The sequence below is a fragment of the Meles meles genome, chromosome 10 (assembly GCF_922984935.1).
Source record: "Meles meles chromosome 10, mMelMel3.1 paternal haplotype, whole genome shotgun sequence".
Lineage (NCBI taxonomy): Eukaryota > Metazoa > Chordata > Mammalia > Carnivora > Mustelidae > Meles > Meles meles.
This window is the reverse complement of record NC_060075.1, coordinates 97,177,362-97,754,077: the sequence shown is the minus strand read 5'-3', so window position 1 is coordinate 97,754,077 and position 576,716 is coordinate 97,177,362. Positions and strand designations below refer to the sequence as shown.

General features: G+C 46.6%; 1 protein-coding gene across 1 annotated transcript; it reads right to left on the bottom strand.

Moving 5' to 3' along the window:
- Positions 1-217,995: 217,995 nt before the first annotated feature.
- ABCA13 (ATP binding cassette subfamily A member 13) lies at positions 217,996-540,886 on the bottom strand. Its single transcript, XM_046020270.1, has 63 exons — positions 540,830-540,886; positions 540,541-540,634; positions 536,751-536,874; positions 518,326-518,480; positions 517,149-517,177; positions 515,059-515,222; positions 512,718-512,848; positions 510,954-510,960; positions 508,136-508,262; positions 505,236-505,400; positions 504,092-504,276; positions 500,996-501,123; positions 500,452-500,549; positions 500,029-500,202; positions 498,923-499,128; positions 497,978-498,117; positions 487,389-487,503; positions 479,137-483,909; positions 475,468-477,276; positions 470,994-471,100; positions 465,465-465,583; positions 461,202-461,365; positions 460,397-460,476; positions 459,609-459,730; positions 452,170-452,364; positions 449,486-449,650; positions 448,358-448,535; positions 445,138-445,277; positions 432,715-432,828; positions 429,844-429,934; positions 421,667-421,843; positions 419,826-420,132; positions 403,119-403,233; positions 401,517-401,846; positions 399,433-399,502; positions 398,815-398,946; positions 387,642-387,779; positions 386,513-386,693; positions 383,776-383,994; positions 379,971-380,167; positions 376,570-376,727; positions 375,313-375,543; positions 363,386-363,479; positions 342,914-343,163; positions 336,496-336,591; positions 331,426-331,495; positions 327,892-328,010; positions 325,207-325,294; positions 319,176-319,284; positions 302,551-302,605; positions 300,659-300,836; positions 298,883-298,998; positions 293,781-293,937; positions 289,073-289,326; positions 283,920-284,112; positions 281,526-281,635; positions 257,938-258,088; positions 246,688-246,822; positions 244,568-244,671; positions 236,915-237,007; positions 220,510-220,615; positions 218,944-219,081; positions 217,996-218,091 (listed from the first exon to the last, which is right to left on the bottom strand). Exons 1-63 carry the CDS (start codon positions 540,884-540,886, stop codon positions 217,996-217,998), a joined length of 15,123 nt encoding a protein of 5,040 aa, XP_045876226.1.
- Between the last annotated feature and the right edge of the window lie 35,830 nt (positions 540,887-576,716).

Below are 576,716 nucleotides of genomic sequence, written 5' to 3'. Positions count from 1 at the left end.
TCTTTAGATGCAGGTGCCCAGCACCCAGGTAGACAGCCAAACCCTTCAGGCCGTCGTAGCGGCTGGCGGAGACAAAGCCCACATGAACACATAGGCTGTTCACACGCCGAAGTCACTGGCTCTGGGAGGAAATCTCTATCCAGTGGGTCAGTGCCTACACGGAGCAGTGAACACCACTTGGGAGACCCGAGTGCTGTGTGCTGTGTGCCGTGCAGAACGTGGCAGAGCTTAGCTTCCTGATCTGGTCTCAGACGCTTGCATGGATCTGGATCTCTGCCTGGGCTTGTGTGCTGAGACAGTCTGAATTTTCTGTGAGCTGAGGGAGCATTGCTTATCCCTTGGAGACCGATTTCTGGACGTGCTTTGAAGTTTCCTAGGCCAGGAAGCCCCTCCTCTCCAGACTGGTCTCTGGGCCTGGGAAGCAGCCCCCCCCCCCCCGCCCCGCCCCAGCCTTCCCCAGCCCATCCACCCTCTCCTCCTCTTCCAGGCCCCAATGCCTGGGGGTTTCCCTACTCTGACATCCTCACAGCCCAGTCACCGTAATGAAGGAAGCCTCGAAAGTGCTTTTAGAAGGAGGATAGCATCATAGCGGGCCCCTGGGACTTCTGACTCAGAAGACAGAAGTCCAAATTCAGGGTCCACTCTCCGCCAGCTCCTGGGCCTGGAAAACCTGCCTATGCTCCTGTCACCCTCTCTCTCTCTGTGAGTTGTGTGGCTGGACCGCTACAGGCGTCAAGACCTCTTTTCCTAGAAACGCTTTCCCGAACTCCACTGTTCCCTGCATTTCATCCTGAGGGCATTTTTCCATTCTATTCTACTTTTTGCCCTGGTGTTTAGTGCCCACTTAAGAGTTGGTGACAAGCAAACTGAACGTGAGAGTTAAGCACAGTGTCAGAGAAATGCATAGATAGATATCTGTATCGAACTCTTCTAACTATCTCTCTACCTATGATATTATTTTTTTCCAACAAGAGCACCTGCTGGAAAGGCACACACATGGGGACATTCAGTCTGTCGCTGCCCCTCCCAGGGGCACTTGCACAGATCCAAGCTCCCAGCACTTTCCTGGTCACAGGGGTGAGGAATAGCCAAACTCAAGGACCTTAACTAGGGAGGGAAAAGGTTTTATTATTCCCAGGGAGGAAAGTCTGAATCTTTTCACTCTCCTGTGATGGACATGTGGTGGGGGGCACTTGGCAATCCCCAGTGTGGTTTCTCTGGGGCCAGGCCACGTCCCCCTGCAGACACAGATGCCAGGACATGACTTATGTGATATGTCATCTATTTTCAAATGACACGTCCCTACATCCCTACTTTCCCCCACATCCCTACCTCACTCACTGAGTGGCCTCATCCCTTCAAATGACTCAGGTGAACACGTGAAAGATCCTTCTGGGGAACCTGAGCAGAGATGTGGCCCCCTCCCAAGAGCACACATCTAGGCGTTGGCCACATTGGTATGAAAGCCTCATCTTCCAAGCAGCCTTCCCTCCATGCTCTCCATTATTGTTGTAATGGCTTTAAATGCCTGCATCCTCCTCTAGACAGCCTTGCACCTGCAAGTCTCCAGATACACAGTAATCATGGAGTGCACGTGTCATGGGAAAGGAGGAACATGAAAGGTTTTTAACCACAGGACCAGGTGTTCGAGAGGCCAGCAGAATTACAGCCACTAAATGAGCCCCTGTTCCATCCCACAGGGGTGGAATATCTTCCAAAGGAATGGAAGACAAATGAGAAGTGTTTGCATATGCAACTGGGAGACCCCAAGCCTTGAATGTATTTTATTTAAATCAAACAGTCAGATGAAAAGATCAGTTGTTTCTTTTATGTCTAATCACTCCTGATAGGTCTGCCTCAGCCATCACGGGGGACCCCCAGGTGCAGCCTGGCCATGTTGCTTCTGTTGGTTAAGTTGGCAAGGAAATGCAAGATTTCTTTCTTTCTTTCTTTCTTTTTTTAAAGATTTTATTTATTTATTTGACAGACAGAGATCACAAGTAGGCAGAGAGAGAGAAGGGGGAAGCAGGCTCCCCGCTGAGCAGAGAGCCCAATATGGGACTGGATCCCAGGACCCTGAGATCATGACCTGAGCCGAAGGCAGAGTCTTAACCCACTGAGCCACCCAGGTGCCCCGCAAGATTTATTTCTTAAGAGATGATTTTGTTCAATGGAATACCATGCAATTTGTCAAATACTTTAAATGTCAGCATCAGGGGAACCTGGGTGGCTCAGTCCGTTAAGCATCTGCCTTCAGCTCAGGTCATGATCTTGGGGTCCTGGAATTGAGTCCCAGGTCAGGCTCCTTGCTCAGTAGGGAGTCTGCTCCTCCTTCACCCTCTGCCTGCTGCTCCCCCTATTTGTGCTGTGTCTCTGTCAAATATATAGATAAAACAAAATAAAAATCTAAAAATAAATAAGCAAATGCTGAATAAATAAATAAATGGCAGCATCAGTGAGAAATGTAAAAGATATTGCTATGGTATTTTAATCAATAGTTTCCTTGGAAAATATCAGAATATACACCCAAATATTAAACCAGCCCCTCCCTCTGGGCTTCATTAACATCCCTGCATAATTATACCACCACAGCTCAATGGCTTGAAAAATCAAATGTTCTTGAAACTAAAAAAAAAACAACAACAACAAAAAAACTTAATCCATAATGTTTACTTATAGTGCGTATTTGACACAGTTTTACAAAATTACAAGAGTATTAAGGTATATATTACTTTGAAATTGAATTTCAGATTTTCAATTAGTGGAAAAACACGAAGTCTAAATCCAATTTCTGGGCCAAATAAAGTGATTTATTTCTCAATCAATCATTTTTAATTATTAAAATTTCAGCTTGCATATTTTAAAAATAGTGCCGTTTATTTAAAATTTATCTAGAAATTCTCCAACTATCACATTCTATCTAGAACCACTCTTCTTAAAGATCTAAAGAGTGCTTTTTTCTGCTTTTTGGAGATATTTCTTGTTTTTTATTTTTTTTTTAGTTGTGGAGGCCGAGAAAATTAAGGCCATCCCACCTCAAGTTTAGCTGATATGAGAAACAGAGGCAAAAGAAAATCATCAAAATTCCTTACCTACTGACAAGCCCTTGAAACAGGCAGAGTGGCTCTCCCCTGGGGACTCAACTGCCCTTACCTTGAGGTTTTGCTAAGGACAATCCTAGCCTGACCGACCCCCGCTCCAACAGGTCCAACCAGGATCCTATAAGTCTACTTTAGGAAACTTTATCTCTGAACCTCCAAGATAGTGTTGAGAATCATTCCCAAGTATATGGCCCACTGATATACATCTAAAGGGTCTCAGGAGAAGGTTTTATTACTGGTAATAAATAACCTTGCTCTCAACAATAGCTAGCCCGTCAAGGTCCAGGAAACCTTGCTTCCAAAATTCCTTTGAGAGTTATATCATCCCTAATCCCCTTTGTCCTCACCCACCAAAGAGTCCACCCCTACTTTGCCTCTAAAAACTCTGACTGTAATCTGGTTTGGGGTCCAAGTCCCTACTCCGCTGCGTAGGGTATACTTGGGCCAAGCTTCAGCTTGTCAAATAAACCCTCGTGTGATTGCATCAGTGTTGGCTCCTTGAAGGTCTCTCAGACATGAAAACTCGGGCACAATATCAATTATTTTATACCTTTGTGTGCCATTTCTGTGTGTTTACCTTGAGCTCCTCCTCCTGGTGAGAAGAGGTGCATGGCAGTAGCATTCACTACAGGCAGGAGCCAATAAAGCCACCAATATTCACTTGATTTTGTCATTTCCGGTGTCTCCCCTCCCAGTGTCAAGACTCCTTCACTGCCGCCACTTCCAGCGAACAGATCCCTTCTGCTCACGGAGGCTCATCTGTTTTGACCTCGTTGGAATCAGCCCCCCCCCTTTCATAACTCCCCTATGTGTCCCCAGCTGACCAATCCTGACCCAGAGGTAGGGACATCCCTACACAGGAGGACGTTACAGAAGAAGAAACTTTCCACCTTCAACAACCTTAAAGATTTAAGGGTCAAAATTGTTCAGGGGGTAAATGGTGAGGGAACCTAAGGCAGCTGGAGACAAAGCAGAAGCCAACCCCTTGCAACCTCCCCCACCCCCTACTCCTGGGTGAGGCACACAACTTTCTTCCAGGAATCTCCCAACTAATTTCCTGTTAATGCCTCCCTAGACAGAAAAACAACCTTAACTCAACAATAGCCAGGCCTCCTCTTTAACATATGAAAACCCTTTTGAAACCTCCCTTTTCCCTTTTCCTTATCTCCAACAACCCGGGCTTACTGCCTGCAGGTCCTGTCTCTGAGCTTTAATAAAACCACCATTTTGCACAATAAATAAATAAATTAATTAATTAATAATAAGACGATGAAGAAGAAGAACAAGAAGAAGTAGATAAATAAATAAAGCCACCATGCTGTCATTATAACCGGTGCTAGGGGAGGGATTGTGTGAGAACAGGCTCCCTGCCCACGCCCTCCAATACAGCAGACACCAGTCCTGGGGCTACAGGTCAAGTGGAATGCGGCTGGTGGGATGGCAGGACTGAATGTTTCATTGTATTTTAATTAACTAAAATTTAAATAGTCATCCAGGGTCGGTGCCTGCTACACACGTCCACAGATTTCTAGGGTCTCCACAGCACACAAGTGAAAAGATGTTTCTTTAGTGACAAGAAGGAAGAATGCATCTGGGGTTTGGTCCTCTGGATACTTACTGAATCATCAGCTTCCTTCCGCTGCCCTGCCACCCTGAGACTGGGCTTGGAGGGTCATTGTCCTGTGGGCACCTGTCTCCAGGCTTCAGCCAGAGCCAACTCTTGTGTTTCCCCCACAGCCGAGTCCACCTGTTCTAGAGACTCTAATGATGGAGTGATGGGCCAGCCGACAACTCCCGCCAGCCTTGGGGGACCGGGTGTTTAGAGCTAGATAGGGCCCGGCCTGAGCCTCCTTCGGGTCCACCGCATTGATAGAGGCCTTGAAGTTGGGATTCCTTCCCTAATTCCTTCGTGATAATTCTTCTGCTGAGAATGCATACTACTCAGCTTTCTGATTACCTGCTTTCATCTTAGTGGAACCCAGGCACCAGGTCTGATCCCTGCATTCGGCCAGTGGTCAGCCAATGCCAACAGGGTAGCCAGACTGCCTGTCATACAGAGATTTCTCTGCCCAGAGAACCAATGCTTCTGACCCAAACCTACCACTGTCCCACCCACCCTCCCATCCTGCCCCACAATCAATCAATCCATCGGTGGCCCGGGTCTGTTATGATTGGTTAGTGCCCACATTTTGAATGTCACTCCTCTCTGGCCTCTGTGGCACCTGCCAGGTGACAGTCTGCTGGGAAAACACCCTCTTCCTTCCTGCCCTGGGCTTCTCTCCAATGCCACATTTTAATAGGGTTTGTTTCACATTATGAAAACTCCATTTGTCTAAAGTGCTTTCATTTTCCCCCATTTTTAAAAAGATTTTATTTGTTTATTTGAGAGAGGACAAGCATGAGCAGGGGGAGGGGCGGAGACAGAGGGAGAAGCAGACTTCCCACTAAGCAGGGAGTCCCACAGTGGGCTCTATCCTAGGACCCTGGGATCACGATCTGAGCTTAAATCAAGAGTTGGATGCTTAACCGACTGAGCCACACAGGGGCCCCTTAAAAGATGGCAAATAAATTTTAATAATAATAGTAGTGGTTTGTCATAAGTGATGGGATCGGGCTCAATGTTATTATATCCTAAGCATTTCTATATTTTCCAAATATCATACAATAAACATGCCGCTTTCTAAAATCAGGAATCCAATGTGCAGGTACATAGTGTATGTGTGTGTATACATACAAGGTCAGACGAGCTTGGAAAGGCAGACAAGACTGTATCACTGGATGTGCTCTCAGCTTTACTTAGTGGGAGAATTAAAATAGAGAGAGAGAGAGAAGTAGATTAAGAAGACAGAAAAAGGTGATTGGGATTCTCACTGGATACACCTCTGTCCTCTGGCAGTGTTTTCTGCATTGATTTCAATGAGCACAGGCTTGTTCTAGAATCGGATGGAAAGATCACAAGGCAGGGGACAGCCGTGGCGATGGCTGTGTCCCCACGGATGCTCACATCCTCCCACGCTGGACGAAGGATGGTGTGCACTCGCTGCAGGCTTTACCCACATGCTTGCAAACACGCTTCCCATAGGCCTGCTGACCTGGGTTGGCTCTGGCGTTCTCTGGTTGGTTAGAAAATGAAAGAAAACACTTTAATTGGTCTCTCAAAAAAAACCTGGGTGTTGATGCGGTTTGGGAAATTTACTTCTTGTTCCATTTTGTTTTATTTTACTGCTACTGAAAAGCAAAAAGAACAGAAGCACACTTGGGATAGACCCAGCTCCTGGAAATGATGTGGACCCAGCAAAATCCATTAAATAATACAATATCTTTGCATTACCCTTCCTCTCTCTTTTCCCCAATGACCCTCTTCAGCATTCCACTTTATCAAGCTGAAAGAAGCTTTCACAATCCCGGGTTGGAGGCGCCTGAATGGCAGTCCTGTGACAGCAGTGACAGGAGGGTCCCTCCAATAAAAGGCTATGACCGTCCGCACCTGCAGTGGATTTGGAGAAAGTTGATTTTTTTTCATCCTTGGAGATATTCCAAGCTTGTGTTCAGAAAAAGGCAATCACCCATTTCCCACAATCCTTCATTTCCACGCAGTTGTTGCTAAAAACAACTGAATCCCCACTGAAACAATGCCCCCCATCCCTGCCCCAGAATGAAATTCAGTCACTCCAGAATCATCTTTTACAAATATTTCTGAGACTTGAGCTTTTCTCTGTCCCAGTCGGCTGTGTTAGGAAGCAAGATTTCAAGCGATTGGAGACATGTATATTTATTCCCAAATCTCTAATCGGTTTCTGTCTTCCTGTAAGTCTCTGGGGGGAGAGAGTGTCAGAGGAAAATCAATGTGGACTAAAAGTCAGCACGGGCAGGACTGGGAAGGGAGAAGGCGGTTTCCATTTCAAGTGACACGGCAGAGATAACCGAAGGGAGACAAAGAAACTAAGTGTATTTCACATGTTTGCAGAAGAAGGCTTCTGGATGTTTCCCGAGGTTTATTGATCCCCCCCATCAGTGCACATTTAAGCCCTTTGTGCCGGAGGCTGGTGGTCTGTTACAGAACAGGACAGGAGAGCCAAGGGAAGGTGACTAGCTTTCTCGGGACGGGCCGTGCCAGTGAGTGGCAGGGAGGAGACCAGCCAGTGATGGAGACATCAAATGGACATGATTTTCATATTTGCAAAAATTGGAAGTAGCCCATTTCTTGCAAAACAGAGATTGTAGTATGGACTGCAGGCAGAGATCCTCTGATCATTGGTGACAGTCAGGCAAGTCCAACCTTATGCATTTTAATGAGCCTATTTTCCCCACACAAGCACTTTTTTAAAAGATGGCAACGAGGTTTCTGAAGGAAAAAGAGATTGTTTTCATGGTGACTATATTGCCTGTGAATTATACGATTGTCCCATGTGTCTCTTTTTGACTTCAATCTAATCTGCCCCTGAATATAAAGAGGACACCCTTCTTTATCTTGCTAGAAAAGATTACAGATTTTTGTTGCATCCCTATTCAGGCTGTATTAAAACGAAACACAAAACATGTGGAGAGAAAGCAGAACTTGGGGTAGACTGTCCAGGCTGCCCGAGGACCTCTGCCCTGGGCAGGCCACGGGGCCACAGAGCACCTGCTGGTACCACGTCAGCCATGGAGGAGTCTGTGTGGTGTGCCCTACTCTCAAGATTTACATGGTGACACATCCCCCATTAGCCAACCACGTGCTTCGTCATCCGGTCTTTGTGGCGCTCCCAGTATGCTCTAGGCTTGCCTTAAAGGCACAAAAGGGAAAATCACTACATCCTACTATACGCATGGATTTATTTATGCCTTTTCTATTGATCTGTTTATCTAACTACTGCGATGTAGACAAGCTGATTAATTGAGAGATCTAAGTATGTGTGTGTATAGTGATCTATGTTTTTAGAAAAGATTTCATTTATTTATTTGAGAGCGTGCTTGAGAGAGACCATGAGGAGGGGTAGGGACAGAGGCAGAGGGAGATGCAGGCTTCCCCTGAGTGGGGAGCCCAACGCGGGACTTGATCCCGGGACCCTGGGGTCATGACCTGAGCTGAAGGCAGACACTTAATCACTGAGCCACCCAGGCAGTACCACAGTCACCTATCTCTATACCTACCTATCTCTCGATTTCTCTGTCTTCCACCGCAGAGGAAAAGCCTCCTTTCTGCCTCTCAGGTGCTGTGGCCGGCCTCAGAATTAAGCCAACCTCAGACAGACTCGCAGGAGAAAAGCCTGCACGTTTATTTGCCCCTTTTACACGTACAAGGGAGTCTTCAGAGGGAAAACAGGCTTCCACCTGTTTCTGCATAAAGAACGGTCCACCACGGGGCTGCGACGAGACTCTGGTGGCCCGGCGGTGGGAGAGGCACAGGGGAGCCAGCGCGAGAGCATGCTTATTCCAGCTCCACGTCAGGGTCGGCATCCCGTCTCTGGGAAAAAGAATGTTCTTCTCTTCCTGGTGCAGGGACGGCCTCTCCCTCAGGGGAGATCTCAGGACTCACTTTTAGGTAGGAAAGGGGAGATGAGAAAACCCTTCTTGAACTGTTTCTCCAGTGCCTTCAGTGGAAAGATCAACATGACAAAGTGGCGTACGTAGCAGTGGCATGTTCTCCCTTACGGTCACTTCCTCCCTTACTATCCTCTATCTATCCAACCATCCATCTGTCTATCCACCCATCCACCCAGCCCCCACCTATCCATCCATCCATCCATCCATTCATCTGTCTGTCTGTCCATCTGTCCATCTGTCCATCTGTCTATCCATCCATCTGTCCATCTATCTATCTCTCTATCCATCTATCCATCTTTTATCCACCCACCTTTCCATCTGTTTATCAACCATCCATCCATCCATCTGTCCATCCATGTATTTATCTATCTATCCATCAGTGTGTGTATCTATCTTTCTATCTACCCGTCCATCCAGCTATCCATCTGTATGTCCACCCATCTGACTATCTGTCTGTCCATCTACCCATTTCTCTATCTACTATCTATCTGTCTATGCATCTATCTATTTCACATGTGTGGAAAGCCTCTGTGTGCCAGTACTTGGGCCCTCCCAAGAAAGTTCCTGCCCTCAGGACAGTCAGGGTCCTTTTTGATAACTTCCCTAGGACCTGGGTCCACTCACCCATTGTTTCCCCAACCCCACAGAGCTGGGGTCCTCTGACACTGGGCTAAGGTGTTGTCTTTCCTGGGAACCACATGTACCTCACCTCTCACTCCACAGAATAGTGTTTTTTGCAGATCCGTTGGCAGTTGTCATATTTTATAAAATTTTTGGTTTCCCCATCCATTCCTCACACGTGACCCTCCTAGTGCTTTTTCATCAGTACTCTCCAAGTGCCGGGCACAATGACTCTCAATACATGTGAAATTGTCACCACGGTTTGGGCATTCCTTCAACTGTGCACAGCCCATGGACAGGGCAACTAGTAGTTCGTGTTCAGAAAGCAAAGCGTCCCAAAGGAGGCATCTGGATTCCCCACCATGTAGAACACCAGGGGACACTTATACTCATAGGGATTATGCACATGTTGAGCTTCTTTTGTGTTAATTAATTAGTTAATTAATTGCATAATCCCATTCATGAGGGCTCCACCCTCATGACCTAAATGTCTCCCCAAAATCCCACTTCCTAATACTATTATCTTGGCCGTGAGTTTCCAACGTATGACCAGGCGGGGGCGGGGAGGGCGGACTTAGACAATAACAATCTGGAGACAGAGGATCCCCAGGTGAGGGGCTAACTGATTATGTTGTGATAAAATTGGTCAAAGACGTAATATACGGCCCATTAAAGTGACATTTACCAAGAGGAATGTTTGCTCCGTGGGAAGTGGAAAAGCAAAACACACAACTTAATTAAAGCATCATGGCAACTATGATCTAAAACTGTACTTAGAACCGAGAGAAAATACAATAAAATGCTAACTGATTTTATAGCTAAAAGGGATTTGGGAAACAGTTTCCTTCTCTGATTATATTTTTTAAAATTTCTACAGTTGGCACGTTCACATCTAAACAAACGTAGTTTTACATAAGAGGGACTCATCACGATGCCAAAAGCTTGTCAACGCACTTTTGCCTTGGACACGCTGTTGCTGCGTTGCCGTGGGAGGCCGTGGGAAGGGCGGTCGCCCAGGATGGGTTTGAGCACCAGGAGCACCAGCGGCTGAAACTCGGTAGGCTCCTCCCTGGCGGCGGCTGCAAACACAGGGTGGGCTGACAGGGTCTGCTCCCAGAACCTCCGTGAGAGCGTGGACATCCGGCCCACCATAGACAGAAAAGTCCCATTTATATCTGTTCACAGGAACTCTACAGCTTCTCCCGAGGACCCACGACTGGGAAAAGAGCTCTGGGTTAGAAACCCCATCTAATGCTTCCCTCCATCTTGTGGCTGCAATCCCAAGTCCTCACTGTTCAGGCTGACACAGACCTAAGACCTGATTTGTTGCCACGTGGAGGAGACCCAGATACGCCAAAGATGGTCCCAGTTCATGCAGGACAGAGCAGGCTTCTAGCTGCCAGTGAATATGTGAGACATTCTCAACTGTGGTAGATGTTCTGGCATTTTGAACGAGTCATCCAGACACATGCTCTGGGTCCAGAAACCCAACAGTAAGGAATCTGGGGGGTTATACCCTAAGGCAGCTTCTTGCACCCACCACCCCCTGCCCCAGGGCTCTGGTTAAACAAAGGGTTAAACCCTTCCACTGTTAAAATCTCGAGAGAGCTATTCAGCAGGAGTCGAAGAAGAAATTCTCCCATTCCACGCAGAAGAAAAGCTCTGGCATTAGTGGTTTGGAAGCTGGTGCCCAGCGGACCCAGCAGCTCCAAATAGGGTCTCCGGCCTCACAGGCGTTGGCATGTCAGCTCTTTTTTTTTTTTTTTTTTTTTTTTTTTAAAGATTTTATTTATTTATTTGACGGAGAGAGAGATCACAAGCAGGCAGAGAGGCAGGCAGAGAGAGAGGAGGAAGCAGGCTCCCTGTGGAGCAGAGAGCCTGATGCGGGGCTCGATCCCAGGACCCTGAGATCATGACCTGAGCCGAAGGCAGCGGCTTAATCCACTGAGCCACCCAGGCGCCCCGGCATGTCAGCTCTTAAGAAAGATTGCCGGCAACGCTGTGAATGGGAGGCATGGCTAACAGTTAGAAGCACTGAATGTGAGGACCACCCCGTCTATAAGAAATGTAGACACGTGATTGATTTTACTTCTAATAAAGATGTTTCCAAAACTGCTCAGACCGGCGTTGCATCACAGAATGGAAGGTTTCATTTTGTATTCACTGAGCTTCCCATTCTTTTTCTTTTCCCCTCCGTAATAATGAGGGATTACTATTCTTAGCCTTCCCGCTGTAGTCCTCTGAAAGGCTAGGGACAAAAAGAGAGGAATATCAGTAAGAAGAGTGAAAATGGGCCCATTTCTCTGCAACCAAAGAAAGGCATGCATTCCTTTGCATTGAGAACTGTGCTTGCAAGAGGTTTTGAGCATTTGGGGAGTTTTTGTTTGTTTTTTAGCAAAAGAGTTTAGCAAAAGAGCAAAAAAAGTTTATTGCAATCTCTGCATCACACAGCTGCTAAATTCTGTGAAAGGAAATTCACCTGTAGGAAGTCTGTAATTTTACTGAAGAGTCTGTGGTCTTGGTAGTGTTGGTAATTTTTGATTTCTGCATTCCCAAGGTTAAAAAAAAAAAAGCATCAATTCGGTTTTTGTTATTTTTTTACAACAATCTTCCTCAATCTCCTAAGCTTTGTTAGACTTTTTATGTAAAAAAAAAATAGTTTAGGGGTTTCATGTACTCAATTAAACATTGGCGACTTCCTGTGATAAAGAATGTTCGCAAGAACTTGTTACGGCAGTCATAAACATTATAAACAAAATTGAAAGCAAGCAGCAATTTAGAAGAGAATACGTACAATATATGACAAATGATTACAGTCATTGATTTATGAAGCTATCTTACAGCTCAATAAGAGGAAACGTCTTCTCGGAAGAAATGAGTAGAGATTTGAAAAGACATTAAAAAAAAAAAAAAACCAGAATAGCTAACATGAAACTGTCAGATGACAAAAGTAATCAAAGAAACTCAAAAAGCAATGAGAATACATTTTTAAAAATCGGTCATTTGTAGGGATGCCTGGCTGGCTCAGTCAGTGAAGTGTGTGACTCCTGATCTCAGGGTTGTGAGTTCAAGCCTCACATGGGGTATAGAGATGACTTAAACATAAAATCTTTTTAAAAATCTATCATTTTAGAAAATATTAGATAAAATAAAGCCATATTGGCAAAAAAAAAAAAAAGGAAAGAAATGGAGAATTAGGTATTAATAAAAGAGGCATTGGTGAACAGTTGGATGGAAAACCAAAACCTCAGTTTCTGACAAGGGAACCAAGCTTGGAACTTGTGTTCATTTCTCCCCCTCTGGAATCACAAAGAGAGGACACTCTCTTTACCTTGTTGTGTTTTCCCACTGGACAGCTTCATATGTTGTCATTTGGGGGAAAAGTTTGACTCCCATGGTTTCTATACCTCCTTGCAGAAAAACTCGAGGAAGGAGACTTGAGCCAAGCTCCCCACTCGTTTTCATACAACAGCTTTTTTGAGATAGAACTCATGTGCCAGAAAATTCATGCTTTTAAAGTACGCAACTCAGTGGCTTTGGTACATCCTCGGAGCCATACAGCCAACACCCTGTGCAACCTGAGAGCTTTTAACACCCCAGAAAGAAGCCCTAGATCCTCAGCAGTCATCCCATTACCCAGTAAAGGCTTACACCACAGAAAGGGGAAAACGCAAACCCTCTCTAGAGAAACACTCTCAGTCCATGCCCTTGGGATTCCCAAAGAGAGAGTCAAAAATTAACTCAAAATTAAAAAGTGAGGGACACCTGGATGGCTCAGTTGTTTGGGCATCGGCCTTCAGCTCAGGTCATGATTCCGGGGTCTTGGGATGGAGTCCCATGTCAGGATCCCTACTCAGCGAGGAGCCTGCTTCTCCCTCTCCCTCTGCTCCTCCCTGCTTGTGCTCTCTCTCTCTGACAAGCAAATAAATAAAATCTTTAAAAAATAAATAAAAAGTGAATAAAACAAAGTGCATCAGAAGATAGCCAGCTGTGATGGGAGGGAGTAGAATGAGAGGAGCAGAGAAGACAGTTGTCAAACCCCAAAGATGATTCAGATGACCAGAAACAGAACTGAAAAGGGATATGTCCAAACTGTTCAAACGTAAGTAACTGAGGACTGTAGGGAAGAATGAGAGACTATGATATATAGCATGGCTGTTTAAAAAAGATAACGTTCTAGAAATAGAACCATCAACATTGGAATGAAGCTCTGGGTCGTTAAAAACTAGATGAGGCATAACTGTAGAGATCATTTATAAATTAAAATATAAAATTAGGAGAAATCTACAAAAAAAAAGAAAAGCAAGTTTTAAAAAATATGAGGGAGAAACCAATGTTCAGAGACAACAAATGTTCAGCTCTAAGAAACATCTCCCCAGTTCTGGAGAAATGATTCAAAACAAGGGGACAGATGGGTCTTTCCAGTCTCTGAAATCAAGCAAGATTTGAATCTTGAGATCCAAACATCCAAACATTCTAGACAAGGTACATGGACAATCTTCACCTTGAAATGTCAGGGACCAAGCATTGTAAGTGTGATTCACAAATAAGAAACCCACAGGCAGGGGCATCTGGGGGGCTCAGTTGGTTAAACGTCTGCCTTCAGCTCAGGTCATGATCCCGGAGCCCTAGTATTCCCATTTTTTCCATAAAGATAATGTATCCTGAGTGGCTCAGTCTGTCAAGCATCCAACTCAGCTCAGGTCTTGGTCTCAGGCTCATGAGTTCAAGCCCTGCACTGGGCTCCATACTAGGTGTGGAGCCTACTTTAAAAAAAAAAAAAAAAAAAGACAATGCACACAAATAGGACTTATACACCTCTTTTCAAACAAAGAAAAAGGAGTAGCAAAGACTGGTATAGTGGAAAGGCTTTGAAGTGAGGAAAAAATTAAAAGCTAACAACAATAAAATGTGTGAATCTCTCCTCGCCCGTGGCTGGCTCAGTGACCTGATACGTATTCTTTACCTTGACAGTGAGGCAAGGACTGTGTTGTATTTGCGTCGTGTCCCTGGCCCATAACATACATTCAGGCATACAGGAGGCGGGCAATAAATGTTTGTTGGGTGCATGAATCTCAGATTTTTAATCAATGACAATAGGATATGAAACATGCTTGATACGCAGGAGATACCCCCCAGATGAGATGAATTCAGATGAATTCTCAAGTCTCTATGCAGCTATTTTCTCAATATGACTTCCAAAAGGATTTGTATCCTGAAGGTTTCTACCTAGTTACCTTCCTGGTCTTTGCACTGGGTTGCTGTGCCCTGTCTCAACCCCTAGACCTATAAATGTCAGTATCATCTTGATACCCTCCGTCTCTTCCCCTGACCATCTCTAGTTGGTTGCCCTGCCTTGCAGATTTTGTTTCTGATGTGTTTCTCTAATTCTGTAGAGATGCAGGGAGGTCCCCGCACCATCTCTCGCCGGCTACGTACACTGCTCAGCAAGGGATCTGCTTTAGGAATCCTACAGCAGGCTCAGTATTCCTGCCCTTGGAATGGCCTTGGATCATTTTTGTCAATCACATGACATCATGCACATGTGAAAATGCTTTAGAAATGTACTAGACGGGGTGCCTGGGTGGCTCAGTGGGTTAAAGCCTCTACCTTTGGCCCAGGTCATGATCTCAGAGTCCTGAGATCGAGTCCCGCATCAGGATCTCTTCTCAGCAGGGAGCCTGCTTCCCTTCCTTTCTCTCTGCCTGCCTCTCTGCCTACTTGCGATCTCTGTCAAATAAATAAATAAATAAATCTTAAAAAAGTAAATGCACTAGACATCCTCATGAATGTGCAGATAATATTCTATCATATTGATGCAGCATATTGTCAGTTATTTCTAGTTTTCCATGATTGGAAATTTAGGTCCAGTGAAGAATCTTATGAAGAGTTGATGACAATTCTGTTTTCTTAGTCTTGATATGAGACAGAGTCTTAGCACATCGACATTTTTAAATACCTGGACATTTTTGAGGTTCCCCATGCCAAAGGGCTTCTAGAATGTTCCTACCAACTTATACACCCTCTCACAGTAGGGTTTTAGTAGACCGCTCTTTCCACACCACTGCCGGCACTAAAAAGTATCATAAATATTGTTTTCCTTTGCTTACTCAAAGGCAACATCAAACCAAACAAAACCAAAAAGCCCTTCCTATGCTCATTATTACTTTGAATTTTCTCTTTTGTGGATTGTCTCTGAGTCTTCATTGTCTGTTTTGTTTCTGGACATTGATGTTTGACATACACAAATTCTTTGTATTTTTAGAATAATCCCCAGTGGCATGTATTTACCCTCCTCTATCTATAAATTTTAATTGTTCATTTTTTTAATTTACAATCTTTAAACTATTACTTGTTTGAACCCATCCATACTCTTCCTGAAATATGTTGTCCTATCTTGGGAATCAAATAAGTCTCAGTTTTAGTTTTCTTGACATACATGGTTTTGGGTTTTGTTCTTTAAAATTCTTTTTTCCAGCTTTACTGAGGTACAACACGGTGTGCGATATGATGATCTGATGCATGCATATATATTGGAAATGTTTACCACAGTAAGGTTAGTTAGCTTGCTCTCCATCTCACATAATTACCGTTTTATTGTTGCTATAATGAGAATATGAAATGTCTACTCGCATAGCAACTTTTAAGTACAACAGTCTCATTATCTACCATCATCATGCTCTACTAATCCATCTCATAGCTAACTGTTTATACTCTTTGACCAACATTTTCTCATTTCCATCATGCTCACCCCTGGCAACCACTGTCCTCCTGTGTTTCTATGACTTCAGTGTTTTTAGGTTCCGTGTATAAGTGAACTCAGATGGGATTTGTCCTTCTCTGTCTGACTTAGTTCTTTTAGCGTAATAGCCTAGAGGTCCAACCATGTTGTAGCAAATTGCAGAATATCCTTTTTTAAGGCTAAATAATATCCCTGCATGTGTGTGTGTGTGTGCGCACACACACGTGCGTGGCTGTATACATCACACTTTCTTTATTCATATGTCCATCAGTGGCCACCCAACCTGTTCCCAAGTCCTGGCTATTGTGAATAATGCAAGAAACATGGAAGTACAGACATCTCTTTGAGATAACAATTTCATCTCCTCTGGATGTGTCTCGTAAGGGGAATTGCTGGATCATATCGTAGTTTTATTGTTCATTGTTTGAGTACCCTCCACATTGTTTTTCATAGTGGCTACACCACTCTATGTTTTCATCAGCTGTGCATGAGTGTCCCTTTTCTCCACATCCTCACCAGCATTTGTTATGTCTTATTTATTTAAGATAACCCTTCTAACCGGTATGAGATGTTACTTCATTGTGGTTTTGATTTGCATTCCCATGTTAATTAGTGATGTTGAGCTCTGTTCATGTACTTATAGCCATATGTATCTTGTCTTTTGGAAAGAATATCTATTCAAAGTCTTTACTTTTTTTTTGCTATTAAGATGTATGTGTCCCTTAAATATTTTAGATATTAACCCTTTATCAGATACATGGCTTGAAAATATTTTCTCCCCTTCCATAGATCACCTTTTTATTTAATTGTGCACCTGTTTCTTTTGCTGTGAAAACACTTTCTAATTAGATATAGTCTCACATTGTTTTGGGTTTTGTTACCTTTGTTCCTGTCATCAAATCCCCAAAAATATCATAAGCAAGGAGATGTTTTCTTCTGGAAGTTTTATGGTTTCAGGTGTTAGACTTAAATCCTTAATCAATTTCGAGGTAATTTTTGTGAGTGATGCAAGACAGGGGTCCAAGTTCATCCTTATGCATGTGGATGTCCAGTTCTCCCGGCTTCATATATTGGAAAGGTTGTCCTTTCCCATCAAATATTCTTGGCTCCCTTGTCCAATAGTAGTTAGCCATATACTCATGGGTTTATTTCTCGACCTTCAATTCTGTTCCATTGATATATGCCTCTGTTTTTATATCGGTACTGTACTGCTTTGATTACTAAAGCTTTGTATTTATAGTTTGAAATCAGAAAGTATGATACCTCCAGCTTTGTTTTTCTTTTTCAAGATTGCTTTGGCTCTTTATGGTCTTTACACATTTTAAGACTGATTATCTTTAGAAAATGTCATTGCAATTTTGTTCGGAATTGCACTGAATCTACAGATGCATTTGGGTAAATTACAGATATTTTAACAATATTAGCTTGTCTGTCCATTTACACAGATATATTTCCATTTTTCTTTGTGACTTCCTTAATTTCTCTCATCAATGCCTGGCAGTTTTTAGTGTATAAATCTTTCATATCCTTGCTTAAACTTATTTCTAAGTATCATCGTGTTTCTGATGTTATTGGAAATAGGATTTTCCTTATTTCTTTGTCAGATAATTCAGGGCTAGCGAATAAAAATGCAATTGGTTTTTATATATTGATTGTTACTCCTGAAACTTTAACAAATTCATTACGTTTAACACTTTTTTGATGGATGCTTTAGGATTTTCTGTGTATAAAAGCATGTTATGTGCAAACGGAAACAATGTCACTGCCCTCCTGATTTGGGGGACTTTTGTTTGTCTTTCTTGCCTAAATGCTCTGGCTGGGTAGGACTTCTAGTGCCCTGTTGAATAGGAGTGCTTGAGAGTGGACACTCTTTTTTTTCTCCTGATCTGAGAGGAAAATCTTTAAATTTTAACCATTGAGGATGATGTTAGTGTGGGCTTGTCATATATGGGCTTAATTATGTTGAGGTATGTTCCTTCTATATCCAATTTTTGAGAGATTTTTGTGATGAAGGATGCTGAATTTTGTCAAATGCTTTTTCTACATCTATGGAGATGAATTTTGTTTTCTGTTCTACTAACCTGAGGTATAGATGGTGAACCATCCTTGCATCTCAGGGATACAGAATGCAATCATGATGTATGATACTTCCAGTGTACTACTGAATTCAGTGTCCTAATATTTTGTTGAGAATTTTTACATCTATATTTATCAAGGCTATTGGCCTAATTTTATTTTATTGTGGTACTGATATATCACTTTGGCATCAGAGTAATAGTAGATTTGGAAAATGGGTTTGGAAGGGTCCCCTCCTCATCATTTTTTTGGAAGAATTTGAGAAGAATTAGCTGAATCTTTAAATGTTGTTCAGAATTCACTCATGAGACCGTCTGGTCCTGGGCTTTCCTTTGTTTAGAAGTTTTTGATTACTAAGTCAATATTCTTACTCATCACCAGTCTGTTCAGATTTTCTATTTCTTCATGACTCAGACTTGGTAGACTGTATGTTTCTAGGAATTTATCCATTTCTTCCACATTGTCTTATTTATTGACATATAATTTTTCACAGCAGCTCTTACGAACCTCTGTATTTCTGTGGTTTCTGTTATAATGTCTCCTCCATTTATAATTTCGCTTACTTTTTTCATTTGTCAATTTTACTTATTATTCACAAAAAACCCCACCTGCTAGTTTCGTTGATCTTGTCTATTGCTTTTCTGGTATCTGTCGTATTTATTTCCACTCTGGTCTGTGTCATTTCTTTCTTCCTATTAATTTTTGGTTCGGTTTCCTCTGGTTTTCCAGCTCCTTGGGGTGTTAATGCTAGGTTTGTTTGAGATCTTTATCTTTTTCTTCCTGTAGTAATTTATCACCATAAATTTCCCTCAGTGCTTCTTTGGCAGGACCCTGTAAGTTTGGGCATGTTTTGTCTTCATTTTCATTTGCTTTAAGATATTTTTGAATTAGTTTTTTATTTCACTTCTAACTTAGTGGTCGCTCAAAATTGCGTTGTCTAATCTCCACCTGCTTGTGAATTTTCCAGTTTTCTACATTACTGATTTCTAGTTTCACACCATTGTGTAAAATCATCCTTGTTATGCTTTCAGTCTTTTAAAATTTGCTGAGACTTGTTTTGTGACCTAAAATAGGATCTATCATGGAGAATGTTTCGTGTGCGCTTGAGAAGAAAATGTACTCTGTGGCTGTTGGATGGGATGCCTGTACACTGCTCTGCAGCCCTGCAGAGCTTCCCGCACGTTCGGAGAAGCAGTCATCTTTTCCAGACTGACGTTGGTGAGGGAAGACGTTCACCTGTCAGTGGGGACCTGCTGGAAGATGCCAAAACCCCAGGCCTGCTGGTGCATGGTGTCAAAATGGGGGCAGGTGGTGGCTCCTGGTTCAGAGAAATGTGATCTCTCTTTCAGATCAAGCTGCTGGTGTCCACAGCTTTGACAACTGGTGAGTGCTGGCGGCTCCAAGGAGACTGCAGAAGCTTTCAGGATGCTCAGTGTTATCTCCAGATCCAGCAGCTGGAAACCAGGGCAGTTAGCAGTTGTGCATGGAGTCAACTACACGGGCTAGCTGCAGGTGTACATGTAAGTGGCAGAGGTAGGTTGCAGACGGGTAAATAGTGGTGGAGGCCAGAGCAAGCAGAGAGGGCCTGGCCTGCTACAAGCTCCAGGGGCCCTGTGCATCAGTTGCACCACTCTGGTTCCAAGTCTCAGCACAGGTGTATGTCCATAGAGGCCAGTATTAGAAGTCAAACCTGGGTTGTGCTACAGGGCAGCCCCACAGGGCAGGTTAGTAACAGAAGTCAAGTTTGAAAGTCCCACAAGTATGTTTGCGGGACTTAGTTATTGATGCACATCGATTGTGGCTTTACAATGTTGCCATGGAGACACACACACCAACAGACGCCAGGGATAATGGCTGATGGTGTGTGAGTGTGCTGCTGGAGAGGCTGGCCCTGAGTGCACACAGGGTGGCAGGACCCAGCTGCAGGGGCCTAGGCTGGCTTCTGACATGGGTGCGAAGCTCCGGGGGCCCAAGAGCATAGGGACTAGGGAGGGGCTTGGCTGGTATCAGTGAGAAACTGGAGAAATCTGCAGAAGGTCCAAACAGCTGTGCTGGCCTCTAGGGGTCATTTGCAGAGGTCGCTGGGAACTGCAGCCTCTCCCCATGCCTGGCTTAGGGTGGCGGCCCCTATGTTTCTTCCTTGTTCTTGACCTTCTCTGTGTATCTCAGCCTCACTGGTGTGGGTGGGGTGAAACTAAAGCACGTTCTTCAGGGATGCCTCAGAGCCTGGGGAAGCTGCTGCTCACAGAAAGAGGGGGCCTCTTTCCAACTGGGGTCTTCCCTCTGGCCACTGAGCAATTCTGCTGGGGGATGGGGTGATGCGGGCATGATGAGACCATCATCTTTCTCTTCTTGTGTAGTTCTTCCCTAGTGTTTAACTCCACTGTGCTGCTGACACTTCCTAAGAGAACTCCAGAGCTCTGGTAGAGCTGTTTTTGTTCAGAAATAGCTGTCATCGTTGATCCTTGTGGTGGGTGGAGGCTGGCGTCTTCCATGCTGCCATCTTGGTCATTCACCAGATTCTTGAAATCCATTTGATGATGATTCCAGTAAACATTCACTTTGATGCCAACTAGCCAGACTTCCCTGGTGGACAATTTCCCCAACTAATTTATTATAGTCCACATGTTCATCATTGACTGGAGATTTTCACTGATCAGTTATTGGTTTTTATGCATACGAGGTTTGCTTTCTGGGCTTCACATTCCAAGGTATTGATCTATTTACTTCCTTTTGTGAAACAGTCTCAGTTGTGTGATGACTCTTATGATTTGATTACATTTTATTCTCATGTAAGTCAAGTTCTGTCATCATTTTTTTAGCAGAGATTTCTTAGCTAAATAAAAAGAAATTTCTTAGCGATACATAAAGATGAAAATATGCAAAACAAGAAAAGAAGAGAATTATTGGCAAACAAGACAAGAAATCGTTGGGATATTAAAGAAGATGTGACATTCCAAAGCACACCCTGAACCCCAGCACGCTTTCTGACCTACTTCTTATCACGGCGGAGCCGAGCCGGATCAGTTATAATTCTGAGGCCGTCAAGCGTCACCCTTCTGCTCTGATTTGTAGCTGAAGCTCAAAGCTGTCTTTCATCTCTGCCACCTCGCTCTGTGCATGCGAAAGAGAAGGTTGCTCCAGAGAATCGGCTACTCACCCAAGGGCAAAGAGATGCTTTGTGGAAGTTTCCAGCCCCGTGCAGATCTTGCAATTACAGAGCAAAACTCCACAAAGAAGATGGATTTTTTTCTCCCTCCCTCTAAATCTCACTTAGAGATCTAGGTAAGACTATGCAAATTGCTTAGGATAAAAGGCAACTTGAAAGCCAGAGGATTGGGTAAGGGCATAGCCATCGAGAGGGCTGATATTAGACAGGATGATTGATTAGGGTAAGGTCTCAGAAGTGTTCCAAGGCCGTCAGAATAGCCACCTTCCTTTTTAACGCTTTCAAATATCCAATCCCTGTGAAGCAGCTCTTCAGACACTTTTAAAGCCTATCTGCTGTTGAAAAGGCCGCCGAGAAAAAAATATTTATGTATTTCCACAGCAAATGTTTATAATGTCCATGAGCAAGAATTATAGTTGCTGATGAGAAAACCATGATACAAATGAGAGGTTAAGTCTCGCGACCTGGGATTCAGGGCAGACTCCATGGGGCTTACCCAAGTCAGGTGTGAGCCCATGGCTGTACGGCTGGACTGGGGGAAATGAGACTGCATCCAAGGACAAGCCAAGGTGAGAAGAGACAGTGTGTCAGACAGCTCTGTAGATCGCGGTACGTGAGTAACTGCGAACGAAAGCGGCATCCTTGGAGGACCCAGTCGGGAAGATCTCACTGACGGCTCTGCACCAGTGGCCATGGCAGATGAAAGTGTGCTGAAATCCACAGAAAGAGCCAGCGACTGGCTCTGAGGCTGAGACTCTCAGCTCTCCTAGAACACCAGTTACCCCATCAGGCTGAGAATCGGTGTTTGCCCCTCAGGCTTTTACAAGAAGTGGATGTCTGGGTTTTCCCCTCAGACTTCTAACTCAGAAAGTCAATGATCTGCACTTTGAAGATCAAACTATCCAAATATTTCTGAAGTTCGGCTGCATGGGTTGCACTGGTGTGGACCAATGTATTCGCGGTGCCCACTCTTAGGAAATGACCCACACGGGGCTATGGGATCGATGTCTTTTGATGTGTCATAAGTTGGAACAACAGATTTCAGAAGCGTCTTTAAAATTCTGCCTTTAGAAGCTAACGCATAGTTATCCTTAAATTATTGTATTTCATTAGCTATATGTTTTTTTTTTTTCTTGCTACCGAATAATCCACAGGAGAATCACTAGTCATGTCACCGCAGTTAGAGACTGAAGCGTCCACTGGGTAGGATTCATCAGACTTCAGTAACCGAATGAACCACAAACTTGCTTGGAGTGTCTTTTTTGACTTTTGACGAGTGTCAAAGTCACTGGCTATTTCTACTCTTACAAAACTCTTCCTTCTCTCCTTGGTTATTCTGTGAGCTCTAACGTACAGTGCATCCTCCACGGTACACGTACTTCTCTTGTGGTGCCTCTAGGTGTGTCCATCTGCTTCCCCCTCCCACAGAAGCACACGTTGAATGGTCACCATTAATGGTGACTAATTTTTCTATGACTTTCTAGAGCCAAACCAACTGGCTGACATATGGGAACATTTTAGATGATCAGAATGGCCATGAATGAGAACAATGGCCTGGCACCAGCATGGTTGCAGAAGCCAGCACGAACTCTTGACTTCACCACCTTGGTTTTTGAAAACAGAGCTTTTGGGACATCTGGGTGACTCAGTGAGTTAAGCGTCTGCCTTTGGCTCAAGTCCTGATGCTGGGGTCCTGGGATCAAGTCCCACATCAGGGTCCCTGCTCAGGGAGGAGCGTGTTTGTCCCTCTGCCTGTCGCTCGCCTTGTTTGTGATCTCCCCCTCTCTCTTTCTCTGATAAATAACTAAAATCTTAAAGGAAAAAAAAAACAAAACACAGAGTTGTTGTTCCTTTCGCTCTTAAGAATTAAAATCAGTCCATGTTTTGGTGTTTCAGGTGCTTGAATCAGCCTTTGTTCCCCATCTCTAATCCGCAGACCTCAGGGTTATTCCTACCCATCCCTGAAGACTGTGGACTGATTTCATGCAACACAATGTCCCACAGACCAGCTCTGCGGTCCCAGCCTTCTCTCTCTCTGCCTGCCTGGTCTCTACTCTTTTCCCCAGGAGCCCATTCAAAGGATGATGCTTGGAAAGGACGTCTGCTCTCATGTTTGCCAGTCTTGGAGGTGCACATAGCTCTACAACATACTGATTTAATTTTGAGTAAATGCCCAGGAGATGGAAAGCTGTGTCCCATGGTGTCTTTATGCTTGATTTTCTCTGGGCCGTCCACACTGTTGTGCACAGTGGCTGCACCACAGTGGCTGCGTTCCCACCAACAGCACAGGAAGGTCCCTTTGCTCCACACTGCACTGACATTCCTGCAGTGTCTCCCTTCCTGGCAGGCATCAGACCAGTGGGGTCCTTACAATTTCTGGTCCTTGCCTTCCAGTGCAGACAAATCCTCCAAAATGCACTGGAAGCTTGAGCTTCCTCTTACCCTCTCCAAAGCCATCCTCAGAGTTTCCATCTTGGTCCAATCTTTTTTCTGCTCTCCTGCTTCCCTGTAAGGAGACTGGCCCAGCCTTGCAAAGCATCATTTTTCATCCTCTGAGAACACTGTTGACTTTGCATATCAAAGAATCATTTGATGAAGTACACTATGATTTTATTACTAGAATAGTTTCTGATTGTGTTCTGTCCACACATCATTAGTCCGGGTATTACGACAACTAGAACCATTCATTTTCAAGATGAATGGATGTCCCTACCTGGGGCATTGACAGAGAAAGCATGCATATTCATAAGGAAAACTGCTTTCTCCCAAATACTTAACTGATTTTTGTAATGTTTTTATAAGAAAAAGAACCAGAAGTTCAGGGAATATGTTCAGACCTTGGATCACTGTCATTCCCGGGTATGAAAAACAGATCTTGGGTATCTCTTCAATCTGCAATATCATTGCTTTTATCCGTAAATCCAGGATATGAATATATATGTGTCATTGGAAAGACAAAAGAATATCACCTATGTATAATTATGTCATGCTCATCACTGATTCTGACATATGGTAGGTGCTTAATATACAATTTCCTTCCTCCAAAAGTAGCTCATCTCAATTGGTGCTCGCTTCACAAACTTGGAGAAATGAGTATAAGGCATCTTATTCTTTTCATATATGAAGGATTTAAGCATTATGTTCTCAATAAGTCACGGTTTGAAATATCCTCTGTGTAAGGAGACTTGAAAAGTTCACCGGAGAGGATCTCCTTTTATTTTATTTATTTTTCATAGAGATTTTATTCATTTATTTGAGAGAGAGTGAGCGAGTGAGAGAAAGCCTAAGCAGGGTAAAGGGCAGAGAGAGAAGCAGACTCTCCACTGGGCAGGGAGCCAGACGTGGGGCTCGATCCCAGGACTCTGGATCATGACCTGAGCTGAAGCAAGACGCTTAGCAGACTGAGCCACCAAGGTGCCCTGAGGATATCATGGATATAATTAGCAATACATTGGGATATAATTTAGCAATACATCCTCACAGATCCTCTCATGGATCCTTACAACTGCCCCCATCCCACCTGGTCCGGAGTGTGGATGCTGACAAGCCCACCATCACCCATTTTATTATTTGTCTCACATTCGGACCTCTAAGACCATTCACTTTCTCCTCATTTCAATTAAAATATTATCATACACATGAAGCAGTGTGGTATATCCAATTTCATAATACACCAATATTTTGCAATTATCCGCAACATTTGTGTTTATATTGCATTTGTAAACTTTATGTGCTCTGCTTACAAATTATGAAAGGTGAGCTTGGAAATAGAATGCCAAGTTTTGGTACTGAGTATGTGCAGTTATGTCTCATTTAATTGGTTTTTCTCACAAATAAATTATTTTTAAGCAGAAATCCAGCCAGTCTTTTTTTTTAAGATTTTATGTATTTATTTTTAGGAAAAGAGAGAGAGCACAGCAAGGGGAGAGGTAGAGGGATAGAGGGAGAACCCCAAGTAGACTCCATGCTGAGTGCCAAGCCCAATTTGGGGCTCAATCCCACAGCCCTGATATCATGACCTGAGCTGAAACCCAGACTCAAACACTTAATCAACTAAGAGTTTAGTCAATGTGGGCCTTTCAGAGATGAACATCCAGTCCCTCCCTGTGCCCCCCAAGCTTCGTTCCCCTCCCTGGTAGGGTATGCAGCCATATACCTGTCTCCCCACAAGGACTCAACTGAGCTTCAAACATAAAAGAGATTATAAAAGAGGGTACAGCTAGACATATGTGGTTCCCCAAATCAAAGCTTCAGAAAAGTATTAAACTTGGAGGCACAAGGCCTGGTTTCAACCCTATGCCAAAATGTCCATTCTTAAATGTAGTAGTTAGAATGGGTCAGGTCGCTTCTGGATAAAATTCTCTGTAGACTTTTGCAGCTGTACTTTCTGCAGTTCTAGTTTATTAACACAAACAAAAACCCAGCAGACTACTCTTCATTGCTCCTCAAAACAAGGAGGTGAAGGGAAGAGTTCTTCTGAAGGAACATGCCCCTGGGTCCATCCTGGTCTCACAGTGCACTCTAGGAGCGTCCCTCCCGAAAGCCACAGCTGTCTTCTGTATCCCCAAGAAAGCGGGTGAAGAACAACACACATTGTCATTTACTCACACCACGGAATGTGCAAAGACATGAAAAGAACAGAGCACACCTCAGCATGGATAAATCCCATAAACATTTTGCTGGGTGAAGGAGACCAGACCGTGGTGTATGAGACTTCGCATATGAGCTTCAAGAGCAGCTAAGACACATTCTAACAATAGGGGGCATCTCTGTGGTGAAGATCGACTGGAAAAGAACATGGAAGAACTTCCTGTGGTGGTGGGAGACTCTACATCTTTATCCCGTGGCAGCCACCCAGCTACAACCTCACTGACAGGCACATTAAGATTTTTACATATTATTGCATATAAATTATACCTCAATTCTTTCAACAGAAGGTAGTGACTCAGCAGTGGGATCTCCCAATGGGCTGAACCCTAGAGATTTTCTCAACATTGTGAAAAAAAATACAGTTTTTAATTTAGAAAGCCAAGAAAAGGTAAACAACATCACCAAAATGTTCTTTAAACACATGACAAGTACAAAATATTAGTGATAGTTTTTGTATACACAGGTGCCTCTATCTTTTTTTGTTAATGCTGGAGAGAAGCAACTTTTTTCCCATTTAAAATACTTCCAAAGTACCAACTGTGCCCCCACGATTGAGCGTTGATGTTATAGCAACCTCAAAACACAGACTTTACAATAAGAACCTCATCATCTAGCGTATCTTTTTTTTTTTTAATAGAGTTTCTACACCCAGCGTGAAGCCCAATGTGGGTTTTGAACTCACAACCCTGTGATCAAAACCAGAGCCGAGACCAAGAACCCAGGGCTTCACCAACTGAGCCACCCAGGCTCCTAGGAACCTCATTAAAGGGAGCTGTAATATCTTTTATAATATTAAGTCATATTTACCTAGTGCCATCTACTTACACTATATGCTAAAGGGGTCTGAGTGCTTTATTTATAACTAATTCAACACACTCACAACAGTGGTCAGGTTAAAAGACTTGCCCCAAATCACAGTATGGTGCAAGATGGATTTTGAGAGTTCCCACCTGGCTTGGCCTCCATGGCATCTTATTATTTATATTTTTCATTTTTTTTTTTTTTTACTTTTATTACCCTGCTTTTCTCCCGTCCTTGTTAGCCTCTCCTGCGGGTTCACTTTGACCTGCCCGGCTAGGAAGAGTGTTCCACAGGATTTTTCTCCTTTTTCTTCACACTCTCACTCTTTCCTGAGGACATCACATATTCCCAGGTTCGGCCAGTATGTACTCTGCTTTCTGCTGGACATGTGTGTTCACCTGCATTTTCCAGAGGCACTTCTAACCTCCCTGGTCCATAACTTAATGCAGTAGCTTTGTCCCAAACCTGGCTTGCCCAGTTGTGCAAGCTGGACCTTCTACTCAGTTGTGGTCTGTGGGCACCTGTGACCGCCCCACACCTGCGTCCTCTGCAACTAATGCTCCAGGACATTCTGTGCCTGTGCCCCCCCCCCCCCCTTTGCTCAACCCCACTGATGTCACTCAGTTCTGCTCTCATCATCTTGCACCTGAATTTCCAGAAGAACCTCCAATTTCACCCTCCAAAATCTGCTCTCAGAGCATGGAGCCCACACAGGAGGCTTTCTAAACTTCCAATTCCATGATTTTAATTCTCTGTTTAAACAGCCACACTTGGTGTGGGATGGAGTCTACACAGGTGAGCCGGGCGTGCAAGACTTCCGCCCTCAAGCGCAGACCTCCACCTCTGAGCGTGTCAGCCCTTGGGCTGACCGAGGCTCTCCCAGGTGGGTGGGCGGAGTAGAAAATGGGATTAGGAGCCGCACTGGTGCTGTAGGATCTGTAGGTAGAGGAGGCTGGGAGGTCGTTCTGAAAGTCGATGGGACTAGCACTGATGCTTTTGAAATGTTGGGTCACGTCCTTACTATTCTCAGGAGAGTGGCAAGTTTGCCAACTTGACTTCAGACTCGATTCCCAGCGATCCCTCAGCCCCTCCCCGCTGCCCCAGATGCACCCGCATGCTCTCTTCCTTGAGAGAAGAATGAGAGAAAAGAAAGGTGAGGTTCACAGGTCATTTTCTATGAGCAGGTCTTCTGGGATTTTCTATTTTCCTGCTAATCCTTATTGCACACCCCTCCCTCCCCTCTGCCTCCTTTCCAGACCTAGGATTGGGTCACAGAACACCTTTCTCTTCTCCTGATTCTATGGGAGAGGCAGGAAAGCTACATTCTCCTGTGTCCCAATCTTCCATGCAGCATCTGCTGGTCATGGGCCCCAGATCTGGTCCATACAGCATCAGCAGACCCACGCTGCGGCTGCTGCTTCTCCAAGGCCTTCTTCTGACTCAAAGACAGATGTGATATTGGAGCTGTAGCAGGAGAACTGGCCATGTGTCTGCTCAGGAACACTCCCCCACCCCGTATGGCAGAGTGGGGTGTGGACGTGAAAGGGTCACACTGGCCGGGGACCCACCTACTCGGGGTTTCCCATGATGCAAGGCAATAAAGTCCTATTTGTTTGTGGTGTAGCAAGCTGGGGTCTCCACTCCACACAGCTAATATGGTCTTTCCCATCAACCAGGTCTGAGATGGGCAGGATTATTCTCTACAGACGCCTTGCAGCAAAAACAAGCAATTTGCCTCATCTGGTGTAGCTTGCAGTGAGATCCAAGTGCTTCTGTATGAAACGAAGGAGGCCCTTTTCCGCTGTGGGATCCTGATGTGACATCATGCCTGATGTGACATCCAGCAATTGTTTTGTTCTTTTGGAGAAAGAGGCCAGGCGCACAGAGGCATTGACATTTGCCAGGACCTCCAGCAGGTTCCTTCGATGGTTAGACGCAAAATCACTGCAGCGAGCACAGCCAACCACAGAGAAGTCTCACGCTGTCTGGGAGCAAGGAGCTGTCCTAAACATCGATGAGAAATTTGGCATCACTGAAAATACAGTGCTAACAGTTATAGATTTTCTCTGTCCTCGCAGGTAACTTTGTACATTATTTCTTAAATACAACAGCTTAGCGGGTTGTGCCTCTGAAGATATGCATCTTACCCTAAAAATTCGCTAATGTACACTAAATATATAAGAAAACGTGGCCCTGCTTGACAGGGGCTTTTGAATTATGACCCCAGAATCATTAGCTGTTTTTTCTTCTTTCAATAACCTGTTCCCCAAGCATGCAAAAGTATTTCCATGAAGAAGACAGAAACTGCAGAGCCACCAATACCCATAACCATTGTCAGAGGCTAAAGGGGACCTAGGGCCAAGCTGAGGGGTGAAGGAGAATTCTCTGCCATGTAGTTGGGATGTGGCAACCCCATGCTCCTACATAAGGGAACTCAGTACAGATAAGTCATTAAGAAAGGACCTATCACTTAGGACACCCCCTCACTCCCCCCTTCCCCATCATCACACAGTTATCCTTCTTTTTTTTTTTTTAAAGATTTTATTTATTTGACAGACAGAGATCACAAGTAGACAGAGAGGCAGGTAGAGAGAGGGGAGGAAGCAGGCTCCCCGCTGAGCAGAGAGCCCGATGCGGGGCTCGATCCCAGGACCATGAGACCATGACCTGAGCTGAAGACAGAGGCTTAACCCACTGAGCCACCCAGGCGCCCCCAGTTATCCTTCTTGACTCACAGTCATATCTCTGCATGTTCCTGCTTCAGGCCCACCATGGGCTTGGTCCCGGACTTGAGCTCTCTGCTCTGCTGCTGACCCACTGGGTCCGCCACTGGGGCTTATGCAGAAGCCCTCTCACTTCCTCTCTCAGGATCAGAGGTAACTCTCCATCTCCTGCTGGAGTCGGAGCATGGACGTTCTAGTGTATCCCAAAGAGAAAAACGGGACCGAGTGGAGGTCTTGGCCCTTTGTGGCTGAGAGCACGCGTTCCCCTCTGAGTCCCTGTATCTGTGATTCCATTTGGTCCTTTTCTATCAGGACAGCTCCGAGGATGAGTTCCTTCTGTTACTGTTTGTCCCAGAAAGTCTTCATCTCTTCTTCACATACAGCTCATTGCTGCTGCATAGCTGGCAGATCATTTGTTCATTCGTTTGGTTTTACCTTTCAATATTGAAGATGCCGTGACCCTGTATTCTTGCTCACGTGAGCTCTCATGAGAAGTCTGCCGTCCTTCTTATCCTTGCTCCTCTGTAGCTGATGCCTGTCCTATGTGTCACCAAGATGCTTCTTCGTCCTTGGTTTTCAGGAGCTTGGAAGTTGTGTGTCAGGTGTGTGCGTTCAGATGTCTGTGTGTGTGTGTGTCTGTGTGTGTCCGATATTAATCCCAGCTGGTGTTCTCAGAACTTCTTGAAATCTGTGGTTTGGCTTGGTGGTTTGGGAAGGTTCTCAGACATCATTTCTTCAAAACTTATTTCCTGTCCGTTTCTCTCTTCCCTGCCTTTCTGTATATGATAGACCATTTTTTAAAAGACTTTATTTATTTTAGAGAGAGAGAGAGAGAGAGAGCTGGGGTAGGGCAGAAGGAGAGAGAGCATTCTAAGCAGACTCTCGGCTGAGCATTGAGCCCAACTCAGGGCTCAGTCTCATGACCCTGACATCATGACCTGAGGTGAAACCAAGAGTCAGACAATTAAGAAACTGAGCCACCCAGGCCCCTGTGTTAGACCATTTGATACAGTTCCTGGATGTTCTGTTTGTGTGTGTGTGTGTGTGTGTGTGTGTGTGTGTGTGTGTTTTCCTTCTATTTCTTTTTGTTCCTTTTGGTCTCTGTGTTCCCATTTTGGAAGTTTCCACTGATCTCTATTCAAGTTCACAGATCGTCTCCTCAGCGGTCTTGAGTCTAATGATGAGCCTAGAGCCTATCTAAAAAATGTGTCACTCCTGCGGCCGTGTGTTTATTTCTAGCATTGCCATTTGACTCCTCCTGGTACATTCCTGAAAAAAAAAAAAAAAAAAAACCTTAAAAGGGGAGGGGATCTCTCCTAGGACTCTGACCCTTACCAGATTCCCACCATCAGCTTCTGAGAAAGTCAATAAAATTTCCATTTTAATTTTTTTGCTAGTTTCCATGGTACACATTGGTTCCTACATTAGGTCATCCAATGCTAGGGGTCTTTTCTCCAGATCACAGGATGTCCGTTTTCCTAGAAACCTCAGTTCTCTAATGGGTCCAAGAAGAGTTACTGATTTTCAGTTTGTTTGAATTTTTTGTTGTAAGTGTGGAAATGATGACTTCTGGCTCTTTATATATCTGAGATGAAACTGGAAATCTGTAGGTCTGTCGTAAACACTGAATGCTCCATGTCATTCTACTTTACACCATGATCAAGGAATTATGTCCTTTGTGTAAGGAGTCAGGCGATATTCTAGTTAGAAACGATGCCCTCACCTCCTGTAGCAGGGACTAAATCACATGAAGAGAAGTCAGGGATCCATGCTTCATGAAGAATTAGTAAACGAGCTTTGAGGCAGCTGGATTTACAAGGATTTTCCTTGAAAATTACAGCTTGGATGGTTTTAGGCTGAACAAAGACTAGAACTCCTGTCCTGCCTTTAAGCTGATATATTCTCCCCAAAGCAGTGACTACTTTAAAATAATCATCTCTGAATGACATTCCTCTTATGTAGCATTTCAACATGCTTCATTTGAGCTTAAAATATGAGTTAGTACTGTTTGTAGCTTAGAGCACACTCACTGTTGCAAATGCATGGTAAACACAGAGTTCTGTGCTGTTGGGCATACACTCCACCATCGTGGTGCTTGCCTGTCTTTTGGGGGCAGAAGATGCCAGGAGCAGAAGACAGGAAAGTATCAAGAGAAGTGGTGGACGAGGGAGTGCGAAATCCAGGCCCATCGCAGAACACACCAGTGGAGAGGCCCGATACTGAAATGTTGGAATAATGACAGATGACAATGTCCCATCCAGTTGGGTCATTTGGGAGGGATCACACAAAGGACCCACTCCTGCCTCTAGCCCTGAAGATGGAATTTTTCTGGGGAATTAAAAATAAAAGTAAGCAATCTAGCTATGTGCCATTAACAGGAAACAAATTTGGGTTATTCGAGAAGACCATCATCCAAACTAGAATTCCACATGGGGCCGGTGGTCCAGTTTCTACCCAGTGAGCTGTCCTGCATGCCCCATGGCCTGCTTCCCTTATTTGCAGAATCTGCACAGACCCTCCCTTGTCTGGACCTGTGAGCGCTCCCAGGGGAGGCTGAGTGAGGAATGGTGGCCAACGCCCCATGCAGCAGGAGACTGAGTCTTTCTGCCCCCTGTGCTTCCTTTCCTGTTCTGTGCAGCGTTGAGCGACTGCCGCCCAATGCACGTGTCACACTAGGCAGAGAGCCCTTGGGCTCATCCTGGGTGGGCTTCAGGCAGCTCCCATGGGGCAAAGTGAGAAACTAACTCTTTGACAGTGACGGGGATTTTTGTTAATACTAAATTTTAATACCAACGGATACCACGTCAAACTCCCTCAAGAGCTGGGGCTCTTCAGCAAGCTACAGGGAATCCTACAGCAAAAATACAGTCCAGTTTCAGGGACACATTTATGGCAGTAATGTTCAAATTATAAAATATGATGGGCATCTGAAAGAGAAGATTTCAAGTACATCTGTGTCTGTGTGTGTTTGCTAGGTACTGGTATTAAGAGAGCATCAGAGAATCCCAACAGTAATTAAGCTTCCTAAATTGTTTTCACTGAAAATAGAGAAGTCTTGGTGCAATGAGCTTCAGCAGACCTGCCATTTCTAACCCCTAATCTAAACTGTTAGTCTACTTGGCCTCCCCTTTCGCTGGTGACACCGAAGCAAAGCCCACTGGCGATGTCCTTTCAAAGGAAATACATACTGAGCATACCCATCACCCGTGGCCAAGATATCTGCTATAGGCACATGGCTCCAACATCCTTAATGTGCCCTTGGCCAAGAGAAAGAGAGCAGCATTTGCCGTGTTATAGCACTTAAGAAGGTCCGTTCTCACGCATCTTTCTGCCTCTGAAACCTCTCCTGGCTCCAAATGCATTTGTCATTCTATGAAAATGCACAACATGGGACATTTAACCACTGTCAATAACTTCTTTGTCTTTTCTTTTTTTTAAACATAAATGATAAGTCCACAAATATCAGTTTTCAAGATATCTATTGATCCAGGAGTAAACATCCGAAAGGCCATAGGAGAACCTCGGTACTATAATCTCTGAAGTTTTTAGAAACTTCTGCTTTGCAAGGAATGAAATCTTGGTTTTCCACACTGGGCACCATAACACAACAGCACTGCACGGGGGACCGTGGGCTGAGAAGTTATGTCTGGTGAGCACTAGCTAGTGTCATTTCTGTGTCAAGTAATGCTTGGCTTGTCTCCATCACAGAGGACGCAATTTTTAATTTCAAAAGGAGAAAGAAAGTAATTTCAAGTAGACCTCGGGCGCTGAGGTCCCTTGGGTAAGGCATGGGTTCTGTGTGATTTAAGCCCAGGTCTGCTGGCTGAAGAGCCCAGGCGTGTGAAGTGCATTCTATCCTACTCCAACATTAAAGGGGTTCTTCGTAACAGCCTGGAAAAGTTGGAGGAGGACAAATATTCCTAATGGTTTGTATTTTCATAGGTAAAGCATCTGACTTTCATGCTCGACCTACGCACAATCCTGGGTACTTCGGGAGTGAAGGGAGAAAAGCCAGTGTGGTCTGCACCCCTTCCAGACCCTCCCTTCTGCATCCCCCGGCACCCATCCCAGCAGTCACACAACCACACACTCCATCGCCTGCCAGAGTCATGCCCTTGAAATGCTATTCTTGTCCCCAAATATGTCTTTACCTTCCACCTGGAAAATCCCACTCAAGCCTGATGCCTCGCCAAAGCCTCACCTTTTCCGTGAAGACGGCGAGTCTTCCTTCTGTGTTCTAACTGCCATTTTAAATATCCATTTTATCCACTTGTACCTACTGAATGTCGGGATTATGACTGTCTGTTGTGTATTTCTGCAGCCTGGCACCCAGCTCAGAGCCCAGGACACAAAAAGAGTTTGATAAGGCTCCGGGAGACCCAAACATCAGAGGAAAACCCCCACAGAACTTGACAAGAGCTCCATGTGGGACAACACCCATCCGTCAACAACGCACTCTGCTCTGCTCTTCTTCTCATTCCCCACGTGTTAATGAGAAACACTTCAGTTAAGTGCTTAATAAACAGGCAATTACTAAAAAGGCACTTGAGGTCTGCTTTATTATTGTCTCTAACAACAACAACAAAAAAGATCTAGCAAGAGGTACAAATAAAATCCCTACATTTAAGGATCATGACAGTCCATTCAAGATTATTCTGTGTCATGTGCACTCCCTCCCTGTTCAGCGGGTTGTGCTCTTTGCTAATTGGTTTGGAAGTCGTGCGTGAAAGATCAATACAAAACACCTTTTTCTGAGCGCTCACTGACCCCAGTAAGGAAGCCACACAGCACTGAACTGGCTAATTTTACCAAGTACCTTGTCTTGGTCTGTTTATATGTGGGTTTGCTGATTTGTTCAGACTGACGTCATGGGTAGAAAACAGGAGAACTTCAATGCCAGTGGACCTTGGAGGTCCTCATTGTCTAATATCTTCTTCTCATCGTCTGTTAATCCCAACTGGACCCCCAGCCCTCTGCAGTGAACCCCTGCCTCCCACTCTCAGCAGGGTATCACAGAGATCAGACCTGGAAGTCCCAGGCACGGAAGCAAGTCTGATTCTGTGACTTCCAGCTGACTCAGTTGGTTCAGCTTCCCTGGGCCTCAGTTTCTACTCAGTAGAATTGGAGAAGTAGGACTCCATGATAATCTCAAATGTTCTTTAAAAAGTTTTCATTTATTCTAGCTCCTAGTGATTGCACTTACTTCTCTCTTAACGTTTTGTTTTATCAGAATAAAACAAGTTTGGGTATTAAAATGGAACAAAACCTTCCCAAATTACACCTTTCTCCATTGTTAATTCCCACTGGTAGGGGCAAGGACTTCAAGGTTTAGCCTTTTCTTCTGGTTTTGATGTACATGTAAGTTTCTTTTTTTTTTTAAGATTTTATTTATTTCTTTGAGAGAGAGAGTGTGTGAGCAAGGAGGACAGTGGAGGAGGAAGAAGGAATCTCAAGCAGACTCCACACTGAGCGTGGAGCCCGATGCAGGGCTCGAACTCATGACCCTGGGATCATGACCTGAGCGGAAACCAAGAGTTGGACGCTTGACCGACCTCACCATCCAGGCACCCCTATACCTAAACTTCCAAGTATTGGCATACACCATGAAATCTCATTGCTCAGTTTTGAACATCGCCTACTGAAAATGAGGATTATATTGTTAAATATCACACACAAGCACACACACAGACACACACACACATATACATGTGTGCACACATCCTTCGTGTCCTCCCATCTCCCCAGTAAAGTTTTGTTGTTTTTTTTTTTAAATATTTTATTTATTTATTTGACAGAGATCACAAGTAGGCAGAGAGGCAGGCAGAGATAGGAGGAAGCAGGCTCCCCGCTGAGCAGAGAGCCCAATGCGGGACTCGATCCCAGGATCCTGAGATCATGACCTGAGCCAAAGGCAGAGGCTTAACCTGCTGAACCACCCAGGTGCCCTCCCCAGTAAAGTTTTGATTAGATTCATATCCTATACCATAATTTTATCATGAAACATGTATTATCTGCTTCTGATTAATGGGATATATCGGAGTAAAATTCTACTTCATATGCATTTTTTATCCTTATCACAGCCTCCATTTCAATTTTCTGTACTCTAAACTTCATGAGTCATGGCCTAAGTCCAGCTTCCCCCAAGCTTCACAGAGCTTTTCCATGAGATATCAGTGACCCGGAAAGCCCAGGCTCCCTGCAGTCAGGATCTTGGCTGGGCCACGGCATCGGCAGGGTCCAGAAGTTCCACCGGGTATGCAATAGGGAGGAAGGAACCTCTCCATATTCATAGCTTTGTATCTCACCATGCCCCAGTTTGAGCTCTTGGAAACAAGGGGCCCAGGACCACATTCTGATGGAGAGGGAAGGAGAGTCCACAGCTGATGAATGCAGCTGAGGGGACAGAGAGAGAGGTCATGGTTGGCCAACATAATCCAACTGTGGGTAAAGATGTGGGCATTCAGTTTGGGTGCCTGTTCCTTTATGATGGCAGCAGCAATGTGCCCATTCCTGGGATAACCTGCTTGGACTGGAGCACACCTGCGCCTGGCTTCCCTCATTGCTCTCCCCAAAGTTCTCTCATATCTCCAGTATGTCATCTCCTTCAGCCTGGCTTCAGCATGGGCTTCACCCTCACTTTGTTCCCTCCGTTTGGTAGAGCACACCCTCTTTCAGCTGACTAAGAGACAGTGAAGGGAGATAAAGTGTAGAGACCTTGCATGTAGGGAGGTATTTTTATCGACTCTCATATTGAAGTGACGTGTTAACTAAGTATAGAGCTGTGGATTGGGTATGATTTCCTACAGTGCTATGAAGTCATCGCTCTCAAATATGACATCTGAAATCATTCATATTCTTGACTGTTGTGGTGCATTTGCATTCTCCAAACTTTGGTGCCTTGGAAATTATGTCCACAAACCTTTCATCCTCATCTAACGAGATCATATTCCCCTCCACGTTCTCTGTCTGCTTCAGTCCAAGCTGGTAATTTCTTGAGATACACAGTTGACTCTTGAACAATGCAGGGGTGAGGGGTGCCGACCTCCTGCACAGTCAAAAATCCATGTACAACTTTTGACTCCAAAATTACTATTAACAAAGAGCCCACTCTTGACTGGAAGCCTTACCAATAACACTAACAGTCAGTCAACAAAACCTTAACAAAAAATTTATATGGCAATTTTGGCTTCATCTTTAGACCCCCTTTTCCTGGCTCTATCCAGGAATACAGTTTGAAAGCATTTCTTCATTTGGGCATTATTTCCCAAATGGTTGCTGCCTGTGAGATCACGGGAGAGGAGAGAAAGATGTCATAACTTGAGGGCTTTTAAAATTCTTCACCTTTCCACAGAGAGTGCTAGTCCCCCAAACTTACCTCTTCCCATTTTCCATACATGTTATACATTGGACCTCTTGGATTGGTCTTTTAATTTTGTTGTTCCTTCTTCCTTCCATCTGTTTACTCTTTCAGCAAATTCCTGCATCTGCCCCACTCTTGCCTCTCCCTGACCCTCCATCTTTACTCCTGCTCTTCCATCTTCAACCCCTAACCCTCTGTCTGTTCTTGAAATACAACCTACCCTTTGAGCCAGACTGCAAAACCACGGCCCAGGGGTTGAATCCGGCCCAGGGGTTGAATCCGGCCCACCAACTGATTTGTAAGTAAAATTTTATGGGCACACAGCCCACTCATTCATGCAAACGTTGTCTAGCACCACTCATGCAACAACAGTGAGGGTGGGAGGTGACCCGAGCCCTGACAATGGACTCTGGCTCTTTCCAGGAAAAGTGTGATGGCTTCTCTAAGTATACCCATAATAGGCTACCACCTTCTTCCCTCTGCTTAGTCTCTGTTTTCTCCAGGTTGGTTTTCTTCCCTTTATTTTTGTTTATTTGTTTGTCGAGGTTGCACATAAGAGGGTCCTCTGAGATAACTGCAGATCTCTGTGGGCCACCACTGCCTCTCTGCTCCCACCTGAGAGTGCGGTCACCCACTCTGGGCCAGACCGTCTCCTTCACTGTCCCCTCAGTTCGTCCTGGCACCACCACTGGGATGTCACATCTGCTGAGAAACTCAGATGTTGCTTTCAATAATACAAATGGAAATTAGAGTTACTAAAGTATGAATGTTGTTGACGTCATAAATACGTTTGCAGAAAAGTTAGTGGAGTCTATGGTCATTTGAGGTATCGCATTAATAAAGGAGTATTATTCGTGAATTATACAAAGTTATCACACAAAGATTATTTCTTGTAATAATTAGGGCACATTGTTGTTATTTTTGCGTCACTATTTGCAGGGTCACGGCCCTCTTGGGAACTTTCTGCTGCAATCTGAAATTGGCCACAGTCACAGAGGGTCAGCAGACCACGGCAAAAAAGGCAGGGTCACTCCACGCTGGCAGGTGGCAATTTCAATCACAGCAAAGGGACCTTACATATGAGGCTTACCTTAGGCAGCAGCAAGATGAATTGATTCCCACACACTCCCCCACAAAGAGACCCTAACTCAGCTCTGTCACATGTACCCTGTAGATATTTTCTTTTTTAAAAAAGATTTTATTTATTTATTTAGGAGAGAGAGAGCATGTGAGCAGGGGTAGAGGCTGAGGGAGGGAGAGAATCTCAAGCAGACTCTCTGCTGAGCTCAAAGCCTGACATGGAAATTGACCTCACAACCCCAAATCATGACCTGAGTCGAAATCAAGAGTGGGACGCTCAACAAACCAAGCCACCCAGGTGCCCCCTTTGTAGGTATTTTCAACATTGTGTCACTATCTCAAGGCTGTGTCCTTGGAGAAGCCTCTGGGAGCATGATAGGCAAGTGGCACTCACGTTCCAGGGACAAGGAAGCAGGTGAGGAGCCTCCAAGTGCCCAATGGCCAGTTCATGGGTCCAACCAGTCATGTGCTTTTTATCACGTTGCTCAACCTTCTACCAGCTGACCTGCTCTTACAATCTCACACATCCCCCTCTCCTGCAACATGTCCTGAGCCATCAGCAAGCGGTTCCACCAGCTTGGAGGTGGCTCTTGTGGCTGCTTTCTGGCTATATCGGAGGTAGATGCCATAGCAACAATGCAGACACATGCAAGAGAAAATTCAGACAAAGACAATTTCTAAAATCAGTGACAACTTTTTCCAACAAAGGCCCCAGGATTCAAACTATTAATTTATTAAATTCTTAGGTTGGAGCATTCAGGGCATTGACTTGTGTCCTCATATGATTTAATAACGATGATACATTAACAGACTCATCGGGTATGAACACACAACATTCTCTCTGGGTAATGACAGGTGCCTCCTTGAGAGGCAGTAATAATGTCCAAGGCCATCCTATTTTCAGGACAGCTTTTCCCATTAGAGACGTTTCAGTGTTCAGGAAGGACAAGCTTTGTTGTCTATCATTCAGGGCTTGCTGAGTGAATTTAATGAGGACTTCTATGTGGGCTATAATGTCCTTCAAGGCTATGGAGGGAACAAAGACAGTGGCCAGACGATCAGACCAGTGAAAGACAGCATATACCTGGCCTTGAGAAGAGAGAGGTTGGCAACTTTAGAACCTTGAACTGGTTGTGGACACCATACATGTTGGCCAGGAGAAGCAGCATTATCAGGCATGAGGAGATGGACTGGGGGTGAGCTATGCCAAATCAGGGATCCCCACCTTCTTCCCTGTCTCAAGGTGTTTCATTTCAGGCACAGCACATTTCAACAGGTCTATTTGGTAGCAAGACAGTGGGATCCCAGGGGAGAGCCAGTGGTTCCCTCTCACCCAAGGGTGTGAAGTAACTCTCTGACCATGGCAGGACATCCCATGGCAAATTCCTGTAGGTAAATCCTTTCCCAGGTGTAATGGGGCCTGGTGTGAGTGTAGGGCATTGATCCCTGGTAAAGTCAGAACAATGGCTGTATCCCACAACTTCCACACTGTTTTGGCATTGGATTTCTTGGCAGGGGTCTTTAGTTTGGCATGTGGGGCAACTGGTCTTACTGGTTGATCACCTAAATGCATTAAAGCCTGGAGGGTGCGTGGGTGACTCAGTCAGTTAAGCATTCAACTCTTGATTTCAGCTTAGGTGGTGATCTCAGAGTGGTTAGATAGAGCCCTGCTTCGAGTCATACTGAGGATGGAGTCTGCTTAAGATTCTCTCTCCCTCTCTCTGGGGGGTGCTCAGTCGGTTAAACATCTGTCTTTGGCTCGGGTCCTGATGCTGGGGTCCTGGGATCGAGTCTTTCATTGGGTTCCCTGCTCAGCAGGGAGTCTGCTTCTCCCTCTGCCCTTTCCCCAAATTGTGTGCACATACTCTCTCTCTCAAAAATAAATAAATAAAATCTTTAAAAAAATAAAAAAATATTCTCTCTCTCTCTCTGCCTTTCCCTTGTCCCACTCACACTTGCTCTCTTTCCATCTCTCTCTCTCTCAAATAAATAAATAAATGTATTAAAGCCTGGACAGTACTGTAGTCTATCTGGCCAAGGTGGTTTTACCTGTTAACAATTTAATTTGCTGTTTTAATATCCCTTTCCTTTTTCCCTTATCAGTCCTGTTGCAGGTGGTTTATTGGGGGGAGGCAGATGGAATCTTTATTAATGTCATGGGTTTTTTGGTCCAGTCTTGCATATCATGACCTTTCAGATGGAATCCTCCAATCACTATCTATTTGATGAAGTTATTGATATGGATCGATACATAATCAGTACTTAATTCTTCCAATCCCTGGTTTGCATGCAATGGAGGAAGGCTTCGGTCCAGCCAAGTGTAGGGTCTGCATAAACAAGAGCACATTTAGAACCCTCACTCAGAGGAAGGGAGCCGATATGATCAGCTTGTCACTCCCTTACCATTTGGGATTACTGGTAAGTGGCTCTATATTCTTTTGGCGGTTGCCTTGGGCAATCTTTGGAACACATGGGACAAGCTGTTACTATATTAACCAAGTTACTGTATTCCAAGGGCAATAGGACATCCTTGGCAATGTACCATCCGACTCAGGCATGGTGATGGCCCTTCCTTCCATGCATCCAATCTGTTGTGTCTACTGAGCATCAGCAGGCCCTTCCTTCCATGCTACTGAGCATCAGCAGCTAAAGCCTGTATCCAAGCCTCAGCTTCCTGATTGCCGGGGGCATCAGTGCCCTATGAGCTGGGACATGGAGGGCAGTGAGGACCGCCTTAGCCTCTTGCAGAGGGACCCACATGTCTTTTTACACATTTCAACCCCATATGGGCGTATTTATAATCACCCACTCCTCCACTTTCCATAGTGTTAATCCTCTTAGATAGCCCAGCTGTCAGTGGAAAGGGTTAACAGCCAGGGCTCATGAGTGATCATCAGTCAAACTGCTCTGAGCTCAGCCTACTGGCTGCTGTGTGAGAGATTTTACCGCTGGGAACTGGTGCCATATGAGGGTATGGGGGCTTTCTGCCCCTTCCAGAACTGGGACCAAAATCGAGGGGCATTCTTCCCTTCTGGCATTTCTACCACAGTGCCTACCCACACTTTCTGGAATCACAGACCCATGGAACTCCAGTGGGAAACCTGCTTGGAAGATACAAGCTTTAACCTGCTTTCCTGGTATTTTTGCTTCCTCCAAGACAGTTTTCCTGCTCGGATTCCCAGACCCATATGTGTCCTTTCTTTTCTACCAGGTGACATAAGGACTGGAGGCACTATGCCAGGTAGGGAACAAAAGTCCTCCCAACCTCAAGTCCTTATTGAGGCTTCCATCTCTTTCACAGTCTTCAGGGTGAGATAGGTTTGTATCTGATTAATCACAACTTCTGGGGAAAACATGAGTCTTACCCTGTAGGGTACTGTGCTGTATTGTGGTGTGTTTACCCAAAACCTTGCAACAGTGTGTGGGTCTTGAATTTTCTGTGAATTCATGGCTCATCTTCACTGTGATGGATGCTTCAGCAAACCCTGCAGGGTGTTCCACAGCAAGACAAGCCTTTACATTTTAGCATGATACTGTCAACATAATGGGCTCCTCCCACTCATGTGGGAGAGGAGAACAGAGACACGTGCCCAGTTAGATCCCATGACATAGAGTGAAGTTGTTCGGGTCACCTTGGGGGAGCACTTGGAAGGTGCATCATTGTTGCTCCTATAGGAAAGCAAGTCGATCTTAATTATCAGAAACCTGTGTGGAGACTGAGAAAATTAAGGCCATCCCACCTCAGGTTTAGCATTAGCATAAGTACAGCCATCTTAGCTTCTGCAGCCATTTCAGGCCCCTGTGACTAAGGGCTGAACTTTCCCCTACTTTACTTTAGTTCCAGGGACCCCCACCCTGCTTTAGTTCCAAGAAAGTACCCCACCCTGCAACACCCCGGCAACAGCTAATCAGCTTACTGCAGAAAAGTCTGAAGCTTCTCCTCTCCGCCCCCCCCCCCCCAAGCCTCTTGTAATGATCCATAAAAGCCCCTGCTTTAACTAGCCTCAGGGTCCAAGTCCCTACTCCACTGCATCGGGTATACTTGGGCCCAAGCTTAAGCATGTCACCCTGGGGCCCAAGTCCCTACTCCACTGTGTCAGGTATACTGGGGCCTAAGCTTAACCTTGCAAATAAACCCTCATGTGATTGCATCAGTGTTTGCTCCTTGGTGGTCTCTCGGATGCAAAAACTCGGGCATAACATTTGTACTTGCCATAGACTTTTCCATGACCTCCTGGAGGTTGGAGCACTTTGAAGGAACACATCTTGCCAAAGCATCAGGGTAAAACAGTGACTTTGCAAATAACAAAAAGATTTAAAAATGACCCTATAGCCAAAGACCTAATGAGAGTTTCTTATATGCTTGGTAAAGGCAAAACACAGAAACTTTGTTTTTCTGGGCAGATAGAGAAAAACCTTTGTTCCTCATTTCTTCTCAAGAGCAGACCAACAATCCAAGAAAAATTTGTCTTTCTAGCAGAGAGAGAGAGAAAAAAATTAAACTTTTACCACTGTACTTTCAAAACCACTTATCCCAGTCTTAGTCCTGACCATGCATACAATTCTTTCATCCCCAAAATTCCCCTTTGCAAACCTTCTCAGACTTTCTTTTCTCATTTAGATTTTGTCCTGAATTTTCTCTCTCTAAAAAGCCAGTCTCGTTTTGGGACAAAATGATATTCCTTTCCCCTCGACAACAGTGTATTCTCATTCCTTATGCTTTTCCGACACGGTTCCTATTTTCCCTATAAGAGGGGTTGCATTATTTATCATGTCTGGCAGTCTGTATTTTAAAGAGCTTTCCCTCACGTTTTCTTCCACATTTGAGGGCGATGTTTGGGTTATCATCTGGGCAGTTCACATTTTAAAAACAGGAAAAGATTTACAGCTTCGAGGGAGACAGTTGCAAACTATTCTCCTAGGGGCTTAGGGTTAATTTCTATTTAAAACTTTGCTTCGTATTAAGAGTCAGAAGACTTGGGGTGTATTTTTCCTTATTAATTACTATAATTTAAAAAAATTCATCACTTTTTTAGGGATTACTATAATTTAAAAAAATTCATCACTTTTTTAGGGATTCCACCTCTCAGTTTCCTGAATGGACTTTGTCACAAGTTCTCTGACCTTTCTTCTTCTTCTTCTTTTTTTTCTAATAGCCTCCACACCTAATATGAGGCTTGAACTCACAAACCTGAGACCAAGACCTGAGCTGAGATCAAGAATCAGTTGGATGTTTAACCAACTGAGCCACCCAGGTGCCACAAGTACCCTGACCTTCATCCCTGGTGGTTTGTGCCCTCCTAGCTTTGCAAATGGCATGCAAATTTCTATCACTTACTTCCCTCCTCTCCTACCTTGTCTGCCAGCCCCAAGAGCCAGGAAGCTGGGGAGCACTCTCGTTTGCAAATCCCAGTTTACCTTTTAACATCCAGACATGAGTTTTAGCCTCCAGCTGGGCATCGGTGGCCAGCAGAAGTGCCCACAGTAGAGGCCAACCCACTGCAGCTGCCAGGCGACCACCTGCTTCCCTTCCCTTCCACGGCATGCAATGCCCAAGTCCTCCAGCAAGTGGCATTAGATGGGCTGGCATTTTCCGGGCATCCTTTCACTCATGTGGCTGTCTACAGGTATCTGACCTAAGGGCCACCCCTTCCTGACTGGGAAATTGCTGGCTAACTGGGGATTTCCCCACTGGATGCCTTTTTCCCAAGACCCATTTCTTTGGTCTCTGCCTGACTGTCCAACTGTGAGTTCTCAATTGTTTTCAGAGTTTTCCTGGTATAGTCTGAAACAGACCCCATTCACACAGGGCAGGGAGAGAGCAAAGAATGAGATGGCCACTCCAGGACAGTTGGGTGGTAAATTAATAATTACAAAGGAAACTTATATACAAGGCTGTCTTGGGCAGCAGCAAGATGAATAGATCTTTGCATCTGCCCCCAAATCTTGAAAGCTCAAGAAGAGGTTCTAACTCAGCTCAGTCATGTACAGAATGCAGGTGTTTTCAACATCATGTCACCATTTCAAGGCTGTGTCCTTAGAGCAGCCTCTGGGACCAAGAAAGGCAAGTGGAACCCACTTTCCAAGGTCCGCAGAGCTTGTTAGGAGCCTCCAAGTGTCCAGGTCCAGTCCTCTGCTCCATCAGTGGTTGTACCTTTTTGATCATCTTCCCCAACTCAATTATCCTTATCATGTGTTATAAAAATAAAATATAATTAAGAAAAAAAGATTTCTTTGGGTACCTTTATGTGCAGCTTTTCCCCCTGACTTTTAAAGAAGAGCCCCCTTTTTTATTCTGCATGGAACCCCAAGAACTGTATTGAAAAAGCATTTTGAACAGTATCACTTTCTCGATAAAGGTACAAGGACTTCTGCTTCTCTATTCCTCTCAAGAAACCAGGACAATATATATATATAAACACCCCAAAATGTGATATAATATAATCACTATAATCAATATAAGAAAACACCTCAAAATGTGATAAGGAGAGGCAGATTAGCAAGTGCGCTTGAAACCTGAAAAAAGGCATGGTGATGAGTTCCCAGAGTTTTATTTTTGCCTCATTCATACCAAACACGTTGAGGAAGGAGCTAACCACCCAGAGATGCCAACGAGTGCCGACAAAAGGGCTCCAACAGAAAACAAAAGCTTCTCTCTCTGGGCAAAGGCCCAGGGAGAAGAGTAAACTAGGAGAGCATGACCTTTTATAAAATGACCATTCATCTTTGACCAAACACTTCAGAAGCCGCTGTGGCCCCACCGGGCCTGTGTCAGCCAAGGCTGAGTGAGCAGCTTAGACTTCCGTCTCACCACACTGAAATAGAATCTCCAGCATCCCACCGGATGTGAAGAAGGCTAAATCAGAGGTAGACAATTTCATCACCACTGACCATTCACGAAGCACCCATGCCCCTCGGTATCAGTGGAGAGAGCGTGAGGAGGGGAGACTCCCAGCCCACCCAGTGGTGACAAGAGGTCTCTTGGGTGGACCTGGATTTACAACTCCATTAGAGACATGTCGAAGAAACCAGTTACGTCAGAAAGTTTAAAGAACACTCAGAATTCTCAAAACATAATGTGAAATGTCCAGCTTCCAACCAAAAGTCACTTGTCATCAAGAGAACCTAGATCTCAAACTGAATGAAAAAAAAAAAAAAAGACAATTGATATATGTCAACTCTCAAATGCCAGAGATGTTAAAATTATCTAACAAAAGATTAGAGCAGCCATGGTAAAAGGGTTGAAACAAGCAATTACAGACGTTCTTTGTTTTTTAATTACAGAAAATGTTGACACAAGTTTAAAAAAAAACATAATGTCTCAGCAAAGCAATAAAAGACATAAAGGGTTTGTTTTTTGTTTTTTTGGTTTTTTTTTTTAAGACATAGAGATTTTGAGATAAAAGGGAGAGTTGCTGGGACAACCTTGCTAATGCAGTTAGGAGAGTTTTGAGGTAAGGGGTCTTTGAGAATTTTTACTTTGTGGTCATATTTGTTTGCTGGGGCGGCAGTTGCTCCGTTCCACAATGTGGTACCATATACTTCCAGAGGCTGGAAGTCTGAAAACGAAGTGTGGGCAGGATTGTTTCCTTCTGAGACTGAAGGAGCTTCCCCAGGCCTTCTGCTTCGTGTGTGGACTGCCACCCTACTTCTGTGCCTCCTCACACCCCCTTCCCTCTGTGTGCATCTGTCTCCAAACTTCTTCGTGTAAGGACCTCCCCCATACTGGTTTAGGGGCCCACCTTGCTTCCAGTGTGGCCTTGTTGTGACTAACACAGCTGCAACCACCTTATTTCCCAATAAGGTCATATTCGGAGGTGCTGGAAGTTAGAACTTTCTTGTAGGGATTCTGAGGGGACACAGTTCAGCACAGTGGTATAAATGGACCTCCTCCAACATGATTTTTAGAGCTCCCAGGACAGTCCAGTTGTTTCTCAGCTGAGTGAATGACGTTTTCTCTGAGTGTGGCAAGAGGCATGGGAGGCCACCGGGCTGCTTGACCACAAATGGCGTTTACAGGGATGAGATAGAGTCCTAGGTCTGCCCGTCGTCCTCTCCATTCTCCCCCAGCATGGTACCGGGAGTCAGAAGGGAATGGTAGTTTGTGAAAAAGAGTGAGGAGTATAAGGATGGTCAAACACGTTTATTCTAGATACTGTAGCTCTGTTGAAATCAATCTTCTTTCCTTCACTAGGTGAAATATTTCACTAACAATGAGCCAGATGAAGAAAACAGCCCCGTGCTGAGGATGTACCATTGTGCCCGGCGATTATCCTCCCTCCGTTCCATCACGCTCCTGCTCCTATAAAGAACACAGCCGGTCTGAAGATCGGACGTGCACTGACTATCAGAGCCTACATAATGGATAAACATTCCTGGACGTAGTGGTCACAGGCTCAGCTCTTAGGGAAAAAAAAAAGAAAGAAAAAAATAAAAAGAAAGAAAAAAGAAAGAAAGAAAGAAAAAAAAGAAAGAAAACTAAAATCAAGACATACTTTTATGTGTTATATATATTAACATTGCATTTCTTTAAAGGTACAGCTTTCTAATTAGTTGCAAAATTTCTGACTTTATTAGCAATGCAAATGTTTTCAGAATCCAAGTTACAGTGTTTTTATTATAATTGGATTTCATGAATGCAAACAGAAATGTATTTGGAAGAGGTGTGTATCCCTGCTGACCCTGTTAGCTTATTACATTCTATTAGACCAGAAAATGAACAAGCATTGCAAAACCCAGTGTCAGAGAAAGTGGAATGTTTGCCGAGTGCTGTGACCCCACTCAATTTTCATGGTTTTTCTAGCAGCTTCAATGTCTTAAAAACATTTTTTTTTTCATTTTAATGTTCACCACCAGATCATTTAAATTGGAGCTGGCATTACATTGTCTGTTTCCTCAATGCTTCCTGATAGTTTTGACTCATTACTCATCACTGACATGAAGGGCAAGCGTCACAATGAAGGCATTCAGAAACCTTGAAAATCTCATTTTCCATTATTACATGGAAGGGGGAAAAACACAGTTTTTAAAATTTTGCCTTAATTTAAAGACGTCTAGGATATTATGCATTTTGTGAGTATTTTAAATGGTTCATAAGCTTGAATCTTTCCAACTTTTTGATGCAATAAGGGAAAATAGAAGAACGCATGGATGAAGCCCACACATTAAAAACTTTATTTCATGACAATTATCTTGATTGCATTTATCTATTTTCTCTGTATGATAAATAATCCCTAGCTTAAAAAAGATTAGAAACCAGATAATTTAATGTTATATCATTTTTTACTAAAGTCAATTTCACAATGTCTGTATTTTTCAAAGTCTGTATCCCTTCTTCTTTTATCTGAAGATTATTTATTTATACTCTCTGTCCATACAAAAGGCAGTATGAGATAAGCAGATGAGATAGTAAAATGAATGTATTTCTAGCAATTCTTTTTTTATGCAGAAGTATGTAATGTGAATGCTCAAGCACCATGACAAGAAAAAATAATAAGAGTGAGCTAAAATGCAGGTTCTTAGGAGCCATCAATGTTGGACAAACGTTTGTAAACCAAGGAGGAACATAGGGAGGAGATCTATCTCAGGCAGAGGGAACCGAATGAACACAGGTCTCAAGGAGAGTGCAGTTTTGGAGGCAAGCTTGTGTGGAGCTCAGATGAAAGGGAAGGGAGAAGGGGAAGGACCCCATGCCTGGAGAAGGGACCCCAGAACTGATGCTGTCCCTCTGTCTCACCAGCAGCAGGAACAGGCAGTGGAGTCAGTGGGGGCAGAGGGCAGGGATGATCTCTCCACCATAAAAACACAGGAGAGAGGTGGGACTGGCCATGTATTTAGGGTAGGATTACCAGGAGGGGCAAAGATGAAATCCAGGATTTGGAGTGCAGGGAAGACTCAAAGAACAGAGACCAAGGGAAGAAGGAGAAACGTGAAGGAGCTGACATTGCCAATTGGACCACCTAGACAACATCTGTCTAGAGCATCCGTAAGTATGGCGAGTGAAGATCTCCACTTTTGTAGGATCCAAGCATAGGGAATAGCTTAATTTTCCATGCAGCCTCTACTCTGCAAAGTTCGGATAAACTTGGAGACATTTAATTGATTGTTTTTTAAACCTTCTCCTCATCTGTATATCCTAGCTCCAACAGAAATGGTGGTCAAGATGAGAATTAGCTTGGAATGGGGAATAAAACTTTCTCCACATTCAATACCCTTTCTGAAGATTGCACAGTAAAAGTAGCAGGGCCAAAGGGGATTCAAAGTGGAAAAGAAAGAACCTGTCTGGGAAGAACAGAGCCCGGAATTTTCCTTGGCAGAAAGGTAATCATAGACGCTCTTTGCTCATCCCTTAGTTAGCTGAATAACCATGACCAGGCAAGGATCATTTTTTACAGGCACAGAACTCTCGCAAACTAGCCAAAACAAGAAAAGGGGAGTTGGGGGATGGAGGATACAAGATTATGTCCAGAATTTAAGGATGAGAAGATCTCTCAAGAAGCAGGTGCCAATTACTGGAAGGGGACCTCCTGTCTCCTTGCTATCACTCTGGTGTCACACGGTCACCACTCTTTCTCACTGGATGTCTCCTTCTTTCTTTTTTTCTTCACTGAGCTCCAGGATTTCTCTAGCTGTCTCTGTTCACTTTGCCCCTTTTTCAGAAATGACTTCCCAGATCAAGTTTTAGTGGAACATTCCATGCAGCGGTCCTACAGAGGATAACGTGGGGCGCTGAGACTCACCTCCAATTCACGGGGAGATGGGGTGAGAACCTAGTCAGGCCCCTTGGGCTGGATGCCAAACTATTTCCAACCACTGTGATTAGGATTTTTGTAATCAACAAGGCTGTGAAGGTGTTAAAGTTGTAATGAGACAAGCAACCACCTGCAGCGGGGCCAACTTGCATCTCTTGGCAAGAGGCAAGTATAGAGCAAAGAGCAAATACTCAGTAAAATATTTCTGAATCTGTTGATAAATGATAATGAAATGTAGGGAAAATCACCCTTCCCAGCATGTGCCTCCACAAGCATTGTGCTTCCTCCAGGAAAGGGGTGTTCCAACACGACCAGGGAAAATAAAGTACGTGTACTTGCTGGGGATACTGTTGAAAGGACAGAGGCATTGGGACAGTGCTGGACAAGGTGATGCAAAGTCCCCATTGACTGACATTTTTATGACAGACTAGAAGCTTGACTTCTTCAAGGCCAAACAAGAATCCTTACCTCTATCCTTCCTCTTCTGCCTGGTTTTCCTAATCTCATTCCTGGATCTGAATTTACTTTTCATAGTTTCATGGAGTCTAACTCATCTGGGACATTAGGTGTCCCTCCTGGGAATGCCAGAAAGACACAAATGCTGAGGAGCAATTCCACCAAACATGAGGAGCCAGGAGAAGCTGTGTTCACGCCCGGTGCCCTCAGGAACAACCCACAGCTTTCCTTCACCATCCAGAACTTGAAAGCACAATTCTCTTGGGTCACCCTTGCCCCCCTCTCCCCACGACTTATCCATGTGTGACCATCTTAGGACACATTGTTTGGCTTTTCTAAACCTTTGCTTTGGAAAGTCTACATAAAACAGACAAAAGAAATATCATCTACTTAACCATATAAACGTTTCTAAGCTTAAGGTATTGGGAGAGTTGGTCAAAGAGCAGTATTTCACTGTGGACTCATCCCCCAGCAGAAACGGCTTTCAGTACCAACAAGTGGTGCAGTTTCCACTGCCAAGTACATCGTAAATGGGTGCTTCAGGAAGGCTTCTGGTAACACGGTCACACTCGAAGTAGCACCTGCGGTTCAGCTGAATTTCCAAAGACAGAGGTTTCAGACCCAGGTGACTGCTGTGACAAGAGCACTGAGGTTTACCTATCTCACTCTTTGTGGCTGTCTATGACACAGTTCCTCAGCACCTGGTTTGAAGAAGCGAAGGAAGCTGGAACAAGCCCCCCAAGTACGCTTGTTAACAAAATCACAGTGAAGCTGGAAGGCATATGCGTTCACACTTAGCACTTGTGAAATCCTCGCGGGAGACATCTGCCTCCACTGCCAGGTTCTCTACGACAAGCAATGTCACTCACGAGGCCTCTTGAATTCAGACGGCTGCTTCTGGGACACGGCGAGAGGAACACTGTGTGCATTCAGGGGCATGGATGTGACGGAAGAAGGAAATATTTCAGAAGATTCAAGGGGCGTGTCTAGCACATCCCATCCCTTGGTGAGTAGCACGTGCTTAATAAGCATATGTGAGTGGAAAACAAACACCCAACATGTCTTGTGCTGGCTCTCCTGAAAGATAGTGACCTTAGAATTCACAGCACTTTAGTGAGGTGCTGGGAGAAAGAGGGAACACAGGTTTCTATTTCCCAAGCCCAGATGAAGAGTCAGTGGCATACACGGCACTCGGCATGACTAGGACTGCGTTGGTTATGAGTAACAGAACGCTGGATGAAGATGACCTTATGTTTCCTCCAGGACAGGAAGACTGTGTGTGTGTTGGGGGGGGGTAGCTGTCTGTGCCCTGGGTTGTCATGATTTGGAAGCATTTCCAGTTGACAAATCCTGCAGCAACTTCAGGCTCCACGTCCAGGATCACATTTGAAGTCAGGAGACTAGAAACAGCACATCCTTCCTTGGTTTCCTCTTAGTAAATTGTCTTTGGAAAGATCCCACCAGGAAGAATTCACCCGAAATCATTGTGCTCCGTCTCTCCCACCAATTCTGGAAGGTTGGGGTCTGGCTTTGCAAGTGTCTGTGGGAGAAGGGGGCTGGGAATGCCATGGCCACCACATCTGCCATGGTGTTAACAGCAACGGCAGAGACTTCCATCTCCACTCATATAGAAGTTTCCAGGACTCCCAGGGCACTATGAAACTTCTGGTAAACTCCTCATTGTTATTCACAGACGCTACCTGCTCTTTGGCAGGTACTGAATTATGCACTAAGATTATAAAGTCAAAAGGATCAGAGTGTGCTCCAGAGTAGAGTTTACAATCTAACAAAACCCCAAGTCGCCAATGGTTCTAGGAAAGTGCCAGCTAGGAACTCAAACGGTGCTCTGTCCTCCCCTCCGCCCAACCACACACTCCGTGGAGGACAACTTTCGGAAGTTTTCTTGGTAGGATCCCGTCCTGCACAGGGGCAGCCCTATTCCTCCTCTCACCCAAACCATGTGGAACCAAACACGGTCACTGCCTTAATTCAAATCCCAATCCATCTTCTACATTACCAGTAGCCCCAAATGCCTCTCTGTTGGTTCCTTTTCAATATTCAGTCTCTCCTCCATGCTCAGGCTGACAGGACATTTCTGAAGTGTGGAGATGTTGGCTGCCATCCACCTGATGTATATGAACTTTTCATCCCTGATTTTGCTCCTGCTTTGGATGAAAGCCTGTGGGTATGTCTGGGATGGGCTGATGGTGCATGAAGGGCAGAAAGAGATTTTAAGTGATTTAAGAAGAGATCTGAAAGGGGGAAATAATCACATTCACTCAAGCACATCTGGATTTACTTATTTTTTTAAACAATTGAAATAGTGAGAAAAACAAGAAGAACATAGGTGTCTACAGTAGAGGGAAAATGATTTTATGCAAGTATGCCCATCTATCCTAATATTTTACATCAAAGAGATGAGGTGTCCATACCAGAGACAAGTGTATGTATTTGAAAGTGATTTATCTAAGAACCACGGGAGAAACAGGGTAGGTAAATTACATCTAGACCCTGCAGAAGCCAAAACTCCAAGTGCACAAGGTGTGGGGGGACACACACAATGCCAGCATAGAGGTCTCCAGGCAGGTCTCCCCAGTGGTCTTCCCAACAAGTGTTTTAAAGCACATCACAAGCTCGGGGGGTAGCAGGAGGGTAGAATGCTTTAGCTCATCCATGTGTTATGTGTGGTGTCTCACGGCGTGGCCCTCTTCCGACTGATGACGTTTCTGCTTGAACAGTTTTGTGGTTAAGAGTTCTGGCAGGAATTTAACAGAGGTACCTTATCTACCTCTCAGTTTTCCCAAAAGCTTCTAGAAGAACCTGCCAACAGAGACAAACGGCAATGTAACTCTTTCACCCAAGATATTTGGACCTAAGCACCGCTGAGCAAGGGACAACCCAGCAGAAATCATTTCATCATTTTTTCCAATATCGAAGACATGCCAAAGGGCTTTGTTGACTTTTTCTTAATCTTAAAAATAGTGCCTGATTTTCATAAAATGTTTGGGAACAGAGAATAATATCTAAACAAGAATGTAGCAACCGTCTCTATACTCCAAGCTGTGATAGTACATCCTTGCTTTTTTTTTATTTTATTTTTTAATTTATTTGACAGACAGAGATCACAAGTAGGCAGAGAGGCAGGCAGAGAGAGAGAGGGGGAAGGCAGGCTCCCTGCTGAGCAGAGAGCCCGATGTAGGACTCGATCCCAGGACCCTGAGATCATGACCTGAGCTGAAGGCAGAGGCTTTAACCCACTGAGCCACCCAGGTGCCCCACATCCTTGCTTTTTATCTGACCATAAGACATGAATATTTCTCATGTAATAGTTTAACAGCTGCAAACTTTTCTTTCATATGGATGTGCAATAGTTTAGTTCACCATTCCACAACTTTTGAACACTTGTAAACTTTGTGCTTCCTTTTTTGGGCTCTGTCATTGATTTCCCCATGAGAAATCCCAAGCAGTGAAATTTATGATCAGCAAGTAGAATATTTTTATTTTGCTTAATACATATTAGAATTTATCTCTGCAGAGCGTTTTTGACCACAGTTTTTTTCCAAAACTGGGTATGTTCCTTTTTTTAATACTATAAAGGTACAAATGCATGGTGTTGTTATAATTTCAGTCATTTGAATACTAGTGAGTTTGGATTTCAGTACCTTTATTAATCATTTTTATTCTGTTATCTTATGTCTTGCCATTTGATAGACACGACCTTTCCTGGGTTATATGTTTTCCTTAATGCTATCTATCTTGCTACATTTATTCATCTGATATTTTAGGAAGTTGAAGTGGTAGATAATCAAGGTGGTAGAGGTCTGGCAGTCAGACTACAAACACAGGATGCAGAACTCCTGACATTATTTTGTGTAGTACCTGCAGTGAGTCCCAGCTGGGGGTTTATGTGTCTCATCAAAACCTTGATGAGTCCAGTAGAGGGTCAAGGGCATAGTGAAGCTACAGAAGGACCCCCATGTGTAGGATTGCAGGAAAGGTTTGCAATGGCCCTGGGGGAGCTCCCAGCAGTAGCCGAGGGCACCGGACCATGTCCGTGGCACTATTTTATCAGGATCAGCCATGGTGCTTTGCTTCCCAGAAAGAATTATCTTGTTCAACTAACAAGAATAATATCAACTTGTGAAAATTTCTGTAAGTTCAATAAGATATGAGAAAATCCTTTCAGATACATCTGGTTTTGTCTTTAGATAATGCCAGGGACATGAGAGGTTCTTCCTGCCCTCCCTGAGCATTCAAAGAAGCACACAGGATGGGTCTCCTATCATGTTGAATGCTTAAACTGAGAGCACTCTAGTCGAAGAGTGTAAGATTCACCATCTCTAGCTTCAACTTGGAAAGGCAAGGAAAGCATTTCTTCCCTGCCCCGTTGCCAGGGCCAGCTTGTGTCTGAGGACACAAAGGTTTTCCAGGATGGACTAGACTCTCATGTGAATGCAGTGGGGTCTAAAAGCAGGATGAGTCGTCGCAAAGAAGTCTCCAGATTAGCAACAAATGCTTATGGACTGGTAGGAATCTGGTTTGGATGCCATGGGTTTCCTGATTAGCTATAAATGAGACTGCATTGTTTCTGGTGATGACCTCTAGTGCACATTCATACAGAATTCAGAGGAAGCAGGAAGGGTTTCAGCATCAGGGTGGGCATTCCTTTCCCCGGACCAGCACTCAGTCCCCTCCAAATTCAGCCCACTGGAATGTCCCCATCTGCTTGTTTACTTCCAGTTGAAGTAGAGGTACGACTTGCTTTGGAAACTGTCTTGTTGCGGATCAGATGTAATTGGTTGAAATGAGGTCGCACTGGGGTGACTTGTTACTGCAAGATCACAAGTCTTCCTATTTTATGCAGAGATCATATTGAGTGGGTCAGAATGTAGGTTCTTCACAACGTGTGTTGTGAACCTAGAGACTCCAAAGAGGCTTTGAGTGGTTCTCCATGCCTGATCCAAACCCCCTTGAGGTCTCTGGGGCTACTTTGATCTGTTTATGAAGCGTGCACCCAAGGGAAAATGGGGAGAAGCATGGTGTTCAGAACCCGGGAATAGTCACAGGGTAAGAAGTACTCTTCTTAATGTATCCATGAAAATGTAGGGTTCAAACTTCTAAGGACCAGAGCCCAAATTATGGGGTCATAAGTGGTGGACCTGATATTGAACAAGACTTGAGACCGGTTTGTCAAGATGAAAAAATGTCACGTGGTCTGAATTCTTGTTAGCTGATCACTAGTTTTATTACAGTTAAAAAATATATCCCAAAAATAAAATCTCTTCAAAGGTTGATGTCCCTGTGGTAACCTAAAAATATCTTGAGGAAAGTTAGGTTATCTTTGAACATAATAAAACTTGTCATGTTGCATGTTTCTTGTGAATTCTTAGTATTATCCTCATTAATCTTTTCAGAGTCCTCTTTTGTGAGCAAATGTGGGGCTTTATAGCTGTTTGACCATGCGGCTTCATACCATCTCAGGGCCAGGACTAGACCCTGGATCTCCAAGGTCTTGATCCTGAGTCTCAAAATTTGAAACCCAGTCCAACATTGGGGAGCTCTATGCCTCACACAGGGCACATCTTGCTCAAATGTGGACAAACAGAAAGACATCCTGTTGGTTCCTCAGGACACAGAGTTGGACCCAGAGAAAGGAGGAGTTTGGAGGAAATCTTTCCAGAGTGTTCTCTTCACCAGCCACACAGTGCACCTCTCCAGTTGCTCACCTGCTGCCCGCTTCCATGTGGAGTAAACATGCCCCCTAATTTCAGATACTTTCACCATATATTATAAAGAACAATTCATCTTGGACCTTCTGATTGACATGCCCTTACTTACTATGACACTTAGACATTTTTTTTTTTTTAATCTGCAAATATAGGAGATCACACCACAGAATGACCCAAAAGTCTTAGAAAGCAGGTTATGTGGCTGGAGGAGAATTACGAATCATACCATTTTGTCTTCCCCTTGGATTTAAATCATTTTAATAAAGATGTAACTTACAAATAATGAAGTGCTCCTTAATGTACCCAATGCCCGGTCAGCATTTCTGATTTTATTACTTTTATTCATTTATAGGCATAAGAGTCACTAAAATCAATAGCCTTTTTAATCCCATCTGGACCACAATTTTCAAAAAATTATGCTTTCACAAAACTCTCATTTTCCTTGACCTTCAAGAGGAAACATAGTTCTGGTTTTTCTTACAACTTTTGGCTGCTCTTTCTCAATGTCCTTTTGTAGATTTCTTGTTCTTTTTCTAACTAATATGTGCATATCGGTGTCTCCAGAAACACATTTCTTCTTGCTATATACACCGTCCTTTGTATTTTCATTTACTCCTATGTAATGAATTACTCCCTTTAATGATAATCATTTCTAAATCTTTAGGTCTTGACCAGATCTCTCCTCTGAGCTTCATGGCATCTGCCCAACTTTCTTCAGGGAAAGTCCCCCTGGGTGTTTGGAGGCACCCCAAGCCCTAAAGTGAAACTTACTTTATTTTCTTTAGAAAGATTTCTCCATCACCATTGTGAGATAATAGAGACTAAATAGGTCTCCATCCCCTGTTCCTGACACAGGGCTCCTATAACCCTAGTGATAAGAACACCAGGAACATCTTCTGTTCCCGTGAGGTGATGCTGGGTGGGTGCCTGGTTGAGGGCTGCTCACCAGAAAGACCAAGCCATGATTGGAAGCCTGGGATTTTCAGCTCCATCTCTATCCTCCAGAGAGGGAAGAGGGACTGGACACAGGGCTCAGGGTGGATCATGTCTCACGAGAAAGCCTCCAGTAGGAAGGGGGTCAGAGAGTCTGTAGGTGGTGAACGCATCCATGTGCTGGGAGGGGGGTGCACCTAGCTCTATGCAGACAGACGCTCCTGTGCTCAGGACCCACCCAGACCTACCTTAGCATCTCTTCATCTGTCTGTTCTTCTGTGTCCCTTATGGTGGCCTTTAATAAACAGGCAAATGTGAGGTTTTCCCTAAGTTTATGAGCCACTTGAACAAATTAATCAAAACTGAAGAGGGCACTGTGGTAACCTCCAATTTATATCTAAATCAAGCAGAAGTTGTGGGTGACATGGGGACTGACTATTTACAGCTGGCATCTGAGGTTGCGGGCAGCCTTATGGGACTGAGTACTTAAACTGCAAGGGACCTGACACCATCTCAGGTAGATAGTGTTGAAACTGAGTTAAATTGTGGACACCGAGCTGGTGTCCCAGAGAATTACTTGGTGTGAGGACAAAACAACAACAGCAACAACAAAAAAAACAAAAACAAAAACAAAACAAACAAACAAAAACCAACACCCACACATTTGGTGACAGAAGTGTCAGAGTAAAGTGTCTCACGTGAGGGTAAAGGAGACCACAGGACAGAAACACAGGAGGTGGACCAAACAGGATTTTCCTTCTAAACCACAAACCCAGAATCCTAAGGCAGAAGCTCTGAACCTGTCCTCTTCTTTATTTTTCCCTACTCCTACCTCCAAACTAGTCACCGATGGTTTCCTTTTTACCTTCAAATTTCCCTTGATTCTATTCTCATTACAAAGGTCCATGATATAGAACATCATTCTAGCTATCCTACCATCAAGCTATTAACTTGTCTGCTTGTCTCCATAATGATCCCATTTTCAGAAATTTTACACAGTAAATCCAGATTTCTTTCCGAAAATGAGATCTGAATATGCCATCATCTTGTTTTAAATGCCTTGTTAAATTCCTATTGGAAAACGACCTCCAAAATTTTCACGGTGCCCTGTGAGGAGCTTCACGAGCTAACTCCAGACCAGCTGCCCACCCCTCCTCTCTGCTTCTCTTCATGCCTCAAACTCTCCCAAGTCTGCAGATGCGCTGCTAGCCCCTTCCTCTCTGGGCAGTGGCAGAAGACACTTGGTGTCGTTGTTTGGAAGTTCCAGGTCAATCTTCAGAGAGCAGTTCAAATATCATGTCATCAGGAAGGTCTTTCTTGAGAAAGATAGTAAAAGATAGTAAAAGTTCACTATCAAATAAGTGAACGTCATACATTTTTACAATGACTAATTTAATTGTCTTTCCTTAGAGTGTGATATAAGCTCCCTGAGGGCAGAAATCACTTCTCTTACTTTCATGAAGCAGAAGGTACATACCTAACATTTTTTTTTTTTTGGTGAATCAATAAATGGGGAAATTCCCTAAATCTTTGAATTTATGTGATAAATTTAGTTGTCATGGAGAACAAAGGAAAATTTACCATAGAAATTATCTATTGTGGGGTGCAGTCAGTTAAGTGTCTGCCTTTGGCTCAGCTCATGATCTCAGGGTCCTGGGATGGAGCCCCGCATCAGGCTCTCTGCTCAGTGGGGGATGTGCTTCTCCCTCTCCCTCCACCCCAGCTTTCTCTCTCTCTCTCTCTCTCTCTCTCTCTTTATGTGAGTCAAATAAATAAACAAAATCTTTAAAGAAGATAAACAAAGAAATTATCTACTGCTGTGTATCAATTTACCCCAAGCTTTGCTCCTTCAAGAAAGCATGTATAATCTCTGGGTTTTTGTGGGTCAGGAGCCCAAGAGCAGATTATCTGGGAGGCTCTGACCCAGGGTCACTTACGAGGGTGCAATCAAGGCATTGACGGGGCTGCAGCCTCATCTGAAGGTTCTCATGAGGAAGATCTGCCTCTGAGCTCATACAGCGACGGCCGGCAGGACTCAGCTCTTTGACAGTGTGGGCCGTCAGCTGTTCCAGTTCCTTGCCATCTGGACCTCCCCAGGGCCAAGGCAGCTAGCTTCCATCAATCAAGCATATAACAGAGAGGCCTCCTGAGACAGAAGTCACAGTCTTTTCTGCAACCCAATTGAAAAAGTGACATCTCATCTCTTCTACTGTCTTTTGATTCACTTGAAGTGAGTCACTAAATTCAGCCCAGACTCAAAGGGTGGAATTCCATGAGGCATCAACACCAGAAGGTGGGGATCTTCATAAGCCTATAATCACCATATGTGCTGTGGCATCATGTTGGGTATTTTGTTATCTAGAATTTTCACATATAAATTTCAAGTGTGAATCATCTTTTATTTTTGTACTCTCTTGTCCAGTTTTTGCTGTTATTATAAAATTGGTGAGTTCTCTCTGTCTCCTTCTCTTCCCCTCTCTCCCTGTCTCTCTCTCCCTGTCTCTTTCTCTCTCTCTCATTACTACTTTCTTTTTCAGCTTTCATACTGTTATAATTATAGGAAATAATTGGTCATTTTAAAATGACAGTAAATAATTGTCCTTCTTATTGTTGTACCCCCTTTGACCTTTGTTATATGAAGGTTTCCCAGATTTAGGAAGATTTTAGAGGTGTTGGAGGAGGGTTTCCTGCACAAACTGTCAAAAATTTATTTAATGCTATTACCCTCGTGAGCCTAACTTCAGTCCAATCCAAAGGCATTCTGGGTTTTTAAAATGGCAAAGAAGCAGGAGGAGAATGTCTCAGCCCACATAAGAATCAGAGGGAGGTGATCAGGTCAGCTCAGTCCCCAGGCGGCCCAGGCCAAAGAACTGTGTGACAGGAAAGGGCAGAACAGGTGTCCCATCACCGGGCATCACGGAAATCCCTTCTGTGGTCATATTCCAGTGAGAAATACAACATCTGTCCTATCATCGTACAGACACAGAAAGCTGCACATAAACCTAGAGCACAGACTTATTGTATTAGAAAACATGCAGAGAATTAATATAAATAGCTAGCCCTTTGCAGAGGGCATTCTGCGTGAATAAACACCTCCAGATACGAAATGGTAAAGATAGGAACTGAAATGAACATTGGACAAGTTCCTGGGGTGGGGGGCATACTGGAGTGTGGATTCTAAATAGATACACACCCAGACACACACAGCACCAGACACACATGTACCCACATGAATATATACGTCCCTACACACACCAACGCAGACACATGCACAAAGCCCCAAGCACACACACCAATCCAGAAACACAGACATAGAAACACAAACACAAAGACACACTCACAGAAAGACCCAGACCGAGATACACACACAGATAGTTGACACACAGACGCACACGTGTTGCCAGACCTGAGGACCATGTGGGCCATGGAGATGAGACATGAGAGTGACACACGTTGGCGCAGAGACCCCTGCGGGATGGCCTCCTCTCAGAGCATCCCCCGAGAGACCTCCAGCTCCAAATGAAAAAGCATTGCTTCTGAGAAGTGATGTGACTCCATAGGCTCTGTGGTTGGTGAAAATATTAAACTCCAGGTGAGAGTTCCGGAAAACGAATATCCCTCGCACAGGGTGTGAGCTCACTGTCCCAAGAACCCAGCAGGGAATCTCACCTGTGCTCCAGGGACCCCGGAGGCTTTGTTTCCCACAGACTGGTAAACAAGTGAGCCCCAGCACCATGGTCAGAGCGCTCTGTTCCAACAGGGTCAAATGCAGTAAGCAAGCTTTCCAGAGAAAGCCTTCCCTCCAGTGTACTCTGTGCCCATGCCTGCCACCGGCCACACACACCGACCTCCCACTACCTGCTGATTGAATCTTCAGCATGTCTTAAAATGTAATTTTATGCATATCCCTTAGCTAATATATTACTGTATTGCATTCTGAGAATTAATAAAGTGCCCGAGAAGAACAGTTGCATTTTAAATAAATACTATCAAGGTAACGTGGTTACAGATAATTTCATTTCCAATTGCATCTCTGATATGCAACATGACACAGCAAGACAGAGAAATGAAACAAAATTGCTTAGAAACTAGTGTGGTCTCCTGGTTAGATAAATAAACGGACCACAGTCTGACGGTTTCATTTCAATTCCCCAGTGTAATTTGGATTAAAATACTATGCAATGGAAAAATTTTATTTTCAGGAAAAAGAAAAAAACAGTGCTCTGGAAGTATTTTTGTGGCGACTCTCCTTTTTATTTTGTTAAAGATTTTCACATATTATTCCCCTGCTTTGTTTTCTGGCTTTATTATCCTTCTAAAAGCCATTGGCACAGGTTTAAAACAGAAGAGAGTGGCGTTGTTCTCACTGATCTGTCTGGATTGAAAACATTTTAGAGGTTTTGGTGTATCATCCCTTCATTTCTTCAGCAAGGAGAGGAACCCCACAAGGCAGTGTGCTAGGGTCTTGCTGGCATATGGAGAGAGGCTGGGGACAGTCCCCTCCAGTGTTGATTTATTCTGATAGCCATGCAAGATCCCTCTTCCCCCATGCCCTGTGGTTCCTCTTGTTCCACCTGGCTCTATGCTAAGTCCTCCTGAGAAATGATATGTCCCTTTCACTTGCAAACAGAGCAGTATGGATGACTGGCAATATTGTGCACAGACTGCATCTATCTGGGGGCTCAGTTGGGGCCACACTGTCTGAAGACTTGGGAACAAGCCTGATCTGGGCAATGCTGTGCACCGTGTGAGTCTAACTGGCACAGAGTGAGCAGAACATTCTAGAAGCAAGTCTCGGGCTCCTGGGCTGATGAGTACGTGTCGTTTCTGGAGACTGCCTGAGAAGGAAGAAGGGGGAGGGACGCCGCTCTCCGAGTCTCAGCCCTCATGCCAGCTCTGTCTTCCTTCTTTGCTTTTCTTCCAATCCTCTGCAGGCTTCTCTCCTGTGGGGACGAAACTTCCTCCTTCTTGTTCTGCTCTGCAGACTGTTCAGATTGGCCAGCCACCTCTAGTCCGGTGAAGCCCTAGAGCAGAAACAGCCCTCTCCTGCCTCACAGCATCTCAGGATCGGACGTCCACATCCTGCAGCTGCCCCTTGGGTTCCCGCCCCATCAATTTCCAGCCCAGGAGCCTCAGAGGCTCCATCCATCATTGCACTGTGACCTGAGCCCTGGAGCTTCTCCCTGGCATATGGCAGTGCGCAGGAGAGCACAGTGGAGACACGGGCTCATCACAGAGCAAACTGTCCCCCTCCCCGAGTCTGGTCCCTTTCCAGCTCCAACACTGGGAGTGTTAAGTACTCTCCACTCCCTCCTTTCCTCCGAGGTGCAATTCCATGTGATACCAGCGAGGTGTGCCTTTTTATTTATTTTTAATAGCTTTTCATTTAAAGTCATCCCCACCCCCCACTCACACATTTCAGACCCTCATCTCTCCAGCCTGCCTGTGTACTTGATGTCTCAGAGGCATTACTATGTTTCTCCCCCGCCACCGGGGCCGTATGCATTATTCATCAACAGGCACTTGTTCAACAAGAAAAACATCAGTATGTCTACAGCCTTACATCGAAATCTCTGATGTGTCTTAAGATTGGGACTCATATTCCTGGCTCAGTAATCCCACTTCAAAGAATTTGTCTCGAGTGATCAGTGATGCAACCAAACATGTACATGGCTGTTCAACCCAGACTGAGTAAACCTGGGAGAAATCTGTAACAATTTTAGTGTCCAAAGATAATGTTCAGAATCCTTCTGCCTAATGCAGTCTTTGCATGGTTAACCGTGAAATCTGGGTGTCAATAAGTAGAGTTCTTCGGAAAAGACAATGAAATACAAAGTACAAATTCAGAATCATAAATGTAGAAATGCCATGAATAGGAAAAAAAACCAGTAACTTTGGGGTGGTATTTGTAGTTATACTATTCATTTACGAATTGCGAAAATGCATTCTTTCTTGGGTAATGTGTTCAAGTCAGTGGAACCTCTAGTTGGCAGGTTATGAAGAGATAAGATATACTAGAAAAATAACTGCCCATGGGGCACCTGGGTGGCTCAGTCAGTTAAGCATCTACCTTCAGCTGAGGTCATGATCTTGGGGTCCAGGGATCGAGCCCCGAGTTAAGCCCCCCTGTGGGGCTTCCTGCTCAGCCCCTCCCCCCACTCATGCTTTCTCTCTCTCTCCTTCAAATAAATAAGTAAAATCGTTTTAAAAAAGAAAAATAACTGTCTATTTTTCCTGCAAACCTATGAATATAAGTTAATCAAAAAATCCATCTGTTTGAAGAAAATTCTAGAAAAAAAAAAAAAGATGAGCTCAAAGCTCATGTCTGGAATTATGCTTGTCCAAAGATCAACAGGTAATAGTCACCCAAAACCAGCTTTGCTGAGAAGCAAGAATCGTAGCTCTGCGCAAAGGTGCAGGCTTCCAGGACGTGAGGGTAAGTGAGGAAAGCAAGTGTGTGGAGTGTGACATAATTTGTGCAAACAAGCGAAGTGTATGTTTGTGTATGTTTATATCTATTTTGTCAGATATACATATATATTCAATATTTCTGTATGTTCTATGTATATTCAACAAATGTCTATGTACATCAAAATGGACCTATGGTCAGTGCTTACCTTTGGAGACAAGGCTTATGTGTGGGGTGGGGGCGTGAATTTCACGTACATTGTTTATTTTTCAGTATTCTTGGCATTTTCTCATTTTATTTTATTTTTTAATAAAATTTACTTAATAAAATTAAGTAAATAAAATAAAATATTAAATAAAATTTATTTAATAAAATTTAATAAAATTTACTGATTGATTGATTTACTTGACAGAGAGGGAGCCCAAGCAAGGGGAGCAGCCAGCAGAGGGAGAAGCAGACTCCCCGCTGAGTAGGGAGCCTGACTCAGGGTTTGAGCCCAAGACTCCAAGATCATGAGCTGAGCGGGAGGCAGACACTTAACTGACATAGCCACCCAGGCGCTCCTGAATTTTCTCATTGTAGTCATTCACTTCCTTTATTTTAAATATGTGTGCCATTGAGGGCTATTTGGAAATGAGATTAAGGACCACATTTTGTGTGTCTCTGTGTGCATTTTCCATATCAAAAAGACTGCTTGAATAATATAATTGGATAAATCCTATTCCCCTGTGATTAACTGGAAACTGGCTTGCTTTCGGTGATTTCTCGAGATTACAGTTTAATGGCAGCAGATTAAGGATAAATTATGGAAGGGAGTTTGGACGGCAGTGGCAGGTGCTGGCAGGTCCGTATTTAGCCGCCACGTTTAGGTAGGCAATAGTATTCTTAGCCTTAACTTGATCACATAATTTAGTAGACTCCATAATGCGGTGGGAATCTGGATTTCAGAGTTGAATTGTTCTCTGTGACTCAACTTCTTCATCTGTAGAATGAGGTAATCTCTCTGGTTATTTCCAGTCCCAACGTCCAAAGATTTTGGAAGTACAAGAGCACCATTCATTCATTTTGTCCTTGTCAGGATGTTGTAACAGTTATGCCAATCTCATAAAATGAGTTTGAAAAAACTTAGTTTAGCCTTTGTACTGGATTTTTATTTTTGGTTGACTGGGAGTTTAATCTCTTTAATTAATATGTATAAAAACTTACAGTTTTCCATTTTTCTCTGTCCATTTGGGTAAACTGTGTTTTTCTAGGATTCAGGTCATGCCATCTAAACTTCCAGGTTTGCTCATATAGTTGTGTGTGAAGCCATCCTCTTGTGTTTTGAATGTGATCATATCCTAGTGATGGACTTTTGTCATTCACAGTATTGGCTATATGCTCCCTCCCGTGTGTGCACACTCTGTCTCTTCTCTCTGGTCTAGGGTTCTTTTCTGTGTCATTGTTTCTTTTCTATTCTATTATTGCCTTTTTTTTTTTTTTTTTTTTGCTTTCTTTGTGTTCATTAAGTATTCTTTTTTTTTTTCTTTAGATGGATCTTTGGAAAATAGATCTTTACTCTCTGTCTTTTCTAAGGTACTTGGTTATGACTGTCACGGTCCCTCCCACCATGGCTTAGCTGTATCATACATGTTGAATTTTGAACATTTTTACTGTTACTCAAACATTTCCTAATCACTACTGATTTCTTCTTTGATACATGAGTTATTACAAGTGAATTTCTGAATTTTTTATAATGTGGGAATTGTCCAATATTAATTAACCCAATTTACCTTCTCTCAAATCTATACTCTTGTTTTCTTGCGTATTAACTTTCTTGATTATAACCACATTATAGATTATGTAAATGCATCTTTCGGTTGCCCCTTGAACAACACAGTCTGAACTGGGCAGGTTCATCTATAGGGAGATAATTTTGGATAAATAAAGGACAGGACTGTAAATGTATTTTCTTTTCCTTATGATTTTCTTAATCACATTTTCTCTTCTCTGGCTTATTTAATTGTAAGAATACAAAACATAATAAGTTTAACAAACAAAATATGTGTTAATTGACTATATCATTCGTAAGGCTTCCAGTCAATAGTAGATTATTAGTAGTTAAGTTTTGGGGCAGTAAAAAGCCATAGGTGAATTTATGACTACATGAGGGGATGGCCCCCAAGCCCCAATGTTGCTCAAGGGTCAACTGTATGTAAAAACATATAATATTTATGTCCATGAATGACACAAATAACACATAAATGAACATGAATTTACTCATAGACATAATATGTCATTATTAATGAATGTCTGTTTTAATCTTAGATCATTTCCTCCTGAATGAAAGGTATCTTTAGTTTTCCTAATGAAGATCTATTGGTGACCAATCTTGTTTGTCTGAAATGGATTTATTTCTGGGGTGCATGGGCGGCTCAGTGGGTTAAAGCCTCTGCCTTCAGGTCAGGTCATGATCTCAGGGTCCTGGGATTGAGCCCCGCATCAGGCTCTCTGCTCAGTGGGGAGCCTGCTTCCTCCTCTCTCTCTCTCTCTGCCTGCCTCTCTGCCTACATGTGATCTCTCTCTGTCAAATAAATAAATAAAATCTTTTTTAAAAATAAATAAATAAATAAATAAAATGGATTTATTTCTGGGGTACCTGCTTGACTCAGTGGGTTAAGCATCTGACTCTTGGCTTCAGCTCAGATCATGATCTCAGGGTGGTGAGATCGAGCCTCGCATAGGTCTTCACACTGGGTGTGGAGTCGGCTTCAGATTCCCTCTCTCTCCCTCTGCCCCCCCATTCTTCCCCTCTCTCTCCCTCCCCCACAAAAGAAAAATGTATTTATTCCCATGGTATCATTGATAGATGCATTGTCTTGAAGGCTGATGCTTGTGCGTGATGTTTTCACTCGCTTGCCGAATTTTTCTACCCCTTTGCCTGGCTTTCTGGTTTGCATTGATCCTGTGCAGATTTCCATTTAAGTTCTCACTGAGGCTTTTTGGACATTGACCTTATTTTCTTTCTCTTCCTTAAGGTTGTTCTTTTAGTCTTTACCTTTCGACTTTTAAAAGTCATCTTTCTAGGGGTATCTGGGTGGCTCAGTCAGTTAAGCAACTGCCTTCAGCTCAAGTCATGATCCCAGGGTCTCAGGGGGAGTCTGCTTGTCCCTTAGCCCCCTCCTCCCCTCTTCTGCTCTCTCTCTCCTATAAATAAATAAATCTTTTTAAAAGTCATGTTTCTAGGTGTATTTTTGAGATGCACCCATCCATCTCTTGGTGCCTCTGAAATCTGGGACTTGACAACAGTAAACACTTTTAGAACACTTGCACCATTATCCCTTCCACTGCTACTTCTGTCATTAGTATTCTCCTTCCGGGATCCCAATTATATGTGATCATATTTCCTGCATCTGACATATCTCACGGCTTTTTCTTCTGAGTGTTTCACGCTTTTGTCTCTTGATGCGTTAGTCTGGATATTGTCTTCTAATTCATCCAGGTCACTAACCTATTGGTCAGCTATTCATGATGTGGTCTCATGTACCCATTATCTGGCTCTCCACAGACATGTTTGAGTGTAGTTGCTCTGGTTTTCTGCCACGTAGTCTTGTCTTTTCAAATTTCTGATTGTTTCCACTGTGCGTTCAGTATTGTACGTGAATCCTCCACGGGTGATCTGAGGCTAATACGATGTCACCTTCCTCCAGGACCGCTTGGGGTCCCAGATCACTGTAATCCAGTCAGACGGCAAAATGATTCCCAGCTGAGCTTCAGTCCCTGCGAGGCCTGGTCTATCCTGTGTTCACATTTGCTCTTGGCTTTGTGGAGCCCAACACAGAGCCAGGAATGAAGCAGGGACCCTCTGACTTGTGGTCCCTGAACTCTGGCTTTTGTCAGCTTATTTTTGTGACAGCTGGCTTGCTTCTTGGCACTTCCCCAAACTTACAAAGTCCGCAGAGACCTCTCTGTCAAAAAAGCCCCAGAATGATGTGCTTAACTCTGGGCGTATCTCTTCTCCCAGATTCTGGGTGGCAGGTTCTCAGTTCCTTGAATGTTCTCGAATGCCTTTATGTATTTGTTAGTTTTGAGTTACCTGGCCTGACATTCTGATTTGATCTCCATGTTGGCATTTACCTGAACGTCCTTACCCAAAACGGACATTAGCCCAATTCCCCACAGTTATAGCTTAATCCCTAATTTAGAAACGTGGTATCTGATATTAGCTCTCCTGGAGTACATACAATTCACCTGTGTTAAAGGAACTTGTCATATAATTTTACGTCACTCTTGATTAAATACTCATAGGAGGAACAATTAAGATTGCGTGGAGTTAAATTCTCACTTAAAATTATCTCATGAAGATCAAAATTATATTAAAATTCAGCTGACAAGAAATGAAAAGAGCTCAAGAGGCCAAGAAATCACGATGAATTGCATCTAAATATTTGATCCTTCTTCCCTCCAGGGTAAATTGTGCATCTTTCCATCTCTGGTGGCAAAGATAACAGGGTTAAAGTATGTTTCCATATGCTCTTTCGGAATATCACAGTAGTAATTTTTCTGACAGGAAAAGAACAGAACGTCGTATATCATGTCAACTGGGATGGAATGAAGAATTTATTACATGAGACAATGGAGAAGAAAGCATTATTAATTTTGAACGTCTTGAATTGTTCATGTGTTGTCACGAAGTTTTTTGAACGCAGGTGTAATGCCATGCAAGAGTTTTCGTTCAGCATTTTGGACCAGGAGGATGACAGCTGTAAACTTGACGCAGAGGGAGAGGGATCCTGCCTCTGACCCAGCACGGTTCAGCCCCGATCCTCTCAGTAATCCTCTAAGGAGTGACTCCTCCTGATTATTTTGACATAAGGACCCCAGGGCTCAGAGAGTTTCTGCGAGTTGACAAAGGTACCCCAGTAAGTATAGTAGTATTGGAACTGGCATGTCTACCTCCCTGGGACCTCCCCCAGTCTCTCACGGTTCTAGCTTTTTTTCTAGCTTTTTCCCACTGTGTTCCCCAGGGTGGTGGCGGTCCCTCAGCCCCTGTCCTCCAGTGTCCGGGGCGTGCCTGTCGAATGCCCAGGCAGCCCCCGTCTCCTATGCGGGTTCTGTTGCATGGCTGTGGTCATCTGCAATCCTCGATGATGAAAACTTACCACGAATGATTCCTGCCACTGTACCACAGAGCCTCCTTTTCAAACTCCTGCCTATCGCTCCCAGAATAGAGTCTGATTGCATATGGAAGAATGTTCACCAGCGGGGCAGATCATTCCTCACTCAGAATGGGGATATATTCCCTGAGCATGAAGGACATGCAGTCCTACATGGTTTTCCTACTTCCTTGTGTTTACATTGGGGAACCCCTTTCCTTCTGTCTGCCTACTTTCTCTTACTGAAAAAAGAGGACATTCTTTTCAGCTACAACATGTTTCCATAATTTCAAAAAGGATCATGAATCATTCCTCGTACTGGATCTGGGGTGTTTGTGTTGGACATTCAAAAGCTCTCTAACTTGTTTACTCTTTGGGGACTGTCAATGGGAGAATAATCTAAATCAAGAATGTTTTGCTGAGTCTTTAAGGTCGTGTTAGGTTTATTTTGTTGAGAGAGCTGCAGGTTTCTCTCTGGAGGGGTGGGTATCCTCCGGGGGTCTTGTGATATCATATCGTATGCTAAGACAGTGCTATCCCACCAGTGTTCCAACCCATCCTCTTCTCCCCACAATAAGCCATGCCCTATTAAGGAGTAATATTTATTATTTGATAAATAAGCCTACAGTTGTAACCCCCTCCGGAATCACTCCAACGTGAAACCAGTGTTTGTACCGACACGGGGAAGAGCTCATTCTTCATGAAGCGGAACACGGCTGCAGAATGTATTCAGGAAACCAGTGGAATCACTCAGCGGAGCCTGGGAGAAAAGGTCAAGGTGATAAAATAAATTTGAGGAGAATATGGAAGTACTCATCAAGTCGCACTTGGGATGTCTTGTTGACCTTTATGTGCAAGGCAGCATTGGTTCTCACATTTCAAAACAATGTCATTTTATTTTTTTAAAGATTTTATTTATTTATTTGACAGACAGAGATCACAAGTAGGCAGAGGCAGGCAGAGAGCGAAGCGAGGAAGCAGGTTCCGTGCTGAGCAGAGAGCCTGATGCGGGACTCGATCCCAGGACCCTGAGATCGTGACCTGAGGTGAAGGCAGAGGCTTAACCCACTGAGCTACCCAGGCGCCCCAAGCAATGCCATTTAAAAAAATTACATTTATTTTTAAAAAAGGAGTTAATTTTGTTAACCGTGCCTAGTGTCTGGTGTGAGGTGGAGAAATTTGGAATTTGACCTCACAACTGACAATTCCGGTAGCGTCCTCTGCATTCTTTCATAGTAAAAACAGTTCCTGGGCATGGTGTCAGGTGATGGGTCCCCTCTGTGACCCTTTAAACAGACACACTGTCACCCTTGTACCAGCTCTATCAAGTCAGATTTCTTGTCCACCATTCCTGCTCTATAGACAAGAAAACCCAGGGAAGGAAAGCCAATTAAAGATAAACTTTTGGATCATCAGACATAATTAAATGATCACCAGTTGAATTTTAAAGAGTGTTTTGGGAATTAATAGATCCCAGGGTGCCCAGCTGACTCAATGAGTTAGGCATCTGACTCTTGGTTTTTGTTCAGATCATGATCTCAGGGTCGTGAGATCGACCACCTCGGGCTCTGTGCTCAGCACGGATTCTGCTTGGGATTCTCTCTCCCTCTGCCCCTACCCTCTCTCATTCTCTCTAAAATAAATAAAGTTAAATATAAATATATAAATATATAAAATAAATAAATAAAAATAACAGGTCTTGGATTTCTGTTCCCTTCTCCCCATTCACATGGGCAAAGCAGAGCAATTTCTCAGGTCCCGTGTGCATGTCACTCTGCACTCGACCCCTTTCCCTCAGCCCACTTTGTGAGGTCTGTCCCCATTCTTGCTTCTGGCAGAATCCACTCCACCACAGGGCATTCCATTGACAGAAGATCCCATAGCCATACTGTTGTCCATGTCCTCGTATCTTCAGTTGCCTGCGTTTATTATTATTATTATTATTATTACTACTACTATTTTTTTTAAAGATTTTATTTATTTATTTGACAGAGAGAGATCACAAGTAGGCAGAGAGGCAGGCAGAGAGAGAGGAGGAAGCAGGCTCCCTGTGGAGCAGAGAGCCCGATGCGGGGCTCGATCCCAGGACCCTGAGATCATGACCTGAGCCGAAGGCAGCGGCTTAATCCACTGAGCCACCCAGGCGCCCCATTACTACTACTATTATTTTGCTTTCATAATTGCTGTTGCTATTGTACGTTCATGCAGGGTTGAATACACAAGTGCTATTGGAGGCTGATGCCCAGTGTTGCCTCTTTGGCTATTAAAATGCAACAAAGAAAAAAAAATGCAACAAAGAATCTCAAAAGGACTTCTAAAGTAATTGTAGCAAATTTCTGTCCAATGAGCACTGTTCCTCTTGCTTTACACGTCACCAACATCAAAAGCAATTAATTATAATACATATGTCAACTATACTTAAACAAAAAAGAGGATTTATTTATAATAATTGGGAATAAATGTAAATGGCTAGTTAAAAAAAGTAATTAATTAATCAAAGTATTTTTTATTAATGTCTCCCAGACATGTGTGCACAAGCATGTGTGTGCATATGTGTGCATGCAATACTGTCCCATGATTTGAACCTGTAACCCCAAAGGAATTGTAAATGCAAACTAAATTTGTAATTAAGGGTGAGGAATGTTGTTTCTGAACATTATTTATTGTGGCAGCTTTGACTACAAGCAGTTCTGTGTCCATGCTCCAATGGTTCCCACACAGGGAGAGCCCTGAAAGAAAGCTGGAAGGTGGGAACAGAGTAGCAGGCAGACACAGGCCGTCCAATGCCACTCTTTGTCATCCGTGGTCAGAGGAAGCATGAGATACTGTCAAAAACATCACCCGCTGTAAAAAAACTGAGAGTGAAAAGTGAAACATCATATTTCTCTCCTGGATGAAAACTCTACAGGAACATGAATCTCAGCTGGAGGCTGAACAGGAGAGGCAACAGTATTCACCACAAATAAAAAAAGGGAGCACGATGTGTTTTAGATGTCATTTAGCACCCAGATTGATTATTCTGTAACTCTAGTTGTAACAAATTTCTTAATAACTCCATTGGGGTAGCTGATAAATGTCACAGAGGCAATACACAGAAAGATTGACTGGGGATGAAAATGTTTGCAGTTATTACATGGCAGAAAGTAGATAACAACAGGATGTACCAAATGACCCTGATTTCGTGAAAATATACCTACATGAATGAAAACACATTACAGGACTTCTAGAAGTAAACATCATGACATTTTTGAAAGACAGATGCCATTTCTGAATTGTGGAATTATGTGTGGTTTTTGTTTGTTTATTTATGTTTTCATGTCTTTATGTTTCCCTGGATTGGGCATGCGTACCTCTGTAATAAGAGAAATTGCCTTGAAAAACCATGAATCACTGAGTCTAGCAAAGGGTCCCGCCTGCAACCAAATTCCCTCCCACCCTGGACTGCACTGAGTGTGTCAGGAGAGTTCTAGGGTGGGACAAAATATATGCAGGAATAATGGGAACAAAACAGAGCATTTGTGGTTATGTAGGGCTGAGTGTGTGCATGCACGTGTGTGTGTGTTTGTGTGTGTGTATGTCTGTGTGTGTGTGCATGTTCCAAACTGGTAATGACCATTGAAGGAAGTGAATTTAGGGGTGATAGGTATTTTTCACTATGTTTTTTTCTGTTTCAAGAGTTCCTTTCCACAGATTTGATCATCTGTTAATGTGCACGGGTTAGTATATGTTCTGCTGTTGTTCATATTTACACAATCTTGGAAATTATCTGTGCAGCTTGGTCTTAGGAGCATGTCAAAAACCTTCAATACCAACCATGGCCAATACATCCTTCCTAGGGCAATGTAGGCCAATCATTAAAATCACCAGAACTGGGGCACCTGGGTGGCTCAGTGGGTTAAGCCTCTGCCTTCGGCTCAGGTCATGATCTCAGGGTTCTGGGATTGAGCCCCGCATCGGGCTCTCTGCTCAGCAAGGAGCCTGCTTCCCCCTCTCTCTCTGCCTGCCTCTCTGCCTACTTATGGTCTCTCTCTGTCAAATAAATAAATTCTTTAAAAAAATAAATAAATAAAATCACCAGAATTATTTAATCAGCTATGGGAGAATCTGGTTAGTTTATAGATTAAAAAGGGCAAGGAGCTTTCTGGTATTCAAGAAGGTTAAGTTTCACGATCGAAGCTCATAATAAATTAAAAATGTATTACATGTATGTCAGACAAAAAGACAAAAATACATGATTCTTCACTATTTTTATTTATTTATTTATTTGTTTGACAGATCATGAATATTTTGTTTGTGCCAGACACAATGCCAGACTTGGAAGATACAGTGAAGAACCCAGTAAGCAGAACTTCTTCCTGCCTTCTGAGAATTGCATTTCAGATAGATAGATACAGATAAACAATAAAATAAATAGGTAAATTATACAGTGTAATGGAAGGTGATAAATGCCATGGAGAATTATAAAACCTAGAAAGAGAAACACAAAAGGGACAAAGGGTCGCAATTTTAAGCAGAGTAGTCAGGAAAGACCTTATGGAGAAAGTTGTATTTGAGCAAATACTTGAGGGAAGAAAAGAATGATCCAGACAGATCCTTGGAATAGAGCAGCAAAGGTAGAGGGAAGAGAATGTGCAAAGGCCCTGAGGCAGGAAGGACAAAAGGCCACATAATCAGGGGTGAGAGGAATTAGTAGCAGTAGGCTATGGAGCATTTTCTGTAGGTTCTTATAGACCATTGGTAACACTTTTGAACTTGAATCCTATGAAAAGTCATTTTGCATGGGTTTTCACACTGATGGAAAGAAAAACACAAAATAAACTATACTATCATGAGGTTTGTATTTTCTAAACTTATATACAAATTTGGGGGATTTTTTTTATCTTCTCATTGGGGCATCTGGGGCTTTGAGACTTTGCTTTGGTGTAAATCTAGCATCTTAGTGGCCAGCTTCAGTGTCCACATGACCACTTCAACAAATGTCAGTCTTCGAAGATTCTTGTCATACACAAATGTGTTAACTTTCATCTAGAAATTATTTCAGCATCCCTCTGTTAGGTCACAAAAATTTCTTCTCACACACTACCCTGAACCAACCCAGCTCTAATGATTTAACTCTCATTATGTTAATCATAGGATGCAATGGAGCTCCGACCTGGCATGGTCTCTGAAGAGAGTGAAGATGAGATTGTCTACACAGTGAGTGGAAGTGAGGCAAGCAGACCATGCGTGTCGGTATGCAGGGTAGAGAGATTTGCTGGCACAGAGTGGAAAGGAAGGCAGTGAGCTGGCCTTTGGGGTCGGGAACTCCATCCCCTGTCCTCCAATGGCCAAAGACTGGTGTTGTGGATCCCTGATTTTTAGGAGATTCAGGCTTGTTTTGAAAACAGTCAAGGGAAATCAACGCTGGGAAGTCACTGAAGCACCAGGATGATGTTGGCTTCCCCACAGGTGGAAAAGAGAGAAGGGGAGAAGGACAGAAGCATCCCTTAGGAGGAACCAAAGAACAGTGCTCCAGAGAAAGAAACACAAATGTCAAAGTTTCAGAAGGTTTTTGAGACGATCAGCAACCAGCTTTGATAAAGCCTGCAAAGCCTTTAGCACAGTGCTTGGCTCATTCTTACAGTTAAATCATGTAACTTGGTCTGGTGCTAAGGTCAAGGAGGTTCTAACAGCTCCCCTCCAAAGAGCAAAGACTCCAATTTTGGTTTGGTATCAGCTCCACCACACATGAGGTGATGACCTCTTCAAGACTCTGTCTTCCCATCAGCAAAACTGAGTCATCACTGCATTCACTCTTTGGGAATGAATGAACACACTCAGTGAGGTAATTGCATAGAAAACAATTTTGCAAATCATGACGCATGTCATGAATATTTAATAGTCGTTAGCTATTAGTATTTGTCTAATCAATATCTGCCAGATACAAAAGAAGTCAAATTGCAGACCTCTGTTCCCGATCTTTGGTGATCTGGAACAAACACACGTGCTTTGAAAGGAGTATGGAAGAAAGCAAATGTAGTTCCATCTCAATGGTAATACTGGCTTGAGGAGAGCAGCTTCTTCACAAACTCAGTACCAACACGTTATTTAGTAAGAGTTGTCCCCAGCTTTGAAAACTTCAATGAAAGCATGACCATGTATCGGCAGTGCTGGATTCTTCTCCAAAGTGTACTGGGATGGCTACCACTGAAGAGCTGTTCAGGGCTGAGACACCAATGTCTTATGCATCACTAGAATGATATCAGATATCCAGTTGGATGACCTTCTCCTCTCACCTTGTAACTCTCCTAACAAGAGGAATCAGAGTGTTACTAGCTTTGTAGAGAGGTAAGTGTTGGATGCCTGGGTGACTCAGTCAGTTAAGCATCTGCATTTAGCTCAGGTCATGATCCTGGGGTCTTGGACTTGAGCTCCATGTTCAGCAGGGTGTCAGCTTCTCCCTCTACCCTTCCCTCCTGCTTATGCTTGCTCTCTCTCAAATAAATAAATAAAATCTTTTTTTTTTACTTTTTTTATATATTTATTTTTATTTGTTTATTTACAGCATAACAGTGTTCATTGTTTTGGCATCACACCCAGTGCTCCATGCAGTACGTGCCCTCCCTATTACCCACCACCTGGTTCCTCAACCTCCCACCCCCCCACCCCCCTGCCGCCCCTTCATAACCCTCTGGTTGTTTTTCAGAGTCCATAGTCTCTCATGGTTCATCTCCCCTTCCAGTTTCCCTCAACTCCCTCTCCTCTCCATCTCCCCATGTCCTCCATGTTATTTGTTATGCTCCACAAATAAGTGAGATCTTTTTTAAAAGAAGGGGAGTAAGTGTTGGACAAATGCCATGGGCAAGAGACTTTTCCACTTCACTAGGCCTCATGGCTGAGATCTGCCAGATGTGTGGATCAATACTGCGGCTCACTCTTTCTGCCCCCAGGAGAGGAAGATGTTGTCAATCTATCTCTTAATTTGTTTCTTCAACGTCATTCATTTGTTTGTTTATTCATTCATGCATCCATTCATGCGTTCACGCATCCAACCATCCATCCATCCATCCATCCATCCATCCATCCATCCATTCATGCATTCATCCATCCATGCATCCATCCATCCATCCATTCATGCATCCATTCATGCATTCATCCATCCATGCATCCATCTATCCATCCATTCATGCATCCATTCATGCATCTATCCATCCATCCATCCATCCATCCATCCATCCATCCATGCATCCATTCATGCATCCATCCATACATTCAACCAACCATCAATCCATCCATCCATTCATGCATCCATTCATGCATTCATTCAAGCATCCATCCATTCATCCATTTATTCATTCATTCATCCATGCATTATCCATTCATTCAGCAGGTATATTGAGCAGGCTACCTGGCTATAAAACATGGCTCGACACTTACAGTTTTGCAGCCTTGGTGGGGTGAGAAAAAATATTAAGGTAGAACTAGATGAGGGGAGGCTTTATGGTGGGTGAGGTCTGAATTCAGTGCTGGCAGTGAGATGTCAGCATCAGTGAGTGGAAAGAGGCTTTCAGGCCACAACCCAAAAGCAGAAATGCAGAGGCTTATGAAAAGAATAGTCCGTGGTCCTTCTTGGTTTTGCATCCCAGTGGCAGGGTGGAGGGCATTCGGAGCTAAGGATGTGCATCTCAGCTGGAACAGAACACCCAGGACCAAGAAATCCTAACCAGGAAAAATCCTGGTTTCTAATAATTGGGTGCTATTTTGATGGGATATTTTACAGAGGATATAGAAATGTCTAATTGCTTCTGTATTATACTATTCATTTCTGTGAGTTGCCTCACAGAAAGAACACGTCAAGGGAGCTGACAAGACTATTTATATGAGGGATTCTAAGCCGGAATTGTAATACCAATGCCTATCAAAGTAGGCTGAACAGGGGCGCCTGGGTGGCTCAGTGGGCTAAAGCCTCTGCCTTTCACTCAGGTCATGATCCCAGAGTCCTGGGATCGAGCCCCGCATCGGGCTCTCTGCTTGGCAGGGAGACTGCTTCCTCTTCTCTCTCTCTCTGCCTGCCTCTCTCCCTACTTGTGATCTCTGTCAAATAAATAAATAAAAATTTAAAAAAAAAAGAGTAGGCGGAACAATATTGATTGCTTATTTTTCCTCTCTGCTGGTATTAGCCCTACTTTGCATGGGCATAATCTGCAGGAGTGACGCATTTTATCGTCCACCCTCTTGATACCCACAGCGTTGGGGCAGGGATTCTCAGATGAAACCTTGCATGGGTCCCATAGATGTCTGTTCTCTCTTAGGGAACACAGGGAGTTCCCTCGTCACGGGGAGGTCCCTCATCATGGGGAGTTCCCTCGTCATGGGTCAGGCAAACGTGCAGTGTTTTTTGTAATAGCCAAATGTATTTCTTGCTTTAGAGGGAAATACTTCTCCCACTTCCTGCTAGAAGCCCACATTGGGAAGGAGAGTTGGAGACTGGTCAGTGATGGGGGGAGGGCACACTTAATTTCTCCTGCCTTCCCATTTTGTGCTTCTGTTCCTCTTCCAACAAATGAGCCAACCCTGTTTGCAAACCTCCTGCAAAGTTCTTAGCTTTATGGGTCCTTTCTACTGACTAGACATCAGGGTTCTCTGGACCCAGCAGGTCTTTATACAGGGCTCTCTTTCTCATGAGCACTGAGAATATCTCCCATGTGTCTCCCTTGCCATGGGTGACAGCATATTTGTTTATATGTTATTCCAGTATCATAAATCCACCTCCCTCTTATTTATACAGAGAGCATAGACAATCTTCTCCTTCTTATTATGACCTTGGGGGGAACCTTCAGTCTTTCATTAAGTATCATTCTGGCTAGAGGATTCTCACTGGTGCCCTTTATACTGGAAAACAGGAATCCTCTCTTACTACTGTTTTGCTGAGAATTTTTCAAGAATGGATCCACTACTGGATGTTGGATTTTGCCGCATTTTTTCCACTCCCCTTGAGATGGCTGTACAGCTTTTTTTTTCTTTTTTAAGGTATTTAAATAGTAAATTACAGTAATTGCTTCTTTATTGTGGTTAAATTCATATTATGTGCAATCAGCCATCACTGTGTGCCCGATCTGGTGACCTTTAGGGCGTTGGCCATGTCATAACCCACCACTTCTCTTCACATCCCTGCGAGTCATCCAAATTGGAGCATGGATCAGTGTCTCATTTTTTATGGCTGAATAATATTCTACTGCGTGTATTTACAAAAATGCGTTCCTCCATCTCTCCATTGGCAGACATTGGGCTGTTTCCAACTTTTGGATCTTGGAAAGAATGCTGCAATGAGCATTTGTGTAGGAGTTCCTGTGTGGACATTAAAAGTTGACATGTGATCTTACCTCTTGTGGATACACGCCTAGGAATGGTATTGCTGTGTTGTATGGGAGTTCTATGTTTTAGAGGCACAGCCAGACTCTCTCTTTCCTGCTTCCTGTCACATGCCTACAAGCAATGCATGAAGATTCTCATTTCTCCACATCTTGGCCAACACTTCGTTAATTCCACTTTTTAAAAAAAAATTCTAACCATCCCAATATGTGTCAAGTGACCTCTCTTTGTGATTTCAGTTTGTATTTACTTAATGACCAATGGCGTTGAAATTTCCTTGTGTGCCTGTTGGGTACTTGTATGCCTTGTTTGCGGACAGATCCATTCATCGTCCATTTTTAAGACTGGATTGTGTGTCATTTTGTTGAGCCATGAGAGTTCTTTGTGAATCCTGGGTGCCACACCCTTATCTGATACATGATTTACAAATATTTTCTTCCATGTGGTAGGTTGTCTTTTTACTTTCTTGATAATGTTATTTGGTGCACAGAAGTTTTGAATTTTAACGACGTTTATTCTAAACTATGAAGCTTATCTACTATTTATTTTTCTTTTCTTGCTTGTCTTTTTGGTGTCTAAACCGAGACGCTGTTAATAAATCAAGGTCATAAAGAATGATCCCTATACTTTCCTGTGATAATTTTATAGTTTTATCTTTTATTTGTAGGCCATTTTGAGTTCATTCAGGCTGTTCTGCAGATGAAATGTGGTTCTCACCGTGCCTCACACAGAAAAAGCTTAAAAAGCACTAGGTTTTATGTTATTCTTAGAATGCCGAGGTCCAAATTCATAATCGACCAACTGAGCAAATAAAAGCCCATAAATTTGAATAGATTTCTTCAAGATCACACACACACACACACACACACACACCCTATTTCTACTTTTTGATTCCCACTAGTACAGATGGAAGGTCCTGCCAAGGTACTGCTCTGTGCCCATCCTCAAGGTCAAGTGGCCTCTATTCTAGCAAATATTCCCTCTGCAAGAAAACAAAAGGGCCCCTTAAGACCCTGGTGGTTCTCTGCAGGACATGGTGAATGTTGCTCTGGACATATGGATCCTAAGAGGGAGCCCTGCCACCCAGGGGTCATCAGTGTCCTGGGGTCTGCTCCCCAGTCTTTCAGATGGAGGTTTTCTTTTTTTTTAAGAGACTCTTTTTTTTTTTAATTTTTTTTTTATTTCTTTGACAGAGAGAAATCACAACTAGGCAGAGAGGCAGGCAGAGAGAGAGGAGGAAGCAGGCTCCTTGCCAAGCAGAGAGCCCGATGCGGGGCTCAATCCCAGGACCCTGGGACCATGACCTGAGCCGAAGGCAGAGGCTTTAACCCACTGAGCCACCCAGGCGCCCCCAGATGGAGGTTTTCTGGAGGGTCAAATAGTTGGACATGAGCAGTAGGAAAAGATAGGCCCCAAATGCCACATTATTGGGGAATGTAGGAGAGAGAAAGAATTAAAAATACAACATTGCAAAGTTTACAGAAACACACATGTACACCAACAGAGTGCTGGAGAAGACACCCCAAGTTCTTGGAAGAGATCTGTGCCCTTTTTTTAAAGATTTTTTTTTTTCAAATTTACTTCTCTGAGAAACAGAGAGCACTTATGGACACAAGGGAAGTGGCAGAGGGAGAAGGAAAAGCAGACTCCCCACTGAACAGGCAGCCTGATGGGGGACTCAATCCCAGGACTCTGGGATCATGACCTGAGCTGAAAGCAGATGCTTAAATGACTGAGCCCCCAGGTGCCTAGAGACCTGTGCCGTTGAAGACACCTGCACTGATCCCACCCAGACCTCATCTCCTGGGCTCTTACCCACAGTCAGGGACTGTTCCTTCTCTGGTACATGGCTATCTATATTCACATCTCTCATCCAGCTAGAGGTGCCGACCATCCTTCCCACAATCAATTTAAAACTGTGTCACTGCTCCCAGTTTTAGTGGGTGAGATTCTTAACTCGTGGAATTAAGACACAGAGGGAGCTTAGCGAGGTACTGATTTGCTTTGAAAATATTGAGCAGATCTTAAGGACATTCAACAGTTCCAGATGCCAGACAAACACGGCTATGTAAGAAAACTATGTTTTTTGTCCTTTTCAAATGTAAAGTCCAATCAGCGAGGTGGAAATTAAGTCAGTAACTAACTATACTTATTAATTCATGCTGTCAAATAAAACAAGGCAGGACCTGGTTTTAAAAAGGTGGTCAGAGATAAAGAAGTAATATTTGTGGAATTCCCAGTGAAATTCCCGTGAGTTATGTACATTTACATATCATTCTACTCAAATGTTAGTGACCGCTAGCACTGTTTTATAGGAAGAAACAGGCTGATGTATTTTGCCCCAAGTTAATATGTATATATGTATATATATATTCTACTGAGTGTTAGGACCGCAAAGGGAAAGGACTTAACCCAAATCAGAACTCTGGTTCTTGTTACCTTTTAAAAGTTGGCATCAGATACCAATTCATCAATTCATAGGGTCCCAGCATGTCACTCCAAACCCACATCAAGTCCCACACCCTAGGTCTTAAACACTCAGACTGAGTTCCAACTAACGGGTAGTAAATTCTGAGTCCTAACACAGGTCCAGGATCTGGATGAGGTAATGTAGATCTGAATCATGGGCTCTGGAAGACCCACACTGTTCCAGAAGTGCCCGAACGCAAGGATTTAAAACATCCCCAGCTGTGGTTACAGAGAGAAAGGCAGACCATATCAAAACATTACCTTGTTATTGGCTAAATTTTCTCTCATGGGTTTGCCTTATGAAATGTTCCTTCTGCTTTTTAGATATTAAAATAGAAATTCCTAGCACACCAAAAAAAGCCTATTTCTTTTTAATTGTATGTGTGTAGGAGGAAGAAAAATCTCCCTTCCCCAGCAATGGCTACAACCCAATCCTTGGATCTTGTGAATGGGTCACCATACATGGAAATGAAACTGTGGAGAAATGACCAGAGATGCCTTCTCTCTGGCTTTGGAGATGAGGAAATGGACCAGGAGCCAAAGAACACCAACAGCCTCTAGAAGAGAGAAAATATATGGGATGGGCACCCCCCCCCCCCACCCCGCCAGACTCCAGAACGGAACCCAGCCCTACTCCCACCTTGGCGGTAGCCCCCAGGACTTCTGAACTACAGAACCATTCTATAATATATTTGCATTGGTTAAATCACTACTCAGGGCAGTCATAGGAAATGAACACCATGATAGTGTTTCTCTTTTGTGACTAACTACAATCTCATTTCTCTGTAACTTCCTTATAAGTATAAATGCTGTTTCTTTTTTAAAATTAGTCCATTAATAAAAAAAAAATCAGTTAAAAGCATTTGGTCTAAGTCAGAAGTTCCCATCTCACTGTAACCCGTGGAAGAACGTATCAACTGTAAGCAGAGATGGCGTGAGATAATGAGTTCGCTTGGAAGAGCCAGTGTCCCTGACTGAGGAGCAGGAAGCAAGAGGAGGGACCAGCAGCGAACCTTGGACACGGCAGTGAATTCTGGAAGGGCAGCCACCACGCGGTCTCTTCCAGGTAGATTAGTAGATGAAACTAGGTGAGGAGCACCGACAGAAAGATGCAAAAAACAGCATTAATGCTAAAAAGGATAAATTTATGAATATTGGAGGTTTAGGGGATTGGGCTGGGAAATTAGTATATTCGCACATAAATTTTCAAAGTAAATGTCAAATACTAACATGAAAAGATGTTCAGCCACATTAATAATATTTTAGTGAAATATTTTTATTTGGAAAATTTATGTTTTAAATTAACAAGACCCAGGATTTGCAGTGGTAAGCGAATGGGAGATCTAATATACTCCTGCTGTGTGTTATAAATTAAGAACCTTTCTTTGCAAAGCAATCAAGCCATATTTTAAAACCATCTCCAAACTAATAAGAAACAAATCTTTACACAAAGAAGTATCACTTCCAGTAATGTATCTCAAAGAAATAAAACTCGCAGAGATGTATACATGTAGATGTTCACTATAGTCATTTTTTTTTTTAAAGATTTTATTTATTTATTTGATAGAGAGAGATCACAAGTAGATAGAGAGGCAGGCAGAGAGAGAGAGAGAGAGAGAGAGGGAAGCAGGCTCCCTGCCGAGCAGAGAGCCCGATGCGGGACTCGATCCCAGGACCCTGAGATCATGACCTGAGCCGAAGGCAGCGGCTTAACCCACTGAGCCACTCAGGCGCCCACTATAGTCATTTTTAATAGATTTTATTTTTTTTTTAGATCTGTGTTAGGTTTATATAAAAATTTCAAAAATAGTGCACAATTCCCATGCACCTCACTCTGTTCCTTCCACTGTTCCCATCTTAACTGAGTATTATACATTTTTGCAATTAAAGAAGCTTTCTGCGATTTCTTTTTGCAATTAAGAAAATTGAACTAATGAAAGTCCATAGTTCACTTAGATTTTCTGAGTTTTTACCTGATGCCCAGTTTCTGTTCCAGAACCCCATCTCAGATCCCACACTACATTTGGTGTTCATTGGCTCATGGTTGTGGCATTTTCTCAGACTTTCCTTGTTTTTGTGCTTTTCATTTCTCCTTCTAATGACCATGACCGGTTTTGAGGAATAAAACATGAGGCACCTAGGGGACTCAGTCAGTTAAGCATCTGCCTTCAGATCCTGGGGTCCTGGGATCGAGCCCCACGTCAGGCTCCCTGCTCAGTGGAGAAGCTGCTTCTCCCTTGCCCTCTGCCCTTCTTCCCTGCTTGTGTTCTCTCTCTCTCTCTCTCACTCTCAAATAAATAAAATCCTAAAAAAAATAATTGAGGAGTAAAATATATCTGATCATTTTCTCATAATGAGACCAGGTGGGGGGCTATTGGGAAGAGGACCGCAAAGTGGAGGGTCATTTTCATCATGTCATAACACATACATGGCGTCTCTGTGACTCAAGACTGTTAATTCTGCTCTTGGTCACCTGCCATGTTTTTGGGGGTCAGGTTTCTCCACTGAAAGTTACTTTTTTCCCTATTTTCCGGCTGGCACACTTGGAGGGAAGTCCCTCTGTGCCATCCACGCTCGGGACTAGGTGACTGTGCCCCCCTCCTTGAAGACCCGGTGTCTAGGTGAGCTTTTGGAATTCTTCGGCATGGGAGCATCGCCTATCCTCTCGGGTCATGAATGCTTTTCATTTATTCACATCAGCGTGGACTCAGATATGTTTATTTCAAACTTTGAGTGACAATCCAGAACTATTTTATATGTTTTGTTGCCAAAATGGTTCCAATTTTGGATGTTAACAGCACTATTGGTGAGTTTCTGGACCCATTTGACAGACCCCAACAGTGCGAGTGTGGGCGTATGTGCACACCCATGCATACAGTGTGAGCGTCTGGGTGTGTGTGTGAGGGGGTGTGCATGTAAAGTTGCATGTGAATGTGTGTGTTTGTGTGTGTATCAATGTGTGTGCATGGTGTGAGTGCATGCGTGTGGGTATGGGTGGTCTGTGGGAATGTGTGTGTGTGCGTGTGTGCATTTGCAGGCCCCCTTTCTTTCTAGCACTACAGGATGCTCTGGGTTCATCTTGTCTGTTTCCTTTACAAACCAGTCACTTCCCCAAGGAGCCCTGATTGCTTTTGTTGGCGAGTGATACTTAAAACCAAGATTTGAGTCCGAGGTGTCCTTCTTGTTAGTGGGATGTTTTCCTTTTACACTCCCTCTGGCCAGAGCAAAAAATACACACGTTTATAGGAGCTGTGATATACCACACATCTCTCAGTGTTCATCTACGCAACCATCTGTGCCCATGGGAAGGTATGCACAGGCCCAACAGACGTTCCCTATCCTTAAACCGTGACTGCACAGATCCCTGAAGCTTCCTCCAGTTGCTTCTCTGCCAACGTCTGACTATAGATAAATAGTATTTCTTCATATGGACATCCAGTTGTACCAGCACCATCTGCTGAAAAGTCTGTCTTTTCACTATTGAATTACCTTGTCTCTGTATCAAAGATCAGTTGAAGTATTTGTGTGGGTCTGTTGCCGGGTTCTCTGGATTCGTTGACTTGGGTGTCTTTAGTTTCCCCCAACATTAAACTGTCTTGATTACTGTAGCTTTATACCAACTCTTGTCAGTCCTCTAACTGGGCTCTGGGTCAGTATCACGATGGCTCTTCAAGGCTTTCACCATGGAGACATTAGAATTAATTTGTCAATATCTACATACTGGCTTGCTGAGGTTTTGACTGGGACTGTGTTCAATCTCTAGGTAAAGCTGAAAAAAATTGACGTCCTATCAATATGGGACTTTCCAATCTGCGAACACAGACTCTCTCTCCATTTATCTAGATCTTTGATTTCTTTGCTCAGAGTTTTTTGACTTCCCTTCTATGTCCTGTGCATATTCACCAGAGCTATTTAAATTGTCCATCTGATGATTCCAGATTGTGCATGAGATCTGCATCTAGGGGCTCTCTCTCTTCAGACTGGGTTTTATCCTGTCTTTCAGTACGCCTTGCAACTTTCTGTTGAAGCCCAGATGTGACGTATCAGGAAGTAAGAGGGCAGGTAAACAGATCTGCGTGTGAAGTTTACATTAATCTGGCCATGAGTTGAGCTGTGTTTAACGTTTGCAGAAACTGTAAGTGACAAGAGCCATCAATTTCCTTGAGCATCCTTCTTTCACTCTCCCTGGTATCTCCGGGTTTCCTTAAAAATTCCTTCTGAAATAGGGTCTGTGCCTTGTAGTTCCCTCAGCCCTGACTTCTGTTATTCTCCCGGAACCTCCTGATGAGGTCACGTCTGCTTCCTGGTGATTACAGCTCAGTCTTTAGTGCAGCTGTGTTCTCAGTAGTGATCAGAAATGTTTCTCATTTCTATTGCCCACCTTAGGTGAGACAGGAAAGCGAGCAGGGGTGGGAGTTGGGAAATTTCTCTTCCTCCAAGTTAACAGGAAAACTTCTTCCCCAAGGAGTGTGGTTTTCCTTATGGAGAACATTCTAGAAATATTCAGAAATGTTTATATATCCCCACCCAGGCCCTTTCACTGGAAATAGGAGGGTTTTCCTTGGCTCTTTACTGTAAGAGCTTGTGAGGCTCCCAGAGGTAGAAACAGGGCAAGTGTGGAGCCTCCCAGAGGCCTGTACTCTGCCTCCAGCAAAAGGGTCAGAGGCTAAATTTAAGTTCTCCTGCCAATTCCAGTCTTCGGCACCTTCCTGCAAAGACCATCATAGATATGATTCTCTGCATTCGCCTGACTTTTTGCATTGTGGGATGATGGTTTGCCCTGGCACTTCACTTCTCCAGTAGCCCAAGAAAATCTGACGATTTTATATGTGTTCCCTTTTTTCTCGCTGCAAGAGCAGGGACAATGAAGCTCTTCAGATGTGGGAGCCAAAACTAGAAGTTCCCACAGGCCGATCTTAACAGCAACCATTAGAAAAACAAAACAAAACGAAACTGATGTCCAGAACAGAATTCACTGCAGAGCTGGGGAGTCTCTAAATGACGTGAAACTCCCATGATTGACTTGGTAATATGTCATTCAACTAATATTTACGTGTGGGGAAGGCAGGAATTACCTAATTCCCCAAATCCTCGAATTGTGATTTGATTTCCAGTGGCCCTGCTGTTTTGGAGGCCTGAATATTCGCCTGAAACTCCACAAAATGAATGGTAATAAGGAACACACTTAGCCTGGTGTCTGTAACTCAGTTCAGTGTATGTTATCATTCTGTCTTAAGTTCGGTTCATAAAGAAAGGCAAAAAGATGGGCGCCTGGGTGGCTCAGTCGGTTGAGTGTCCATCCGACTCCTGATTTCTGCTCTGGTCATGATCTCAGGATCTTGGGATTGAGCCCGGTGTGGGGCTCTGCTCTCAGCAGGGAGGCCGCTCTGTACCCCACCGGACCTCCCCTCCAAATCTTTCTCTTTCTAATAAATAAATAAATAAATAAATAAATAAATCCTTTTAAAAAAAAAGAATAGAAAAAATGTTTAAACCCTAAAATATTAAAATGAATTAGCAAAATTCTTAATAATGATAATTGGTGATGGCCTAATGACATATCTTTAAGCACATACCTTGGGTCTGTAAACTGAAATATTTGTCTCAGAAAAGCTGTTTGGCCCAGATTTCAAGAGCCCAAGGAAGCATTCAGAGCCAGGAATGTCACTCCTGGGGATGTATGACAACACTGTTTTAGCAAAAATTTTAAAAAATGAAAAAGACAAAGCAGGGCCAAAAATAAAAAATCTATAAAACTAAAAATAATTCTTTTATTTGGTATTGTGTGTTAATGAAAAATTAGACATCAGGCAAATTTCCAGAACTAGAGTACTATTTAATCATGCAAAGGGAATTGCGGTTTATTGGCCTGATGACAAAGAATGTAGTTATAATGATTTTAAAGACTATGTATTAGTATGAGAAAATAACTCTATTAATATAAAGTACCACAGGAGGGGAACCTGGATGGCTCAGTTAGTTAAGACACCCACTCTTGTACTCTTGGTTTCTGCTCAGGTTGTGATCTCAGGGTCCTGAGTTCAAGCTTCAACCCCCACCTCCCCCACACACCCCCCCACAGGACTCCCTGTTCAGCGGGGACTCTGCTTGCCTTTCTCCCGTTGATCCTCTCCTGTTCTCTCTCTTTCTCTCTGTCTATCTCAAATAAATAAATAAAATCTTTAAGAAAAAATAAAGCAAACAAAGGAGAGGTCAAGATGGGACTTCACTGTGAGTATAAATATGCAGGGGGAAAAAGAGAGAGAAGAAAGTGAAAAAAAAAAAAAACCAACAAAACAAAAACAGAAGGGGATTATGAAATGACTTTTGTCTTAAAACCTGGAATTATGGGGCACCTGGGTCTCTTAGTCGGTGAAGCATCTGCCTTCAGCTCAGGTCATGATCTCAGAGTCCTGTGTTTGAGCCCCACATCAGGATCCCTGCTCAGTGGAGAATCTGCTTCTCCCTCTCCCTTTGTTTATTCCTCTGCTTGTTTCTCTGTCTCTCTCTGTCAAATAAATACCTAAAAATCTTTTTTTAAAAAAAGCTAGAATTATATTGTCTTTAATATTGATGTAATAAACTAATTATGTCAGAACTTCAATACATTTTTAAAGCTGTAGTTTTCTCAAGGGATTTTGCAAGTGGTAATGTTAGTGAGTGTTACATTTTGAATTGGAAAGATTGTGCACAACCTTGACTGTTAGTCTCAATATTGTAGAAACGACTGACCAAAGGGAGGTTTTCTGTTTGTTGGAAAGAGGAGAGGAAATTCTTTGCCAAGAGTCACCGAAATAAATGGTAGCTTTCAGCACGTGTAGTTACTGAGAAATTTATCCCTGACTGTTCATCAAATACATAACATTTTGAAAAGTCCAATGCAGCCCTGAAAATATTAGTTCAGTGTCAGTTTTATATAATCTCTAGTGTATCATTTATTCCAGTGACTAAGATGAACTTAAACACGTTATGTTTGAAAGATTCACTGAAAGAATCAGGTCATCACATCATGGGTGCTGCTCTGTGCTGCTGAGCGGAAAGGCAAGAAGTAAATACTGGAAGGAAATTTGGTGTAACTAAATAAGAAAACCACAGAAATCTGCTTTCTGATTCTGTTTACACCCTGACCCTGCCAGGATGCAGATCTGGATTCACTTCTGTGCCCATTTCCAGCTGTAAAGTGCATAGACCTCAAATACAAATACAGACCTCAAATACAGGGCCTGCAGCAAGGGTAGTTCTTCTGAGTTGTATCCAGTCCTGGAGTAACTCATGTTATTAACAAAGTGGCAACGTCTGGTGCAATTCACCAGGAGCATTGTTATTAAAGATGGAATGATGACATAGTTTATCCGAAGTTAGCAACCAAGGGAGCTGAGACGTGGGGAAGGAGAGAAGACAGAAGGAAAGAAGACAGATTGCAAAAGATTATGTCAAAAAGAAATGTATTTGGACACCTTAACAGGAGAGATGTTGTATCTCAAAGCAGGGGGAAAGCTTAGAGGTTGTGCGGGATCATATAATTGTACTGATGACTTGTTTCTTCCCATGGGAATGGCGTGACTTTGGGAGCTTGGCCATCTGAATCGCTCTGCCCATTGAAATAGTACGGGTAGCTACGTGAGCCACCGGCAGACAGGACCTCTAAGAGACATTGAGTGAGACGGGTCTTTCACTCCATGCTCTATGGGACAATCAGGGTCCTGGATCAGGGCTCCATCATCAGTTAGTCTCCCAGAACAGAAATGCAGAAGGAGAGATGCAGCTGACCTTTCCGTCCCACATAAGAGTGAGAACCAGACACAGTCTTAACACTCCTAGAGTCTTTATGCAAATCAGGGTATGCTGAACCACCAAAATGATTTTAAGGAACACATGAAGATATATATTTATAGAGCATCATGCCACAAAATGAAACATGAAATCAAATCTAAATCTCAAAGCACTGTTATGTGAAGTGATTATTACATTTGAATCCAGTTTGGAAAAGCAACTAAAAATATAGGAACTATGGCATGCTTTACTTTTTTTAATAACTTATTTTTTAGGAGCTCAAGAAAAGGTATCTTATAGATTATAGCAAAAGCAGCCTCAGTTTTCTAGTAATATTTGATTGCAACTATTCACACACACAAAGACACCATATTTACAGAGCTTTGTTTTTCTTCTGCAGATGAGGCTAGTGAAGAATAAATTTCTGGTGTCTTTCCACACTTTCTTGGTTACAAAGGGCACTCGGGCAGACACAGGAGGGAGTCAAATTCATCTAGAATTTGGAGAAGCTGCAGTGAACTACACAGATTACCAGAACTATCAATCAGAGCAACACCCCATCTTTGATTCTTCCCGCCACCCCCAGATGCCTCAGAAGGACATTGGGACAAGAGGAACGGTCATTCTCCCGCTCAGGCTGTGGCCACAGAGAAAACCTGGATGCTATTTGTTCGAAGTCTGTTTGAAACATCTGTTTTTCCACCTCCCCATGCCAGACCCCTCGAATGTTTTCAGAATGTCTCCAGATTTTTGTCTTGGAATCATAACATTTATGTATGTGAAAGAAACTCCATTAGAACCATTTGGACTGAAGCCAGAGTTAATCAAAGAGTCTGTCTAAATGATTTGCATTTCTAAACCACACGCCTGCATTTTAATGCACTTAAATAAGAGAATAATCACCCGGGCTACTTTCTGAGTTTGACATAATACATGGCAAACAGTTACTGCAGTTAGAGGAGCCGGCGATAAACCACACGGTTAAATGACAACATTTTTATGCACTGTGAGATCAATTCACTTGCAAACAGCTTTTTGTTTAATATTTAAAATAACAGAAAGCCAAACATCTTTATATCATAGCCGAGCCCCCACATGAGGCCATGTGGCAGAAATTCCTCCCTGATCCCTTTCAGGAAAGCAGGGATTTCTAGTTTTTCTAGAAAACTAGTCTTTCTAGTTTTCTAGAAACTAGCTAGTTTGCTCACGGAGACACAAGACTCTAGCAACTGTATGTGCCTCTCCCCTCACGCTGGGTGTTAGGGGCTCAGGAACAGATTCCAGTGACTTCTAGAAATGCTCCGTGACTCAAGGCCACATGTTTGGCGTACCACCATGCTCCTGCCCATGGTTTTAGTTGTGATTTGATCTCCATCTGGATTCGTCCTACCTTTGCCTCCATCCCATATTGTCTCTGTATTTCTCTTCACTGCCTCGTGTGGAAGGAAAGGAATGTGGGATACCTGATTTGCTTTCCTTGAAAAAGAAACAGCTTGGACAAGTTTTCTGGACTTGGTGACCCGGCCTATTCTTGGGCAGGAACAGATCCAAGGCTATCCGAGTGTGAGCTCTGGAGAACACGGCCTGCAGAACGTGAGGAGTTGGTTCCTGACCCCTGGGAGGCCACTGGACACTGACTTCCTGGGGGATGGCCTGCCCAGCGTGCCAGAGGCAAAATTCACCTTCCGTGGCCCTGCTCCCAGGCTCCCTGGCTTGGTCCCCTGCGTTTCTTCTCGAGTCTGTGACTATTCTGAGAGCTCCAACCATTAAGCTTTTCCTGTCTTGAAGAAGCAAGCAAAATCTTCTTTCCAGAGAAAGTGGTATGCCGTGCTGGCATCTCACGAGGGCAATTCTCATAATTAAGATTTAATTAGTCAGCCATGTGTTTCCTTAGAACCAGCAAAGTTCAACCTTGGAAATAGGAGTGTACATTTTCTAGCCCCCAGAGCTGCATCCCCTACCCTGCACCCCCAACCCTGTGCTGGCCCCCTGGGCTGGGCTGTGGGCAGCCCACAGGCCTCCTCTTGCCTCCACCAAATCTCTATGCTTGTCTTGGGTCAGGAAGCTTGGCTCTTTACAGTATAAATCCAGGCCTCCGAGGTGCAGATCTAATTGCCTTTAATCATGTCCCTTCAAGAGAGAGCAAAGTTGGAAGGTTCTGCCAAGTTGGCCTGTGGGCAGGACAGGCTTTGCTTTCCTCCCGTTCTTTGCCAAGCTCCAATAAGCCAGCAGGCAATTGTGGACACAGGACGCCTTCCCCTGCCCACCTTCCCCCTCAGGCAAAGGTTTTGATCCCCTCACAGGACAACTGAGACCTGAGTTCTCCAGACCTGAGCCCTGGGCAAAAACAAGGCTCACCTACCACGTCACACCCAATCACAACTCAGAGTCCTAACTCATCAGCACCCGTTCTGTCTGTTCCTGGGCTCTCCACGGTAAATCAGTCTGAGAGTTGCTTTCTGGGGGATGCCACTCCAGATCTCCCAGTGGATGGATTAGTTGTTATGGGTTCATACATACAAAAATGCAAACATGGACACCAAGCACTTGGGAGCTTTTATAGGAATTTCACAGAATGATGTTATGAGCAATGAATAATAAATCATCACAGCTTGCAGTATTTCATTTGCCTTTTAAAAATTGTTTCTACTGTTAAAAAAAAAATAAAAATCGGGGCGCCTGGGTGGATCAGTCAGTTAAGCATCTGACTCACGGCTTAGGTCATGATCTCAAGGTCATGAGATGCAGCCCCACATTGGGCTTCATGCTCAGTGGGGGTCTGCCTGAGATTCTCTCTCCCTCTCCCTCCTGCTCACTCTCTTTCAAGTAAACAAATAAATCTTTTAAAAATTATATATATAATTTATATATATAAAGATAATATATAATATATAAATAGTATATAAAATATATATAATAAACAAAAAATAAAAACAAACATCAAATAATAAAAAATAAGTAACTTCTTTCTAGTGTGTCATCTTCATTCTGTTTTAAACGTGTGGATCCATCATTGGCTGAGGATTAAGAAAAGGGAATGGGGACCATCACCATAGTGGTTGGAGAAGCCCCATGCCGGCTGGCTTGTCTGCAGGTGGTTCTCATCTGCCTGGATTCCACAGGGACAGCAGAAATGGCATGATGCCTGGTGGCCAGGCACCAGCAACTTCCTAGTGGCCCTGTTCTAGTTTAAATTTATAAATGTAAAAACTCCATGTTTAACCTTTAGCATTTAATGAACCAACAACATGGTCCCACGCTGCTCTTACCACCATCAGAACAAACACTCCTCTGCACACATCCCTGGCATTTACATGGCCTTTGTATCTCTTTATGCAAAAATGCACATTTTTGCAGTGTTACCTCAAACATACTCTGCAGCAGAGGTATTACTTTTATCTCAAATGTATAGAAAGGAATCAGGATCCACAGGCCCAAGTCATCTGTTCAGACTGTAGGAATGGCAAACCAAGACCTGAACCCATGAGATTGGATGTAAAATTCTATGTGTGCCCCAAAGCCCCAGGCATACCTCTCCATACAAACATTTGTTGTGCAATATCTCCATTTCAATGGGGAATGATGGGCATTTCAAGTCTACATGTCCAGCACAATTCTGTCCTACCTCCCCTAACCCCAACAACCCCCACAGGACACCCAGCAACTCCCTTCCATCCCTGTCCATCCACGCCCAACCCTGCCAAACCCCACTCACCCTTACCAATGCCCACCCACTCCCACTGATGGCCACCCCATCTGGCCCTTACTCACCTCACCCACCCCAATACCCACCCCACTGCCCCTGTCACAACCATTATCAGGGTAGAGTGTCACTGACTTCTCATCTACTCATGCCCAAATGTGGGAACCGAGGTTGCCTTCAATATCCCAACAACATGTGTGATTCTAATCCTCAAATCTCTTGAATATATCACATTTCCTTGCATAACTGTAACCATGTGTATCAGCCAGGCAAATAGAACCCGTAGTGTGTTGAGGGGGACAGGAGAGAATTGGCTCGTGTCACTGTGGAGGCCAAGCCTGCACGTGTAGGCAGAGTGCCAGGCTGCAGACCTGGGAAGAGCTAATGGTGCAGCCTGAGTCTGGAGGCAGAGTCCCCTCTTGGAAGACCTCCACCTTTCCTCCTAAGTTCTCCACCTGGTTGGATGAGACCCACCCATGTTATGGAGGGTCATGTGCTTTACTCAAAGTCCACTGATGGGCAGGTTAATCTCCTCTGAAAAAGAAAACACCATCCTAGAAGCATCTGGAAAAATGCCTGAGCAAACCCTACGGGCCCTGATCCAGCCCAGCTGACACATGAAATTACCCATCACCCCAGTCAGTGTGGCCCAGACCACCCTGGACACTTGCCCAGGCCGCTGCTGTGACCCCACTTGTATCCTCCTACAAAACATCCTCGCTCCAGAGGGATGTTTTAAAATGCAAGGAGGACCCAGGTTTGAAAGGATCCTCGGCTCCCCATCGTCCTTGGACCCTTTTTTCCCAGGCCTGCCTCAGCTGACACCCGTCCTCATGGCTTCTCGGCCCCCTGGTTTTGATCTGTTCCTCTAGCTGCTGGCCTTGGTGCTGAAACCAGGTTTTGTCTCCGACTCCCCGGTTGTCCCGTGACTGGCCCTAGTTCATCAGTTAGCCTGAGCTCAGATGTCACCTGCTTAGAGAGGGTCCCATCTTTTCCACAGGCAGGGAAGATATATTTTACACACACCTGTTAAACAAATGAGCTATGGCATGTGTTCCCACATTTGTCACCACGTCACCTGGCATGAGTCGGATTCTCAGCAGACGGTGAGACGGTGGTAGGAAACAGTTAAATTCTTCCCTCCTCTGGCCCTAACATTCCGAGGCCATACTTTTTCACTTGCACCTGGCAGAATTATGGCAGGGGAGCCTGATGGCCAGGAGTGAGTTAGGTACCAAATGGGTACTTGAAATGTAGAAACCTATCAGTCAAAGTGTGCTAGAGGCATCTCTTGATTCCAGAAAATGAAAAGTTTATGAGCTTCATGTCTTAGAATCTTTAAAGACCTTAGGGTGTTTTCTGAATTATGGTTTTAAAAGAGCAGAACCATTTTAACTCACTGATTAAGTCAGGGATGTTGCAAATATAACCATGTTACCTGTACCCTCCTTATTGATTAAAACACAAACTCAAACCTTATTTCAGCAACTCAAACTGTAGACTTTTAACTGCTATTGCTTATCGAGTGAGCCTGCCTTTGCCACAGGGTATTGTGAAAACTCCTGAGTCTTGAAGAGGGAATGACACCACAAAATAGAAGAAGTAAATCTAAAAAGACTTATTATGAGAGAAAAGTTTAACACCCGCTAAATGAATAGCAGGAAAATTATGATACTTTAATGGATAAAGGAGTCAGATGCTTTTTCTCTTCACCTAGGAAGTGAGATCTATGAAACGACATCTATTGAATTTTCTCACCCGGACTGTGAAGTGAGACCATTTTCTCAATACATTTGACACACTTCACTCTATTCTTAAAGGCTTGCAAAAATATTATTAACATCTTCCAAGGACCGAATTATGTGCAAATGAAAGGTATTCTCAGGTTGTAGACATTTGTCTTCTTTCTAGGACTAATTATGGATGTGGCCTAAATCTCAAACCTGGGCCCTTCAGCTGATGACGAGTGAGCCGAGAGGATCAGGGAGGTCTCAAAAGATGGACATGCGGAGAGGTGCAGCTCTGTGCTGCCAGGCAAAGAAGAATCTGCCTCTGGGGCAGAGTTCCTCTGGCATTACCCAGGAAAAGGAATTACAAATTCACTTTGAATTATTGTAGGAACAATGTCCTGTGAACCTCCGGGAAAATGTCTGATGACTTTTCTTTCCTTTGTCCTTTGTTTCTTGGCATCGCTTTTTGTAAGCATGTGCAGAATGCCAGCAAAATCCCAGCAAAGGTGCTGGATACCAGAAGTAAATGTGAGTAGGATGTGTTGTCTGCATGACAGACCACAAACTCATTGGGTCGAGTAGATGAGTAAACATGTGATGTAGACTCGCATGGGCCTCAGGCAATGGTAGACCAGGAGTTTTGGATCAGCAGCTCTGATGAGGATTTTCAAAACTACCAGCAAAAACATGTCTCAATGGTTTTACAGAAAGTACTAGAATACTAATTAGTTACTTAAGACTAAGTGCAGGAGAGGGCGTCTGGGTGGCTCAGTGAGTTAAGCCTCTGCTTTCAGCTCACGTCATGATCTCAGGGTCCTGGGATAGAGCCCCACATCGGGCTCTCTGCTCAGCAGAGAGCCTGCTTCTCCCTCCTTCTCTCTGCCTGCCTCTCCACCTACTCGTGATCTCTGTCTGTCAAATAAACAAATAAAATATTTTAAAAAAAAGGGACTATGTGCCAGAGAAGGAGCAGCTCGGTCTCAGTTCCACATTTGGAGTTGGTGGTAGTCCCTGCGCCATCGGGGAGTCTGAGAGGAAAAGAGTCTTACAGTGATTCCACAGCTGTGAATGTCCAGGGAGAAAAGCATGAATGTTTGAGGATACACAGTGAGGTGCCCCTGCAACCATCCTTCTCTGTGAATGGGAACCAGGGGGGGCAGATCCTCCCAGGGTGAGAAACCAGCTTCAAATGATCTCTCTTCCTGCAGTGACACCAGATCACCATTTTTCCAGGTACCTGCTGAAAGCAAAGCAAACTCTTTGAAAAAAAGATAGAGCATCCTCTTGGCTTGAAATCATAGTTTACAAATAATTTTTCAAATGCACAATTTATGGAACACAGTTAAAAATAACCAAAAAGTTCCAATGAGACTCAAAGGAAACAAACTATACAAGGGTACATATAGGAAATCATAAATAAGAGTTATTAGCTAAAGATTTTAAAATAACCATGATTTAGTTTTTAATGAGATCAAAGAATAGATTGAGAATTTTGGCGGGAACTAAAAATGAAATAAAAGCACCAAATAAAACTTATGGAACTAATAAGAAAAAATGACAGATTGAATGAGTTTAACAACAGATAAAATACACACAAAGAGAAAATCAGCAAACTATATCATTGGTCAAAAGAAAATATTCATAATGAAGCTTAGAAAGACAAAAGTTGGGAAAAATACATAAAAGGAAGTAAGAGAGCTACAGAACTCCATGAGCAGAACTAGATAATTAGAGTTTCAGGAGTAGAAGAAAGAATTGGATGAAAGCAACATTTGAAGAGACAAAAACTAGGAACTCTCTAGAACAGATGAATTACATTAAGTCAAAGTCTCAAGAAGGCTTTAGAAAGTATGATAAATGATGTGTGTGGCAGTGGTGGGGGGGTAATCCAGGTTTATCATAAAAACACTGAAAAACAAAGGCAAACATAAATCATAGTAGTCAGAAACAAAAAAGTAAAAATTGGGTGGACGGTAGGTTTTCTACGAAACAATGGAATCCTGAAGGGAAAAAAAAAAAAGGAATGCTATCTTTACGACACTGAAAAAATGTAATTACCTTAGAATTAATTAATTCTAAGGTGGAATTAATTTAATTGCCTTAGAGTTAAAAAAATGTAATTACCTTAGAATTAAGGTAGAACCTTAGAACCTTACTAAGCTTAGAATTCCATGCTTAGTGAAAATTGGTTTTAAAAAGCAAGATGAAGTAAAAATTTTCAGTCACAGAATCAGAGAACTTCTCACTGAATCTACAGGAAAACAATTCACAAAGGGAAGTATATTCTAGATGGAAACTGAAAATGCTGAGTGATACAGTTCAGCTACAGGAGACATGACTGCGGTAAGACAATCCATGTGTGCATTACATAAATGAACACTTCCTTATAAAACAAGGACAATAATTTCTTGCACATTATTATGTAACATTAAATAACATATGATTATATTTAACATTATATAATATGTATGATTAAAATACACCACAAGTAAGGCAGGAACACAATAAACTATTCCAGGAAAGGGACTAAAATGTCAAATAACATAAGTGCTAATGAACAGATAGTATATACTTGATCTCAGAGGAATTATTAAGGAATAATAACAGTGCAGAATAGCCAAACTAATGCAGAAGAAAATAGAAAAATTAAAGGAAGCCGTGTGAAAGAATGTAAGGAAGAAGGGGGCTATAGGGGCGCCTGGGTGGCTCAGTCAGTTAAGCTTCTGCCTTTGGCTCAGGTCCTGATCTCAGGGTCTGGGATCAAGTCCAGAGTCAGGCTCCTTACTCAGCGGGGAAACTGCTTCTGCTCGCCCTCTGCCCCTCCCCATACTTGTGCGTGCTCTCTCTCTCTCTCTCTCTCTCAAATAAATAAATAAAATCTTAAAAAGGGGGGGGGGAGCTAAGAATAGCAGAGACAAGGCAAACAAAAAGGTAAATTATATATTTAAACTCCAAAATATCAATGATTGCAATTAATAAATACACCAAACACTTTAAAGACAATGGTTTTATTTTATTTTATTTTATTTCATTTTTTAAGGCAATGATTTTAGAACTGGACTTTAAAACATCAAGCTACTTGCTGTTTTGAGAGACACTTGTAAAACATTAGCATATGAACAATGCATCACACAAATACCAGCCCCAGGGAGCTGGTACAACCCCAGGATAGAGGAGACTTTAGGATAAACATATAGAGTTAGTCTCATCCCTTCTATCCATGAACACCATGAAGCTATCAGAAACTTAAAATAATGCTAACTACATCTAAAATTAATGATGCGCTATATGTTGGCTAATTGAATTTAAATTTAAAAAAATTAGAAATAAAAATTAAATCATGCTAAATTAAACCAGGCTAAAAATTAACACATAGTCAAAAAATGTATAAGGCAGAAATTGACATAACCAAAACGAGAAATAGGAAAATCCAAAATCACATTGAGGGTATCAAACACCTTCCTCAGTAAGATTTACACACTCAAAAGAAACCCTATAAACAGCATGCTTTATGGTGAAATACTAAATTTCCTTAGATATGGGTAAGGAGAGGGGCTGTTCTACTCAGGGTTTCTGAGAAGCTCTTGGCCAGGGCAGAAGGGCAAGGGAATGAGATGGGATAGAGACTGTACAGAGAGGAACAAAAGTGTGTCATTCATAGGAAATATGGTAGCTTAGGTAAAAGGACTCAAAGGGGGGCACCTGGGTGGCCCAGTTGGTTAAACATCTGCCTCTTGGTTTCATCTCAGGTCATGATCTCAGGGTTCTGAGATTGAGCCCCAGGTCAGGCTCCATGCTCAGCAAGAATCTGTTTGCCCCACTCCCTGCCCATGCCCATGGTCACTCTTTCTTAAAGAAATAAATAAAAATCTTCTTAAAAAACAAGTCAGAAGGGGCACCTGGGTGGCTCAGTAGGTTAAGCCTCTGCCTTCGGCTCGGGTCATGATCTCAGGGTCCTGGGATCGAGCCCTGCATCGGGCTCTATGCTCAGTGGGGAGCCTGTTTCTCCCTCTCTCTCTGCCTGCCTCTCTGCCTACTTGTGACCTCTCTCTCTGTCAAATAAATAAATAAAATATTAAAAAAAAAAAGTCAAAAGGGGCACCTGGGTGGCTCAGTGGGTTAAGCCTCTGCCTTTGGCTCAGGTCATGATCTCAGGGTCCTGGGATGGAGCCCCACATCAGGCTCTCTGCTCCGCAGGGAGCCTGCTCCCCCACCCCTGCCTGCCTCTCTGCCCACTTGTGATCTCTCTCTCTCTGTCAAATAAATAAATAAAATCCTTAAAAAAATTAAAAATAAATAAATAATAAGTGAAAAGAAACTACCAGTAATGAATAGAAATGATCTTTCACCGCAAAGGCACCAACGGCCCTTTTACAATGTATGTTACCAAGAAAGGATTTCCAGTGAATGAGAATGAGTAAAGATACTCATGGAAATCCACAAGGAAAGATGGAAACACAGTGTCAAACCAGATAAGAATCTTGCTCGGAAACTCCCCCACAGGCAAAAGGCAAATCAATACTACACAACATGGGATCTGCTTCTTTACAATGCGATGCATGCAAACTGGAACCACAGGGCCATGAGTGGGGATCACATGCGGCAAAGCCGGTCCGCAGACACTGCTGTCTTGCAGACTTTTTTTTTTTTTTAATTTTATGACTTTTCTGAGATCTTAAATAGAAATTTTATTTTATGTTTTCAGTGTTCCAAGACTTTCAACGGTGTCATCTGAGTGTGACGCAGGTGCACCCCATGATCTCTAAACCCCAGTCTCAGTTTTACACCCAATAGACATGCCTGTGCACTGGGGCCGTGCATGAGAGTGCTCACAGCAGCTTATTCCAACTCCAACAGCCAAGTGCTACAAGCAAGCTAGATGCCCATCAACAACAGAGGGGACAAACTGTGGTTTGTGCAAACAGTGGGAGGTCATACAGCAACGGCACTTAAAGTAGTCCAGCTGGACAACACAGCACAGACAAATCCCAGCACTGAACGTTGGGACAACACCAGGAATGCCCTACAACCCCTGGGCCTGAAACAGCAGGTGGAGAATGTGACATGGTTTCCTGAAGGTGGGGTGGGAGGAGGGGAGCAGCCAGAGTTAGAAACTTCCAGTGGGGTCACGGGGAGTCAGTGCCTCCCCTTGGCCGAGCCAACCAAGGGAGGCAGGTGGAGTTCCCCGATCAGAAAGTGAGATGGGCAAGGGCAGAGAACGGAACTAGGGACAGGACAGGTGCAAAACAGCCTCCACCATCCAGCCCTCAGTCCACTCAGAGTCCATTTGTGCATGCCTCTCACGTGAAGAAACCTTCCTGTCCAACACAGAGTAGACCCCGATGACCACCAGGGGCCATATGCATTTCTTATCATGGGAAAAGAGACTAGAGAACTGTCAGCTGACGGAAGATGTGGCTGCTGCATTCCCTGCAGGAGGACATGGGGCCAGGGATGCTAACAGAGCTTGCTTCCTCCACAGCTTCCCCCCCTTGCTATGCTAGCACAGGGGCGGCCTGTCCACAGAGAGGGCAGCCAACTCTCCCTTCCCGCAGCATCCCAGGCATGAGACGTATTGACTTCATTGCACTGCTGAGTTTCCCATCGATCACAAAGCATGCATGAATCCCCGAGTCCCAGACCCAGTCCTCTCTGGTGACATTTTTCAAGGATGTACTCAATTTCCTCTGGAGATTTGAAATCAATGACCCTAGAATAGGAACCCCTGTCAACTGAGTGGCATGTGAGTCCTCCCCCCAGAAAAGGCCAGGGCACTCTCAGACATCATGCTAATGAAACTGACTATGACACTTGGTGGAGGAATTTTTTTTTTTTTAATGAACCATGACTTCCCAACCCCCCAGGTCAAATGCACAGGAATGGAAGTAAGAACTGAAAAGGTAGCTGTCTCCCTGAGGTTTCCCCACCCTGCCTGCCTTCCATCCTAGCTTACATCATGTTCCATCTCTGGCATGAGGGCCTCACTCAGCAAATGGTGAGTGAGAAAATCCCTTATCGGACTCTGCCTGTCCCTCACTCTCAGAGCAGACTTCCCAGAGTGCCCTCAGTTGGCTCTTCAGTGTTGGTCCCAGCTCAGAGGTGTGAAAAGGAAGAAAACGGAACGAAGGCTGGTTCAATGTCAAACTTCTGAGCAGAAGACACCCGAACCCCTCCCTGTGTCCCATTCTGAAACACAGCTGGAGACATTGCCTTTTGACAATGTCCAGCTACTGACACTATCCTACAAAATACCCTTTACTCAGAGTGAAACACAAGCAATACGTGGCTAACAGGGGGACCTTGTCTTCATCCTGGAGCAGGAAGTGTCGGCTGAACCCCTCTGTCTCTGAAGGAAGCAGATTAAATTCAGCTCCGTTAATCAGAAATGAAATAGCACATAAAGAGGTAAGACATGCAGTGTTTTCTGAGAAGGGCAGAGCTTGTAGCAAGAATTTGGAGCCAGGTTAAAACTCGGTTCCCCTGTTTCTCTGGACTCTCTCTTGTGGCTGGGTCAGCCTCCCATCACCCTGGTCAGCTTCCCTTTGGGGCTGCTCGGTCTGATTCCCGGTCAGCATCGGGCTCAAGTCAACCCTTCAACACTCGAGTATCTAATTGACTTAGTGTTTAAAGTCTTCTGGCATAGAGGTGGAAGGCTGTGTGTGTGCAAACCCATCTCTTGAACTTTCTCAAGATACACACATTCCCTATGAACAGAGCGTGACTGCTTTTTTTAATCTGGCAGATCCAGGTAAAGTGAAATCTAGGTTCTAAACAGACCAGGTCTGTCTGCACTCTTTCTGCCCCACAAACAGCATTGTCCCTTGGGACCATGAGTCTCCAAGAATCAGCCCTATAGGTTCTGCTTCTCTGGAAAACCCTGACTGATGTAGACTTAGATTACTAGATGAATTCTCAGGGACTTGTTAGCTGAGAAATTATATTTTGCTTTGAAGAAAAATGAAAAAAAAAAGTTCTTTGGCATAGTAGAGTATGTTTGCACTTCCCGAAATCAATTTTGAGGAGATGGAACAATTTGCAAGCATGCATTCACTTACAGTGAGAATAAATGAACGTGTTTGACGAGCAGCCCTTGACGTTGGGGAGCTGAGCTGACCCTATCATCCAGTGATTTTCACAGGGGACCTCAGCCTTGGTGTTCTCCTGTCGAGCATAAACAATTTTACGGGACATTAACATCATGGAAGGCCACTCTGAGAAGGTCCTAGAAGAGTGTAAGAACCTGTCACCATCCCCTCACAGATAGACAAAATCACGGACACATTCCAAACCACAAAAATGACCCATCAGCTGCCATCCTGGCTATGATGAGAAAGTGACTGCCACTTCTCTACTTATAGATCATTAATTTCCACTCATTCCTTCTAAGGAATGGGTGAGATGTACTTTGTCTTGAATGCAGGAGCCATTTTCTTTAACCCTATGAAAAATTACCTAACTTGAATAAAAAGTCTATAATTCTTCCTAACATCCTTTTAAGAGGTCCCATTATTCCCCATGGTGGGTGATTTCCCTCCTTGCTACAAGTCATAAACCCAAATTGTTCAACTACGGATATTCCTCGTGCTCTATGGAGAGAGGATATGGACACACAGTAGGTAACCCTATGACTTGCCCAAGACTGGGGCTCCGCTTTCTTCCACGCTCAGTTTAAATATAAAAAGAGAGCAATAGAGAGATAGAGAATATAACAGGGCTTCTCTACCCCAGTTTAGCTTTTACAGTATAAAATATGTGTACAGGATCCTCAAAGTGTGCATTAATTGTCTTTCTTCATGTCCTTAAAGAGAGTCAGAAGACAGAAGACTTGGCCATGTTCTACTGTCATGGCAAAAAAAGATGATTTGGCCTGTTGGAAAGATATTCTTCACTGTCCTTCTGTTCTTGGCCAGACTTTCAGACAGAAATGACATAACGACATGCTGACATGCTAACAGGAGTGAAATGCAGCTATGGGACACCTGTCCCTGCCCAACCTTTGCCCTACTTCTCAGCAAGACGAGTAAGACCTCAGTTTCTAGACCTCAACCCCAGCTAGCAAAAATATAATAATACTACTAATAAAAAGAGTCACAATCCTTTAAATACCCAAAGTACAACATCTCTGAGTCTTACCATGAAGTCTATACTCTGGATCTCTGTCTTATTTATTTTTGAGGTTATTTCTAGGTGATGTAGCTCAAATTATGGTCCAGAGCTCATAGTCTGTGAAGGACTTGCTACGGGTCCATGCCTATAGAAATGCAAAAATTGAGACTGACCCTGCAAAGATTTGTTTCAAAATCAAGCCTACAGTGCTGTCCTGTGTCCTTGGAATGCAAGCCAGATTTTCTCAAAGTCATCTTTAGGAATCGCCCTGCAGTCCAATATAGGAAAGTAGTTCCTTCCTTTCTGTTTCTTACATAGACATTGATAGAAATGTTGCTGATTCAACAGAAATCTCTGGGTTTTATTTATTTATTGAAAATGGGCTACTCAAAGAGGAGCCTGGTTGGCTCAGTCAGTTGAGCATTTGACCCTTGGTTTGGTCATGATCTTGGGGTTGTGGTCATGATCTTGGGGTTGTGGGATCAGCTGCTTGTCGGGCTCTGGATTGGGCATGGAGCCTGCTTAAGATCCTCTCTCTCCCTTTCCCTGTGTCCCTTCCCAAATCTACACTCTCTCTTTCTGTTTCTCTCTCTCTCAAAAATAAACGGGTTACTCATAGACACGTATAAAATGTCAGGTCTAGGTAAGTCATTATTCAGTCCAATGATTACCTTTTATGGGAGAAGGAGATTCCGGCAATGCAGTGACCACCCCGCCCCCCACCCCAAATGAGACAGCATCGTCGTTCTGGGCTCGTTGGCTAAGACCCTGGTTCACAAAGTGTGTTCCCCCGACCAACAGCATCAGGGTCAGCTGGAAACTTGTAGAAATGCAAATTTTTGAGCCTCATCTCAGGTGTACTAAATCAGAACATTTCCTGCACTTATAGAGGGAGAGAAAGAAAGAAGCATGACTGACACACATGACGTTAGTTTCAGGTGTACGGCGTAGTGAGTCAACAACTGGACGGGTTATCCTGTGCTCAGGACCACGTAGTTCCCCTCCACCCCATCCAATGCTCTTACGATGCCATTGACGGTCTTCCCCATGATTTATTCGTTCCATAACTGACGCAGCCAGTTGCCCATGTTGCCCATCTCCCCCCGTCCCCTCGGACATCCGTCAGTTTGTATTGACAGGTCTGATTCTACTTTTATTTGTTCATTTGTTGTTGTTGTTGTTGTTGTTGTTGTTGTTGTTTTAGATTACACATATAGCTGAAATCACATGGCATTTGCCTTTCTCTATCTGATGAATTTCACTCAGCCTAATACCCTCTGGGTCCATCCATGTTGCCGCAAATGGCAAGCACTCATTCTTTCTTGCGGCTGAGTGATGCATATGTAAACCACACCTTCCTTACTCACACCTCACGGACAGTGGAGTGCTTCCATGGCTTGGCTATTGTCAGTGGTGCCGAGATAAACATCAGGGTACATGTATCCCTTTAAATTACTGTTTTTTTGCGTTTGGGGGTAGCTATCCCATAGTACAATTGCTGGGTCATAGGATAGCTCTATTTTTAACTTTCTGAGGACCCTCCACACTGTTTCTCACGGTGGCTGCACAGTTTGCATTCCCACCAACAGTGCATGAGAGTTCTGTGTTCTCCACACCCTCAACACTTGTTACAGAAATGAGTTTTTAACTAGCCCCCTCGGGGCTCCTGAGACACGCCAATACTTGCGAGAAACACTCATCTGAAGATCGGGACACTCTTCAGCACCAGGAGCAAAACCCATTTTTCTTCGAACAGTGAGCACATGTCACATGATCTGTTCTCAATCCTCGTTTATTAAGTAAATGATTGAATTCCACATTCATCACACAAATGTGATGCTTGGCTTTCATTCTCCCTTTTGTGATACATTGGCTTCTGCTTTCTCTCAAGTTGAAAACTCAATCAAATAAGCATCAGCCGAAATCTTAATACATTATGGCATGGCAGCAGGATTGAAGTTTTACAAAAAGGCGGTCTCCAATTTTAAGGAATAAATTCTAAGTCCTGATGTGTGAACACCTGGGATGAAGCCCTTATAACACGGTTGCTTGTGGGCCAGAGAAGGGGATACTCTAGTTCCTTTCCAGACAATTTCTTGGAAGAGCAGACAGCTTGCTTGGGACCTGGAAGATCCCTTAGGTCAGAAGATGGGGCAAGGAAGGAGGGAGGGCCTTTCAGGGAGCAGGACCTGAATCAGGGAAGGTGCATCAGGGAGGAGAGGGGAGGGCGGGGAGCTGCTCCGGGCATGGACAACAGTCCTCATAGTGGAAGTCCAGGCGTGACGTCAGGGAGGACTCTCTGAAATTAAATCTATGACATCATGGGATATCCGAGGCTGGTGAGTCTGTGTGGCCCTGGGGAGGTTTCCACGGTAGTCGCACAGAGGAACAAGGTGACAGAAGCCACGATGTGGAAGATAAGTCAAGGGACTGTGTGGTGGGGAGGCAGAGACTGAAAGCATCGTTCTAGAGATAAGGCAACGCATCCTGTGATAGAAAGCCAGATGGGCGAACAGAAGGAAGGCTATAAACACGATGCTGAAGGAGGTGTTTGGGGGCTGGTTCCATGGGGATGGAGGGCCACGGAACTGGGGTTTTCTGTGTCTAGCGTGCAGATTCTGGGAAGCAGCTGGTGAAGTGAAACTTGCCTGTAGTGAATACGAAGAGCCCTAGAGACCCCAGAAGGAACCCTCACAACAGTGTTTTGAAGGGGGGATTAGTATGATTCCATTGTACAGATCAGGAAAACTGAGGCTCATAGAGACTAACTAACCCATCTGCACTCTCACAGTGAGAAAGCAGGGAAGCCAAAGTGCCAAACCCAGGCTCAAGATGTGATGCTTTAGCCAGGACCTAGGACGTTTCAGAAGCATGTTCTTTTTTGCCCAGTGGCACAGAGGGAGGGAGTGCAGAAGCAGCCCATTCAGTGTGACCGCCACGTGCATGGACCCATGGGCTGGAAGCTGATGGGGATGGAGTCAGGACAGGAAACTGGAGACGCGGGCTGCTCTTTAGGGGATCTGGGGGGGGCAGAGCCTAGGACATCTGGGCTGGAGGAGCTCTGAGTGTTAGTGGCTGAAGGAAGGAACATGTGAAGAAAGGGAATGAGGGACAGAAACCGTGGCACTGCTCATGCCTTAGCGCGGGGACGGGGGGCTCTTTTGCAGGAAGAGAGGCATCTCAAATTCCTGATAGGACGGATGTGATTCTTCTGCCAAGCTCCTTGGTTACAAAAGGGAATCAGCCTTGAGCCACACAGACAGGAATGTCTGAGTGTGGGTGGGCAGTTCCTATCTACTTGCCCACGCAGGGAAGCCTGATGGGCCCCAGGCCATGTCTATGCCACTCCATGGGCAGAGGCCAGGGACAGGCAGCCCTGGCTCTGGGATCCCGTGGGTCCCTTGTGCAGTGGTATCCAGGACGCATGGACCCGTGCTGGGATGAGGTGTCTGGCTGATCTGCCGTGGGTCTGAGATGGCTGTGCCGCTCTGAGCCACAGAGAGTCAAGCTGAGCCTCAGGGTCTGGGCCTTCCTGATGCTGTCACAGGCCCCGGGATCTAAGGACGCGCAGGCCTGAGGCCAGCTCGGGGGCCTCCCCATCTTCAATCCATAACTTGCCGCTGTGCTGGCCAGTCACCAATTTGGGGGAACTTTAGTGAAACTTGACAAGTCCGCCGTGACATTTGCTGAAACTAGCTCGCAGTGATTCTAATATAACCTTTGAGAAAATTCAATCTGATGCCAGAGATTTAAAGGCCCTCATTTTGTCAAATTGTTCAACATTTCTGGAAATTGGGCGGGAGACGGCAAAGGCAAGCGGCCCGGCTGCAGCATCCTTCCAGACAATTCGCTTCTGACCCCTCCCCCAGTTTGTAATCCTCCCTGCTGACATTTCTCTCACTTCTGCCCCCGTGGTTCCAATTTCTTCCTCCCCCCAGGATCTCCACAGCCGAGATGAGAAACACAGTGTGGGCTTCCAGGCCTCAAGTTCCACTTAAAATCTCTCCGTGCTCCCTGGAATATCTCTTCCTCCCTCCAGCATGTCTTACGTCACTTTCTACCTCTGTTTTATCCTTGAAACTACACCGTCTGTACACAGACCTAATGGACTTTTTGCAGAAACTGGAATTTATTTTACCTTATATTCTATCATATATTACATAATATTATATTATTATATGATATGTATTATAGTATTACATTGTTTAATATAGTATATCACATTATATTATATAAAACTATAGTATATATAAAATTTATAGATTTGCCTTTAATAAATGCCAACTTGAACCAGGTACTTAACCTTCCCGAGCCCTGATTATCCCATCAATCCGGTAGTGAGCGAACATCTACCCATCCACCGCACAGATGTTGTGAGAATTATGTGAAAACATTCAAATCCCCATCTGGCTCGCGATGACTGGAGCGCAAACCCTGAGCGTCATCTTCCTCTTCCGTTCACCTGCGTGATCCCAACACAAGAGGAAATAGTTCTCTGCCATCACGTCTAGCACACACCGCCTGCTCCGAAGGGATGGCCGGTCTAGAGGACGAAGAAATGACAAGGAAGGCCGCAGCCAGATCCCAGACACCCGGCACCAGCACACGAGCATCTGTCCGCGTCTCCCGTATTCCGAAGCGCATCTTGGCGTTCCCACCCCAGATGCAGTTTGTAAAGTAGTTGTGCTCATTCAGCACCTATCGGTGAATAAAGGAAGGAAGAAATGGATCAATGAGTGACAGTTAAATAATTTATATGACCTGGGCAGTCACGCGTTTTCCCCAAGAAACTGTAGACCCCACCCCCGCAGCCCCGACTCTGATCCAGAGTGTCTCCCCTCTGCAATTCACGTCTTCGCAGACTGAGATTTGTCACTCACAGCCCTGGCTGGGGCTCTCAGCACATGGCAGCACTCCTAAAATGCCTTGGTCCCTTGTGAGCTGTCCTCTGCTGGAAGACAACACACACCGCAGCATCGGTGCCTCCGTGGACCAAAGACGCACCTGTCAGCGGGAGTGGAAGAGCCGATAGATGACAGTTTGAAGGCCCTTTTCCTGAACTTCAAGGCACTCCTACCTTCACATACAATTGCCTCTTGGATTTCTTCACCAGAATAACAGTGCAGCGTGCTTGAATCTAAACTCATGAACATTTCCTTTACCCAGGATCCCGAACGATGATGGGAAGCTGAACCTGTGGGGCCTTTCTGTGATGCTCCCGGTGATGACAGACTCCTCCCTTGCTCTGGGGTTCTGCGTCAGGCCAGGTGGCATCACCTCGTTGAGCCCCAACGGTGTATCCTTCCTGCCTTTCTTTTCAAAGATCTGTAAATACCCTATGATCTCACTTAGATGTGGAATTTAAGAAACAAAACTGATGAACATGGGAGAAGGGAAGGAAAAATGAAATAAGATGAAATAAATAAATAAATAAATAAAAATAAGATGAAAACATCTTATGGGAGGCAACCATAAGAGACACTGAACTCTAGTAAACAAACTGAGGGCTGCTGGACAGGAGGGTGTGCAGGAGTGGGGCAACTGGGTGAGGGACATTAAGGAGGGCACTGGATGGAATGAGCCCTGGATGTTATATGCAATTGAGGAATCACTAAATTCTACACTTGAAACTAATAATGCACGATGTGTTAACTAAATGAATTTAAATGAAAATTTAAAAAATAAAAAAAAATCTGTACTACCATGCCCAAGCATAGGATTTGCCATAAATGGACTTATTTAATATCTATTTTTTGTCTGTTGGATTATGCCTCCCCTTTATTTTGGGGGAGGGGAATAGGATTCATGACAATTTGCAAACAATAGAATAGAATGAAGAGCTGAGCTCTTGTGTCAAGAGAGGAATATAAAACACAGGTGAGCCTTCATAGACACTGGATGCAAGCGTACCAGAAATCTGTCATTCTCTCCCTTTCATGTACCTCCGCCACCAGTGTATGTTCACAGGAAACAGACTGCCAGCTGTAAAGGATCGACTCTGACAAACCAAGTCCAGCCTTGGTAATCCCCTTTCCTTCCGCTGGCTATTGGGTTAGGAAAGGCACCTGATACAATTTGCCCAGAGACAGGAGGAGAAGTCCGTAGGCGGACTCTTCTTCTTTCCTGAAAAGCGATTACACCTTCATGTGATGGGGACACCCACTAAGGCCATCCCACATGCATGAGCAGAAACCAAGAACAAAAGCCATTATGCAGAGGAGGAAACATGCAGACAGGAAGCAGAAGTCTTACTGAGCTACCGAATTAACCACCGCCAGTCTGCCCTTCTTGTGGGAGGGGACACTTCCCCCTTATTTCTTTAATATCAGGTGAGCAGGACTCTCCCCATACCCATATTCTAAGTGTTACTGAAAGTTCATATGTAAAAGTATGGATGGTACTATGTGGAAAGATTGCTTCCTATGAACTAAAACCTTGGCGAAAGCAAAAATATAAATATAGTTGTTATGTAATGCCCATAATATCAAACCCGGCCGTTGTACAGAAAAAAAAGAGAGAGAGAGAAAGAATCTTCTCATGCAAAATAAAGTGAGACAAACAATCTGAAAGAGAAGTTCCTTCCCTCAGCTGTAACAAAGAGGACAAAAGTTTATATGTTTAAAACCCCAAAGTTTCAGGCAAACCACTTCCCCCAGGGACCAATGTGGTGAGAGGAGGTCCACTTAGCTATCTGGTGATTTCCATTGGCTCCATGAACAATATCCAGACACTCAGATTCCAGCAGATGGGACAGGTTTGTTGTGTATCTCATAGTCCACAAATAAGGCATCTTGTAGACCTGCACTTGGTGACAAACAGATGGTGGCGAGTCTGACCGGACCACTTGCAACGTTCATTTACTCTGTGCTATCCTCAGGGTCTGGCACATGCTCAATATATACGTTGGATTTTTAGGGAAGAGTCCTTAATGTGTCAGGCACTCATTTGAATAATTCTTGGTCATCCTTCAGAGTTCTTCTGCTCAAATGTACATCCTTTGCTTTGATCCCCTGAACGAGTAAGATGGTGGAGACAGACTGACTGAAAAGTCTGAACCCAGAAGGTCCCAATTCTTCAGCTTCCCTGGCTCAGCACATGATGTGGCTCAATGACATACAGAGGATTTAGGTAGTCATCCTGCCTTCTCATAGATTTCCTCTATTTCAGAAAATAGAGAATAAAGTCAACACTCAGGAGATGAGTTGTGTTTCCACTTTGAAGACCTAACTAGAGACAAATGCTCATTCCAAATGAGCTTTTACCGCCATGTTTCCTGCGGTCATCTGTGATTGTGGCAGCAGCCACCACAGTCCACATAAGCGCCTGGCACAAGCAATCCACACTGTACCCGTCCCTCCAGCTACGCTGTGAGGTGGCCAGCATGGCCATCATCTCTCAGGTGACAAACATAGCTCAAGATCCCACCAGTGCCAAAGGGGCACCCAAGATCTCAATCCAAATGGCTCTCACTCCCCAGTGATGGCATTCTGCTCTCCTTGTACTCTTGGGAACATCTTTGGTCCATCTTCATGTGGTTCAAAATGGTTCTCTTTTAAAATAAATAATCCCCATGTTCCTGCTTCTCCTGCTATTTCCTGCCTTAACAATTCTATGACTGTTTTATTAGTAGAATTATTTCAGGTTTTGCCAGAGGTAGCTTCTCTCCAGCATATACCTCTCATGTCCTAGTTGTGTGGTTGATTCCAAGGCTGACATAGCCTCCGAGAAGCTAGCCTGACCGGGGTGTCACTGCATCCCCTCGGACCACACACACATCCAAGCTGTGACAGTTGCTCAAAAAGGAGTCCAAACCACAAAGGGCAGAACATTCAGTTCCTCCCACTGTTTAAAATTGCCAGTGTTTAAAGATGTTAGTCACCAGGTCAAAAAAAAAAAAAAAAATCATGTTGTATTCTTATTTTAAAAAGAAAAGAAAAAACCAGAAGACTCTTCCTGCTGAAATTCAGTCAGTGCCCCCAGCGCTCAGGGTGAATGTGGCCACGTGATGTATTGCAATTGAAAGTCGAGAAAGGCATAATCGCTGTAATTAGGTGAACTCTCTACTACCAATTTTAGCAAAAGCATAGCAGAGAAAGCTATAGATTTACTGTTTAATATATGTAACTATTCCAGTGAAATCACCTATGCTCACTGGGGAAAAATTGGTGCGCAGACAATGCTTGTTAGATGAATTTAACACTCACCTTAATTGGGCAATCCAGTATTTCATTAATTCCAAAGCAGCACTAATTTTTCAATACGGATAATTTGGATACACAAATATTGCCATCTTTATCATTGCTCTGTAACATTCATGAGCCTCCCACCCCTAGAAATCACAGTGCATATAGGAAATTAAAGTGATACTTGTAATTCCTTAAATTATAATAATAATGAGATAAACATGAAAAGTATCTTATAAAATAAAACAGTTCCACCTGCTTTTTCTCACTTAAATGTCACAGCATCCCTGCATGACATTTATAAGGCCATTAGAGTGTCACCACTTTATAACAGAAAAACAGAATTAGAATCTATGCTTTTAAAAAATCAGGTGGATGACTCTAACTTGAATTTTTTTTCTTCACTTGCTAATTTTGTATCACATCGTGGGTTTTTTTCTTAGTGGAGAAATACACACACACACACACACACACACACATATTAATAATGTGACACAATGTTCAAATTCTTTGCAGCAGAGCAATGCACTCTGACCCTCCTGGAATGGGACAAGCAACTCTATAGGATTTTCTTCAATACCTTTTTGCAAACCGTGGTTCAGCACCATGGAGAACACCCAGCAGGGCTGAGGGTCTCCCTGATTGACTTTCTGAAACCTTTCTTCTTATTTACAATTGGGTTGGTTATTCTGACTTCCCTGTTGGTTATTCTGACTTCCGTGTTTGTTGTGAAAAGTAAATGAAATAATGCAATCAAAGTCCCTGGGCCAGAACGGATGCTTGGCAAGCCCCCCCTCCCACCGCCCCCCAGTGACTAAGACAGAATTGCAGCTGCAGGGGAGGGCTCTACCCCAACAAAATCAGATCACGGGGCAGTGAGGCTTTTCTACCAGTAATGTGTTAGTTTCTCATGGTGGCCAAAACACATTTTCACAGAGACAATACAAATGTATTCTCTTACAGTCCCAGAAGTCAGAAAGCAAAATATAGTTCATGGGTGAAAATAAAGATGTCAGCAGGGCTGAGTTGCTTCTGGGAGGTTCCAAGGGAGAATCACTATCCTTGACTTCTCCCACTTCTAGATGCCATAGGTGTTCCTTAGCTCATGGCACTTCCTTGCATCTTCAAAGAAATTAATGCAGCCTCTTCAAATCCCTGTCTCTCTGCCTCTCTCTTTTGCTTGTAAGAAGCTTTGACCAATGCAGATAGTCAAGATGATTTCTCCACTACAAGATTTTTAATCATATTTATAATGTTCTTTTTGCCATATGAGATGCCATGTTCATGGGTTCCAGAGATTGGGATGTGGACACCCTTGGGGTCCACTATTCTTTTGTAGTAATTAAAAACTAGCACTGACTTTACTGGTACAAAGCTATCATTGATCATTAGAAGGAGATATATTGGTAAAGATTGCAAATTGCTTGGATCCAGGTTGCCATATGTGAGATTGTAGTATGAAATAATGACAGTAGTCTCTCAGCTAGGTTGAGGATGGACAGGGCTTAGGACTAAACCATATCTGTGACCTTGTTCAACATTTGCATCATTTTTTGGGGTATAGGGAGAGAAGACCTTCATAGGCTTTTTAGTTATTGTGCAGTTTACAAGGCACATAAAGCCCTGCTCATATGAGGATTTGGGAAGTTCTTCAAAGGCTTAAGTAATAGGATTAACCTAGTGGGATAGAATTCAATATACATTAATGTGAAACCTCATGCTTGGAGCCAAAAGAGACAAAATATCCACAGGGTGAGAGAAATGTGCTTCTGCAGCAGTGGTGGCTAATACGGCTCTCAGACATAACACCTCAGGGCCCTTGCTCTCCCTTTCTCTCTCTCTCTTTCTAACAAGAATTCCTATGCGAGTCAAGATTGGAAACCATTAGCTTTTTAAAAATGGACACACACCTCTCTTAGTTTCTACAAATTAATTTTCCTTAATGCTCACAGAAATTTTGTGTTAAACTCTATTGCCCCTACTTTACAGATGACGAACTTGGGACTCAGAAATGTGGAGAATGTTGACATGTCAGGTACCTATCAATTACTAAACATAACTTGAACTCAGACCTTTCTGACTCCAATGCCCTTGACCTTCCAAATACATGTGCTCTGAATAGTGATTGCTAAAATATCTATGGCAAATTGACAGTACAGAACTGGAAGTACTCAAGTTATAAATAGGAAGGGATTCTGTTACAGGTCAGAAAGCTATCTTTGGGGAATTCAGTAGAAGAGGTTCTAGAGCATAGATATCTGGTAGAATTTTCCATAACGATCTAAATACACTATGTCATTGCTACTCAATACAGCACTCACTTGAAAAGTATCTAGAGTGAGATGTAAAGTCGATTTTGAAGCTCCCATTGATCTCTTCTATGATTTGGTAAGTTCCAGCAGCTGGAAGGTGATGGTTGCCGGCAGAAGTACATGACAAGCCTCCCTTTCACCAAAAGGAAATCCACTACAAATTGGGGGCTGTTGAAGAATGATTATTCTTTTAAATTATGACAGCAGAAAATCTCCTCCAACTCTGAGTAAAAAAAAAAGGAGCATCAGAAAGAGATGGTGGGCCCAGAAACATGTATAAAGTTCATGGGTGACAGAGTTCCTCTTCGTTATTGTTGTTGATGGTGATAGCAGATGGTGGCAGTAGTCGTGGTGGTGATGGTGGTGGTTAATTTCCCACACTTATCATTCAAGTGGAGCAATTCACCTGCAGGTTAACTATTAAAGGAAATTAACTCCAAGCCATGACAAATCCCAGGCAACTGGAACTATCAATGCAATATTTTGGACAGATACAAATTTACTTACCTTTTATCTGATTTTTATTACTGTGATTTAGATTAAAAGCAGAACTCAATGTTCCCAGGTTTGGCCAAGACACAATAAAGACTCTTCACCTTACCTCTCACACTATTATAACTAGGAATCCTGGACAGAACACACAAAGTCTGTCACACATGTCACACACATGATAAGACTATGAAAGATGGAGAAAAGGACACTGAGGGATGTCAGGACTCAAGGAATAGCTGGCAGTGAGTTGCCCTAAGTCCTTTGATCGTGTGTATGTTTCCAATTTGTTTTGTTTGTTTGTTTGTTGCCACACATATGTCCTGGTCTGAGTGCTGCAGCAGTCCACAACGCAAATCTGCCACCAGACAGAGAATAAAAAAGCCATTAAAAAGCCCATTCTTGTCAGAGTATCAGGAAGAGGGCAACCTGCAGGACAGAAGCATTTGGAAGACACCTACCATATTAGAGGAACGACATGGATGAAGAGCTGCCCCCCACCCCACTGACTCAGCAATTAAAGATACATAATTATCCCTGCTCTTAGCAAAGGTAAATGGAGGCAGGCCCCGACTGCTCCCCACCTACACTGGAGCCAGAGACACTGTGGAGTGGAATGTTGTCTGAAATCCCTGCTCTGCATTAAACAAATCCTACGAAGTATCAGTGTCCCATTTGAACCTAAGTGAAGAGTAAGGGATGACAAAAAGGAGAAGTAGCCAGAGAAAGGAACTGCTTAAATTTCTGGATGAAGTCCACCTTGAACACACCAAGTCAACACACTGAAAGCTTAAAGAACTGAACCACAGTGTAGAACAGAGTCCAGATTTCTTCTTTGTCTTTAAAAAGCACAGAAGTGAGCATAACAGAACAAACAATACAGCAGAAAATTAAATTGACATTCAAACGCAGCCTGGGGAAGTGGTCCCAGATGTGTGTGTTAAGCCCACATGGGTGAAGTTCTTGATAAAGAAGAGATTTGAACAGGAGCCAGAGTCTGACAGCTTCATACTCAAAATATCCAGGGAATAATACAAAATTACTTGGTGTATCAGGAATGACTCCAATTTGAAAAACAAATCTGTACGTGCCCACACCAAGATGACACAGAATTGTCTGGCCAGGACTTTACAGTATCTTTCACACATATACTCCAACAAACAATGGTGAACACTCTTGAAACAAATTAATATCTAACAAAGCAATATAAAATAAAACAAGAAGAGCCAGGGAGCTGGTGTGGCTCAGTTGGTTAAGTGTCCAATTCTTGATTTTTGGCTCAGGTCGTGATTTCAGGGTTGTGAGACCCAGCACCACATCAGACTCTGCACTGTGTGGAGTCAGCTTGGGATTCTGTCCCTCTGCCCTTCCCCCCATGCATGCTCTCTCGCCCTTTCTCTAAAACAAAAATAAATAAGTATTTTTTTAAATAAAAAAGGAAATTAAAACAAGAAGAGCCAAACAGAAATGTTAGAAATAGAAAATTGCATGACATAAAGTAAAAATTTCCTGGATTGGCACAATACATAAATGAAGGCGACAGAAGAGACAATGACAATAGGGCAGTAAAAATAACCCAACCTAAATAACAGAGAAATATGTTGGAAAATAGACTGCACATAAGGGCATGTAGGACAATCACACAAATGATCTAGAGACAAGCATGTCACTGGCATCCCATAAGGAGTAAAATGAGGGCAATGCTGAAAAACACATTTACAGATGTAATAGCTAAAAACTTCCCAATTAGGCAAAAGACATAGCAACCTAAAAATTCAAGAAGGTGAGTGAATCTTAAACGGGCTAAACCTAAAGAAATCCATGCTCAGATACACTGTAATCAAATTTCAGAAAATGAAAGATAAACGTCTCAAATCTCAACCTAAACATGATACTTCATGTAAAAATAACAGAATGAATCACAGATCTATGCATAACATGCAAAACTATAAAAATATCAGAAGAGGGGCCCCTGGGTGGCCCACTTGGTTGAGCATCTGACTTGGTTTCAGCTCAGGTCATGATCTCAGGGTCATGAGTTCCAGTCCCATGTCAGGCTCCATGCTTAACACAGAATCTGCTTGAGAGTGTCTCTCCCCCTCTTCTTCTGCGCCTGCCCTGTCACTTGCACACATCCATGTGTGTGCTCTCTCTCTAAAATAAATAAATAAATCTTTAAAAAAATAAAATTAAAATTAAAATCTTGGAAGAAAACAGAGGAAAAAATCTTTATGACTTAAGTTTAGAGAAAGAGTTTTAAAACTTGACACCAAAGCAACATAATAGTAGAAAAGACAAGTGATAAATTAGACTTTATTAAAACTGAAACTGTTCTCTCTATGAAAGACATTGCTAAAAGAATGAAAATAAAGAGGCACAAACTAGAAGAAAATCTTTATAAAACATATCCAAATATGGGTATCTAGAATATATAAATAAATATTTACAGAGAGAGAATGTAAAAAACTCTATGAATGCAACCACAAGAAAATAAATAATCCAGTTAGAAATTGGACAAAGCAAAGAAAGAAAGAAAAGAAGAGGAGAGGAGAGGAGAGGAGAAGAGAGGAGAGGAGAGGAGAGAGGAGCGGAGGGGAGGGAAGGGAGGAAAAGAGGGAGAGACAAAAAAAGAAAGAGAGGGAGAGAGAGAAGAAGGGATAGAGGGAGGAGGGGAAGGTGAGAGGAAATGGATGAAAACCTAGAACAGACATCTCACCAAAAAGGATATATGGATAAGAAAAGAAGAGCCCCATGTACCCCAATGTTCATAGCAGCAATGGCCACAATTGCCAAACTGTGGAAAGAGCCAAGAGGCCCTTCAACAGACGAATGGATAAAAAAAAATATGGTCCATATATACAATGGAATATTACACCTCCATCAGAAAGAATGCATACTCAACTTTTTTTTATCAACATGGGACTGGAGGAGATTGTGCTGAGTGAAAAAAATCAAGCAGAGAGAGTCAATTATATGGTTTCACTTACTTGTGAAGCATAAGGAATAACATGGAGGACATGGGGAGATGGAGAGGAGAAGTGAATGGGGGGAAATTGGAGGAGGAGATGAACCATGAGAGACTGTGGACTCTGAGAAACAAACTGAGGGTTGGGAAGGGAGGGGGGTGGGGGGTTGGGTGAGCCTGGTGGTGGCTATTAAGGAGGGCACGTATTGCATGGAGCACTGGGTGTGGTGCATAAGCAATGAATCTTGGAACACTGAAAAATTAAAAAAGAAATAAAAGAAATAAGCTAAATGAAAGGTCTTCTCACCATCATCAGCTATTAGAGAAATGCAAACTGAAACTACCATGATATACTTCTATAAGAATGGCTAAGATTAAAGCATTCTGATGGTTTCAAGTATCATCAAGGATATGGAGTAACTGCCTCTTTCATAAAATGCAGGTGGAAATGTAAAATTGCACAACTGCCCTGTAGTACACTTTGGCAGTTTCATCAAAGTCAAGCTCACACTTACCATAAAAATCTTGGTCCATAGCCAACTCCAAGGTATTTGCCCTGAAGAACACTTATGTTTACATAAAAACCTGTATGTGAATATTTACTGTAGTTTTACTCCTAATAGCTCAAACTGGAAAAAACCCAAATGTCCTCCAATAGGTGAAGGGTATTTTTCATGCTGAACATCATACAATGGAATAAATTGTGAAATAAAATTCAGCTGAATAAATTTGAAGATCTAATTGGCTTTATCAAGCAATTCACCAATCAGGCAGATTGCCATCTACCAAGCAGAGGGATTCTCCAAGGAGTCACACAAAGTGGAAAGCTTTTACAGAAAAACAAATGGGACTTACTTGTTATTAGCAAAAGAAGAACGGAAGTTCGCTGGAGCCAAGTGAGAGTTGAGGGTCATGACGTGTTCTCATTGGCTGAGCTGCACCATTTCCATGGGCTGGGCTTGTTTTGGGGGCCAGAGGAGAATCTTCCTCCTGCCAGGGTGGGAGAGAAGTGATGCCTCCCTTTTGCAGAAGCAAGGTACCTCTCTTCCTGTTTGGGATACCAAACAGGAGGAGTGGTAGGGTGTGACAGCATCTCCTGCTGGGCTCCTGACCCCAATTTTAGTTGGGGTACCCTTTATCAATGTTCACGTTTCCCCACGTTTTGATCAAGAGCTTTCTCTGAAACATCACGGATCAGGAGTGAGGTTTTCTGAATTCGAGATCCTCTGTCCCTTGGCTCCAGGAAGGACCTTTCCTGGGTGTCATGTCCCATGTCAAAGGGAAAGTGTATGAACCAGAAACCACTGGAGGTCACTGATGAGTAACAAGGAAAGGTAAAAGGCAGGACACTGAAGCATTTTTTACCCAAAGTCAGTACTTTTGTCAAAGTTTTAAGGTGGAGATCATCTCGAAGGGCTGAGTTAGCATCACCTTATGAAGCAGGTCCTCTCTAGGGATGATTGCATTTATCCATTTAAGTCAGGGGACTAGTCAGATTTTTAATGCATGTGAAGAGTCTCCCCTAGCCTGACACAGAGTTACCCTACATGCCTTGCAAAGACAGGTGCTGCAGGAGAATTTCTTAGGGAGCAAGGACAAATCTGATCTAGATAACCATGGGAATGTGGGGGAGAAGAGAGGGCATTGTCCTCCCAAACAAATGTCAAAGTGAAGGGAAGAAAGAAGGGAGGGTCTCACATTCAGCTGAAGTATGAATGCATTAAACAAATCCTGCAAAGTGCAGTGTCCACTAAGATCACAGTGTGAATAATCAAATTCTGGGAAAATCACAGATCACAGGACACTGGGATCTTAGGTGGAAGCAGTTTACCTCCATGTCAGCTACTTCTCTTCCACATCGGTTGGATCTGGAGGTCTCTAAAACCTGCACCAGGCGTCAGGTGGGACCCACTTTACCTGTGCCATGTGCACCCGAGTCTCAACATCTTTCAGTTTTGCAATGAGGTCAGTGTCAGGAGCACTTGGAAGGTCCCTTTCAATGGGGTTCAAAGATTGTCATCCTCTGATGACATTCCCAAGACACCCAGCCACCAGGTTCCAGACTGTAAATAACAGGATCCTTTGAACTGGGATCTGGGGAAGCTTCTTTAACCTGCTGATGACAGGCTTGAGCAAAAGACATTAAGGACTTAAAGTACATGGTTATATCAGCATGACAAAGGATCAGCAGAAGGTTGTATACCAAGAGATATTGGTCTGCTGGTGAATTTCTCCTGTGAAGGGAGCTTGTTTCCCAAAGGGAGTACTGCAAACAGTCAGCAAAACCAAAGGCAATAATTTAAGCCAAGAAAGTCCAGTCACTTTGGCAAGCTTAGAAATCACAAGTTTAAGGATCTCATTAGTTCTCGCGACCTTGCCTGAAGATTGAGGGTGACAGGGACAGGGATAATGCCAGGAAGTTTGAGAAGCTTTCATTAACGCTTGTATGATTGCCCAGTGAACTGGGGCCCCCAAACACAGGAGATTGTGGAGGGTAGTCCCCAAACGGAGAACAAGTTCTATAATGATTTCTTTGCCACCTGGAGGGCATCTGCCTTGTGACAGGAGAAGGCTTCAACTCTTCCAGAAAACACACCTACAATAGTAAGATATTGATAACCTATGATAAATGGCAATTAAAGGGAGCTCATCTACAGGTCCTCAAAGTGTCCAGAAAAAGGAGGTCTGAGGGTTCTGAGGACAAAAACAGTTTTCCCAGAATTATGGATCTGACAAGTCAGACATGGCTAGTAGACTGTTTTTGCAATTTTGTAAAAGCCTCCCCACCAATGCCTATTCATCATTTGGGACATCTTAGTTGCACCATGGTGGGTGAAAGAATGTAAAAAACAAAACGTCGGGTTTGCCAGAGAGCCAAAAAGAACAAAGCAGCCATCGTGGGTTTCCCAGAATTGGATTATTCATTTAATTTACCAGCCATTGCCCCCCCTTAATTACTCTGATTCAGTAGTGGACTATTGCCATATTGCAAGGACATCAGGATGGCAAAAGTTTGGCCTTGAGGGGCCAGAAGTGAATGGACTTCCTCCACAGCTGCCTCAACTTTATAGATTCCCTCACTGCTGCCTTTGCGTGAAGGTCAGCTGGGGTGGTTCCCTGATGCTCAAGTTGTCTTTTTAGTGTGAGCCTCAGTTTTGATGAATGAGACTTCAGAAGGTAAGGGAATAGCAGTAAGAAGATTGTTTACTTTAGTACATTTTTGATTGGGGTCAGAGAGGATGCAAGAAAACCTCTTGTTTCCATAACCCCCAAATCATGGATGATCCCAAAGTCATACTGGCTGTCAGATGAATGTTAATGGTTTGTCCTGATAACTGGCATGTCCTGGAAGGGCCTGAAGCTCCTCTTGTTGAGCTGAGTTAACTTGTGGGACATTTCTCCTCTGAAGTAGTTCATATTGGTTATAATAACAGCATTACCAGCTTGGAAATTTCCCTCTGCATTTTTACAGTATGACCTATTGACAAACAGAATTAGATCCTTATTAGTCAAAGAGGCATCTCCTAAATTGGGACACAGTATCATGAAATGGGACATTATTACCTCACAGTTGTGGGGCTCACCTTCCTAAGGTCGGGGTAGTAATGTAGCAGGATTGAGAACATTGCAACATTTAAGATGCAGATTTGGGGGGACGGGGGAAGCAGAAGGATCTCATAGGAGGCTAGTCTGCTTGCAGAGAAATGTTGAATTGATTCAGAGTTAAGACTTCAGGCAGAGTGTAAAGTTTATGAATAAATATCATTTCCTAGGGTTGAATCTGCTGAGGCTTTTATCAATGCTGCAGCTATGGCCATGGCCTTAAGGTGGTTGGAGTAGATAGGAGCAACAGAGCCAGGCTGTATGCAGCAAGAGGCAATCGGCCAATGTCCACTGCCATGTTCCTGACTGAGTGAGCACTCCTGTTATCTCTTTCATGCACAAACAAGGTGAAAGGTTTTGAATAGTTAGATGGACCTGAAGCAGGTGGCTCTTGTAGCGCTTGTTTTACTCTTGTTTATTCATGTTTGTCTTCCCAAGAAAAGGGCTTGGTAACTGAAATTTCAGTAAGTCCATAGAGGAAAATTAGGAACCCATAGTCTACCATATCCAGCCAGGCCTAGGAATGAGCCTATTGCTTAGCTGTGGGCCCAAGGAATTCTTGGATTAGCCTAATTCTTTTTTAGAGATAGGCCGATTCTTTCAGTGCTTAGACTGTTACTCGGCTACTGAACAATGTCTGGAAATAACTACAATTTTTCCTTCATGTCCTTCTTCAGCAAACTGTTGCAGCAAATAAGCAGAATATTTTATGGATGCCTCTAGGGTAACTGAATAGGGCAAGTGGTCATCTACACACTAGAGAGGGTTGATTTCCCAGGGAAGGTGAGGTGTTTGTTCTTGGTGGAGCACTTGGGAAAAACAAGAAATGAACAATCTGGGATACTGTTTAGTCAAGAAAACAGATATTGGCTGTTGGGGTCCATGGGGATGCTGGAGACAGCTGAACAAAGGTCCCCAACAGTGACTGTGGGAGGAACATGTGACAGAACGGTGTCCGGGTTTGGAACAACGGGAAAACGGGGAACAACTGTCTTGTTAGTGGCTCTCAATCCTGGACAAATCGCCACCCAGACCTGCAAGATGGCCTGTTCCAGGGGCTTTTATGTGCAGTGGTTAGCCCATGGGAGATATAGTCTTCCACTATGGGCACGCATATTTGAAGTGACAACGGGTGACACTTACTTATGTCCACTTGAATTTTTATAGACTTCTCCAAATGTCAGTATTAGAGGTAGCCCACAGATTTTTGGGCACTTTGATGAAATTAGGAGACATTTGTAAAACTTCTTTCTATTCTATGTCTAGAACAAATAATAAAGAACACAAAAGATCAGGTTCAGGAAATTCTATGGTGAGGTCTCCCTTGGAAGAAAACAGATTAACTCTTTCATTTAGAAAGGAGTGCTCTGCCAAACAGATCGACTAGGGCTACATCACACAGCAAAAAGCGATGGTTTTCAGTAAAGAATCCCAGAGTTATTATACTGGTTGAGACAAAAATTATCTGTGGACTTCATCTGATGCACCTAGTTTGGAAACTTTCACTCTGAGGGATGTATTGTTCTATGAAGGTATAGTTCCAAGTAGAAAACGTGGCTCCGAAAATAACTAGCATGTGGCAAGGTTTTCCACCAATATTAATTTTAGTTTCCACTTTGCTGTTTAGGGGAATTATTGGTAATAATTTGGCAGCAAACCCCTTGGAGCCCTTGTCACAGGAGGGACCCAAATGGGGCCTAGGAGGGAGATGCAAGGACACTCAAGAAAAATCCACATAGGACCTTTGAGGGCAACATTTTTCCAGTGTCCCCGTTGAGTAGAGCTGTGACGTTGATCTTTGGACCAGCATTTCTTTGAAGACGGACTCCTCGGGGTGTGCGGTGTGGAAGGCCTGGATGTTATTTTGGTTCTCTGGCCGGGAGCTGTGGGAGCTATAAAGCTATCCGCCCGGCCGACTTGTGTTTGCAGTCCTGCTCCACAATCCTTTCAAAATGCTCAGCTGTGGTCACAGATTCAATCAGGCTGTGGCTTCCCATTCTATTTTCTGCCTTTTGTCCCATCCACTAATCTCAGGAGCTAATCCATTTACAAAGAGGGCAGCTGGAGCAGGCCGGGTGACCTTATTTATTGTGTGGAACCTGAACACTGAAAAGAGAGCTTCCAAATGGGCTCTGAAGTCTGCCACAGGTTCATCTTTCTTTTGTTGGTGTGTTCGAATAGTAGACCAATCAGTATGAGGAAGCCTTGAGGAATGGCTTGTAAAAGGTCAGTTGCATTTATTAAGCCCTTCCAGGTCAAGGATCTTGAGGATTATTTGGGGGTTTTTGCCATTTTGTTTTCTGCACAGGTTTCCCCCATGTTCTACCAACTCATGTCCAAGCTGATAAAGATCTGGCAGCCCAGGGTCAGAGGCCCTGATGACGACCCTGAATTCTTCGAAAACACTTCTAGGGCTCCTTCCTCAGTTTAGGAAATTCTCTATAGCTATTTTTAGACCAAAGGGCAGAGGATACCTGAGGGGCTCTTGTCCCTCCTATTGTCTTTTGTTTTGGGTACATTTTGTGCCCTTAATTTTTCATTAGCTTTTGTAACAAGTCTTTTAATGAAGCTATTTTGGAATCTCAAAGATTTCTGTAAGCTTCTCTATGCCAATTAGAGTAGACATCCTGTTCCATCTGTCCAATTTAGGATCCCTTGCTCTCTAGCATATTTCTTAAGTGAGCCATCTTGTCTAATTGGAATGTTCCCCATAATGGTCATTGCAATTCTGGTTATTTTTAGGAAAATCGTGCCATCTTGTTAAATATTGACAGCTTCAGAGACTAGAGGTGTTAAACGTAAAATAAGCAGGTGTGCTGGGGGGAGGTGCACTTAACTTCCTGGACATAAAGGACCCCATTTCTTCTAGGAGGGCTTTGGGTTTCCTGGAGCCACCCTAATAATCTGGAGGATGGGGGTAAGGACTGAACCCGCAGTGTCCAAGGAATAGAGACTGTGGACAAATTCCAAACACACTGTCAGCTAAACTGCCCCTAAACTGTTAGTAGTTCTGAGGGTAGAGTCTAGGGTCAGAGCTAAGAGTTGGGATTCTGTACCCCAAGAATCATGAGCCAAAAGGTGAGGGGCTCAGCTCCATTGCCTCTGAGCAGAATCCCCCACCAACTCAAGCTGCAGCAACTACTTGGTAAAGGAAAACCAACTAGACCAGGAGTTCACACTCAAAACATAGCAGAGTCCAATCCAGAAGAACTCAGCAGTGGCCCTCAGTAATCGTGAGAGAGTCAGCTCCAAGCCTTGGCAGGAATCAAACTTGCATTTCTCCTCATTCCCACATGCAGGCAGAAATTTTCTTTGATCCCACTACTGCCACCAATCTGTTAAAGGCCAAAATTCAGCTGAAAATTCAAAATTCCAATTTGGATTTAGTTGGATCTAGTTGGCTTTATTAAATGGTTGTTGATTCAGGCAGTATCTCATCCAGCAAGTGTAGATACTTGGAGGAATTACATAAAATAGAAGGTCTTTATATACAGGTGGGTGGGGTGAGGAAGTCATTAGCAAAGGAAACGAGAGATCCTTGGAGGAAAGTTAAGAGTTCAGGAGTCAGGGTCTTCTCCACTGGCTGAGCTGAGGTACTTCCCATTGGCTGGACTTGTGGCCAGGCAACAAGGGGGTCTTCCATCCTCCTGCCCAGGTGGGAGATGCAAGGGGCATCTCTTCCTGTATGGGACGATCCAAAAGGTGAGGCTCTTCCCACAGGCCTTCCTGACTCCAATTTTAGTTGGAGTATCCTTTATAATTTTTACAAAAGAAAACAAGAAAATGATGAACAGTTTATATACATGCAAAACTGGACAGATCTGAAAGACACTGTAGGTATACAATTCTCAAAAGGACAAAATTATAGTCATGACAAACTGGTTAGTGGTCCCCAGGATTGGGAGGTAAGTAGAAGACGGCCGAGCTGTTTTAACACTCCCACTAATATTTATAGTGGGTGATGTAGGGGATTTTTTTAGGGGTGACAGACCTGTTCTGTACCCTGACTGTGTTAGTAGTTAACATATATCAATACACATGGTTAAATTCATAGAACTGTATACCGAATTGGAGGAAAATAGTGGAATTTAAAAGTTGGAGAAATGATCTACAGTTTAGTTAATACTGTTGTAATGTCAAAGTCCTGGCTTTAATTTTTGTACTGTAGTAAAATATTAATATTAGGAGAAGCTGATTTCCCACATGCTGTATTATGTTGGACATGTTTTTTTTTAGTGTAAAAGTAATTCAAAATATAAGGAAAAATTTTTAAATAGCAGTAGCTGTTTGATGTTTAGGAAAAATCTTGATATAACAATTGAAGAAGTGAGAAATGCCTTGTAGCAATAAAAACATTCAAATAAGATTTGGAAAAAAAATATTTCTGTTTAGTTATTATCACCTGGCTTCTATGGAAATAACTGTAATCAAAACAAACCGTCACCTGTGAATTTATCTCTGTGTAACCAGTTCTGGGGTAGCGACAGTATTCAGTGTAAACTGCTTATTTTTTCAAGCATTTTGTAAGGAAAATCTTCGAACATACAAAGAAAACTGAGACAGTCAAACAGTGAACACTCGGACACCCAGGACCTAGATTCTAGAATTAGTAATTGCATGGTTTTCTTTAATATGATAGCTACCACCATTCACCCCCTTATCCAATATTCTAACTCATTTTAAATGCATTTCAGCGTAATTCACTCATTAGTATACTTTGCGCCTAAAATATCCAACATGCATCTCATTAGCTAGACTTCCAATAAAATAAAACTAATGTTTTTTATTAGTTAAGTAATTTCTTTTAGGTAAACTTAGAAACAGTGGCATGCAAAAACTGAAGTATATGATCAGTGAATTTTGACAAAACGTACTTACCATGGAGGTCGTGCCTAGAACAGGGTGAAGACTATCACCCTCTCCCCAGAGAGCTGCTATGAACATTTTGGATAAGTCTGTATGGACAGATGTTTTCATTTCTTTTTTTAAAAAATATTTTATTTATATTTATTTGTCAGAGAGAAAGAGAGAGCACACAAGCAGGGAGGGGGCGGGGAGCAGCAGCAGAGGGTGAAGCACGTTCCTCAGTGAGCAGAGAGCCCAATGCGGGGTTCGATCCCAGGACTCTGGGACCATGACCTGAGCCAAAGGCAGAGGCTTTCACCCACTGAGCCACCCAGGCGCCCCTACTTTTGGATTTTTGATATTAACCCTACTGGCAGGTATGAGATGATACCTCATGGTGGCTTTTGATTTGCACTTCCTTAATGATGAGTGACACTGAACATTTTTTCATACACACATTGGCTGTTGGGTGTTTTCTTTCAGAAGTATCTTTAACATTAGTTGTTCAAGGAGATACATAATGAAATCTTATTGAGTTTAAATTTGTATTTTGCTGATAATTCATAATGGTGGGCACTTTGTATGCTTATTAGTTATTTATACCTCTTACTTTCTGTGTGTCAGTTCAAATACAGTTATTTGCTGCTTTACGATTAAGATTTAGGGCTTTGCATTTTTACATTATATATGCTCAATGGCTATCTCTTCTCTTTTAAACAGAATGAGGTGTTGTTTCTTTGAAACACTGTAAGACTATTGAAAAACTGGACAACCTATCTTGTCAAGACTCTCTAGGAATCAAGCCTTTTGGGGATGTTGACAGTCTTAAAAAATAGATTGTCTGAAATTCATATTTTTTCTTTGCAGAAACTGAGGATAACAAAAACTACAACACACACACACAAACACACACAACAACAAAGATGCAGCTCAGGAAGAAATGAGACAAACACCATGTAGCTTTCTTTTCAAACAAAATGAAAGACAGGAAAACACTTCATATGGTGTAGTGAGGAGGCAGGAATGCCACCTGGAATAAGTATTTCCAGGTTAGCAAACAGGGATGCATTGTTCCATGCTATTCTCTGTGATCACCCCCATTTTCCAAAAGTGCCCATACCACTAACCTTGAGCACATATCCTTGGTATGTGCTCATACCCAATAGGTATTGTCTCTGTTGGCAACAACACTGAGGATTTTCTTTAAAGAATGATCTTTGTCTCTACTTACCAGGAAAGTGTCCTGCTGGGAGCCCAGGGGACTCATGAGCCTGGCTTGACCATGAATACACTTGTCTCCCTGACCACACTGACTTGTTCTGCGATGATTTCATCACACAACTTAGCAAATGTGCCAGTAACACACTCTATGGGTGTTTGTTGTAGTCACTGAAGCAGAAGCTCACACATTCCACTAAGATCGTAGCTATGACAATGCAATCCTAGAGCTTATGGGGCCCCATGGAGGGAAAGCCTGATATTAAAATGAAGCCAGCACAACAGAGAGAAGAAATACACAGTGAACACATTTCTAAGTACCTTGACCCATGTGTGCCTGAAGTCATTACCTGTGGAATTTTCAGTATTGTGAGCCCATAAATTCTGTTTTGTTTAATCTAGTTCGAGTTGGTTTTCTCTCACTTTCTGCCAACGGTACAGCCTATTCCAAACCTGTGACACCAAGACTACTTGTTTTAGTCACAAACTTTGGTGACCTCATTTTTTCTTTTTACAGATAAAGATGTGCCTCTTGGTTTGGTCCATTGGGAGTTTGATCACAGGTAAAGGTTTGCTTGTGTTCATGATAATCTCTTTTTCCATTCATAATTTCATTTAATCTTCTCAACAGCCTTTTGAGTTATATTTGCACGTTGCAAGTGACCTAACTGAAGCTTACATAATTTTCCACTATAGTACAGTTACCAATTCCTCGATTCCAAATTGGCTCTCTTTTACTTTGCTTTATACTTGTCACAGTAAAAACACACACTGGTCATAGCAAAAGCCCACAACACATTCCTCATCCTTGAACTGCCTAATTGATTTGTCTGCCAAGGATGTTCCCCCAGAAGCACATGAAGACACAAGAATGTGTGTGTTAGTAGCCCCAGGAAACAGATATAAAGGAATGGGGACAGGAGGCAATAAAACAAAGGAAGCCCATAACCAGTGCTAGCTTGGGCTATGAGCAGCTAAAGTTCAGTGTTGTGGGGAACTCTGGAAACATTCACTACACAACATTCCTGAGAGTCAATGCAGCCAATGGTGGATATGTTATATCTCAAGTCCAAATTCACTCGATATCCACACTACAACTGTGGGCAGAGTTCTTTGGACAGCACAGACCCACAGTCCTCAACAGAGGACTCATCAGCAGAGAGGATGGGGACTCATCTCCTGTTGCCAGGGTTGCATGGCTGCTCAGCAGTGTGGGTGTGAGGATCCACCAGTGCTCTGCAACATTGTAGCTCCAGTCTAGAAGACAAGTAGTCACCTACCTGTGGTCCAACCACATGGACTCCATACTTCAGACCTCCTGCCTACTAAGGTGTCCCATGACCTCTGCACAGACACTCACCTGCCTGTGCCCCAGGTGTTTCCTGCATTCTCGGTGACTGCAGATCAACTCTGCCCCCAGGAAACCAGTGAAGGCTGCCATCTGGCAGGTGCACCGGTAACTTGTGCAGTGATCTTGGCATCCCAGCTTGAGATGGGGTCTTCTGTGGAGTTTGTCTACTTTGGGTGCTCTCCTTTCACCCTACAGTGAATTCCAACATTTCCTTATATCTTCCAGTTATTTTTTAATAACTAAACATCAACTGTTTGAATCGCAGTGTGCTTTCAGTCTCCTGATTGGACCTGAATTGACATGGGCGGGGGGGTGACAGACAGCTGGCTGAGGGCTGCTCTTGGCTAGTGTGGGGTTCCCAGCCAGCATTCAAAGTGACTATTTAGGCATTTTCCCTCAGGAGTCATTGCATAGGGTGGTGACTGTCATGGGTATTTAGCAGGGACAGTGACAGAGGTCTGCTCAGTCCAGCCCTAAGTCTGGGTTCTCCCCATGAACAAAGGAGGTTTGGGGTGTGGTTGTTTAATGTCAGGGGTTGAGGTTGGGAGGACAAGGAAGGCAAGGCCTCAGGAAAACCCCACTAACAAGTTTATTCATCATTACCTAGCTCTCCTGCCCTTGGGGCCAAATGAGGAGCATGTACACCAGGACAGCATTCCAGAGTGAGGCGATGAAGTGCGTCTTCTAGAACCCAGGGCTTGCAGTTCTTGAGCACCTCTGGGATGGAGTTGAACTGGGGAAAGCAAGCCCAGTGAGGAGGTCTGGGTTTGAACTGTGGCCCCAGCACTTGTGAGCTTTGCATGGTAAACCACCCTTTCCAGACATCCCTGCTTGATAAGACAGAAGTGGGCATCCCAGAGCCATGATTCAGGGCCTATTAAGGGGGGATAAGCAGAGCCCAGAAAAGGGGCCAGACGAGGACAAACCGCTCTCTGCCTCTGCAGTGATCCTAACTCCATAGAAGGGACTGGATGTGCACTGGAGACTTCTTGAGATCACGTACACTTGTCTGGAGCCCAGCCTACGTTCACAGACAGGTCAAGTATACAGAAGGCTATCTGAGGTCTTGACTTCAGTCCCATATGAAACTTTTTTTTTTTTTTGCCCATTTTATAAATATGGACGTTAGCAAACTCCTCCAGTCTGGCCATGTTATTCATAGAGTAGGTTCTGAAGTGGGCAGATTATTCCAGGCACTCAACATCTAGATCTTAATGAGAGAATGGAAAAGCAAAGAAAACAGCCCCCTTTTCCCAAAATGCTCTATCAAAGAGGGCTATTTCTACTCAGAGGCTCCATACACTAATATTAGCATCGTGCACTGTTTCAACGCTGTGTTGGTTTGCATTCAGCAAACACTGATCACACATGTGTTTTGTGCCACACACCATGTGAGGCCCTGGGATGCACAAGGGAATAAGACTCCTCGTCTGCACTGAAAATCATTTCATTTAGCCAAAGAGGTGCACAGCATGTACTGAGATCTTTCCAAATATCTAGAGAGAATGCAGAGTGTATGGGGAAAGCAGACTTGTGAACTCCATTCCTAGAGCAGTATATTGGCAGAAAAAGAAAATTTCAGGTAAGCATTTTAAAAATACAAATTTCTGTGTGAGAACTTTCTAAATTCGAATTCTTATAATTGAACTCCTTTTGCGATCAGAGTTGATCAGACCATTTTGTTTACCATTGACTGAGTAAAGATGTAATTATCAAAAATAAATAGATAAAATTTAAAGAAATTAAAAATACAAATTTCTGCAACTCAACACCAAAACACAAATAACTCAGTTTAAAAAAAAAAAAATTGGCAGAGGGCCTGAAGAGACATTTTTCCAAAAAAGACATACAGATGGCCAACAGATACAGGAAAAGATGCTAAACTTCGCTCCTCATCAGGGACATGCAAATCTAAACCATAGTGAGATACCATCTCATACCTGTCAGAATGGCCAGAATCAAGAAGAAAAGAAACAATGGTGTTTATGAGGATGGGAAGAAAGAAGAGCCTCCTCGTCTGTGGGTAGAAATGTAAACTGGTGCAGCCACTCTGGAAAATAGTATAGAGGTTCCTCAAAAAATTAAAAAAAGAATTACCGTATGATCCAGCAATTCCACGAGTATTTACCCAAAGAAAACAAAAACACTAATTTGAAAAGATATACGCCCCCCCATGTTTATGGCAGCATTACTTACAATAGCCAAGATATAGAAGTAACTCAAGTGCCCATTAATGGATGAATGGATAAAGAAGATGTGGTACACACACACATACACACAGGAATATTACTCAGCCATAAGAAAGAAAACGATCTTACTATTTATGACATTATGGATGGACCTACAGGATAGTATGCTAAATGAAATAAGTCAGATAGACAAAGACAAATACCATGTGATTTCAGCTACATGTGTAATCTAAAAAGCAAACAAATGGACAAACAAATGAGTAGAAACAGACTCATAAGTACAGAGAAGAAACTGGTGGGTGCCAGAGGGAAGGGGATGGAGGAATGAGCAAAATGGATGAAGGGAGTAGTAGATACGGGCTTCCAGTTATGGAATTCATTAGTCAAGGTGATGAAAGGTCCAGCACAGGGAAAGTAGTCAGTGGTGTTGTAAGAGCATTGGTGGTGATGGATGGGAGCTATGATTGTGATGAGAACAGCAAAATTTAGAGTTGTCAAATCCCTGTGTCATACTCCTGAAACTATCAGAATACTGTGCATCAACTCTACCTCAATAAAAAAAAAATACAATATTCCACTACTATACATCATGATGGTTAATTTCATGTGTCAACTTGGAGCCCATGGTTGGATGAGAACAACATTGGAATGGGTAGATTTTGAACAAGCCTATCACCCTGCATCATGTGGGTGGGCCTCACCAATCCGTTGTAAGTCTGGCTTAAACAAAAAGACTGAGCTCTCTTGGGGCACCTGGGTGGCTCAGTGGGTTAAAGCCTCTGCCTTCAGTTCAGGTTATGACCCCAGGGTCCTGGGATTGAGCCCCACATCAGGCTCTCTGCTCAGCAAGGACCTTGCTTCCCATCTCTCTTTACCTGCCTCTCTGCCTACTTGTGATCTCTCTCTCTGTCAAATAAATAAATAAAATCTTAAAAAAAAAAAAAAAGGCAGAGCTCTCTCAAGAAAGAGGGAATTCTGCCCACAGATGGCTCACACACTTTATCTGCACCATCAGCTGTCCTGGCCTTGAGGCTGCTGGCCAAACTTGCTCTTGGACCCACCAGCCTAATCATATCCATAATCACATGAGCCAATTCCTTACAATAGATCTCTTTATGCTACATATGTGTATACACACACTGTCTCTCTCTCTCTCTCTACTAGTTGTGTCTCCAGAGAACCCTAACGTGCAAACATCCATGTGTGTCTAACTGTCATTCACACGGTGGGGACCATCTAGAGTACCTAGAGTACAGACAGGTGATCTGTGACCTCAAGAGTGGAAGCTGATGCACAGAGGCTTTAAACTCACCCAAGCTTCCGGAAATCCAAGTCACTGGTGCCCTCAGCTCTCTGTCAAAGCCTGTTATTCAGCCAGATGTAACGGGAGCTTTTATTGCCTTTGGTCATTTTCCTGGAAATAGGGATTGTCCATTTAGTTGCAAGTGGGCAATTCCACTACTAATCATCTCGTAAATTGTGTGTTTCTGGTACAAATTGGGTGTATGACACATGTGGAAAAGCATCTTCAAAACAAGTTGAGAAAAAAGACCCGTTTTCACAATAATGCACGCAGTATGCTTCCTTTGGACGAAGCCCAAAGCCTGCTCCAACCAAACAATCTATTACTTTGAGATGCATTATGTTGCTGGTGAAAGAAAGAGAACAAAGGAAAGCAGGGGCATAATGAAGATAAGACGTGTGATCGTGACTGTGGTTCTCTCTCCGTGGGGGAGGCGGACTGATGTGAGCAGAGAAAGCAGACAGGAGCTCCAGCAGCACGGTAACCTCCTCTTTGTGTCTGTGGCTCGCTTCAGTACAGTTCCCTGAAATGTGCGTGTGCACATGTGTGTATCTGTGTGTGTACTTGCATGTGTATGCATACACATAATCTCCAGCCAAGTTTTGTGCATGCAAATGAAAAGAAAAATGAATGCGGTCATATTCTTTTACCCGCGGTTCCTCTTTCCATGGTCTTAGTTATCTGTGGTCAGCCACAGTCTGGGAACAGATGGTCCTCCTTCTGACCTACTGTCCAAAGGTGACTAGTAGCCTAACCCTATGGCACATTGCTTCCATCACACACACCCTGCATCACGTGGCCGTATTATCACCAGACGTAATCTCAAGAAGAGTGGGTACAGTACCTTAAGATATATTGAGACAGAGGCTACATTCACATAACCTCTTTACAATCCATTGTTACAATTGTTCTGTTTTATTATTAGTTATTGCTGTCAATCTCTTATTGTGCCTAATTCATAAATTAAGGTTTATCATAGGTATCTACATACAGGAAAAATCATAGTACATACAGGGTTTGGTACCACTTGTGGCTTCAGGCATCCCTGGGGTGTCTCAGCGTATCCCCTGCAGATAAGAGGCGACCGTTGCACAGGATATGTGGTGTACTTAGTGCTTCCTGTTCTAAAACAATTCTGATACAGAACAAGTCTAATGCAGAAATCCAGAAGGAAAAAAAATAACAAATAGGTACTCCTATCTCACAGTGCATCCACACAGTGGCTGCCTGCACGCATTACTGTCATGTTTAATTTGTTAAAGGCCATTTCCAGCCTCCGTATGAAAATATAAATTACCCAAATTTAGTCCTTTGCCAACATATCATGAATAAATGGTGAGCAATGGGTAGAAAGCTGGGGGATAAAAAGGTACATTTTAAAATGCAGTTTATTCTAATGCAATACATCTTTACCAGGATGCTCTTTAATAGGAAATTTCAAATGATTAAATTTGGGATGCTTTTTTATGATCAGAAACATCACAGCGTTTGATAAGGAAAAGATACAGCAGCCTTAGCATTGCTGCCATCCTGCTGGACCATGTTTTTATTGACCATAAATTGTAGGGGATGTGTGCCAAAAAGCCTGGTCTGGGATTGGGGTGCTCAGGTCCTGCCCAGCTACACACTATCTCTGGATCTGGCCTAGGATACTTCCTCCATCTCCTTTACCCATGATTTTCCCTATCAGTATATAAAGGTAATAGCAGATGTTTTATTATAGGAGGTTTTAAAAGTATTAGGTGTGAACATGTTTTTCAAAAATATGATGGACGGGGAGCCTGGGTGGCTCAGTTGGTTGAGTAGCTGCCTTCAGCTCAGGACATGATCTTAAGGTCCTGGGATTGAGGCCCATGTCAGGGTCCCTGCTCAGCAAGGAGCACGCTTCTCCCTTTCCCTCTGCCTAATTGTGCTCTCTCTCTTTCTCAGATAAATAAATAAAACCTTTTTTAAAAATTTTAAAAACAAAAAACATGATGAAAAGAAAAAATCATGCAAATTTTAATCATAATTTAATAATTCATAATAATAATTTATAATTTAATCATAATTTAATAACTTCATCATACTTGTTATGATTGTTATGATTGTTCTAAGGCCCAATAGTTAGTGTTGGGAAGACAGATGAGGGCTGTAGTAGAAAGTACCAGAGTAGATGTACTATTCTGGTTTCTATAGTAAAACAGAATGAATAATTCATTCACATGAGTGAATTACCATGAGGAACTGGATTGGTTCATGGGGTTGCAGAGGCTGAGAAGCCTCATCTCCGCAGTCAGCAAACTAGAGACCCGACAAAGGCAATGGTAGAGTTCCAGTCCAAGTTGGAGGAAAAGGCAAGATACCCCAGATCAAACCTAGTCAGCTAGAGACTCCAACTTTAGTCTAGTCAAGCCCTCAACTGGTTAGATGAGGCCCACCACATTGGAACAGGCATTTGCTTTACTCAGTCTATGGATTTAAATATTAACCTCATGGAGAAACATCCCTATAGATACATCAAGAATCACCCTATGCCCTAGTCAAGTTGACATGTAAAGTTAACCATCACAGTGCGTTAGTGCTCTGTATGCCTCACATACAGACTCACACACATGTCTTGAAGGCAATACATCTACAGAGGCAAGTCTGTCTTTCTTGACCTGTAGTAGATGCCCTATCTGTCCTCCCTTCTCAGCCCTGTCACTCTCTGCTTTTTTGCATATGGATAATGCTCAATCTTTCTAACAACCAAACCCCCAGTTAAGGCTCTGCTATGTGTTGGCCACAGAAACTCATGCAAGGCCCTGAGTCCTATTTCCTCCTGTGAAGGACATGTCTGTGCAGAAAGGTCATTTTGAGAGCCTGCGTGGGTGGGGTTTATAAATAAGAAGTATTTTTAAGACTATAACATAAAGCAAAAGAAATAATAATACATCATACAATAAAAATAACAAATTCTAGCATGTAAAAAACTGAAAGCTCTGATCCTAGTGAAAATCCCAGCAGGTTATTTTATGGATATCAACAAACTGATTCTTTTAAGTTTGTAAGCGGGCAAAAGACCCAGGATGGCCAGCACAGTATTGAATAAGCAAAGCAAAGTGGGAGGACTGACACTGACTTCAAGACTTACTGTAAAGTTACAATAATGAAGACAGCGTGATATTGGGGAAAGAATAGAGAAATAGATCAGTGGCACTGGAGGGACAGCTCAGAAATAGACGACCCCCATCCCAGGGATACAGTTAACTGGTCTTTGCAAAAGAGGCAAAGGCAACACCATGGAGCCAAGATGGTTTCTTCAGCAAATGGTGTAGGAACTACTGGGTGCCCATGTACAAACAGACGAATCTAGACACAGATCTTACAGCCTTCACAAAAAGTACTTCAAAATGGATCATAGACCCACATGTAAAACACAAAACTCAAAAATTCCTGGGAGATAACATCACAGAAATCTGGAGAGCCTTGGGTAGAGCAATAGCTCTTTATCTACAACATCAAAGGTACAATCCACAAAAGAAAGAGTTGATAAGCTGGGCTTTATTAAAATTAAAAAAAAAAATTCTGCTCTGGGAAAGATAATATCAAGAAAATTAGAAGGTAGTCCACAGACTAAGGGAAAATATTTGTGCAATATACAGGTTATAAAGGAATGTTATCCACTATACATGAAGAATTCTTATAACTGAACAACAAGAAAATGAACAGGAGGACTTAAGAAATGGGCAAAAGACCCTTAACAGAAACTTCATGAAAGGAGGTATACAGATGGCAAATACAGAGGTGGAAAGATGTTTGACATCAATTGTCATGAAAAAGATGCAAATTAAAACCACAATGAGATAACACTACACTCCTGCTAGAATGGCTGAAGTCCAGAGCGCTGATGACACCCAGGGCTGGTGAGGACATGGAGTCACCGGAATGCTTACTCATTGCTGGTAGGAATGCAAAATGGCACAGCTGCTTTGGAAGACAGGTTAGTGTTTGCTTACAAAACTGAAAATACTCTTACCACAGTTTCCATTAATCAAACTCCTTGGTATTGGCCCAAAGTGTTGAAAGCTTCTGTACACAAGAATGAACACTTTATGTAAGCTTTAGTCATAATTGCCAAAACTTGGAAATGCTCTTCAGTAGAACTCAGGTGGCTGAGTGAAAAAAAACTGGTGCATCCAAACAGTGGAATGTCATTTAGTGGTAAAAAGAGAGAAAAAATGATCAAGCCATGAAGAGATGTGAAGGAAACTTGAGCACATATTCCTAAGTAAAAGAAGTCAGTTTGAAAATGCTATGTGCTATATGATTTCCACTCTCTGACATTTTGGAAGACAGAAAACTATGGAGACAGTAGAAAGATCATTGGTTGCCAGGGGTAGCGTGGGGAGAAGTAGATAGGCAGAGCGCAGAGGATCTTTAGAGCAGTGAAAGGACTGTGATGTTGCCATGTTGGATACATGTCATTACATATTTGCCCAAACTCATAGAATGTACAGCACAAAGAATAAACTCTAGGACAAACGATGGACTATGGGTGATCATGGTGTATTGGTGTAGGTTCAACAATAGTAACAAATGTACCACTCTCATGAGAGATGTTCATAGGGGAGGCTATGCATGTGTGTGGGCAAGGAGTACATGGGAAATCACTGTACCTTTTCCTCAATTTTGCTGTGACCCTAAAACTCCCCTAACAATAAGTATTAGGATGGCTTAGTTAAGTACCCAACTCCAGACTTCAACTCAGGTCATAATCTCAGGGTTGTGAGATCAAGCCTTGAGTTGGGCTTTGCACTGGGTGTGGAGCCTGCTTAAGGTTCTCTCTCTCCCTCTCCTTCTGCCCCTCCCTCTCTAAAGAGTAAAGTAAAATGTTTTAAAAAACAAAAAGTGTAAAAGTTCCATAAAAATAACATACAAATAAAGCTTAATTCATGTTTGAAACTTTTAAAATTGACTGGCCTCCTCATGATGAGTAATCTTAACAAGTAAACATAATGAGTTTACCACAATGAGCAAAGTATAGCTCATACAACACAACTAACAGATTTGTCATCAAGTCAATCCATCCATTCCGTGGAGTAAATTACCATTTTGCTTCATGTCACTAATTTTCATGTTGTAGTTCATAATTAATCCATAATCCCAAAAATACAGAGAAAACCTGGCCTTAGAATTTCGTTAGACATGGAAGAATGTGTTTCTGCCTCCTAAGGAAAAGTTCTGATCCTGGACAAATTATTTAAACATTTACAATAGGTATGGTGAGGATCACAGTAAATTAGTATGTGCCATGACCACTATGCCACTCCCATGCCCCTCAGTGAGCATACTGAGAATGCTTGAGGATAACCTAGTGACCTAAATTCTCAAACCATTCGCTCTTCTTTCAAATTGGAAGCTTTTCTGAATAAAGATGACCTGTCAGAACTAGTGGTCTCTTCTTTTTTCCTCTGGGCACTTACCCTTCTCAGGGTACCTTAAGGCACCTTGAAGACAACTGTGGCTCCAAAGTCTAAGTGTGAATCCCTTGCTTGAGGCCAGTCAAAGTCCCTGAGGAGACATGGGTAGAAGGATTGAGGAAAGAAAGATGGAGAATAGACTAATAACGGATGAAAAGATGAATGAATGGATGGATAGCAGGATGAGAGGATAGAAGATAGAAGGATAGAGGATGAAGTATGGAATGATGATAAGAAGGATGGATGGATAGCAGGTTAAGGGGATTAAAGGATAGAGATATGGAAAGATGGAGGACAGAAGGACAAAGGATGGAAGGAAGGAAGAATAGAGGGTCAAATAATGAAAAGATGGTTGGAGGGATGAATGGATGGATGGGTGGATGGTTGGATGGATGGATGGATGGATGGATGGATGGATGGGTAGATGGATGGATCTGTGGAGGATATAAGGATGGCTGGAAGATAAAGCTATGGTTCATGAAGCTGTCATTTTGGGGAGTCATGGTAGCTGCCGTAGGCATGGTGTTGACCATTAGTAAGGGCCAAATACATACTAGATAATTGAGCTAAGCACCTTATATTCATTATCTTAAGAAATCTTCATAGGACTCCTACGAAAGAGTTTCAATTATTTTCCCTAAACCTGAAGAAGCATAGCCCTTTGATTATTAAGTAGGGGATCTGGAACTTGTGTCCTTATCTGTCTAGCCACAAAGTCTGTGGTCTTGGTTTCACCCCTGTGCAGCCACACAGGATAGATGGAGCCTTGTTGGCTACAAGGCAGTAATGATTTCTGCCTAAGGGCATATAGCTCGGCTCTCATCTCCGATCAGCCTACTATTACTGCTTCTCAAAGTGAGATTTCGTTTTCTCCCCCTACTTGTGCTGCAAAATCTTTCCTTAAACAATGTTCTCACTTAATCTCTTGCTGAGACTACTTTCCTTGGCTCTGGTTTGTAAGTAGTTCACACTTGTTATGAGCCAGACTCTGAGATTTGCAAGCATTAGACTTACTCCATCCTTAAACCACCCTGATTAGGTTGTTGTGATTACCACCTCCAGTTACTGGGTGAAAAAACTGAGGCTTATATCAGGCTTCTGTCCAAAGTATACGGAACTGGAAAAGGGCATATCCAGGATTTGATCCCAGGTTTTGTCTTTCCCTAGAGCTTATGCCGTTAACCCCCGTGCTTAGAAAGAGAACAAGGCACTAGCCAAGGAGTAAATAAATGACAAAAGAGACCTCCCCACACCCCGCCAAGGACTTTTCCTTTTGTCCCCAGAACTGGCACATGGAGAAAAACCCATCCCATTTCTACTGTATAGCGAAGTGTCAAAATTACTAACACAAGCCATTAGAATCATTCAGTACATTGTCTTTCTCCCCAGACCAGCCTCATGGAACCATCTTTGTTTCTGGTTGGAGAGCCATTTAGATGTTACTACAAGAGAAGAACATGTGGCTGAGAGAGAATAGCACATAAATGTTCAAGAAAGTTCCCAAATTAAAGACTGACATAGAAACACCAGGAGAAGAAAGGGTCAGTTTCCTCCATGGACTCTAATGTTCCAATGGACACTTTCTGGAAAATAGAACCTCAGGACACCTGAGAGGCTCAGTCGGTCAGCTAATTTTGTGAAGACAAACATATGCATGTTCTGTCCATATTCTCTACACAAAGTACATGTTGAATAAAGGTTACCAAAATTTCCAAATCTTACATTTTCTTTTCTTACTCTTCCTGGGGTTTTTCTGTTGGAGAGTTGTAATGACGTTGGATGATAAAGCACCAGAGGTAAAGGATAAAGCAAATAGGCTTTTAATTTGCATTTTTGGAAGATCACGCACAACACACTCAGAGTCTCTGCATCCCAAAGTCATCACTGATGGTCTGAATGTGCCAATAATTTATCACCTGCACGGCTCCACTGCAAAATCTATAAGAGAAATGGAAAATGTATTTTTCTGCTCTAGGAGCAAGAAAATCAATCTGTGGCTGCTTGACAGATTCTGATCTTATGATTTAGGTGTCCTTAATCAGAGAAGTCTCATGAAGGGAGAGCAGAGTGCATTGGAAGAATAAAGAAGAAACCCAGAGACATAGAAAAGTTACTCCTAGCAAAGAACTGCCCGCCATCCTCTCTTGCAGCCGTGGCGAGGAGGAAGAGTAGCTCCTTTATTCCCAGAGAGCCCTGGGGACCAGTCGTCACTCAGGCAGTTAGTGAATGCACTAACCACACAGAGTTTCCATGTCCTTATCTATAAACTCTTGATATTGAACCTGACCTTGTAGGGCTCTCTGGTGATGGCACAAAACCTCATGGATGATTCAGCAGTAGAACTCATGTGCATTTGTGAACATATCACAGCTAGTACACAAGCAACAATAGCTCTTTCCACACATCAGGACTTTTTCAGAAATGATCCCTTCCAAAGCAAACTTTTCTTTGACTTAAGAACTCATTTATGCTAACCTGGAAACACTGGAGTCAGTCACCTGCTTTGGGGATAATTGCTCTATTTGTCCTCTATCCTCCAGCCACGTCTCCCAACTCTCCCTAAGGGGCACAGAGTGCTCAAACCATACATGGAAGGCAGTGGAAAATTTTGTGTCTCTAAGTCCTGTCATGGCCCATGAAAAGTCCTTTACGGTGGGCATAGAAATCCAGTCATGGTGTCATAGGCAAAACCAGGACTCAGCATCAGAAACCCCGGCTACCCCAAACACACACTTCACCCATTCACCCCATTTCTGACCTTGACAGTGTAGTACATAATTCATTGAGTTATTTATAAAATAAGAACAAGATAACACAGTTGAGCATGCTTTCCCAACCGCATGCTGCTTTGTAAATAGTAAGAAATGAACTTTCCGAATCAAAATCAACAGTAAAATCACAAGGCTCATTCTTAAGCAAGGGAGAACAAGGAGGTCTCTCACTACCCTCTCCCCTTACAAAATCTGGGAAAGGTCCTTACTTAAAGAAGGAGCTGGCATAAACTCTCCACGCTGAGGAATGTCCATCCATTTTTGGAACTGCAATATTACTCGGGTCTTTGCCAAGAGGAATGCAAAACAAATGAGCATAGAGAAGTAGTTGTTCTATTTTATAAAAAGAAACCAAGAAATGCAAACCAGGTTCTCTTTGCCTTCAGGAACTGGGCAGAAAGCTGAAATTTATGAAAGAAGAAACTGCATGTTTCAAGGAGTGAATTCTGTGGTAGATGCCAGAGACCCAAGCCCATCCAGTGCTGCCCCTCTTTTAAGATTTTATTTATTTATTTGACAGAAAGAGGGAAAGAGAGAGCATAAGCAGGGGGAGTGGCAGGCAGAGGGAGAAGCAGGCTTCCTGCCAAGTGGGGAGCCTGATGCGGAACTCCATCCCAGGACCGTGAGACCATAACCTAAACTGAAGGCAGATGCTTAACCCACTGAGCCATCCAGGTGCCCCTCACAGGCCCCTTAGGATATGGGTCCTAGGGGGACCAAAGCTGCCTGTCTCTCTGCAAGAAAAGCTAGAAACTTAGATTAATAATATTTCACTGCTGGCTCGAACTTAAACACACAAACAATATGTTAAAATGTCAGTGCAAGCTTTTAAAAAATAAGATACGAGAGCGAAACCAATGCATCTGAGGGCTGTAATGAAGATCGAGCACTCGGGACTCCCGAGCTGGAGCTCCACCATCACATGGACAAGAGGACGGCGATCAGCACAGGGAAGAACGGTCAGCTAATGACACCGCGTCTGTGGGTCTAAATGTATCTACACTGAAGTTAATCACTTGGTTAATAGCTATTTCACGGTGCCATTGGTTCTTTCCAATGGGTCATTTTGTTCCAATTTTTTTAAGTATGAGTCACTCAACTTCCTGAATGTAAGGAGAGGGAGGCTTACCACCATCCTTTGGAATTGAGAATGGGGGTCCCTGTTTGAACAACGAAGGAGGAAGCACAAATTAATGCCTGCATCGTGTGAATCGTCACGTCCCATCCACGGAGTTTAAAGGGCGCACAGTGGCAAGCGTGTCGTTTGCCACCTTCTGACCAGGACTGCCTTCTCCCGCTGCTACAAGGAGCATAGCTGATATTACCACAGATCTTCCCTTTCCCCTCAAAGACGGGCTAGCAGTACTTCTACATTGTGTAGGTATCGTAAATACAATGGTTTAGACTTGTGCTCTCCCACATGGTAAAAACTGGCCACTCCCCTTGTGGTAGATATCTGGTTACTGAGTACTTAACGTACATCCTCCAAATTGAGATGCCCTGTAGTGTGAAAATGGACACTGTATTTCAATGTCTCAGTGTGAAGAAAGTATGTAAATTAGCTTATTAAGACATTTTATATTGATTACATAATAAAATGAAAATATCTTGTGTATGTTGAGTTAAATAAAACATTACAGTTAAATTGACCCATTACTTTTCCCCCTTTTTTAAATTATTATGTTCAATTAGCCAACATACAGCATCTGTTCCTTTTTTTTTTAAACAAGGCTACTAGACAATTTAAGGATGGTGACATGGTCTCCTTACATTTATATTTTTAGGACATTTCTGGTTAGACCAAAGAGGAGAAATGCAAAGAGACTGTGATATTGGCAATTACAGTAGCAAGTCACAATGGTAATTGTTAACTCTCCCTGAAGTTGAGTACCCACTAATGAAACCATCAAAAAGTTTCATTCTCCATTTGGAGAGGCAGGGTCCTGAGCAGGCAGATGAAGATCGATGTTCCACGTGACAATCTACATGGCTGCGTGTACAGCAGGATGTTACAGAACAACCAAGCTCAGTAAAAGTAACACAATCAACCTACCCAATCACATTTTACTGAATTTGTTAGGACACGTTTGACTGTTGTTAACAACGGCAACCACAAATCTTAATTCAATCTGGCTTACGCCATGAGGACATCCATGCTGTCTCTTGCCGTGAGAAGTCTGGAAGGGGTATGTCTGCATCCCAGCGTAGTCCTCAGGGTTCCTTGGCTCTCTGTTGTCCAGGCTGGGTGTTCACTGGCTGCTGCAGCTCAGACAGCCACACCTGACCATGAAAGCTAGCCTCCCGCTCCTACCCCTGGGCCAAGTCTGGTTCCATGCCCATTTGTAAACCACTTGGGCTCCCGATGGAGTTAGCATGATCACACTAGCCGTTTCACACGAAGTGGATTTCAGGGACTCAAACACCATCGTCAGCATCAAGAAACTGAGAAAGTGGACCATGTGGGTGTGGTAAATGATCACTCTTTTCTACCACAACCAGGGAGCACCACGATGAGGAGAGAGGCCAGACAGGCACAAAACACTGACACTGAGGAGGACGGATATCAGGGAAGCTTCCGGGATTTCGTCTGAGACCATGAAACTACAACTTGTGGATGATATGAAATACAGACCTCCTACACAACATCACCCCAGGGCCGCTCACTCTGGGCGGTTACCAAGGAGGTGTGTGTGTGTGTGTGTGTGTGTTCACATAATATGTATGTGTTCACATGTATGTGGTTATGTGCATAACACACATGCTGAACCTGGTGGTTTGTCTTAATCCACTGAGCCACCCAGGCGCCCCATAAAACTGGTGGTTTGTCTTAATCAGCCTTCCCTCAGGGTCCTAGAGTAAAACATACCACTTCCTATATGTGTGTGTGTGTGTGTGTGTGTGTGTGTGTGTGTGTGTGTGTATCTCATATATGTACGAGATTTTATATTTAAAATATATTTGTTTATGTACCTGTGTATGGACCTAATTTTGCCTTTCCTCATTTCTGGTCATTTCTGTTATTTGCATTCTGCTTAACATGCAGCTATGAAGATTTGACATTCAACGCTGACTTTTTATTCTTATGTAGGTGCTGAAGGTATACACTAGGGGTTCTATTTTTTATAACCCACAGTTAATCTTTTGTACCCAGAAATTTCTGAATTTTCAGATTAAAATGTGATAAATAAAAATTTCAACTAGGATTTTTAAATAATGGAGATAAATTTAAAAAACAAAATGTTGTTAAACTTTTTTTTAATGATAATACTTTCTATAACGTCAACTACAAAAACTTTTAGTTCATCAAAGGCCATGCGTAATTAACCTCTATCACCCAGACTGTCAGAAACGGAATCCCATCGTGTCTGTTGAGAGGCCAGAATTAACCAGATGTGCACATTGCTGCCCATCCATGGGTGGGATTCACATCAGTCATCCCCAGAGGGTGTAAGTTCCCGACAGAAACGTCAGAGTTTTCTAATCAGACCTGATCCTGTCTCAATACACACACACGATTTTTTTTAACTGGGATCCAATAAAGCCTCCAATCAGCACTAAATATGATTAGAAAAAGGCCAACAGAATAGCATATAAGTGATAAACATGGAAAATCTGAAACCAGCTTGTTGAATGCAAAATAACCACCTAGATTATCTAAGATCTCATTCATAATAGCAACTCTAACCTAAAGTCCTTCAGAATAAATCTTGAGAAAGGTACATGAACTGCAATAGAACACTATAAAAATTTACAGGGGGACAAAAATGATGGTTCAAATCACTGGAGAGAGAGAGAAAAAAAAAACTTTTCCTGAATGAAGGCAACAAAGCAACATTTCCAAGCCAATTTGTAGATTTTAATGAAATACCAGAAAAAAGAAATCCAAAGGAAAAGCTTAGTGAACTGATTTTAAAATCCACCTGGAAGAGTAAATAATGACATCATCAAAGATGTTCACATGAAGGACACCTGAAGTGGCTAATCCAGCTACATTCTTAGCCACAGGTGCACAGAGCGTAACCCAGATCAGGTCATCGTTAAACTAGTAACGAAATGTCAACTGTTCTGCACATTCATATATTTAGCTGTGAACATGATTAACATGTGCAGCCAAGACATATCAGCAAATGAATCCAGTGGAGAACTTGTGAGAAATCAATAAATGTTAGGCTGAGATTAATTACAGCTCCTGGCTTAGACTCCGAGGGAAGCCGTCTTGCATGGGATCCGATTAGCTTTGACTTCCCGTGGCTCTCCTATAATCAGCTGTAATCATAGTGAAGTCTCAAACAGATTTATTTTAAGTATTTCCATCAAGACAATATTTAGACTATGTAGTCATTGCATGTAACTCCTGTCTCTATTACATGTTGAAACATTGACAACTTTACACCATCTGGGCTGTCTTCCGTGCTTTCCCATGGTGGCAGTTGCTGGGTGAGCCCTCCTTGCACATCTAGTGGGTCCTGCTGAGGATGTGTCCGGGTTACACATTACGTGAACTCTGCACACCCCTCCCTTCCTGTCTCCAGAGCCTCCCTAGCTCATCCGTGACGGACGCCTGCCTTTCCTTCCCAGGGTCACAGCATTTTCATCCCACTCTCGTTGTGACAGTAGTAATTACCAAGTCCATGCCCAAACTCAAAGAATGAAGACTTGTTCATTCTTTAGTCATTTACTAATAGTAATAAAAAAAATAATATAAGGCACAGACAAGTCAGGGCACCTGGGGGGCTCAGTCGTTAAGTATCTGCCTTCAGCTCAGGTCATGATCCCAGGGTCCTGGGATCGAGCCCCACATGGAGCTCCCTGCTCAGCGGGAAGCCTGCTTCTCCCTCCCCCACTCCCCCTGCTTGTGTTCCCTCTCTTGCTGTGTCTCTCTCTGTCAAATAAATAAAATCTTAAAAATAAAAACACAGACAATTCCATTAATACTTCTAGAATCTGCATTGATTTAAAATGCTGAAGACTACGTGTTTTAGATGGTCTAAGTTAATTTAAAATTGGATAAATAATTGCCTAAGAAGACACCCTATAATTAATAACCAAGAGTGTCTTCCTCTGAACAAAACGCATTAATTAACAGGTATGATGCAGCTGTGGTCCTGGGGCGCGAGGTATGTTCACGTGATCACGGATTACATCACTCTCCTGTGTTCTTCACACCTCAGCTGGTCGAAGGGAAATTGTCTCTCAGCCTGTTCAATGGACAGATGGAGAGAAAGAAGGAATAATTCAAAGTCTGCTACTTGCTTAGTATCCAGATTGTCGAACGAAGGAATGGAGTTCAAAAATTGACAATTGAGGGGCGCCTGGGTGGCTCAGTGGGTTAGGCCACTGTCTTCAGCTCAGGTCATGATCTTGGGGTCCTGGGATCGAGTCCCGCATCGGGCTCTCTGCTCAGCAGGAGCCTGCTTCCCTCTCTCTCTCTCTCTGCCTGCCTCTCTGCCTAGTTGTGATTTCTCTCTGTCAAATAAATAAATAAAATCTTTAAAAAAAAATTGACAACTGATTCTTCATACATCAAGTATTAAATATGCTTCAACAGATTCATACAGAAAGTCTGCATGCTGTAAAGTCAACCAAAAAGTTTATGATGCAGATTTCCTAAACATAAAATAAAATGCAAACACAGAACGAAAAAATACTACATCACTTGAATATTAAAGAGTTCTAGTCAATAAAAATCAAACTTCCCTTTTAAAAAAAAAGCTGAAAATATTTAATTAAATGTTACAGTTATTTTCAACTTCCTGTGAAATGATCATAGAAATTCATAAAACATTCCAAAAAGTAAGCAAAATTGATTTAAAAAATTGATTTAAGAAAAATTGATAGAAGGCCAAAGAGTGAGATACAAATAATTCTTATAAATTTTATCTCTTAAGTATCACACGAAAGCCTCTAATCCTCTCCATCTTCATTATTGCTGCTAAATTCCAAGATATTTTCTCTTGTGAGCTCCAGGAAGGCAGGACATCTGTCCATTATAATCACGGCTGTGTCACAGATCTCTAAAAGAATGCTAGGCACATAGCCATTTTTTTGGTCATTATTTGTTGAGTATACAAATGAGTGAACTTTTAAAAATCCTCAGTGTTCTCACTGAATCCAGTTTCTTTCTCACATGACCCATTTTCATGATGTTGACCAAAATATTCCTTTTTAAATTTATTAACGTATAATGTATTATTTGCATCAGGGGTACAGGTCTATGAATCCCCAGGTTTACACAATTCACAGCACTCACTACAGCACATACCCTCCCCAGTGTCCATCACCCATCACCAAATCCATCTCCCCTCTACCCCCCAGCAACTCTCAGTTTCTTTCCTGAGATTAAAAGTCTCTCATAGTTTGTCTCCCTCCAGATTCCATCTTGTTTCATTTTTTCCTTCCCTGTCCCCCATGAACCCCCGGCCCTGCCTCTCAAATTCCTCATGTCAAGGAGATCACCATTGTGATCTTAATTAATCATAATTGTCTTTCTCTGACTGACTTATTTCACTCAGCATAATACCCTCTAGTTCCATCCACGTCATTGCAAATGGCAAGATTTCATTTCTTTGATGGCTGCATAGTATTCCATTGTGTATATATACCACATCTTCTTTATCCATTCATCTGTTGATGGACATCTAGGCTCTTTCCATAGTTTGGCTATTTTGGACATTGCTGCTATAAACATTTGGGTGCACGTGCCCCTTTGGGTCACTACGTTTGTCATTCTTAAAAAGCACCCAGGAGCTTGTTAGAGATGTATCATCAGCAACCCACACTAGACCCATGGTATCAGTTTCTGGTTTCCAAAAGACCCCAAGTGCTCTCCATGCAAGGTAGAGTTTGTGTGCCCTGCTCTGGGTGACCAAGTTGTGGCTCAAGGATTGGATAAATGCATTCTTGCTGAAATAGTGAATAGTGAACTGCAGAGTTAACTTTAAAACTTACATTTAATTTACATGATTGGGAAGGGGAAAGTGGCTATCAGAATATAAAAACTTAATACAGATACAGACTTCCAGTTATAAAACAGCAAGTCACAGAGATGACAAGTACAGCCCAGGGAATATAGTCAGTGATGTAGTAATAATATTTTGTGGTGACAGATGGTGACATGCTACGGTGGTGAGCTTTGAGTAATGTATAGAATTGTCCAATCTCTGTGTTGTACACCTGAAACTAACATAACATTGTATGTCAACTACAGTAAGAAGTGTTTTAAAAAATAGCAGTAACCATCTTATTCAAAAATTGATTAGTAAAGGGGGCACCTGGATGGCTTAGTCAGTTAAGTGTCAGATCCTTGATTTTGCCTCAGGTCATGATCTCAGGGTCATGAGTTCAGGCCCTGTGTTGGACTCAAGAAAGACGAAAGAAAGAAAGAAAGAAAGAAAGAAAGAAAGAAAGAAAGAAAGAAAGAAAGAAAGGAGAAAGGAAGAGAGAGAGAGAGAGAGAAGACTGTAGAAATGTAGTAGTAAAATTTTAACAAAATTAAGCAGTATCTTCAGAGATAAAAAGATAGGAAGAGGAAGAAATGAAATACAATGAAATGTTCGCCTTACTTTGGGAAGTGTTGTGTTACCTGACATATCTTCATTCTCACCACAGTGTAAGATGGGAAGCATCAGGTATGTTGAGAAACCATCAGAGGATGGGTACTGGGATTTTCAAGCCAACGGGGAGAACCGTGAAAACTTGAGCCAGATGGTGTGAAACAGGAAACGCCAACAGCGAGGACTCATACAAGACAAGGTGGGAGAAAACGAGCATCATCCTGCTTTGTACTGTTTATAGGAGACATACCTTATAAAGCAAGTGACGCAAAATGGTTATAAATTAAAAGGTGGTCGAATCCATTAAAGTAAAAAGCAAAACTGAGAACAAGAAAAAGGTCACGATCAGGGAAGAAAAGTATTAACAAAGCAGAACAATACTCTTTGTTGTACAATCCTGCAAGCTGCCTTCTTCATTGTTAAAACTTTTTATTTATTTATTTATTTAAGAGAGAGAGAGAGAGAGAGAGAGAGAGAGAGAGAGAACAAGCAGAGGAGCAGAGAGAGGGGGACAAGCAGTCTCCACGTCGAGCACGGAGCCCGACACGGGGCTCGATCTCATGACCCTGAGATCACAACCTGAGCCAAAACCAAGAGCTGGACACTTAAATGACTGAGCATCCCAGGTGCCCCTTACCTCCTCATTTTTACCATCATGCTCTCCATCCCAGTCATAGCTTGCTGCCTGACTCCCCACCCCTGCACCCCTGCGGCTAACTCTGTTTCCCACCTCCCCTCAGGCTACCTGGTGATCCTACACCATTCCCTGGCCAACCCGCTTTTCCAACCCGTGACTCCCTCTTCAGATCTGCCATACTCACGGACCCCAGGCTCACTCTCTGCTGAAGCCCTGGCTCTTCCTGTCACAGAGGAAACAAGCATCCCGAAGCAAAACCAGCAACCTTCTACTCCCAGCCCCTCCATCTATGCCGTCTTCCTTCTCTCTGTTCAAAGCTAACTGTCCCGATTCCCTCTCAGGCTCAAACATACACATGCTCTCTCCACCTGCCTGTCAAGGGCATCTCCAGAAACTTTCCCCTCTACTTCCAGAATCATCCGTTTTCCAACGCTACTGGATCACTAATGACTTTTACACATTTATCTCCAGCTCGGGGTCCTCTCTGACCTCCAAAACCACATAGCCAATGTCAAAGTCAATGTCCCACATGGGTACGTAACAGGGGCCTCAGACTCCCCAGGCCCGGAATCAAGAACCTCAGCTCAGCTCATGACCACTCCGTCCACCTGGCTGTGCAAGCCAGTACATTGGTTGCCATAATATTCTTCCCTATTTATTTATACCAAAAATATCCAGTATCAACCATATCGTTACTTTTTAGTCCCTCCACTACTAACATCCTGTCCCATGCCAGCACTGCATGTTCCCTGGAATAACACACTTGTCTCGGGCTCATGTCCCTAATGCTTCCCTTGCTCACCTCCTCTGGCCCCAGCCCACATTCTGTCAGGAACATTGCAGCAGAACTCTCATTAAAGGAGATGTTGCGTTTTATTAAAATTTCAGGCAAATTTGCGACGACGTGGATGGAACTAGAGCGTATCATGCTTAGTGAAATAAGTCAATCGGAGAAAGACAACTATCATATGATCTCCCTGATATGAGGACATGGAGAAGCAACATGGGGGGGTAGGGGGATAGGAGAAGAATAAATGAAACAAGATGGGATTGGGAAGGAGACAAACCATAAATGACTCTTAATCTCACAAAACAAACTGGGGGTTCCTGGGGGGAGGTGGGATTGGGAGAGGGGGAGCGGGCTATGGACATTGGGGAGGGGAGGCGAACCATAAGAGACTATGGACTCTGAAAAACAACCTGAGGGTTTTGAAGGGTCAGGGGTGGGAGGTTGGGGCAACCTGAGGGTTTTGAAGGGTCAAGGGTGGGAGGTTGGGGGAACAGGTGGTGGGTAATGGGGAGGGCACGTTTTGCATGGAGCACTGGGTGTTGTGCAAAAAGAATGAATACTGTTACTCTGAAAAAATAAATAAAATGGAAAAAAAAAAACAAAAAAAAAAACAAAAAACAAAACAACAAAAAAAAAATTTCAGGCAAAACTGCCAGCAGCTACCTGTTTCTGCCCAAGCCAGATTATTTGGTTTTATTGAGATGTATTTGACGTATAACCTTATATTGATTTCAGATGCATGACATTCTGAGTTCATATATGTAGATATGGTGAAATGATCACCACACTCAGTCCAGTTACCGGCCATCACCTTGCATAATTTTTGTCTTCTGATGAGAATTTTAAGATCTACTCTCAGCAACTTATTTTTTAAAAGCTGAGTTATTTACCCAATTCTCCCAGGACCTCGGTGACCTCACCTCCCTGCTTCTCCACCTTCTCCTCTGCTCTGGTCCCAATGTTCCAATATGGGATGTGCCAGGCAAGCTCTCAACTCAGGCTCTCACCCAGATCTGCTCATAGCTCGCCCTCTGAATAGATAATAACTTGTATCTCCTCCGTGAGACCATACTGGCCATCTCATTAAATGCTGTGCCCTGCTCCTGGGGGTCTCTGTTCTCTGTCCCTGATTTGGTTGCTCTTTCTTGTTCCATCCTCGGCCTCACCTTCAAATCAGGTATGCTGTTCATTTCTCTACTTATTAGTTACCTTTTCCACCATGTAAGAATGTAAGCCCCATACAGACAGAGACTTTTGTCTTTTTTGCTCGCTTCTGAAGCCCCAGTATTCTCAGACAAAAATAGAGATCTTGCCGCCAGCACACTCCCAAGACAGCACAGTATGTCCAGCCATACCCTGATCCCATGTTCCATTTCCAGGACTCTGGTGGGAAATCCGCACTTTCTGCCTTCCTGGCACATAGTTGGGTCATATCCTTGGGTTCTGGTCCATGAGATGTGGGCCCAAGTGGTGGATATGGCCTCCTGGTCACAGGACCTGACAGATGATAACCCATGTTCTCTTCTGCCCTATGGAGAACAGTGTTCATGTCACATGATGAGGACGGCCAGGGAGCCTAGATCCCTGGGACATAACGCAGGAATGCCAGCCCAGGTGGGCACCATGACTGCATCAGACAGGACACAAGTGACAAAGAAATTCATGATGTGATGCCGCTGATATTTACATGAGACTTACAAAGAAAGCTCCATTTAGTACAGCCTGGTGAGTGCACGTCCTCCGGGTAATCATAATCTAAAGAATATGCGTAGGCAGAAGGAAAGCGATCACAGATGAATTATCTCAAAGGCTAAACTTGATAAGCAGCAAAGAAAGTAATAAATATATGGGAAAATCCAAACGAATATTAAGGTATAAAATAGGGGAAAATAATGCTGGGGAATGATAAATACTTAAACATTCCTAAGACATCATCAAGAGAATAACCTGTAACTGAGGTGCTTTGATTGTCTAGGAAGAGCAGAGAGGTATTATCTCAAGCTATTACTGAGTATGAATATTTAATTTCTAAGGTGACCACCTAAAGAAGAGTGATGAAATGTACTACTTCTGTTTCTAGAGGGGAAGTGAAATGATTAAAAATAATCAATCTGTAAGAAGTCAAAATACAGCTGAAGAAGAGAAAGCAAAAAGATCAATTCACAAGTACAAATCAGTATGTATCAATTATAAATAGTCAAAAGCTAGATCAATAATTTGAATAAAAATAATTAGACTAGAGGCTCCAGTTAAAAGACGAAGACCCTCTAGTCAGACTGGAGTTACAATAAAATACAACAATATATGGTTTTCAAAAGATCTACCTAAAATAAGAGGATATCAGATACAATAAAATGAAACAAAAGAAGTTGAAGATACTTTTAATTATTCATCTTCACTGGTGAAAGAAAGAGATGATTTTTGAAAAGATGATACAGCATCTCTCTCAAGCCAACCCACTTGCTATCAATCTCAACACACCCAAATAAAGGTGAAAATAATGTGAGAGGGGAAAATATGGCAAGCTGCCCAACCATATAAATTTTAATGCCAACAAAGTATGACTAGTATAAAAATGACCACATTCTGCTGGTAACATTCAATTTCCTAGAAAAATATAACGATCGTTTTTAAAACACCCTTTTAAGGATGTGATATGACAAGTGGACAGAAACAGAAGATTTTGAGGATTGGAACAAACTTGACCAAGCATCATTTAAAAAAAAAGATAAATTCAATAATCACAAAATGCACATTTTTTCAAACACACATAAAATACGTGATGTGGACAGAAATTGACACATTTTTCTAGTTAAATTTTACAGAATTACATAGCATGGACTATATCTCCTCACAGTGAAACTGGAAATTCATAAGAGAGAAATAACTTGAAATTCTTATATCTATTTAAAAGATTAAAACCACTCTTCTAGACAGTACATAGTCAAAGAAGATATCATGATGGAAACTGTAAATTGTTGTGAATTAAAAAGTCACGAAAATAATACATTTCAAGACTCAGTTTATACCTAAAACTCCAATTAGAAGGCAATTAATGGTTATATGTGACTTTATTGGAAAAAAAATTAAAGGGAAAACGGAAAAAAATCTATGAATCTTTGAGATAAGCATCCCTCATGAGAATGTAGGAAAACAAACACATTTAAAAAACAACAAACCACAGCTAAATAAGCAAGGAAGTTATGATTATAGATAAGAGTAGACATTAAGGAACTAGAAAACAAGCATAAAAAGATGATAAATAAAGCCAAAATCTGGTTCTTTGGAGAGAATATTAACACGCTTTTAGCAGGTTGAACAGGAAAATGAAACAGAAAACAAAAATAGCCGATATAAAGAATGGAAAACAGAACACCACTCTTTGTCCTGTAGATATTAAGCAAATATTAAAAGGGTATTATGAGTAATCTTGTACCAATCACCTGTAATGGAAGAAATGAAAACTAATTGATTCAAAGGGAAATGAGTAACTTGGAAATCTTCTATCAAAGAAATCGAATCAGTAATCAAACATCCTCCCACGAAGATATCACAGTGCTGGTGTTGTTGGCAAATAGCACCAGATATTCAGCAAAGAAATAGTCCAACCTATACCAATTCTTAGCGAAAACTTTTTTTTTTAAGTAGATATTGTGCAACAAAAACGAGCTTACAAGTCATCACATTCAGAAAGATGCATATATTCCAAACAAAATATTAGCAAACTAAATTCAGGGAGGGAAAAAAAAAATAAATGACCAACTTGTATTTATTCTGGAAACGCAAGCTTTGGTCAACATTCGAAAATTATTTAACCTAATTGAAAAATACATAATTACCATTTTAAGACACAGAAAGCAGTTGATAAATTTTGATTTCCATTCTTTTTTTTATTCTTTTTTAAAATTTTTTTATAAACATATAATGTATTTTTATCCCCAGGGTTGATTTCCATTCTTAATAAAAATGCTTTTTTTTTTTTAAGATTTATTTACTTATTTGAGAGAGACAGAGAGAGAGAGAGAGCCGGGAGATGGGCAGAGAGAGAGGGAGAGAGGATCTCAGATGCTGCCCTGAGCAGGGAGTCCGATGCAGGGTTCAAACCCACCACCCTGAGATCATGACCTGAGCAGAAATGAAGACTCAGACGCTCAATCGACTGAGCCACCCATGCACCCACCATAATAAAAATTCTTAGCCAACTAGAAATTGGGAAGGCCTTATAATGTTTTAAAAAAGAAGAAAAAAAAAAGAAAGAAGAAAAGGAAAGAAAAAAAAAGCTAAGTTTAGTGACTAAACAGACAGCAGAACACAGACTGGTGAGGAACTTGACTGAGCAGCTTAGGATGGGGAGGGGGTCTCAGAAGCTCCTTGTTGTGGGGGAGAGGGCAAGGGGTGTGTAAGGACAGTGCAGGTGACTGGGGATTGAAGAGGAGCCCTGGCAGAAGGCAGAAGCTGCCGTTCGTTCCCTTGTGCACCATCAGTTTAAAAGAATTTCCAGTCTGGGGGTGCCTGGGTGGCTCAGTGGGTTAAGCCTCTGCCTTCGGCTCAGGTCATGATCCCAGGATTCTGGGATCGAGCCCCACATTGGGCTCTCTGCTCTGCGGGGAGCCTGCTTCCTCCTCTCTCTCTCTGCCTGCCTCTCTGCCTACTTGTGATCTCTGTCTGTCAAATAAATAAATAAAATCTTTAAAAAAAAAAAAGAATTTCCAGTCTGCAAATATCAGTAGGTCTGTTGTGTCCAGCACGCTTGGGTCCCTCTCAGCTTATGGCTTTTGAGCTGTGGCATCTGGGAGGAGAGCACCAGTAAAACAGCTTTCCAGTTCGGCATCCCTGGGGCGGGTTTTGATGTCTTTGATGGGTCTTTGCTTTGATGTCTCCATACTTCATGGTGAAACCTTTGCTCCCGTGGTCTGCGACAAGACCAGGAAACCCTCTGCCATCAGTCCCGATTGCCACGTGCTCGAGTTGCTAGCGAGGAGGCCACCAAAGCCCTAGAAAGGGGAAAAGGCTTGAAAAGGAAACACGTTATTTGCAGATTGGGGATTGTAGGCTCCGAAGAGTGTATATAGGTGCTCATTTTTTCAATAAATGCGGTACAAAACTGTAACCGTATTTTCTCTTCCATAAGGTTCTCTTAGTAACATGCTTTCTCCAGCTGACTTTATTGCATGAGTACAGTATGTAATAAGTATGACACCCACTATTTAGATCATCGGTGAGGTTTCTGGTCAATGGCAGGCTGTTTGTTAGTAGTTAAGTTTTGCAGGAAGACAGAATTCATATGTGGATTTTTGACTGCGCAGATCAGCGGTTGCTCAAGGGTCAACTGTATACACATATTAAGACTACACCATGGCGCACAGGTGTTTCTACACACCCATGGACATACTTTGAAAAATTAAATGGCAGGAGCACCAGGAAAGATGACGTACAAAAGAATAACTAAGGAGTCCTCTAATAAAAATCATAGAAAAAACTGGACAGCCATATTTAAAAAGACATAAATAATTGGACAGAAATGCCACACTCATGAATTAGAGAACTGATATATAAAAATGTCAGGTTTCTCCAAGCTGGTCTGTGGATTCAGTGCCTCGCCAGTCATAGCAAGAACTCACAAGAATGAACAGGTGGCAGGTGTGGCCAGGACACATATTAGGGATGCAGAAGTGACAGGTCCCTCCACAACAGCAGTACGTGCTGGGAGCCATGTGGGAAAACCAGTGACTTGCATGTCTCAGCACCCTGGTCTGAAGACTGGGGAAGAATAACAGTAGGGAATGTTTTGGGGATTAAACATGTTAACATACGGGAAACAGTGATAGGAAGTAGAATGAAATACGAAAGGAGAGCCAAGTGGACATTGCAAGAATCAAACAGAATCAGAGTAAAAGCAACTTCTCCCCAAAGAAGCTAAAGCTGCAGAGAGGGCTCAATATGCTTGAGTCAAATAACGCCAGTCAGAGTCTTCAAGATGAGCTGGAAGGGGAGAAGCTTGTTCTTTGTAAAACGTGAATCTCAGAAGCGTGCCGTTTGATCTTCCCTTATGTTAGGGATCTGAGTCCTAGTCTTGACTCTTTTTAGAGCAAGAAAGTATGTTCTGTACTCACAGGACCTGCACAGTCTCTGACACATAGAAGATGCTCACTTAAGGTCATTTGAAAGAATAAGTAACAAGGCTGAGCTGACCCACCCTGGAGAGAGGAGGCAGTCTTTCTGAGGAAGCTCAGAGCCAGGCTTTTCCTGAGGCACCTGCTGGTCCTGGACAGAAGAGGGTCACACATGAGTCAGGCAAGGAAGCCTCGTTGGGGAAGCAGAAGCCTGTAAAGACAGAACTGTCCACAGAGGCGGGAGTGTGACATTGGGACTTGGTGGAGCTCAAACACTGGTTCCCCCAAGAATATCTGCCGAGTTCTGGGGGGCGGCTGGAGGTGGGGGTTGTGAGCAGAAACTGCTAAGTTAGAGGGTGAAATCTGCACTCCCATCCTTGTGCTGAGGAACCATGAAGGAGATGCCCTTCACGTAGACAAGACATCTACCACTTTTCTCTAAAGAAATTAAATAAAAACATACAGAAGTATATATGCACTTGTCTATCACGGAATTATTCTGCTATAGAAAACTTGGATATTATGTAAATGCCAAATAACGGTTACATTATGATGCATATAAAAAACTTTCCTGCTATTACAGAAAAATATGGAATATGTGAAATGTTTCAAATGAAAAGAAATGTTAAAGAGTATTCAGTGAAACTAATGATTCCATTTTCAGAAAATAAAACCAATCTTCATTTAGAATAAAAGGTAAGTTCAACTTTCAGTCCTGGAAAAACAGAAAATGAAAAGCCTAAAGATGTTTACATCCTTTACATCAAGATATTCAAAAGTAAAAATGCATAAATCAGAGAACAGCAGGATTAACACAATAAATCTAAGAGCTGGTACTTTTCTTAAAGGTATATTAACAAGTGAGCTTTTAAATGCAGAATATAATCAAGGAGAAAGAGAGAGAACCCAACTTCGGAAGCATGGGCCTGGAGGAGACTGGACTGTTGATGTAATGTTTTTCAAATTCATTTCCAGAGCACTATACAAGGTGATGTCCTTGTACAGGGATGATGTCCTTGTACAGGAATCAGACATCACCCTGTACAAGGACATCATCCCTGTACAAGCACATCACCTTGTATAGTGCTCTGGAAATGAATTTGAAAAACATTACATCAACAGTCCAGTAAAACATTTCCAGAACTGACACAAGGAGAAAGGAAAACTCTGAGAGGACAAAAATGGAGATATGTATACTTAAAACTTTTCATTACGTTCAGTTAGCCAACCTATCAGTGATCAGTACATCATAAGTTTTTGTTGCACAGTTCAACGATCCATTAGTTGCATATGACACCCAGTACTGAAATGTTTAAAATTTTTAAGGAGCAGTTTTCAAGAGTTGTCTACCCATGTTGATTTTATAGGGGATTTTGTTGTATTTTCCAAAAATGATCAACTTTCTTGCTATATAAAAAGTTTGAGATTAAAGAAAAAGGAATCATCTTCATAAATGCTATTATCCTAAGAGCAATATTGAACAAAATGTTCAGGAAAAAGAGAAAAAAAACATTATAGGTCAATCTCACTTATGAGAATAGCTGCTGAGTTAGAAAGAAACGCACTCCCCTCGGGGATGACCCGTCGTCATTCCCAGGGCCTGTGAGGAGCTCACCTTACCGGAGGAGGGTGTGGTTCAGCTGGGGAATCTTGAGCTACAGAGATCATTCGGGGTCATCCACGTGGCCCGTCATCAGGGTCCTTAGGAGGGAAGTGGGGGCCAGGACAGATATGACAGGGTGATGGCGGATCCAGCCATGGATGCTGATGGAAAAGCCTCAGATCCTCACCCAGAGCCTCGGGGCAGAGCTCAGTGTGGGAACCTGGGTTAGGATGTTCCCTCCACAATGCAGGAGGGGAGGATGAATTTGCTCTGCTCTCATCCACCAAGTCTGTGATAATTTCGTTACAGCGGCAACAGGAAATAACACACAAGCTAAAATCAAAATGAAATATGGCAAGTCAAATCTGGTAGAGTCCTCATTTAAGGTCAGCTCCCCAGGAGCAAACGGTACAATGCAGAAAGCAGAGTCCCAGGTGGCTGATCTTTTCAAGAAAAGCTCGCAGGGAAAATAGGAGAGAGAGGAGAACAGAGGGCAGAGGAGAGGGAGCCAGGAGGGTGTGAGGCAGACAATCCTGGGGGGAATAGCTTCATCGGATCCTGAAGGGAGACCCCAGTCCTCCTGCATCTCAGGGTGTGTCCCAACTCCAGATGAAGAGCAGGTGTCCTGCCCGTCAGGCGCTGGTTGCCAGTGGCTCTGGGAATTGGAAAACTGTAGGTATTCTGTCCTCCGTGGGTGTGCAAAGTGGCTCCAAGAGTTTCCAAAACAAGTCCTGGATGTGGGCTATTCCAAAGCTGGAGGAGGGTGAACAGAGCCTACAAGGGAGTGCCCAGGGGATCTGTGCAGAGCATGGGTAGGGTCCTCAAGGTGCCTTCGACATACGGTGTATATGACCATTTAGGGCATAACTCTGGAATGCACCAATAGTACTCAATTAAGAAATCTATTAATATAATCTCATAAATCAATAGGTAAAGAGAAAGAAGCAGCGTGATCATTTCGCTGATGCTGTAAAGGCAGGTGTTCGTTCCTGTTGAAATGTCTTAATGAAGTGTGTCTCTTTCCAAACTCACAGTCGAGTTGAATGCTTCTCCTCTGCTCCCCAGTCCTGCCTGCTCATCGCCCCGCCTGCGTGGGCATACACCCTTGCAGCCGCTTATTTCCAAGAGAAAGGTGGGGGTAGGGGCACCAAAGGAAATTTAAAATAATAACAGAACTTTCTTTGCTGTTCAGAAATTTTTTTAAACACCAAAATAAATGACAGAAATTATTTTAGGCAAATCTGCACTAACCAAATTGATTTATACTGCACATTCCTTTTTTTTTAAAGATTTTATTTATTTATTTGACAGACAGAGATCACAAGTAGATAGAGAGGCAGGCAGAGAGAGAGAGGGGGGGAAGCAGGCTCCCTGCTGAGCAGAGAGCCCAATGCGGGACTCGATCCCAGGACCCTGAGATCATGACCTGAGCCCAAGGCAAAGGCTTAACCCACTGAGCCACCCAGGCGCCCTGCCCATTACTTTTAAAACCAAAATGATTAGCCACACCCTATGAAGATAATGACCATGGGGCACTGGAAAGAACGTTTATAAAGTACATAGAAAGTATATAAATATATAAATAAGTGTATATAAAGTATATAAGTCAGAAGACTTGGACCCAAAACTTTTCGGCTGCCTCACGGTTATGTGGCATCAAAGACTTTCTTTAATTCCCCTGGGTCTTTGTTTCTTCTTTGGCAAAGTTGTTGTGTACATTTATTTGTTGAACAAATGTATTATTGGGAGCTGGCCCTAAACCTGGTCTTTAAGTAGGTGAGAATGTCTGTGGACACATGAACTGGACATAAACTGGACCTCCTGCGGGTCTATACTGTCACTGTCATAAGACACGCTGCTCCTGAGTGCCCAGTTGTTACCTTCTGTAGCATGTCACTGACTTGATCTACCCTTCCCAGGGTTGAACCTCTTCTAGTTCCAGGTCACAAAAGCAATATTCTGCAGCTGTGTGCAGAAAGCATCATGGTGATGGCCATTCCGGCGGCTGGGGTTCACCACGGGCACGTGTGCATGTGTGTGGGAGCGTGTGTGTCTGAGCTGAGGCCAGTACCAGTTGGAGAAAGAGATCTCAGGAGAGATCTCTAGAACTTGGCCATACCATTAAACACAAAAAAGAAAACTTGAAAAGCACAATTTCTGTCCCTTTGCGTGGATTGTAATTTATGTTAGCAATATTTCTTTCAAAGTAGAATTGAGGAAGGACATTTCATTTCAGTGGAAACACTGGAGATAAATATCTCCAAAGGTAACTGCCCATCCCCAAGTCTTACCGTCTTAGAAGAGTTTCTTTGTTCTGTTCCGTGAGCACTGTTTGGAATTTAAGGGATGTCTTCCTGTGTGCCGGCAGGAGAGGGCTGACACTGGGGGGTGGTCCTGGGGCTTGACTCCTGTTCTCTGCTGGTCTGCAGTACTGCCAAACTTTGAAAAGACTAGAGTCTCTAATTGATTTAAAAGCAACTACTCTAGGTCAGATATGCAATGGGAAAAACATATTTTCTTGCTATATCTTAAAATTGTTTAACTGCAGGGGCACCTGGGTGGCTCAGTGGCTAAAGCCTCTGCCTTCGGCTCAGGTCATGATCCACGGTCCTGGGATCGAGCCCCACATCGGGCTCTCTGCTCCGCGGGGAGCCTGCTTTCTCCTCTCTCTCTGCCTAGTTGTGATTTCTCTCTGTCAAATAAATTTAAAAAAAAATTGTTTAACTACATAGGCCACTTGAAAAAGGGAAGATCAACACTGGCTTTTGACTGCCTGGGAAGTTACCCAAGCTCACTGTGTCTCATTCCCCGCCTCTGTAAAATGAAGATAAAGCAAGAACCTCAGGCTGCCTCTGTAAGCATTAAATTAAACTAACTGGTACCTGCAAGTGCTTGGAAGGATGCCAGGTCCATAGCAAATTCCATAGATGTGTGTGGGGTTAAAAAGTGATCAGTATCCCCCCCCAAAAAATAGTAATAATAATATATTATGGAACCATTAATTAATTAATGGTTAATAATAATTAATAATTAATAATTTATTTATTTAAAAGTAATAAATATATTTTTTCAAGTTTTTTATTATGGAAAGCACAGGGTTTACTAGACAGAGGGGAGCACTGTCTCTGTTATCTTTCAATTCAGGGCGAATGCTAGCATATCCATGCGTTGGTCACTTCACCACACAGCTGGGAGTGGTCTCGAGTTGTGCCAGTGACAATCAGTGCAGAACACAGCTTTGTGCTCAGAGGAGGGAGAAGTCGGAATATTTCACAGACGCGATTCTCCAGGTTTCAGCATTATGGGAGAAAGAAAGTGTCAGATCAAGAAGCTGAGAATTGGTTTTTGAGTCAGAGTCAGAGAGGAGGTGACTGAGAGGAGAATTATAGAAATAACGTGGGGTTCCTGTTTCTCTGGCAGCGGGGAGGGGGCAAGAACTGGAAAGGCTTCAATACCATATTCAAGCCTCTGCTCCATCCCATGAAAAGGAGGGCCATTTGTGTGACAATCTGGTCCATGGAGTTGTTGGTTCTGTGTTCTTCAGGTTTTTGTCTTATTCCCAGCTGACGATACTCCATCCACTTGAAATTCCCTCTTTTTTTTTTAATTTTTATTTTTTTTAAATTTCTTTTCAGTGTTCAAAAATTCATTGTTTATGCACCACACCCAGTGCTCCATGCAGTAGGTGCCTTCCTTAATACTCACCACCAGGATCACCCATTCCCCTGCCCTCCTCTCCTCCAAAACCCTCAGTTTGTTTCTCAGAGTCCACAGTCTCTCATGGTTCGTCTCCCTCTCTGATTTCCCCCAACTCCCTTCTCCTCTCCATCTCCCCTTGTCCTCCATGTTATTCCTTATGCTCCACCAAGTAAGTGAAACCATATGATAATTGACTCTCTCTGCTTGACTTATTTCACTCAGCATAATCTCTTCCAGTCCTGTCCATGTTGATACAAAAGTTGGGTGTTCATTCTTTCTTTTTTTTTTTAAAGATTTTATTCATTTATTTGACAGACAGAGATCACAAGTAGGCAGAGAGGCAGGTAGAGAGAGAGGAGGAAGCAGGCTCCCCACTGAGCAGAGAGCCTGGTGCAGGGCTCAATCCCAGGACCCTGGGATCACGACCTGAACTGAAGGCAGAGGCTTAGCCCACTGAGCCCCCCAGGTGCCCTGTATTCATCATTTCTGATGGATGCATAATACTCCATTGTATATATGGACCACATCTTTTTTATCCATTCATCTGTTGAAAGGCATCTTGGTTTTTTCCACAGTTTGGTGACCGTGGCCATTGCTGCTATAAACACTGGGGTACAGATGGCCCTTCTTTTCACTACATCTGTATCTTTGGGGTAGATACCCAGTAGTGTAATTGCAGGGTCAGAGTATAGCTCTATTTTTAATTTCTTAAGAAATTCCCTATTTTTAAAATAAAAACTATGGACTCTGAATTCTAAGTCACCAAACAGCATTTCTGTGACACTCTTAGGGACAGAGGATGTTGGGGCTTCAGACTTGGGGTTCACTCATTGAGGAAGCTGTTGACCCAAGGAGATCAAAGAAATTGCTCAAATTCACCCAGACAGGATGGCAGAGTCATGGCCAGATACGACCTTTCACAATATCTATTAAACCACGTGACCTCCCCCATATCGGGACCCCTACCCATCTTCCTCACGCTTGCTTGTGGATTCGGTGATGAATACATCCACCATAAATTCCGTAAAGACACCCTCTAGTCAATCTCATTGTGTTGACCTCACTCACTAATCTTGGGAAACTCTCCCAGGGTCGCATACCCCCAGGACATATTTCTTAGAGTCTGGCAATTTTATTCATCACCCAGGAACTTAGAATAAATTTAGACCATGTGTTCACCATGTACCAGGTCCGTGCTCATCAACTCCAAGACCTGGGGGCCAGAAGTTGCCATAGGACATAGGCAGCAAGACCAGCTGATAGGACAGAGAAGACATTCAGGGGCAGTGTCTCTGAAGGATTGTTTACAGAGAAAGAAGACAGGAAAACACCATACAAAGGATACCTGTGGTCCGCAGAATTCTGAAATTCTCTAGGGGCGCCCCCATGGTTCCGTGGGTTAAGTAAGCACCCGACTCTTGATTCCACCTCAGGCCATGACCTCAGGGCCATGGGATTGAGCCCTGAGTCGAGCTCTCGGCTCAGCTCGGCATGGAGTCGGCTTGAGATTCTCTTTCTTCCTGCCCCTCTGCCTCTTCCTCCACTCCAGCTCTCTCTCTCCCTCTCAAAAAAATTCTTTTAATTTAAAAGAAGAAATATTTCTAAAAGTTGGTTTGGTTAGTTAACTGAAAACTTGACATAATGAGAGAGTATGTTTAATAAAGTAGAGACATCAGACATTCTATGGGACTATCTACAGGAAGGCTCCCAAAGGTCTGTGGATACCAGGATGTCAGGGTGTACTTTGGATACCAGGATGTCAGGGTGTATGAAGCATGAACATTGCCTATGTCCTCGGAGGGCCTAGGACATGCCCTTTGCAGAGGCACTGTGAGACCCACTGCTGAGGCTATGCTTCTGCCCCCTGCAATGGATATACTGAGTAGGAGTGAAAGTAGGAGAGAATTAACTGCTTCTTTTAACTTCTGCATCAGAGTGCTTTGATCTCTAAGGCCTTACTGACCTTGGAGGGACCAACCCTCCCAGAGTTAGCGAGTTCCCAGAGATAAACAATCCAGACCACGACACACCTGTCCTAATCACCCCAGAGCCAGGTACCAGACAACTAAAGACAGCCCTATGCCCCAGAGCTCACTGAATTTGTTTAAACTAGCCAACAGTAAGCCTGCTTCCCCTGCCTCTCCTGTCCCTCCTAGCGAAAACCACAGTAAAGGCCCTTGTCCACAGTTCACCACTCCTTCTGCCTCCTGCCAGATCCCAGAGTTTCCCAGTGCTCCCGACCATGGCATGCATGCCTCCTCCTCTTGGGAACTGTGAGTCATAAACTGTGTTCATTTCAGGGATTGCCTCCTGATCTGCTGGCCTTCCTGTAACTCAGAGACTGTTTTCAGGTGCTACAGGAAAACAGAGAGGCTATCAGAGTATCAAAGCTTTGACTTAAAGCGAACAGTAAAATATCAGCCTGGCAAGGGCAGGTGGCAGTATTTAGCCACTTAGACAAGGTGGGCAGGGTTTCTGGAATAAGCAGAAGGAATGAAGAAGCAGTAGACGTGGTTTGGATCACAGGGCTCTGTGCTGGTCATCCTCTGCTCACTGGCGTCCTGCTACTGAAATGCATGGGCTTCCAGTTTTACTGGACGTCTACAACGAAGTAAACAAGAAGAGCTCCGTATTTGGTAAGCAAGGAGCATCCTATCACCACAATAGAGAACTCAGTGTCCTTCCCAAGTCCGAGACCTAAGTCAGTTGACAAACCCGGGCTCCTTGATGCAAGTGGAGAAGAGTTGTCCTTGCGGAATGTCATAAATACAACATACGTGTCCTTCTGTGCTTTCCTCAAGGTGACCTACAACCAGGGGCCAGGGTGACAGTGCTCGGGGGTGGGGGGTGAAGAGCCATGCCAGGACTTAGGCAGGGCTTTGAGACTGTGACTAAATGCTGATACGCAGGGTCCAGAAATACCCCCATCTGTCCTTGGTGAGAATGAGGGTATGGGGAGGAGGGGTGGAAGATAGCAGACTTCTGACCCAGGACTCTCTTACAAAGGTCCAGTGCCAATGAACGTGCACACACAAATACACACACACACACACACACACACACACAGACACCAGCATACGTACATACACACAGGCACACACATGCCTACAGACACACTGCTGGTTTATTATAAGGACCTGACTTTTGCAACTGTGATGTTCTGAGCCTGACTATGAGGGCAAAATCCACAGGTTGAGCCATCAGAAAGAGAGGATCACAAGCCCATGGCATTCCAAGGCCACAGGTCAAACTTGTCCCCAGGTAGGAGTCCTCCTTTCTCCCCGGAGAGGGTCTAATTCCATTTTTAAGGCCTTCTGAGTAGTTAAGCCACGTCCCACTGGTATAATCTCTACCATTTGCAAACAACTGATTAGGGGGCTTCTGGGGGGCTTAAATTGTTAAGCATCTGCCTTTGGTTCAGGTCATGATCCCAGGGTATTGAGATGGACTCCCACATTGGGCTCCTTGCTCAGCGGGGCACCTGTTTCTCCCTTTCTCTCTGACCTTCCCCCACCCCAGCACTCACTCTCTCTCTCTCTCAAATAAATTTTTTTTTTAAATCAATGGATTAGGAGTTCCATCACAGCTGACAAATCCTTTCACACCAGCTCCTGGAGCAGCGTTTGGTTGAATGCCTTGGGTGATCAGGGCATGAACCTCAAGACAGCTACTGCTTCCTCCATCCTCCACCTCTAATAGGAGAACATCTCCTGTCCCCTCCCTGAGACACACCAGAAAGGCAGTTCTGGGGGACGTAGTCGAGCCTGGGGAGCTGGTCACCACCCGCCATCACTGTCCAACGCTTGTGAACACAGCACTCTCACACACACAACTCCTGAAACCCCACGTGCTCTCTGAATTCACTCACTGACTAACATGATAGGGCTCTCCTGTGCACCACTGACGTGTGTGAACCCCTCCTCAGAAAGAGTGTAGGGTCCTTGAGGGATGTGCACACTGCTCCTGGAGTGGCCTGCAACTACCATCCTGACAAGCAAATCAACGATGAGGAACGCATGTGGTGTTGGCTGACAGAGGGCAAGAGAAGGAGGAAAACATGAACACCAAATATCAAAGTGTATCACATTCTCCTAAAATTCATGTGTTGAAATCCTGATCCCCAGGTGACAGTATTAGCAGCTGGGCCTTTGGGCAGTAATTAGGTCATGACGGTGGGGCCCCCCACACAGGGATTAGTGCCCTTGTAAGAGAGGTGGGAGAGATTGGCCGCTCTCTCAGTGGGGCTCACCATCGTGTAAGGACATGGAGTGGTTGGCCATCTGTGAGCCACGAAGTCGGTCCTGCCAGACAGGGGATCTCTAGGAGCTCTGACCTGGGAACTCCCATTGTCCACAACGGTGAGAGACAAACTTCTGTTAAGTCACATAGTCGACAGTATTCTGTCCAAGTGGCCCAAATTGACTAAGACCATAGAAAACACATAACATGAATGTACATAACTGCAGTAAATGTAATACTCATACTATATATAAACGGACATATTCACATTGAGATGAGGAAAAAATCCCGGTGGTCTTTTCTTGCAGGTGTAGAGAAAAAGCATTCACTGGACTGGGAGCCGTAGGCCAGGTACCAGAGGCTCACTAACCTGCTAGCCCCACCCACCCCAACGGGAAGAGCAGCTGCCACTGGCCTCACCACCCACCAAGTCCGTCCCCGAGATCCATCTGTCTTCAGCATGTGCCAGGTCAGCTGACAGTGGATGTGGCAGGAACCACCATCCCTGTCTTTTTAAAAACCGTGGTGGTGGTCCTTTTATCTGCAGTCCTTCTAGGAACGCAGTAGTGGTTATGGTTTCCTGGTTTTGTAGGCAGAGGCAAGAGGAAACCACTAGATGTACAAACATATAACCCAGAAAATGAGTGACATCCTTGCAGATGGTGAGGGGTGTTATGGAAACTGTAATACTTCAGCAGAAATGACAACTCTGGGTGTAACGAAGCCCCTAACTATTTCTTAATTAAGCTTAATTTTTTTAAGCTCAGTGTCTTAAAATGTTCTCCAGAGTGGCTGGGTGGCTCGGTGGGTTAAGCATCTGACTCTTTTTTTTTTTTTAAAGATTTTTTTTTATTTTATTTATTTGACAGAGAAAGAGATCACAAGTAGGCAGAGAGGCAGGCAGAGAGAGAGGAAGAAGCAGGCTCCCTGTGGAGCAGAGAGCCCAGCGTGGGGCTCGATCCCAGGACCCTGAGATCATGACCTGAGCCGAAGGCAGCAGCTTAATCCACTGAGCCACCCAGGCGCCCCAAGCATCTGACTCTTGATTTCTGCTCAGGTCATGATCTTGGAGCTGGGGGATTGAGCCCCATGTCGGGCTCCACACTCAGTGGGGGGTCTGCTTGAGATTCTTTCCCCCTCCCTCCCCTCTCACTCTGCTCCTCCTCTCCAACCCCGCTCATGCTCTCTCTCTCTAAATAAATAAATAAATAAAACCTTTAAAAAAATCAAGTGTTATTTTCAATCATTCCAAATAAATCAAATACAGATTTCAAAGCTACTATGCATCTCCATGTCTTTGGCCTTGAGGCCAATTTAAACAGTCGTGCAGAATCATTATGTCATTATCAGAGCTAATGAAAGAGTAACTCCCTCATGCTCAGTCCACTTTGAGATTTCCCGGTTCTACATGGACTCTGAGGTAGAACGCAGACATCAGCATCTTCTCAAGGTCGAAGGTGATCTCACCGCACAGCCAAGGCTGAGAGACATGGATCCCTCTTTACCTTTCCTGAATGAAGTTTGGGTCCAAAGATTCGACGAGATTGGATTAAATGTTTGTGGCAAGAGTAATTTTTAGGGGATGTCGTGGCTTTCCTCACCTGCCATCAGTGGGCATGCACTATTCAGGAGGCCTCGCTACTGGGAACTTTCGTATCTGCAGTGAAAGCTCCATTTTCTCTTGACAAGTGAGTTATTTGGGGGGTGACGGTTTGTTTTTTGCACTGTGAGAATTCTATTCACAAGCAACCTCCATGATTTAGCCACTTCTACAAATTTCTAGCTTCACTATTTCTAGGATTTGGAAAATGGTGATTTTTCCCCTGATTCTATCATTTTTTTCTACATTTCTGAGCTAGAATTATTTTTGAAGCAAAGCTTGATCTTCCTTCATCAAAAGTTTTTAAATAATCAACATTACTATTTGCAATAATATAGTTAATAAAATCGTAAAGCTCTTTGAAATTTTTTTAACCCATAGATTACAATCAACTAAGGAATGCATCATCATATTAACACATTTGAATAATTAATTATAATAATTTCATTTTGTGGTTATATTAATATATGGGTTCATTTGTTTCTGTTGGTCTTCAGGCTCAGGGTGTGTTTTTTAATTAAATTTTGTTTTTTGAACATGCAAAATATTTGTTTAGTTCAGAAGTCCAAATTAAATTAAAAGATACACTCGGTGAGCCTTGCTTTCTTGCCTACATCTCCCATCCAAATCCTCCCTCCCTACACAGTATATTTTTGTAATAGTTTTTAGTTTCTTCTTTGCACATATCTTTTTCTTTCTGCAAATGCAAGCAAGTAGTGGATCCCAGAGATCACTCCTTAATACAGAGATTTCCTCACTCATTTCCTTTACAGCTCGCTGAAATTCAATGCATTGACAAGTGTTCTCTGGAAGACATTTGCAAAGTAAACATTTTTTTTCTCCCACCGAAGGACGTCTGGCTGCTATTGACCAGCGATGTCTAGCAGGGGGAAACAGGATGGATCTTGTCTAAGTCTGAGATGTTTGCCTCCTGCCTGGTTGTGTGCGGGTTTCCAATGAATAGAGCACTACTGCTCCAACATTACTCCCAGATTCCCTGTACGATCAAAAGACAAGGAAAAATATTAGTAGACGCACTAATATGCATGCGATATTCTGAGACAAGAGTGCCTGGGTGCCTAGGATGAAAGGCTGGTGTGAACCCGATCTCTGGGAAGAACAAGGTCAGCACAGATGCCCAGTCAGAGGATGAGAAAGCATCGTTTACCAATGCTTCCATCTACTAATTCATCCAATGTTATTCAGAAAGTGCCAACTATGGGACAGTGTGCTCAGCACAGGGAACACACAGTGAGCTAGACAGACTTAATGCCCCCCTTCTCGGATATTACAACTGAGTGAAGGAAAAGCTGTGAAAGCAAAAGTCATTGCAAACAAAAGGAGAACCTTGTAAAAGAGGAAGTTTGGGTGAAAGTGGGACGTTTCTTCCAATTAGGAATTCAACACGTGGTGTTTCATGGACACTTGCTGGATAAGCAGGTCCTCCCAGAAGGTGTAGGTCAGCTTGAATATTTGGACAGCTGGAGGGCTTGTGCAAATGGCTTGGTCACACGTGAGAAAGTACAGAAATCCAGTTGTGCGAGAGCCCCCAGCGGAGCTCAGCCTTCTTTCCAAAAGTGTTCTTTCTTTCCCAGTTTTTTTATTTGTTTGGTTTTTTGTTTGTTTGGTTTTTGCTTGTTTTTTTTTTTTTTTTGTTTTGTTTTGCTTTGTTGTTGTTGTTTTATCTCCCTCCTAAGATCCCAGTCCCCAACTGGAAAACAGCACTGTCTTCCACTGTTCCTTGTTCAAATGCCAATCCACGGCTTTGTATCATCCTCTCTGATCTCTCTTCTCCCCTCCACCTCTCTGACACTACATAATTCAGAGGTCAGTAGCCCCTCATCAAAACGACAGTTTCTGCATCTTCAAATAAATATAATATACCTCTGTGCACTCAGTTCCATTCCCGGGATCATCCGTTGAATTCCAACAAAATTATCACAGTCGCGCTGCCTTACAAAGTGGTCCCTTTGGCACAGAGAGATAGCCCTTCACTATGTTTTCTCCTCTTGTCCTTTTTCCTGACATCTAAATGTAACCCCAGTGTGCTCACTGTGATAGACTGTGCTATTCTCCCCATGTGGCACTCCCCCGGGCACTCCCCCTCATGCCATGTAACTTTGCAGTTTCTCCCCCTGAAGGACAGAAGCATGAGGGGGTGGTCACATTGTTCCAGGGCACACAAGGTTTGGTCCTTGCTCGGGTCCCAGAGTGGACCGCTGAGCCCTTGGAACATCCTGCTGGAACTCTCAGCATTTTGCTTTGACCTACTGTGAAGCCAGTTTGGTCCCTACACCTTTGTCAGGTTGACCTCGCAAGACCACCTTCGTAAGCCATCACCCCTACTCCTGGGAAAGACAGCACGGTGCTCTGAAGAGCATCCCCAGCATCCCGAGGCTCCGCTCCAGGGGATGGACCAACAGTCTGATCTACATCTGCTCTGTAGAACTACTGCCCTCTCTCTTATAGTTTGTACCTTGCTGGGAAGCAAGAAATATCTTAACTTTAGTGGAGGCAGATCAACAGGGGCAACTAGAAACAATAAAACAAAATACTGGTCATAAACATGCATTGTCTTTCCATTTCACTAAAAATCTCTGCTCTGATCTTTTTCCCTGGCTTTGCTGCTCCCTCACTGTGTAACACTGTGTGTCCTTGAATAGCGTCCAAAACCTCTCTGGTCCCAAGTACCTCATTTATAAAAATGACAAGTAATGATGAGTTAATTAAACACTGTTGTGAGTTCTAGAAGTGAACACATAATATGTACTTAGACTAATGCCTGGAACATTCTTGGAATATTTTAAGTACCCAATAAAACGAATTATACTAATTATTATTATGTTTATATAATTACCCGTTTTTTTAAAAGATTTGTTTTATTTATTTATTTGACAGAGAGAGAGAGAGAGAGAGAGAATGAGCAGGGAGAGATCCAGAGGGAGAAGGGGAAGCAGACTCCCCACTGAGCAGGGAACCTGGTATGGTGCTGGATCCTAGGACCCCAGGATTATGACCTGAGCCAAAAGCAGATGTTTAACAGACTGAGCCACTGAGGCACCTGTCATATAATTACTCTTAGCTTTCTAGGATAAGAGCCAAGTTCCTCAGGCTTCCATATATAACATCTCTTTTCCACAGTGCTCCTACACTCCAGTCACAGGGCTTGGAAGACTTTAAAGAGCATATTTCCAGGTATTAAAACTTCACCTGAGGCCCTAACTGAGAATAAAGGATACTACTTGCTCACAAATTTTAAAGAGATTCAAAATGGTCAAACTAGACCTGCACTCCAACCAGAAACAAAACTTGAGAGACAAGAGCTCTGAGCTGACTTCTATTTTTTTTTTAATTTATTTGATAGATAGAGATCACAAGTAGGCAGAGAGGCAGGCAGAGAGAGAAAGAGGAGGAAGCAGGCTCCCTGCTAAGCAGAGAGCCCGATGTGGGGCTCGATCCCAGGACCCTGGGATCATGACCCTAGCTGAAGGCAGAGGCTTTGACCCACTGAGCCACCCAGATGCCCCAACAGAGCTGACTTCTAATTAAGAGTCTGTTTCTTGGTTTCTCTCTCTCTCTTTCTCTCTCTCTCTCGCTCTATCTTTCCCTTTGTTCATTTGTTTTATTTCTTAATTTCCACATATGAGTGAAATCATATGGTATTTGTCTTTCTCTGACTGACTTCTTTCACTTAGCATAATACTCTCTAGCTCCATCCACGGTGTTGTGAATAGCAAGGGTTCATTATGTTTTATGGCTGACTTAGCCAGCCATTAATATTCTATTGTGTATATAGGCCATATCTTCTTTACCCATTCACCTATCAGTGGACACTTGGGCTGCTTCCACGTCTTTGTCATTATAAATAATGTTGCAATAAACATCGGGGGGCATGTCTTCTTTGAATTACTGTTTTTGGGGGCGCCTGGGTGGCTCAGTGGGTTAGGCCGCTGCCTTCGGCTCAGGTCATGATCTCAGGGTCCTGGGATCGAGTCCCACATCGGGCTCTCTGCTCAGCAGCGAGCCTGCTTCCCTCTCTCTTTCTCTGCCTGCCTCTCTGTCTACTTGTGACCTATCTCTGTCAAATAAATAAATAAAATCTTAAAAAAAAAAAAAAAAAAGAATTTCTGTTTTTGTGTTCTATGGGTAAATACCCAGTAGTGCAATTACTGGTTTGTAGGGTAGTTCTCTTTTTAACTTTTTGAGGAAACTTCTTGCTGTTTTCCACAGTGGCTGCACCAGTTTGCATTCCTGTCCACAGTGTCGAAATATCTGGGTGAACCCCAAAGGAAATTTGGACAAACCTGAAGAAATCTACACCAAGACACATCATACTTAATATGAAAACCAAAGACAAAGACAAAACTGGCAAGTAGCCAGAGAAAGCTGACGTATTACCTATCAGAGAACACCAGCCTGTATGACAGTAGATCGCCCAGCTGAAGCCACAGAAACTGGAAGAAGGAGGCACGACATTTTTTTCATATAAGTTTTTTTATTTTAATCCCAGGATAGTCAACACGCAATCGGAAACCATGAATTCTGTATCCAGTGGAAATATCTTGGGGAATAAGGAAGAAATAAAAACCTTTTCAGATGAAAGAAAACAAACAAAAAAATTGTCATCCACTGACCTACCCTGAGACACTGGGCTAAAGCAATTTCTTTAAACAGAAAGGGAATAATTAAAAAAAAAATCTTGGAGATCTGGAAAGAAGAAAGAACCAAAAGAGCAAAAACATAGGTGCTTGCAATATATTATCCTTCTTTTGAGTTTTGTAGAATAGACTGGATGATTGAAACAAAAATCACAAGACTGGCTGATGCTCCCCCCACATGATGACTTTTCCAAGGGAAGGAGCAAAAGGGGTGCCTAGAGTGAGGCTGCCACCATTCAGAGCAATATAAGACTGACATCAGTAGACTGTGGTAAGTCCCATATGGAGTATGTAATATTTAGAACAAGTCTAAGAAGACTATAAAAGAGATACACTCCAAAGCACTATAAATAAATCAGGATGGAATAAAAAAATAATGCTGGAGGAAATTGACAGGAAGGCAGGAAAAGGGAAACAAAGAGATCAGAGACAAAGGGAACCAACAGACATCGAATAATAAAGTGGCTGATTTAGGCTTTACTATAGCAAACATCAATTTAAAGGTAAATGATCTGAATACATCAGTTTAGACAGAGATTTTCAGATGCAGCTATTGGCTATTTACAAGAGATTCCCTTCCAATTCAAGACAGAGATAGAAAGTGCAAGAATGGGAAAAGACACTCCATACAAACATAATCCAAAAAAATACCAGTTGTCTTAATTGTATTTGAACTTTTTAACATTTTTAGAAAATATTTTACTTATTTATTTGACAAAGAAAGAGCACAGGCAGACAGAGGTAGAGGGACAGAGAGATGCAGACTCCCTGCTGAGCAGGGAGCCCAAGTCAAGACCCTGGGGTCATGACCTGAGTGGAAGGCAGACGTTTAACTGACTGAGACACCCAGACTCCCCTGAATGTTTCGACATTGGTGTCCCTCTGTGGTGTGTATAATTTGAATGTGTTCTAAAGATTGTAGAGCACAGACTAGTGTCTGCAGTTATGGACTTTAAAATGCCAGCCCTCTGCCTTTCCTGGAGTTATTTAGAGGTGGAGAAAATTATGCGCTACTAACTCAACCAACTTTGTTAAGTTTAAAGGTGCTGAAAATTATGTGGAGAGCAGTCCCAGAAAACACTGAAGCTTTCTCAGGCTTCCAGGGGCGAGTTTACAATTTTCAGTGCCATGTGCTGCAGAAAGACATGAACGGAGATGACCAGACTTTAAAGAAGAAACCTGAGTTTTGATGGCCTCAGAAAGAAAAAATAACAATGTGAAAGAAACACATTTTCCTCACTGATTACATTATTTTTGATTGGGGGAAAATGCTGACAAAATAAAGGCAGAATAGAGAAATCTCTGACCATAACTGCAGGTTTAAAAAGCATGGTTGGGGTGCCTGGGTGACCTAGTTCGGTAAGCATCTGACTTTTGATTTCAGCTCAGGTCACGATCTCAAAGCTGTGACATCGAGTCCTGCCTCTGGTTCCCTGCTGGGCATGGAGCCTGCTTCAGATTCTCTTTCTCCCTGTCCATCTCCCCTTCCCCCCACCAAGATAAATAAATAAGTCTTTAAAATAAATAAATAAAAAGCATTCTCAGGGCACTGGGTGACTCAGTCAGGTAAGCGTCCAACTCTTAATTTGGGTTCCGGTTGTGACTCCGGGTTGTGAGATGGAGCCTCTTCTCAGAGTCTGTACTGGGTGTGGAGCCTGGTTGGGATTCTCTCTCTCCCTCTGCTCCTCCTCCCACTCTCTCTATAACTGACTAACTAAATAAATAAATAAATACATAAATAAATAGAATTCTTAGTAAGTGAAAGGACGAGCAAATAATAGAAAGAATATAAACGTTTGGAGCAAGATTAGTAAGTTGATATAATTAATATTCCTAAAACTTGTACACAAACCATGTGCACATTGACTAAAATTTACCAAATGCCGAGTCATAAGAAAAGTCATAAGAAAATTCAGAGGTTTCAGTCTGATCACAGGGAAATTAAAATATGGTTTAAGCCAATTCACATTTTAATGATATTAATGATAAATGAGGTAAAATTATTAATAAAATATCTAAATAAATCCCAGAAGCTTGGAATTTAACCAATATGCTACTAAATGTCCCAAGGGTCAAAGAAGAAATGGTAACAAAAGCATTTGTCTTAAACTTAATGAAAATTGAGGCTAGGGAATCAAAAATTGTAGACTGGCTCTATATCCGATGAATATATTTAAAAGAAGAAGAAAAATGAAAATCAGAGATCTGAGATTCCACAAATGCATCTCTGTGATGGACAGAGTTCTGGAAACGGTGATATTTCGACTCAATGAGGCATGGGTAGTCTTTGTCCGTGACAACACTGGGCCAGCTGGCCGTCCCTCTGGAAAAAGTCTGACCTTTGGCATTGACCTCATCAGACACACACCAGGCACTTCACACCACTTGCACACACCAGTCTGTTCTAGGTACACCACGGACTAAACGAGAACATTAAGCCAATGAACTTCTAGAGAGTAATGCAGCATAGCCCCATGGCCTCGGAGGGAGGGAGGATTTCTCACACAGCTCACGAAACACAGCAGGCAGCTGATACCCTGGACTTCGGTGGCCCCTCTTTCATCAGAAGATACCACTGACAGAGCAAACACACAAGCCACACGGCAGGAGAAGGTGTGGAAATGCGTGTGTGTCTCACAGAGGACTCAGATCCAAAATACACGACGTACTCCTACAAGCCAGTAAGGAAAAGAGAGAGAGGCAAATAAAAACGGGGAGGGGGGACAAAACCACTGAAAAGAGATTCCCGGAAGGCTGTCTTAACCATATTACCCTGGGTAAGGTATCGGGGGACCAGACACACGTCAAGAGATGGAGACTTTGTTAAGCTCACAGTCCTGGAGGAGAGTTCAGCACCCCATGCCACACAGAGATAGTCATGGGGTGCCATGGGGTTGGACCAGGGAAAGTGGTTTCTATAGGAATGACAGGGCTGGGCAGGGTAAACACATTTAGGATTGGCTAATTTGGATAATTTCAGCAGCCTCGGGGCAGAGGGGCTATGTCTGGTGGGCTGGTGCCGGGCCCTGGGGCTAACAGGCCAGGTGCATCGTGGTTTAGAGTTTGCCAAAAGAGGAGGTGCTGGGGTGTTCAGAAAGGGGAACTGACCCGCATCTAGCTGGGGACTCACAACTGGGCCTAAACAGAACTTTATAAAATCTACATTCAAGTGTCAGTACACATGTGTAGAGGTAATCAGTGTCATTATCCATCAGGACAGGATTCCAACCACAATTTGTGTGATAGCGTCACTCAGCCGCTCTGGGGGTTAGCTTCTGTGAAACCTGGCAGGATCAAGTGTGGAGAAAAATGTGAAAGACCGAAATTCTCAGGCATGGCTGGTGGGGGATAAGCTAGAACCATCTCCGTGCAGAACCGTGTGACTGTAGACCGAGCGTCAAGTGTGCGTATGGACCGTGGCCTCACAGGGCCACCCAAGGTGCACACGGCCGTCCAGCGACCACAGTCATTAACAAACACTGCAGGAACAGCACTGAGAACACTGAAGTCATGCAAACGACCCAGATGGCCATCGGTGGTTGGAGGGATAAGTATACCCCAGTCCCTTTGCACAGTGGAAGGCCAAGCGGCAAAGACAAGATGAAACTGCCGGTCAGCATGGCGCATGAGAAATTCCACAGACGCAGTACTGAGGGAGAATGAGAAAAGCAAGAAAAGAGAATCCAGACGTAAAGAAGTGTTTTCCCCCTAATTCAGTTTATAGTAAATCCCAAAACAGAAAAAAATCCAGTTTGTAGTGATAGGTACCAAAACAGCAACGATTATTTTAAAAACATGTGTGCTTTAGATTAGTGTGATGGGTAATCCAGAACGCACCGGGGAAAGCGATCTCGTCATGACAGCCTGTGGAACTGTGCTCATACACATCATCTGGCACTGAGGGTAGTCTGTACTTTGAGCCGGCTCCTGGTGACATGGGTGTTTCCAACTGCACAATGGATTAACGAGGTGAATAACTGAGATTTCCTAACTTGATCACATACATGTTTAATGAACGTTAAAAAGAGAAAGTAAGACAGCTCACTCTCGGTTTATCCGGTACAAGGAGCTGCCATAACCCTCCTGAACGTATCAGAGGAAGCATTATCTTGACAAAATCCAGGCTTAGCAGGAACTGCAGGATATCACTGGGGGGGAGAAGGATAAATCCATACTAAAATTGATAATTCTCCTTAATGAATACCATTTTGCAGACATTCTTTTATTTGCTTCTTGGGATAATCCTGTAAGATACTTTATAACTACTCCCATAACACATGTGGGGGGCTGGAGTCTTAAATAAATAGCTTCTCCAGGAATACACAGCTGGTCAGAAATAAATGTGAATGACACGTGCTTTATTCCAAAACCTGTGGCATTACACGACAATGTCTTCCTTCTAACAATTGCCCCACACTGACAGAAGTTCCATCCTGTTGGAGAAAAGCTTGGAGTTCAAAGTATAGAACACGCTACTGGTCAAGGCATAGAGTTGGGGTTCCCAGACAAAAGGCTGGACACCTAGTTACATTTGAATTTCAGTAAAACAGTGTGTCCTCAAGCAATATTTGCAGCATATTAAGCATATCGCTTGGATGTACGTCTGCTAAAAACTTTTTGTTGTTTATCTGAAGTCCAAAGTAATTGGGCATCCTTATTTTTACTCACTACGTATGGGATACTAGTGAGGGCAGAGCTTTCCCCTTTGGCAGTATTGGCATTATGGACTGGATAATTCTATCCTATGCATCATAGGATATGCATTATAGGATATGCATAGAGCATCCCTATTCACTACCCAGTAGATGCCACTTGCCTCATCCCTCCACAGCTCTGATGACACAAAATGCCCACAAACATCACCAATGGCCACTTGGTTGGGGGGTGGGATGGGCAGATTCTCCTAAAGTGGAGAATCCACGGATTAGGAAAAGCCAGGATGTGGTCCACAGCCCTGATGTCCCTGGTTGAAGAGCCACACCCAGACTGGGTGCTGCGGAAACAAAGGTGATACCCAAACTCGGCGTGTAGCATGGAGTCTGTTATAAAAAACACTCACAAATTCATTCGACTGCCAAGTACCACTTCCTTTTGGAGCGTACCTTCACCCATTCCCAACATTGCTTTTCCTCCTTTAGTCTCCAGGCTTGGTAACCTTATTCATGCAGTGGGAGACCCTTACAAGAAATCTGAGTGAACTTTGATGACTACAGAGTTCAGTATCAATATGGTGCTCCTGGTTCCCAACGCAGGAAAAATAAGAAACTGTGAGTCTCTTAGAACTGTTGCCCTCACGGGAAGTCAACAAGGGTTTTTTAAAAGATTTTATTTGTTTATTTGAGTAAAAGAGAGAGAGAGCATATGAGAAAGGGGGAGGGGCAGAGGGAGCAGATTCCCCGCGGAGCAGGGAGCCCAAGGGCTCCATCCCAGGACCCTGAGATGGTGACCTGAGCCGAAGGCTTAACCCACTGAGCTACCCAGGCGCCCCTCCATCAGCAAGTGTTTTGAGCATCTGCTACATATTCTCAATGAATTTTTACACATTACTCACACCTCCTACATCTTGGATCACTCTGTCATTGGCCAGAGCTTACATCCTGTGGAGCGGCTCCTCCCTGAGGCACTTGTGAAAGACGCAGCCCCATTCGGCCCGAGCACACGGAGCACACGGAGCACCACCTTCCTCCGTACAGCTATCCCCTCCACATTTCTGCAAGGAGCTCCAGACATTCACGGGCCCGATCTCTTCAGGTGACTGATGGAGGAATCAATGTTTGCAGGCAGATTAATTAAATGTCAGGTTTTCTTAGATTCCCAGAGCCCCATGGTCACCTGGAACGATTTCCCAACCTGTCTAAACGAGAGGATTAACTTCTTTCCTTGCTCACAGCAGGCTGGAAGAGCAGCGGGCACAGACACGACACACTCGTGGTAAACTGTCTCTTTGCCCCCGACTTCTCCATCACCTCCCGAGAGGGCGGATGGGTCAGAACTCCGTGCCGGTGGGACAGAAGGCCTGGGAGTCACTTAGAAATTGGCTTCCAGATCTGGGAAAACCACTAATGAATTTGTCTGCCAAATGCGGGTTTATAGCAGTATGTCCATGCACAAGGCAGCCTGGTCGAGGGTTCAACTTCAATGCTGCACCCAGAGATGCTGAGAGGGGGTCCCCATCATCAGCGAGGCCACGTCCTGCATCGTTCTGTGCCCCCCGCTCCACTTGTGTCTTAGGATTGGGCTGACGGGGAACTCCCGCTGGTATAGCAGGTCGCTGGAGATCACCCTGTGTGTTCGGGCTCACCTGCATGAAAACTCAGCCTGCCCCCACCTGCCCTCACCAGTACTGCAGTCCAGAGGCTGAACCTCAGACCTCAGCTGGTCCTAACCACGTTCTCAGGGTTTTCAGATTCTAAGATGTGCTGCTGGATCCTTGGCATCCGATCACCTGGTGGGAGAGCCCCACACCCGCCCCTGAAGACTCGCCCTACAGTGTCACCTCAGGTTGGCAGGACAGTACAGCATAAAGAGGAAGGCTTGGAAGGGATTCCCACCTGAACCCCCTCCCCCGATGTTTTCTAGGCACGTGACTTTGGGCAAGTCTTTACCACTACAAACTCCCTCTTTGTTCTTGTACAATCTGGCATGATAACCGTACCTCATGGGGTTAATAGGGATTGAATGAGGTAACCTAACTGCCTTTTTTTTGACTCTTTCCCCTTTCTAGAGCTTGCTGTCCACTCTGCACTGGACTCTCTTCTGCTGGGTCTCTAACTGCCTGTCCTAGCTCCATGGGGGCTGAAGGTGCTGCCCATAGCCACAGCTTCTGGCTGAAGTCTGTCTTTACAACTAAAGACCCTCACACCCAGAGGGTCAAAACAAGAGTTCTCTTGAGTCTAGGAGAGTCTCAGGGTCAGAAGCCCAGCTGCTGGAAAACTCGCCCACTGACCAGGCTCCTTTGGCCGACTGAGTCCACGACTATGATCTCCTTTCTGATGTTTCATCTGGACAAGTGGGACAACCAGGGCTCAACCGGGAAACCTTGTTGGACCTGAGGGTCCAGCCCCGTGAGTGGGTTCGTTTCCCCTCACTATAATTGATTTCTCCCAGGCTTCATTTCCAAGTCCTCATCCCTGAAGTAGTGCCTTGTTGCAACGAGAGCCACTTCGACTAATGTTCAAGGTGCAGGGAGCATTTGCATGGAAAGATCTGCCTCTGGGGGTCCTTTGCAGGGACCCTACCTTGGAAGACAAACTTTGGGGGAACCTTTGGAGCACAAAGCAGGACTTTGGCACAGGGACTCTCTGCCATGCATGGGACCCAAGCAGTTTCCCATCAGCAGCTGGTATGTATGCACCAGCCGTATTTGAATGATACTTGAGTGACCCAGGATAGAAGAGACACCTGCATCCACGTTCGCCACTTACCTACCCCCTCTGAAAACAAATGCTGGTGATTTATGCACTTGGAGGTATATAAATGCACTAGGAGGCTTCAAAGCAAACGGGTCAACTTGGAATAGCAAATAAATGACAAATGCAGAGAACATTTTTTTTTTTTTTTGGCAGGGAACAATTTTAAAGAAAACCACATGAATAACGGATTTTGAAAAATTCAATAAATAGCTCCTTTCCCCTTCTAATTTTAAGAGTTGGGTTATTCATTTCCCTAAGACTTTCATTCGCCTTAGCCAGCACGTGCTGCTCAAGCCTCCATTCTTGTCACAAGCGCTATTCAGCGAACATCTGTGGGAGCAGCTCTCTCTCTCTGCTTTCAGGCAGAGCCGCGGCCCTCGCTGAAAGGGAGCTGCCTTGCGCTGGGCCATCCTCTCCGGGCTCAATCTGGCTGCCTCTTTCCGATGTGGAAATCCACACGCTTTTCTGTGCAAAGCAGATGCTTTCACCATTGAAGAATAAATTGCCCTGAGAGGTTGAGGAGAAGGTCTCAGGATGAGCCAAAGCAGGAAGCGTGGCTGTGGGTTTCAGATGCTGCTGGAATCTGGCCGTTGGTTTCTGCGGAAAAGAACAACACAGCGAGCGAACGGGACCCACAATCCAATGCATCAGGCTCCAGCCCAAGCTGAGGGGGAAGAAAGCTAAAAACCTCCCAGAGGGGTTTTTGTTGATGGCAGCGTGTGGTCGAGTTTGCCTGGCTGGCTGAGGTTGGGGCACTGGCAAGGGTCTGCCCAGAGGGGAGAAGCCATGGGACAGAAGTCTGAGGGGGAACTTAACGCAGCCCACCTGATTTTACCGCAGGAGTGGGCTGCCCACTCCCCGCGATGAAACGCCACAGCTCGCTGTCATGCCCAGATCCTGCCTGCTGTTTTTCTTCATAACCATAATACTCCTCTTCGAAAGCTAGTAGAGTGTCAGAGGGCATCCTGGGCGGAGCTGGATGAAAGCTCAGACCTAGTTCCTGTCCACTTTGTGGTCAGTACGGCAGTCACCAAAATAAAATAAGGATATCCTTATTGAAAGGATATGGGGATGTACCCAATTTAAATCAGGTGCTCAGAGCTCAGAAATAATGCCTGTCCTGATTAGTGATGCTTTATTGTGGGTTTTTTTTTTAATTAGGGGATAGTCTCATTTATTTGCAACCCATACCCAGCAATATGTTCCTTGTGTTAGACCCCCTTAAACTGTTCCTCTAGTCGTTTGTTCCCCCACTGGATACTAAACTTTTAAAGCCAGAGATATTATCTGGGCTCATGATCTCGGGGTTGTGAGATCGAGCCCCACGTAGGGCTCTGTGCTCAGCAGGGAGTCTCCTTCATACTTTCCCTCTGCCACTCCCTTGCTCCCTCTCCCTGTCTCTCTCCCTCAAATAAACAAATAAATCTTTTAAAAAATGGTAATTAGAAATGTTTCCACCCCAGCTCCTATCAGGGTGCATGCCCACCCCAACACCACCTGTTATCTTCCCTTTCATAGGGAAGATATGACAGTTTGATGACACACTCACATCTCTGAAAGATGTCTGGGTTTGTCTTACTCATCTGGAGGGTTACAGAGTTTATTTCGTTTACAGAGCTGCTTGCACATGCACAGGAGAGAGGGTACGCGGGGTGAAGGCTGAGCAGAGTCTGGGATCCAGCTGGTGTGCACCGCCGCCCGCTTCCCCGTCCTGTACCCACTAGACTCCTGTGAGACATCATCTCTGTCTCCAAAGTGACGTTTACTCTCTACGGCTGCGTTTCCTTCAATTACCTCAACAAAACTGGAACCGGAAACTGATTTAGGAATTAGACGAAACTTCCATTATTCAACAGAAAGAAGCTCAGTAGTTTAAAGTGAGTTTTAGAATGTGTTTAATAGCTTTTCTCTGTAAAGCTGTGTTTCTTTACACTCCCAATACTGTATATTTGTGCTTTATTTTCTCATGGTTTATTAATCCTCCCCGATATTTATGTATTCCATTAGCTTTATTTTTTCTAACAATACACATTTAGCATTATTGGCTGTTCTAGAGTGTTATCTATTCATTACTTGTTGCTATCATCTTGATTAACATGTCCCTCCCCGTATTTCCTTTGAGGTTAGTTGCTGTGCTTTTGCTACAGTGGAATATAGCTGCTTAGTTTCCAGCCTCTTTTTTTAAATTTTTTTTAATATTTTATTTATATTTGTCAGAGAGAGAGAGAGAACACAGGCAGACAGAGTGGCAGGTCGAGGCAGAGAGAGAAGCAGGCTCCCTGATGAACAAGGAGCCCAATGTGGGACTCGATCCCAGGACGCTGGGATCATGACCTGAGCCGAAGGCAGCTGCCCAACCAACTGAGCCACCCAGGCGTCCCTCCAGCCTCTTATTTGTTGTTGGTGGTGGTAGTGGTGGATGTTCCTCTAAATCTTCCTTTAGATCTTCCCTCTGCGTCTCCTAAATTTCCGTACATAATATTTTCATTATCTCTTAGCTCTGAGTGTTTAAGTCTTTAGGTGATTTCATTTCGATGCAATTATTTAGAACTGTATATATCTTATGATTTCTTTATTTTTATTTTTTACACTTTCTTTTTTTAAGATTTTATTTATTTATTTGAGAGAGAGCATGCACAAGAGGGGGAGCGGCAGACAGAGGGAGAAGCAGGCTCCACGCTGAGCAGGGAGCTCCATCCCACGATCCTGAGATCATGACCTGAGCCGAAATCAAGAGTCAGATGCCCAGGACGTCTGGGTGGCTCCATCAGTTAAGTGTTCGACTCTTGTTTTGGGTTCAGGTCATGATCTCAGGGTCTTGAGATCAAGCCCCACATGGGCTCTGTGTTCACAGGGGAGGTCTGCTCGACATTCTCTCTTTCTCTTTGCTCTACTGCTTGCTTTCTCTCCCTCCCTCTCTCTCTCTCTCTCTTTCTCTGTAAAAATACATGAAAGGAAATTTTGGAGGTGGATCCAATGTGGCCAAACTATAATGGTTTCAAGTTTTTGAGTGTTTTGGGGGGCATCCAGGTAAAGCGAGGACAAGATGCCAGCAGAGAGATTGAAGCAAAAGGAGCAGCTCATGGACTGGGACACACTGGTGGCACCTGAAGCTGGGAATGAGTAATGTGGCCCCGGGAGTGAAGGAAAGCAACTTGAAGACTGACCTGGGAAAGCTCTGACCTTCATCTGAGTGACGCATGGTATAATGCGGGGAGGAAGGATCCGGATTTTGAGCTTGGTGTTCACATCCCGATTGTTAAGTTCCTAATCAGCCCTCATCCATCTTTTATTTCACAAGTAAAACAAAATGGCTCATAGACATCCCTCCCTCTTTGTTTCAAGAGTCAGCTGCAGAGCTGAAAAATCACACCACCGGACCAGCACAGAAAAACTCGGGGCAGGAGGTGGTGAATCCGTTGATATGGAAGGCAGAATCCCATATGCATTTGAGAAGGGGTGACAAGAACCGTGTGTTTAAAAAAAGCCAGAACCTGCATCCCACCAGCAGACACACCTTCTGGCGGCAACAACAGATAAGGAATCGGTGACAAATAGAGGGGATGGGACGGGGACCCAGAGTGGAGGTTGCCAGGTGCTGAAGAAGGACATGCGGAACAGTAAGGGGCAGAAACGATTCACCAGGGAGGTGACTGAACTCAGAAATGGTTTGGATAAGTCCAAGGACAGGGAGGAAATGACGGCTGGAGACTAGCCCCACAGTTATTTAGGATATGGTGGACAATCTGTTAAGGCTACACATATGAAGATTGTAGGACATGGGATAAAGAGATGGAATGCAGAGATTTGTGGCAAAATCCATTTCTCAAGAAGAATCCAGGGGGAAAAAATAGTTGTTTGCCCCAAACCAAATATTTTCCACAGCAGAATGTAACCTCTTATTTATGCATAAACACAACAAAGGGATTACTAAATAAAAATGATTATCCAGAGGGGGGGAAAAAAGCCCTATTCCTGATATCTTATCCTGATTAATAAACAGAGTTGAGGATAACACCACTTTGATGATGGGGTTCACAGTCTAGTTTGCCTTATCAGCTGGCTATTTTCATTAAAATATAATCAACAGATTCATAGACATCCCGCACAAATGGAAGAATTTTAGACAAGTACACACACCAACCATAAATTGATTAATTAATTAATTAACTTTTAAAGGATGAAGGAACAAAGGTAAGCAATTAAGTTTCATCCAAGGGAAAGATTGGTTGTGAAATGTATCCTGTGGGATCTTCTACCTGTGTTAAATCCAGAGCACAGACAGAGGCTGGGGCTTCTCAGGAGCCAGAGAGAGGAGAGGAGTCCCCCCAAGTAAAATTCCTAGTCTCATTGCCAAGATAAAGCAGGTGCACAGGTCTTGTGGTTACCAAAGACTGTTACAACTTCCTCAACAAATACGGCCCCAGAACCCTCATGTAATGTATCCAGTCCTGCTCCTGCAGCGTCCCGTCCCGGGCTCTGAGGCTGGTCTGCAAGAGGGACTGGTTGCTTCCCACACCACACATAACAGGATCCCCCAGCTTCTCGAGCTGTGGTCAGTTATTATTAGCGTTTGGGCTCAGGACTTCCTCACGCTTCCACCTTTCTGTCGCCAACTCCCCACTCAGCATCTTAGTTACCAGGGTCTCAATGAAAAGCTATAAAAAGTCCTGGCAAGAAGAGATATTATACCTCCAAGGTGTACTTCCTGACAACTGCTAGGAAAAGGCAAACTGGCCATTTACTAAGGTGAAGTCTTCCCCTTCATCATGCCTGTGTGACAGGTTCTCTGGGTGTCGGTGTGGCTCGGTCACTATGCCTGGACCACAGCTAACACCTCTACGTGGATTTAACAGGCAGTGCATAAAGTAGCAAGGATAAAATAAGTCACTTAAGGAAGACAGCCTTAGCAATGGATTATCTTAGTGACCACAAGACGGAAGGTAAAGTTCCTTCTCCTGCCACCATCACACTTGAAAGAATTACGTGGGAAGAATCATAGGGTATCCATCTTTTAAAGAGCCCAGAATTTCTTTTAAAAATTACCAAAGAAAAGTGGTGCCTGCACTTTTTTTTTGCTGTTCAGTCATTAGAACATCTGACTCTTGATCTCAGGTCTTGATCTCAGGACTGTGAGTTCAAGCCCCGTGCTGGGTGTGGAGGGTACTTAAAAGAAATTAACAATGAAAAATGATGATGATATTTTCAAACCCTATGATGAATCAACACAGGCTTTTCAAAAAATTCTTCTTGTATAAACTCCAGTTCTTCTGGTTAATGTCCCCTCATTTGTTTTCTTTGCAAGAGGTCTGTTAGTATCTTACAAATCTTTCACACGAAACTCTTTTTTTTTTTTTTTTTTTTTTTTTTTTCTCATTTTATTTATTTTTTCAGCGTAACAGTATTCATTCTTTTTGCACAACACCCAGTGCTCCATGCAAAATGTGCCCTCTCCATTACCCACCACCTGTTCCCCCAACCTCCCACCCCTGACCCTTCAAAACCCTCAGGTTGCCCCAACCTCCCACCCCTGACCCTTCAAAACCCTCAGGTTGTTTTTCAGAGTCCATAGTCTCTTATGGTTCGCTTCCCCTCCCCAATGTCCATAGCCCGCTCCCCCTCCCCCAATCCCACCTCCCCGCAGCAACCCCCAGTTTGTTTTGTGAGATTAAGAGTCATTTATGGTTTGTCTCCCTCCCAATCCCATCTTGTTTCATTGATTCTTCTCCTATCTCCTACCCCCCCATGTTGCTTCTCCATGTCCTCATATCAGGGAGATCATATGATAGTTGTCTTTCTCCGATTGACTTATTTCACTAAGCATGATACGCTCTCATCAAGATCAAAAGCTTTTGCACAGCAAAGGAAACAGTTAACAAAACCAAAAGACAACTGACAGAATGGGAGAAGATATTTGCAAACGACATATCAGATAAAGGGCTAGTATCCAAAATCTATAAGGAACTTAGCAAACTCAACACCCAAAGAACAAACAATCCAATCAAGAAATGGGCAGAGGACATGAACAGACATTTCTGCAAAGAAGACATCCAGATGGCCAACAGACACATGAAAAAGTGCTCCACGTCACTCGCCATCAGGGAAATACAAATCAAAACCACAATGAGATATCACCTCACGCCAGTCAGAATGGCTAAAATGAACAAGTCAGGAAATGACAGATGCTGGAGAGGATGTGGAGAAAGGGGAACCCTCCTCCACTGTTGGTGGGAATGCAAGCTGGTGCAACCACTCTGGAAAACAGCATGGAGGTTCCTCAAAATGTTGAAAATAGAACTACCCTATGACCCAGCAATTGCACTACTGGGTATTTACCCTAAAGATACAAACATAGTGATCCGAAGGGGCACGTGTACCCGAATGTTTATAGCAGCAATGTCTACAATAGCCAGACTATGGAAAGAACCTAGATGTCCATCAACAGATGAATGGATCAAGAAGATGTGGTATATATACACAATGGAATACTATGCAGCCATCAAAAGAAATGAAATCTTGCCATTTGCGACGATGTGGATGGAACTAGAGCGTATCACACGAAACTCTTAATAGTTACCTTAAAAAGATGCCAGTCATTGGGTGGGATAATGGAATACCATGTTCCTTCTGTTTCAGGCTCTGAGTGAAGCATTTGTTATGTGATCGAACTTGGAGAAAGGATTCTAGAATTCTCTATTTCATCCCCCTACAGGAGATACAGCCCAGCAAGGAGACAGAGGGACTGATCTCTTCACAGTTGGGTTCAAAGCTTTGCTCTCTCAGTCACCAAATGAGTGGATTCGGACAAATTAGTGAGACTTTCCGACTTCTTCTCAGCTATAATAATGAAGCAAAATGACCTTCTTCTAAAGACTGTTATCAGATTGACTGAGAGGAGGCAGACACAGCTCATTCTTTTGGCCTGGGGCGTCTTACCTGTCGCCGGGAGGCTCCCCATCCTGCTGGCTTCCTCCCTCCTTGCCCTCCCTCCTCCTCTCCCTCACACCCTCCCAGGATCACTGTCAAAGGAGCTACTTTCACTCAAATACTTGTCTCAGAATTGCTCACCTTGCCTTTGCCTTGGGGAGAGCCCAAACCGAGATGACCTGTGGAGCCCCTGACCCGGCCAAGGTGGTCCCTAGAACACCTTCTTCTCTTGCATTGTCTGGTCTCCAAGCAGCATGTCCCACCAGTGTGTGGTTGACCAGATTCTTACATTTCTTTAAGTAACTTTGCAGACCCAAGCTATGCAAATTTGAATGACTTTTCTTCTTAGGATTTGCTGAAAAAAAAAAATTCTACAGCAATTTGATAAACAATATTTACCATTGCTACTTGTCCAAATATGAGAAGGTCTCAGTTGCCCAGGCAAGTTCAATGCAGTCCCCCAAAACTGACTTCTTAATTATCTGGGGAGGGAATTTCTAATCTGTGACCCCGACACAGGAACTTGCTTTAAGTTAAAGCTTCTTCCCATAACCGAAAACACTGCTCTTGGCATTCAAAACCAGTCTGGGGAAAAGAAAAGACGATTTGAGCCAGATTGGTTCTGCCACTTGTCCCACTAGCTCATGGGACACTGGATATTCAAACTGCGATTATCGGCAGTTAAATTCTGTTCAGGAAATTATATGTCCCATGCACCACGTGTCAGACCCTCTGCTAGAGAGCAGATGAGGAAAACACTGTTTTTCTGCTCATTCCCAACAAAGGTATAAAGAGACCATTAAAATGCAAGGTGTCTGTGCTGTGGCCAAGTAGATGCAGAGCCGTGGCCATGATTGGTGCTTTTTGGCCATCCTGATGCAGGCTTGCACCTGCCTGACTCAGTGCACTGGCTGGGACCGAGGAGGGACCCAGTGCACCGGCTATGGAATGATTGGGTGCCAGTTTTGCACACGCTTGAAACCTAGGAAACACTTTGAGTGTAACCGAAGACGGATGCTCAGCAGATCACAATCGATCCAGGCAGGTTAAAAACCAACCAGAACTGTGCTAAATGCAACCATTTTTACCACTCATCATCCCTGAGTATAAATTTTCTTTAAAAAGCTCAAAGTTAGGTGCTTTGGGGAGCTTTCTGGTCCAGGGCAATTTATAGAGATGTTGGACCAATCCATATCCTTTTTTTTTATGAGCTGAATGTACTGGGGTGGCATCCGGGCAAGTGATCCATGTGTCCTTGTTGTAACGTGAGTGGAGGGATGGTTTGTGGCCCACGACACAATGTGCTCATAGTACGACACCTTCCCTATTAAATTGTAATTGGGAACCTTTCAGAATTCGAAGTCAGGCGGGTATCTTTGTGGGGCTGTGTGACACCTTGAATGCGTGAGGACACAGAGAAGGAATCGTCGGCGGCGTTTTCTTCCACACATGCACCTGCTCTTGTGATCTCCGGGACGGCACAAAGAACAGAGGAGACACAGCAGTCATTGTTTCTGGGGACAGATGTGGACATTCATCAGATGCTATTATGTTTCTAGAATGTGAAATCATGCATGATGCTTTCTTCAATAAAACCTGGTCATCTGTTCTTTTTTAATGTTTTGGGGGTTCTGGGTTTTCCCCTTGATCTACAAGCCTATGAACACGTGATGCTTGAAGTTCTTTTTTTAAATTAGTGAAAAGAAATACAAGCAAGCAACAAACAAAACAACCAAACAGACCAACAACTCTGCAATACGTATGCATGTAGCTGACTTCTACTATCACGTTATGTCTTTTTCCCTAAGAATTTTTTGCCAAGTTCCTATCTTGTTGGATTTCTGAATGATCAATAGTATCATCTCATTCAATTTTTGTCATCTATCCAGTCTCCTCAAACAAATGTATTATCAGGGGACGTTAGTTCTCCTTCAACGTCATCCAGCTCTGTGCTTGCTGGTCTTCTTCTGAAAGGAGGCGGGGCAGGGGGGGAGAGCTTGAGATCAGAGAACTTAATTAATTAGCTGACGATCCCACATGAGGAAGGTTACTGTCCAAAGCGTCAGCACGTCCCTGCCTCTGCCTCCTTCTGTCCTCCTTGCCTGAAATACACCACCCAGCGCTCCTCTTACTGAAGGATCTTAAGGAAAATCACACAACCAGGCAGTGTGATTTATCATCTTCACATAAGGTCCAGTGAACTGTGAACTCCATAAACTATGAACAGCATAATTTCGTTCTAGACCAGGCTTCCTCGGGAACGCGGTGATAGGCATGACGAAGTTTGTGGTCCGAGGGCACTCGAGTCAAATTCCTTCCCAGGGACCAGCATGAGTCCCAGAAATTTGCTAGCCTCTCTGAAGTTCAGTATTGCTGTCATGATTTACAACTTCTGCCTATTGTTTCAATGCATCATTAAAGAAAAAAAAAAACACAAAATTTAAAAATGAATATTTAACACAACATGGATTCTGAAAGGTCTGCCTAAAAGTAAAAACAAAATAGCACAGACGTTAAGGGAATGAAATTGGGAAACCCATTGCCATGTTCACATGGATGCTGTGAGCTCGCTGCTTCATGACCCGCGAAAGGCTTCCTGCCTGGTCTTCTGTTTTCTCATCGGTAACAGGGGCTCATTCTTCTCTGTCAGCAGGTGTGTGATAACCCGGAAAGAACAATATGTGAACAATAGAGCACACAGGAGGCTCACAGAACTCTTCATAAAATGCCCAGGATTAGGATAAAAACATCGCTTTGCCGTATTTTGGAATCATTCTTGCTTCCAGAGAGAAGTGTCTCTTTTCTAACACAGACATCCACATCTCGACTTCTGCACAGTAAGTTTTATATAGGTATTGATTTATTTTTATCATGCCCTAGAGGAAGGACCCACATCCTGTGGGGTTTAGGACCCTCCCCCTGCCTGCCATGCTGCCCGGCACCTGTTGTGGGGACGCTTGTGCCCTTGTTACTGGTTAAATCGTGTCAGACCTGCTACGTGCCTGCCTGCAGGGTCTCCCCGCCTCATCGTATAACTGAGTCCAGCCACCCTCTGGACCATTCAGGCCTGGGAGTAGAAAGAAGGTGTGCAAGGGTCCCCACGCCAGTGAGTGTGAGTTTAGAATTCAGGAAGAGGCTACGATGTCCGCATATTCGGAGGTTTTGTCCCACCCCTGTCCCTAGCCAAACGCCAGGAGAAAAAGAAAACAATTGATCTTTATGAACAGATGGGATTCTTTAAATCGGAAAGTATGCATCCCAGCCTGACGACCGACCCTGGTAGAGACGCCGCGGACACCACATCAAACATCCAGGCAGAATTCTGCTGATCAAAACCCAGCACAAACAAACAAAGCCCACCATGCGCTTTCCTGCCGCCTTCACAACAAGAAGGACAAGACTTATAGAAAAATAACTTTCAGTGATCTTACTATGCAGGAATCATCAGTTTTCTGCTGAAACTATGCAACAACAACAACAACAAACATCTTTTCTTTAATTGTGTTATGTTAGTCACCCTACGGTACATCCTTAGTTTTTGATGTCGTGTTCCCTGATTCACTGTTTATGCACCATACCCAGTGCTCCATGCAATACATGCCCTTCTCAATACCCACCACCAGGCTCACCCATCCCCCCACCCCTCTCACCTCCAAAACCCTCAGACTGTTTCTCAGAGTCCACAGTTTCTCATGGTTCATCTCCTCCTCTGATTTCCCCCAACTCCCTTCTCCTCTCCATCTCCCCATGTCCTCTCTGTTATTCCTTATGCTCCACAAATAAGTGAAACCATATGATAATTGACTCTCTCTGCTTGACTTATTTCACTCAGCATAATCTCTTCCCGTCCTGTCCATGTTGACACAAAATTTGGGTATTCATCCTTTCTGATGGAGGCATAATACTCCGTAGTGTATATGGAACACATCTTCCTTATCCTTTCGTCTGTTGAAGGGCATCTTGGTTCCTTCCACAGTTTGGCGACTGTGGCCATTGCTGCTATGAACACTGGGGTACAGATGGCCCTTCTTTTCACTACATCTGTATATTTAGGGTAAATACCCAGTAGTGCAATTGCAGGGTCATAGGGAAGCTCTATTGTTAATTTCTTAAGGAATCTCCACACTGTTTTTCAGAGTGGCTGCACCAGCTTGCATTCCCCTTTCTCCGCATCCTTGCCAACACCTGCTGTTTCCTGACTTGTTAATCTTTGCTGTTCTAACTGGTATAAAGTGGTATCTCAATGTGGAAAAAAAACCCTTTCTTAAACAAACTCCTACATATATACACACTGACAACCTGTTAATTATGGTAGAGGTAAATTATTAAATGTTTGTGACAATTATTTCTTACTCATTAAGAGCTGATGTTCCCGGGCAGAAGGGTCCCAGGCAAGCTGATCCTTGGCAGTGCTCTTGCCAGACTCAGACCCCTCCAAGACCATTGGGCCCCACACCCAGGCCTTCCCAGAGATGGGCACGAGACTGCTCAAATCCCAATCCCTCCAGAAAGTCTGGCCCCCTCTGACTCCATGAGACAACTTTTCTCCCTGAACATGTATCTTCTCTGACACATTTCCGTTCCAGCAAGTGGAGAGAGCTGATTTACAGTTACCGATCAGGAACTAAATGGTATTCAGGTTTCAACAAGGCCTTTTGACTTTTGTCTTAAAAAAAAAAAAAAAAAAAAAAAAAAACAGGAAAAGGACTAAGCCCCTGGAATTCATTTCACTAAGAATTGTAGCATCTTATTAATGTTGTGCATTTTTCTAACACTATTGATTATATTAGACTTTTTGCAGACATAATTTTTGTCAGCAAGGACATTATTATCTTTCAGGGAAATTTTCCTACCCAAAAGCAATGTGGAAAGCTCTATATGATGAAATTTGAATTAGCTCTTGCATTCATATGCAATGTAATTCTTAGAGCAAGTAATTATCCCTGAGATTATGAGACCCGAATGAATGCACATATACACAGAATTACCCGCTATCTGAAGACACCAATGTAAATTTCCTCTTTTGTGTGTGACAATCCCTTTGGCAAGAAAGCGAATACATCTCAAAATTATTCAAAGCAAAGGAATCTCAAAATGGTAACTCTATTAAAATCTTCCACCTTAGAAATTATGTGTGGTGCATTTGCAAATCAGGGTAATTAAACCTTAGATGGGTCATGTTCCTGAAATTAGCTGTCTCTACCTGCCAGACTTCAGTAAAATTAAAAGAAGGTTAATTACTGAATCCGTAGGACGTAGATATAGAAACAGCTGTGTATAGAGACATGGACATATATTCTTTAAAAAGTATGATGACCCTTCAAGATTCATACAGGTTGCTCATCTTCCAGGAGACGTTCGTAGGGAGAGCTCACATGAAGGCAATCAGGCCTTGAAACACAAGCACTTCCAAATCTGTGCACCCCTTTTGCAAATGTGTCAGCCCCTAAGATGAACTACACAGCCAGGTTCAGAATAGAAGGTTTGGACACAGTAAGGTCGGAACAAATCAGGCTCATTCGTTTCTTCAGTCAAGTGGCCACGGTCAGAGCTCCAGGATGCCGCGGGATGAGGAGCTCAGGACACATACATCCCAGAGCATTCACGCAGTCTTTCACACAACAGGTGATTAGTACCTGTTTGTTACCTTGCAGTCGTTTGAATAAATGTCCCCTCTCAAATTTATGTTCGTCTGGGACCTCAGGTGTACGTGTCTTCACATTTCACAGTTGTAATTAGTTAAGATGAGGATATACTGGACTAGTGGGTCCTAAATCAAATGGCTGACGTCCCTGTAGGAATGGGAGAGGACACACAGGTGCAGACACATGGGGGAAACGCTGTGTGACCATGAAGGCAGAGGTTGGACTGATTGTACCTACACACCAAGGAACACTGAGGTTCTCCAGAACCCACCAAAAGCTGGAAGAGATGAGGAAGAATCCTACCCTAGAGGCTTCAGAGAGATCATGGCATTGCTTAAACCTTCACTTTGGACATCAGTAAGGGACAGAATATCTGTTATTTTAAGCCATCTAGTTTGGGGCAATGTGTTATGACAAACATAGGAAACAAATGCACACACATCATTTTGAAGTGTGGTCATGGGGGGTGGTTAAGTGTCATTTTGACAATGATTCATGGCAGGCAAGAATGGTGGCCATGCAGATGTCTGTGAAAAGAACTTCCAGGGAGAGAAGGCAACGAAGCAAAGTGCCCAAGGTAAGACTATGCCTAGAATAGTAGAATAGTGAAGGAAGCCTGTGTGAGCAGGTGAGCAGAGAGCAGGGGAGCAGCGAGCAGGTGGCAGGTGAGCAGAGAGCAGGTGAGCAGTGAGCAGGTGAGCAGAGAGCAGGTGAGCAGTGAGCAGGTGAGTGGTGGGCAGTGAACAGGTGAGCAGAGAGCAGATGGACAGGTAGCAGGTTGACAGTGAACAGGTAAGCAGAGGGCAGGTGAGCAGGTAGCAGGTGGACAGTGAACAAGTGAGCAGAGGGCAGGTGAGCAGAGAACAGGTGAGCAGGGAGCAGGTAAGCCAAGAACAGGTGAGCAGTGAGCAGAGAGCAGGTGAGCAGTGAGCAGGTGAGCAGAGAACAGGTGAGCAGAGAACAGGTGAGCAGTGAGCAGGTGAGCAGAGAACAGGTGAGCAGTGAGCAGGTGGCAGGTGAGCAGTGAACAGGTGAGCAAAGAGCAGGTGAGCCGTGAGCAGGTGAGTGGTGAGCAGTGAATAGGTGAGCAGAGAGCAGGTGAGCAGGTAGCAGGCAGACAGTGAATAGGTGAGCAGAGGGCAGGTGAGCAGTGAGCAGGTGAGCAGGTGATGGGCAGTGAACAGGTGAGCAGAGAGCAGGTGAGCAGTGAGCAGATAAGCAGAGAACAGGTGGCAGGTGAGCAGTGAGCAGGTGAGCAGAGAACAGGTGGCAGGTGAGCAGGTGAGCAGTGAGAAAAGAGCAGATGAGCAGAGAGCAGGTGAACAGAGAGCAGGTGAGTGGTGGGCAGTGAGCAGGTGAGCAGTGAGCAGGTGAGCAGGTTGGCATGGGGCACCCTCGGCAAGGAGATGCCAAGGACAGCAGATATGGCCAATTTTACCCTTTTCATTTGTGCACTTTGCTTTCTTCTTCATGTAGTTTTAAGGTACTAATTTAGGAAGAAAATCTTGAGGAAAGGGAGGAAAGGGACCATGTTAGTGTCAAAACAATCTTGACCTGAGCCACAGCTCCGCTATTTCCATGGTAACACACTGAGTATCATTTTATTCTCCATTACAACCTTGGTAAAATGGCCACAATGACACCTCCCAGACAGTGTTGCGGGGAAGAACAGACCAGGGAAGGCATGGAAAAGGGCAGCCGTAGAGCAAGGGTGTGACAAAAGAGAACTTCCATCGTGATCGTTCATGATGATCAGTGGTGTCTCCCTATGTAGACTCCTGCAGGTGGAATTTGTGTGTGATTCACCTTCATGCTTGCTTCCCTTCTGTCCTCAGCTCTTCACTGGGCACATGTTATCACAGTACAAACGTCAGTGAATTATTGAGGCAAGGAGTGATAGAGCCAGTGAATGAATGAGTGAATGAAGAAATCCGTCAATGTGTCTCCTAGTGTACAGTCTGTTTAGGATGTCTTTTCTCTGCTTTCTTAGGAACTTCTAATCACCTCTCTGACTAGTTGTCTCTCTTCTGCACCAGAAACACCTGAGATGTTCTTTATACTTCATTGTTAATAGTCCCACTAATTGAATTTGATCTAGTAGACAAGACAAGAAGCCTGAGCTCTGCTAAACTTACTTCAAAGCCTCATGAACTCTCCCTTCCTCAGTTCATGAGATGCTGTAATACTGCTAGACAATTTCTTAAAATTGGTTAAGGTTTAAAAAGAAAAGGAAGGAGTTGGTGTTAGCACAGTACAAACTGGGAATTTCTTAAAATCAGTCAGGTACATAATTGAAAGCTAATTGAATGTTCTAATCCATATGCATGAAAAACAATTTGCACTGCTTCATTATTTAAAAGCAGTATAAAGAGGCGGTGGTGGGAATCTACCTGAGGAGTGTGCTTCCAAGAACCTTCCTGCAAAAGGATGCTTAACTCTTTAGATCTTGGAAATATATTTTGGAAATACCTACACACTGCAAATAACCTGTGTTTTGATATTGATTTCAGATTCATAAAAATTGTACTGGAGCTAGTTATAACCACATTCTGTTTCATAACAGAATTCTGATCTTAAGACTGTTTCCCCTAGACAAAGAAAAAGACAACTCAGTTCTCAAATTAAATCTCATTTGAAGTCTCTGTGACTGCACGATTAGCATCTCCAGAACAATTGTTGGTTCAGAAAGATGAATGGAATTCAATGGAAGGAAATAGACAGAACTGGAGAACATTAGCACTGCCCCCTACCTCAATTATTATAGTCATCCATCCACAGCAAACCCTGGGTTGGACACTTGGACATAAGTATTGCTACTCAATTAAGAGGTAATTCCAATATTAGTTACTTCAGATAGTTTTGTTTACTCTAAGATATCCCATTGGAACTACAAAATGGAATTTACTGTACCTCTTGTTTTTTTTTTAAAGATTTTATTTATTTATTTGACAGACGGAGATCACAAGTAGGCAGAGAGGCAGGCAGAGAGAGAGAGAGAGGAGGAAGCAGGCTCCTTGCTGAGCAGAGAGCCAGATGCGGGCCTCGATCCCAGGACTCTGGGATCATGACCTGAGCCAAAGGCAGAGGCTTTAACCCACTGAGCCACCCAGGCACCCCTGTACCTCTTGGTTTGGAAAGTTCTTACTATCTGGTTTTCACTGCCCTCAATCATAAAGGTATTTATGGAAAGACTTTGGTTTCTGATAAGTTGGAATAACCAGGAACCAGATTTGCCTTCCCACTTTAAACAACTAAAGAAATTTGGGGGGGTGGAGAAGGAGAACATATGAACTGATGGTTTCTAGACATTAGAGATCCTGAGAGAGGCAAAGCATCTGGTTAGAGTCCCTGCATCATACTTGAAGGAGATTCTGGGTCATGGCAACTGCAGGAGGGATGCAGGTGGAGCCCAATGACAACCTACCACCAGGACAGCGAGTGGGAGCTCCAAGAGAACAAAACTGAGGAATTGCAGGGAGGGTTCCACGGAGAGGAGAGTGGAATGGTGCATGATCCCCATAGTGTGCAGGGAGACACCTCGAGCAGCGGTAGAGTATTGGCCCATGTGTGTGCACATCTGAGAAAAATATCCAGAGCCTGGGAGAGAACTACCTGAAAGGAACAGGTGGAAACATCATCAGAGCTCACACAAGGCTGGGATGGTTTGTGTTTCTGCTAAACAAAGTGGGAAACAATCATAATACACAGAGAATTGGGAAGGGTAAATCTGTGGGACAATTTTGCTTCAATAGTGGGGAAAATAGATCCCACACTAGGTGGTGTTCTGGTTCAGTTTAATAAAGCTTAAAAAGAAGTCTCAAAAATATTACCACACTGTCGCAAAGTAATTTAACTGAGAGAAAAGAAAGAATTGCCCAAAGTAAAAGGAGATACAATACCCAAAACAGTAAAATCATAACATTCTCAGGGACCTAATTAAAAATTGCCAGACAGGGGAGGCCTGGGTGGCTCAGTTGGTTAAGCATCCAACTCTTGAATTTGGCTCAGGTCATGATCTCAGCGTCATGAGATCGAGCCCTACTTTGGGCTCTGTGCTCAGTCCAGAATCTGCCTGAGATTCTCTCTCTCCCTCTGCCTCTGATGCCCTCCCCCCACTCATGAACTCTCTCTCTCTCAAATAAATAAATAAATAAAATCTTAAAAAAAATAAAAATGAAAAGAAGAAAAATCCTGACAGGAAAAGAAGCACAAAGAGGAAAATCAGTCAGCTCCGATCAGAGCATGGTGCCAATGACAGAATCATAGTGTAAGGGACCTTCGTATCCTTATTACAACTGTATTTGATGTATTCAAGGGAGGAGAGCCCAGTATGAGTGCAAGACACAGAAGATTAAAAAGAAAAAAAAAAGCCCCAAATTGCATTTCTATAGTTGAAAACTACAACATCTAAGATGAAAAATATCTGGAGGGGAGTGACAGCAGACGTGACACAGAGAGAAACGGATTAGTGAACGTGAAGATGCAGTGAGGCAACTATCCAGAGCCAAGCCCATGCAGACTGAAAGCAGCCGAGCGCCCATGAGCAGACACCGGCTTTCTGCAGATCTTACGTCTTTCCAGTAACATGACGGACGTCGGGGGCATCAATATGCAAATAACGTAATTCTTCTAGTAGGAAATACACATATGTGCATAATTAACATACTGATCAGCAAATACAGAAAGGACAGCATTTCTAAGAAGAGAGGAAAGGTTGAAAAATGGCATCCATGACATCCATGTGGGACATAATAATGTAGGAATAGTCATAGTGCTTTGGACTGAATGTTTGTGTCAGAGTAAAGTACTGTAAAAGTAAAGTAAGTGGGTGTGTCAAAATTCATGTATTGACGCCCTAACCCCCAGTGTGACTGTATTTGGAGACAGGGCCTTCCAGAAGTAATTAAAGTTACATGAGGCCATAGAGTAGGGCCCTGGTCTGAAGAGATTCATGCCCTCATGAGAAGAGACACCAGCAAGCTCCATTCTCTCCCTCTCCCACAGATTACCCATGAAGGAAGGGCCATGTGAGCACATAGCAAGATGGCGGCCCCTGCTAGGCGGGAGAAGAGGCCCCAGCATCTCCAACAACTGGACTGCAAACATCCTGCCTCCAGAACTGTGAGGAATAACTGTGTTTTATGTGTTTCATAACACACCTACTTCTCCCTGCTCATGTCTGAGTTAATCTTTTCCATTCTGAAGACAGTTCAAGCTCCTTTTCACCCTTCCCGAAATTAAAACACCAACATCTTCTAGGCAGACTGTCTGCCCCTCAAAGCTCTCCCCCTTGGCAGCCATCTCACCCTGTGGAAAACACTGAAGACCCTTGGAACCTTTAATCCACCCATCTACATGCAGGCCACCTTCCCAGTTCGGACACAGTATCCACCTTTCCTCTGAAGTTTGGGAAGCCAAAAATGATGAAAATTGTCTTTGTTTCACAGTACCACAATCCAATTGATTTTATTCTACAATATGATCATTGCATTGCCAATCTTCTGAGTTATGGATGTTCAATGAAGGTTACTTCCTTCTCTTTGAACACATGAAAATTTGAGAATAGTCAGGAATTTATACAGAGGTCTACATTGATTTAATTTTTAAAAATTTTTATCTTATAATAATTGCAAAATTCCACAAAAATTCCAAAAACATTACAAATAACATTTTCCTGAGCAATTTCAGAATAACCCCTAAATATGTTCGTATATAACCCCAAGATAGCCATCACAGTCGGAGACTTACATTAACACATCAACTCCACCTGAACTCCAGATTGCCTTCACATTCCACCAATTGTCCCAAAATACAATGAGCAAAGAATCCAGAGAAGAACCACACATGGCTTCAAGTAGTCAGAGTTCCTCAGACTTGCCTGGTCTTTCACATTGCTGATCCTTTTGAAAGATAAAGTACAATTATTTTGTGGAATGTCATTCCATTTGTGTTTTCCTGACATTTCCTAAGGATTAGATGCAGGTTCTTCTCATTGCACCTTACCAGGTGACATGCGGTGTCAGTTTGTCCCTTCACAGATGACAGACATTCGCTCTGATAGCTTGACTAAGATGGTGTCAGTCAATCCTGTCCACTAGAAAGTCACTACTGTCCCTTTTATACTTGGTGCTTATTTTACTGGGAAGTACTCTGAAGCTACCTGGATCTCTCCTTCTTCATTTAACTTTTAATTTAATCATTCATTTTTTTTTAAGATTTTATTTTTTATTTGAGAGAGAGAGCTCAGGCGGGAGGGGCAGGAGGGGAGGGAGAGAGAGAACCACAAGCAGACTCCACGCTCATTGTGGAACCCTATGTGTGGCTCCATCCCAGAACCCTGAGATCACGACCTGACCTGAAACCAAGGGTCAGATGCTTAACCAGCTGTGCCACCCAGGCGCCACTAATTTAGTCATTCTTTTGTTAGATTTCTGTCAGTATAGACTCACGTTGTGTTCAGTGGATCATAATCCTCTGTCATTATTATGATGATTGCATTGTCTAATTGTCACATATTTGGCCAGAAAGAGGCCCTTGGACTGCTTATCTTGTTTCTTTGTGCTTTTGCTCCTTTTTGGTGGGCGGGGGTGGGGGGTGAGATTTGTCAGGCTCATCTTATAATTTCTGTTTCTGCTCCAGGATCAGCTGTTTCTTCAAGGAGCTCCAGTCACTTCCAGAGATGTTAAATGACATCTGAACACAACACCTGTGTGTCACTGACCCACAGGGTTCTTTGCTGAGCCACCCTAGGGAATACAGATGCATATGTCTGTATTTATATGCAGGTATTTAATCTATATTTATTATATATATATAATACATATTTCAAAAATTACTTCATATAGATATCTCCAGTTCCAACCTAATACAATAAGGTTCATTCCAATTTTTCCCCTTCCAAATGCCCAACCCTCCTTGAGGAGACGGGTCGTCCATTATCCTCATGTGATTGTCTACTTGATCCATCCCTGTATGTAACTGACTTCTTGTCCTCCTCGCATGTCCCTCTTTCCCCTCAAATGTATTGCTTGGCTTAGTTGATGGTGCTGTCTCCCCCTCCCTCATCTGACCCCCCTAGGTCTCTGACGTCCCAGCCAGGCCTCTGCTTCCCATCTATCACTGTGCAGAATTCAATATTGCTCATACCCGCCTTCTGACGTTAGGTCTGAATTGTTAGGAAGAAAGGGAAGAGAGGGGAAGAGGAAGGGCTTTAATGAGGTCTCTTATTCTCTTGTGCAGGTAAGGAGCTAAATGCCCAGTGTGCACCTGCTGCTGTTGCTTTACTTCCTGCAAGGGATCAGCCACTGCACGGCAACATAAAGCTGGCAATATCACAGACTGGAGGAAGGACAAAGTTTTATGGCTAGCTCAGGTCAACGTGTACTTCTGAATGGGTCTCCTAATGTATCGCAGCCGAAGATTAGCATCTGCTCAGAGAGCTCACCATCATTTGTCACACTGAGGCCATGCATCTTGGTCTCCACACACAGAGGGATTGTTTGGGGGTTGGCAGTGTACACTTTGAATTGTCTTTTAATGTATTTATGATGGGAGAGTTTGCTTCTGTGCGTCTTAGCAACCAGAAAATCTAGAATTCGACGTTCTCCTAATCCTTAATAGCACTTGTTCATGCAACCGAAAAAGGTCAGAATCTCACTGGCTAATGGCTTCTCCAGCACAGCCTCTGATGAGACCAATATATATTTCTGGGAAAATATCTGAATCTACCAAACTATTGAAAAATGCAGAGATGCTAGCAAATACTCCTGGTGCATTTAGTCTTCTCTTTGATGGAGGACCTAGTGAGTTTCCTGTACCCAGGAAAATACTGGGTCACGGCCCCTGCTCATCTCTCTAGCATGGATACAGTTAGCAATGATGAGCTTGACATGTTTCCTCCAGTATTTCTGCAATTATCCTAACCCCACCTTCTTGAAGTCTTGAAGACTCTCATCTAAACCGTCAATGATATGTTTGTACTTGATAAATATTTTTATATCCTACTATAAACATAATCTTAGAAATAAAGGATTCCAGTAACTTTTTAGAAGATATTCTATTGTTGCTGGTTGTGGGCGTGGTGGTGACATCAATGTTGCCTTTGACTGTAACTCAAGCTGCCAGGCAAGTTGAAATTTCAGTCATTGCCTTTCACTTTTATAAGTCTATTTCTTCTTTAACACTGGCTTGAATGGACTTTCTCAGATTCCTCATCTGAAAGGGGAGCTAGTCTGTGGGAAGACTAAGGAAGTCTCCTCTTCCTTGGGGTCCTGTACTCTCCTAAGTCAGGCATCATCATGGGGTGTTATCACCCACATAGTCTCGCTCTGCTTCCCCAGGAGACTATAAGCACCTTAGGATCTGTGACTTAGTCAGCCTGGTTCTGAGCATGAGCCTGGCATGGGGCAAGCACCCAATTAATACCTGTTGAAAATAGAAGAAGCTTAGGTGAGTATCAGCCCAGTCACCTGCATCGGGCCGATGCAGCACTGCCCTCGGTGGTGTGTCGGGCTTAGCTGGACTTACGCCTTCTGCTCAAGTTCCACAAGTGGTGTCAGATCCAAGTGCTAGTGATATTCATGAGCTTTCACTGCATCACATTTTCATGTCAGTGGCCAGGAGAGGTATGCCAGAAGTAACAGCCTAAACAAAATCACAATGTCCTCACACAGCTGCTAGCTGCTATATGCCTCTCACAGCACTGTGGGTAGAACATGGTTCTGGACTTATGCCAACCACCTTGGCATCACAAAGAACCTTCCCCAGCTTCGGTGTGCCTTGGAACACATGCACAATCTGATCCTGCATGGGGCAAACACAGGCTTCCTTTTGCAGGCATTGCTTCAAACATAATGATACTGTTTAAACTTCCTCCACCAGCCCTTGCTCAAAACAGTTCCCTCTTAGGTGATGGAGCTGCTAATAAAGCCTCGGGCTTTGAGTATCAGCAGCGCCCTCTTTCCTCCAGGCAGCCTGCCTCTCTATGTACTTACCCTCCTTTAGTTCCTCCCCTCATGGCACCTGCCACTTATCCCTTAAAACAGTCATGTGCCTACTCCTTAAATGGATACAACCTTATATGTCAATTGTATTTCAGAAAACTGAAAGAAAAAATAGCCAGTCTATTACTTACATGCAAAATATGTCGTTTTAATAAGTTTCTGCTTTGAGTAATCAGAAAAAAAAAGGTTATCCCAAGATTCTTCTTAATGTCAGAATAATTTCTATTGGTTTCATATAGAAAACTGTATTTAAAAAAAAAGACATTTTTCTTTTCTGGACAATAGAGTCCCTGAGGGTAGGGGCTCTATCTGTGTTTCTCCCTATTCTGCTTCAAATCTCTTTCCTGTGTATCTATCTCATGCCAGGGTGAAGCCAGATTTTATATCATATACCCCATTGCCTAACACACAGTAGGATTCAAGAAATACTGAATTCTTCAAACGATCCTCAAAACGGGCCAGGGAGATGGTGATATGAACGCCATTCTTGAAGCTGTCGATTCAGTTTCCATTTCCTGGAAAGAGAATCAGAGGCTCCATGGACGTGGCTTTGACAGAGTCTTGCATACAATCTGGAGACTCCCTGAAGGTGTACGTGAGTGGAGGCTGGTGCTCCCTGCACGTTCCGTACACACGGCCACAAAGAGGTGTTTGCCGAGGAAGACGCCTACGTCGTCACAGTTGTGTCGCTATATGCGTGGCTGAAGCACAAGCATCCGTTGGTGTCAGCTTCGAGGAATCACTTTTTATCATCTGGGCACTGTCTTCAAGTACGTTACAATATCTACTTGCCTTGAAGAGACTCCTAGAGCATAGACAGAGACCATCTCTCCTTATTGAGGGCATGTTGTTCAGAAAAAGTTAAATACCTCACCTGAGGCAGGTCAAAGCACAGGTTAATACTTGACAAATGGTCCAAGCCGAGGCTCGGCTGATACCGCAGCCCATGATTAACCTCAGTGCTCTGCTGCTTCACCGGCTCCGAGGAAATCACAGACCACAGCCAGCGGAGCACTTCCTGAGTCATGGCAAGGACTTTCTGGCTATTTTGCTCTTTAGACATTTTGGCTTTTGGCATTGACTCTTGGAAAGAGGTAGAGCACAAGTCAAGACGCAAATGATATTGGGCTGGTGCCACACCCCACATGAAGCCCTTCTGGGCTCCCACTGCTGGCGGAAAGCAAACAGATCGCCCAGGCCTGGGGCCAAGGTCTTCAGTCTTCCCAGCTCCTTCCCTGCAGATGAGCTGTCTTGGCTCAGCACGTCTCCACCCCAGCCTACTCCTGGCACATGGCATGCTTCCTTCTCTCCTTGCCGTCCTTGCCGTCCGATACACTTCACCCTGAACACAATGCCTTTTTCTACTGTTACAGAATTTATGCAGACTAACAAATTAGAGATTGCCTTTTTCAAATATATCGAGAGGATGCATGTTTGGATATTCCTCCAAAATTTCTGCGAGATTTATCCCTCTGTAAACTCAGGCACTAAACATGGGCTGTGGGAGGAGGGAGTGTAGCCAACGGAGGTGGTAGGGGCATTTCAGTTGTGCTTCTGTCTGGCTTCAAGCTCTCGTTCCAGGGTAGGAAGTTCTCCTGGTCAGCTCTTCTCTCACAGCATGGATGCAGATGGCAGAAGAAATTATGTGGATGAGGGGCACCTGGGTGCCTCAGTCCATTAAGCATTCAACTCTTGATTTTGACTCAAGTCATCATCTCAGGGTGATGAGATCGAACCCCACATCAAGCTCCATCCTGGGCATGGAGCCTGCTTGGGATTCTCTCTTTCTGTCTCCCTCTGTCCTTCCCTGTCCCCTCAAATAAATAAATAAATCTTTAAAAAGAGAAGAAATTATATGGATGACCACTGTGCCCCGCCATTGTGTAGGCACCTAATCATTCCTGGTGCAACCACTTCCTCTGCTGATCCAGGCTGTTAATATTTGATAAACCAGTTTCATCTGCATTCTCCCACCATTCATTCTCCACCACCCCATCCCGTCTTGGTCTTTGCCCTGTAGGCTGGTCCTTGCAAACTGCACCATCCAAATACACCTGACAGCTGGCTTCTGGTTGGATTCAGCTAATGGGAAACCCTACAGAAAGCAGACAATGGGACAAGAGAGAGGTCATGGTACTTCCTTGCTTCTGTCTGCTGTAACACCACACCTCTGTAGGCATCTGTGCCCCCCTGCCTCCCTGACCATGACTGTTCCCATTTCTTGGATTCTGGGGATCCTGTCTCACCAGTCTCACTTCTATTAAGTGTCCTTATTGAAGCCCTATTTGAGCCCTATGGGATGAGTTCTCTTTTCTTTATTTGTTTGTCCACTGAGAGAGAGCATGAGTGGGGGGAGGGGCAGAAGGAGAGAATCCCAAGCAGATTCCCTGCTGAGCGGGGAACCCTTGAGATCACAACCTAAACTGAAGTCAAGTGCTGGACACTCAACGGACTGACCCACCCAGTGCCCCATGGGATATGTTCTCTTTTTTGTAAGGAACCAAATGATACATCCAGAAACAGAAGATTATTGTAATCTGATTGTACAAACCAGAACAAAACATTCTCCAGTCCACTGTATACTTCATGGTGAATATTTTCACCATCTGAACCAAAATCCTGTCAATGTAGCCTCTGCTTGTATGGTTCCAGAGAAAGAGAAGAAGAGAAATCTCTGGTACATTTGTTGGTGACAGCCCCATCTCTGACTCATCTTTCAGGATTCAACTTATCGCATGGTGCTTTCACGGCTTCCAGACAGAGCTAGACTAATCTTCCCTCTTCCCTCGCGATTCCTGACTTACGAACCGACTGCAATTGCTTTTCTAATTGTTTCCAGGATGTGGAAACAGAAGGAATAGGAGGAGAAGCTGTGGGACCTGAATCTCTCCCCTTGCATAGTCACGGATATCATTTGGCAACACTTCAATGTCAACTCATACTGTCCCCAACTTGCTTGGCCACACACCTCACACCCTCATTTCATTGGATTTGGCCACCTTTAGCCGCCTATTTCCAGCCATCTCGGCGCTGCTTCCTGTAATCGATCCTTCTGCGATAAGCTGGCCAATCCCAAGGAAGTAGGCATGGAGAGCTCCCAGCTGATGGAAACGTGCACACATGTATCTAATTTGGCACATTATCAAGGCCATTTACCTAAATCCTGCTCTTCCACAATCACTTGCAAACCCTCAAAGCAAGAGATTTTGTTTTACTTGTGTTTGTGTCTTGGGTATCTGGCACTGTGTAGATACTCAATTAGCATGTGTTAAATATTTATCAGAAAATCATGCAATGAAAAATTATTTGCAGGACCAAATCATTCAAGAAAGAAAACGTTTCTAAATAGCATAAAAATTGTCAGCTTTATGGCCAAATCCTTTTTAATTCCATCCATTATGTTCAAATACACGCAGTGCATTTGTCTGCAGTCCCCAATTTTCGGATCGATCTCTTCCACTCTTCTTTCTTATGGCATAGACGATCCTTCCAGCAACCACTGGGAATTCTCTGACAAAATGGAATAACTACTGTATACTTATAGTTTAAATAAAGAGCACTTAAAGCCTTCTCTGAGGCAGCTTCTGGACAGTTCAAAGCTAATGAAAAAAGCAGACAAAGAAACTCTCCCAGGTGAGTTGATGTCCCTAAACGATAGACGTTGAGTGATGCAGTGTTCTAATGTGATAATGAACAAGAAATTCTCTGGGAATCGTCAAGGACACTTGGACAAATAAGCAGCAGGACATACTCTTTAAGGAGTGCCGGACAGTAGTGAGACTCCAAGGAACAATCAGATTTCTTTGATTTATTTACTGGCAACCTTGCTATGAAACAAGGTGCAATGAGAAGGAATATGGAAGGGGTGAGTTTCTATGGCCCAGAGATCACAAAATCATTACTTGTCTGCTACTTCCAAAGATACATGAAAATAATAGGGAGAAGAGACTCCTGAACTTTGAAGAAGTCACCTGGAGAATATTTCAAAGTGATCCGGGAGAAACAGAATCCAGACCTGCTGTCCTGACCAATTGACTAGAGAAATCACAAGATGGGTTTGTTAAGGAAGAAACAAGGGGTGGGATGGTGTCAGGCACATGTTTCTCTGCATAGCACTGAGCTTTCAAAGCAGTAACTCACAATGGAGTTTAGGGAACAGAGAAGCAGTTCCGAAGAGAAAAGGAAGAGCAGAAACCAAAGGCACCCTTTTTAGAAAAGTACAATTTGTTAATTCAGCAGTCAGCAGTGCCTATGCATGTTTTGTTTCTAAACCGAACTTCACCCCCTCTCTCATGATGCCCCTGAGCAAACTACTTCCGGACCTCCCATGGTTGCAGGGACAGCCCAGCATCTTCCCATTCCATTGCCAAGGCAGGTGGCCCTTTCCCCACAAGCATTTCCCTGACCTGGAAACAACATATCCTACCTCCTGGCTCTCAGCGGATACCAACTCTACTTCTTTGGTTTAAGGACCCCCCCCCCACACACACACACTGAATTTAGAAGACCAGGTAGCCAACCAGGCACAAGAGCAAAGCTAATGACCCTGAGCCAACAATCACACATGGGGCCCAGAGGGTGGCAAATCCTTAAGGCAAGGTGACACTGGGAAGGGAGCCCATGGTCTTGAGTCTAGGGTCTGGTGGCAAGCCAATGAACAGCTCTGAGAGTGGGAGGGACAGAGGAGAGACTGAAACCGTCCGTCCCGTTGTGCTTCACGGCACTCTGGGCCAAGTGCAGTACGACCTGCCAGAGGGAAAGGCTGCCATCAGAAAGGGCACCAGAACCCCAAAGAGTCCCCCACAGGGACTTCCTAGGTTCATTCGCTGGAAGGCCTGGGGGGCATTCCGGAGAATTCCCAGTGTGGGGGTGGGGCATAGATCCTCATGATTCTGTTTTCATTGGTCCATCCTGTGGTCTAAATATTTGTGCCCTCTCCCAAATTCATATGCTGAAAGCCTGGTGCTCAACACAATGATGGTATTAGGACATGGGATGCTTGGGAGAACCCACATGAATAAGATGAAAACCTTAGAAAAGAGACCCCAGAGAGCCTCTTTCTCTCTTCCACACTGTGGGAACACAACAAGAAGTCTTTGACCCAGAGGAAGGCCCCCACCCAGCCATGCCGGTGCCTGATCTGAGACTTCCAGCCTCCAGAACTGTCAGAAATGAATGTGTGTTGTTTATAAGCCACCAGTCCCGGGTATTTTGTTAAAATAGCCCGAAGGGACCGAGACAGTCCATCACGGCTCCTATAACCCCAGCTGCTGGAGGTGCTCTGGACTTACTGCTGCCAAGCCCTCGTCATCAGAAGCTGCATTTCCTTCTGGGCGAGGCGTGTTTCAGACACGGAGAGTAAATGGCTGAGACCAGACCCAGTGAGCATGAGTAGTAAGTGTTCTGAAAACCTTGGGTTTTATCCATGCTAGCTCTCGACTGCAAAGTGGGAGGATGGAGGCAGGATTCGGTTACCCCTGGGAGCTGAAATACAGACGCTTACCCAAGACAAGAGGAGAAGGCATGGCCAATCCCACTGGGAAGGTCTGAGGTGACAAAGGTCAGAGGCAGAATATCCCGTGGAAGAAATCCATGGCAAGAACCAAGAACCCCAGCCAGAGGGCTTGGAGGGGGAGGGGGGCATGGCTTGGATGGTGGGGGGCTTGCTGCTCCTTCTAGCACCTCCTCCCAGTGCCACCAACGTGCTCCCTTCCTTCACTTTGGGGTTCTTACTGTTGCCTGGTCCCCCTACCCCTCTCCTCCCTCTGTTGTCCACAGGGGCTCCTTTCCCTTTGTTCTTTTGGCAGACTTTGGCTCCTCTGGCTTTGTGTGTGTCCCCTCCCCTCCCCCACTTGCTCCTCATCAGTGTTCACCAGTCGGTGGCTTGGCTCCCATGACTCCCACTCTGCCGAGGACCCATGGACAGAAGCAATTGTCTGCCAGGCCTGTTTCAAAGCTGTTTCTGGAATCCCTCCCAGACAGCCCCCTGCTGGCCACGCTCTCCCAGCATTACCACTCGGGCTCGGGCAGCGGCCAAGCTGCTCTGGGCTCATCCCGATTTCCAAACAAACTCCGATGGACTCCAGAGCTGTCTCTCCTACGTGCTGCTTCTATCCTCCTTTCCTGACCCTCCTCCATGAGTCCCATGTCCAACGGTGACTCCACAACACAGTGGTGTCCCAGAATGTCCCAATGGTGACTCCACAACACAGTGGTGTCCCAGAATGTCCCAGAAAGTGCAAAACGCACTTGCTCAGGAACCATGAAGAGAACCTCCCAAGAGAGAATCCCATGTGATTCACTGTTGGAGTCAAGCTCAGATTCTGAAGTCTGGTCCTTCGAGATTCTGTTCACCAGCCCGCCCAGCCCCAAACCTCCCCACGTCTGTGCCCGCCTGCGCTCCAGCAACACCGGCACATGTCTGCTATTCTCAGAACTTACCGGGCAGGTGCACACCTCCACCTTCTCACTCTCTTCCTGCGCCCGGACTGGCCAACCTGGTCCATCCGGCAAACACCAATCTCCCCAAGAATAGGAAAAAGGATTTTCTTCTGTGATGCATTCCCTGACTTCCTGCTCAAGAGCCACGTGCTCCTTCACGAGGGGCCTTCCTGTCACAGCGCAGCTGCTATGGGCGTGGAGTCCTTAGGCTGTGTGCCCACTGGACTGGACGGCAAGCTGGCGTCTTTATATTTACAAGTCCTGGTGCCTTGCACATGATTGATAGTAAATTTGCAGATGAGTGAATGAATGAGCAACAGATACAAGTTTGGGTCCAAATGATACGGAACACGAAATAGAACTAACAACAAGGAAATGATTGCTCACACTTAGGTGACAGTTTGGAGTTCACACTCCACTTGACTTGTAACTCTTAGGTTAGCTGTCCCTGCCTCGAGCAAAGTTAACAGCACTTTTTATTTTATTTTTTTAAATTGTCGGGGGAATTATGGCTCTTAGCAGCTCAGGCAGGCTGGGCCAAAGCTCTAACACCCACAAAAATAGTCACCCTCAGCATAACAAAGAACACGGAGGACATGGGGAGATGGAGAGGAGAAGGGACTTGAGGGAAATTGGAAGGGGAGATGAACCATGAGAGACTATGGACTCTGAAAAACAACCTGAGGGTTTTGGGGGGGGGTGGGAGGTTGAGGAACCAGGTGGAGGGTAATAGGGAGGGCACGTATTGCATAGAGCACTGGGTGTGGTGCAAAAACAATGAGTACTGTTACACTGAAAATAAAAACAAAAACAAAAGCAAACAAAACAACAAAAAAAAAAATAGTCACCCTCGCCTCCTTCCATTTTCCAAGCCTCCTTCCCCAGCCCCGTGGCCTCAGGCTATGGAATGCTGAGCAGGAGCTGTCCCCAGTCCCACCTGCCCTGCGTGGCCGCACTGGTGCTCAGAGCAATGGTCCAGGCATCGGAGCTCAGGGTCCCAGGGGAGAGTCTGGCTTTCCTGGTCCCTCACCAGGAATACTTTCCGTTTGGCAGATTGCGCTGTGAATCCTGTTGCGTGATCTGACCCCGGTCCAAGCACCTCCACAGGGTCCCAAAGCCAGGCCTGCTTACCTTGGCCAGAGGGAGAATATATCCAAAGATGATAGGTAGATAGGTAGATAGATAGATAGATAGATGATAGCAAGTGCCAAACAAATATTAGTTATCCTTATCATAATTTTACTTCCTACATTTACCAAGATAAGATTGCATTATGAACATCGTTTTGTGACTCCTTTAATTCGACTTGTGGACAGGACTTCCTCACACCACCAGGGATTAACTTCTCTATGACACTTTATGCTTTACTGTTCGGATACTTTTTATTATGAAGCCACAGTGAGGTTAATTTAAGCAACTAACCCCCTACGGTTGGATACCAAAGTCATTTTTAACGATCTGCTCCATACGTTTGATGATACATGTGTAAAACTACATTTTATCATGAGTTATTAATTTTTGATTAATTAATTTAATTTGCTCCTTGACGTACATTCGTCATGTGCAAGAATAAGTGATGTTTCCGACTGTTTAAGCCAACCTCTTCGGACAGCCCTAACAATTTATGATTTCTCCCCAGAAGCACAGAAGAGTGTAGCCTCCTGCTTCTTACGGCAGAGATGCCTGGAGTGTGGCCTCTTTGGAAGCGTGACACAAGCACTTGGTGCTAATGAGCTGTCAACCCATTACTTAAGACAACTCGCATTTTAGCTTCAGCAGTGCTCTGCTTCCACTAGAACCTGAGCCGTGTACAAACTGGCTCCGGTTTCAGAGCAGAAAGGAGCAGCAGCACCACTGCGTCAACAACACATGACGATTCCAGGCTGGTGTGCGTTCCCCTCCCCTCCAGGGCAAGGCCCCAGGCTGTCTGTTGGGCTCGAAGGAAGGTGCCCAGCAACCAGTGACTGGCTTGATTCCTGCAGGCACTGGTGGGTCCCCTCAGGCTGGTTGTCCTCTGCATAAAGTTGAGGTTGTGACTCAGCAAAGTGTCCCATACCACATGCTTCCTCTTCTCATATCTGCCATCCACGGGGGCCCTTCCTCCAGGAAGCCCTCCATCTCCATCATGGTGACTGCTCTTTCTGGTGCTCCTTAGCCTGAAGGCTTGGCTCTAACTCTATACGAGCAGCCTCCCTACACTAACCAGCACCCCTGATACAACCAAGACCCAGTAGACCTTTCCTCCTAGGGAGCCCAACTTCTGGAAGGCATGCCCACCAGCTGCCCTCATTCCTGGGTCAGAACTAAGGGGCGTCATGGGTCCAGGTTCTCGGAGGGAAAGCCTTCCACAGGAGTGCCTGACGCGGGCTTATTCTCATAGAGGAAAGCCGTGCCCTGCACACCTGTGGGTCACAAGGATGGGAATTTCTGAGGAGCTGTAAGATCCACGAACATTTTCAGCAAGCTCCCATTTTTGAGAAGACAAATCGCTTCGGACCTTCTCTTTCCTCTTCCCCGGTGGTTGATATTCCCTTTGTGTTCTGACTCAGAGCAGGGGGAGAGAACTAAGGATTACTTTATGCTGTTACTTGCATCTGATTAGAACTCACTCTGTTCTCTTTGATTCTTTCTGGCTCTATTCACCTGTATTAATTTGCTTTTCCTGAGTGGAGCATGACTTTGAGAATGTATGGCTCCAGACAAAAACATCATGAAACACTAACATTCCTGGTTCCTGACTTGAATCATCAACGGCATCTCCTACTCAAAATGCCTTGGCTGCAGAGGTGGCAGTCCCAAGGGAAGAGGTCCCTACCCTAACTCAAGATATGACACTGCACAGCTTGGCCCTTTCATCCCGGGAGGGTAGAAATCTCATGGATGTGGAGTCATTTGCAGAGTCCACTGGGTCACCAGGTGCAGAAGCCGTCATGGTGTGGGAGCAACGTGACCCGCTCAGACTGGCATCATCACTGAGGTCCTCTTGGGCTGCCATTGACCTGCCATTGCAGGTCCAGTCCACACAGCAGAGCCTGCACTGTGCCCGCTGACTCGGATCCTAACGCAGGCAGGCAATGAGAGAACCCGCTCTGTTGCCTCCATCCCTTAAGCCCACCACGCCCCACACAGTAGGAAACCCTGTTGGCCTTGGAGGAATGGCCTTGGAGGAATGGAGGAAACTCCATTGGCCTTGGAGATACCTCTCACAACCTCCTCTTTATGTCTGTCTTCACTGCCAACCTGTGCTCCTCCCTGTCTCACCTGGCTGCATGCTCTCACCTTTCTACCTGGACACCTACAGCCAATAGGTGTGCGTGCCCTATACTCTGGGACCTGGGAACGTGTCCCCTTACATGGACTTTGTGGATGGGGTAGATTGAGGACCTTGAGATAGCGAGATCATTCTGGCTTATCCAGGTGGACTCAAGACAATGACATGGGTCTGTATGAGGGAGAGAGGTAAGCCCCCCATGCAGAGAGCAGGTGTGTGGCAGTGATGGGCTGGGAAAGCGGAGGAAGGGGCCATGAGCCGGGGATGCTGGTTATGCCCAGAAGCTGGAAGGGATAAGGAAACGGGTTCTCCCCTGGAGCCTCCCCAGGGAGCAGACACGGTGAACAGGGTTTGGCAAAAAAGTCGATTAATTAGATATTGAGACTGAAGACCTTGGGGCCGTTCCGAGAGGATCTGCTGTGGTTACCTGCACTGACCAATCTAAAAGTCATGAGGAGTTTGCTCACAAGGTAAGTTTCAGCTGTGGGTAATTCAGCTGTTGCCTGCGGTCCCCTGGCGGCAGGAAGGAGAGGCGGAGAGGCACCGATGCTCTCTTTGTGGGCTGGAGATTCCTCCCTAACTGGAAGCCTGTGCCTCCCACTCCCTTTCAGCCATTTTTTAAAAAGATGTATTTATTTATTTTGAGAGATAGAGTGAGCATGGGGGGGAGGGGCAGAGGGAGAAGGAGAGACAATCTGAAGCAGACTCCCCACTGAGTGCAGAGCCCCACGTGGGGCTCGATCCCACAGCCCTCAGATCATGACCTCAGCCAAAATCAAGCGTCAGATGGTCACCGACTGTGCCAGTCAGGGCCCCTCCCCTCACCCATCTTGTGCATCCCTCTCCCCCCTTCCCCCTTTCCCCGGCATCCATCCGATTGTTCTCTGTGTTTATGGGTCTGTTTCTGCTTTTTGTTCATGTGACTGTCGTGTTTGTTAGATCCCACATGTGAGTGAGGTCGTGTGGTGTTTGTCTCCGTCAGACTGACTTCCCTTAATAACGCCGTCAAGGTCCACAGGAAGTTTCTGTTCTTTTAAACCACTTCGTTTGTAGTGATCTTACTACAGAAGCCCTAAGACCAAGGCATATGGCCCTGACCAGCTCTAAAACACTTTTTTTTTCCTGCTTCAGAGTGAGGCTTACAATGTCAGTCCTTAGGGAAACTTTCACTGACCATGATTAATTTTTAAATTATTTTATTTTATTTTGTATCATCATGACACATCTACTCCTTAATCCGCATCACCTGTGGCCCCCAACGCCCTACCTACATCCCCTCTGGTGACCCTCAGTGTGTTCTTTACAGTTCAGACTTGGTTTGTCTCTCTCTCCCCATCTTTTCTTCCCCTTATATTTATTTGTTTTTTCCTTAAATTCCATATATGAGTGAAATCATATGGTATTTGTCTTTCTCTGACTTATTTCACTCAGCATTATACCCTCTAGCTGCATGCACGTCATTGTAAATGGCAAGATATCGTTCTTTTCATGGTTGTATAATATTCCAGTGTGTGCTTATCTCACCTCTTTACCCATTCATCAGTCAGTGACACTTGGGCTGAGTCCACATCTTGGCTAAAGTAAATAATGTTGTAAACATAGGGCTGCATGTATCCCTTTGAATTAGTGTTTCTGTATTCTTTGGGTGAACACCCAAGAGTAGAATTACCAGATCATATGGTAGCTCTATTGTTAATTTTTGATGAACCTCCATACTATTTCTCAGAGTGGCTGCCCCCATTTGCATTCCCACCAACATTGTAAGAAATTTCCCCTTTCTCTGCATCTTCGCCAAAACTTGTTTCTTGTATTGTTGATTTTAGCCATCTGACGGGTGTGAGGTGGTATCTCATTGTGTTTTGATTTGCATTTCCCTGATGGTGAGTGATGTGGAGCATCTTCTCATGTGTCTGTTGGCCATCTGGACGTCTTCTTCGGAGAAATATCTTCCGCCCATTTTTTATTTCTTTTTTTAAAGATTTTATTTATTTATTGGACAGACAGAGATCCCAAGTAGGCAGAGAGGCAGAGAGAGAGGAGGAAGAAAGCTCCCTGCTGAGCAGAGAGCTCGATGTGGGGCTCGATCCCAGGACCCTGGGATCATGACCTGAGCTGAAGGCAGAGGCTTTTATCCCACTGAGCCACCCAGGCGCCCCCTGCCCATTTTTTAAATTGAACTGTTTGGTTTGGGGTATTGACTTCTACAAATTCTTTATAGATTTGGGATACTAACTTTTTTTTTAAATTTAATTTATTTATTTGACAGACAGAGATCACAAGTAGGCAGAGAGGCAGAGAGAGAGAGAGGAGGAAGCAGGCTCCCTGCTGAATAGAGACCCTCCCCACCCCCAGTGTGGGGCTCGATCCCAGGACCCTGGAATCATGACCTGAGCTGAAGACAGAGGCTTTAACCCACTGAACCACCCAGGCACTCCTGGGATACTAACTTTTTACCAGATACATCATTTGGAAAGCTCTTTGCCCATTCTGTAGGTTGCCTTTCAGTTTCATTGATTGTTTCCTTTGTGATGCAGAAGCTTTTTTTTTTTTAAGATTTATTTATTTTAGAGAGAGAGAGAGTGGGGAGAGGGGGAGAGCGAGAAGGAGAGAGAGAATCCTCAAGCAGACTCCATACTGAGTGAAGAGCCTGACTTGGGGCTCAATCTCACATCCCTGGGATCATAGCCAAAATCAAGAGCCAGATTCTTAACCAACTGAGCCCCCCAGGCTCCCCTGTGTGGAAGCTTGTCCCAATAGTTTGTGTTTGCTATTGTTTCCCTCGCTGCAGGAGACATATCTAGAATGAAGTTTCTACAGCCAATGTCAGAGAAATTACTGCCTATGCTCTCTTTGGGATTTTTATGGTTTTGGGTCTCATATTTACATCCTTAATCCATTTTGAGTTTATTTTTGTGTGTAGTGAAAGAAAGTGGCTCAGTTTCATTCTTTCGCATGTCTGTCCAAAGACCCCATTTTTCTACTGTCTTTCCACTTCTGAGCGAGGTGTTCTGGTGGTATTTTTCTGTACATTGGTTTGGATGGCTACTACCAGTAAAGGCCTCCTGCCCTCATTAAAGGTCTTTCCAATGCCCAAGGACAACAGGCAAGCTGCCCAGAGGCAGCCTCTGGCCTCTGTTGGGAAGCAGAGGGCTGCTCACACCACACTGAGAAGCACTCATTATTTCGGGTCACAGTGCTTCAATGTTCACCAGCAGCCTAAAATGAGAACCACAGGGGGAATTGCTAATCATGTTTTCTATGTTGAAGACCGGAAGGAAGATAGGGTGAGCTGGAAAATGGGACGGGAGACCTGCAAGCATCTGGAGGGCAATAGAAGGATGGACAAAAAGTAAAAATTGAGTCCTAAGAAGAAAGATCCAGAAACAAAACTTGTCTCAGAAAGGCCCACCTGGTGCCCAACACCTGTGTCTCCATTCTGCCACTGTCATAAGTTCCACGCTCTCAGAGGTTCTCCTGACATCCAGGCCCAGAACGGACACCAGCACCAACCAGGTGATTCCAGGGCAAGAGGTGTCAGGTGGAGGGGCTCTTGTACATCACCATGTCCCCTGAGGCTGCCAGGGCCCCGTCATTGCTCTCATCATCCCCATGTGGACCTTTGGCCATGCAGACAAGGACTGCCCTGCCCCACCTCCCACCCTCTGAGCCTGGAGGACACCTCTCCCAGGACGCACTATGCCTGGTCCCAGGTCCATCCACATCTTGTGTGTCTGTGTGGTAATCATCCTTAAAACGTTGGTACTGCGTGTCTGTTTTCCACAAGCACAAGACATATTATTGTCATGGCTAATAGTGGCATTTTCTGTTTGTATCTGATGGACAACGCACTCCCTTTCCCAGAGATGTCAAATTTCTATTAAGATCTTTGTTACCGGGCACCTGCGTGGCTCAGTCAGTTAAGTGTCTGTCTCTTGATTTCGGCTCAAGTCATGATCTCAGGGTGGTCCTGGGATTGAGCCCTAAGTTGGGCTCTGCATTGGGCAAGGAGTCTGCTTAAGGATCTCTCTCCCCTTCCTCCCTACCCTGCTTGCACTCTCTCTCTCTCTCTTGTTCTTAAAAAAAAAAAAAAAAAGGAGAAGAAGAAGGAGAAAAGGGGGTGGTTGTTACCAACTTGCTTGAAGGCGGTTCAATTTAGTTAGTGTGTGGTTAATGTGTCTCGGCCATCCCATTAACAAGGTGCACACCTGGGACCTAGAACCTGGCCATTCTCTTTTCCCTGTGGACATTATGGTTGCATGGGGAGGAGTGGAGGTATTTCTACATTTTTCACTTTGAGTAACTTGAAAGAAGACATATCCACATCTCCTGCTTCTAAGAAGCCAGTGAGTGAGGCTTTCCCGGGACAACACAGGAGTGTTGGGGTGGTCTTGCTCACTCTAGAAGACTGGACTTTCCAGACAGGAACTCTGGTGTCGTGGACGGTTGCTGGTTCATGCACAGGTATTTACAACAAGCAGGGGATCTTCCCCTCAGCCAGGGCAGCAGACACAGCTGAGAACCCGCGGAGCCTAACCTGAGGCTAAGGCGTGGTGGGCTCCGAAAGATCGCTCAGTCACGGCTGGATTTCCCACGGTGCCCACTAACAGGGAACATGCGGTTCTGAGGGTAATGTGGGTCCTGCCTACGTCCTCCTCCTTCTCTGTCTGTTCACTCAAATGTGTGCAAGAACATTCATTCTGGATCCAATACCAGGCTCCGCACTAGGACTACCACGACACGTCTGAGTTGCAAATGATTTTTTAAAGATGTCCGGAAGCGCGCGGGCCGCTGCAGAGTGGCTGCCCAGACCCCGGCTCACCCCCCTCCCCTCCTGTTGCACCTGCTCCCTCTTGTGCAGGCTGGGTGCCATCAGACCTCTGTGCCTTTCTTGGCAGCACGGAGGCCCCTACTCAGGATATGGCTATTGGCCACGAGCATCTTCCACATCAGCTCTACTCTGCATGTCCTTCTCTGCCAGCTTCACATCCCCGCCAGACGTGGCCCTGGAGGTCTGCTGCAGCCTGGTGTCCTGAGGGCAAATCAATGGCCATTCACTCATTCATGGAATCCTCAGCCCACCAACCATCCACAGATCACTGACCTGGGGCATGGCATGCAGGAATCCAATGGAAAAAGGAAACACACCCATGCACACATACACATGTCACGTCACTGGCCTGGTGGCAACCACAATTGAGTTGGGGAGATAAGCTTGGTCAGATAATTGCTCACAGGTGACACTGTCTCTATGGTGCTTGTTGGGAAGGAGATGATGTACACAGTTGCAGTGACAGCGATTGTGGAAGGAGGGACCTGGGCAAGGAGCAAAGAAGCATCCAGAAAGGACAGGGCTCAGGCTGACCCCCGGAGGGGATGAGTTAGCACAGTGGACAGACTTCTGTGTACACTCCTGCTGCAGCTGGGGATTCCTTCCAACTGTGCAAAGAAGGCTAAGGCAGTTCGAGTGACTGGGGGAGAAGTGTGTGCAGGGCAACAAGTCAGGGCGTCCAAGCCTCAGTACCGATCCTCTGATTTACTCTGACAGCAGTGAGTTTCCAGCCTATCAGCCTCCATGAATGCAGAAATCAGGTGGCTGGCAGGCAGGGCTTGATGGGGCGTGTGGTCAGGTGGGAGTACCATAGCATGACTGCAGTCCAGTCCCGTAACCTTTCTCAGGATGGTGAACGACCGGGGGGGAAGATGTCAGTCCACCCCTAAGTGGAAGCCCTTGCTGGTCTCGGCCAGGTGTTCTGGTGGCATGAATGAGCCATGTCCCTAGCGCAGTAGGTCGGGGCAGAGGGAAAAGCGGGCAGTGTGGGTCTGCAGGGCAGCAAAGGTGGCAGAAACTCTGGCCCACAGGCCAAGAAGAGGGGGAGTTAGGGGACTGGAGCTGCTGACAGGCTATTTCCTAAAATGAGACAGACATTCAAGGGCCTCTTGAATGTTGAAGAAGACCCAGGGCCAAGAGAGATAAAGAAGAGAAAAAGACTCAGTAGGGAAAAGTCCCCGAGAGAGGAACTATGTATTTACACAGAGCAACACAGGTCAGCTTGTAACATTTCACGTATAGGATTAGATATATTTTATCGGATTGTGGAAATTCACTTGCAATGTTAATTTTAACAGATACTAGTATATCTGTTATTTATTTACTTCATGAAATATTTGGTCTGCGTTTCAGACAATTCACATTCTTACCTTTGAACGCAGTAGATTGCATTAATTTTCTCATTTAAAAAAAAAAAGATTTCAGTTTATTTATTGGACAGAGAGAGAGAGAGCACAAGCAGGGGTAGCGGCAAGCAGAGGGAGATGCCCCACGAGCAGGGAGCCCAACTCTGGGCTCGATCCCAGGACCCTGGGATCATGACCCGAGCCGGGTCATAGGCATAGATGCCTAACGGACTTGAGCCACCCAGGCACCCAACTTTGTCATTTTGAACCACTGTTGCAATCCTTGGATAAATCATACTGATTACAAGCCATATTCTACCCACCGCTGAGGTCCACTTACCAATATTTCTGTATCAGTGTTTGAAGTTGCTCTATACTTGCTTTACCTTTACTCTTGGAGAACTTTTTGTGCCAAGGTTATACTGGTTTCAGAGAGTGAGACGGATAGCAATGCTTTCCTTATTTCCTAAAATGGTAGCACAACATAGAGTTTATCTCCTTTGGTATGACTTATAAAGCCATCTGGGTCTCCTGTCTGAGGGTAAATTAAAGGCAGGTGATGACCCATGGCTACCAATTCATGTTCTCATGTGGCTAGTGTTTTCTTGACATACCTTGATCATTAATGGTTTTCAAAAAATCTCATCTATTTCATCTGTCTTGAAATAATCTGCATAAAGTTTGCCGTATTATTCTCTTACACCCCATTTCTGTTGGTAGATCTGCTCCGTTCTCTTTGCTGATGGTGTATATTCATGCACTGCCTGTGAAGGCTTGCTGACTTCACTAGGCTGTTCAGAGATCTCATCCTAATCATAAAAGTGAAGAAAATAGAAATTCAAGGTTTCAGTGGAAAAGATGCCACTCGAGGCTGGAAATCAAGCCAGATCTCCTGATGCCCAGCCAGAGGACTTCACCTGGATGACTGCCTTGCCCTCGTCTGAGATCCTAATTCAATTAAATTCATGCTGGGGCAAAAGAAGTCTTCTCAAGACTACATTTGGGCAGAACATGCCCCAGTGTGCGAGGGACAAGCACCGTACCCAAGGACCCATCACCACCAGGACGTATCGTGAAGGTTGATCTGAAGTCTCATTCCCAGTTTCTCGAGGACAAAACCACAAACCAGGTAACACCACCACAATTTGGTAATAGGTGAAATTCACAAGACAAGCTGCAAGAATGAGATGTAAATGCCACGCCCAACACAGTGTTCACAACATTCCCCTCTGTCTAAAAGGAAAATATTCCTAGATGTATCCTTTAAGCGATGAATCTTGCTTAGTCTCATTCATTCACTCGAGGAACCCCACTTTTCCTTAAAACACTCACATGCAAGGACAAATGTGATGGATTCACGGATAAGGCGGTGAAATGTTTCTTCTGCAATGACAAGGGAAAGCAAGTAAGTAAGAAAAAAGGCTTCTGACTTCTTTGGGCGATTTGAAACCCTTTCCAGCAAAGGGGGAAATTATCTATTAAAACTCTTATAGGAATTCCCACTGTGAGTAAGTGACAGGGCTATTTATTAAGTCCAAATGGAAAATACCGATAAGCTTCTTTCTCCCCCTTAGCTACTGCGTTCTACTTGACAATATCTTTATAAATACAGATGGCATCAACCCCTAGATCTTAACATGCTACTTTAACTCTGAAAACAGAAATCTTCAGAACATGGACTGACCAAAGATAGTCCTCATGTGCCATTAGTTGGTTTACTCAACATGCCCCCAAATTGACTTTATTCCATTCTCATGCAAATGGCACACCACTCGGTCTGTGTTCCTACAGTAGAGATTGCTGGCTGTCTACCCAGCACCCATTTTGTTCTTACATAGAATCGGAGCTCTCATTTCACGTTTGGGACTCAACCAAAACTGTATGACAATGTCCTATACACCTGAGTATGTGGAGTAGGCCACCACATTATTTATTTATTATTTATTTATTTATTTATTTGACAGACAGAGATCACAAGTAGGCAGAGAGGCAGGCAGAGAGAGAGGGGGAAGTGGGCTCCCAGTTGAGCAGACCGCCCAATGCAGGGCTCCATCCCAGGACCCCAAGATCATGACCTGAGCCAAAGGCAGAGGCTTAACCCCCTGAGCCACCCAGGAGCCCCCAGGAGACGTCTAAATGGTGTGCTTTCTTCCCCCCTTAATTCAGATTGTTTTCTGTTTTGAATATTGTGAGAGCTGGTGCTCCGGCAGGCACTTTGGCATATAAGGGGAATTCTCAAGATGGCAGAGCTGGGTTTTTGATGTCTGTGGAGCCACTGTACCAGCTTCTATCAGAATAGCAGGAAAATATCCATTGCCCATCGAGAACTGTTGATTTGCTCTGATACACCCTTTGTTCACACTTTGCCCTCTCTGACGGTCCACCCAGGCGGTACCTATTCTATGAAGCTGGTTGCTGCACCCTGAGTTAGGAGGAACGATTGCATGGCCCCTGAGAAAGCAGGGCTTGTTGCCTGCAGATCCCACCTTGCCTTCCCCGTCTGCCTGCATGCTTCTAAAGGACACAGACTGGGGATACTTCCCACCCTCATGTTTACCGTACCAACTGTCTACTTATGTACACAAAATGGGCTCAACAGTATGGATGAAAAGGATGAACATGTGTGCGTGTGAGGGCATTACTTGAGGATGCGGAACTGGGTGGTAAGGCCATCAGCGTACCACACCAAAATCATCACAGACCTGAACTATTCCAACATACCACAGCAAAGTCAAAGATGATAACATGCCCAAACCAGTCTGAATATTTTAAATGTCTATATCGCACATTTTGGGGGCGGGGGTGGAAATCTGTGATTAAGCTTAAGCATTCACATCACACTCATGAACACCAAACAGCAACGGAGGGTGTGGAGGGGGTATATTCCGTGAAAGGGTATGGAGAGGTTGTGTTGGGCTGTTTCTCGGTTCAACATTGAACATTCACTGAACCACGCCAACTACGACCTTAAGTCCCCCACTGTGTACTGTTCTAAAAATACACTTCTTGTTTGCTTTCCCCAGTCCTGCTTTTGCGTGAGGGCTTTCATGCATCCTCTGTTTAAATATCCAGGTACAGATAAACCCTATAATAAAGCTGGGTTCCCGGGACGGGAATAATCACGGTGATCTCGGCCTTATGAAGGACTCGACTCAGAGTGCTTTCAAAAGAAAGCCGTTTGTTTAAAAGTCTCCGTTGTGTGGCCATAAGCCCAAAGGTCTTAAGACAAATGTTTAACTCCACAGGCATAAAACATCTGCATGACTTAAAAATGCAATGACATTTTCAACACTAACATAAGATTTGACCTTTCCTGTCCAGTCTTCTGGGGTATGGCGCTTTCACATACTGAGTTTCTTTTTTCTTCCCGTTTATTCTTCAGAGGCTTACCTGGAAGCACAACTACAGGGGCTCAAAGGGTGGGAAAGAATCCCTACAAGCAAAACATCACAGTTGGAAGCTCAATCAAATTATAACCTTTTCAGGCTTTAAAAGATCTTGAATAGGTATACTGCCTCCCTAGCTCGGTTAAACGGGATCCCTAATGATGCCTGAAAATACACAAGTTTATTCCAAGAATCAGGTTCAATCAAAGCACATCTCATTTATTCACCACAGTGAAAACACGTTCCTAGGTCACAGATTTTTATGGATGGATTCGACAACAATCATCACGAAGGAGTACATCTTCCATTTTGACAGCGAGACTGTTAGAACTGGGTGGAGGGGAGGGATCCTAAACCCTAAACCATAAGAAACCCTAAACCGTAAGAAATCCTAAACACTAAACTTTAAGAAAGTATAATTCATGGGATTCACGTGGATCAAAATCATTCAGCAAAAGTCTCTGTGATTGGCTGAATCCTGACAAGTTAAAGAGATCTCCAGTATCGAATGATATCAGGAAAGACAGATTTTGGTGAAATCCTGCATTAGTAAAGTAGTGTGCTGGGAAAGTGGCTCCCTTTGGCCACAAGCTACTCAAAAATTTAACAGGATAAGGTCAAATTTTAAAATGAAATTAACGCAGCCCTCCATGGCGATTTGAGAAAAACGTTGTTCAGACAAGGTTGAGAAGTACCTTGTGGCTCAGAAATGTCCGGCTAGAAACTGTTTCCAGTGGTGGTCAAAAGGACTTGATACATTTCGCTCTCAGATGCAGAATCTGAAGTGTCTACGGCCAATGTCAAGTGCCACATCATGGCACTTTCTCTCTAAAAATGCTAGCAAAGTCACTCTGAGAATGGCAGAATTGTGAGAACCTTTTAAAGCATTTAAAATTAATGTCTCTTTACTACATATGGTACTCATTTTGTAGGTACGATCTGAAGTAACTGGATAGTTTACATCATTGTTCTTTTTTTTTTAATTATGATGTTAGTCGTCATACATCATTGGTTTGGAAACTAGAATGTGCCTCAGAATACCAGAAGGCATTAAGGAAACTGAGAAATGAAGACAAAACAAAACACATCCACATTCTTTTCCTTTCCATCCCCGCCTATATTTCAAATCTATGAAAATCTGGCATAACTTTTATACACGACATAGAAGACCCAGTTCAACTGACTTAATTTTGCTAAAGTGTTTGCTAAAAAGCTCTGAATTCAAACTTTTTTTAAAGAAACATCTTTTGTGTGAAAGAAGTGGCAATTTTCATATGTCTTCCCATATAATATCCAGTATTACAAAAAATGTGTTTAAACCCTTGATCTCTTGTCTAGTGATGAAAGAGGACAGAAACAGAAAACAGTGTGTGGTACTATTTCCTAAATAAACCAGTTAGGAAGGTTACTAGCCTTGGCTGCCTCCGTTTCCTTAAAAGTACAGTGGAATGTTTGGGAATGGCCAGCCTTTGACAGCTCCAAATATCTCAGGTTGGACTCGGGGTTCACTTGCACCCGTGTTACGAAGGATCTGTCCCCCCCCCACCCTTGTTGTCAGAGGGATTAGCCAGGTGGGAGGAACTTCCCAAAAGTCTACAGAAACAATCTTCCAGTCGGCGGGTTATGAATTAACCAACAGCTTCAAAGAGGAAAGGAAGAGAGAAGGGGTCTGATCATATGGAGCCTGACTCCCAGCTCCTCTGAGATGAGTGGGTCCTTGAGGATGAATTGGAATAAAAGACAAGGTATATTCCTCTTAGAAACGTCCCCTCCGGTCCTTAGATAGGCAGGTGAGGGGGCTGGTAAGAGCCAGTGTGGGCAGCCGTGCTAGATGGTGAAGATTTCGGTAGCTCAGTAGCAAAATTAATAAATACCTGAAAGAAATGATGAAAATCATTGTGAACCTGTGAGGACACCAGACCTTCTCTTCTCAACTGTTATACAAAGGGACATCTCCTCCAAGTGCTGCCCGACTTTTCCAAAAAAAAAAAAACAAAAAACCCACAAAGCTTTCATTCATACCACCCACTTGGAAACTCCATAAACAGGAAAATCCTTTGAGGACACAGCTCCATGTGGGGATGGTCACTAAGCCACATGGAAATCGGGATGCCTTGAGCATATGGCTTAAGGATGAAGATGGCATTTAATTCTACCTTCTGGCACTCAGTTCACTTTGCTTCCCAAAGTCAGCAATGGCTCAGCTATGGTGCATGTCCTTAGACGTTTTGGGGGGTGGGCCAAATGAAGAAGGGAAGGTTAATGGGGCATGGCTTGCCCAGTGAATGCCCAGTGTAAGTGTGGACAAATGGGAGCCCTACCGACTACATACCTTGAGCGGACAGCAGACAGGAAACAGACCTCCTGACTCTCACTGTCTTCTTTTTTTTTAAAGATTTTATTTATTTATTTGGCAGAGAGAGATCACAAGTAGGCAGAGAGGCAGGCAGAGAGAGAGAGAGAGGAGGAAGCAGGCTCCCTGCCAAGCAGAGAGCCCGGCGGGCTCATCCCAGCACCCTGAGATCATGACCTGAGCTGAAGGCTGAGGCTTAACCCACTGAGCCACCCAGGCATCCCTGACTCTCACTGTCTTATTCAGTAAAGCCAGTGATTAATTTAAGGAAAAGACAACCCCAAGAAGTCACCTGGCTCATTTTGAGATTGGCTGGGGGAGGCCTCGAGCCCACACCGAAATGCAGACGGCCGCAGCGTTCCCAGTACCATACCTGTTCCAAAGTGGCTGGGTTGATGGAGTAGTGCTTGATACGCAGCACGGTCTTGCTGTTCTCTAGAACGCGGAACAGGTCTGCTAAGCATTCCCATTGCTTCGGCACATGGTATTCCAACAAATTCAGGCGCTGCCCCTAAAAGCCAAAAACAAATTGTAAATCGTATCACATGATGAGCAATCATTACGATTGGCCACACTGTACTTAAGTGATAAATAAATTAACATTTCATCAAACCACACCTCTCCATGGCAGCGGGAGGGTGGGCGGGGTCTGAGGGTCTCCTGTGCGCACGTGCGGAGGCAGCAGAGCTGGCTCGGGGTCCTCCTTGTGCCTGTGTGGTTCTGTCACCCCCGTACACCCCCCTACCCCGCCACAGCATGCGGAAGCCCTCCCTGGGGGTAAGAAGGTGCCTCGCCCTACTGAAAAAGAAGAAGGAATTTGTGGTGGAGGCATGGCGGCACCTGACCTTCACCGGGGCTTTGAGCAGAGCTCCCTGCTGCCCTCACCGTGAGCTAGTGAGCAGCTCTTGGTAAGAGAGGAAATCTTCCGACCCTTGTTTTCATAGGTGCAAGGGGACTCACAGCAGGGGTGTTACCGGAAGTCTGGAAGAGACCCTGAGCATGAACGCCTGGCCTCGTACAGCATGCTTCTTACCAGGGGAATTTTTAAAAAATTTTTTTTAATTTAATTTCTTTTCAGTGTAACAGATTTCCTTGTTTAGGCACCACACCCAGTGCTCCATGCAATACGTGCCCTCCCTATTACCCACCACCAGGCTCCCCCAACCCCCCAACCCCCGCCCCTTCAAAACCCTCAAATTGTTTTTCAGAATCCATAGTCTCTCATGGTTCACCTCCCCTTCTGATTTCCCTCAACTCCCTTCTATTTTACTCCGTGGCTCTTGTTGGAATACACAGGTGATAGCTACTTTATAGGTAAGACCCTGGGTATGATCCACTAGAATCGCATAGTTACTTAAGATCCTGTGGGTACGTGGTGTTTCTAAAATGTTAACATGCGTAAGTGTCGCCTGGTCCCCTTTTTAAAGGCAGGTTTGGATTCAGGAGGTTGGGGCCTAAGATCCTGTAGGTCGAAGCAGCTCCTAGGGGATGGAGACTGCTGGTCCAGGCATCGCACTTTGCATCTAGTAGAGGATTAGGGACCCAAGCGCAGGGCACTCCTTGTAAAATAATTCTGAAATCAGCAAGTCTAGAACCCCAATAGCCAACACCTGGAAGGCATTACCTTCTGCAATCTTTCTTCCTGAACAAAACAAGCCATGCAAGGGGGTTGTGCCCACGGGTCGTGGGGTATGTAACCACGGTCCACTTGGGGACACCCGACAAAGCAGTCAGACAGGCGTGGTGTCCCTCACAGCGGCCGAGCGATATCCACCGGCCATGATATTCTGTGGGGAACTGTGGCCTATGCTTTGCAAACAGGCCCACACAGCAGGCTCTGTCTTCTAACCGCGCAGAATTAAAACAGGTGAAAGGACAAACGCACTCATCCTATTTCTCAGGCTGAAAACAAAGAAGGAATGCAGAATTTTAGTGCTACCTTAAACTGGATCCCTGGAAAATGGAGCTTCAAGCAGTCCGAAATCACGTTGTGCCGAATTGTTTCCTGACCGAGCCAAATCTTCACTAAATACCCATCACCAAACCTGGAAGTCAGAAGAAATTAAAACATGGTCACAGCTGTTCAGACTCAAGAGGGGAAATTCTGAGTCCGTGTCCTGTAGGGATATGGTAAAGGAAAGTAAGTATTCCAAATCGATGGGAGAGTCTGGACTTTCAAAAATGCGACACTCAGACGTCAATTAGAGCTCAGTTACACAGTTTTCTGTAACCCACCGACACAGACACGGATTTATCTTTAAACACAAAATCAGCAGATGGTGGCTTCAATCTCTATCAGTAGAAGACAGAAGCTGAATGCAAACCGAAAGCAACGCGCTGAGTTCAAGAGGCGGGACCTGGGCAGGGACCGACCCCGAGAAGCACGGCAGCTCCCATGTCTGTGATGATTACGTGTGGCAGCGGAGAGGGTACCGGGGTGCAGAAGTCATGAGCATCATATAAAGCGGTTCTCCCACTGCACCCAGACCCAGCAGAGACTACAGGGTAAGCTGGTCTGGGGGTGCAGTCCCCCCCACCGTGGAGCTGTGGACAAACGACCACTCGTGAGGTGATAGCCACACCAGAGAGCGATCTCAGGGTCACCTGCAAGAATTTAAGGGGCTTCCAAAAACCGTTATTCTACCGCCTGTCCCAGATGCCTAGCTTGGTGCCGAGCACATAATAGTATCTTAATAAAGACCCGTGAGAATAAAAACAAAGACATGAATACATCATGATGATAGAAGTTTGTGTCAGTTTTGCTCATTAACACATCTACCCCAGGTACCTAGAACTAATAACTATGATTCGTTCATTTTCCAGTCTAAAAGCTTTCAAAGCAGCCAAAGGTCCTTCCTCTATAAGTGCGGTCATCAGTCTGACGCAGCTCACCATCATGTCCCCGCCATGCACACAGCCGGCGATCACGGAAAGAGAAATGAACGGTGTTATCTGCCCACGGAAGTGCCTGTAACATTCATTCGGCGGCCGTCCGGGATAGAGTTTGGTCCACATACACTGAACGTCACCTGTGTAACTAGTGTTAAAGCAAGGACAAGCAGTATGCCAGCGGGGAACACACATGCACGTGCGTTTTAAGCGCCAGACATCAGCGTGCAGGGAGAGAGCGAGGAGGGTGGGAGGCAGACGGCTGGCTGTGTGAGCACCCGACTGAGCCAGAAACTTCCACGTCACCTCGTCAGGGTCCGAGAGGTGATCCTATCCACAGAAGTCACGAGCATGGGGCACAGGGGTTCCGTCGTGAAGCACTGAGCACCGACCAATGCCCTATTCTGTCCCCAACGACCTCGAGGCTACGATGTCGGTCCCTCTTCTACAAAAGTGAAATGAGATAGCCTGGAAGCTGGGTGACATGCTCAAGTGACACAGTGGCCAGGAAACAGAGGACGGCACAGCCCAACCCTGGTCAGCGGAGTGCCAGCACAGCACAGGGCGGGGTCCTGTGTCACGGTCCACGCACCGGCCTTCTTCCGACCTCCACCTTCTCACCAGGTATGCTGTGTCCACGGAACATGACAGATAGCACTGCCTCTTCATACAAGGTGGAACTGGGAGACCCACGGGGTCTAGAGACTGGCCACTGTCATGCCGCTCATTCTGGCAGAGGTGTGACGTGGCAGACTGCCTTACTCCAAAACCATGTCCCTTCATCACGGCTGCCTTTCTTACTTCAGCCCCAGTCAGGTTTGGTCCAGAAAACATTCTCATCCCTGCCTGTGTGGATCAGAATGGTTGCAAGGAGGGCGGGTCGAAGGTATCTCAGCAGCTGGTGCCTGAGCTTCTCCTGGGGGACAAACCATCCTGGCAAAGACCCTCCACAGCCTTCTGAGTTTACAAGCAGGATCTCAGTGGGCCGGAGACACAGCCTCACAGTAAGGAGAAGCTTGGCCCGCGTTGACACACCTCCGTCCATGAAGCTCCCCTCTACGGCCAGAGTGTCACTTTCCAAACTGACTCTGCCAGGCAAAGACCCCACTGAGCTCCTAGGGGATCAGGACACCCTTCCCTTGTGCACGCAGGGGTACAGAGCAACCCTCTCGCCCACCGGATGTCACAGCAGAGCCCCCATTTGATGAATCACCGGTGCATTAAGTCCCTTGTTAGAATCTGATGTCATAACAACAGGATTGCTCTCTTCTCCCAATAGCAAAAATGTACTATACATTTCTATCGCTTTTTCCTTTCTTCTTGGAATAATGGAAGGGACGGTTGGAAGGCGTGTGGCAAGAGCCACGTTGGCAGGAGGGGGAGACAAGTGGGCTCATCTCCTGCACGATAGCATTTTACCCAACAAACAAGAACCACGCATCGTTTTGTTTTCGGAGCCGAGGGGGGGGGAGTGGGGTGAGCAATGAGGTTCCAGCTGTAAGACTGGCTCTCTCATTCGGTCTCCCGTGTGTTTTCATGATCTCTGAACACCTTCCTTCATTTCAGAAAGACTCCAGAATCTAGGTAGATAAACCATACCTTTTGTCAAGCTGACAATGGTATGAGAGCTTGTATACATTTCTCCCTCCTGACAAATAGGCATTTCTTCCTTTTTCCCTTTTTCTTTTTTTTTTAAAGATTTTATTTATTTATTTGACAGAGAGAGATCACAAGCAGGCAGAGAGGCAGGCAGAGAGAGAGGAGGAAGCAGGCTCCCTGCCGAGCAGAGAGCCTGATGTGGGACTCGATCCCAGGACCCTGAGATCATGACCTGAGCCGAAGGCAGTGGCTTAACCCACTGAGCCACCCAGGCGCCCCCTTTTTTCCCTTTTTCATTTCTAAAGAGAAAGTTGGACTGTAAATGGAGCCATTATCCACCAAGCTGAAGTCCCCCCACCATGGTTTCCATGTTGAGTAATGGCTGATAATGTCTGCTTGAGGCAGAAGGATCTGGAAAATGTCTTCATTGTTGAAATGAGTTATTTGTGTGATTCTGATCAACAGAGTAACAGAAGTCCCCCAACACGAAATAAAAGCAAGCGTCTCTAAGACAGTCATCAACATTATTTCAAGTGAGCAGGGTGGTCAGTTTCCAATTAGTATTTTCTTTCTGTAGTTCCAAAAGCCACATAAGCGATCTGCAAACAAACAGGAACAGACAGGAAGGAGCTCATGTGGTCTTATCGCTCGGCAGGGCTCCAAGCACGGCCCCATTAAATCTCCATAAGAGAACAAAGACCCTAAAATGAAAATCCTATTGGGGCGCCTGGGGTCTCGGTCATTAAGAGTCCTCCTTCGGCTCAGCTCATGGTCCCAGGGTCCTGGGATCAAGTCCTGAATTGGGCTCCTTACTCAGCGGGGAGCCTGCTTCTCCCTCTCCCTCCGCTGTTCCCCTTCCTTGTGACTTCTCTCTCTCAAACAAATTGATAAAATCCTCAAAAAAAAAAAAAAAGAAAGAAAGAAAATCTTACAAAGTGGCACGTTGTCCTAAAGGAAATAAATCCATCGCTGATTATCAAAGAATGGAATTTCTGTGGGGCGGGTGTCTGTCCATCTGGGGTGACATAAATACTGGAAGGGTAAGGGAAGTTTCTAGCAGCTAAACCGATGTCCTGCCACATCAGAGGTCATACTGTGGCCACCACTGGAGTTCTCGCTGCTGTAAGAGGTCACCCAGCTGGTGTCACAGCCACAGGCACCTGGAAAGGCAGTGGGGACAGAGGCAGCCATGTTTCTCCCGGTTTGTCTCCGTGAGCTCAGCAACAGAATTAAGCAAACGCTCCAGGGAAACTAACCCGGGTTGGTGAGTTCCTGGTTTGATGAGCGCTGCCTGGAGAGGGGCCCTGAGGCTGTGCAAGGGACGTGGGGTAGGAGGAACACACCACCATTAGCACAGGAGCCTTCACAGCCAGACCCCTGCCCCGCTGACCCCTGCACAGAGAGCACGGCCGAGAAGGGGATGGTTCCCCTGGGAATGCTTCTCTGCATTCGGTTTCAGAGGATTCCCAGATAATCCCTATGGACTCCAGCAGGACCCCATGTAGCACAGCCTCTAAAACAATAACAGAAGGATCAGAAAGATGAATGTTTTTCTTAGCAGAGAGGAACGGCTCTCAGGAGCAGCCTCCCTCTCCTTTTTGAGAAGACATCTCAGGAGGACAGATTCCAGGCAAAAGTCTCTGGTGCCAAAATGTGGCTGGAACTTCCGTGCTGGACCCCAGGGCGGGCCCGTGTCCGCAGCCTGGAGAGGCAGGAGAGCCAGCCGTTGACGGTCCCGGGTGGGCTACGTGGACGGAAAGTTCTGTGACGACCTCCCTCCCAGCTTCACATTCCGTGGACATCAGGAAAGTGACTACGGTCAGAGAATACTTGAGAGAACAATGCCAGGGTGCTGCGGCCGATAGAGGGGCCACAGCGGGACTGACCTGGCTCCCACACCAGGCAGCAGGCACTTGGGTAAGACTCTGCAGGGGCAAAGGCCACAGGGGTGACCTAATGTGCCAGGAATGGACAGAACCCCCAAGGGCATCAAAGCAGACGGGTCTTCCTAAGTCTGTCATAAGCAGGGATGACCCCAGGGAGGAAGCATCAAAACACTATTTTCCTAGTATTTCTCTGGATCCCTTGAATGACAGATCAAAACCCAGATGGTCTATAACAAAGCACATGCCAGCGGGGGCCAGCTTCTCATGACACAGTGTGAGGATGTTGGTATGTAAGGCAATTCCCCGGTTTCTCTGTAAACAACTTGTTGCAGGGATTTCCTAGATGGACCCTCATCCAAACACTGGTACTTGCCCTGAGGGAGTGTCACTTAATCTCTCAAATGTGCTTTTATAAGCAAGTACATTAAACTATAAAGAGGTACAGGAGCGGGAGGGAAGCAGGGGCATTAGGAAACCAGATGTTCACGAAAGCCTCAGAACAATTAGCGTGAACACCCCATTTTAAGGTCACAGTCATTTTGGGTGTTGGTGTAAGACCAGCAGGAAGTGGATGTAAGTAGATGCTTCTGAAAACGGACGGCCAGACTTCAGGCAGGATGGTGTGAAAAGCTCCAGAAACCCATTCCCTAGCAAAAACGATAATAACTATCAAAGGCAACCATTTAAAATCTCTGGAAATGGTCATTAGGGCATATAGGAAGTCAAAGAAGATGCATTCAAAAAGACTAGGGGATGCCTGGGTGGCTCCGTCAGTCAAACATCTGACTCTAGGTTTCAGCTCAGGTCATGATCTTAGGTCGTGAGACCAAACCCCACGTCAGACTCACACTCAGCACAGAAACTGCTTGAGATTCTCTCTCTCTCTCTCTCTCTCTCTCTCTCCCGCTCACCCCCTCCCCCTGATCACCCACTTCCTCTAAAATAAATAAATAAGGTCAAAAAAAAAAAAAGCCCTTATTTGATTGGATTAGACTGTGGACCAATTTGTGTCCTAAGACATAGTTGAAACCAATAGAACAGTCGGTCCACAATCAGTGATGCTAACAGCTGAGTGTGGGCATGTGGGCAAGAGGTGAAGCAGAGAGCTCTGCCCAAGGCACCATCACCCACACTCCAGGCGACCATGGGCACACCCCAGGCTGCCCACTGAGGAGCAGAGTGGAAAATTCACCTTGTAGTGGGGGCGGAAACAGGTTCACTAAAACTATTCAAGCAGTCACTCAACACAGAAACAAGCAGAAAACCACAGCAAGCCCCAGTGGCGGAGGCCCGAGTCCAGAATTGCAGCAATACATCCTCAAAACACCCAGTTTCCAATAAAAAATGATGACACATATACGGAAACAGGAAAGAATGACCCATATGCCAGGGAAAGAAAGTAAAACAGGAACTGCTTGTGAAAGCAGCCAGATGTTGGATTAACAAAGACGACAAAGTAGTGATGATAAATGTATCCAAAGAACCCAAAGAAACCATGATTAAAGAAGCCAAAAGAAGGTATGATGCTAGTGTCCCATGGACCAGAGACAAGCAGCAAAGAGACAGAAATGATGAAAAAGGCCCACATGGAAATTATGGATTAAGTAATAGAACTGAAATAAAAATTCACTCAAGAAGCTCAAGAGTTTGACTCTGCAAAGGGAAGAATTAGTAAGCTTGAAGATAGATTGATGGAGATGATGTGACGCAACAAGAGACAAGAAAAATGAGCAGAGCCTCACAGAAGTGTAGGACGCCATAAACAAGATTAACAGTTGACTTCTCATCAGAGATACTGGGGACCAGAATCCATTTAAATGTTACCATTTAGTAACAGTTAAGCATCTAAATTGCTAAAACACACACACACACACACACACACACACACACACACGCCAAAAAAATTGCCAACCAAGAATCTTAAGTCCAAAAATGTTATTTTTCAAAATGAAGACAATAATGAAAGTATTTTGCAATAAAAACAGAGAGAACTTAACTGGAAGATCCACCATCTAATAAATACTAAACACTCGGGCACCTGGGTGGCTCAGAGGGTTAAGTCTCTGCCTTCAGCTCAGGTCATGATCTCAGGGTCCTGGGATCGAGCCCCACATCTGGCTCTCTGCTCAGCAGGGAGCCTGCTTCCCTCTCTCTCTGCCTGCCTCTCTGCCTACTTGAGATCTCTGTCTGTCAAATAAATAAATAAAATCTTTAAAAAAAAAAGAAATTAAGATGCTGTTAGAAAATATCAGGAAATACTCACTTCATGCAAAAAAAAAAAAGCAGTAAAGGAGGAACAACTAAAGGAAAGCAGCACAAGACTTACAGAAAACAAAGGTGAAAGTGCAAACCTGCCTCATAACAATAATCCAACTCTATCTATAATCCATAATCAATGATAATATTAAATGTGAATGGGTTAAATGATCCAAATAAAAAGCAGAGATCGTGAGGCCAAAAAAGACCCAAGAATATGCCACCTATGACATATGGGAGATACACTTGGAATTCAAAGATACAGATAGACTGAAAGTAAAAGGACAGAAAAAGATGTATCATATGAACAAGGAACTAAATCTCCCAAATCCTGGCCCACCTCTGGTGACCACCAGTTTATTTTCTGTATCCACAGCTTTTTCTTTCCTTAATTCCTCCTTTTCTTCAAGATTCCACATATTAGTGAGACCATATAGTGTTTATCTTTCTCTGTGTGACTTAATTCTTTAAAAAAAAAAGATTTTATTTATTTATTTAGAAAGAACAAAAGCAAGAGAGATCACAGAGGGAGAGGGAGAAGCAAACTCACCGCCAAGTGGAGAGCCCGACAAGTCCTTGACCCCAGGACCCTGAGATCATGACCTAAGCCAGCGACAGATGCTGAACCGACTAAGCCAACCAGTCACCACTGTGTCTGACTTATTTTACTTAGCATAATGCTCTTATGGTCCATCTCTGTTGTCACAAATGAAAGATTTCGTTCTTTTTTATGGCTGAGTAATATTCCTGTGTGTGTGTGTGTGTGTGTGTGTGTGTGTGTGTGTGTATGTGCGTGCACATGTGAGCATGCAAACCACCTCTTCTTCATCATCCACTCATCCACCAGTGGACAGCTGGCCTGCTTCCATGTCTCAGCTGCTGTAAACAGTGCTGCAGTGAACATGGGTGCAGGTATGTTCAAGTTAGCGATTTTATTTCCTTTGGGGAGATACCCCGCAGTGAGATTGCCAGATCATAACTTTTGAGGAACCTCCATACTGTTTTCCAGAGTGGCCGCACCAGCTTGTGTTCCCACCAATGGTGCACGAGGGTCCCCTTTCTCCACATCCTCACCAACACCTGCTGTTTCCTGTGCTGTCGATTTCATCCCTTCTGACAGGTGTGAGGTGGTATCTCATTGTGCTTTTGATTTGCATTTCCCTGATGATGAGTGATGTGGAGCATTTTCTCATGTGTCTGTCGGCCATCTGGACGCCTTCTTTGGAGAAATATTCCAAAATATGGTTCTGACCTAACAGGAGTCCATCCCCCGGGGAGGCTGTTTTCTCAAGTCCAGGCTGCATTTGTGATCAGAATTCGTGATCCCGTTGTTTATGGTGGAGCACTAGAATGGCACGTTTTTGCTTTCTGGATTGCACATTAATTGTCAGCAGACCAGCAGGCATTGGTGTTGAATGTAGCCATCCAGCGGAGAAGGTGAGAGGGAATACTACCAGGGCCGTGGCCGCAATTAGGCCGAATCACACACCTGGAGGCTCCTGCTAGTGGAGACATGCTGAGTACAGACAGAGCCTAGTCTCGAAGACAGCAAACCAAGCGTGAGTGAAGCAGTGTTTTTAGAAAAAGCAGGCTTCACCCTGTCTGGAGTTAAGTGGGAACTGAATGAAAGTCTTTACCAAAAGTGTTGATTATTATTGTTAGTACTGGTTGTTCATTCAGCTAGACAGAACCCAAGGCTGTCATAGTCAGATTCCTTTTTCAAGTCTAGCTGCGCCCACCTGAAAGGACAGCCTGCCATGTGCAGAAATTTTACCTTCATTCACTCGTTCCCTTACTCTTTGTTCAACAAACACCTTGAGCGTGTGTCACAGACCAGGCACTGTCCCAAATATCAGGCACCCAGAAATAAGCAAACAGAAAGGCCTCCTCCCAGGCACCTGGGTGGATCAGTGGGTTAAACTCTCTGCCTTCAGCTCGGGTCATGATCTCAGGGTCCTGGGATCGAGTCCCGCATCCGGCTCTCTGCTCAGCAGGGAGCCTACTTCCTCCTCTCTCTCTCTGCCTGCCTCTCTGCCTTCTTGTGATCTCTGCCTGTCAAATAAATAAATAAAATCTTTAAAAAAAAAAAAAAAAAAGAAAGGCCTCCTCCCAAGAGACCTTCCATCTCACTGGGAAGAGGCTGAAAACAATATGGTAAACAAATTAACATTGCGATATGTGCCAAGGTGTATCCATCTGTTCAGATTCATGTATGAGTGACAGAAAACCCTGAGGAGGAGGGACATTAGCAGACTGAAAGTCTGATGTCAGACAGCTCAGAAAGGGTAAGTCATTCATCTGGCTCCTTCTGTCCCTACTGCTCTGCTCACCAGCCACCATCGTGGAGGCTGCCTCATGGTCTAAGATGGCTGCTTTGTCTCTAACCATCACATCTGCATTCAAGAACGAAGGGAGGAAGGGGCACAGAAAGTGATGTCCCTCCCTATGAATCCACACCCTTGAAGCTGCAGACCCCTCACCTGTTATATCTCTTCAGCCCCTCTGCAGCAGGTCCTCACAGCTGGGAAATGCATGGCCAAGTGCGCAGGTAATATCTGGGGTGACTTACACTTCTACAAATGGGCATGGTCTCTCTCTCTCAGTGCACTAGGTCAGGGCCAGTACCCACACACATAAAGGTCAATGCAGCCCACTATGGAAATTGTCCTAAGCCTGGGGAACAAGATAGTGGGGGCACAGTTCAATGAAGTCATCTAACACTACCGGGTTTTTCTGGAGCACCAGGGTCTTGACATCTGGTGGGGAAGAGACCATGCCATTGTCTCTCCCAAGACCGGCACTCACCCCATGTGCACCCACAAGCAGAATCACAATGTGAACCTGAACCTGAACCCATGAAACAATGTCTCAAACACTTCTACTCCCCACCTTCTCTGCCTGAGTGTTCTTATCAGATCGTATTAGAAAGGGAAAGTGGAGTTTCCCCTTTGGTGAAGTGACCACTCTGGAAGACATTGGTCATGACCCGAATTTCCAAGACCAGAGGCATCCAGCTGGGATGTCCAGCACAAGAACATCAGGTGGCCCAGAAGCCCTTCCTGGGAACCACATCAGAGCAATGTGGATTGAAATCTTGCGACGTGATGCTATGAAAGCAAATGAAATGACAAATGCCATGCATCAGCGTGGGGACACATGCCGAGGGAGTAAAAGCCAGCGAGCACCTTTCTCTGAAAAGAGCCCTTTATGGTAAAGACAGTTAATTCAGTGGTGGGCAGAAGCAGCTGAATTCGATGATGCCTGAATACAAAGTGAAATGCAGGATAGAATTCAGTGGCCCATCATCCCACAGCTGCACGCCACAGCAGAAATCATCACACGGAGTGTGTGCAAACTTCCCTCCCTGTTTGTGACAATGACATAAGCATATCCAATTATCTGTTTAATTTTTTAAAATAAATTTATTTTTTTTTCAGCATAACAGTGTTCATTGTTTTGGCATCACACCCAGTGCTCCATGCAGTACGTGCCCTCCCTATTACCCTCCACCTGGTTCCCCAACCTCCCACCCCCCCCCAAAACCCTCAGGTTGTTTTTCAGAGTCCATAGTCTCTCATGGTTCATCTCCCCTTCCAATTTCCCTCAACTTCCTTCTCCTCTCCATCTCCCCATGTCCACCGTGTTCTTTGTTATGCTCCACAAATAAGTGAGACCATATGATACTTGACTCTCTCTGCTTGACTTATTTCTCTCAGCATATCTGTTTAGTTTTTTAAACCAATTTATTATTGGGTGGTGTCATCTTAATCTAAGCTTTGATAGTCGTAGCAATGTTTTCTAGAAGCATTAAGTCAAAGCTGCCATGCTGAGCATACCATGTCATGGAAGGTGACATGTTAATTTTCAGCCAGTCAGATGGCGGTAGCTTCAGACCTCCACCATCACTACGCCTCCTTCCATTTCTTAGAGAAAAACCTACAAACAAAATTTCCGGAGTACCCTCTACATTCTGAGTAAAACGGCTATATACCTTATTGATGGCAGCCTCCTTCAAGATTGATTCCCTTATTACTTTTGATTCCTGAAGTTTTCAACTTGGATGACTCAAGAAAATAAAAGTTCTCAGGGTGACTGAGTGGTTTAGTTGGTTAAGCCTCTGCCTTTAGCTCAGGTCACGATCTCAGGGTCCTGGGATCAAGCCCTGCATCGGGCTCCCTGCTCAGTGGGGAGTCTGCTTCTCCCTCTGCACCTCACCCCACTCATGCTCTCTCTCTTGCTCACTGTCCCTCTCAAATAAAGTCTCAGAAAATAAAAAGAAAAGTTCCCATAATCTTGAGGATTTTCTTTATTTCTAAAGCTTTGGTTTGGTTTTGTTTTGAATATGTCAATAGCCTCATCCTCCTTCCCCACTAAGAAATCGGCCGGGCAAACTTCCAACCTCAAAGCTTCAGAAGCATGATTGATTTCCCCCATACTAGGAAGGACTTCTTTTACACTCAGACCTAACTTTCTGCTTTATTCGGTCCCAGGGTAGGGGAAAGCAAACAGGAACAACAGGCAGATGTGGCCGGTTCTCTCCAGGTGGGTCGTGAACATGCCCACAGCCTGCTGGATCTCAGGCTGCGCTCCAGTTACGCCCTGGAGAGAATCCGGGAACACATCCCCAATTCCTGGAGACGAAGTGTCAGTGCCCCAGAGCATGGTACTAGCCATTCCTGGCCATCTGGGGGCCTCCCCTGCGCTCCAACTCCTCTTTGTACATACAAACACACACACACACAGACACACACATCCATCCACGCGTGCACACACACAGTAATGGCTCCCATAAGAGCATACACTTTTCAACCTAGTGAGCTATGCCCATCTGAGGAAAGAATCTAATCAGGAGCATGAGAGACTGTAGACAGCCCCCTAACATCTTATCCCTTATCTTATCACTCAGCAGAAAGTTTATTTAAGTGGCAAAATGCCAGGCTAAATTCTACATTTCTTGGGCTTCCTAGTAACCCGGGCAACTGACAAAACGTAAGCACGAGTGGGTGGGTAGGGCTTACAGACAGCTTGCCTTTCCCTGCTCCCTCTTGTTTGCTGCCTAGAACAAGGATGTGATGGGCGGAGCTTCAGCAGCCATTCTGGGACCAAGAAGACTGTAAAGACTTAAGCCACTGAACCAGTGCCAAAACCAGGTACTTCTGGACTTTTATTACATGTAAAAAGTGAACACACTTCAGTCAATGGATATACTTACATCAGCGTGTCTGATGTTCTGTTACTAAGAGATGGACATAGCTCATAACTGAAACAGAAGATCAAAGATAGGAGAGAAGAGAAAATCCCCTAGACGAAGGTCTCAAAAGGAAAGGAGATAGTGGGATGGTCACACAGGAAGATGACAGACAGTTGATAAAGAGGCAAATTTCCTTCTCAGAAATAGAAACAAAGGCAGAGAAGGGTGAATGGCGCTTAGTGAGCCCACCCTGAAGGGCTGATGGACAAGCAGCTGTCGTCTCAGGATATTAGAGAGCACATGTTAAATGAATGGGCATCAGGGCCTTGGCCAGAATGGGGGCGTGGGAACACCGCCCAGAGTTGGGTCACAGGAGAGATCGGGGTCCCAGCTCCACCACAGCCCCTCTCTGTGGTTACCCAGTGGGGGTTGTCCCGAGAACTCACGCCACAGAACAAAGCAGAATCAGAAGTCCAAGTTCCAATCCCAGCTCCTCCGCCCACCAGCCAGGAACACGCTCCACGTTTCTCTGACTCATATCCTATACTTGCAGAGGGGAGCCAGCTCACAGGGGTGTGAGGAGGAGAGAACTACTTAGTGCACAGAGCACCAGGAACTGGCACACATTAAGCTCCGCACCTGCCATGCCTCCTGACATCACCCCCGGACGCCAGACGAGCTGTGCCCAGAGCTCTGGCCGGTACGGAAGGGATCACATGTACTGAATGGCCACCAGACAGAATGACCACCAGAGAACTGGGACACGTAGAAGGGGATGGCCCAGACACCAGAGAGCAGAGACAAGAAAACAAAGGTGGTCTCCGAGAAGGGGCCAGACCTCACAGAGAGCTGATCCAGGACTGCAGCTCATGGATGCAAATGTCAGAAACTATGACTGTCCGTGGCCAGAGAGCAAAGGGAAGAGGCCGAAAGGGGAGAAGGGCATGTGGCCCAGGTTCCTGAGCCTTAAAGGAGGCTGTCCGGAGCACTGGAACAGGGCAGAGGGGAAAGCCAGAGGTCTCATCCAGGCTCCGAGTCCACTGAGGATAAACTGTCGTGTGTGGGGATGTTAACAGGTGAGGGGAGGCCCCCCGGGAAGAGTGAAGACATCCAGGGTGGGTGTGGTGAAGGCGTTGGGGAAGGCAAGAGGCTGAGGCAGCATCTGAGTGGTCTTTGAGGACCCCACAGCCAGCAAGAGGCATGCAGCTGACATGGGCAGGGACACAACTTCTCAAGTCTGAGAGGCCAGAGGTCACAGTGGTGGGAGGGAGGCAGAGGCAGAGGGACGAGGTCAGCATGTGTGATGGGGAGAAGGCCACTTTCCCCAGAGAAGCCTAGGTCCTGACTTCCTATTCTCTGGACCCCGCCTGTCCTTCAGGCCAAGAAGCTCCCAACGTCAGATAAATCTTCCCACCTGGCCTCAAGGTGAGACAGGAGGTGGCTGGCTCTGGAGAAGCTACTGGGAGCAGGAAAACCCAGGCCAGAGTCAGGAGAACCCAACAGGTCATCCAACTAGAAGTCTGTGATTGGCTTCTTCATGGAAATACCAAAGGATGACCACGTCGCTAACCTTGGACTTGGTCCTTGTGAGCAAACAGCATTTTAGCAGTATGTTGAAATTGCACAGTTAGATACAGGGTGTACTGCTATAGAAATAATGCACAGGGTGCTCTAAGAAGTTCTAATAAGGTCCAAAACTTAGGAAGAAAACAGGACACCAGGTCAGTAAAGGAGTGCATTAGAGCCTGGCAATGTTTGTCCTCCCAGGGAGTGAAAGCCTAGACATCTCAGGACAGTGACTGTCCTCTGCGGGGTGGCTCTCCTGCATTTCCCCAGACAAGGCATCTCTGAAAGAGTGTGGAGGCCCCAACGGTGTCGGACCAACGGGAGACTGTGGTTGTGCTGTCCCAGAGTGCAGGGTCCAGCTGCAATGAGGCAGGTTTGGGAAAATGGAGAAGTGCACAGACTGACCCAGGGCAGGGAGAACACACTTAGATGCCGTAGAAGAGAAGCTGCTCGTGGCTGGGAATGGGAGTGCAGAAGGAGGGCAATACTGAGCACCTGAAAGCCAGGGGAGGGGAGTGTGGAAGTAAGAAGCCTCCAGGTGGGGGGGGGGGGGCAGCGGGAGTCGGACGGTCAGGGCCAGGGGCGCTCCAGGAACGAGTGCATGTGGGAGGCTGGGGCGAGTGTCTCCCAGCCCAGAGAGCCCCTGCCCTGCCCTTCACTTGGCTCTGCGAGTCCCCTCCAGCCGGCACCTACAGCACCTGGCATCAGCTACCCCAAGAGGCAGATGCCTCCGCGCCAAAGCCAGGCCCTGTGCACCCAACCCTGCATCTCCACAGGGAAACCCATCATCTGAGCTCAGGGCAGTCTCTTCCAAACGTGGGTCCGGAGGTGTCGCCTCAGCACGCCTCCCTCACCCCTGCTCCATCCGCACTGTCTCCTCACTCCTTTCCCAAGAGCTCAGGCCCAAATCCCAGGACAGCACTGACCCCTCCCATCCGTGGTGAAGGCCACCTTTGCGGCTGCTCTGAGACTTGCGCATTAACACTGACTTACGGGGCTGAGCTGTGACTTTCAAGCTTCTCCAGGGCAACTGTCGCAGAAGCTCCTCCCACCTCCCACCCCACCCCCCACCCCGCCTCCAAAGCACGAGTCTCTCTGGGGATCACATGTGGCCTGAGCTAGGCCCACCTCTACATACTGCACACTCGCCTGGCCTCGCAGTGACCCGTCCCCAGCCGGGGACGCTGGACAGACAGGCTGTGTGATGCCTACAGGGGCAGTAGACCAGGCCCCCTGCAGGTGCCCAGCGGCCCCTCACACACAGCCCTGGGGCTCAGCACAACATGGGCACAGACCGAAATTCTAGGGTCACCACCGCTCCCGGTCACAGCAAGCACATGGAGATGCCATCAGACACCAGGACAGAACGGCGTGCCGTGTGGGGGACAGCAGGGCTGGAAGCCAACCTGTGCGTGTCACATCTGCTTAAAACCGCAGAAGAGCGTGCCCGTGGGCTATGCGCAGAGAGGAGTGGGGAAGGAGCCCACACTCTCCATGCAGCCCCTCAGCCACAGGGACCTCCGCAGGCACAGAGGCTGGGGACTCCTGGGTCCACGTCAGAATTAACCCTTCACCTTCCATCTCATATTACAAAAACAGATGTCATCAAGAAAATGCCAGCTTCACAAATTATGTTTAGCAATGAGTTAGGGCAAATCCTCCACCAGCCAGTTCCTGCTTGGTCACTGTAGGGCTCACACATTACTAACAGTCCACCCTCAGCCGCAGGATGCATTATCAGAACTGAAACCAGGAGAAGGTGAGACGCAGACCACACCCGCTGGAGGAGATCGGTTCCCCCTGTGCTTCCCAGGTCTGCCTCTTCCAGCCAACTTGCAAAAAGCTGGAGAGAGGAAGGTAGCTACGCTAAGACATAAATCAGCTAACAATCAGGCATGGGCTATAAAACTTTATGTAAGCATTCATAAAGGTTAGGGAGTGTGAAATATTATTTTTCTTTTGATGACACTTATTAAAGGTGAGCGGAGTACATATTGAGAACAGTTTCCAGCAGGTTGATCTGATAAGTGACCGACCCCACATAGCAAGCAGGAGCGGGATCGGCTGTCCAGGCAGCACCCAGCTCCGAGCCACTGGAAAGTGGATATTCGCTCCCCAGGACAGGACAACAAGCATCCCGTGATATTTGCTCTGTGAAATAAACACATTTCAACTTAATATATAGATCTGCTTAACAAACCTCTGCCTGCAAATTCCAACTTCAAAAACACTGGATAAATGAAAATGAAAAATTCATCAACATATATTATTAAATTATTCTGTATCATAAACAAGAGTTAAACAGCAAGTTAAAAGGAAACCAGAAACTATGAAAACAGTTTAGGTGACCCTGAAGTTTCGAAGACCTTAATACTGGTACAGAAACATGCTTGTAGAGATTGACAGCAAAATCATGACGATCCCAAAAGTCAACAGAAAGACATGAAAAGACAATCAGCAGGGAAGAAATCTAAGGCATGAGGACACACAGGAAAAATCTTCAGTTCTTACTAGTCCAAATGAAAATCGACCACAACAGCCCCGTGTGCCCTCCTGACTCAGCGCAGACGTGTTCCACTGCGCAGCAGCGGCAGTTGACACAGGTCCCTGATCTACCCTGGATGAGGGCTGCGGGGCTGGACAGTGGTGTGGAACGTATTCTGTATCAGCAAGGACGTTTTTCTCCTCTCTCCATCTTGACTGTCACAAAGAGAGTGCCTGTCCTCCCGGAGGAAGCCGTGAACGTGGCGGGAATGGCTGGGTCCATGTGTGTCCCACCCACCCTCACCTTCTCAGCCCGCATCAAGGGGACTGGACCGTGCTGGCTCCAGAGCATCATCGGCGACAGCATCACGCTGCTGACTTAGGGCAAACAGTTCAACAGGAAGAGAGATACACACGCAGCAGATGCACAGCACACATGTATACATACAACACACAGTGTTCATGCAACATACCTGTCTTTAATGTGCTGGGGGGAGCCGAGGCACCTGAAGCTGCCCTTCACCATTATGGCAAGTCTGGTGCAAAGAGCCTCGCACTCCTCCATGCTGAAGGGAAAGACAAGAAGCCCATGAGTAAGCCATTTCCTAGAGACGCCAGGCTTGGACCACATGGTCAAACCAACATGTAGATAAAGACACTACTGTTGTTGGGGCAGCTGGGTGGCTCAGTCGGTAAAGCATCTGCTTTCCGCTCAGGTCATGATCTCAGGGTCCTGGGACCGAGCTCCACATTGGGCTCCCTGCTCAGTGGGGAGTCTGCTTCTCCCTCTGCCCCTCCCCCTCCCTCAGCTCATGCTCTGTGTCTTGCGTTCTCTCTCACATAAATAAAATCTTAAAAAAAAAAAAAAACTACTGTTGTAAATTCAACAATTTTCTCTATACAGACCTTACAGAACCCCCCAAAGCACTTTTTAAGTGGATGTTTCATTTAGACAGCCCATGACACACTTTTCCGAAGACTTAGCAGCATTTCAATATCTGAGGAGCAACCGCTACAAGGACAGAAACTTTTAGCGACAGTACAAAAACATAAATGAGATATGAGTGACCTTCACGGAAAATGTGGACGTTTTATGTGAAATAAAAGCAATAAGATCTACTAGGAACCTAAATGAAATCCTAAATCGATAAAAAGACAAGTCAAGAAAAGGAAAACAGAGAATATATTTCAGAAAAAGGAATTATAATACGAAAATTACTGTTAAGAAAATTATTTTATGAAATATGTACATACAAATATAAAATGTAATAAGTGAATTTTATACAAAATACAAATATGAATTCTATTTTATTATACATAATATAAAATATAACATGACATTTTAATTTGCAACTATAATTTAGCTTGTAATATTATATATTATCTTCATATAAAATATGTAATAAAGGCTTGTGACTTGTAAAAGTATTATAATTATACAGAAAATAAGTTATGACAAGGATATAATATAATGCCAGTCATTTACAAAGCCTATCTTCAAAGTTATTTAGTGAGAGGCAGAAAAACTGTCAGAAGGAAGAGAAGTAAGTCCCAGAAACTATTAACATTTGCTTTAAGGCTCAAATAATTTATTTATTTATTTTATTTTATTTTTTTAAATTTTTAAAATTTATTTTTGACAGACAGAGATCACAAGTAGGTGGAGAGGCAGGCAGAGAGAGAGGAGGAAGCAGGCTCCCCACTGAGCAGAGAGCCTGATGCGGGGCTCGATCCCAGGACCCTGGGATCATGACCTGAGCCGAAAGCAGAGGCTTTAACTCACTGAGCCACCCAGGCGCCCCAAATAATTTATTTTTTTTTAAGATTTTTAGTTATTTAGTTGAAAGAGAATATGAGCAGAGGGGAGGCAGAGGAAGAGAGGAAAAAGCAGACTCCCTGCTGAGTAGTGATAAAGCTCAAATAACTTAAAGCAATATGCTAAAGAATTAGAAGGCAGGTCTCTGGAACCAGTGAAGACAGTGCAGAAGGAGACCTTCACATCTTAAACATCGGAGGATGGGACATTGCATCTAAGCATAACAACAACAGAAGTCACTCTGAAAGAAACGGTTGGCAGTTGACAATGCAAAACTACAAACTTCTAATAAATGTGTCAACACAGCAAACTAACATTAAAAATAATGACAACGAGCACAATGCATAAGGGTTGATACATTCAGTATAAAGAATCAATACATGTTAGGGTAAAAACAGAAAAGTGAAAATGCAATCCAGGGAAAAGGGCAAACCTATAGACTTTTCAAAGAACTGCTCACTGGTAATACACATACCCACAAATCAGAAACTCAACTACCAGATACGAGATCTTAAAATCATTTTCCAGCCAGAAGGCATTTGCCATGTGTACTTGTGTATGTTAAACGGGAAAACACATTTTCCCCCATCTCCAGGGCAAATAAAAACAATGATTTCTCAGATTAAAAAAAAAATACTCAAAAAAGCTAAAAACATCTTCTCTATGATCCTAAGGAGGGCCTCCCCTATACTACTGGTGGGAGTAAAAAACTGGTGTAAGTTTCCAAAACCTGAATTTGGCAATAATCTCTTTTCCAGGAATTCACCTTAGGTAACTCAGAAAATATGAATGCAACCAAGTTATTTCCCACAGTAAAAATCCAGAAATCAGTTCCACAATAGGATAATACAGCACTCATACAAATGCGCGTGCATCCATGTGCTAATCAGCCACTAAAATGACGTTTTCTACACAATTAATTGTACAGGGAAAAAGTAATGATATAGCAATGATACAATGACAATGCATTTTAGGAATATTGTACCTGTATGTGGGAAAAAAAGACACTGGGAAGGAAAAACACAAAAAGGTATGATGATCGGGTGACACTTTAAAAGGTTGATGGTGGAATGTCTTTCCTTCTTATACCTCATTGTACCATCCGAGCCACCTATGGGAAACATGTGTTGTTTTTACTGTTAGGAAATGAACATTAAGCAGTCTGCTCATTTGGTCATGGCACGTTCAGATCAAGGCTATACTGGGTCAGCCTTCTGTGCAGCTAGAGGCGGACATCAATGTGAAGTATGATTTCTGGGTCGTGTCAAAATAAGACAAGCTACTTGTCCCGGATATTGGTTCTTTCCACTTTCCATGAGGGGAACTAGAAAGCTGATTTCAACCATGAAGATAAGGACAAATTTACAGGTGACCCAAGTGGCATGATGGCAAGACCCTGAGTCCTTGGATGACCTTGGACTCCAGCACAACCACCAACACGAATTGTCAATGGGGAAAAGGAACACAAGTCTACTCTGAGCCGCTGTGACTTGGGGTCTTTGTTATAGCAGCTTAACATGAAGTCTGCGGAATATACGCTATCCACATCCTACATGTGCTTTATCTTTCTATGCAAACATGTCTTTCTCTGTTTTAATCTCAATTTAAAATAATCTAATTCCATTTTTATGTGCATGTAGTAGGTGCTGTAATTAAACAGACAGAATAGGAAGCCATTTCTGTAATAGTTCAGATGAGTGGAGATCCACGAACAACAGACGTCGGAGGAAGGACTTGGTAGTTTCAAGTGAACTGTCATTAGCAGTCAGACAGATAAGATCTAAACAACAGGTGGGAAATCAAAGCATCTCAGCTTAGGGGGGAACAGACTGTAGGATTTTGGTGATTTTCAGCATTAATCAGCATAAACAATGCTAGGGGTTCACATCAATAAAAGCAATCTCTGACCATTTACTCAGAAAATGAACACTGTATTTCCTCCGGGTGGCTAAGCTGACAGGAACAGAACTCTGGTAGGGGCGGGCAGTGGGGTTGGGGCAGGCACAAAGATTCAAGGGTTTATAATGGAATGTGTAAGTCAGGGTTTGATGGACAAGCAAAAACACTTCTGGTCATTCTTGGATGGACTCTTTTTTTTTTTTTTAAGATTTTATTTATTCGAGAGAGAAAGAGAGAGAGCAGGGGAAACGGCAGAGGGAGACGGACTAGCAGACTCCAAGCTGAGCACGGAAACTGATGCCAGGCTCGATCCTACCACCGTGAGCTCATGACCTGAGCCGAAATCAAGAGTCAGATGCTTGACCAACCTAGCCACCCAGGGTGCCGTGGATGGACTCATTTTAATTCCTCTTCCCACCTCATGTTTCTACCACGGTCCTCTAGGTAAGGAATAAAAAAAAGAAACAGAGACAAGAACTCTAAATTAAGAGGAAACTGTGTGATTTGGAAACTTTTCAGCTGAAGACAGCTGTTTTAGAATCACAGAATCAGTCACCAGCCGCCCTACTCTTCATTAATCGTGAGTTATTTAGACCTTTGTATTGCGTGAAAATGGACAGATTTATAGAAATGAAGATACGTCGTTAACGTGAAGCCGTATGAACAGGAGGACATAAAACAGAAATTACAGTGACGTGTGGTCTTTCTGAGAACTGTCGGCAATAATTACCTGCTCTACGGAATTTCAGAGGCATTTTTAACGTGACACCAGTTTATCCAATCCTAGAATCTATCTGTGAAAGTGAGCACTTACCAAATGCCAACATAATGAGCAGAGCTTCTGGACTTGGCACAGCCAAAAGATCGTTTTCAGCCAAAAGGTATATATCGTACGAGGTAGAGGTTGTACCCAATTTACTTTGATGTAAAATTTTATTTTCCGAAGAGAACCAGAACCAAGACAAAAAAGCTGGAGGAGGACTTTTGGCTGTGCCCAAGTAAAAAAATTGGCAAGCCTTTCCCCCCCAGAAACAGCTATAAAGCTGGACCAAATGAACCCAAACACCCATTTCAGAATTCTGGAAATTGACTGAAGGCATGCAACAATCTGAGAAACACAGGTGATGAACAGACAAATGAGGGTAAGAAGATGGGTAATCCAGATTAGCTTCACAAACATGCACCTGCTAGCAGGCAGGGCAGACCGTGAGGATGAGCAGAGTATTGGCTCTCAGTGTGAACCACTGGGAAATGCTTGTACCCGGTGACGTCGTCAGCATAAGTGAGTTCTGTGGAGTCCAGCAAACAGGAAGGACCAATAGCTCTGGTATTTGGCCCAGGGTGGGCTCCACTAGGCTAATATTGTATGCATATAGCTCACTGGGGCTGCATGTACATGTAGGAGAGGTCAAAGCGGGGTCACGCCAACTGCACGCTACACATGAATCCAAGGCCACCCACGTGCACAGCCCAGAGACCAGGAGAACCCAGGAGAAAGCAAAACTGGGCTATCAACAAGAGGTCTGGGCTTGGAATATTCTCCCCTGTGCACACACAGATCCGTTGGCAGAGGACAGAATCTTTGCCGCCTTGAGGTTGTCAAGGGTTGCCTCTGCCCGTGTACCATCAGGGTGGCTCCAAGGAAGCCAGGCTTTAAAAAACAAGCTCAAATTCAAATTAAAACTACATTGAGATACCACCTGACACCAGTTAGAATGGCCAAAATTAGCAAGACAGGAAACAACGTGTGTTGGAGAGGATGTGGAGAAAGGGGAACTCTCTTACACTGTTGGTGGGAATGCGAGTTAGTGCAGCCACTTTGGAGAACAGTGTGGAGATTCCTCAAGATATTAAGAATAGAGCTTCCCTATGACCCTGCAATTGCACTGCTGGGTATTTACCCCAAAGATACAGATGTAGTGAAAAGAAGGGCCATCTGTACCCCAATGTTTATTGCAGCAATGGCCACGGTCGCCAAACTGTGGAAAGAACCAAGATGCCCTTCAACGGACGAATGGATAAGGAAGATGTGGTCCATATACACAATGGAGTATTATGCCTCCATCAGAAAGGGTGAATACCCAACTTTTGTAGCAACATGGATGGGACTGGAAGAGATTATGCTGAGTGAAATAAGTCAAGCAGAGAGAGTCAAGTATCATATGGTCTCACTTATTTGTGGAGCATAACAAAGAACACGGAGGACATGGGGAGATGGAGAGGAGAGGGAGTTGAGGGAAACTGGAAGGGGAGATGAACCATGAGAGACTATGGACTCTGAAAAACAACCAGAGGGTTTTGAAGGGGTGGGGGGTGGGGTGGGAGGTTGAGGAACCAGGTGGTGGGTAATAGGGAGGGCACGTACTGCATGGAGCACTGGGTGTAATGCCAAAACAATGAACACTGTTATGCTGTAATAAACAAATAAAAATTTTTAAAAAAGGTAAAAAAAAAATGAATAAATAGAGGTTCTGAGGTAGATTGGAATTTTTTTTTTTAAAGGACCAAATGGGACACCTGGGTGGCTCAGCCAGTTGGGCGTCCAGCTGTTGGTTTCAGCTCAGGTCATGGTCTCCGGTTCATGAGATCAAGTCCTGCACTGGGGTCCGTGCTCAGTGGTCGGTCTGCTTGAGAGTTCTCTCCCTCACTGTCTGCCCTCCCACCTGTGCTCTCTCTCTCTCCAAAAATAAACAAACATAAAAAAAGGACCAAATGGAATTTTTTTAGTTGAAGAGTATGATAAATGGAATGAAAGTTTCATCACGGGGCCAAAAGCAAAGTTTAAGTACCAGAAGAAAACATTAGTGAACTTGAAGAGAGATCAATGAAGATTATTCAATCTGAAAGAGAAAAAAAATGCTAAAAAGAAATGGATGGAAACCCAAAGATCCACAGGACACCATCATATACACACAGAAAGTACCAATGCCTCAAAAGGAAGCCAAAGAAAGAGCCAGAAAAAAACACTGGAGTAAGTAACGGCCACAATGTCCCCACATTTACTGAAAAACATTAACCCATACGTTTAAGAAGCACAATGAACCCAAGGTAGGATAATCAAAGAGATCCACCTCTGGACACACTGAAGTTAACCGTGAAACATGAAAGTCCAAGGAAAATCCTGCGAGCTGAAAAGCGGAAATGACCCATGATGTTCTGGGCAACATGAGAATTAGCACTGGCTGGCTTCCTGTAAGAAACAACGCAGCTGAGAAGACAGAGATGACACGCTCATCTGGACAATGTGAATTAAAATCACACTTTGCCAGGATGGCTGCAATCAGAAAGACAGAGTGTTGACAAGAGTCTGTGAAACTAGGAACTTCATCTTTGGTCCTGGGAACATGAAATGAAGCCGTGTCAGAAAGCAAAAGCCCTACTCTGGCTTAAAGGATTAAACACAAGCTTACCGCACAATCCAGCAATTGGGCTCCTAAAAACCATCTGAGACAAATTAAAAGATATGCCCACACAAAGACAGTCATATGACCGTTCACAGCACCTCATACGGGAATCAGTCCCAAGAGCCATGGACTAGGAAAGAATGCACGAAACACTGTATCAGGGAGCACCGTTCGGCACCGAAAACCAGCCCATGGCTGACACACACCACCACACAGATGAGCCTCAAGGACACAGCAAGGGAGAGAAGTCAGATACAAAAGACCACAATTCTGGGGCCCTGGGTGGCTCAGTTGGTTGGAAGACTGACTTCGGCTCAGGTCATGATCTCAGGATCCTTTGCCCAGCAGGGAGTCAGCTTCTGTCCCTCTGCCCCTCCCCCAGCCCATGTGCTCACGCTCTCTCTCAAATAAAATGAATAAATCTTTTTTATTTTTTAAGATTTTAGTTATTTATTTGACACAGAGAGAGAGATCACAAGGAGGCAGAGAGGCAGGCAGAGAGAGAGGAGGGAGCAGGCTCCCTGCTGAACAGAGAGTCCCACATGGGGCTCTATCCCAGGACCCTGCGATCATGACCTGAGCTGAAGGCAGAGGCTTAACCCACTGAGCTTCCCAGGCGCCCCTAAAATAAATAAATCCTTTAAAAAAAAAGATGTTGAGCAGAAAGGTACTGACACCTAGCGTCAGGAGGACCGGGGGAGGAGTCCAGCCCCGCAGGAATGACAGACAGGCAAGTGTGTGCCTGTGACAGACCACTGGGCTCAGACTCTAGCTCCCGGCCATCTGCTGCCTGTGTGGCCTCGGTTCTGTTGCCTGACCCATCTCCGCTTCAGGGTCCTAAACTGTGCAGGGGGCTCACGGCTACGTCCCCACGGCAGCAGGGTTGTCTGGACACAGGAGCACAGGGGCTGCATGGGCCTGACCCTGGCCGCTCCACAGCTCTTGCCAGTGCCCCCAGCCTGGCCCCCAGCCTGGTCCCCAGCCTGGCTGCAAGGTCAGGGGCTCACCTGTGGGAGGTCAGCACCACCGCACAGCCTCCCCGGGCCTCCTGCAGTATTGTATTCCACAGGTGCCGCTTGGAACAGGGATCCATCCCGGAGCTGGGCTCGTCCTGAAGGAGAGAGCACATGACAGTGGGTGTTGGGGGTGCACACTGGGACACACAGGCTGCATGAGGCCAGGCCTGATGTGGGGCAGGGGGGACCCCACGCTGGTTCTACGGGCAGCACGGCTTCACAACAGCTGGTGGTCCGAGAGGACGGCCCACCTTGCTGCACCGTCTACCTCCACGGAATTCCAAAGAAAGACAGGCAAGAGGAAGCCGCCTCAAGGAGCACCACCAGGTAGCATGGGCTCTGCTGGAACCCGGAGCTTTCCCCTTCAGTAAACACCTGAGCACTTACTGAACCACTTTTGAGAGAAACCATTCTGGACCGCGTGATGCATTTCTGGGCTTTCTGCAGTCAGCGAGGACTAAACACATTTCTCTTAAGAGCTTAGGGTCATCAACTTCTCCAAAAGAAAAACAGATGGAAAGTGGACCCCAAAAACGGCACCGCGCAGGAAAGCGAACACCTGCACTTTTCTGCAAACTGGATGACATGTGTACTTAGAAGAGTAAGCAAACAGCAGCGGTGGTCACACATTGCTCGGCAAGAAAGCTGACGGGGAGCTCTGCATTTTCCCGACCCCACGCCGGGGTCAGACGTGGGAGCCATTTGTCTTTCCTCGGGGGAAAATGTGGAAGGTCCTGCAAAGCGTGTCTTGAACAAAATGCTCCCCTTCTTGAACAAGTCCCCTTCACCATGGTCACTAAAGCCCATAGGGCACCATGTGTCATGGGCATTATTCCATGGCCTGCTTTCAGCATCCCCAGTACACAGGAGTGTATCCCGGCCACTTGCAGACGACGAGGAGGAGGAAACGTGAGTTCTATATGCCAGGCGGTGTGCGTGCATGTGATAGCTTCTAGAAGCAGAACCTGGACCCTGGCCGCTGACTCGAGTCTGACCTCTAAGCCCAAGTCTGGGCCACCAAGGGAGCCGAGAGTAAGGCTGCAAGAAGCAGGCAGGGGATGCGCTGCTGGTCGGTGTCTCTGTCCTGATTCAGGACACGTGCTGGGTGAGGCTGAGCCTAGGGCAAGTTCTACAGAAGGTAGCAGACACCATGCCCCATGAGCCCTTCAATGTCGGCCTCCTCTTGTATGAAAACCCAGTTTACAACCTGCAGAAGGGGACATGTGCTTGTATTCACTCCCGAATGTGAGAAGATGGCATGCTGCAACCGTCCTTGACTTGGGGCTGTGCAAAGAAACACGCTTAGAGTGAATAAGGAAAATCAGCTGCGAGTCCAGAAGACAGCCCACTAAATAAGGAGAGGCCCCTCTTCCAACACAGGCCTCTTGAGTCCCCTTTAAAACCATCTCCATTGAATGAACGAGAACAGAATGAAGAAAAGAATTTGTTTCCCACACGTTTGGCAGCCCTCTGACTTCATACATGTGGGAAGCTGTGGGACGCTCTCCAAGGACTCGTATCCTGTCTATGGCACCCAAATCGCGCCTGTTGTGTATTGTTTGCAGGATAGGACTTTGAGCTCCTTTGGAAATGCAGGACAACTGGCTCTGTTTCGTGATGCCCCACCACCGGTTCATGCTTTCATCAGGCCGAACTCGATTCACTCCAGTTCCCAGACAGATTACAGACAGTCTTGTCCCAAAGCCACTGGTTCACACCCCCTTCCTGCCGAATGACCCACTCTCCCTGCCATATCCGTCCTGCACATGACACCCACTGACAGGACTCCCCACGGACTCATGTCACAGCTACTGTGACAATCACTTACCTGTACATAGAAAAGACTCAAAAATGGCATGCTAGATGTCAAGCGCACACTGGTCTTCGGATTGTACTCTGGTTCTGGTGTTATTCTACAATACTGCTGTTAATGGTAAATTTTCACTGCGTCCTCAATGAAATAGATAACAGGGACTCTCAGTTTGGGAAACATTGTCTTAGGGCAAAATATTTATTCGTTCGGAGAACCCACACTGCAGATGTGAATTTCCTGCCCGGAGGGCCATCTTGGTTGAAGATGCCCAGAGACCACGGATCTGTCTGCTACTCACCAGCAGCAGCAGGTCAGGTTTGCCCAGCAGGGCCAAGGCTGTAGAGAGCTTCCGCTTGGTTCCCCCGCTGTAGGTGGCCACCAGTTTGTCCACGTGGGCCTCTAAGTGTAGACGCCTCACAAGGTCCCTGGCCACCTGCAAGACAGGCGCTGACCGTGAATGCATCCCCATGCAGCAAGGGACCCCGACCCGTGCTCTCAGCCCTGCGTGCCCTTCTTCCTCTTGTTGCCCCTGCCCACCCCGCACGCACAGGCCCCTTCCCTCCCCCAGGCTGGCAGAGGATGAGCAGGTGGGGACTCGGGACCACGCAGTGCTGGAGCTCCGAAACCCCATCCAGCCAGGGCCCAGACACACAGCCACATGGGGGCCGAGACCCAGTAGGAAGTAAGGGAATCAGCCAGGGAGGGGGAGGGCAGGACGGGGCTTCAGGGAGCAGAGAACGGAAAAGAGAGCTTTTAATTTCCCCCAGGCCAAAAATGCCCCCTTTCTACCAAGGAGCCATGCCAGAGATGGGCACTCAGGGAGATGGGGAGCAAAGATGGAGCATTTTTCACCGGCGACTGCTGGGACCCGCTGCACAAAGCTAGGAGGACAGTGACTGTGCATCACCCCATAGGACAGGGGTTTCTACCTTGAGCACACACAGCACTTCTGGCCCCCTCTTTTCCTCTCCCAGCTCTGCCTCCACCTGCCTTCCTTCATACACCCCGGGACACCACTCCTGTCCTCGTCCCTGTCCCCTCTCCCCCTCCCCAGCGGGCAGCAACTGTCCATACAGCCCTTCTGCTCCAATGCCCACCACAATTCCCGCCACCCCGCATCCTGTCTGCTTTCCATGCCAGCACGGTGTAGCTTCCTCTGGGGCTGACACCGAGTGACAGACACAACTTTAAACTTTGACAAAAGCGGGGCGCCTGGGTGGCTCAGTGGATTAAGCCACTGCCTTTGGCTCAGGTCATGATCTCAGGGTCCTGGGATCGAGCCCCGCATCGGGCTCTCTGCTCCGCGGGGAGCCTGCTTCCTCCTCTCTCTCTGCCTGCCTCTCTGCCTACTTGTGATCTCTCTCTCTGTCAAATAAATAAATAAAAATTTTAAAAAAAGATATTAAACTTTGACAAAAGCATTCTACGTGACTCTCATGACCACAGAGGCATTGCTGTGGTTCTGTTCTGTGGGTTGGTTTAGACATCATCATATGATCAAACTGGCTGCGATCGTGTCTTAATTCAGATTTAGGAGAGGTGGGGGAGGCTCTGTGTCCTGAGTAGCGAAGAAAATCTAAGATAAACAGAAGAACATTTAAAAGTAAAATAACTGAATAAAATATATATTTAAATAAGATACAGGGACTCATGTTCATGATTTTTTGGATAAATGCATACCAGTTGGGATAACCCTAATAATAATGGCAATGATGACATACAAGAACGTCCGAAAATACCAGCATATCTATGCCTCCCAAGAAAAATCCCCGACAGAAAGCACTCAAAGCGTTTTTTGCGCCTCCTCAAAATAACACAGAAGAATTAAGAATCTTGAGGACTGGCCTAGTTATCAGAGAGTGTAAGTCAAAGGGACGCAGAGAACTTTGGAACAAACTCGCCAAACTATGGCTGCTGATGTTTATAGGTCATGTTTTCCCAGTTCCACAAAAGCTCAATGTTGGGTACCCGGGGGATTCAGTCAGTTAAGGGTCTTTAAACTCAGGTCATGATCTCGGGGTTCCGGGATGGAGCCCACATTGGGCTCCTGGCTCAATGGGGGGCCCACTTCCCCCTCTGCTTTTCTCCCTGCTTGTGCTCTCTCTCTCTCTCAAATAAATAAATAGAATCTTTAATTTAAAAAAAAGTCAGTGGGGTAGCCTACCCATCCTGGGTTGGATGGCCATGGGGAAGGGTCCAGAACACATAGAAACAAATGTATTGGTTCAATTCCATGCTTCCTAAAAGTCGCTATTTTCAGAAAATCACAGAAAACAGCCTGAGAAGCTCTTTCTGCTGCATTTCTGCACTTGGGACTCCTGTCAGGATTACAGCAAACGTGCAGCCCTAGCAATGGTCGGCAAAACACCATGCCAACCCCCAACTGTGTTCTGCTTAAGGAACCTCTCTCTGCTATTGGGTGTTTTTCTCCCATAAAGTTCCCAGTCTTTCTAGACTCAAGGCAAGAGTTTAGGATTCACTCCTCCTTCCATCCCCTCTGCGTAATCATGACCCACACTTAGTAGGACTTTTGTAAGCCTCGTCTGAAACAGTATAACCCTCCCAGAGGTCCACACATGCATTAGTTTGCTTACAAAGCCAAATTCCGGCCACACCATGCTGACAGCCAAGTCCAAGGTCCCCAGGAGATTAAACATCAAAATGAGAAGGATAAAGGGGGCCCAGGAGTTAAGACAGAAAGCCTTTCTTCGAGCCCCCTCCCCTGATTCTCCTCCTGCTCCCCATTCCTCTTGCCATCACTTCGAGCTCCTTCTAGCAAAACCGTCTGTGAACCGAAGAAACTTGGAGGATAAGAGGTATGTCTGTGGAGAACGCAGAAAGTAGTGAGACATGGGATGGGAGGGTGGGGAGAGGGGGGTTCTCCCTAGTAGGTGAACACAGAGGCGGAATGGCCTCTTCTATCCCAGCAAGACCACACTATAGAAACGCCAGTCCTGAAATCCAACGGGAGAGCGAAGAGAAGAAGAACAGCAACTCTAGAAACAGAAAATCAACCACTTTCTGAAAGGTAGGACTGGCGGAGAAGTGAATCTAAAACGAAGGGAAGATAGACCGCGGGGGGAGGGGCCGGCTCCCGGCAAGCGGCGGAGGAACGGAGCACAAAATCAGGACTTTTAAAAGTCTGTTCCACTGAGGGACATTGCTCCAGGGGCTAAACCGGGGTGAAGCCCACGCGGGGCCAGCGTGGCCCCAGGCCCCGCAAGGTCACAGAAGGATCGGGGGTGTCAGAGTGTCGGAGAGCTCGCAGGTATTAGAACGGAGAAACCGGCTGCAAAGACAGAGCCGAGGACTGAACTCTCAGCTCGGGGTTACCTTGAACTGGTCGCGGGCTGGGTGAGCTCGGAGCGCGGCTAGAGGCTGGGGATACGGGAGTGATTGGGTGCTGTCCTCTGGGGGCGCACTGAGGAGTGGGGCCCCAGGCTCTCGGCTCCTCCGGGCCGGAGACTGGGAGGCCGCCATTTTCATTCCCGTCCTCCGGAACTCTACGGAAAGCGTTCAGGGAACAGAAGCTCCCAAAAGCGAACCCGAGCCGATTACTTAGTCCGGCCGCCGGTAAGGGCGGTGCAATCCCGCCTCGGGCAAAGACACTTGAGAATCACTACAACAGGCCCCTCCCCCAGAAGATCAACAAAATATCCAGCCAGGACGAAGTTCATCTATCAAGGAGAAAGCAGATTCAATTCCTAAGACAGCAGAGCAATTCCAGAGGAGGAGAAAGCAAAGCACGGAACTCATGGCTTTCTCCCCATGATTCTTTAGTCTTGCGGCTACTTCAATTTTTTTTTCTTTTTTCAATTTTTTATTTTTTTTTCTTTTTTCAATTTTTTTTTCTTTTTTCTTTTTTCTTCTTCTGCTAAATTTTTTTAAAAACTTTTACCCTTTTCTTTTTTAACGTTTTTTGACTAGTTCATCTAAATATATATATATTTTCTTTCTTTTTTATATTTTTTTATTTGTTTTATTTTTTAAATTTTTTTCTTTTTTTTTTTTTTTCTTTTTTTTCAGAACCTGTTTTTTATCCCCTTCCCGCCCCCAACAATTTGGGGTCTCTTCTGATTTGGTTACAGCGCATTTTTCCGGGGTCTTTGCCACCCTATTAGTAGTTTATTTGCTCCTTCATATCCTCTTATCTGGACAAAATGACAAGGCGGAAAAAATCACCACAAACAAAAGAACAAGAGACAGTACCGAAGGCTAGGGACCTAATCAACACAGACATTGGTACTATGTCAGATCAAGAGTTCAGAATGACGATTCTGAACATTCTAGCCGGGCTCGAAAAAGGCATGGAAGATATTAGAGAAACCCTCTCTGGAGATATTAAAGCCCTTTCTGGAGAAATTAAAGAACTAAAATCTAACCAAGTTGAAATCAAAAAAGCTATTAATGAGGTGCAATCAAAAATGGAGGCTCTCACTGCTAGGACCAATGAGGCAGAAGAAAGAATTAGTGATATAGAAGACCAAATGACAGAGAATAAGGAAGCCGAGCAAAAGAGGGACAAACAGCTACTGGACCATGAGGGGAGAATTCGAGAGATAAGTGACACCATAAGACGAAACAACATTAGAATAATTGGGATTCCAGAAGAAGAAGAAACAGAGAGGGGAGCAGAGGGTCTATTGGAGAGAATCATTGGAGAGAATTTCCCTAATATGGCAAAGGGAACAAGCATTAAAATCCAGGAGATGCAGAGAACCCCCCTCAAAGTCAACAAGAATAGGTCCACACCCCGTCACCTAATAGTAAAATTTACAAGTCTTAGTGACAAAGAGAAAATCCTGAAAGCAGCCCGAGAAAAGAAATCAGTAACATACAATGGTAAAAATATTAGATTGGCGGCAGACTTATCCACAGAGACCTGGCAGGCCAGAAAGAGATGGCATGATATATTCAGAGCACTCAACGAGAAAAACATGCAGCCAAGAATACTCTATCCAGCTAGGCTATCATTGAAAATAGAAGGAGAGATCAAAAGCTTCCAGGACAAACAAAAACTGAAAGAATTTGCAAACACCAAACCAGCTCTCCAGGAAATATTGAAAGGGGTCCTCTAAGCAAAGAGAGAGCCTAAAAGTAGTAGATCAGAAAGGTACAGAGACAATATACAGTAACAGTCACCTTACAGGCTAATAATGGCACTAAATTCATATCTCTCAATAGTTACCCTGAATGTTAATGGGCTAAATGCCCCAATCAAAAGACACAGGGTATCAGAATGGATAAAAAAACAAAACCCATCAGTATGTTGCCTACAAGAAACTCATTTTAGACACGAAGACACCTCCAGATTTAAAGTGAGGGGGTGGAAAACAATTTACCATGCTAATGGGCATCAGAAGAAAGCTGGGGTGGCAATCCTTATATCAGATCAATTAGATTTTAAGCCAAAGACTATAATAAGAGATGAGGAAGGACACTATATCCTACTCAAAGGGTCTGTCCAACAAGAAGATCTGACAATTTTAAATATCTATGCCCCTAACGTGGGAGCAGCCAACTATATCAACCAATTAATAACAAAATCAAAGAAACACATCAATAATAATACAATAATAGTAGGGGACTTTAACACTCCCCTCACTGAAATGGACAGATCATCCAAGCAAAAGATCAACAAGGAAATAAAGGCCTTAAATGACACACTGGACCAGATGGACATCACAGATATATTCAGAACATTTCATCCCAAAGCAACAGAATACACATTCTTCTCTAGTGCACATGGAACCTTCTCCAGAATAGATCACATCCTGGGTCACAAATCAGGTCTCAACCGGTATCAAAAGATTAGGATTATTCCCTGCATATTTTCAGACCACAATGCTCTGAAGCTAGAACTCAATCACAAGACGAAAGCTGGAAAGAACCCAAATACATGGAGACTAAACAGCATCCTTCTAAAGAATGAATGGGTCAACCAGGAAATTAAAGAAGAATTGAAAAAATTCATGGAAACAAATGATAATGAAAACACAACAGTTCAAAATCTGTGGGACACAGCAAAGGCAGTCCTGAGAGGAAAATATATAGCGGTACAAGCCTTTCTCAAGAAACAAGAAAGGTCTCAAGTACACAACCTAACCCTATATGTAAAGGAGCTGGAGAAAGAACAAGAAAGAAACCCTAAACCCAGCAGGAGAAGAGAAATCATAAAGATCAGAGCAGAAATCAATGAAATAGAAACCAAAAAAACAATAGAAAAAATCAATGAAACTAGGAGCTGGTTCTTTGAAAGAATCAATAGGATTGATAAACCCCTGGCCAGACTCATCAAAAAGAAAAGAGAAAGGACCCAAATCAATAAAATCATGAATGAAAGAGGAGAGATCACAACTAACACCAAAGAAATACAGACAATTATAAGAACATACTATGAGCAACTCTACGCCAACAAATTGGCCAATCTGGAAGAAATGGATGCATTCCTAGAGACATATAAACTACCACAACTGAACCAGGAAGAAATAGAAAACCTGAACAGGCCCATAACCAGTAAGGAGATTGAAACAGTCATCAAAAATCTCCAAACAAACAAAAGCCCAGGGCCAGATGGCTTCCCAGGGGAATTCTACCAAACATTTAAAGAAGAACTCATTCCTATTCTCCTGAAACTGTTCCAAAAAATAGAAATGGAAGGAAAACTTCCAAACTCATTCTATGAGGCCAGCATCACCTTGATCCCAAAACCAGACAAGGATCCCACCAAAAAAGAGAACTACAGACCAATATCCTTGATGAACACAGACGCAAAAATTCTCGCCAAAATACTAGCCAATAGGATTCAACAGTACATTAAAAGGATTATTCACCACGATCAAGTGGGATTTATTCCAGGGCTGCAGGGTTGGTTCAACATCCGCAAATCAATCAATGTGATACAACACATTAATAAAAGAAAGAACAAGAACCATATGATACTCTCCATAGATGCTGAAAAAGCATTTGACAAAGTACAGCATCCCTTCCTGATCAAAACTCTTCAAAGTGTGGGGATAGAGGGCACATACCTCAATATTATCAAAGCCATCTATGAAAAACCCACTGCAAATATCATTCTCAATGGAGAAAAACTGAAAGCTTTTCCGTTAAGGTCAGGAACACGGCAGGGATGTCCATTATCACCACTGCTATTCAACATAGTATTAGAAGTCCTAGCCTCAGCAATCAGACAACAAAAAGAAATTAAAGGCATCCAAATCGGTAAAGAAGAAGTCAAACTATCACTCTTCGCAGATGATATGATACTATATGTGGAAAACCCAAAAGACTCCACTCCAAAACTGCTAGAACTTGTACAGGAATTCAGTAAAGTGTCAGGATATAAAATCAATGCACAGAAATCAGTTGCATTTCTGTACACCAACAACAAGACTGAAGAAAGAGAAATTAAGGAGTCAATCCCATTCACACTTGTACCCAAAACTATAAGATACCTAGGAATAAACCTAACCAAAGAGACTAAGAATCTATACACAGAAAATTATAAAGTACTCATGAAAGAAATTGAGGAAGACACAAAAAAATGGAAAAATGTTCCATGCTCCTGGATTGGAAGAATAAATATTGTGAAAATGTCTATGCTACCTAAAGCAATCTACACATTTAATGCAATCCCTATCAAAATACCATCCATTTTTTTCAAAGAAATGGAACAAATAATCCTAAAATTTATATGGAACCAGAAAAGACCTCGAATAGCCAAAGGAATATTGAAGAACAAAGTCAAAGTTGGTGGCATCACAATTCCGGACTTCAAGCTCTATTACAAAGCTGTCATCATCAAGACAGCATGGTACTGGCACAAAAACAGACACATAGACCAGTGGAACAGAATAGAGAGCCCAGAAATCGACCCTCAACTCTATGGTCAACTAATCTTCGACAAAGCAGGAAAGAATGTCCAATGGAAAAAAGACAGCCTCTTCAATAAATGGTGCTGGGAAAATTGGACAGCCACATGCAGAAAAATGAAATTGGACCACTTCCTTACACCACACACGAAAATAGACTCCAAATGGATGAAGGACCTCAATGTGAGAAAGGAATCCATCAAAATCCTTGAGGAGAACGCAGGCAGCAACCTCTTCGACCTCAGCCGCAGCAACATCTTCCTAGGAACAACGGCAAAGGCAAGGGAAGCAAGGGCGAAAATGAACTATTGGGATTTCATCAAGATCAAAAGCTTTTGCACAGCAAAGGAAACAGTTAACAAAACCAAAAGACAGCTGACAGAATGGGAGAAGATATTTGCAAACGACATATCAGATAAAGGGCTAGTATCCAAAATCTATAAGGAACTTAGCAAACTCAACACCCAAAGAACAAACAATCCAATCAAGAAATGGGCAGAGGACATGAACAGACATTTCTGCAAAGAAGACATCCAGATGGCCAACAGACACATGAAAAAGTGCTCCACGTCACTCGGCATCAGGGAAATACAAATCAAAACCACAATGAGATATCACCTCACACCAGTCAGAATGGCTAAAATTAACAAGTCAGGAAATGACAGATGCTGGAGAGGATGTGGAGAAAGGGGAACCCTCCTCCACTGTTGGTGGGAATGCAAGCTGGTCCAACCACTCTGGAAAACAGCATGGAGGTTCCTCAAAATGTTGAAAATAGAACTACCCTATGACCCAGCAATTGCACTACTGGGTATTTACCCTAAAGATACAAACATAGTGATCCGAAGGGGCACGTGTACCCGAATGTTTATAGCAGCAATGTCTACAATAGCCAGACTATGGAAAGAACCTAGATGTCCATCAACAGATGAATGGATCAAGAAGATGTGGTATATATACACAATGGAATACTATGCAGCCATCAAAAGAAATGAAATCTTGCCATTTGCGACGACGTGGATGGAACTAGAGCGTATCATGCTTAGTGAAATAAGTCAATCGGAGAAAGACAACTATCATATGATCTCCCTGATATGAGGACATGGAGAAGCAACATGGGGGGGTAGGGGGATAGGAGAAGAATAAATGAAACAAGATGGGATTGGGAGGGAGACAAACCATAAATGACTCTTAATCTCACAAAACAAACTGGGGGTTGCTGGGGGGAGGTGGGATTGGGAGAGGGGGAGCGGGCTATGGACATTGGGGAGGGGAGGCGAACCATAAGAGACTATGGACTCTGAAAAACAACCTGAGGGTTTTGAAGGGTCAGGGGTGGGAGGTTGGGGGAACAGGTGATGGGTGATGGGGAGGGCACGTTTTGCATGGAGCACTGGGTGTTGTGCAAAAAGAATGAATACTGTTACGCTGAAAAAAAAAATAAAAGAAAGGGAAAAAAAAAAAAAAGAAACGCCAGTCCTCATCTCCAGCAGCACGGTGGGTCGGTGATTCCAGTATGACACAAACCCTTAAATTACTCTACCCATTTCGCTGGCATCGCAGACCATGCCACCCCTGCCTCCTGAATCATTTCCGCATAACTCGATGTAACTTCAGAAAAAGAAAAAAATCAGGTTCACTGAATTCAAGCTCAAAACTACCACAAAACTATCTAGTGTGGACAATGGGGGAAAGTTGAAAACCATTATACCAGCCTGCCAAGCCTGAATTCAAGCCAAATGAACACAGCCTCTCTTTCCCACCTAACTGGCCCTCAGAGGGCTGGGGGGCGGGGAAGGAGGTGGTGAGGAGGAAGAAAACTGCACACAAAATAGGAGGGAAAGAAAGAAGGGAGGTAGGGGTGCAGGGGACTGTCAGGAAGGGCTGGGCTACCTGACGGAACAAGGGGGGCTTCCTCTAGAACCGTGGAGGACACAACTGGGGCTGCCCAGGTGAGTAAAGGCAGAAGCCAGCCTGGAGGAGAGAACCGGGGTGAGCAGAAGACAAGCCAGGAAAAGACCCCAGCTCCAGGTCCTGGCAGAACGCAGGTGCGGGGCTCAGCAGGGAGAGCTCCAGACCTGAGGAAGATGTGGAATGGGACCCCTGGGCCAAAATGATTTTTTCCTATTAGCTTGTCATAATCCCTTCTGGGCAGCCAGTGATAAGCACATTTGAAGCCAGTGATAAGCACATTCGAACAGACACACCCGCTCACTATCTCCCCATATCCCTAAAAGGGATGGGCATCTGCTGGCCATCAAGGGAGCTAACCCCCCCTGGGGACACACGTGCGGCCATTCAGAAGGCTCCCAGTGCGGAACAGTTCCATCTGCAGAACGGCTGGGGCTCCATGCAAGAAGTGAGGCCGGCTCCAAATCTGGCAGCAGGAAAACAACGTTCCTCCACGGAGGAGCTCTGAGAAATAAGCCGGTAAGCGCACCAAGAATCAGGAGGCGATAGCCCCGATGACGGAGTGCACAAGCCCTACTATATTAAGCAGCATTTCTCCACATGTGCATTTCCCCTGGCGGCCGGCGAAGGGGCCAGCGGAGGGTGGACGCCAAGCATCTGCCTCTTTCATCAAAAACGAGCCAGGGAGCTGACAGAGATAAACACCTTTTGAAGACAGAGCTCCTGATTAGTCCTGGGTTTCAATGGCTGCTTCACCACGATGAGCAGACCTCTAGAGTTGGACAGTTGTCTTGGTTTGATGAAGATGGGAGGTCGGGGAAGGGAGTGGGGCCCTCCGAGGACGAGGAGGGTTTCTGTTTTACTTCCGCTTAAGTTACAGAGCATCAATAAGAAATGAAGGCTGAAGAAGCATCACACAACAGCACATGGAATGAATTTTCATGGGCCAGTGAAAGTGAGGCTGTTAGTTTTGTCTCCCGTGAATTCTGGGATGCTCCCTTTCCTGCAGGATCTCATTGAAAATGCACCACATAAGCCACTTTTTTCTGTTCCTTTTTTAGAATCCAGAAACGCAAAGAGCATTCCAGAATCTCCACAAGGGGCAGAAAAGGTAAAGCCGTGCCCCCAGCACCTGCCCTTCCAGTGGCTAGCCCTTGGCACGTCCTCTGAGCTGTTGGTCAGGGCTGTCAGCTCTGCTTGGCTGACCTCCGCTCATAGCAGGCAGAATGGCAGCTGCCTCTGGCTTTTTCATGACTCTGCCCACCCCTACCCCCCACAGAGACAGAGGAGGGGGGCAGTCTGAGGTTTCTGCCACCTCTCCATCCTCCGGAGGCCAGCCAGGGAAGGAGCTGGGCAAGCAGGTGTCAGCCCACTCACCGGGAAGTCCTTCCAACAACCCACCCCATTCTACAGGCAGCCTGAGCCCTTCTCTGAGAGCCACAGGATGGGTCTATGATGTTCGCTCCTAAATAAAAGTAACAGCCTGGTAAATGCAAAAGGGGCTTGGAGAGGAGACAAAGTTGCAAACAGTGTTAGCTTTAATCCCAAGCGACTTCCCCTCTCACATCTATTTTAAATACAGAATTAAATGCCACATTAACACGGTTACTGTGTTTCCTTCCGTGTAATCAGATTGGAAACATCTTTCAGGTACATTATATGGTTTATCTGCCCAAGGGGTCAGAGAGCTCTGTTGGGATCGGAGGTGTTGACCAAGCGTTCCTTAGCGAGACCCTCTTCTGGAAGAGTCCAGGGAGTCTTACGTGAGGGATGCTCGGCTTGGGAATCCCACGGAGGCAGCAGTAATACTGAAGGTGTTCCCAGCCAGTGAGGAGCTCGTCCAGGGCATCCTGCTGTGGACAGTAGCCAATGCGAATGCCGGCAGCGCCCGCCGAAGCCAGATCCACGACCTCTCTGCAAAGAGAAACAGCAGTACAGCCCAGAAAATCCGACTCCCCAGACAAACACCCATTTCTTCGACCCGGCTCATCCATGTGAAGTTCACCATTGCTTTTTATGTTAAAAAAAAAAATATGCAGGGGCATCTTGGTTAAGCATCTGACCCTTGAACAACACAAGGAGTTGGGGGCGCTGACTGCCAGGCTGGAGAAAATCCACTTATAACTTATGACTCCCCAAAACTGAACTACTAACAGCCTATATTGGCAGAAAGCATTACTGATAACAAACACATATTTTGTATGTTATAGGTAGTATATGCTGTATCCTTAAAATAAAGTGAACTGGGGCACCTGGGGGTCTCAGCTGGTGAAGCAACTGCCTTTGGCTCAGGTCATGATCTCAGGGTCCTGGGATCGAGTCCTGCATCAGGCTCCCTGCTAAGCGGGGAATCTGCTTCTCCCTCTGCCCCTCCCCCCGCTCGTGCTCGTTTTCTCTCTCAAATAAATAAATGAAATCTTAAAAAAAATAAGTAAAATAAACTAGAGAAAAGAAAAGGCTGGTAAGAAAATCATAAGGAAGAGAAAACACATTCACAGTCCTGGATTTACTGAAAAGCAAGCATCTCCATCTACGGGAACCCGCAACCATCAGACCTGTACAAATGCCGGGCTTTGTTTTGAACCACTGCCTCTGGAAAAATTTTACTCCATTAGTTTTTTATTTTGTCTTCCCTTTTCTTTTCCTTCTTTTAGTTTCCATGGTGCTAAAATATACATCATATAAAATTTATCATCTTAGCAATCATAAGGTATAAAAGTCAGCAGTACAAAGGACATTTAGGATGTTGGGCCCCCATTGCCACCATCCAGGTCTGTGACACTTCTGACCCCACAAAAGGAAACCCCACACCCAGAAACTGGTCACCGTCCCCCCACTCATCGGCTTTTGTGTCTGTGGATTTGTCTATTCTGGGCAGTTTGCAGAAACTGAACAATGTAGGGTATGACTTCTGCAAGCGGCTTCTGTCACTCAGCATGTCTCTTTCCTTTTACCGTAGACATGCACACAGTGGTTATTTTTTTTAAAAGTGCCACTGCCATTTTATAAAAGAGAAGTCCGCGTGGTACAGTGGTTGCTGCATTAACAAATAGACCAGTTCCGATAACTCCGCCCCCCACCTGGAAATCTATTGCGTTTTTTCATTCCGTGACCATGAGGCATAAGAAAAAAGAAGCACATAAAGAAGGAAGATGGGCAAAATAAGACTAAAAAAAAAAAAAAAAAGGGAAGAGGGGGGAAAAACAAGAAAAACAAGATTAAAGAAAGAAAGAGGGGGTAATCATTTTGGTAATGAATAGAGTTCCAGCCGTTAGAGCGGCCTTGGTCTACAGGAAAGTTGAACAGAAAGTGCACAAAGTTCCCACGCCCTGCCTCACCTCTCACCCAGAATCCCCCCACCCCACCCCATCATGACCATCCCGCTTTGCTCTGGTGCTTTTGTTTCAATGCAAGAACCCAGTGTGAGACACTGTTACTCACTGAGGTCCTTACCTTGACATTCGTGCTCACTTTGGGTGCTGTGCATTTCTGTCTGTTCTGTCCCACTCACTGCACCCCGTATCAGCAGTACCACAGAGAACTCTCCATTGCCTTAGAGATCCTCTGTGCTCTACCCCTGTGCACCCTGCCCTTCCCCTCCCCCGCAACCATTGGTCTTTGTACTGTCCATGTATCTTCGCGTTTTCCAGAATGTCACAGAGCTGGAATCATGCAGCACACAGCCTTTTCGGAGAGCCTTCTTCCATTAGTGAAACGCATTTAAGGTTCCTCCGTGTCCTCTCATAGCTTGATAGTCGTTCCTCAACGGTGAATAATATTCCATTCTTCAGATGCACCCTGGTGTATTTATTCATTCATCTACTAAATTTTGACAATTTCACTGCTGTAATTTGATAATAACGCTGCTGTAAGCTTAGTCTACAGGGAGGGTGGGGCGGTTGTGCATGGAAGTTCTCAGATCAACTGTATGAATACCCAGGAGCAGGACGGCTGCATGATATCGTAAGGTCACAGTTAGTTTTGTAAGAAAGTCACAAACTGTCCTCGGGAGTGGCTGTACCACGTGCATTTCCAGTGAAGAAGAGCTCATGTTGCTCCCCATACTCACCAGCGTTTGGGACTGTCAGCATTTGGGATTTCAGCCATTCCAGTGGGTGTGTATATGCCTGTTGTGTGCATGTGCAATTCCCTAACAACACACGATGTTCCCCGTCCTCTCCCAGGACAGCAGATCTGTCCATCTGCTTGGGTGAAGTATCCCTTCAGTCGTTCTGACCATATTCTAATTGGGTTATTTATTTTCTCATTGTTGGATTCTTTGTATCTTTTGGAGATAAGCCTTTTATCAGATACACATTTTGAAAATATTTTCTCCCAATCTGTGGCTCATGTGTTCTGTCTCCTCAAAGTGCTCTCCACAGAGCAGCCTTTCTGTTTATTTTAACAGAGTGCAACTTATTCTTTCATCCGTATACTAATTAGAAGTGTGTTATTTAATCCCTGAAAATTTGGGGACTTTCCAGCTGTCTTTCTGGACAGCTTAATTCTATTGTCCTCTGAGAGCATATTTTGTACGACGTCTACTTTAAAAATGTTAAGGTGTGATTTACCACCCTGAAGGCCGTCCATCCTGATGAATCTTCCATGTGAGCTTGAAAAAAAAGGGCATGCTGCCGCTCTTGAGCAAAATATTCTAGAAACGTCAGTCAGGTCCATTTGATTATTGGGCTGCTTGGTTCAACTCTACCCTGACCCATTTTCTGCCTGTGGCATCTGTCAGTTACCGAAAGGCGGATGCTGATGTCTCCCGGCACAGTGTGAGATGTGCCTTCTTCTCCCCCAGCTCCGTCACCTGTCCTCCCAGATTCTGACACGGGTTTCACACATTAGGGGCCGTTATATCCTGCAGAGAACTGCCTCCTTCGTCATTCTGTAAGATCCCTCTTTACTCCTGACCTTTTTTCTTCCCCCTAAAGTCTGCTCTATCTCAAATTAACGTGGCACCTCAAACTTTCTTTTAATTAATGTCAGCACGATGCATGTTTTTTTTTTCCTTTCCATATTTGGATTTTTTTAACATTTTTTAAAAATTTTGTTTATGTATTTGACAGACAGAGATCACAAGTAGGCAGAGTGGCAGGCAGAGAGAGGGGGAAGCAGATTCCCTGCTGAAGAGAAAGCCCAAAGTAGGGCACGATCCCAGGACCCTGAAGCAGAGGCTTTAACCCGCTGAGCCACCCAGGTGCCATTTGGAGTTTTTAAAGATTTTATTTATTTATTTATTTATTCTTATTTATAGTGGGAAAGTAGGGGGCGGGGCAAAGGGATGGAGAGAATCCCAGGCATACTTTGCATTGAGTATGGGCCCCGACACGGGGCTCACTCTCATGACCCTGAGATCAAGACCTGAACCGAGACCAAGGGTCGGACGCTTGACCAACTGAGCCACGCAGGTGCCCCATCTGCTATGTTTGTAACAACTTTCTATTCGGTCCTCTCGCTTCTCTTCCTTTTCTTTTTCTGCCTTGTCTGGTTTTAGTTGAGCATTCTATGCAATTTCATTTTCTCTCCTCTCTTATAATATCCATTATACTTCTTTTTAAAATTTTTTGCGGTTGTTCTAGAGTTCATAATATACATTCACAACCATTCCAAATCCATCTGCAAAAAAAAAAATAATAAAGTGGAAATATCGTAATAACAGGGTATTCTCAATTTCTCCTTCCCTTCCCACAGAGGATCACCACCATTCCTGTCACTTAGCCATAAGCTCCAAGAACTGAATATAATGTTGCTGTTATGATTTTAAACAAACTATTACTTGCATGATCAATTAGAAATGATAAATGTAAAAGGTCTTCAATTATTCTTTCCCTAATGTTCATCCATTCTTCATGCAAATCTGACTTTGCGACCTCTATTATTTTCCTTCTTACAACATTTCTTGCAAGACAGGTCTGCTGGTGACACCTTCCTTCTGTTTTCATTTCTCCTTCACCTTTGAAAGATAATTTCATTGGAATCAGAATTCTAGTGTGTGGTTATTTTTATCTGAAAGCTTTAATATTCCATCCTGTCTTCCTTCTTTCATGGTTTCTGAGAAGTCCAATGTCGTTATTTATCTCTGTCTCTGTCTCTGTAGGTAAGGTTATCTGTCCCCCAGCTTCCTTCAAGAATCAGTCTTTGACTTTTTACAGCTTGAATATCATATGATTAAGCGTAGGTTTTTGGTATTCCTCTTATTTGGTGTTTTGTAAACATTCTCATCTGACTTTGTGATCCATCATACATTTTAGGGGAAAAAAATGCTATCATTATTCAAATATTTCTTCTGTCTGTTTCTCTTGTTCTCCTGCTGGTATCATCCTTATGTATGCGTGTCAGGTGTTGTAACTATCACAATTCCCTGATATTCTGTTCCATCTTTTCTTTTTTTTCTCTTAATGTATCTGCAAGTTCACTGATTCTTTCCTCCACTGTGTCGAGTCAACGGATGAGCCCATCAGAGGTGTTTTTCCTTCTCTCATTCTTCTTATTCTCATTCTTCTCTCTGACAGTGTTTCTTTTGATTTCTAGTATTTTTCTTCTTTTCTTTTAAAAGATTTTATTTATTTATTTGACAGAGAGAGAACACAGCAGGGGGAGTGGGAGAGGGAGAAGCAGGCTTTCCATCAAGCAGGGAGCCCAATGTGGGGTTCAATCCCAGGATGTTGGGATCATGACCTGAGCTGAAGGCAGAAGCTTAACGACTGAGCCACCCAGGCGCTCCTAGCATTTTTCTTCTTAAACAGTGTCCATCTTTCTGCTCACATTACCCATTTGTTCTTACACATTGTCCACTTTTCCCATTACAGTCCTTAGCACATCAATCAGAGTTATTTTAAATTCCCAATCTGATACTGTACCATCTGCCATATCAGGGTCTGGTTTTAATGCTCATTTTGTCTCTATGGTATGTGTTTTTTGTCTTTCAGCGTGCCTTGTAATCTTTGGGTGGAAAATTGGACATTATTTATCAGATAAAAAGAAATTTAGGTAGAGAGTGCCTGGGTGACTCAGTTGTCCACTGATGAATGAATTGATAAACAAAATGTGACTATATAGATAGATAGATAGACAGATATATATATATATATATATATATATATATATGTGTGTGTGTGTGTATATACACATATATATATATATAGTCCTTGAGAAGTAAACAAACTCTGACACATACAGGAAAGGAAACAAAGGCAAAACCAAACTACTGGGACTATACCAAAATAAAAAGCTTTTCAACAGCAAAGGATATCATGAACGAAACAAAAATCAACCTAGTGAATAGGAAAAGATAATTGGCAAATGGCATATCCAATAAAGGGTTAGGATCCAAAATATATAAAGAATTTTATAACTCAATACCAAAAAACCCAAATAATCCAATTAAGAATTGGCAGAGGACCTGAGTAGGCTTTTTATTTCAAATAAGACCCTCAGATGGCCAGCAGACCCATGAATAGATGCTCAATGTCACTCATCATCAAGGAAATGCAAAATAAAAGCACCATGAGAGTCCACCTCACACCTGTCAGAACGGCTAAAATCAACAACACAAGACATAACAGGTGTTGACAAGGATGCAGAGAAAGGGGAAGCCTCTCGCCCTGTGGGTGGGAATGCAAGCTGGTGCAGCCGCTCTGGAAAACAGCATGGAGGTTCTCCAAGAAGTTAAAAACAGAGCTACCCTACGACCCAGCAATCGCACTACAGGGTACTCACCCAAAGGATATAGAAACACTGATTTGAAGGGGCTCCTGTGCCCCTATGTTTATAGCAATGATGTCTGCAATAGCCAAATTATGGACAGAGCCCAAATATCCATGGACTGATGAATGGATGAAGAAGATGTGGGGGGTATGCCCAGCCGCGGAAAAGAAGGAAATCTTGCCACTTACAATGATACGGTGGAGCTAGAGTGTATTATGGTAAGTAAAATAAGTCAGAGAAAGAAAAAAACCAGTTGATTTCACTCTTATGCAGAATTTAAGAAACAAAACAAATGAACATCAAGAGAAAAAAAGAGAGAGAGAAATACCAGGAAATAGACTCTTAACAATAGAGAACAAACTGAGGGTTGCTGGAGGGGAGGGGAGTGGGGGGATGGGCATTACGGAGACGCATGTTGCAATGAGCACTGGATGTTGTATGGATGAACCCCTAACTTCACTCCGAAGTGAATATTATGTTGTATGTTAAGTAAGTGGAATAAGTAAAAAGTTGAAGCTACAAAAAATAATAATAAATTTTTAAAAATTAAAAACCATCAAAAACTATAAAAACGCAGCTTATATAAATGGTAGATTTTTTGGTAAATCATATCTAATAATGTACTTGTTCTGGAATATATAAGTAATGCCTACAACTTAAGAACAAAATTGCAAGTAACCCAACTTTTTAAATGGGCAAAGTATCTGAATATAGATTCCTCCAAAGATGCACAAATTGTCAATAAGCATAGAAAAAAATATGATTGGCACCACTAGTCATTAGGGAAATGCAAATCAAACCCACAGTGAAGTACCGCTTCACACCTGCTAGGTATGAAGGGACAGAATACATGATTGGGAGGGCGTGGAAACATTCCAACCTTAGTGCACTACTGTTAGGGATATAAAATAGTACAGCTGCTTTAAAAAACAGCTTGTGTTCTCAGCTGCTCTGCTGATTTATCTGCTATATGTGACCCAGGATGACGCCCAGCTAGCCACTCAAAAGATCTGAAAACATAGAGCCACAAAAAAACTCACACATTCCATGTTTGTGACAGCATGACCCAGAGTAGTGAAACAGCAGAAATGACCTAATGTTCCTCCATTGATGAACGGATGGAGAAAATTTGAGAAATTCGTTCAACTGAACATTGTTCAGTCATGGAAACAAAGTACTAACACGTGCTACAACACAGATAAACTTTGAAAACAATACGCCAAGCAAAAGAAGAGAAACACAAATCGGGTTGTACGAGTCCATTTTTTTTTAAAGATTTTATTTATTTATTTGACAGACAGAGATCACAAGCAGGCAGAGAGGAGGAAGCAGGCTCCCCGCTGAGCAGAGAGCCTGATGCAGAGCTTGATCCCAGGACCCTGAAATCATGACCTGAGCCGAAGGCAGAGGCTTAACCCACTGAGCCACCCAGGCGCCCCGAGTCCATTTTAGGAAATGTCCAAAATAGGCATGATCTGAGAGACAGAAAGGAAATTAACTGTTGGCAGAGGATGGGGAAGTAGGGAATGTTTGCTCGTGGGACAAGGTCTCCTCTCAAAGCGATGAAAATTTTAGGGAATTACACCCTGGAGACAGTTGCACAGTTTTGTGACTACACTGAAAACCACCAGATTGTTGCATTTAGTGTGAATATTACGGTGCATGAATTCTACCTCAAACAGAACAGTTTGTCAGCATATGTCATTGTCTATAAAAGCTAAAAGGCACATGCCGTCTGAAAGTCATTTCATTCCTTAATATGGACACAACATAAATATCTTCATGGGTTCACCAACGAATATTCTAGAACATCCATAGCATATATCTGCCACCACTAACCCGAATAAACAATTACAGCATGAACAGTGCAGCTTTATTTCACAAACGTGTTGCTGCCACAGAGAAGACACTCACCACGGAGTAGACACTGTATGGTTCCTTTTTCTGTAAGATTTTATTTATTTTTTGCGAGAGAGAGAAAGAAAGAGTCCATGAGAAAGGGGAGGGGCAGAGGGAGAAGCATACTCCCCGCTGAGCAGGTAGCCCCATGAGGGGTTCAATCTCAGGATCCCAAGATCATGACCTGAGCTATAGTCAGAGGCTTAACTGACTGAGGCCCCCGGGGCGACCCCGTATGATTCCATTTAAATCCAGTTTACAAAGAGGCTAATCTATCATGATGCTTATCTATGCTTATCTGCTGTGTGGATGCTTCTCAGCTGAGACCGTCCATGATGGGGAGCTTCTGGGTTCCGGCATGGTCTCTGTCCTGGGGAAGCTCATGTGCATGGGCTATCACAATAAAAATTCATCCAGCCTCGTACTTGTGATTTTTAGCTATTCTACATCTCCGTGTAAAGTTCACATTTTAAAAATGGTTCATCTGCACGTGTTAACTTATAAACCTCCTTGCACCAGTTTCAGCATGGAAATATGTTTATCTGGGTTCTGCTGGAATGAGTTTTCCGGGTCTCCTAATAGTCCTGTCCCAATCAACTAACTAGCTCTATGACAATTTAAATGTATGCAATTTAGATTTATTTATTTATTTTTAAGGATTTTATTTGAGAGAGAGAGAAAGAGGGAGAGAGCACATGAGTAGGTCAGGGGGAGCAGCAGAGGGAGAAACAGACTCCCTGCTGAACAGGAAGCCTGATACAGGGCTTGCTCCCAGGACCCTGGGTTCACGTCATAAGCCAAAGACAGATGCTTAACCGACTGAGTCACCCAGGTGCCCCGAAACGTCTGTGTAAACACTACAATCCATTTAAAGATGTGGGAGATCTACTTAAATGTTTCTTCTCACTGCTCAGTGGCCCCAAGGCCCCTCCTGCCTCCGCAATGCTCACACCCATGTTTATTCCTTCCCGGTTGGGGTCTCTGAGATTTAGAACAGGTTAATAATGTCAGCTGGGGATGCAGGAATTTAACAACAGAAAGAGTACAATTGTCCTTCTGTCTTCAGAAGTACTCATCACCCAGAACCCTAATGGCTGCCTAAATTCGAGTGACATGGGAGGGACATTTTTATTTTATTTTAGGATTTTATTTATTTATTTGACAGAGAGAGACACAGCAAGAGTGCGAACACAAGCAGGGGGAGTGGAAGAGAGAGAAGCAGGCTTCCCACTGAGCAGGAGCCTGATGCGGGGCTCAATCTCAGGACCCTGGGATCATGACCTGAACCACTCAGGTGTCCCCGGGAGTGACATTTTTAAATTAAGGACAAGATTTCACACTGGAGTGGAATGAAGAGCCCTTTCCTCTACTGTCAGAGTGAACACCTTCTGTTGGCCCTTCAAGTAAAACGTTCGCATTTGCTCTGAGTTAATGGACACTGCCCCGCTCTAATCTTACACATAAGAGATCTGGCATTTCTTATGAATGGCATCCACTGCCATGGGTAGTTTGGTAGAAGGTCTGTAGAAAGGAGCCCGGGGCTGAACCAAAGTGGGGCTAGGTCTTTAAATAGCATTAAAGACACATGAAGTCAAAGCATCCTGTGGCCTCTCTAGGTCTGTTTTGTTAGCCCAAACACCTGCTGCTCTGTGAGTAGCTAAAATACTTTATCCACATGTAGGAGAAAAGAATTGTCTAGAGAGATCGATAGATACCTCAGAGTTTAGGAGAACAGGACCCATTTCAGTGGTGCTTTGTTACAATCCAGATGGAAACACCAAGTGGGAACAGCCCTGTGGAAATCTGCATAGACAAGGTCACACGACAGTGACGTTCTGGGATGAGGCCAGAGTCTAACATCTAAGCCACAGTTCATCCCTGACCTAGAAGATGAGCCCATGGTTAAAATCTCTGCCTATCTGGGAGTAATGCTAACGAACCATTCGTACATGAAGCCCACTGTCAATCACATTTATGTTATTAGAAAACGTTCTCCTCTATCTCATGGTTTGCACACCCCTGCGTGTTAGTTATCGGCACCTGATAAAGGAGGTCATAACGTTCTGTACGCTTTATGCTTCCACACCTCTTGGAAAGGCAAGACATTTTTCAAGTGAGGATCTGACATAAAAATGAACTCCAAGTGGCTTTTATCAGGATGTGAGCTCACCAGCTTTTCCCCCCACTTTCTTTATTTAATGATGTAACCCAGCAAGGAATTCTGAAAATTAAATAAAATGCTTTGGACCTTCTGAGAGGTCTCTCCCAAGCCAGTGTTTCCATATTCAGGAAGACTTTGCCTGGGTTCGACCTCTCACTTCACACATTTAATTCCCTTTATATTACCAGCAGTCTGCAAGCCGCCAGAGTGAGTTATAAAGAGCCAACAAAAAACAGCTTTTCTTCTGAGTCAGACTTTTAAACCTGTCTGCCTTCAAACTGCTTGATGCTTTATGGCCACTGTCCACACATCATCCCAAGATCTGCCTCCTAGTGTACCCCAGAGCCTTCGCCAGGTGAGTTCACAACTGTTTTCACAACTGGTTCCTGAGGGACTGGACTGTCCATGAGCTGCTCATTGGCTCTTGGACAGGAGCCGTGTGTTGGGAGAACCTTCTGAGCCCAGGAACAAAGCCCGTAACTGGATCTGCACCATCCATGATGGCTGCATGTGGTTTCAGAAAGAATATCATGTTGCTGTATTGTTTTCTTTCCTAAACATGGGTCAGTAAGATGTTTTTACCTCATCTTCTAAAGGATAGAATAAGTCCATTCCCTGGGTTTAAACCTACACACACACACACACACACACACACACACACACAGATTTTACCATCTGTACTCATAAATGATGTGGGAAATTCAAGTGCAGATATCAACCATATTTAGAAGTATCGTTCATGTGAGAAACCAAGTCTTTCCAACCAGTGTAAGAAATAGATACTGACGTCTACACAGGTTAGGGTTGTTCAGCCGTAGGTACGCCAGGTCAACGACCACTCTCTCAACAGGTCTTAGCATCATCCTGTCAAAGCCATAACTGAGTGAGTCCAATCATCAGCCCACCACAGCTGGCATTTTCCTTTTACTTCCACCCACAGATATTAAAGAGAAGGAAGAAGGGAACGAGTGCTGAGACTGAGAAGACAGTCACCACTAACTCCACACTCTGTGACCGAGGCCAGGGTTTCACCTGCGTGACCTTCGGTGCTTCACCCATAAGAGGAATGGGTTGAGCGTTTATTGAGGAACTACTAGGTACCTCTTCAGAGAGCTCGAGATCCAACAAACTTACCAATGAAAACTGAAACACAATGTGACAGGATATGTTAATGCTAATATGGTCAAGTGTTGCTGGGAAGGCTTGGTTCCCATGCAGGGAAGGCACCCACAGGGGAACGGTGTATACGGGGGACTTTTATGGAGAGCTAATGAGCTTAGACAATATACAAACTGATTTTTTTTTTTTTTTTGTATCTGACAAAGAGAGATCACAAGTAGGCAGAGAGGTAGGCAGAGAGAGTGGGGGAAGCAGGCTCCCTGCTGAACAGAGAACCCGATGCGTGGCTCGATCCCAGGACCCTGAGATCATGACCTGAGCTAAAGACAGAGGCTTAACCCACCGAGCCACCCAGGCACACCTACAAACATATTTTAACACTAAAATCTCATGTTAAAACTTTCACACAGCTCAATAGATAACCTCTAAGTTTGAGATTGCTTCTGACAATCTTTGGACAAAGGAAATCAAATGTATCGAGTGTATTGGTGTTCCTACCAAGCCTGACCCCCATCAGCCCATTTTATTCATTAAAGAAAATAGGGTCCCATGTTAGAATAACCTCAGGGAAAAAGGACTGTAAATTGACGAAGACTTCAACCTAGCTTTCCTGTTAAAATGTCTATGAAAGGAAGCAATTGCTCCGATATTCGTCTTCAGTGAACATTATCCTTTAATGAACAAAATGCTGAGGGACATTCTCTGCCAAAGGGTTTTCAGAGTTTTTGTAATGAAACAAACAGATAACCCAAGATGATTTAATTCCAGTGGTAGGTCAGAATAGAAACACAGAAAGATGTGTGTTAGCATAGGATACAGCCTTGGTGCTCCCACACTATGTGTGAGAGGTCAGTAGTTCTCCACATACTGAAGGAATTTTCCATTAACAAAGGAAATGACAGGGGGCGGGGCTGGGGCCTGGATGGCTCAGTCATTTAAGCATCCAACTCTTGGTTTCAGCTCAGGTCATGATCCCAGGGTCATGGGTTCAAACCCTGCATGGGGCTCTGTGCTGAGCTGAGCATGGAGCCTGCTTAGGATTCTCTCTCTCTCTTCTTTCTCTTCCCTTCCCTCCCTCTTCACACTCTCTCTCAAAAACAAATGAATGAATGAATGAATGAATGAAATTCTCAGCCCTAGTGGTGCAACAGTTCTGTTGGTCATTGGTCAGAATGACACCCCAAATAGCATAGAGCCCATCTAAGGTAACATGTTAGCAGACGTGTAGTAAATGTGGACAGGTAATATGCACAGAACCAAGCTTCTACACTCTGAACTCAGAGTATCCCCCTCCCCGGGAAGCCTGAGGCAGAAGACACCATGTATCTCCTGGAGACCATCAGTGAACAGTGATGATCTGGTCTGCCCCAATGACGTCAGTGTTGATGGCTGGTCTGTGCCCTCTGCCATGTCTAGGCTCGCCACACAACAGACACCACTGTCTCTTACAGAATGAGAAGGTTGGATCCAAGAGACACTCTGCTCCAAGAAAGGAAAATTCAAGTAAGAATATAATTGTGTCGGGGCACCTGGGTGGCTCAGTTAAGTGTCTGACTCTGTTTCAGCTCAGGTCATGATCTCAGGGTCATGAGATCGAGCCCCTGCATTGGGCTCTGAACTGGGCGTGGAGCCTGATTAAGATTCTCTCTCTCCCTCTGCCCCTCCTCCCTGCACTCGCGCTCTCTCTCTCAAATAAATAAATAAATAAATAAATCTTTTTAAAAAATAATGAGATAAGAGTTTTAAAAAAAGAATATAATTGTATGATAGAGAAACAGCTCAGTACGTGCAGATGTAGAAATCCAGTGAAATAGGAGGGTTTCAGTATGGAAGGTGCAGAACACGAATGATAAACACCCCTGATATGATGTGAAAACTGGAAAGCCGGATGAAGCAGGTGAATGGTTAATACACTTGTAGCAACAATGTGTCTTTATGTGTGTGTGTGTATGTCTGTGGGCAGGACAGGTAAGTCAGAGATGATGGAGACATGATCGATACACACATGCATGATACATAAAGACATGATAGATGGGTACATATAAATTATTGACAGATACATATACAATGCATAGGCACATGATAGGTGATAGATATGGATAGATGATAGAACATTTTTTTCAAAACTGGGACTGCAAGAATAAAAATCACTTCATGTAAGATTATAGATATTTTCCCTTCATTGTTTTTCCAAGCTGGCATCAGAATTGTAAATCACCATTTAATTTAAAATACGAAGAAACAAATTTTCAAGTAATTCCTATTTGGTGGGGTTATGGTTTAAATTACTCTGATCTGGGACTCAAGTTAGTCTAAAGAAAAATCAGGTATTTATAAGCAATAATGAGTCCTATGCCTTTTTTGTAATATTGGTATTATGGTGGTTTAAATGAAGCACAGTAAAGTGTGTACAAGTTCCTAAGTGGGATACCCAGAACACTTGACAATGTGATGGTATGATAGTGCCTAATGGTTATTACTCCCATGAATTCTGCGATAGCGATCACTCAAGACAGAAGGAAGCCAATGGGGGAGGGCAGAGAAGAAAGGTCTGCCCCAATTGCATGCATTAAAATGTAACGGACTCCAAAAATGTTGGTATGACGTGTGACAAGAATGCCTGTCTTTTTAAAAATTTTATTTATTTGAGGGAGAGAGAAAGAGTGAGCACAAGCAGGGGGAGGGGCAAAGGGAGAGGGAGAAGCAGACTCCCTGCTGAGCATGAAGCCCAATGTGACTCGATCCCAGAACCCTGAGATGCTGACCTGAGCCGAAGTCAATCAACCAACTGAACCACCCAGGTGCCCTGAGAATGCCTGTGTCTTAAAAGAGTTTTTTCTAGTTTTCATTATTTAATTGCCTGACAATTTAACACATGATCATAATACAAGATTTGGAAAGGAAAGGAGGGAACAAGAAACAAATAAAAATTATCCATAATGCCTACTCAGGTATAGCTCCTGACCACCTGCCAAGGCTTTCTTCCAGCTCCTTCCTGCATGCTGCCATTCTGTTCTTTCTGTTTATATTCTTGCTGCTGAGAAGGTGGTCTTTGGTTTAATTCAGCACAAGTTCAAGGGGACCTTCTGCAACCATGGAAATGTTCTGTATCTGACTGAAACAGACACTTAAATTCATACACTCCCCTGCTCGTGCCACTGACTTGGAATTATAAGTGAATGTATTTAAGTGGAAGCTTAGGGGTACCCAGGAGTCTCAGTCAGTTCAGTGTCTAACTCTTGATTTCAGCTCAAGGCAGGATCTCAGGGTCCTGGGATCAAGCCCCATGTCTGGGTTCTAGGCTCAGCACGGAGTCCGCTTGGAATTCCCTCTCCCTCTGCCCCTCTCCCTCAGATAAATTAAAAAAATAATAATTATGAAGCTTCCAGGCCACAGGAGGTTAGTGGCTGCTGTTTTGAACACACACAAGCCTAATTTCACTTCTTTATGATCTTTTTCTCTATTCTTTCCTTAAGATCTTATCTGTATGTTTGGACTCTGCAGTTTTCCTACAAAATGTCCAGGTATGAGTATCTTCTTAATAGTTCTGCTTGAGAAGCATCGTGGTTTCCTATGAGAAATATTACATAATGGCCTCAGGGAAATTTAAAAAAAAATAACATCATTACCAAGTTAGAAGCATCTTGAAATACATGATGTTGTGAAGTTTCTGAAAGGGAAGTTAAAAGTTCCCTACAGTGGCCGGAAAATGATTTACACAGATGAATCGAGAAGCTATACTTCGAGATCTCTGACCATTCCTTGTGGGCAGCCTGTTTGCTTTCTAAAGTGCAAATTAAAGTGTGGGTGTTTCACCAAAAAGATGACATATAATTATATATGTATTATACATGTATTGTATGTATATGTATGTATATATTATAATATATAACAATACACACACACACACATATATAAACACACACACATATATGCAATAAAATTCAGATAAATACTATAATGTGAATGTATATATGTCTGAGAAAGCTAAAATTTTGCTATATAAAAGCTCTTTTTGAAAGAAATACTTTATACATACACGTACACACACACACATATATGTGTATATATCATATATATGTGTGTGTGTGTGTATTATATATACACATACATGTTACTGGCATCAGAGTGGAAGTTTTACCAATTACGGGACGTAAGAATCAGGATCAAGAATAGGCAGGGGCATCTGGGTGGGCTTATTCAGTTAAGCATCCGGCTCTTGGTTTCAGCTCACCCCAGGGTCCTGGGGAGTCGGCTCGTCTCCCTCTCCCTCTGCCCCTACCCCTGCTCGTGCTCTCTAAGATAAATAGAAAAATCTTTTTTAAAAAAACAGATCAAGAGCAGGTAAGAGAGGTGAACTGGAAGGAAACTGAGCAAACAGGGTTTGGAGTTTGCTCAGTGTCCTTTCACCTTGTAGATATTTACCTGTGGGTAATCATCAGTCAGCAGGACCAGCACAAACCTGGCACAGCCTGATAGACACAAGGCTGCTAGCAACTCGACTCGACATTGATGAACTCGTGTGACACACAGAGTGCGAAGGGCTGGCCCAGCCCAGAGCTAACAGAACCACACCCGAGCCTCACGGAGACTGTCCGTCCCTCACAGGCAGGACTGAGGAGTGACTGCCCCATGGTGAGGCTGCGCAACTTGTCCCCCTGGAAACTTCCAGAGTCTGATCTGCTTCCAGGAAGGGCCAGGCCGGCATCGGTTGGCTCTGAGGCAGTGCCTTAGTCCTCTGGCTACTCTGGTGACAATCACTGGCCTGAATTCCAACAGTAAGCGATCTGGCAACTTCTATGTTGAAAACTTAGATTCAAATCCTCTGCCCCTTTCCAGAACTCCCGACTTCTGCACCTGGGGTTAGTTCAGTCAGGATGAGGTCCCCCCCCGCAAGGCTGTCACAACTATCAGATGAGATCACAAACGCCAAGCCCCTCGTGTAGTGTGATCCTTGGTGAACACTAGAGTCACAGTACTTTGTAATTACTGTGATTAGCATTTATTCTGTCTAGAGAGGCCACAAGCAGTCCACCTACACATCCAATGGTGTCCCAAACGAGGCAATAGGGGACTATGACAAACTAGGAAGCCTAGGTTCTGACCAAGTGCAGTCCAGTTCCAACATGCATACGCTGATCATTGGCCTGTGGTCTCTCCATCTGTGACCACTGGCCTTGGACCAGGAGCTCAAGATAATTTAAACCAAATTATAATGGTCAGTTATGAAATTCTAGACCTATTCTCAAATTGGAGGACATGCGTTCATAGACATTAATAAATTAAACAAGAAAAGAAAACAGCTCTGTTCCTGATAATAGAACCTCAGAAAAGACACAAAGGGGACCTCAAAATAATGAACGATGGTATCAATGTATTCCAGTTAGCTGTTGGTAAGTTATGAGCTTCATGGGCAGGAAGATACATAGCGGCTCTCTATGTAGTTAAGGATTCCATTGTGTTCTAATTACCCATTTAATTCCTTGAATACCAATATGTAATTAACATTACAAATAATCAAGGTTAAAAATATAATTAATGCAAGTGTGATTTAGTTATAATTAAACCAATTACACAGATATGTAGCATAATAAGGGACTTGCAGGCCATTAAGGAGATGTAAATGTATTCTTTCTTTCAAGAACAGCTATTTGAATTTCATTTTCCAATTAGTTTACAAATGATGGGATGGGATTATGAACAGGAGTCAGGCTTCCAGGGATGAGGAAAATAGACCATATATTTTTTTTGTTGGCTTTGGAAATTCAGATTCTTTTGTCCACCTGTACTGGTAGAGAAGTTATGGAAACACACCATACACACATGCACGCACGCACGCTACCGAAGAAACAAAAACACACCTTCTTCCTTCTACAATTGCAGGGAAAACCAACAGCATAGTAACCTGAGACAGCTTCCTTTCCATACACGCAATTCCCTTTCAGAGTCTTCAACAGGATCACACGTAACTCAAACACTCCCCATCCCATCAGTTCTGCTGCCTGCCATTGAACAGGACGTTCGAAATACTGACGTTTTATCAACTAACGCAGACCAATCAAAGCATAGTTGTATCTTTGCCCACCGACACAACAATTACAACAGTAAAGAGCCAACACAGACAGGGACGTCTGGGCGGCTCGGTTGAGTGTCTGACTCTTGGTTTCAGCTCCGGTCACAATCTCAGGGTTGTAAGATCAAGCCCCACATCGGGCTCTGCACTCAGAGGGGCTCTGCTTGGGGCTCTCTCTCTCCTTCTGCACCTCCCCCACTTTCCGTCCCTCTCAAAAAAAAAAAAAAAAAGTCAGGTTAGGAGTTACCCTAGGATCTGAAGGGTTTAAAGGGTATTGGTCTTGTTCTTTCTGAGCTACGTACAGATTATAAAAGTGTATCTGCTTTGTACAAATTCACTGAGATCTTCTTTTCTATTTATAACTTATTTATATATATCTTTACATATTATAAGTAACTTCTATTTAATAACATTTCTATTTATGACTTCTTTTCTATTTATAACTTATTCTGTGTGTGTGTGTGTATAAAATGGAAAGGTTCTTGAAATGAAATTTTTTAAAATATTAAACCAAGAAACACAAGGTTTTGAGTATCAGAAAGGTTCTTCCATGAAAATTTCTGAAAGATTAACTCAGAATTATATATGCCATTTAAAAGACAGTGACAGTAATAATACTACTTTTTACATTTTCAGGATCAAGGTAGAACTGTACAAAAAAGTGTATCTGTAGACTTAATGATTTGATAATTTATTTAGGGGAAGAAGACTTTAAAAATCACTCAAATCAAGAAGTTAGAATCAGGGGCACCTGGGTGGCTCAGTGGGTTAAAGCCTCTGCCTTCAGCCCAGGTCATGATCTCAGGGTCCTGGGATCAAGCCGCGCATCGGGCTCTCTGCTCAGTGGGGAGCCTGCTTCCACCTCTCTCTCTGCCTGCCTCTCTGCCTACTTGTGATCTCTCTCTCTGTCAAACAAATAAACAAAATCTTTAAAAAAAAAAAAAAGAAGAAGTTAGAATCAGTTAGAAATTAAAAGTACTTAAAAATTTTTACTTTTTTGGCAAGTCTAAAATTATTGTATATATTTATTTTTTATTATGTCCCCCCCCCAATTTTTATTTATTTTTTTGAGAAAGCTTGAGAAAGAGAGAGAGAGTGGAGGGGCAGGGGGCTGAGGGAAAAGGAGAAAGGGTCCCAAGCTGACTCCCCACTGAGCAGAGAGCCTGATGTGGGACTCGATCCCAGGACCCTAAAATCATGACCTGAGCCCAAGGCAGATGCTTAACTGACTGAGCCACCCAGGTGCACTGAAGTAGTTAAAATTTTTAAATTAAGTAAATAGGTCTTTCAGAAAGTATAGTCAAAATTACAACAAAGATTAAAAATCAGAATAATTTAACAGGAGGGTTAGAAAATGAAAGTTTTCAACAACAAACTCCTTTTGTTTAAGTAAATGAAAGGAGAGGTACATCCATGACAAAATTTAGTTTACTGCAGAAAGGTAGGAAGAGCTCAGTAATCAAAAACCTTTCCTGAATGACATAAATATGTCAAAAGGAAAAGAACTACAACAGGCTCATTTTTATGAATGTTATAATGATAAATTTAATATTTGCCTTGAAGAACTTTAAATAAAATTGCAGAATAATACTAACAAGACAAATTACATGCACATGGGTTTCAAACCACCACACTTAGCAAAATGGAACTACTACTACTCGAGTGAACAATAGATATACTACCATTTCATAGTATTTTGAGAGTTCTTGGATAGTGCAAGGTTTGCAGAAGAGGAGTGTTTTCCAAATTAATCTATAAATGCAACATAAAATCAATTAAAATCTCCGTGGAAATTGTGGGCACAATGCTTTACATGTCTTTCTGTACACGCAAAAAAATGATGACTAGATTTTATTTGCTTCGTTCATGTTAATGTAATTAGCGTCTAGAAAAGAAAAACACCCTCAAACATATCCGGGCATCAGAAACAAGGAGAAAGGGAGACCAGGATCTCAAGCCACTGCCTGCTGGGTTTTGGCTCCGAGTTACATAAAGCATCTGGAAGTCTGGCCCCTGCAAGACTGAACACACTCATAATGGGGACGTAACAGGGACTGAACACACCCCTGTGTGATGACGAGGGACCAGAACCAGGTCCGGCGTGGTAGCTGGGTCTACAGCACAGCCCCACCCCTCCTGAAAGAGGCTGAGAGAAGCGGCTGGGAACGTGGGGTACAAGAAGGCTGCTCATCCTCCAGGCCGCTCAGCAGGTCAGCACCCAGGCAAAGCCATGCTGTAACTGGAAATGGGACAGTCTCCCTATGTATGGCTGCAGGCGGGGACCCCAAAGTCTTCAACACAAGACCTGGTTCTGCACGGGAAAGCCAGAGAATCACAAGAAGGAACCACCCAGCTGACAGAAGCTGTCACACAGGAAAAGAGAGATCAAATGCCAAATACACAAACACACTCCCTTGTGACATCAGCTAGCTGAGTCCCAAGCCATGAGAAAATCGAACAAGAAAAATTTAAAACAAACAAACAAGATTAAATACTTCCTGATGGAGACAAATTCATCTGGATGAATAAATCTAAAAAAGATATGCAAGGAATTTGTAAAGAAAAGCCCAAAATGTAATTAATTTTAGGGGCACCTAAAATTAATTTAGGGGCACACTAAAAAGTCGGTGAAGCCTCTGCCTTCTGCTCAGGTCATGATCTCAGGGTCCTGGGATCGAGCCCCGCATCGGGCTTTCTGCTCAGCAGGGAGCCTGCTTCTCCCTCCTCCTCTGCCCCTCCACCACTCATGCCCCCCGCCAAATAAATTCAAATAAATAAATACATAAAATGTTTTAAAAATAAATAAATGCTATTTTTAAATGACCTAAATAAATGTCCATATATACCACAGTCATGGAAAAGGCAAACAGAATTTCATCAAGACCTCAATTTCCTCAAATTATAGTATAAAACTGTGTTGCAATCCCAAGCAAGATGTAAATATTGTGACGTTTTTATAGAGAGTGGTAAAAGGATCCTAAAAATAATACATCATAAAGGTCCAGTAGAGTTCAAACAGTACTGAAAATCAAGAACAGGGAAGACAGGCAGGCAATGTAGCCGCCTGGGAGGAAACGCGAAGCAAGAGAAACCAGGGCGGAGAGCCCAGTCTGTCCGAGGACTTGCTATTACAGAAACGCCTTTTGATGGATACAAAGACACCTTGGTGAGGAAGTGGCATTAAGCAAACTAGAACTCAGAACAGAAAAAATATCAAGGGGCGTCTGGGTGTTTCCGTCAGTGGAGCTTCAGACTCTTGATTTCGGCTCAGGTCCTGATCTCAGGGTTGTGGGATCGAAGCCCACGTGGGGCTCGGTGCTGAGCTGAGCATGGAGTCTGCTTGGGATTCTCTCTCTCCCTCTGCTCCTCCCCGCCCCCCGCACTCTCTCTCACTCTCTCTAAAAATAACAAATAAAGAAATACATCTTTTTTAAAACATCAAATTCTATTTCTACCACACGGTGTCTCTAACTCTAAACTCCCTATTAATTAAAGACAATGTTAAGGTTTTTGACCTCAGAAAGAGAAGACTTTCTTAAGATTCAAAGAATAAGAAATAACAAAGGAAAAAAAATTAAATTGGCTTTGTCAAAACTGCAAACATCTACACACACAAACTTATAAAACAAAGTTAAAATTCAAGGTACCAAAGAAAGATAATTCTTAAAACACATAAAACATGCAAAGATTCGTTTCCAGTTGGTGGGCATGCCGGTTGGTGCAGCCACTCTGGAAAACAGTCAGGATGTTCCTTAAAAAGTTACAAACAGAGCTACCCTACCATCCAGCAATTGCACTGCGAGGTATTTACCCAAAGGATACAGAAATACTGATCTGAAGGGGCACACGCACCCTAATGTTTACAGCAGCAATGTCCACAACAGCCAAACTATGTCCATCAAGTGATGAACGGATAAAGATGGGGTGTGTGTATATGCACACAGTGTATATATGTGATGTACACATACACACATACACACACACACTGAAATGCGGCTCAGCCATCAAAAAGAATGAAATCTTGCCGCTTGCAATGACAAGGATGGAACTAGAAGGTAATATATGAAGTGAAATAAGTCAGAGAAAGTCTAACATCATTTCACTCATATGGGGAAGGGGAGGAAAACTAAAATAAGATGAAAACAGAGGGAGACAACCCACAAGAGACTTCTAAGCACAGAGAACAAACTGAGGGTTGCTGGAGGGAGGGGGTAACTGGGGGCTGGGCGTTAAGGAGGGCACCTGTTGGGATGAGCACTGGGTGTTGCATGTAAGTGATGGGTCCCTAAATTCTACTCCTGAAACCAATATTACACTGTATGTTAACTAACTTGGATGTAAATAAAATTTTAAAAATAAAAATTTTAAAAATAATACAAATGAAAATTTAAAAAAAAAAAGATTAGTTTCTGGTTGAATGTATGAAAAACCCTTACATCAATGCATAACAAAAAGACAGACAACCTTATAGAGGAAAGAACAAAGGGCATGACAGGCAATTGGCAGGAAGGAAACCTACAAAACAAATAACTGTGGGAAAAACACTCGAGTTCATGAATTATCATGGAAGTGCAAATTAATTTAACAATAGATTTCATGCCCACCTATTTGTAAAAAGTAAAAACAATAACTATTATTGAAGAGGATTGGGAGATGCTTATGGAATAATGTAAAGAAAGAATACCAGATAAATGATCTTTATATGCTTGCCTGATTTTAAAATGTGAATCTCTCCACATAAATACCTTCAACCACCCATACTTCACATAGAGATAATCAATAAAATTTGATATAGGGGCGCCTGGGTGGCTCAGTCGGTTAAGCATCAGCCTTCGGCTCATGTCATGATCCTGGGGTTCTGGAATCGAGTCCCACATCAGGCTCCTTGCTCAGTGGGGAGTCTGTTTCTCTCTCTGCTGCTCCCCCTGCTTGTACTCTCTCTCTCTCTCTCAAATAAATAAAATCTTTCCAAAAATAGATACATACACACAGAGATGAATGCATGTCTAAATTACACTAGCAGGAGACATGTAAATGTTAACACTGCACTTTAGGAGTCCAAGAAATCCTCCCAGTGCCAGGCACAACATAGAAGGACAGGAAGTATTTGCTTATGCAAAGAATTAGCCAATTCATGGGTGATTTTCATATTTTTGAATGACTTTTTTTCCAATTATTCTATTTGAACCCATATATACAAATCTCAGGTGCATGATTTCCAAGCATGCTTAGGAGAGACTCTGCGACCCCAGCAGACAGGCGACGAAACCAACCAGGGTACTCAGACGGGAGCTGCTTATAGAAGGACCATCCGAGGACATGGTTTTCCTTACATAAGTTGAGCAAGAGACGTCTGAAAACTACTATCGTCATTGTCAATTAGCAATCAATTTGCTGCAGTAGGAAAAAAGGATACATGCCAGGGGCCTTGTAATTGGTATGGAAAGGAAAAAGTGTGTGGAGATGGGGCCATGGAAACATTTGTACTGGGACGCGTGTGACCGCACGCGGAGGGCTCTGGGAAAGAGCCCTAAGCTTACAAGTGGAGATTTTAGTTAGTGCGATCGGGACAAGTTGGATCCTCGGGCAAATTCAGAGCAAGAAGCAAGCAGACCATCCTGCCTCCAGAAGAGGTTTAGAACCAGGAGTCTCCTTCTTAGGAGAGACGAGAACCTCTAAAGGTCCAGACCAGGCAGAGACAGAGAAGTGGGCCTTTTATCCGACTGGATGATCACACCTTTGATGGCGCCCACACCCCTGGGGACAGTCCCCAAGTCACAGTGCAGTTCAGAAGAAATCAGAGGATGTTTGGAGATAAAACTCTGTCTGTGGGGTTGCCCATAGAGCCCCCACAGGACCCAGTGGCCTTGGGCAGCCTGTGGCATACAGAACACCCAGCATCTTGCATGGCCTTTGCAGCAAGGAGAATACACATCCTCCCTGCTCCCCCAGATGCCACCATCTGCATTTTCTTATGGATACTCACTCTGACCCAAAGCCGTCAACCACCTGAAAGAGGGGTCTGGGTGGCGAACGAGAGAATTGATGTAGCCCCCTGGGGCCACTGTCCCATAGGTGCGAGTGTTTGAAGCTGTATCTGTCTGGCCATTTCCTGCTCACCCACATCAGTGGCCAGACACCTCAGGTCCATGGGGGGCCACCAAAGGTGTCAGCCCTGCCTGCTTTCTGCAGACATGTCCTTGACCCTGTGGCCAGATCTAGGCAGCTTATCTCATTGGCCCTGAAGTTCCTCCCTATCTGAGGAGAGGCTCCTGGCAGCTAACTGGAGGGTAAATCTTGAGGGAAGTGTGTCTCGGACTCTGGGCACAGGACTGAGGGGACGAGGGCTGTCCCCGGGCAGCAAGAATGACTGCATCTGGATTTACCCTGTGGGAGTTCTGGCGACGGCGCGTCCTGAGGTCGGAGGGGCGTCCCCGCTCAGCATCTTGAATGTGGTGCTCTTCCCGGCCCCATTGGGCCCCAGGAGCCCAAAGCACTACATGGAGAGAAGACAGAGGTGAGGAACACCTAAGTCACATCAGACAGCCTTGACTTCCAGAAGGCTCAGAGCCGACATTTCCGGCTTCTGCTACTCATAGATCTTTAAAGGCACACAACTGCACAAAGCACTCTGCAGAAGACCGTGGGGTCTGGGCAGGGTGATCGTATCAACAATCGCCGAGGAAGAGTGAATCCATGTTAGGAACACTCCAGAGGGTGACGGGTGAATGCCCACCCCCAGGATAGTGCTGAGATTAACCGTCTGCTGCGGGGGCGTTCCAACAAGGTCCTGAGTGTGTCCCTGTGTGGAGGACGAGTTTTTGAAACTCACATCATTATACTCATTATCCCCTTGATGCTGCTGCATAGATTAAAATACATTCGGGTGCGGGGGGCAGTTAGGGGGCTCAGTCAGTTAAACGTCTGAATCTTGGTTTCAACTTAGGTCGTGATCTCAGGTTGTGAGATCGAGCCCTGAGTTGGGCTCCACGCTCAGTGTGGGGTCTGCTTATGATTCTCTCTCTCTCTCTGCCTCCCCCCGCCCAGTGCACTCTCTCTCTCTTTCCAATAAATAAGGAAATAAAATCCTCAAAACATAAATAAAGTACGTTAAAATATCCTCCCTTCTCTCCTCCCCTTCTCCCCACCCCCAAGTCAGACTCTAGGCTGCTTCTGACATGAGTTAAGAAGAGAACTGTCGGTTCTAAACTCTGACACCAGCATCAAGACAGCATTGGGCGGGGGGTGGGGTGGGGTGGATTTTTTCAGTGTTGTCTTATATCCCATGGGACAAATAGCTTTCTTGCCATCTTTTCTAGACCTAGGCTCGATCTCTCATTATGCCCATAGCTACATGTTCTGTGGCAGACTCTGAATCTGTGTGGTTCTTAAAATCTCCTTCGAGGCCTTCTGTTTTCCAGTGGCATCAGCTGGCTTTCTGTCTACTGACCTCAGGTGACTTCCCTGCCCCTTGAATCTCAGGAAAGTGCCTATTCTGGCTTTCCTGGTGCTGGCCCTCCCTAGTTACCACAGGGCCCTATTTGGGACCGCTGAATGACAGGTGCTTGCTTGATTTCCCACCTGCTTTCATAGCCATGCTCCCCCCATCTCGACTGGACCCCTCCCTCCACCTCACGCATGGACCCAGCTGCCGTTTCCGGACAGACCGCTCCAAGGCAGCACCGCCCACGTGATTTGGGGTGGCGCGCGAGCCGGTACCTAACATGCTACGTGATCATGGCCTTCTGTTTCAGATCCCTGGAGCATCTCCTCTATGAAGTGTTCCAAGGTTTTCTCTTACTCTTCAGCTTAAAAGTACCCCAACAGTTAGCAGCAAAACTAAAATGATTTTTGAAGTGGAAGTAAAACAAATAGTTCCGTATGATGCCGAAGGTTGCAGAGTTAGTCTTTGGGTTGAGTGGCCAATCGTAGCTACCAAACACCTCCCTTCTGTACTGTCCTCGTCAGCCACAAACCACAGGACAGACTGCACATGAGGATACTCCTGGATAAACTTGGATTGGTCCCCGGGCTTCTCTTGCCCTCGGAATTCTCCTCCCTGAAACACCTGCTCTCTGCCACAGGGCAGCATGCCTTCCCATCCTGTAAGCAGGTAACCTGCCTCGAGGTTCACAGGAGCTGGGCACAACAGGAATGCAAGGTACCTCTTATTTTTCAGTTTATTAATGGTAATCGCTTTCAGAGTTGATTTCTCTTGAGGCAATTAAGCACAAATCAAGAATAATTTGCATGGCTTCCATCAGTTCTGATTAAACATTTCTATAAGAACTGGTGCCATATCCAAAAAAAAAAAAAAAAAAAAATTCTAAACTCTGGCTTTGGTGTGAGTGCTCTTTTCCTCCCCAGGGAGCATTTTACTAGATGGGCTTAACTGGACTGTTAAAAAGTATGGAGGTCCAACTAAGAGTTAGAAGAGATTTCCTAAATTAATTGGATTATTTTCCCTCAAATTAATTGGATTATTTCCCTCAATAAAATGTCACCCAATAGCCCAAACAATGACTAAAACTCTTCAAACGCATGAAATATTTAAAGCTATGAAAGGATAACCCCCCATCTATCGGTCAGCAAAGTTTTCCCTGGGGGAAGAGTCAATAGACTCTCTACTCAGATTCTGTGTCTAGTGATTTTTGCAGAAATGTCAGAAATCTGGAAGCTTTTGGCTCTAATCCCAGATACTGTGAGCCTACCACAAGCAGGTACACAGTTAGAGTTACACGGGTTCGTAACAGAGAGAGTCACAAACAGAAGGTCCTTACCTCTCCTCTCCGTATGCCCAAACTAACATCTCGTACAGCAGTGGTCCTCTTGAAGAAGCTTCCATAGCTTTTACTAAGATTGTATAACACGAGAAGGTCTTCACTGGTTCTTCCTTTCAACACTCTTATTTGCTCTTTTTCCACATCTATGTCCTTGGAAGATGTGACTGTGCCTTGAATGGCAGACTGACCCCTGGAAAGATGAAGCCAGAGTTAATTCACAACTGCGACCTGGAAGGGGAAGAGTCAAGAGAGACAGAAAGTTCAGAGACTCATTGAAACAGATGTGGTCTTGAGCCGCACTATCAGGTCTGGTCCACACACACTACTTCTGCCGCTGTGATTAATAATGAGCGAGAGTCCAGGGTGCCTGGGTGGCTTAGCTGGTGAAGCAGATGACTCTTGGTTTCAGCGCAGGTCATGATCTTGTGGTCGAGAGTGCAAGCCCTGTGTCAGGCTCTGTGTTCAGGGCAGGGTCTGCTTCAGATGTTCTCTCTCCCTCTCCCTTGGATTTGTACTCTCTCTTGCAAATAAATAAATAAAACCTTCAAGAAAAGATAACAAGCAAGGGACCACGTTCATCCCCTAAATGTGAAGGAAAAGAGAGCAAAAGGGTGCCTGGGTGTCTCAGTGGGTTAAGCCTCTGCCTTCGGCTCAGGTCATGATCTCAGGGTCCTGGGATCAAGCCCCACATCCAGTTCTTCCCCTCTCTCTCTGCCTGCCTCTCTGCCTACTTGTGATCCCTCTCTGTCAAATAAATAAATAAAATCTTTTAAAAAATAAAAAATGAAAATTTTTTAAAAAGACAGCAAAGTGGACAGATGCCCAACTAGAGGAGCTTTTCAATTTTAGGAATAATAAAACCTGCCAGACTTCTGTGCAAGGTAGAAAAAGAATGTATCACAAGATTAACTGTAACAAATGTTATGGTTACATAGAACACATTGGATTGTGTAAGAGAACCGTACAGCAAGTACTTTGTACAACACCGTGCATGAGAGATTTAATAAGTGTTTGTCAGGTGAATACAAATTTAATTTTCAATTCAAATTTATTCACTCTAAATCTGAGCAGCCCCCTTTTCAATTCTCCTTGTGATTTTCAACCTAGTGCATTTTGACCTTAGAGTAATTTCCATTTCCCCTGTAAACTGTAACATACCAACATTTTAATCATTGAATGGGTACAGACCACCAAGTTGAGGCTGTACCAAAATCAACTTCCTGGTTTTGCCCAGGTGATATTGTCATGTAATATACGACCAAATTATCAGGGTATCCTTGGGAGAAGCTGAGGGAAGTCTGCCCAGGAACTCTATATGAATTCTGCAATTTCTTATGAGTCTGAAACTATTTTGAGACAAAAGGGCATTTAAAATAAAATATCCACGGTCGGCTCCCAGTGTCCTAGGTCCTTTCCCTGCATTGTTTTTTCTGTGCCTAAAATCATCATTGAACAAATGAACAAAATGAATCTACTGAACACACAACCTAGGAGACGAGAGAATACAGCTAGCTACTTGGAAGTATGTATTACACAGAACCATTCACACAACATTCAAAAGCATGAGAAACACATCACTGGAGATAAAAACAAGATCTGTGGGAAATTACAGAAGTCAGTACTCCAAGATCATTCTATCAGCTCAGGAATGTTCTGTAATATTTATATTCTGTATCGGGAACAAGGATTATACGGTGGATTGGAGTTGTATAACCTAGGCTAAGTGTGGACTTAATGTATTTTATAGAAAGAGTGATTAATTGATTTATATGGGGGGAGGGGCAGTGGGAGAGGGAGAGAGCGTCTCAAGCAGATGCCACGCTGAGCACGCAGCCCAACACGGGGCTCGATCCCACAACCCTGAGATCTCAACCTGAGCCGAAACCAAGAGTTGGCTGCTTAACTGACTGAGCCATCCAGGCGCCCCTGAACTTAATGTAGTTTAGTGAATAAAACATAATGGTTTTTGATGTGTTTAAAAAAAAAAAACAAAAAACAAAACAAGAACAGTGGTTATGTCCAGAGTGGCTAATGGAACAGGTCACGAGGGCAGTGACAGTGTTTGCTCTCCCTTCAGTTTGTGAAAAGTCATCCAAACTCACACTTTTCAGTGTGGTGGTTTCTTACCCCTTTTCTGGCTGCAGGTGTGTCCCTGGACCCTTCTGCTGGCCTAGGCTTCCGCTGTCCTTTTCTGGCTCAAAGAGGGGAGAGCCCTTCTTCCTCCCTGTCTCCGAGTCCCATGCCCAGGTCCCCCCATCAGCAGTTCTGACCCGGTCCTCACTGGGAGCACCTGGGAAGCTTTATGGGTCCCCCCTCAGGCTCATCCCCAGAGTTTCTGATCTCAGGGTTCCGGGTAGGGAGGAGGCAGGAAAGTGTATCTGTTTACAGTGGGTGCCGGACAGTGGCCCGAGGTCACTTCTCATTGGCCACCTCACAGCCCAACACATAGGGCTCCGAAACATGCCACTGCACCCCCTTCCAGCTGACTAGCACAAAACCAGCATCTCCATGATAGAGGAAGGAGACGCCGGGGCACCGGAGAGTCCAAATGCCCATCAGCCACAGAGAAATGCTCCCCGGGCCACCCGCCTGCTCGCACCTGGCAGCAGGTCAGCTCCAGACTGGAGAGAAGAAGGGAAAACGGTCCCAAATGCCCCCGGACTGCCTAGTGTTCAGCCAGGGCTCCTGTTCTCATGGAGATGTGGGTTCTCAGCAGACAACCAAAGGCCAGCAGCGGACGCAGTTCAGGACCTCAGCAAGCCCGGCAGACAGCCAGGAGGAGGTGGCTGCACCTGCTCGTGGACACTGCTGGCCCTGGTGATGCTGGTGGGGGGCACGACAGGCACTAACTCTCCCAGGTGCTGGGGGTGGCATCTTCCCATCCGCACACTATTCAACACCAGTGCACGGTACTCCGCACGCGACCGAGCGGACGGTCAGGCACAGCAGAGTGACACATAAAACACTAGAAAACCACACTGCAGCAGAGAGAGAAAGGCCGCGACAGGAAGGCTGAAAAGGCATGGGGGGGGGCCCTGGGAGGTGGGTGCTGGAGGGCGGGAGATCAGTCCTGCCAGATCTGATCACTGAGCAGATCACCAGATGCAAACGTCACCCATGGGGGTCGAGGGGGAGGTCATGGAGAGCTTCACAGGGCATCACATGCCAGACTCAAGGGGGGCTGGCTAAGAACCTTGAGGTTTCTTGTTTAGGCAATGATTAGTGGCCTGGTCAGATGTGAACTTTATTTTTTTCTTTTTTAAGATTTTCTGCTTATTTGAGAGAGAGAGAGCACAAACAGGGGGAGCAACTGAGGGAGAAGGAGAAGCAGGCTCCCTAACCCAGCACCCCAGGACCACGACCTGAGCCGAAGGCAGACGGTTCACCTACAGAGCCCCCCAGATGAGGACTTAAAAAACAAATTAATTTAGCGAGATGGTTGCTGTATAGTAGTCCCGGTAAGGAAGTGGCAGGCAGCCAGCATCCAAATCAGATCACACCTCCACCTCCATGCAAGCCTCCTCCCTGACAGATAACAATAAATATTGACGACTCCCTGTGGAGAGCAAAGCCATTATTCTAAAATACCATGGAATGCAGGCTCCAGGCCAAGTAAGAAAGGGAGTTTGCTCTTTTAAAAAGTAGTCCTCTGATGGTCCCGGCGAGAACGGGGCACCCTGAAATCCACCCAAGGGGATTCTACAGTCTAGGTTTTAAAACAGATTAAACTTGTGAGGGGCGATCACCGAACCAATTATGTTTGAAAGGCACTCAGAATTCTCTTCCAGATTCAGTCAGACACTGGAAATCTGGGGCCGGAGGGATCGGGGCCAATTCAAGAGAGCTTTGGGATGGATAGTCAAGGCGGCTCGCAGCTCTAGCAGATTGAAAGGAATTCTGCAGGAAGCGTGTCGTGAAATGACAGATGGGAACAATTCTATAAAGACATCGCCACGAAATAGTCACAATGTATCCACAGTCCTTAACAGGTTCTCCAATGACGGTCCTAATTAGTAATTTCTTCATGAAGGGCCCCTCTCAGAGATGAATTTAGAGACAGGTGCGGCTCTTGGAAAGACCAAGGCAATGGATGGGGGCCTGGTGGATCACAGAAAGACACACACACTGTGAGGGGACACAGCAAAACACATTTCCTCCCTGTGTGTCTGTCTTGTGTTACCTGCCAATGTTCGAGACACCTGCGCAAAGTCACCTTAAATCCCACTAAGAATAACAGATGTGTGTGTGTGTGTGTGTGTGTGTGTGTGTGTGTGTGTGTAGATGGGCCACATTATGGATCTACAAATATATACACATTAACATAAACATAAATAAAAATATATATGTTATATGCAATTACGTACTTATGTGTGTGATATATATAAATGTTAGTATTAACTAACAATACGTATATGTATATAAATATATATATGTATATATCCCTGTGCTACTTGAAGTTCATCGTCACCTAACAAAGAGAAGAACACAGCATTAATGACAACAGGCAGGGTCTGGCAAAGGGCAAGTTGTTATCAGTGCTGACCTTCCATCCATTCCTGATGTTACAAGTTTAAGTCATTTAGCCATAAAAATAAATTATGTGAGGGGCGCCTGGGTGGTTCTGTTGGTTAAGCATAGGCCCTCAGCTCAGGTCATGATCCCGGAGTCTTGGGATCAAATCCCACATCAGGCTCCCTGCTTAGTAGGGAGCCTGCTTCTCTCTCTGCCCCTCACTCTGCTCATGCTCTGTCTCTCAAATAAATAACTAAAATCTCAAAAAAAAAAAAATTAATTAATTAATTAATTAACTTTGTTATGGTATCAACTAAACTTGCCCTAGACCCTACAATCAAAGTAAGAGGGAATTTAATCACCGGGGAAAATTAATAATTAGAACAAGTATGTCACAGGTCGGCACTTCATCTTTTTTGATATTCTCCTTCCCAGACTGGGTGACTCACATCAATGAAAAAAGAAAAAAAGAAAGGAAAGAGAAGAAAAAGCAACACAAAATCAAAATCTTCACTCATCAGCATGGCGTATCACACAGATCCGACACATTTGTTGTCTTGCGCTCTCTGGGACGGAGCTTTCTCTCCGTCTTTGTTGAGCAGCTGGTGCCCTCCCAGGCTGAGCCCTGCAGGACATACCGTGGCCGCTGCAGAAGGTCCCGGTGCAGCACAATCCTCAGGAGGAGAAGCACTGTGCCTTGCGAGGCCAGCTGCACGAAGATCCATCCCAGGAAGTTCATCTCAAAGGGGCTCATGTAAGAATCGATGCCGAAGTTGTGGGTCAGGTCATATTTGATCTGATTGTAACAGAGTTCTATGAGTCCCTGCCCCAGGCAGAACTGAGGGAAAATGGTGAAGACCCACTTGAGGATGTCGTAGATGTTCTGTAAATTCTGTACAGTGAGAGAAAGGGGAAATAAATCAACCTGAAATCTGTCTCCCCTTGCTGGTTCTGGGTCCAGGTCCCCCCCCCCCCCCCCCCCGTCACAGCCACTCAGTGACAGGCACAGACGGCCATCAAACCTAAGAGGATTGGTGTCAAGACTCAGGTCTGGTGGTTTTGCCTTCTGGGTGGTAGACGTGCTTGGGAGCCCTCATCTGCTTCTTCCTTCCGAGTTCCGCTATTGGCCCGGCATGCCTATCCCGAGCCTGTCCCACAGCTGTGCTGTGCTTCGGAAACACATAACTAGTGCGCTTCCCAGGCTCACACGTGGAGGGGAATTCTGTTTCATTATGCATTACACCTAAAGCCTCTCCCGCACCTGATTCAGCTGAGATCTCGGTAAAGACCTTCAAGTTGAAGCTAGGATAAGGCAAGACTTTGGGGGCTGTTGGGATGGACTGCATGTATTTTTCCTGCAAGAAGGACATGCATTGGGGGGGGGGGATGTAGTGAAAAGTTATGGACTGAATGTTTGTGGGTCCCAAATTCACAGGTGCAGCCCTAACCCCCAGTGCAATGGCATTCGGAGGTGGGACCTTAGGGAGATGATTGGGGTCAGGAAAACAGAGCCCCCACGATGGGATCAGTGCCCTCCTGGGAAGAGTTAGAGACACGAGAGCTTGCCCTCTGGCCTGCATGAGGACACCCCGAGAAGGAGGTCATCTCCAAGCCAGGAAGCAGGTCCTGCCCAGGAGCTGATTCTACAGGCACCTCGAGATCTCAGATGTCCAGCCTCAGGAACAGTGAGGCACAGCATCAGCTTGTCAGGCCCCCTAGCCTGTGGCAGGTGTTGCAACAGCCCAGGTAAGACATAGAGGTAACAATCCTAGCCATGGGCCAAGGAGTGTTCGAACAAGCAGACAATACTGGGAGCTGTCACGGAGAGCAGGTAAATACCATGGGAGATGCCTAGCACAAAATTAGCGTATAGCAAATGTTGAATGTACGTAACTGTCTCTGTGAAACACGTTACAATCGAGTGTTATGACAAGGACGAGGACGAATAAGGGAGCAGATGGAAAGAGAGAACATATAGTATAAAATTGCACAGAAAATAAACATATACAGGACAGTCTGCATATGTTTGGGCAATATCATTTTTAAATTAAATGTATATAAAAAGTCAACATCTCCCATAGAATTTACTTTTTTTTTTTTTAACCATCTGGTGTTTTAGGAACGTTCGCTTTATTTTACAAGGAGATGAGAACTGTTCCCGTGTTAATCATCGTCTGCCAGAACTTTCTGGAAAGTATCACGTGTTTGCACCTTGATGGAGCATCACTGCCTTTCACTGCCTCAATAAACGTGCGGAGTGTTGAGAGGTGAACCCGGTGATCACGCAAGAAACAGCCTCAAGCAGGTGATGAATGTGTTCAGGTCACTTAGTGGTAGGACTGGTATGCAACCCCAATCTTTCTGGCCCAAGGAATAAAATCTCTCCACCCAGGAACACAGCCTGTGGAGAAAATTCATGGTAAAGGGGTCCTTTGAGCTGACTTTTAGATAGGGTGTAGCTAAGCGTGGAACCGCAGCTGCTTGGCAAGGCTACAGAAATAATCATCAAGAATGAGGCTCAGGGCACCCGGGGGCTCAGTCAGCTAAGTGTCTGCCTTCGGCTCAGGTCATGATCCTAGGGTCCTGGGATGGAGCGCCGCATCTCCTCCCTGCTCAGCGGGGAGTCTGCTTCTCCCTCCCCCTCTCCCTTTCCCCCTGCTGGGGCTCTCTCTCACTCACTCTCTGTCAAATAAATAAATAAAATCTTTAAAAAAATAATTAGGCTCACTGTTTTACAGTCACTCTTTATGTTCAAACTCACATATTCCTCTGAAGGGTAGTATTTTATAAGGGAGCAAAGGCATCATGAGGAATATATCATAAAACACGACACGGGATGGGCCCGTATTGCAAATACTAAGGAAAAATTTACAAAATCATCGATTATATATTTCATCCTAGACAACGTCCAATTTTCCCTTATGATGCAAAGAGACAGCTTGACTTATGTAAATGCAGTCTTAAATAACGTGATCTGGGAGCCACAAAAATTCAACAAAGGGGTATGAACTGTTCCATTATGGCCAATTGTCTTTGGCGTACAGACACGGAAAAAACACGTACGCTTCCTCTGATTCTTCCCTTAGCTCTTCTCCTGACTGTCTACCATCTTTAAGGATTGTAACCAGTCCTAGAGACACTTATTAATCCCAGTTTTTACAAAACTGTGTCCATCCCTGAGTCAAATAATGTGCCCCATGACAGCAGCTTCTCTCCCTGGTTACAATGTAGCAAGATTAGAGCAGGACAGCTTCCAACTCAGGAGCTGGGACCTAAAGGACAGACGTAATCATGACGAGGACTTTAAATCTGCCTTAAGGGAATCACAGCTGTCCCTACTGCCAGGAGAACAGAGCAGTCCACGACACCGCAACACAAAAGTAACGTATGACAGGATATAACTGCACAAATTCAGGGAATAACAATCCATAAATGTCCAATCTAGGATAACTGTGAACTGAGGAAGTATGCAAAAAAAAGAAATTACTGGAACTATGAGCTACTGCCCTCCGGACATTCCTCCACCCCCCACATCCCGCCCCCGCCAACCGGCAGATCCTCACCGGTGGGAAACGAAGGTGTTCGAGATGGCGGGTTAGAACCCAAAATGCATTTTCTATAGATGTTAGCTTAAAAAATTGTGATTTGGTAAAAATTAAATTGCCCTGATTAACAGCACAGTTTGGACACACAATGGTTAACCCTGGTTTCCCGGCTCACACAGCTGATCTGAGAACCTAGTAGTCACCCTTGACTGATTCCATAAGAATATATTTATCGCTCCACAGCTTACGCGTGAAGATCTGAAATTACCCACTGCGATGCTGGGTTTCTTCAGCAAACAACACCAAAATAAAGGGCAAAGGAAAAGAGAGATCTTAGCAAATGATAAAATGTCTCTTTTTATTTGTGAGCAACTGAGCCTGACCCATTTTGTAACCGGACGCTGACGTCAGAGTTAGACCGTCACGGGCACAGAGCCTCCTCTCTGGTCCAGCTGGTCTCCTGTCTGGGTCCAAGCGATCCCTCCTCTTTTTGCTTTTGTCCTGTGATCCTGTCCCCTTGAGCTTCTCTTTCCCACTGGAGGGAGTGTCCATCCGCCCTGAGTCTGCCCCCTTCTCAGCTTAGGTCATGGGGACACCCTGAGTAACCCACACCCTCTCGGGGATCCATGGGGCTGGGAGGGAACACGTGCGCTGTCTCGGCTGCCTCCATGTCCTCCTCAAGCTAACGCCCCATAAATGTATCGGGGCTTCCTACTTATCAGCCAGACACGTTAATACAGACTCGTGACAACACTCCGCAAAAATCACCAAAACAGATTGCTTCCTTCCCTGAGTGCATAACGAATGTTTCTGCACTTAGTGTCTCCATGCCAATGTGGGGCACAACCCCCCAAAACAGTATGAGCCGCGCTGGAGAGTGGACGGTCTGCGTAAGCCTAGGGCAGAGCAAGAGAGCCTGCCCCATGAGGCAGGCACACATCCGTCCCCGACTCACCTGTGACGGGCCAGGAGCACAGCCTCCGGAACTGGGAGGGCTGGCCCTTTCTCAGGCTACCTTCTCCACCCGTGAGACAATCAAACACCGGACGACAGAGGGACTGGGGTCCAGGCAGACAGCAGGGAGACAGAAGGGACAGTGATCTGAGCCGAGAGCAGAGAGCAGGGATGAAAAGGACAGAAATAAGAGGACAGAGAGCAACGCAAAACTGCAATGTCTGTCCCCAGAGGTAGCGCAGGAGAGGCTGAGGAGGGGTTAAAACAGACAAGACCCAGGTGGGCTTCGGGGGGAGGAGGGGGTGGGAGGAGCATGGCAGGGACACAGCTAGATCCAGCTGGACTGAGACACCCGCTGGGGGTCACCCTCCAAAAGTGACTCACCAGTGTGAACATCCCTTAGAGACAGGGTTCCTGGAGAGGGGTTCCCTCACTCTCCCTGGGGGAGACGGAGCCCCTTCTCGGGGCAGCCCTCTGCTGCGACACTCTGAACATAGCAGAACTAGGTATGCTCCACGGGTTGGAGAACGTGCTTGGCCCCAGCAGCCAATCCCACCCCACAGCACGGGATCTCAGACAGAGGGATCGGACCCCGACTCCTGCAACACCTGGACACCCATCCATCCTTCCAACCACGGATCAGGAACCCATTAACAAACAAGGAGGTCTGAGCTCAGCTCTCTTAACGGCACCGGTGTTTGTGTGCCTCGGGGGCGGCTTCGCTATCTGGGGGCTGGAGACCGTGGACAGCGGCCCATTTCCCTTTACCCCCAGCCAGAGGAGCAGCAGAAGGGGCATGAGGCAGCATTCCCCGCTGCCCTGAGAGGCGTGGCTGAAGCCCACTGACCTGAGCCTTGGAGACGATGGCCAGCAGCCGGGGCATGGTGGTCATCAGCATGGTGCAAAGACCAAAGATGAAGTTCAGGGACACATAGGAGATGAACGCCACGTCCGAACTGGGGAAGATCCAGGACATCAGATACATCCACGGGAGAGTTGCGTATCTACAGAGTAAAGGGAAGAGTCACGTTTGTCTTCCTGTCATGTGTCTTGGGACAAGGACGGAAGCACAGATGGTCTCATTGGCCTGGTCCTCTTCCCTCCCACAGGGAAGAGAATCCCACTTTTACAACAAATCCTACGGTGTTTCCTGAACACAGAGCACATTTGGGGAGCTCCAGGGATCCCTGGGGACCATGGCAGCAGCCCTGGGGAGGGTCAACCGCCGGGCCACATGGGCACCTGCCCCTGGAGCTCCGTGAGCTGGAGGAAGTCGTGGACTTCCCCACCGCCTCTCCCCGAAGGGGCAAGCCTGGCTCTGGCTTCTTTGCTTCTTTGCAGAGTTCCTAGGTGTGGAAGGGAGAATCAAAAGCTGTCAAGAAGGGAAAGTCACAGAGCTCTATAGAAAAAGAAGGCATGAAGGGCTCCTGGGTGGCTTAGTCGGTTAAGCGTCCGACTCTTGACTCAGGCTCAGCATGGAGTCTGCTTGAGGTTCTTCTGTCCTCTGCCCTTCCTCCACGCTTGCTTGCTCTCTCTCTTTCTCTCTCAAATAAATAAATTTTTTTAAAAAAGAAAAAAGAAGGCTTGAAGGTAAAATTGGAAAGCTTCCTTCTCAGCGTCCTCTCCATGTTGGGCACTGTGCTGTGGGCCTCCACGATGAGCCTGCATCCTCCTCCCTCTCCAGCAGCCCGAGAGGCAGGTGTGTGGTCCCATGCTGCAGATGGGGAAGGGTTTACAAGGTCATGAGACCCAGATGGAGGCTCTGCCGCTGACAGCAGGCGAAGCCGACCACGGGATTCATTTGCATGTGGCTCACCTCCCACGGCGTCTATCACTGAAGTGCGCGCCCCATTCAAGGACGCGGGTCCGGGAGTCATGGCTCCGAACATGAGCAGACAAGTCACTCACTGTAAACCGCAGCCTTCGTCCCACGTCCCCATGTGCAGCCTGGAGGCAGGTTTCCTAGCGTGGTTTGGCAGGTGCACCTGAAATCCCTCAGCGCCTCCTGAAAGCCAAGGTTTCCTTCTCTGTTGGCTGGTTCTGCAATGTACGGGACTCCAAGTGGTGGGAGATGGGCCTGGCCCTCGAGGTGGGCTGTTACCTTCTTGTAGTTACTTCTTCTATCTGAACCCGTGGCATCAGAATGAGTTCTTGGGTTGAACGTTTCATCCTCAGAGTTCAGAAAATACCATACATAGAACTATCACACATAAAATTTTGCTTTGGAAACTCATCTCAACAAAAATCTGCCTGGTAACGTGGGCACGGTGGAAATTATTTTAGAGCGTACAAGGTAGAGGGGAGAGCTTGGAAGCAATTATTCATAAATACCCACTGTACCAAATAATCAAATTGTCATTAAATAACGAAATCAATTACCCAGGAGGTAGGTCATGACTCCTTGGTGCTTTGAAGGGTCCAGCCCCGCACCTGAAGAAAAGCCCTGCAGAGAGAAATCGGACCCCACACGCCTCTAATGTCCCTTCTGGGGCAGAAGTCAAGTGCGGTCCTCCCTCATGCACCTGCTGGGACAAACGGCTGAAGCAACAGCATTCCAAGTGGTACTTTGCACAGAAATGAAAATGCCAGCAGTCTGTGAGCCAGATCCTGGGGCAGCTATCCCTGCCATGAAATGCCCTCTCAGAGTGACCCCAAAATCTCCTAACGCCACCGATCCAAACTCTATCTTCTGTGACCCGTCGCTTTTCTTTCCATAGAACAGCTCTTGGGGAAGCCGAAGGTAAACACCGCAGTCCCCTTATGTCTCCAGCACAAAAGACCAGGTGTCCCTTGCTTCCGTACAGGACACGGTGTCCAGCCAAGTCTCTCGTTGAAAGCTCACGATGGGGGGCTCGGGCATTTGGGTAGGGACACCCGACCAGGCGTGTGATGCAGTGAGGTGGGTGCCAAGCACAGCGGGATGTTCACTCACAGTCAGGAGGGCCGTCCGGGAACGGGGCAGCTCCCTGTCCCTCTCGGAAGCCCCGTGCTCCGTCGGAATGAGAGGGACCCACCAATGAAGACTTGTCCAGCCCCGCTGCACTCTGTTCACAGTCGGTGTTTTGTTACTCAGTAGGGAGAGCTCCCATGCCAGGTCCTGTCACTGAGACACTGGACCAGTGGAACAGAGCGTTACGTCTTTAAGCAAAGGAGGCATCAGCAACAGGGCCACAGACTGACCACACCTGCCACTGGCCACACCTGCTGCATCAGGGAACGGTTTTCACGCGTGGTTTTCCCCCAGCTCTGCAGCCATCTTTTTTTTTTTCCCTATATATTCATGACTCACCTTTCAAATACTTGGTTCAAATCAACATATTGACAGCTCCACGATCCCTATCTTTCTTTTTTTTTTCCTTTTTTTTAAGTAACAAGTTAAATGGGGCAGGGGCAGAGGGGGCACTTGGGTGGCTTAGTGTAGTCAGCATCCCACTTTTGGTTTCAGCTCAGGTCCTGATCTCAGGGTCCTGGGATTGAGTCCCACATCCGGCTCCATGCTCAGCAGAGAATCTGCTTCTTTCTTTGCCCCTCCCCCGGCTCATGCTCTCTACCTCTCTCCCTCTCTTTCTCAAATACATAAAATCTTTTAAAAAGAAAAAAAATATGTGCTCCTAGGGCATAATTTATTTTTTAGTGATATCTACAGTGGCTTCTAACACTCTCTACTTTCATTAAAATGCAATGTAATATTTACTTACTTAGCGGCATGCTGTTCTCGGTCCTTCCAGAATTTGTGTGGTTTTCCTCCTTTTGAAAGCTGGCCCCTCCCGCAGTGAGTGAATTTTCTAGGACCTGGATCAGGACCCTGCAGCCTCCTGCTCACAAGCTTTAAGCACCAAATAATCACCAAATACATTCCTGTGGCTTCAGTGTTTTATAGAAGCTAGCTTCTCTTTTCTTTCTGACATTCCTTTCCTCTTTTTGATGCTAATTCTCCTCACTTTCCAGCTAACATATCAAGTTTTCTTGGCTAGAGAGCAGGAATATTAAGAAGAAGAAAAAAAAGACAATTGTCACTGGGGCATTTTTTTCCCTATTGTCTCTTTCAGACTCTATGCCCTGGTCCAAACCCTAATTTCTTTGGATTCCAAATCCCGTTTAATTGCAAGTCCCTTTTCATGCCTGTAAGGTCTTCAGGTTGCAGGGCATTCTGGGGGCTGCCTTCCCGAGACTGTCCTCGGGGTCCCTGTGCCTCCCTCCTTGGGGACAGAGAGGTCAGCAGACGTACATGCCTCCTTGGACGCAGGGGACAGCAATGCCCATGCAGTGTCGGGTGCAAGGCACGGCCCAGTGAGGGGAGAACCACCCTGTAAATGGGAACAACACGTGGTCCCTGGGGTGTGGCTCTGTGATTCCAGCCGGCCACCCCAGGGCCCTTCTTCACTGGGACACTGTGGCACCATCAGCTGTTTTCAGACCCCCCAGTCCATCTGACTGAAGGATTCTTGCCTGGAGATACAACCTCAGGCTGGCCCAGGCTGTCAGTCAAGCGATCTGCGAATCTCCCGATTTCTTTGGAAAATGCCGTGGCTGCACACGTGGCCAGAAGTCTGGATTTCACCCAGACTCCCAAAGGTGCTCACAAGCCAAACAAGCTTCAGGACCCCTCCTCAAAACACGTCTCTATCCATTAGATTTTGTCTGCTCTCTTACGTCAGACTCAATGGGCTGTGCTTTCCTAAGTTCTCAGATGGGGTACAGCGAGTCTATTCAACGACACCATCAGCAGCCACGACGCCGTCCGCTCAGCTGGATCCACGCACAGAAACCAAACTGTTTCCTGAGAAGCAGGAACCCATGCATGCGGCCCTTTATACCCGGGAACCTAAATTTCCAACTAAGCACGATTGGTGCAAACACAAGCATTCATAGCTTCAGACATAATATCCTCTGCACAGCAGCACAGCTCTCATAGCAACAATGTGGCCGAGAGTAATTAAACGGGACCTGTCACCACTCACTGTCTGTGAGTCTGTACGAGCTACCGAACTGAACAGAACTGAAACTGCACACAGAACACGGTGGGGTCTGGAGGGGGTCATGACTCTTCCCAAGGCCACAGAGTTCGTGAGTGTCCATATCACGGTTCCCACAAAGATCTGTCTGTCTGTCCTGTCTGTCTGTCTCTCCCCCCTCCATCCATCCATCCAGCCATCTAATAATAACACATATTCCTTCGTATTAAATCCTGTTCCCTAGTTAAATGTTTGGGGTCACTGACATCACCGGGAGCTGCGTAAACATCATTTTACTTGTCACCTTTGGCCTCAAAAAAGCAGAATGCGGGGTTTTCAAAGATCATCCGCCTCGCATTATAAAAAATAAGTACGTTCATTATCTTCTCTCCTCATGGCAAGTCTCTCTCACACGCTCAGCCTAGAGAGAGACATATTTTTGATACCAAGTGTATACAATTTGAGGACCACTGGCAATGAGCCTGCTCAGTGTGTTTGAACATGAGAAGTGTGCACAGCGACTTCTCTGCCTTTGCTGTTTTTTCCCTGGAGAAAAGCAACAGCAGCAACGATGCGGCAGCCTTCTGGACCACCACGGTCACAGGAGAGCAGAGACACGCCGGACGCAGGACTCTCTTCTGAAAGGCAATTTTGGAGCTAACTGGATCATGTTTAGGCTCCAGATGAAGCCGGGGCGAGGACGGCAGAGAACCCGCTTGTCCCCACCCGCACCCCGGTGGGGCGGGTCGGGGGTTGGGGGGATTCCTTGAGGCACCAGCCCGCACCACCTCCGTCCCCACCCCGCCACCCGCTCTCCTCCGCGGGGCGCTCTCCACCTGCTCCGGCGGGTCCGCGGCACGGCTCTTGCAGAAGCAACATAATTGCTTGCAGAGAGAGAAAATCATGCAGCCGGCAGCAGGTTCAAAGCCATTCCGGGGGGGTTCTCTTCCAGAAAACAAACCATAATTCTGCAGCCGTGTCTCTCATCACATACCCGAAAAGCACCAGCAGGAGGGCCGTGGCTGCCAAGTTCTCCCGGAAAGTAAACGCTGTTAACTGGAAGGCGACGATGATGGTGACACACAGGCTCACAGACACCAAGTAGAAGACCTATGGGGCAAGGGACAGGGGATGGCGTCCCACGTCCACTTCGGCTAGTTTGCAGAGGACACGTGGGCAACAGTGGAGGCCCAGCTCTAGCTGGACTGTGTCCCCTCTCCCCCACGCATCCGATGAACCCCCAGACCTCAGAACGGGACTGGGTCTGAAGACGCTCCCCTGAACGGGTCAAGGAGGGTAAGCAAGGTCCCCAGAGCAGCCCTGATCCAGCAGGACCCGCGTCCTTGTGAGAGGAGGACAGCAGGACACAGACACACATGAGGACACGGGGAAGACACGCCAGCCACACGCCCAGGACAGAGGCCTTGGGAGGAAGTGGTTCTGCCACGCCTGGATCTGGGACGTCCAGCCCCCGGCACTGGGAGGGACAGACGTCAGCGGTTCAAGCTGCCCATCTGCCATGTGTCGTGAGGGCCGCATTGGGAAACCGCTCTGACCACCATTCCCCACCTTCCCATCTTCCAGGAGACGAGGCCTCTGGGCACACCTGTACTCAAGGACAGGCGGCTCACCTGCCTTCCAACCCTCCCTGGGTGCCCTCCCCAGGGCTCCCACACCCCCACCACTCTCCTCCGGGGGCCTCTCTCGGAGCCCCTCCTCATGTAGACCCCACGGGAGCCCTTTCCTGAACCCCTGGTTTAAGTCCTGCTTCCTCTGGTGAGAATACAAGTCCCAGGCGCAGAGAACGTCTCTGCCTTGCTCCCTGTTTTAGTCCCTACACCGTGGACACACCTTGCCCCGAGCAGACCCTCAAACAGATCCCTTAAATGAGCGGTCATGCAGAAATGATTGGACGAAGAGGAAAACAGAGTCATCCAGGAAAGAGAGAATCCTCCCACCCTCATAAGCCCAGGCAGGAATCGCAGGGATGAAAGGATCATGAAGTCTGGACTGCAGAAAAGGGGGAGACTGACTGGGGCCTGGGAGACTTTGGGTCCCCCCTGCCTGGGGGTCCTGGAAGCCGGCCCCCACCTCTTACAATCTTGAAGCCCCATCTTTCCCTCCCCAGGGCAAGCTGCACGGTCCCTGCACGCCATCACATGGAAGGTGTGGCGGCGCAGGACACCGACGTACTGATGAGGACAGACGATCGCTTTCCTACGATGTGGACAACTCAAAGCAGCCATGGAGGTAGCCCTTGACCTTGATTCCAGTTAAATGTCTGCAAGTGCAGGTAATAGAGGCCACTGCTATCGTCCTCCGAGGACAGAAGACAATGACCCGCAGGGCGTCCCCTGGAGAGCGGCACCCCTAGTCCCCTAGCAGAACGGGCTAGGCTGCGGTCACCCTGGAGGGGGCCAGCAGGTCAGCTCGGAGGGCCTTCACCCTCTCCCGTCCCACCCCCTTGAACAGAGTGTAGTTAGTGTGATTACTGTGTCACCCTCCCGAAGAGAAATTCTGCACATCTGGGCAGGTCCCTGAGCTCCCAGAGCTCCAGGGCATAGCTGGTCCATCCTTTGTCTTACAAAGCCATCCTTAACAATGGATGGAGACTCAGCCAGACCAGCTCTTAGCAGTGAAGTGATGCCTTCTCCTGTGGACAGTGGGAGGCGTCCACTTCCTACACTCACACGCACGCATGCACACACGCGCGCTCACACACACAGATCAGGGGCACGCAGGCCCCCGGGACGTCGTCCCCCAGTCCTACCATGTCATACAGGAAGTTGGTGAGCCAGTACGTCCTGTAGCCCAGGCCGCTGAGGTGCTGCAGCCTCTTGGCTCCGGTCACCCTGTCCCTCACCACGGAGCTCCCGATGGACGCGGACAGGATGGAGAACCCCAGCACGATGCAGAGCGCCACGCCACACTGGCGGATGCTCTCCAGGCTGTGGGCGAGACAGAACAGCGTGTCAGGTGGCACAGGGACACGGGTCCTCTTTCCCTCGGGAACAACTGGCGACGAAGAGCTGAGGAAACCCCCCGTGGGGAGCTGATGAAGGGCAGCCCACGCTGACAAGCTCATGGAGTCTGTCCTAAATGCCGTCAGTGACTTTTCAGGCATGATTAGCCCTTCCAGCTTCTAGAAACTTCTCCAAGGTTTACTCTTGACCGCTGAGCCCGACTCCCCAGTTAAAATGAAAGACATCCTCAGCGTGGGGTCCATAGTGAGCTGCGGCCTCCACCCACGTCCAGACCCCCACTCCTGTGGGACCCCCGGGACATGGGACCCCCGCCCACATCCAGGTCCCACCCATGTCGGGACACCTGTCGGGACTTGGAAGGGGCATTAGCTGCAGCTCCGCAGGTGGCTGGCCCATCTCTGAATTTCCTCTCTCCAAATATCGGAATGATTTTGTACCGAAAGGAGGTGCACCCATAATTGTAATAACATACACTGCATCCTCCTGATCACATCTTCATCAGAACACTACCCCGTCACCCCTCGTTAGCACTGCCCAGTGCACACACAGCGCCTCAGCCGGCCCACGGAGAGAAGGGGCTCATCACCAACCGTCCACTGCCTGGCACCCTCTTTCCGTCAGCGAGCCCTCCGCCAGAGTTGTGGCCGGTGTCAGAGACCACTAAAGGGGGAAGCTGAGAATGAGTGCAGGGATGGGAGGGGACACCACCTCGTGCTTCCTGCCTCCCTGACACCTCGGAGAGAGGATGCCTGTCGAGCAGATCTGCGTCTCCAGCTCAGTTTGGTAGGTCCTGGGGGGTGAAGTTATACATGGATTTTCTACTGTGCAGAGGGTCAGCGCCCCAACCCAGTTGTTCAAGGGTGCACTGCACTAATTCTGCCTATCGATGTCTGACCAAAGCTTTGTCATCAGTGCAAGAGGGAAGGGGGGTGGGAAAAGGAGGAGACAGGGAGAAGCACCCTACCTTCTATAGTCTGTCTGTGGGATATGTGACACTTGATCCCAGGGTTGTGAGTTCAAGTCCCACACGAAGTATAAAGATTACTTTTAAAAATTCGCTCAGATCATGACCTTGGAGTCCCAGGATCAGGGAGTCTGCTTCTCCCTCTGATCCTCCCCCCTCTCCATTCTCATGCTCTCTTTCTCTCTTATTCTCTCTCTCAAACAAACAAACAAAATTAAATAAAAAATTCTCTAGGGGCACCTGGGCGACTCAGTCAGTTAAGCATCTGCCTTCAGCTCAGGTAAGGACCTTGGGGTCCTGGAATCGAGCCCCACATCGGGCTCTAAGCTCAGCATGGGGTCAGCTTGAAATTCTCTCTCCCTCTGCCCCTCCCCCCATTCCTGCTTACACTCTCTCACCCTCTCTCTTTCTCTCTTAATAAATAAAATCTTCAAAGAAGATTGTATCCCCAAAAAGCATCTGGAAGACGTGGGGTCCCTGAGCTTCAGGGAGATCACGCCCTTAGAACGATTTTTACTTAGAAACACAGTGGAGCGTATGACAGGCTCAGTCAAGGAGCATTCTGCAATCATCATGGTCTTCACACTTGGCAAAGTAACGCCCAAACAGCATCACTCGGGGCAAAGGCAGGAGACGATCCCAATTCCCCCTAAACAACCCAAAGCCTCTGTCCCATCAACAGGGCCGCCCTCACCCAGTGGTCCTTCAACTCACATCTTGTCCTCGTTCAGCAAGGCCCCTCCGTACGGCTGGCTGTATAGCGTTATTCCTGCGGAAGACAAATGGGGGACATGAGCCCAAGAGCCCTCTCCCGGCATGGCAGGTGGAAGCGCTGTGCCCGCATGGCGGCTCTAGGCTGCTCTGTCTAGGTCCGCAGGCGCCGAGAGGGCACACCCCACCGTTCTCCGCCGGCTTGTGCGGGTACCTGGCAGGCTTGTGACAGGAACAACCGGCATGTCTCGCACGTGCCTGGAGTGGCAGGTGCTGGTCTGACCTTTTATGATCTTATCCTCAGAAGCATCCCTGGGCCTAAGTCCGTCATTAGCCATGTTTTGCAGGGAGACAGAGATTCAGCAAGACGACACAACAGTATGCGAGGGGATCACTGCACAGAACGCGGGGCAAAACGCAAACATTCCCCTCTCGCTGAAGCCAAGTCTAGGCCGATAGGGGAGTGAACCGTCTCGATGGTCCAGCCTGGTGTGCGGAGCTGCCTGTCTGCATTTGCTCTGCTTGCTCTCGGGGGTTGTGCCTTCGCGGAGGACATCAGCCAGTACGGAGACATCACCACTGACTTATCGATTATAACGGTTTTATCGTAAAGGCAGTGCATGACCTCACACGGCATGCCGTCCCCCCCACCCCACCCCAGCCAAGGCTGGTCTATGCTGCACCACAGATTCCATAACCCCGGGCAAACGATGGCTTGTTTCAGGTTATTGTCGGACATCAGACCGGCCGGCGCCGCCTTCTCGGATGGGCTATTGCAGAGCACATCCCAGCCCCACACCATGGGCCACTCTTGCATCTCCTTCCGCTTACACTCACTTAGTGCAGCCTGCTGCCTGTGGTTTGCATTCTCTCATGAAGTCATATAAAATCTTTACAGAAGCGCCGTGGGGTACAAGTCAACATAAATAAAGGAAGAGGCATGGACCCGGAACAGGGCAGAGTCCTCCAAACCCCCACCGTCCTGCCCCTGAGAGCTTTGTCTCCCAGCCTTGTACCACCTGCTCCCCTCTCTCGCTCTGCCAGTCTCTCCCCTTCCATGTGGGCTCTGCCACTCACTCATGCACATTCCCTCCCAGCAGAAAGGACAGGGGAAGCCATTGATTCAGCAACTCCACTGTCCAGTTTTCCAGAACAATTTGTTTGGCTTTAAATGAGTATTGTCCTGGTGTTCTGCTGCGGGCACCCGCCATGTGTGTGGAAGGCCGGCCGGGTGCTTCCCTAGACCCTGGGCATGATTTACACATTTGTCCTGAGCCGAGTTGCACGGTCTTGACCCCCTGCCTGTCTGGACCGGTAATCCCCACCTGTTTTTCTCCCATCCATCTTTCTTCCCTCGAGCTTGACCTCCACCCCTCTACCCCACTCCCTCCAGCACACACCAGCTCCCACTCTTCCTGGGCAGAAGAGTCGTGGGCAGCCTCGCGGGCAGCCCGGCACGTGACCTACGGCCACCAGCTCTGTCGGGGGCTTGTGCAGAAGCTCACAGACTTTCGATGGTGCTTGCAGAGCCCCGGGATCCTGCGGGAATGCGGCAAGTGTCCCGCTGGGATCTGGAAACAGCCGAAGTGTCCATGCAGTGCTGTGTGTGGCTCCTGGCTGATCACGGCAATGAGTGCTTTCCAGAGGAGAAAACGTCCAGAGACGTGTGGGGAGCTGACGAGGGCTCAGCAATTGGATTCTTTTGGGAAGGTGGATGCATTTTGGAATTGTTTAACGTGTGTGTGTGTGTGTGTGTGTGTGTGTGTGTGTGTGTGCAGATGGCACAAGAGGCGGTGTGCAGATGCCTTCTGACAGCTGAAGGAAGGTGATGGAGACCAGGACACAGACTGGTCAGTCCGGGAAGGTAAAGTTGGTCCAAGGAGCCAAGTTCAAGAAACAAAGGAAATCACCTGACTTCAGGGTCAGAGCATCGGGCCTGCTAAGCTCTGGGGTTCACAGGAAGAGGACGTGGGAGTCTGGCAACCCCACTAACTGTAAGCACAGGGCTTTCTGGTCCCGTGAGGCATGCTGGTGCGCCATCAAGCCAGATGGGTCACGGAACCCCTCAAACTACACCCCCATGGTCAGAATTGGGGGTGGCCTGGGCTCCTGGGAGTGTTGCTAGCTTGGAAGAGAGGGCATGGCCCCGTGGGGTCTGCATCTCCTCCAGACAGTGCCAGGACTGAGCTGGGGTCACGCACCTGGGGTGAAGCAGGATCCCTTCCGGAGCTGGATTTCCCTCCTCATCTACGAGTCCAGAGCTCTCTGCACCCTGCAGTTTCAAGAGCTCCCTGGGTCTCCTCGGGCCTCCCTGACAGTCCCGGGTGTTTCTTATGCACCTGACAGGAGCATCAAATCCCAAACAGAGCCTGTGCTCAGCCTGCTCCTACGCTCCCCACCGCCTACTTGGCCAAGACCATTCATGTCCCCGTCATCCTCCCAGTCAACAGACTCAAACCTACATCAGCCTCCTCCCCTTCTGCCCCCTCCCCACACATCCAAGAAGAGGTCAGGCTCTGCCACTTTCCACCACCTCCATGCCCTAGCGCCAGACCCCGTCCCGCACACCACACCCCTGCCCCAGACAAGAGGGACATGCCCTGCCTCTCAGCTCGCCTCTCTCCGGTATCCCCAAACCCCTCCAGTCCTTCCAGAGAATTCCCGCAGAGAAACAGAAAGAAAACACAGAGCCCATATTTTTCACCTGGATATAAGACACCTGTAGGACGACGTCCAAACTCTCCTGTTAACCAATGGCCCCACTTGCTGCCCCTGGAAAACCAGGATCACTACCGTGTCTCTCCTCTCCATCCAGGGGCATGTCCTGCCTCTTCCTATACAGACATTCCTGCCTTAACATGGTTCCACTTAGTACTTTTTGAGTTCACAGTGGTACAAAGGGACACACGTGCAGTAGGGACTGTACTTGAAATTCTGAATGGCATCTCTTCCCGGGCTGGTGACATATGGCCCGTCCTCTCCCAGGACGCTGGGGGGCAGCTTGCTACCCGGCAGGTTCACAGTCCCAAGGTCAAGAGCCAATGCCCCAACCGCCCGCCTGCACCCACACAGCCTCTCGGTCTCTCACCCTCAGTACAGCATCCAGTCACTTACAGAAACAGTAGGTGCTTTATTATACAATCAGCTTTGTAGGCAAGGCTTTTGCCCGGTGTAGGCTCATGAAGTGTTCTGAGCACGTATCGCAGGCAGGGCTAAGCTCGGTGTTCGGGAGGCTGCTGTGTTCAGTGCATTTTTGATTTACAATATTTCCAACTTAAGATGGGTTTATCAGAACAAAACCCTAGGTCCTGGACTTGCGCTGGCCTCCCCTGGCTGCACTCTAGCAGGTGGGACTGCACCTGGCCCTCCGCCCCGGGGAAGTGAGCCACGGCTCCTGTGGTCCCCCATGCATCACACCCTTGTTCTGGATGTTTCCAGGATACGTTTTTCTCAGTCACCAGATGATGACTTCCGTGATACAGAAGCCATCACAATGTTGCCTGACTATCCTTGTAAGTCAGCCGGTAGCATTCGGGAACTGGGGCAAACGGAACCCCGTGAAGAGTTTCAGCTTGGACACACCCGTGTCTTCCAGAAGCCACAACGGGAGCGTAGAATGGTGATAACTGTCCTGAGCAGGTGACACGGGCAGGACACGGGCAGGACCCACCCACTCCCAGTCCTGTGGGTGTCTTCAAGTGACCTGCCAGCACACAGGGCAGCGAGAACCCTCCCTCCATCCACGACACAGTGGTGCCAAAAACACGCGAGCACAGGCATGAGCATCTCCCTAGGGCAGCAGGGAGAGGAGATGATGCATGGCACAGAACCGGCTGCTGGAGAGAAGCAGCCACGCCAGCCACCCCGCCCTGTCTTTTTTTGGCTCAGGGGTCTGCCCACACTGGGTGTGAGAAGGACAAAGCTGGTGAATCCCACGAAGTACCGCGGCTGGGCCTCCCCTCCCCGGGCCTCCGTGCATCCATATCTCGGGGGGACACAGCTCTCCATCCAGGGCTGGCTTTCAAGACACCTCTGATTTACATATTCTACACACAGTAAATATTTAAATACAGTCTTTGGAAGAAGCCTGCATGCTCTGTGGCTGTCTCCTGGACTGGTGGGGGGTCCTGATGGCCCTGGAAGGAGCCCTCCAGCTCAGGGCTCAAGACTGTAGAAGGGTCCTGGGTCCCTACTTAAAAGGCCACCATCCCACCAGATCGTCATGGCTGTGGTGAAAGTGAGGAATGCTCTTTGGAAAATAAGAGATGGAGAAAGACAGGGCCATACAGCACAGTGCTTAAGAAGGAAGCCATCGGATCAGCAGGAAAACCCTTCCACCTGCTTTCAGACACATGAGTCCTGCTGGGCATTTACCACTGGATTTGGTCAGCCAGCCTCACAGCAGCATCAGAGCTGCATCAACAACATCCTGATCGTGCTCTGCTCTGAGCGACAGAAATCTGGGCTCCAGATGATAATGACGACATCTCCTCCGGGTTTTGCAGGGATTTGACGTGTCCTTTCAACAGGCTCCCCCCGTGAGACCCCTACAGATGGGCGTAGACAGGCAGCCCCCTCCCCTCACCCCAGCAGAGCAGAGCTCCTGTTCCCCATTGGGACTCAGCCCACTCACAGGAGGACACAGAGGAGGCGGCACCAAGAAGGGAGTGGGTGGGGAGGGAGCCCCGGGGAAGGACCCGGTGCCGATGACAATGTGCGGTGCCCAGCGCTGGGCTGGCAGGCAGCCCCTTGACCCCAAAGCAGGCAGACAAGAGGGCTGGCAGGTGCTCACCAGGAACCCTGGGGCGGGCAGTTGCAAGGTTTATCAAAGGGGCCGGAGCTGCTCTTTTCCACACTGCAATTTGCTATCCCTATGCTCCCTAGAAGCAGCTCTACGGAATGAACATACATACGTCAACATCAAAATGACATCTCCCTACACAGGTGCTGAGATTTTGTATTTTGCAAGAAGGGGTGGGGGACTGAGAGTCAGTGCCATGTGTGCCTGTTTTCTTAACAGTGGCAGAGCGATAGGAGAAAGCACAGAGGAGACGACCCTCTTCCTCCCCACGAGTCCCAAGTTACCCTAGACCCCTGGAGCCGGCAGGGAGAGCACGGGTGTCCACACCCATCCACACGCGACTTCACACCCTTCACATTCCTGCTGGCTGCTCCTTAAAATAGTAACTTCAGAAATCACAGCTCCTGGCACAGATCCAGGAGATGGAGGGGGGACACGACCCATCTCACAGATCGGCATCCTGCCACATGCCTGTCCTGGGACAGCCCTCAACTTAGAGATGGGGCAGCTGCAAGGGGTGGTGGGGTGGGGAACACGGGGAGGGAAACCAAGGCACAGGGAAGTTCTGTCGACTTATCTAAGGCCGAACACAGCAGAATGAGACCACAACCCTGATTTTCTGGATCCCAGTTTATCCTTTTTTTGTCAAACTAGAAAAATCATGCATAGCCTTTGAGGTCCTCTCTGTGAAAACCACATTCTTGCAATGCACGATCTCTGTAACTGGGCTATTAGTCCCTTTGCGTTGTGTGTGCTCAGAACTGTATTTAGGTGACAACAGCATTGTGAGGGCATCTGGGGCTGACGATGTTAGCAAGGGGTCCAGATCCCTCCCGGGAGCCGCTGCGGTTTCAGCCCTCGAGGAAAGGAAGGGGCTCTCTGATGGCAATGTCACAGGTCTTCAGAAATGATGTTTCAACATGCAAATTCTGAATACACTTGAATGATCTGTCTTTGTTTGATTACTCTCCTCATTTACATTCTGGCTTTTCTAAGGATTGGCCCACAGCAATGTATAAATGGGTAACATTAGCTCCTCATTTCCTATTCTCATCATGGTCTCCAGACTCTGTGCATCTGTCATTTGTAAAAATGCACATCTGTGCTTTTGTCTGATCCCCACTGTGACAGAAGATACTTAACTTGTCTCCGATCCAACAGTCATTTTTGGGTCCGTTCCTCTTACAAAATGTACATCTCTGCAAGTATCAGGGCCCAGATGTGTGTAGGCATCTCCACCATACGAACAGACCTGCCTTAGCATCAGTCTATGCACCAACCATTGTTTTCTTTGGATTAATTCACTGTGAGCCATTGGTGTGATCTGAAGGACGAAAATGTTCTTTTGGCCCAACAGAGTATTAAGAGAAATCTATGAACTTTCCAAGAGGTATGTCAATGGCTTTCTGTCTTCCTCTCTTCTTTTTTAATTTTTTTGCATTTTTTAAAGATTAATTTATTCATTTGGAGAGAGAAAGAGTGCGTGCACACTCAGGCAGGCAGGACAGGCAGAGGGAGAAAGAGAGAAGATCTCTAGGAGACTCTGGGCTGAGCGTGGAGCCCTACATGGGGCTTGGTCCCACGACCCTAAGACCATGACCTGAGCTGAAAGCAAGAATCGGACGCTCAACGGACTGCTCCACCCAGACGCCCCTCTGTCTTTCCTCCTCCTAATCTCTCCTGGACGAAAGATTGTTTTCCCCTCATTGTTAAGGGGATTAGTCTTATTGAATAATAGACGTCAATTGTAAAAATCTTTGAAAGAAAGAGTAAAATTAAAATAAGTCCTAATCTAATTCAAAACCAACCAGAGGTAATCATTGTTTTCACCTTAATATCAATTACTTCAAAATGTCCAAGGTCTTCTCAACACATGCATGCCATTATTGAATTATGCTTCACATTCTTTATCTTCTACCGCATCAATCATTCTTGACCTTCAACTAATGTTTTCATCACACACGTGAGAACTTTTGTATCCATATGCTTCCCTAGGACCAATGTTCAAGTTCTTTTATTCATTCTGTGGATTCAATATTTTTGTGATCTTATTTTTGATTAACCTCTCAAGTGATATCCTTGGGCATTCTTTTTTATTAGGATATGTCTATGGCGGGTTTCTGAGACACATCCAACATAAGTCGTCTCTTTGGCTTGTTTAATTGATGGCAACATCTTCATTCGGGACCAAATTTGGGGTGTATATTTCTTTCTTTCCATATTCTGTAGGCAGTGTTCCCTGACCCCCCGGCTTGTGAGGTTGTAATTAAAAAGTCAGAGACCAGATGCTGGTTCCTCCAAGCTGGAGAAGACCCAACCCTGCCAGGTCCTGTCCCTCACGAGGACCTGGATATCACACAGCAGCAAGCACAGAAGCTGACAGGTGGGGACAAGGCAGCGACTGCCTGGGGACCTCGGGATGTGAGGAAGAGCATGGCGGGTGGCGGTGAACTTCCGGGTGTCCTTCATGCCTCTCACAACCCCGGACGAGGCACTGCAAAAGCCTGCAGGATGGGTACTGCCAAGAGCAGCGGACCCTGGGAGTCAGCCCTGTATTCCTCACACTACCACCAAGGAAACTGGATGAAGGGATATACCGAACACGTTGTAAATAAACCAAAATGGACTCCTGAAAAGCTGTTCAAGTCACTGACAGGAGAGCACACTGGAGTCCCTCACAGAAGACCAAGAAAAGAACCAGAGGAAACAAAACAGGTGATGAAGTACCAGACTTGAGATCATTGGTGCGTGAAGCCCGTTGATCGCAAATACAGGAGTCAAAAGGCGAAGACTGATAGAGTGTACGCACCAACTGTCAGAGCCTCAAAATACAGGAATCGAGAACCGATACAGCTGAGAGGAGAAATGGATAAATCCACAATTCTATTGGGGCATTTCAATCCTTCGTGAGACAATGGAACCGTCGGACAGAAAACCAGTGAAGACACAGACGAAGTGAACCTTACAACCAAAGGACAGAGCCTGACTGACATATACAGAGTTGTGCTACCAACGGCAGCCAAAGACACATTTTTTTAAAAGATTTTATTTATTTATTTGACAGACAGTGAGACAGGGAACACAAGCCAGGGCAGAGAGAGAGGGAGAAGCAGGATCGTGCTGAGCAGGGAGCCTGACATGGGACTTGATCCTAGGACCCTGGGATCATGAGCTGAGCAGAAGGCGGATGTTGAACCACTGAGCCACCCAGGCACCCCCAAAGACATGTTTTAATCACCCATGGAAACTGCACCCACACAGAGCACGCATGGACCACAAAACAAGCCCCCATCTAATGTAAGATGGTGAAGATATGCAGAATGCGTGCTCTGACTAAAGACAACAGGCAAATCTCAAAACCTAGAATTTGCACAACAGGCTTCGAAATCACGCCTGCATCAAAGGGGATGCCTCAAGGCAAACTTTCCAGAGTCAGAAGCCGGTCTTATTCGTATTATTTTCAAAGTAATTGGTTCTTGCTACTTACAGCTTTATAAAAAATACGTATACTTTTTTCTTTATCCTTGAACTTTTGAGAATTCAGCAGGATTGCTCATCGATGATGGCTATTCCCATAACTCCCAGGCTCCCCGTTCAGGAACGTTGCCCGACTCCAGGCTAACTCTCGCACTGGCCCAGATTTGTTTGTTCTTGCTGCTACCTTCCTTCTGACATCATGGCTTTGTTTCCTTAGTCACTGTTTGTCTGCTTTCCTGCTCCCAACTAATTCCTCCGGCTCTTCTCCTGTAGTCAGTTTTTATATCATCTTTTCCTCTGGGTTCTTAGGGGATATTCTGTGCTTATCCTTTAAATCAAAAATTCTGAGTAGGGGAGAGAGCCCTAAAATAGTGAAAATGTGTATTACCATCTGCACCTTAGCCAGCTCCTTTCTTACTGAAATGTATCTGACCCTGAACATTGTGTACATTGAAAGTGTAGGACGTGCAGATTCGCTACATTTTTATACTGTGATGTGATCGCCATGTAGCAGGTCCCAGCCAGCTTCCGCTTACCCCACTCTGAACCTCAGCCTGGCCTTTCCTACTGCTCTATCTTCTGTTTCGCAGAGTTCACACGTTTCCTTGTACTTGCATGGGTGTGACTCACAACATTTCCCGGGACAGGACTCCGAGGTGTGGGGCAGCTTCTGGACCACGCTGGGTGTGATGGCTGGTGTGTCTTTGGTAACTGTTCCTCTGTGATCCCTCTCGGTGCTCAGACCCTCACTCCCAGAGTGTCCCCTACGCTTCACCCCAGTGCTCCCAATTCTCTCCAGACCCCTAAAGGAGAGGCTGAAGTCACTGATGACAGCTGGTTCTTGGTTCCCGCTAGCTGTTCCTTCAGAAGCTCTACTCAACAGATCTGACGGGTCCCCCGTTCTGTCGTTTGAACTGGGGATTTATACCCGGAGAGTTTATCTGATTTCATCATGCAGGAAAGACCATGATCTGTCACTCCTTGCTCCCGGGTACATCACCATCCCCGCAAGCAACCTGCACTGACCCACCCCCTTCCTCGCTGGGGCTGGTGAGCTGCAGAGGATCCTGAAGGAAAGGTACCCATGAGGAGCAAGGCAGGGTGGGAGGGAAGAGAAGAGGTTTTTCTGGCTCTAGAGGCAAATCTGTCCTGCCCTGCCCCCAGCAAGGGTCCTGGGTTCCCGCTGGTACCTTTACCCAGTAAGGGTAGTGGTGGTGAGGGAAGCAGGTGGTTCTACGCCTGAGGGCAGGGGAGAAAGCGAGGGTGAGCCTCTTTACCCTGATTCCCCCATACCCTTTGTCTCCCTGCCTCCGGTTTGAAAATGTCCATCAGCTGTGAAGGTCCCCGGTTTGGCTTAGTGCTTCTCCAGCTTGGGTGTACAAGAGAATCTCTCATGCCATTTAAAACCTCCTGCCAATCAAATCAGAATCTCTTTGGGTCTGCAACAGAAATCAGTAGCATTCCCAAGGCTCAGGGGACACCGGTGTGCCAAGAGCTGGACCAGCACAGGTCTAGCCCATGTGTCATGGCTGGGCTCTGTCCTCTCACATGGCAGCATGTCACGGATGGCATCCCCAGATCTGGGTGGGATTGGCAGGGGGCTGAAGGAGGTAAACCCCACCATTTCCAGGGCCACTCCCTCCACCACAGCCCTGAGTGAAATGAAATCAAAGCAAATCTCCCTTTGCTCCTGCCTCTTGACTCTCCGCGTGAAAGCTCCCATCGCATCTACACGGGCCGGGGAATGTTGCTTCTCTCCTATTTTGAGTCAGTCCCTTAGTCCCGGTACAGCAAATGTCCTCAGACAGGCGTTCCCTCAGATTGTTCTGTAACGTCTCAATTTAGTAAAATCATGGCAGCTTAAAAAGTCACAGCAATGAAAGCATTTCATTCCTATTTTAGTCCACATTGACCTTTGTCCTAAAACACAGCTACTGTGGAACAGACGGATGGCGTATGCTATAGTGTGCAGCATAATGACAGGGCAGCCGCGCCTTTACTTAAATAACACGCATTTCCAGAACACCTCGTATGGATAAGTAAGGACTTCGGAGAACACATGCATCCATACAAGGGACCCCTTCCACATGTGTTCGTGCTCTTATTTCCGGAGGAAGATGTAAACACATAGTAATAACGGCAAGCACTGGGACGCCCAGGTGGCTTAGTCGGTGAAGCATCCAGCTCTTGGTTTCGGCTCAGGTCATGATCTCAGGGATGTGGGATCAAGCCCCACATTGGGCTCTGCACGCAGCGGGGAGCCTGCTTGAGATTCTTTCGCTCCCTCTCCCTCTGCCCCCTTCCCCCCCTCTCTCTCAAATAAATAAACGTATCTTAAGAAAAAAAATGTGCATTCAGGTCCCCTGCCCATTTTTTTATTCAGGTTATTGTTTTGATACTGAGTTACAGGAGTTCCTTATATATTTTGGATATTAACTTTATACATATTTGGTTTGCAAATATCTTTTCCCATTATATAGATCATCTTTTCATTGGTTTGATTGTTTCTGTGAATTGAGCTAGACGCAGAAGAACAAAAACTACAGGATCCCACTTGTCCGGGAAATCTAAGAGGGCTACAGTCACAGAAGCAGTGAGTGGGATGGTGGGTACCAAGGGTCACTGGGGAGGAAGAAATGGGGAGAGGCTGGTCAAAGGGTATGGAGTTTCAGTTATACAAGCGATGAGTCTTAGAGGTATAATGTGCAGCATATAGCCTAGAGTTTAAAGTACTGAATTGTGTTCTTAAAAATTTGCTAAAAGGGTAGATCTTAGATTGCTTTCTTATCACAAAAATAAAGACAAGGTAGGTAGGTAGGTACAGAGACAGCGAGATTCAGATAGGGTAGGAGGAAACGTCTGGAGCAAAGGGTGTGCTTATGGAAATGACTGTGGTGGTGGCTTCGCAGGTGTATACTTAGCTCTAAACTCATCAGGTTGTGCATGGTAAATATCTGCCGCTTTTTTAAAAAAAGATTTATTATTCATTTATTTGACACAGAGAGAGTAGGAGCACAAGCAGGGGGAATGGGAGAGGGAGAAGCAGGTTTCCCGCCCAGCAGGGAGCCCCAAGCAGGGCTCGATCCCAGGACCCTGGGACCACAACCCAAGCGGAAGGCAGACGCTTAAAGACTGAGCGACCCAGATGCCCATATCTGTTGCTTTTTATATGTCCATCACTCATAGCTCCATAAAGTGGCTTAAGAAAAAGAATGAATGGGGGCCCCTGGGTGGCTCAGTTGGTTGGGCGTCTGCCTTTGGCTCAGGTCATGATCTCAGGGCCCTGGGATGGAGCCCCATGTTGGGCTCCCTGCTCAGCGCAGAGCCTGCTTCTCCCTGTCCGTCTGCCCTTCCCCACCAAATAGTCATGCTCTCTCTCTTGCTCTCTCTATTTGAAATAAATGACTAAAATACTTCAAAAGAAAAAAAAAAGAACGCACAAGGTTGAGCAGAAAAAGGTACAGAAGGTTGGGAGAAACATGGTGGCAGAGGCAGGCAGGTACACAGGATGATAGGTGTACGGGCCGGCGCACAGAGGGGGCCAATGCACAGCAGGAACTGAGGTCAGAATGACAGGGAACATCTGAGGCGAGATCCAGGCAACGTGCTGGGGAGACGCCCAGGGCTGGGCTGGGCAGGTGGAGAGAAGCTGAGGAGCTGCCGGGCCAGACCTGGGAGGACCCGTAGGTCATGGGGGAGGGTTGTTTTTTTTGTTTTGTTTTGTTTTTTAGTGATGATTAGTATGATGAAGCCTGAGAGAAGTGTGATCTGAGGGACACGTTCCATGGGTGACTGTGGACACTTCCAGAGATCTAAGATGTGGGCCGGGGGCCAGGGGAGCACAGGGGTGCCCCCAAAACCTCAGTCCTGGCGCCCAGCTAAGAGCAGACAGTGCCTGGGCCAGGGAAGTGTTGGTGCATGTCGGTGAAAAGACACACACTCAGCATATCATGTGCAGAAGGGACAAGATTTGCAGCTAATCATGGGACGTGCATGGAAAGGCCGTTAAGATTTGGGGTTGGGCCTCTCCATCGACCCCATCTCCCCTGGAATCCTGAGAAGTATTACGTGGCCCTCCACGCAAGTACCCCAACTGCCGATGGGAAATGCAGGAAGGAATATAGCCTCAGACGTGCCCTCTGTGCCGAGCTCCACGGATGATCTCCCACGGCCGCACCTGCGTCCCCCAGGCCGCGGGGAGCACCTGCAGACTGCCCGCCCCAGCACCCACGCGTGCCCTGGCCATCTGCACAGTCACGGAGCAGGACACCTGTGCAGGAGGAAGGACTCTTCCTGGAGAATTCACTGTGCAAACCACATCTGCTCCTGGTAAGCCAGCGCCGGCCTCCCAGGACGGAGAAGACGACTCCATTTGAATGGATTATACCACACACCTGTGGTACATTGAGCTTGTGCTTACGAGAAGCCCCAAGGAGCTGCCAACGTGCTGGGACACAGCAAGGGGGCCCACCCCGGGCTCTGGAGCCTCCTTTTGGGGGGCTGAGTCAGGGTCCAGGAAGTTCCTGCATCTCCGAAGGCAGGGATGTCCGCGTCTTGAAGACGCTGTCACGGGCCCGCCGTGATGAGAGCAGGCTGTGCTGTGTGGTACAACGATCATACAGCTGGTGTTACCAGGGTGCCCCTCAGAGCCCGGTTCTGGGGAGCTGCTGGGGCCCAATGGGGAGCAGGGCACAGGCTCTGCTCTCCGGGCTCATCCAAGCTGTAAGTCGGCAGCTTTCATTTCAATGTAACAATGAAGCAGGGAGTTCTAGGTCTGCCCATTCCCAGCTGCTCAGGCCAGAATCTAGGGGCGTTCAGGACACTCCAGTTCCCAGCCCTGCCCACAGAGCTTCTAATCAACCCTTGGCTACTAATGCACAAACCTTCTCCTGGTAGCTCTGATTGGTATGTCCCCTCTTTGCAGCCCAAACCTTCCTTTCCCACAACTACCATCTCAACAAGGCACATGAGAATTGAAATTCTGACAGAAACAAATAAAATATCACTAAAGATTCCAATAACAGAGGATAAATGTATTTTTCAGGTCAGCATGACTTTTCAACCAACATGGATTCCACTCCTTACAAGAGACGTTCCTGGGATGCATGTTATCTCACCCAGGAAGCCAGCCCCATGGGACACAAGTAGACTGACACCCACCTAGGGTCACCATTGTTCCCGTGACCCCAGTCAGTGACCCAGGACAACAAGGGCTCGACCAAACGCAGGACTCAAGACTGTGGCTCACAGCTGGAACCCAATTTAACACTTACGTGTTTAACTGAAGCTCTTACGAGTTAAGGTTCCTTTTGCAGCGACAGCATTCTGTTCCTTGGGCATGGAAATTTTAGTTGCAATCATGGTTTTTATCTCCTGGGACACAGGTTTCCGCCCCTGCCTGATTCCTTCCTCTCATCTCAGAGCTGTCTAGACAGCATGCCCAGTCAAGGCGGGAGCCCCTCAGGACCCTCACGGCATCATCGGATCTCCATCGTACCCAAAATCTCTACTCCTTTACAGTTCCCCCCCCACACACACACACTGTTACTGATGTCACACAGCTACACTTCGTATGTCCCATTCCCACTAACTCAGATCCATAGTATTTGATGCTTTTACCTTAATACCTTGTACAAGAGTAAAACGTGAAGTTACAAACCAAATGTTCCCTTTCACTCTCTCCTCCTCCCCAAACTTCCAATCACTCCTTGTTTTGCATGCACACGTGTGCACACACACAGTTTCTGTTCTCACTCATTTTCAGCAAGCTTCCACAGAACAGGGACAGGTGTTCAGTCTCCTACATCCCGTAAATAACCTCTCTCAGCGTCTTTCCACCCATGGGATTTCCATCCCTACACCTCCACTGGACCAACTTTCCAGAGGTGACCAGCCTAAGCCCTGACTTCTCCCACCTCCTAACGACCCACGCAGGATGGCTCCCTGAGGGGCTTGATCACCATCTTTATCAAGGGGAAGGCTGGAGGGTTTCACTCACGCTCCTTCTACTGAGCTTGTCCCTCTCCTTTTCTGAATCCTACGGCACATTTTCATCCAACATGTGACTCAAACCAGGCATCTCTGCACCTGTACACACCATTTTACCCCCTTCTCCGAACATGTGTTTCTCCTGACTTAGTTCTTATAATCCCGTCTGGACCAACGAGGACTGTCCTTTGTTCTTTTATTATTATTTTATTTATTTATTTGATAGACAGAGACCACAAGTAGGCAGAGAGGCAGGCAGAGAGAGAGGAAGGGAAGCAGGTTTCCTGCCGAGCAGAGAGCCCGATGTGGGGCTCGATCCCAGGACCCTGAGATCATGACCTGAGTTGAAGGCAGAGGCTTTAACCCACTGAGCCACCCAGGTGCCCCTGTCCTTTGTTCTGAAGACCTCAGATTTCTGATCTATATCCTTTAAATTCTTTCTCTACATTTCCTTTCTTGTCAAGTTCTTTAAATTCTCTCCTTTCCCCACTACTAACACCTCAACCTTTTCTCTCATCAGTCTGCATGTACTAATTTCATTTTTTTTCCCTCCAGAGTCATGCTAGTCTTAACATGTGAGCAACCAACTTCCAACAGTCTCTTGATTGCAACCCGCCCTCTGCCCTTTAGCACACGGCTTCCAGATTATTTAGTCTAATACATCACTTTGATCACGACATTCTCTTTCTCCAATATAGGTAAAGGCTGTCTATAAGGAAAGGGCAGAGTCCTCACTCTGTTAGACAAGGTCAAGCAGAATTTGGCCTCAACCAACCGCAATTGTCTGTCTACACTCACCTTTACGACAAGGTCAAACTGGACTCTGCCACTGAACTTGATGCTGTGATTCTCCCAAATTGCTGATACCTACAGTAGCTTTCAATCAAACTTTTGCCTATCCTTCAAGATCCGTGGTTCACGACACCTGTACAGGAATCGGTTCTGCCCGTGCCCTTCAGAAGTGACCTCTCACTTTCTGTAGCAGTAGAAGGAAGCCCTGCTGTCAACCAGACCTAGAGCCACAGCACCGCCCCACGGCCTACCCTGCTCAGAGCCAGCGCCAGTAGGCGATTTCTCTTAACCTTGGTTTTCTCATCAGTGAAGCCGATTACTACTGGCCGCCGTACAAAACCGCTGTGAAAAATCAAATGACACCACGGGTGCTGCATCTCGACGAGAGACCCCCGTACACTCCTGGCACTCACTAACACAGCTCTGCTGCCTGTCATCTGAGGGACTTCTGTGTTTTTCCTATTTTTCTTAGGCATGCATATTTTCACTTTTGTATATTACCTACTATTGTTCCAACATAATTAAAGTGTCACAAAATAATTTAATCTTGTTTTATTAAAAACTTGGTGAATAAAGGGGGCGCCTGAGTGGCTCAGTGGGTTAAAGCCTCTGGCTTGGGCTCAGGTCATGATCCCAGGGTCCTGGGATGGAGCCCCACTTCGGGCTCTCTGCTTAGCTGGGAGCCTGCTTCCTCCCCTCTCTCTGCCTGCCTCTCTGCCTACTTGTGATCTCTGTCTGTCAAATAAAAAAATAAAATCTTAGAAAAAAAAAAACTTGGTGGATAAAGGAAAACAAATATGGAAGTAAAAGATAGGGCTGGGGTAAAGCAAGAACACTGGGGTAATCGCTCCCCATTTACGCCCATGAAGACTGACGCTTCAACAAGTACATCTTGTGAATAAATTACGACAGGTGTGGCCTGCTGGTGCTTACATACCTGATGTCTTTATGATTTTTTTTTTTTTGGAATCTGGAAGAATTTCATAAATTACAATTTATTCCACCAAGGGAAGCAAGTAACATCCCCTTAAATCAATAGTTTTACTCTGGATTCCAGAAATGAACTTGTGTCAATTTTTCAAAATAAGTCTTCTTCAAGTAAATATCCAATAATGTCATTATTTCAGTACAGGAAAGCACAGGCCGTGAGTCCTCAATCGGCTTAGATAATTGATGAGTTGAGGGCCCAGCTCAGAACAGATATGGATGTTTGCCTTCCCTACAACATGGGGGATCTCTACTATCTACAAGATTACTCCATAAAAAAATGTCCTAAAAAAGAAATCATTCTTGGTTCTGTAAGATATTAAAGTCATGAGGGGGGGACTCTCCGTCATCTCTTACCCCTCACTGTGCAGATTTGGTCGTAAGTGCGAGAAGCTAAGAACAGTTAATGCCAAACAGAGGCCAAAAGGGCCTACCACTTTGCATGTATTTATATGAGAACAGGCTGCACTATGAAAACCTTCCCACCATGCTTCACGTTCATAGGCTTGATCTTTTCTATTTCCTTCACCTTTAAAGACATTGTCCTTTGACAGCAGCGAATGATAATGCAAGAAAACATTACCGTATTGTCTCCAGTCCCGGTCCGGCGGTAAGTGTCTCCACAGTATCAGGTTGTTCAGATGATTCAAGTAGGAAGGTAGGGAATGGAAGCCCTTCTGATTGTACCACACCTACAAGAGAGAGGTGATGTAATGGCTCTCATGAAATTAGTTATTCCTGGACGCGAAGGACACGTGTCTGTGAGGTTCAACAGCACCTGAATGTCAGACCCAGCACCATGTCCCTGCACGGCTGGCAGAGAGCAGTGAAATTCTCTGTCTGCTAATTTTATATTTATCTCAAGCATATAATTTCCAGCTAAAAATAGATGAATTTTCCCCAGAACAAATGTGAATGTTGCTCCATAATTATATTCTCACAGCGAAAAAGGAACCTAAACCCATTATTTTTTTTTTTCTTTCCCAGTTGGTAAGCTAATAAAATTTGACCTGCAAATTAAAAGCAGAGAAAACGATCAGAAAAAAATGATTATTTTCAAATTAATAACTGGATGCGGAACATTATTTCTCAAAATAAATGGAATTGAGCATTTGCTGAGCGTGGAGAATAAAGTAGCATGTCCATAGGACAGGCAGAAGATGGAAGAGAGAACAGGAGACAGACAGTGTTATTAGAGCCGAGATAATAAGGAGCAGGAAAAAAGACTAATTGAACCATCAGTATTTGTGTTTTGAGATATCAATATTTTAATGAGCTTTTTTTTTTTTTTTTAAAGTACACTCAGTGTAGAAAGCTGGGGAGCTGTCTTGGAGAGATCTGAGGACGTCACCAGCCACGTCTGGTCTTGACTCCCTTGAATGGACAGCTCGCTTCTCTAGCGCTGTCTTTTCCAACCTAAAACCCTTCTCTGCGGAAGCAGATCTGATCCCCATAAAGTCGGAACCTGCTCAGAAGAACCTATCCAGGCCCTCACCGTTTGCAAAGTTAGGACCACACCTCAAGTCCCTGGCTTGCAACTGCGTTTCTTTTCCACTTCATGCCCCTAGGACCAGTTGTCTTCCAACCGGGATCCCGGGGGCAGCTGTGTGTTCATGGGAATGTCTAAGGGACACACTATCTCTCCTGTACTTTCGAAAAGACAACTCCCCTACCAGACAAGGTTCCCTGAGTGTTTCTCCTGTAGCTCACTTCCTTAAGCAATTCAGAAAACAGACCCCCTTTCTCTTTCATACCAGCTACTCACCCTCCTCTTAAAATAGTTTAAGGTCATAGGTATTTTGGCGAATCTTTTTTTTTTTTTTAACTCCAAAGAGGAAGGCATCCCATTTGGGCAGGACTAAGCACGGGACCTAGGACATCGTGCGGTCTTCTAGGGTGAGTCTGAGCAGATCTAAGATTGTGTAACAAATTTTTAAAAAATTTTTTATGTATGTATTTTTTAAGTAAGCTCTACACCTAATGTGGGCTTGAACTCATGACCCCAGATCAAGCATTGCATGCTCCACTGACTGAGCCAGCCAGACGTCCCCAAACTTTAAAGACACCAATGTGTGTTTGCAAATTTACAGATGTGTGTAATTCACACACTTCATTCTGAAAGCATGGGAAGGCACAGTTTCTGTGATGGGGGGTTGGCACTGAGCTGGGGGCTCATGTCACTGACCAGGGATTCCTCCCATGCAGACCCATCCTGCCACCCCGGGCTCTCACACACATGTACTGCCATATTTCTAGAAATGACAGAAAGCTGGGATCTGCTGAAGTCAAGGGACAGGTCAATATAGTAGGAAAAACCCTGCCGGTGGACACCGGAACTTCTGGGATCGATGTCTGCGACCTGGCTCTGCCCCATGCGTTGGCTCCCTGAGCTGCTTCACTGGACGGAAAGAGGAGAGACTATAGTGGCCTTTTCCCTAGGTCGAGGTTTTCTGTTTTCATTGTGTTCCATTTGTTTGTTTTGATCTAATTTATTTAAAAGCAGGGTGGGTTTTTTTTGTTTGTTTGTTTGTTTTTTTGACTGAAGAATGACACGGAACATGGGTATGGAGACTGAAGTGTCATTGCTATAGTTGGTGGCAGCGTGGCTAGGAGCCCACTCACACGCCATCCCACTCTCCGGGGGCTCGGGAACACCTGTGTCTGATTGCATTTACAACCCTGCTTCCTCCACACCCTCTGTGCAGCCCTATGCCTCCCCCCTCTGAACATGGGCTTCAGTTGCATGGCTTGGTCATGTGGCTCTCTCTCACCAACAGAATGTGGCACAGGATGGGTTTGAAAACGGCTCCCCTGTGCCTGCAGCCCCTCTATGCCTCTGCTGAATGGAGTCCCTCACATCATGCCGGGGAGGCTACAGCCAGCCCGCCCCACGTGGTCATGAGTGACCAGGCCCATGCCACCGAGCCTCCAGCAGGAGGATCCCTGGACTCCGGACCTGATAAAGACGTACTGTGGCAGCCACGGGGATCCACGGCAGCATCTTACACAGCACTGTCATGGCAACGGGTGACTGATACACAAATTGGCCCCGTACTCACAGGAACCTTGTTACTGTCACTAACATGGAAAATAGCATTGCTTTTAAGATCAGTATGTGGGTGACAACGAGACATTTAGAGAAATCTGGAAATTATGGGAGAAAAACTTTAGAAGTGCAAGGGGGGAATGGCAAGAAAATTGATATTGATAACAGAAGAGATGCTGTCCAAAACATCTGGTAAGATGTCACCTGTGGTAACTTCAAAGATAGAAATTGTGCCCAATTGCACTCCTTGGCTGGGGTCTGCAGGTCTGGAGACAAAATGCCAGGAGATGGCCCCAGAAAGGAGACCGAGTCAGGGGTGTGGCAGCCGGAAGCTGCAAGGGTGGTGCTAAGTGACCCTCTCAGGGGGACAGAAAGTCATCTGGGAACCTAAGGGGGACGCCCCATTGTACCCTGACAGTCCCAAAACACCAGAGCATCCGTTTAGCAGGAACGGTGTGTCTCAGCAAGAACCGTGCGCAGCCACGGGCCTCAGGTGGATAAACAGCCCACAGGAGGACCTCCCAGGGCACAAAGTCAGGAGGGCCCTGCCAGCAGAGGACACCAAGGGAAAAGGGTTCTGAGCTCAGCTCTCTACAGGCGGGAATAGCCTGTTGCCCAAAAGGCATATTTCCAAATGTCCCCTCGTAGGTGGCCATCAAAGGTGACAAAGAAGCAAGGGACAGAGAGCAATCAGTGGCCCTGGAGAAGGTAGAGCGAGACCACACCCAGGGGGCAGGTCCAGGGCCAGGTGAAGGCTTCTCAGCCCCGAGAGGGACGCCGGGAACACTTGCTGAGCACGGGTGCCACGGACCAGTGAGCTCAAGGAACGCTCCTTGTCGATGCTGTTGATGGCCTGTGGCTGTTTGCCATACAGAATCTCCTTGCCAGGGTACGAGTAATTCACAGAGGGGGAGCATTCTTGACCTCCATTTCAGTTCTGTTAATTGGCCCTTCCTTGGGATGGATTTTAAATTCTTTAGGTAAGTAATACACACTTTAGGGTGATCTAAAAATTAACATTTCAGACTTAGCAGAGTCCAAAGGAAGAGCTTTTTTTTCCTTCCTCCCTTGCTCCCTATCCCCCTCCCTCCCTCCCTCCCTTCCTTCCTTCTCTTTTCTGAAGAACGATTTTCTAAAACACAAGGCTGTGTTCTGGAAATAAGATGTGGGATTTCCTTCCCCGCCAGCCTGGAAGTCAGGACAGTAAAATCTGGTCACTGACGGAGGACGTTAATCTGCTTTCAAGAACACATTATGACACCTCAAAACAGACCTTTCCTCTCAGGAATCATGAGTAACAGAGTTTCAGAAAAGCAACTAAGTAGCTGCAAGGGGGGCGGGGGGAAATCCCTCCATGGACATTCAAATGTCTCAAATCCCTCTGAGCATCAAAGACTATATGTCAAATACTGGTCAGGGAACTGCCTGCCTTCTTATCTGAAGTGCATACATTCTAGAAGGTGTTTGGATTAAACAAGCTGAACACTCCAGATGTGTACAAATAACTCACAAAGACCCCAGGACAGCCATTCTACAACATAATATTTTCATGCACCCTGGTCTATTTCTATGCAAATTTCCCATTTTCTCTACAAAAACGCTATGGAAATCAGACAGCCTCTTACAAATGTACCCTAAAGGCCAAAGATAAGGCCATGGTAATTCCTGAAAAGCGAATGCAAGGATTTAGTATGACGTCAGCCACCAAGAGCTCCTCTGGACCTGGAGAAGCCCATGCCTTCACAACTACCGCCGCAACGACTGCCTAGTTCCCTACAAAGTGGCTCGCTCTCCAGACACCCCGATACAATGCACATGCTGGCCTGCGCCTCACAAATGGCATCAGAAACTGCAGAAGTTGGGCATCTGGGGGGCTCCATTGGTAAAGCATCTGCCTTTGGCTCGGGTCATGATCTCAGAGTCCTAGGATCAAGATCCCCCACATGGGGCTCCCTGCTCAGCCGGGAGGCTGCTTCTCCCTCTCCCTCTGCCTGCCGCTTCCCCCTGCTTGTGCATGCGCTCTCTCTCGCTCTCTCTCTCTGACAAACAAATGAATAAATTCTTAAATAAAAAAGAAAGAAAGAAAGAAATGAAATGAGAAAAAGGAGCTGTTTCCAGGGAAGCCCAGACTGCTGGTCCCACATGTCCGCACACCTACTTGCTTTGAAGCCTGTTTTGCACTGTTATAGATTAAAAAGGTAAAATATTCTCGGAAGACATGAACAGACTCCTTCTACCAATTTGGCACATTTTAGTACTAGCCGTATCAGACGTTCAAGAAGCCAGCGGAGGTATTTTAGATGATTTTTCTCCCAAGCTATGAATCCTGATATTTTCCTCGTGAGCTATCAATCTTCTCCTGGGTGCTGCCCGCGGAGGAAGAGAGACGAGAAGTCCTCACCTAAAGGAGGGGTTTGTGACCAGGCATACGTGGTGATGGACATTCTTTGTCCACGATTACCTAGTGAAATATGACGGTTAAAACTACTATCGAGGATTACACAGTGAAGCATGAATGTGAAATGTTGTTCAGGGATTACACTCTGAAATACTTGTGAAGACACTGGGTTCCACCGAGGGGAGCCCCGGAAGCCACTCACCCTTGCCATGGTCCATGAAAGTCCCACAGCAACCCAGGACCCCCCACCACCATACTCTACTCTTTCTAGATTTCTCTCCCAATAGGCACCAACACCAGACTAGTTCACCCATCCCTGGGAATGAAAGCTTTGAATCTCTGGTCTTTCACCATCTGAAGACAGTGTCCTTCCTTCCTCAGAGAATTTCTGCGGTATGTCACCACCTCTGAGTTACCGCTGGTGGACCGGATCCACTCCCGTGCCCACACAACTGATGAGCCCTCCCACGTGTTCTCGGCGATGCCGAGGGAAGTTTTTTTTTTTTTTTTTAACATATATCACTTTATTTTTTTTTTCTTTTCAGCATAACAGTGTTCATTGCTTTTGCGCCACACCCAGTGCTCCATGCAACACGTGCCCTAATACCCACCACCTGGTTCCCCAACCTCCCACCCCCTGCCCCTTCAAAACCCTCAGGTTGTTTTTCAGAGTCCATAGTCTCTCATGGTTCATCTCCCCTTCCAATTTCTGAGGGAAACATTTGTAATTCACTGGGATCGTCCCAGCAGGGCTTGGAAACCCGGACCCGTACTAGCAATTCTGAGTAGATACCCCTTCTCTGTGCTGGCTCTCAGTCCACCCAGCCTTCTGGAAGAAGGGGAGTTCCAGGGCATGTACATATGAAAGAGCTCCTGAGACACCAGGGAAGCTAGAGATGTGTTTGGTTATTCTGACAAGGGGTTTTTTTAAAGACAGATGATCTTTTTATTTCATGAGCTCCATTAGGTAAATTCCGGTCTCGACAAAATGTAGTAAGCTACTCTAAAAGAAAGCAACTCCTTTTCTCTTTTTTTGTACATCTGTTTTTATTTCATAGTAACAAATGCTGGGGTCTGATTCGGTTCCCCTCAATACCCGTGGATATATCTGCATGCTGAGTTTCCCCAGATGCTCTCTAACACAGGAAGGAAAAAGAGGGAAACTCTTACCTTCGCCAGAGTGTCCGGTTGCGATGTATTTGGATTTGCATCTTGACCTTGATCAGGGATCTGCACCCCGAAAGACCAGCCTCCAAGTCTGATAATAGGAACAAGTGTTAGCACTTTATTTTCTATTTTGTTTACCTTTTTTAAAGATTTTGTTTATTTGACAGAGAGAGAGTGAGCACACACAAGGGGATGGGGGAGAGGAAGGCAGAGGGAGAGGGAGAAGCAGGCTCCTCACTGAGCAGGGAGCCTGACGCAAGTCTTGATCCCAGGACCCTGGGATCATGACCTGAGCCAAAGGCAGACACTTAACTGAGCCCCCGAGGTGCCCCAGGAGTCAGTGGTCCAACCAGTAAGCCAAGACGTCCAAGCACAGGGCACTCTGTCACCATTAAGTAGTTATGATGGCCTGAGAACGGCAGCCCCCTAATCATCCACCTTTGGTGATATGACTGCACAGGGGCTCAGGGCACAGACAGGCATGGTGGGGCTCCTGGATCAGATGTCCATGGAGGACCTTGTATATTGAGCAAGTGCGGCTAAGACTTGTGGTACTGGAAAGTGTCCTACAGGGACTGAAACTTGGTTAGGAAATGCCTGTCATGTTCAGGACAGGATGGTCACCAGCATACTAACTATTTTAATTAAAAGTCACTCCTCCTGGGGTGCCTGGGTGGCTCAGTGGGTTAAAGCCTCTGCCTTCGGCTCAGGTCATGATCTCAGGGTCCTGGGATGGAGCCCCGCATCTGGCTCTCTGCTCCGCAGGGAGCCTGCTTCCTCCTCTCTCTCTGCCTGCCTCTCTGCCTAGTTGTGATTTCTCTCTGTCAAATAAATAAAATATTTTTTTTAAAAAGTCACTCCTCCTGCAGATTAGCTATTCTGATTTACATAATCATAATTTGCATGGTTTACATAATTTACATAATTCACATATTCACATATTCCATCACTACCTATATTCCATCAAAGCTACCCCGTTTTGCACTATTTTGCTTCCCTTCTCTGGCTTCTGTCCTCTCCAACGCCAACATCGCCCCATCCAGGAAGGTGTCCCAGAGGACTTCAGCTGGGGCCAACTCCTCTTTGGGCTCTCACAATACCCCACATCCCCAAGCATTGATTCAACTGTCAGCCTGGGCTTCCAGGGTCTGTCTGCTGATTTATTGCTCACGCAGCTCTGTGAGCTTCCCTGGGTGGGAACAACACCTTTTCCCTCCGTATCCCATGGGCTGTGCTCTGCAGAATCTGGAACCTGCAGAGCTTCCAAAACGGTGGGGCATTAAAAAGGAAGGCTCCTATTTAACTCTGGATAGAGTAAGACTGAAGAACGGCCTTCACGGACAGTGCCACTGCCCTGAGCAGAACTGAGGCAAAGGAATAAGGATACATTCCCACTGGGCTCAGTGCATTCATTCACTCATTCATTCATTCATTCCAGGATGAATTCATTTGAAAGACAATGAATGAGCACCTTCTAGGTGCCAGATATTATGCTGAGCCCTAGACATACAAGCCCCCACCTTTGCCTGGGACATGTATAAGAATATAAGAGGTGATCTTGGGGGTGTCTGGGTGGCTCAGTCAGTTGAGTTTCTGACTCTTGATTTCAGCTCAGGTCATGATCTCATTGGATCAAGCCCTGCATCAGGCTCAGTGTGCAGCTTGGGATCTCTCTCCCTCCCTCCCTCTCTCTCTCAAATAAATAAATCTTAAAAAAAAATCTAAGAGGTGGGCAGCACAGTGGGAGGGGTTGGGGGAAGGAGCGCTGCTGGGCAGTGAAGGTAACGAGAATGCAGAAGTTCCAGGGTGTCCCAGGCCTGGCAGAAGGGCCCAGGGTGTCTTCTGTATTGAAGAAACAGGATGCACTTGAGGTCCCCGGAAATCTGCTGGCGCGGCAAACGTGGCCTCAGTCGAAAGCAATGAGCAGTGCTCACCCCCACACTCCTTGTCCAGATTCACCCCCTTAGGCTCAAGGAGATTCAGCATCAAACAAGAGCCTTCCCAGAAACTGCCTAGGATAGCAGTCAGCCCCACGTCCTCGTGTCAGACGCTGCGTGGAGAGGGAGATATCAAGGGAGGCTATTTCATTGTGCTGGGATGTTAGCTGCCCTTAATCTTCAAAGAGGTAAACCCCCTCTCGGCTCCCATGAGGGAATCTCCATTGAAAGGACTCCCCCCACCCCCACCCACCGTGTGGGACAGCGAAAGCCAGCAGTGGGCAACCTTATTAAGGTCAGCAGCATTTCTTTGGAATTTTTATGAGCATCAACATCAAACATTTGAATTTTTTAAGTTTTTAAGAATGTTGGCATTTGAGGGGGTGCCTGGGTGGCTGAGTTGGTGAAGCATCTGCCTTTGGCTCACATCGTGACCCCAGGGTCCTGGGATCAAGTTCCACATCGGGCTCTCTGCTCAGCCAGGACTCTGCTTCTCCCTCTCCCTCTCCTGTTCCCCCTGCTTGTGCTCTCTCGCTCTCCCTCTCTCTCAAATAGATAAATCTTTAAAGAAGGAAAAGAAGAAAGGAAGAAAGAAAGAAAGAAAGAAAGAAGAAAAAAAGAGAAAAGAAAAGAAAGGAAAAGGAAAAGGAAAGGAAAGGAAAGAAAAGAAAAAGAATGCTGGCAGTTGAAACAATAGGCTTTCCACAGTGACTTAAAGAACAGAAAAGACCCAGGGACAATCTGGACCCACCTGGGTCTCTCCGACGGCACCAGCAAGTACTCCTCCAGGTGGAAGGCTGACAGGTCCAGCAGAGTGTGCCCCAGGCGGTTGGTCAGGTAGGGAGCCCTGGCACTTGCATTTGGACACTTCTGTAATTGTTTCCGAAGAGGGAAAATAGAAGCTTTGTTATAACCCACACACAGCCTCTCTGAAATCACTTTCAACATGACTTTTGCCAGCTTCCTTTTCTTATAACTTCTCTGTGGGCTTTTCTGTGCTCTGGTTTGCTAAGCTCCTTGAGAGTCACCTGCGTTTGAGAATTATACCAGAATCCCACCATGACCTTCACCCGCAGTTTTGACCAGGAACTTCACATCCTTCTCTGCATGCAAGTTTGGGTGGATTTGCAAGAACTCAAAAGGGAACAATACTCCCACGGGGGTGATCTGGCATCTGATGAAACTGAGGCACTGAGTTGAGGGTCGCTACACAGGAGAATTCAAGGGACCGTGTCTCTCACAGAAGTCCTGTAAGCAGAAGTCAAACAGCTCCGGTCCAGCACTCACTGGGAGGGCTGACACCTGCCCAGAGCCATGGACTCGTCACTGCTCAGAGAGGCTCGCCCCACCACCATCAGGATCCAGACTCTGTTTCCCAGAAGAGTCTAGAAAAGACAACCCACTCAGGCAGCTACACCACCAGGAGCTCCCTTCAGCTTCTACATCGTGCTTTCCCAGCCTCCCCCAGCTCCTGGTTTTCGAGAGATCAGATACCTATAAAAGGACGGCAAAGTAAGGGTCATAGATAAATTCAAGATAAGGCTTCCAGGTTTGTGATTGAACGGAGGGGAAAGACAGGGAAAGGAATGAGAGTCATTATCAGTTTGTGCTGATGTCAGTGACCTCAGTCCAGGGGAACGCAACACCCTGTCTGGTTTCCCTACCTCCGGCTTTCTTTCTAATCTGGATTAGATGGACACATCTCTCTAGAGCAGCCAGGTTCACTCAGGTGCCCACCTTGTAGAAAAATTCCAATTCCAATCAAGAAGTCAGGTGTACTAGAACATGTCCTCAGTTTCTGTTTCTAACTGATAAGGTTAGAAACAGAAACTGAGGACATGTTCTAGTTTCCTAGTTTCTAGTTTGGTTCCACCCCAACATGCCCTCTGTAGTAAGCTGAATACTGGCCTGCGAAGGTGTCAGGAACTCGGGAACCTACTTGTAAGGGCTTCGATGACAAACTTTGCAGACATTATTCAAGTAAGCATGGAAAGAGGACACTGTCCTGTATTGTCAGGATAAGCCCTAAAGCAGGCACACGCACCCTTGGAAGACAGAGAGGCAAAGAGAGAGGAGGAGGACAAGGAACAGGAAGGAAGGGGCCAGCAGAAGCTGGGAGGGAGAGGAACAGACTCTGTCACCACCTCCAGGCAGAGCGCCCTGATTTCATCCCTGTACACTTTTCAGACTTCTGATTCCAGACAGTGACAGGATGGACTTGTTGCCTGAAGGCACACAATCTATAACAAGCCATTACAGCAGAGACAGGAAGCAAGTGCCCCCGCCACTCAGTCTGTGGGAAGCCACACTCTTTCCTGACGGCAGGCTTTGAGTTATATCTTGGGGTTCTCCTGGGACAATGAAGCCTGAAACTCCCTTGTTCTTTGGAGCCGGCCCGATTCCAGAGCCCTTGCAGTGGCATGTCTACAAAGTAACATGTCCCCCTCAGCAGCAGGGCTGCCCCTAGAACACTGCTGTAGGTTCGGAGAGACTCACACATTCAATGAAAACCCCAGGGAATGGGCATATCCATGCACACCGGGGCCTCTGGATGACACGTGTGAATTTAAGAGGAGAGAAATACTTTGCCTTCCAGTAGCTGGGCTCAGTAGGATCTCTGGAGAGTGGAGACCCAGTGCTGGGTACTGGCAGTCCTCCCACACACCGTGTGCGGCCCCTCTGGGCCAGCCTGCAGGGCGGCACCGTTCTCTGCGGCGGGTCTGAATTTCACCTGGACGTCCCATCTCCTGGACCAGAGTCCTCTGCCTCCCAACGTGCGGAGCAGCATTTCTCAAAGTGCGTCCCAAAGAACGCAGGTGCCACAGACAGGAAGGAGTCATTTGTCAAGTAACCTGCAGGGAATCCTGTGTCTGTTCTAATCCACCATCGGCACCAGCACGAGCTGGCATCAGGATGGGCTGCAGCAAGGGGACCCATTCGATTCGGCTTTATCTGCATGTCCAAGGCTTGTCTGGCTATGTCACAGGAAACTTTCTTCCCTCCTGGCGTAATACTGAAATGTTATGGTTCATGTACGTTGGTGTGAATTTAGGAACATCTCCGTCATTCGTTCCTTTGCCACTGACACCCAGTCTAGTGACAACAAAGCTAAGGCAGCTCATAGGATAAAGAGCTGATTGAACAGAATGATTAAACCAAGGCCAGGAATAAGGGCCCAGAATGAAAAATTAGTGGTTTCATAACAGAAGGGACTAAACAAGAGAGGGAGGAATCCGTCGTTGCGTCCAAAAAACCGGGAGCTAGAGATAGCTGGGCTGTCCCTGCAAAGGAGCACGCAAGATGGCCGAGCAGCCAGACAGCCAGGCCCCGGGGACATGGGCAGAGTCTCGACAAACTCTCAGGTCAGCCACCAACCACGCCTCTGCCACGGGGCTGTGCCTCTGCTCTCACTTACGTGCCCACGCTCTGTGTCAGAGAAGAAAACAGGCCAGGTCCATCGAGGGAAAAACCTCCTCAAGTCACTACGCTAGTAAAAGAAATATATCCCAAGTTCCACTAAACAGAAAACCCCTGGAAACATGGGCTTCACGGGGCCATGTTTCCCTAACAGACCCTTGGTCCATTTCAACTGAGATTTTTGCTTTTCCTTTCTGGAAATTAGGATTGCACATTAGCTTGGTGACTGTGGCTAACAGGCTGATCTTTCTTATTAATCACCTTTTGAGATTTGCTCTGAGATGAGTTCCAATCAGCTTTCCAAGTAAGTTTCAATTCCCACCCTGGCACAGAGTGGAGAGCTTAGAACCCCACTTCAGCAGTGGAATCTGTACTCCCGTCCATTTCTATAGGACTCAGCCGTAATCCGACGAGACAGGTGGTCCCTTAGATTCTAATATGTAGCTCTCCACATTCCAGCAAGGATAAGACAGGACGCTGGAGGTCATCCTGCCTTAAAATTGGGGGAAAGGTCTCCCCAAAAGGCAATTCTAGCTTCTTTCTCATGAATTGAAGAAAATTAATTTGCTTACTAAATGCTGTCAGAGATGTCAATGGTCGTGAACAGCAGGAAATGAGTAGCAGGGTCACTGTAGTGCCCACAGAGCATGCCAGGTCACTGAGGAGCCCACAGAACATCGTATCATGTAAATGTCCACTCTGTGTACTGTAACTTTTCCCAGAACCAGCTAACCAGGTCAAGCAGAGAGTCGCAGAAGCTCCCTGAGTTAACAGTAATGAAGACGTCGTAGACCTAGACAGAGTAAGCTCGTTTTTCTGACTTGAGGTTTGAAACCTACAAAGGATCAAACACACCGTAGAAACCTACCAGGCAGCCACAGGAGTCGGGCGTTCGGGCCTGAGACAGGGGATCCACACGCCAGCATGAAGAATTCCTCCTAGCAAACAGAGGAGAGACTCAGGATGATCTTTCTGATTACAGAGCTCGTTGATTTCCATAAAAGAGTTGCATCAGCCCGGAGCTGCTCAGGAGATAGTCATCTCCTGCTGCAGAAGGCAGAGCTCTTACATTTGTTTTCACAGCTTGAGCTGCTAATCTGATGACAACGTTTCATTACAATGACAGTATTTCCATTCTATTAAATGATGCTCACTTGGTTGGCTGTACGGAAAGTGCTGCCAAGGCTCCCGGGGACGTGCGCCGGGGCCGGGGGCTGGTCTGCCTCCGCAGACACCTGCTCTCAGGCACTCCACTCTGCGCACCACGCCAGCAAGCGATAAGCACAGGAGCTGCTAATTCGGCTTCGTGGCGCGACACAGCGATTTAATCAGCATTTAAAGAAAAACAAGGATTAATTTTCCAGTGTGAAGAAAGTCTGCTGGACAGAAACAAGGATTAATTTTCCAGTACGAAGAAAGGCTGCTGGACAGAAACAGTGAGGAAAGGACCTCATGGAGCGGCTCCGAACATTTCATCCCAAAGTTCCCCGGGTGCTCTCACCCTTGGAGTCTCCGTTCTCTTTTTAACTGATGCTCATAAATCAAAAGTTGCTTTAGTAATAATCATCCCTACCTCCTCAAAACTTGATCAAGAAGAGAGGAAACGAACATTTCCTGAACAACAGACACCCTGCCGGAGATTTTTGCCAAAACGTCCTGGTGGCCCCACTTTTCAGAAGGTGAAATAGAGGCTCTGAGAGAGAGCTCGTCCAAGGTCACACCGAGCAGGACGGGTTTTTGGCACCCTGAGCTCCTGGCTCTGGGCTGTGCTGCTCCCACATGCTCCCACCAAGGTGCAAAGCATCCAGGCAACGATAAGAAGACCCTTGCTGTGTCCAGAGAAGCAGGTCAGTGAGAACCTGGCTTCTTCCCCTCTGGGATACGGCATTCAGGAATGCTGGGTTTCAGGTCTCCTGAATGCGGGGGAGGGTGAGATTCCTGTCTGGTGTGCATTTTGAATCTCAGAAGGAGGGAGCTGCCCTAAGGGCCTGATCTCGGGAGGAAAGGGCTCTGAGACACAAACTTGCCTAAAGGAACAACAGCCCTTCACACTGGCAGCAAGGGCACCCAACCCATCTGAAGGCTGAACTGGCTTCAAGCCGACACTGCCTTGCTTGTGGACCTTAGCCCCTTGGTCTATAGCAGACCTCACTCACTCCCCTTGAGATCTGCAGGCCACTGGCCTTGAGAGTGAAGGACCAGAATTTCTCAGAAGACCAGCCCTGACTGCATTTGAGAACACCTGCCAATGCCAGCAAGTCCATTCAGGGGCCTGTGGGCAGGGGACTCAGCACCAAGCACTCACTTCTCTGGCACGGAGCCCCTTCCCCTGCTTTTCCAGCGCCCTCCCCTCTAAAATTTTCCCACTTGGCCTGAAAGATGGCCTTTGGGACCATAGCCTGCTTATCTTCCCAGATGGCCAGCTTCCTGAATGAAGCAGACTTTCCTCACCCACCATCCCTTGTCCCTCAAGTATCAGGTTTCCAGGGGCAAACCATCGAACCTGAGTTCAGAACGGATACAGGACCACTGTGGCACCTCAGCTGAGCGCTGCTCTTTCTAGAGAACTGGGAGTCCGGGATGCAGAAAGCGGAGCTGGGGTTAGGAACCTGCCCACAACACACGGCAAAGACAGGGTAGAGCTGAGACTTGGGCTCAGGCAGCCGGTGCCTGAATCCGGGCTCTCTGCCCCTTCCACACCAGGGCGGATCTGCACACTCCTCAGGATCTCAGGCCTCCACCTCAACATTCTGAGTCTCCTCCGAAGGAATGTGTCACCAGCTGTTCCTAGCTGCGGACCCAACCTCAGGAGATCTGGGAGTCAGAGGACAACGAGACGGTTCCTCATACTGCTACAGACTGTCGAACCCTGGGAATGACCTTCCACCTCTCCCCACCTGGCTTTCACAGTTCAGTGGAAATAAAAAATCTGCTTCCTTCCACTCTTGTTCTCTGTAAAGCATCAACAAGAATGGGTGGGCAAAGGGACCATTTTGTCTCAGAGACGGAGGGGAAAGTGTCACCGGATCGCAAACCTCGCAAAATGAAATTAAATACTGAAAGCTACCAGTTGTCTTTCAAAAATTGGCAATTTTAAGCACATTTTAAAATTTAAATAACACATCATGTATTATGATGGGAGAACTTGTATTTTAAATCAGGTTTATACCACAATTAATTTTTTTGGAGCTGTTTATTACCTTCCGTACAAAAAGAGGTAAAAGTCAGGAATTCATCATCATACCCTTACATAGGAGACTCAGAGGAACTCAACAGAAAAATAACCCAGAAGCAGAATCCCACTTAGTATCTTAAAATGATTCCTCTAATTTAACAATCAAATGATTGGTCAAGTCTGCCAGGACAGGAAAATACAGATATCCCTAAATTCAAGACTAGCTTTCACTTACAGAAGGAAATTGACTTGTCTTAAGGAAAACCTTTTGCTTCCATCTGGGATCTTAGGAAATCAAGCCTATTTTTGTCACATGGGCAGAAATTATTAATATAAGTATTCATACTGACGGGCCCAGGGAAGTCGGCCCTGAAATATGCAACCGTGATATATTGATTATTTTGGGTTAAATTTACAGAGGAAAGAGCTGGTGGAGGCCAGGCACTCAGACCCTTTGTCCTGAAAGTAGGAGAAAAGTCTCCCTGAGGAAGGTACCCTCTCTTCCTTTCTGGAGAATTCTGTATATGCAAACCTTGTTTCTTCTTTACCAATTGTCTACCCCAAGCCCAAACCTCTTTGTTTTGTAGATTCTTTACAAATGTATTATCTCTTAGTCTAAAAGGTGTCCCAGCCGACTGGTCACTTCTTTGAGCTCTCATACATACTAATTAAATTTGTTTTTCTCCTGTTCATTTGTCTTACATCAATTTAATTATTAGACCAGCTAAAGAACCCAGAAGGGAAGAAAAGAAAAGCCTTCAGCCCCTAAAATAACATTCTTGAGTGAGGCAGCCCCTCCCCCACCCCCAGCCTTTTTGTCCTGGTGACCAAGACAAAGGAGCAGGAAAGGTTACAAAATAGGAAGGGTTAAGAATAGACCCTGTGCATTTCCCGAGAGAAAGGAGAAAACCAACACACAGATTCAGGAAGGAAAAGAAAGTCTCAAGAGGAAAACCAAGGAGGGTGGGCTAGCTGCACGGGGGTGGGGAGGGCAGCTGAAGGAGGGCGTTCTGAGCCTGGGGAGGGGTGAGGATGGGGAGCCATCCTGAGTGCCAGGAAGGAACTGCAATTCTAAATATGTTCTGCTGTTCTTAGCACCGAATCTACTTTTTCCCCTCTGGAGAAATTCGATAAAGAAATGTCCTTTGGGGGCACCTGGGTGGCTCAGTCCTTAAGCGTCCGCCTTTGACTCAGGTCATGATCTCAGGGTCCTGGGGTCGAACCCCGCATCAGGCTCCCAGCTCAGCAGGAAGCCTGCTTCTCCCTTTCCCTCTGCAGCACCCCCACTTGTGTGCATCTCTCTCGCGCTCTCAAATAAATAAATAAAATCTTAAAAAAAAAAAAAGTCCTTTGATCAGCCAGCCACACTCTGACAGGTGGGGCCAGCCCAGCTCTCCACAGGCCCTGGGCTGCTGGTCGGTTTCTCCAAGCCCATTTTACATCCCGCCCGGCACAGCAAAGGGGCAGACACAAAGAGGTATTGCCATGGAAGTTCCTGCTTAGTAAAGGGAATTACTTTGTTTTTCAACACCAGACTACAGTGAGGTGACGTAATTAATTTCCCATTAATTCGTCCGCACCAAGCCCCTAATAGTTATTCCCTCCTGATTGACGACTTGACTAATGCACCGATGTGTCCTCGCCCATTGGAAAAACCTACTGCCAATATTGCATTATTGTCTAGATTTTTATATTTATGACTCCAAAGCATACACTTTGGTACTTAACACATCCTTGTGGTTTTATCACGTTCCCCACATGCTCTTCCCGGAACTGTCCATTCCTGGAGCAGGGCCCGGTCGGACATGAACCCCGGTTCCTCCCGCAGCGCTGCTCTTAAAGTAGATGCTCAGTAAGTAACAGCCAAGCAAACTGAGAGAGGAAATTCTTTACGAGGGAAGGCAGGCTTTCACGAGTTTCATTTAAAAAGTCATCTCAATGTTATCACTTTCAAATCTTAGAAGGAAAAAAATCTTCCCGGTAATTCACCTCCAACAGGTGAACCATTTTAAGTTCCTCTGGTTAAAAATAAAAAAACAGTCTTTCCATAGGTACAAGTTTTCCCTAAAAGTAAGTTACCACACATTTCATATTTCCATGCTTTTTATCTTTGGGTTTTATTAGACAAATTGAATACTATTAATTATTAAATTTTTTAGCGATAATATAAAGCTTGTGTTTGTGTTTGCCAAGGAAAGAAGGGGCAACTATGTAACCTAACGGCTCCTTAGGCGAATGTATGTCACTTAAGGTTGCAAGGGGGGCTGGGTGGGGAGCTGAGTGGCTCAGTCAGTTAATGCACCCACTCTTTTTTTTTTTTTTAAGATTTTACTTATTTGAGAGAGAGAGATGAGAGAGAGCATGAGAAGGGGAAGGTCAGAGGGAGAAGCAGACTCCCTGATCAGGGAGCCCCATTCAGGACTTGATCCTGGGACTCCAAGATCATGACCTGAGCCGAAGGCGGTCGTTCAACCAACTGAGCCACCCAGGCACCCCACACACTCTTGATTTCAGCTCAGGTTATGATCTCAGGGTAATGGGATGGAGCCCCACGGTGGGTTCTGTGCTCACCATGGAGTCTACTTGTCCCTCTCCCTCTGCAACTCCTCCCCCATCTCTAAAATAAATAATTAAAATCTTTTAAAAAGAAAATAAAATGAACCTGCAAGGGGAAAGACCAGTCAGGAAGGGAGATGGTTCTCGGGGTCTGCAAGGTTGTGGGTGGAGGGCACACTCTCATGAAGGCAACCGAGAGATACTTACAGGTCTGGGTTCAAATCAGCACAGAGTGGATCCTGATCTCCAAACTTCCGCAGAAGCACATGGGTGAGCTCCTGGCCCTGGCTCCTGCTCCCGCTGCTACTTTATTGGAAGACGGAAGAAATAAGGTGGCCATGTTAGTATTTGCTGGCAGAGATCACAGGACAGCACGCCCTAGCTGAGCTGATCACAGCACATGACGCTTAGATCTGTGATTGCAGATAACGGTTACTGTTGAGTTAGTATAGTAAAGCGAAAACATTGTTACATATTAATTGTTACATATTAATGCTCACTCTGTATTCCTGTCCTCATCTTCTCACTTCTACAACATTATCATCTTTGGCATTTTTGCATGGCTTTTAAAAATGAATTTTAAATGCTGGAGAAGATTTCATCACATTAATATATTAAAATCTATTTTAAAAATTCTCTTAATGTTGGAACTCTGGTTTGTTTGAATATTCTATTGGCCACTCTGCAATAGAAGTTTGTATTTTTATGCTTCTTTTTTTCTATATGTGAGCTATATGGAACAACCATTTTCTTGGTAAATCCTGTGTGTGCTTTAAGTAGACATCGAATTATCATATTTATTTTACTGGCACAAGCATCAGAAGTCAGGTGATAGTTGCTGAGAAACAGCCAAGGCTTAATTTCTTTGCTGAAGACACCACCGGTGGTTAAGACATGCTATTCCTCTAATCCGGGGAGGTGTGGAAAAAAACTGTATTACATTCCATACGTGGAGTGTAAGAGAAACCTTGACTTGAGAAAATGGAGAGGAAAAGATCATTTAAATCTGTCTAAATTGGACTCATTGGGAGTGGCCTCTTTGAAGTAATTAAAACTCTGAATTACTACTGCATTTCCAAAAGAAAGGAGGTTTATTACTTCCAGAACTTCTATCATTTATTCAAAATGCTTCTGAATAGACACGTTGGGGAATGCTTCCCCCGAGATAAAAATGATGTACTATAGCGTCAGCGGTTACTTACACGTAGAGAGTGGCCTCAAGTCTCCTTGAAAAGCAGCTGCGTGTACATTAACAAATGCACACAAAGGTTTATTTTAAACAACTTAAAACAGAAGCTTTCCCGTAAGGAATGTAAGACCCTCGGTGTAATGTCCAAACACAGTGTCTCCTGACAGCGAGATGCTGATTCCCGAACACCGTTCTGAATCGCCCCGGCAACCAAAACCGGGGAGTCGAGGCGCTCATTCTTACTGAACCTTCACGACCCAGAAGCACCAAATAATGCCCGAAACGAAAAGGAACTTCAGTATTTCCCACAGTGCAGCCTTCTACCCAGATGGGATTTGACCGAGATTTCAAATTTTCCTAATCCCCTCAGTGAGCCTCCAACACACCAAATGATGTTTCCTCAGCTTCACATTGACCAGCTGCCGCCCGTGACCTTCCTCGTTACCTATGCGCCTTCCTTGAGAAGGGAACTAAGCCCCCCAACACTCCTCGGACCTTGCCATCTCTGGGCAAAAGCTGCCCAGCACTGTCTCCCAGAAGGCTGCACCCTGCCCCACTCCTCCCCTGCCTGGCCCAGCCCAACCTCACCTGACCTGCCCCACCCCATCCCACGCCAGTCCACCCAGCCAGACCCACCTCAGCCCAGCCCAACCTCACGGGGCCCCCCCTCGCCCCTCCCAGCCAATCTCAACTCCACCTGACCCCAGCTGGCCCCGCCCCAGCCCCGCCCAACCACATCTGGCCCCGCCCATCCAGGCTTGCCCTGCCTGGCCCCGTCTAGTCCCACTAAACCACCTTGATTGGACAGCTCCTCCCCAGCCCTGCAGCTTCCCCAAAAGTGCATCCCCTCTCCCTGAACTTGCTTCTAAGTCTGAAGCGTTTTTGAGCTCTGAGTTCCTTCTTCTGTGAGCCCTCCTCAGCCTCCTCTCTCTTCTCTCCTGTTCCTGCCCAGTGGCCTGGAGACCTTCACCACTGGCTTTTGACATCACCAGTGGTTTTAAAAACCGCTAGTTTTTTGTTTGTTTGTTTGTTTTTTGTTTGTTTTTTTTTAAGATTTTATTTATTTATTTGACAGACAGAGATCACAAGCAGGCAGAGAGGCAGACAGAGAGAGAGGAGGAAGCAGGCTCCCTGTCAAGCAGAGAGCCCGATGCAGGGCTCGATCCCAGGATCCTAGGATCATGACCTGAGCTGAAGGCAGAGGCTTTAACCCACTGAGCCACCCAGGCAACTGATGATCCCCTCTCATCACGGGAGAAAACGACCCAGGGGAGAAAGGACACCAGGCTTAGCCTGCAGTTGGAACACAATAGATTCTCAAAAATATTTCATGAAGCAAACTGTGATCTTATGACTGGGCTAATCCTTCATCACTATCCAAATATTTTACCTCCTTAAATATGGTCTTCCTTGACCTCTTAACTTTCAGAGAGGAACAATTTTAATAGAAAAGAAAGACCAACTCATTACGACAAATTAGTTTTGTGTTTCTGCTGAGGACAACTCTTTTCAGCTCCATAACTGTGCATAAGCTTAGGATAGGAACATGGCTGTAGCATCCAGTACAGAATAATTACTTATAGGAAAATGCCATCTTCCCCACTGCATAAAACACAACAAAGGTTTTAAAGTATTCGGGTGGTTTACAGTTGGCCTAATAGGATTCTGTACAGCTGTGGACAGAACGGACAGTGATGAAACACACTGAAATTTACACCAAAGTAATGTCTCCTAAATCGGCATTGTGACCTCTGTATAAACAGCCTCCCAGTTTCCGACAAATAAGAAAATACGTTTACAAGGAAAGGGACATATTTTCCACTGAAATCTTGCCCATAAAAAGAAAACATTATTTGTGACATCTGTAGAAATACTCTGGATTGCTTTCTTTTGACCCATTAATCCAAGAACAAACATGAAAGTTTAAAATTCCTTTTTTTCTGAAAAACATATTGATCTACAAAGTGGTTTTCTTGGAGCTTACTTACTAGACTTACTAAGTGCAAGTTTAAAAGTTACGGTTTGCTTTCTACTAGATTTTTGCTTAGGCCTAGAGATCACTGCTTTAAAAAAAAAAAAGGGAACTGGCTTTAAGTTGTCCCTTGTTGTCTGAAGATTCAAATGCTTGCTCCTAAAACAATTGTTTTGTGCTTGTCCTCAAATCCTCAGCTATATTTTAAAGTGCTGTTAGAATCAAGTGAAATCTGTCATTACCAGACTCTAGAAAGTGAAAATCAGTGCCTAATCCTGATTCTGGAGGCGGTACCTAATGGGATACTGTTTCTCTCTCTGTGTTACTCACAAATTTTACCAAGCATCAGAGTGACCCAGGGAGCTTGCTGGTACAGAACAGATACATATTTCTAAACACCACCCCAAAGGGGCTTCCTGTTGTTAATGGAGCCCCCTGGACTGAAATCTGCAGATCCCTTGAGAAAAAGATTAAGAAACAAAAACAAGAAAAAGATCCAGCACTCTAAAAACAAAGAAGAAATCCTACAAGCTTACAGACAGAAAATGTTATCTAAGAAGGAAAGAGAACCAGGCAAACAGGCAGCTGCAGCGGTGGTGGGGACTGCGGGAGGGTGGGGGTGGTGGTGGTGAGGGGAGTGGGGAAGTGGCATGGGGAGGTGGGGGGGGGCGGGAAGCTGCGCTACCTACCATCTCCTGATAACTCTGAAAAGGACAACAGCATCCAGAAACTCTGATTGCAAGCCAAGGTAGACTATGGCTCCCCAAAATAAGTTCTTTGGCATAAACATTTTCTTAAGCTGGCTATTTTTAAGAGATACATAAAAGCACTGAAGAGGATACATATATGCAAGATTGTAACCGCTTTGGCAAAAGTTTGGCATTATCTCCTAAAGCAGGATATTTACATGCTCTGCAAGTGATCAGCAATTATGTTTCTCGGACCAGCCAGGAGAGGCTCTTATATGGGTATAACTATTATTAAACATTTATTAGAATATTCTAGAATGTTCATGCAACACCGTTCACAATGGCAAAAACAAATGAACAAGCCAAAAAACAAACAAACAAACAAACCTGGAAAGATCTCCTCATATCCATCATTAAGAGAGAAGATTAATAAGTTGTGGTATATTCATACCATGGAATACTGTCTAATATTCAAAACAAACGATATGCAGAAACATGGAACAATATGGAAGTCTTAGTGATGCACTATGAAGTGAAAAAGGTCATTCTCAGATGCATGGGATTCTTTTGTACACTTCACAACAGATACAGAATTGCAGTGTGTTTAGACAGAGGCAGAGGGCTGGGATAATGGGGTACGGAACAGACATATAGTCCTAGCCTCCGCAGGCTTCAGAGAGATGTTCATTACATGATTGACTAGAAGTAAGCAAACAGAGGAAATCTGGCTCTGTGTGGCCAGTTTAACATACTAAAAGCTCTGCGAAGTTTATAGAAAAGAAATCTATTTAACTTTGTTTTGCAGCTCAATCAGTCCCAATAGGAAGAGGGAATCTCTTTAGCGACATTCAGAATGGATACCCAAAGGAAGAACTCTCCGCGAAACAACCATTTAAGAAATGCCATTGTAAACTAAACTGGATTAGATCACTGCCCACATTTCACAGCCTCTTAATGCTAGTGCTCATTGTACTTGCAGGATAGGCCTCTGCTTGGAATGCCTTCCACACCTGCCAGGAAAAAGACTTTTGCTGGATTACCTCCTTACTCTTCACATGACTCATACTTCTTCCTCTATCTGGAGAAACTTCTTCTCCTACCTCCCTGGGGAGCACCAAGCTATCATTGAGGAGACTCAGTTCAGGTGCGATAGCCTGTCGAAGGCTTTCCTGGACACACCCAGATGAAGCACCCCATCCCGTCCACTTTGGCACAACCCCACACTGTGTATCTATGCCTATCATTTTTCAAGAAACACATTTTATAATTAAACAACTCAGGATAGTTACAGCTCCTTCCCACTTGGGGAGTGTGGCAGAGATGGGAACATTTGGCCAGAACACCTTAGTGGACACTGTCCTTTTGGTCTGTTCCTTTAAAACAGTTCAGAGAAGAAGATTAGAGCAGGAACATAAAATATCTAGGCAGAAGGGAAAGAAGCCCACTTGCAGAGGGAACACTTGGGGCCTGCCCACATTTCTCGAAACAGAAGAGAATTCTCTTTATGAGTTGAACCCAGACTCCATGGATCATAAGGACACACAGAGGAAGAGTATAATTAACCAAAGGATCCGGAAATGAACTGGACCGTTTGTCATCAATTTCACCTTCTCTGCCTGTATTTGTCTAAACCTAATTCCAAATTACACATCGTTGTAAAAGCAACTAATTCTGGGAAGCACCAGGGGCCTGGCTATTTAAGCTTGCTGTTTTTAGTAAGGATAAGTAGTTGACAAAGGCAGACATTGTACCATCCACACCATGCGCCCCCTGCGTAATACGCACCGTGCCCGGTCCCCAGATGTGTGAGCATCTCCTTCCAGAAGGAGAGCTGTACTGTCATTCAGGTTGGTGATGCTCCCAGCATGGGGCAGAGCTCAGGGGACAAAAGCTGCCTCATTCTGGGGAGCCGGGGAACCAGCTCAGGTCCCTCCGTCTGGCCCCCAGCGGTAAAACTAACCTCCTAGAAACACACTATGCAAATTCATCTCCTATAAAACTCCAAATTTACGGGCAGCAAACCTGGATGTTCTCCAGCCTGGGGACACGTATGGGCTCATTCCCACCCCAAGAGAAAAGTCAGACATGTCTCTGCAGAGACGGGCGTGCAGCTCCTGGCTGTCATCCCAGAGCCAACGGGGAGGGTTCTGTGAAACCCAATAGTCCCTCTTATCCGAGGCTCTGGTTGTGGATCACCCACAGGTGTAAGGGCTTTCCTCCAGGCAGACCTTCAAGTCACTCATCCCGACCACATCACGTCGGCACTAGAACTAGGTGGGTACGGGGGAGAGCCCACATTCACGTCACCGTAGAGAGTCTGTTGTTCCGAGTGCTGTGTTCTTGCTGTTGTCAGGCTCTGCCTGTGCCTGATTTCAGGGTTAAGCTATATCGTAGGTCTGTAGGCATGAGTAGGAAAAAACTCAGTATCTCCAGTCCATGGGCTTACCCTCTTGAACCCAGTGCTCCAAAATCATGAAGCCTCACATATATTTGGGATTCTTAAAAGTATCAATGCTACTGGGACACCTAGGGGGCTCAGTCACGTAAGCATCTCCCTTTGGCTCAGGTCATGATCCCGGGGTCCTGAGATCAAGCCCTGTGTCAGGCTCCCCGCTCAGCAGAGTCTGCTTCTCCCTCTCCCTCTGCTACTCCCCCTGCGGTGCTCTCTCTCTCAAATAAATAAATAAAACATTTTTAAAAAAGGATCAAAGTTACTGTTATTCATAATCCTGACATAATTTGGAAGTAAAAGAGGGGGAAAAAGAAGGTTCTTACCTGAAAAAGTAAGCTTCGGCCCTGTCGTAATGGCCCGGTGTCAGTTTGAGGGGAGGGTAGTCGATGGCCAGAGGCCTCACCATGAACAAGGCCATGGCCAAGGCCACGAAGAGGACGGGCAGCAGCAGGTCAGAGAGGGCGCCTTTCCAGGCCCGGCGTGTGTGGCGGAGCCGCTTAACCAGGAGGGCGGCGGCCTGAGCCAGAGGCTGTGGGCTGCTCCATGCAGGCGGGGTCCCTGCTGGGGCATCACCTGCAGAGACAGGGACATGCAGCCAGCCTGAGGCCAGGGGACCCCCCCTCACGCTCGCACACACACATGCACACAAACACTGCCTGGGTTCTGGGGATCCCTCCAGGGGCTTGCAGATGGCTCTGGCAGCTCGTGGTGCAGGAGCACCCCCGTTCCGACTCCCCACACTGAGGGGGTCACTGGAAATTCATACACACAGGACGTCTTGCGACGTGGCAGGGCAAAGACAGAGTTCTCCTGTTGGTGAAAACACAGCGTGCTCCTGAGCGTGGACTCAACCCAAGAGCAATGGGACCTCATGTCCCAGGTACATGCCGGAGGGGGTGGAGGGGTGTCAAGGGGGCCAGCCCCCTCCACTGCCTCCCTTCTCTTGCTACACCTCCTGTTTTCACAGCCCAGTCATTCCTGAAGATGCCCCAGGCGACGTCCAGGTCAGGGCTAGGAAGCACCAGCCCCCAGCCCCGGAGCCCATTCCCCCTGCCCGGCGGGGGCATCCCTGGTGGAGAAGAGGCCAGCATGGCCTCCAGGAGCGCATGTCCAGCTCCGAGTGAGCCCCCCAACCCTCCAGGCTTCAGCCACCGGGCCCTCCCTCCCTCCACCGCCAGCTCGGAGACCCACCCTCACCGAGCCGTGCTCAGGAGGGGAGGCTGGACAGCAGGGCCTGAGCATACACTGGGGCTGTCCTGCTCCCCTTTCCGGGTCCCTATCAGAGGGGCCATCTGGGGCCAAACAGAAGAGGCTGCAGTAGACCTGTCCCAGGCGGGCCAAGCAGCTGGTACCGAAAACTCTCACATCCAGGGTGAAGATGACAAAACTGGAGGAAAGCGAGAGGCAGACCAAGGTCTGCAGCCCCGATCCCTGTCCAAAGGAGGGACTCAGCCATGCCCACGCTACTCCCTTCCAAAGTCTTCCAGAGAACCCAACAGGAAGTACTTGAACAGGAAGACTGGCCTTCTAAGAGGCCAGGTATGCTAACTTGATGTCCCTGCTTACAGATACCCAACGGAAAGGCCGTTACTAAAGCACAGCGGATACGGTTCAAGTCCCCCAGAGCAATCACTCTGGAAGATAACTTATTTACGACAGCAGTGAGCACAGAGCCGGAGAGGAGCAGCTATGGACAAAAACACGTCTGCGGACTAAGTCCTTCCTTTGTCACATATGTATGGAGTGAGTCAATGTCCTGAGGCAGGTTCAGGGCTATTCCGGCTTTGTCCTCAAAAAAGACATCACCTAGGGGCTAAGAGAAAAACGTAAAAACATGACCCAACCCAATCAAGTGTTGCCATCAGCGTGGGCAGAGCTGAAAGATCTGGTACCAAGGAAGCCTGGGGAAGGTGAGAAAGAGTCACTGGGCATGTACAGGCAGACCCACTGAGACCTGTACAGGAAGTCAGGTCACTGTCCCTCCTGAGCAGAGTAATGCCCAGGCCCTTCCTACTCTGTCCTCCCTGTGAGTCCTTTTTTTTTTTTTTTCCTTAAGATTTTATTTGTTTATTTATTTATTTATTTATTTATTTATTTACTTGATAAAGAGACAGAGAGACAGATGGAGCATGAGGGGAGAGAGGGAGAAGCAGGCTCCCCGCTGAGCAGGGAGCCCGATGTGGGATTCTACCCCAGGACCACGGAATCATGACCTGAGCTGAAGGCAGACGCTTAACCGATTGAGCCACCCAGGTGTCCCCTTACCTTCACAGAGAGCCCTTCACTTCTGACATTTCTGGTCACCAAACGTGGGGCCTTTCCCCACACATCAACCGATTCTCCATGACACCCCCTGGGTGTCCCACAATCAGCTCACTTCGAACACCATGTCCCTGGAGAGTATGGGACCCCACAGGGAAAGGCTCAGTCATACAGAACGGCCCCTTTCCAACATGGGACACCAACCACAGGCCCAGCTTGTCACCTGTGCCTTCCAAGTGACTGAGTGCCCATCAGAGTCTCCCATGACCCGTGCCTTGGGTCTGACTAATGGGCCAGAGTGGTTCACAGCCTCAGGGAAACAGGTACTTCTGTTTGCCAGCTTACGAAGTGCTGAGATAGAGGACACAGATGGACAGCCAGATGGAGGCGATGTGTAGGGTGAGGTATGTGGGAAGGGATGCGGGGTTTCCAGCACTCTTCAGTACATTCCCGGCATGTCCCGGCAGCTCTCTGGAAGCCCTTATCATTGGAATTTTATGGCGGTTTCATCACACAGACATGATCCACCCTGAACTCCATGTCCAGCCCCTCTCCCCTCCCTGGAGGATGGAGATGGGGCTGAAAATCCCAGGCATCTAATGATGGCTTGGTTTTTCTGGTGAGTAGCCCCATCCAGGCACCCACCCAGCGTCTCCTCATTGGGACAGGCGATGCTTCTAGTACTCTTCCCTTTCTCTGGCACAGAAGCATGCCTCACCCTGTTTAGGGTCAAGAGGGACAGAATGGTTACTGGAGGCGATCCCACTTATGACCCCATTAAGCCACCGGTCATCGTCTATCAAAAGCCAAACTCTGTGAAGTCGCCTGTAAGAAGCATCTTGTGACATCCCCATCGAGTTGCCCACACTCACCTGCCTGCCAGTCCTTGCACCTGCTCAAACATGCCTACATTGGGAGGTGCCTACAGACACCTGTTTATGCAAGGGAAGGTTTCGTCTATGCAGCCAGGTGCTTAGAAAACAGAAGCAGAACATAATTTTCTGGATTTTGGATTCTACCTCGTAAATTCTCCTGCCAATGGAGGAGCGCACTCAGAGAATGGTCATTTATATGCCCACAGGCTTGGCTCAGAGAGGACCAGTCATGACAGTCACTGGGAGATTGACCCAGATCAGAATCCAGACTCAGCCACCAACCAACATGTTGTGCACCTTCTGGAAAATTCCCCACCTCTCCAAATGTCAGTTCCCTCAGCCAGAACATAGAGACTTGTATTTTCCCTCTAGGTAATGAGGACTCTTATCACCACCCTAGTGAAACAATCATAACAGGCATGATGTGGACCTCCAGCCATCATAAATGCTCATCAGACAGGCTCAATAAGTCTGTGGGGAAAGACGTTTCTCGTTATTAAGAAAAATAAATTCTCCCCACCTTCCCGTATGTTCACTGAACATAAATGAGAAAAATGAAGGACTGAAATAGTTTATGGTCATGAAGGAACCACCAATCAAATATTTATGGCAAAACTCATAAAAGTATTCACATGAATAATTTAACAGACAAAATTAAAATGTCGAACCAAATTGTTATGAATTGTCTTATTTGACTTATGAGTGTAATTCTATTTAAAGAATCTAGTGACATCTATAATTAGGCATTCCAATTTACCCCAACCATCAAATTAGTTAGGAAAAATGTCCAAAGATTTTTTTTTCTTTTTCTTTTTCTTTTTTTTTTTTTTTTTGGTCTGGTGGCTTCAATTGTTTAAACATTAATACCTTGTGGGGGATACCTTAAATTCTCGAGGACTCAGTGTACACCCCAGAATATGAGCTTCGCATTGCTGGATTCCTCCAAATGTTCTCAAACCGTTTTAAACAAAGTATCACAAATGTAAAGCCTTCAAGTCAATTTTAAAAAATGAATATTCGAAACAAAAAGTGGGCAAATAGCATGCATGAATATGTAATTCGTTAGAAGATCTACAGGAAACAAGATGGGATTGGGAGGGAGACAAACCATAAGAGACTCTTAATCTCACAAAACAAACTGAGGGTTACGGGGGGGAGGAGATAGGAAGAGGGTGGTGGAGTTATGGACATGGGGAGGGTATGTGCTATCGTGAGTGCTGTGAAGTGTGTAAACCTGGAGATTCACAGACCTGTACCCCTGGGGCTAATAATACGTTATATGTTTATAAAAATTTTTTTTTTAAATCTATGGGAGAGCCAGTATATATTAGAAAATAGAGCAACAATGAAGTTTTCAGATCTGCAATACAGTAAAGGTTAAAAATAACATGAATGCCTAAAATTATTGTCTTTGTAAAGAAATGGGCTTTTTTATTCCATGCTAACAAAACAGATGAGTATGGACTTTCTGTGGGAAACAAATATGAACTATCTTTGATCAACGACTCCCAATCCAACAGTTGTATTGTTAAAAAAAAAAAAAGAATGGGGTGCCTCGGTGGTTCAGTTGGTCAAGCATCTTAGTCTTGGTTTCAGCTCAGGTTGTGATCTCAAGGTCCTGGGATCAGCCCTGTGTCGGGTTCCACGCTAAGTGTGGAGTACACTTGAGATTCTCTCTCTCCCTCTTCCTCTGCCCCTAACTGCAGCCCCACTCCCCTGCATGCACGCATATTTTCTCTCTCTAAAATAATAAACACAGGGCATCTGGGTGGCTCAGTGGGTTAAAGCCTCTGCCTTCGGCTCAGGTCATGATCCCTGGATTCTGGGATCCAGTCCCACATCAGGCTCTCTGCTCAGTGGGGAGCCTGCTTCCTCCTCTCTCTCTGCCTGTCTCTCTGCCTACTTGTGATGTCTGTCAAATAAGTAAATAAAATCGTTAAAAATAAAATAATAAACACATCTTTAAAAAAATAAAAATATATTGGGGTGCCTGGGTGGCTCAGTGGGTTAAAGCCTCTGCCTTCTGCTCAGGTCATGATCCAAGGGTCCTGGGATCGAGCCCTGCTTCAGGCTCTCTGCTCAGCTGGGAGCCTGCTTCCTCCTTTCTCTCTCTCTCTCTCTCTCTGTGCCTGCTTCTCTGCCTACTTGTGATCTCTCTCTCTGTCAAATAAATAAATAAAATCTTTTAAAAAATAAATAAATAAAAATATATTTAAAATGGAAATTCATCAAATGTATCAAATAAGGTGGTTTGTTACATCTTACAGAATATAGTAGCAAGATGTTACAACACAGCTCTACTGTATTAGTCTACAGATAATACAGATGACATCTCACTGATGAGAAGGATATTTATTACACAGAGTCAGTGAATAAAGCAATTAAGATAGGCTTATATCATCTTTTGAAAAAAATGTCTATACACAAATATGGCTCAATAAAATGGGGAAGGGGCTGGTGGATAGAGAACTATGACCCAAAATATTAACAGCATGGATTAGCCAAAAAAAGAGGTAGGGTTAAAGCATTAAATATGTAATTGTAGGAAAATATTCATAATATGCCAAATGAAAAACTGTTACAAGATAACATATAGAATTAATAGAACCTATTAAATATACTAATATTAAGCTGTAAAAGTTAGTATTTTGGTAAATGTACTTACAGTGGAAAGTCCTTATAAAAAAAAAGATTTATTTATTTGAAAGAGAGAGAGCACATGCACTCATGCAAATGGGGAGAGGTGTGGAGGGAGAGGGAGAGAATCTCAAGTAGATTTCACACGCAGTGCAGAGCCCCATGAGGGACTCAATCCCACAACCCTGAGATCATGACCTGAGCAGAAACCAAGAGTCGAACCCTTAACAGACTGAGCCACCCAGGTGCCCCATAGTGGAAAGTTCTTTTATAGAATGCTTTGGTACTCTATATACTATTTGACAGTGTGTGTGTGTGTGTGTGTGTGTGTGTGTGTGTGTGTGTGTTTTAATTCAGAAAGATAAAGTAGTATATGCCTCTCAACCTTCTTTAAAGTTTACAATTTGTATTTCTTTGTGTGCTGAGAACACGGCTACTTTAATTTTCTTCACCATTTTCTGGGTTTTTTCAACAACAAATATTTATACATTTTGTAGTCAATAATTGTTTTTTCCAAGACTGTATACATATTCAGGAAATGAAGCACAGTTTTATGAAATAGAAACTCTCGTTTTCTGGGGCTCCTGGATGGCTCAGTCCATTAAGGATTGGCCTTTAGCTCAGGTCATAATTTCAGGGTCCTGGGATCCAGCCCCACATCAGGCTCCCTGCTCAGTGGGGAGCCTGCTTCTCCCTCTCCCTCTACCCTCTCCCGTCTTGTTCTCTGTCTCAAGTAAATAAATAAAATCTTTTTTTAAAAAAAGGTATCATTTTCCATTTACTAAGTTACAGAATTTTAGAGATAAAATCGCTCTTAATTGAAAATATAGTAACAATATAATTGAAACCTTTCACTTATTTATAAATACACCCAGTTTGGGAGAGTTTCTGAACTAAATTTAATTTGGAGACTAACACACAGTGAGTGTTTACTCTGCATAAATTCTATCCTGGGTCCTTACATTATCTCTTCAAATAGCGTTTTCGAAGGCTCTTAAACTCATAAAAGAGTCAAACCTGTCACAAAACATGTCCATTCAATCTGAACAACACAGGGTAACATAAACAACGGTGGATGGGAGGCTTCTTCACGGAGTCAGCCGTGCCAGGAGTTCCCAAAGTAGACAAATGTTGCTGCCAAGAAGCGAGGGTAGCCAGTGGGGGTGGAGGGCAGCGGTCGGGGGTGTTCCAGGAACAGAAAAAATCTTAATGCATGTAGATTCTGAGACAGAAATATGGTAAGCTGGTTGAGGACAGGGTAGTACAGATATTTTCCACGGCACCCCAGTCATGATCTGAGATTTTCAAATCATTAAGACACAGAAAAAGGCTGGAATCATTTCATCTCTTCTCACCAACCCAGCGAGATAGAATCAGGTGAGCTGTCTGGAAAGCATAACGGTACGGTTCCTTGGGAATGGGTTTTAATTATAGGCACAAGACGCATTGTGGGTTCAGTTCCAGACCCCCACAATACAGTGAGTATTGAAATAAAGTGAGTCAAATAGTTTTTTGTTGTTTTCCAGTGCATATAAAGATATATTTACACTATTAAGTATGCAGTAGTATTAGATTTTAAAAAACACACTTCCCTCAATTTAGAAGTACTGAATTGTTGAAAAAATGCTAACCAACCTCTGAGCTTTCAGGCCATCATGATATTTTTGTTGGTGGAGGGTCATGCCTCAATGTTGGCAGGTACTGGCTGATGGGGGTGGTGGTGGCTGAAGGGGAGGACGGCCATGGCATTTCTTAAAATAAGACAACAGGGAACGGTGCTCCATTGATGGACTCCTCCTCTCTCGAATGCTTTCTTGGTAGCTCGCAATGCTGTTGGATGACATTTTACATACAGGAGAACTTCCTTCCAAGTTGAAGTCTGTTATCTCAGACCCCGCCACTCTTTTATCAACGAGGTGCATGGGAGATCCTAAATCCTCTGCTGTCATTTCAACAGTCTTCACAGTGTCTTCACCAGGAGCGATTCCATCTCAAGAAATACTTTCTTTGCTCACCCTGAGAAGGAAGTCCTCATCCGTTCAAGTTTGAGTATGAGAGGCAGCAAAACAGTCCCACCTTCCAGCTCCACTCCTGATTCTCGGTCTCTTGCTGTTTCCACCACAACTGCTGTGACTTTCCCCACTGACGTCCTGAGCCCCTCAAAGTCACCCATGTGGGCTGGAGTTAACCTTCTGCCCAACTCCTGCTCCTGTGGATATTTTGACGTCTTCCCATGAGCCCCAAGTGCTCCTCATGGCATCTAGAATGGTGAAGCTTTTCCAGAAGGCTTTCAAATGTTTTGCACAGATCCGTCAGAGGATGCACCCTCTGTGACAACGACAGCTTTGTGAAATGTATTCCTTGAACAATACAAGTGAACATCAAAATCACTCCCTATTTCATAGGCTGCAGAATGGATGTGGCATTAGCAGGCATGCATATGGCATTCATCTTGCTGAATAGCTCCATCAGAGACCTCAGGCGACCAGGAGCACTGTCTGTGACCAGTCAGTCATGTTTGGAAAGGAGTATTTTCTTTCCGAGCATCAGGTCTCAACAGTGGGCTTAAAGGAGCCAGTGGACCACATGGTAAACAGATGTGCCATCATCCAGGCTTTGTGTTTTATTTCTAGAGCACAGGGACAGTAGATTCAGCATAATTCTTAAGGGCTCCGGGATTCTCAGAACGGTCAATGAGCATCAGCTTCAACTTCAAGTCACCAGCTATATGAGCCCCTCCCCCGAGTCAGCCAGACACTGACTTCTCCTCTCCAGCTATGAAAATCTTAGCTGGCATCTGCTCCCGGCAGAAGGCTGTCCCATCTACACTGAACGTCTGTTGCTGAACGTAGCCACCTTCCTGAATTCCCTCAGCCAGATCTTCTGCTGAATTGCTGCCGCTTCTCCGTCAGCCCCCACTGCTCCCCATGAGATGCTTCTTTCCTTAAACCACATGAACCCGCCTCTGCTAACCTCAGACTTTTAATCACCAGCTTCCCCTCCTCTCAGCCTTCATAGAACTGAAGAGTCAGGGCCTTGCTCTGGGTGGGCCTTTGGCTTAAGGAAATGCTATGGCTGCTTCGATCTTCTATTCAGACCTTCAAAACTCCCTCCTCGTCAGCAACAAGACTGCTGTGCTTTCTTACCATTCGTGAGTTTGCTGGAGTAGCCTTTGAATTTCCTTCAAGGACTTCTTTGTATTCACCATGTGGCTCATTAGTGCAAGAGGGTTAGCCTTTGGACGATGCTGGCTTTCAGCATGCCTTCCTCGCTAAGCTTAATCAATTCTCGCTTCTGACTTAAAGTGAGAGATGTGCGACTCCTTCTGTCCCTTAAACACTTGGAGGCCCTTGCAGGGATTTTAACGGACCTGATTTCAATCTTGTTGTGTGTTGGGGAATTGGGAGGCTGGAGGAGTGGAAGAGGGACAGGGGACCAGCTGTCCAGGGGAGCATTTGCCAATCAAGTTCATTGTTGTACTATAACGGCACGGGTTGTGGAGCCCCAAGACAATCATAAGAGTCACATCCAAGATCACTGATCACCGATCACCCTAAAAAATGCCATAATAACAAAAATTTTGACATATTGAAATACTCCGAGAATTACCAAAATGTGACACAGAGACCCAAAACGAGCCAATGTTCTTGGAAAAACAATGCCCACAGATGTGCAAGACCAAACCTTCCATTTGTTTAAAAAATAAAAAGGCAGAGTTTGCAGGCCCTGATAATGTGAAGCGTGCCTGTGAATGAGTGGAGCCTTTCGGGGGGTCTTAACCCAGAGAATGTCTCTGGGGGAGACCACCACCAAGCTCCAGCACCTGGGGGTCCCTGCCCTGCCTTCCACGAAGACCTCTCACCCTGCAGATGGGCCGAGGTCTCTAAGTTTCTCATCTATAAAACAAAGGTTTTGCCAAGGTCATCCTCAATCCTCTTCCTGGTGAAAACACCTGTTGTGTGACATTTATACGCATCATGACGGATTTGGGATTTTTTTCTTTTCAAGGTACCAAAAGCAGGTCCTTCTGAAGCCCCTCCATGGCCCCACCAGTGGGTTTTCAAACCTGAAAAGAAAAAGTCCTTCCGAAGTTCCACCGGACGGCGGGTAATAGAAGCAGGGCTACTTTCTCCTCCGCTCACTGGGCAATCCGACCCCAGCCCTATTCTCCGGCTCCGATCCCAGCAAGGGAGTTTTATGACGTGCACACACAGCCCCAACAGTAAAACTGCAACCTGAAGACGGGACCAAGGCGGCAGTTTTGATCTTAGACAAGGAGACAATGGATTTGTGAGGACTCGGCAGAGCCAAGCAAACAAGTGTTTGGGGGCTTTAAGGAGTGCTGGGCGGAATCAAAGCTGAGGTGTTAGATTAGGAAGAAATAGCAAGGTTTGTTTCTACGGCTTCCTTAGCTGTGAAGTCCCAGTGTCCGGTGACGAGGACATCCCCCCGCCTCCCCTTTCACAGGGGACATTCATTTCCTGCTTTCCAGGGTGTGCGGACAAGAGGGTCTGAGTGTCCCTGTGGCACAGGCTGTCCCCTAAGTAACACTTATTTAAAACATTCAATATGGTGGGACGCCTGGGTGGCTCAGTCCGTGAAGCGTCTGCCTTCGGCTTAGGTCATGATCCCGGGGTCCTCGGTTCAAGCCCCGTATCGGGCTCCCTGCTCAGCAGGAAGCCTGCTTCTCCCTCTGCCTCTGCCCCTCCCCCCGGTCATGCTCTCTTTCTCACTCTATCTCTCTCTCTCAAATACATAAAATTAAAAAAAAAAAATTCAATACACCGAAATGGCCCAATTCGGGAGGCCTGCCCTTGACCCCTACAACAGAGGTGCCAATAAAGTTCCCCAGAGCGAGTTCCGCCTCGACTGGCCCAGAGTCTCCACAGGACATTGAAGGGGAGGACCACACGTGAAATGAGGAGAGCGTTCTTTGTCGAACACTCCACAAGCAGGTGAGATTTCAATTCCAGGAGCGAGGCTGGGCAGCCTCCCCCACCAGCCTCCAGGGCTTTCTGGGGCAGCTCTGATCAGCAAGCCTCACAGCCTCTCCCCAGAGTCCCGGACTCCAACTCCTCACAGCCCCTGACAGAAGCCAAGCTGCTGATTCCTGGCATCTGCCACCAGCCCTCAGCTGCCGGGTGTGCTGAAATCCCGGCTTTATTCTGGCAGACTGTTTATTGCGAAGCACCCTGCTGTGAGCTCTCTGCTGATTTCAGTGAACGTGGAAAACCAGCCTTCCTTGGCAGGTGTAATTGGCAGCAGGCATGTTTCCTCCCCACCTTGCTGGCACGGAGGGCATTTTTTGAAGTTTGAGGAAAGGTGGACAAAGCAGAAAAGACAGCACTCCAGGTTGAACCCCACAGCTCAGCCCACAAGACCCAGGCAGAATCTAGAACAGTGCTTTGAACAGGCACAGAATTACAGGCTCCCGCTTGGAAGAGGCTGTTCAAACAGGATGGTCTGGAAAAGCAAACGAGAGGCTGCGGACCCATCAGATTAATCACTGCCAAATTGCTTTCCATCACCACAAGAAGTAGCAATTAGGAATGGAACACGCAGGATTACATTGTGGGAGGAAAAGGAGAAACTTTGAGGTAAAGCAGTAGTGAAGAACCAGGGCTGAGAAATTCACTACGACCTCAGACCTCACATAAGGAGTAAGGCTTCAGGACTGCGGGGAGAGGGAGGGAGAGAGAGCAAGAGGGAGGTGGGGAGGGGTGGGAGGGAAGGGGGAAGGGGAGGGAGGGGACAGAGGGGAGGAAGGAAGAGAGGGAGGGAGAGGAGGGAGGGAAGGCGGGAAGGGAGAAAGTCATGGCAAAGCCTTACAAAGAGAAAACAACCATTTCCCAGATTCACTCTGTATCAGAAGGATCTGTGACTGTTCACCTGAACTTTGCGCTTGACGAGACTCTAACCAGATGTTTCTCATGGTGGTGGCCACAGCTCACCTGAATCAAAGGTAAAGCCTGTAGATGTCTAGGTCTCAGAACTAAAATTTATGGAAGTTGGGCCTAAGGTTCTTTCATTTCAATAAGCATCCACGTTTTCTTCTTTTCTTTTTCTTTTTTGTCTTTTTGGATGACTGCCATCCTAACAGGTACAAGGTTAGGCTCTCCAGTCCCCTGATAACGAGCGATGCTGAGCATCTTGCATGCACCTGTTGTCCGCCTGTATGTTTTCTTTGGAAAAATGTCTATTCAAGCGCTTCACCCATTTTTTAATTGGGCTACTTGTCTTTTTACCATTAAGTTATAGGAGTTCCCGATACACTTCGCATATTAACCCCATATTGGATATGTAGTTTGCAAATACTTTTTCCCAGTCAGTGGATTTCCTCTTCATTCTACCAAATCCTTTGCTGTGCAGAAGATTTTGTCGGGAATGAGGAGAAACTGGAATCCTTGTGCACTGTGGGTGGGAATGCAAACTCATGCAGTTACTGAGGACAATAGCATGGAGGGTCCTCAGCAAGTCAAAAACAGAACTACTGGAGGGCACCCAGGTGGCTCCATCGGTTGAGCGTCCAGCTCTTGACTTCTGCCCAGGTCATAATCTCTGGGTCCTGGGATCAAGCCCCATGTCAGACTCTGTGCTTGCTTCTCCCTCTCCCTCTCTGCTCCTCCCTCCATTCTCCCCCACCAACACGGATGCATGTGTGCTCTCTCTCTCTCTCCAAAATAAATAAGTGTTAAAAAAACAAACAAACACCAAACTACCATATGATCCATAAGTCTCACTTCTGAGGATATCCATGAAAACAGGATCTCAAAGAAACCTCATTCAATGCTGTCATTCTAAATGTGCTGACATTATACACAACAGCAAAGTCCATCAGCAGATGAATGGATGAAGAGAATGTGGTGTGTGTGTGTGTGCACGCACGCGCACGTGCAAATATAGTGAAGCCTTAAATAGGATGGAAGCTGACACCTGCTGCCGCCTCGATGCGCCTGGAGGACATCATTCCAAGTGATATAAGCCACTCACAGCAGCACAAATACTGCTTGATGCCACTTATCTGAAGAATCTGAAATAGTCAAACTCTTACACGCAGAGCAGAGCAGTCGCCAGGGGCTGGGGCGGGGGACACGGGAGTCATTGCTCCCTGGATGAATCAGCTCCAGAGTCCTGCTATACTGCACACCGGGGTTCTCTTTTGCTGTTTTGTTTTTCCAAAGGAAGAGCTACAGACATTTACATCTGGGTCGGGAGGTTAGAAGTCCAAGTTCAAGGTGCCTGCCTGCAGGGTTGGCTTCCTTGGAGGCCTCCCTCTGGCAGATGGTCCCCCCAGGGTCTTCCCGCTGTGGGCACCCAGCCCTGCTATCTCTGTGGCCCAATCTCCTCTTCTTATAAGGACATCAGTCAGACTGGGTTAGGACCTACTCATATTACCTCATTTTAACTCGATGACCCTTCCAAGATCCTATATCTCCAAATACAGTCACATGCTGAGGTACTGGGGGCTCCCCATACCAGTTGGGGAGCACAGTTCAGTCCACAACACCAGCGCATCACTGGGAATCAGGAGAAAGGAACAGACCCAGAATTTGTGATTCTAAGTAGAAATTTCCTTTAGTTATCACACCAAAGCAGCAGGTATCAAGGGGTAGTGCCTGGACTCACAGTATTGCCTGAGAGCCCATGAGAAATGCAAGTTCTCAAGCCCCACCCAAGAGCCACAGAATCAGAAAGTCAGTCTGTGCACTAATAACAAATTCTGTAGGTCAGCATTTTGCTGTGAGATCACTACATCTTTTGGGAAGTCAAGGAGATAATCCAGTCACCCATGCCTCTTTCAGACACTGTGAGAAACACTAGTTGGGGGGCTTGCAAAAGCCTTTTCAGGAAAAGGGACAGACTTAAAGAGATGGAAGTAGCAGGTGCTCTGGCCTGGTGGGAGTTTCTTTCGTGTTGGACCTACCAGGGTCTGGGCAAATCAGGAAAGTTCTCTACAGCTCGGTGTCCACACCCAAATAACAGCTGCAGGGAAGCCTGTTTCCAAACTGAGCAGGAGGATTGAGTGAGAAAATGCACAGAGAGTGCCAGTCATAGGTCCAACATGCTGCAGGCAGCTAACAGATGGCCCCATGCTCCGAGGAGTGACTTCCGTAGCCCGCATGGCAAGCCCAAGGATGACCATGCCGTTCCAGGCATCAGTCTTCATAACTCGCTTCTATGGCACTACTAGGGGCCCCACATTTAACAAATATATATTTTCAATTTTATTTGGCCTTCATCAATCTCTCAGAGGAGCCAGAAGTGAGTTATCTGAGAGCTAGCCCCATAGAAGACTGTTTCTAAAGACATATGGCGAGCGTGGAGGAGAGGGGTACCCACAGGCAGGGGCCGCCTGGAGCAGGAATCATAGCAAAAAAGTAATTTCTGAGGGCACCAACAGGAGGATAAATGTTTTGTGTGTGATTATTCTAGAAACTTCCTCTCTCTAGTGTGGATCATGTCGTGTCGCCGTCGCCAAAAAGTGACGAAAGCACTGTACTCAGAAGACATTAATGAACGCTCTCTCTAAAACCCTGATCGAGCATTTTGATGAAGTCTTATCTGCTAAATAATGTAAATTTTACTTAAGTAGATGTCTCCTGTTGCGTTTCATGGGAAGATTCGCAGAATACAATAAAATTGGCAAATGCAGGCAATCGCATACCAAATTTGTTTTAATGCATCCTGGTCTAGTGTCCTTTTTAGTAATAAAACACTTAAGTAGATTTTTTAATGATGTATTTTCCAGTTCCATTATTTGTAATTTGAATGACAAATAAAATCTCATTTTTAGATCATATTTTACAATGGTAATAGAAAACACTATAATGTTCCTTCCTCCAGCGTTCTTCTTTAAATTTAAAATACCACTCTTTTTCACCTAATGTTAGCTTTTTGACACATGTTTTATTTCTAACATATTTGCATGGATTTTCATAATGTTCCCCAAATTCAGAACATGAAATTATCATTTTTTTCGAACAAGGTGCATAACCATAATGAAGAGGATGTATGCAGGCAATACATTTCCAATGTAAATTACCCTGAGTTCTCAATGATGACAAAATGTTTATGAGAACATAATCATATTTTCCTTAAATTCGTTCTTACATAAGAAAGTCACTAACTAATGTACCTTAAAATAAATGAATGCTCAGAAGTGAAACCCTTTAGGTAAAATGCTAATAATAAAAAGAGAAAATAATGTCTATGCCCAGTCGAAGTAAAATTTGTTAACCCAGGGAGAGAGAGACAAATTACGATATGTACAGTAGAATGTGACTATGAAGAAATGACACAAGCAGGAACATAAATGGGTCTGAGGGATAAAATACAAAGAAAAACTGACTCCCATGGATTCACAGTGATGCCATTCGCATGACGCCCAATGGAACACACGATTATCAGAAGGTGAGAGCATCATGTTTGGGGGATGGGGTCTGACTAGGAAAGGGCAGAGGGGCCCGGCCAGGTGCTGGGAATGCTCTACCTTGACCTGATGGGGATGACACAGCTGTGCACCGTGGAAAAATTCATCAAGTAGTGCTATCAGGAAATACGCCATTTGTGACAAGATGTAAGCACTAGAAGCTAGCAAAATAAATTTAAGACACTATTCTTCAAAAATATAAAATTTATGAGCAAAAGTAAGCAACAATCGTGTCATAAAATGAGAAATTTCAATGGCTAATAAGCATGTAGTAGAATTTAGTGTAGCAAATTGTAATAATGGTAATAATAATAATAATGTAATAATAAGCCTAAAATGGTTCCCCAATCATGCCTACTTCATAGAAGATTCCAATCCCCTCCCTTTGAATGTGGATAAGACCTTGAATGTGTGGCTCTCGGTCCTATGATTACAGTGTACAGAAGAAGGTGAAAAATTTTGGCAGATCTATTCACTCTCTAATCCTTTGGCTTTAGGTTAATCAAAACAGAGATTCCCCTCTGACTTTTTTTTTTTTTCCCTGAGGGGACCATGTGGCTAAGATTCCGGGATGACTTTTAGGAACTTGAGAGCAAATCCAACAGCCAGCCAGCCAACACATGCAGACCTCAGTCCTTAAACCACCAGGAACTAAATTCTGCCAAAGAGCTGAATGAGCCTGGAGAGAGCCCTGATAAGGGTTGGTGGTATTGTGATACTGTGATTTATAATATGAAGTGTGTATTTGGTCTTTGTCCATCTTGTTTCTTGCAGAACTCCTAGGACCTTTGGATTTTCCTAAGAGATTAAAGGAACAGGGTGTCTGTTGCTATGTTAATGAACTTAATGAGGTGACTTCTAGAATTCACCAAACTAAGGACCAGGGAACCACAACCTAATTACAGGGTTGGAACTTTCATTCCCTTCCCCTTGACCTCCAGGGACTGGAGAGGGGCTGGATCAATCACCAATGGCCAATGATGTCATCAGCCATGCCTGTGTACTGAAGCCTCCATAAAACCCCCAAAGGATGGGGTTCGGAGAGCTTCCAGGTTGGTGAACACTTGGCAATTCAGGGAGAGTGGCTCCCAAAGAGGCCTGGAAACTCTGGGACCCGTCCCACATACCCTGTCTTCTCCATCTGACAAATTCTGACAGAAGCTATACTGTGGATGAACCTTAAAGTCATTATGTTGGTTGAAATAAGCCAACCACAAGAGAGAAAGAATTGTCCAACTCCTCTAGTATGAGGTATCTAGAGCAGTGGAATTCAGACAGACCAGAAGTAGAATCATGGCTACCATGGTTGGAGGTGGGGGGGGAGCTAGTCATTACTGTGTACAGTTTCAGCTGGAGGAGAGGAAAGAGCTCTGGAGATAGATAGTGGTCATGGGTGCAAAATAGTGTGAACGTACCTGATGCCACCGAACCATACACCTGAAAATACTGAAATCCATATTAGGTATATCGTACCCCAGTAAATACATGAGTAAATAAATAAATATAAACAATTCACTAATTTATTTACCCATCATTTGGCATTCTCCCCTGCTAATAAACTCTATACATAAGAAATAGAATAAAAATTATGACTGTGTCTCAGAGACTTATTCAACCAAAGCAGAAGGCTTCTAGAAAGCTTCATGGTGTGGTCACCACTGCCCCCCACCATCTCTGCAGAACAACAAACAGAGAAGAAATGATTTCAAAATGGTCTGGATTCGAGCTAATGGAGGAATACTATCAGAATCCAAGGAAGTTCCATGAAGTTCTTGAGAAACTGGTTCATCAGATACAGTGTGAGCATGGACTAAAAGGGTCCAAAAGAATATAAGGAAAACAACTACAAAATATATGAAACAAGCTTTCCATCAGGAAGAGATTAAAAGTAATATTTGTGCAACTGAGGAGCCCAGAAACACATGAGACAAAATCTGACAGATGTAACAGGCAGAACAGGCAATCCAACAATGAGTCAGAAACAACGTCATGCAACTTTCATTTTTTTTTAAAGATTTTATTTATTTATTTGACAGACAGAGATCACAAGTAGGCAGGGAGGCAGGCAGAGAGAGAGAGGAGGAAGCAGGCTCCCTGCTGAGCAGAGAGCTCAATGTGGGGTTCGATCCCAAGACCCTGGGATCATGACCTGAGCCGAAGGCAGTGGCTTTAACCCACTGAGCCACCCAGGCACCCCCAACATCATGCAACTTTGATTAATGGATAAAATAAGCTACGAGAATATCAACAAGGACAGAGCTCTTCTACTTGAATAGCTGTGTAGATAAGGTGGACACAAGGGTCATCAACAGATCACACCACCCAACACAACAGACACACGTTCCTCTCAAGAGTACAAGTGGCTCTCTCTAAGGGGACCATATTCTAGCCCATAACACAAGCCGTAATAAATTTTAAAAAGGTATAAAATCATATGACATTTTTTTCTCTGGTCCCAGTAGAATGATATTGGAATTAATGACAGAAAGCAATTTGGGAAACTCACAAATATGTGGAAATTTAAAAACATAATCCCGGGGGTGCTTGACTGGTTCAGTTGGAAGAGCTGGAGACTCTTGATCTCAGGATCATGAGTTTGAGCCCCACGTTGGGTGTGGACATGACTTAAACAAATAACTATTTTTTTAATGTTAAAAAATAAAAACATAATCTTAAAAAAAAACAGTGAACCAAAAGAGAAACCAAGGGGAAAGTTAGTAAACACTTGTAGATAAATGAACGTGAAGATATGAGATCCCAAAACTATGGGACCCATGGAAGTGGTGTGCAGAGGGGACTTACAGCTGTAAATGCTGGTACAAAAGAAGATCTCCAATCAGGAGAAAAAGAGTAAACCAAATCTAAAGGGAGCCAAAGGAAGGAAATAATAAAAATCATGGCTGAAATCAGGGACCTAGAAACTAGAAAACCAAGAGAGTATCACTGAAAACAGAAACTGATTGACTTAGAAGATTAACGACACTGACCACAGGTTAGCCAGATGAACCAAGAAAAAGAAGGAAGTTGTACTTTTTTTTTTTTTTTGGTGTACATTTTTATACTTAGAAATGAAAGAGGATTGTTCCTACTGACCCCAGCTAAATAAATAGGATCATCAATGGTAGCAATAATGCTATTGATAATAATAATATTATATTAATAATATTTATTATAACACAGTATATTATTAATAATTATTAATACTAGCAATAATACTATAGACAGGTATAGGCCAATAAATCAGGCATCTCACATGACGTGGATGCTTTCCTAGAAAGACACAAAACATAGAAACTGATTCAGAAACAAATACATAACCTGAATAGATGTATAACAAATAAAGAAACTAAAATATTAATTTTTTAAAGATTTATTTACCCATGAGAGAGAAAGAGAAAAAGCGAGGGGGTTGGGGAGGAACAGAGGGAGGGGGTGCAGAGAATCTCAAGCAGACTCCTCGCTGAGCACAGAACCCATTGTGGGGCTTGATTTCACAACCCTGAGATCGTGACCTGAGCCTGAACCAAGAGTCAGCCACTTAATCAACTCTGCCACCCAGGTACCCCCAAAATATTAACTTTTAAATAAACTACCCACAAGGAAAATTCAGGCCCAGATGTCTTCACTGGTGAATTCTACCAAACATTTAAAAAATGAATTCTTCACAAACACTTGCAAAAAATATAAGAGAAGGAAATACTTCTCAGTTCATTTTTGGGATGAGTTTTACCATAATAGCAATGCCAGACAAAGACATCAACAGAAAAATAAAACCAACAGAATTATAGGCCAATACTTGTTACAAATGTAGACGCAAAAACCTCAACAAAATACTAACAAATTCAATCCATCAATCTATTAAAAGAATTACGTACTATGAAACCAAGTGGAACTTGTCTAAATTGGCAAATGGAATGCTGCTTTAACATCTAAAAATCAATTCTTCTAATATATCATGTCAATAAAGAAGGCCGAAAAACCACACAATCATCTCAACAGATGCAGAAAAGGCATTTGGCAATTCTCACCATTCTCGCATGATAAAACCACTCCTCAAACCGAAATAAATAGGAACATCCACAACTTCATAAAAGGCGTCTATAAAAAAACCCACAGTTCACATCACACTTATTACAATTTCATCATAAAAGACTCTTGCAACTCCAGAAATCAAATTAGCCCAATCTTAAAAATGGATAAAAGATACAAAGAGACATTTCTCCCAAGAAGATGTGCAAACACCAGCTTGTGAAAGGAAAGTCGACATCCTTAGCCATAAGGAGAGCGCAAGCCAGCACCCCACCCCCACGGAGCTGTCTGCGGTCCAGAGCACAGGTGATCACAAGAGCTGGTATGCGAGGACAGACACAGGAGGCGCGCCCTGCTAGGGGCATGTCAAGTGTGTAGCCCCTGGAGAGAACAGTGTGGCAGCCCATCCATGATACGGGTAAACATACGATCCAGCAATAACACTCCTTGGCACCTACCCACCCAAAAATATATGCCCACAAAAGGCTTGCACACAGGGGTGTCTGGATGGCTCAGTCAGTTAAGTGACCGTCTCTTGATTTCGGCTCAGGTCATGATCTCAGTCCTGGGACTGAGCCCCGCATCAGGCTCCCTGCTTAGCGGGGACCCTGCTTCTCCCTCTCCCTCTGCCCCCTGCCCCTCCACCCCTCCGCTTGTGTGCACGCTCTCTCTCTCTGTCAAATAAACAGATAAATAACTTTTTTAAAAAAATTTAAAAACACAATGAGAAACCTGCAAACCAGTTACAATGCTTAAAATAGCATTGTTTTGGGTTGTTTTGTTTTGTTTTGTTTTTTGAACCCGGGAGTACCAAGCTCTAGGGGACACGGGGCACACGGACCTGTCACATGCTGCTGGGGAGTGTGTGACATGGCTCACCTCTAACACAACGCCCCTAATGTATGTAATTTTTGTTGTTTCTCCCTGGCCCTGGGTGGCTGGTGGACTGGAGTCCCCCATGGAGGACATGTGTCCCGCTGCCTGCCCGCCTACAGAGCCCAGCTCAGCACTCCGGGGCACGTTACTGCTCACAAGCAGCCCTGGATTCGTTGGAACTGCAGCCACACATCGAGAAACCAAACCCGGAGTCAGTCCGGTCTTCTGTGTCCATGAACGCGCTTGCCAGGAGACCTGGCCCTCAGCACCTCGGTCCGCACGGAGCTCCAGTATGGACAGAAGCTCCAGGAAGGCGAGGCTCACACCGGGAGTTTTTTCCATGTAAACCCACCCCGGCAACGTGCCCGCACATCCTAGGCACCCTGAGAATGCAGGCTGGATTGGTTGGATTTGGGGGACGGAGGGAGGAAAGACGCACGCTTTTCTGGACTGATTTTGCACGCTAAGAAATTGTTAATGTAATACACTGGGTTCTAAAGAAGAGAGAAAGCTGCACACGAAACCCACCATTGTTTTACACATGGTAGGACGAAACCTTCAGCTTTCTGCCCCTGAACGGCACCCTGTCTCTCTGGTCACACTCTCCAGGCCTTTCTATCAGACCTTCACATGAGGGCACTGACGTTCTCCCCGCAGCAGAAATGCAAACAATTCCACGCACTTACAGTAGCCAGGAGCACGCTCTGAAGGCTTCTGGTCCTGCGGCTCCAACTCGGCCCCCGGCTGCTTCTTGGAACCTTGCAAAAGCATCAGGAACACCTTTTGGAACATTAAAAAGAGAGCTTCATATTACTCACACTCACTTCCACAACACGTTGCTTTTCCTGGCTTTAGTCACCCGACAAGGTCGTGATGACAATATACCCCACACTCACACACACATTGTTCGCTTTTCATTGTGCTGGCCTGCCGTCAAGGCCACCCAGGCTGTGGCAAACTGATCGTAAGGCTGCTCCCAGGGCACAGAGGAGGGAAGCTGACTGTGGACCTCAGGGCACTTACAGGCAGAGGCCAGTCCAACCCAAAGGCAGGAGAAGGCAGAGCACCACAGGTTCCGAGAGTGTGTGCCCAGCACAACGTGAGTTTGGGGCTGGCTGCACCAGCGTCCTAGACACTGGGTGACCCAGCTTATTCAGCATGCGGGATGCCATGCGTGAGAACCTCCACCGGATGTGTCTTTTCCATGGGGTGCCATGTCGCCCAAAGCAGTCTGTTTAAGTAATGGCTTGAGGTCCCTATTCAGTTGGTGCTGGAAACCCAAGTCCAAGCTTCAGTGTGTTCAGATCCGAGGACTGGGCCCACATCAGTGAGAGCAGGGAGATGCCATCTGAGCCAGGACTCCTATCCAAGCCCCAGAGCCACACCTGGAGTTTCGACAGGGTCCTTGGAGGCGTGAGAGAGTGTCCCTCACATGACCTCGATAGGTGTGAGTGAGAGGCGGGCATTTCCTGCATGAAAATCCTGCAGCGACCACCACTGTGGGCAAGGCTAGGGTGCAGGCTTGAGTGCGAGGCTCCTCATGGCAGGTGAGTCCAGCTCCGCACCCGCGGGCTGGGGACCAGCACCCAGAGCGTCACCTGCACGGTCTCCGGAGAAGGGGTGGCGACGACCAGTGGCTGAGGTTCAGCGGATGACGGCCGGCACCCAGCCTGTGCTGTGGTGTCTGTAAACAGCACCCCCTCTGATTGGGCCAATCGCTTATTTGAGGAAATAAGTACAAGGCATTGACTGTCCCTGGGTGCCCGGAGGAGCCTCCAGCCCGCAGGGAAGATGGGGAGAGGGCAACGGAGAGAAGAAGCAAGCGAGTAGGGCTGCAGGGAGAGACACATACCCCGTTTGGGACAGAATCCTGCTGACAGAGATCCCAAGTCCTGCCCCGCTCAAGGGCCAGGAGGTTTCATGAGATCTGGTGTGCTCACTTGTATTCGTAAGATAACCCCGCGGATTCCCAATAAGACCCCAAGGAAAAGAGGCAAGCCTCAAGGCCATGACGGGAACCACCACCACCAATAATAATAATAATACTGATTAATAATTAATCGCAGCACGGTGCCAGGGTGCCCCTGGGGAAAGCGATTCTGCCTCTCTGACTCAGTTTCCCCTTAAGATAAATGCTAATAATAAGACACAGGACAGAACTGTGGCAAGCAGGGAGTGCGTTTCAGACAGAGTGGAAAGAACATGCTCGCCCAAGGGAAGCTCCTGACGCCTGGTCCTGGGAGGAGGAGAAGTACAAAGTGACAAGCCCATGGTTGCTACCCCAATTAATTCATAGCCCAACAAGTGACACCAAGACTGTTACCCCCACTTGCGAGGAGGGCCCTGAAGACTCGCATGAGAAGTGTTCAGCCAGGGCATTTATAAAGATTTTTATTTCGGGTGACAGCATGTTTCAGTTGGTGGAGCATCTGACTTGATTTCGGCTCAGGTCACCATGTCTAGATCGTGGGATCGAGCCATGCATCGACCTTAGTGCTGAGCATTGAGTCTGCTTGAGTTTCTCCCTCTCTGTATGCCCCTCCCCTGCTCACCTTTGCTCTCTCTCCCAACAAATAAAAAAATCTTTTAAAAAACGGGCAGCGGACCCAAATAGACACGCAGACAGACAATAGACACATGAAAACACGCTCACCATCTCTCAGCGTCAGGAAAATGCAAAGCAAACCCACGACGGGAAACCACTTGACAGTCAGGATGGCTGTCATCCAAATGACAAGAAATAACAGGTGCCGGCGAGGATGTGGGGAAGAGGGAGCCCTCGTGCACTGCGGGTGGGAATGCAGACCAGTGCAGACACTCAGGAAAACGGTGCAGAGGGGCCTCAAGCAATGAAAAACAGAATTACCCTATGACCCAGCAATTCCACATCTGGGTGTTGATCCAGCAGAAACGAAAACACCAAATTGAAGAGACAGCCACTCCCCGTGTTTCAGCAGCCAAGACGCAGAGTGAGCCAGAGAGCTGGGGTCTGTCCATGGATGAGCGCATACAGAAGAGGTGGTATATATGTGTACGCACACACACACATGCACACGCACACACGCGTGCACATACATGCACACACACAATGGAATATTATGCAACCATAAAAAGGAAGGGACTTCTGTCATTTGCAACAATGTGGATAAACCACGTGGAGCATTGTGCTAAGTGAGATAAGTCAGACGGAGAAGGAAAAATACCCAATGATCTCACCTATAGGTGGAACACTAAAAAGAAGAAAAGAAGGAAAGAAACAGAGAACAGACCCATTGATTGCTGGGGAAGCGCAGGGGCCGACCTGGGTCCAGGGGGTCAAAAGCTACAAACGTGCAGTTTTAAGCCAGTCCCGGGCAGCTGGTGCACGGTGTGACTCTGGGTGGCAGCACCGGGCTTTGCAGCTGAACGCTGCCGAGAGAGTCGGTTATAGAAGCTCTTTCCGGAAGAGCAAGAACCATGGGAGGGGAGGCACATGGAGGGACCATGGGAGGTGAGCACGTGGGCGGGGTTGCCGACTGCCATCCGGACAACACAGGCACACAGTAAATCATTACATCGCACGCCCTAACCGCGCACCACAGCGCATGTCAATAAACCGGGGGTAAGAAACGAAATCTCAAGGATACTGGCTGGTGTGGAAATGACTTTTAATGCAGCAGGAGCATGATTGACAGGCCCAGCCTGTGGCACTTCCGCTCTTTGTTCTCAAGGAGCGGCACGTGCGAACATTCTGGAATCTTTGTCTGGGGGCTGATGCGTTCCCAGTCGAGGAGCGCTGTGAGGTGTGAGCCCTGACGGCAGCCCGAGGTCAGCTCCACGCGGAGTATGCCGTCAATCCCTCAGGCCGGAGGCCAGGCCACCCCCTCGTCACATCTCTCAGCCCCTGGACTCGAGCTGCACTAAAGTGTCAGTTTGACGGACTGCGTCCGGGAGATGCGCAGCGCTGGTGGCATCCGTGAGCCAGCCCATTCTGCAGGACAGGGACGGCATCCTCCCACGGATGCGGGCGCGGGAAGAATTCCCAAACTTCAGCCACAGCCTGACCTCGGCTGTGTGTTTTATCAGTTCCCCAGAAGAAAGTCTTCTAAGATGATAAAACCCGTGGAGAGAGCTCCGATGCTAATAACCGTGAGGGTCACTGGCCCGTCGGGGCAGATCTGTCCCCCGACGTGGCTCACAAAGCACGCAGCGGGATTTTGTCAATTTGGAGGCTCTCGTATCCGTTCCCGACAGCTGTTGTAACAAATGACCACAAACACGGGGTCTTCAAGCAGCGCCGATTTATCATCGATAGCTCTGGAAGTCAAAGTCTATGGTGGACGTCCTGGGCTAGTTCATTCTGTGCACCCCGAGAGGGAATGTACCTCTTGCCTTTCGCAGGTCCTGGTGGCGCCTACAGGCTCTGTTGCCCATGCTCCGGGCCCTGCACTCCACGCTCAAAGCTCATCACCCCAATCCCGGCCTCAGCGAAGACATCACCTCCCACCGTCTGACCTTCCTGTGTCCTTCCGACAGGCATGCTTCTGATGACATTGCCCCACACAGGATGACCTTCATCTTCCCGGCACGAGATCTGCGTAGCTGATGAGCTCTGGTCTGGGGATTAAGGACACAGACACTCGGGGCCATCATCCGTCCCAGCACCAGACCCCACACCTCCCGTGCAACTCCGAAACAGGGACCCATGGCCCCTGGAGGGGAGGGACTAGGTTCCAAAGGCGGGTCTTTGAGCGGAGGTGCTCTAGCAGCTTCTGGAGACCGACCACGTGCAGGTGGATGGAGCAAACAAGGAGAGACCCTAGAAATGGAAGGCGTGTGTGTCCCGGTCAGAGAGCGAGGGACATATACGAAGAGGCGACGCTGGATGAACCCAGTGTGACTGGCTGGGCCTTGGTGGGGCCGCAAGGAGGTGAACTCCTGGTTTTCAACGTGTGGAGACAAAAGAGCCGCGCACAGGGACTCCCCAGCTGCAGCCAAGACGGGAGCAGGGAGCAGTGGCGCCCCACGGTCAGGCCTGCACCTGACAATCAGGCCCCCTTGCAGGTGCGGGAGTGCACCCCGTGTGCCCAGGCACCCCCTTACGGCAGAGAGCAAGAAGACATGCATATGTCATGGAGACATGTTAAAGATGCAAAACCAGCTTGGCTACATCCAGTAGGATTCCAGCATCCAAGTGAATAGGATCGCGGTAAATCATGGCTCGGTGCATACAGTAAGAAGGCATGACTCCTTATGTATACAGACAAATAAATGGGGTGAAGAGAGTGTGCTCCGTTTCTGTGTAATGCCGACCAAGAAATGCAGAAGGAGTCACAGAATGAGAGGATGCACCAGCCGGCAAATGTCAGGGTCCTAATGCACTCAGGCCGGGGACGGGGCAGGGGACCTCAACTAGCACCATGAGGAATGGGAACTGAATGAGTCTCAAGGTGCATGCTCAAGAAACAATGAGAAATGAAGAGAAAAGGAAAATTAACTGCAGAGTGGAAACGCCTGGCAGGTGCCGTGGACCTGGCTGAGCCACGTTCACGCCGCCCCACGGAGCAGACCGCCTCGCGCATTTCAGGCAGTCAGAAGCAAGAAGCCACCACACCACTGCTGTCACGGGGCAGCCCCCACACGCAGAACCTGGTCTGTGAGAGGACGAACCCGCGTGGGGGCTCACGGTGCAGAATGGCTGTTCTGGAATCTGTAGAGACACTGAGGTCACCAACCTCCTGGAAACAGGCATTCTTGCAGAGTGACAGAGAGTAAGGAGACACCTGATGCGCCTCGGTCGTGACCCCAGATCCGATGCTTCTGCTCCTCGGGACACGAGAGGCACAATCGGAACAGGAAGGCAAAGACTCTACAGAAATCCTCAGTTCCTAGAAATCGCCGTCCCCCCCGTGGGATGCGGGCATCTGAGCTCATGCACCCGAGGGACTGACATCCAGAACTTTCTTGACGGAGGCACAAAGGGAACCCACTACACAGGACGTACCAGGCTGGATGGGAAGAAATGGCCCATCTCACACAGGCAGGCTCTGCTGTCTAGATTCCTGAACACGTCACAATTATTAAAAATGTACTTCAATGTTTATAATTGGGGAGGCTCTGGATAATTGGGGTGGGCAGGAGACACCTGGGAAATCTTTGTACCTTCTCCTCTGTATTGCAGTGAACCTAAAACTGCTCTAAAAACTAGTCTGTGTGTGTGTGTGTGTGTGTGTACCACTAAAAATCTAAAATTCACTCCATTTGCGTGACATCGGAAGATCCTGCCCTAGCTTCAGAGCTGGCTCTGCATGTACTTCTGGTGCACAGCGGGCGGGCGGGCGGGGGGCTCCAGATCTCCCTGGCCCCCCAACCACACCAAGGAAGGTTTGCTCCATGCACTGGGACACACATGGTGACCACACCATCAGGTTTTTACGTCTCAGCCTCCCTAGCTTGGGAGCCCCTCTAGGGGCCCTGAATCACAAGGACATTTACTGGGGTTTAAAAAGAAACCCGCACTCTAGCTGCAGAAGCAGGGGTGTCCCCGGCAGGCTCTGTGCACCTGCTCAGCGTCATCAGGAAGCACACGGGGGGACAAAGGGGGAGCACGGGCCACGTGCCCACAGCTATGCTCACTGCAGATCGATCAGAGACACAAGACAAGAAAGTCGATCCTGGCCCGGTGTAAAAAGACAAAACTGACTGAGATAGATACTTTATAGACTCCATCAAACAAAAGAAAGCTTTTAAATGGCTTAATCATGTTTCAATTTAAGATACCTTTGTCAAAGAAGTCTGAGGACTCTAATATTAGATTTTGTTAAGTCTTTATTTCACATCTTTGTTTATGGTTGCCCTTAAGATGGAGAGCGTCTTTCTGAGCGTCTGCGCATGCACGAGAGAAAAGCAAGCTACGTGAGCGTGGACCAACCTGCACCTGCTCAGTATCTCTCACGCATAAAGCATGTAGGGAACGTAGCAGGTAGGGATGACCTCGAGAAATGGAGAAGCACATTGGAAATCTCCCAAGTGGTTAGCAGGAGGTTCTTCGCTTCTTATTGGGCTTGTTTTGGGGTGATTAGCACCAAGGACAAGGGATGGGGGAATCTGGAGAAAAAAAAGAAAAAGCAGGTTGCCGAGAAGCAAGTTGAAGGGAGGGATTATTCCCTGAAGAAGGAGTGAGGACGGAATCTCTCCATATTTTGTCGGTGCTGATGGTCCCACGACCCCACGCCTCTGCTAAAATCTACGGAGTGGATTTGACGGTACCACAATTACATCAATAAAGGATTTTTTTTAAAGGGGACAAAGACAAGGATGATTAAGAAATTTACCAAAGGCACATCAATGGATATAAGTAAGAATATTTTGGAGAAGAAAGGCAAATACAAATAAGAAATAGGGATATTTAAGGAATTAGCATCAAAAGAATTTCCAGGGGGCACCTGACCAGTTCAATAGGTAGAGCCTGTGACTCCTGATCTCAAGGTTGTGAGTTCAAGCCCCCCACTGGGTGTAGAGATGACTTAAAAATAAAATCTTTTTTAAAAAAGAATTTTCAGGACGCCTCAGTGACTCAGTCGGCGAAGCATCTGCCTTCAGCTCAGGTCATGATCCCAGGGTCCTGGGATGCAATCCCACATCGGGCTCTGGGCTTGGCAAAGAGTCTGCTTTCCCTCTGCCCCTCCCCACCCCCGTCATGATACCACGTGCACACGCTCACTTTCTCTCTCTTTCTGGCAAAAATAAATAAATAAAATCTAAACAACAGCAACAGAAGAATTTTCAGAACTTACGCCATGATGACGCATTGCCATAATATTAAAAATCTAGAAGGACTAAAATACAGAAATGCTTAATTTCTGAATATACCAGCTCACGTGTGTTCTGGATTAGAATAGCAGTACTCGAGTGACACTGAGAAGTCCTCATGTTTGCCTGATTCCTTGCTGTTTGTGATCTGTCTCAGAATTATCGTGTTATCAGATCCCAACAGACACAGTGTGGGAAAGTTAGGAGGAATTTCTACGTCCTCGATGAGAAAGAGTGGTACTGCAGCCCAAGGGACCGTCTGGCTTCACCCTGACTGTAGTGACCAGATCTCAGCCCACCCACACCTGGGCCGCTCCCCCAGCCCCGGCGGCCCCCACGGCACTCAGCACCTGCAGGAGGACCTCGATGCTGGAAACCTCGAGGCAGGTGGCCGTTGGAAGAGTGGTTATGGGAAAAATTGACACGACTTAAGATCAATATCTTAGCTGGGCAGCTCCTATTAAACAGTGGCATATGCAGAAACATTTCGAATCAGACTGAAGATCATGATCCTGGTCGCCCAGCACATGGATCCTCTCTCCAGGGACGAGGAGGTCCCCACACAAAGCCAGCTCCTAGACCCAGAGCTGCCCACAGGCACAGAGGACCCAGGGGAGCCCCCATCTGGAAGGATGCAGGAGCACCAGCCAGCACCAGCCAGCACCACCCAGCCCCCGGACCCTTCCAGGATAGCTCCTGGACATTTCGTGGCATCCCTTCAGGCTTCACCAGGAGCCTGTCCCATCAGCCTCACCTGTGGCTCCTGGTGGCTCCCAGGGACACACTCAGCCAATGGTTTGGAGTTAGGATTCCAACACAGGGGCTCTGCCCCTGGGCACCGGGACCCCTGGATTCAGCCAGAACCCCTGAAGCCTGCCCTGCGGGGTAGTTATCACCACTCTGCAACCACAAAGTGGTTGGAACCACAAAGTGGAATAGCAACCACAAAGCCCTCAGTTTCTGCTTCCACTAACCCTGTCAGAAACTAAGAATTCCTGATGTTGAAGATGTGGGTGACCTCTGGTGTCCTGCATCAGCCAGGCTGGCCACGGTCGACCCTGACAGAGGTCACCTCACTGGCCCTCAGGCTCAGCAACAGCAGCTTTCTGTGGCCCCTGTGAGTCAATGTCGCATTGCTTTGTCTGGCTTTTACTAAAATAACACTTATAAAGGAGACGAGTGGCTTAAAAAGATTCTGACAGATAAAAGGAGCGATGCAAGCATCCAAAAATGAGTAGAAGGCAGAGCTGACACCTTTCCTGGCCCAGAAGTTTCTTTGATTTAATCCAAGACTGTGGCTGGAAATCCAACCAGACCTGATCATTTGGCAGAAAGGAAGGAGGGAGTGTGGGTGAGAGGGAGGGAGGGGAAGAAGGCAAGGAGGGAGGAAGGGTGGGGTGGGGAAGAGAGACAAAGGGGTGAGGGGAGGAAAGGAGGGATGAGAGGAGGAAAGGAGGGATGAGAGGAGGAAGGAGAGAGGGAGGGAGGTGAGAGGGGAGTGAGGGGTGAGAAGAAGGGAGGGCTAAGAGGAAGAGGTAGGAAGGGGACAGGAGAAGGGGTGTGAAGAGAGGAAGGGAGGGATAAGATGCGGGGAGGGAGGGGTGAAGGGATGAGTGGTAAGAAGGAGGAAGGGGAGAGAGGGAGGGGTAAGGGGAAGGAGGGAAGAGAGGAAGAGGGAGGGGTGAGGGGAGAGTAGAAGGGAAGAGAGGGAGGGAGAAATAAGAGGGAGATGGAGGGGTGAGGGGAAGAGGGAGCAAGGGAGGGAAGAAGGAGGGAGGGAAAAAATACTAAGAATATGTAGGTATCTTATATACACTGTAATTATTAATATGCCTCTCCATAACCATACATTTTGCCCTGAATTATCGATTGCATAATGGTTAACAAAGGATTTAAACACTAAGCATCCACGCGGAACACAAAGATCCCCTCACCATTTCTGACTGTGCTTAAATTCATGCTTCATTCACACACCAGTGAAGCCCAGCACGCCACAAAATTTCGCTCCACCTAAGGACAACTACCGCAAGGACTCCTCAGCTTGCCTACTTCGTCAACAACAGAGAAGATGTCGCGTCCATGGAGCGCACACTCGTTCTTCCTGCCACGCATGTGTGTTGGTGAGCAAGCAAGTGTAATACACAGGAGGTGAACGCTCGTTATTTTATCAATAAGTGTATTTGGTCCAAATTGTCCCCTATCCCCTCAGGCAGCCCTGCCCTCTTCTCGGGTAGTGAACCACATAGGCCGTGGGCGCACTCAGCCGGTGCAAGCACGTGCAGAACCAGGAGCGCCTGCAGACACGGACAGATGCCTCCACGCAATGAGTCTGGGCTTCACCGGCAACAACCTCGCCTCACAGTACAAAGGAAATTATTTTCTATATATCTCCCCTTTCTCATGCACAGCTGACGTCTTCCTTTCCTATTTTACTAAGAAAATAAAAGCAATTAGAAAAGACCAAAAAAAAATTTATTTCTTTTTCCTTTTCAAATAACCCAAATTGGCAATATAGCTCTCAAAGTCGGCGTCTCTCTGTCTGCATGGAAATGGTGATTCCCGAGTCCCTGCTCATCACGGTTGCTAGCTGGCTGGTACAGCAGCTGGCTTGTCATCCAGGGTCCAAAAGATGGTGACACCCGGGGTGTGGCATCGCCCCGTCTGAGCCCCCGATTACTGAGCTGCCTTATGGTGCTTTGCACTCACGTCCGTGGGGCACACAAGATGCGCCCTGCCTCACCCCATCAGGGGACAGGGGCTTGGGAAACTCCCCCGCCTCCTGTTCCACGGAGGCCCTGGTGTCTGCCCCAAGTCCCAGCAAAAGATGCAACTTTGCTCCACTGGCACTCCACAGCCAGGACGACGATTTCACACCCCGTGTTTCCTCGGGCAGGAAGAACCTTTACCATTTCTGGCAGGCTCGTTGCCAACATTAGAATATATTATGTGTTATTGTCAGCGCACGGAATCACCAAGTAAACCATTCTAATTACTTTGTTTCAAAGATCAAAAACCCAGGGCTCTCGTGAGTTGAGTGATTTATCCAAGGCCCTAGGCATTGGAAGGGAGACGGATTTGGATTAGCACTGGCTGGGGCAGTGCTCATGTCTTTTCCACTCTGATGCTCTCTCCCAGAAGCTGGACATAACTTTAGAAGTGTCCTGCTCGCGGTTCATTCAGAAAGTATTTATTAGACAAATGCTGGTGTGGAGCATCGCGCTAGGTGCCAGGGGGTGCAGGAGAGCCAAACAGACATACAGCACCTCCTGCAGAGTCATGGGCGCGTTCGGGGACCCTAACTCATTGCCGCCGATGAGCTGTGGATTTAGGGTAAAGAAGACAGCCCCTCTGAGCCTCACCCTTAATATGGGAAAAATAACAAGGGACAGTGTTTGCATTTAAATAGTTTGGAATATAGCAGATCTTGTTATGTTTTACAACCTTTCACGACCACTTTATTCCAGACCAAAGCTGCCATGGGCAGCGTCTACTTGGAACGATGCTGATTTGCACACACATGGCTGTTTCTCCTCTCACGAGGCTAACCCAGGGATGCGCCTCCAGCCCCCGAATCTGTCCAAATACAGCCCAAAGTTCAGACTCTGACACTCTGAAAGTCGTGATATTTTAATTCTCATGGAAGGTTTCTAATACTCTTTCAGATTCTGTGCCAACTACGAATTACAAAGCTCACCGCCCCTGGAACTAGTCTAGACTCATAAAGAGACGGGGTCTAAGATCCCTTCCAGATCGTTAAATCTTAGTCTATGTTACTGGATCTTTATGTTTTGTTTAGAGAGAAAGAGAGAGAGAGAGAGTTCGGGTAAGGGGGACAGAGAGAGAGAGAGAGAGAAAGTCCTAAGCAGGCTCCACAATGCGCCTGGAGTCCAACACAGGCCTCGATCCCACGACCCTGAGATCACGACCTGAGCTAAAATCAAGAATCCGACTCTTGGGGCACCTGGGTGGCTCAGTGGGTTAAAGCCTCTGCTCAGGTCATTATCTCAGGGTCCTGGGATCCAGCCCCGCATCGGGCTCTCTGCTCAGTGGGGAGCCTGCTTCCTCCTCTCTCTCTGCCTGTCTCTCTGCCAACTTGTGATCTCTGTCTGTCAAATAAATAAATAAATAAATCTTTAAAAAAAAAAAAAGAATCAGACTCTTAACCCACTGAGCCACCCAGGCGCCCCAGCATCACTGGATTTTTATTCTAAATCTGCAGCACTTTCTATAATAACAATATAAAGTTAGAACTTGACTCAAGCTCGGCCGACCCCAAGGCCTCCAAACAAGGTTTGCCTTTGGTTCAGTTACACCCATGGCCACTCCTCCCGGAGGGAATGCCCAGCCCTGCCTCCCACTGGCCGCAGGCTGCCTAGAAACCGCACCGAGACGGGGAGGTCACCCGGCTCAGTCCCAAGGGACAGGGAAGTGGAACGGAGGGGTGGTGTGGGGCTCGCGAAGAGCCAGAGGAGTTCACAAGCTTGACCTTCTGCACACCTCCTCCTCCTACCAGCATGGGGCCGTGGGCGCCTAGGCAGAAGCAGGTCCATGGAGGAAGGCGCCTCCAGGTGAGGAGACGCGGCCCGCCATCCCCCCAACTTCCTCAAGGTATCACAGTTCTCAAATCTAAAAACACGCCTTTCCCTTAAAGAGCGGTAGGGACGCACAGGGCAAGCTAACCCTGCCTGTTGGCTGCCGTGGGGCCCGGCGCCAATCGCAACCTGGAAGTAGTAAAAACAGCCGCGTTCTCCCTCACGTGCCTCCCTGCGGCCTCACCCGCACCTGGGCACCGAGCAGTTCTCGAAGGCGCGCTTGAGCCTACCTCCTCCAGCGTGGTGTCCGAGATGCCAAAGCCCGTCACGCGCAGACTGTGCAGGTTCTGCTCCAGGGCCTGGAAGAGCCCTTTGAAGCAGGCCCTGTCCGCGTCCTGGGGAAGGCCGTAGACCAGCTCCCCGCCGCTGCTGTCTTTGAGGAAAGCTTGCGGGATGTAGGTCTGGATCAGAGACGTGGCTCGGGCGATGTCCTTCGGGTCATCGGCCTCCAGAACAGAAGGCTGTCCCAGAAAGGAAGGAGGAGCCTTAGTCCCAAAACACCAAGTTTCCGTCATCTGATTTCACACCGAAATTCCAGTGCGAAGCAGCGAAAGGGAGAGGTATCACTTGAGCCACAAGCATTTTAAGGATACATTGAACGTTCCCGACGTAGGGGAGCCTCCCGCGCCCACCATGGTGCTGGCTCCCAGGCGCGTCGGGCAGGCCTGGGGAGGGCTGCACTCACACACACTCCCTGCTCCTGGGGAGAATCCCTTCAGGACTACAGGACATGGGGCTGGGTCTTCTTAAGGTGGGGACAAGGGTCCCCCACCCACAGAGGGAAGGAGCCATGGCGGGACAGTGAGATATTCACCCCAAGTCAGAGAGGAAGCTTGACTCAGGGCCCACACCCCCTGGACCCCAGGCCCAGAGCCACCCCTGCCCACCCCATGTTGACGGGACCTCTGACATGTTCCTTTTACCCTACTCATCCCTTGCTGCTTTCGAGGAAAGCTTTAGCCTCCTAGATGGACCCTTGATGTCAGAAAAAACTTCTGGAGCATCTGGCTTATGATGCTGCCTGGCCAGACATGGGATGGGCTGTTATCCATCAGGGACTTCTGACCCCCGTCTGGTTCCTCTCAGTCACAATGCACTGTGGTCACAGGGGCTCACGGCCCGCTCAGCCCAGGGATAATCATTCCGCATCCCAGCTGCTGTGCCCAGAGGCTTTGACTCAGTTACTGACTCCCTTTCTAGCCCACCCCTCACACTGTTAGCCCCCAGTCCGGGGCCACCAGTGACTCTGCCTGCAGTTCAGCCTCCCCCGTCCCTACCCACCGGGAGCCCCGCGGCTGCCCTCCCCCAGCCCCACCTCGCCAACCGCCGAGCCTGCCCCACGGACACCACCTTCACCAACTCCTGCCTCCTTCCTGCTCCGGTTCCCCTTTCCCGCACCTGTCCCAGGCCTCCTTTTGGATTCTGGGAGCGTCGAGGGCCAGACTGGACGCAGAGTCAGCACTTGCCAGTTTGCTCCAGCTTCCTACCTGTTTGGTGAGGGTCAGGCTGAGCCCCTGGCCGTAGGCCTCGGTCAGGCAGAAAGGGGGTGCACAGCAGCGCAGCCGGCCCTGCTCCAAGAAGGCCACGCGGTCACTGAGCGCCTCCGCCTCGTCCAGGTGGTGGGTCGTGAAGATGACCGTCCGACCTGCGTCCCGACACAGCGGGGTCAGAGCCGGCACCGTGATCGCCTTGGGGGTGGGTGGGGAGCAGGGCCCAGAGATGATTCAAAGACCACCGCTCATCTTTACGTCGGAAAAAATAGAGACTCAGACTGGAGGATGCTTCTTCCTCTGCGGGGCCCTGGGGTTTTTGATGCTGTTTTTACAAATGCCCCATTCCCTGGTGAGTCATAGGGGCCAGGGACATACACAGAGGGTGACACAGAGGGGCCCATGTCTGGCCGCCCCCGCTGCACTCACAGGCACCCCTCTGCAAGGCTGTGGAGGAGAAATTTTTTTAAAAGGCTGGGAGGGCATCTCTGTCTCTCCTCTGATACTCAGGCCCCATCACGGGTCTTCAGAGGATAATCTCGCAGCCACTTATGGGGAAGGCTCTATTTAGTCCACTGAAGTGGCCACTATATTTGATTAAGGAGGGCCAAGTGGCCAGTCTGCGCTGATTTCCTCCAGGGTCTGGGATGATGTGACCACGCACACTCACCCATCACACGTGACAGGAGAGGAGCAGCCACCCTGACCGCAGACAGTGGGCTTGGGGCATGGGCAGGGGGCTGCCTGCAGGCAGGTGGGGACGTGAGCCAGGGGATGCCCCGGGAACAGACCTTACAGAGCCCAAGGGCCACCTTCTGCAGAAACAATTGTTGTTTTTGGTCTTTTACTTTATATTTATTTATTTTATAGAAAGAAAGTGAGCACAAGCAGGGAGCAGCAGGTGGGGGGGAGGGGCAGACTCCCCGCTGAGCAGGGAGCCCAATGTGGGGCTGGATCCCAGGACCCTGAGATCATGACCTGAGCCGAAGGCAGATGCTTAATGGACTGAGCCCCCCAGGTGCCCCTCTTGTCTATTTTAGTAACAGTAACAATAAACTCATTGCCCGAACCACCAGCTGCCTGTACTGAGCCACGCCCTTCTGTATACAGTACATCTCCTCCTCCTAAAATCCCACAAGTGAGAACCCTGATGCCCGAGGAATAGGATCATTTCTCCAGGGTTGGGCAGGCATGGACAGCAGGAGCGTGAGCAGAATCGCTCGTCATGTGCTAGTTTGTTCCAGCATCTTTCCTTTCTGGACTTCTTCCAAGGGAGCCCCATCCCACTCAAGCACTCAGTGCCTCGAATTCCAGGAGGGAGGGAATGGCGGATCAGATCCCAGGTACCCTGAGCCCCGGGTGCACCGCTGTGCCCACACGGGGCCCTCCCGCCAAGCAGGGAGAGATTCTGTCTAGCCCACAGATCCGCATCCCAAACGCCGGGAGGTCTGGGGCTCTGTTGAGGACCAGCCACACATCCTGACTCTTGAAAACTGATTTCTTTGTGGTCCCGCCTATGTCCCCTGCTCACGATTTACTGACCCGCCCTCCAAACGCCAAAATCACTACTCACCAACCAAGGACAGGGAGAAAACAAGGAAGGGTAACAACAGAATCTGAAGACAGCGGTCTGTTTCTAAGAATCGCATCGTGTCGGGTTTGCTGTTGGAAGACACTGTTAGGCTCTCGACTCAGTGTTCTGACCGCTGAGCCTGGAAGATTCCATCTCTGATTTTTAAAACCAACGAGAGCAGCAGGCTGGGCATGGAATGCGTGCGGAGACCGCGGGCTCAGAGACAATGGAAGCCACGTGCTGGTCTGCTTCCCGCCTATCCTCTTTACTAGCCCCACTCGGGATGGCAGAGAAACCATTCAGTGCAGTCTGAATTAGCTTCATCTCTGTTTCCTCTATCCCTCCAGTGGGGCTCAGGGTCCCACGCACAGAAGGCTCGGGGATCCCCATTCTATGACTTCTCTCCTCTATGGGCACCTTGGCAAGAGGAGGAGGAAGGGCTCTGCGATCTCACAGCAATGAGTAAGGACCAGGATGTTCAGCACTGTGGTCAGCATCCTGGGATCGTGGGCTGATGACCTTCCTAGTTTAGGCAGAGCCCCAAAAGGTCACAGCACGGAGCACCCCTGCTCCCTGGGCCTCACCTGGGTCTGGCTGGCTGCTGGCCCTGAGCCTTTGTCCTGGCTTCCCTGGTAGAACCTGTGCCCTGCTCCATGCCCACACCCAGGGCCCATGAATGTATGGGACACCAACTGTGGGTGTCTGCCTGGGCTCTGGTGCCCTGCTTGGCCTTGGGGACCATGGCAAGGTTGCATAAGGTCACATGAGCCCATGCCATGGACACAGCCTTGCTTTGCTGGTGTAACTGCTCCCCCCACGCAGGCCAATGCCTAGAAAGGAACAGGTCACAAGGTCATATCAGCTTGCTCTGATTTCCTGCTCCCCCGCTGTCTTCTGGGTCTGCACCCCCCATGTTCCTGGGACAGAAAGATCAGAGAAAGAGCCACAGGTGGGGTCAGTAACTGCCCACCCAAAGCCTCAACTGGACACATGGGACACGGGAAGGCCTAGCCCAGCACCCCCAGCCACCCGGGGCTCAGCGAGCTTCCACTGGAGCTTTGAGCCATCCACATGCCCACCTGTCCGTGCCCTGCTTCCCTCACCGAAGGAGAGGAGGCTTGTGCCACACGCCAGCTAGAACACCTGTTCTAACAACCTGGGACCCAGTTTGGATGAATACGATTTCTACTGAAATCACATCAAACAGTCCATTTGGGAGATGAGACACAAAGTGGGCAAATGCTCGACGACCAGAGACGTTATGGAACAGATGCACCTCAGGGGCCCCAGTGGCTCCGTGTGTTAAGCTCCGACTCTTGGTTTCAGCTCAGGTCATGACCTTGGGGTCATGGGATCGAGCTCTGAGTCGGGGTCCACACCCAGCACTGAATCTGCTTGAAATTCTCTCTCTCCTTCTCCTCTGCCCCTCCCCCAGATTGAGAACATGCTCCCCCTCCTTCTGAGATAAATAAATACAAGTCTTTTAAAAAATAAAAAAAAAAAATAGGGGCACCTGGGTGGCTCAGATGGTTAGGCCACTGCCTTCCTGGGATCGAGCCCAGCATTGGGCTCCCCGCTCAGCGGGGAGTCTGCTTTTCCCTCTCCCCCTGCCTCTCTCCTTGCTGTGCTCTCTCTGTCTCTCTCTCAAATGAATAAACAAAATCTTTAAATAAATAAATAAATAATAAAAATTAACAGATAGATCTCTACACGCTCTTGTGACAATTCCTTCTTCAGTAAAAGGCAATGTGTCCTTACGGGGCTATAACCTGGTTCCTTCCACAATATCGACAGGAGACACAGAGGAAGGACACCCCGTTCCTACCTTCACGGTACTTGAGGAGAATGTCCCAGATGCCACGGCGTGAGCAAGGGTCCACCCCGCTGGTTGGCTCGTCCAGAACCACGGTCCTCGACGTGCCAATGAAGGCAATGCCGATGGACAGCTTCCTCTTCATGCCTCCGGACAGGACGCGGGTCTGTTTGTGCTGATGCTGCGTTAACTCCACATCCTGGAGAGTCCTGGAAGAAAAACAAAGCCCTCACTCTTCCCCCTGAATGCCGTAAAGCCTTGCTGCAGATTTCAGTCCACCAAAAAGGACCACTAACGGCCAAAACGTGTGAGCCACGGATACCCGGAGGAGGCCTGGAAGCCATTCACGCTCATGAGTCCTGACACGGCAGCACGGGCCTTCTTGATGTTCAGGTGGAATCTTGCCAACGGGCCCCGACTGAGGCCTGGACAGCAAGCAGCATCCACCAAGGACTGTTGCTGGAAAATGCTCGTCTCCTCCCCGGAGGAGTATTTTTTCAAAGGCCCTACATTTCCTCAGGACGCTGGGAGCAAGTGGACTGGTTGGGGGCAAGTGGGGTCAGAGGGAGCGAGGCAGAGGCCGAACTCCAGCGCCCACCGAGGGACGGTCTGCAGAATCCCGGTGCGTCCAGCCCACATGCTCTACGCTGGCAGCCACCCACCTTCCTGACGGAGAACTTCCTGGGAAATGCCACCAGCAACTCAAAGTTCAACCGCTGCCATTCTCGTGAAAGTAGGCAGCTGGCTCCCTCCCAGGGAGCGGGTGGGGGAGTGTCCGAGCAAGAGCTCCTGGTCTCAGACAGTCGGTGCAAGGAAAGCCTCCCCAGCCAGGCCTCGCCTCCTGTGGGCGACTCTTTGCTCACAAATAAGCATCCCACTGTCCACGGTCAACTCCACAGATCCTCATCCCTGTCTTGCCCCTGTGACATGGCCCCCGCCAGCAGCGGCCTCTCCAAGCCTTGCCCAGAGCACTCAGACCGAAGTCGATTCCTGCCCCCAAGGAGCTGCGGGCGTCCTTCTCACTCCTGGATCTCCAACAGCCAGTCAGAGATGAGGCTGGATGGGAGACAAATCAAGGCTTCCACAGAGTTGAGCGTCAAGAACCATCTGGTCCCAGAAAGTTCCCGAATCCTTGGCAAAGATTTGGGTGAAATCCCAAAGACTTCCTTGCCGGATCCCTAAATAAATGTGTCCTGTCCGTTTCTTTATTCACATACTTTCCGCCCCAGCCCAGGACAAGCTCATGGGACTTCCCAGGACTGACCCTCCTTTGCTGCAAATGTGACTCAGCATTTTCCATCGGGTTAATCGCAACCAAAATTTATACCAGTCACTTCGGCGCCTGCTTTTCAGGTGTTTCCATTGGAGACAGCACCCCAGTTGGGAGGAGGGGACAAATGGTTCATTTTCAGTAGACAACCTCTAGTCTAGACCCTCTGTTCCCACGGCGATGAGGTCACCACCCCACTGGTGACCGCACTATAGCAGAGTTCTTGACTCCTAAAACCACCTCACCTACCCCAACCAGAGATCAGTCGGCCAAGAAAACAAACAGAAACTGAGCCAGTAAGAGATCAGTTGACCTCAAGCATGTACATCCTAAGAACATCTTTATGGTAAGCCCCAAACCCCTCCAATCTCTGTCAAGGCCTGAACCCCATCACACGCACTCACAGCCAGTGGTGCCCTGGACCTTGTCGTTTCGTGACCCCTCCCCACCGAGGTCGACACCAGCTCATCATGGCCCCCAGCATCACTCAACCCCACCACACTCAGCTGCCCACTGTCGTCCAGTCTCCCCAGGCCCTCCCTCCCTTCCTCTGCCAGTGTGATGTCCCCATGCTCTGCTCACCTCTTCCCATCTGCCCTTGAGCGGGCTCTGCGCCCCTCAAGTCCCTCCCTCCCCAGCACACGGGACAGCTTCCGGGCAGGTCACCCTCCTCCCCACTTGCCTCAGTCACTCGATTTGTATTTGAAACACCCGTCCTCTCCCCACATCACATTTCCATCTTGTCACTGTCCCCCCTCTGCTCCCTCTCTCTCCACTTCCTCTTTAATGGGCTCCAAGAACATCTTCCTCCCCATCATGTTCCCAAAACTGCTTCCATTTCCGGCTGCTCACCAAGGACCTCCATGTCCTAAACCCACAAGCGGTTCCTCAGTCTTCATTGCCCTTGACCCCGAACAGCATCCGATATGCTTGACCGTCCCTCCTCCCTCATGGACCTGTCTTCTCCTTCCCCACGGTCTCTCCTTCTCACCCCTAGCTGGTCCCACTCATCCCTCCATTGTCTTCACGTCCAAGTGCCCAGCGCTCAACCCTTTGCCCTCCCTTGTCTACCTGCTTGCAGGACCTCAATGACCTATCACCAATGACCTACCGGCATCATGCTGGAGTCCCCCTGCACGCCCCACAAGTCCAAGAGCCAATGAGACCACATAATGACATCTCCTCAACTAAAGTCCTCATAAAGTTCCTCTTTGGACTTCTCTTATCCCCTCTAGGCCAAATAAGGTCAAAACAGTAGCGACCTGACCTCCTGACAGAAGCGACCTGACCTCCTGACAGACGCTGTCTCTAAAGATTCTTCTGGGGATCCCACCTCCCTTGGAACACAGGATAACAGACCTACAAAATCGAGGGCCTGTCCCGGACCCAGTTCGGACTGTGCTGGCTCCGAATCCCTCGCTTTCAGTTTCCACTCCCTCTCACTGAGAAGCGCTGTCCTAAAACATGATCTCACTCTGATTGCTTCTGTGCAAATTGGCTTCTTTGCTAAGTAACACACAGCGCACTGGTAACTATTAGGGTTGCCTACATCCAAAAAAAAAAAAAAAAGATGAAGCCCAAACAGCGTTGTTGGGAACCCGACTTAAACGCAGTCACAGAGTTTGCTGGGACCCAGCGTGGCTGCAGGAAGGCGGCTGGACCCCCACATCCCTGCAGCAGCACTGTGCAGCTGTGAGCTGACCGGGGAGGGAGCGCCAGGCAGGGGGACACGGCAGCCGTGTGCAAGGAGGGACTGGGCGGCAAGTCATTTGACCTGCCCGGCTCGGTTTCCAGTAATACCACCAAAGGTCAAAAGCCACCATGTGGGTTCTCATGGGCCCTGTTCAGAGTAGTCTCTGCCCCCAGTCTCTCCCAGCACTGCACACACCGCTCTGGGATCACAGGATAAGCCTACCAGAGCCGCGGCTGATGGTCCCCCAACCCCGCCCACGCACACCTGCTTGTGTGAGAAAGTTCGACCCCCTCCTCAGGACCACTTGGGCTCCTGGCAGCCAGTTCTCAGCCCACGCCCATTCCGTCATCTCCCGAGCCCCAGACACAAACCTTCCACGCACAGCCTGGGCCGCACATTCCCACCTGTGCCTACCTCGGAGGTACCGCCCCCCGGAGGACAGACCAAGTCCCGTTCATAGTCTTCCCTGAGAACCTTCTCTGAAATCCAGTCCTGGCGGCGGTGTCCTGACTCCACAAGTAAGAGCTATTTGCTAGTTCAGAGGGAGCCTGGGTAGCTCAGGCGGTTAGGCGACCAACTTTTGGTTTCAGCTCTGGTCATGATCTCGGGGTTGTGGGATCAAGCCCTGTGTCGGGCTCCCTGTTCAGCGTGAAACCTGCTTGGGATTCTGTCTCTTTCTGCCACTCTTCCTGCACCACCCTGCCTGTGCTCCCCTCTCTCTAAAAAAACCCATTTGCTAGGGTTTTCTTCTCATAAATAAAGACATCAGAGATATTTTTAAAGCCTCTCTTCCTACACCCACCACTACCTTATGGGGCAGAGGGCAGGAGGACGAAGACCCGGCAGGTGCTGACCTATTGACTTGCTGACTCAGCTCCTTCCAGGTCCACTGTGGAGCCTTTACGGAGGCAAAGAGCAGCAGGTGCTCACGGACGGTGAGGTTGTCGAACAGGACCCCCTGCTGTGGACACACGCCCAGCTCCTTTCTGATGAAGGACAAGTCTGTCTGCAGGTTCCTGCCATTGATGATGATGGTTCCAGAGGTGGGAGCGTAGAGGCCCGTCAGCATGGATCTGCCAGAGAAAAGAAATCAGCAAAGGATGAAGGGAGTGGCTGCTTCCAAGGCGGGCAACCGGGGCCTCCCCAGGGCGACCCCCCGCCCCCGGCCTACTTTCCACTCCGTGGGACGTTGGCTGGCTTCATCTTGGAAACGTGGGCTTATGACAACGTTTACACTCCCCTCAATATGACCACTCTAGCGTGTGGGAGTTTAAAATTATAAATCCAGCTCCGTTTTACAGATAAAGAAACCAGCTCAAGAAAGGCATATTTGGGGCACTTGGGGGGCTCAGTTGTTAAGCGTCTGCCTTCAGCACAGATCACGATCCCAGGACCCTGGGATCGAGTCCTGCATCTGGCTCGCTGCTTAGCGGGGAGTCGGCTTCTCCCTCAACTGGCCCTCTTTGAAATCTTGCTGGTCCAAACCAACCTAAGGAAGCCGGGGGACCCCATCATCTCAGGACATTTACTATTTAGGTTTGAGACTGTTTTCACGTTTCTAAGAAATTATACATACATCCACCACAGCATGTAGCAAATCCCTAAGTACTTCTGCAAGAGACAGGGAAACGTATGTCTGCAGATGGTCACAGACATTGGAAATGCACTCACCCGCCACCCACACCAGGAGCAAGGACAAGCACCCTGTGGACTCTACAGAGCCCAGGGCCGGGTGGTCAGCTGTGGACACATCACCACCACCAGGAAGCCTCCAGGCATCAGCCTGGTAATAAGCCAGACTGGATTCCATTTACATGACATTCTAGAAAAGGCAGCCTCCTTTACAGCGACAAACCTCCGATCTGTGGTCACTTGGGGGTCAGGGTCAGGGGGACACGGAAAAGCACCAAGAGGGGCAAGGAAACGTGCTCTGTTTCACCACCATGATGGTCACTGGTGCGTGAGCCAAACTGGGGTCAGAGCTCAGCAAACCGCCCAGAGCGACTCAGGCATGTCCCACACAGGCCCCCAAAGGAATGCATGGAGGGACCTCGAAACTTGGAGAAACTCCAAATTTAAGTCTAATTGTTCTGCTGAAAGCAAACACCAGGTTTTGCTTTAAGAAACGCGAGCTCGTCAGAGCACGATGTGGGAGGCTGGCTTTCAGAGTCTTGTGCCACGGAATGCTTACTCCCACCCGAAAACATGGCAAACATACACAGTGGCCTCTCCAGCTCCGTTCAGCATCTACGCCAAGAGGAAAACTTTCCTTTTTTTCTTTTTTTTCTCTTTTGATTTCCCTCCTAGTTGAGATTTCTGAAGCTTTCTGCATGTTATTTTGCTACTTTTCTCAAGAAGTTCAAAGGAGGGTAAGTCAATCAGAGAAAGACAATGATCATATGATCTCACCCCTATGTGGAATTTGAGAAACAAAACTGACGAACACAGGAGAAGGGGAAGACAGATAAAATAAGCGGATGTCCGAGAGGGAGGCAGACTATAAGAGAATCGTAACTGTAGGGGACACGCTGGGGGCTGCTGGAGGGGAGGTGGGGGAGGGGCGGAGAAACTGAGTGGCGGCCATGAAGGAGGCCACGTGACGAAACGAGCACCGGGTGTTAAATGCAGTTCATGAATCACTGACTTCTACCTCTGAAACCAATACTACACTCTATGTTAATTGATTGAATTTAAATAAAATATAAATTTTTTTTTTTTAAGACGCTCAAAGTAGGGGTGCCTGGGTGGTTCAGTGAGTTGAGCCTCTGACTCTTGATTTTGGCTCAGATCATGATCTCAGGGTCCTGGGATCGAGCCCCGCATCAGGCTCCCTGTTCACTGGGGAGCCTGCTTCTCCCTCTCCCTCTGCTCCCCTTGCTTCCACTCTCTCTCTCTCTCTCAAATAAATAAATAAAATCTTTTAAAAAAAAAGAAAAAAAGAATTTTGACGCATATAGTCCTTTTTATTGTTTAATCATGCTTTAGTCCTACTGAAAAAGAACAGAGAAACGGGCTTATTCACAGGACAAGTTTGGCAATGTCCGTGGTCTAACCTAAATGACCTCGGGCTGCTTTGTGAGCCCTCCACTTTTAAGCTCTTTATTCCTCTGGGATCCTGTGATTGGATTCTTTAAACAAATCTGGAGCCAGTGGACCCCAAACCAAAAATCAAGTCTTCGCAAAAAAAAACCAAAAACCAAAAACAAAAAACACAACCACACAAGAAGCAGAACATGAAAAAAAAAAATTGCTCAGGCGATTAAGACATTTGCAGACATCATGCCAAATTTCATCTTCCCGGATAAGGGAGCAAAATTCAATGTAGTGTAGGACAGTGAGAAGTATCCTTGGGCTCTCAAAGACTGAAGTAAAACCATGGCGCATTACTTGCTGGGAATAAAAGAATTAGGGATAAGACCCCCCCACCACCACACCTGCATCACGTAACTGTCCACCCAGAGCACAGGGCAGCTCGGGCGAGGGGCTCGGTCCTCTATCTCAAAACAGAAATGAAGGAAAACAAATCTGATCTCAGGTGAACTGAAACTGTTCTTAAAAGTCCGTGTGCGACGAGGATGAATTGGGACTCACATGACGGTGGTTTTCCCGGCGCCGTTGGTCCCCAGCAGAGCAGTGATCTGGTCTCTGTGGAAGGTGAGGGTCAGGTCCCGGATGGCTGCCTTGTGCGGCTCGTACTCCTTGGTCACGGACACCAGGGCGACGCCCGGGGGGCCTCCTCCAGGCTTTCCCTCCCCGTTCTGCAAAGCGGACCCTGAGAAGAGAAGATCCGGACTCTTCTTGGCGGACCCCACGAGCCCCCAGGGTAATGCTCACACATACCAGTCCAGGGCGTGCCTTGGACTTGAGCTGTAGCTCTAGGAAACACACACAGCAACTCAAAACCCTTCCTTACCAAAAGCAGAGGGCGAAATTAGATTAATCGCAAAACTTAAATGAAATGGCTGGTGGCAGGGGGACCTGGGGGGGGCTCAGTCAGTGAAGCGGCTGGCTTCGGCTCAGGTCATGATCCCAGGGTTCTGGGATCGAGCCCCCACATCGGGCTCCCTGTTCATCAGGGAGCCTGCTTCTCCCTCTGACTCTGCCTGCCACTCCCCCTGCTTGAGCTCGCTGTCTCTCAAATAAATAAATAAAAAATCTTAAAAAAAATTAAAATACATTGCGGTGTTGATTGTGGTATTGACTATCATGATGGGAGCTTGTGTATCTACAGACTGTCCCCGAAGTCCTGCTTTCACGGAACCCGCGGGCATAAGTGACACACAGAGGGACAGAGGGACGGGGGTCCTGCCCCGTCTCCCTGGCCGCACGCTCCTTGCTTATAAGGGGCAGCGATGGTCTTGCTCTCACGACAATGTCGAGACACTAACATGGGCGATCTCTACAGCCCACAGCCCCGGGCAGCTGTCCCCCTTTGCTTTAGTTCCTCACACACATTCATGCTGCACCCAGCACACAGAAAGGCTGCAAACAGCAGGTGGGGGGGTAACACCCCCGGGCTGTGGCCCCCAGGTCCAGCATCATCAGGGAGTTCTCTCCGGCCACTTGGCCCCCAGCTGTGCTTCTGAGCCCAAGGCCAGCCCCGGCCAGGCAACAGCCACGGAAGGTGTACACAGTTACAGAGCCTCGACCCAGATGAAAAGCAGAAGCAAAACCTGCCAGAAGGGAAGACGCATATCTAATACCGCTACCCCTCACAGACCTTTGTTATCAAAGTGCTCGTTGATGAAGGACAGGTCAGAACCAGGCGCCTGCGGTGTTTTTGCCACCAAACCCCACAAATTCTTCCAATAGGACACAGTAAAGGGAAAATACCATGGTTTCCGTAAGCCGAAATTTCCTAAAAAATAAGACACAGTTAAAATCAGTAGACTTCTTGTTTTCTACTTGGAAGATTCTGTACGAGAATGTCTTCGCTGATTAATACGCAATGTTATTCCATGTTAAACTGTTGAAGGCACATCCCACATGTGACCCAGGGACGATCCGGGGGATGGGGTGTTGGCCATGGGGGGAGCCCCCACGCTCTGTCTTCAGCCTGACCCGCGCCCGCCTCCCCCAAGTGCTCGGTGAACAGGCAGGTATTTATTAAGAATAAAAGTAGCATGGAACAATCGCTGAGTGTTCCCCAGAGGAAATCTCGCCCAGCCCCACTGCCCCCATTCGGAGTTGTCACTCTCTTGTCCCGTCTTTGATGTTTGCATGGTTCCTAGACATGGATTAACAGCGTGAAGGAATTAATCCATTAAAACATCGGCAGAGAAGAACACAGAATGCAACATTTCCATATGAAACATCGACATTCTTCAAACGTACTCTCCAAATTCATTCCGGCCCACTTAATAGTCACTTTGCCCTCATTATATGTCGAAATGAAAGTGGATTTAATTATTAACACCTCTCAATTTTCTTTAACACATCCATTCTAGCCTAAATCCGAGGCATGTTCCAAATCCTCCAAGCGATTGAAAAGATAAAGGCCTACATGAGGACTGTTTTGACATGTGGACCCTCCCGCCAAGGGGAGGGGGGTGACCTCATCCTGTCCAAGCCAAAGATTCAGAGATGTGATCACAAAGCAGAACGGGCAAGTGACAGAGGGTGCGGGGCTGGTATCCGGTCTAGTGGTCCCTTCTGGTACGAGCTGAGCTGAGTCCCCCAAAACTCATGTTGCAATCCGAACCCCCAGGGACTCAGAATGGGCGATATTTGGAGGAAGGCTTTCAAGAGATAATTAAGGCTCAGTGAAGTCGCTGGGTCAGCCCTCATTCGATCTGGTGCCCTTACGGGAAAAGATAGGACACAAACAGGGAGTGTGGACAGACCAACAGGACACCGGGAGAAGGAGGTTGGCCTCAAGAGGATCCAGCCTTGTACATGCCTGGATCTTGGACCCCTTCCAGACTCCAGGGCAGGAGAGACTGGACTTCTCCTGGTTAAGCTGTGCAGCCCAAGTCATCACACCTGCCCTGGAAAATGTGCAACAAGTAGGCAGAACGTTCTCCAAGACTCTAGCAAACAACTAGCTACCCCTGCCCAGTAAGAGACGAGCAGCCATGAATAATGATATCCTCCACGTGCTCTGCCTTCCGACCCCGCCCAGGAGTCCCCTGTGTTCACTCACATGTGCCTGCGACCACGCGGTATGGGGGTCTATGACCACCTCTCCCTCCCACAGGGAAGGACACAGGCCACTGAACTGTATGCAGCAGCCCCGCGGTACAAGCCTCTCTGAACACAGCAGTGACAATACTGTGTCACCCTTGATCCAAACAAGACACGCATGGGAATGGACGGAGGAGCCCTGTCAGGGACATGCATGCTGAGTTTGCAGAAATAAGGGGCAAGAAGCCAACAGAGGAAGCAGGAGACTCTTCGACCTGAGCTGGTGGCTACTCCAGCCCCCACATCAAGCCCCCGTCTTCTGCTGAGGGACCCTATTCCGTGACCTTCGGTCACTGTCCTTGACAGCATCCCTGTGAGTGGGCGCCACCTGCTAGACGGGCAAGTGAGCGACAGATCCACACGCCCTCGGTGGGGGCAGATCAGAGTCTGCACGAGCAGGGCAAAGGCGGCACCTGGACACATGGATCAGAGTTCAAGGACCCCCCCCCGCCCCGAACCATCCCCAGGAGGTCCACGGAGACCTGATCTGCGGTCATGGCTGCAAGGACGGGAAGGACGAGAGACACAGGAGGAGCCTTTTGAAATTAGAAACAAATTGAATATTAATGGCCAGTTTGCTAATTAAACCATCCCAGCTCTAATCTGTTTGCACTTTTAAAGTCCTGCTAATTAATCTATGAATGTAAATGGACGGGGGTCGGGGGGGGGGGGGGGAAGGCTGCCAAATCCGCTAGCAGGGAGGCCACTCAGCTCTGATGCTGTCCTCTGCTCTTTGCTGTGGCTTGAAATCCAAATGTGTTTTATGAGCACTCCATGAGAACAGGCATCCCGCTCACATTACCATATGGAGTCGGGCACATTAATATATGCAAAGGCCCTGCACTTCTCCGGAGCTCTTCTCTGCCTGGGGAAGCTGCCTGCTGGCTCGTACAGGGCAGGAAACTCATTAGCATTGTCCCCCGAAACCTGACAGTGATAAAAGCAGAAGTCAATGAAACTAGACAGATCGAGCGAAATCAAATTTAATTGGAAGCACATAAAGAACAGTTTATGAAACAAAAAGACTCGGAGAGGACCAGGCGTCTGCCGGGGAGCTCTGCGCAGGCGCGGGGATCTGCACCTGACCTTGAACCTGGCGGGCTGGGAGGCCAGGCCTCCCGCTCAGACACCAGGGTGAGACATGCAGGGGTCCGGACCCACCGCATCACTCCACGGACAAGACAGACAGAAGGACACGGAGAGCAACAGTGAAACTGTTGCTACCCAGCCCCGGCTGGGGAGGCCTTGCTGCCCACCACAGACTCGCAAACAACGACTCTTAGCTTGCTGAGACCTCGCAGAGGGGTTCTGGAAATGTGGGAGGGAGGGGGGACTTCGGGCTGGCACAGTGAATGGGTGTTTTTAATTGTAGGTTTTATTATCATTCAGGTATGGGAAGGCCGAGAGATCAGGAAACAAGCCTTTGAAAGGATGGTTTGCTATTCAGGTCCCAGGAGGAGAGGGCACGGGGGATGGGTTGGGGGGGCGGCACCAGGGAAGCACCAGGCTGTCAGGAGGCGCAGGGAGAGGGGAGTGAAGGCTTGACCCTTTACTGTACTTTCTGGGTAAGGAGCAGCTGAAACAGGGTCAGCAGGCTCTGGGGCACAGCGGCTGTCCCCGTCACTGGGTCCCTGGCCCTGGGGCCATGAGGGCAGGGGACAAGAGAACCTACAGAGGGGGTGGCAGGCGGTAGCTCTGGGTTGCTGGCTTTGCAGATGACAAGGGAGCTCACAAGCAAATCCTTTACTATCTCTAGGAATGGCTAGCCCTTGGGGCACAGTCCCTCCAGAGTCCCTGAGACTCCAAGTTGTCAGAGTCTCAGATACACAAAAGATGAAAAGGCAGATTAATAAATGTGGGGGTAGAACAGATGGCCTTTACGGTGCCAGCGTCTGGGGTGGTGGGTGTCCTTCAAAGGCCAGAACAATCCAGCCCAGCAAACAATTGCCCTTGACCTGCCTTCCCTGAGGCTCCTCCCACACAGCCATGCAAGTGAGAAGCCACTTCTAGGGCACCTGTGGGCTCAGTGGGTTGGGCACCTGCCTTCGGCTCAGGTCATCATCCCGGGTTCCTGGGATCAAGTCCACATTGGGCTCCCTGCTCAGCGGGGAGTCTGCTTCTCCCTCTGCCTCTGCCCCACGCTCATGCTCTCTCTCTCTCTCAAATAAATAAATAAAATCTTTAAAAGAAAAAAAAAATGAAAAAGAGAAGCCCCTTCTAGCAAGTCGAGCCTAGGACCTCTGAACCCAAAGCTCGTGGCTAGTTTTCATACATGCTGAATTTTCCAGAAAAGCAACCACCTTGGAAACCACTGAAAAATTATAGTCTGGGACAGAAGCATCAGAATTTCAGAAAATCATATCATCGGTGCGATGCCAACTGGACGTTTTTGAAAACTCAAGGTCGCACCTCCATAGCAGCTCATGTGGCTTGTGACACGCAAATTCAGGACAAAACATCTGAGATGGCTTTTAACAAACTTAGAACCAGGTGTTGTCAAAATTAGCAGAGTTTTGTGACATGCACTACATTTTATTAATAAAGGAGTTTTTTTAAAGCTATGTCATGTTCATGTCATTCTGCATATTTTTTAAGTTGTACAGCAAAATAATAAAACATCTACTTTGTAAAAATCACACATTGAAATGATTACTAGGGAACCCTTCTATTGTGTTCGATCTTACTCTGATGCTATCGCCAAGTATCTGCCCCATGGCTCTCTGAAATCTGAATCACGTTACTGTTCCCTGGCCCCATCTACCCTCCGTTCTGCCGTCTGCCCAAGGATATGATTGCCAGAGCCTTCAAAACACTAGGGACGAAATGTAGGCACTTGCATGGGTGAATTATGAGACAGGAGATGTATCCTTGGTTACGCTTCATCATTACCTGCCCCATGTTTTTTTTTTTTGTTTTCTTTCGTTTTTTTAAGATTTTATTTATTAGAGAGGGAGTGTATGAGTATATGATTGGCGGGGAGGAGCAGAGAGAGAGGTACAAGGAGATTCTGCGCTGAGCGTGGAGCCTGACATGGGGCTCGATCCCATGATCCTGAGATCATGACCAGAGCCGAAATCAAATGTCAGATGCTTAACAGACGGAGCCACCCAGGTGCCCCTGACCCATGTTTTATCATGAAAAGTTATCTGACCCCACACTTTCAAATAAGACCCAGATTATTTACAAAAATATCATTATTTTATCCACTTCCCTTGGCTCTGTTTCATCCCACATTATTCCTACTCTAATTAAAATTATTCCCACATTTCTTATCATATAGAAATAATTCTGGTTGCTCTGAATAACCTCAACATTAGTTTTTTTTTTTTAAAGATTTTATTTATTTATTTGACAGAGAGAGATCACAAGTAGGCAGAGAGGCAGGTAGAGAGAGTGAGAGGGAAGCAGGCTCCCCGCTGAGCAGAGAGCCCGATGCGGGACTCGATCCCAGGACCCCGAGATCATGACCTGAGCCCAAGGCAGCGGCTTAAACCTCTGAGCCACCCAGGTGCCCCTCAACATTAGTTTTAATAAGAGTTTTTATACCATTTATCTCTGTCATATATATTCCTTGCTTCCAGTACCAAATGGGGTTGGGTCTTTTTCCTTCCCTTAAATCCAAACTTACTCCACAGAAGTAAGAAAAAGCATCTGAGTACTTCCCTCCTTCTTATAATAACGTTATGCCTGGGCATTGTTACAAATTACTTTCTTTTTATTTCTTCTATATTACAGTGAAGACAGTACATTAAGTTCTTGAATCAGGTAGGTAAGCAGGCCTTATTATCTGTGAATTCTATTTCAGGAGAGTAAAGGAGCATTACAAAATATTTGTCTTAAAAAGAATGCATTGGGTCAGCGAGCTCCTCAAAATCGCAATCCCGCTTATGAATCTGAGAGCTCGTCTGTTATTTTCTGGCAATTTCATTTTTTGTTATTATTGTCAGACTGGGTGGGAGTTAAAAATAGTGTAATTTGTACAGTATATACATTATTGAAATGTAATGTAAACAGTGTCACTTAAGGATATGTAAGCTGTATACAGGGCAATTTAATGTCATGATTAAAAAAAGGAAGACAAATATATTATCATCATTGGCCAACTCCATGTCTTTTTATTTTTAGATATGTTTTCAGGGCACCTGGGTGGTTCAGTGGGTTAAGCCTCTGCCTTCAGCTCAGGTCATGAACTCAGGGTCCTGGGATCGAGTCCCACATCAGGCTCTCTGCTCACCGGGGAGTCAGCTTCTCCCTCTCCCTCTGCACCTCCCACCCTGTCATGCTCTCTTGCTCTCTCTCTCCAGTAAATAAAATCATTTTTTAAAAAAGAACTTATAAAACTCAACACCCAATAAAACAAATAATCCAATTAAAATATGGGCAAAGACATGAACAGACATTTCTCCAAAGAAGACATCAGACAGCCAACACACACATGGAAAGTTGTTCAACATCACTCATCATCAAGGAAATGCAAATCAAAACCACAATGAGGTACCACCTCACACCTGTCAGAACGGCTAAAGTCAACAACACAGGAAACAACAGGTGCTGGCGAGGATGTGGAGAAAGGGGAACCCTTGTGCATTGTTGGTAGGAATGCAAATTGGTGTACCCATTGTGGACAACAGTATGAAGGTTCCTTAAAAAATTAAAAATAGAAATACCAAATGATCCAGTAGTTCCACTACTTGGCATTTACCCAAAGAATATAAAACCACCAGTTTGAAAAGATATACACACCCCTATGCTTATTGGAGCATTATTTACAAGAGTCAAGTTATGGAAAGAGCTCAAGTGTCCACTGACTGATGAATGGGTAAAGAAGATACGGTTTATACATACACTGGAATATTACTCAGCCATCAAAAAGGATTAATTCTGCCATTTGCAATGACATGGATGGACCTAGAAGGTTTGCTTAGGCTAAGCGAAGTAACTCAGTCAGAGAAAGACAACTACCCTATGATTTCACTCCTATATGGATAAACAAAAAAAGCCGACAACATAAAAGGAGACAAACCCCAAACAAACAGACTCAACTCTAGAGAACACACTGATGGTCACCAGAGGGAAGGTGGATGGGAGAATGGGGGGACAGGGGATGGGGATGAAGGAGCGCACCTGTCGTGAGGAGCACGGGGTGCTGTAGGGAGGTGCTGAATCAGTATGTTATATACCTGAAACCAATATTACGTTATGTATTAACTATACTGGAATTATGATTTTTTTATTTAACTAAATATTATTCTATTTTATCCCTTATTTCATAGATGGTTTGGTCCACTGCCATGATCTCCCACATCCCACACCCACATATATTCCTGTAAATCAGAATTCCGTGGATGTGTAACTAGTTCGCAAGGGTCCGTATTACAAATGCGAAACTGATTCATAATCAGTCCATCTCTTAGATCGAAATGGAGGTCTGCCAGAGTTTTGCTTTCAAGGATAATGTGCAAGGAGCATCTATGAGCAAACGTACTTTGCATTCACCTGGATATTTCTTTAAAATTCGGAGTCAAAGAGAATAAATATTATTTTAATTTTTTATTTACTTTTAACGTACTTTTTACCATTTTTTAAAAGATTTTATTTTCAAGTCCTCTCTAGACCCGACATGGGGCTCGAACTCACAATCCCGAGATCCGGAATTGCACCCTCCACTGACTGAGCCAGCCAGGTGCCCCGAGAATTAACATTTTAAGACTTTTTAAACATAGGACAAATTTGACACACCCTACTGCTTGTCAACTGACATTGTCACCAATTATTTAATTTTCCCCTAAACTAAATGCTGCACAGAAAAATCGGACCATATCCCTCCACAGGTTATTACAGTTTTCATCAGTCAGAGAAGGAAACGTTGTCTTCTGTGTTTGTGCGACTCTATGCTCTGTGGGACATTAAACTCTTTTATGTTTATCAGTTACCAACTTCTCCTTTTATGTTGGTTTATTCAAGTGACCTCCTCACATATGTATTTAGGTACATCTTCTTAAAATTTGAATTGAGAATTTTAACCTCCTCTTTCATGGAATCATTAAGTAGTTCTTATAAGCTTGTGAAGTGTCCTTTCGTTTTATTTATTTGGATATTTTAAAATTCTTAGGGGCGCCTGGGTGGCTCAGTGGGTTAAGCCTCTGCCTTCGGCTCAGGTCATGATCTCAGGGTCCTGGGATCGAGTCCCGCATCGGGCTCTCTGCTCGGCAGGGAGCCTGCTTCCTCCTCTCTCTCTCTGCCTGCCTCTCTGCCTGCTTGTGATCTCTCTCTGTCAAATAAATAAATAAAATCTTAAACAAAAATAAAATAAAATAAAATTCTTAGAATGGAAACTCGATTTTTGTTATCCATGTCTCTGGCATTATCGTTAGAAAGGCCTTCGCTCTCTTTAAAATCATGGGGTTATGGACATTGAGGAGGGTATGTGCTATGGTGAGTGCTGTGAAGTGTGTAAACCTGGCGATTCACAGACCTGTACCCCTGGGGATAAAAATACATTATATGTTTATAAAAAAATAAAAAATAAATTAAAAATTTTTTTAAAAATCATGATTTTTCTTAAAAAATACTTTTCCTGTTTCCTCATTATTTTTAATAATATTAATTTGCGCTGAATTTATGAATGAATCTAATTTCTATCCTTTCTCATTGATTAAAAGTGTGACCTTTAGCACAAATGAAATTATTACAGTGGGTGTGTTCCTGAACCTTCTGGTCTGTTCCGCGGCTCTGCTATTGTCACATGAGCCCTTGACCTTTTTAAACCTTGTTTACAGGGAGGTTCTGTGGGGTCATCAGTCACCACTGCCCTTCATCAGTTTCAGCAGTTTGGGACCACTGTCATTAATTTGCATTTCTAACTGTCCTTTGCAAACATTTCATGAACTAAAACCAAATTCCCCTTTTAGTACTTTTTATTTAAATGATTAATGCACGTTTTGTTATATTACCTTAACACAATGCCTCATACGAGACGGTATGAATTATGCGGGTTTGTATATTAACTTGGAAAAATCACCACACTTAAAATGGTAAATATCCATATCAAGGAACATGGCATCTCTTTGTACTTATTCAAATCTATTTTATGTTCAACACTTTTTTAAGAGGCAGCGCTGGGGGAGGGAAAGGGGAGAGAGAGAGAGAATCTTAAGCGGGTTCTACTCCCAGTGAGGACCCCATACAGGGCTTGAACTCACAACCCTGAGATCATGACCAGAGCCGAAATCAAGAGTCAGATATTTAACTGACTGAGCCACCCAGGTGCCCCATCGTCAATTTTTAAAAATTTCTTATTTGATATATACTCTCTTTTACATTAGATTCACGCCGAGATGTCTTACAGTTCTTGAGAATGATATCCTGCTGGACACACAGCAAAGCTAGTGGTTTTCATGTCTGTGTGTTTGCGATCAGTCGTCCCATCGGTCCTGCCTTCCTTCAGCTGATTCTTGCCTATGACCTGTCTGTCTTCTCGGTCTGACATCTCTGTCTTGCTGTGTTTTGCTCCCTTCCCCGGTGGCTGGGGCTTTCACCTCTAATTCCCGCCCATGCCAAGCACCTGCAGGGGATGCTGAGCACGGCACAGGGCACCCCAGCTGAGACATGATCGCCTGTCCTCCCTCTCTGGTCCCCAATCTCCTCCCACCTCACCTTCCCCAGCCCCCGACACCCTGAGAAGACACCACAGCCAGGAGAGAGCCTCCCAGGCTCCCAGCGTCGCCCTCACCATCATCACACCCAAAGCCCTTCTTGCAGAACCTGCAGGGCTACCTTCCTTTGTGGGATCTCTGTCTCTGCACCCCCCTCACCCCTCTGTCTCTGTCCTGGAGCCAACCACACCTGCAGAAGTGAGCAGGAATGGAGGTTTGCTTGCTGGAAATGCCTTACTTTAATATGGACAACGTTCCCACCAGGATCCTCGTGCCTCCTGTCCTGAAGGAGGAGGGGAGAACTCAGATCTTTCTGGATTCCTGCCCAAATTTCCTATGGGTCTCTGCACCGCCGAGGGTGGCCTGCCTTTGCTGGTGTTCACGCTTCTCTGTGGACTCCAGCACATCACCATTTTATGTGTAGCTGTAGGTCCCTGTTCGCGAACGTTGTGTTCAATGTGGCGAGCCCTGACTCTGCCAAGCTCGGATTTCCTCTCCTTGGTTAATGACTGTTCCATTTCTATTCTGTTTCAATCAGTCCGTGGGTCCCCTCAACGGGGAGAGCATCTGTCTGTGAGACCTGCCGTCTGTCTGTCTCCTTCCAGCCACTGTCTGCATCTCTCCCAATGCCGGGGACTCCCTGCCACCCTCCCGTCCCAGCCGCGACTTGCCTCATGACCCCCTTCCTCAAACATTTTAACGTCGGCCTCACACACGAACTTTCTAACTTCCCTCCCTCGTGCCGGCCAGCCGCCTTTTAACACCCACTGCTTCTCCTTCCATTTTATTTTACCTTGGTAATCCTCAGTTAACTTTTTTTTTTAACTTCTTATTTCCTAGAATCCATTTTTTCTTTAATTTTATACGAAGTTCCCAGACCATGCAATGTAAAATTCAAAAATAAAACCTATCGCAGGTTTACGCACTTGCTCTCACTCTTGGAGACCATGTGTTCCCGCTTTTCTGTAAAGTAAGCCTGTCAGTGGCACCGTTCGTTTGGATTTTTACTCATCCTCCGATGACGCCTGGGCGCTCCAAGTCTGAAGTACGTTTTTGGAAACGGAACGGGCGGGTTGTCTTTGTATCCCTTCACAGTTCATGTGTGTATGATTAGTATCTCTGTGTGTGTGTCTCTGTCTGTCTCTGTCTCTCATGGTTCTTAACTTTAAAAGGTGAGATGCCACTTCAAATATCCAGGTGCTTGGGAAATTACAGAGACAAAATCACAAGTCATTTCAGCAAGGTCATAGGCTGTCATCAAAGTACCACTGCTAAAAACGTAAAATAGAGACTTTAAAAGCTGTTTCTGCTCTTTTCGTCCTGAGCCAGGCGTGTGGTATGGGTACCTCCTTCCCACGAACACGGCAGGGAAAAGCATTACCGCTGGTGGCCTGGCTTCCCATGGCCTCCAGGATGCACCTGCCGTTCCGCAGAAGAAGTCTCACACTTGACACCATTGACACTCTGGGTTTGGAGGCGACACCTGACCCCAGCCCCCAACCCCCAGCACAGCCCCTCATCCTCAGCCTGGTTTCCCACCAGGTTCTGCCCCCGCTGCCCCGGCAGAGAGCAGGGTCCCTCCACTCCTGCTCCACACCGTCTCTGACTCCTGCCCGACCTGGTCCCCATGGGGCCAAGGACACACGTGCCCCCAGACTCTCCTGCCCTCACTCCCCACATCCCTGATCCAGAGAACCCTGATCCTGGGTCTTTCCTGTCCATTGACAGAAGCCCACCCAGGGAGCCGCTTGGTGGCCCGGGGTGAGAGGGGGTGCTCCGTCAGCCTCCGGGCACGTGTGTCCTATCCTCACATGGCCTTTACCATTTCCTTCAGGACCTGGGCAGCCCACCTGTTTCTCGACCCTTCACAGCTCCCTCTCAAACACATCCTACGAAGCCCCCTCTGAGCTCTCATTTAAATTTAGATGATTATCATTCTAATATCCATGCATATTAGATTTAAATTCTATTAGATCAGATGATTACATGTAAACTCATGATTTAAAACGGTTTTTTAGCTTGTTTAGAGCATCTTTGATCACACAGGATTCTTACCGGGAATCAAGTTGTTCAAGTACCAACCACATAAGAAATAAAGGCCTGAATCGAAAGCCATCATCCAGCAAACCCAGCCAAATGTCATGCCCGACGGTTCCGGAGGCTGGTACATGTTACTCCACTGAACCCCTGGAAGGAAGGGAAAGGCAGAGTCAGAGCCTCACAGCCTCTCTCGGGGCAGATCTGGGTGAGTAAGTCCGCGCGTTCTGGAAGCTGGGAGCAAAGCTGAACGCAGCCGAGACAAAGGCAGGTCCTCCCTGGGATCACAGTTCCTCAGAGGAGCTGGGAGCCTGCCCAATCTCCCGTGATTTCAAGGAAACCAGGTGGCCTGGCTTTAGCCACTTTCGAATATCCAACATTTTGTTGTTGTTGTTTTATGTCAGTGTTGTTTTACTTCTACCTCCTTTGTTGTCTCACCAAAATGCATCTATTTATCAGGGCCACTGGGCCCCCGGGGGTTATCACACCCCCTGAGGCAAGCCCCAGCCCCTCCTTCCAGACGGTCAGCTTTGGAATGACGAACTTGTCCTCGGGTCCTTGTAATAGGACACCTGGAAACGCCTAGAAACCTGAGTCACTGGGTCTCTTCTGACAAAGGCTTCTCCCCTTCCTTACCTGCTTCTTGCCCTTCTAGGAAGGTGACGAAGAACACTCCTTGTCCAAAGGCCGTGGTGGAGAGCAGGCACTGCCCACAGGGAACGGAGAGAGAAACAGCACGTTAGTGCTGCCCCGAGACCCCAGAAAACCCATGGCGCTACATGCAAACGCAGAAGCCTCAGGCGCACCCCTGCCCTCCAGCGATGGCAAAGCATCACTCCAGGCAGTGATTTCGACATTGGACCCTTGGAGACTGAGCCGAACGTGAGCCCAGTCTGGAAGGTGGATAACAAGCTAGTTTTTAATGGGGAAGGGAATTCTCTCTTCCCTGCGGTGCCTAAAGTGCCAGAGACCCGAGCGCCATGTACAGAAACACGTAACGGGAAACAGTGGAGAACGGAACGCAGTGATTTCTTGTTTTTCATTATTAAGTGGATGGCCTGGAGCGTGCCGCAGGCAGACCTACAGAACGTCCCCGTGATTCTGCGCTAGAGAGTGCGCGCCCTGGAGGAAAGCGCTGCTTTGTTTCCACTGGGCAGGTCCTATGTCCACGGAAGAACCTGCTGAACATGTATTTCACGCTTAAAAACATCATGCACCAGAGTTAGGGTTTTTTTTCCACCCCCACCCCTTTTTTTTTTTTGGCAAGGAAACATTTGACCATGGGAAAAGGAACTCAAACATTGTATGCTGGAACGTTTAAACAGATGCGTTGAAGTAAAGGCACCATGGTATTTGAAATTCGGGCCATGTAAGGAGTACACGTAAAGAGTAGGGGGGGGGCGGGGTTGCGTAAAGGGTCCCAGTCATTTTCATGATTCTGGAAACAACTAACAAACACTAACCCAAAATTACTGGTTCAGGTAATTAGAACCAGTGAACACCCATCAATGGATAAATTCTGATTAAAGGTGGCATTTTGGGACACTTGCATGGCTGTCAGTGAAGTGGCTGCCTTCGGCTCAGGTCATGATCCCGGGGTCCTGGAATCGAGTCCCGCATTGGGCTCCCTGCTCAGCAAGAAGCCTGCTTCTCCCTCTGCCTGCTGTCCCTCCCTGCTTGTGCTCTCCTGTTCCTCTCCCTCTCTTGCTCACTGGCTCCCGGGTAAGTAAATAAACAAATAAATAAACAAAATCTTAAGTAAATAAACATGTAAAGGTGACATTTCTTCATTGGGCTGTGTGTCCACGGCCAGTAGGAATGGTGGAGGTTCACAGATGCCAGAGAAAAATAATGGGGCTGTCGCAGAGGTATTCTACCCTGAGTCTCCAAGGGAGCAGAGAAAGTGACGCTGTCCCTACAAGCAAGGGTCCACTAGCTGTCATTTTGCTGTGTGGAACAGGCGACTTCCCATGGCCTTCAAGGGTCCCATACGAGCTCTGAGATCCTAGCCTTCCCAGGCGCCTCCCAAATTCTCCCTCAGTGGCTACAGTCATACCTCCCATCAGACTGCAGTTGGGGAACCTGGCATGACCTATGGGGGTAGGAGAGGTCCGGGACTGGCTCTCTGCTGTGGACCACCCTCATGGCCACACATGCATCCCTTCCCCATGGACAGAGTTCCCTGCACCCGCTGAGCACTTCTCACCCAAGAAGGGATGGGTGTGTCTCTTCTGTGTACTTGGTGTCGCACACCCAACAGAATCACGGTACTCATCCGGGCAGGCGCACTTTAAATGGTGAATGATTCCGACATCACTAACAGAGGGATTGTTCCCCTCAGTGTGATGTCATTCCTGACGTTTCAAAAAAAACACTTATTTTTTTGCTGCGAAAATAGCTTCGGAAATCTATGTCTTTCCATCCGTGAGACAGACAGACACGGAGGTCCTACGTTGCCTTTGGGGCATGGCCAATTTCCAAAACACCCCCAGAGGAGAGACCCCGTTACGCGGGAAGTGCCAGTTCCTCACGGGCTCCCTTCCAGGAAAATCTCTGCAATGCCCGTGCACGGAGGCTGCACGGTCAGCCTCCGGGGGCCAAATAAAGAGAAGGAGGTAACAGGGAGCCCACCCAGATCTAGAAATGACAGACCGATGGAGTGAGGTCATGACTGATTTGTTGGGGTAGATGCAGCAATTAAAAAAAAAGAAGAAACTTACCAGAAACGTCTGCATGACGACACTGAGTTGGTTATGGAGAACCAACAGCACGATGTAGGGCAGAAAGCTGATCATATATACCAGGCTGGTACAAAGGGCAGCTGTGTTCGCTCGGCTGAAAAACACACTCAGGAAGTAACTCAGCATGACGACCGACACCCCGAAATCCAGGAGAAAGAGGAAAATGATACAGGCGTTGCTGTGCGCAAAGATGCCGCTCGCTTTGAGAATGACGGCCAGGGCGACGCTGCTCAAGGCCAACACAGCCATGTTCTCCAGGAACCAGGCCAGGAAGAAGACAGTGGGATGCACGCCCATCATCCTCATGTACTGTCAAAAGAAGGAAACGCAGGGTTATCACCGGGATCCTTGAGAAAGAACAGATCTCGTCACGGGAGGCAGGTGGCGCTAGAAATTCCCACATTGGGGCCAGCCTGGCCATCAGCCCTGCGCAGAACCTGGAGCCCAGCACCCCTTGTAGGGAATGCTCCCCGGGGAGGTCCCGGCCATGAGCCCATGAGGCAGAGGGGCAGGACCAGCCCCCAGCCCCCAGGCTCGAGTGATGACCATCATGCTGTGTGCTCCCTTATCCACTCGGACTTGGCCAGCTTTGTTTCTTTTTCCTTTTTTTGTTTTTTCAGTCTTTTGTTTTGTTTGATTTTTGGTTGTTTTCCATCTTTTTTTTTTCTCCATTTCAGTGGTGCTGGTTTGGTTTAAGGAAGACAAACAGAACAATGAGAGGAGAGGGGATACTGGACCCTAAGCTGTTCAGGTTGGGGGAGTCTCTTGCATGACTGTTAGAGTTTTGCAAAACAACTCAGCCTGCAGTAGTAATGAGATGAATGCCTCCGTTAAGCTTCTCATTTTCCATCTGTAACTTTGGGGTATCTTGGAAGGTGGTGGGGCTGGTCCCTGGTAAAAGGAGACCAAGTCAGCGTTACTGACCCCCGGTCCCCAGTCTCCATGCCCAGGGTCCTTGCTGGGTGGATGAGGAGGAAACACAGAAATGCAGGAAAATTCCGTTCTGAGTAGGTGAACAACGAGGGAAAGAGCAGTGCCAGTCCCAGTCAGACCTGAATGTGAACCGAGCCCTTGACCTCACTGTTCTTTCACCTTAATAACAGAGGCAAGGGGCTGCGTGCGCCCATCCCCCACAAAGGCCAGCCTTCACCGGGTACTTTCAGGAATGTTCCTTCTTAACCACAGATGTGATAGTTTCAAGTTCTAACGGTAGTAAAACAAGAACATCAAGGCTGCCATGAAGGGATATAACCCTAAATCAAGGTGGGGAGTCTGCCCTTACGTCTTTCCAGGCTGTTTAAAAATTGCTGAATGGGCGATGCTGGCTCCTTTCTTTGAACCTGGCCTGCCTGTCCTTGGGCTTCCTTCCTTCCCCGCAGAAAACACCTGTGAGCCTGGCAGGGCATCAGCTCCGATGTGAAACACTCTTCCCCCTTCCCCGGGGCCCCCTCCAGGCCGTGCACAGGGGCCTCGTCAGAGGGGAGAGCAGGCGAAACAGAGCCCGGGGTCAGTCACGGGACAGGATTCGGCTCCAAAGCCCCTGCTGCCCCTGCTGGTTCCCCAAGGCGCTCGGCCGATTACCTCTTCTATCTGGATCTCTCGCTCGTAAACCAGCTTTCGGACCATGCTGCTCACAGACACCATCCACGTCAGCATCATTATCAGAGGGAAGAAGAAGCCGACGTTGTTCAAGAATCTGCAAGGAAGTAATCCTGTCAGCACTGGAGGGCGAAGGCGGCTCCGGGGTCGGGCTCCTGTGTACACGTTTTCATATCGTCCCCACACGCGACCAAGGCCTCTCAAGGAGCAACATCTCATCTGGCCATTTCAACAGGATGGCTGGCTGGAGTCCTGATTTAGGAGGCGTGCGAAACTCACAAAGGAGACACGCTGGCTGGAGGTCCCTTGCACGGCCACTGTCCCCCAACCCCAATCACTGCCCTCTGACACCTTCCTAGGCAGAGCCCATGGGAAGGACACAGGTCACTCATTCATGACTACAACTTCCCCTGCTTAGTTGGGACCCCTGTGTGTCTTCAATCGAAAATCTCAGTTGACTATGGATTAGGGCCTTACAAGATATGTGAAAAGTGACCGTTGAAATTCTCCCTGTGGCCAGCCACATGGGTGGTTCCATTGGTGTCTGATTCTTGGTTTCAGCTGAGGTCATGATCTCAGGGTTGTGCGATCGAGTCCTGAGTCAGACTCCATCAAAGAGTCTGCTTGTCCCTCTCCCTCTGCCCCTCCCCCTTCCCCTGCTCACATGCTCTCGCTCTCGCTCTCTCTCTCATAAATAAATAAAATCTTTTTAAGAAAGAAAGAAAAGAAGTCTCCACGTCTCTTCCTCAACCACTCACTTCCCACTCCCGCTATCCAGCTTCTCTGACACACACTGACATGGCCGTTACCTAGAACACCCATGACAGCTGCTCCTCAAACCCAACGGGATGTTCTCCATTGTTACCTTTCTTCACTTCTTGGCTGTGTTTGATACCAGTGACGGGTCTCTCCTTCTTTCCTCCTTTTGTACCTTTTGTACCACTCCTGGCTTTCTCCACAGTCTCCTCGGTCTCCTTCACTGTGACTTCTCAGCCCAGCCCTGGGCTCTGCCTCCTCACCCCAGCCCCCTGAGCTCTACACCCACATATCCGTTATTCGCTTCATCACGAGGCCGCCCAGAGCAGCAAGCCATGTGAATGGGCATGCGGTCCGTGAATGAACCAAAGAGAGAACGGTCCTGTCCTGAAATATCCTACGTTCTGGCGGGGGTGGGCGGGTGGGGGGGGAGGGGCACCCGATGTAAACCAGGACAAGGAGATACACAGCGTGGTGTCAAGTACGAGGAAGTACAGCCTCCATGGGTAGGGATGCTATCTCAAACAGGGTAGCTGGACAAGGTGTTTGTGGGAGAAGTGTCAGAGCAGAGAGCGGATGAAGTAAGGAAATGAGTCCCCCAGAATGTCAGGGATCTGAAGGAAGTTGGCTCCAGGCAGAGAGGCAGCAAGGGAAGGCCTGGAGGCGGGAGCAGGGGGGCACAGCTCTGGAGCGGCCAGGACCACATGGGTTAGGAGATGGGGTGGCGCGTCAGCTGGGGCCAGATCTTGCAAGGATTTTCTACATCCGGGTGACAACAGATTTACTCAAAGAACAAGGGAATTCCACAAAAGGGTTTTAGAAGGGAGAGAGGGAAACAGGGAGGGGACCCATCAGGTGTAATGTTTTTAAAAAGACTGAATGCAGTGTAGACAGAGAAAGTCCATGAAGAGGGAAGGGGAAAGCCACAGCAAATGTGCAGCTGTGTAGACAAGCCAAGGGGTCAGGCAAAGATGCCGACCCGGAGACAGAACCAGCTCTCTGGTCCCTGTTGCAACAGCCTGCAAGGGCGCCCCGGCCCAGACCTCCCCTTCAGAGTGCTGGCCCCAGTGCAGACCATCTGTCCTTCCCACTGGACAGTAAGGCCTCCCCCTGCATCTCCTCTGCTTGGCAAAGGCCCGTCCAGGTAGCAAATGTGAACTATTTGTTATGGAAACTGTGACTAAGTAAAAAAAAGAAGGGGGGGGTGGATTGATGTCTTTGTTTTTATTCATTTTTCTGCCTGAGATGATTACAATGACCATCGATTTGGTGAATCGCGTTTTAAAGCTAAACCTGAGCTAAGTCCAGCGCGGTCCGGAGACGCTAGAAAGTTAGCTCACGTGTTGCTCAGCTTGGCGATTTTTCTGAGGCTTTTTAGTCCTTGTTTTTTGTAGTGTCCGGTGGAAGTAGAAGGCTAGGAAGAGGAAGCACCACATCCTATATACACCTGCGCATCCCACAAGTGACATCTCTTCTCCCAGATTAACCCAATTTACAGGAAAAAAAAAAATGGCACTTGGATCACTTGTAAAGCTAAAAAACAATGAATACAGAGCTTATTTGGGGGATGGGAGGGGTTTGAAAAGAATTTGTCTATGTGTTCATGAACTTTATCTTTTCTACTTAAAAGCACTGGACCTGGGGACCTGGGGGGTTCCGTCAGTTAATCATCTCCCTTCGGCTCAGGTCATGATCTCTGGGTCCTGGGATGGAGCCCCAAGCTGGGTTCCCTGCTCATCAGGGGGACTGCTTCTCCCTCTCCCTTTCCCGCCCCACCCCCTTGCTCATGCTCCCTGTCTCTCTCAAATAAAATATTTAAAAAAAATAAAAAGGGCACTGGAATTGATGGCTATCGACCTCTGTTCTCCCAGCACCTTGAGCCTTACAAAAGAGCCCATAAGTATCCCACACAAATATTGTGTTAAGATTCCATCTGAGCGGGGCGCCTGGGTGGCTCAGTGGGTTAAAGCCTCTGCCTTCGGCTCAGGTCATGATCCCAGAGTCCTGGGATGGAGCCCCGCATCGGGCTCTCTGCTCGGTAGGAAGACTGCTTCTCCCTCTCTCTCTGCCTGTCTCTCTGCTTACTTGTGATCTCTCTGTCAGATAAATAAATAAAAATCTTTAAAAAAAAAAAATCCATCTGAGTTAGTGCCTGGCAGTCACACTGGGTCAGGATTCTATATGAGCCTGGGGCTATGATGTACGTGTCCTATGGAACCCCCACCCACCCACCCACCCACATCTTCGTAATGACAAAGTCATCATGCCAGGCTTGCAAGTGAGTAAACCCAGCTCTGGAGCCCTTGCAGCCACTATCACAGATCCCAGGGAACACCCAGTTGCTCTGCACGTACCTGGCTGAGCGAGGCTACTTGGGAGAAGCAGCACGGAATGAGAAGTTGGAATACATGGCTTGTGTGCCTCACCCTTTCCTACTCGACTCCTGAAAACCAGTCCCACATCAACAAGAGAAGGAAAAACGTCCATTCCAGTTTTGACAAATGCCTGAAAGTACTTGCAACAGCTGCTAAAAACAGTCAAGGTCAAGAAGGCGGCACACAAGAACGTAGATGAGAGATGTCAGTAGCAAAACCCCTCCCCATGCAGGTGTAGAAGGCGCCATCAAAACTGCACCTCCGAAAGCCTAGAGGCATGACCTGAGGGTACAAGATACAGGACAGGATGTGTTAATGGGTCCCAAGCTGCATGTTAAGGTAGGTGGTGTCAGAAGCCATTCTTGCACCCAGACCCTTTTGCCAGGGAAAGAGAAGAGGAAGGTTATGTGAGGAGCACATGTGTCTAGTGAAGAGCTCAGTCTTCGTGGACAGTAAGGTCACCTGGTCCTCACCACCAACGGGACCCCCTGGCAAACAACTGGGCAGGAATCCCAATTCATTCAGAACAGATAACAACAAGAACAAAATTCAGCATATCTGTACAAGGAATAAAGGTGGTTGAGTCCCACCATTACCAACAAATGAAAAACACGTGCCCAAAACGATGGTCACACGAGGCAGATGAAAATAGTGAATGTATTATTTGCCATCGATGGAAAAATCGTTAATAAGGCAATTCCGCATATTAAAAAACACCTTATAGCAGAATTGTTACAATTGGGGGATGAGGTGGCAAGACAGTAAGAAGATAGGAAATGGGCACTGGGAGAACCTAGAAAGAAACAGAAGGGAAAGAGTAGCCATCAAACAAGATACAGTTAGAAGATGGTCAAATTGATACCACACAAAACGTGGTATAGGACATAAAAAGTTGGCATAAGAAACACAACTGAAACAAATAGAAATAAAGAAAAAGGTATTTTTTTTTTAATTAGGGAAATGTTATGGATAAAAAATACGGGGAAAAGAAATCCATGCAATTGGATTCCTTGAGGAAGAAGATCCAGTGCTGGAAAATAATAAATTGGTAATGCTGGAACCCATCAAAAGTTTCCAGGCACGAAAAGTGAAATCTACACATTGAAAGGTCTTATCTTGTGCCGTGGACAATTTTTCTAGAATGGTCTATGATGAAATGTACCCTACTAAATTTATTGAATTTTCAAGTCACTAGCAACTTGGCAAAATTACCAGGTCAGATAAAAGCAGGAAAATATCAGAGTGGCCTCAGATTGCTCCATAATCACATTCAAGGCCAACGATAATGGAGTTATTTCTACAAAATACTGGAGGAAATACTAAGTCAAGGATTTCATATCTAGCCAAGCTGCCTTTCAAATATAAATGCTGCAAAGATTTCTAAGTATGTAAGAACCCAGGTTACATTATCTTATACGATCATCTTAAGGAAATTACTAGAAGACAAATTTTAGCCCACCCAAGGATGACCGGTAAATTACAGGGTAAGGATAATGACAAGCAATGAACATGTGTTCCGGTAAAAGTAAGACTAAAACAAAAAATGGAAATTCAGATGACAAGACAGACTGGAAATGTTATGTTCCCTGAAATGTAGAAGTGATATGACAAACAAAAATTGGAAGGTTAGCAGAAATGAATCAGAGAGAAAGAATAAATTGATGAATGTCAAAATCAGAGGCTCTTTGTTCAGGATTCACAAATGTAGTATATAAGCATAGGCATCTTTCATGGTACAAAAGAAGACATTGACATAGTATCAACCAAAATGACATGGTGGAGAGGAAAATTTAATGACAAATTAAATGAAAATTTAATAAATTTAAATTAAAATTTAATGAAGTAAAGGAATTTTTATTTTGCATGGTAAAAAAAAATACATATATATATATACATACACACACATATATATGGTTAATATTATTATATATATAATAAATATATATATTATTTTATATATGTATTTTATATATATGGTTAGTGTTATTTTAATATTATTATTATTTATATGAAGTTCCAATTATAAGGTAACCACCAGCATAATAAAGCATTATTAAATATAAGTTTATTTTTTTAAGATTTTATTTATTTGAGAGAGAGAGAATGAGTGGAGGAAGAGGCAGAGGGAGAGGAAGCAGCAGGTTCTCCACCCAGCAGGGAGCCTGACTCATGAGGAATGAGGATCTGAGCCAAAGGCAGAGGCTTAACTGACTGAGCCACACAGGTGCCCCTAAATATGAATTTAAAAGCAAAATCATAAGTATAGAAAAATACTTAGCTAAGAACATATATACATGAAACTTTATTTCATCCTTTATAGACCTAACCTTGCCTAAATAAGAAGGTATATGAGACATACAAGACACACACCTGAAACAAAACATTTTGGAAAAGTCTAAGAGCAAATGCACATCAAACAAATGGGAATACAGAGATGTAGGGAGAGAGAGAACAGGAGGGAGAAAGGAAGGGAAAAAAGCAGGGATCATCAAGTTATTTTCATACAAGGTAGACTTATGTGTAAAAGGAGGACTCAGAAGACAAATGTTCACATCTGTGCACAACATTCAAATGCCGCCAGCGCAGGAAAGGGAGAGAGACAACCAAGTAGGAGGGGGACCATGATTTATCTGCCTTAGTCTAAGACAAATGCAAGGCTGAACTTTAAGGAAAGAGAATTCCTAAATAACAAAACAAATATAGATCTGATTCTGTATTCCCAAGTAGAAAATTAGAAACTCTTTCCAAGCGCCCATAAATCATTCACAAGAGTAGATTATATATTAGTTGACAGAGAGAAATGCTATTAATTCAAAATGTGGATGTGATAAAGATGTTTCCTGAAGGCAATGTAAAAATCAGCATGCAGCCACAGGAGCCAGGAGTTAGTGTACAATTCCCGTTTTCAGCGTTGGTCAATGTGATTAGAAAAAAAAAGGCTAATATGGAGCAGTTTCTTTCTTTTTTTTTTTTTTTAAGATTTTATTTATTTGTTTGACAGAGAGAGACACAGCAAGAGAGGGAACACGAGCAGTAGAGTGAGAAAGGGAGAAGCAGGCTCCTTACCGACCAGGGAGCCCGATGCCGGGCTCGATCCCAGGACCCTGGGATCATGACCTGAGCCAAAGGCAGAGGCTTAATGACTGAGCCACCCAGGCGCCCCTATGCAATTTCAATTTATTCTTTTTTCTTATTATAAGTGCACTGAGTAACTTTGAAAAGTTTCTTTTTGAAAAGTTTCAACTTTGAAAAGTTGAAAAGTTCTACTTTTCTACTTGGAAATTAAAAGAAACTTCACTCAAACAGCTCCTGGGAAAAGAAGACCATCGGCACCCATATTGCAAGAACGCAGACAGAATCCACAAATAAAGTCCAAACATAGTTCCATGGAAATGGAAAAATAGAACCAGAATATACTGAAGGCACTTGTTACAGGTCTGAATTTTAAAATTCCAGCCCCTGACGGGCTCAGTCGGTGGAGAATGTGACTCTTGATCATGGCGTTGTGAGTTCAAGCCCCATGTTGGGCATAGCATGTACTTAAAATCAATCAATCCACCCATCCATCTGGGCGTGGGGGAAGCATGTCATAGGAGGGATAACCACAAAAGGAGGGAGAAAGGGAAAGACATGACCGCATTGCCTGGCTTCTCCTTCCCAACACCTTAGCGGCAGGGGTGGGGGGTGGCAGGAAATCTCCCAGCCTCCACCGACCTCCATATTGGGTGACGGTCTGACGAGGCCCTTTGACGCTTTCCTTCAGGACCTCCACAAAGGAGGGGACACTGCTGTTGGCCTTCCTAGGGTCCTCCTGTCCCCCAACCTGCAAGCCTCCTGCAGGCAAGGAGAACATTTTTTCTCACGGCCACGAATGACAGGCAACTACCATGGCTGACACATGGCAAGTGCTGGACACACTGTTTTCCAAAGAAGGATGAGCACAGACACTTTGAGTCCTAGCAAGATGGATGATGTCAAGCATATAAAAGGCACATTACCACAACACATGAAGGAACAGTCCCAAAACAAAACAAAACAAAATATGACCGATGTGTAAGAAGACAGTATGAAGTAGGATTTTTTCCATTAGAGTCTCAACTCTTGACAGATAATCATTTGCTTGTAACACTAACAATAAAAAAAAAGAAACATATTAAAATCAGGGAAGTCAGAACAGGATGTCCATAAGCTCCCTACTGTCCAGACAGCATAAACCACAAGAACATGTTCCAGATTCTTCTGTGTATTCATTCCTACGCTGGATCCCAAGCAAAAACACTACTAATAAAAGTCTGCAAACATGGGGCGCCTGGGTGGCTCAGTCTTTTAAGGCCTGCCTATGGCTCAGGTCAGGATCCACGGGTCCTGGGATCAAGTCCCAGATTGGATTCTGCTCATCGGGGAGCCTGCTTCTCCCTTGGCCTGCTGCTCCCCCTGCAGGGGCTCTCTCTTGCTCACTGTCTGACAAATAAATAAATAAAATCTTTAAAAAAAAAAAAGAAGAAAGGTCTGCCAACGGGAAATCAAATGCTCTCATTTATGTAAGCCTCTTTAAAAGGACTCTCTGATCTTCATAAACATTCATTGTCACCAGCTCTTTTTCTGAAGGTGGCAAATGCTCGATTTACATTCCAATGACCCCTCCCTAGGAGTGTGCTCTCTGTGGCCAGCCTCTATTAGCACCATCCAGTGAGTTCAAAGACGGCAAGTGATGAAGGAGCTGAATGGGAGTCACAGAGTGGGGAAGGACCACAGAGGAATCGGCTTTGGTTTTGTCCCCATCAGCCCAGCCTCTGCACACTGCCCCCCTGTCTTCCTCCAGAGCCAGGACCCAGAGGAATGCAGGACCCAGAACCCAGCCAGGCAGCTGCTGGGCGGAAGGACCACCACCTTCTTACCCGCCTGTCCCCTCTCTATTCCCTCTGGCAGAGCCGGGCCAGCAGGCTGAGATCCCATGCCTACCCACCCATGGCCCCCTGCCTTCCCCAGCGGCTTTGACCCCTGTGACTGGTGCCTGGGAGGGGAGGGTGGCCGGGAAGGGGGGCTTCTGAGGTTCCCATTTATGCGGTGCCCTCCCACCCAGCCTGCTCCAGAGGGACGTACACACGGTATCTATGAGTGACAGGAGACTGGATGTCCATTCTTTGTTTTCTTGTTCCAAGTTCACTAACTCCTGGGAACGTCAGGGGGAAGGGAAGAGGCCCCTTTGCCCACACACCTCTCTGAAGACGGCACCATGGAAGACAGCGACCCCAACCTTGGATCTGACCCCCGAACCCAGAAGAACATCTCAGCAGTGAATGCCGCCCAGGAGCACATGGGCTCTCACAGGCCGGTCTAGTCCCCTTTCCAGGTCTGGTTTTCACAAGCACCTCAGTGCAGAGCCCCACAGGCCAGTGAGAAGAAGCAGTGGGCAACAGCATCCCCTTTACCTTGAGGACCCAGACCAGCATCAGTGAAGGATCCCTTGCCCCAGCTCTGTGACCAGCAAGAACCGGACCTGGACTCCAGGGGCAATTTTCTTCCTTTTTTAACTATCTATCTATCTATCTATCTATCTATCTATCTATCTATCTATCTATTTAACAGACAGATCACAAGTAGGCTGAGAGGCAGGCAGAGAGAGGAAGGGAAGCAGGCTCCCTGCTGAACACAGAGCTCAATATGGGGCACAATCCCAGGACCCTGGGATCATGACCTGAGCAGAAGGCAGATGCCTTCTGCCACCCAGGTGTCCCCCCCCCCTTTTTTTAAGATTTTATTTATTCATTTGAGAGAGAGCACAAACAGGGGCAGAGGCAGAGGGAGAAGCAGTCCTCCTGTTGAGCTGGGAGCCCGATGCGGGACTCCATCCCAGGACCCTGGGATCATGACCTGAGCCAAAGGCAGATGCCTAAGAGCCCCCTAGGGACCCCCAAATGCAACTTTTGATGCTAGCACCTCACGATTCCACATCTGAGATTTGGAGAGGGATCTCAAACGCTTGAAGGCCATCCAGCATCAGAAGGCAGGACTGGCTGCCAAGACCCAGCATGCTGAAGAAACAGACGTTGGGAACTGTTAGCTCAGACTATGGCTACAAAAGTCCCTCTTCATCAAGCTCCCCTATTAAAAGGTCTGAGCCCCAAACCCAGCTTGGAAGTAAGAGGCTCCCCGACCACCAAGCAATTCTCACATGCTAGCTGGTGTCCTACAATGCAAGGGCTCCAGGAGTGCAGGAAGAACAATAGAAATGACTGCAGGTCCGCCTTCTTCTAGCCTCCTCCCCCACCCCTTTCCTTAACCCTTGACTCTCCTGCCAAAAGGATGTATGCCAGGGTCTCCATAGGTAACCTATGCAGGAAACAGATAAAAGACACCCCCCCCAACTCCTCCTGGGTGCAACTTTCCTGGCTCCCCTTCTCCTGAGCCCTGAAACTTCACCAGAGAGTGCCTTTAATAAATCTTGCCTTGAACCCACTTTGCCTGGTGTCCTTGTTTATCTCGCATATAAAACTTTACACAACTCAATCCCATCGCACACGACCTGAGGTAGCCCCACGTCCCACAGTTAGGGGCTCATCACACAAGATCACACACACAGTCTCCTGATGCCCTTCCCAAACCCAGACTGTCACCAGAGACTCTGAAGACCTGCAGTGAGAAAGAAAGCCACAGACCCCAGCTGGAGTCACTAGCCTCCCAGGACAGCAAACCAAGACTTCACGGTAATTTCAGTTTCTCCAAGAGTGGGATCTTAAGTCCATCAATCTAGAATGTTCTAATCTATGATGATGAGGTAATCTTTCATAGAGGTCCTCTCCTCCCAGAGGAAGATGAGGTGATCCACCTAATAAGCCCCCAGCCCTTCCCCGAAGGGAAGGCAACTTCACCTGAAACAATCCTTTCTTGTCTTTGCTCATAACTGCGTTCCCCCACCTTCCTTCCTAGAAAAACCTTCCATCTGGTGCTGCCTCGGAGTTCCCCTCTCCTGAGGGAATGCTGCCAGAGCAAGAATCGCTTCATAGAGCCAACTAGACCTTCCAATATACTCAGCTGAATTTTTTGTAAGAGAGTTAACTCAGGAACGGACGGAAGAGCGGCACGGGATGGGGTCTGAGGAGGCAGCGCCGGGCTCCCCCAATCCACAGCCCACGGTTCCCACATCTCCACCTGCTCCCCAACCCAGAACTCGCCGGCCCCCGTCCCTTGGAGATCTCATGGAAGCTTCACGAGACATGCAGGCTGGCCTAAGTCATCGGTCATTGGTGATTGATTCAACCTGCTTAGGAGACAATTCGCATCACTGTCCCCAGGCACAAAACAGACCCAGCCTTCAGGACACCTACACACTCCCGCTGGACCCAGAGCTCTGCAGAAAATGGAAGAAAATATAAGTCAGACGTTCACAGACGACAGCGTGAAAGGGCAGCGGAGTGACCAGGGGGTACGCGTGCTCCCACACAAAATGTTTATAAGCACTAAGTGGCGATTACTAGTTCCCTGGGGGCGTGAAGGGCATTCAGAAGGCAGGAGACCTTGCGGGGAATAATGGGACCCGTGTGATCCTTGGTTTTTCTTACCGGGCTCTCGATGGCTGAATGAGATGTGTGGGAAAATGTGACCCAGTGGCTACTGGTAACAGGGAAGACTGAAAGAAATGGGACACACCATGACCTGGGGTTTGAACAAAACAGCTCTGTGGCCAGCAGGGAGATGGGTCCATAGGAACTTTAAGGAGCATGAGAAAGGATATAAATCTACATTTCTGGGGGTACCTGGGAGCCTCCGTCGGTTGAGCGTCTGCCTTCGGCTCAGGTCATGATCCCGGCGTCCTGGGATGGAGCCCATGTCCGGCTCCTTGCTCAGCGGGGAGCCTGCTTCTCCCTCTCCCACTCTCCCTGCTTGTGTTCTCTTGCCCTTTCTCACTCTCCCTCTCAAATAAATGAATAAATTAAATCTTTTTTAAAAAACTGCACTTCTTCTTCCCACCCTCTGGTGTCACCAGCCAATTCTGCACATTCTGGTCCCCCTGAGACGTGGGGGTACGCTGGGTTTGGGGGCACAGAGGGAACTTCTGGGGCTTGGGACTCCCAAGGTCATCAGGAAGGTCAATTTCTGCTGAAACATCAGCTATTCACCAAGTACAGGAGAGAGGGGTTTCATACACTTACTTGAAGTTCATCTCAAGGAAAAGAAACAAGAAAAATGTGTAGCGTGAGGGGCCTCTGGCTGGTCTGCAGGGGGAGCAGGCTGATTGCTTTGGAAAGTAGGAACTGGACATTTCCAGCTCACATCCCCAACAGCCTTCACACAGGACTTCTCTCAAGACAAATCAAAGTCCAACCATGGGGTCGCTGCTGTCACTCAGAGACCCAGCACGCAGACTTGCTCCTTCTCCTCCTCCTTCCAGGACCGTCTCCAGCCCCTGCAAACCACAGGCGCCTAATAGACCCGCAAGGGGACAGTAGGTGCGCTTTCAAGGACCTCGCGTTTTGTGTATAAAACAATTCTGGAGCATTGATAGGGTTTTCATTTTGCTGGAAACCTTTTTAGGAAGTTGTCTTACTCTCTGGAGCCATGAATTAACATTTGACATTCTTTGTGTTCATGAAGTCCCCTGGAGCTCCCACCATAAATTGTCCTGCGCTAACCACCAGGGAACCTTGGGGCTGGAAGGAACCTTACATTGTACTGTGTCCTGCTCCCACCCAAGTCTGCCATCCCAGAGGAATTTTTCCCAGTGTTAGCCCCTCAAAACATCAGCTCCAGGGGCTGCTGGCAGATTATAAAGGAAAGAGACAGATGGAGGGAGGAAGAGGAGGGGGGGAATGGAAGGAGGGAGGCGTGGAGAAGGAGGGGGTAGGATCAAGGAGAGAGGAGGGGAAGATGGAAAGGGGAGGGATGGAGGAGAGAGGAGAGAGGTGGGTGGTAGAGACGGAGGAGGTGAAGAAAGGGGGGGGGAGAAAGGGGAGGAGAGGGAAGGAGGGAAGGAGGGAAGGAGGAAAAGGAGGAAATATTCATTATTATCTCTTCCCTCCTGCTCAGCTATTCTCAACAGATCCTATACTAAAAACAAATAACACAAAATAATTTGAAAAGAGACAAAACCCTCTCTTCTGCTGCCCGATTCCCACCGGCTTCTCTCCCTCCCCTCGCATACAGTGGGCTCCTGGGAGGCCCACACTCAAGTCTCCGGGTGTGCAGTCCCTACCTCCAGCTGCTCCTGACCCCCCTCCCCACGCTGGCTACCTTCCCCTCCACAGAGGCAGCTCCTGGGGCGGGGCCCAGGGACCCACCTGCCCCACGTGGGAGCCTCACCCACCGGCCCCAGACCGCTCCCAATGCCCATTCCAGCCCTGGGACAATAGCCCATCTCGATGTCTCTCCATCACACCGTCCTCAAATCTGTCACCTTCCTTCTGAAAGCAACCAGAATCGGTCCCCGTGGTAGACCAGGCCACAGTCATGTGGGGAAACATGTCAGCCTGCTAATGATGAAGGCCGTGCCAGCCTTCATGCCATGAGTCACTGGCATCACTCCAGCTCAAAACCCTCCAGCGGCCATACACGTCCCTCAGCTCACTGGCAGCCGGGCTCTCTGTGGGTAGCTTTAGGGTTCCTCTCCCACCCTCACACCCTTGTGCATTCTACTGCAGGCTGCCCCTGCCCCAGGGCCCTTGCACTGGCTGCTCCTCTGGTCTAGAGCACATTTCCCTGTGTCTCTGTGAAAGAGACAATGCGAGAGGGGGTAGGGAAGGCCCTGGGTGGCTCAACTATTGAATCCAGCTCAGGTCATATCTCAATGTTGTGGGGTCAGGATCCAGCCTTAGCCGGGAGCTGCTTGGGATTTTCTCTATCCTTCTTCCTCTGCCTCTCCAATCCCCCTCTCTCAAATAAATAAATATATATCTTTTAAGAGAGAGAGAGAGCAAGCAGTCCTGTAAGAGCCACTTGTGCTGAGCCCACGTCGGTGAACAAGAGGTCATACTTAGCCTAAGTTCCAGCCCACTAGGAATGTACATAAGCTTTAACCGGTCAACCTGGGATTATCTGGTCAGCAGGAGAGCGAGCCCCGGAGATACCCCTTGGGCTCCCCTTGCGGGGGCAGCCTTGCCTGAAACAATGCGTTCTTTGCTAATAACTTCTTTAAAACATTCTCATTTTGCCTTTAAAAGCCTTCCCCTTTCTACAGCTCTGGGCGCCTTCGTATTTGCTGAAAGGGACAACGCCTAACACCTGATTCATGAATCCCTGAACAAAGTCCATTTGATCTTTAAATTTACTCAGTGGAATCTTTCTTGTTTAAGATTGAATGTCACCTTCCTGGCAAGGCTGACCTTAACCCCATTAATAATTCTCCTGGCACTCCTGGCCACCCTCATCCCCAACGGCCGGCGCTCACCTCCTCCCTGTATTCAACTCAGGCTGCTTCTTGTATGTGTGGGCCGCATCCCTGAGTTCGGGTGGAAGAGCAGGGATTCAGCCTGTCCCTTCACTGACTCACCCAGGTCTCAGACCGATAAACGGTATAGAAATAGAGTTGAACAAATAAGTCAACTAATGACCACATGATTCGTCAGGCGCCAAACGCCACAGCAGCCTATGTGTAAGGGTGTTGTGGGGACGAATGACCTGTTTCTAGGTACTTGGAGAAATCGACTTTTTATGATGCTATCTTCTCAGTCGGATCTCGGGAAGACAGCACTCTGTAAGCCTCTGTCTAGCTAGTGATTATATGCGGACCGTGTAATCCGCGAGTAGTAGGAAGCTACTGAAAATGTCACATGAGTGTGCTCTGTGGTCGAAGCCGGGCTTCAGGACCGTCCCTCAGGTGGCCGAGTGTCAGGATCTTATAGGATCTCCATGGAGCCTCAGGCTCCTGCCAGTACACCCAACCCTCAAGAGACAGGCACCTTTGGAAACTATAAATGAAAGAAGGATATAAAAGGCCATGAGAGTCTCCAAGGCTTGGCTCTTTCAGAAAAGGACAGTACGACTTCACCTCCTTCAAAGGAGTAGAGTAAGACTTCTGAGAAATAGTGCTGTGGGAGCCCAGGGAGGGGATGAGTAAAAATGAGTCCATAACCCAGGATTGTAGCAGGATACACAGATCAGGCAGCTCAAGGCAGAAACGTTTCCAGCCACTGGGCCGAGTGTCCCGCGGTGTATATGTACTATATGTTATATATGCGTATATATATTAGGATACATTACATACAGATACATACACATTACAGATACATATACAGATGTGTATATATACACATATATGTAAGAATATTACTCAGCCATAAAAAAGGATGAGATCTTGCCATTTGCAACAACATGGATGGACCTCAGGGTATTCTGCTAAGTAAAACAGTCGGACAGAAAAAAACAAATACCACATGATTGCGCTTATATGTGGAATCTGGGGGGAAAAAACCAACAACAACAACAACAAAAATAAACAAACAACACTAATAACAAAAAAAAAGAGATTTGTAACTACAGAGAAAAACTGGCAGGAGAGGGGAGGGGGATGGGCAGAGGGGGATGGGCGGAGGGGGATGGGCTGGAGACTGACGCACTCCCCGCTATAAACGAAGTAAGTCAGGGAGATGCAACGCACAGCCTGGTCCATAGCACTGTCCAGTAGATGGTGACAGACGGCGACACAGAACGTGGGGAGACCTGAGTGACACGCAGAGTTGGGGAATCACCACGCACGTCCAACAACAGAGAGGATCCAGGAAGCCGTGACAGCGGAATCCCGCCAGGGCACTCAGCTCACTCCAGCCCCCGGCCCAAGTGGGCCTCAGCTCCAAGAGCTTACCTGCCATCAAGGGGTGAAGAGGCACATGTTCGCATCCCTTTCCACCCCTAAAGTCTGTTCACCAAGCACCACGGTCAGCACAAAAGGAAAGCAGACCCCATGGGCCACCTTAGACTCGCCATGAAGCTGCTTGCAGGATTGGGTGCTGTTCTGTTCTGCCTAACATACCCCTGGGGGACCACCCTGCATGGGGGCGGGTGAGGCAACCCCAGCCTCCTCCTATGCAACAGACCCAAGGGAACCGCCTCTCCTCCCCACACGCCCAGGTCCCCTCTTCCACGGTGAAGATCACTAGCTAGACAGGCTTACAGAGTGCCATCTTCCCGAGACCCGACTGAGAAGACAGCATCATAAAAAGTCGATTTCTCCAAGTAGCTAGAAACAGGTCATTCATCCCCACAACACCCTGGCACATAGGCTGCTGTGACGTTCGGCGCCTGATGCTTTGCCAGAAAAAGGCTTTTTCTCAAATTCTGCTCATGGTGCAGCTGCCGCCAAGAAAAATAATGTAGGAGCAGAAAGCAGTGGCTGAAAACGTTCAAAGCTGAAACTATCATCGCTTTGAAAGGAAAGAAATGTTTTCATCTTACGAAGGAGGAGGTGAAGGGGCTTCACAGTGATCTGCAGAGTGAGGCAGCCCCTGGGTTAAAATGACACCCTGGTCTCTGTCTTTCTGACCCTCTGGTCTGTCTGCCACGCTCTGGTCCCCCAAGAGAGTCACTGTCAGGCGGACACAGCCTGTGCTCAGGCCACTATGGGCAGGCTCCCCCTGTGGCACCACCTTTGGCTTCGTGAAAATGCACTAGTGAGTTATGGTATGGAGAGCACGTGCCCAGACAAGGAGGGCATAAGACATCAAGACGCTCATCCTGCCAGCGTGACCCCAGTTCCCCGGCTTCTGCGTCACATGTGTCCCACTAAAGGACGGCATCTGCTGCCTGCTCTCCTAACCAACAGATCCCAGGTGGTCCACCTGATGACCTCCCCTCTGGCCCTTTCTTTCTGTGCTCCCCAGCCTAGTCTGGGCCCGGGACAAGAGGCTAGAGGAAGAGCATCGCTCAGGGCTGAGTCTCCCCACCTCAGCCACGTGGCTGTCAGGCCGCTGACCACCTGATCGCACCCAGGGGTCCACATCCCATTCAGACACGCCCCCTACTCCTTTTTGTGAGGCCTGCCTGGCCTGCCCCCCACCTTCAAGTGCTGCGGTCCAGCTGCTCTAGCCTGTAAGTGACCACCCCTTCTCTCCCGCAGGGACAGCACCAGCCAGGTCACCAATGAACTCCTATGTATTCGTAGATTGCCCCACGCATCCCCAAGCCACAGTCCCCAGCCTCTGGGGATCCCCCTCTTCCCCACAAGTAGGCCGAATATTTCTGGATTGGCACAGGAGAGGAAGTGACCTCTTCTGTTTCCCTAGCTCAGATGGGAGACATCTGGAGTCCGACACATGAAACCCCTGTGACTACTGTTCAGACTCTGTTCAGACTCGCTCTGAAGGGTCTTTAGAGCTACGGATGCCTGGTGTCAAATTCAAAGTCCCACAGGATACCGTCATCTCAACAATCACTCCTGTGTCTGGACGGCCCCAGGTGTCGTAAGTCAATCGTAAGCAATTAGAAGGGGAAAAGGACTTTCTTTAAATGCTCTTTGGAGTGACTACAGAGAAGCTCCAAGACTTCCTCTAGGCAGGGGTCCAAACTCAAAGCACATCCCTCCATAAAATGGGGGCACGGGTGGGGTAGCTGTGTGGTGTCTACTCACAGGTCCCTGGTGTGGCATGGGTACGGCATGGCCTGTGTCTGCGCAGCCGGTTCCACGTCCTCCCGCCCGGTCTGCACCAGGATGATGGCTCTCTCGATCATGTCTTGCAAAGGGACAAAGATGTAGTTGTACTTGAACCCATCGGCTGGTAGGCTCTGAGGATGAAACTTCCAGGAAGGATTTTTCACCAAGTCTGTCCTCATGCTATATAAGATGCTGGTCCGGATAGTGTAGGTGACGTGGGGTGCCAGCCGCAGGGACGGGGCCCCCAAGTTCCTGTCCACCAGGGAAGTGTTGAATATGACACCTGCCGGCAGAAAAGGGAAGACAGGGGTCATCACACCCTAAGGGCAGGAATTGAGGGAAGGTGGATGAACTGTACATGAGACTCAGCCCAACCCCATCTTGGGGAACCGACCATGCCCTGGAGAGGCATCTCTGAGTCTCGCTGTCAGGCAGGCAGGCAATGCTATATAAACATCTGCTGTGTATCCCGGTTATTTGTAACAAAATAACCTACCAGTGTAACAAAATGATTTCTCTTGTATCTTTCCAGGACTTGAAAAATGACAGCAGGCTGCTCAGATAATCAGACTTTCCTTTTCTGGGATACAAATGCATGCATGAGAATGAGGCATGGAAGGTGCAGTTTTGGGTTGTAGAAGGAGGAGATTAGGGATGGAAGGAAGGCACAGGGACTGTGGTCAACAGTATGGTGACAGGTGGTGGCGCATCGCTTGTGGTGAGCCAGGCGGGACGTAGAGTCATCACATTGTACTGACGTCATGTGTGTCAGCTAGATTTCGATTTCCAAAAAGGAACCAATGTCTTTGGGGTTGTCGATCATTCATTTTTTTTAATTTAAATTCAATTTACCAGCATATAGTACATCACTGGTTTTGGATATAATGTTCAATGATTCATTTGTTGCATATAAAGATCATTCAAAATGTGAACATAGGGACTCGATTCAGGCCCATGAATTCTCTGAATTTCGTACACAGTGTCTATTGGGGGTGGAATGGGACCCTCCCGAGGTTCACATGTGCAAGTCCTAACCCCCAGCAGGTCAGAAGGTGAGCTCACTTGGAGACAGTGTCCTCACAGAGATAGTCAAGTGAGAAGGAGGTCTTGAGGGCGCTGTCACCCAGTAGGACTGGTGTCTTCCATCAGGGGAAATGTGGACACAGGCATGCACAGAATCAATATGGTAAGAGACCCAGGAGAAGGTAGCCATTGACATGCTGAGATGGTCTCAGAAGGAGCCCACCCTGCTGACACCTGGATCTCAGACTTCTGGCCAGAACCAAGAGAATATAGATTTCTGTTGTCGAAGCCATGCGGTCTGTGGTCCTGTCATGGGGCCCTTAGCAAACTCATACAAACCCAGATTTAAAAAAATAATGCGATGTTCATTCAGGACTGGAGAACACATCATGTATCCTGAACCAATAGGCATGAATGAATGAAGTTGGACTGGCTGTTGTCTCCCCCTTCCCTGCACACTCAGGAAGTCAAGATTCTATGATAAAAGTCAAGGTGATGTGAGCATAACTTTAACCAGAAAAGATACAATTTTATCATGTGAGATTTAACGGTAAAATGACACCATAAACTAGTGAAAACAGGTGCTGGGAATGGCGTGGGGCCAAGGATCTGAGACACAGACAGACAACAACTCATCGACTCATGGTGAGTCTTTCTGCCTGGTTTCGTTCTGTTGGGAAAGGAGGTCTTTTTCTTTCTGAGCCACTGGCATACACGTTTGGGGGAAATACGCAAAATGGCAAGCCCACCAAAGCCGGTGCCAGCAAGCGTGCATTTTCTCACGGAATACTTACTAGCCAAGAAGCTGTTCTGTCGCATAAGCTCGCGGGCTTTCGCCTCCAGGCTGGCGACGGACTCCAGTGCCTGGAAACGGTCCAGTACCACGCAGGAGGAGAGGTTCACCAAGATGCGGCCGAGGACACGGATGCGTCCGGCACCTCCGTGGGCAAACATCTTGTCCAGCTTCCCTCCTGAGGACAGTAAGCGGGACAGGACGTTACAAGTTCTCTCAGCCCCGGGGAGGAAAAAATCCCTTCCTGAGTCACACTCTGTTCATATGCAAGATGGGCTACCCAATGGCTGGCTGTCAGTTCTGCCTTTTGGGTTTTGGTTTGGGTTTGTTTTTTGGTTTTGGGGTTTTTTTGGGGGGGGGTTGTTTGGTTTGTTCTTTTTTGTTGTTGTTGTTGTTGTTGTTATTGTTGTTGTTGTTGTTGTTGTTTTAAATAGGCTCCAAGCCCAAGGTGGAGCTCAGATTTGTGACCTTGAGAGCAAGAGTTTCGGGCTCCACCGACTGAGCTGGCCAGGTGCCCCAACTGTGCTCCGTGAGCGCAGTCCCGTGATGCCATTCCTTACATGGGAATGAAAAGCCGTGGAAGCTCAGCGGGTGAGCCTATGGCCCAGGGATGCCGGGCGGTGGGCGACACACAGAAGCAGCCAATCGGGGGCAGGCCCGTGAGCAGCACGGAAGGCCTTGCACACAGAACCCAGCAAAAAAAGACCACGTTACTGTTCCAACCTGGCACCGAGGAATTCCAGAAAACATGCCTTCACCATCACATAAGGCATTTTGTGAAAGTCACTCTCTTTGTCATATTAACTTTGCAGAGACAGAGACCCGGGATCAAGGGGCATTGCCACCAGGGAAATCCAATCCTAGTGCCCTCTGCCAGGTTTGTGCCTTTGAAATAGAAAGACCTGGGGAGTAAAGCGGGCCCATTTGTCAGCACAGAACGTGGAGGAGGACATGGTACGGGAGCTCTGGCTGCAGGGAAGAGCTGCACCACAGGTCAGAGAGATGTGGGAAAGCCAAACGACGCAGAAGAACACGAGAACCCTGCCCAGGAAGGGAAATGATTACAGAGGTGTTCAGCATGATGATAGGGAGAAGATAGCGATGATCGTGGATGATAGGGAGATGCCACCAGACCCACCCGGGTCGGCGATGTCACTGCGTCACCATGGGCTGGGGCAATGTGTCTGCAGTCCACTGGGGCAGGCCACCCCATCCCCCTTGGCCTCCTTCCGTAGGAGACCCCCAGAGACTAAGTTGCTTCAGACTTCATAAGGAAGAAGGGATAAACGCCCATGGAAACACACCGACATGTTTCTACACACCTACGACGTACACAAACACAGTGAATCGTAGAACCACGTAGACATAAGACAGCAAAGGGGCAGCTCTTAAACACCATAGTGGCCCTTCCCTCAGCCACCGGACCCACTTCCATAAGGACCATCCCTGAGCAGATTTTCTGGATCCCAGGCCGAGACACCGGGCCTGCTTCCACAGGGCCGGCCATTCTCTGCTGAATGGGAGCCCACAGGGGTTTGGTTGAAGGACAGCCTCTCAGTCTGGACCACATCTGCTGCGGAGACGGAGACACAGCCGGCCTAGTATTGGGGAAAAGTGTTCGGGGCCTCACGGCCAAGGGTCAGATGGGGTACCCACCCCCCGCTCCCTGAGAGGCAACTGTGTCTGCTCAGCCCTGACACCCTACATTTCTTGCTTAGGGAACAGGGATGATGATAATCTGTTCAGTGATATCTTGCTAAAGATTACATGAAATAATGCTGTAAGCCTTCGGGCACTCCTGGTGTTCAGAGCATGCCGAGCACTCGATCAGTGTGTCCTAATACCACGGTTATGAATATATTAGGGAAGATCGATCCCGCCAGAGGCACAGACAGAATGTGCATCCTTGATCCAATCAGATATCAGCTTACCAGACACTGGCTCAGAGGACAGCACGGGATCGGAGCGATGCCCAGCCTGGGGGGCAGACTTCCAGATCGCCAACCCCCACCTCCACCCCAACGGAGACAAAGCGTTCAATCCCAGTTTGTCTGCTGTAGAAACACAGATGCCAGGCTCTGCACAGCTGGCTCCATTCGGCCAATGCAGTGGCAGAGCCGAGGCCAGAAACTGTGCGTTTTTCCTCATCGGGTCACCCTGGTGACTCCAACGTGCACAGCTCAGCCGAGCAGAGCCATGCAGTGCTTCTTGGGCGTTACCACCCGCGGACGCCCAGCGCAGGAGACTGGAGGGCAGCCAAGGGAAGGATGCAGGGAGAAGACAGGACCCCAGGAGAGCCCTTACAAGAAGAAAATTTTGTGAAATAAGTGATATCCCCCCCCCAGGAAAATGTTATAATCTAGCCTCTTCCTTTTATTTCCGTATAAAATTACATCTCATTTTCCTGCAAATGCTGAAGCAGAGGTGATGCTTTTGGGCGAGGCACCACGTTGACTCTGTGACTCTACGGGCCCTGGAACACCCTGTAAGAAGCATCCACGCACCACATTCTGGAGGCGTCATTTACATGAAATGTGGCTGTAAGGGTAGGCGCCCGTGCATGTGCAGCTGCTGTGCCCGGCGCTCTGTGGGGGGTTCCTTCTATTGTTTCTGGAGCACGGTGGGTGGGAGGCTGAGATCAGAGGTTTCCGTGTGCAGTGACACACCCCGGAGCCAGCAAAAGCCACAGCATGAGACACACGGGCAGGGTGGGGGCAGCTTGGGGCACCGGAAGAGTGACACCATCCCCGCATAGTAACTGCTGCAGGGAGCCCAGGAATGGTAGCGGGGAAGTCAGCAGCACACGGCTCTGCCCCTGGCGCAGCTCTATGTGATTCCATGTTTTGCACTGGAAAGTGATTTTTTTTTTTTAAAGATTTCACTTGTTTACTTGAAAGATAGAAGAAGAGAGAGGGCATGCACATGAGCAGGGAGGGGGGACTGAGGGAGAAGGACAAGTACATTTGGGAGTTTGACACAGGGCTTGAAACCATGACCCTAAGATCATGACCTGAGCCAAAATCAAGAGTCAGATGCTTAACGGACTGAGCCATTCAGGCATCCCCTGTATCAGAAGGTGATTTTGATCTGCAAAGTTCCATCATCCTCGTCTTCCATGGGAGGAAAACCATCTCGCCTGTGGAGTTGTTCTAAAGTAAAGTTTGTTCAGCGCCCATGTAAGAAGTGTTCACACTGACAGTAAAAACTGCTGGAGAAGAGATCCAGGCCCAGTGGGCTCCATTTAATCCTTCAGGATGATGGCAGACAGAACAACTAGAAAGCGGGAAAGCAAAGCATGCATTGTGAGGGGCTCCTGGTATGCCTGCTGCTCGCTCTCTTGTGTTGGAGGGACACCCGCAGAGTAGGGAATTTTACAGGACGGTTCCAACCAAGGGCGTGTTTGCATTGCAGAGAACACGTGCTCTGTAAACTCACTCACTGGAGTCTAATTCAGAGCCACGCCTGAGGGCGGCTCCCGGGCCTTTCCCACCAGACAGCATGTTTGGGAAACCGGGAGTATAACCCAGAGGGGCCAGTCCTGCTCCTGCCCAGGCAGGGGAGTGGAGACTCGGCCCCACCTGCCATTGACATGGGCTTCTGACTCCACATGACCAGAGCCGGGCAGCCCATCAGCACTCAAGCCAACAAGGCAGATGGAGCCGGCAGGCCAGTGCCCAGAACAACGACAGTGGCCTCGTTCCATCAGGGACCTTGGGGTGAGTGCGGGCTGCCTCGAGTTAAGACAAACAAGGGGCACCTGGGGGGCTCAGATGGTTATGTGTCTGCCTTCGGTTCAGGGTGTGATCCCGGGATCCTGGGGTCAAGCCCCGTATCGGGCTCCCTGCTCAGTGGGGTGTCTGCTTCCCCCACTCCTTTTGCCCCTTTCCCCTGTTCCTGTTCTCGCTCTCTCAAATAAATGATTTTTAAAAAAAAAAAATCTAAAAAGACAAAGGGCTTTAGAGCTTTAGGGCTGCTTGTCCCACTGTGTCCCAGCCAAGAATCTGTTTGAAGTCCTGCCCGTGGCCAAACACAGCCTCCAGCCTGTGTCTCTGGGGACCCTAATCAGAGTGCACTCACAGCCCTGCAGGCAGCTGAGCAGAGGGCAGAGCCCATGGCTTCTCCTGTCGGCAGATCAGGGGGCTCAGCGCATACTCTGCCCTGTTCGGGTCCCCACACCATGAGCTGTGCCGGCTCTGGTCCTGTCCTGATGGCCTGATTCACAGCCCCGTCTCCTACAGAATAAAATATGCCGTCCCGACCACCCAGGAAGCCGGGCCAGAGACTCAGACAACGAGGAGCCCTTTTGAGAGCTTCAGGTGGGCAGCGAACCGAGCCGGCAAACTCCCGCACCCGACCCCAGAGACGGAACGTTGTTTCACCTGAAAACAGAACATAACAGCAGCCCCCACCTGCCCACGGACATTACCAGCAGACTCACCCAGCAGCCCCAAACTAAGCTGACGGAAGAAAATATAAATATCTAACACAGTAGCAATAAAAGACAAAACACAGCCTCAAACTGTATAAAACCTACATTGACAGAACATAAGGACTAACAGACAAGTCCACAGTCTGAATGGGAAGTTTCAACACACACCTGTGAATAATGGATAGAATGATTCTACAAAAAACCAGTAAGGGGGCACCTGGGGGGCTCAGTCAGTTAAGCACCAGCTCAGGTCATGATCTCAGGGTCCTGGGATCCAGCCCTGTGTCATGCTCCTTACTTGGTGGGGAGCCTGCTTCTCCCCCTGCCTACTGCCCCCTCTGCTTGTGCTCTCTCCACCATGCCCCTAACAAACAAATAAATAAAATCTTAAAAAGTAAATAAATAAATGGAAAACCACAGATATTTAGAAAGTAAGCAATAAACTTTCAAACAACCCAAGGATCAGAAACAGCACACTACACTGAATGCTAATGAAAATAAAACATACCAAAACATGTGAGAGGCGATGAGGCAATGTCTAGAGGGAAGCGTGTGATAATAAGTGTGTATACACACACACACACACACACGGAAAGAAAAAGAAGGTGGAAATCACAGATCTAAATCTCTCTCTCAGGAAATTACCAAAAAAAAAAAAAAAAAGAAAAAAAAAGTGACAAACCAAAGAGTGTGAAAGGATAGAACCAGAAACAAAACACAAAAACGTGCCAAAAAATCAGAAGTAAATGAAATAGAAAATAAACACAATTATCACTAAAGCCAAACATTTGTTTTATTAAAAAAAAATTAACAACATTGATTATCCTCTGACAAGACTGATAAAAAAAAATAAAAGTATAAAGAGGGAGAGAGAGAGAGAGAGGAACACAAATCAAAATGTATCTGTGAAACTGGGAATATCCCCACATACCCTTCCGATGTAACAGTGAATTTATACCGTAAAATTGCTCAGGAAATGTTTCTCCCATGCACTCTCTTGTAGACTGACATTTTAAGATATCAACCAGTGAGACACAATCATAAAACAAGAGGGGGGAAGCTGAAGAGCCCAGGAGACTCGGTCTCCCACCTGGGAGAACAGAGCAGGAAATTCCTGGGAGCACTCGGGGGCACCCACCAGCCCCAGTGGCAGGAAGGCAAGCCAGCAGGTATCTGTCCACACAGACAGAGGGATGGGAGGGAACCCGCCCGGGAGGGAACACGCCCATCCCCCACCACCCCCACTCCAGGAAGGGTGGCACACTGGCATGGAGGGCAGGCGACTTGGGGAGCCAGAGAACAGAAAGCCTAGGAAGAGGGAAACATTGTGAGAAAGGAAACATCATTATAACCTGCAGCCTAATTCTGCAGGGAACTGTATTCATCTGGTCCTGATGTGGCTATAAGGAAAACGATCACATCACCGCAGGGGAGCGATGGGGCCAGGAGGAAGAAGCAAGGCTGCATCTCTCACAGCAGGGGAAATGGATTAACTGCTATGTAAAGATAGAACGATACATAATGTATCAGGCCATGATACAAAGATACAATCCACAGAAACAGCTAAACAAGTTTAAAGTAGGTTGTGCTAGGGGCTGGATGTGGAAGGAGACTCTTAGGAACAGGAAGTCCTGAAAGACATGAAGAATCTTTGCAACAGAATCCATTTCTTTATTTTTTTAAGATGTTATTTATTTTATTTTTAGAGAAAGAGAGAGAAACAGCACCACCAGGAGGGGCAGAGGGAGAGAGAGAATCCCAAGCAGACCCCCCGCTGAGCAAGGAACCCGCTGCAGGGTTCTATCCAAAACCCCTGAGATCATAACCTGAGCCAAAACCAAGAGTCAGACGCTTAACCAACTGTACCATGCAGGAACCCCCAGCATCCATTTATGAGCTGTTTGCAGAATACTGTAAACAGTGTGATCATTTTTGTGAAAATACACATACCCATGTTTGCATGAGCCATGCAAATCTGTCTGAAAAATTAACCCCAGGCTGCCTCTGATGATGAGGTTATGCGTAGATTTTTTTTTCTTTGTATTCCTAATATTTCTACAACAGGCATAAATTGCTTTTGTAACAAGCCAACAGTTACCTTAAAAAAGTTAAGGAATGAAATCAAGAGCCTGACTGGACAAATGTTCTCAGAAATTGCTACAAATTACCTGCAAATGTTCCTTTTTTGGCCCCAGGCTCCAGATGCTAGTTCTAACGCAGAGAAATAGATGACCTAACAATTTTATTTTTTTATTTTATTTATTCATTTTTTATGCAATCTCCACACCCAACATAGGACTCGAACTTGTGACCCCAAGATCAAGACTGGCATGCTCTTCCAACAAATCCAGCCAGTGATTTTAAAAGGATGCATGGAGTAAGGTGATCAAATTCTTTATCTACAGAGTTACAGAAAGGAGCTTTGCAAAACATACAGAAGTAGTTTTAATTACTTGAAAAACAACTTAAGGCAGTGACATTTATTTTTAAGTATCATTAACTTGGGGCACCTGGCTGGCTTAGTCAGTTAGGGGACCCACTCAGGTCTTGATCTCAGTGTTGTGAGTTCGAGCCCCACATTGGGTTCTGCACTGGGCATGTAGCAGTTTTATTTTATTATTTTTTTATTTTATTTTATTTTATTTTATTTTATTTTATTTATTTTATTAAATAAAAATAAAAGGGAAATAATTTAAATTCACTAACTTTTCTATGGGAGTAAATTCACCACATCTGTGTTTTTCAGAAGAGGGAAGCATGGTGCTTCCGGCAATGCTCAGCCCTCTGCCCCACACCACAGGTGGCCACCAGCCCCTTCCCGGGCACAGGCAGTGCCAGAAGCCAGAGGCTCCTTCCCTTCCCTCAGGGGACCACCCAGCAGAGCAGGGCTCCTGAGATCCTACCCGGGATGCTCCTGACAAAACCCAATTTAGCCAATGCATCACCATTCCTAACATGTCATCTGTGCCCTGTGCAGTAGTGGGCAGGGGCTCCAGATCCTGGCACAGGACCCAGCTCTCCTGTGTGCTTAGTGAATGTTTGTTAATATCTAAGTGAATTCATGCATTAACTAGGGAGACGCAATACAACCACTGGTGGGCTGATAGAACTTTTTAAATATTTTTTTTTTTTAAAGATCTTTCATTTACTTATTTGACAGAGAGAGATCACAAGTAGGCAGAGAGGCAGGCAGAGAGAGAGGGAAGCAGGCTTGCCGCTGAGCAGAGAGCCTGATGCGGGACTCGATCCCAGGACCCTGAGATCATGACCTGAGCCGAAGGCAGCGGCTTTAACCACTGAGCCACCCAGGCGCCCCTGATAGAACTTTTTAACCAAATTTTCAAGTAAATGTACCTGCTTCCAGTCAACTATTAACTCAGGAACACTCATTTGTTTCAAAAACTCATTGTTTTAAGTCTCATTAATTCTTGCATTTATATCAGAAGCCTTCCTTTTTGATCACGTTCCTTGCTACTCAAGCCCTGACTCCATCGATCAGAAAAACTCCAGGTATGAGGAACCTTGGAGGAAGAGCAACCTGTCAGCGTCACCCAGAACCTTGAAGGTGGAAGGATGAGGGCGCCAGCGGTAGGCCATTAGGTAAGTGGACCGTGCCACGCCCACCCACGTAGAGGACACGCCCATTTATTTACATGGACATGCCCATATACACAGACAAGCCACTCGCCTAAAAGGACACACCCATGAACACGCCCACCCACTTATACCCACACACCCCACCTGCTTACCATAAGTCTGGAGCTTTTTGGTCAGTTTATCAACATCAATGTGCAGTTGGCTCTCTATAAAGTTTCTTATAAACTTGTTCCTCAGGGCTTCCTAAGGAAAATAACACATTGTAAACAAAAATAATCTCATTTCCTCTCACTAAATAATTCTTCTTAGGTTTATTCGAAGTTTCATTATACAAGAAAAAGCCACGTAAAGTGAATCTTGGGCAAAGAGGTTCCAAAAATCATGGTAGATGACAAGATCGTCATTGGTTAGGACGTCACTGTGAAAAACAAGAGTACTGGTTGTGACAATTCAGACTGTCACCAAAATTATGCATGGACACTGAAAACAAAGAATGAAGTAAGAGTTGACTTTTCAGGAGAACTTTCTAACAAAAGGAGAGGGTGATGCTTTATAGAAGCTCATTTAGGGCAACTACCTAGCTGACTCAGTCAGTAGAGCATGTGACTGTTGCTCTCCCGGTCATGAGTTCAAGCCCCATGTTGGGCATGAAGCCTACTTTATTTTTTTTTTTTTGAAGCCTACTTTAAATAAAATAATCCTTAAGGTTCTTTCTGTCCCTCCCTCCTGCTCACACACCCATGGGCACGAGCGCGCTCTCTCTAAAAACAAACAAAATAAACTAAATAGATAGCTTTTTTAAAAGCTCCTTTCCAGTGTGTATTCCACATGCCAGTTGTAGAGACAGGGTCCCTCACATGAAACCACTGTGGAAGGCTTTCTGTATTTCCTGAGCCCACTTTTGGGCCATTGAATGTCGTCTTTGGAAGAAACTCGCAGATCATGATCCGTGTGATCCCTCGTTCGTACCGATGGCTCCAACTCTTCTTTGTCGATGTTTTCACTAAGGAGGGTTCCCCAAGGCGCTTGGAATGAAAGCCTGCCTCCTTATCGATGTCCCCAGCAACGGCCAGCAGCCCACTGAGACCGAGGGGGACACCCTGAGGCCAGAGCCAGGACTCAGCAAGGAGGGGGCTGGCAGAACGGGGGCTGATTCTGGAACTCGTCCATTCCCTAGAGAATAGTGACACGTGACCCTGACTCCGTGTGAGCACACAGCCTCGAAACTTAGGACTTCCAGTAAGAAATTCTCAGTGTCCACCCTCTAAATTCTGGTCTGTGATTCCTCAGCCTTTGCCTCCTGGATGTGAGGATTCTACCGACCATTGCGTACGGATGACAGGATTTCCTTATGAAACACTGGGGCACACTTTTATTTTACTGGAATCCTGTGTATCTTTTGTTGGGCATTCGCCGCAGGCCAAACTGGGGTGGGTACTTCCTGCGTATTGATCATCTATGCTCGGCCACATCTCTGAGAGGGGATCGCTTGCTTTTCACTGAGTAGAAAGGCCGTCCGGGTCTGGTCTGGGGGCAAGAGCCAGGTGTGGAATACAGGCGTCAGATGCTACACCCCCAAGGACTCTTCACACTCCCCAATTGTGACCGCCCCGCTGGGGGATGGAGCACCACTCACCACGCTTTGTCTTCAAAGACGAGAACCTCAGGCAATGGAAGAAGGAGCTGTGTTTCTAACAGGGCTGCTTGGCACACGGTGCTGGCTCGTGGGAGGACCTCTCCCTGGAGCCACGTGGACCCCGGGGTTGGGGCTGGTGGCTGGTGAGCACCTGACTTCGGAAACTCTCCATTTGCTGTTCATGATGTTCCGTGTAATTACTTGCAATGGCAGCACAGACTCTCTCAAAGCCTAAACTATCTACAATCTGACCCGTTAGAGAGAAAGCCTGCTGATCCCAGTATTAACAAATTAATCCGTGAGCAAACAAGCTCCAGAAGAAGATGACAATAGCCCTCGCACTCACACAGCAGGGGCCGTTGAGAACCAGCATCGCAGACTGTCAAACTCCAGGATGGAACTGACGGCTGTCTCTGGGCTCTGAAACCACCTGGGTTTGCCCGGGGCCAGCAGCTCCCTGCCAGGCCCACTGCCGGGAGCCGAGAGACCCCCGGCACTGGACTCCCTAGGGGAAACTGATCGAAGCTCTGGGACAGTTCACTCTACTGCTGGGCTAGACCGGGAATCAAAGCCGGCCGGGCTGGCTCCTGAGCTACGAATCGCTTGGACTACTTGTCTGGTGAAGAAACAGACCAAACAGAATAAAAAGGTGAGCGTGATTTCTCCTGCCATCCGATTTAGGGGACTTCCAGTTACAGAAATGTCCCCAGGTTATGATGGGGCCTACCTCCTGTGAAGTTCTGAAGTTCACGGCTGTCAGGCAGGAGTTGGCCATCTTAAACCACAGCCCCCAGTGATCTGGAATATGTTAGGTTGTAGATACAGAATGTCAGGGAGTGATCACTGGCCCTTTAAGTAGACCCACAATTGGAAAAGTACGTAAAACCACTCAGAAGAGCATTAAGGTACAGAACTGTGCCTCCATTTATGGAATTTTTTTTTTAAATTTTATTTATTTATTTATTTGACAGATAGCGAGCATAAGCAGGGGTAGGGGCAGAGGGAAAGGGAGAAGTAGACTTCCCACTGACCAGGGAGCCTGATGCGGGACTCGATCCTGGGACCCTGAGCCATGACCTGAGCCAAAGGCAGACGTTTCCCTGACTAAGCCACCCAGGAGCCCCTCCATTTATGAAATTTAAAGAACAGGAAAATACTATTAAATTATTCATCGTACTCATAATAATGACTTCTGGCACGAATCAAGCCCTTGACAATTCACAAAGCTGACTTACACATTCAACTCTAGGTCAATATTATTAGTCTGCAGACAACCACACACGAGGGCCTCTGTGGGCTCCTCTAAGGGGCCACTCCGAGTTCAAGGTGCGCCCTCGCAGTTGCTCCCACTGCCCCTGCCCCTGGTGTGAAGGCGGCTGTCACTCACCTGCAGCTGGTCCAGCATCTGGTCACTTCCTCCGTTCTGAAACATGCTGGACATTTTCAGCAGCGTTCCTGTTAACGTCTTTAGCTTGTCCACGAAACGGAACGTATGATTTGCCTGCAAAACAGCACACGTGGGTGTGTCTCCCACTCTATTGTGCTGCCTTAGGAAGATTCTTAGGGGTTGTGTGGGGACAAGAGGGGGAGAAGCCTTAGAGACACAACCGGCTACCAGAGGAAAGATCCACCAATGTCCCCAGCAGGATGTCGACGCCTCCCCAGGCCAGGTGACTGGCTCTAGCATCCTCGTCTCTGAGATGAACCCTGAGACCACTCTCATGGACTCTCCCTGCAAATGCCATCCATCCATCCGCACGGTGACCCCAGAACTAAGCTCACTGTGGGAACAGCAGATGTCCTCTGTACACACCAGCTATATAAAATCATGTTTGCCCACATTTGCTCCTCAAAAATATACTCTCCGGGGGCACCCAGGGGAGCTCAGTTGGATTATTGCCTGGCCTCCGCTCAGGTCATGATCCTGGGGTCTTGGGATCAAGTCCTGAATCAGGCTCCCTGCTCACTCTCCCTTTGCTCCTCCCCCTGTTCGTGCTCTCTCTCGCGCTCACTGTCTCTCTCAAATAAATAAGTTAAAAATACATATGTTCTCGGGTAATAACATGCATTTGTTCTACGAGACCCAAGACTTGCTGAAGATAGAGGACAACCACCTGTATTTGATGCTTTATTGCCGCTGGCAGGACACATGAGCACCAGACTTCTGTACAAGAATCTGGCATCATAAACATAATCCTAGTCAGTGACCCCCACACACAAAAATCCCATGCCTTTTTTCTAAAGATGAAACAACTCTATCCTCAGAAATGATTTAAGTGAAATAAAAAATGATATCCAGAAAAGTGGCTATGGCAACATTACTCTGTTTTTTGTTTTTTTTTGTTTTGTTTTGTTTTGTTTTGTTTTAAGATTTATTTATTTGACAGATAGAGATTACAAGTAGGCAGAGAGGCAGGCAGAGAGAGAGAGAGGAGGAAGCAGGCTCCCCGCTAAGCAGAGAGCCCGATGTGGGGCTCGATCCCAGGACCCTGGGATCATGACCTGAGCTGAAGGCAGAGGCTTTAACCCGCTGAGCCACCCAGGCGCCCCCATTACTCTGTTTTTAATCCTGAAACGTCTACATGCCAAAAAGACAAGGCTGAGTAAAGAGGGTCTGGGAGGTCAACCACACGTCCCTGGTGCTCCCTGAAGTCATGGTTTGCTGCCAGCCCAAAGACAGGGCAGGGGTCCTCCTGGGCCATGGCTGGAGCGCCCCTGAACAGCGCCCCCCAACGCCAGCAAGGCCTGGAGCCTCTCCTTCCTCAGTTTGGCTACCAGATGCATGAAGCGGTATGGAATGGCTTCTGTCACATCCACACTTCCCCTCTGCCTTTGCATGAACCTGGCCCGCTTGCACTCACGCCCTTGCCATTGTTTGCCTGCAGGGCTGAGCGTGATCCGCTATGTTTAAGGCTTGCCTCATGACCCTTGTGGTCAAGAGATGAGGCCAACGCGTGACCAGGAGAGAGAAAGCTCTTCGTCTGAGCTGATTACATGAACAAGAGGAGAAAACATAGACAATCTTGGCCTTGCATTTTCATGACGAGTCCAGGAAGGTCGAGTAATTAGAAGCCGCGATCTGGGCTGAAGACTGACCTCTAGGCCGCTGACCCCAGAGTCAGCCAACGGCAGATGAGCAGCGTCCTGGAAATGGCAACAGGACAAATCTCCTGCAGAACCAACCTATGACGCCATCCCAGCCCCCAGAGGACAGCCACGAGACACAGGGAAAACAAGATAATCCAGGACAGACATGGGAGAGCCAAGCCTAGGAGGATTCCAGGCCCAGGAAAGGAAAGGGGCCAGAGCAGAGTCAGGAACCCCAAAAGGAAGAAAACTCACTATTGCTCACAAGAACACCTGAATCTGCGTGTTTCAGGGCAGGCGAACAGGCGGAACAGGCGAAACCATTAAAGCAGAGGAGTGTCTAACAGATCTCATAAAATCTGGAATTCCAACTGAAAGTGGAGTACACATCCAGGAGTTCACAAGAAGCTTCTCTCTTTTTTTAAGGTTTCATTTATGTTTTTGAGAGAAAGAGCATGAGCAGGGATGAAGGGTAGAGGGAGAGTCAGGCTCCTCCCTGAGCAGGAAGCCCAACTACGGGCTCGATCCCAGGATGCTGGGATCATGACCTGAGGTGAAGGCAGACACCTAACCAACTGAGTCACCCAGGCGCCCCAACACAAGAGCTTCTTAAGATGGAAAAAAAAAATAATGTAGCTTCAGATAGTTTCTCTGCAAAATTAAAGGTCCATGGATGGCGAACCACAAACTCTGGCTCTAAGAGGAAACAGGACAAACCCAGAATCCTGCATGCAGATCACCTTCAGATGTGCAAGCAGAAAGAACCCAGGCTACCTGTGAATGCTCCTAAAAAAAAGTTCCTGGAACTCAACCTGAGGAAGAGTTAACTCAGTGTAAGAATATGATATATCTCATAGGGCAGATCCCCGGGGACCCCATGCCTTCCATCCCCTCCCCTCCAGCAACCCTGAGATTGTTTGTTTCCTGAGATTACCTCCCTCTCTGGTTTTATCTTGTTTCATTTTCTCTCCCTTCTCCTATGATTCTCTGTCTTGTCTCTCAAATTCCTCCTATCAGGGAGATCACATTATAATTGTCTTTCTCTGATTGACTTATTTTGCTCAGCATAATACCCTCTAGTTCCATCCACGTCATTGCAAATGGCAAGATTTCATCTTTTTGATGGCTGCATAGTATTCCTGTGTGTGTGTGTGTGTGTGTGTGTGTGTGTGTGTGTACCATATCTTCTTTATCCATTCACCTGTTGATGGACATCTAGGTTCTTTCCATAGTTTGGCTATTATGGGCATTGCTGCTATAAACATTCGGTGCACGTGCCTCTTTGGGTACCTACATTTGTATCTTTAGGGTAAATACTCAGTAGTGCAATTGCTGGGTCATAGGGTACTTTTATTTTCAACTTTTTAGGAACCACCATGCTGTTTTTCAGAGTGGCTGCACCAGCTTGCATTCCCACCAACAGTGTAGGAGGGAAAATAAATAAAATCTTTTTTTTAAAAAAAAAAGAATGTGGTACATCTCTGATACCATCAAGATGGTGCCGAGCCATGAAACCATTCAAATAGAGACCTGATTTTAAAGTTCATTTATTTTAAGTCATCTCCACACCCAATGTGGGGCTCAAACTGATGACCCAGAGATCAAGACTCACACGCTCTTTCAAAAGAGCCCACCAGCAGCCCAAGAATTGATTTTTAAATAGTAGCTAACAAAGTCCTATAAGTTTAATCCAGATGCCCATGATAATTCATGAAAAGAACTGTGAAAATTATAAGGTTATAATGGGAAGGTTATAATTGAAGTTAGAAGCCCCAATGGCTGATGATTATGATGCCAGTTAATGGGATGATAATCTTTAGAACGTAGGCTCCATCAGCGACAGAGGGGGCGAAGGGTGGGCCTGGAGACGGGCAGGGAGGCAGGAGCTCCCACCCCAGTGAGACAGAAGGGCTCTCAGCATTCACTGTAAGAGGAAAGATCAGCATCGAAACGCAGAAGGGAGGGACGTTGGCACAAAGTATGCAACTCTCGATCTTGGGATTGTGGGTTCAAGCCCACGTTGGGTATAGAGAAGACTTAAAAATAAAACCCTTTATTTATTTATTTGTTTATTTATTTATAATTTTTATTTATTTATTTATTATTTATTTATTATAAATTTAATTTATTTATTATATTTATATTTATTTATTATAAATTTGTTATGAATTATAAATTTATTATTTATTTACTATAATTTATTTATTATATATAAATATATAATTTATATTTATTTATTTATTCATTTGACAGAGAGAGAGTGTGTGTGTGCAGAAGCAGGGGCAGCAGCAAAGGGAGAGGGAGAAGCAGGTTCCCTCTGAGCAAGAAGCCCAGTGTGGGACTTGACCCCAGGACTCTGCAGTCGTGACCCAAGCTGAAGGCAGACACTTCATTGACTGGGCCACACAGGTGTCCCTAAAAATAAAAACTATTAAAAAAGAAAAAAAGAGTGGAAAAAGGTAACCACAAGGACAAAAGTAAATTTTAAAACTGTAACAGAGAATTAAACAGTAACTCTAAACTTGCCACTCACAACAATAACTTTGAATAGGTCCAAACATCCAATTCAACGGGTTTCAGACCCAGTTTGTTAAGTTAGTCAATAAGTATCTATATTTATGGCGTGTCTGTAAGCCAGGTCCAGGTGTAGGTGTTAAAAATATAGCTATGCACAAAATACACAAAACCGTGTTCTTTTTATTTTGAAGATTCAGTATTTATTTGAGAGAGAGAGAGAGCATGTGCGTATAGAGGGGGAGGGGCAGAGGGAGAGAGACTCTCACACAGACTCTGCACTAAGCACAGAGCCTGACTCAGGGCTCGATCTCACGACCTGAGACCAAGGCCTGAGCCAAATCCCAGGGTCCGATGCTCAACTGACTGAGCCCCCCAGGATCCCCCAAAAACTCTTTTCTCACTTAAGATTACGATCTATTGCACAGACAGCGCTGTGAAAGGCCAACTGGATTGCTACACTGCACTGAAAACAAAAGATTTAAATAGCAAGCAAAACCGAAAAAGCTAGAAATGGTAACAGCCGCCAAGATAAAACTCGTGAATAAACAGAACAAAGCTTGTTTTATTATGAAATAAAAATGGAAATTTATGGACTCGGGAGCATATCACCAAAATACATGAAGTCAAAAGGACTAGAAATAAGGGAGGAATTTGATAAGACTGAACAGCGGGTGACGTTAAGCCTTCTTAAGAGCAGGAGGAGAGTCCTTGAAAAATCAAGTCGAGCAAAGGGACCCCTGTTTTGGGTTAAAACCTTGGCTCTGCTGCTTATCAGCTGCATGCTCTTACCCAGATTACTTAAACTGTCAGCTTCAAGCTTTGAGAAAAGTGGGGGTAGTGGATGTGGTGATATTAAAATAAATGGACCTTCCGGTATCTCGTGGCCAGGCCTGGCCCATAGCAGATGCTCAGTACACACGTCCCACACAGTCAGACTCCACACACGTAAACAGACGTTGGGTGGCCTAACTGAGGCGAAGATCTAAAAATCTTAAACCTACAAATAGAGAATACACACACACCCCAAATGCAGACGTATGTTTACATATGTAATGTGTCTTATGTATGTATAAACATCTGTATATCATTGCAATTTAAATTAGTTCAAATATCCTAATTTATCATCTGTGTGCATATATACCCTCCCTCTTCAAATACCCAAGAAAACTGCACTGAAACCAATATGCAGTAAAATCTCAAACTATAGGAATCATTTAGGTGCATATTATGAAATTAGAACTTTTTAGCCAAGGTTGGTGTGAACACTGTTTAAAAGTAACAGGCTAGGGGCGCCTGGGTGGCTCAGTGGGTTAAAGCCTCTGCCTTTGGCTCAGGTCATGATCTCAGGGTGCTGGGATTGAGTCCCACATCGGGCTCTCTGCTCAGCAGGGAACCTGCTTCTCCCTCTTTCTCTGCCTGTCTCTCTGCCTACTTGTGATCTCTGTCTGTCAAATAAATAAATAAAAATCTTAAAAAAAATAAAAAAAAAAGTAACAGGCTAAAAAGTTTAGATATCACAAATAACTCCTGACTTATAGACATTATTTAGGACACGTTCATCCAAGAAATTGTGCAAATGTTAGCTATAACAGCATACTGGATGAAACCAAAATTCAGATACAAATACATTTGTTATTAATTAAAAAGTGAAACTTAGTCAACATATCACAGTAACAGAACAAATCTGAGGATAGCAGCAAGAGACTGATAGAAATAAATTGTGAGAAGAAATGACTTCAGGGGCACCTGCCAGCTCAATCTGACGAGCACTTGATCTTGGGGTCATGAATTCAAGCCCAATGGTGGGTGCAGAGATTATGTAAATAAATAACTTAAAGAAGAAGAAGAGGAAGAAGAAGAGAAAAGAAGATTACCCACCCACAAAGAACCAAAAAAACCCACACCTTGATTAAGAAGGGCAATTAACCGATGGCGGTATTGAGATAAACCAGAGGCTGGAGTGATCTGGCAACATATTTGAAAGCAGCCGTCAGTGCTTCAACAAGTTACTACGAACTGTCTTGAAACAAACTACACAGCAGAAAGTCTCAACAAGGAAATGAGTCAGACCATGGTGAGTTCCCCTGGCAGGATGAGGCATAGGGGAACCTCCCAGCCAGCACAGGCCGGATGAGGGCAGGTGATGTCCCCAGGACCCTCCTTCCTGCTGCCCAGTAGATGTCTAAGAGCCCGTCCCTCCCAGGGAGCTGCATTCCCACGGTGACTTCCCCGGGTGGCCAGGCCTTGATCCAGTCTGCAGAGTGCCCTGCAGAGGGCTTCCTTTGCACCCACAGTGCAGATCCCGGCACCACCGGTGGGTTCCTGGAGACCTCTGCCTCCAGCTGGCCACAGCTGCGCTCCTCCCAGTGCGGTCTGGACCCCAACCTTGGTGAGGAGGCCACTTCTAGGGCCTGCCTTCCCTGCCTTCCCTCAGTGCCTCCACCAGCCCCAGGCTCTGGACTGCTGATGCTGCATTGTTCAGAGCTCCCTTCACACCCCTAACCACCCCCGGCCCTCTAAGGTCTTGCTACGGTCCTCACTTTTCCTATGAATCCCTCCTCACTGTTCCTTCTGATTAGACCCTGACCGACACACTGCACACTAACCAGATGAACACCGTGCTCAGAAAACAGCAAAAACGCACACACCGTGAAAAAAACACTAAGGAGAGAAGATAACGCAATTTTTTATGTCAAGATCACTCCAAACACCAAAAACTAGCTTTAACAACAGCCTCATATTAAACAAAAGAAAAACTAGAGGCTCGCAGAGCTGACAGAGGCGAGAAGCTACAGGAGCGGACCCCAGCACTTCCGGGAGGTCAAGGCAGGACACCAAGGCTCTGATGCTGCGTCTGAGGCAGGGATCCCCACGAGGACCACAGAGCGGCCACGGTCAGCAGGTGGGCTGGCTCCCTGTCTCGGGCTCCCAGAGCCCTGCCACAGAGAGTGCTCACACCCTGGGACACCTGCAACGCTAGGTCTGTTTCTCCATCGCAGAGCAGCCGGCACCCATGCCAGCCATGCCAGCCACACCAGCAGTCGCAGGCTGCCCTTGGGCTCCAGAAACTCAGCCTCAAATAAGTGGGACCCACAGGATAGACATGCCTCGTGTCTGCTTCAGCAACTTCGGAGCAAACTACTGTCACAATCAAAAAGACGTTCTTGGTCCTCTGACAGAGGTCTCTGGGGACCCCAGGGACATGGAAGAGCACTAGCTCCAAAATTTAGGGAAAGCACTTTAATTATGAAAATACTTCGAACCATATCTTCTCCTCCAACAGGCCCTGAAAAGGGAGATCTGCAAACTTCATGCAGACTTCCTACCAGGCAAGGAACGTCTGGTTATCACGCTGTGCTGGGCTCTGCAGGTGACGCAGAGAAGTCAGTGGGACCCTGCCCTGGGGAGCGAGTTCATGGGCCACGAGGGTCAGGGGAGAGCTCCTGTGAGAGCCCAGGGCGAGGTGGCCCCATGGCTGGTCTCCGAGAGACTCCTGCCTATTTTGCAGAATCGAGCCCCATCATCACACAGTCATCAGCAAACCAGCCCCCCTTGGGTTCCTATCTGTCATGCAATTCCAGAACCTGCTACAGAACCGGAAGGACAGAGCCTGCAAGTGTCCTCGATGGTCCCACACATTTTCATGTTCAAGTGGCAAAAGAAAGGGGCAATGTTCTGCATGGGATCATGACCTCCCAAAGCCATAACCCCCAGGACCTCAGAATTTGTGACTGTGTTTGGAGATCAGGTCTTGAGATGGGTGATAAAGTTAACATGATATCACAGGTTGGGCCCTACTGAATGGGGTCCTTATAGGAAGAGGACATCAGGATGCAGACACACAGCAGACGACCATCTGCACACCCCAGAGAACCAACCCTGCGCACACTGTGACCGTAGACTCCCAGCCTCCAGGACCGGGACAGAATAAGTCTCTGTTGTTTAACAGAGTCTGCATATGGGCCAGTGAGGACAGGCAGCATATCACAGACTTGAAAGTGACCGAGGTGTCGGTTTCCAGCTCCATCTCTTACCATGTCTCGAGTCCGCTCCAAGCCTTTGTGTTCCTGTCTATATAATGGGGATAATGAGTACCTCCCTCCAACATTGTTTGAGGGGTAAATGAGATGGTCCATGGCAGGGGAGGGGCCTGGCCAAGTGTGGATAAGGAACAGTGAGGATCGCAGCAGGGCACGCTCCCTGACCACAGTCACCCCTGCTAACTCAGGCAAGAAGATGGCGGGCGCCTGAGCACAACTGCCATCATGAGGAACAGGGCACCCACTGGACGCAGGGAGGGCAGAGTTTACTCTGCCCTGGCATATTTGAATACACACACTTCTCATCTTAGCTCCTGTTCCCGGGCCCTCGGCCCAGGCCATCCAGCTACAGCTGGGCTGAGGCCAACCTGGCACCAAGGCCCCCTTGCCCCTTGCAGGAGCAGATGCACGGCAGGTCACCAATCTCGGCTCAGGACACAGACTTTCATAAAGCCTGGCTTCCTTCCCCTGATGCCAGAAGAGACTAATTCAGGTCTGCCCCCCACCCCGCCTGACCCCTCTGCTCGGGCCACCATGGTTTTGAGACACACGGGTGAAGGCCGAGTGCTCTCTGTGCTTGGCTTCCCCTCGGCCCACAGCCCCTCCCACTCAGCCCCATCACCGGGTGCTGGACAGGCCGCCCCTCCTCTGTCCCTCTCTCTCCTTGGGCTCCCGCCCTCTCTAGATACACTTTTCTGCCTCAGCACCCATGACATTCTGCACCAGACGATCCTCGCCCAGGACAGTGGGGGCTGTCCTGTGCATTTTGGGGAGACTAGCAGCATCCCAGCCTCCACCCACTGGGTGCCCATAACTCCCCTCCCCCACCTCCACTCTGGTTGGACACTGGAGATGTCTCTAGACGTTACTTCCGGTCCTCTGGGGACAATATCATCAGGCTCCGCCCCCGCTGAGAACCCCCGGGTCCCCCAGCACGTCTGCCTCCTTCCTCAGGGGATGTGCACCCTCCTTGGGTCCCCGGCGAACGATGGCGGAGCGTCCTTCAGAGATCGCATTCGTAGAGAAGACCCAGGCCGACATTAGTCGCCTCTTTTCTAAATATCATTTCTGATACTTATTCTTTCTCCAGGCCTCCAGACTGCACACACTGCGAGGTCACCCTTCGCTCGTTTGACAAAAGGACACCGAGCACAAGCGGTCAGACAACGTTCCGGGGATTGACGTTGCTTCTGATGCTTGGAAACCCACTCTGGTTCTTTTATCGGTGCTCTCTACCTTTCTGACCTCCCTTAAAGCTCACGTGGTGTCTTCACACTGTTCTTTAATTTGGCATCAGCCCGGGGCCAAGACCAAACACGATGCGGACCCACAAAATTAAAGAGGATACTGATGGACTGGCACTGCTTGGATAATAACACGAACAACCATGGGTTCCCACCTAAATGCCTTTAGTAGGAGCTGAAGACTCCCTAGAAATAGTAGTCGTTGTTTTGTTGGGGTTGGGGAAGTGCTCGGTGGAGGGGAGCAACCCCCGGGGAGCCCAGGTAGGCAAGGGCATGGGAAGGGCGCTGGGGACTGTGGTGTAACCCCGTGAAGAGTGATCTCCCACGGGAAATCCTTTATCTCCCTCATGCCTCCCTTTTGTTGGTGGAGGAAGAGTTCTCTATAGGATAAGCCCAAGGTCTCACAGAAGGTCAGCACAGGGAGGACAATCCCCAGCCTTGCCCAGGGGCATGCCTGTTCTTACCACTACCATGCTTCTTGGTGATACCCTCCATGTCAGAAGTTGAACCCCCCGAACTTACACTTTTTCCTACACACATGGCCACTGTAGGTGGTTCTGCGTAACAGAACATAACGCAGAGGACTAAGTAATTGGCAACACCGAGCCCTGTACCCTACAAATGATGTAGCTTCACTTTACCCAAGTGGCAAAGTTTCCAGGGTCTCCCACCCACGTGGGACTTTACACCAAGGGTCTCGTGACTGGATCCAGCTTTCATGAAACCAAGCAGCCATGACCGACTGCCAAAGCAAAGTTAGCCTTATCAGTACAAAACCAGGATACCTACGAGCCAGGTCACTAGCCGCGTAGGATGTGTGAAAAAGACACCAGCTCCTGTTAGTGCCTACGAAATCTGAAACGGGATAAGCCGGAAGCAGGGAATTCTCTGGTTTCCCTAGAATCTTCATCATCTTTAGGCTGCACGGGGCTCGACCCTTCCCCACACCTGTGTCCTGGCCAACCCACGGTCCCTGCCCGCTGATGGAGGCCCGCACACCCTGCCCTCCAGATGCCTCTCCATGCGAGAAGCTGCTCACCTCTCACGCTGCATGAATCCCTCATCTTACATTTAAATTACTCCTTCGCTTGTCTTCTCTTCCCCACGGCAGGGTGGGCTCTCCAGAGTCAGAGGGGGTCATACTAACCGTCGTATCACAGAACACAGTACGAGACGTAACATTATCATATATATTATTTATAACACTAATGGATAATATATAATCAATTAAGAAACTCAGGGCTTATTTATTCTTTTTTTTTTTAAGAGAAAAATTCCTTCACGTTTCTTTTTTTTTTCTTTTTTCTTTTTAAGTTTTATTTGTTTAAGTAATCTCAACGCCTGATGTGGGGTCTGAACTCAGGACCCCGAGATCGAGGGTCACATGCTTTTCCAACTGAGCCAGCCAAGCACCCCCTTGTTTTTGAAAATTAAAATTTAAGGGGTCCCCGGGTGGCTCAGCCGGTGAAGCCTCTGCCTGCAGCTCCGGTCATGATCTCAGGGTCCTGGGATCGAGTCCCGCATCGGGCTCCCTGCACAGCGGGGCGTCTGCTTCTCCCTCTTCCTCTGCCCCTCCCCTTGCTTGTGTCCTCCCTGTCAAATAAATAAATAAAATCCTTTAAAAAATAATAAAATAAAAATTGAAATTTACAAGAGAGCTGTGATATGGAGTCGTTTCCTATGAAGTTCTTCGAAGACCACTGGAAGCTTAACCAGGAAGAGAATCCGTTTGCCCCAGGCCTGTCGGAGCGTCTCTCTGGAGAGATGAACTCCTGGTGTTTATCTAGATTAATACCATTTCACTGTGCGAGTGAGGATATCCGTAAATACCCCCGCCAAGTGATATTTTCAAGACCAAAACAGAAGTTATTGGCGACATTTGGAGTGCGGGGGTACCTGCAGGCCTGGAGCTGTCGCGGGGGGATGGAGCCACCCGTGACCTCACAGGACGGCCCCGGGGTGTGCAAAAGCCAGATGGACCAAGACCAACACCACAGCTCCCGTGACCACACGCCAGCACGGACTCCTGCACTTTCAAGTTAGTGCCACTTGGAGCTTGAACGTGGATCATCGGGGGAGCTTGGTGTCTCCTCTTCTGGGTGGGAAAGTCAGATTAGATCACCTTCATGTCTGTCCTCTGTGAAGTCCCCGAAAAGAGCCTGCAGACTTCCTTCCAAGCCACCACGAGGCACAAAAACAAAAACAAACCACAGTACATCCTTGGAAAAGAAAGCGTCGATAGGAAGAATCCCACGCCCGAGACTGCATAGGTACAGGGCGCTGCATAAGGTCCAGAGGGAAAACCCAGCAGAACCTCATGATGTCTGCTCCCAGGGAAGCTGGTTGTGCCTCTACCTGAGCTTCTCCTCCACAGAGTGAAACTGACAGAGCTTCACAATCAAACTGGCCCAGGCCACGACCACAACAAACACATCGGGTCCGACTCGTCCTTAACCGCCAGATGCCCCACGCCAAACCGACTAGCTTCTGTCCCCCATGTTCTCCTCCCACTCCAGGGAACAACCTGCCCTTCTGTCTAGTTGTTCTCTGAATAACACCTCATGCCCCAGTGTGTCCTCTAGGACAGTGACCTGGGGAACAACGGGAGCCTGAAGAGGCCAAGGTGAACCATAATCCCCACACGAAACGTTATGCAGTCCAATCTGTAGAACACTACACTATCTTTAAAGATCTCTTCTTTCTACTATGCCTGTGTGCTCAATAAGATCTCACTCATTTGGACTCCACTATTTTTGTTTTATTTATTTTAGAGAGGGAGGGGGAGAAAGAATCAAGCAGACTCCCTGCTGGACATAGAACCTGATGCAGGGCTCGATATCATGACTGTGAGATCATGACCGGAGTGGAAACCAAGAGTCGGACACTCAACCCACTGCACCACCCAGGCGCCCCCAGACTCACCTTTTGAATGACCTCATTAATCTCTGGAGTGTTTGGTGTGTACAGTATTTTTCCATGTAATATCGGTTTTAGGAAGGACCACACCAAAGCGCCATTTGGAGACTGCAGAATTTCTTGATAGAGATCCAAGCAAAACGGTGCTATCACAATTACAAGAAAAAAAAAATTACTCACAATACGGGATACTCCTGCTAATAGTGACACTCATCTACATATCCATGATGGCTCACTTTCCAATGGGTGATATGGATACATTTTTCATGCCACAATTGAATTTAGGCAGTAAATTCGAGAATAAATCTTCTTGTTGCTGTCCTTAGCACCTCTCACCTCATGAGAAATTTCGAGATAACATGTTCATTTCAGTAATTGCAAAGAAAGGGAAGCGTGACCTTCACATATGCAAACTAAGCCATCAAGAAGAGCACTGTGACAAAGACACCTGCCAATAGTAATAGAGGGAAATGCATCTGATCTCTAAGGTAGAAAATCATCAACACTTACAGGATTGGGAGCAGAATTAGATTCTTCCTATGAAATTAGTTTTATATATTGCTACTGAATTTTCTTCCCTGCATCTACACAGCAGTGTTGACCTTACTACACAGCAGTGTAGACCTACACAGCAGTGTTGACTATATTAAATCACCTTGTTTTGACCCAAACACTAGTTCCCTCAAGGTGGGGGATCAACATTGCTGGATGATAATTGGTTTCAATCCAAGGTTGACTCGACTGACCTAACTGAATAGGTACCCAATGAGGGTAGAGCCTCCACCACCATAAGGATTAGTAGTAACCAAACACTGTATGGTTTGTCTTTGTTTTTTGTTTTTTGTTTTAATTTTAAGCAGCCCCATGCCCAGTGTGGAGCCCAACACGGGGCTTATGTTCATGACCCCAAGATCAAGACCAGTGCTGAGATCAAGAGTCAGACACTCAACTGACTGAGCCACCCAGGGCTCCAAAATATTGTAAGGTTTTAAGCTAGTGATGAATACTTCAGCTTGTTCTTTTGCCCCTGCAGTAGACATTTAAGGTGGAAATATCTTAGTTTTAATAGCATGATTCTTGACACCCAAGGTATGAATAGTACAGTTGTGATTATCTCCACTATTAATTTCATCTTCCCAAATTCTCCATTTGAAAAGGAAAAACCAGTTCTTTTTATTCAACAAGTACAATAAAACTGATAGAACAAATCCCCTGAGATATAATTAAGAGCGTGACAACATAATGAGTTTTTAAACCATACTTATAAAGATTGCTCTTACTGATATTTTTTAAAGTTACACTTTATAAGCATAATTTAAATAGTAATGATTTTCATTTCAGAAAAGACACAACCATATACAGGTTCAGAGCAAGAAATCTGAAACCAGGAATCCTGACCTCTGCCACTTGAGAGCTGTGTGTGGTCTTGCTTAAGTCACTTAACCTTCTCTGAGCGTCCAGTATGTCATGTGGAAAAGGAGGGTACTAATAGTGTCTATGCTCAGAGTGACAATCATTAGAAATACAATGTATGAAAGGACCAAGAAGGACTGGTCCTCCATGATAGCTAGATGGATGAATGGTTGAGTGGGTGGATAGACGGGGGACAGATGGAGGATGGGAGGATGGATGCATGGGTAGATGAATGGACAGAAGGATGGATGGAAAGATGGATGGATGGATGGATCAATAGATGGGTGGGTGGGGATGGATGTATGGATGGGTGGGGATGGATGGAAGGATGGATCAATGGTTGGGTATATGGATAGATGGACAGATGAATGGATGAATCATTGGAAGGGTGGAGGGAGGGATAGATGGGTGGGTGAGTGAATGGATGGATGGAAGGATGGGTGGAAGGAAAGACAGATGGATGGATGGACAGATGGATCCATGGATGGATCAGTTGATGGGTGGGTGGAGGAATGGATGGATGATTGGATGATCAGATTTGATGAGCAAATAAAAAATCCTCAAGAAACTCGAATGCAAGAAAAAAAGAATGGGAATTAGAGAAGTAGACAACAAAAATTAACAAATATTAATAACATTAATGTGTTTATACTTCCAAATTATGTTATATTTGGCAGCTATCCAAATCATCCATTAGCCGATGAGCACACTGACACACTGTCTCTGACGTGGCTGCAAGGTCATTGCTACATGGCTCTATCCTACATCTCCAGCTCTGCAAACTGCCACTCTCCTCCCTTCCTCAGTCCCACCAGCACTCTATCCACCCCGGGCATGTCATACATAAACACAGATTTAAATACCTACTTTTTACATTAAATAAATATATATCAGTATATAATACATAATTTCTAATTGATAATATATGTATTATATATAATATACATTTTATATATATATATATATATTTGGGGAGCAGGTGGTAGACAGAATGCTAATACAGCCCTCAGATGGACTTCGCACCTTGACTTGCAGACGGAATTTGTGAATGACAGATGCCACCCCCCCTCAGTAGGTTACACAGGCACCGTGAAGGAATCCTGACGATGTTAATAAGGTCCGCAATTAGCTGACTTGGAATTCATCAAAAAGATTATCCTGGCTGAGCAATCAGGCAAGACTTTTTAAAAGACTGGAAGCCTGAGAGTCAGATGCCCCTGAAGCCCAGCCCACTTGGGACCCCTGGCTAACCTGGATCGGTGAGGGGTCCACGCACAGAGACCAGCACCACCTTTTGGCCCCTACAAACCCCCTAAGCCCTACAACAAGGAGAAATGTATATGGCCTCCTCCAAATCTTCTGTGAGGCTCAGTGGCAAAAGACCATGGATTGATAGGTGACCTCCCGGCCATTCTAGGTGGACATGTTCTAATTAGGAAGGCCCACAGAACATGCTGGCAAGTGTTGGGGGTTTGGACAGTTGAGCGTTTCCCACCCCCAACAAGTTAGGCCTCTTTGGCCACATGATTTCATCTCTGATCACAGTGGTCCCATCCATGATGTGGAAAGAATATTGGTATCACTTCCCTGACAATGCAGGGAGAGGATGGGCCTGTGCACACTGTGCTGGGGGCTTCCAAAGCCACCTGCTGGGGCAGCATGTGGTGGTCTTAGGGAAAGCGAGGGTAGAGCTAAGAGGATGGAGACAATTCTTTGCCAGTGTGCGCCCACACAGAATGTTCCGTACAGAGCAGGGTTAATGGCCAAGACACAAACCAATCGCAACGCATGCAATAAATTACTGTCGTCTTACTTGAATCTTCAGGAATGTTGAATTTTTCTTTGTCCCCTCCCAGGAGCTCATTAATTCTGGGCAAGTTAATGAACGAATTAGAGCCACTGAAGAATGATGCTTGATCCTTGCAAACCTTCTTCATGACGAACTGGAAAGAACTGAAGGCTGAACTTCTGGACTGGCCACGCTGTGGGGCCTGAGAACACGAGGAAAAGAGCAATATTTCAACACATGGCGGAGACTTCTGAAAGGGAACCCGTTCTCTGCCTCAATACCCAAGATGTTCCACAAGTCCAAGCACGCGGTCTCTGCTTTGGATGTCTCTGACCTTGAAACACTCAGTAGATCAGGCGGTGATTTTCCTGGCCTATAAACCTGCCACGGAGACAAATGTCACACGCACACATGCACATGCACCAGCAAATCCTCGTCTGTCTGGTGATAAGTGATCGATCCATAAGATATCACTCGCTCCAACTAATTAATGGTCTTCAAGTGCGTCCCTACTGCCAGGTTACCCAGATACTTGACAGCTGTCTACATCATGCATCAGCTCGCCGGCAGAGCGCTGTCCTGCCAGAGGCCGCCGAGCACCTTGATGTCCGCCCCCACCCTGACTTGGGCCTCTGTCTGTCCCCACGCATCTGCTCTTGCCACACAGCTCCTCCTGGTGGACGGCGTCCGGGCCAAAGCTAGCATCACGCAGCTGACCTCATTCGAGTCTGTATTTGTGCATGCAGCAAATTATCTGTACTTTGTAAGCCAATTATTTATACGTAAATAAACGTTTGAAGGTTTGTGAGAGCACTTCACTCTCAGAATTAGGTTAAACAGGCCCTTGGAATCTCGTTTGTGCTGATACTCGGTTTAGCGATTTCGATCTTCACAGACGATCTGTGAACTATCCCCACGTACCGTGTGAGTGCGTGCAGCTCAAAGAAGTCCCCGTCCCCCGGTTCTTAGGGAGACACCTGGCCTTACTGCCATCCTGTTGCCACCAGGCCAGAGAAGGTAGTCCTTTTCCTATATTTTGTTCCCACACGCAGACTTTAGACATTAGAAGAAAGAGAAACACAGACAAAAGCAGCAAACACCGAGACACAGAAACCCTGAATTTTTCCCCGGGGGCCAAGAGCAAACACACACCTGTTGTAAGTCGGGCATGTCCAGCAAGGTGGTGATCTTATACGTGTGGAGAAATTTGGGGAGGTATTCCAGAACATGGCCGGCTTTGGCAAGTAGGTGGTTGAGCCTGGAGACCACATTCAACAGGGAGCTGAGTGCATTGTGGGCTTCCAAGGGCATCAGAGTCTCAAAGGAAAAAACACAGCACAAGAAATCACCACCAGACTTCCGACTCTCATGAGCATTGCTTGAGCCGTGAAAACCTGGTTATTTGATTTTCTTCTCTCTTGAGACAACTTCATGCCATATAAAAGTCCCCTGTATCAGAGCACTCCTTGCTCAGCATTTTGGCAAACAAAGCACCCACACTGTTCAAATGTACACCAGGGAGAGATATACTCTGTTGTTAAAAATTCAAATCATTTTCAAAATATTTCTCTTTATGTTGGAGGTGCCCAAAGTGGACACTTAAGAGGTCAAAACAGAACAATTCTTATATGGGAAATGATTTCCATTTACCCACTGTGAACCATTTCCATTGACCCTTCTCATCCCTCTGGGCCATGCTAATGCTCATTTTGTGGACAAAGGGACAGGAGCTGGGAGATTCCAGGACATCTAGGAGTCTCACAGTGAGAAGGACGGGGCCGGGCATTTAACCTGGGACTTTAGAAACAGCAGTGCCCTTTGAAACCTACATGTGCTGTGACCCTGACCTGCTAAGTACTTTATTTATCATTCACATCTTGTCTATTCTGGGCCGTAGATTCCTCATGGGTGGGGATGTGTGCCTGTCCCATCCCTTAGCTACAGCAGCAGGACAGCAGGCGGTATGACGGCTCAGAGTCTGCTGGATACATGGACAAACGAGCAGACACTGCCTCTTCGCACAAGAAGGGAGGAATCACGGCGAGCCTCCTCTCTCTGCGCTCATCCACACACTGAATTTCGGGCTTTTGGACTCAGGCTGAGGCCCTGACTGTCATAACTTCTTATTCCTGCTCATTAGCGTCTTGTACCTGCCACTTAGCTGCGGGCTCTGCGGCTGACCTGCAGGCCCGAGATCACAGCTCTCTCTTCCTGGCTGGGCTCTGCAAATAAGGATGCCCCTCCACACGGGTGTGGGCTCTGTCTCTGTCTCTGCTCGCCTTTCTCATGGAGCCTGCACCCCAGGAGGGGTGCCCAGTGCACCACACGCATGGTAGGGATAACCGGGAAGGGATCACAGTGCTGACAGACAGAGGAACCCACAGATCCGCACGGCAAGTCATGTTCTGCAAGCGGCTCACGGATTCACCATCAGGGCAACAGGAAGTGGGTGGACCTGGGACCCTGGTGTCGATGCCACTCGCCCTGCAGTTTTGGGGCCACTGCACCATCTCCAGGAGTATGCTGTCCAGCGGCTTTCCTACAGCCATGCTCCTAGAAGGCTCCTGATGCATCGTAGTTGGTGTGATGAGTGGTGGTGTCCTTCTCCTTCCATCGGGGAGACTGACCCCAGCCCACACATCCTCATGCCCCTCCACAGAGGACTTACTTGGAAGCACTAATTTCACTGGGGGCGGGGGCGGGGGGGTTGAGTTCTGCGTGCATAACAGAATGGCACTAAAACCCTGGCTTGTCATCAGACTGCATCCGTGTCCCAGGGGAAGCGTGGGGACTTGGGAGGGGATACTGGATCTGAAAGTTAGCACTTGCGCTCAGAATGAATGTGCATGTGCGTAACCCAATACTTAACCATGGGAGGGAGACCACAGAGGAAAGAGGGTCGGGATGGCAAACCTCTCCTTTTCCTGACCCCAAAGCTCTTCTCCCAGGCTGGAGGCACCCAGAGCGCCCTTGCCGGATTGGCAACACCTGTGGCATCTCTGAGTAGCCCAGTTGTCGACAAATCCACACCAGGGAGAAACGGGGAACAAGACTGGTCCCTAAGGGTAAGAGCTAGGTCTCTGAGAGCATAACTAAGACCCGAACAGTGGAGGACAGATGAGGAACTTCTAGAAGAGGTAGAGCCCAGAGGGCGGTCCATGGGGGAGTAATCGTGGGTGCCCCAGGTCAGCCGTGCTCACTGTCCACTGTCAACCTTCTCCAGCACACATTGTCATCTTTGGATTTGTCAGACCCTTCTCACCCTCATCCCACTGTGTGCAGGAGTGTGTAGGGCAGGTAATGAACTGGTTCCCAAAGTGACCAGGACCTGGCCCATGTTCCCTCCCACCATCACATCCTTCTCCTGGACAGGTCCTGGCAGAGGCAGGTGTGTAACCCTCACAAGACAGAGGCTGTGGGTCTCAGGACACAATGGGACAGAGAAGCCATGGCCAAGGAGGGGTGGGAGCAGCTCCCGACTCCGAGGGGAAGGGGGCATGGCCCAAGGAACCCAGCTTCCCCAGAGGTATCCCAGGAAGGGCTCTTAAGGAGGAGGGGAACCCAGCCCTGAAGTTAGGAGGGCTTTTCCTAGTGGGTTCTCCTGTGCTGACTACACTGACAGCCAGCAATGCCGTGCCAAGTGTCCCCACAGGCCTGACCCCAGGGACCCCATGGAAGGTCTCCTGAGCACCCCCTGATTCCAAACCCCACCCCAGAGTCAACACACATGAATGGGATGGGGAAGTTGGCTAAGGCACCTGCCCGCCCCTCCCCACGAACCCTCTGCAGATGGCACGTGGCCACAGTCAGGCCGCCCCCCACGGTCACCCGCTTACTTTGTAAATGACATTGCGCAGATTCAGGTTCTGACTCATGGACATGATCAGAGCATACACGTGGGGCCCGGGCAGGCTGCACAGTTCCTCCACTGCAGCCCAGGACCTGTGGGCCTCGGGAAGCTCCAGCAGCAGCCGGAGAGAGTCTGCATCGCACCTCCCGGACAGGGCCACCATGAGGGCCCCCAAGAGGACCTGCGTGGAAGCGGGAGGGTCAGAGGTGAGCCCAGCAGCACCTGCAGCCCCCAGCACAGTGCATCCTCAGTGAGGGACTCCCACCCCGAAAGCGTGTTTTCCCAATGGGCTGAGAATTTACCCATAAGAACACATGGAATCCAAGCCTCTGTGCGGTTCCTAACATTCCTAGTGGAAACATTTCTAAAAATGTGCACATAATTCTCCAATGTTGAAGGGATCTGCCCTTTCTGAGGACACAGGAGCAGGACCACAGGACCCTCCACCCTCGACCCCGCGAGCCCCACACACAACCTCTACTCTTCCCGCTGACACGAGGTCTCAACCTTCACTTTTCAGCTGTCAGTGTGAAACTATTCTCTTCCACAACCAAAATGAAGACCAGTTCTCCACGCCTGTTACCGTTTTCAAAAAGAAAAAGTGCGCCCACTCAGAGGAGAGATGGGGACATCCAGTACGACCGTGACATGCCACAGGGAAGGGATCTAAGGCACGTCTCCATTTGGGGATGGCTTGCAGCTAATGACCTTCAAAATGGACAAGGCATAAAGCAAAATTTCACAACTGCACGTCCCATGTCTGTCTACACTGTGATGCGGGTATCACTGGTGTGAACCGTCCAGACCAAGCAAGACCCTTTGTGAACCGAAGCTACTGTTCATTTATTAGGAGCCTCCCGAGCACAGGACTCACCAGATGCCTTCCTATAATGCCAAAGAGGGTGCAGGAAAGCCATCAAGAAATAGAAGACGGTATTAATCAGGTCTATCAGTCAAAGCCAATAAGATGCGCATTTATGGATATTTTATGGAACTGGCTGGAGTGATTGTGCAGGTTTAAGTCCAAAATCCTCAGGATGGGCCAGCAGGCTGGAGACCCAGGGAGGAGCCGCAGTTGGGAGTCTGAAGGCAGAACTCCCTCCCTGCCTGGGGACCTAAAGTCTTTTTGCTCACAGCCTTCTACTGATTGGACGAGGCCCACCTTCATCGTGGTCTTTATGCAACCATCTACTGATACAAATGTTAATCTCCTCCAAAATTTCCTTTAGGCAACAGTGAGACTGGCATTTAACCAAACACCTGGGTGCCACGGCTAACCAACCTGACATACAAAACCAACGATCACAAATGGCTAGGATGCTCTCTTATGCTAATGTACTTTTTGAATCTTTGTGAGAGATAAATTTAGTGTTTTCACACCTAATTAACCAAGATCCCTTTTTCCATATGGGACGTGTAGGGTGTAGACACAACTTGGGAAAGATTTTCTTAATGCCACTGTTTTTAAATGTGTTCTCCTGGGGGTGGAGTGTAGTTGCCTTGGATGGGGGCAGGGTACACGCCCCGAGCAGTGGGCGGATGGGCATGATGGGCGAGTACGAAGGAACATCCAGCATTTGCTTTGACTGGGGCAGCCTCGTCTTGGGTCGGTTCCATGGAGCGGGCTTCTATATGAAATTTTCCTTGAAAACGGGATCCACCCAAGCCCACAACTCCAGAGGCTTGTCCCTGCCTTCGAGTGAGCATCAACTGGAACAGGCCAATGACAGCTCATCTGCATTTGCTCTGCAGCCCGTTCTTAGCTGCCATCTAGAGCATCCACCCAGTGGCCCCCAGGGAGGGTCATGGTCAATACCTCTTCTAGAATTTGTCCCAGGGCAAAAACATGTCTTAAAAACTTGTGTACACCTATTTAAACCAAAAGCGAGGGTCCCGCCCCATCATATGGAAACTGGGGCACACGGCGTGAGCAAGTCATATCTGAGCATATCTGTCTCCACTCCTCTGTAGTCTTCCAAACCTTATTCTTCATCCTCCCTGAATTTCACCGCGTCCATTTTTCCAGCACGGAAGCCACTTGAAGCATGTGGAAACAGGTGGGGAGGAAAGAAACAGAAATAACACTCCATTTTGTCAGGTTGGACACGCCACGTGTGAGTTCTCGTCCAAGCGAACCATGCGTCTGTGACCTGTGGCTTTGCTTAGGCTGATACGGCCACCAATCAGAAACAGGGAGGCCAAGGTGTTGACGCTTGGCTCACACATCTGTGTTTGGGGTCTGGGAGGGCAGCTCCCTGCACTGAGAGCCTGGCACGCCTCGGGGACAGTCCCTGCTCTGTGCGGCTGACAGTTTGCAATGCAGAGGTGCAAGGAAGCATGGAAATGGACGGCCACTCTCTGCTTAATTATGACCCAGCGGGAAACATGGCCAGTGATGCAGAAGGACTGGGAACAGCGAGAGCAAGTCAGCTGTGCCTCAGTGGTGCCGAGAGAGTCAGCAAGATGAGAGCACAGGGGAACCCCTCCATCCAGCACCAGCAGAGAGGAGCAGTGGGGCTCTCTGCCCCCTGTGTCCCACTGAGCTCTCGGATCTGCTCCCACGATGACGAGCTCCAAGCACAGACAAGCACCAGCAACAGGAGCGGGAGGGAACTATGAGGACCTGTTGGGAAGGGCAGCAGACCAGACGGAAGGGCTCCAGAGGAAGGCCGAGGGCACATGGGTGCTGACCGTGGCTCCCCCTACGTCTACAGGGCCCCCTCTCCCCTGCACCGAGCTGCAGGCTGGCTCCCGGGGCAACAGTCACAGCCCTCCTTGTCTACTGAGGCAGATCCCGGCTTTGCAGCAGATTGGGATAGCTCCCACCTGATTCTCTGTCTCCACTTCCAGAACATTTTCTCCTCTCCAGGCTCCAGACAGGATAATGGGGTTACTATGTTCAGTTTTTAGAAAGTCATGGAGGGGGCATCTGGGTGGTTCAGTCGTTAAATCTGCCTTCGGCTCAGGTCATGATCCCAGGGTCCCGAGATGGAGCCCCGCATTGGGCTCCCTGCTCAGCAGGGAGTCTGCTTCTCCCTCTCCTGCTCCCCCTGCTTGTGTTCCTGCTCTCTCTGTGTGTCTCTCTCTGTCAAATAAATAAATAAATAAAATCTTTAAAAAAAAAAGAAAGAAAGACAGAGAAAAAAAATCACGGAAGAAATGAAATCTACCTTAGTTTTCTTTCTTTTATTCTTGAGAGAGAGAGAGTGGGGGTATGGGGCAGCACAGAGCCTGACATGGGGCTTGACCTCACGACCCTGAGACTATGACTTGAGCCAAAATCAAGAGTTGGATGCTTAACCACTGAGCCACCCAGGGGTCCCAACCTCAGCTTTATTTCTTAAAGTGGACCCTAGGAATTGTCAGCACACAGCAGGGTAGGCACCTGGATCAATCCTGACTGTGAGTCATCCACAAGATCTTGGAGAACGTGGCAATGGCCACAAACTACGTTGGGAGAGCCACAATCAACGAGTCAAGTTGATACCAAAGTCTCCTTCAGACAGGACACTAGGACGTCCAAAGGCTAGCACATTGTTGCCAGGACCCAGATTACATGCAGTGGCTGATTTAAGAGACAAACTTATAGGCAGGTGCTCCTGCACCTGCCCAGACCACGGCCAACCCTCTGCACTCCTGACTTGCACGAACACACATGGTGGCTCCTGTCCTTGGGGATGAGCAAGGCTGAGAGACATGCACGGCACTTTGCCAAGTCGAGCCAGGATGAAAGATTCGCAGAAGTGAGGAATAACTGACTGCAACTAGCAAGAGGTACTTGGGCAGAGATCAGCGCAAATCCTATAAAACAGGTTAAAGCTATTTGTGTCGGTGTGACCAGGGACAGATGCACCCCCTTGGAAGCAGCGAGGGACAGTTCTGCTTTCAGAGGTGGCAGAGAGGCAGAGGGGTCTGGATTAAAAGGACCACACATCCAGCCTGAAGTGCAGAGAAGGCATCCCTTGTGGGAAATGGGGGGACTTAGCTTCCAGGATCAGATGCCCCACAGAGCTGGCCGTGTCTTCCAGGGAACGCCAGACCAGAATCCTCCATGTGGGCCAGAGACCTTCAACGCCACTCACACAATAATTATTGTCTTCTCTCTGGGGCGGAGCTGGGGCGGCAGCGGGTGGTTGCCAAAAAAAGCCGATTTTACCTGCTGTCTACCCCGGAGGGAGCTACACCAAGATCTATGTTTTGCAGCTTTTCAGCAGACAAACTCCATGTGCAGCAACAAACGGGATGTGAGCTGCTGGGTAAATCCCCATCCGGAATCTCTCTGCTCCCAAACCGCACCGGCCAGCTGCTCATGATGCCCACAGAACCAGCCTCAAATGAGAGGCGCACGCCTCTCTGCCCAAGCGAAATAAGAGAAAGTCTCAGAACACCTTCCTGATGAGGGCTCTCTGGGGACCCCCTCCCCCTTCCTCCACAAGAACCCCCACAGGAGGAACGAACCCGCTCAGGACCATGGACAGCGCCCGTCTTCCCAGACCTTGCCGGTGCACCCCTTTGTTTGGAGAAGAAAATAACGGGATGGGAGACAGACTCCCAGTCTTCCTGGGTCCTGACTCGGACCTCGCTGCAATTTTAAAGAATCAAAATGTGGCCGAATACAAGGAAGGAAGTGACCGCTGATCCAAGGCCCACGACAGGGCAAAGCAGCACGAAACGCCTGCTCTCCGGAGTCACAGGGCAGGTGGAGGGGTCGCCCGGGACGCAGGCGAGCGAGGCGGACGCCACATGCCCAGGTCTGCGATTCTGGTTTCACAGTGAAGAACGCAGCACCGCCGGGGGGCCTCCCTGCCTCCAGCCCTGTGCCCTTGGGGTCCAAGCCTGGGCCTCTCCCACGTGGCTCTTCAGAGCCCGTGGCTTCTTGTCATGGCTGCCTGAGGCCCTGTGTGACCCGTCTCCACCACTGACGTGTCACCCGCACGTGGAGTCTTCCCCATACAGCACGTTTATGTCTTTGTGTGCCACTGCCATAGAAGGTTCTGGAACATTTGCTCCCTTAGCACTGGAGGAAGGACCCCTTGTGGAAAGGGAGCTTTTCCATGAATGAATGAATAAATGAATGTGGGTTCTGGCAATCTGCCCATGTGACAGATTTGCAAACTGATGGAAAGTAGGATAGACAAGCCCAGAGAGGAAGCTGTCGAGCTTACCACCAAAAACACGGTGCAGCGGTCAGCCTGGCAGTCCAGAAGAAAACAGACCCCACAGCGCGGTCCCCTCCCTGAACGTGAATTCCTTCCCTAGGACCTTGTAGACACGGGTGGGTCCGTGGAAACATTTCACGAGCAAAGCAAATAGCTTCGTTATTTCGTCGAAGGGCAGAAATACAGGCTTGCAAGAGCCACGCAACCTCCCAATTACCCACCGGGCCCCTCTTCAAGGGACCACAATGGTTTACACCGTCAATGAGGCAAAGCAAGACACAGGAATGCCCGGCCCCTCCCAGGATAGAGCGCCAGTGACACCTGCTGGCCGCCTGCTGCCTCGGGTCGCCACCATCCCCAGAGCGGAGCCCACCCTCCCTCCTCTGTATTTAGGAGTCCGCTCCTCTCTTTCCTGGGGTCTCCTCTTGTTTGTTCGTTTGTCAGGGGAGAGATGGGTGGAGAGAGGGGCGAACCGTGTGACAGGGATTAAGATCACCATACAAATGTTCAGTTACAAGAGAAATAACTTGGGAATGAAAAGTACAGCCTAGAGGATGCAATCAATGACACTGTGGCAGACATGTTGGGGCGAGTGTCTCGTAATGCATGTGGCTGGTGCACTGCCGTGCTGGACACGCAGAACTAACTTCATATTACAGGTCAGCTACACTGCAATTAAAAAATATTTAATCGTTGAGCCTAAGCCCAAGTCCTATAAGCTTGGCAAGGGACCCCAGGAGGGACTCCCCGCCCCCACTAGAAGTTCCAGTAACTGAAGATTTCAAATCGAATCTAATCACTGCTTATGTACAAGGACGTGTTCTCTGCGCCCACCTTATCCCCAAACCCCCAATCCTCCATCTGTATGTGGTGCTCAGTAACCACCAGTGGGATTTTTCCTTGAAGACAGACAAGACACTGTGTGACTCACCATAAATAACTTGGTGATACTATAATTTGAAGTCAGGGTTCCTGGCTTCTTACTGATGTCTTTCTTAATGCAGTTAATGCTGAACGCTATGTGTGCACCTCTGGGATCCTGAGGTTCGGTCCCAGACCGCTCCGATACGGAGAGTATCGCGATAATGAGAGTCAAATGAAATTTTTGGTTTCCTGGTGCACGTAAAGCATAGGTTTGCCCTGTGCTATAGTCTACTAAGTTTGCAATAGCACAGTGTCTTTTAAAAGTACATTTCTGGGTTAAAAAAAAAAATGCTTTATTGCTCAAAACCGTTACCTGCCATCTGAGCTTTCGGCGAATCCCAACCACGGCTCCCAGGTCTTGGTAACAAACACAGTAACGATGAACAAGGTTGAAACATCACAAGAATGACCAGAATGGACAGAAACGTGATGTGAGCAGATGCTGCTAAAACTCTGGCACAGATAGACTCGCTCGATGCAGGGGCGCCACAAACCTAAAATCTGTGAGGGTCTGCCATACACACTAAAGTGAGGTGTGCCGTAACTGATCTACCTGCCAGAGCTTGCACGGGGCCCCAGTTAACCAAAATCAAGGCCCCAGTTAACCAAAATCAACACGAAATTAAGTGTCTACTGATAAAAAACATCCACTTGGGAACCATCTTCACGGTTAGTGCTTCTGGAAGGTTCTCAGTGGAGAGAGTAGACGCCAACTAGAAGAGCTTGGAAGATATCTCACCAACAGCCAAGGACCCGGTGATACCAGCTGTGGGGGGCATGGATTCACTCTCCTCACCTCTGTGCACAAACCGCATCCACCACCAGCCAGCACACGCGCCTCCCTCCCCCCTCGGTGCACTGACCCTGTATCCTGGCCATCGTGGACGGGACACAGCTCATCGCCCACCTGCTTGTGTGATAAGCCACCCCCTCTGCACATAGACAGCTCACGGGTATTCTTGACTTAAAGACAAGCACGGCTGAAGTTTAGAACTTTCTATGTGTTTCTGTTTTTGCATATTTTTGAGGATTCTGCAACCCTTACCTAAACAAGCAGGACCCTCCGGGGGATGCCGTGCATCAAGGCTAGAAATAACGGGAATAAATATCATCGCCAATTTTACCCTTTCTAACCCAACAAGACAATGTTATGAAATTAAAGATCCCAAGTTTCTGATGCAAGAGAGACACCCTCTCACTCCTGTCTTGCCCTCTCATGTCCTTCCCGTCTGTAGCTAGTCCCTTGGCACAGGATGGGAGAGGCAGGGGACAAGGGACCACAGTGCCAGGCTGGCCCCAGGATGGCAGGGGGCAGAGGGACAGAGACGCATTGGCTCCGCACCTGTGAACGGGAGATGCTGGCTTCTAGAAGGGTGTGGATAGTCTCGTTGGAGATGTGGATGGAAGATCGAAGCTCGTGCGTTAGCTTGGAGATGTTCTGCACCAAATCTTTGACTTTTACATCTGAAAAATCATCAAAAGGAAATCCTGTAATCATAAACGTCTGGCTAATATTGACTGTGAAAACACAGATCCATATTAGACGCTGGCAAGCACACGCTGGAGGACACCATGACCCTACCCTAGAGTAGCCGAGGTCATTCACACTGAAATAAAACAGACCCAGGATGTGTGGTCTTTCATGCTCTCCTGACCACTCTAAGATTCGTGTATTTTAGGATTTACTCTACAAAGACCTTTTTCATAGGGAAGTGACTGGTTCCTAGAAAAACTCATTCTATGTGTTTCCTTATCCCACTTTTTTTTTTTTTAACCAAGAGGAGGATCACATAAGGAGTTTCCAGAACTCTCCACATGTGGCATGTTGGTGCTTATGAATTGTACAGATAGAGCGGACAGAAAGCAGAGACATACGGACATCACATGGCTTGTCTGGGGAGGCAGGGACAGGAGGACACAAAAGCTTCTCTTCCACCCTGGTTCTGGTTTTGGGACGCAGGATTCCAGAACTTTCCTTCTTAACCCCAAATGCATGAGAGCAGCCAAGTTCTGAATACTTTGTCCCATACAGCGCAACCTTCCCTTCGTACGTTCTACTTCAGTAACGTATTTGTGGGAGAAGGCACACTTCCTTCATAACTGAGCCGAGCTGCGGGAAACCCGTCTTACCTTCCGTCACTATGAAATTGCCGAGAAAGGTCAGCACGGGATTTCCGGATAACCAGGTCTTCTCGAGGCTCTGCGCCAACCTAAAATGGCCGAAAATCAAAGCGAACGTAGGCAAGATAAAACACCAGAAACAAGGTTGGAGTGAACAATCTGGCCTCCGTTCCCAGGAGATGAGCCGGATAACATTACATTTCCAGAACGTTCTTCAGATAATCAGACACGCCACATCTCCTGACGCCCCCCACACAGGGATGCCCGTGACTGTCACGACCCCAGCACGGTTTCTGGGGCCCCGGCCAGGCCCGATGAGTTGGGAGGATGAAGAAGCGTAAGTGGCTTCACATACATGTGGAGAGAATGGAGAGACTAGATCAGGGAACGCGTGAGAAGTTGGGATATTCTGGAGTCGACGACCCTTCTTTCTGTGCATAAGTCTTTTTGCAGACTACGGAGGGTGTGATCTCCTCTTCCACTGGTTTGCACATGGAGGACACGGGACACAATTACCCCAGTAAGAAGGGAATTTGAAGAATCGTTGCCCGCTCTTACAAAACGTACTGAACACTGTATTACAGCGTCAGACCTTGGATCTCACATCTTGTTCGTCAGTAAAGCAAGCCTGCCACGAATGCGGCCCATATATTTCACCACTGCAATCTTCCAGCCGTGGAAAACTCTGCTGCTGTCTAGACTGTATGTGGCACCCACCATGTTCCAAGATGGATAAACTGAGATTAGTAACTCAAGACAACTTCCTTATGAAGGAAAACACGGGGGCAGGCAGGGGACCCCGGGACATACGTACGTGCGCACATGCTGCCGAGCCAAGTCCAGCAGCGGCCGGCATTCACAGTCCCGGTGGGTGGCGTGCTCCAGGCTGCTCTTGAGGCTTTCCAAGGAGCTAGAAAGATTCCTGCTGAGACCTTCACAATTGAGCTGAGGGGGTGAGGACCACATCTTCTGCATTTCCTAGAAAACAGCAGAGATCCAGTTAGAAACACACACACTTGTCCATGGAGGCTCATACCTGGTTTCTGGGTGAACGTGTGCCCCCCAGCCCACCCCGAGGACTCCGTACAATGCAGCATTCTGCTCGCCTCCTCCGCCTGCGCAAACACAGTGTTGGAGACTGAGGACGTCCCAGCAGGTCTTACTGCACCTGCCCCTTGCAGAGCAGAAGGAGCCCTTGGCTGGGTGCCGGGAGATCCCGCCTCCTAGTCCTGGCTCAGCATTTCATGGTCCAGGCAGGGGGTGTGCTCTCCAAGGCCTGCCAGAGAAGGAGCACCGTCCAGCTGGCGACCGGAGTTCATTCATTCCTAGTTTGAAAACTGAGCCTTTGCAGCATTCCCAGCCACAGAGCCCACTCCTGAGAAGAAATCATATGTGGCTGTCCGTAGACACCGTGGGGAAAACCTGGGTCTCCCCTGCCCTGAAAGTCCCTGCCCCCCCTCGGTGAGGAGCACAGTGAGACCCCCCAGTCTAGGTCCAGTTCTAAGGGTCCTTGGCTACCTTAGCATCCTCTTTTCTTTTTTAAGATTTTACTTATTTATTTGAGAGCACAAGCAGGGGGGAGGGGCAGAGGGAGAAGGAGAAGCAGGCTCCCCACTGAGTGGGGACCCTGATGAGGGGCTTCCTCCCAGGACTCTGAGATCATGACCTGAGCCGAAGACAGACGTTTAACCCTTTGAGCCCCCCAGGCAGCCCTGTCTTAGCATCTTCTTTGAAGCATGATCCAGCCTTATGAAATACCAATCATTTCACACACACACACACACGAGTAATACCTATATAAAATACCTATAAAATGAAAAGCACATCCTATGTAAAATCGAGTGATGAACACAGTCATGTGAAATTGAAAAGAACTGGAAAACAGCCCACGTGTTGGCGTGCGTACAGACATGCGTCCCAGTGGCTTCCCTGGACCCAGAAATTCTGCTGCACAGAACTGAGCCACCTCGCCAGAATTTTGTTACGTCATCATATTTTATTGACATCCCCTGACTCTTCCTGAGGGCGGAAGTGCGGCCCCAGCTTCTGCCAATGAAGGTGAGAAAGGGATCAAATGCAAGTCTACATTTACGTAGTATTTCTGCTCAACACAACGCGTAAAAGTTTCCCTCAAAACCACCATCAGTTTCTCTTGCAAACGAAACCATGAATCATTTTGCTGGTCAGAGAGACCTAAGACATCGATTTCCCAAGGAAAGTGAACCGTGGAAGATACCGAATGGTACCCGAGCTCAGGAGTCACCAGACACAGCTGAGCAGAACCCACCTGGGGACCCAGGAGTTACCAGGATAACAGGGGAGCACTCACGGGGAGCAGTGACACGGGACCAGGGCACCCAGACTCACACCACCAGCAGCACCTCAGAACTGTGTCACGGGGGAGCTCACCCAGCCAGCAGACCACCACACACTTGGTACCCACTCACTAACTTGCCCAGGATTATGAGTCCCTTTCCAAGTTCACATTTTCCCAATCAATGGGGGGTTGAAGCTTGAACAGAAATCCTACAGAGCTGTCCATCCTATCATCCATTCATTCATCACCTGCCTCCCAGAGGCTTCCATCCCGGGGAAGACGCCTGCCGACAGACAGCCATTGGACAAGGCAGGGGGACGTCCGGTCCCATCTCAGTATTCTCCCTCCTCTGCGGAGGCCCCTCTGCCCAGCACACAGGTGCACGGATTCCCCTGGGCCAGAACGAGGGGTACAACTCCTTTCTGAGAACAGAGGATGAATGAAGCCCACTGCTCTAGGGCCTCTGCCCCAAACTGCCTTCCTTCCTAGAAAAGAGGCTTTAGTTTAGAATTCAGTAATTTTATGCCAGTTTTATGTAATTCTACTCATTTATAATATTCCCACTATGGATTTATTCTTAATTTTAGCAACACAATGATTTTGAAATATGTGGGGTTGTGGAGGACAGTGGGCATCCCATCCCAGCTGCAAGGATGCGGGAAGGTGAGTTCCGGCTCCCTTTGTCACAGACGCACTGGGCTCTGTGCAGGGAGTGTCGGGTGCAAAGGCCGAGGCTGACATCCACAAGGCTGGACTTTGGGGACAGGATCAGGCCACCAAGTGCGCAAGTCAGGGTCTGACCACCAGAGGTCTATAGGAACTGGTCAGGGAGGTGCACCCAGCATGCTTTGCAGAGGCAATGCGGTCCACAGGTGGGTCCAAAGGGCTAGATTTGGGGAGAGGGTTGGAAACCCAACCTGGGTTCCAGCCACATGCTCCACGTCCCGACTCACTGGGCACGTGCATCATAATTTAACGTAATTTTTTTTCTGATCTCTGTTTAGCTCCTTGCTGCTGTTTTCCACCACCGAGCCCCAGGGTGCTCCCTCCCGCTGCGACGCCTCGTTAGCACCACGCAACCCTCTGTCAGACCATTCTGTCAAACTCCGGAAAACTAAAAATAGCCATGCCTTTGGCTCACCCTTGCAGGGCACCGAGCACTTCTCACCCCGGAGCCTGGGAGCATTTCTGTTTCCAAAAGCCTCGCACTCTGGAAAACCTTGAGCCGTCCTAGAGGCTTCGCACCCTGAGATCAGCCCAGTCCTATTTTTGTCATCAAAGACAGGAACTCCCGCTCGCTCTCCAGACGGACCTAACTGCTGGCAGCCCGAGCTGTTGACAGCCACTAGTAATTGGAAGCATAAAGGCAGCCTTCGAGGCAGCTTTGAAAGCCGGGCGTGCTCACCTTCCTTTACGACTGCAAACACCACTCGGCACTCAAGAGGCGTCTGTCGGGTTTTTTTATGGGTCTACATTTAATACAGGACAGAGATCTGCGCAACCTGGACATAAGATCTAGATGGTCTCATAACTCAGTGTCCTTATGGAAGAGTGCTGGGTCACGACTCTTCCCAAGTCCAACGCAGGGACCACCCCCCACAGTCTCTCCCCGCACCGTGTCCGGCAGCGTAGCCTGACCACCTCCCGCCTCCCTCTGCGGCACCCTCCTCCCAGCCTGCTGTGATCATGCAGCCTTCCCCGGACACATGTTCAGATGGCGTTGCTGGAACACAAAAGCCATTAACGACATCCAGGTCAGGCACTTGTAGAAAGGAAGGCACTCAGTCTATCATCAGACTCATGTCGCTGTCGTCTACCCTTCCCCAGCAGGTCAGGCCTGCCGGTGGGCCCTGTGCCCTTGGCTCCCAGGGGAAGGGAGTTGGCCGTGGGTGAAAGGCACCACCTCGGGCCCAGCTCTAGCTCAAGGCCCCACGTGGCTGCTCACTGGGCTCCCATCCAAGTCCATGAAAGGAAGCCTCAAGGCTGGTCCCCACACAACCACGGGCTCTCAGTGCTCACCCGTGTGTGCTGTGAGTCAACACCCATGGTGGGCTGGTCAGTGTTTAATAACTAGCTCTCGGGGAGAAAGATCTTATTTGTAGAATTTTCCAGTTTCCATGGTATAAATGGTGTCACCATGGTCTCGCTCGAGCCACCCAGGCGACATCCCTGAACACAGAATTGGTGAGAGAGGCACGGCAGCGTGTAAGGTGTTCCCACCACACAGCAGCGGGAGATGGGAGCCATCTCAAGGACACAGTCAGCAGCCAAACCCCCACAGGACACCCAGGCGGCTCAGTCGGCGGGGATTCTGCTTTCGGCTCAGGTCATGGTCCCGGGGTCCTAGGATCAAGCCCTGTGTCAGGCTCCCTGCTCAGCGGGGAGCCTGCTTCTCCCTCTCCCCCTGCTGCTCCCCGTGCTTGTACTCGCTCTCTCTCAAATAAATAAAATATTTTTTTAAACCACACTAAAATAATTAGATATCGATAAACCTTCATTTGACACACAACTTACTCTCACAGATGTCCCTATCATTGGCTTATCAACGATGTTGAGGCTAAGAACCCACTTGCTGGGATCCTGAACACGGAACATGCCGGTCTCACGCGGCAGAAGCCAGGGGAGGAGGGCCATGGGCTAACCCTCCGGCGTGGCCAAGCCAACACAGCTGTGTGGTTACAGGGTCAGAGCCAGCGCGCTGGGCGTGAGCAGACTGCCTCGCATGGCCAGGCACGAGGAAGACGGTGGCGAAAGACAAACCTGGTAGTGGTCGTGCATCAGGGCGGCCCCCTGGAGGGCAGATAGGATCAGCTGCCGCGTCCCACCCTGCTCGCAGCTCAGAGCAGCACAAAGCAAGTCCTTGGTCAAGGAACGGTTTTCTGTCAGAGGAAGCACACGGACACGTCATCAGTAAACCGTCCTCTCCCCAGCGAGGGGCTCTCCCCAAGTCACTTCTGAAAGACCCAAAAGGATGACAAATTCATAACATTTCTTAAATCATCAAAATCCACATTCAGAATATGAAGGGGAAGCTGTGGTTTTGAGTTCCTGGCATTTGGTGTTTTTCTGGGAGTAACTGAATGTACAGAAATTAACACCCTCCACCTCCCCACGCTGGCCCGTCCTTCCGTAGCCCTTTGGGAAGGGGCCTCGTTCACCAGGTCTGCCCAGGACAGTCCTGGCTTCCCCGACGGCCTGGGAGTAGCTGTCAACAGTGCCTTCTTTGATTCCCCAAAGTGCCCCAGCTCGAGGGGTGCATTACTCACAAGGTCAATTTGAGGCCCTCCCCACGACTGTCCCCTACCTCATGCCTCCCAGCCCACCTCTCCACCTGCTCCTAACGCCTCCCACAGCTCTTGATTCCCTGGCCCAGCCCCCAATTCATCTTCACCTCTGAGTCACAGGGCTCCTCCTAATGGGACATGGCTGGTTCTAATAACAAAGGAAATTCCCAACCTTTCGCACTGGTGAGCCCTGCTCCCAGGCTCCCAGGGAAGCTGTACATCAGCGTTCACCAAGGTCCGAGCGACTTCACCAAGGACATCACCAGACCTCAAAGTGGGGGCTCTATTTCTGCCCCGGCACACATGGTACACATGCTTCCTTAGCAAATGACCAAAAAGAAACATTTCAAGCTAAAGATATGAGTAAAAATCTCCCCAGGTACCCATACCTCCAAAGCTCACAACCTTGCACATACTAAAGCTGAAGAATGAGTTTGTAATTTTCCGTAATATCCTTCCTCATGATGCTTTGGAACTGATGTAATAAAAAAGATACAACCCTGGGTTAGGAGTGAGTTGGACAGTCACGTGATCAGGGCCAGGGTCCGCAACAAGTAAAGAGGGAATCAGGACGGCTGAGATCAAACAGCACTAACATCTGTTCTGCAGTGTACACAAGACCACACTGACATTCTGCTTTGCAGCCTTTGCAGAAATGACTTCCGCAAAACATCCTAAAATAAGACAACCACAAAAACATCGTCAGTATCACGGGCGAGGGGCAGTTAAGACCTAGACCGCAGATGTCAGCAGAAAAAGACCATCAGCACACGGGCATGAACCTAACAGCTAGACAGATACGTGACCAAAGCTCTGGTTGGCACAACTCAGCATGCCCTGTTTGCTTAAGCAAGTTCCCCAAAAGAGCTCATAAAAGTCCCTAAACTTAGAAACTCCAGGGGCAACCCTCTCGGAGCCCCCCTCTTTCTGTGGGAGCTCTATGCTCTCTCTCAGTAAACTGTGCTCTGCTGCCCATCACTCTGGCTGGAAGCAGAGTGACCGAGAGCCACCGGCACTGAGACGACAGAAGTCCTGTACCACACCTTCCTTCCTGGGAGCACTCTTTTCCTTGGGCAGACTGTGTATCCAGGCAGCTGCCCTCACTTGGGTTCGAATAAAACTCTCTTCCTTTTTGCACGATTTCTAAAAGATTTGTTAATTTTGTGTCGAAAATAGGAATCTGCCCAAAGAGTGGGTTGCTATCCACAGCCTTGTGCAGCCTCCAGTCACACCCCATCCCTGCTCATCCCCGGGACTTCCCAAAGCCACCCGCACCTCCTGCCCTGCCCAGAGCTCCTCTCCTGACCCTGCCTTTCAGAGCTCTGCCTCAGGACACCTGCCTCCCGCCAGCGCTGAGCCCGCCCTGCCGCACCCCTAGCAGGTAAATGCATGCCGTCCCCAACCACCCAGGGACTCTGCTCGAGTCTTTCCCAGGTCACCGCCCGCCCCTAGCACACACCTCTGCACCTAGCAGATGTCTGGGAAACACTGCTGCCTTGCTCTATACAAAATGAAATGTACTGCCAAGAGTAGCAAAAACTTGAAAATAATTTTTTTTTCAGTTTGGCAAAAAAAAAAAACCTAGTTCTGCTTCTTAACATTATTACATTGTTTCTCCAAAGTAATTTTTTAAAAACTGTTCTGAACTCCTGAAGACACTTGAAAAACACAGTTTTGAACCACGTGAGTCTACCACACGCATGGATTTTTTACAGGACTGCCTGCAAATGCATTTCCTCCTCCTGGCAATTTTCTTAGTAGCACTTTCTTCTCTCTAGCTTACTGTAGTGTAAGAATACGGTGTATGGTGGGGGCGGTCTCGGGGGGGTCTCGCTGGTTCAGTCAGTGGATCTGGGACTCTTGATCTCGGGGTCGAGTTCAAGTCCCACGTTGGATGTAGAGATTATGTAAATAAACTTTAAAAAGAATAGAGTATATAATACATAGAACATACAAAACACATGTTAACTGACTGTCTATATTACGGTCAACAGTAGGCTGTTAGTAGTTAAGTTTCGGCGCATCAGAAGTTATACGAGAATTTCCGACTGCACGAGGGGGTGGCGGCCCCAAAGCCCGCATCGCGTGGGGGTCAACCACACACAGAATGCCGGCCGCACAGGATATATCCGAAGTCATGCTTTTCAGAAGCAACCCTCCTCGTTGGTTTAGTTTCTCATTAATGTCACTATTGCTCTGACTTTAAGAACAGATCTCCTTACGGTAAAAAATGCAAAATGTGTCTCTTAAGCAATCTCCTATAAAAACACAAACAAAAGGGGCAACCTGCTATGTAATGCACCAGCATCCGTCTTTGGGGACAAAAGGAGCCTCTGCTTTGGAGAAGACAGGACAGAGTGTTCGGGAGCTATGTCATGCAGACCTAACGGGGCCAGACACTCCAGGAAGGGACTCCCTGACCGCATGGATTTAGGCAATGACCGGGGTCCACCCTCCACTTTCCTGGTAAACCGAGGAAGTGGGAGAGGTGGGGACCGGGGCCTGGCGTTGCTGGAAGGTCGGTCAGGGAGGATGTGTGGGTCTGTCAGATATGCCCCTGCTTCTAACACACCCTTGAAGGGACCAGCCTCGAGGCCGGGAACCCGCACCCCGCGGGAGCCTCTCCCTCCACACTCCCGTCCACTCCTGCTGTGCCTCAAGCTGCTTCTGCAGACCCGGCTCCAAGCCCCGGCTCTTCCCACTCACCTGCAGGGGCGCCTCCGGGCTCTGCCTTGGCAGCCCCCCACTCCAGACCACCCCCTGCCTCCCCCAGTCCCACAGGCTGCTCCACCAGACTCCCTGACTTCTTCACTCCCAGGTCCCGGGCAACCCACTGCCACTGTCTGGGCCTCAGTGTACCCAATGAAGACACCAGAAAGTCAAAGACGACAAATCACTCTGGTTCAGGGAGCCCACCAGGCCACACCCCCTGCCCTTGTGCAGACATTCTCACAGATTTCAGGTATTAGATCCGGAGGACAAAAACGACAGCTGTCCTCACAATGACACCGAATTTGACTTGGGTCCTTGAAATACTCCATTTCCGATAGTAACCCTCACTGGTCTGAGTGCTACGCCTTTTGTGTCACCGGACAAGAGCCAGAGCCCCTTCTGGCTCCCCACCCCCAAATCCTCGCTGGCCGGTGCTTACACCTGTCCCCGCCTGTCAGGGCCCCCTCCTATTCCAGAAATGCGTGACGGGTTAATGAGGAAAGCAGACGATGGTCTGAAGGAGACCCAGGCATGCCCGAGTTTTCTTGAAATGAAACAGACAAATCCAAAATTAATTCTGTCACCAACGAAACCTAATGTCAAGTCTGCAACCTTCCTTTAGGGACTGCACTGCAGAATGGCGGAATAAACATAAACCCAGCGGATAATGAACATCTAATTCGTTTAGAAGTCATCACATTAGACTTCAGCCATTACATCTTGACTGAGAAATGTCAGAACCATATTGTGTCTGAAGGCGGCTGGGTTCAATGTCAGGTGAGCATTGGGGACGCAGGAAAAAAGTGTGACTTGTGATTGACCAGAGCGTGCTCACGCGGCTGAAAACGTGTGGCCTGTCCTAGGGTGTGCTCACATGTTCGACACTTGGTAAGTCAACAGAATTTTGCCATCGTTCACAGCATCTCGAATCAGAAGTAGAGATTTTCTTTTTAAAAAGAGGAGAAAGATCTACATGCCAGCTGGGGTTTCATTTACATCGACAGATGTGTCCCCCCCTCTGTGGCACACACATGCATGCACACACATACACACGCGTGTGCATGCACACAGCACGGACACATACACATGTGTGCTTGCACATGCGCGCATTCATGCACACGTATGCACACGCCTGTGTGTGCATACACACACGCACACACACATGTGCGCACACATCCCCTTTCCCTGTTTCTCAGCCTAAACGATCCCTGTGCTGGTCTGAGCATAGTAATAGTAATAGTAATAATTTACTATTACTATTTATTTATTAATAATACTATTAATTAGTTATTAATTAGTTATTAATACTATTAATTAGTATTAATTTATTTATTTATAAATTTATAAATAAATTATAATAATAATATATTAAAAATAAAAAATAAATTATATAAATAAATTTATTTATAAATTTATTTATTAATAATACTATTAATTAGTTATTAATTAGTTATTAATATTATTAATTAGTATTAATAATACTAATAATAAATAATACTATTTATTTATTAATAGTAATAAATTATTATTTCTCATCCTCAGCTTGCACTGCGCAGGGCGGCCGAGCGCGGGGGGAGGGGGCACCCTTAGCGCGCAAGGCCCAGAGAGACAACCTGGGCTCCCGTCTGCTTTTATGTACCTCCTCCTACCTGTGCTTTGAATCGAGTGTGGCTCCCACTCCGGAGGGCTCAGCGGGAACCTCCGGGCAGGACCGGGGCTCAGCCCGTTTGATCCTGAAGCCCCCATCCCACGCGGGCTGATTCCCCTTCCTGTGGGCATGGAGCTGGGTTTTGCCTTACCTGGGATGCCTTAGAGTGATTACCTGGGCAGCCACCTGGGAGAGGGGGAGGGGCAGCCCTGCAGAAGGGGAGGCTCACATCCTCTGCTCCTGGACTCCGGTCCTGTCCCCGCACCCACTGCCCCTGCACCCACTGTCTCTGCAACCTCAGGCCTAACAGCACCAATTCAAGGAGAGGGAGGCCTGGAAGTTAGGGCATTACAGTTGCGTTTGACAGAGGTCTGCTCAGCATCCCTGCCGGCAGAGAAAGAGCGAGGTCGTCCTTCGGGAAGAGCTGCCCTCCACTCTGAATCAGAGTCCAGCTGGAGTTCAGGTTGGGGAGACAAGGACGCATGTGCCAGGAGCAAAGACACAGACCAAAGCCCAGCTCAGGGGCTAAGAAGGCCACACGGGTCTCTAAGAGAAAGTCAGGGGTAATCTCCCCATCCCTGGGACAGCCGGTCCCTGAAAGCCTGCACCGGACAACGTGCGGCCCTTGTCACATGCACAGCCCACCTGCAAAGATGCTGAACACACGGAGAACCAGCACCGTCACTTTCTGCAGGATCGCGATGGCTTCCGGGGGCTTCTGAAGCTGCTGGAAAATATGACACATTTCCACGCTAAGGGAAAAAACAGACAATGGCATGAAAGGGTGAAAATCAGCAAGCCGTGTGCATCACTGCTGTATACAGAAAGTCGTCACCATCCCCCCTCCACGACAGACCCCAGACACACAGGGGGCCGTCCAGACCTCTCAGAAACACTGGGTCTCCTGCTCTGGAAGCATCGATTCCGGGTCTAGGAAGCCAGCTATCTGCCCTTTCCTTGCCTCGACCCGTTCTCAAATGCGAAGGTTCTGCCTTCCTTGGGGCCAAGGGTGGGAGATAGGGAGCAGAGAAAGCCAGAAGAGAGAAATCTTACGGTTTACTATTTATGTACAGAGAATTCACAGCAGTGGATGAATTAGTAAGTAAGTTCTCATCTTTCAGCAGAACGGGTGTAGTGTGCATGTGTGTGTGTGTGTGTGTGTGTGTGTGTTTGCATGTATGTTGGTCTTCATGGGGTCCAACGGTGGTGTTGGGATAACGGCATCCAGACCACTGATTTACTAAGTAGTAATGCTGTAAAGTCCTAAAGGCTGGTTTTTCCTTTTGTAATGCAAGCGCCCAGTGCAAACTTTAGTGGCAAATGCTTGCATTTCAAAGTTATCTCAAAACCACGCATTACCAGCCACACCCCACAGAGGCGCCTCTGAAAGATCCTGGTTAACTTTGATAACTGCCCATTCCTGCCCATCACTTTTCCTCTCCCTGCACTGAAATGCCTTCTCTTGGGCTTTAAACTCACCAATAGACAGAAAGAGCCAAGAAAACTTTAGGTTCCCACCCTCGGCCCCAAGGAAGGCAGAACCCCCAGCCGGCACTCTTTTCCATCTGTGGCCCCAGCTATGCATGTAGTTTCCAGAACTCACAGCCCGTTACTTTTGCAGAGGGTCACGGAGGTGGCTGCTGAGGGCTGGCCCACCACGGCAGCAGTTCTGGACAGGCTGAGACTCCTCACACAGCAGGGGCTCGTGCTCAACTCTGCCATCATGCTGCTGGTCAAAAGGGCTCGGGAATTTTTTCTTGAGCCCCGAGTGGCTTTTGTGTCACACTTAAATGAGCCAACACTGTTTCCAAACTCAAAACCATCCTCAACGTCTGTCAGAACTGAGTACGTAAGGAACAGGACCTGTGAAGCACCTGCCAAAGAGTTTATCCAAGGGTGTGTACCTATTCTTTTTTTATTTTTTCTTGGTTTTCTGTTTTTGTTTTGTTTTGTTTTGTTTGGACACGGGTCACATCGACCAATGAAGGGTACAACTGCCCAAGGAAATTCCCCAAAATTCCTTGAAAAGGAACACCCTTGCTGAGGCCTGGAGATCGACAAGCCTCTCAGCTTCTGGAAACTCCGTGTTGAGTCAACCATGCCTGAGCACGCACATGCCGAGGGGACTGACACAGAGACATCACAAGCCTGAGTCCACGCCTCACTCGGAATTCTCCATAACACTGTGACCACCAGAACAGGGTTTGTTTCCGTGTTTAAACACAAGGCAATGTTCCTACAGTGTGCTGTTTTAAATTTACTTTTCCCAAGGAATGAAACCTTCTGGAAAAAATAAAAAGTTTAGAATCCATTCTGCTTTTTGGAGCTGATTCCGAACAGCCAAAGAGCCACTTGCTTCAACACACCTAATGGGACCGGGGACCGCCACCTGTCCTGGCAAGTGTGCATATTCTCTAGACGGGGTATTGTTTGTCTGTGGTTGGGTATCCCACCAGTCCTTAGAGAACACGGTTATCACATGTTAACATGAAAGTTTCAGCGTGGGGGATGGTATGTGTATTTATCAGGATGAGAATGAGTTTGCTGATTCTGTGCACTTTTGCCTGGGGTGTGGGCCTCCTTGAGGTGATTAAAAACTGTGGTTTAGGGGCGCCTGGGTGGCTCAGTTGGTTGAGCGTCTGACTCTTGGTTTCAGCTCAGGTCAGGATCTCGGGTTCTCGAGATCGAGCCCTGCATCAGGCTCCATGACCAGTGTGGAGTCTGCTTGAGATTCTCTCTCTCCCTCCTCACCCCCATCCTTCCCTCCTGTGCACTCTCTGTCTTTCAGATAAATGAATAAATCTTAAAAAAAAAAGTTGATGTTTCTTCATAGTTATACCAGCTAATTGCAGATTCAAGAGGATCTGACATTGTTTGATGCTTTTGAAGGTAAGGCAAAATAACACAGAATCCTCTCGGGAAGCCAGATTCAAGGGCAGTGGGTTGCTCTAAAATAGAGAACAAAATGGAGAGGTTTTATTTTTAGGTATAATAAAAATACAGTGGAATTGGAGGATATTTTGGGGGCAGGAAATAGTTATTCCTGAATTGGGTTTTAGTGCCACAGAAAGACAAACATTTATCATTGTCTTTTCTGGGCCAAATCAAACATGATGGTGTGTAGAGCTGTGTAATTGGTTACCATCTGGTAGTGCATACTTTGGTAAATTGTGGGATTTTAATTATTACATTTTATTTTTTTTTAAAGATTTTATTTATTTATTTGGCAGAGAGAGATCACAAGTAGGTAGAGAGGCAGGCAGAGAGAGAGAGAGAGAGGGAAGCAGGCTCCCTGCTGAGCAAAGAGCCCGATGCGGGACTCGATCCCAGGACCCTGAGACCATGACCTGAGCCGAAGGCAACAGCTTAACCCACTGAGCCACCCAGGCACCCTAATTATTACATTTTAGTTGTGCCTAAAAGATCATGGACCTGGAAGCAAAAGGAACATGACTTCATTTTCTGTACAGACACCAAAAGCTACCATCTCCCTCGTGATGTGGGTGTGTTATATTGGGTAAGACATAGAACTGCTCCAAATCTGGGCTTCCCAGCCCCCAATATGAGGAATGTGGCATTTGAAAGACTAGAGCATGCTCACGGATCACCTGGGCATCTTGGTAGACCGTGGGCCCTCAGTAGCAGGTGTGAGGCAGTCCAGGGCACCTGCTCTCAGATGAGCTGCTGGGCCCATGAGCTCCCACCACAGAGAGAAGGGCTCCATCAGACCTCAAACCCATGAGCAATCTGATAGCCAACTGGGGACATTCTATGCTGTCCCCATGGAAGAAGCCAATGATAAGAAGAGTGAAAACAGAGAGAGAAGGAAAGCAAGTAATTGCTAAGCGGAGGTCACGGGGAACGCAGCCTTGTGAGCTTAATGTTGGCTACACAGCAGTCCACAGCCCATTGGTTCCTACCCTTGGTGCACAGTATAAATGCCCTCCCCGGAGAACCAGAAACATCCGATGAAAACTGGTGTTGGTGGAGGAGACGTGTTGTCAAGACTGCCTCCAGCTCACTCGGAAACTCAGAGCAGAGCGTACCGTCCCACCCAGTGGGGAGCAGGATCAGAGACAGTGCAGAGGCGAAGCGAGAAGCTCTGGAAGGCAGCGTGCAAATGTCAGAGGAGTGGTAGTTCTTCAAGCCAGGGGACCCTTGTCTCACTGACCGAGGAAATCCTGCCAAGTCAGAAAAAGCGGCCGGATGGAGATGCTGCCCTATTGCAGCAGAACCAGCAGAAAACAGGTCAAACTCTCCGGCAAACTAGTGAGGGTCTGGTGGCCCCTCCAGTCTCCCTGTGGGATGAAGAGAAAGGTAGGAGTAGGCAGGGACCACAGTCCATCCAAAGGTACTGTCACACGCAAGAAGGAAGGATTGGGGCAGAGCAGTGTCTTGGAGACTCTGCACACCCAGGACACAAATCCTCCAACCTGAAGCAGTAGAAACTTCCAGAACACGATGAGTGACAGGACCAGAGCAGGGCTCCCCTCACCTGTCTCTCAGAGATGGGGGCAGAGCTTGGAGCTGGATCAACCACAGCATTGGGCTGAACCTAAAGAGGGAGAAAGCCGGGGCACCTGGCTGGCTGTCGGTAGAATGCATGACTCTTGATCATGGGGTTGTAAGTTTGAGCCCCATGTTGGGTGCAGAGATAACATAAAATCTTTAAAGAGAAAAGAAACCAAGAGCTGCCTGTCCCTTCCCAGTGGTGCTTACAGCTGAAAGCACAGTTCTCTGCATGCACTGCATAGTCTTACACTCTTTATCTGTCTACCAAACAGAGGGATCTTTGGCAGCCAGAGGATAAAAACAGAAAAACTGTGTATGTACCTAGCTCAGGACAAGCGAAGAGAACAACAAGTTTTTACTTTTGGGAAAAAGGAATAATGTACTGTCAAACACCACTGGATAAATTCAAAACATATTGGAATACCAAGTCACAAGTCAAGTCACAAAGACACCCGACTCGAGTCACTGGATGTCGGAACTGACTCCAGCATGCAATGAAGGTGAAGTCCAGAACCATGGCTTACCTGGTTCCAGGCCATTCCAGCAGAGTCTTGTTGTGCAGTTACTGCAAGGGGGCAAAAAGGAAGTGAGTTGGGAGTTTCATTACCTTTGATCCATCAATGGGACCTCTTGCCAGTACTCAATCAACGCGATTAATCCTTTCAGGAATTGCTCGAAACTTGATGACAGTTGGAGGATGGAAGGAAATCTAGCCGTCACCTTTTTGGTCCTCTCTCCTTTTTCCAATGTGATCTTCTTTCCAGTGGCTACACGAACAAGACTCTCAAAAATGGGCTGGAACAAAGTTCTCGTGGCATTTATCCACTGAGAGTTATCTCGGGGAAGTTCCTTCCTCAAGAGAGCCATTCTCTTTAATACGATCTGGACTGCTTCTTCAAACTGTTGATGAGTTACATTCTGAATCAGAGACACGTCGGAAAACAAAGGTCCACTCAGGTCATCTCTTCCACTGGAGGCCTCCCCAGCTGTTTCTATGGCTTTCAAAAGGTTATCTGGATGCTGAGCAAATGCCAGCCACAGATTAGAGGCACGCCAGTCATCCTTCTCTAAGTCACTCCAAAGAGCTTCCAAGGTGAGATCAATCACCCTTCTCAAGTAAGTCCCAATTCCCATGATGTCTTGTGATAGCATTTCATCCAAAAACAGGATCACTTCCTGGGTTCTTTCCCACATTGTATCTAGAGGGTAACTATCAGTGGGAAGTGGATTAGGACGTAAGAAGTCTATCTGGTTGATGATATTATTTATAGGAACTAAGCAATCCAAAACTTCTTCCCATATGTTGACTGAATCCATCACAAATATTTGAGTCCCATTATTAAAAGCTACCACAAAATGTTCTATGTCCCCCAAATTGCTTTTTAGAGAAGTTAAAAATTCAGTAATTTCTTTCAAAATATCAGAAAAGTCCTTTGACTGGTTCATATATGAGAATGTGCTTGCAGACACATTAACATCAGAGTCTTGCAAAATATTAGGTTTGACCCCAATCATCCCAAAAGCCAAGTCAAGAAATGGTGTCAACAAGTTGCTTATATTTTCTGATGTGAAATGGTCTACGTTCTTCAAAGTACCTATTTCTCTCACAATATTTCGAACACTTTGTCGCAAAACAGTATAGAGACTGTCAAAGAATTTCATAGCATCGGTGGTATTGGAGATGGAATGAGTTTCAAATATGGTGGCCACCTTCCGGGCAACTCTCGTGGCTAGCCCCAGAAGCTCCACAGCAGAGGTCACTGAGGTGGCAAGGTCTCTCATCTCAGCGATATCCCTCACCAGCATGGTCAGGGTGTCAGACATCTCCAAGAGAGGCTCTGGAGCATCACTTTCTCCACCAGCTCTTGAGATAACACCAAGCAATTTCTTGGTAATGTCTAATGTTGCCCTGTTTCTTAGAAGGAATGAATTATTTATGAAGGAAAGCAAACTAGTTAGATTGGAAAGTATAACTTCTCGGAGTTTAGGATACAAGTCACGGAAACCCTCGTGAGGAGAGTGTACAAGCACGTCCAGGAGACGTGCTACCTCTGTAGAACTTTCTCTCACAAGCTGGAGAACCGACCTAAGATTGTGACTGAGATGGAGGAGATCCTCAGAGCTATTCGTGTGGAAAAGCAACTGACTCACGGCCGCAAGAAACTCTGAATTATTTTCAGTCTTATTTTTCCCTGGGGTTTCCCGTAGAAGAGCATTAAATAAATCTCTCATGAACTTCAGTCCTCGATGGTGATCAAAATGAAATTGTCCATTGTCTGAAATAAATGAACTTTTGACTAGATAATTTAGAGTCTCCTTTAAGCTTGAGAAAATGCTCATCAGTCTGTCTTCTTTTGAGGCGGTAAGAAATTGATCCAGTGTCAGAATTTCTAGGATTTTATCCTTTGGGACAAAACTGCAAATAAACATTTTTGAATTTCATGTTTAGCGGTGGAAGGATCAGAACCTAGAGGCCTATGTTTGTGTCACAGTAGCACCACGGGGGAATCCCACTGACTACAAGATGACACGCTAACACACGTTCCAGATGCAAATTAATATTTTGGCGCCCAATAATGAGAAGGGTGGAGGAATTTCACAGATAATCCCATTGCGATCCCTCAAACCTAGCCACTTCAAAAGCCACAGACTTCCGGTTTTAGAAAAGACAGGAAGATGAAATCCATATAAATTGTTTCTCCCTGCAAGAGGTAACACCCTTTTGAAATTTCGAAGTCCCAGCCAATCGCTCAGACGGGTGATGGCTCTGTGCTGCGTCAACGAGACAAGGCTGAGTGATGGCCCACCCACTAACTGACTAACTAACTAATGTTAGTCTCGGTGGTTTCCCTCAGGAGAGTGGAGGATGAAGGGAAGTCAGCAGTCAGTGTGCAGCATAAACACTAACCCAGGTGCTGCTTGGAGGTGATTGTGCAGGTGTCATTAACGGCCCTGATGAGTAAATTAGGACATAGGAAGACGGGATTTTACCCTGGGTGGGCCAGACTTCATCAGTTGAAGGGCCTTCAGAGTCGGCTTTGAACTTCCCTGACCTCACAATCCCAAACATCAACTGCTCTTCTCTGTAATCCCCTGCCCCCTACAACTGTCTCCTGTGGACGCATGCCCTCTGGACAGCCTGCACTACTGCCTTGGCACCTGCTTAGCCAGTGCTCACAAGCAGATGAACCGTTTCTTTGAATTAAATCCTTGCTCTGGTTCTACTTCAGCGGCCGGGCCCTGACTGATACAGACATCCCAGGATGAACTGGAGAATCCCTCCTGCCTTTTCACCAGCAAGCTACCAACAGAAGGGAAAAAATAAATGTGAGAGAAACATAACGTGACCATCAGTTATAAAATTTTAGATTAACTGGAATAAAAATATTTAAACGCCTCACTGGTGATGAGACAGTTACTACATCATTTCAAATAATGACTAAGTGTATGCATATACATATATAAAAACTAATGCTGGTTGTGCCTGGGCGGCTCAGGCGGTGAAGCGTCTGCCTTTGGCTCAGCTCATGATTCTGGGGTCCTGGGATCGAGTCCTGCATCTGGATCCTTGCTCAGCGGGGAGCCTGCTTCTCCCCTTGCCTGCCATTCCCCCAGCTTGTGCTTGCTCTCTCCCTCCATCTCCCTTCCTCTCTCTCTCTCTGTCAAATAAGTAAATAAGTAATCTCAAAAAAAACCACAAAAAACAAAAAACTAGTGTTTAAGTTCCATATAAAATAGAACTTCATAACTATTTTCATAACCCAAGAACGTAAGAGAGCATAAGTGATTAATCGCCAGGGGCTAGGTTTCTGTACATGTTTACTACTTAGATGGCAATCATCAAAATTACTTCACCATGGTATTTTAATGAAATGTCCATTTAGACAAAATTCCCTTCAAACATCATCCAAGGGTGATGGGTACAGAAGTGCTGTTACTGATGTTTATATGCTCCAGGAAATAAAAACCAATTGTAACGTATAACAACCTCACTTACTATACAAAAAAAAAAAAAAAAAAAAAAAAGGAAAAAAAAAAGAAAGTCTCAGGGCACCTGGCTGGCACAGTCTGTTTAGCATCCCACTCTTGATTTCGGCTCAAATGATGATCTCAGGGTAATGGGATCGAGCCCATCAGGCTCTGCACTCTGCACTGAGTCTGTTGGGAGTCTCTCTCCCTCTCCATCTGCCCCTTCTCTCCCACCCCAAGCATTTTGTCTCTCTCCCTCTCTCAAAGAAATAAACAAATCTTTAAAAAAAAAAAAAAGTAGACTTACCTCAACTCTGCAATGATATCTTTGTGGAAGGCCTTTAGCAGAAGAGATATTCTGTTCTCAGAATTTTCCTCTAGCAAAAATGAGAAGAATGTTTTCAAAACCTGTTCCATGAAATCCACTACACTTCTGGGAGGAAGGATTATTCCCTCACCATTTTCTGACTGTGTCCGGTTCAAGGTGAGCTTAATGAAATTCATTATGTGAAGGTCACTATCACTTGAATTTGAAGCTGCCTCTGGAGACCTCCCAGTTAAATTACTGATTAAATTACTGAGGAAACCTTCAAAAAGGAATTGAACGAGTGAGAAATTAGTTAGGTGTTCTTGGCTTAGCAGTTCTGTAAGATGGGCAACATCAGAATTACCTTCCCTAGAAATGGTTTTAAGAAGCCCCCAAAAGGTAGCAATATCCTTGGTCAACAAAGCTAGATCATCAGTTGAGTTCTCATTGGCCATAAGAAATAATGTTTGAATCATTCCAGAATCATCTTCCTTTGCCCATTTACAAAACCAGTTTTTTACGACCAACAGAAAATCTTCAACAACTTCTGATGTCCTCAATGATGATGAGCCCAGGCTTTCGAAAAAATGGGCAAGTTGCAAAGTTACATTTTGAAGAGTCTCTGAATTAATCATCTGAATTTCTTTGATAATTTCAGAAAGCCGGGGTTTGATAGGAAAGTTGTGGCTTAGATTGGCCATGATTTCTTCAAGCTCAATCCCTAGATCCTCAAAGTAAGAAGAGTTGAAAGTTTTTTCTCTTTTTTGAGTAAAACTTGATGGTGCTTCTAAACTACTGCCTGTCAGGGTCGCATCTAGAAATGTCTCAAATGGAGGGTCTAGAAAATGGGTGCTCTTTTCTAGGTGCTGACCCCCGGAAGGCAACTTCATGATCTTTTCAAAATTTAAGGAAATCTTATTCTGAACAGACGCCTCTGTGCCTTCACTAAAGTTAAGTATCTTGTTGAAACTAGCTAGTGTATCAAGAATGTGTTCGTCTAATGGAATTTTTGTAAAGTTAACATTTTTTAATTTCGCTATGATTTGCGAAACAATTTGCCTTATGGGGCCACTGAGACAAAGTTCAGAGATGCTGCCATTGCTTTGATTTTCAAAAGACGGGACAAATGGTAACACTTTATGCCAAAATTCCTGCATGGTTTTCACAAGCGAAATTTTAACATGGAAGACTTCAGAAAGCTCCAGAAGAATGGAATTCCAGTCCACTAGTTCACGAATTACACAGACTATCTTCCTCGTAATCTCCTTCTGTGAACCTTCGTCCAAACATTGTAAACCTTCACCTGGCGGAGAGACGTGGAGGTCGTCGAGCAGGCTGGCCACTTTGGTATAAAAGGAAGATGACATGAACTCATGGGATTTACAGCCTTCTAACTTTGGATTCTGCTGAAACCCAGAAGTTGTGTGATTCCAGCACCAAACCACAGGAAGGCAAGTGAAAGCCTCGGAAAGAATTCCTGGTTTCTCCGCTATTAATTCAATTGTGTCCAAAAGAGTTTTTATCACGTTAGCAAAGTCTTCCTTGGTGACATTGGAAATGCTTATGCCATGAAGGAGTGTGAAGTTATAGACATCCTTAAGGAGGTCTGTGATGTTTTTGTCAACTCCCCTCTGCAGGAGCCTTACGGCATGAGGAAGCATGTAGTACACATCGACCACAACATTCACATCGTCCTTAGGGAACAAGCGTGAGAACTTCAACAGATGATTGACATTCCAAGAATGTGAGCTGTCTACAAATTTCTCCACCAAGCCTACAAGCAGGTTGGCCCCCAGACTGCGGGTACCTAAGCTATTGATAAAGAAATCCGTTAGGCTTTCGCTCATTTGCTCAAGTTGGTCGACCAGCAGGTCTATGTCTGTCTTCTTGAGAGTGCGCAGGAGAGACGCTACCTTCTTGAAAACTTTAATGTCACCCAGATCTTGTGGAGTATTGTGAAGAACTGAGGGCACCAAGGAGTTGAACACATCCCGAATCAGTTGGATGGCAAGACCTACAGCGTTCATGATTTTGTGGGGCATTATTGGTGGTGGATTTGGCCAATCATGGGACAGGTTGAAGAAAAGGTAGCTGGCTAGACGATAAAATGAATGGCCTAACCTGTTGACATCCTTTTCTTTTGAACTGGTAGCAAATAGGTTTAGGTACTTTTCAGATGTAGATGAGGAGTCATTTTCTATGAGGTGAGTGGAAATACCTTTCATAAGTTTCTGAATTTCCTTCCCCAGAGCTACTAAATGCAGCCAAAGATTTGTAAACTGGCTAGGTATGTCATCTGACAATTCTAGGGGTCTTAGAATTAATTCAGTAAGACGCGTCCAGTTGGATTGCGATACAAAATCAAAGTCTCTTGTCAGGTTGTTGATAATCATCCTTACTTGGTTTGTGGAATCATTTAAAAGGGTTAGCAAGATCTCAAATTTGGGTACCTTTTCCCTTTCAAAGACTTCGGTGAGTATGGCATTCAGCAAGTCGGTTACATTTTTCAATACAATATTCACACAATTTGTATCTGAATTATTCCGTGTGCAATAAGGTCCCTTCATACGGAGAATCCAAGTAGCAAGTTTCAGTGTAGAGTTAATTTTGTCTCCCACGTCTCTGAAACTCCTCCGGTTACTCTGAGGATAGTCGTGTGCAACACTGGACTTATACGTCACGTAGAGATGGTTTGTGATGTCTAGCCATGTAACGCATCCCTTCAGTTTGCTAATCATGTCCTCGGAGGAAAATGTGGAATTTAACATAGCCAGAATATGTAATGTCTTCTGTGATGTATTTACATATATACCATCTTCCAAAATAAACTCAGTAACATTTTGGAAAATCCCGGCACAGGACAATAAATCTTGGTCATGTGACACATTTCGAAGTAATAACATTGTTTCTCTTAGCTCAGTGATGACACTGTCAAGCCTCACTCCATGATTTGTGACGTTATTTGAAAGAAAGTGATTTATCAGTGGTACGTTTCTGTCGATGTATGCTGAGGTGTTGCTCAATTCCATGAAAACGTCAAGCAGAGAATAGAAAAACTCTCTGCTTGCATTTGTGTTTAATGGAAATGTGTTTAGCAGATGCAGGACAGTTTCCATGGTAAAAAGGGATTTCCTCACCTGCTCGGGGCTAAGTGACTTTATCCCAACTAATGCATCACCTAATACTACCCAGAGGTCTCTGAGAGTCAAAAAACCATCCCAGTCATGAAAGCCATGAGCTTGAGTTACATTTTTAAACAAATCCAATATGAGTCTGGCAGTGCGATGGGTAGGAAACATTCCCTGGCAGCTTTCAGAAATTCTCACATCACTTTCCAATTCATCCAGAAGCTGAGTGAGACCAACATGGAGAGGAGTGAAAACATTCATGTCAAGCTGGAAGAGCTGAGATACGCCCCCCCAGATTTCAGTCCACATCCGAAGCCATGAGATCGTACAGTGAACAGCCATGAACTCATTGAACGTCCTGCCATTTGCTGAGAGGTTAGAAAGAATTTGTGTCCATGGAAAAATGAATGAAAATCCTCTGTCTTTTGAGTAAATCACAGAAGAGATGTTCTTTTTATCCAAGGCAAAGCATTCATTGCCCAACGGGGCTTCGACTGATTCGTTGAAGAGTTGGTTCATGTATTGAAAGAAGGAAATACGGAAATCTTGGTCTACTAACAGCAGCTGTTTGAGACCTGTCAATGTAGCAGGGATGACTTCCAGTTCTGGGCCCTCAGTAGACATCAGGGATTGGGCCTGAAGCTCCAAGTAGTTAAAAATTGAAAGCAACTGCTGACAGTGAGATCCGTCAGAAAGTCCCTCAAGAACTCCTGTTGCCTCATACAAAAATTCAAATGCTTTACTGACATTTTGAAAATTGAATTGCTTTATGATATCCAAGACGTGCTCTGAGGTTTGTGCAAGGAAAGATAGCAAAGCCTCTGTGCTTGGAATGCTCAAGAGTTTATAAATATATTGGAAACACGAAGCATAAATCTTCAGAAGCAAAGCTGAATCGTTGTCCTGGAAAATGTCTAGATATATCTTAGTCAAGACTGTGTCCACGGCTCGTCTTTCAGGCTCAGAAAGGGCTGAGAAAAGTTCAGACGCATTCCTTATAGCGTAGACTGTGTCTAGAGCTTCAAAGACTTGCCCTTCCTTCAGAAATCCGAGCTCATAGAGACTGCTGATCACAGTTTCACTCAAATGTACAAAGTCCATTTCCATAGCCGGTGATCGTGGCCAGTCTGACTGGAACAACTGGGAAAAGTTAAGGCTCTTGGTAAGGACCCTCTCATCTTCTGGGTCAGAAAAATTAAGAAGTGTAGACACGGTTTCCAGCCTGACTCTTTCTTCTTTTGAAATGCCATACATCCACAATTCCAGGAGCTTGGGATCAATTTCAAAAAGTACTAATTCCATGAACCTCAAAATATTATCTGATTCGTTCTTTATCCAGAGACTTTCAAGAGTTCCTATTTTGTCGATCACCGCTTTGCCAAATTCCAAAAGTTTCTGAGTAGCAATAGCAGATGTGTTGCTCTCTAAACTTCTTGAATGATTAACCCGCAAGTGGCTTGGGTTCAGAAGAGTCTCACTGAGAGATGGGAGGTCATGGAATTTGGGCACTCTGGGCGAGTCGAAAGGATCAGGCAATAATTTCTCCAAAAATCTCACAAAAGATAAAAAAAAGTTTATTTCCTCATCCTCGAGGGAATGCAACTTCTTTTCCATCATGAGAAGTTCCTTTGTGGAATTCAAGACTCTACAATATTAATGGAATTGTCTTAGTATCCAAATAAATAGATAAATAAATTCAAGACAAATTCAATGTATCAAATTTTCAAAGTAATACATGTATTTAGAGGGAAACATAAATGGACTGTTTGCTACACAGTATATTTCACAACTGGAATTGAATCTTTGTATTCCAAAGTGTTTTAGAAAGTCACAATGCAGATAACTATACGTAGCTTAAAATCTGCCTCCTGCACCAAAAACAATGCATTTTAAATTATTTTGCTCCATGATTTCATATGAAGGATCATTAAAGGTATGTTTGCTACATATGCCAGAAGAATCTGAGGATTCGATTCCTTGCTGTGTCTCAGAATGTCTTGACTAGAGCAGGGGGAGGGGCAGGGGGAGAGGGAGAAGCAGACACCCCGCTGAGCCAAGAGCCCAATGTGAGACTCCATCCCAGGACCCTGAGATCATGACCTGAGCAGAAGGCAGATGCTTAGCTGACTGATCCCCCCAAGTGCCCAGAAACTCATGATTTTAGATAGTGTACTTTCTCTCCAGGTGCCTACTTGTAAAGTGCACACAGTTCTCAAAGGTGCACCTCAGGGGTTCCAACAAGTCCACACCCGTAACAGAGGTCCAGACATGGAGAAGTCTACTAATTTTCACTAACTTGGAGTCACCAGTCCACTCTTTAAATCCTTGGGGCCCTATGTGTTTCAGAATTTAGAAAGACAACACGGGGGTGGGGGGGGCAGGGCACCTGGGTGGCTCAGTCGGTTGAGAGTCTGACTCTTGATTTCAGCCATGGTCACGATCTCAGGGTCGTGAGACCAAGCCCCACATGTGGGTCCAGACTCACCTGGAGTCTGCCAGAGAGAGTCTCTCTCTCTCCTTCTCCCTTTGCCCTTCCCCCGCTCATGCTCACTCTCTTGCTCTAAGTAAAAATAAAATATTTTTAAAAATGTAAAAAGATGACATGGTTCACGTATCAGGTATGTATTAATGCCCCCTCCACCCGTGGGACTGGGGCAGACCCGCAACTCATGAACACTCCCGGCAGTGAGACCTGAGATGGGCGCACTGTGTTGGGGTCTCTGTGGAAGGAGCTGTGAGGCCCCCGTAAGAAAAGCCTCCATATCCAGACTTCGAAAGACACATTGAAAAATTGTGGATAAGGGATTTTGACCAGTATTGGCTACTAATACCTTCAAGGCTGAATTCCTTCCTAAACCTCTTTCACTCTATAATCCTGTCAGCTAAGGCACAGTCTGACACAGGACAGACACAGAAGAGATAAAATGATGAACGTTGTTTTCTCCCATCTAATAGCTGGGATCTGGGAGCAGAAGGTACAGCCTTCATTTAGTTTACTTTCTTTCTTTTAAGATTTTATTTATTTAAGCGAGAGAGAGAGAGAGAGAGCGCGCGCATGCACACACTCAAGCGAGGGGCACACCATCATTTAAGTTACTCTTATTTGCAAGAGAGTGGTGACTTTGAACCAGGGAACACTGAGAACATTCTCCAGGGAACTTCTCCAGCAAGAATGAGAAAGCTGCGCTATTAAGAACTCTATATGGACCTTGCTCAAGTCCAGCCTTACATAGAAACACATGCACAGCTGGGGAGCCTGGGTGGCTCAGTGGGTTGAGCCTCTGCCTTCAGCTCAGGTCATGACCTCAGGGTCCTGGGATCGAGCCCCACGTCGGGGTTCCTGCTGTGGGGAGCCTGTTTCTCCCTCTGCCCCTCCTCCCACTCATTTTCTCAATCTCCTCTCTCTTTCAAGTAACTAAATAAAATCTTAAAAAAAAAAAAAAAAAGAAAAGAAAAGGGCTGCAGTAGAAGTAACTAGAACCACTGGTAGAAGTATGGCTCTGTGTTGTTACATCCCTTTACAGTGTATAAGGCACTTTCCTAACTACAGTTGTAGTTCGCTCCTACAGAAGCCTGTTGGGGTATACACCAGTATCTCCAGGTCATGGAAAAAGAAATATTTCAAATATATATATATATACACATACATATATATATATGTGTGTGTGTATTAATATATAGAAATTTTTAATACATAAAAATTTAATATAGATACAATTTTTAATATATAGAAAATTTTCTATAATATATAGAAATACATTTTTAATATATAGAAAAAAATTTTTAATAAGCAGATTCACACAGCTATTATATGGCTGGAATGGGACATGGCCCAGAGTTTTTCTTTTGCCGAATAGCTTTGGAACTTTAGTGTGCACCAGAACCACATGCAGAATTTCTTAAATCTACAGAAACCCGGGTCCTCCACATAGCCAAGGTTTAGCACGTCTGGGGCAGGCTCCGGGAATTTGTATTTTTAACAAACTTCACAGATAAGTTTGATCCATTCCTGAATGTAAAAGCTTTGTCCTAACACAAAGCTTCTGTCCCATGTCATCCCAACACAGCCCACAAGCAATAAATAAAGTGTCCTTTAAACCACATACAGGGGCACCTGCGTGGGCCAGTCGGTTACCCGTCTAACTCTTGGTTTCTGCTCAGGTCATGATCTCAGGGTCATGGGACTGAGCCCCATGTCAGTCTCCATGCTCACTGCAAAGTCCTCTTAAGGCTCTCTGTCCCTCTCCCTCTGCCCCCCTACTCTCTGAAATAAATAAATAAATCTTAAACTATACGCGATATCCAGGGCACCTGGCTGGCTCAGTCAGCCGAGCATAGGACTCTTGATCTCAGGACTGTGAGTTCAACCCCCACACTGGGTGCAGAGCTTGCCTTCAAAGATAATAATAAATAAATAAAACAAAAAGCTCATCTATTAAAAAATTAAAGAAGTTGTATACCATCTCCATGATCATACATGAGAATTTCCGTCTGAATGCATGAGCAGCATATAATATGGCGGATTTAGTTCCAAAGATCACTTCTCTCCCAAAAGTCCCCATGGCTCCCAGAATCTTCAGTCACTGACTCCATGTCTAAAGTATGCAACTGGATGAGACTATTATCCAACCATTCCATTTTTGGAGCAGCATCTATTATAAATCATGCTTTTGAAGGAAAATCTTACGACTATCATCTGTGTTTCTTTTCAAAATCCATGGAAACACGAGTCATAAATCCTATGGGGCAAATATTATTGAATGCCTAATATGAAATACTGCATCAACAGTCACATCAGGAGCTCATATTTTAAAGCAAGTGTTTCCTGAGGCACCTGGGTGGCTCAGTTGGTTAAACGTCCCACTCTTGATATCAACTTGGGTCATGGTCTCAGGGTCATGAGATTGAGCTCCACATGGGGTTTCACAGAGGACATGGAGTCTGCTTGAGATTCTCTCTCTCCCTCTCCCTCTTGCCCCCCCCACTCATACTCTCTCACAAACTCTCTTAAAAAATAATAATAATTACATAGGTAAATAAAGCAGGCATTTCCTATAAATAAGTTTTGTTTGTCTTCAACTAATAATTAAATCAAAACCTGGAAATTGAATTTTGAAAACTTACCTGGAAATGGAAGCAGCTGGAGACTTGAGTAAATTACCCAAAAATGTGAAATAATTATCGGTGATGGCTTCCCAATCCATGCTTTCTTCATAACAAGGAGATTCCTCAGAGAAACCTAAACAGAAAGGCATGTCATGTATTGATTTCAAGTTGGACACAACAGTCAAATCTGCCAAAGTGAAGAATGCTTTAGTGGTTTTCTTAATCTGGTTGAAAATAAAACAAAGAAGGATTAGAAATCCTTGTGATTTGGCTTCTGCATCTGGCCAAGATCAACTACCACTGGCCATCAAGCAGTGTAGACAGTGATCCACAGAAAACAGAAAGTAAATAAGGTGAGATCCATGATTATCCCGCCTGTTGCCTTAAAGAGAGTATCCCAGGACTGACCCAGGAGGTGGAACCAAGTGGAGCTGGTAGGCACCTTGAGTAGACGGAATGAAGGTTGGAGTCCAAAAGACTGCACAGACACACAGAACAGACTCCAAGGAGAGATCTGCACAGATGGAGCACCTGCTGTATGCCTCCTTCAAGTATTCAGCTGAGGGTAAATCAGTGCATGCTGGTGAAGAAACCTCCTGAGACCAGGGAAAGATCCACCCAAAAAGATTCAAGAAAAGTGTCCAGTGGTCAGTCACGTGGGCCGGGAACAAATTCTGTTTCCATCAGCCAGACTGGAACAATCCACAATTCTCATTACACAGTGAGTACAAGATGCAAAATGGGGCTTGCCTCAGTACGGGGGAATATTTGCCACCGCACTGAATACCATTCCAGTGCTGCCTAGCAAACCTTAAAAGCCAGATCCTAAAGGATCAAACTCTTTTCAAGAACATGAAAGACAGGGGCATGTGGGTGGCTCAGATGGTTAAATGCCAGCCTTTGGCTCAGGTCATGATCTCAGAGTCCTGGGATCGAGCCCCATATCGCGGTCCCCACTCAGCAGAGAGTCTGCTTCTCCTGCTGCTGCTCTCAACTTGTTCTCTCTCTCACTCAAATAAATAAATAAAATCTTAAAAATAAAAAAAGAACATGGGAAAGCAAAACAACAACCATGAAACGAAGCTAAAATCATAATGTCTGACATTGAATAAAAAATTACTGGGCAGGCAAAGAAGCAAGAAAATGTGATCCAATTAGGATAAAAAGAAATCTGAACTAACCCAGGTTAGGACGACACTGGTACAAACACAGACACATAGATCAATGCAACAGAACAGAGACCTCAGAAAATAAACCCACACTTATACGGCGAATTAATCTACAACGAAGGAGGCAAGAAGGCACAATGGGTAAAAGACAGTCTGAACAAATGGTGTTGGGAGAACTGGACACTTTCTTACACCATCCACAGAAATGAACTCAAAATACAACGAAGATCTAACGTGAAACCTGAACAGAAAAAATAGGCAGTAAACTCGTAGACATCAGTCTTAGCAATATTTTTTTGGATCTGTCTCCTCAGGGAAGGGCAACAAAATTGAAAATAAACTATCAGGACTCCATCAAACTAAAATGCTTTTCTCACAGTGAAAGAATCGCCATTAACAAAACTAAAAGGCAACCTGCTGACCGGGAGAAGATATTTGCAAATCATACTTCCAGTAAGGAACAAATATCCAAAATATGTAAAGAACTCATTCAACTCAACAACAACAACAATCTGATTAAAAAATAATATGTCCCCCAATGTTCATAGCAGCAATGGCCACAGTCACCAAACTGTGGAAGGAGCCAAGATGCCCTTCAACAGACGAATGGATAAGGAAGATGTGGTCCATATACACTATGGAGTATTATGCCTCCATCAGAAAGGATGAATACCCAACTTTTGTAGCAACATGGACGGGACTGGAGGAGATTATGCTGAGTGAAATAAGTCAAGCAGAGAGAATCAATTATCAGATGGTTTCCTTATTTCATAAGGAATAACACAGAGGACAAGGGGAGATGGAGAGAAGTGAGTGGAGGGAAATTGGAGGGGGAGATGAACCATGAGAGACTGTGGACTTTGAGAAACAAACTGAGGGTTTTGGAGGGGAGAGGGTTGGGGGGATGGGTGAGCCAGGTGGTGGGTATTACGGAGGGCACGTATTGCACGGAGCACTGGGTGTGGTGCATAAACAATATATCTTGGAACACTGAAAAAATTAAATTAAGTTAAATTAAATTAAGATGTTGATTCTTTTTCAAATAAAGTGAATTTAATTTCTCTTAAAAAATAATGTACAGGGGCGCCTGGGTGGCTCAGTGGGTTAAGCCTCTGCCTTCAGCTCAGGTCATGATCTCAGGGTCCTGGGATTGAGCCCCGCATGGGGCTCTCTGCTCAGCAGGGAGACTACTTCCTTCTGTCTCTCTACCTGCCTCTCTGCCTACTTGTGATCTCCCTCTCTCTGTCAAGTGAATAAATAAAATCTTCAAAAAAAAAATAATGTGCAGAACACACACAGGTGGCAAATGAACACAGAACAAACATTTTGGGAAATGTTCTTGGGTCATTTCTTCAATCATTCCAAACCCGGTGTCATCTCTACTTTTGAGAACTTCCAATCACGGTCAGTGGGACCTTCTACACAGCCTTCTAGTTTCAAAATCTTTTAGAATATTCTCTCTTCTAATTTCAGGTCTATTTCACTTGAAAACACTTCTATGTACTTACACGTTTTTTAATTTCTTTTTTTTTATTTCCTCTTCCTTAGGATTATTTTTATTTTATTTTATTTTATTATGTTATGTTAGTCACCACACAGTACCTCATTAGTTTTTTATGCAATGTTCCATGATTCACTGTTTGCATATAACACCCAGTGCTCCATGCAATCCGTGCCCTCCTTAATACCCATCACCAGGCTTACCCATCCCCCCACACCTCTCCCTTGCTCACATAAGAGGGTCGCCGGGCACTCCACCATTCAGAACAGGCAGGTTAGGTCATTCCCCAGCATTGCCTGTGACATCCGGACCATTGGTCTTGTCTGGTGCCCCAAGGTCAGAGCAGGTTACCCCCGTTTCTCCAGACCCATGAGCCTCATCTTCTGCTGACACAGAGGACCAGCAGAGGCCTGGCTCGGGCGACAAAGGGAGCGTGACTCAGCATTTCTCCTTGCTCACAGTCTCACCCAATCTATCGGCAGTCCCATCCCTCGAAGTCACTTTCAGATGCTTGGCCCTCCCGTGCAGACCTGTGGGCTTTCTGCAAAGAACATCAGCACCCCTCTTGTTGTCCTACCCCCACCCCCCGCAGGCTAGGGAGTAGCCTGTTGTTTCTCTGCTGCACCCGACGCCGTTGTTCCCGTGCTTTCCCGCATCTTGGGGTTGATCGCTCCCATCTGCTGCTGTTCCCTTCCTGATGGATTATGTTCCCACTTTCTTTTTTTAAAATATTTATTTACTTCAGAGACAGAGAGGATGAGCAGGAGGGGCAGAGCGGGAGGGAGAGAGAATCTCAAGCAGACTCGGCACTGAGCACGGAGCCCAACGCAAGGCTCGATCTCACAACCTTGAGATCACAACCAGAGCTGAAACCAAGACTCAGATGCTCAACCGATTGTGCCACCCAGGCCCCCCTATGTTTCCTTCTTTTATTTACTCGATGTGGCTTGGTTTTCTGGTAGCATTAACCTTTTTAAAAGTCTGATGTGAATTGCACATCCCTGTGCTAACTATGAAGCTTGTTGCTACTTTCTTTCTCCCTAGATGCCAGAAGCATAAATTACTTGCCTTAAATTTGGATTTCTTTCTTTTAAGAAACCTCAGCTTTATTGAAATAGAGCTGCCGTAAAACAAATCATAGCTGTTTGCATGGACAGTTTTTAGGGATTGACATGTGTACATATTACTGAAATATCGTTACAATTAAGACAGTGAACATAGGGGCGCCTGGGTGGCTCAGTAGGTTAAAGCCTCTGCTTTTCGCTCAGGTCATGATCCCAGAGTCCTGGGATCGAGCCCCGCATCGGGCTCTCTGCTTGGCAGGGAGCCTGCTTCCTCCTCTCTCTCTCTCTGCCTGCCTCTCTGCCTACTTGTGATCTCTGTCTGTCAAATGTATAAATAAAATCTTAAAAAAAAAAAAAGACAGTGAACATATCCGTCACTCCCCAGTGTCCTCGCACTCCCTCCCCATCCCTCCATCTGTCAGGTCCAGCCCCCTGCTGCTGTTCCCAGGCAACCCTGGATCTGCCTTCCGCCACCATCGATTAGTTTTCATTTTCTAGAAATTCATATAAATGGAATTAGAGTGCATGCTGCTTTTTGTCCAACATCTTTTACTGAGCATGATTAATTAGAATCAGTTAGTTTGAGCTTCATTCATGAGTTAGCAAGCTCATCCCTTTTTACCTTGGAGTAATAACTGTGCTGGGAGTGCCACAGCTAGTCCTTCTGGTCCCACGAGTCACACTTGGCTGGTTCCCTGGTTGCAGATGTTGCAAATATAGAGCAGCTATGATTGTTCGTGCACAAGTCTCAGATGGAAATATGCTTTCTTTTCTTTAGAAGCAAACGGCTGGATTACACGGTGTTTGCATATATAACTTTTTGAGACGCTGATGTTGTTTTTCAAAGTCGTCATACCATTTTACACTCCTGCCAACACCCTATGATGGTCCCAGTCCTTTGGCATTCTTGCCAACATTTGGCACGTCCTCTTAAACAGGAGAGTCATTCTCGGAATGCTTGGGTGGCTCAGTCAGCTAAGAGTCGGACTGTTGGTTTCAGCTCAGGTCATGATCTCAGGGTTGTGGGATCAAGCCCCGCGTGGGGCTCCATGCTTGGGCAAGGAGCCTGCTTAAAGTTCTCTCCCTCTACCTCTTCCCCTCCCCCTCCTTGTGCTTGTGTATGCACTCTATATCTCTCTAAAAAAATTTTTTTTAAATAATAAAAGCTGATTCTGATCTCCTAAGTCACTTCCATTAGTTCATGTGCTTCTTTCCTGTGGAAACATGCTTTACCCTAAAGTACTGGCACAAGGGAAAACGTCCTTGGCATACCAGGGAATGCACACCTGAATGTCTGTTCTTCACTTTGTACTTAGGTAACACCCCACACACCATACACACCCTACTAAGTAGCAACTTGCTTAATCCTCATAGGATCATGCCCATTTCTGGATAATGAAGCTGAAGTTCCAAGTCACACAGCCAGTCAGAGGCAGTCTAATCCGGCCAATTCCAATGTCCAAGCCCTTTACTGCCTCACCATTCATCACCCAAGAGCTTTTCGGGTCCTAAGTGCCAAGTCGCAACTGGAAGCCTGCTGTCACCCATGGGTTAGGGGCACACACACCAGCCTTGACCATAAACTGGGAGCAGGCATTTCTGCATATAGTTGGCCAGAACGCTTTACCCAACCATCCTACTATGAACTCCTAGAGGAGATACTTAATATATCTTAAATATTTTTAAAATCTTCGAAGGCATCGGACAGCTTGCAAAGCCAAGAGTATTCATGGGACCAGGATCCAGAAGATGGAAGGCAGGCGAGATGAAGCCCAGCAGCTGAAGCCACTTCTCCAGTGAACGCAATTGCTACTTTGAAAAGAAAAAGCAAGAGCTGAGAAAATGAACAGAGCTTTCAACATTCTCAGCAGAACAGGAAAGAAATTGGAATTCAGGACTAACCAAGGGAAAAATGTCTTTGGCCAACACCACAGCCTCAGGTTGGGACCCCAAAGGACTACATTCTAGCAGTAAGAGCAGATGACGAATACGTAAGATCTCACCAACACTGACACTGTGTTTGTAAAACAAAAGGAATTGACTCCCGGTTGAATTAGGGTGACATGCCCCTCCCTCTACCTGTCAAAAACAAGCAAACAAGCAAACAAAAAGCCTATCTGAAGGATAGAAAACACCCAGGGTATCAAATTATCTCAATATTTTTTATTATATAATGTCTGGAATAGAGTCAAAAACAAGTACATATAAAACATAAGTGAAACAAAGAAGAAAATCATACAATAGAAACACTCAAGAGATGAAATTATTGGAGTTACCAGGCACAGACTTTAATAAAAACAATAAACTAGAGGTCCTTGCTATAGCAATAAGAGAAGAAAAAGAAATTGAAAATAAGAAAGGAAAAAGAAAATTATCCTTGTTCACAGATGACATTTTCTTACACATAGAAAACTAAATATTCTACCAAAAAACTTTTAGAACTAATAAATAAATTCAACAAAGCTGTAAGATTCATAATCAACACACAGAAATCAGTTGCATTTTTCATTATTTACAATGAATAATATGAAAAGGAAATTAAGGGGTGCCTGACTCAGTAGAGTGTGTGACTCTCCATCTCCATATTTTGAGCTGGAGCCCCATGTTAGGTTTAGGCATTACTTAAAAATTAAATTAAAAAAAAAAGAAAATGAAAGGAAATTAAGGAAACAGTTCCATTTATAATAAAAAATAATAAAATACTTAGGAATAAATTTAACCATGATGTCATCTTAGTTGAACCTCCAGACTACAGCTAATACTAACATTAATACTTACATCAGGGATGCCTGGGAGGTTCAGTCAGTTAAATGTCTGCCTTCAGCTCTGGTCATGATCTCAGGGTCCTGGATCAAGCCCCACATCAGGTTGTCTGCTCAGTAGGGAGCCTGCTTCTCCTTCTCCCTCTATCCCTCCCCACCAACTTGTTCATGTGTTCTCTCTCTTTCTCTTAAATAAATAAAGAAAATCTTAAAAAATGTGAGGACCTTCATGATGTATGTGTGTGTGTGCGCATGTGTTTATGATTTTACATATTTATTTAAGAGAGACACAGAGCACAAGTGAGGGAGAGGGAAAGCAGACTCCCCACTGAGCAGAGAGTCCGATGAAGGGCTCGATCCCAAGACCCTGAGATCATAACCTGAGTTGAAAGCAGATGCTTAACCGAATGAGCCACCCAGGTGCCCCTCAATGATGTATATTTTTAAGGCAAAGACAATGCTAGAGAAAAAGGAAGTTTCATTTCTTAAGGATGAAAGAGCTCATCCAATAAAAATATGTCAGTTCTGAACTGTTTATATCTAATAATGTAACTTAAATGACATATAGCAAAGCTGGTAAAGCTAAAAGGAAAATGGACAAATCTACCGCTTCACCGGGAAATTTCAACTCATCTATGTCAGCAGCTGATTAAAGAGGTAAATAAGACTTTATTTTTTTGTGCTTTCACATACTATTTATTTATTTATTTATTGTGTTATGATAGTCACTGTGAAATATATCATTATTTTTTGATGCAGTGTTCCAAGATTCATTGTTTATGCACCACACCCAGTTCTCCAGTAAAATCTTAAAAAAAAAGAAAGAAAGAAAGATTGGATAAAAGTATTATATTTGCCCTGGGAATATGTAAAAGAATATTCTTATTTCTACAAAATACACTGTTCAGTGAAGAATTAAGCTTGGTCAAGGAGAGGTCGGGGCTTTGTCCTCAGTTCTTGGGAAGTGATCTCTAAGTCCTTGGGATTTCCTGTGTCATAAGCATGTCTTTCTCATATAGAGGCTTTGGGTATCACCAGATTGCTTACGAGTGTGATTTATAGGGGGGCCTTTGGGTCACCTGCTATCGGCCTGATTTCCAGAGAGACTGGAAACTAAGGTCAGACACAAAGGTATCCAACCACCTCTATATGGCCAAACCACAGTAAAATCTCTGGACACCAAGGCTCATGTGAGCCTCCCTGGTAGGCCGTACTCCATATGTACATGACCTGTCACTGCTGGGAAGAGCTCCTGCTGTCTATAGCTCCTCTGGGAGAGACAACTAGAAATGGTGCTGGAAATCCCCTGGATTCTGCCCCAGGTGCCTCTCCCCTTGGCTAATCAGGGTAACTTGTATCCTTTTCATTTAGCAAAGTATAACCATGAAAAAAAATTAATTAATTTTAAAAAATAAAAAAGCGATAAGAAATAGATAAGATGTGGATGATTAACAAACTTGACCTACTTAATATATATAATTACTACATCCAACAAGGACAGAATTGACATGGTTTTGAAGAACACACACATTTACCAAAATGGACCATGTGCGCCACAAACACATTTCAACAAATTCCAAAGACCAACCATTGAGAATGTTCTCTCGTTAAAATAGGTGAGAAATTCAGAGTTTTCTTTAAAAAATCACTTTAAATGTCCCCAAATGTCAATGAAAATTAAACAATATCCTGAAATCATATTAAATATCAGGAAGTTTTGAACAGAATGTTAATGAAGACTATGACCTATCAAACTGTGTGCCCTATACTAGAGTTCTGCATAGAAGAAATATTGCAGCTTTAAAGCATCTATTAGAAAAGAAGAAAATCGGGCCATCTAGGTGGCTCAGTCATTAAGTATCTGCCTCCGGCTCAGGTCATGATCCCACGATCCTGGGAACGAGCCCCGTGTCAGACTCCCTGCTCAGGGGGAGGCTGCTTCTCCCTCTGCCCACTCCCCTTGCTTGTGCTCTCTCTCTCTCCCTCTCTCTCTCTTTCTGTCAAATAAATAAATAAAATATTTAAAAAAAAAGAAAAAAGAAGAAAATCTGAAAATCAAGAAGCTATAAAAAGAACATCAAACAGAATTTAGTAGAAGGAAAGGAGGAAATAATGCAGATTAAAAAAAAGGAAATTCATGAAACAGGAAACAAATTAGAAAATCTATGAAAGAGGACCCAAATGTACAGAACAGAGAATCAAGAAAACTCCATCCTTGGACAAGCTCTATTTCCATAACGGAGCAAGCCTTGAGGCGTCGGGATGTGCCCAGTGAGTATCGTCCAGACAGAGGGGAAGTTCACAGGCTCCGGAAAGAGACCTTCTACAACAGTGTCTCAGCTTTAACACTGGAGCTCTGGGGTCTCTAGCAGAATTTAATATCCACGAGCCTCAGTATTCCCATCTGAAAATGAGTCAAAATGGAACCCAGCTCCAGGGTTGACAAGGGGACTGGATGAAATAATTCATACAGAACACAACAAATGTTGTGATTGTCAGTGTTATTGAGACTTCTGAACTCAGGCTTCTCACAGATGCCAAATGTCTCTCTTGCCGCCTGTGTTTCTGGAAATGGTCAGGAGCCAGCCACGCTCTAGCCCTGGAGGAACACACAACCAAGGAGGCACGGCTATCAGCCCAGCACCGCTGCTAAGGGCAGAGCTCAGTGTGGCCCACCTGCAGCCAAGGCAGAAACCCAACGGGCAGCTCGTGGGTTTGACACTGACTGCCACGGAGAGGGATTTCTCTGGCAGCCTCATAAAACAGCGGTTGGAGTATGGGAAGTCCTGGAAAAGTTAAAAATGGAACTACACTACCATCCAGCAATTGCACTACGAGGTATTTGCCCAAAGGGTACAAAAATACAGGTTCAAAGGGACCCATGCACCCTGGGTTTACAGCAGCTTTGTCAACCAGAGCCAAACCGTGTAAGCAGCCTAAGCGTCCATGGGCAGATGAGTGGGTAAAGAAGACGTGGTTCATATACACAAGGGAGTATCACTCCACCATCAAAAAGAATGAGATCCTGCCATTTGCAACAACGTGGATGGAGCTAGAGAACATTAAGCTCATCGAAACACATCAGCCAGAGAAAGACAAATACCATACGCTTTCAGTCATACGTGGAATTTAAGAAACAAATCTACTGAGCAAAAGGGAAAAAGAGAGAGAGAAACGAAGAAACAGACTCTTCATTGCAGGGAACACGCTGCTGGTCACGGCTGTTGGGGGGGCGGTGCTCGGGGGGAAGGGGAAGCAGGTGATGGGAGGAAGGAGCGCACCTGCCGTGATGGGCACCGGGTGACGCAGGGGAGTCCTGGGTCCCTGTATTGTACACCCGAGACTAATATTACACCATATGCTAACTATCTGGAACTTAAATAAAAACTAATAAGCAAAAAATGAAAACCCCATCAGTTTGAAAAGGAAGGAAGGGAGCGAGATCTGGTGGCCATGGCCATGGAGCAGGAACCCCGAGTGGAAGCAGAGGTGCTCCGAGGGCAAGGCTGGAGCGCACACGGCACAGCCAGTGATCGTGGTCCCCGAGGAGAGCTGGACCCAGACCACCAGCTCTCCCCTGGGACGAGTCAGAAACACAGGTCCTACCCTGCCAGCGTCTTCTCAGAAAGAGGGCCTTTGGGATAAGGGAATGACTGCCTGGGGGTCAGGCCATTGCGAATTTGTACAATTCATATTTGAGGGGATGTTTGGTTTTGGAGATGGCACGGGAGGAGGGGAGCGGGCTCGACGTGAGGTGCTGCCCCGGAGGGCAGGGTGCGTCTAACAGCACAGGAGTGACAAGGCCCCACAGGAAGCAGCTCTGGATTTCTCGGGGTCCGTCATGCCTGGTCCACCCCTGTCTGTGTTTATCAGCCAAACCAGGACAGGTCAAGAGGAAAAGAGGTCACTGGTAGAAACGGCTGAGACAACCAGTCAAGCCAGGGCCCCGGTCCGTCTAGCTGTAACGCACGGCGACAACGCACAGTGGGCATCAGGGGCAAATCCTCGGCAAGCCCTTCCTCCGGCACCCTTCATAAATAGGGTGTCTCTCAGCAACAACGCACGGAAGGGGGAGCAGCCCAGGTTCCCACAGCGAAGACGGCTGACCTACCAGACAGACCGCTCTGGGCACTTCCTTGCACGTTCGCAGAACGGACCAGTTCACAGGTCTTCCTGATAAGTCCTGTGAAGCCTTTCCAGTAGGGCGTTTCCTCCAGGGATGACTGAACTGTTCCTAGTGCGCGAAAGATCCTGCAATCAGAGAACCCAGAGAAAGCTCGCCTTTGGTTGCGGTTTTCCAGAAGATGACAAATTCCTCTACGGGCCAACAGACACGGGTGCCTGGAAGTCACCTGTGTCAGAAATAAGAACCTTCGTGATATAGTCTTCTTACTAGTATTTGATTGCTTACGAATTCCCTCACCCAGTTTGAAGAGCGAAAGTGATGCGTGGGAATATATGAAAGGTAAGACACAGCAAGTCAGGAGAACAGAAAGAGGAAAATACGACATAATACAAAATCAACTTTGCAGCTGAGAATGTTGTGGAAGATTAAGTCAATGATAAACCTCTAAGGGGCTTGCTTAATATCTTATATTTTTACTTATTTTTTATTTTTTAAGGATTTTATTTATTTATTGGACAGACAGAGATCACAAGTAGGCAGAGACGTAGGCAGAGAGAGAGGGGGAAGCAGGCTCCTCACTGAGCAGAGAGCCCGATGCAGGGCTCAATCCCAGGACCCTGAGATCTTGACCTGAGCTGAAGGCAGAGGCTTAATCCACTGAGCCACCCAGGCACCTATTTACTTATTTTTTAAAGATTTTATCTACTTGAGATTATTTATCTACCCCTAATATGTTGCATTTTTAAATGCTTTCCAACAGTACCAAATAGGTCAGTCTTTTTCTAAAGATTAAAAAAAAATTATGCCTCCCCCCAGAAATAGAATATACCAGAAACAGAATATACTAGAAATAGCATATACTATGTGGATCCGTCGTTTCGGTAGATGCTTCCCAGCTGTTCACCAGTTTCGCATCACACACAGACTCACACTGCTGCTGCGAGCTGGTCCTCACAGTCACCGGCAAGGTCGCGGTCCCCGGGTGGGGCGGCCGCTGCCAGCCGCCGGGAGAGCCGCCTGCAGGAAAACCTCATGTCCTCCAGCTGCGCTTCCACTTCCTGCCAGCCCAGAAACCCTTCGGATCCTGAATCTGGCACATCTGTCTGCCCAGTGACGACTTCTTGCAAAAGGCGATCCTTGACAGGAGAAGAGCACGTTGATTCATAAGGACAGGGTGGCCCCAGGACGCAGCCCGTGTCCGGTCTCCCATACCAAGGGCTCTCTTGAAGTGTGACTCCAAGACTGTGCCCTGTGGACCGATTTTGTAACCTGAGGGACCGTCCTGGACTTGCCTCTTTACCCCCAAATCAAGGCCGGTCCAGCAATCAAGCCTAAGGGACACAGGTGTGAAGCCCACCTGTGCGGTCCCCCAGTTGCCCCACGGGACCCAGCCTCCTTGGGGTCACGCTCCTGTGATTCTGCTCCACGATTAATAGCCCACATCCTCCAACCAAGAAAACACACACACACACACACACACACACACACGCCAGAAGCACAGGTGCCCCTTCCAGCCCACCCCTACCAGGCAGCGTGAGAAAACAAGAAATGAAACACGGCATGCAGAGGAAGAAAATGAATAGCAGAAAGCAGAATGGTACTATCACTTGCAGGGCTTGGCGAGAAAAATATGGGTCGAAGGGGACATCATGGAGTTTACTAACAGACCGCTCCCCACTCTCTCGAGCTCTCAGCAAGGGGCAGGGACATGGAGGAGCAGGGCTGGCCACGGCTCTGTGCTCCAAGCTGGTCGATGCCCAAAGATACGCTTCCAGTCTCTCGACGTCTGCAGCCAGGGATGGAGTGGACAGGGAGCCCGGAAACCAGGGGGGTGGGGAGGTGCGGTCTGAGAGTTCGGGGTGCTCTTGGGGAAAACTGCTGTCAAGGAGATTTGGGCCGGTGGGTGATGGGCAGCCTCTGAGGGGCCAGAGGAGGGATGGAGCAGGGGCAGCTAGATTTCCATGGGATGGGGGGTGTCTAACCTGCAAAATCAGCCCACTGGCATCAGCAGATGAGATCAGAAGGCGACTACTTACCGCGTCCTCTGCTGACCGCAGTAGCTCGTTGAAAACGCTGCTCTTGGTGGAGTCATGGGGACACGCCAGCGCCCGGAGGCGCTCCCAGGTGCCAAGGTTCCCACGACATGGGAGCACCTCCTTCCCAGACAAGCTGGCATTTAGGCACCTGTCCGTAGCCTTCTTTACCAAGACCTGAAAGACGAAGGGGAGAAGGAGGGGTGACTCAGAGAGGCTTGTGTCGCCCCCCAAGGGCTGGAGAGCCACAACCAGACACCAGCAGCCGTCTGAATTCCAAAATAAGACAAAGCTCTTCGAAAAGTTGTCCTCTTTGCTGGCACATTTTGCCAGCACAGCTCACAGCAGGGGCAAAACGGAAGAAGGCATGAGCTGCTTGAACGTTTTCTCAAACCCGTTGATTTGGAACGCTGTGCTGTGCTTTACCTGCTTCCACTGAAGGAACGCGTCCCTTTCTGGGTGCAGTCGCTCGGGTCCGCGCAGTGTGGAGCTGTTAGCTGGTCTCTCCAGGCACGTGAGCACTGCTGTAAAGTCGACAAACGGACGCATGACTATTTCCCCTAAAGCACACTTCTCCCCACCCGGCTTCTCCACACGGCCGCGACGAGCACAGGGAATTCAGAAAACCTGCAGCTTGGCAAACTGCACCTGTTATCAGACATTTTATGATCTCCCTGAGAGAGGAAAACAGAAAATCATTGTGCTGTTGTTTCATGCGTCCTAGAGACGCGTGAGGATGGCATCGCGGGGAGAGGAGAGCTTCACTTCAAAAGCGACATCGGTCCTCATTTCTTCTCTCTCCACCACGGAGAGGGGAGAAGCCCCCGCCCCGCCTCCCAGCCACCCTGCAGAGCATAAAACACACCGTGATAACTATGCCCAACAAAGGCATCAGGCAGTTTCAAATCTGCTTTTCAGTCTCACGTGGGCCCCTAGTGAGCCGGAGACAAGTAAGACCCAGCCAGTTTACCTTGAACAAAACGCAAATTCTGGGCTACGGCGTTCCTGAGCGTCCCAAGGAGCAGAAGCGGTCTCTTCAGGGCTGGCCACAGGGGCAGTTCTCGAAGGACATTCTCCAGCTGCTGCAGAGGCAGTAATCTGAGGGCACAGGAAACTATTTGAAGAAGAGTGTCAGAATGCCGCGCTCTGCGTGGTGGGCGCGGGACCCATAGAAGGTGAATTAGCAGGAGCTGTAAGAGTCTCCCAGGGCCAAGGACTCCCAGCCGGGCAGCTGGACACCTGCAGCCCCTGCGTGGGGAGTGGAGAACAGGCCCCTGGTGCAGACACAGTTGCTCCCCAGCTGACAGCTGCAGAACCCATGCTCCCCAGGAAGGCAGGCAGTCACAGGGGTGGGGGAGTGAGGGACACTTGTCCAGCTGTCCCAGACAGCCGAAGCTCCTCCCCACCCCAGAGGCTCTCTGATGCCCCCAGAGGGTGCCCCACTCAGGAAGAGGGAGGGAGCTACCCAGACGAGCAGCTGGAAAGACAGGGACTCCGCAGTGAGAGAAGCTGAAATTGGAACAGAATGTTCGAGTAAAGAACCAGGTGGGGGTCACACTGTGGGAGCAAGTGCCCCAGCAGGAGAAGGCAGACCCTCGGGCGTCCCTGCAAGCACAGGGATCTCCTGCCCTGGAAAAGAAAGTGAGCCGGAAGCTGAGACCCAGAAGATGCTGCTAGGGGCACCCGTGCAATGTGCCCAAGGCTGGGGCCCAGCGACAGGTGGCACCTGGCCCTCGCCTGGCCCTGCCTGGCCCCATGCCCACACCAGCCCGCCTCTCCCACATCTCATCACCCCGGTGCAGGAGGTCCAGGCAGGAACAGGCGACACCACAAGCACCCCCTGTCTCTAATGACGTGTGTCCTCGGTCCCATAGGAAGGCTTGATGGGCCTTCCGGTTGGAAGTTGGGACTTGGAAGAGAGAAGGTGTGAACGATTGGTGAGAATCAGGTAGAAGTAATGAGCTGTGATGTTCTGGCCAGCAGTTTCCCACCAAGGGCAGTGTGGATGGTACGAGGATCCAGAGGCGCCGTGGGCAAACGAGGGCTAACTTCAGGACGGGCAGGCAGCATCTAAAATCATGATGACACCGAGCACTAAGTGGGACACACTGAGGAATGCCAGGAGGGGACGCAAGCCCAGCGGCCGAAGCAGGTGTCAGCACAGAGGACGGCGCTGGGACTCGAGCCACGGCCGCCCCCACACTGAATGCAGGCAACAAGCCGCTGCGAAAACACGGGATTCACAAGGCAAGACTGAGCCGGGAAGGTCTGTGCGAGGGCACTTCGGAGGAGGAAACTCAGTGAGCCTATGAAAGGCGGGATGGAGGGCCCGGGTGGGGGAGGGGGAAAGAGTTGAGGAGAGAGAGGCAGATGCCGTGGGAGGCCTGAGACGTGGGAGATGTGAGACGTGGGAGTCGTGAGGGACTGGGTAGCACTTGTGAGCCGCCACTAAGTGTGGGGTGTCCTCAACCCCGGGGTCTCCCTGCTGGCCATAACAAGGGGTGGGGTGGGTCCTTCCTTCCTTAGAGAGGAAGACACAAGGCCACGGGGTGGGGGAGCTGCATGAAGTCTGCAGCAGACCAAGGGTAAGTGTAACTGGTAAGGGACTCGGGGGCCACCAAGAAATGCCATCAGCATGGGAAGGTGGAAACCCAGGGACCAGAAGTGCACGAGCTAGAGACATGCTTGTTACCCAGATGGCCAAGCGGAGGCCATCTGTATCCCTGAACAGAGGTAGGTGTGGAGAGAAAGGGAGGCTCCAGGGCCCCACGGCTGGCCCGGCGCACACAGTAGCTGCGGGGAGACCCCCCAGCTTCCCGTCCTGAGTGTGGGCGGAAAGAGAAGCCCAGGCCAGCCACACCTGGTCCTCCAAGGGGGTCTCTCACATCCCCAATCCCTGGAGGAGCTGAGAGCCAGAGTGCCCCGGGGCTCTCTGTGGCCCGGGCAGAAGCGACAGGGGCATGGGGAGGTTTGTAAGTTCAGGAAGGTGACCTACTCTATGGCTAGCACCCGGGAGATCTCTAAGATAAAACAGGAAACTAGACCTTCAAAAGCAAGATCCTCCTTCCTCACCAGGTTCCAGAAAACTCAAGGGAGTCGGAAACGTGTCCAGTTATGTAGATACGTGTATTATGTCATGTGTATACTAAGAACACGCCCCGACCCCGTGCGATTCTAACGATGCAATTCTCCCTCGTGCTGTGTGGCAGCAGGTGGTCCGAGGCCCGTGGCTTGAAGAGGACCCTTCGGAGACAATATTGAGACATCCTCTGTTCGCTTCCAAGGAGAGCCTATACCTGAGGCATGTAACGGGGCCAAGTTCCTGCCAAGGGCAGGGCCTGCTGAAAAATAAGGCCCAGTACCGCAACAGAACCGACCCATCGGGAATCCGTTCGGCTTATCTCAAAAAGGAAGAGGCCACCACTCTACTCTTCCCCATTTCTGAAGTGTTTCCAGACCTCCCGCCAACATTTCAACGGTGCAAAACTTCAAAACAACCGTGAAAACAGTTCCTTCCATGAAAGAGCCTCCACAATGCTTTTGTTCATTTTAAAGTGTCTGAAATCCAGAAGACTGACCCCCTTCTTGGATATGCTCCCCCACCGGGTTGTTGCCCTCATCTGAACAGACACAGGGGGACGCCGGGGGCGGGGGGCGGGGCATGTTCCAGTGGGTTAAATGTCTGCCCTTGGCTCAGGTCATGATCTCAGGGTCCTAGGATCGAGTCCTGCATCCGGCTCCCTGCTTGGCAGGGATCCTGCTTCTCCCTCTCCCTCTGCCACTCCCCCTGCTTGTGCTCTTGCTCTCACTCTCTCTCTCTCTCTCTGGCAAATAAATGGGTAAAATCTTTAAAAAAAAAAAAAAAAAGAAAAATACAGACATCAGTTTGGGGCAAATGATTCGGGACGGTCCCCACGACACCAGCCTGGAGTCATCTCCCAGCTACTGACTAGGAAGCACTGTCTAGCCGTGGTCCTGTGAATTCTGCTCTCGCTGTCTCATTACACGTCCTTAACATTCAGGCTCACGAGCCTAACCAGTAATCAAACAGGAAAGCACGCCTTACATCTTGGGAGACGGGCGGCTGCCGGTGGGGCCATCTGCCGCCAAGCTGTCACTCAGGAGGGGAAGCAGAGCCTGCAGAACCTTCACCACCTGCTGTGGCTCCCGCCCCTCCACGACCGGACCTCGGAGAGCTTCCAGGCTGCGGGCGGCCCCGGCGAGCACCTGCTGGAGAACGCCAGGGAACACCTGCACACGCAGAAATGGAAACAGTGTTATTAATCGTAACCAGTAGACAGGAAAGCGTGTGCATGGGATACAGTAACGGAGTCTTCTAGAGGACGGATGGCCCGTGTTTATGATGTTGCCAGATTGAAAGGTCTGTCACATGCTGTAGGCTTTAATTTCTACTCAGAAACTAAGGATTAGAAATGGCATCAATGGCTGCACACAGTGTTTCCATTGGGCTCCCGTTTCTCTTCCCTTTGCCCCAGTGACACTTGCAAAAGAGAAGGCGGGGGCGCCCGCAGGGCTTGGTCGGTGGAGCATCCAACTCTCAGTTTTGGCTCAGGTCGTGATCTCAGGGTTGTGAAATCGAGCCCCGTGTCGGGCTCCACACTCACACCCATGAAAGCGGGCCACAGCACCTTTCTCAGTTTCCCTTAAATTGGTTACGGTTCGAGTACGGTGCTTCTCGTCAAAGCCAGAGTGAAGGGACAGGCTGAGTGGCGCCCCCTACCTCAAGAGCTCCAGGGGGCTGGACCCCTGCTTCCGAATGCCCAAGGTGATCATCCAAGGAGCCCCGTGGAAACATGCCAAAAACACACTACAGTTCTTGTCACGGCCACGTGTGCATCTCAGTGTAAGACAGGCTTTCTGGGGACGTTTGCAGTGAGGCCTCAGCGAGTGGAGGCCGGCGGACACACGCAGGAGAAGGGCACTTATTGGGCAGGACCTGGGGCTCCCGGGGCTTGTCCCTGGAAAGGGCAGCAAGGAAACAGGGAACAGAATGCGGGGAAAGGGAACGGGTTCTCAGCTTTGTAGCTGCACAGGACCCTCATCCAATACCACGGAGCACATTTACACCCCGTGTTACCTGAGTTCCCAAAAAGAAATCAAATGCTATAAAAATCAATAAAATCAGAGTTGAGAGATGGGGAGAAAAGAGATGGGTGTGGACACGCTGAGCGGGTCTCTGTGGACGGCACCTGCTTGGACGCTTGCAGCCAGCTGACCGCATGCACCAGGTAGTCTGTGGCCTCAGACCAGCGCGGGGAACAGTCTGCAGGGTGACCCTCTGGGACAGCTTCGTCCTCGGAAGTCCGGGACAAGACGGAACATACCATCCGCTCCAAAGCTGCTTCTGTGGGAATCTGCCAATGAAAAGAAACATCGTTACAAGTCTGCTTTTTTCAGAATGTTCTCTTCCAAGAATAATACCACAACCCTGGCAAGGAAGAGCTCAGGGCTTTGCTTGATGGGAGAAGGAACAGGCTGATAAAGGGTCGCTTATGTGGTCGGGTGGAGGGACGCCTTCTGGAATGACCTGCTTCAGGATCATCCACAAACAGTGGAAAGAGCAGTTTCTCCGGGTCAAGGACATGGCTGAAAGCAGACAGCGGGCCAGCCCCATTCACCTGGCACCAGGCACCCCCAAAGCAGCTTTCGCCAGAAACATTTTCTCTTCCAGTTACCAAAGGCGGACAAAGCCGGGACAAGTCACACTGGACTTGTGGGTCAGAAACGGTTTGACATTTTGGACCCAAATCTCCCTTATTTCTGTACATGAACTTCTACACACAGTTTTTCTCCTGCAGCTCCGTAAAAACACTTCCATGTGCGTGGGAACGAGCCACGTTCCCATTACGTGGATTTACAGTAACTGCGCACGACGTTCCAAAACCTCTACGGATGGCGACAGCCAAAAGGAATTAACACTCCACAGCCTCCTTGGAAGCTTCCTTCGGGACACAGAGGACTGACGCTCACTGGTGACTATCACAAAGCCACGGTATCCCGTGAGGGAAACATGGCCCCGTCCCATCCCACAGGACTCGCACAGTCTCTGAGACGGGGACACGGCTCGGTCAGGTTTCCTGCAATGGCCTCGTGATGGGTCATGGGGGAGGGAGGACATGGGGGTCACACGGGGACATGAGCCGTGATGTATCTGTCTTCTGGGTGGGCAGTGAAGAAAGGAAGCGGGAGAGATTCCTCTCTTCTGGGAGCAGCACGTGCAAAGGCCCGGAGTGGCAGTGCCCACAGTCAGATGGGACCAGGGGAGGCCCTGGGAGGCTCTGCGAATGCTGGATGGCGAAGGGCCTCATGTGGGTGGGGGGCAGGGTGATGGTGCCCCGAGGTGCTCACCTCCGAATGCCCAGAGCCTATGAGTAGGTTTTCCCTCAGCAGGTGGAATTACGGTTGCTGACCAGCAGACTCTGAGAGGGGGAGACCACCCTGGATTATGAACTGAACCCACTGAAATCACAGGGCTCCTTACACGTGGGAGGGGAAGGCAAATGCCTTGGAGAAAATACCCCATCACCTCTGTCCTGAGGGGAGAGGGGCCCGGAGCCACGATGCAGCGGCTTCTAGAAGCTAAGAAGGGAAGGAGAGCGCACTCCCTGGAGCCTATAGAAGGGACACAGACATCCTGCTTTGAGCCCCCAGACACCCGTTTGGGATGTCCGACTTCCAGAGCTGTGCCATCATAACTGTGTGTTGTGTGGGACCACCAGGCTGGCGGAAACGTGTCCCAGCAGCCAGGGAATCCTCAGACCTGTGACATATGCTCTGTGCCCTTCCCGACCATCACTCTTGTAATTCTAATCTTTTTAAAGATTTTATTTATGTATTTGACAGAGGGAGCAGAGACAGAGCATGTGCAGAAGCAGGGGGAGCAGCAGAGGGAGAGGGAGAATCAAGCTCCTCGCTGAGCAGGGAGCCCAATGTGGGACTTGATCCCAGGACTCTGGGATCATGACCTGAGCTGAAGGCAGATGCTTAACCCACTGAGCCACCCAGGTGTCCCTGGAATTCTAATCTTGAAATACTTACCATTCTAAAGTAAAGGTTCTGTGTAATGTGATGCAAACTACATTCCAAAATAATGAGAAAGCAGGATCCTGAGTCTAGAGAAAGCAGAGTAGCATCAGCCCCCTGGCTTTCCCCTATGCCCACGACAGACGCCACGGGGCCCAATTCCAAGTTCCATGGGAGGTCAGTGGTTAGTGAAATGGTGCCAGGTGCAGGAGGAGCCCAGGAACCCACCCATCCTGGCCAAGCCTGAGACCCGCTGGCAGAGGAATTTTCCAGACACACAGCTGTTAGCAGCAGCATCCAACAGAGGCCAGTGGCTGACCCCCAGACTCATGGTACCGGTCAGTAACCCAGAAGTGAAGAGCAACTGTTCACGTGCACATAGTGGCTGTGAAAATGTGAGAAGTGCCAGCCGGGAAGTGCCAGGTGGTGGACCTCGGAGAAGTGAGCAAAACCCATGCCCTGAGCATAGAACAAGACCCAAGCCAAAGAGCGCAGGTCTTGTCCAAACGTCCAGCCCCTCGACCCCAACCAGCAAGGCCCTCACCCTGGAGGGATCTGTGCAGCCAACGGAGACAGGTGCACGGTTTTCGGACCCTGCCCCGTGCAAAGCAGGAGTGCCAGCAAACACATGGGACTGACAAAGGAAAGGCACGGATAGAGAGCCTTCTAGAAACTCAGGAGTAGCAGTGGCGAGCTGGGTCTCCAGGGCTCAGCTCTTCCAACCCCTTTAGTTTATACAGTTTGAAAAGGGAGGCTCCTATCTGGTGAGCCCCCCAGCTCCTGCCCCTCGCTCCCGTCCCGACCCCTTGTAGGGGCCAAGAGAGAGAATGACTGTGACTAATTATTCTCTTACTTCCAGACCACCATTGGGGCTGGGATACAATGACCAGGTAAGAGGAAGGGAGACTTCTAGAAGGGCCAGACCGATCCAAGTGGCTCCGATGCTCGCGGAGGACTCCCTGTCCTGCTTGTCTCCCATCCCACTGCCCACCCGCCCTAGGAGCACCCTTCGAGGAACTCTCTTGAGGGGAAACCCCACAGTGTGAGAAGCCTCAAGCGAGCGTACCTCCTGAAATTCCATGGAGTAATTCAGGATTTGTTCTGCGTGAAGGTCATCGAAGCCAAATCGGGATTTGAGGTCAGCCTGGACCTTCTGTGGGTCCCACACCAGCTCCCGCAGGGACAGGTTGTATCTGGACCCTGCAAGGCAACCAGTGAGGGACCCCCGTCAGTTAAGGCGGCGACAGTGCGACGCACGATTCAGAGAGCGGCGCCTCGTTCAGTCCACCGGGAAAAGCAAGTGGAGACCAAATGCTCTCCAGGCAATCAGGTCGGAGAAGCAAACAGAAGGGACCACAGGATGCCTCACAGCTTGGTAGGATGGCCCACAGCCCTCATATTCTGACCACAGAGTTTCCAGACGGAATATGACAACATATTTCAAGAGCTCTACGAAATTCCAATCACCGAGCCTGATAATTACACTTTTAAAAAATCCTTCTCGAGAAGCCTAACCAGATGCATGAAGAAGTAACATACACCACAACGCTATGGCACTGGTCTTACACGGAGTCCATACTAAAACCCGCGAAGCATCTAGCATCAGGAAAAGGATAAATGGCAGTAAATTCGCAGCAGAAAATACTGCCCTCTTTAAAACCACATTTCCAGGGTGCCTGGGTCCCTCGGTCAGTTGAGCATCTGGTTCTTGATTTCAGCTCAGGTCATGGTCTCAGGGCCATGGGATCGAGCCCTGAGTCACCTCCGTGCTCTGCAAAGAGTTTGCTGGTCCCGTTCCCTCTGCTCCTCCCCCTGCTCTACCTCTCTCTCAAATAAATAAATAAAATAAAATACTTCTCAAAAAATAAATATATAACCGCATTTCTGAAAACCATTTAAGGTCACAGATAAAAGATCCCTTAAAAGAATTAATCAAGGTATAAAACTCATTAGGGACCCAAAGAAACCAGCAACACTTCCTGGAAACGGCACGTGCAGAATATAATTCCAAACCCACCCACCCCCCGAGGTTTGACATAATTTCTGTGACTGTGGCCTGGCGACTGCAGACCTAAAAGCTTATAAATTCCAAGGTGAGCCTTCCTCTGAAATCCCAGTAGCGTGACAGTGTTCGGATCGTGAACCATAAGCCTCTCCTAGGCGTCCACATATGCAAAGGACCACAAAACCATTCCCACTTGCGTGACCTCTCGGTACCCTTATTTTTTTCTTAGTTTTTATTTATTTGAGAGAGAGAGTCAGAGAAAACACAAGCAGGGGGAGCAGCAGACAGAAGGAGAAGGAGAAGCAGGCTCCTCACTGAGCAGGGAGCCCACCATGGGGCTCGATTCCAGGACCCTGGGATCATGACGTGAGCCAAAGGCAGGCGCTTCACCGACTGAGCCCCCCAGGCCCCCTCTCTCAGTACCTTTAACTTAATACTGTGGTTCTCCAGGAAGGACATAGTCCTGCCGCTTACAAAAGGGTCAGCTAGAGGGGACTTTAGGAAGGCATCGAAGTGGGGCAGATCCCAGAAACCTGAGACCCCTTGCTCTTAGTCTAGCTGTCTATGCATAAAGGGGACAAGGTCTGGTTCTATGGTTTTATTTTAGTTTTAACATTTATTTAATTATTTACTTATTTACTTATTTATTTATTGAGGGCAGCGGCAGAGGGGGAGAGAGAATCCTAAGCAGACCTCGCACTGAACGCAAAGCCAAACGTAGGGCTCAATCGCAAGACCCCGAGATCAGCACCTGAGCCAAAACCAAGAGCCAGAAACTCAACTGACTGAGCCACCCCAGGGCTCCTGGTTCTGAGATTTTAAACTGACATTTATTGTATGTCAAAGAGGCAGGCCCCAGGCCAGGCCTTTCCCTCGCCAGGTCTTGCTGAGTTCCCCACAACACGCCAGGTAGGTGTAATAATTACCCTCTTCTGGGGGAGAAGGAAGCAGACAGTGAGTCATATGATGTCACGCTGCTGGCTTTTGTCATGACTCAAACCCAGATGGGAGCCCCGACCCTGCGTGGTAACCGTTAAACTCTGCTGCTCTCAGAACGTATCAGGATTATGCACAGAATTCTAGAAAGGAGGGGAAAACAGTGACACCAGTCACTGAGGGGTATCAAACTATAGAATCATTCTGGGGCACCTGGTAGCTCAGTCATTAAGCATCTGCCTTCAGCTCAGGTCACAATCCCAGAGTCCTGGGATCAAGCCCCGCATCAGGCTCCCTGCTCAGCCGGGAGTCTGCCTCTCCTTCTTCCTCTGCCTGCTGCTCCCCCTGCTTGTGTTCCCTCTCTCACTGTCTCTCTCTGCGTCAAATAAAGAAATAAAATCTTTTTTTAAAAAATCAAACAATGAATCTTGGAACACTGAAAAAATAAAATAAAATTAAATCATCATCATCATCATCATTCTAGAACAATGAGAAACAATAGGGTTTGACACTCGGTGCCGGACGGCAGAGCTCAGATCACAGGAATGCACAAGTTCAGTGGAGCACGTGCCTGGGCCCTTGACCCCAAGTCACTGACAGGCGCGTCCCTCCCCTTCCCACACCATGATCTGCTCATTAGCCAAAGGGACTTTTCTAGGAGACAAGAGAAAAGAGAATAATTTTTAGTCACCTCAAGGTGATTTGTCATAATGTTCCTCAGCTCTGACTCCCTGACAACTGAAAAACTAGCTTATTTTAATGACATTCTTAACTGTACGTATAGTTCCAGTTGTAAGGTAAATGGATTGTTGTAATTTGGACGGACGTCACCAGGGCGGTTCCGTTCTGAGGCTAAGGACGGCTGGTTCCCACTGGAATCACCCGGAGGAGAAGCAAATTCGACATTAATGACTAGTCTTTCCTCTTGTAGAGCCCAGAGGACAGGGGCTCTCCTACCCAGGAGGGACTCCTCCCTATACCAAGTCACCAGAAACAAGAAGAACCTGAGTGTGACTGGGGGATGGAGGATGTCACATCAGGTTGTTCCAAGGAACCAGAAAAGTCTGGAAGGGGTAGAAATCTGTGCATAACCACCTCATGACATAGGTCAGGAAACAGATTTCAAGAGTTAGCAGCAGGCAGAGAACATGATCCTGGGCTCCTGGCACCAGGTCTGCCTGCCTGCCCCTCTGTCTAGCCTTCACATCTGTGCCAGGAACGTCTGTCCACAATGCTGGTCCAAAAGCTGCCCCAGCATTCTTCTGTGATTTGGCTCAGCATCGCTTTCTGGATTACCCCCTGCCATCACCCACTGCCCCAAACACAATGGGCATAAAATGCACGCGGCTCTTGCCAAAGCCGGGCGCTTCATGCATAGTTCTTCCTGGTAGCTCTCCCTTGCATCTTTGATGAACTAGAACTCATCCTTCAGAACCTCTCCTAAACGCTTTTCCTAAGAGGCCAGATCCCTACTCTGTGGGCTTTGTTTTTTCTTTACTGAAGCATCTCTCTCCTGTACTAAGCAGGACTTCCCTGAGAGCAAGAACCATGCATTATTCCATTTCTTATTCCCTCTCATAGGACAATGTTTGGTTCATAGGAAGTACTCAGTACGTGTTTATTGAAGGAGTGGATGGGTGGGTGGGTGGATGGATGGATGGATGGAAGGACGGACGGACAGATGGGTGAGTGAGTGGTGGATGGATGATTACGTGGATGAATGATGGATAGATGAGTGTATGAATCCTAACTCCACTGCCCGTTCCCTTGAATTTCCCTTACAGAAAGAGATAGAAATAGAGAAAAAGAAAGAGAGAATTAAAATATTCAGGTCCAGTTGGTAATTGAAGAAATAATACCCTGAACAGAGAGTAGAAGAGTGGTTAAGGGGGAGCTGAGAGGTGGGAAATTGGGAGATACTGGTCAAAGGGTACAAACTTAGTTATAAGGCAAATAAGTTCTTGAGATCTAATATACAGCATGGTGACTACAGTTACTAATACTGTATCATACGCTTGAAATTTCCTAAGAGGTCTTCGGTGCTCTCACCAAAGGGGAGGTAACTCACTGGGGGAGGAGAGAGACAGGCTCGTTAACTCCACTGTGGTAACAACTGCAACAATGTATGCATGTCTCAAATCATCACATTGTATGCTTTAAACCAATAGTATTTTAAAGGTGCCTGGCTGGCTCAGTGGAAGAATGTGGGACTCTTGATCTCAGTCGTGAGTTCAAGCCCCATGTTGGGTGTAAAGATAACTTAAATAAATAAAAAAACATATAAACAAGGTTTGTCTGTTTGGGCTTTCCAAGTCTACCTCCATCTGCCTTTCTATTTTTCAAATATTTTCTTTTCCAAATAGGAGCAGAAGAGAGAGGAAAGATTCAAATCACAGAACCAATGACAGGTCTAACCCTCAAGGACATCAAATAAAAGAATTTTAAAATCAGTCATTTTTTAATTAAAAATAACCCATTTATGAGCAGTGGCCACAGAGTTTCAATAATGGTAGAAAGTCAAAGTCAGGTTTGAATTCCAAATTTTCTGTCTACTTCCACCTTTTAGAAACAGGAACCATGGTTTCCTTTTGGCCTTTGACATTTTGATTAAATCATTTTTTAACAGCTTTAGAGCTCTGCGGTGGCTGTTGACGAACGTGACCAGGGGAACGTGTGAAATCCCACACGCGCTCTCGGGTACACATACCAGCGGCGGCCATCCCGTGCTCCTGCAGAAATGTCAGCGTCGAAATGGTCACGTTCAGCACGATTTCAGAAACCGTGGAGAAAGTGTGGTTGAGGGGCAGCCAGTCTAAATCTTCCAAAGCGGCCAAGGAACTGGAACCAAAAGAAAACCAAAGTAACGTGAGCGGGCTTTGCAAACTGAGGGCAATGGACCCAGACTTACTTGTGACCTGGCAGCCAGGTCCCAGCCCTTTGCAGGATGTGGACAGACCACAGACTTAACCAGCTCTCAACGTGGCTTCAAATGTGGCCCTGACTCCCTGGACTAGGGACCGATGCTTCCGACAGCCGGCAAGGCCAGCTGGGGTGCAAGCTGTCATCACCTCTAAAAAGCACGTGGTCAGACACCCCCACTGCTTCGAGCTCAGGTCATCAGTCTGAACTCTGGAGGTCCCCTCCTAGAATAGCGAGCATCCCAACCCCCCACTGTCTGAATCCATGCATCTCAGGATGTCAGGGGCACCATCAGGGGTCGCCAACCGGTTTCACAGAATGAGGGGCTCCGGGGAGACCGCGTCTATATTATGTTCATGTTATTCTTCAAATACCTAAACGTTGTATTTTATAAGTAACTGTATTAAGTCTAATTATAAATAATAAGCCTGTAAACTGAAAATCCATTCACAGGAAGTAGGAATATGTCTAATCTTAGCAACAAGAGACCAGCAATATATAAGCTGTGCATCGGACAGGCTACTTCCCTGCAGCTTCCCCTTCAGGAACGTCTCGCACGGTGTCCCTGTGTGATGAAGGGCATCCCACGATGACAAGACAGACCATTAATAAATGATCAGTCTGCCCGATACCACATCCTTTCTTCTTTGTAAAGTTTTACTTATTTATTTGACAAAGAAAGAGCGAGCGCACAAACAGGGGGAGCAGCAGAGAGAGAGGGAGAAGCGGGGCTTGATCCCAGGACCTTGAGACCATGACCTGAGCCAAAGGCAGAGGCTTTCACCGACTGAGCCACCCAGGTGAGCTAAAAATACTTATTTCTAAATCTAATGCCAATTTTCTTCTTTTTTAAAAAATGGTAGTTCTTACTGGGTATGGTATAAGCAATATATTTTGGAACACTGAAAATAAATAAAATAAAATAAAATAAAATAGTAGCTCTTTTTTAATTGAAGTCAAATCGACTGCATGCGGATTTTCCTGACCTTGCATCACCGAAGTGGAATACAGAAATAAGATTAATGCCGGAGCTGACATGGTTCCACAACCGTCAGCAATAAGCCCTAGTTTCAAACTCTGTCTCTCTCCGGAGATCCCAGTCACCGCCCACGCTAACATATTCAGGGCCCAGTGAGCAAGGGCACCTGTGAAAACGCACCCACTATATTCAAATATATGACTTGTCAATCAACCCACAGACTGTCAAAACATGCCCCGTTCTCCTCTGTTGACTGATAGGCCTTCATAAGAAAGTGGAAAGTCATGATCAAATTTAGAATTTTCTGAACTTGGGGCACCTAGGGGGCTCAGCCTGTGGAGCCTCTGCCTTCAGCTCAGGTCATGGTCTCAGGGTCCTGGGATTGAACCCCACATTGGGCTCTCTGCTCAGCGGGGAGCCTGCTTCTCCCTCTGCCCCGCCCCTCCTCCAACTCATGCTCTCTCTCTCTCTCTCACTCTTCCTCTCTCGCAAGTAAATAAGAAAAATCTCAAAAATCAAATAACAACCATTAAAAATGATCATCTGAAGGGGCGCCTGGCTGGCCCAGTTGAGGGAGCAGGGGACTCTTGCCCATGGCATTATAAGTTCAAGCCCCACGTTGGGCAGAGGTTAAAATGAAAATCTTTAAAAACAATCACCATAATAAAAATAATCGCTTGAAGACAACGGGAACGTATGAAAAGTTAATGATGAAATGTTAAGTTGCCAAAATCTGGACAACATGACTGCCCTTGTATGAAATATCCGCATGGGTAGACCAGGAACGGACACGAAGGGCCATCTCAGGGTGCCGCAATTCCCGATCTGTTTCTTGAACGGAACAAGAGATCAGCCAGATACACAGATATCCCCATGAAAAAGTGAGGAGAAGAAAGCCAACACACCTATCATGGTAGATTTCTCTCTTTTTTTTTTTTTAAATATTTTATTTATTTATTTGACAGAGAGAGAGAGCACAAGTAGGCAGCGAGGCAGGCAGAGAGAGAGGAGGAAGCAGGCTCCCTGCGGAGCAGAGAGCCCAATTTGGGACTCAGTCCCAGGACCCTGAGATCATGACCTGAGCCGAAGGCAGCGGCTTAATCCACTGAGCCACCCAGGCACCCCTGGTAGATTTCTCTTTTGCACTTACTTCAAAGCCGCCTGGAGGAGGTATGCCCCGCCACGGAGACGGTCTTCCACGCGGACGTTGTTTGCATACAATCTTGGCAGAAGAAATAGAAACTTCCAGATATGGGGCTGCTGGTGGAGCTTTTCCAGTTTCGAGATGACCTCCTCGGTCTTATTGAGATCCATCTGTGGGGGAAAAGTACCGAGAGTTCCTGCTTCCGTGTCGTTCACGACTGAAGAAGCAGTGGGGTTGGGTTGACTTCCAGAACCGCAGCAGGTGCAGACGCGGGCCTGGCACGCCACCGCTTTGGACAGAGGAGGTTTGAAGATCATCCCGTTGGGTTGGGATTTTAAATACTGGGAGGCTGTGGACTTCACAGACACAGAGAAGTATGGGTCTGTTTTTCTCACAAGCTACATCATCGTCTACGATCTTGAGACTTGGAAATAAATGATTAGTTGTTCAGACAGAAATGGAAATGGAGCCCCTGCTCTTATTTGAGGGTTTTCTGTTACCGCAGCAGAACCAACCCTAACAGAAGCGCAGCGTGAGTAATTAAATCCTGGACTCCCTCCGCACGAGACCCCCATCCTGCCCTCCCCCACCACTGTGTGTCATGGCCCAACCATACAACCTTGGTCTGGAGGAAGGAAAATGAAAAATCACAGCTAAAAGAACATCCCAGCAATACAGAAAGGGAATAAGAAACTACAGTCCAGATTTCCTTCTCCTGGATTTAAAAGAAAAAAAAAAGAATGAGGGGCACCGGGCTGGCTCAGTTGGAAGAGCAGGCAACTCCTGATCTCAGGAGTCATGAGTTCAAGCCCCAGGATGGGTATAGAGATTAGAAATAAATAAATAAACAGGCAAATAAACTAACTTCAACTTTTACAAAAAATGAGACTGGAGGGGCCTGGGGGGCTCAGTCATGAAGCGTCTGCCTTCAGCTCAGGTCATGATCCCAGGGTCTTGGGATTGAGTCCTGCATTGGGCTCCCTGCTCAGTGGGGAATCTGCTTCTCCCTCTGCCTCCTGTTCATGCTTGCTCAAACAAATAAATATAGATTTTTTTTAATTTTTTAAAAATAAAATAAATTTAAAAACTGAGACTGGAGGTTAAGAATTTAAAGTGTGTGTTTCAGCGGGCAGATGTGGGAAGGGCTTCCTCCCCGGGCAGAGGTGTGTGGAGAAGGGGGAACTAACTCCATCTCACTGAAGCTGTAAATCAGTTGCTTTAAACACAACCTGTAAGCAGGGCAGGGAAGGTCGGGTGCCAGGGCAGGACTGAGATGGGGTGTGTGGGAAAAAGAGGAAGAAAATGCATCTTCCAACAGCATGGTCGGCTTGTTCAGAAGGCACCCATCTGCGTCAGCATGTAGTACAGAGACTCTGGAACATTCTAGATGCCTGAGCTTTCCACACCACACCCTAGCTATGGCAAAGCGAACACCAAGCAAGGGCCTCCAAAACATTCCTGAGACAGCGAGCTCCCCCAGGGGAGTCACACCCCAGCCTCCCCCCCCCCGCCCCCAGTGGCATCTCTGGGAGGACAGACCCAGGTCTGGGCTCTGGGGCCCCATGCCCGGGGTTCCAGCCCTCAGCAGGTTCAGCCCAGAGTCTTGCTTGAGAAAATCAAACTGCGCCTTGCAACCCACGTCTTGAGGGATTCTGGCTGTCTCAAATACAGTGCTGCTGAAAACACACCATTGGAAAGAAGAGCTTGGGGATGCCTGGCCGGTTCAGCCGATGGAACATGCAACTCTTGATCTTAGGGTCATGAGTTCAAGCCCCACGTTGGGCGTGGAGATGACGTAAAGGAAAAGTATTTGAAAAATAAAATAAAACCAGTGCTTTGAACTTAACCACGAGGTCTCTGGAGAATGTTTGTTAAGATACTTACGTATCTTATACTTAAGTATACTTACGTATATACATATACGTGTATACGTATACGTATATGTATACGTATATGCGTATACACGTATATGTATACGTATATACGTATATGTATATACGTAGATACTTATATATATATTTATATAAGTATCTACGTAAGTATACTTATATATATACGTATAACATTAAGCTTCGAATGTTTGTTAAGATACTTACGGCTAAGAAACTGGAGCTTGGAGAAGAATCTGCAATAAAAGAGATTTCAGGTGTTAGTTCAGAGAGCAGTCAAGCACTGGCCAGCCCGGTTTTAGTTCTAAAACCAAGGCGGCTATCACCAATCCTGGCCCCAACCTTGAGGACAACCACACTGGGGAGCAAGTCTGAAGGTCACGGTCACTGCGGATTTGCAAAGCAAGAGAGAATGGATTGGGTGCCAGGAAATGACTCAACGGGTCAAGCAAACCTCAGTCATGGCCAACAAAGTATTGATTACTCTATCGATATCTGATGCCACAGGCATTGTGAGTACTCAGGACAAGTACTCGGGAAGGACAAGAAAGAAAAAGAAAAAAACTCGAAGAGGCCAAGAAGAACAAAGTTATGGTTTTTTCAGATTCTCTGTGGAGTCACAGTGGGACACGGTAAGAGAGGCACAGACCGGTCTCTGCCCTCGCATTTCTGGGGTGACACAGTGACAGGAGCATCCTTTGCTATACCGGGTCTTAGTCCCCAGCCCTTGACAGGAGAGCCCGTAAGACTTGGGGAATTTCTGGAATGATAAGAGTGTCTTTGTGTGCTATGAGATTCCTGGGGGCTGCCCCCCACCCCCGGCATAGGGCCAGGAGGGGGGCCGACCCCCCCCCCCCCCCAGGAAGTTCCGTATCTGATTCTCCGTCTCTGTCACTGATTCGTAAATAAGAATCAGAGCCTGCTAGGACGTGGCCACGCTTCGTAAGGCACATCCTAGGATGCGGGCATGCTTCGTAAGGCACAGACCTATCTGGCCCCATAGCCCAAAAGGTCTGTCAAGAAAGCTAACCCTCCAGAGCATCACTGTGTTGAAAGACACATCCAGCTCAGCCCGAAGGAGGGGGACGAATCAGGAGGACCTGCGCGCATGCGCGTGTGCAGGGGACCTGCGGGGAGACGGCACGGACCGCTTGTAGCCCCTCCAAAGGTTGCACCTGCTCAGGACGCCTTCCCGGGCAGGAAGTGGTAGTAACGGGGCCTCTCAACGAGCCCCAGGTGCTGGCCCTCCCACACAGAGAGCGGACCTCTTCCCCACAACCCCACAACCTGATGCCATGAGGCAAACTCAGGCGTAAACAGGACGTGAAGGACCTTCTGGGTGCTTGGCCTCCGTGAGCCCGTGTCTGCGTAGAGACTGACTTGCCTGGAGCCTTGGATCTTCCTGCCCACAGTTCCTGTAGGATTTTTGCCTTGTCCAAGATTTCACAAATTTCTTCGGCAAGGTCCTGTATCTCTTCCAGGAAGGCCAGGTCGTTGACCTTCTCGCGACGGCCGTCGGCAGCCCAGAACCTAGACGAACTTTAAATAAGTGGAATAAATATCACGAGATCACTTCACACACGGTCCCATTTCTTGGGCACTTCTCAGGTTCTCGAGACCCAGAGCGAACACGCTCTCGACCAACCTGGCACGCGTTTGCGCCTCCATCTACCCTGCAGAGCCCTCTCTCCGCGACCTTCCTCCCAAAGGGAAATGATCATTTTACAAAAATCTCCACCAGCAGGAGATGAGACAGCTGTCCTCAATCTATCATCCGTGATGCTCAACCCTGTGTCTGTGTATTAGCGGTTCCCTGTGCTGGTTTACTTGGCAACTGCCACACAGCACGTCCTGGGACAGGCATCGCCGGGGACAACAGGGTCTCCTTTCAATTCCAGAAGAGCCCTCTGGCTGGGGGGGTGTAGGCGGGGTTCAGGAGGATGGAGTGGAAGGAGACAACCAGGCTTTGGAGATAGAGAGGTGGAGACTCACATCCCCCAGGAAGAGGACCGAGAGGATCTTGAAAGAACTCCCTGGGGAGTGTGATGCCACACTCCTTTTATTCTCTGTATCTCTGAGGCTTTGACCCTGGGCCTTGCTGATGTCTGCCAACTCCCTCCCAGGTGACCCTATTCCTACAGACATCAAAGGTCTCACCAGGGGGTGATTTCCCTGTCTGCACATCTTGCATTGATAGGACAAATCTCAGGTATGAAGATGGGGTCTTTGGGGAGAAGGAATAATGCAAGATATCTAGGGTAGCGGTGGGAAGGAGGTCTCCACCCAGGACAGCAAGACACCTGTGCAGGGACATGGGGTGTATCTGAGGCCGAGTGGACACCAAGACAGAGGCTAGAGAATCCTTTCCCCAGGGGGCAGTGTTGGGGGAGGGGGTAATGGTCTGCCGTAAGGAGGAAGTCTGCAGGGAGCTGGATATTTAAGCCTCTGTCCCGTTTTCGACTAGGATGTTCACAGTCTTCTCTCCTGAGGTTTTAAACACAGTATCCTTTCCCTTTGTCACATTTGGGAGAAATAAGCCTTTCGGTGTTTTTAGTTGCCTCTGAGTTTATTTTCGCTGTGAGTAATTGCACCGCTAGCAGAGAACAGACGTAAAGTGCAAGAGCAAGACCAACCATCAGAGCAGTGACCTCAGCGGAAAATGCCAGGACGCATCTCAGAACAGCCACACGCATGACCACACATGCTCTGAAGGAGTGTCCCCTTGACTTCAACAGCAAGGCCCTGGAAAGGGAGTCCCGCAGGGATGGTCAGAGTGGAGGCTCCCAGCATTTCCAGACGCAGATGTGCATGGACTAACCTCATGCTGGGAAAACGCACACCAAGCAATTCTTCTTGCAAAATGAGGGCAAACTGCTATCCTATCCTCTTCTTAATCTTATGTATCTCACCTACGGCAGGAAGGCGGGGTTTTCTCAACTAGTAAGAGAGAATTCTTCTCACCGCCTTTGGAATCTGCACTGGCCATCCGGTCTACAGAGAGTCTCCAATTCAGTGGGAACTTATTTTTAATCAATAAGACACAGCAGGTTTAAAATAAGAAATCATTTCACAAACTGCTAGTGATGAGGGAGCAGGAGGCTGGCTGAGGACAAAGCAAAAGCTGGCACCTTGCACCCCCTCTCCACCCGCTTCCCTCGGTAATATGTGTGACATTCCTCAGGCACCTCTAACTGCCCTAAAAGAGAAACAAATAGTTAACTTGCAGAGATCACAATCCTGCAAGACAGGAGTCTCCGTTGGTTTACCAATGTCCTGGAGATTTACAACAAAGAAGCTATGTTAACAACAGCACAATTTCCAGAGGCAAATAACTCAGTTCCTCAAGCCCTAAATAAAGTTAAATTTCTTCTAAACCCAAATCTCACTAACAAGGACACTTGATGGGAGAAATGTGAAACTTTATCTCTAGATCTCCAAGATAGTGTTGAGAATCATTGCCAAGCATATGGCCCACTAATATACAACTAAAGGGTCTCACAAGAAGATTTTTACTACTAGTAATAAATAACCTTTCTCCCAACAATAGTTAGTCCCTCGAGGTCCTGGAGACCTTGCTTCCAAAATTCCTTAGAGACTAACATCATCCCCTTTGTTCTCACCTACCCAGTTCCTGTGTATATAAACAACGACTCTTCACATCCCCGGGGCAGCAGCTCTTCCTGCCCATGGGTCCTGTCCCCATGCTTTAATAAAGCACCATTTTGCACCAAAGATGTCTCAAGAATTCTTTCTTGGTCATCGACTCCGGACCTCAGCCCACCGAACCTCACCTAGGTTCTAAAACTTCATCACTAGGAGTGTGTTGTGACCAGGTGTCACAGGCACATCCAAGACAAAGAAAAATTAAAACTGGGGGACATTTTTCCTGACTAGGAAGTGGCAGAGCTTGTTAGATAATGACCGGCCTGCATGACCCTGGACATGGTCATGTAACCTTAATGAGGTCAGAACAGATCCAACCAACACTGACCAATGGATAAAACCATTTCAAGGTCTTTCAGGTCAGAGCCCACCTAGACACAAAGAAATGAGGCCTAGAGAGTCAAAGTGGATTTGCTGGAAGCGAGCACAGTGACACAGCTGAGCCAGGACCAGATCCACCCAGCCACACACTCGCCGTCACCTGTCACCTGTCACTGACACCCCACAAGAACCTCACCTGTTAAAGGGCATCCTTCACTTTCAATGGGTCAGAATTCCAAAAGCCCAAGAAAGTACTTATCTTTTCTGAATAAAGGATTAAAAGGAAGCTCTCCTGGGAACCCAGAGAATTAGCACACAATTAGCACAAATAACACACAATAGAAAATGCTGTAATTTAAGGCAAATTTCCCTGTGATTAACTGGTTGTGTGTTTTTTTTCTTTTCTTTCCTTTTTTTTTAAATATTTTTAAAAAGATTTTATTAAACTGGGGGTTGCTGGGGGGAGGTGGGATTGGGAGAGGGGGAGCGGGCTATGGACATTGGGGAGGGGAGGCGAACCATAAGAGACTATGGACTCTGAAAAACAACCTGAGGGTTTTGAAGGGTCAGGGGTGGGAGGTTGGGGGAACAGGTGGTGGGTGATGGGGAGGGCACGTTTTGCATGGAGCACTGGGTGTTGTGCAAAAAGAATGAATACTGTTACGCTGAAAAATTAATAAAAAGGGGAAAAAAAAGATTTTATTTATTTATTGGAGAAAGCAGGGGAGCACAAGCAGGGGGAGGGTCAGAGGGAGAGAGAGAAGCAGGCTCCACGCTGATCAGAGAGCCTGATGTGGGACTCGACCCCAGGACCCTGAGATCATGACCTGAGCCCAAGGCAGAGGCTTAACCCACTGAGCCACCCAGGTGCCCCTAAGATTTTATTTTTGAGTAATCTCTGCACCCAACATGGGGCTCAAACACACAACCCCAAGGTCAAGAGTCGCACATTCCACCGACTGAGCCATCCAGGCATCCCGTACTTTCTTTTTCTAATAGTTATTTCAAAACTACCTCGATTGTCTGGAAGACCAGATTAGAAACTATTACTAACATGAGAAATGTTTACAGCAGAAAAAAATACAAAGAAAATCCCAGATTAAATACCGATGTGTGTGTGCTCGTGGTGCCCCGGGGAAATCCCAGAACTGTAATAGGATTGGGGTGGACAGCAATTTCCACGTTCCTGAGTCCAGGTGTGTCTTGGTCTGTTAGCAAAGAATACCTCGCAAGGTATAGAATGCGGTAGGGGGCGGTGGGGTCAGGACACGTAAAAAGGCCACTTGCAAAAGAATCAGGAAAAAAAGGAAAAGGAAAAGTCACATGCCAGGTGACGGAACTTCCTTCTCCGCCCTCAGACCACTAATGAAACCATCCTCTCAGAGGACCAGGAAGCAAGGGTCAGCTCTAGCAACACTCACACGTTCCCAGAAAATGGTCTGAGGATCTCAGAAGCAGGAAAATCGCCCAGGCCCACCCTTCAGGTTCCCAACTAAAGGTCCCCGTGGGGTCAGAGTGTTTCTCAAATGGGGTGTCCCTTGAAAAGTCCTCTGAATTACATAGTAGGGTCCGCATCCAGTGTGGAATGTGGGGCTTGAACTCACAACTCTGAGATCAAGACCTGAGCTGAGGTCAAGAGTGGGATGCTTGACCGAGTGAGCCACACAGGAGCCCCAGAAAATCCTCTTTGAAACAGGACCCTAATATTATGTACCTAACAGGGTTGATGGAGGATCAGCAGAGGGAAGGTGTATAAGACCTCAGCCCAGAATCCAGCACCCAGCTGTCTATAAACAAGAATGACGGGCAAAGCTAACACCCCTGACCCCGGGATAGGACTCATTTTTAGCCTAAGTGCTGCAGGGACAAGCAGGCAAGATGAAGCAATAAATTTTTCTACCACCATCTGTGCTATTTTTTTCCCTATTAGTTCGGACAAGACCAATTCCTACAGAATTAGAATGATTTCTTAAGACATCAGAGCCAGGGGCGCCTGGGTGTCTCAGTGGGTTAAGCCTCTGTCTTCGGCTCAGGTCATGAATGCAGGGTCTTGGGAATGAGCCCCATGTCAGGCTCCTCACTCAGCAGGGAGCCTGCTTCTCCCTCTGCCCTCCCCCTGGCTCATGATCTCTCTCTCTGGGTCTCTCAAATAAATGAAATCTTTGGGGGAAAAAAAAAGAATAAACAGTTGGCACACTGAACAAGACAACAGACCTTAAGAGCATTATGATCTACAGAAAATGATAAACCAATCTCCTGAAGTTATAATCTATATAATTCAACTTATGTAACCTTATATAAATGTATCTAAATTCTGAATAATGATACATAATATCATTTATATGTAATTATATCTCTAAGGAGAAGAATATAGAGGCACAGGACACGCTAGAACTTGCTGGGGACAAGATGAAGACAGAGGGTGAACACAGCTATATAGGAAGAACATGGGGATTTTCTGTGCATTGATCAACCCAATACAAGATAGTGATTGTGATGGTGGTTACATGAACCTATACGTGAGATCAAATTGTATATCAATACACACACACACACACACACACACACACACACACACACAAATGAGTGGATGTAAAACTGATGAAAACAAAATAAGACCTATAGTCTACTTAACAGTACAGTACCCATGTCAACTTCCTGGTTTTTATATCATACTAGAGTTACAGAGGATGTCACTATTTGAGGAAACTGAACTCAATGAACTGTTTTACAACAATTTAGATCTATAATCACTTCAAGATGGAAGTTAAAAAATAAAGTCAAAAAATAAATGTCAAACTCAGGCAACAAAATTAATAACTTATACAACAAAAGGTTTAACTCCTTAATATGTAAAGAGTCTCTGGAAATCAAGAAGAAAAATCATGAATCAAGAGGAAAAATGGACAAAGGACATGAATAAATAGTTCCTAGTAAAATAAGTATAAACTGTACAAGGAAATACAGAAATAGGTTCAACATCCATCATAATAAGAAAAAAGCAAATAAAATGGCAGTGATGTATCATTTCTCATCAGTTTTCTGACAGAAATGTAGAAGTTCAACCAGATCTTTCCTGGTCTCACCACAGGGGAAAAAACTATCCTCACATCTTGGAAGACAGAATGCATAATATTACAATGTCCATGAAGGAGCCTTTGGAAAACACCATCAAAATTAAAAATGTATTCATCACTTGACTTACAATTCTGCTTCTAGAAATCACTCCTACGGATACACATACGCAAGAATGAAACGGCCAAAGCCATTAGGAAAATAAAGAAAAACACTGGGGTTAGTAAGTCAATAGTGTAGAAAGTGAAATAAAAAATACTCTATTTACATAAAACAAGCAACAAAGAGGGAAACCAGAGTACAGTAGAGACAATAAAAGCAGAAAACAAATGCTGATACATAAACCCAATATATCAAGTATAAACTGTCCATACATTAAATGGCAAAGACTATCAGATTGGATAATAAAGCAAGAATTAACTATATGCTGTCTAAATGTAAATCTGTAAAGACACAGACAGCCACAAAATTAAGAGATGGGGAAAGATCTATCATGAGACACTAACCCGAAGAAAACTACAATGTCCACATCAATATCCAACAAAGCCGTCTTCAAAACATGGGCTATAACCAGGGATAAAGAGATTATGTATCCTTCTATGATACATTGTGTAGTATGAATGTTATCTGTTGCATACATAGTAAACCACATTCTGTGCATCATATGTCATGTACAGCATCCCTCGGTCATGTGAAATGACTCCTTGAGGAAAAATCTAACAATACGAATGTGGTCCACTAACACCAGAGCTTAAGGAAACGGAGCAAGAACCAACAGCACTGAAAAGACAAAGAAAAATCTGCAATTGTGACTGGAGACTTCGGTTCCTTTCTTGTTACTTTATAGAACAAGTAGACAGAAAATCAGTAAAGATTTGAAGACTTGCACAACATCCCACCCACCAGTGGAAGGCAAATCATTTCTTCAGTTCACATTAATTATTCATCAAAGGAGAGCATAGGCTAGGATGATTAAAAAAAAAAAAAAACTCACAAAGTTAGGAAGACTGAAATCACGTAGTGTTCTCTGACCAAAGTAGAATTACATATAAATTTGTAATAAAAAGACTTAAGGAAAATCTTCAAATGTTTAGAAAGAAAGCATCTGATCTACAAATAACCCACGAGTGGTGTTCGGTTAATATCTTGAACTTACTGCCAATGAAAAGACGCCATGTCAGAATTCATGATGGCTTAACACAATGCCCAGAAAGAAATACGGAGCTTCTAATCTTCACGTTAAAAGAAGGTCTAGGGAGGAGTCAGGGTGGCGGAGAAGTAGCAGGCTGAGACTACATCAGGTAGCAGGAGATCAGCTCGATAGCTTATCTAAACATTGCAAACACCTACAAATCCAACGGGAGATCGAAGAGAAGAAGAACAGCAATTCTAGAAACAGAAAATCAACCACTTTCTGAAAGGTAGGACTGGCGGAGAAGTGAATCTAAAACGACGGGAAGATAGACCGCAGGGGGAGGGACTGGCTCCCGGCAAGCGGCGGAGCAACGGAGCACAAAATCAGGACATTTAAAAGTCTGTTCCACTGAGGGACATTGCTCCAGCGGCTAAACTGGAGTGAAGCCCACGCAGGGTCAGCGTGGCCCCAGGTCCCGCAGGGTCACAGAAGGATCGAGGGTGTCGGAGTGTCACAGAGCTCGCAGGTATTAGAACAGAGAAGCCGGCTGCAGAGACAGAGCCGAGGACTGAACTCTCAGCTCGGGGTTACCTTGAACAGGTCACAGGCTGGGTGAGCTCGGAGCGCGGCTGGAGGCTGGGGATATGGGAGTGATTGGGTGCTGTCCTCTGGGGGTGCACTGAGGAGTGGGGCCCCGGGGCTCTCAGCTCCTCCGGGCCGGAGACTAGGAAGCCGCCATTTTCATTCCCGTCCTCCGAACTCTACGGAAAGCATTCAGGGAACAGAAGCTCCCAAAAGCGAACCCGAGCAGATTACTTAGTCCGGCCCCCGGTAAGGGTGGTGTAATTCCGCCTCGGGCAAAGACGCTTGAGAGTCACTACAACAGGCCCCTCCCCAAGAAGATCAACAAAATATCCAGCCAGGACGAAGTTCATCAATCAAGAAAAGCAGGTTCAATACCTAGGACAGCAACGGAATTCCAGAGGAGGAGAAAGCAAAGCACTGAACTCATGGCTTTCTCCCCATGATTCTTTAGTCTTGCAGTTAATTCAATTTTTTTTTCAATTTTTTTTCTTTTATCTTCTGCAAAATTTTTTAAAAACTTTTAACCTTTTCTTTTGATGAGTTTATCTAAAATATATATTTTTTTCTTTCTTTTTTATATTTTTTCTTTATTTGTTTTATGTTTTAAATTTTATTCTTTTTTTTCTGAAACTCTTTTTATCCCCTTTCTTCCCCCCCCCACACACAATTTGGGGTCTCTTCTGATTTGGTTACAGCACATCTTTCTGGGGTCTTTGCCACCCTTTTAGTATTTTATTTGATGCTTCATATCCTCTTATCTGGACAAAATGACAAGGCAGAAAAAATCACCACAAACAAAAGAACAAGAAGCAGTACCGAAGGCTAGGGACCTAATCAACACAGACATTGGTAATATGTCAGATCTAGAGTTCAGAATGATGATTCTGAAGGTTCTAGCCAGGCTCAAAAAAGGCATGGAAGATATTAGAGAAACCCTCTCTGGAGATATAAAAGCCCTTTCTGGAGAAATTAAAGAACTAAAATCTAACCAAGTGGAAATCAAAAAAGCTATTAATAAGGTGCAATAAAAAATGGAGGCTCTCACTGCTAGGATAAATGAGGCAGAAGAAAGCATAGTGATATAGAAGACCAAATGACAGAGAATAAAGAAGCCGAGCAAAAGAGGGACAAACAGCTACTGGACCATGAGGGGAGAATTCGAGAGATAAGTGACACCATAAGACGAAACAACATTAGAATAATTGGGATTCCAGAAGAAGAAGAAGAAAGAGAGAGGGGAGCAGAAGGTATACTGGAGAGAATTATTGGAGAGAATTTCCATTATATGGCAAAGGGAACAAGCATCAAAATCCAGGAGGTGCAGAGAACCCCTCTCAAAGTCAACAAGAATAGGTCCACACCCCGTCACCTAATAGTAAAATTTACAAGTCTTAGTGACAAAGAGAAAATCCTGAAAGCAGCCCGGGAAAAGAAGTCTGTAACATACAATGGTAAAAATATTAGATTGGCAGCAGACTTATCCACAGAGACCTGGCAGGCCAGGAAGAGCTGGCATAATATATTCAGAGCACTAAATGAGAAAAACATGCAGCCAAGAATACTCTATCCAGCTAGGCTATCATTGAAAATAGAAGGAGAGATAAAAAGCTTCCAGGACAAACAAAAACTGAAAGAATTTGCAAACACCAAACCAGCTCTACAGGAAATATTGAAAGGGGTCCTCTAAGCAAAGAGAGAGCCTAAAAGTAGTAGATCAGAAAGGTACAGAGACAATATACAGTAACAGTCACCTTACAGGCTAATAATGGCACTAAATTCATATCTCTCAATAGTTACCCTGAATGTTAATGGGCTAAATGCCCCAACCAAAAGACACAGGGTATCAGAATGGATAAAAAAACAAAACCCATCAATATGTTGCCTATAAGAAACTCATTTTAGACACGAAGACACCTCCAGATTTAACGTGAGGGGGTGGAAAACAATTTACCATGCTAATGGGCATCAGAAGAAAGCTGGGGTGGCAATCCTTATATCAGATCAATTAGATTTTAAGCCAAAGACTGTAATAAGAGTTGAGGAAGGACACTATATCCTACTCAAAGGTCTGTCCAACAAGAAGATCTAACAATTTTAAATATCTATGTCCCTAACGTGGGAGCAGCCAACTATATAAACCAATTAATAACAAAATCAAAGAAACACATCAATAATAATACAATAATAGTAGGGGACTTTAACACTCCCCTCACTGAAATGGACAGATCATCCAAGCAAAAGATCAACAAGGAAATAAAGGCCTTAAATGACACACTGGAGCAGATGGACATCACAGATATGTTCAGAACATTACATCCCAAAGCAACAGAATATACATTCTTCTCTAGAGCACATGGAACCTTCTCCAGAATAGATAACATCCTGGGTCACAAATCAGGTCTCAACCAGTATCAAAAGATTAGGATCATTCCCTGCATATTTTCAGACCACAATGCTCTGAAGCTAGAACTCAATCACAAGAGGAAAGCTGGAAAGAACCCAAATACGTGGTGACTAAACAGCATCCTTCTAAAGAATGAATGGGTGAACCAGAAAATTAAAGAAGAATTGAAAAAATTCATGGAAACAAATGATAATGAAAACACAACGGTTCAAAATCTGTAAAAGGCAGTCCTGAGAGGAAAATATATAGCGGTACAAGGCTTTCTCAAGAAACAAGAAAGGTCTCAAGTACACAACCTAACCCTACACCTAAAGGAGCTGGAGAAAGAATAAGAAAGAAACCCTAAACCCAGCAGAAGAAGAGAAATCATAAAGATCAGAGCAGAAATCAATGAAATAGAAACAAAAAAAACAATAGAAAAAATCAACAAAACTAGGAGCTGGTTCTTTGAAAGAATCAATAAAATTGATAAACCCCTGGCCAGACTAATCAAAAAGAAAAGAGAAAGGACCCAAATAAATAAAATCATGAATGAAAGAGGAGAGATCACAACTAACACCACAGAAATACAGACAATTAAAAGAAAATACTATGAGCAACTCTATGCCAACAAATTTGGCAATCTGGAAGAAATGGATGCATTCCTAGAGACTTATAAACTACCACAACTGAACCAGGAAGAAATAGAAAACCTGAACAGGCCCATAACCAGTAAGGAGATTGAAACAGTCATCAAAAATCTCCAAACAAACAAAAGCCCAGGGCCAGATGGCTTCCCAGGGGAATTCTACCAAACATTTAAAGAAGAACTAATCCCTATTCTCCTGAAACTGTTCCAAAAAATAGAAATGGAAGGAAATCTTCCAAACTCATTTTATGAGGCCAGCATCACCTTGATCCCAAAACCAGACAAGGGTCCCACCAAAATAGAGAACTACAGACCAATATCCTTGATGAACACAGATGCAAAAATTCTCACCAAAATACTAGCCAATAGGATTCAACAGTACATTTAAAGGATTATTCACCACGATCAAGTGGGATTTATTCCAGGGCTGCAAGGTTGGTAAAACATCCACAAATCAATCAATGTGATAGAAAACATTAATAAAAGAAAGAACAAGAACCATATGATACTCTCAATAGATGCTGAAAAAGCATTTGACAAAGTACAGCATCCCTTCCTGATCAAAACTCTTCAAAGTGTAGGGATAGAGGGCACATACCTCAATATTATCTAAGCCATCTATGAAAAACCCACTGCAAATATCATTCTCAATGGAGAAAAACTGAAAGCTTTTCCGTTAAGGTCAGGAACATGGCAAGGATGTCCATTATCACCACTGCTATTCAACATAGTACTAGAAGTCCTAGCTCAGCAATCAGACAACAAAAAGAAATTAAAGGCATCCAAATCAGCAAAGAAGAAGTCAAACTATCACTCTTCACAGATGATATGATACTATATGTGGAAAACCCAAAAGACTCCACTCCAAAACTGCTGGAACTTGTACAGGAATTCAGTCAGGTGTCAGGATATAAAATCAATGCACAGAAATCAGTTGCATTTCTCTACACCAACAACAAGACAGAAGAAAGAGAAATTAAGGAGTCAATCCCATTTACAATTGCACCCAAAACTATAAGATACCTAGGAATAAACCTAACCAAAGAGGCTAAGAATCTATACTCAGAAAACTTTAAAGTACTCATGAAAGAAATTGAGGAAGACACGAAGAAATGGAAAAACGTTCCATGCTTCTGGATTGGAAGAATAAATATTGTGAAAATGTCTATGCTACCTAAAGCAATCTACACATTTAATGCAATCCTTATCAAAATACCATCCATTTTTTTCAAAGAAATGGAACAAATACTCCTAAAATTTATATGGAACCAGAAAAGACCTCGAATAGCCAAAGGAATATTGAAAAAGAAAGCCAAAGTTGGTGGCATCACAATTCCAGACTTCAAGCTCTATTACAAAGCTGTCGTCATCAAGACAGCATGGGACTGGCACAAAAACAGACACATCGATCAATGGAACAGAATAGAGAGCCCAGAAATAGACCCTCAACTCTATGGTCAACTCATCTTCGACAAAGCAGGAAAGAATGTCCAATGGAAAAAAGACAGCCTCTTCAATAAATGGTGCTGGGAAAATTGGACAGCCACATGCAGAAAAATGAAATTGGACCACTTCCTTACACCACACACAAAAATAGACTCAAAATGGATGAAGGAACCCAATGTGAGAAAGAAATCCATCAAAATCCTTGAGGAGAACGCAGGCAGCAACCTCTTCGACCTCAGCCGCAGCAACATCTTCCTAGGAACATCGCCAAAGGCAAGGGAAGCAAGGGCAAAAATGAACTATTGGGATTTCATCAAGATCAAAAGCTTTTGCACAGCACAGGAAACAGTCAACAAAACCAAAAGACAACTGACAGAATGGGAGAAGATATTTGCAAACGACATATCAGATAAAGGGCTAGTATCCAAAATCTATAAGGAACTTAGCAAACTCAACACCCAAAGAACAAATAATCCAATCAAGAAATGGACAGAGGACATGAACAGACATTTCTGCAAAGAAGACATCCAGATGGCCAACAGACACATGAAAAAGTCCTCCACGTCACTCGGCATCAGGGAAATACAAATCAAAACCACAGTGAGATATCACCTCACACCAGTCAGAATGGCTAAAATTAACAAATGAAAGATGCTGGCGAGGATGTGGAGAAAGGGGAACCCTCCTACACTGTTGGTGGGAATGCAAGCTGGTGCACCCACTCTGGAAAACAGCATGGAGTTTCCTCAAAATGTTGAAAATAGAACTACCTTATGACCCAACAATTGCACTACTGGGTATTTACCCTAAAGTTACAAATGTAGTGATCCGAAGGGGCACATGCACCCAAATGTTTATAGCAGCAATGTCTACAATAGCCAAACTATGGAAAGAACCTAGATGTCCATCAACGGATGAATGGATAAAGAAGAGGTGGTATATATACACAATGGAATACTATGCAGCCATCAAAAGAAATGAAATCTTGCCATTTGCGACAGCATGGATGGAACTGGAGGGTATCATGCTTAGTGAATAAGGCAATCGGAGAAAGACAACTATCATATGATCTCCCTGATATGAGGACGTGGAGATGCAACATGGGGGGTTAGGGGGATAGGAGAAGAATAAATGAAACAAGATGGGATTGGGAGGGAGACAAACCATAAGTGACTCTTAATCTCACAAAACAAACTGGGGGTTTCTGGGGGGAGGGGGGGTTGGGAGAGGGGGTGGGGGTTATGGACATTGGGGAGGGTATGTGCTATGGTGAGTTCTGTGAAGTGTGTAAACCTGGTGATTCACAGACCTGTATCCCTGGGGATAAAAATATACTATATGTTTATAAAAAAATAAGAAATAAATACAAAAAAATTTTAAAAATTAAAATAAAAATATAAACTTAAAAAAAAGTTCTAAAATCAATGATCTAAATCTAAACCTAGAGAAAGTAAGTAAAGAAGAACACCTTACACTTTCTAAGTCATAGAAAGAAAAAAAGTCCGGGCAAGAAAAATGAGAAGTAAAATCATATTTCCAGACACATGATCACGGATGCAGAAAGTCCTAAGGGATATACCACAAATCCAAGCAGTTCCTGTGCACATTGCGAGTCCTTTGAACAGCGTCACCTGGGTGGCTTAGTCAGTGAAGCATGTGAGTCTTGAGTTCAGGGTTGTGAGTTTAAGCCCCATGCTGGGCATGGAGCCTACTTTAAAAAAAAAAAAGATGGCCAAGTTCATCAAGATCATAAACCATCAGGGAAATGTAAATTAAAGCCACAAAGAGACCTGGATGGCTACACTCGAAGGACGGGGAGGGTACGGATCAACTAAGCCCTTAGGCTCCACAGCTGGAATGGGGGAGAGGGGGAGCCATCCTGGAAGCAATGAGTTTCTCGAAACATTAAAAACAGAGTCGCTTCTGACCTCCCATACACCCAAGCAAACGAAAACTTAAGTTCATACTTATACGAACTTGCCTACGTATAGTCAGAGCAGTGTAATTCACAATAGCCAGAATGTACGAACTCCTCGAAGGACCACCAGCTGACGAGGAGATGGACGGAAAGTAGCTGCACAACAACATGGCAGGGATGAGAGGGAATGAAGGGGTCGACACTCCCCACCGCGACGCACCTCTGAGACATCCCGCTAAGTAGAAGAAGCCAGGTACAAAAACACCCATGAATGGTGTACTTCCATCTCTGAGATGACAAGCAGTCCAACCTCTAGCCAGAAAACAGGTGAGTGGATGGGTAGGCTAGGAGCTGGGGAGTCAGGGAGAAAATGGGCATAAATGTTAATGAATACAGGTGCTTTGAATTTTTTCGAGGGCGGGGGGGAGTGATGAAAAACGTCCTAAAACTGTGGCGATGGAGGCACAGTTCCGTGAATACACCACGAACTATCAACTTGCACACCTTAATTTAGGGTCAGTGTTATGGTATGTGAATTAATTCTCTCTAAGGCTTTATTTTCAATGTAATTCCAATCAAAATCATGGCAGGCGGGGCACCTGGGTGGCTCAGTGGGTTAAAGCCTCTGCCTTCGGCTCAGGTCATGATCTCAGGGTCCTGGGATCGAGCCCCACATCGGGCTCTCTGTTCCGTGGGGAGCCTGCTTCCACCTCTCTCTCTGCCTGCCTCTCTGCCTAGTTGTGATTTCTCTCTGTCAAAAAAATAAAAAATATTTTTAAAAAATGGAAAAAAAATTCACAGCAGGCGTTTTTGTAAGAATAAACAAGCTGATTTTAAAGTTTACATGGGGGATGCCTGGGTGGCTCAGTTGGTTAAGCAGCTGCCTTCAGCTCGGGTCATGATCCCAGGGTCCTGGGATCGGGTCGTTGCATCAGGTTCCTGAGCGGCGGGGAGCCTGCTTCTCCCTCTGCCTGCTGCTCCCCCTGCTTTTGCTCTCTCTCTCCCTCTCTCTGTCTGACGAATAAATAAATAAAATCTTTAAAAATAAAAAAGTTTACATGGAAATTCAAGAGTTAGAAGAGCTAAAATAATTTTGAAAAACATAATAAAGATGAAGGTCTTACATTCCCTCATTTGGAGACCTTCACTTCAGTGATAGTTACTGAGAATATTTGTCATAGGATCACTAGAATAGGAGAGTGCAGCAACACAACTACCATATTACTATCGGATTAGCCAGCTCTTAACCAAAGCACCAACACGGTTTAGCGTGCAGAGGATAGCCTTTTCGACAAACGGTACTAGCACAGCTGAGCTCCCATAAGTTAAAATACAAGGCAAAGTTCAACACGTGCCCCACGTCGTAAACAAAAATTAACTCCAAATGGATCGTGCACCTAAACAAAAAGCTAAAACTGTAAAACCCCTAAAAGAAGGAGAAAAATCTTCTTTCCTCTAGGAGGATATCTTCAAGACCTTCACTGAGGTAAATTATTCCATTAGGAAGCAACACAAAAAGCACCAAAACAAACAAGAAATCAGCTGCTCTTCAAAAGACGGGTCACAGCTGGGAAGAAAATAGTCATGATACATCTTTCCCATCAATGACTTGTATCCACAATATGTAAAGAACCCTAAGAATTCAATAAAAACCAAGATTAAAATGCAGCAACTAATTGTAAAAAGATTTGACCAAACACTTCACACACACAAAGTTCACATGGCCAGTAAATACATGAAAAGAGAATAGCAAATTTGCCATCTCTCTTACGGTTCTCAGACCCAAATCCAAATGTGGAGGGTCCCCGTCCTCTTCACAACACCAAGCAATCGTCAGACACCAGCAGGGTGTCCAAGGATTCTGCGCACTTCTGACACCATCTACCCAGAGACAGCATCAAACCCCACAGGTGAAGGGCACCGTCCCCCAGCACTGTCCCAACACCTCTCCAGACGCCAGCCTAGGCTGTTGTCATTGGTGCTACTGACCACCTGCTACACACTGGAGACTCCAACGGTCCCCTCTTAAGGCTTGATTAATTCACTAGGATGACTCATAGAACTCAAGGAAACACTTAGGTTTACCAATTTATTGAAGGATATGACGAAGGATAAGAGCCAACAATCAGAGGGAACAGCTGCCCCAGAGGAGGTCTGGGGAGGGGGTGTGGGGCTCCTCTGCCTTCCCCGGAAGCACTGTCTCCCTGTGGTCATCAACACGGAAGCTCTCCGAACCCCATCCTTTTGGGTTTTCATGAGGGCTCCCTTACATGTGCAGGACTGATTAAATCATGGGCCATTGGCTGATTGAACCTTCAACCCCTCACCCCTCTTGGGAAAGGAGGGCAGGGGTGGGGAGTGGATCCTAATAGATCCATCCCTCTAATCACCGGGTTGGCTCCCCCGGCAACCAACCCCCACCCCACCCCCACCCGGGGAGGGACCCAAAAGTCACCATGATCAGCAAAACGAAAACAAATCCTGAGCATTTAGGAAATCCCCCCAGACTGGGGGCCGGGAGCCAGACACCAGGGATGAAGACCATCAGTCAGATGAACACATACCTGTTTCTTAGAAATCACAGGATGACCGCACCGTTCACGATCGGAGAAATGCCGAAACTACCCTCGGGTAACACGCCTCAAACCCTGAGAATGGCCGAAAGTAACAGCAAGAAGTGGGGCGTCTGGACCCCTCGTACATGACTGTGAGGAGCGGAACATTGTACACGCACTCTGGGAACCAGTGCAGGGGTGTGTTCTGCAGCTAAACGCCCACGAAACCCCCCCAAGCAACCGCACTCCCTGCAGAGACATCTTCACATTTACAGCAGCTTCTTCGTAAACGGTCGCCGGGGGAGATGAGCGGCATGCCCATCCTTGAGCAAGGAGTGGATCAGCACCATGAGGGGCGTCTGTGGAGTCCCTCACACTGAACCACAGCGCCAGCAGCCACGAACATGGCCCCGACCCAGCCCAGCCGACGACGCCCCCAGAACGGAGGACCTGCAGAGCCCCAGGGGCTGAGTCAGTGCTGGTCCTGGCTGGGCTCTTGGCTAAGCTCCAGGGAGGGGCCTGGACATAACCCCCAGGACCCTGTGAACTCGCCTTTCCTCTGCTGCTCCTTAAAGAGGAAACTGTAAAGGAGAAGGAAAGGGCCTGAAGACGACAAAGAAGTGGAAATTAGTTCCATGGTTGCAGCCCCATAGAAATAAACGAGACCTTGCAGGGTCCGTCAGTATCACCGACAAGGGCATCCTGATGTTCCCGTCTCCCAGCACCCTGATGGTTCCCCTTCATTTCTGAGGTCACAAATGGACAGGGGAGAGGGGACCCAAAACGTCCGGAACAAGACCAACCCCAGGGGCCTCTGGTCTGGTGGAACAGGTCCAGGGGGACAGAGTCCGGAAGGAAACACTCCTAACAACCATGCCACAGAGAGGCCACGAAGAAAACTACTCCAGAGCCAGGGTTTCCTGGGGAAGGGGACCTGTGACCACGGAGGGGTGCAGCCCAACAGTGTGAGGGCTAGAGGAGAGACAGCATAAAGGGGGAGGGGACAGACACGTGTGATCGCAGAAGGACAGACAGGGTCATGAGCATGGACAGAATCCTCCTGAACTCCCTCTAAGCACCCGGATTCCTGGACGTCCCCACATCCTCCATCCTTTTAAGAGAAAGGATGGAACTCTAAGCTGCCTTGGAAGGAGATCGAGGCTTCGGCTGGTTGTAAAGGACCCTGGAATGGACAGAAGTGGAAAGGCAGAAACGGGGCTGACACGCAGGGCAGGATGCAAACATGCCCAGGAAACACAGAAGCCGGGAGGAGCGGCAGGAAGTCAGACCGCAGGGCAAGAGGGACGGGAGGGGATCCTCAAGGGCTCAGGGTCGACATGAGAAGGAAGAAACAGGACAAAGCTGACAGGACAGTGAGGACTACGGGAAAGCAGGACACCCCACGCCAGAGAGAAGACAGTCCCGGGGTGCGTGGTGTCTGCCATGGAGTCGTCCACATAGAAAGGGGCTGAAGGGCACGTGGGCATGAGATACGCTTTTGTGCCATGGCTTTGCCTTAAACATAGGAATGTAGAAGGCTCTTTCTCTGTGTGGTCTTCGATGCCAACAGACACCCCCTCTCCAGACTGCCACAGGGTACCTTGCCTCGAGGAAGTGCCACCTGTCCCAGGTAGGTCAACAAGAAGACAGTAAACCCCACTGTGTTCACCTGACCGCAGCCACACAGGATCCCGGTCCAAAAGAGCACAGCAGGAAAACCCCAGTGGGAGCCCCTCATAGACACTGGTTTGGCGGCATCTGGCACCAAAATGCATTGTGTCCAAGACAGTAATTCCGAAGCCAGACGTCTCAGCTACAGAAAACAAACTTACCCGCGAGTGACATTTGTGGATCCCCGGTCACTTTGTGGTCCCGGCGACAGCCGTGGAAAGACCTTCCGAAACCAGTCGTTAGTCGCAGACATTCTCACGAGAGTCTGCACTTACCACCCCTGATCTTCTTGTGACCATGAACCCTGTCATGTGCGCGCTCCCTGACCTCCCCCGAAGCAGGAGGCTTTCCTCAAAGCATCACACCTGCTCCCATGAGTTCCAAAGGGGACGCTTGTGTTTCTCTTACCGCAAATGGTGCTCCGTTGGGCCCCCATAGCTCGTGTTCCTGCAGGCTGAGCCCGTGTTGCAGAGAAGGGCCTGGACAAAGGGGAAGACCCCTCGGCTGGGCAGGTCCCGGGCTTGCAAAAAACCTGAGAGTCAAGGCAAAGAAAAAAAGAGTCCATACAACTGGGACCAGACATCAATGTGCATTCGTCAGAAGGGTAGTGTCTTAGATGGTGTTATTCTGTTATTAATCTTGTAATTAATTTAAAGTTCTGGGGATGCCTGGGTGGCTCCCTCAGTGAAGCGTCTGTCTTCAGCTCAGGTCATGATCCTGGGGTCCTGACATCAAGTCCTGTATCAGGCTCCCTGCTCAGCGGGGAGCCTGGTTCTCCCTCTCCCTCTGTCCTTCCCTGGCCCCACTCCTGCTCTCTCTCAAACAAAGACATTAAACTTTAAGAAAATAAAAAATAAAAAAATAAAGGTCAGAGGGCTCAAAGAAGAGAGAGGGAGGGAGACAGGAAAGGAAGAAGGCTTTCCTACACAGCACCTCTCCCCCACTGCAAGGCCGTGTGGCTCGCTCTGGCCTTAGAACACCAAGATTCATCAGGTCACTGTATCCCCTGCTCCTGACCCCCTCCCAGCCCTTCTCCAGATACAGTGGTCCCTAGACATGCACAGGACGGAGGTTGTTAAAGATCATATCTAGTTGTTAAAGATCATATAATGCAAAGAAGTTTAAGAAAACTGGATAGGATTCAAGGGTTTTCAAGACAAATGTTGCCACAACCTGGCTTGATCATGCGTGGGCCATCTGTGTCCCCCATGCTGCCCAACCTCCAGGCCCCCGATGGTTGGACAGCCATGGTGGGGATGCTGAGGAGTGTGGGCAACTTGGAAGTTACTGATCTAACAGGAGCAGCTTGTAGAACCGTGGGGGAAGGCTTTCCCCGTGAATCTAGTTTGGTCCGGGAAAGGATCGTGCTCTCCAAGACAGGAAGACCCTCGATGCCCAGGGTTTGTTCAGCATGATGCTTGGCCTGCAGAGGACAGTCACTAAACGTTGGTTGTGTGAATCAATGAATGAATGAGCAAGCAAACAAACGAATGAATGAATGAATGAAAATGAATGAGCAGGCTTTGAAGCTAGACGGGTGAATGGAGATCTTAACACAAGGCTCAGTGCGCTAAGAAGGAGACCAGACAGAGATGTGGGGTCTTAGCCCCCACTAGTAGGAAGAAGCATGTTTCCCAAGTGTGATTTCTGGGTCCTCCCTGCCTCAGGGACATGTGTCAGGAACAGTGGTCCGCACAGTGGGTACTCAGCGGGTCAGCGATAGACGAGTCTAGTCCTGGACATACTTTGTCTCCAAGACTAGCAACCTGGCTTGGGGCCTGTGGGAAGGGTGAGGGAGGGGTTATGGGTGTGTCGGTCCCCTCTTGTGTGTCAAGCCCTGTGCAGGGACACACTCACAACTGGCTTTCTCACTGAGTCCTTGGGACAGTTCCAGAAGCCGGTAAAATTCACTTTCTTCACGGAGAAGAGACTCCCCGAAGAGAGCTCACTTGCCCAGGTCCGCACAGCTGGGGGGCGGCAAGGTGAGGCTTCCAGGCGTGGTCCCTCCATGACTGTGGCTCCCAGCCCCCTTCCAGGCTCTGACAAAACCTTCTCCTCCCTGCCATCACTCACCGGCACCCACGTCTGAGAAGCATCTTCAGGGGTCCCCTTGCCACTTTCTGGCGGGGACAGTGTTCCTGATGACCGCAGCTGGACCGGTGTCAGCGAGTAGTCAGATAAGGAACGTCACAGGAGGCTCTTACCGTGGGGCCGCCCGGACTGACTAGCGGATGTTGTACTGCCCTTTCAATGCTGTTATTGACACTAAAACACTCAAAAACATTTTTCCACTGTTGCCTCGGACCCTTCCCTCAGGCCTTCATGCTCCAGGGCCTCGGGCTCCCGCATGCCGTAGGAGTTGACCATCCTCGGCAGCAAACAAAGCCTTTGAAGGATGTGACCTGCGTGTGTGCTTATCCAGCCCCGTCCTGCTTCTCAGGCATTGGGACTCTTTTTAGTCCCACTTCTCCCCAGGCTGTTGCTCTGCCTGATCTTTCCTCTCCTGCACGCCTTAGTCCAGCAAAGTTTCACGGGCCAGTTCCCCAGTAGCCTTTCCCCACATGGCTTGGTCACCCACCCTCTGGGCTCATGTGACACTTTTGCCACTGTACTGTACTCGTCTGACCCAACAGCAAGTTCTGGAAGGACAGGGAGAACGGCTTGTCCACTACGCTATCCTCGGCAAGGCCTTGGACGTGGCCGGCCCACAATGCATGTTTGCCCAATGAGTAAATGAATTATTTTGGATAGTGACATGCTATTTTAGATAAAGCCCATTCCTTTTTTTTTTTTTTTTTTTAAGATTTTATTTCTTTAACAGAGAGAGAGAACACAAGCAGGGAGAGCAGCCGGCAGAAGCAGCGTCTAGCTGAGCAGGGAGCCTGACATGGGGCTCGATCCCACGTCCCCAGGATCATGACCTAAGCCAAAGACAGACGCTTAACTGGCTGAGCCAGTTCATGTAACATTTTCAGAACTAACCACAATATCCATGTATCCGGTGGCATAAATCCAATAAAAAGAAAACAGGCCCTCATTTCTCAAGCGGCAATGCTGTTGAGATTTCAAACCAGACAAACAAAAGGGTCTTTCTGATAAAGTTCCTGGGTCAGAGGAAGTTAGACAGTACTGGGTTATCAGTGTGTCACCACCATCATTTTCACCACCATCATCACCATCAACACCATCGTCACCATCATCACCATCATCATATTCACCATCATTATCACCATCATCATCATCATCACCATCATCACCATCATCAAGACACCATCACCATCACCACCATCATCATCATCACCATCAAGACCAATGTCACCACCATCAAGACCATCACCACCATCATCATCATCAAGACCAATATCATCATCATCACCATCAAGACCAATATCACCACCATCAAGACCATCACCATCACCATCACCATCATCATCATCACCATCACCGTCACCATCATCATCAGTATCATTATCACACATCATCACTATTATCGCCATCACCATCATCATCATCATCACCATCACACATCATCCACCACCATTATCACCAGCATCATCACCTGCATCACCATCACCATCATCACCAGTATCATCATCATCATCATCTCTGTCATCTTCGTCATCACTATCGTCACCACCTCCATATAATCACCATTGCCATCAGTATCATGCTGGCAAACTGAAATGTATCTCCCACTTTTTTAAAAGATTTTATTTGTTTAAGAGGGAGAGAGAGAGCACGAGCAGGGGGAGGGACATAAGGAGAAACAGATTCCCCACCAAGAAGGCAGCCCACTGTAGGCCTCGAACCCAGGACTCCAGGATCACAACCTGAGCTGAAGGCAGACACAAACTGACTGAGCCACGCAGGCACCTCTGTATCTCCCGCTTTTATGTCTTCTTCTACTCTTTGCATGTTCATGATAGCATATAAACCTATGCCCCAAAAGGCAGTGTAGTTAGAGGAATAAATCTCTCTGCTAGATGCAGCAGACATGTGTGAATTTCATTCTTGAGAGAAAAAATATATAAAATGATGCTAAACTGGCATGACCCCAGAAATAAGCTATTATGACATTACAGTGAATATTCACTCATTCCACTCAGAATTCAGAGTCTATAAAGAACAGAGAAAGAGAGCTGCACTTCTTTTCTCCAGAGCTCCGTAGTTCAAAAAGCACAGCGAACCTGACACTTACAGTTGTCTCTGTGTCTGGGAGGTTCTTGAAAGCGTAGCACTGTCAGAATCATGAACAGGATGCATGGCCAAAAGAATTCAGCAAGAGAAAGGACCTGCAGAAGATGTTAAAAAAAAATTCAGAGCTTGAGTAAATTGCAAATTATGGCAGTATCCCCCTCTCCTGCAGGAGAGGCACGCTGGCCAGGTCAGGCCTTCTTTTAAGGAGGCCATCGTCATCCCAGTGGTGCATCTCTGAGAACAGTCATTTGAGACAGGAACCTGCAGAAGAGGCCCAGTTCATTCGTCACCACATCCAGACCCATGACAGTCACCTCCTTACAGTTCTCCAAAAAGGCAAAAGGCATGTCTTCCACGTCTTTCTTCTTTCTCTACATTCCTATTTATGACAAGACCTCACAGCATTAAAGAAATTAAATAAGTAACTTCATTCATACTACTCACGTTCCAACAAATTAACTTCTTTTCTTTTCTTTTTTTTTAAGTGGGCTCCAACATGGGGCTTGAACTCACAACCTTGAGATCAAGACCTGAACTGAGATCAAGAATCAGACACACAACTGACTGAGCCACTGAAGTACCCAACATTTTTCTAATTTCTTGAACATTCCTGACTTTTCCATCCAAATAGACATTTTCCCAGAGATGGTGGTGGTACACACACTGACTGTCTTTTATGAGTATTTTCCTTTGATTTTTTTGTAAGATTCTTATTCATTTATTTATTTGAAAGAGAGCGAGAGAGCACGAGCAGAGGGAGGAGCAGCAGGAGAGGAAGAAGCAGACTCCACCCTGCGCAGGGAGCCCAGCACAGGACTCGATCTCATGCCTCCGAGATCATGACCTGAACTGAAATCAAGAGTCAGATACCAACATACTGCGCCACCCAGGTGCCCCTTCTGAGTGTTTTCTAGTGTTGCCACACAAGGTTCATAACTAACATCTTACTGGTTGCATAACCTTCTTACCAAATGGGTATACTGTAAGTCACATTCTCCCACCAGCGAATATTTTTTATCAGTAATTTTTCTTTTGAATCATTTTCTCAAGATTGGAACAAATTCCTAAAATTCAGATTATTGGAGTCAAATCTTTTCACATAGATAACAAAAGAGCTATAGATAAGGGGCCACTTGGGTGGCTCAGTCAGTTGGGCATCTGCCTTTGGCTCAGGTCATGATCCCAGGGTCCTAGGATCGAGTTCTGTGTTGGGTTCCCTGCTCAGAAAAAAGCCTGCTTCTCCCTCTCCCACTGCCTGCCACTCCCCCTGCTTGTACTCTCTCTCCATCCAATAAATAAAATCTTTTTTTAAAAAAGGAGCTACAGTTAAGGATTTCAATTATTTTCAAAGGATTCCAATAATTTGCAAAGCCTTGAATCTTCAGAGGAAAAAAAAAAAAACCCACACAAGGAGTGCCATTGATACATGGAATTTATTTAAGAAAGAAACACCTAAGGTATAACTCAGTGAAAAACTAATTAAGAGAAAAATCCTCGGGGTGCCTGGGTGGCTCAGTTGGTTGGGCAACTGCCTTCGGCTCAGGTCATGATCCTGGAGTCCTGTGATCAACGGGAAGCCTGATTCTCTCACTGACCTCTCTCCTCTCATTCTCTCTCTCTCTCTCAAATAAATAAATAAAATCTTTTAAAAAGAGAGAAAGAAGATTCTCGGTTATCACTAGATCATTCTTACTGTCATCATTCTTCCTTTGATTTTATGCTGGATGATGTTCTCCGGCAGGCTTCCACTCCTGTCCTTCCACAAACACAAAAGTGTATAACCAGACACAAAGCAGGTGAGGCATTCAGTAATGCATGAACAAAAACTTAACATCTGCAGGTTAGGAGGTTAAGGACGCTTAGTCGAACAGTAAAGAGGGTCATTTCAAATGTGAAGCTATAATGCTTTGGACCAAAATGAACTTCTCATCTCTTCGATTCCTTTGCTCTCTGAACAGCCTGTTCCAATTCCTCCCTGCGAGGAAACAGCGTCTAATCGCATCCAGGTTGGGTGTGTGAGGCCAGAAGCCATAAAGACAAAACACAGGTGGAAAAGGTTCCAATTCCTACTGTAATTAAAGAAAAAAGGAGGGACCCACTGGGTGGCTCAGTCAGTTAAGCCTGTGCCTTCAGCTCAGGTCATGATCCTAGAGTCCTGGCATCGAGTCCCGCATCAGGCTCCCTGCTCAGCACAGAGTCTGCTTCTCCCTCTGCCTCTGCCCACCCCTCCCCCCAATTGTGCTCCCTCTCTCTTGCTCACTCTCTCAAATAAATAAAATCTTTAAAATAAAAAATAAATAAATGAAAAAGAAAAGAAATCACCATCTTTGAAACAATTCCTGAAGTAATACTCCTCATGCCAGAAAGTTTCCGACCAATTAACTGATTTCAGTATCATAGCCCTGAGAACAGGGAACTCGTCTGCAGGAGGCCACCCTCTGACTCAAAGGATGGTAGTTACACCAGAAGAGAGGTCAAGAGCATTCAGAAGACCCCAGATCGGTAAGGTCGTCTTGTTCATTCTCTTTTAACAAACAATCCTTTCCTGAAGTCTGGGAGTAGATCTGTGGGGGAGGATTTCCTAATTAATTCTGGCTGAATACAGGTGTGCAAAGCAGAAAATGTCCCCAAATTCAACAATGACGGGACAGCATTAACAAGGATAAATACATAATGAATTTTGGGCAGTTTAAAAATTTTTAAATGACATATGACAGCCATTTTTTTAGACAGAGAGGTAGAAAGAAAACAGAAAATGGTTTGGACCCAACATTCGTATAACAACTTCTGATGTTATACATAATTACATACATGCTTTGTTAGGAAATTCAAAAAGTACAGAAAGAATACAACCATTCTCCCCAAAGATAAATTCTCTGGACAGTTTCCTGAATTCTTTTTTAAAAACCTATATTAGCAGGGCACGTGGGGGGTGCAGTCAGCTAACCATCCAACTCTTGGTTTTGGCTCAGGTGGTGATCGTGGGGTGGTGAGATCGAGCCCAAGTCGGGCTCCACACTCAATGCAGAGTCTGCTTGGGATTCTCTCTCCATCTCCCTCTGCCCCTCCCCCTTGCATGCTCTCACTCTCAAATAAATAGATACATCTTAAAAAATACATAAGCATAGGTAACGTTTTTGGAAACAATTTTTCGTATCAGCCCTTAGAGATCTACCTCATTGTTCTTACTTTACTAATTTATTTTTTTTAAGATTTTATTTATTTATTTGTCGGAGAGAGAAAGTATGTGCACAAACGGGGGGAGCAGCAGGCAGAGGGAGAAGCAGGCTTCGCACTGAGCAGGGAGCCTGACTCAGGGCTCAATCCCAGGACCTCAGGATCACGACCCAAGTCAAGGCACTTAACCGACTGAGCCACCCAGGCGCCCCCTCCTCATTGTTTTTAAAAAGTGCCCAATAATCAACTGTAGAATTTAGCTTATTCAACCTACCACCTAATTATGGAAACTTACAAAGTCTTTTGTTTGGGGACATCACTGCCATGAGGTTTTGGCACACGTCTGGCTGACTTCTGTAAGTATATTTATGGAGTGCCCCTACCAAGTGAGATCACTGAGTCAAAGTGTGTATGATGTTTAATTTGCGTAGCCACAACCAACGTGTCCTCAGTAAAAGCTCAACCAGCAACCTTTTCTCCGATCCCACACTCAGTAACACCCGAGATTAACAGGCTTTTAAATGTCTGTCCATGTTTTATCAAACTGAGATGCAAAAAGAATTTTACTTTAAGTATTTAGGTAAAGCGTTTCATAGACTAGTATATAATACTTCCTTGTCCATTAATCCCCATTCTTTCCTGTATCCATGTTTCTATTATATTCATATATATATATATATATATATATATATATATATAAAATACAAAAGTTTACAGTCAGACACAAAACAGGCTAGACAGTAAGGCACGAATAGGATTCTATACTCTACAGTTCAAGAGCTTGAGGATACTCGATCTAACACTAAAGAGAGAGTCTTAACTGTTTCAGAGCCCACTCAATGCATTTTTTTCTTTCTGCCTTTTTTTAAAGATTTTATTTATGTATTTGACAGAGAGAGAACACAGGCAGGGGGAGCGACAGACGGAGAGGAGGAAGCAGGCTCCCCACTGAGCAGGGAGCCCGATTTGGGGCTCGATCCCAGCACCCTGGGATCATGGCCTGAGCCAAAGGTAGATGCTTAACCAACTGAGCCACCCAGGCACCCCTGTCTTTTTTTTTTTTAAACTCATTTGTGCATCATTGTTTCTTCTTTTTTTTTTCCCCTATTTTCTTTTTGAATTGAAGAATTCCTTAGTTGGGACTTCATTGGCTTAAAGTATTGCAAATATTTTCTCCAGTGTCTTATTTGCCTTTTTATTGTCAAAATCTCTGATGCAATCCATGTATCAATCTTTTCATTTCTAGCACCTGGATTTTCTTCCTCCTACGTGGAAAGACCACCATCGTTTATGGGGCCTTGTCACAGACGAATTAAAATAGGCGGTAAGCAGCCGTGAAGCCATTTACCTGTCCCATCCTCAAGTCAAAGGGGGATCTCCAGCTTCAAATGGAAATAGCACTGTCAAAAATTAAAACTCCACATTGTATACTCGAGAAGTTTCTTGGAGATCTTGAAATAAAACAGAACCTCGGTTAAACTTCAAAAAAATTCTATCTCAGGTCTCTATTTACAAGCCCATCCCCGGCTGCTTGGAAAAGCCCAGGTGGGAAAAACCTCCCATTGTTCGGAATTTGAAATAACTCCGCTCAGAAGCAAAGTCTCTGAACAGCAGGTTCTGCTGTGTCACTGCCCATTGTGAGCACATGAATCGCCGTCTTTCATGAAACTGTTTCTCTGGAAGCTTGCAGAGGCGGCCTGCTTTCTCTCATCACAGTTTTGTATCACACTCTTCTTCTCTTGTGTCCTCATCATCCTGGAGTCTTGTCTGACATTTCTTTTTCTTTTTGTTTTTTTAAGATTTTATTTTTTTATTTGACAGAGAGAGATCGCAAGCAGGCAGAAAGGCAGGCAGAGAGAGAGGAGGAAGCAGGCTCCCCGCTGAGCAGAGAGCCCGATGCAGGGGTCGATCCCAGGACCCTGGGATCATAACCTGAGCTGAAGGCAGAGGCTTAACCCACTGAGCCACCCAAGAGCCCCTTGTCTGACATTTCTCATCCCATCCCTGCTAAATGGGAATGCTTCCCACCGTGGCCCACACCTCAGGTCCACGAAGAGTGGTTTCCCTGAGCTAGGAAGGGCCGAGAACAGACCACACTTGTTGTCCAAGGCTCTCAAGAACAATCAGATGGGGAACCCATCTGTGCTTGTAAAACAACAGCACCCCAGTCATGCAACCGCACATTAGAGTCCTGGGCCGGAAGCTCCCACCAGGAGATGGAAGAAGTGCCCAGTTCTGTGCCCCGACTTCCACATCCTACAGTGGCCCTCACCATGACTCCCATGGGTGGCCCACCTTGGTTCCTAAAAGTACAGCTAAAAGGCAGTGGCATTTGCCAAGACCTTAGCACTCCATACACAGACACGTATGCATAAAATATTGACACTTCTTTACAGACGTTCTCTCCTCCCAGACAAAATGAGGGGAGAAAAAGAAAAGGTAGAGGAGAAAGACAGATGACATGTCTTTCCATAATACAGAAACTACAAAAATGCCAAGGAACAAGTCTCTGGAGCAGATGAAGCAAGCCCACCACGGGTCAATCCTGACTCAGCCCCACACCCCCAAGGCTGTAATGTTGCAACCTGCAATCCCGGGACCCCCACCCTGACACCCACATCTGTGGGGTGAGCACTCTCAAGGCGTCGCCTCTCTCCCTCTGGCAGGAGTCAGGGAAACGTGGCTGGGAACGAGAAATGCAAAAGAGAAATGAGCAATGAGCTTGACTCCACTGGAGAAGCTTACATGGCTTCACATAATCAGGTGGAAAGAATCCAGAGCTGGAGAACAATTTCCCCAACTAGATGCAACGTGGCATAAAACACTGGACAAAATCCCAAACCAGAGCACAGAGCCCATTTGGTGCAACAGTGTGTGCGTCTCCTCTCACTGGCAGCTGAGCCTCCTGCCCATCTCCACTCTCATCCCAACCATCCCTCCTGCACAGAAAATCGGCCCATATAGGGTGTCTTCAGAGACTGCGGTAGAGTTTAAAGGAGAAATCAAACCGGCCTCATACGGAAAAGAGAGTCAAGAACAGATATAACACCCGGCTGAGTTCTCCAAGAATGAAACAGGTTAAAAGGAAGAACGGAACAGCTGTCTAAATATCCTGGAGGGAAAGAAACAAATAAGCAAACCGAAGTCATAAAGCATAACCGGGAAGTAAACAATGCAAAGAAAATGAAGAATTTCTTTGCAACTGCTTCATAAAGAAAAACAATTTAATAAGAACAAACATTCAGAAAACAAGAGCTCCAAAAAAAAAAAAAAGACGATAAATGAAAAGAGAGGTTGCAGATCTAACGAATGCATAACAATGACTGAATCATCACTGCACAATTCTAAATGATTCAGAAACCACACAAAGAGAAGAGACGCCGGTTAAATTTTGATTTCGGCATTAGAGAAACAGTTTGAGATAACAACAGTGATTTTCTTTAAAGCATTTTTAAAGGTAGGACTGTAAATACAGAAGAGCATCCCTGAAGTAGAGAATCCAACAAATAGGACAAAAAATAGTCCCAGAGATAGAACACAGGAGAACTTTTTGGAAATAGAGAAGAGTTTATCTGAAGACGGGAAGACTATGCTGTATTTTGTTGGGGGGGGGGGGGAATTGAAGCTATAGTTGAACCATGGCTCTTGAACTCCAAAGACAAAGGAAGGATACCACAGGTATCCAGAGGGGGAGGAAAAAAGCAACTCATTAACAAGTAGGGAACAAATCAGTCCAGCCTCAAATACATCCCAACAGCATTCAGTGTTAGATGCCAACGCATCAAGATGGGCAAAGTTCAAAGAGAAAGTCTGATAAAAATATGATAACCAACCAAAATGGTCCTTAAGTGCGAACCAACATACATACATTCTCTATCATTAAATAAAAAAAAAATAGATCGTTCATTAATCATGAACCCCGAGGGGGAAAATCTTGGCAATGACACCCAACCAAAATAAAAGTAGGACAAATATTAAAATCCAATAACGTCACTTCTGTTTCCAAAAGCACACTGATTAGAAACATCAGGACTCCTGCCACGAGAACATGGTTTTTGTTGCATTGTTGCTCTTCCAGAAAGTGATCTCCAAAGAACGGGGACAGGAGAGGGACAAAAAATAAATAAATCAATCAAAAAGAAGACTGAAGTCCTAACTTGAATCTTTAAGTGTAAGATTTAGTTATAGAAGAGAGTCCCCTCGAGGGGAGTGGAGGGGAGGCAGGCAAGGCAATATTCAACTAACAGATGGCTGAGAATTTTCCAGAACATACAAAAGACACAAATCCATTGATAAAGGAAACATAACATTTGCCAGGAAACACAAACCTCCTGTAAAACTTCACCACTCCTAAGTCCAAGCAAAGATTTCAATAGCAATTCAAGAAATAAAGCCACACTACCTCAGAGGAATGGTTGGACTTGCCAAGAACTCATCAATAGCAAGAAACGAGAAGAAATTAAATATCTGTAGATTGCTTGGAGAAATTCGATCAATCTAGAATTACGTATCCAGAGAAATGACCTCTCAAGAGTGACAGCGAAAGAAAATTTTCAGTGAATTAGAAACCAAGTTATCCAACCAGAGACCAACACTAAAGAGATTTGCAAATAATAGACTTAGATTTCAATAAATGCTTGGATTAAGCTCACTGTTTGAAAGACAAGGATTTTCAGGTTTCGTTTTTAAAAACTATCTGTTATTTGGAACAAATAAAATTAGAATATAAGGACACAGACCGGTTGAACTACAAAGATGAAAAAGAGGGGTGTTTGCCTGCCTCATTCAGTGGAGCATGTGACTATTCACTGACTCTTGTCGCAGGGCCGTGAGTTCGAGCCCTGTGTTGGGGGTAAAGCCCACTTAAAAAGTAAATTAAATAAATAAATAAATAAATAAAATGATTTCTTTAAAAAAAAGTGAGAGATGAAAAAGAGATACAAGGTAAATATTAAAGTTGGCTGGTGAAATCAGACAGGAGGCTTTAAGGTATAGAAAAAATCACTATATAATAATGGAAGTTTTAGAATAGGAAGATGAAATAATTGTAAGCATTTGTAAGCCTATGAAGTATCCTCAAGAAACACGAAAAACAAGTGATAAAAAGAGAATTCCATGGGCACCTGACTGGCTCATGTCAGTGGACTGTCCAACTCTTGATTTCAGCTCAGGTCATGATCTCAGAGTCGTGGGATCGAGCCCCATGTTGGGCGCCATGCCAATCGGGGAGTCTGCTTGGGATTCTCTCTCTCCCCCTCCCCCTCCCTTGTTTGTGTGCACACTGTCTCTCTCTGTTTAAAATAAATAAAATCTTTAAATAAAAATAAAAATAGGGGTGCCTGGTTGGCTTAGTCTGTTAAGCGTCTACCTTCGGCTCGGGGTCCTGGAATCGAGTCCGGCATTGGACTCCCTGCTCAGTGGGGAGCCCGCTTCTCCCTCTCCCTCTGCCTCTGACTCTCTCTTACTCTAGTTCTCTCTCTCAAATAAATAAATAAAATCTAAATAAATAAATAAATAATTTCAAAAAAACATCCAGGCTAATCATTTTCGAGAAGGTAATTACATACATGAGTCAAGAGGTGTGCTCCACTGGGGGTTACACGCAAACAGTGAGTCAGGAACACCGCATCAAAAGCTAATGATGTACTGTACGGTGACTGACATGACACAATTTAAAAGAGAGGGAGAGGTGTGCTCAACAATGCTTCCCTTATCTGTGAATGGAAAAAAAATACGTAACTCACACAAAAAAATAAACAGGACAATGGGTCATGAAATTGCTGTGCACTGGAGGAATAAAGATCAGTGTGTTTTTTCAAAGATTTTATTTATTTATTTGAGAGAGAGAGAGAAAGAGCACTACAGGGAGTGGGGGTGGGGCGGAGGGAGAAGCAGGCTCCCCGTGGAGCAGGGAGATGGATGCAGGACACAATCCCAGGAACTTGGGATCATGACCCTAGCCGAAGGCAGATGCTTCACTGACGGAGCCATGTAGGCATCCTTGAAGTCAGTGTACTTTTTCATTCATTCGTTCGTTCATTCATTCATCAGGAAGTGTGCTCATCCCATGCGTGGGACTCTTCTGGGGACACACGCATCAGGATGACCAAGCCCTGCCCGCCTGTCCTATCCAGAGCCCTGCACCATCTACAAGCTCGTGTTCCTCTGTTATTTCAGCCTTCCAACAGCCAGTGAGGTAGGTAATTTTTTGCCAATTTTCCACATCAGAGATCGAAATCATCAGTATTTTGCCTGATATCCTTGACCTAGTCTGCAGTAGAAGGTGGACTGAACCACAGGCCTCAACATGAAATAAATGCTCCTCCGTATTACGGGACCGAACATCTCGCAGGTGCGGCTCCATGAAGCCCATCCTTAAATCCTCCCGGTTGCTCGGGCAGCAAGGGGTTTCGGTTACGACTGAAAACCACAAAAAAGTAAAACACTCCCAGTACAAAAATTAAAATTACCAGTGAATCAAGGAGGAAAGAGGGCTTTCCAGAGGGAGAATGTGGTCACAAGACCCACTGGCTGGGCGAGGAGGAGGCATCAAACAAGTTTAAAATATCACGGAAGCTGGAGCGAAGCATGTAATTAGTCTCCTCCCTGATCTGTGCAGACAAAGGGCTTTGCAGAGAGCGTGAAATTCTATTGTGTCTCTTTGGGGTGCACGGAGGCCCTTCGGATGCCAGCCTCTCAGGAGAGGAGACTTTCCCAGAGGTATTATAAGGTCCCAGCTATAAAACAGTGCCACAAGAGCAGATCCGAACAAAACCCGAGTCCGAAGCAAACAGGGACCATCAGCCCTTGGCCTCAGCCCATTGCTGGTGGGAGCTGGGACTCCCAGTACCTCTCGGTCAGCATCCAAAATCCCCTCCCTAAGAGAGACGCTGCAAGTCTTGGAGCCCACCACTGAGTTAGCCGGGACGGAACAAGATGCACCAGCTCTCTCACTGCCCTTATTCTGGGTATTTTTTGTTTGTTTGTTTGTTTTGTTTTATTTTTTACTGTTATGGCTTTTTAAGCTTTATACTGAAAAACACTTGCTTTTCCTTCTACACTCATGCATTAAATATTCACATGGCGCCTACCACGGCTCTCCAAAAACAGAATTGACCACATTTTAAGTATGTGACAAAATAACCTGAGGCAGAGAAGAGCCATTGCATGGGGTGGGGGGGTCGGGGCCCCTGAATTCGGATATAATTTTTGTAAAGATAAACTAAAGCTTTGCAGAATACCCCGTGTACCTTAAGTAGGTAGGAGTCCAAAACAGAGAAAACTCAAATCTAACAAAACCAGGAGCGAGTGGACTGTTGATCTGACCTGTGGTGAATAAAACATACTTCTTGCAGAGGCGCCTGGGGGGCTCCGTCGTTAAGGGGCTGTCTTGGGCTCAGGTCATGATCCCAGGGTTCTGGGATCAAGTCCTGCGCCGGGCTCTCTGCTCAGTGAGGAGTCGGCTTCTCCCTCTGCCTCCACCCCTCCCCACTCGTTCTCTCTTTCTCAAATAAATAAGTAAAATCTGTTAAAATTTTTAAAAAGTACTTCCTGCAGTTTTGAAACTATAAAAGACGTATTTGAAAGAAAAAGGAAAGGTGATGTGGCAAGATACACAAACTGAATCTGAGCGATAGAAATACAGAAACAAACCAAAAAGAAGGGCAGCGAGGTCTCCACGATCTCCTCCCAATTACGAAATTGGAAAAGAATTGGATGGGCAATTTATTAGTTTCTTTAATATTTTATTTTTAAGTCGTCTCTACACCCATCACGGGGCTCGAACTCACCACCTGGAGATCAAGAGCCGCAAGCTCCACCGACTGAGCCAGCTGGGCGCCCCCTGGGCAATTTAGATATTTAGAGAAATGTAGAGAGAATTTAGAGAAATTTAGAGAAAATACAGATAAATATGTTCCTTTTTAGAGACCTTTCAAAAGAGAAGATTGGATAAAAAAAAAAAACCTTCATATGCCCCTGGACGTGGACGAAGAGGGCCGGCGGAGACCACAGGCACCCACGCAGTAGGGCCACCGCGGGCCGGGAACACACGCCAGCCGGCACCACGTGACCTGCACATCCCTTCTGAGCGGAAGTCGGTCGGCGGGTAGCATGACCCACAGCGATGGAAGGTAGTGCGAGGGCTTGTTGGCTCAGACGTATCACTGGGTGGAATTTATTCTAACCTCATTGTGTTTGGGGCCAAGGAAAGGCCCCGTGCTCAAAGGCCCCCCGCGGGCACACATTACATTGTCTGACCTTCCATGTGGGTGCCTCCTAGCAGCCTCATGTCCCACACACAGCCGGGATCCCTAAGTCTGGGACAGAGGACACGATGGTGGTGGGGACACACCTCCCTGCCTCTTTGCCCTCGTCCCTAAGGAGTATTTTCCAAACGGAAGCTCTCGGGTGCACAGGTTAGCCTCTGCCAGAAGGTCCAGCTTCGAACCCGCAGGGTGACAGGCGCCTGTGAGCACCACCTGGGACAAGCCCTGGCTACCTGGTCCAGGCCACCAGCGACCAGGGTGGGACTGGGTGCAGTGGTGTCCCTCCCTCGGGTGAGTGTTGGCTGATTCAGCCAAGGGGAAGAGGAAGCAGGAGGGGGGGCCGCAGCTGAGTGGCAAATGCAGAGCTGACCTCAGAGCCAGGGTGACAAAATGAACATGCTCCCCCGTTTCTATGGTCCCCAGGACACTACCTGGGCCTCCAGGACAGTCTTTCAAAACAAGCTGAGGTGCCCTTGGCCCTGGTCTCTGGAGGGATTGTTATCAGGAAATTGGTTTGGCGTGTGTTTGTGACCCTTTCTTGTAACTGAAAACCTGGGCTTATCTGAGGTCAAAGAGAGTAAACCAGGGAAACCTCAGGTTTCCCAACCAAGACCCGCATTCCTGAGTAAGGAGGAAACCCCTATCCGGAAAGGAGGAGGACCCTGCTTTTTGGGTTTTGGTTGTTTGCTTGTAGTTGCTTTTGTTTTATTCTTGTTTTTCATGGAAGTCACACAGATCCACCATTCTAAATAAAATCTAGGGGCTGCCTCGGCCCGTTAAGTGTCTGCCTTCTGCTGGGGTCGTGATCCCGATCCTGCGATCCAGCCCCACATCGGGCTCCCTGCTTAACAGCTCCCTCTGCTGCTCCCCCTGCTTGTGCTTGCTCTCTCTCTCCCTCTCTCAAATAAACCAATAAAATCTTAAAAAAACAAAAAAAACAAAAAAAAAAACTTCCAGAACTACCTTTTTGAGGATCTCACCATTTTCCTTCCCCTGTGTAGGTCATGTTTTCAGCAGAAAAGCAATAGAAACAGGGTTTTTTGTTTTATTTTTTCCCCTTTCCACCCTGACAAACAACCACAATGGGGAGAGAGAAATCGCATGCCTTTTTCCTGAAACCCAGTTTGTTTTCTACACGTTTGAAAGGCTGGATATTCTGGGGCGCCTGCGTGCCTCAGTCGGTTAAGCGTCCCAGTGTTGATTTCCACTCAGATCATGACCTCAGGGTCGTGAGATCCGCACTCAAGAAGTTTGTCACTTCCCCTCTGTTCCTTCCCCTGTTCGCTCTCTCATCTCCCCTAATATAAATCTATCCTATTTTTTAAAAGATTTTATCTTTACATAATCTCTACACCCAACAGGCTTGGACTCAGAACTCAAGATCAAGAGTCATGTGTCCCATCCCACCAACCAAGCCAGCCAGGCACGCTTCCTCTGCTATTTTTTTTTTTTTTTTAATATATGACTGTGGCATGTTATCAGGAGCCAACCTTCAGTCTTTTTTCCAACCTGCCTAGCAAAGAGGTCAGCTCCTACCCTTTGGGCCTCCGGTTCCAACAAACACTCTTATAGGCCTTTATAGCGAACCTGGCAACAAGTAACCGGTAAGTTGTAATTACACAAAACCCAGCCAGCATCCATCTCTAAGACCTGAACAGTCTGCAAAAGAAGTAAGAGCTACTTTACTCCAAGGACTTGACGGTTGTGGCTTCCTCCAAAGTCCGAAAAATACAGAATCACGGCCAGCATGCTGTTTTCCAAGGGAAATTATGTTGGGACACTAGGTTAGGTTGGTAGCACTTGTGGGGGTGGACAAAATCTCAAAGATCTCAGAAAAGGAGGACACGCACACACATACACACAACAGTTTGGAGGTCTACAGTCGCTGAAGCTTGGCTGGAGAATTGGTTCTTCATATGTGGAACCAGAACAGTGGTTTCTGGACCAGCCCTAAGGGACTTGACCCCAGTTGGGTGGGCTTACTAGGACCTCTCCCATGGGAGCAGGGAAGAAGGAGTTGGAACCTGGCTTTGTGCTGAGTGGGGAGCCCGCCGGTATGGAGCTAACCCAGCCTGGGACTTCCTGGGGGCCCGGCCAGCTCTGGTGAAGACCCCATCACCCTTGTCTGTGTCTAAGAGCAAATGTGTTTTCTGCCAGATATGTGGTCCTTGAAAGCAAGAGCACAGGGCTTCGTGGGCACGGAGGGCTCTGGGGTGGGGGCGGGTCTATCAGCAGGTGGAAGCGGCTCCTATTTGACTGGGTGGTGCGTGGAGTTTCATGATTTCCGTCATCTCCCTCCGACCCCCAGTGGGGGGTGGACCACGCGTGTTTGAGGACAACGCTGTTCTTGCATCAAAGAATACTCTGGTCCCCCCTCCACTAGCCCAAGCCTTCAGCAAAAGTTCACCAAACCCAGCTTCACAGTTTTCATTAAAGGAGAGGGGAACGAGAAACGCAGAGCAGAGGGCATGACTTTGAGACACACAGGACACGCCGAGAACCGTCCCCGCCCCGTGACTGAGGGGCAGACTCGGGGAGTGGTGTCATCCACTTGCTCAGGCGAAGGGTCAAACCCCCTCTTTAAAAAACACGGGAAACTACCCGGAAGTTGCAGAACAAGGATACAACGCATTCTTTCTTCTCGCTGTTGTTATTAAATTATTAAAGTGAGAAGCAATGCATCGGACTCATTTACATTAATATGAAATGCAAAAGTACACCTATAAATTCACACAGCAAGGCTCCCGGCCAGTGGCCAGTGGCCGTCTGCCAGTGTTGGCCAGGTTGCTTGGAAACGGCTAGGTGGGTGCTCCTGAGGGCCCCTGCTCTGGACAGGTCCAGCCCAGTGCCTTCGCCTCTGACCGGGAAACCAGCAGCAGGAAATTCATTCAAGGGAAATACCCCAGCAGAAGATGTGCCCATCATGCAGAATGAAAATGTCAGCCCAACGGTAGTAACCAGGAGGAACCTTACTGCCCAGCATAAGGGAACGCTTGAATAAATTGTGTGTATTCAGGGCGCCTGGGTGGCTCAGTGAGCTCAGCGTCTGCCTTCAGTTCAGGTCATGATCCCAGAGTCCTGGGATCGAGTCCCACATTGGGCTCCCTGCTCAGCACGGAGTCTGCTTCTCCCTCTGCCTCTGCCGCTCCCCCTGCTTGTGCTCTCTCTCTCTTTCTCTCTCTCTGTCAAATAAATAAAATCTTTTTTTAAAAATTAGGTGCATCCAACTGGTGAACTATTTTGCAATAAACCCAATAAATATGAAGACCAAACAGAAACTTTGGAACTGTTGGGTTTCCATGCTAAGTGAAAGCAAAAAGCAAAAGAATATTATTTTCATTCTATAAAAATATCACACTACATACGCCGATGACAAGAAAAGACCAAAGTGGTGGCAGGCGCATTCGGATAATGACATTTTTAGAGGGTTTTCAAAGTGTTTCTCATTGCTACAGTGTCCTTTCTGCAATAGATAAAAATCAGGAGAGAAAAAATAAGTGATATTAAAATAATTATAAAAACATTCTTCTTTTTCCAGGCATTTTTTTCGCAAGAAGAGTAAGAAGTCAGCAATCTCGGAAGCGAAGTGTGAAGACAGAGGAGGGCTACTGTTCATGCATTCTACACTCTTCTACTTTTCCCGGTCTCAAATGTCCATAATAAGGCGTTTTCTAAAAGAACTATAATAGGGACGCCTGGGTGGCTTGGTTGGGTAAGTGTCTGCCTCGGGCCCAGGTCCTGATACCGGGGTCCTGAGATCAAGTCCCGCATCGGGCTCCCTGTTCAGCATTGAGCCAGCTTCTCCCTCTGCTCCCCACTCTTGCTCTCTCTCGCTATCTCTGTCCCTCTCTCTCTCAAATAAATAAATTAAATCTCTAAGAAAAATCGAAAATAAAAGACTACAATAATGAAATATAACGAAATGAAGATGAAATGTAAAAGTGCCTCTATAAATTCACATGTGTAAAAAACATTTCAAGTTTTTACAGAAAATGTAAAAGCCACCCCAGGTTCCGATCTGCATTTCCCTGATCACGGTTCCTTCCGGCGCCTGTTTGTCCTGCAGACAGGGCCCGCTCCTTACTCACTACGGGAACATCGTTTCCAGACCCTGTGGCGTCTGCTCTCTGTGACATGGCTCGTCTCGGCAACGCCGTGCTGAACAACTTGGTGCAAGTGTCATTTCCATTTGCACAGGGACATCTGTGGGATCTATCCCCAGAAGGAGCTCATCAAATAGTCTGGTTCAAATTTGTCTGGTTCACCAAGCACCGAGCACCCAGCAGAGACGCTGCAAGTCCCACACTGCTTTCTTCTTCCCTCTTTCAGCCAGTATCTACTGAACACCTGCTGTGTGCCAGGCACCGTGTGGGCACTAAGGACTACCGTAGCGAACACATCAGAATGAAACACCCACTCCCGGTGGTGGAGATACGAGGCGGTCTCCATAGCAGGGTAACAAGTAAGTGAGGGCGCCTGGGTGGCTCAGTGGGTTAAGCTGCTGCATTCGGCTCAGTCATGATCTCAGGGTCCTGGGATCGAGTCCCACATCGGGCTCTCTGCTCAGCAGGGAGCCTGCTTCCCTCTCTCTCTCTCTCTCTCTCTCTCTCTCTCTGCCTGTCTTTCTGTCTACTTGTGATCTCTGTCAAATAAATAAAAAATCTTAAAAAAAAAAAAAAAACAAGTAAGTGAGCCGGTGCTATGTCGTAAGGGGAAAAATACGACAGAGAAAAGCACGGCAAAGAAGGACAGGATGGACGCATGGTTGGATAATCAACACGTTGATTATTTCTATCCAATGTACGCACTCATCTCGGCAGCATCAAACCAAGACTGTGTTTAACCCCCAAAGCACCTGAGGCTGCGAGGTAGATGGTCCCTCTATACCCGCACCCGCCCCCTCAGGCTGATACACAAAAAACAGAAATCGAGGTACCTGCTCAGTTAAGTTCACCCAGGACATTCTATAGTAGAAACGAGAGGCTCAGCCCTCAAAACCTATGTCCGTACAACAGGCTCATCAACTGAAAACGCCTACACAGACCCCAAGCCATGAACAATAAAGGACAGAAAGCTCACTTGTTGGTTCCTAATCGTCAAACTTTTGTGCAAGTTCCCCACCCAAGTCATGAGAACACGGAAGATCCCCACATGAGAAAGGAAACACCTTTCCTGACATTCGCCTTATTGGGGGCAAGAACATTCTGGATAACGAGAAGTCGGCAGAAAACCCAGGGTGGGTTACCGAATGTCTTCCAACAGCAGAGTGGGTCAGCAGGGCAACCCCATAGGATGTGTGGACCTTAGAATTTGAGAAGGCTGCAGACGCAGCTGCAGACCTGTCCCTGCTGGAAGGACGCAGACATGGGTTCATTTCAATCTGGCGGAGTGGGAAGTAGAGGTCGCCGGCCGGCTAGGCAGGCGATTTCTGCATTTTAAAATGTGAACTTATGGGTATTTATGTAACATTTAGCACAAGGCTGGTCTGAGCCATTCCCATCCACTCAGGAGCGCCTCCGTGTCCTTTGGATACGGCTCCAAAAAGCTGAGAATTAACAGCGAGGCAATGACTCGTGCCAGCTCTGGTGACAGCCACCGCAGCCTCCTGCCCTGGGGCTGCAGCGTGGGGACCTGTAACCTACTATTTAGGAATTGCGCCTTCCACTGGAGGGATCTGCAGAGGCTCAGAAACACAAGCTGTGGTTCAAAATCCACTTTTATTTATTTATTTATTTGACAGACAGAGATCACAACTAAGCAGAGAGGCAGGCAGAGAGGGGGAAGCAGGCTCCCCTCTGAGCAGAGAGCCCAACGTGGGGCTTGATCCCAGGACCCTGAGACCATGACCTGAGCGGAAGGCAGAGGCTCAACCCACTGAGCCACGTAGGCACCCCCACCTTTATTTTTTTTAAGAGTTTTTCTCAACTAGCCCCTTTCTGACAAGGCAGCAGCCTGGTTGTAAAAGTTTGGCTACTAAAGCCCTGGGGGTAGGTTCTGAGTCTCAGTAACCCAATGTCCCCCCAGGTCCCCGCAGGGTAGGGCGGACAGGCCAGACCAGCCCCCCATCTCCTCCGATCCTGCCCCCATCCCTATTCCTCACCCTCCCGGGAGACCCCCGGCAGGCAAGCTGCACTCACCGGGTGCCTGAGTCTGCAAAGCCAATTCTTCCAGAGCAGGGCTACGAACTGGCGCCTCTCCGGCCCCATGCCTGCCCTTCTGCGCTCGGTCAGGAAGCCAGAAAAGCGCGGGCTTATATCTGCAGATCCGGGCGAAGGCCGGGCGCGCATTAGTCAATCCCAACAAAAGTGAGTGATGCAAGACAGATTACTGGTGGCGGAGCGCAGCGGGCATCGAATGTCCCTCTTGTTCTGTTATGAAATCTTGCCTTTTCACGGGCTGCCGGCTGTTGGGAGGGTTGGGTTGGGTTACTGGGGGCAGCCGCAGGGGCCATTTCCCTCGAGCCCGCGCACCGCTGGAAGCGAGCAGCGGGGAGTCCCGGCGCCCCCCTGGTCAGGCGGACCCATCGGCCCTAATGTGAATTGCCTGGAATTCTTCCTCTCCTCCCGTGACATTTCAGCTGCTATCACAGGAATCGTCAACCAGAACCTTTTCCATTTCGGAGGCCCCCGGCAGGGAATCAGTCGGAGGGAAAAGAGATGGAAGCCGGTGGGTGTCCTGGGGGACAGAGCAGGGTGGCTCAGGTCAAGGACAGCCCGGCGCACGCGCACTCGCACCCCTGTCCCCCCAGGGTCCGTGTTCCAGGAGGAGGCTCAGCAAACAGGGTTTGATCAGCCTTTGCTGGGGGCCTGTGAGAAAACCTCGGATGCCTGCTTAGACAGGAATGGTCAGCCACTCTCCCGTTTGCCCTTGATCCCGGTGGAGGGAGCTCTCTGGCACCTTCTCTGAGCTGGCAGGACTCAGCAGGCCTGTGGGTCCCTCCACCCAGGTGAGTCTTGCACACACCACCCCCTCAGCCAGCCTGCAGGACTGAGCTGGGAAGGGCTTGCTCCATCCCCCCAGAGGCCGAGGCTCCCAGGTTCCTGTTGCCCCCAGCTGTGGTCAGAGGGATGTCAGGCAACCAGAACCCTGTGGTCTTCCGTGCCATAAAGCAATTTCCACAAGCCGAAAATGCTCCATCAGTGGCTTTGGCAACAGGAAACAGAGGCACAGGCTTCAGCAAAGGGATTGACTCAATGATCCCATCACCTTATTTTTTAAAAGAACACAGTTTAAAAATTGCATTCTGCTATAGGTTCTGTATTTCGCAGCACCAGAGGGAGGGCCGGATTGGCCGCGTGGGGCCCAGCGCAGGAAGCCAGCGTACCACACTGCCTTGGCCTTCACCCCTCCAGCCCCATCCTGTTCCCCAAGGGTCGGTACCCGGGCTCCCTCTGCAGACAACACACTTTACAGCATAGGACGGTCGTTACCTTTTTAAAACTCCAGGACCAGGAAAAGCCCCCAGCTATGGTTTTTTGTTTTTGTTTTGTTTATGTTTGCAACAGCTTTTTTTTTTTTTTTTTTTTTTTTTTTGCACAGACCTGCATGACTCCGTGCCCTGCTCTGGTGGGAGAATATGCCATGAGCGTAGTATTCCCAGCACCGGTGTTCCCATGAGGATGAGTGTGACACATACCAGTTCCCCAAGATTCCAGAAGTATGTTTCATTTTATTTCATTTCATTTCATTTTAGAGGGAGAGAGCGCATGCGAGCATGGAGTGGGGTGCGGGCGGGAAAGAGTGAGAATCCCAAGCAGACTCTGTGCTGAGAGACGAGCCTGACACGGGGCTCGATCCCATGACCCTGAGATCACGACCTGAACTGAAACTAAGAGTCAGACACTTACCCGACTGAACCCCCCGCTACCCCTCCAAAAGTACACTTGAGCATCCCTACTCTGTGTGTACCCCAAATCGTTGAAAGCAGGGACTCAAATGAGAGCGCGTGCAACCGTGCTCATCACAACAGCCAAAGGGTGGAAACAGCCCGCACTGGGTGCTCCACATGGATGGTAACATCCAGAATAGATAAATCCGTGCACAGAAAGCAGACGGGCAGGTGCCAGGGCCTGGGGAGGGGAGGACCCGAGGAAGAACTAACTGTAAGTAGGTATGGGTCCCTTCAAAGATAATTACTTTTAGTCATCTCTACACCCAACGTGGGGCTGGAACTCATGACCCCAAGATCAGGAGTTGCATGCAAGCCAGGCGCCCTGCGGGTTTGCCTGCAGAGTGAAGAAAATGTTTTGGGAACGAGGGAGAAGGGAGGGTTGCACAACGATGGGAATGCACTGATTGTTCATTTCAAAGGGCAGATTCTGAGTTATGTGACTTTCTCTTCATTACATGAATTTTTACAGTGCATTTCACCACCCATCTCCTCTCAACCACTGGCCAGGCTCACCTCAACACAGAGACCCTGGACAGGTCTGCACCATGAGCCCAGCTCCTGACCACGCTCCTTCTTCACGTGTGCCCCCCGCTTTGTAAACTGTCACATCGTGACTTCAGGCAGTGGCTGCTCAAGCCCTCCTTAGAGGAGCCAAAGCCGAGGTCTCCTCCCCAGCAGCCGCCGCTGAGCATACCTGCTAGGGGAGGCGGACACGGTCTACTCCATGGAATCAGGCCCCCGGCACGTTCCTGCTCTCACTGCAGCGTCGAAGGCGTCCCTCCAACCCCACACACAGGGACGGGCACACACAGGTGCTCAGAGAGGTTATGACCTGAACGCCACTGGCTGGAGGAGGTCATCCGGAGGATGTGACTGCCAGCTGACCGACCAGCTGGACCCCAGCCGTGGGAAACTCCTGACTCCCCCCTGTTTGGGAATACGCATCCCATTTGCCTCCCCTGCTCCCAGAGGCTGCCCCAAGAACACAGCCCTGGGAGAGGGACAGGGTGCTGAGACCATCCATAGGGTGCACATGACTGAAACCCATCAAGGCCTCTTTAGAAACTCTAAGATTTGGGGGTGGGGTGGAGATCTCATCTTGGGGAGCCCAGAACAAGCTTCGAGTGTAAGTTCCCTTGCTCCCGACGATAGGAAATGTTGGGTTTGGGAGCAAAGGGTCCAGGAAGAATTCTGGAGGCATCTTCAATGCAAAAAAGATGTTTTAATTCAAGCACAGGGACAGGACTCGGGGCCAGAAGGAGCTCCCAGGGGCATGAGGGGTGACCGATTCTATACTTTCAAGTTGGGAGGGGGTTTGGGCGAGTGTAAGTCTCTAAGGGATTTGGAAGCAAGGTTTCCAGGACCTGGAGGGGCTAGCTGTGGCTAGGACAAAGTCATTTACACAGTCCAGTGAACCCTTAGTCATCAGACCCTTCAGATGTATATCGGGGGCCATATGCTTGGGGGGGGGGATTGTTTACATGTTTCGTAGAGATAAAGGAAGTTTCCAAAGGGATTTTTACAGGATCCTGGAGGTTGGGCTGTGGTCAAGCAAAGGCTGCCTTTGCCTCTAGCCGAGTATTAACATCGAGGCAGCTGAGCTCCTGGAGGAAGGTCACTCTGCCTGTCCCGAGAACTTGTCAATGGGCTCTAAGTTGTAAGGAAGTTTAATTTTTTTTCTTTTGCCTTTGTTCTCCACGGTGCTGCCCCGTGCTGAGCTCCGAGCAGGTGTCAGATCTCACCCCCAAAGCCCGAGGCTGTGAACTAGCACAGCTCTGCCTGTCACCCACCTCCGTCCCCTCCTGTCCCTTCCCCTTCCCTAGGACCCCAAGGAGCCCTGAAGAAGTGGCAAGGTGTGCATAGCAACAGAACAACAAAAGAGGGTTGCTTGGGGGATGAGAGGGAGACAGAGTGGGCTATAGCAGGGTGACCGAGACAGTCAGGCTTCCAGGGCTCTGTGAGGTATGGATAGAGCAGAGCACTGCTGAGAGGTGGGTGCCCCATGGGACTTCCACAGTGGGGTGCTCGGCGTTGCTCTGTTCCAGTCCAGTTCCCCAAAGCAGGTGTACCTCCCTGCTCTCCAGCCGGGGCCCTAGGGGACAGTGGGAAAAAAGATGGAAGGAGCCTGGATCCTGGGACCCCCACATGTTATGAAACCCCCTGAACAAGGACCATTCCATGGATGCTCCATGATGGGGACCCAAATGTCCCTGAGCCGAGCCATGGAGGTGGGACTTCTGCTAGTTAAAGTGGTCGGTGTGCGGCATTCTCTCTGGGATGTACTCCCCCTCCTCCCCTTCCTGCCTCCCTGTCCCCTGCTCGGGCCACAGGTCCCTTTGATGACCCCTGTCCATGGCACTCTAGCAGCCTGGATCTGGTGGTTTCCTGCTGCCGCCAGGCCAGAAAGAAAGGAATGGTGATGTCCTTACAGAAAGAGAGAAGGGGGAGAAGCCACGCCTGGTAAGGAAGGAGGTGTAAGGACGTCACCTGCTTGGCCCCAAGATCTGGCCCTGACTGCCCACCTCTGCCTTACATCTCCCCCCAAGCTCTTCTTTCCAGCTTTCCTCCTAACTGAGGCAAAGGAAACCCCAAACCGGATGAGACCCCCCCTCCTTCACACCGCCCCCCAGACCATCCTGACCCTTTGAGCTAAACCTGACTCACACCTGCGCACATGGACCCTGAGTCCCCTCTGGAATGAGCTACAGTCACCTTCACTTCATTATGATACTAAAATCCCCACCCAGGGAGGAGCATAAGCCCCATTTACCAACGTATCATGTGTGACAGGCATGTCCCCTTCCTGACTGCGCACAGCTGTGGCCCGCCTCTACCTAGGATGACAAGGCGTCATCCTAAACCTAAACCAAAGGAACCCATCCACCCTTGCCTGGCAAGTCAGGGCTTTGGAAGGCATTCCCTGGGGTCTCCTTATCTCCTTATCTCCTTTGTGCAACTAATTAGTTATAACGAACTTTTTCCATTATATAACTCTTCTGTTATAACACACAAAAACTGCTCCAACAGGAATTAGGAAATAGAAACTTGACCATGAAACCTACATAATGGGGCGCCCAGGTGGCTCAGTCAGTTAGTGTCTGATTTCAGCTCAGGTCATGATCCCAGGGTCCTGGGATCGAGCCCCGTATCAGGCTCCCTGCTCAGTGAGGAGTCTGCTTCTCCCTCTCCCTCTGCCCATTCCCTTGCTTGTGCTCTCTCCCTCTCTGCCTCTCTCTCTCAAATAAGAAAGAAAGAAAGAAACCCACATCATAACGAGAGCGGAAAAAAAAAAGGAGGGAGTCATGGACCGAATTGTGCCCCCAAAATTCCCATGTTGAAGCCCGAACCCCCACCCCCTGCCATGTGACTGAATTGGTTTAAATACGGTCCTCAGACGGCTCCTGATCCACAGGACTGATGTCCTCAGGAGAGGCAGGGACACCAGAGGAGGGTCTCTTTCCACGCGTGCCCGGAGGAAAGTGAGTGTGGACACAGCGAGAAGGCAGCCATCTACAAGCCAGGAAGAACCTGACCTGCCCATACCTTGATCTCGGACTCCCAGCCTCCCTCACTGTGACATAGAAGGAGTGTGTTGCTAAGCTGTCCGGCCCACGGCAGGAAGCTCCTATGGAGGGTTTACAAAGGCAGGTGCGGTTGGGGGCTGAATTCACCCGTGTACCTGCTGGTGAGGCTGGCCGAGCCCTTCACGGCCCATGTTTGCACCTTACCCAGATCGGAGAGATTGTTTGACTCTGGGAGACACATAGGAAGCCACGGAATTGCCAGAAAGGTCTCAGTGTAACAGCATCCTGACAAGGAAATTGCCTGGTCCCCTCTCAGACTGAGGTCACCAGATGCCCTGTGTAGAATGATCTGCTTGGGATACACGGCCACTGCAGACCCCAACGCCATAGCTATCGGCCCTTTGTTGTGACGTGTCTCCTACTGGTTTTTGGAAATGATGCTTGGCCTTCTGGCTGGTTAGACGTGTCCCACTGCCTGCTGTTTCCCACCCTCATGCCACCTTCACACACACACACACACACACACACACACACACACCCATGCTCCTGCGCACTGAGGTTTGCTTTCCTGGAGAGATGGGTTGGGAACCGGTGTGCACACAGCAGGGAAGGCGGCTGAATTCAAAACAGCACTCCGAGGGCTGAAAACCAGCGCCACCTCTTGCCCAGCCCAGCCCTGCTTGAATGAACCCTTTCCAGCATGGTTTCCTCTGGCGGGGACCAGCAGGCTGCCCCCAAAGAGCCAACCACAGCCTCAAATAAACATGCCTGAACTTGAATGTGGGAGATTATCAGACACACACTCCGCTGGTCCCTTTGAAAAGTTATGGTAATGCAGGTTGAGAGTTAGAATGTAAATTATTCCGGATTTTCAGGCAAAATCGCCTCTTTGTCTCCATTAAAAAGTTTTATTAAAATTACAGACAATCAGAGATTAAAAGTCCCATGGTTTAAAGAACTTCAGTCACCCAATTGTTTCTTACTTAATTGTAACTTCTAAGTCTTGGGAAAAAAGAAGAAAAAGAAACAACTTGCAAGTAATTTACTTTTCTCTGGTCCTAAAATGCTATCTTGCTAATTTCAATTATTTCTCATGAATCTGAAATAGTTTCTCTTCTTGCTCTGATAGAAAACCATCATTCCAACTTGTCTCTGAAGGATGCTGGTTCAAAAGAAGAAGTTGATAGGAAAACATGGTTTTCACCTTCTAGTGTAATCTTGTGTCCACTGAGCTAAGAAAATTGACCAGAACTCTGAAATCCATTAACAATATTGAGAAGAAAGTTGCACAGACCTGCCGAGGACTCTCAGGGCAGTGCGCAGAGCTCTCCTCGGTGCCCTCGCGGGGGAGGAGACCTACGTGCATCAGCCCCTGGCACCTGCCCGTTGCCTGCAGCTGCATTTCTCCGGGTGAAACCGGGAAACCTAAGTTCTGTTCACACCCAGGCCAGAGAGTCTAATTCTAACTCGGGAGCAAAACCGAAACCCTGGGCTAGCCGCGGACTCAGGATCGCAGTCCTCGCCGTGTCCCGGTGAGGGCGGTAAAGGGCTGGCGACGGGTGTCATTTCCCAGTGCGCGCGCTGAGGCCCCGCGCTGGCCGGGGAGGGTGGGGCAGCCAGAGGACGGCTCGCGAGCAGCCCCTCCGGCTCTGTTCCGACTCCCTGGTGCCCCCGCGCCTCCCTGCCCCGCCGCTCGAGAAGGGGTCGTGCCCGGGAGCGCGCACACGTACATGAGCGCGCACGTGCGCGCACTGGCCGAGCGAGCGTCGCTGCCGCCACCACGAAGGCCTCAGCTACGGCGCAGGACCTTGTTCGCGGGTGTCCAGACCCTTGCAAAGGTTTCCCACAGCCTCTCAGCTCCGCCTGCCTCGGTGCCAGACCACCCCGCAGTCGGCCGGGTCCTCACACTCCAACCACAGTCCCCCGCAAGCCCGCGCTCTTCCGGATGGAAGGCCACACGGAGCCGGGCCCTGCCTAACGGCCCCGCGCTCCCTCTCCTCTCCTCGCGCCGACCCTGCGGTCCTTCCCAGTCTGTCCCGCTCGTCTCGCCGGTCCCGGACGTCAGGGTGCCCAACAGCCGGCTCCCTGCGCTCGGCTTGTGCGGGTGCACCTGCTCCCTGGGCGATCCCGGCCCCGCTTCGGGCCTCGGTACCCGTCCTCCCAGACCCGGCCCGCGGCGCGCTCTTCCCCCACCGCATTCCCGACAAGGAGCCTTCCTAGCATTCCGGCGAGGACCACCCCCGCTCCCCCCACCATTCCCGATGAGGACTGCCCTCAGGCCTGGGCACCCCTGCGCCTCTATCACACTCTGCCACGGTGCCTGCATCCCCACGGGTCCTCTGGTGCCCACCCCACGACCCCCGTTCCCCCCTAGGGGCTGTGTCCTCGCGTTCTGGCCGCGGGCCCTAGTCCCTCGCTGCCACGCTCCTTCCTGGAGTGCAGGGACCCCGCCTCTGCTCTCAGCAGGGTGGGCCCCCGCTGGGTGAGTTGGTGGGTTCCCTGCCGCAGGGCCCCGCTGTGGTCTCCGCCACCCTCCCGGTTCTCTGGATGCCTTCCGCCTCCCAGGCAGGACTTAGGGTTCTGGCTCTAATTAGGATGGATTAAGCACGTTCATCCTCTCTTTCACTGATTGCAACTAAAACCTCTGCACAGACTATGAACACCAGCTCTTGGAGAACTCCGAAAAGTAAATAAGAACAGATGGATGGGTAGAGACCTCACACACCAACAACCACTGGTATGGTGGTGAGTTTCTTTTTTGCTGGGGGACAGGGTGCTTCCTTCCATGTTGCCTGACTAAGAGTTTAGGGAAGCCCAAATCCTGGAAGTGTGGACAAACACAGACGGGCAGAACTCCAAAAAGGGGGTCTCTAGCCCGAGAACATGCAAAGAAATGTTCGGCTCCCTCTCCACACCCCACTTTGGGGTCCCCGAAGGTTAGTGGGGGTGGCAACACCCCCAGGGCTCCATTTTCTGCTGCAGAAAGTGTGCACTTGCTCTGGACACACTGCAGCCCAGCTTCCTGGTGGGGCTGGGGGGGGGGTGGGGGCACCAGGAACCTGTGAGCTGGGAACTGCTCTGTGGGCAACATCCCGGAGCAGATGGGGCCAGAGAAGGAGATCCTTTGGCTCTGTGTGAGAAATCCGGGGGTCCTGCTGGGCTGTGCATGCAGGGAACCCTCATAGCAGAGGCTTTAAGAACTAACCCACAAAGCAGACACTACCCAGGACCCCCCATTGGTCCCTGGGGGCATGGGTATAAGGCAGATCAGAATAGCCCAGCAAAGGCTCTGGAAGTCGAATTAACAATGGATGCAGAGCCCACAGAAGATGGGTCGGGACCTACAGAGTGAAGCTAGCTAGGCTGGCAGTCTGCTGAAACAAAGCAGGGGCTCCTGGGTGGCTCAGTGGATTAAGCCTCTGCCTTTGGCTCAGATCATGATCTCAGGGTCCTGGGATTGAGCCCCCCATCGAGCCCCCCATCGAGCCCCCCACCGAGCCCCCATTAGGCTCCTCAGCGGGGTGTCTGCTTCTCCTTCTCCCTCTGCATTTCCCCCCCTGCTCATGCTCTCCCTGTATGTGTCTCAAATGAATAAATAAAATCGTAAAACTGAGAGAAAGAAAGAAAAAGGGGGAAAAAAAAGTCATGGAAGCATCTATCTTTTAAACTTCATGGCACGGTATGCCAAACAGAAGAAACCAGAACAGCCACCAGCTGGCAGGGCTCCGGTCTGATTGTTTGGGAGGCCCCAATCCTGCCCCCTGGGACTGGAAGAGGGGAACCTGTCCTCTGCCTTCAAAAGCAAAGGGCTGTCTGTGCAGCCCGGGGACTGGGCAGGACTGGGAAGGGGTCTCCTGTGACCCCAGGCTCACAGAGGAGACATTTAGGGGGGGGCTATTCTGTGGCATCTGCAGGGAGGGACAAGGGTCTCTTCCTGAGCAGGGAACCGGCTGGACCTTCCTTGGTTAGGGACGTCAGAGACACTTTGTTCTGACCCTCGAGTAAGTGTCCCAGTGGCTGTGGGGCTGTTAGATGTAGACCCTGGGTCTCACCCCCAGATTTTTTTAATTCAGGAAGTCTGAGGCCTGAGGATTTGCATTTTTAACACATTTTTAAGTGTGTTTACCCTCCTGTTGGAAGTTGAGGACCTCCCGTGGAGAGCTGCTTTTTGCTGTTTCCTAATCCGCTCTGAGCTCACCTGCCAGGCAGCAGATGCTGCTGGAAGGGAACTTACCCAAGTCCTCTGGGTACTGGACTCCAGGTGACTCAGCCCTTCCCCCAGGACAACACCCTCCCTGGGTGCAGAACAACAAATAGTTCTTAGAGGGACAGTGGTCACTGAGCACGTCATCCCCGTGGGGTGTTCTAGGGAGTAGCAGTAACTGAATTCACTTTGCGTCCTACAGCTGAACCCTGGGGATTGCGTGCTGCTATTTGGCAAAGTCCAGGAGAGGTTTCAACTCCCCACGCTCTGCTGAACACTGATTATGAAGGGGTGTTGGGCCCCCTCGGGGGGGACCTAAACAATGACAGTGCAATGTGGCCATCCCTGATGGAGGAGCAGGCAGCCAGCTAGCACCCTGCAGGAGGGAGGTGCCCTCTCTTCGGAAGCCAGGGGAAGCCTCCCTTTCAGCCAGCTCCAGACTGTCCAGGTGCCCCTGTCATCCAAGCGTGTCCCGCCGCTCAGAGGGGGGCCATGTGTGGCTCAGTACCCGAGAAGTCAGGGGAACCCTAACTGAGCCCGCTCTCCAGAGAGGGGAAGACAGCAACGTGACCAGGACATTGCCCAGCTCACTCCAGTTGCTCCACGTGAGCCCCTGGGACTCAGGACCCCCACACCCCAGGGCACTCCCATGGCCAAGGATGGAAGCAGACAGCGAGGGACAAGCAGGGACTGGCTCAGCAGTCACAGAGGGTCGGTGGAGTCAACCCCATGAGCTGTGCTGGGGAACAGCAGATTAACTCCCTAACCTGAGTCTCCAGGGTGGTTTTCTGATTTTTTTAGAGGTTTTATTAATTTTTTTTAATTTTATTTGTTTTTTTAGACAGAGAGCAGGGAGGGGTGGAGAGAAAGGGAGAGAGAGAATCTTCAAGCAGACTGTGCAGCGAGCATGGAGCCTGATGCGGGACTCGACCCCAGGACCCTGAGATTGTGACCTGAGCCAAAACCAAGAGTCAGCTCAACCGATTGAGCCCTCCCAACCCCACCCCAGGTGCCCCTGGTTTTCCGATCTTACAACACGGAAGGCTGGAGCCCATCTCTGAAGGCACAGATTAGTTTCACTGTCTCTTAAAGCAAGACTTTCCTTGATTTCCTCGGTTGTCAAAGGAGAAACTAGGAGCTCATTTAGGGGCACATTTCTGTCCTCACGCTGCATCCCCGAAGGCGGCTTGGTCAGGGACAGTTGTCTCCATGGCTCAGCAAGTAGACTGTGTAAATATTCTGTTCCGTGCTCTGGCTGTGCAGGACGTTGTAACCTGTCTGCTCATTAGATGCAACGTGAATTCTTTTGGCTTTGCTTTCTAGTACACAATGAGAGGAGCTTCTCCGGTTTTGCAAAACCCATGCCAGATCGCATGCGACAGGATTTTTAACGCTCTTCAGACAGGAGACTCATTTCAGAGGCATTTTACATGCACAACTTATTCATTCGTAACTTTTAAATGTACGTCACAGAGGTACGTTATGGTCCAATAGGAAAATGAAGGGAGGTAGGAAGGGAGGAGGGAGGAAAAGAAGGGGGGAGGATGAAAAGGGGGAGGGAAGGAAGGGCGAGGGAAGGAGGGAGGAGGGGAGGGAAGAGAGAGGAAAGGAAAAGGAAAAGGGAAGGGAGAAAGGGAAAGAAGAGGGAAGGAAGGTGGGAAGAAAAGGGAGGAGGGAGGAAAAGAAGGGGAAAGGGAGGGAGGGAGAGAAAAGGGAAGGAAGGAAAGGGGACCTAGAGAGAGAAGAAGGGAAGGAAAGGGGAGGGAAGGAGAACAGGAAGGGCAGAGGGAGGGAAGGAAGGGAGGGGGCGGGGAAGGAGCGAGGGAAGGAAAGAAAGAGGGACAACGTGGTCATTAGGTAACAAAGCAGCAGAACAGGGAAGGCACGTGTCTTCTTGCTCTCAGAGGCATCCATGAGCTCTCCCACCTGCACCGGGGAGCGTCCCTGGGCCCCTCTCGGGTGGTGGGTCACACCTGTCGACTGACCTGTGCTAGGATGGTGGGCTGCAGCGTGAGCCTAGGCTCCTTTCCCTGTGGATAAGGGTAGCCTCTGCAGGGAGGACTGGGAGCTACAAGTCTGTGGCAGCACCACACACCTACCCCTGCCACCCTTGGGACCATGGGAGCCACAGCCATCCACTACGAACAAGAGAGAGGGCAGCAGGTCTGACGACATAATGTGGGGCCTGCGCCCTCAGTGCCGGGATCATCCACCCACAGGGCATGTGTCTCTGGGGCTCAGGAAGGCGATGATGCTTTTGTCACTCAGCTGGAGGGGAAAAGCACATAGCCCAGCAGTCCCGGGGTCGCACGGTGGCCGGCCCTTTGGTGTAAAAACTTCCAGACCCAAACCTGGTGGCGCCATGAGAAGGCATGACAGCTCCTGGGGAGAATCCGGAGACGTCCAAGTCAAGAGGGTCTGAGTGGGAAACGGGAAACTGACCGTGTCCTTCTCTCAGGGGGACGAAGGCTGGCGAGCCTCGGTGCCCCGCACACTTGCCTGTCTGGCCGTCTGTCCACGCCGCCCCACGGAGATCTTCAGAATGGAGGGATTCCGTGCCAGTAACATCGACCGGTTATGGGAATAGAATTCCCAATAGATTTCTATCCGTGTAGAAGCATGAGTAGATTTGGAAAGAGTCTTCTTTTTTTCCGACAGGCTGAGTTTTGTCATTCAAAGTACGTGACACGTGCCTGAAAATGACTGGACTGTGTTTTCAGCTCTGAAGCTTCAAAGCAAAGGTACAATAGGGGCTCCTGGGTGGCTCGGTTGGTTGGGCGTCTGCCTCTTGGTTTTGGCTCAGGTCCTGATCTCGGGGTTGTGGGATCGAGCCCTGCGTCAGGCTACCTGCTCCACTAGGAGTCTGCTTGAGATTCTCTCTCTCCCCCTCTGTCTGCCCCCACTTGCACACTCACTTTCTTTTTCTCTAAAATAAATAAACAAATCTTTTTTGAAAAATTAAAAAATGAAGCAACGTTACAGTAGGGGCTCCTGGCCAGCCCAGTCGGGCTCATGAGTTCGAGCCCCACATTGGGTGTAGAGATTACTTAAAAAAAAAAAAAAAAAAAGGAATGCTACATCAAAAACTAATGATGTATTGTATGGTGACTAATATAACACAATAAAAATTTTTTAAAAAGAAATATAAAAAAATAATAATAATAAAAAGGGAATTAGGCAAAGGTACAAAAAAAAAAAAATCCCTGAAGTTGCATCCTTTGCCTCTGTTAAACTTATGATAAAAGTTGACATAAGTTTGGAGTGCCTGGGTGGCTCAGTGGGTTAAGCCTCTGCCTTCCGCTCAGGTCATGGTCTCAGGGTCCTGGGATCGAGCCTCGGGTCAGGCTCTCTGCTCAGCAGGGAGCCTGCTTCCCCCCACCCCCTACTGCCTCTCTGCCTACTTGTGATCTCTGTCTGTCAAATAAATAAATAAAATCGTAAAAAAAAAAGTTGACATAAGTTTAAAATTTCACCAGGGGTATACAGATTTTTTTTTTTTTAACAATTTATTTATTTATTTTTTATTTGACAGAGAGAGATCACAAGTAGATAGAGAGGCAGGCAGAGAGAGAGAGAGAGGGAAGCAGGCTCCCTGCTGAGCAGAGAGCCCGATGTGGGACGCGATCCCAGGACCCCGAGATCATGACCTGAGCCGAAGGCAGCGGCTTAACCCACTGAGCCACCCAGGCGCCCCAGGGGTATACAGATTTTTGAAATTATTCTCAGGAACACATGGTCAGAAATTCACAGGCCGCTGCCTCAAGGAGATTCCCACTATAGCAACATTATGAAACGATGTGGTACTCTAGCCCATTTATCTGGTCTGTATCCCAGGCCCACTCTGCACAGAGCCCCCAAAAACCTGAGTGACAGCCCTGGTTCCTGCTGCTCACCCCCTTCGGGGACTGAACGTTTGTGTCCCTCCCAAATCTGTGTGTTGAAATCTACCCACTATGCGGTGGTTTAGGAGGTGGGGGCCCTGGGAGGCGATTGGGGGTAGATGAGGTCATGAGGACGGGGCCCGTGATGGGGTTAGTGCCCTTGTGCCATGGGCAGACCAGGGCCCCCACCCCCCCCTGCCAGGACATGGGGGAAGGCAGCGGTCTCTAAGCCAGGAAGGGGTCCTCACCGGAACCAGATCCGCAGGCGTCCGGGTCATGAACGTCCAGCCTCCAGAACTACCAGAAGTAAATTCCTGTTGTTTAGGGGAACCAGCCATGTGATTAGAGGTCTGGACACTCAGCTCCCCGACCCTGACCTCCAGGAAGGGTCAGGAAGCTGCAGACACTCGATCATATGGCCAGTGGTCTATGCCGCCACATCTAGATGATGAAAACGGGATTAAAAAACCTCGGAACAGCCAGGCTCAAGGGAGTATATCATCTGTGTGGTGAACACACCAACACGCCCGGAGGGAGGCTCACGCTGGCCCCGTGTGCAGAACTCCTCCATCTGGGGCCCGTCCAGCCCGGCCCCGTGCACCTACCTTTCCGGCTGTTCACTTGTATCCTTTATAACAAAACGGTATCCAGAAGTGCAGTCTTTCCCGAGTTGTGCGAGTCATTCCAACAAATCAGCCAACCTGAAGGGGGGTGTGGGAAGCCCCAGAGGTGAAGCGTGGGCATCCCGGGACCACCCCCCCACCCGCCACTGGCATCCTAAGTAAGGGCCACGTTGTCAAGTCAAGACCTTGTCCTTGAACTCGTGGGCTCTGACATGACTCCAGGTAGTTTGTGTTGGAATCGAGGTGAATTTTAGGACACACCCGGTCCCCCCACCCCTCACCCCTGGTGGCAGCAGAGCTACGAGAGAGCAGGGACCGCCTCTGGGCTAGGCACTCAGAATCCCAGAGTAGACACGGAAGCGTGGTTACTATGTAAAATTCAGAAAGTCACATGTCAAGGTAAAACAAGTTGTTGTTTTTTTTTTTAAGATTTTGTTTATTTATTTATTTATTGGAGAGCGCGAGCACAAACAGGGGGAGCAGGAGGCAGACTCCCCGCTGAGCAGAGAGCCCGATGTAGAGCTCGATCCCAGGACCCTGCGATCATGACCTGGGCTGAAGGCAGACGCTTCAACGACTCAGCCATCCAGGCGCCCTGAAAAACAAGTTTCTAATAAAAAACCTATGACAACCAGCGAGTTGAGTTACACTGAGTTACACTGGGCTGCGTGGTCTTGATTTATCCCTGTCTCGGGAATGTCGTAGGGTTTTCTGCCCCAGACCTCGCCGTGTCTGCTGTGTACCCACCATGCGACCTTTCCAAAACACAAACATTGCTCCACTCCAAAGCATGTCGTCCCAGGATACTTTCCCATCGAGAAGGTGAGGTCCTGACTCTCTTGCATACGTAGAGTGGACACATTGTCAAGGACCTGAATCCAGTAATTTAGGAGGGAATGGGCAAAGGGTTATGTCGGTTTCAAAGAGGTTTTAGGAGGTCAGGGTTCCTGGCTAGCGTCCTAGTGGGCCCACATTCCGTGTCAGCTCTCCCCCGGACAGAAACGTTTTGCAGCTCTACCAGAAACGGTCCTCCGGTGAGCCTGGGGCTTCACCACATCTGGGACACCTGCCTAAGAATAACCCTGAGTTAACCCAGCCCCTTCCCTTGGCAGTCCTTGTGTCGTCTATACCCTCAGGGACATGGACAGGTCATGACACCCACCTTTAGACCTCCTTTCCATGATCTGCATGTTTCATAGCAGTACCTAACTTGGGGGTTAGATAGAAGACTGGGGCCCAGTGTAGCAGCCTCCCAATCTCCTGGCTATTCTCATGGTGCTTCTGGAGAGCTAGTGGTCCTCCTGACTCCTCACCTGTCCGGTACCCACAACGTGCTCCATAGTTGGGCAAGCTGTGCGCTGTCTGATCCTCACCTGCAAATCTCAACAGACCACACCGGGTGATCTCCCCTGCTCTCCCACTGCCCCCCCCACCTGAGCCCTCGGTCCCTCCTCCGGGCCACTCTCCTGCTCCAGCTCCCCGCTGGCCCTCATGTGGGGATGCGGCCGGCAGGCTCTACCGGGTCTAGGATGCTGATGGTGACATTGCCGAGAATTTTACCAGCCCGCCATTCACCATGTTCTGAAAAGCTGAACTAAAACACCACGACGTATAATTACGTGAAAAACGAAAGCGAGAACTACTCGAAACTCATCGTCATCGTGCAATCATCTTGCTACATTTTACTGCTTTTATTTTACATGAATGTAAATGGACATTTGTATGCCCTGAATCTGTATGATGCACATGCGCTGACGTGGGCGTCTCATCCCAAATCCTCTGTGTTCACAGACTGACGCTGAAGTCTCACTCTCCCACATGGTGGGGGCATTTCCACTGTGAAAACACTGTAGTTGGGACGTGATTTGTTGTACTACTGATCATCTAGACGTAAGAAAATGACAGGGCAGGGGCGCCTGGGTAGCTCAGTCGTTAAGAGACTGTCTTGATTCTGGCTCAGGTCATAATCTCAGGGTCGTGGGATTGAGCCCCTCATCGGGCTGCACACTCAGTGTACAGTCTGCTTGAGATTCTCTCTCTCTCCCTCTATCCCTCCCCCACATTCACTTGTGTGAGCTCTCTCTCTCAAATAAACAAATCCTAAAAAAAAACAAAAAAACAAAAAAACAAAAAACATGACAGGGAAGTGCTAACGATACAGATTAAACATCCAAGCCTCTCACGTCTGCAGCTGTCACCTGGTGAATTACAGTAAAACTTGAGAAAATGCCCCTCGAGTCTTTGAGGACGATCAAGTGTTCAGCAGTGAAATGGCTCATGTAGGGATGAAGCAGGGAAGCCCCAACGATGAGCGCTGGAGGAGACAGAACTTTCAGCTTAATCAGTGGAAGTCGGATTCGCAATCATCGGCCAGCAGGGTGCCCCTTAAAGTCAACAATAGTAAGTGCGTTAAGGAGTTCGCAGATGGGACCCTGCTCTGTCTGTCAAGCCAGGGCCACATCCGAAACCCCACGGTGGCTAAGACCACCGGACAGGGTTCTGTGAGAATCAGAAATTTACAGTAGAGATCGTTGTGTATTTTGTTACTATTTCTAAGTTGTATACGACACGTTCTTGTTGATGTAGGGAAGATATTAGGGTTTGAAGCCGACGGCTGAGAAAGAATGCTTGCAATGTCTTTGGTGCAGAAAGGTAGGGACAGGACCCCTGGGCAGAAAATACTTTCAAGATGGGAGGGAGTTAGAGAGAGCTTGAGTCTCTGAGGAATTTTGGAAGCAAGGTTTCCAGGACCTTGAGGGAGCTAATTATTGTTGGAAAAACATCATTACTACCGTGTAATAAAACCCAAGCCGTGAGACCCTTCAGATGTGTATCAGTGGGCCACATGCTTGGGGATGATTCCTAACACGTATCTGGGGGCGTTTAGAAATAATGGAAGTTTCCAAAGGAATTTTGATGCATTAAATTAGACTTACAGGGTCCTGGGAGTCAGGCCAGGATTGGTTTTTGTCCTTAGCTTAGTATTAACATCAAGGCAGCTGAGTCCCCAGAGGAATGTCATATTTCAAGGACCTGTCAGTGGGCTGTAGGTAGTCAGGAAATAAAATAATTTCTCTTCTGCCTTTGTTTCCCACATCAAGTATAATGCATGATAAACACGGACTTTTTTTTAATATTTTATTTATTTGTCAGAGACAGAGACAGAGAGAACACAAGCAAGGGGAGCAGCCTGCAGAAGGAGAGGGAGAATCAGCTTCCCGCTGAGTGGGGAGCCCTGCGTGGGAAACCCACACGGCCCCTCCCATCAAAGCTGGGGAGCTTTGCTGGTCCCTGGCCCCCCTACAGCCTGGGGAAGGTCCAGAGCAGCAGACAGAGGGTCCCAGGGCTCCCTAGTTTCCTCCTCCTCCTTGGAACCTAGGATCTGCCTGATGCGAAACCGGACTGCCAGGCCAGCCCCTCTCCACTCCTGCAAATGCTCTCTGCCTCCAGATTCTCTTCCGGGGACCAGGAGGGAGACACCCATACACACGGGGACTTCCCTCACAAAAGACCAAGTTCTACTCTGTTTTCAGAGCTTCCCTGTCTCCGTCCTTTCTCCATCCTCAGGCCAAAGGGACACGTTTTGGGATGGTCCCCCCATGCCACCTTCGCAGATAGGCCAATGCCCATTCAGGTCTCTCTGGGTACGAGACAGATGGCGTCTCTCTGGACATGGTGCATCAGGTCCAACGGGCACCACGTAGGGGCCACCTGTGGCACTTGCTAAACGCTCCACAGGGGGGCAGCTCATGGCCTCCCGGCAAGGCTGTTTCGTGGCAGAATGTCCACACCACGGCCCGTAAATGTCACCCCTTCCTTGCTCAAGTCCATAACCTCTGGGAGATGATGAGTACAGTCAGTTTGCGGGATGAGGGGTGTTTACGGACCACCCTGCAAGCACAGGGAGCCCAGCCGCAGACTGTCACGGGTCAGGGTCGGATCTTTTGAACTCCCTCTCTTTTTTTTTTTTTATTTTATTTCTTTTTTTTTTTTTTTTTTTTAATCTATTTATTTGACAGAGATCACAAGCAGTCAGAGAGGCAGGCTGAGAGAAAGGAGGAAGCAGGCTCCCTGCTGAGCAGAGAGCCCGATGCGGGGCTCGATCCCAGGACCCTGAGATCATGACCTGAGCCGAAAGCAGAGGCTTAACCCACTGAGCCACCCAGGCGCCCCTTGAACTCCCTCTCTTACGGACCATGTTAGGGCTTTTTTTTTTTTAAGATTTTATTTATTTATCTGACAGAGAGAGACACAGTGAGAGAGGGAACGCAAGCAGGGGAAGGGAAAGAGGGAGAAGCAGGCTTCCCACTGAGCAGGGAGCCTGATGCGGGGGCTCGACCCCAGGACCCCCCTCAGATCATGACCCGAGCTGAAGGCAGTCGCTTAATGACTGAGCCCTCCATGGCCCCCCATGTTAGGGCTTTACTAATACAGAGGATTCCTGGTGGGCTCGTCAGTAGAGGACACGACTCTTAATCTCGGGATTGTGGGTTCAAGCTCCACCTTGGGTACAGAACCTACTTTAAATAAAAATTAAAGAAAATATTTTTTAAAAACTGGGTTTCCAGAAGGGACGAGGTGTGAGCAAGCAAGCTGCAAAGGAGGGTCAA

Coding starts and splice junctions, on each gene's coding strand:
- ABCA13 (XM_046020270.1), bottom strand. CDS start 540,886: ATGCCTTTTGCCTTTTTGGAGAACTGTAAGGAGGTGACTGTCATGGGT. Junction 432,829..445,137: donor TTAATGAGGTCATTCAAAAG/GTGAGTCTGGGG, acceptor GCTGTTTTGCAG/GCAAATCATACGTTCCGTTT. Junction 429,935..432,714: donor AGATGCTGGACCAGCTGCAG/GTGAGTGACAGC, acceptor TATTTTCCTTAG/GAAGCCCTGAGGAACAAGTT.